This window comes from Hermetia illucens, chromosome 1, assembly GCF_905115235.1.
Source record: "Hermetia illucens chromosome 1, iHerIll2.2.curated.20191125, whole genome shotgun sequence".
Taxonomy (NCBI): domain Eukaryota; kingdom Metazoa; phylum Arthropoda; class Insecta; order Diptera; family Stratiomyidae; genus Hermetia; species Hermetia illucens.
In genome coordinates, this window is record NC_051849.1 from 169,608,716 (window position 1) to 170,172,927 (window position 564,212).

Here is a 564,212-nt window from a genome sequence, read left to right on the forward strand (position 1 = left end):
ACACGTCGATCCCTCACGTGTTATTTTACTAAAATTATGTGTCCTTTGCAGAGCCAGAAAAAATTAACAAACAAGGGGATTCACTCAAGCTAAGCTGGAGTGAAGATAAAAATCTCCGGACCCGAGTGCCGTGGTCGAAAAGGAGGATCCACAACGGATTGCATCCTCGATCATTGTTTGCCCTGCCTCTGATATGTTGTGAGCCGTGGCCTTCGAGGTTCTTTCCTTGCCTTGACATCCTCAGGCCATTATATTGGAGGATTCCCTTTCGTCTACAAGAGTTTTGCGGAACTAGAGAAGAGTAGGGGAAAAGAAGGTTCTCACATTAAAAAGAAATTAGCTAGAATTCATTTCCATATACAGGATGTCCCGTTTATGATGGTACAAATTTTAATGGTGGTTAGTACCATCTTTTTCAGGGAAATTGGTCCATGGAATGTGTACTCTATCTCTTACCGTTATAGAGTTCTAGCGTTTTTCGTAAATAGTGTCAAAAAGTGTGACCTTTCCCAAAGATCACACTTTCCTACTCCCTCAATCATTTATTCCACGATTTAATACCATTTTCGGGAACAGCATAAAATGTCTTATAAATGGATATTTTTTCAATTGTAAAGATCATCATTACTTCGAAGATCGATCGATTTTGAAACGAACTTGTGATTACCAACCCGCTTTTGACAGTGTTGTTTTTCTTTCTGCGATTGATTGTAAGGACCACCTTCGTCTTATCTTCAGCCAGGTGCAGTTTTCATCATTTAAAGCCATGCTTTTATGGCATGCATAGTTTCACTTGCACATTTTGTCTGGGTCCTGATGGTGTCTCGGAATTACTACCACTGCCAGGTCGTCTGAAAAACCAATCAATATTGCGTCCTTTGCCACACGAAGGCCGAGCCCGTAATCGGTCTCGTACCAAAAGAGTCTCCCCGAAAGGTAACTCTCGATAATCCGAGCTAAGTAACCAGGGATACCCAGTTTAGCCAGGTGCCTTTAATCCAACCCCAGATGGCCGAGTTTAAGGCATTCTCGACATCCAGCGTCATCACCACGCAACACTTATCGGCGACCAATGCCTCCCGGATCCAGTCTACGCAATGCAATGGCATCGACCGTGGACTGCGCTCTGCGAAACCCATACTGCCGCTCCGATAGGCCACCCGCTAGCTCGGCGGCCGGAAGAAGTCTGTTATATCTCTCCAACATCTTCCCATAGTCTAAAAGGCAGATAGAGCGATATGAAGGTGGTTTTTGAAGCTTCGGTAGTAGAACCAGCCTCCCCGCCTTTTCGCCTAGGGCGGGAAACACTCCTTCCTCCATGCACTATTCGAATGTGCTTATGAACCATGCGGGCCCGATTTTAGTTGCCAACTTCTGAGCTTTGTTCGGAATCCCATTCAATGCCGGAACCCACTAGCTCGATGAACGGAAGCAGCGTGTTATATACCGCTCTCTCCAACATCTTCCCCATAATGTCTAAAAGACAGATAGGATGATATGAAGAGGGCGCGCTAAATGGTTTTTGGGGCTTCAGTAGTGGAAACAAGCTCTGCCTTTTCCACTGGGCTGGAAACACTCCTTCCACCATGCACGATTCAAATGTGGCTTTGTTCGGAATCTAATCCAATCCCGCAACCTTATTGTCCCCAATTCGTCCACAGATCTCCCGTACTTCCTCTTCGGTCAGCCCGGGGATTGTGAAAACATCCTGTTATACCGTTGAATTAGGTCCACTTTCTTCCTGTTGTGGAAAAAAAATTGCGATTATTTTGATCAAGAATCGCGAGCGCATCACTTGGGGTTATTTTTGTTCACGAATCTTGTAATCACAGCCTTCTTAATAGCACCCCATGGGTTCGTATTTGCCTTAAGCCACAACTGCTTCTACCAATTCCGCTTACTTTCCAGTATAGCCGTCTTAAGGCTACTTCGAAGGTCACAGTATACCTTCCCCGACTGCCGATATTGCGGCTTCGCTCTGGTCCTTTGATAAACCTCCACGCTCGCAGACATGACCCTCTCAACAGTGAGATTTCTTGGTTCCACCAGTAGTTTGGTTTCCGACTGTGATCCAACTTGCATCGCGGCATTATAGATTCGCATGCCTCAATTACCCGTTGACATAACAGGCTCACTTTTCCCAGCGCCGTTCCCTTCGTAGTCGTAACCTCCTTCTAAAGCCGCCAGCAATGTTTCTTTCTGTAAAGCTCCAGTGGACCATCCAGTTATCCTGGTTTTTCCACTTCTCTTGCACACTCACTGCCAATGCAACAATGCCATTGTTTCTTGAATGCTTTCCGTCCATATGTCCATATCGCCGCGTTTTCCGATGAGTCTAACGTAGCACTAACGTAATTACGGTAAGATTCACAGATTACCACCACGTTCGACTCTCGAATGGTTTGCGAGAGGAAGTCTTGAGTTGCCTTCCAATGGTTGACGTTGATTTGTATCAACCTCATTTAGCCCTGCGATTCAACTCCCTCCTATATGCCGAGCACCTGCCACCACCTGGAACGTGCCAGTCCCCCGCTCTCTTTTTCCCTTTGCATAACATACATTGCGGGTCTGCCGTGCAATCTTTGATAACCTGTCCCTCTTCTCCACACTTCCTGCACCTTCTCGGCCTATCGTGCTCACTAATACATGCTGCAAAGTGACCGAAATCGAGGCATCTGAAGCATCTCTTGAGAGGTACTTGCTCGCTAAGTCGGCACACGACCCAACCTATTCTTACTTTGTCCGCGATAATCAGTTAAATCCCTGATTCTACCGGCAAGCTAATAATATCGGTCTGTTTACTTCCATATGCCTTCTTCATGCTTTTGTTCACACTTTCTTCGATTTCGCTAAGGTTGAATTGTTTCCTTAGCGCAGCACAGATATCCCCTCACCGAATGCCTTCTTTAAAAACTAAAGACCGGCTAGAGCATGCGCCCAACCGCACGATGCTCCTTTCTCTACATTAGATCATTGCGTTGCAAACTTAAGTGCAAGCAAAGACGGTGAACGCACATTTTCATCATCATCATCAACGGTGCAACAACCGGTATCCGGTCTAGGCCTGCCTTAATTAGGAACTTCAGACATCTCGGTTTTGCGCCGAGGAGGATTCTTCTCTAGAACACGGCCAAAAGTTGGTAATTTTTCTTGTTAAGAACCCAAGTTTTCGAGGAATACATGAGGACTGGCAAGATAATTGTCTTGTACAGTAAGAGCTTTGACCCTATGGTGAGACGTTTCGAGCGGAACAGTTTTTGTAAGCTGAAATAGGCTCTGTTAGCTGCCGACAACCGTTCGCGGATTTCATCATCGCAGCTGTTACCGGTTGTGATTTTTGACCCTAGAGAGGAGAAATTATCAACGGTCTCAAAGTTGTATTCTCCTACCTTTATTGTTTGTTGACCGATTCGATGTTGTTCGTTCTTTGGTTTCTGGCGCTGAGGATCTGGATGAAGGTAGACTGTACATCTCGAGCTGTTCCCCCCATAATGTCGATATAGTCAGCGCAGGCAAGTAGTTGGGTGGACTTGAAGAAGATGGTGCCTCTCGCATGGACATCTGTGTCGCGAATCAATTTCTCCAGGACCAGGTTGAAGAGGAGGCCTTAGACCATGGTTGATGTTGAATGGTTTTGGTGGTTTCTGCTGGTTTCATCTGGCCTCACACATTGGGCAGGGTCATCCTAGTCAGTTTTATTAAATTCGTCGGGAATCGAATTTTCTCAAGGCCGTGTATAGTTAGACAGGGAGTTACCCTACTACTACCTATCATAGGCGGCCTGAAAATCGATGAGGAGATGATGCAACTGATGTTCATATTCCAACAGTTTTCCATCGCTTGCCGCACAGAGAAAATCTGATCTGTTGCTGATTTGCCTGGATTAAAGCCTCTTTGGTACGAGCCAATGATGTTCTGGGCGTATGGGGCTATTCGGCCTAGCAAGATAGGTTTGTCAGCCCTATCCAACCCCCAGCCTGGAGGACCAGTTAGTACAATTTGTCAACTTTTGGGCGCGCTTCAGCCTTCTCCGTTTGCAGCTTTTCGTTAAGAAAGAGCTCCCAGCGATCACCACGTGGAGATGGAGATGTTGATGTTGGCTCAACAGGTGCCCCAGGCTTTATGCTCCATCGTGGGTACCAATCCACGTTTCGCACTGGAACGTATACTACCCTTTGACCGCTATGATGAACACCAACTGAGACACGAACCGGTTTTGATACACCCGCTACACTTCGAAATTTTGATTTTCAAATCGTGGTAGAGCAATTGAAACCAGCGCACGAGTTCTTGTGTTTCTGCGTGTAGCAGTATTAATGAAATCTGTGACCAAATTGATTTCTTCGTTGATTTCTTTATTTGATTAGTTACGGATGGTTTCGAGTTTCTGCAGGTTCTCTCTTGGTACTAGGGCTGACTTGAATTTATTTCAGTTCGTCCCCCAAAAGATCTGACAGTTGACCATGGCGGTTAGATATACCTGGCAAGGTTTTACAGGAGATCACCAGAAAGCTGTGTCTCGTTTCTACAGACAGCAGGCAATATTCGAGGGTGAACCGATTTGAAAGTCAAATGGAAGGATTCAGACCATCTTAAGCTTTGTTGGCGTGAAGAGATTTTGAATCTACTTCAGTAGGGTTAACTGTCGTGTTGCTCCAAAAGGTATGACTTTCATGTCTTGGCTCAGTTGCTCAAGGTATGACTAGCATTCGATATAGACTGAGACAATCAGAGCTCACCTTCTACATGCAGTTTTTATTATTGCTGGTAAAGCGGAAATGGTGAGCAAGTTCTCGATGATAAACTTATCAACTTGATAGTCTTACCTGGCTAAAAGGGCAGCGTAGTGTTGTCGTAAGCGCATGTTTGCTTTCGGAGTGTCAATCAACAATTGGGCCGTGATACGGTGGCGCGTTAGATCAGAGAAATAAACCTAAAAGTTGCAATATTTAACTCGATAACGATTATGAAAGTAAGGTTAATAGCAGCGTTTTTCTCTTCCGATTTGAAAGTAAGGGACTTCCGGACTTGTCAGACTTTGTGGCAGTTGTGCTACCGTCTGTTCAACATGATTAATTTTATGTGATTTGGCAGCCTATTTTCTGACCACTATATTTTTATAGACTTACCTGGGTGGCCAATTTGACCACAGTGCTCGTTTTAGGTATTTACTGCATGAATGGGTTCTTGTGCACTTCATATATACCTAAGCACACTCCCTCCGTTTTGAGCGATGTGGCCGAAGTTCTGGCAGCACCTAGCACATCGGTCACTGATTGTCGGCTTGCCAATCAAGCCAGCGATAAGACAATCTAAGGGACGTGCTGGCTCGCTCTGCATTCAATCGTTGCGATTTCGTGAGACAAAAGAGGAAGTGATCTCACTTACCCAATTACCAACCATTACAAAAGTCGAGGAACCGTCGAAGCAAGCTAAAGACACGATCTACAAAACAGGTTATGCCACCCTCAGGGTCACTAATCCGGGCAAGTTCATAAACCGAAATACTTGGCTTTGGAATGACGATATTAAATGAACGCTCGTGAAAAGAAACGCCTCTACTGCCCACCATTGGAGCAATTTCACCTGTCAGCTCGACTGAAATCGGGGAAATAAAACGAATGAATCCGGGGAAAGCAACAGACATCGCAGTTGAGCTCTGGAAGGCGAAGAGCTGTGAATTCTTCAATTGGGCTATTCAGGAAAGTGCAATATCATCTGACGGGCAAGAAAGCACGACGTTGCAATATGGAAAAAAAAGATAATCCAACAAAATGTACAAACTACCGTCCAATCCGGTTGCCATCCCACACCATAAAGATTTTCGAAAGCATTCTTGACTAGCGTTATCAAGACATCGTTCAAATAACCGTGAATCAAGCAGGTTTATCAAGAACTGTGAACTGTAGATACCCCGTGAAAAGCATCACCCGTTTTGCATTGCATTTCTGGATATAAAAAACAATGAGCGACGTCCCGCGGTAATGGATACCAAGCTACACATATCCGCTATCGATGTAGGGTTGTACTGATCATGGAAAAAATGCGAGAGAGTCCTCCTCGAAGGTATGGTTATGTAATTCGTGCTAAGGAGAATTCACTTGCCAAGATTGGCCTGAACATCGAAGTCAATGAGAAATGTCCAAAATTCCGCCCTTAACAGCGATGGGTTGATACGCTGGAGGATAAAAGCCTCGTAACGCATGAGAGGATTATTCCATTTTTGGATTAGTTGCTCGAGATCATTTTTGCTATGTGGTGCTAGGAAACAATGAGGAGGGCGCTGGACGTTGGATCTCCCGTGTGACGGTGTCCATAACAATAACAAAGACGAATGGTGAGAGGGCGCTTCCTTGATGAACACCAACAGAGACACGAAGCGGTTTTGATACGCTCGCCACACTTCAAACTTTACTTTTCGGATCGCGGTAGAGCAACTGAACCCAGCGCACAAATTCTTCTGGCACTAAGTGCTGTCGTAAAGCATACCAGATGAGTTCGTGTGGCACATGGTCAAACGCTTTCTCTAGGTCCAGAAATGCAATGTAAGTAGAGCGGTTGTCAAGAATGCATTCACAAATCTTCACGGTATGGGCAAGTAACCGGATCGAACGGTAATTTGAACATTCTGCTGGACTACCTTTCTTTTCCATATTGGAACAGTGGTACTTTCATGCCAGTCATAAGGCCTTCTTCCTTCCAGAATAACCCGATTAAAGAATTCACTGAGTCACAATGTTAGGTCCCAGCTCCTCGCTTTCCAGGGCTCAAATGCGATGTCGTGAGGTCCTGCGGCTTTCCTCGATTTCATTCGTTTTATTGCCTCCTCGACTTCAGTTGCGCTGACAGTTAAGTCCTTGAGGGTTTTACGTGAGCACCTGTCTGGAAGACTTAATCTCACGGTCTTCTTAGGACACGGATTGATTTTGTGACCACGATCAGAGCCCCGCTGAGACAAGCAACAACGGTACCAGTCAGGCGGCAAACCAAAACCAAGTGGCCAAGGAGAACCTCCATAGTGGTGGCACCGGGAGACGCTGTACAGTAGGCGAATGCTCCAAAGGCCTAATCAGGGCGATCAGACCCGAGCCGGCACGGGGATTTATCTGAAGTGGCAAATTGGTCACGAAACCTTACCAGGGGTATACTGGTACCATGGGAACCGGGATAGCCCCTGGACTCTCATACTTCGGGTGAACTGCCGTTGTATGTGAGTACAGATCGGTTATTTGCAGTAGGCCCCTTAGTGGGAGTTTCATGGGGGTTGTGGTTATGCTGAAGCGAGAAGAGACCTTCGGGCCTCGGCGTGGTGTTGCGTTTCAACACGGTAGGTCTTGCATCCACCAGTGTGAGCTAAGTTGCGCTGACAGGTGGAACTGTTCCAAATGTCGGCAATGATTGTGGAAGTGGAGGATGAGCAAATCCTTTAGTAGAAATCTGTTCGAAGTATTCTCGCCATCTATCTGTTGCGGCTCAACAGTGGTAAGCAAAGTACCGTTCTTGTCATTAACGCAACATAAGTGTTGGATATCCTGTGTACTTTCGTTACGGCATTTAGCAAATCGATACAGATCTCTCTCGCCTCCCGAGAGTCCAGTTTATCGTAAAGATTTTTCGGGTGACAGCGACTGGTTTTTTTGCCTTCCGGTTGGCATTCGTACAAATTTGCCAATTAGCAAGCGTTTTATCGTCGAGAAATTTGTGGTAGAGGCGTTTCTTTTCACGGACCTTCTTTTCATCATCATTCCAAAGCCAAGTATCTCGGTTGATGTATCACTTATCCGGCTGGGTGACCCCGAGGGTTGCAGAGGTCGCTTTGTGAATCGTATCTTTCATTTGGTTCCACGATTCTTCCATACTCGTACTGGTCGGTAATCGTGTGGGTGAGGTTGTTTCTTCGTTCTTCTGAACAAATCGCCACCATTTAATGCACGGTGGGCCAGTGCGTTCCTCACGCTGTTTTATCGGTGGCTTAATTCGCAGGACGGCGACCAATGACCGATGTTGAGCTGCGATGGTCTGGTAGGGAACGGCTTCGCAATCAATGACAATGGTAAAATGTCGGCGTCTTATGAGGGTATAGTTGATTTGCGTTTTACTGTTCCCACTATAAAATGTACGAAGATGAGACAATCGTTTGATGGACCATGTATTCATAAGTACAAGGTCATGGGTGTCTGCGAAATCTTCTCCCTTTTCACCCACATGACCATTAAGGTCGCCGGCAATGATCATATAGTCGTCAACAGGCACGTGACAGGTCTTCTCATCGAGAAGTTACCAAAAGGCATCTTCCTCGGCATCAGGTCAACCTGCCTATGGTGAGTGCGCGGTAAAGAAGTGAATAATGCGTTCAGCTGATATAAGGGTGAGCTTCATCACGGCATCACGGAAGCCAACACCATATTGAGTGTGTGGGTTACCAAAATAGAGAAGTTTATAGTCATTTTTACCGCGTTCGCGTTCAATGTCGCAGCTTTTAGCACCAGACCATCGGGTTTCTTGCAGAGCGCAGATATCAACGCGTCTTTCTGAAGTGCTCTTGCGAGTTCCTCGGTTTTTCCAGTGAGGGTACCAACATTTAGCGTGCAGATACGTATTTGTTTTGTTCGTTTTGTTCGGACTAACTTGCTTACGTCCTGGCGCCATCCATGCCTCAAGATTCCTTGCCCATTTCTCGACAAGACCGGGTCCCGTCCTCCAGTATTTCTTAGAGGCTTGTGACTCAATCCGATCATCATGTTTGTAACGACATTGTATGCATTTTCTTGGTCGGCCTGTCGCGGGACCTGTCACCAAGGGAAATCAGGTAGGATTTAGCATAATGGACTTCAACTTCAACTATATTTCCCTCTTTCCCTGATCTCGGCATTTTATTTTTGTTTTACTGAAGATAGTAAAGAGTACGTTGTCTCAAACCCTCCTTCTTTACCTAGGCTTGGGACCAGCATACTATGTTGATAGCATAGCGCAGTTAACTAACTTTTGGTTAACGAAATATTATATTCTGGGGATTTAATGCGTTTTGGGGAATGGTCTAATGTAAAAGCTATCACGCAATTGTATTTCTAGCTATATTTGACAAAGCTGCATTACTATGATTTCTTATGTATAAAACTGTTTTTTCTTGTTCTGAGTTACGATCTTGCAGTATTATTTTTTTTCCTGTTTTTAAAATAAGTTATGCTATGTATACTGCTTATTTGGATATTTTAGGAAATCCCCGTCTATCTATAATATATGCTAATAATTTCTAACAAACCAGATCAACAAAATTATCCAGAAAATGACACCCGAGAATTATTGGCGGCTGACTAGCATTAACCGACCGGATTCAACAAAATTATTCAAAATTATGTTAATTTAGTCATTAATAAACTTTTACAGCCGGAAGTCTACTAGCAAAATATTTTTCTAATGTTTATATGGCGTCCAATGTGGGCCTGCATTAATACATAGTATTCTTGTTGAATAAGGAAATCTACCTTTCGAGTTGTTTCAATAAGTGACGATTCTGGAGCTAGAAGGCAGTTGCCTAAAAGAAATTAAAACCTTTCTTCTCACTAACTACACGATCCTGCAACGTTGAGGTACCGTCATGAATAACGTTTTCCGAATTCAGAATTCGACCGCGCTGAATACTTCCATCGAAATTTTGGCCGTTGTGTTAGTTTAATTGTTATTTAAGTGGCGTTTCGATTGTATAAACACAATTATATCGCAACTCAATTGTGATTTTACTGGATTTAGATTGAGATTTGCTCTTCAAATTCGGCTGGTTTTAAGCTATCTCCCCAACATGTTTCCCCTTACATGCACCTCATTTAATGAAATGTCCTTCGAAAGGAACGCCCCAACCAAAGGAATGATCACAGAATAATTGAGCCAAATTACTTCAAAACTTGTCTCAAGTTCCTTACAAGTTGAAGGTAAGCAAATATTTAATTTGATAATAAACCCCACGGCCAACATCAATAACGACATTGACAGCTTTATCAACCTTGGTGTCGACCATAATTTATCCTATAAAGATAAGATATCAGATGTTGTAAAAAGTTTGGAAAATTTTTTGAAGAACTCGACAGAATTCACCCTTTGGAAGAAATCAGTAGCCTGTGTGTACTACATTTGAGATATGTGAAGATTTGTTGCATTACAAATTGCCCCTGCTCCACATAAATCTGTAGAATATACAGAAATTCCACCAGAGTTACACAATCATACATAACCTAATTCAAACGAAATTGCAAATAAACGCGACCTCGAAACGAGGATAAACGCTATCTTGAAAAAAATGATACTCTTGGGTACCACTTGACGATATTTCTGCAAGGGGTAAATGCTGGTTCTGAATTCTGCCAGGATATTTTTATTAGTCTATTCCTGAATTTGAGTATCCTTAGCTTAATTGGCTTATTACGCATAACGTTAATAAAACACAATTCTATTTAGATAAAACCTTAAAAATAATAAGTTATGGAGCATGGACTACCAAGCACAGACCACAGTTGGGGCTAATAGATAATATTTCCCGCATCCGCATCTACTAGAGCCTCCTTGAAGGTAAAATTCGTTCACCAGCACCTGTGCCTGCACCATAACTAACAGAACAGAGATAAACGCATCAGTGTCAACACAAGCTGCCAATGATATAATATAACCAAGATAAGTTTTGAGAACGGTTTTTCCATATAGAAGGGAATACTGAATAGACTACCGAATTGGCAGTTCTAATGAGATCAGAGAGAAAAGATCCTGGACGAAACTTGTCATCATCATCAACGGCGCAGCAACCGGTATAGGCCCGCCTTAGTAGGGAATTCCCCGGTTTTGGGCCGAGGTCCACCAATTCGATATCCCTAAAAGCTGTCTGGCGTCCTGACCTACGACATCATTTCATCTCAGGCAAGACCTGCCTCGTCTTCTTTTTCTACCATAGATATTGCCCTTATAGACTTTTCGGGCTAGATCATCCTCATCCATACGGATAAGGTGAGCCGCCCAGCGCAGCCTGTTGAGCCGTATTTTATTCACAACCAGATGGTCGTTGTATCGCTCATAAATTTCGCCGTTATCTAGGCCACGGAATCGTCCATCCTCATGTAGGGATCCAAAAATTCTTCGGAGGATTCTTCTCTCAAACGCGACCAAGAGTTCGCAGTTTTCTTTGCTAAGAACACAAGTCTCCGAGGAATACATGAGGACTGGCAAGATCATAGTCTTGTACAGTAAGAGCTTTAACCCTATAGTGAGACTTTCAAGGGAAACAGTTTTTGTAAGATGAATAGGCTCTGCTGGCAACCAACATCCGTACGCGGATTTCATCATCATAGCTGTTATCGGTTGTGATTTTCGACCCTAGATAGAAGAAGTTTTCAACGGTCCCAAAGTTGAAGTCTCCTACCTACATTGTTTCCGTTTGGCCAGTACGATTCGATGTTGCTCATTCTTTCGTTTTTGGCGCTGACGCTGCCACCATATACTTCGTCTTCCTTCACTAATGTGCAGCCCGAGATCTCGCGCCGCCTGCTCGATATGTAGACTGTACATTTCGGGTCGTTCTTTCCATGATGTCAATATCGTCAACTTAGGCCAGTTGCCGGGTGGACTTGAAGAGGATGGTGCCTCTCGCATTTATATCTGCATCGCGAATCACTTTCTTCAGGTCCAGGTTAAAGATAACACATGATCCTCTTGTCTTAGACCATTGTTGGTATTGAATGGTCACGGGAGTCATCCTGATGCTTTTATTTGACCTAGCACATTGGTCAGGGTCAGTCCAGTCAGTCTTATCAATTTCATCGGAATATCGTTTCACCCTGGCTATGCTGTTGTAGGCGGCTTTAAAGTCGATGAAAAGATGGTGCAACTGATGACCATATTCCAACAGTTTTCCATCGCTTGCAGCAGAGAGTAAATTTGATCTGTTGTTAATTTGGTTGGAGTGAAACCTCTTTGGTATGGGCCAATGATGTTCTGGGCGTATAGGGTTATTCCACCTAACAAGATAGCGGGGAATTTTCTATAGATGGTATTCAGCAATGTGATACCTCTGTAGTTACTGCACTGCGTCATATCTCCGTTTTTATGTATGGCACAGGTAATGTCTCGTTATCAGTCGTCACGTATTGATTAACCCCCCACGACTTCGATGCTATTAAAATCTCAAAATATGATCTTGATATCATACTTGGGATAAACTTCGTGGGTCCTAGATTCCAGATGCGTATCCATGATAGATTTCCCCCATTAAAAAAAACACAGACAGATGGACTGACAGAGAGCCAAACAGACATTGAACCGATTTTAATAAGGTTTTCTTCTACAAACGAAACCTAAAAAAAAGTAATATTATTATTATTCTGTTAAGGGACAGTCGCACCGCTCAGTATAGTTCCCTCAACCGTTCCTCCTTTCCTCTTTTGTTGCACCACACTAGTTTAGAGTTCACCTGGTTGGACCTAAGTGCCTTGATCGCTGCTTGGCTTTCGGTGAGAATAGCAATGTTCTGCCCCCTATAGTTCCTTTGGAGATTAAAGATGAAAGAAGATTTAGGTCTATGGCGCATATTTCCCCCCGGAATACGCTAGTGGACCTGCCCATTGGCTCAAAGTACATTTTCCTTGGACCAATGACACCGGCACCCGCTCCATCTGCTGTGAGGGATCCGTCAGTGTACCAAGTAATCAGTTGCTGGTTTAAGCCGTATGTTGCAGCCACGCTCTTCCAGTTTGGCTTGTTACTCCAACGTACTTCAAACTCCTTATCGAAGTGAAAACTCGTTGTCATGTTATCCCTTGCTATCAGTAACTCGGGATACCGCCTAGAAAGAATATAAATCTTCCTTCTATTTAGGCAACTCCTAGCCTCACTGATATTCCTGGCCATCCTGAATATTACCCTCCTTGCCTACATCGGTATGTGCAGATGGAGAAGGGATGCCGTTGGGCATGTCCTCATTGTCCAGCCTTTGGAGCTTGTGTGCTGAGTTTGGTTCTTTCTGCCCAGATTACCGCTCCATAGGCGTCATTGGCCTTACTATTGCAGTATATATCCAAAGTAGTATCTTCGGGCTGCAACCCAATTTTTTTCCTGCTATGGATCTACAAGTCATCAGAACCCTCGTAGCTTTCCCACAAATGTTTCCGACATGTGTCTTCCAAAGTAATTTTTGGTCTAGCATAATTCCCAAATATTTGACATCTGTTTCTCGTTTCACCTATATATCATGTAATCTTATGGCTCTCAGGCAATCAAGCCAGCCTCCTAGTGAATGGTACTATAGTAGTTTTCGCTGGGTTGATCCACTGTCTCACCTTCCTGCACCAGGCGCTGTAACCATTAGTCCAGTTTGGATTCTATCATATAGGGTATCTTCATATTTGCTCCTACAGATTAAAACAACGTCGTCCGCGTAACCCTGGACTTGTATATCAGAATTTGTTAGCACGTCCAGGAATTCGTCCACTACCATACTTCACATCAGCGGCGATAGTACCTCGCCCTATAATGTTCATGACAATAGAATTTGTATCTGTCGGTACTTCTATTTGCATTTTGCCCATTCAGAATGCCACGGTGTTTCCCACTCCCTTGCGGCTCAGGTCATCTTGTATCTCTGTGTGCGATGTGTTAGCGAATGCTCCTTCGATATTCAACTGGCGCACAGTGCAATTTCTTTTGTTTCTGTCGCATCCCTTAGTACTTCTGTCAGCTGATACAGAGTAGTTTCAGTTGACCGTACTGCCCGGTAAGCGTGTTGACAGTGATGTAGGGGATTACGCTTTAGAACGTTAGTTCTAATATAGTTGTCTATGACCTTCTCCACCGTTTTGAGTACGAACGATGTTAGGCAAATTGGTTTAAAAGATTTAGGGTGAAAAGTATCCTTTTTACCCGCTTTCCGAATAAAGACCACTTTTGCCCGTCTCCATGCCCTTGGTATGTATCCCAGTGCTATGCTTCCCTTTACCACCCTCAAAAGGGATTCTAAAATAATTCCGAGGCCTCTCTCTCAACACGACTGTGTTGAGGTTTTCCACCACTGTTTCTAGTTCCAGTTCGCTCCTGATGTCACCGCCCCCTTGAAGTTGGACAATGTTGTTGCTCAAGTGCGTTGCGTAGGATTCCCAATCCGTTCTCCTGGGATTCCTTATTATTCTTTCTATTTCGGAGTTACGCTCAATGTCGAATCTGATTATCCTGTGATCAGACATTGAGGGTTCATTAGAGTATTTCCTAGAGTTATGTCTAGTACCTCCTGTCTAGTGCTGGTCAAGGTTTCGAGTGTTCCCAAAGTTATATATTATATTTCTGACTTATTGCTAAGAATAAATTCAAGAAGGTACTCACTTCTACAATTGGTGCCGCTGCTTCCCCAGACTTCGTGGTGGGCGTTGGCATCGCAGCCGAGGAGAAGTGGTAACGCCCTTTTCTCACAATACTTCACCAGTTTTGCTACTTGTTCCGGTGGAACCCGAATTTTGTCTCCTGGGAAGTATCCCGATGCCATTGCCTCTTGAGTGCTCCTCCCGGCTTCCAATGAGACTTAGATAGCCACAAGGTAAGGTAGGTTAAGAACTCTGAAAAACATATGTATTTTAAATTACGTTTAAGAATTATGCAAGCTCTTGGTTTTTCACAAGAGGAGTCCCAAATTACCTTCATGCTTCTTCCTTGCGGACCGCGAATCTGCCTCCGGTACACCCAGGGCTCCTGAGCCAGCACTATTCCAATGTTCTCCTTGGAACTAGCCCTTGCAATTACCGCAGCCAGCTTCTGCTCTTCACTGGGCAGCAGGTCTACTTCCCTGGCAGTATGGCCAATCGAATGCCTTTGACCGCACTAACATAGATATGGCGGGCTTCCTGAGTCCTGCCTTCATTCCTGACCTGCCCGGGTTTTCTCCACCCTTAGGTTCATGTTTGGATTTTTTGGGAGCATTCGCTTCATGCGGGCTGGTCTCTGCTGCTCTCCGCTTTCTCGGCTCCGGTAGAAATGACTTTGGTCTGTCCTGAGCCTTCTTAAGGGCCTCTTCTGCTTTTAGACCTTCATTCAGATAGCGCCGGTACCATTTAACACCTGCGCCACTGAGACCTGTCTCCTTCCTGATGTCTGACATATTTTTCTCAGACGTGCTTTCGTGGTCCCTGCTTTTTGAGCAGGAGCGTTCGTTGGTTGTTGTCCACGCAGTATACCAATGTTAACCTTGGATCCACTGCTTGACATCCCAACTTCTCCTTTCTTGGGTGTAATCACCTGGCTTTCAGTATTTCGGAGATGTGCCTCCGTCTAATTAACCAGTTTTGGTGCGGTACGAGGCCCCACTTTATTGGTTTTTGTTTTTTTATTTTTATAGCTGGTACTCATTTGATTCCTACGAATATGGGGGTTAGGAGGTCCGCCGTTTCATTGCCCCCCGTACCACGGTAAGGTCTAACTTACTCACTGAGGCGACCAGGTAGCAGTGAGGCTCCGTTCGAATACAGTCAGTTCCCCCCGACTGCAAACTGTCGAATAGGCACGGTTCGCCTAACACTCTGGATTGGGGAGGTGTTTTTCGACTCCCTAGTCTAGATCCGTGGCGTTTTCTTAATAGTAGGCTTACCTCGTACAGAGTGTGACTATCACCATTCACTAACGGTCTTGGTAGACGAGTGGCTTGGCCCCTGAAAAGCCACGCACCGCCCCAAAAGAGGGACAGCTCATCCTCAGAGAGAGAGATAGGTTGGCCTCAGGGAGCTACTATGTTCCGCGTCAGTCTATCCTGCAGTGCACTGCTTGACCTCAAATAGCAATAACGCAAAGCAAATATTTTATTATTTCTGGGAAAGAAAAATCAACAGATATTTAGAAATTAACTTTGTAACGTCCCCAAATCGAATAGTATTAGAAACAACGAGAATCCGGATTAAACCGAACCATAAAGTTTTTACATATGCTATTGCATGTTGAAAGAGAGTAACGAGATAAGAAAACTAAAATTTGCAATCTACTATCTATCTACTGTAGTTGGCAATGTGCTTTGACTTTAAGGCTTTTCGAAAAGCTTGCACTCTTTCTTCAAATGACATGTTCAGTGTAACTCTTGGGCGATTGATTCGTCGATTTTCTTGGGATAGTCGACTGCACTGCATTGCATAGCCCTTTCTCAATTTGTGATTTATTCAAGGCCGTTTCCGCCTTCCGATCAACACGTGCACGAGTATCTGGCCTCGTGTGCCGAAGAATTTTTTTATCCAACGAGCACTAAAAGGAGTGCAACTAGAAACAAGTCGGGAAACCGGAAGCTTGACGCTTCAGGTATAAAAGGTTTTGTGTTTCCCTATGTGAAGATCATAACGTGGTTCTCCATTGGTTACTGCCATTGCCAGAACTCAGCGATTTAAGAATCTCGAGTCAACGCTATCAGCCAATGGAGAACTGCGTAATGAAATTGTTTCACGCATTAATGCAACCTGGATGAAGTGGGATTCCCCAACTGATGTTCTTTGTGATCGGCGTATCAGCGCACGTCCCAAATCTAAAATTTACTGCAATGTCGTCCGTCTGCCGCTCTCTATAGTTCTGAGTGTTGGCCGACTATAAAGGACAATGAACGGCGTCTTGCGGTAATGGGGACGAAGATGTTACATTACACTGGTGGCATGACACGTTTCGATTACGTCTGAAATGAGAATATCCGCGATCGATATGGGTTTGCATCGATCGTGGAAAAACTGCAAGAGAGGCGTTTTCGATAGTGTGGTCACGTAATTCACGCTAACGAGAATTCAACAACCAGTATTGATCAGAACATCGAAAGCAATGGTAAGCAACCAAAAAGCCGGCCAAAACGATGGTGGCTTGATACGCTGGATGGGGATTTAAAGGTATCGCGATTACATCCTGATCAGGCATTTGATAAAATAAAATGACGAAACCGATCATCACGAGCCGACCCCGCTTGTGAACTGAAGGCTGAAGAAAAAGAAAAAGATGTGAGGAGCGACGAGTGCGCGACAGCTCCGTGTAATATAGCTAAAAATTCCATTGCCCTCTATTTTCTAGAAAGCGATTTAAATAAATCATTTGATGCAAAGCCCTGTGTTGATAATGGTCAACCTCATACGCTTCACGCTCTCAGTTTAATATTATTAGCGAAAGAAAACAATTTAACGAACATCAAATATAAAAAAGGGCTAGGGAGAACTAGATTCTTCTTGAATGGAATTTTAATATTTCACTGGAATTTCAATTATTCTCGTTAATTATGACGTCAGCATCTTATTTGTATGGCTTAGGATGCTGTTAATTAGCACGAAATTGATAAGTTTGAACTGCTATAACTTTCCCACTAATAGTTAGATTTTCATGAAACCTGGCATGTGTATGCACGAGGCTGTCCTCTATGTGGGTGCAATTTAGTACACTAAGGATGAACTTAAGGGGAGTTTTTTAGCCTATTTCTAAAATTTTTTGAGCAGATACCAGAATGGGACATCTCTCAAAGATTAGATTTCATATAAGTGTTTTACACAAAACCTTAAAAAGGGCTGCAGATAAATAGATTCTTCATAAATGTGACTTAAATATTCCACGCGAATGTCAATTATTCCGGGTAATTATGACGTCAGCATCCGATTTGCATGGCTTTGGAAGCAGTAAACTCGCGCGAAATTGCTAAGTTTCAACTGCTATAACTTTGGCGTTAATTGCCTGATTTCTATGAAATTTAGCGCATATACACAAAATATTGTCCTCTATGCTGGTACAGAATCCGGAAGTCCTAGGATGAATTTAAGGGGGGTTTTTCAGTAAATTTCTAAAAAGTAGTAATATACTATTAGTAAGTTTATTTGAGCAGATATCGAAATAGAACATATTTTGAGGCCTAGATTTCATCTAGGCGCACCACCCTGATTTTTTTCGCATTTTTAGGTTGGGTAGTTTCCGAAAATGAGTCCTGTCTCACTTCAAATGCGTACATTTTGACTCCTTACTCACCCAGTTTGCAATTTATGCAAAAACTAATGTCAGTTTCAGAAAGTACAAATCGAGACCTTTCATTTGATACCCTACACAACTATATCCGGTGAAAAAAATTTTTGGATCCCCCCTTTGCATGTATGGGGAGCCCCCCTTTAAACTCCACCTAAATTTATGCCACTCGCTGTATGCGTGGGATTTCATAGTTCCCATCTGTCCACCGAATTTCGTTCGGATCGGTTTAGCCGTTTTGGAGAAAAATGCGTGTGACAGACAGACAGACAGACAGACAGACAGACAGACAGACAGACATTGAATCGATTTTAATAAGGTTTTGTTTTACACAAAACCTTAATAAAAATGGCCTGTTTTTCTATTTTCTTACTTTCAGTCTCTTCTCTCTTCTCTCTCTCTACTCTTCATATTTCTGGAGACTATGAGTATCTTGAACCTCATATCGTAACCTTCATTTTGCTAAGCTTCATTAATTTTTTCTAGTTAAGCTAGGTTCATTAGCCATAACACCGTATATCACAATTGACTTCAAGGACGCAAGCTGTCGTTGTATCTAGGAATTTTCCGTATCTTATCCGTAGATTTATGGTTTTGTTTGCACATCTAGACCATTTAGTGAAAATTCATCTCACCGCCTTTTTACAGATAATTCGAAAGATTTTATTTATTCGGGCTTGTGGAACAGTAAAAATTGCACCCCTTGGACCTTATATACAAGGTGCTTCAATTAAACCTATCTTCGTTAAACTCAGACAAAACACATGAAATTAATCTTTAGAATAAACATTTTATTAAGGTTGAAACGAACAATCTATAGCATAGTTTAAATGTTGCCCGCGACTATACTCTATATGGTTCTGATAGATAATTTTGGACTATGCGAGTATAGCACACGAATAACGCAAGACTTGTCATTGAAGCCCAAAAACGTCCCATAACTCTAAAGAAAATGGTTGCAAGGAGTGCTATCGTACGATCTAGGCGACCAATACACCGAGCCAAAACACGAAACCAGGTGCTCACCAAAATTATTTCCTTATATGATAAGTTCATCTTTTCTTACGCTCTATAGCAAATAGCGTATCTTGTTAACACCAAAACTTATACTGACACGAGCCCCACGTGACCTGTCAAAAGAGCCCCACTCTAAAAAAAAGCCCAAACGGATCGCCTATAAGAAACATTTGAATTTCGTTTTCTGTATGTTATGTGAAAACATTCTGACTATGTTCGCTTGAGAAACATAATAGTGGGTAAAAAGTGAAATCCCTGCGTCGAGAGCAAATGTTTAGACATCACTGAATGATCCGGTTATTTTGGCACTGATGATTAAGTTCTTAACTACGAAAAGGGATGCTATGACCTATATTGTCTTTGAGCTAAAATAATATGTAATATTCATCGTATACGAAACCCTCAAAGCCATCATTTCCACAAAATGGAAGACAGATAGGGATACTTCCTACCGATCGTTATTACTTTACGCTTTTACCACTCCGCTGCAATCAAAACATGAGCAAATTCCAACCCCTAGTCATCAACAAGGATTAACCCAGACACAATCCTCTACAGTAATTCGTTCTGAAAATACTCCATGTTTATGCTGTCAGACGCCGCCACACACATTATTCATTCTTATTCATCGGTTTCTTGGCTTAGGGATCTCCTGCTCATATGAACATGTAGGATCATTGGCCGATTTAGGAATGCATTTTGCAATGCGAGCACGCATCAGAAATAATCAAAACCGACTCATAAACAGAGCCTGTAAGAATGAGTATGCAGTTCTACTTTTTGGCATGCAGCATCTAAAGTACCACACACAACAGTGCGGTTCAGATTAATGATCTTGTTAGCAGATCTGAGGGGAGCGACAGCGATGCCTCATCGTTTTGGGCCCGATCCAAATTCAAACATTATCCCAGCTCGACACCACCAATATTAAATGTATGTAAAAATTTCACAAGTCCACGAGTGATGACAGCTGTCGTTTAGGAAATTTAATTTTCTTCTTTAATATTTCTGGCTTGTTGGTTCAAATCAACTTCATGGTTTGAAAATGTTAAGTCATTTTTTCAGCATTACAACTTGAAAAGAAACTTGTGAACAATATTTGGTTGTTCGTTGATTTGTAATATTTTTAGCGAAGCGAAACTTGCGTGGCTGTTAGCTGCAGGGAGTAGAAAATTAAGAAACAAGTCAGATCGAAATAAATAAACTTCTTGAAATTCAAATTTAAACAAAAAAATCATATGTTGTTGTGTTTATCGTTTTCTATAATTTGAGAAAACTTATGCAATTCAGTCTCCACATTTGCAGAGTCTGGAGCTCCATCACGAACGTGAGAAGAATGCGATGCGTTTGTATACCCCGGAAATGCCCATGCACCTGTGTCACTCCAAATAAATAATAAGAGATGATCAACTAGCAGGAATAATGTTGTACCACAGAGTAGCTTAATTAGATGGGTTTAAACGACGTCAAACTCTTATAACCAGGTTTGACGGATATTTCTTATTTTCCGAAATTTGTGGAAGGAACTGAAAAAAGAAGATCCCACAACTGCATGATTCAATACCACTCAAAGAACCTAATTACCCTTAAAATAAGGAGCAAACTTGGTATCAACTTTAATAGGGGTGAACAAAGCAAATGATTCATTGTTTTCATAGGTGAGCCTACCCGAAGAGCCTAATGTTTGGTAATATTTTTAGACTCCCACTCGCCAATGTTCAACGCCACCACGTTATTTGCATATCATGCTGGTCTTAAGCCTTGGTAAAAGAGGCGGGTTCTGCCTAGTAAAACAAAAATAAAGTGAGAGATCAGGGAAAGAGATAAATAGACTTGGAATTATTCCACTATGCTAAATACCTCCTGATCTTTTATTATCCCGTAACAGGTCGACCAACAAAATGCATTCAATATTATTAAAAACAAACATGTTCGTGTTGCACTCAAAGCCGCGGAGAAACAGGCCCTGGTCCTACCGAGAAATGGGAAAGGGTTCTCCACGCATGGATGGCATCAGAATGTAAGTAAATTAGATCCAACAAAGTAGATATGTGACTGCACTTTAAACATTGGTACCTTCGCTGGAGAGACAAAGGAACTCGGAAGAATCCTTCGAAAGAGGCGCATTGTGCTCCACAAGAAATTCGATAGCATGGTGCCACATTCCTACATATTATAGTGGGAACAGTAAAATGCAAATCGACTATATCCTAATAAAACGCCGGCATTTTATCACTATGACTGACAGTAAATACGTTCGCTCTGAGACCATCGCGCTTCAACTTCGACTGGTAATTACTGCCGTGCGACTCATGCAGCGGTGATTACGGGAGCAGAAAGAAGAGATAATCTCACTTACGCGATTACCAGCCATTGCGAATGTGGAATAATCGTGGAACTAAGTTAAAGACAGAATCCACAAAGCGGAATATGCATATTTCGGGGTCACTAAGTCAGGTAAGCGGTTCATCAACCAAGATACTTAACTTTAGAATGACGGCGTCCAAATAGAGTTCCGTTCGAAAGAACACCCTTATCATAAGTTTCTCGTTCATAAAGCGCTGCCAATTGGCAAATATACAAGAATGTCAACTGGAAAACAATGTAAGCAATCTCTATTACCCGAGCGATCCATTATACGGTAAACTGGACAATTGGGGTAGCGAAACGGATCAGTATCGACTTGTCAAAACGCGACACCAAAGTTCACAAAATATTGAACACCGCTGCGTTAATGACAAGAATGGTACTTCACTGAACCATCGACGAGTTGCGACGGATAGATTACGGGAATATGGTATTTCGAGCAGATTTCAACGGAAGACTTAGAGGTAGAACACCACCTGACTGGCAAGAGATTACCACAGCTTCAATATGGAATAAGAAAGGTACTCCAGCAGAGTGTTCAAATTATCACTCGATCCGGTTGCTATCTCATACCATAAAGATTTTTGAAGGCGTTCTTGACAACCGTATTCACGATGGCGTTCCGTAAATCAAGCAGAGTTCATCAAGAACTGCGGAACTTCTGACGCAATACATGCTGTGCCGTTACTCATAGAGCAACACCATGCGAAGCGTCGCCCTCTTTACATTGGATCGTGTGTCACATGAACTCATCTGGTATGCTCTGCGGTAGTACCTAGTACCAGGGGAAACTGTGCGCTGGGTAAAATTGCTTCACCACGATCTCAAAAAATATAGTTCGAAGTATGACGGGTATATCAAAACCGAATCTCTTTCAGTGTTCATCGAGGAAGCATCCTTTCACTACTCCTCTTTGTTCGGTTATGCACACTGTCACACGCCCTACGCACTATTTTATGCAGATGATGATTTCCTGATGTTTCATAGTAAAGTTGATCCCGAATAACTTGTCCGAAACTGGAATGATCGTCTCATGAATGTGGTCTGAGACTGAGTATAAATGAAACAGATTCGAATGAAACGTGCAACTCCATCCAGAAGAAGCCTTTGATCCAGCAAGACGAGCCCACCCCGCTTCAGCACAGGACAAAAGTTGAAGAAGAACAAGACTACTCGATGTTTAGAGTGTCATATGAGAGTAACATAAATGAAATGATAGAAATTCTTACAATTGCAATTGCATCTTTCAATCTTTGAGGTTGCCACGATCATCTTACAAAGTCAATGGATTGATGGCGGGACTCGGCTAGTTTTTCCTGGTATACTCTATTAGCTTCGAATCCAGGTATAAATAATTTTATGAGTGCTGCCCAAGAAGGAAACTTCGATCAGATGTCTCAGAGGTAAAAAAAGGGGTTCAATTTTGCTACCTACATGTGTTGAAGAGCCAGATCGGCAAAATTGTAATCAATTTCTTGCTACAGAGCCGCACCAGAGAAGTTTTCCTGTGTGAAAATTTGCTGTCTGCGGTAATTGTTCTGCCACTGTATCATAACAACTTGGTTGAGAGATATATGCGCCCGCAGGTACTGCACCCAACTTCTTTTTTAAGGTTTTGTGTGAAACAAAACCTTATTAGAATCGATTCGATGTCTGTCTGTCCGTCTGTCTGTCTGTCTGTCTGTCTGTCGGTCTGTCTGTCTGTCCGTCTGTCTGTCTGTCTGTCTGTCTGTCTGTCTGTCTGTCTGTCACACCCGATTTATTCGGAAACGGCTTGACCAATTGTCACGAAAATTGGTAACAGTATGTGATCTGCCGTTCCCTTTACATGCAGCAACTGGCGCCATTTTGTATTAAGTTTAAGGGGTGCTCCTCATACAGGTGAAAGGAGGCTGCAAAATTTTTTTTCACAGAATGTAGCCATGTGGGATATCAAATGAAAGGTCTCAATTAGTACTTTTCGAAACTGGTCCAATATTTGATATTGGGTGAAACATAGGGGAGTGAGGGCTCAAAATATGAGCATCAAAAAGTGTAACAGGTCTCGTTCTCAGAACCTATCCAACCGAAAAATCCGAAAAAAATCACAGTAGTGCATCTCTATGAAATCTAGCCCTCAAAATATATCCGGTTTCGATATCTGCACAAATAAAGTTAATAATAGTATATTTCCACATTTTAGAAATTTACCCGGCACCCCCCTTATGTTCATCGTACAAGTACAAGTACAAAATTTAGCGTAGGTGTAACGAAGAACATGGTGCATAATTCAGTCAAGTTTGAAGAAAATCTAACTATTATTAACAAAGTTATAGGGGGTGAAACTTTACAATTTTTTGTGAATTTCGTGCACTCTACAACCTGCATGACGTCATCATCACATATTAATTGGTCAATACCACAACGAAGTTAGTTCGTATCAATTGGGTGGAAAAGGATTATTTTGTTTTAGTTTTTTAGTCATTAGTATATGAATATCAATTATTCCAACGAGACATGTGTGTATGTAGGTATATAGTATATGCGTGCTAATGGACTTTGCGGGTAGTGTCTAATTCAGATAGACGAAGTAAATCGGAAATATGGGGACGATCAATTTATATACGTGCCTATATGTGTACAGTATTCGGAAATAGGCAGTTTGTTTGTTTAGGGTGAACGTAATATCTACGGCTGTAATATGTACGTATGTCTCGCAGTTTGGAAAAATATGAAGGAGTATGTTGGATTTGTAGCTATATACGAATAGAAAAATGTGCGTTGAAATTTCTTAGATAAGATGAACACAAAACCTTTATACCCGAAGCGCGAGCTTCCGGTATTCCGACTTGTTTTCAGTTCTAAGAGCCAAGTTCGGATCACAGTTTAGAGATCTTGCGTACAGTTATCTCAATTTGCATTCTCTCCCTTGAAATGGATCCCAAACATCCTCATCCCCACGAGCCAATCTGCGTATGTCGTCGGTTCTTGGTTAACCCTATTCGGGTCCTCGATAGGACATACGTATCGCCACTTTCATCCTTCTGTTGCGAACGTTGCGACTGAGTTTTCCCTAATGAATATTTAAGTTTCGTTTTTATTGAGAGTAGACCAAGTGGTGAAACCCAGCTTCGCCGCTTACATCATTAGGCATCCTTTAGGTTAGCAAGTCATTTAGCTTTAATCTTTTCAGTCGTCTCATTATATTAGAGATATCAGTCAATTTTCTGACTACATTATTTTTGTGTGTCGGTGGCTATGTTTAATTGCTTGGCCTTTGATGACTCCATTAAAAAACTGTACTTTCGGGTCCCAATGCAGATCCTCATTACGAATGAATCAAGGATCACTTTATTTTGAAAGTTTTGCATGACCTTCAGGTTTGATTCCTCGGCACAGCCCCAGAGCTGGATGCTGTTCATCCTTATAGGCCTTAGGATTTGTTTATCAATTAGCAGCTTGTTGTCAATGGTTAGCTGGGAATTCCTCCCCAATATTTTCCATTTCTTGGTCCATTCTACAATGTTATCAATAGCTGTTTCTAACTTTATTATTGCTTCTTCGTAGTTTTACCCGTGGTGAAGACAGCAACAGTTTCTTCACAGCAAGGTATACCATATCATCGGTATACAGGAGAAACAGTGCTGGGTCCACTGCCCTGCGTTACACCAGCTGTAATTTTTTTGAGTTCAGAGTAGGCTTCTTCGTATTTCACGCTGAGTAGGTGCTCTGATTTTAACATATCGAAAAATTCATCTGGTAGGGACCTGCCAAAAGAATTTTTCGATATCTTAAATTCATATGGAATTTTTACAACAGAGCTTATTGCCACACTTTGTCAAACGTCTGGGCGACATCGAGAAAAATTGCTGAGCACACCTGCTTTTTATAAATTGCGTTTTCGATCGGGTTCGTGATCTTTTGCACCTGTTGGATTGTGGGATGTTTTTCGAAGAACCCGAATTGGTCAGGTGATGTTAGGTTTCGATCCACAATGATTTGCTTCAGTCGTTTAAGAGGAAGCCTTTCAAATATCTTGACTGTTGTAAGGAGTAACGATATTGGTCGACACGGTTAGTTGTAACTTTGGCCACTTTCCATTATCGAAGGACGTCTTTTAATCTAAAAGCTGCAATAATTATTTGTAATTATTTGATTAGACCCCTTTCTGGCAATTCTTTCAGTATTTTATCTGCAATAAGTTCATAATCAGGAGTTTTATTAGGAACCAGATTTGTTTTTTTTTTCGGGACTCCTGTGAATTCATAGGAGCTTTTATAAATATGTTTCCATTTTCTTTATAGCATTTATTCCCAGATAGAATACTTTCGTAATTTAATTAGTTTAAATAATTGTTATTATTGTTTTTCTTTTTTTAATATTTTTTTTGTAAAACGAGGAGTACGGTGTTTGCGTAATGCCGCGTGATATTCACTTTTTAAGGTTTTGTGTAAAACGCATTATCAAAATTAGTTAATTGCCTATCAGTCTAATGCTCGCATATAAAGTCAACGTTAATTTTACTTTCAAGCACGTTTTGATAGGGCAGGTTCTTTACTGATGACAATGACTTAAATTAAGCTGTAGGTATAGCATTTATGAAAAAATGAATTTGCCTTCTTGAACGCCAGACATCTGTTACTGCCTGGGATGTGATCGAAGTTATTCTCATGTTTTTTGCACCCATTGCTCTCTTTGAAAATATGCGCTTCTTCTCTGAACCTCGACTTGCTTCCTGGCACCTCTTGACGTGAATTTTACCAACCGCAATAACTTTTTTAACTGCTTCGATTGGCCGCCTGAATAAAACCATCTGCATTACGTAGCCTTAACATACAATATTATACTCAAGAATGGAATTATTTAAAATTCGTTGTTTGAGTCTTGAAATTCAAGGAGATCTCCGCTTTTGTGATGATCTCATCCAAACCCTTGCACTCAATCATCGTTGAACCCTGACACAACTTTACCTTGGCTGCTTTGCTCACTGAGAGAGATCTTGGCTTGCACATCAATGAAGGCAAGACAAAATATATTGTGGCAACGTCAGCACCGAAGACGAATCAACCAACAACATCAAACCGCACTGGTCAAACACGAAGAAGAATAAGGATAGGAGAATACAACTTTGAGACCGTTGACAATTTCTCCTATCTAGGGTCGAAAATCACAACCGATAACAGCTACGATGATCAAATCCGCCCACGGTTGTTGTCAGCCAACAGAGCCTATTTCAGCTTACAAAGACTGTCCCGTTCGAAACGTCTCACCATAGGGTCAAAGCTCGTACTGTACAAGACAATGATCTTGCCAGTCCTCATGTATTCCTCGGAAACTTGGGTTCTTAGCAAGAAAAATTGCGGACTCTTGGCCGCGTTCGAGAGAAGAATCCTCTGCAGAATTTTTGGCCCACCTACATGAGGATGGACGATTCCGTAGCCTACGCAATGACGAAATCTATGAGCGATACCATGACCGTCCGGTTGTGGATAAAATCCGGCTCAATAGGTTACGGTGGGCGGGTCACTTAATCCGTATGGATGAGGATGATCCTACCCGGAAAGTCTATAAAGACAATATCTATGGTAGGAAAAGAAGACGAGGCAGACCCTGCCTAAGATGGAGCGATGGCGTAGGTCAGGACGCCCGACAGCTTTTAGGGATATCGAATTGGTGGACCCCGGCGCAAAACCGGGATGTCTGGAGTTCCTTATTAAGGCAGGCCTGGACCGGATACCGGTTGTTGCGCCGTTGATGATGAGACGCTCACCCACAAGATTTCCTCGAAAGTTTGTTACTGTTATAATCTACTTTCCTTTTCTATCTACCGTAGCCGTCAATCGTTGGTGCGTCCAATTTATCGTAAAGATCGTTGTAATGGTCTCCTCGGGTGACAACGATTGCTTTCTTTGCTTCCTGGTTGGCATTCTTAGAAATTTTCCAATTGGCCGGTGTTTTATCGTCGAGAAATTTGTGGTAGAGGCATTTCTTTTCACGGACCTTCATTTCAATAACATCATTCAGGTATCTCGGTTGATGTACCGCTTACCCGGCAGGTGTTGCAGAGGCCGCTTTGTGGGTCATGTCTTCCACTTGGTTCCACGATTCTTCCACATTCGTAATGGTTGGTGATCGTGTAAGTGAGATCATTTCTTCATTCTTCTCACGAAATCGCCACCACTTAATGCGAGGCGGGCCAGTGCGTTCCTCACACTGTTTATCGGTGGCTTAATTCGCAGTACGGCAATCAATGGCCAATGTCGAGATGCGATGGTCTCATGGAGAACGGCTTCGCAATCAGTAACAGTGGTAAAATGTTGGCGTCTTATGAGAATATAATTAATTTGCGTTTTACGATGAAGGGAGATGAGACAATCGTTTGATGAACTATGTATACATAAATACAAGGTCATGGGTGTCCGCAAAATCAATTATACGCTCCCCACCCTGATTGCGCGCTTCAAACCCCTTTCCCCCATGGCACCTGTTAACATCTGTCTTTTCACCTACATGACCATTAAGCAATGATGATATAGTCGTCAGCAGGCACGTGATAAGTCTTTTCATCCAGAAGTTGCCAGAAGGCATCTTTCTCGGCATCAGGTCGACCTGTCTGTGGTACATACGCGGTGAAGAAGTGAATAGTGCGATCAGCTGATATAATAGTCAGCTTCAGTATCCGATCATCAAGTCTTTCGACTTCTTTAATGGCATCACGGAAACCCTCTGAGATGGCAATGCTAACACCATATTGGGTATGTGGGCTATCAAAATAGAGAAGTTTATAACCGTTTTTACCGGGTTCGCGTTCAATTTCGCAGCTTTTGGCACCAGACCATCGGTTTTCTGGCAGAGCGCAGATATCAATGCGCCTTTCCGAAGGACTCTTGCGAGTTCCTCGGTCTTTCCAGTTAGGGTACCAACATTTAACGTGCAGGCACATATTTGTTTTGTTCGTTTTGTTCGGACTAACTTGATTACGTCCTGACGCCATCCATGTGTCAAGAACCCTTATCCATTTCTCGGCAGGACCAGGGCCCATCCTGCCATGTCGACTGAGGAAGACGCCCTAGCATCTCTACGAGGCTTGTGACTCAATCCGATCATCATGTCTGTAACGAAACTGTATGCGTTTTCTGGTTCGGCCTGCCGCGGGACCTACCACCAAAAGAGATCAGGTAGGATTTAGCATAGTGGAATAACTTCAGCTATACTGTATTTATCTCTTTCCCTGATCTCAGCATTTTATTTTTGTTTTACTGAGGATAGTATAGAGTACGTTGCCTCAAACCCTCCTCCTTTACCTGGGCTTGGGACCAACATATTATGTTAATAGCATGGCGGAGTTGTGTGTGCCCCTTTCTAGTCTTTTTAATAAGAAGGAAAATCGACTAACCGGTCGGAAACGGCGTCTGTTTAGGTGCATTTCTCTGCGCGGTATATATTCTGAGCCAAGCTCAAAGTCCAGTTTCTCAGTTGAGGGTAGTCGGTCCGCCCTTAAAACGTTGGTTACCCAGTCGCTGGCAACGTTCTCTGACTAGAATCTATTCCAACTTCGATGCCGTCTTAAGCAAGTGAGTCAAGAGACTAACTAACTAGGATTATTGTTTAGCTGACTTTATGCTCTTCTTCAAAGCTTTTTGAGCTTTTTTATATCGACTCCACCCCACAGCTCAATCAGAATTGAGAGCTCTGTTGAGGAGTACCCTTGTCGTTCTCTGCTTTACTAAATCGGAGTCCCACCATGGCGTTTACGCTTCTTTGGCATATCTATTGGACAGCTCTTTTCAAAAGCTTCTATTATACTAATTGTGATCATCTGCTTCGTTTTCTCAATTCCAACAAAGGATTTGATGCGTCTCCCAGGGATCGTAACTCCTATGGCACCCAATCTTTCTTGCGCAGATTCCGAAGTGGAGTGATTAGTAGTGAATCAATGCCCATATCGAAATCAATGCATCTATGATATCGTTCAATACCCTCCTGGATTACCGGCTCTGTGGAGGTGTTATTCCAGAGCCCCAGAACCCTTATGCTTTTCATCTGGGAGCCAGAGAAAGCAGTCTTTGAATGATGGCTAATTGAAGACCTGCTTCAGGGTTAGTCGTGCACCCTCTAAAACTTTGTCTCAGCCAATTGTTCATGCTTTCGTCGGAAAAGCTTAGTTGTAGCGTTTTACAGTATACCCCTACTGACTCATAGCAAAGCTTGTTGTCTTGTAAAGATGTAGTCCTTACAACTTGAAGGAGTTTCCTCCTAAGCTGTTGGCACCGCTCACTATCGTAAAAAGAGGGATTGACATTATCATTCAAAACTCTTCTTTCATCGGCTTTGATAGTTTTGGCTGCAAATGAAGACTTAGCCGTAACGATTAACTGTTAACTAAACAACCTAGCAGTAACGGGGCCGAGCCCTCTTTGTTGTTCTTTGGGCCGAGGAGATGGGATCGACAAAGGACCCCTGCGACTTCGGTTAGCCCTTAGTTGCAGAAGTTCCAATCTTGGGGGGTACGACTTCGATCGACTCAGATTTGAAAAAAAGCCTAAATCAACTCAGTGTAGTTAATATTATACTCGTAAAAGTACAAATTTATGTAAATAGATCAGAAGGTGAACTACATATGTACATGCTTGTGCTAGGTAATGACGTGCTTCTGTAACGTATACAAGAAAAGTGTTTCCTGAAAAATTGAAATCATGTTTGGTTGATAAACCCACATCGACATAGATTGCATTTACTACTCTCAAATTATCGTACAATCAACGAACCCTCCACAAACTATTCTCTTCTGACTACAGATCATATAACCATTAAGACTTCGTCTACCATAAATTCCCAATAATTCCCTCATAATTTCTTCTTCACATGGTATTGTCCTGGGAAATTGATTTTACATAGAAAATTCAATTTGATTCCGCTTCCTAGAAGCAAGCAAAGAATGAGAAGTTATTGCGAAATTTCCAATAGCAACAATCATTGAAACGTTCCAAGTAGGCTGTGAATGGGAGCCATAGAAACATTTTTCGGATATGATTCCATGGAATTTCGAAATTTCTCTTTTATTCCACACTAATTTGTAACATTTCATAGGCGAGAATGTCTATTAACGCAATAGCTGCGGAATGAAACAATTCATTTTGCTTGTTGCCAGCGTTCGATGGTAATCATATTCCTAATTGCCTTCCTCAGTGTTTACTATGAGTTTGTGTTGGAGACGAATGTGGAAGTAGAAGCGACCAGGGATGGATTTAGCTCATTTTAATGACCACCAATGGAATTCTTCATTAAACCAAGAATAGCCTGACAAATCGATTGAAATGATTAAATAGATACAAGTTGTGTATGTGAAAAATGTTGTAATAATTAATTATTAACACTGTGATAGCCGGAGTGCTAAGCGTCAAATCTTCACTTTAATATTCCGTGTTGGAACCTATATACTTCCAGTCATGAATTTTAGTGTTTGGCTTGGTGGTCATCTTGCTACAATAGGATTATTGCTTGCACAGCCGTACAACATATATATTTATGCAATATTATTATACATATAATACTAGCTGAACCCCCCAGTCGTTCCGTCTGTATATATTTGCAAAAGCTGCGAATTTTTTTCAGATACTGGGGGAAGTGAACCAATCTGATGATACACTTGTCCTTTCACTTTGAATGTGAGTGTGAAATTACAATATTTTATAATATTCGTCGCTTCAAAGGAAAACATGCATTTTATTTCTTAAGAAGCTGTAAATAGTATTTGGATTCTTGTGTAGCTCCAGCAATAGTTAGAAGTGGCAATGACAGCAGTGGGGGCAAATTGACTTTGGCAGTGGAACAGCACCTGCTTAACGTTTCTTCTTCAAAGCGCGACAACGTAATATAAATTAATAAGGACATTGCGATGCATTGTGTAATCGTAATTGAATACTGCTTTATTGGGATAGATTTTAAATTTTGATCGAGCTTACTGTGAGCGTTTAACTTCAGGTCGTGTGCCTTGCCCTTCAGGAGGGACAGCAGCTCTGAAAGTAGACGTATCTGTCCAAAGATGTGCAATCCGTACCCCATGTTGTTGAAATGTTTCGCCAGCTCTAAAGTGATAGGTCAAACACGCTGATTGTCAAATCGTGCATCTTGCTGTGCTAGTGCAATCCTTTGCCATGTATTCAAACCCCGTTGCCTGCACACCACCTATCCGATGCTAACTTTACCTGCAGACTGTGTTTCAATAGCCGGCGCCACAGACATATGTAGAATCGCTGCCTGCGCTCCGCCTTAAGCTCTTCACATCCGTTTCACGCATGTCTTTTAGTTTCAATTGACATATGAGTGCCCGCTTAGTGGTGATTTATGCCCTCAATCGCAACCAATGGCCTTGACGCTGCGTGGAATGTCAGAATAGGACATACCCTCTTTTGCGGTTGTTACCAGCGCCTTGTTGCAATTTGGTTTTCGAATTATCCCCCCAACCTCGCCTCGCTCCTTTTCGGATTTTGCCATTGTTCAACTTGGGATCGAATCCCTTCGGCTGTTGACTCCTTTCACCCCAAACTGGTCAATACTTTGCTGGGAAATTTTTCTTTTTAAGGTTAAGGTTGTTCAAATCGATTTAATGTCTGTCACACCCAATTTACTCGTAAATGGACCAAACTATTCTCACGAAATACGGTAAGAGCATAGGGCCTGTGAGTCGGTTTACATATAGCAGGTGGCGCCATTCGTGTTAACTTTAAAGGGGATCTCCCCATACATGCGAATATGGGCATGAGTATCAAATGAATTTTGTAATATTGGATGAAACATAGGGGAGTGACGGCTCAAAATGTGTGCCCCACAAAGTAAAACATGTTTCGTTCTCAGAACCTATCCAACCAAAAAATCTAAAAAGAATCCCAGTGGTGCATCTATAAGGAATATATGCCTCAAAATACATGTTCTTCCGATATCTGCTAAAATAAAGTTAATAATGGCATATTACCATATTTTGGAAGTTTATCCCTTTAGTTCATCCTAGAGGTACAAAATTTTGCATTAGAATAGTCAATAACGTAAGACATAATTCTGTTTGAATCTAATCCAACTATTAGTTACAGAAGGTCTTACATGAACAGCAAGGCCCATGGGCATTCTCTAGTTTTCCTTTTTAAGGTGTTGTGTGAAACAACACCTTATTAGAATCGAGTCGATATCTGTCTGTCACACCCGATTTATTTTTAAATGGCTGAACCGACTGTCACGAAAGTTGGTGAGAACGTGAGGTCTGTGGATCTCTTTACTAACAGCAAGTGGAGCCATTTTGTGTTAATTTTAAGGAGGGGGGGGGGGGGGGGCTCCCCATACATGCGAAAGGTGGGTGTAACATTTTTTTTGCAGAATGTGGCCATGTCGGGTATCAAATGGACGGACTCAATTGGTAGTTTCCCATATTTGATCTCGGGTGAAACGTAGGGGCATCAGATCTCGAAAATATGACCCCCAAAAAGTTTAACACGTCTCATTCTCAGACCCTATCCAACCCAAAAATCTGAACAAAATCTAAATGGTATATTCAAACGAAATCTAGGCCTCAAAGTACGTCTCGTTCGATATCTGCAAGAAATAAAGTTAATAATAGCGTATTATAATTAATTTTACCGGAAACCCCTTTTGACTTTATGCTAAATCTACAAACTTTGGACCTTGCATAAGAAATAACATAAGGCATAACTCGGGGTAGTTTGAAGGAAAACTTTTATTAGCAAAGCTGTAGAAGATAAAACTTTTACATTTTATTCGAATATCATGCATTCTAAAACGTGTAATGCAGTCATTATAACATATTAATTTGTCAATACCACAACAAAGTGAGTTCATATGAAGGGATGAAGGGGGGGGTTCTCCCTCAATTGCTTTGAGGGTTGGCAATGCTAACCATATTAAATGAGACAGTATCGGTGCTGATCCCTGACGACATTCTGGCGAAAGAAATGAGGGTGCTGTACTATGCAATACATATGGAGGGGCACACAGAACGAAAAAATGCGGCAAGGTCAGAGCCGCATGATCTCTGGCAACACGAATGGAACGAGTCTACGACGCACAGGCTGATTCCCAACATTAGGGTGTGGCTTGAGCGGAAACATGGGGAGACCACATCACCCAGTTCCTCACGAGACACGGTGGTTGCTACAAGCAGCATCTGCACCACTTTGGATTGGATGATTTTCCGAATTGTTCTAAATGCCGAACATTAACGTTCTTGACTGGACCATCGATAGTTCTTCCGTGGGGTGGTATACACTTCGTTGCATTTCGAGGTTGCAATCTGAGGTATAATATAGAAACTAAACTAACTTATGAATAAAGGTAGATGAGTACTTTTCGTAAATTATAACTGGAATCAATTACCGGTGTGGAAGACCACTAAACCCTGGTGGTTGAAGAGACAGTTTTGGGATTGTCGGGATAAAAGCAGTTGATTGAACAGATGAGTAGGAAGGTAGAAGGTTATCTTCAAGATTCCCAATTAGTGTCTGGCATTTGGTAAGGAAGTTAGCAGCGTGATAGGCAAGGTAAGTGTCCTTGCGAAGAATTTGGCCGGAATCATATAGGATTTGGTTGTAAATGTATTCGGAATGGTGTTCGTTCTTATAGACGTCAGAGCAGCTAGAGGAAGATCGCAAATATGGGATACATGGGAAAGGCGCGAATTCCTTGCCACCACTAGGTAGGCGACTTAATTCACAGTGGAATTGGGCGTATAATGGATCATATTCGGTGTTTCGGGGAATTGTTCTACATTGCTAGTGATAAAGAGGTAACTTCCAAGGGTAAAGCATTGGAAAAGCTCGTCGAAGTAAGAACTCAGGCAAGCTACACGAAAGAAAATGTTTTGGTGGGATTAAGTCGCCTTTGTATTGTATGATTTTTATGGCATGAGGATTAGGACTCGGTTTAGGAGATCTACGGTGGACAGGGACACACTCATGGCAATCAATAGAATCTTGAATCGTATCACTTCCATGTTTTCGAAGTTGTTATGCACATTCAGAGGACTTCTAAGCCTACTATCCGAAATGCGGTTGATCTGATTATGATGCCGGTCATTTGAAACCCAGCTAACTTTGTAAATAGCCATGTGCCCGAACAGTGCTCCACCAAAATAATAGAATCATCAGGAAACTATAAATTTCTTACGGTTAGGTTTTCCTCCTTTATGTCCGAGCATGGTGTTCCGAAACCCCGTTTCGGCATACAGTAGACTATTGCCAGAAAAGAGAGGGTGAGCTCTCCGGAATCCCACCATCTAACCTTATTTAACCCCAGAATGTTAATCTTATATTACTAGTCCCGCTAAATCTCGCTTGAGGTATTATAGACAGTTGCGATGGACGTGAAAACCGAGAAAAAAATTTCAATGCATGTTTTTTAACCACAATATCTTAAAAATATTCTCATGGATCGGAGTTATTGCTCCAGCGTAAATGTATATAGACTTTCGAACCTTCATCGCCGTGTATGCTGCTTTTAGTTGTAGTCGCAAGAGAATCTAGAAGGAATATAAGCAGCATCATATCGATGTTTTGGAGTCTGTAGAGAGAATAATATGTGGCCAAGGAATCCCCGTCCCCGTGAAGCTGGTTCGGGCAGAGGTGAGGCAGCGTCTGACGAATTGCTTCTGCCCTGGTAAGAAACCGTAAAGTCGTCTTCGCCTAATATTTTTGAAATTTTGGATTGGAGTCCTATACGAGTGGTCCGTGGAGCAAAAAAGATGGAGTAAATTCCTTCCCATTTGGTCCTGTCTGGTATCAAGTGGATGCGGACTTAATACCCTTCAATTCTTAAACAAAATATGCTCAGTTCCGGTCAAGCTTTGGCCCAAAGTATGGTGAATCTATGCTCAATATAATTCGCAGTCATGTCGTGTTCTGGGAATTATATAAAGGAGCGTTCAACATCTGCGAGCTGCTCCCAGGGCAGAGGTGAGGCAGCGTCGGATGATTTGCCTTAACCCTGGTAAGAAACGGTAAAGCCTAATACGTTTTCAAATGTTCTAACACCCCTTTACTTTCGAAAAGGATAACTTTCTTTTCAATTTCCATTCCGACGTTCATTTACCTAAAACATTTACTATTTATAATTATTAATTTTATTTATTTTGCAAAAAATCTTGACAATTAGTCGCTTTCCCTAATCTTAAGAATCCATTTATATTTGAACAGATTTATTTTTTAACAATTTTCGAATAGGGGGGACGGGGAAAATGTACGTTGAGCTTTTCGTTGCACCTAAGCTTGGGATGTTGTTGTTGTTTTCGCAACGCAATGTTCAAACATAGCAAAATGGCCATCCTGTTATTGATAGCATGCTTTAGCCATCGTTTGCTTGACGAGGCATAGTTAGTGTTTTTGTATAAATTGAATTTTATGTAATTCCGCTTATGGCGGCGCCGACTTGCAATTCGAAGGTAAGGATCGGCAAAAGTGAGAATTAGAGAGATGGGGACCAGTTTATAAGGTTGGCAGCTCGTTTTTGTCTTTAACTTTTTTTTTTGAAATAGACGTGTTTAAAGGAAAACATTTTTTAGTGATTTGAAGGCGAGATAACTTTACCATTTTAGGTCGAAAAGAAATATTACGCTATAACTTTCAGAATATAGGTTGAACCACTTCTTCAGTGCTACCTACTGGTCTGACAGTTTGTGACAAACAATTCATCAAGGTGTTATATAGAAGTGTACTAATACGAGGGTCGTATACTTAATCGGGAAAGGGTTGTATACTTGAGTAGAGTTTTTTTTAAGGAAGTGAAGTATAAGTTATTATTAGTTGTCGTTCGTTCATCAAATATATACTGTTTCTTTGCTTTAACATCTCATATAAAAAAGAAGGAGAAGCATTCCTAACAAGAAAATATCAAAGAATAAAGCAACTTGTTGTGAATATCTGAACGTACTCGTATCTTTTCACTGACTAGAGATTCAACACGTTGTGTTCCAAGCGAGACGACGTTATGAAGAGGGGGGAAGAAGGACCGCATCAAGGGACGGTGTTCGATGAGGGTACAATGATGTACAGAATGTGAACTCCAAGACACTGTTTCGATATTTCCTAATCAAAGAAAAAGCAACTTCGTTTTTGTTTATGATGCGAAGAAACAAATATGAAAAATGACACTATTAAGATATGTGATCAAAGAGCTGAGAGGGCGAGATTTTCAAGTTTAGCTCCCGTGTTGGCCATTCGGTAGGCTCGCGCGAATTTCTCTGTTTGTGGAATTTTTAGGATCTGGTTCGGACCCATGCATCTGTTAAAAGGACACGTACATTTTAGGATAATGACACGCGAGGGATTGAAGTGCTTAAAGGACCCCTCGCCTACATTGCCGAGTCTAAGCATAGAAGCATGCAAGCACGTGCCGATGGAACACTTCGATGGAGCTTCAATATTTGAGGGCGGACCGTCACGGTGAATTTCACCATCTTTTTAGATTTTAGGATAGCTCTTCCCTCTTGGTCGTTCTCCGGCTACTCAGGATGGTCGTCTGGCCATCTCATCACATTTTGGTCATTACACTATACTAATGGACATTTTGTTTAAATTCGGATTCCGAATGAACAGGTACCATGTACACGGCAAGCCGTTGCCAAAAAAGTCCTTCTAGGAAACATATTGTTACCCTGCATCTGCATTAATCGATGCCGAGCAACCGCAAAAAAATCTAAAAAATGTCATCAAATCACCCAATTCAACTTTACGTGACCCTTTAAGTCGGGGAAAACAAGCATTGCGAACGCCCTCGATACCGATGTTGAGGATCGTACTCATACTCAATTCACGACATACGACATACTCAATTCAAGTACGATAAACGAGGTTGTAGCCATATCCGATAGCAAAGAAAAGAATCGAAACTTGCATGCTACTATCCTTTAAATTTCTGTTCCTTTTTGTCATCTCTTCCGACAAGAAAGGAAAATTATACTTTGCGTGAACTCTTAATCCTTGAGGTATTACTCACTTCGCTTTGAGTTGCGGAGGATGCGTCCGGGCATAAGACCATCATGCCCGAAACCGAGAAAGATGTCAGGCTGGTCCGCTAAAGCTCTGGATGAGCAGACCTTCATGGAGGTGTGGTTAGACCAACCTAATAAAGCAGGCGCCTCTAAGGAAAGGGCTGCCCATGTGGCCCAATGCATCGCCAAAGCGTGTGACGCGTCCATGCCCAGGAGGTGCTCATTCCCCAGTAAAAGACCAAACGACTGGTGGAATGCTGAACTGGCCAGCCTTCGATCAGCCTGTCACCGAGCCAAAAGAGCGGCTCAAAGAGCGGTAGGCAGAATCGACCAAGGGCAAAAAGAGCGCGCCTAGAAGGAAGCTCGCAAAACCCTCAAGCTCGCCATCCAACGGAGCAAGGGGGAATGCTTTAAATAGCTCTGTTTAGAAGCGGACGTAAACCCGTGGGGGCGCGTATAGAATCGTGATGGGGCGATTCAGAGGGCGATCATCTCCGCAGATCCCGTGTCCTTCACTGTTGTTAAAAATTATCCAGGGGTTCCAGCGACCTCTGAATGACACGGCAATACCGCCAGTCACCAATGACGAGCTGCTGGACATCTGCGCTAGAATAGGAGAAAATAAAGCTCCGGGTCTGGATGGCGTGCCAAATAAGGCCTTTAAGCTTGCCGTGAAATCCAGACCGGACATGTTCGCTGAGTTGTTCGAAGCGTGCATGTCCGAGGGGATATTACCTGCATCATGGAAACGACAGAAGTTGGTGCTACTGCCTAAGGCTGGCAAACCTCCAGGTGAGCCAACCTCTTACAGACCTATTTGTCTTTTGGACACTGTGGGCAAAATGCTAGAGCGAGTAATCTATAATAGATAACTCCCGGCTGTTGAGAGCCAGGGAAGTCTCTCAGATCGGCAGTATGGGTTCCGTAAAGCCAGATCAACCATTGATGCCATCAAAATGGTTACTAACTTGGCCGAAGATGCAATCCACGGAAAGGGCAGTACTAGCAAATATTGCATAGTAGTGACCCTAGATGTGAGAAATGCATTCAATTCGGCCAGTTGCAACCTAATACGGACATCGCTGGCGAAGATTGGTATTCCCGCTTATCTTGCAGCTATTGTCAACAGCTATTTGCAAGAACGAAGGCTTTGGTATGACACCGATGGCGGACCCCAGGAGTACGTTGTCTCCGCGGGTGTCCCACAAGGCTCCGTACTGGGCCCACTGCTATGGAACATTATGTACAACGATGCCACGGTGGTGGTATAGCGCTGGTTGTTGTCGCAAAGCATCTCGAAGATGCCGAGGTAGTATACCAAGCGAGGCGATCAGTGCTGTTAAGGGTTGGTTAGAGAGTTCTGGTCTGACTCTTCCGGAGGAAAAAACGGAAGCGGTCCTCATCACCAAGCGCCGTAAAAGAAATTTTGCCCGTATTCAAATTGGGAATCATATCATCACTTCTAAGCCTGCCATCAAATACTTGGGAGTGATGTTAGATGGGAAGCTTAGCTATAAGCCACACGTGCAGTATGTCTACGACAAAGCATCCACTGCAAGTGTGGCCCTGGCAACAATGATGCCGAACGTGGAAGGGCCACGGCATGCTTCCAGGTTGCTTATAGCTAGGGTAGTGAATTCGATCTTGCTCTATGCAGCTCCAGTTTGGGGAAAGGCATTGCAGGTTACATCTAACGCTAACAAACTGAGTTCAGTCTACAGAAGAACAGCCCTAAGGGTGTACTCCGCATTCAGGACTGTCTCAGATGATGCAGCATTCGTCGTCTCTGGAATGATGCCCATTGACATCCTGGCAGATGAGATGACGAATATATATAGTGCGAAGTCTATCTCTCCTTTATCGCAGAGGAAGAACGCCGAAAAGGAGAGATCTCTAAACAGATGGCAAGAGCGTTGGGAACGCTCGGGAAAGGGTCGGTGGACACACAGGCTCATCCCTGCCAATCAAGGAGTGGTTGGAGAGACGGCACGGTGAGATTAATTATAATCTCACTCAGTTTCTCACGGGGCATGGAGGATATCGCCAGTACCTGTTCAGGTTTAAACTAGATACCTCACCCGATTGTCCAAACTGCGATGGAGTCCCAGAGGACCCAGAGCATGTATTCTTCCACCGCCCAAGGTTTGTGGAGGAAAGGAAGAACCTAGAGGAGACTCTAGGAGAGATGCTCGTACCAGAGAATCTGGTGCGAAGAATGCTAGCATGTCAGGAAGACTGGGATGCGATCAACTCCATGGTCGTATCTATCCATAGCAAACTGCGAAAGGCAGAAGAGACCAGAAAAGTGCGGTTACGTACGCCGTGCAAAGACGAAAGGGGTCCAAGTTAAAATCAGCCGACTCCGCCCCGTGATGTAATACCGTACGGTGGTTCCACGGGGCTTGGGGGGAGTCGGGGGTGGTTTTAGTGGGTAAGAATCCCACACGCTGGCGTGTCTTTTGAAGATTTCCACCTCCTCAAGAAAAAAAAAAGACAGACAGTAAACCGATTTTAATAAGGTTTTGTGTTTACACAAAACCTTAAAAATGAATGGTGTTCTCTAGGAAAAGTCGAAAAAAACCTCCACTCGTTAATTTTTTTATAAAAACGGGTGGGCGGGGGAAGGAACTAGGATGTGGGTTGGGATGGGAGCCATGCGGGAGGGGTTTGGGAAAGGAAGCTAGGAGTGGCGCTGAGAATGGGTGAGTTTTGAAAACTGGGATGAGGAGTAGATGCCGTTGTAGAAGATTAATCTACCTCCGGGGTCGAAAAGGAGATTACGGGACTGAAGAGATTGTAGGATTTGAGAGAACAGATGAGTTCGTAGAAGATTCTTTTCGACGTTCTCGATCTCCATGGCCTGGAAAATAAGTGAATTTGGATGTCGAGGAATTTGAGGGCATGACGTGCTAGGACGGCGTCGATGCGAGGCGTTTGACAGGAGTCGTAGAGGATCTGGTTGGATATGTATTTGGAGCGGTCTTCGTTCTTGTAGATATTGGAACAGTGAAGTAGGATTCTGCGCTCTTTGAGACGGAGCCGTTCGACTTGGTAAGGGGAAGTGTCGGACCAGAAAATGAAGCCGAAATGAGGGGGGGATGGATAAGCTGTTTGTAGCAAAACAGCTTGACTTTCTGAGGTGTTGGGCTGCTGTATTTTAGGATTGGGTAGAGGGATTTGAAGGCACCAGTTGCAGGGCTTAGTGCCTTCGTGATGCGTGAGAGGTGGGATAGACGGGAATTCATTGTCACCCCAACGTAGGTGACTTCCTTAACTTTTGGGATGGTGTCGTTGTGGATCTTCAAGGATAGAGTTGATATGTCGCTCCTCATTTTCGGGGTCATCTTAGCGGTTTAGGGATAGTTTCCAGCGGGTGAAATACCGGTAGAGCTCATCCAAATAGGAATTCTGGCGGGCTTCACCGGCTGGGATATTTCTGGTGGAGGTGTAGAGGATGAGGTCATCCGGGTATTGGAGAATTTGGATTGGATTTGGGTGTGGAGTGGGTTTGGGTAGGTCTGCGGTAAACAGGGAGAAGAGGGTAGCGGAGAGGACTGATCCCTGAGGGATGCCAGCCGGACTAGAGTATGGGGAAGGGAGGTGTTCACGGAGTTGGACTTGGGAATCTATCAAGGAAGCTAAGAATTAGTTTGCAGAGGTGCGGATGGAACTGGAGGACTTCGGAAAGCTTGTATGCGAGTCGAAAGGTTTCTTTATGTCGAAGAGACAGGCTATGCTCCGATTTGAGCACGAGTAGTGCATGCTCAACCGTGTGTTTGTGCCAGATGGCGAATTGGAATTGTGGGAGTGAATGATTGAAGTGACAGTGTTCGTCATTAATGAGTTTGATGATCCGCTCGAATATCTTGGCGGAAGATGAGAGGATTGAAATAGACCTGTAGCTGTCGGGATTTAGAGGGTTTGGTTTTTTTGGGATAGGAGCAATTCGAGCACTCTTCCAATCTGTTGGAAAGTGGGCGTTGATAAGGCAGTGGTTGATGATGGAGGACATAATGGGGGCAATGCTTGGGGCGCATTTCTTGAGGACAATGAAGGGGATTTTGTCAAGTCCAACTGATTTCTTGTTTTTGGAGGCCGCGATGGCCGCCCTGACGGAGTCTAGACTGACAAAGTGAATAGGGAGGTGCGCTAAGCTAATAGCGGATACTATACTATTAATAAGGTTTGTTATGGGATTTCCCTTGCTACTCTCTGAGATGTCTAGGTGTTATACGCCCATTTAGATAAAAGTGACTTATTCCTCCCCCTTTTACAAATGGGCTTGGTGCCTTTGATGGAGTTTTGTTATTGAATACCTGTCAAGGTATTTGGATGTATTATAGTCTTCCGAAGCCGTATTGTATTTTGAAGCTGGGCTCGTCCTTTTAAAACTTATATTTTCAGAAACTTCCTCAGGTAAAATGTAGGGTTGATGAGTTGAAATTATGCGAACCATAGCTAGTTATAACTATATTTCACAACTTCTCCCGATTACATCCTCAAATAAGTCGAGCTTCATTTTGTTCGTTCATGGTAGTGCAGCTACTAGAGCACTAGTTGTATTATAAATACATTCTTTTCATTCACCAAAATGCGGGCACTGTGGGTTAAATATTTTAGTATGCATAATAATAATACTTACCATCTTGTCTAGATGTTCGTATGCTGTAATATTACTATGTTGATTGGCAAACAATTCCTCCGCTACTCACTAAGAGTGGATTGAACATTTCTGATTGCTTATAGGTATATACAAACATACAATTCTTTCAAGTTTCCAGCACCCCACAAAGGGCCTGCATTCAAGCATAATTACAACATTATAGAGTGTTCAAGAGACCTTACCCTTTACGTGAATAAGTGCACGCATTGAATGAGAAACAAATCGTTCCAAGCGTTCGGGAAATGCCCTAGAACAAAAACATTCATCATGGCTGTGCCTCTTTTAATACTCAAAGACATATCCCACGCCTTCATTAGCATTACAGAGATAGCCGTGTCCTCGGCGAAGAACACAGTGTTTTTGTTTACAACGTACTTCTATCAATCTTCAACATTTCGAAAACAAAGTCATCATAGAAGGCTAGCAGATAGTGCACATGCTCCCTTTGTAGGGCGAGTGTTAAGACAGACATGGTTGTTAATTTTGTCGAGGTCTGCACAAATATCAAAACAATAACAAAGTCCTTCTCGGTAAATGTAAGATGTTTTCTAACGGACCATCGGCATTGCTAACATCGTTGTTCCAGTACAGAATCTACCGTTTGGCAAGATCAAGATGCTGAGTGTTTATCAAAGATCGAATTCCCAGTGTCTAACTCATCATAAGGAAGCAAACGAAATAACACATTAACGCCTCTCACAAGGTGTCTAATTACCGAAAAAGTGCATCTCATCTGGATGCCCTTCTGTGCACTTCGTAATGTAGCGATGAGGCAGCAACAATATGGAGCGGTTCATTCATAACCAGATTGGTTGCAGTGTTACCGAAATCGAAAAATTCACTTGGTCTTAGGACTCCACAGAAGCAGAAATTGGAATCATTAAATGTTTGGTTAGCTATTTGACCTTGGAATCTATTGAAATAAATACATATTTAACAAAAACCAATAGGTTCGATTTGATCTTTGTGAATCGCTGCTCCTTAAATAAGTTTTAGCCTTAGATCAAGGGACGCATTATCTCATTGAAATAAAGTCATCAAGATTGTTAACTGCCAATTAGGATTCAATGACACAACAATTACATAATTCTAAGGATCCAATTGTTGAGGAAGGATAATTGTCGATTTAAAAAAAAATTGAATGATGCGTAACTAATTATCTTCCTTTTAATTCGCTTTGCGCATACAATCGACCATCGTGCACTCAAAGAGACCGGGGAAAAGATCAAATCATTGAGAGTTCAAAATAGAACGATTTCAAAATGAGTCATTTGATTGAAAGTTTATGTTGCTAATATTATAATTCATTGTTCATTTTTCAAATTGTCAACTTTTTTTCAGAAACATGAAGGATACACAAGTATCTAGCATGTTATTATGAAAAAAATCAGCACACATTTCAGGTTTAAAGCCGTAGGAGCGTAAAATATAAATCGATAATCTTTGTTTGCCCAATGTAGCTATATTTGGAAGACATTTGCCTTCGCTGTTTTCCTTATTCTCATCTTGACAGGTTAATATAAACAATTCAGCGTCACTTAGTGCATTGTAGCCACCGATGTCATTGTCAACGCGAACAGAACCCAAAAAGGTTAACTTGCCACGATCATGAAGGAATTCATACTCTGAATGTGGTGGTATGGCACAATCTGTGAATTCTCGCAACTATGATGGCATAAGGTCGGCTGAAAAGTTCGTAGGCTAACACTTTCAGTCACGACTGATAATCAAAAATGTAATACCATCGTAGCCTCAATTGACTCCTCTATTTTGGAACACATTGCGAATATTGTCGAGAACCCACCAGCAACCGGAAAATTTGACGAGTTGAAACGTCAGTTGAATGCACGATTCACGGACACGCTGGCAGGTAATTTAACAGAAGTGCTTACGAAAGTGGAGTTAGATGATAAAAAGCCATCACAGTTATACTGGCAAATGAAAACAATGACTGGTGATCAACTTCCCGCCGATGCAAGCCATTCTTTATGGTTGCGCAGGCTACCACCACGTGTTCGCACTATCCTGACAGTGACCGCCGAGGTCAGGATAAGGACATTGATAGATATGGCTGACAAAATTGCAGAGGAATTTGACGCCCGCCAACTGGCTGCTGTGACAAGACCTTCTGCATATGTATGTCAAACAGATGTCCTCAATCAGATTCTAAGAAGGCTAGAAAAGTTGGAGATACAGCGCAAGGTAATGGCAAATCGTCCTTATTGGTCACGTTCGGGTTCACGTTAACATTTTCAACCTTCTAGTGAAGCTAATGGTGTGTGTTACAATAATAAAGATTTCGGTGACATAGCACGCAATTGTCGCAAACTCTGTGCGTTTAATGTTTCGGAAAACTGACGCCGTCATCGTCAAACTGTGCATTCAGCGATGGCACTATTGTCTCTGGAACTGCCTTACAGTGACTGTCAAGAAAACGGAAATTACTTTTTCAATTGACACGGCTGCCGATGTGTCAACCATTCTATATAACAAATTCAAAAAAAAAACCGCGGGAAAACGCGGTTTAAACTATAACCACTTTTGGTGAAAAATTCCTTGAATTGGACTTGGGACTTCGGCATGTCTCCAAGTGGGAATTCTGCGTAGCAGACGTCGCGCGATCCATAATCGGTATCGATTTTCCTCGATTTTGGTGATTGATGATGGTGATCAGAAGGAAACGACTTGTCGACGGAGAAACACAGCTGTCAACGATTGCTGTCGTCATCAATTCTACCATACCTTTAATTACTTTAAACCGATATCGCAAAGCGTGGCTTGAAGCACCATATCCTTGTGAAAGGATCACCTATCGCTGAACGAGCTCGTAGATTACCGCATGAGAAGCACCAAACTGCTAAAGGGGAGTTAGAGTTCATGATGGAAAAAGGTATATTGGCCCTTGAAAAAGCCCATGGACTAAGCCACTTGATTTAATTCGGAAAACTTCAGGGGAATGAAGACATGGGGCAATTAGAGGCGTTTCAACGCAGCTACAGTTCCTGACTGATATCCGATTCCAAACCTGGAAAACCACATCATTACACTATTTGGACCTTACCCCAGAAAAAATCAACTATTTAGAGTTGGTTTGCTAAGTTTAAACGAGTCGAAATGAGCACCGAAGACGACGCAAGCAGTGAACGCCCCCCCACAAAATAATTTTGAATTACGGCAAAAAGAGGTAGCTGAGGCTCTAAAGGAGAGGAAAGCTCTGTACAAAGTATTTAAGAGAATTTGCTCCGTATCAAGTTCACGTTTTCTTTCACTTAAATTTTCCATAATTAGGTCCATCATTTTTGCATGCCGTTTGAAAGTTAACATAATGAGGCAACTTTTATTAATTTTGCAGGGTTGTAAGTTGCATATATATTGAAATTTAGATAAAAAGCCGATTTTTTATAAAAAATGTTATATAATTTCGGAAAATAGCATCAAATCTGGAATTGAATGTTAGAGGCAGTGGAAAGTTTTGATTATTTTGCGAAGATCATGGTTTTTGACACTATTCACGAAAAATGCTTTAACTCTATAACGGTAAGAGACAGATTGCCCAATCCAAGGACTAACTTTCCTCAAATAAGTGGTACTATTCACCGTTAAAATTTGCACCATCATAAACGGAACGCCCTGTATATAAAGGTAAATTGGTTTAATGTTTCTCTATATTTTTTTTTGTTTCATCGTTAGAAGGTATAAAAGTTCAAAACCTACTGCTAGCTCCTGCTAAGCTGTTATGTAAGGCTTTTACTCACTAGAACCACCTATTTCTCCTTCGACTCTTCCCACGGGACTGTTGTAAAGCATTGCCTCCTCTCCCCTCTCATCTTTTTCGGAATTCTTCCTGATTCAGCTGCTCGTGGAAACTTCCTAACACTTTTTCGACTTGTTTTCAAGCCATCATTGGCTCCAGGCCTTATCTGCGAAAGCGTGCAGTCCAACATGTTCCACATTTTCAGCGGAATTACCGCACCTTGGGCAGCATGATAAACTGTCGCGCCAGATCGATATAAGTATAAACGTTAACCTTCGTGTCCGTTCAGGAATTTTGTCATTTCAGAATTTAATTTCCCACGGCTTCGTCCAATCCATCTTCGAATGTTCGGAATAATGTAGTACACACAACGACCAGTTTGTGACTCGTGTCAGCTCTTTTGCCATTCCGCCGTGCTAGCTGTCCTAGAAAGGGACCAACATGGCTCTCTAGTTGCATCCGCTTTATCATAAAGATGCCGGTCTTCGTTAGCTAGGATGTCTGTGAGGGGCATTACTGCTAATAAGCACGCTGCTTCTCCTTATGTTGACCGGTTAGCATGGTATGTCCGGAGTCGATACGCTATTATTAGCATATTACAGTTCCAACACGGTTGCCCATGCTGGAGTTGCTTAGAGTAACCCTAAGCTGACTGTCCTTGAAAAAAAGAAGACGTCGGCTTTGTGTTGACCCACCATTTTTGGTAGTATTCGCGAAATGGTTACAGCGAAGACGCTTTAGTTGGTGTACATTCAATGTGTTTCTTGAAGCTAAGCGTTTTATCAAATTCGCAAATTTGTAACTTTTCCATTCATTTTGGCAAATGAAAGTATTTTTATGTTTTACAGCAGTTTGAAAAGCCTCAGTACACTAAAATTTATATGATCTGAACTAAAAAATGTAAACTTACAGGCCAGAGTTGATTTTTCGGGTGTGGCAAAAGTTTACGTCCACTTTAAAGAATAGACTTTTTAAAACGAAACAATTTGAATTACATGCTCTCCAATTAATTCAAAAATATCAACTTTCAAGGAACCAAATGAGTTTTACAATAATTTTTCGTAAAAATGTATCCACCTTGTCAATATAGCGTTGTCATGACATTCCGATTGCAGATCGTAACGATATTTTATACAACGTATGAAGCAAAGTGGTCAGCATTACAATCGGCCGTAATTATTACCTTGTTTTGCCTCAGGAATTCATTCGTAGCTTAGTAAACGCTTGCTACCAATGAGATTTGAACTGCAACCTTCCACTACGAGAGCCTAGCGCTCTAACCATTGAGCCATCCTTACACATGCACTTGCATTACTGGAGTTTATTTTGTTAAGAAAAAACGCACCTGCAATGGCTGTTGCAGATCACTGTTTGATGATGGGGCGTGTCTATTTGTTGCTAGAGTTAAGTAGAGGGCACATTACCCCCAACAGGATTCGACTCCAGCAAGGTGGAGCAACTTGACGTATACCTAGAGCAATAATATTTTTTTAAATCACTATTTTTCCAAACGACTGATTTCAGTGCGCGGGGATATCGAATGGCCTTCATTTCACTCGACTTTTCACCTTGTAACTAATTCCTATGGGCCTATTTAAAGCCTTCAATTTACGCTCTCCAACCAAATATTCTTGAAACGCTGTCAGAAATCAAAAAGAGTGAACTTCTACAGGTAGTATCACAAGAGCCTGTGCACTCTCAAATAAAACGGGCTTCTAGGTCCTGCAAAAAATTATGGCATTAAATAATTGCCTATAGTTTGCTTTAATACACGTTGAAAGTAAAATGTTGCCCCTTTATAACATCCTTGAAAATTGGAAATAATTAAAATGAATGACGCATTTGAAATTGTATTCTCTGCTCCTTAGGGCGTAAATGTCGATTTCTGCGCTAGCGCGATATTTAAAAAAGGCAAGTCTTAAGTAGTTTTTACTGACGAATAGTTTTCTTGGCTATGGGATACCCACAAGTCAACGTGATCGATACGCGGAAAAGAATGCATACCGAGTTAAGGTATACTTTCGTTACATTTTTTAGTAAACGGATATGGTATACTTTATTTGTTTATCAGACAGCTAATATATCATCTTCTGTTGGAAAAAGCCTCTCGGCGACATAGGGTGATTTGGGTGGCTGAACTTGCTAATAGTATAACGCCTTACTGTTAGATATGATAATTCCATTTCTAATGGTATCTAGTTTTTCCCCAGCCCCCGATTAAACAGTATGAACCGCGTGAAGAACGCACTGGGCCGGAAAGCATTAAATTGTGACGATTTCTCGCGATTACCAACCATTCCGCATGTGGAAAAATGTTGGAACCAAGTTCAAGACACGATCCACAAAGCGGCCTATGCAATCCTCGGGATCACCAATCCAGGTGACCGGTTCATCAACCGAGATACCTGGCTTTGGAATGATGATACTGAAATGAAGGTCCGTGAAAAGAAACGCCTCTACCACAAATTTCTCAACCACAAAACGTTGGCCAATTGGTAATTTACAAGAATGCCAACCGGGAAGTAAAGAAAGCGATCGCTGTCACCCGAGCGGCCCATTATGATTTATATGCCAAACTGAAAACTTGGGATGGCAAGAGATATCTGTATTAACTTATCAAAGGCCGATACCAACGCGCACAGGATATCGAACACGTCTGCAACGTTAATAACAAGAACAGTACTTTGCCTACCGGCCGATGAGACGCGATGTCAGCGCCACAGAAGTCGAGGAAGTGGCAAAATGAATGGAATCGGAGAAAGGAACACCGCATCTCAGTTCTGGAAAGCAAAAAGCTGAGACTCAACAATCGGGTTATTCAGGAAGATAGAACACTACCTCACTGGCAAGAAACTACCACAGTTCCAATATGGAAAAAGAAAAATAGTCCAGCAGAATATTTAAATTACCATCCGATCCGGTTTCTTTCCCATACCATGAAGATTTTTGAACGCATTCTTGACAACCGTATTCGCGAAATCGTTGAAATAACCGTGAATCATGCAGGATTTGTCCAGAACTGCGAAACTACTGACGCAATACACGATACGCGGTTACTCAAAAACACCGTGAGACACATTGCTCTCTTTATATTGCATTTCTGGATCTAGAGAAGGCGTTTGATCGTGTGCCACATGAACTTATTTGGTATGCTCTACAATAATACTTAGTACCAGAAGAACTTGTGCGCTGGGTCCAACTGCTCTACCATTGAATTTTTGACAACTGATCCCATGAAACAGCCACTACATCACTGACCTGCTCAGAATTGAGCAATTTGAATACCTTGGATCGATGTTGTCAGCCAATGAAGAACTGCGTTATGAAATTGCTTCACGCGCTAGCGCAACCTGGATGAAGTGCGTTCCCACAACTGGCGTTGTTTGTGATCGAGGTATGAACGAACGTTTCAAATCTAAAATTAATCTCGATGTCGTCTGTCTGCCACTGTCTATGGTTCTGAGGATTGGCTGACTATGAAGGAAAATGATCGACGTCTTGCGGTAATGGAGTTCAAGATATTGCGATGGAGTAGTGGGGTGACACGCCTTGATGACATGAGAAATGAGGATATCCGCGATCGAAACGTGGTTGCACAGCTTGTGGAAAAATTGTGAGAGAAACGTCGTCGATGGTGGTCATGTAATTCGCGCTAAAGAGAATTCACTCGCCAATATTGATGTCAACATCGAAGTCAATAGTAAAAGCTAAAAGGCCGGGTGAAACCACGATGGCTTGATACGCAACTACACGACTACATCCAGGTTAAAAGGGCTACTGACACTTTGACCAACTGCCTTTTCAAAGACATCATACTTCCTCGCCGAACACAATAGAATAATATTTGAGATTTTTGATATTTTTTAGGTGGCTCGAGATTTTAAATCCTTTATTTCTAATAATTCCTCTCCCATTTTAAATGCTAACGCCCAAAGTGGAATCCTCACCTTTATTTTGTTGCTCCAAATTTATTACCTACACTACATAGGACATTAGAAACTTTCGAGCTTTCTATTCCACATCACTTCATTTACTATACATAGTATTCAACGCATTCCAAGCACACTCCACTGAATTTTGTAACACCTGAGTCAGTTTTCCACAAAATCCAAAAGTTGTGTTGGCAGCTCCAGTATCCAATTCTTGTTGACCCAACATATAAATAATTCAAGCGTACACACATTATCCGGATTTTATGTTCATAATTTCATGGATGCAATCCGTTTCGGTTTATGTGGATGCATCGGCTGCATCATCAGTTGCATCGGCAGACCTTTCTGAACTTGTTTCGGTGGTGATAGGATCTTACAGAATTCAGCCCCAGCTGCTGCATGCAGATCATTTGTGTATAACATACTAGTGAACGCGAGTATTTACGTATGCATTTTACATCCATTCACATATGCACAGATGCATGGGTGGATTGCAACGTAAGAAAGTGCCGGGACATGTTTTCAGATTCGGACGATGGAATGCAAATTGCCATGCTATTTGTCAATTTATGTACGTAGACTCGCACTTGGTGTTAAATTCGAAGTCACCCATAGGAGCTGTCCCGAAATTTGGTTGGTGTATCTTTTGCTTATGTCGTAGATGCATGATTTCGATGCCAAAAGCAATTTGAAATTGTGTCCCAGAGTTGGCTCAAAAATAAATTATACAATATTGTATTACTGCATCAGTTTAATGAAATCTAGGACACGCACAGACTAATAATCGTCCAATGGGGCAGAGATGATTAAACTATGATTTTGTCTTCTGAGAAATAAAGTCTGCAGTTACTTGATGAATGGTAAATGGATGGATTATTCATTTAGTTAAATTTGAAAAATGCATGGGGATAACAATTAAATTTCAAATAATTATATATATTAATGACTTTTTATTATGAGTTATGTAAAATTTATTAGTTGTTTTTTTTTTACGGGAAAAGATAAATTATTTGTATATATTTATAGAAGATAAAATCGTGAAACCTCGTCCGTTTTTGAAAATGAAAATTCGAATGAACAAGCAAGCCTCCTGAACATATGAATATACACACAATCATTTAAATTTACTTAAGAACATTTTCTTGCCTTTCTCTCTATGCAAACTCTGTTATTTGTGAATGATCAAATAAAGAAATAAATTAATTTAAGCATTTCTACCAGGAAATGCCCTTTAGAACTGAATGATTACTTATGTAGATGTTTATTTAAACATTGCATCATTATTTCCAAATCAGCTTTCCTCCAGAGGAGTACATTTACAAACTTAGTATCTTGTCTTATTTTCAACATCATCCTATGGTTACTTCTCGTATTCTTGACACCAAAAAGGAAGGCTGTAGCTTTAAAGTTGAAAAGAAATGAGTAAATGGTGTTTAGATAGTTTCTTAGTTGATTCTACGTAACATGAAGGCCTATAAACGTGTCTAATTATTTTGACTTTTGACATTGAAATGGGCATTTCGGTTCTGCAGATTTGTTTATGCAGGTGTAATCTAGTAATCAATTGCTGCAAGATTGCCAAGGTTAAGAGCATATTGTGTAAAGTAAATCCATAAATTGTAACTTCTGGTATGCATAGAAGTTTTATGGAATACAAAGGGTTATTTTTATCTGTTTCCATAGAATCTGAGCGAAGGAATTGCGATAAGTTCGAACGGTTTTTAAGGAAGCCGACCTAGAAAAAAATTTCTGTGGTTTATTCTCTTTTTTAATATACTCCCTAATAGCCACAGAACATAAAACTGTCCTATTTTCCAACTTTCATTTATATGTTTATGGCCCACATTTGTATACTCCAAGCTGTGCAAAATGTTGAATTACTGCATTATACGTTGCAGTATTCACTCCAGATGCCTGTTGGGATGGAGCGCACAGACTTTTAAATTGTCGAATCTTGATAGTAAATCAATATAAGCTTGCTAAGTTCGTACAATGCTTCCCCGAAAAATATCCTGCGTGACTACAATAATCATTTTCATGCCAATGCATAATGGAGTTAAAAATTGGGAAACGAAGGAAGCAGTGACGAATCGTCATCCCGTTCGCTTTGGGATGTGGCGTTAGCAACGGGTGAAGGTGAAGCTCAATCTATTCATCTCGTAGGTTGTGAAGCTTCGCTTAGCGTCGCAACGAAAATATATTTTCCTAACGCTTGTTTCTGGCTGGAGCGAATCGTTTTTGTAATGAGACGAATCGAGGTATACGACTTATGAAAACTTTGGGGCAGTTTACAGGGAACAGTTGGACTCAAGGAGTTGTCGAAAAGCTGATAAGTGAGTGTTTCATATTCGGAGTAAGAACTTTGCTGCCACTTGAGTGTCTCTCCTTCAAAATGGAAATTTAGCATTAAAAGTTTCAGTTTTTGTTACGCTTGGATTTCTCGGAATTTGCATCATGTGAGCGGTTTTGTTGCTTGAAATGCAATCAGTAAGGGACTGAAAAATTTCCTCATGTTTACAAAATTTGAAAAATGAGGAAAAGGTAGTGTCAATCCATATAAATTTGATTTTTTTAAAATAAACATAATTATCTGTACGCGCGAACCCGAATTATGCGCTGTGTGAACGGCTGCTTCAATTTATCCCACGAATTTTTTTGAACGGTCATTAGCTTAAAGTGATACATACATTGAACAACATTCAGTTATTTTTGTTTAAATATAATATAATTACGTTATCAATGACTGTAAAAAAAAAACAAAAAATATCAGTGGATTTAGTTAAATAGCAGCTAGTGTTCGCTCCAAGAATTAGTAAGGTGCAATTGTCATTCAAAACTCTCGGGCATTAGGAAAGCAAATAAATTTTTCTCCTAGGTTGGTAGGACTATCTATAGCCTTTGCCACGCGTCTGTTTTTCAAAAGGTTCAATTATCTTCGAGATACACGTATTTTTGTAAACAACTTAAAGTGAATTTTTCCATTTTTATAATGGGTGATTTTGTTGAGCAGTTCTTTGCATCAAATTTTGTTTGTGGGACGAATATTCGTGTGCGGACACGTTGAAAATGTTGCGGAAGGCCTTTGGTGATCAAAATACGGCATAAAACAAAGTTTATAAGTGGTACAACGAGTTCCAAGCGGGCCGAGAGCAAGTTGAAGGCGAATCGCGCTTTGGCCGACCATCACCGTCTGCCGACGAGGGCCACGTCCAAAAAATCGAAAATTTATTGTTTGAAAATCGTCGATTGACAATTAGAGACCTCGTTGATAGTGTTGGAATATCATTTGGCTCAGCCCAAACCATTGTGATAAATGTTTTGTGCCTCAAACGCGTCAATTCTCGATTGGTGCCAAAATTAGTCAATTTTTTGGAAAAAAAAGCGTCACCTTGACGTGTGTGAAATTTTGCTGTCTGACTATCAGGACCACTTGAAAAGCATCATTGCTAGAGATTTGGCTCCGTGTGACTTCTGGCTATTCAGCAAACTCAAAAGGTCAATGCGGGGACGACGTTTTGACACGATTGAGGAGATAAAAACCGAATCGAAAAAGGTCTTGAAGGTTATACTGAAAAAAGACTATTCCCACTGTCTCAAGGACTGAAAAAAGCGTTGAGAAAAGTGCGTTTTATCGGATTGGGATTACTTTGAAGGGGATGAAATTGATTGTTTAGAAAACAAAACCTTATCAAAATTAAAAACATGCGTTTTCCAAAAAATGGCAGACAGTCTAAGTTAATGGTTTGATTTTTCACTGGCGCTTCGAGTATAAAGGTTTTGTGTTCATCTTATGTCAGAAACTTTTTACGTACATTTTTCGATTCGTATATGACTAAAAACCCGAAATTCCTGAATTAGGCACTACCCCAAAACTTAATTTACATATACATATAATTACATACATATGTCTGTCTGGAGTAGTGTGTGATCTATGAAAGATTAAAAACTGAAAGGAAATGTTTCCCTGCGAAATCCCATTCACTTGGGCTCATTTTGTTGTGGTATTGACGAATTGACATGATATAATGACGTCATACACGCTCTAATAGCAGGATTTCGAATGCGATGTATTTTGAGGCCTAGAAAAAATGGAACTATTAAAGTAACCTTATTAAAATCGGTTTATTGTCTGTATGTCACACGCATTTTTCTCAGAAACGACTATATATATTGACATGAAATTTAGTGCGAACGTAGGAACTGTGAACGCCCACGCATACAGTCTCTATACATCTAAACAGAATATAGTCATGTCAATTATCAAATGAAAGGTTTCGATTAGAACTTTCCAAGCCTGATCTCAGGTCTGACATTTAATGCACAAGGGGGAGGACGGGGACTGATAAGCGGTAATTTCTTTCAGGAACTCGAAACCTAATCAACCGAAAAATCTAAAAAAAATATGTTCATCCCTGAATCATGTAATAATATAGGTTATAATATAAACCATGATTCTACCAGGTTTGGTGGAAATCGCATCATTACTAACAAAGTTATAATATACCAAGGCTGTTGGTTCACCGCAAGTCTTTGAATGCCAGTGGCATCCGCAAGTGATAAATATCCACTTAGTTGTTCTTCATGTAAGAAATATACGAAACCTTTCATACTTGAAGTGCCCAACTTCTGGTTTCCCGACTTGTTATACATTTAATAAGGCCACCAAGTTTCAAAAAGATCGGTTTAGTATTTTCCGACAACCGGTTTCAAACATGTCGTTTGTGATTTACTATTTCTGGCACACTATCCCCATTTCCATTGCCTTTGGGTTCTTTTCTGTCTACCTCGGTATCGAAGTTCATTTAGGCTATCTGCTATGATCAGCTCTATTGACTTAATTTATTCTCGATACGCCTTCATCCAAATTACACTGGGAGACGAGATAATTTCTAAACATGAAAATATTCGGAAAAACAGGGCCTGGGGTGGAAATTATACGGGCCCGAGGAAAGTCTGGGCTTCGCCCCTCTCCGTCAGGCATGTGGACTCTTCTTTAAATTCGTTTGATGGGACCCCAGAGATACGAAAACGGCACCCGACACGGTTGGTAGTTGCTCAACAACATAAGAATGGCATTTAGTCCTTGGATATTTTGATGGTTATGCCGTGAACGACTAGAGAAGGAAAACCTAGACTTCTTATGGTGTACACGAATCAACTAAATGAATTTGTCATGTGCACCTATAATCATAGCCCGCTTCTCAATCTCCATCATCTTCCGGAACAGACCATTGTAAACCATTACAGAGTAATAGACAAAAATAATCCAGTGCGCTACCAACTAGACAACAAATTTATCAATATGTTTCAGTTGAGCTTAGTGAGGAGCAGTTCGGGCTGACCAAAGGAACAACTCAAGTAAGTCAGTAGTCAGGAGAAGCTTAGTAGCTGGGGATCCGGATCCAATTCATAATCAGGCTTCGACCAGATTCCAAATCGCATTTACAAAATATGCTGAGATACTCCCAGACGCTAGACCAGAGACCTCTGCATTAAAATTTACTTCGACAATTAACAACATCATTGATGTTGTTTACAGAATTTTAGTTAATCATTTGGCTAGCAATAGAGATTCACTGTTTGTTCTACGTTGCATTTGCCCCGGTTATTCGACTCCATAATTAACTACTTGGAGGGTTTTGATACAACAAAAGAATCGAAAAGTCGAGAAAGGAAATGGGCCATGTCACGCAAAATTAATGCGCAAAGCCTCCAGAGAATGTGAGAAGTATAATAGCTGTGAAGTACGCACTCCTAAACACAGCCTAAATTCACTATAAATTAGCCTTTGACTCCATATCACATTCTTGATTCCTACAAATGTTAATCAACCCAATTGTGGTGTTGTCCTAAGAACAACCGTTGGTATCCTCAAGAACCTTACAAGAGATACCAATCAGGCGTGGAATCTACCAAAGGGACTTACTGAGCTCTCTGGGGTTTTGCTTGGCGTTCCATCATCCCATCTTTTGTATGGAAGGAAAAACGGGTCAAGCATATTGCTAAGATGTACATTGAGCCATTTGAAGTATATTGTCGATATCAAATTGCATGAAAAGGGTGATAGTTCCTTGCTGGACATGACCATCCAATTTAGTGGTGACATCAGCATGCGGTTGAACTAAGAGAAAATTAGCGGGAAAAGAGCAATTATTTAGTAAAAAAACATACCGGCAATGAAGGATATACCCACACTTTATTTTGCACTCCCGATAATCTCGATATTTCACACCAAATCGTCATTCCCTTGGCGATACGAATTATGGGAGTTCTACTGTATAAGTTTCTGGGGAATTTAAGTGATGTCTGGGTGTTGTACTGAAAACAGAGTCGCCCGGGAAAAGTAAATTCATGGTAATCAACATCTTTGACATTTTCATCTACTGTCAAGGGTGGTTCTTTGAAACAAAAAAAAACGTTTCCCCACGTCATAATCGAGGAAAGCGGGTACTTGACTTGAAGATATTGCACTGCAATCATGTGCATTCTGCTCGTGAGTTTTTCTAATAGAAACAATGGTTGTGCCAATTATACACTACGATGCGGACCTTCAGATGTTACCTCCAGCACATCACGAGGTTGGTCACCCCTCGGTCCATTTGACTCCCTCCACTATTTTCCGGGAAGGTCAACTTAATAGTGAACTGGCTAATCTTTAATCTATTCGCTATCGAGCCACAGAATCTGCTCAGAGGGCAGTAGGAAGACGGTTGGCAGCGCTTTCCTCACACAGAACTTCGTTAGTCTAACGACTAATTTCAGTGGGATCCGGGTATTATCTTCTGGGAAGTATCCTGATGCCACGATCGCTTTCGAGTTCTCTTCTGCCGATTTAAGACCTACAAGGCGCAGGCCTTGATTGTCCAGCTTCTCCTCTCCTGGGGGCAGCAAGTCCACTTCCCTGCTCGGTCCTAGACTTTCAGGTAGGATTCCTGATGTGTGCTATGAAGTATTTTTCCTTTGTATCTCCTTGTGTACGTGTACAGGTATGCTACCAAATCTGTAATTGATGAAGCAGCCACGATGCTTAATTGCCTGCTAGGATCCGTGATCGTGAGGAGTTTGTCTTTGCTCTCCTCCTTAACCTCTGCATAACCGTGTGTTGAGATCCAGGATTAGGAAGCGTAGAAGCTTCTCCGTCTCCATCGATGGGACTTTGGGAAGGAAGATCGTAACCATGTTTGCCCCTGGTCTATCATCCCCAGCACATGTTAACGGTTCCGTTCCCTTCCATCCTAGCAGTTCAGGGACTATAGTCCTAAGCCAGTCCGCCGTGCCCTCCATAACTGCAGTCCACCAGTGGATACGAGTTCCTTCTTACATCCCTCACACATCTCCATGATGATGAGGTCCTCAATTGTTTCCTGCTCCTCATGAGTGAGTATTTGCTGTGACAATACGCAATATGGTCTGTCGAATGCTCTTTACCTCATTAGCTTAGTTAATGGCTGGTGTCCTAGATTTGTCCTTTCTTGGGCTTGAGTTTGGGTTTCATAGGAGCATTCCCCTCTTGTGGGCTGATTTCTACTGCCCCTTGCTTTCTTGGCTCTGATGGTGAAGGCTTGAGTCTATCCTAAGCCTTCTTAAGAGCCTCGTCTGGCTCTAGGTCTTTCTTTAAATAGCGCAAATATCATTTAGCATCTCCGCTTTTTGGTCTTCGCAACATGTCAATATTGACCTTGGCTCGTTTGCTTAACTTCCCAATTTCTTCCTTCTCCTTCAGTATTGCTGGGATGTACTTCCGCCTGATAAGCCAGTTTGTGTGCGGTGCGGGCTCCTGCCTATCTGTTGTATGTCTCATTTATGCCTTTATTTTTTATACTCATTTGAATCCACAAGACTGTGCCGTGCCATAGGGCCTCCTAGCACGGTAACATCAAGCTTACTTACTCAGCAGATCAGATATCAGTGATGCTCCATTCGAATACAGTTAGTTACCCCCTGCTGCAAACTCACCAATAAACACGGTTCCCTTAACACCTTGGACTGGGGTAGGTGTTTTTCAATTTCTCACTCTAGATTTGAAGCGTTTTGTTAACAGTAGACTTACCTGGCACAGGGTGTGGATATCACCACACACTAACGGTCTTGATAGATGAGAGGCTTGCCTGCTGGAGAACCATGTATCAACCTCAGAGAGAGACAAGTTTGGTCCCAAAAGGATATATTCCGCATCGTTCTTTCTTGCAGTCCACTGCTAGACCAAAAGAAGAAAGGTAACGCTATTATATAAAGGGTTCAAAGATTACCGAGCCTTGTCAAGGCATACTCTCTACTTCCATTATTAGATAATCGAGCACCTATCCCTATGGTTCATCGGTCAAATGGAGTCTGATATTAAGCTTCCGTAAAAAAGTTAGTAATAGGAAATTCATCCAGTCACTAACTCGCCTTTTAGCTTTCTTCGTACCCATTTTCTTGCATGATTACATAAACCGCATCACAAGCTGTTATGTGGAGCATATAATTCAGGTTCATTGCATAAAATGCATGTCTTTAAAGAATATAATTATTCCGGTTTATCAGTTCATGTAGTTTATTATGCTTTTTAAATTGGACGAATTCGACTATACTGAGTTGCAGCGAAAAGTAGAGCGAAATCAGGGAACGTCGCAATACTAGCGTGAAATATGGTAATGGGGCACTAATAAAAGGTATTGCAACGTAATGAATGTGGCAGAAACAGGTATACTATGGAGCAGAAGGAATTTAAGGCTGGACGTGCACATACTTTTTGGGATATTTCTGATAGAGTTTTTATTTATCATAATATTGCCAAAATTGCAAAGAATAATACAAATACATAGTTTCGCTATCAGATGTGGGCAGTAATCATTATTTTTAACTTAATTTTTGAAAATTTAAGTAAGCTGTAAAAAAAATCGAGCTTTTGTTGCCCCTGTAGCCACACTATTAAAAATGACAATGTCTAGTAGACAAATCTATTCATCTCTAATATAACGTAACGAAACCTCATTCCAGCACGTAAGCTATTCATTATGCAGCATGAGGTGCTCTCTTACAGCAGTGAAATGGAAATTCATTAGCAGTAAGGTACCATTTGTCCATTTTGCTCCTCATCTATCTGCGGCTCATCTCAATCAGAATAAGAAGTCAAACTATCCATCTTACTTGTTAGTACGTTCTGCACGCGTTGATTTTCCAGCTGAGCTCAAATGATTTCTTCCCCGTAAATTTACCAAACCGTGACATTTTCCAATTATCACCTTTGTTGTGATGTGAGAAAAGTGGTCTTCTTAAAGATGCCGCGTTGCTTTAGATGCGGTAGGATGCGACAATGGGGCTACAGTAACAGAGATAACAATTGTCCGGTTGCGTAGGCACATCTTACTCTGTAACATGATTCAAATGATAATTTATTCATCCGAATTTTTCACTACCCCAAAAGCCACAAGCAAGCAGCGTTAAAGTCGTCAAGGGGCCAATGAAAGTTAACAGAATCAGACCAACTGTGGAAAGATAAAGTTTGTGCGAATAATATTTCTTAGAAGTGTAGATTAGATTGCTCCAATTAACAGAGCATTGCTATCATGGCAGCTTACTTTCAATCACGTCGGCATCCCTTGGCAAGTGAAAAGTTCCCGAGGGTGGTGAAAACGATCTGACGAGATTTATGATGGTTGTTGAGTTTCATCAAGCTTAATTTTCTATGTCTGTGGAATTCTAATAATCCAATAATGTGAACAAATTGGAGTCGAATTAACGAGAAGCGAATGCTCTAATCGAAAGACGAAAGCAACGATCAGTGAACCAATTAATTGGCGACTAACGAGCTCGCAGTCTAGCAACATGACTACAGCCTATGCTGTCACTAAATTAGATTTATCCATAAATCCTTATTCAACGGTTGATGAGACACAACGCCGTCATCAAGCGAACGAAACTTGTTGTACCTGCTGAGTCCCCACTGGGCAATTAACGCTCCAAAAAGCGGAAGCATTGGGAGATTATGATGAAATTATTTCCCAGACGTCGTCGATTAAAACGATAATGAGTTTCGGTGTAACTGGAGCGGACTGACTTAAGCACAGTCAGTTAAAGCTGTAATTAAGTATTAAAATTTGCATTGCCTGCGCTTGTGATTTCCTGAAGTTGGGGCAAAATGGGGTGAAGTCTCCAGATGGAGGGAATTATGAATTAGGCCTTCGGGATTGTCATTTGTGGAGAGCCTAGTTAACTAGTTCTATAATTTGCGATCAACTCTTGTATTATACATACTGCCAAGAAAAATAAAAATGTACCAAATGAGGAAATGTTAAATTTTCGCTTACTACACAATATCAGACTAACCTTCCGCTCAAATCGATTACTTTGTATTTCAGTGCTGAAATATCTAGGATAGTGAAGCTTCTTCGTTTTAGTAACAGGCGTCAGTCTGGCCAAATATTACAATATACTGTCTCAATCTGAAACACACCCCATATGTGCATCAAACTTTGAATTTAAGAACACATTAAAAAGACTCTGAGTTTTTGAAAATTTAACAGTATAATTTTCCTTTGCTTGTCTACAGGATCAAATTATTCATTGTAACAAGTGATTTTAAAAACTGATTTCAAATCAAAAGTAATCTTAATTCTTCAAACACTAGAGCTTTGATAGAGCCCGGCTGCTTCCTGAACTGTTTTTCATCTTTTCATCCTTGTTCACTGCAAGCTATTCGCTTGGGTCTACAGGTTTGTATGCGGCCCTCGGTGTCGGTTTTCAAAATTATTTCTTTGATAATACAGTCATATAAAAAGATAGAAAAATTGCAAAAATGGCTTAAAGTTAACAGGAAAAAGTAAGAATTAATTTAATGGCAATTGATGATCATCAAAATTATTTAAAAACAAATGCAAGATTCCCTTAAGACACAATTCTCCCTACAAGAATTGTATTATAACTGTCATATTTATACACATTAACCGGGAAATGGTTAAAGATCCATAATATCAATACCTTTTAAATGGAGCGTAGTGCGTCAACCCCACCTGCGCACTATCATCGTCGGTTTGCCGAAGTGTGCTTCAGTTCTCCCCAAGTCTTCCCGAGCAGCCAACACTCCTTTTCTGTTGTTTAACGCTATGTCCTTATAGTGCTTAACACCCTGAAGAGAAAACCAGAGGCGAGTTAGCGATTTTGGTAAAACCCCAGCTCAAATTCTATCCACTGGAAGTAACCAAAAAGGATTTCGTTCGAGCGACCTCGCTATGCAGTTGTGGTCAGAAGAACTTGTCATATGATCGGTTTATTGCCCGCGCGACAAATCCGAAATCAACAATACTGTCCCGCTCGACGTTCGATTAAGCAGTAAATCTGAAACCGACGAAGTGCTAAATGCTTCAACAAGATTTGACGTTTCAACAAAATTTTAGCGAGACTTCATTATTGATATAGGTGCCGATATCTACGTCGTTTTACGCACGAACATTCGTCAAGCATGTAGAAAGTCCACGTACCAACTGATACCTCGTACTTCGTCGCTACTTTCTTTGGCACTTAGTAGTGGCTGACGTTACAAGGCCAATCATTAGGGCAGATTTCCTCGCACATTATTGCTTATTGGTGGATTTGAAGGACAGCCAGCTAATCGATGGAGAGGAATTGTACATCTTAAGGACGTATCTCAGTTTCCGACGTTTCAAGCGGTGATTATCATTGATGAATCGGCTTACCACCAGCTGTTAACCGAATTCCCTGAAATTACCCGTCCCGACGCCCGTCTTTTAGTGGTCAAACATACAACGAAATATCATATCGAAACGACTCCTAGACCACTCTTTGAAGCAAGCCTCGACGTCTAGCAACCGATCATTTCAATGCAGGCGCAGCTCTTCAGCAGCAAGTTAACGAAGTGTGGAAGCCGCCGGCATCCTTTTCAAAGAAGTTTAGCAATGCACAGACTCGCTACAGCGCCTTCGACCGGGTACTGCTCGCTAGCTACCTGGCTGTAAAATAGTTCAGACACATGCTCGAAGCACGCGAATTCGCGATTTTCGCGGATCAAAGCCACGCCTCCCATCAGAAAGTCGACAAAGCTTCAGTATGCCAAGCTGGTTTACTCTTCTAGAATATTGGAAATATTCATATATTGTATTGTATTATAGAACGCGTCATTTTAATTGAAAATGTGTTGTATTGTGTGGGGAAACAATCTTGATCCCCAAATAACATTTCTAGAATGAATTTAAAGGTGTCCTTTTGATGAATTTCTAAAATATAGAAATATATCATTAATATCTCTATTTGAACAGACAATGGGGTTGCATTGTGAATATTTTCAGATTTTTCAGTTGGGAAAGTTTTAAGAAGGTTTTATAGTACCTACATTTCTCGAGTCCTAGTTCCTTTTTCTTCCAGTTGATATAAAAAGCTAAGCTAGTTTTGAAAAGTACTAATCGAGCCCTTTCATTTAATGCGGCACATGAATATATTCACACGGGATTCACATATCCTCAACAAATTTCGTAACAATAGGTTCAGCCGTTTCCGAGTAAATCGGGTGTGACAAACAGGCAGGCTGGCAGACAGACAAACGTTGTGATCGACTTTAATAACGTTTTGTTTTACATAACACCCTAACATCGAATTTGGAAAATTTTAAATGTATGTATGCCTGTTTGCGTGCCTAAAAACGGGACAAATTGTACCAAATGTCCTCCAGGTTGGGGGTTGGCTAGGGCTGACAACCCTACACGGAAAACTACTTGTTACGAAGCCACAACAGCAACCTTGGACAGGACGGATGATACAACGACGAACCCGGCAACGACAAAGGAATAACGATTTGCGCATTTTCTCATGGAACGTGCGCTCCCTGTACAGAGATGAAGCTGTCAAGCAGCTAGTGTCACACGAAATGGTTATTGGACGTACCTGGAAAGCGATCCACAAACATATGTGGGTCTTTCCAGACGCGACCACTTTCAACCAAATTGACCACGTGTAGATCGAACGCCCCACCTCTCAGCCTTGATAAATGTCAGAACATATAGGGGGGCCAATATAGACTCGGATCCCTATCTCGTTGGCATGGTGCTCCGAGCTCGAATTACGACACCACCCAGAAACCCCTCTGACAATCAGGTGAGATTTAACACTGAAGCCATCCACAACACAGCTCTCCACAATACCTATAAGAGGGAAATGGATGCCGCAATAACCGCAATCAACGGAGATCCCGAAGATGAAGCGTCAACAAATGATCTTCACAATCACCTGAAGAACGTTACCATAAATAAGGCCACAAACATACTTAGCCCCAGCCGCAAAAAGAGTAGGAACGGCTGGTTTGACAATGAATGTAAGCTAGCAACGGAACGGAAGAATGCTGCATACCGATTAATGCTGCATTCTTAAAGGGCGCGGGCACTCGCGGAGACCTATCACGAACTCCGGCGAGCGGAGAAGCGACTTCACAGATGCAAAAAGGAAGCCTGGGAGAACCAACAAGTCTGTGAACTCGAAAAGTACAGGGAGCAACCGCACCAGGCCCGCAAGTTTTACCAACAAGTCAGCAAGATGAAGCCTTACACACCTCGATGTTCATCCTACCGAGACAAAGAGGGAAATCTGATTTCCGACAGAATGGGCATATTGGAGGCGACCAATTGCACCAAGCGGTTCATCAAGGTGTCCAAGGTGTGGGACATCGAATCAATGCCTGACAACTGGCAACGGGGTATTATCTGTCTCATATATAAAAAGGAGATATCACACAGTGCGGTAATTGTAGAGGTATCACGTTGCTGAGTACCATCTATAGGATAGGATAGCCCCATACACACAGAATATCATTGGGCCCATACCAAAATGGCTTCACTCCAGGTAAATCAGCAACAGATCAGATTTTCTCTAAAGCCGCCTATGATAGCATAGCCAGTGTGAAAGTGTACACGGCAATAAGAGAATTCGGTATCCCAACGAAATTGATAAGACTGACTAGGCTGAACCTGACATGCGCGAGGCCAGATAAAAACAACAGGATCACTCTTAAGACCATTCAACATCAACAACGGTCCACGGCAAGGGGATGCCCTATGATGCGTCCTCTTTAACCTGGCCCTTGAGAAAGTGACCCGTGATTCTGAGGTAAATGGAAGAGGTACGATACGATGCAGACGATGTCGACATCATAGGACGAACCACCTGAGATGTACAAACGTCTGATCTTGGTCTGCACATCAATGAAGGCAAGACAAAGTATATAGTCGCAACGTCAGCACCAAAAACCAACCAACAACATCAAACCGCACTGGTCAAACGAGAAGAATAAAGATAGGAGACTACACTTTGAGACCGTTGATAATTTCAGCTATCTAGGGCGGAAAATCACAACCGATAACAGCAACAATGATGAACTCCGCGCACAGTGGTTGGCACCCAACAGAGTCTATTTCACTCACCAGTCTCACCATTTGGTCAGAGCTCTTAATGTACAAGATAATGATCTTGCCAGTCCTCATGTATTCCTCGGAGACTTGGGTTCTTACCAAAACAAAATGCAAATTCTTGGCCGCATTTGAGAGAAGAATCCTCCGAAGAATTTTTGGCCCCCTACTTGAGGATGGACGATTCCGTAGCCTATATAACGGCGAAATCTATGCGCGATACCATGACCGTCAAGTTGTGGATAAAATAGGTTACAGTGGGCGGGTCACTTAATCCGCATGGATGAGGATGATCCAGCCCGGAAAGTGTATAAGGGCAATATCTATGATAGAAAAAGAAGACAAGACAGACCTTGCCTGAGGTGGAGGGACAGCGTAGGTCAGGAAGCCAGACAGCTTTTAGGGATATCGAATTGGTGGACCTCGACGCAAAACCGGGATGTCTGGAGTTCCTTATTAAGGCAGGCCTAGACGGGATACCGATTGTTTCGCCGTTAATGATGATGATGCTTGTCCTATAGGAGAATTTCAACACTTTTGACAGGTTTTAAGTGCCTTTTTTCATAAAATCAAAATTATTTGATACACATATGTTACTTGCTGGTACAACAACAATGGGTGGAATATAGTTTTGAAAACAGACCTTACTAATTATCAGTAACCACTTCCCACTTGTTTGTTCATTGTACTCCATCGGTCCATCGATCGACATCCTTTACTGTAGTAGGATTTACTCGGTCCTGACATATTTTTCTTATCATCCATGTTGAACAGTCTTACACCGTGATAGTATCACGTACAATGTATAAGTATTTGAGTATAGACAGAGAAGAGGCTGAATATACTCCCAAAAGATATGTTGTGACCTTCCACTCCTGAGAGTAGATTAATTATTGATAAAGGTGCGGACAACCTCAGAGTACTTTCTCTAAAGTTTCTCAAGATCGATATTTTATTTTCGGAACATTGGGGAATTTACTGACTTCACCCAGTCATCTAGTATGGCTTTTTAGTGTCTAAAAATAGTAGAATGTCTCATATTATATGCTAACCTATTTCTGGCGAACCTCGAGATAACTTATTTATTTACAGGGAAAAATGTCTCCTATGCTCTGGCGTGTACATTACTCGCATCGCAAAATAGGCGACAGCTTTCTCAAGTGAAAATCAATTGTAAAAGTTTCTCTCGAGGGGTCGTACATCCAAGCGGCTAGATGTCAGGGTGACATAATTTTCGTTTTCACTTGTACTTCTTTGAGACATGAAGTCTACTTGTGAGGAAAACAGCGTGAATAGAATTTTCTGTTTACATACGACAAATAGTGAAGCACGTCAAGTACGAATCTTCTGCATGTAATGCATTGGAAGTAAATCAGTCTCGGGAATGTCTCATTGCGTACGCATGCATATGTAAATATCAGAAATGGGGCAGTTTGTAATCTTATAAGTGGAAATTTTCTATTATTGTAATACTACATGTTTGCGGATTAGGTTATCAATTTGTAATAAGTCTGAATATCAATTTTAACCGTGGGGCGGCAATAAAAACTCAAAACTGCAACTGACCAATAATGCTAATAACACTTTCATATTTTATGCAGCGTTTTAGCTTTTGGGAATAGAAGAAAAATAACCGATTTGCCGATTTTTTGGGAGAAAATTTGACTTCTTAAATAATATCGATCGCCTAATAATACGTTCTTTTATCATTTATGACTGCATTGCCTCTACAATTAAAATGTCGTGCGAAGAAGCGCCGAATCTGGTGAAAAACAATCAAGGACTAACTATCAAAATAATATTCTATGGAATCATGGCCGTGCCTATCCAGAGCGTTCACAGTTGAGTGCTTTCGACACTTTCGTTAAGATTAATAATTAATTCTCTAATTCTCACCCCTGACCAACTTTTCCCTTATGTTAACCTTAATCGGCAACAGCAATTGGTATAAAAAATTGAAGAAGCTAACTTTATTATGTTCCCTTCTTCCAAGTGTTTCACCTTGACATCTGGTATTAAGTATTCTGGACATTGTCCCAAAAAAACAACCTACAGATAATGTCCATAGATATCCCTAGCTCCCTTGGGTGATAGTTTAGCCGGCAGTAACCAGTGAGTATTCCCACTATAAACCAAAGGCTCTTATTGCTGGACTGTTCCATTCCTGCTAATTTCGCCCATTAAAGTTCTCTCAGCCGGGAACCATGAAGCCATTTCCGTCTCTACAGGCATGGCTCTGGCCTATATAGCGACGTCGCTGCTTCTTTCCTGGCCAGCTCGTCCGCTGTCTCATTGCCTTCTAACCCAATGTGGCCTAGAACACAGAGTATCCAGACCTTATTGAAGGAGAGAACGTGTTCAGTCTGTTAAGGCATTTCCATAATATTAGGTTGGGGAAAAAGTAATGTCGTATTTTGTCAATAGATGGCGGCACTTAAACATATCTTGTGTTGTACTTATCGCATCGGGTCATACTATACGGCGATTTGAAGACGACAATCTGGGCTACAGGTGTCTCTTTGACAGTTTTATGGTCGTACGTTTCAGTCTCAAGGTGTAGCGCGTCAAAGATGGCGTCCATCAAGGAGGAAATTCGTCATATTTTACATTTTTACTACCTGAGAGGTAAAAATGCAAAGAAGGCGGCCAAAATAATTTGTGCGGTTTATGGGTCCGATACTGTAACGATTTGCACAGCACAGCGTTGGTTCGATCGATTTCGTTCTGGTGTAGTGGATGTCAAAGATACACTCCGTACTGGTAGGCCAACGTCGTAAAAACCGATAAAATCGTCGAAATCATCCAAGTAGACCGGCATGTGAGCATTCTCTCGATTGGTCAGGAGCTGGGTAAGGACCATAAAACCGTTTGGAACCATTTGCAGAAGATTGGATTCCAAAAAAAGCTAGATGTTTGGGTGCCACATGAGTTGACGGAAAAAAATCTATTGGACCGAATCAACGCCTGCAATGCACTGCTGAAAAAGAACGAATTCGATCCATTTTTGAAACGGATGGTGACTGGTTATGAAAAATGGATCACGTACGATGTGTTTGGTGGAATTGTAAGGGAATCATCCACTATGAGCTGCTCAACTATGGCCAGACCCTCAATTCGGTCTTCTACTATGAGCAACTCGACGGTTTGAAGCAGGCGATTGACCAGAAGCGGCCAGAATTGGTCAATAGAAATGGTGTTGTGTTCGACCAGGACAACGCTCGGTCTCACACTTTTTGATGACCCGCCAGAAACCACGGGAGCTCGGATGGGATGTCCTATCACACCCACCGTATAGTCCGGACCTGGCACCAAGTGATTACCATCTCTTCCGGTCCATGCAAAACGCTCTTGGTGCTACTAAGTTGGCCTCAAAAGAGGCTTGCGAAAACTGGCTGTCCGAGTTTTTTGCAAATAAGGAGGGGGGGTTTTATAAGAGAAGGATAATGGAGTTGCCTTCTAAATAGCAACAAGTTTGCGCACAAAATGGCATATTTGACTTAAATCGGATAATTCTAAGTATGTTAAATAAAGCATTAAAATTCGATCACAAATACGACATTACTTTTCCCCCAACCCAATAGTTTGAAATTTACATGGTAGGGCGTAAGCGCCTTAATAGTCGCTTGGTTGTCGGTTAGAATAGCAATATTCTGCCCCCTATAATTCGTTTCCAGGCTAAAGGAGGCACATCTGTCTACGGCCTATATTTTCGTCTCAAATATACTGGTATGCTTCCCCATTGGTTCAAAGTACGTTTTCCTTGGACCAATAACCCCAGCGCCAGCTCTCTCTACAGTAAGGGATCTGTCAGTGTACCAGGTAATCAGTTGCTGGTTTAAGTTGTATGTCAATGTCACGCTCTCCCAGTTTACCCTGTTACTCCAACGTGTTTCAAACTTCTTATGGCAGTGGAACCTGGTAGTCATGTTCTCCCTTAGAATGAGTAATTCGGGATGCAGCCTAGAAAGAATATCAAGTTTCCTTCGATTTAGGCTGCTCCTCGCCTCACCGGTACTCCCGGATATTTTGGAGATCCCCCTCTCTGCTAGGGTTGCCATTGGGCAGCTTTTCATATCCCACTAATAATCCCTGACTCCCTGGCTGCTTTGCTGTGTTCAGTTACTTTTGCCCAGGTTGCCGCCCCATAGGTAATCACCAGCCTCATTATTTCAGTGTATATTCAGTACAGTATTTCCAAGGTGCATTCCCATCTTTCCCCTGGAAGTCATCGCATCCCTTGTAGCTTTTGGATGTATGTTTTTAATATGTGCTTTCAAGAGTAGTTTCTGGTCTAGCGTGATTCCCAAACATTTAACCTCTGTTACGCGTTTCACCTCCATACTAATAATCTAATGCCTCTCAGGTGATTTCAAGCTTGCACTTCCTAGTGGGCGGTACTATATTGGCTATGGCAGGATTTATGCGCAGCCAAATTACGCACCATTTACTAGTGATTCGCAATCCGATTTGAATCCTGTCATTTAGCGTATCCACACATTTTCCCCTACAGATTAAAACAGCATCATCAGCGTAATCTTGGATTTGTATTCGAATGTTTATTAGCTCCCCTAGCAGTTCATTAACTACCATGGTATACATTAACAGTCATAATACCCCACCTTGTGGACAACGTTTAGTAGCGTTCATGGCAATAGAATCTGTACCTATCGGTATTTTTATTTGCCCACTCTTTAACATCCTACCCATCCAGAAAGCAAGGATGTTTCCCACTTCCTTGCGGATCCAAGCATTCCATATTTATGTATATGTGTGTGATGTCTTATTGAACGTCCTTTCAATTTCCAAAAACCCCGCAGTGGTATTTTCTTCGTTTCTATGGCATCCCGTAAAACATCCGTCAGTTGATACAAAGCAGTTTCGGTTGACCGTCCTGCCCGGTAATCATGCTGACATGGGACTGCGTATTAGAATGTTATTTCTAATATATATAGAACGATGTCATAAAGATTTCGGGAGAAAAGGATCCATGCTTTGGTATATATCCCAAGGCTATACTACCCGTTACCACTCGCAGGAGAAATCCCAAGATGATTTCTAGTTCTCTGTGGAGTAATACTTGGAAAATGCCATCAACTCCGGGTGATTTCAATGTTTCAAGGTTCCCACTGTCCACCTTACTCTAACTTCCGAGTATACCTCTACCTTCCAATTCATCTTCTTCAACTTTCTTTCCGTTATGGGGTGTCAGGAAGAATGCTTTTGTTTTCCACCTTGAAGTAGGAAATGAGTTGTTAGAAGCAGATATATCCTCTCCTTCTCATTCTGGGTAAATTTCCTTGTGCTTATGCTTTGTCTTTGTATAATCTGGATACTTCTACGGTTTGTTCCATACCTTCACAGAATTTCCTGAAGCTGTTTTATTTTGCTTCCCTGATCGCGTTGCTATACGTACTCAGTGCCCTTTTGTTTCTCTATCAGTCCCCGTTTTCGCGCCTCCTCTCTTATACGTCCCTTAATGACTTGACTGTCTTAACCAAACAGCTTATATGTGTCATTGGCGACTCGGTCCTTCCGTCCCTGCTCTCAGCTCTATTACCCTCCTGATGTCACCGCTCACCTGGAAATGAGGGATGTTGTCACTTAAGTGTCTTGTAGAGGAGTCCCAGTCTATCCTCCTGGAATTGTCTATCATTCTATCTTCATCTCATTATTTTGTAATTCGACACAAAAGGCTCATCCGATACCCCGCAATTCTTGGCCCAGCCGCTTATCAGAGTATTTCCTAGAGTTATGTCTAGTACCTGTTGTCTGATGCTTGACAGAATGTTGTGTTTCCCCACATTATGTATTTCTAACTTATTACTGAGAATTCCATAAAGCACTTACCTCTTCAGTTGTTGGCATTGCAGCCGAGAAGAAGTTGTTGCGCTTTCCTCTAGCAGAACTTCCCTAGTCTAACGAGTAATTCCGATGAGACCCAGGTGTCGTTCCCTGGGATGTATCCTGATGCCACGACAGCCTCTCGAGTTCTTCCTCCGACTTCCAGTGAGACTTGGACAACCACGACGCCTCCAGTTAGAAACTCGGAAAGAATATGTATTTTAAGTTTAAGAAATACATATGTATCTCAAGTTTCTTTTGAGAATCCAGAAATACTATTCAGTATGGCCAGTCGAATACTGTTTTCAGCATTAGCAATGGTAAAGGCGGGTTTCCTGGCTCCTGCCTTCACTCCTAGACGCCCTGAATTTTCCCTTCTGTTGGGCTCGAGTTTGGGTTTCCGGGAAGCATTTCCCTTTTGGGGGCTGATTTTCCCTGCTCCTCGCTTTCTTTGCTCCGAATCTCAATCTGATCTTAAGAGCCTCCCGTAGATAGTGCAGATATCATTTAGCACCTGTACCACTGAGACCTCGCTCCTTCCAGGCGTATGGCATGGTGATCGCAGACGTACCTTTGCTCGTCCCTGCTTTTTGAACGGGGACCCTTATTAGTTGTGGTCTTCATAATAAGCCAATGTTGACCATGGCTCCGCTGCTTGGCCTCCCATTTTTTCTTTTCTTGGGTGCGGTCAATAGGCTTTCAGTGTCCTGGAGATGTGCCTCCGCCTGATGGGTCAGTTTGTATGTGTGGTATGGGGTCCCGCTTGTTTGTTTTTAGTTTTTTTTTTATGTTCGGTTATGTACTCATATCATACAACAATACGAGAGTGAAAAACCAGTTGCGTCCCGAAATCAACAGCAGAAAGCACGCTGCTGTCAGGAGCTAACCAGCGACGGTAACGGGGAGCTATGAAGCCTCGGGTATAAGCTAGTTACCAAGCAGTGGAATTGGAAGAAATCTTGCAGGCCTTTTTTGTCTATTCCATGCACACTCATCATTATAAAGGAACTAGAGCAGAATGTCCTTTTAATGAAGCACGAAATAGCACTAGGACCAAATGGTACTCCCAGCGTAGTGATAGCTTCTCAACGTAATCAACGCATGTTTGACAGCGGATGATCTCCCCTCTCGTTGGAAGGTGTTGATAAGCAAGGGCAACGTTTTATATGGGAAGCCAAGACTGACTGACGCAATATGTGATATGGGAGACTACCAGCACAATATGGGTTTAGAGCATGAAGACCCACAATTGATGAGATTGAAGAAATTGTCCGAACAATGAAACTGGCTGCGGCACACAGTCGCCATTGTCGGCGAGTGGTGCTCCTTGTAACGTTAGACGAAAGAAATGCCTTCAATTCTGCGAAATGGTACCACATATTTGAAGCAATGGGAAACCGTTTCCATACAGGCTACCTTTCGGAGATATTGAGGAACCTTTTGACGACCACGTCCTACCCTGCGAGACCTAGGAAGGTCATATCGGAGACGGCTCAAGATTCTTCCCTCGGTCCGGAGAAACGTCATATACAATAATATTTTGCGACTCGAGATGCCTAATGAATCGCATCTGGTCGGACACGTGGATGTTGTTACGGTACTGACTACCACACGTCCGGTTGAGAAGCTCAGTGCACACTGGGAATGGTGATGCGGCGAGTTAGCAGGTGGAGCGCTGAGCATGGCTTCTCCCTAGCTTTGACAAAGGAGACGGTTATCATAATCTTCCCCATTAAGCTTGATGAAGCCATAATCTGGCCGAAGCTGGCGCTAATATACCTTGAGGCCATAGTAGACACGAAGATGAGTTTCTTGAAGTAGAGTCACAACACCGTAGATAACGTTGCGGCTAGAATATTTGCGATTTGCCGACTAATATCCAATGCTGAAGGTACATAGGACGGATGCTAGGACTAAGGCTCTCTGAAATATGAAATTGTGCTTCTACGCTGGATAGCCCTTGTCAGAGGTAGTTTGTCATGCTGTTCCGTGTTATAGTGCTTGACGCTCTAGTCAATCTGGACAGTAGTCTGGCACTTTGTGCGTAAATGCATGCCACCTCCCTACACCAAAAAAATGTCAGGTTTCAAACATATTTATTGTATATCATAAATCTATAAGATCATTTTGGGGAACAGTGCATTCCTCAAGCAGTTTCACCAGTGGCTTGATTCACAAGAGGGTAATTAACGGCCAATGTTGAGGTGCGATAGTCTAATAGGGAACGGCTTTGTAATCAGTGATGGTGGTAAAATATCGGCGTCTTATAAGAATATAGTCGATTTGCGTTTTACTATTCCAACTATAAAATGTTGCAAGATAAGAGAGAGAGTTTGATGAAACATGTATTCATAAATACAAGGTCATGGGTGTCCGCAAAATCGATTATACCCTCGCCGCTCTTATCGCGCGTTCCAATCTCCTTCCTCTCATGGCATCTATTACCGTCTGCCTTCTCACCCTATTCTGAATATTTGTCCAGCTAGTGAATTCTATCCAGTCAGAATGCGGACACCACTACTGTAAGTTTTCCGGCTTTTCGACAGGATTAATTTTGCAGTCAGTTTATTTGATTCTGACAGGAAAATATTGGTGTGTCTAGCAGGGCTAAAACTCTACCATTTGCCATTTATTCCCAGCATTGGTGCCTACTGATACTTTAATTAGTGGTTTTGGTCTGGACATAGAGGAAATTAAACGCTTTTTTTGCCAAGCCATCAAAGATTTCATTTCTCTCTATACCACACCTACCGTATTGAACCCACACACGAAGCTCAATCGATTTCTACATTGCTGAACGATTTTTGATGTGATCAGTGGACTACTCAATGCCCTTAGCGCAGCTTGGCGATCACTGCAGATTGTGATGCCCTGTCTTTGAACTGCTCGTGAATCACCCAGGTTGTTACCTTAGAATCACAGAAAAGACCGCCAGCGATCATAGACCTTACCGAATTCTTGGGTTCTGCATGCCTCCCCATACGTCTTGCATGTTGCAACACACTCATTTCTTTCGTCAGAATGTATTGCTTCCCCAAATGTGATCCTTAAAGCGCGGCAAACCCTCATCAGCCGGTAAACCAAATTCCCTTGCTCCTTCCTCTGAAAGTTTGTAAGGGCTTCCGCATATACAAGTGATTCGAAAAGCAAACTGGATCGTACCACTTCGACTAGAAGCAATCTCCGGTAGCGTTACGGCCCGCCAACATTCGGTTAGATTTTTGCAAGTGTCGGGACGACACTTCCACATCCTTCTCCAGCCCATTTTTCAACTATTCTTTTCGCCTGCTCCACTTTTTTGGTTGTTGAGTCTCTTTTCTTTTGGGGGTTCACTGGCCTGCGGGATGTTGATTCGTTTAACTGTTTGCGCATCCGCTTCCTCCGTTTCTTTACCTTCGTATTTTGGATGATGGCTCATTTGTTCTCCGAGGCCTTCACTCCTCTTTCATCATGGACCTTACCTTACACCAACCGGATACCTCTTATAATGGCCCTTACATTATGATGGAGTGGAGTTTAGGGATATCGAATTGGTGGACCTCGGCGCAAAACCAGGATGCCTGGAGTTCCTTATTAAGGCAGGCCTAGACTGGATACCGGTTGTTGCGCCGTTGATGATGATGATGATGGAGTGTTCCTTGATAAATTCGCAGAGATCTATGATCTTATTACCCAGTGGGATAAAGACCAGTCCTAATTGATCGCTGCGTTTTACCTCGCTCGAGTGGTTTGGTCAAAGGTTCTTGCTTTGCGTGTACTCCGGCTGGGGGAGTAGCGTTTTTAATCGCAGGGGCCGGTGTCCGTATGGGTGGAGATCTGCGAGGATTCGAACTTCTTCTGAATGGGTCCGACGATGTTTCTAATGTCTCGCGTGAGCGTGTAGCATTAGATTCCACAGTACCCAAGATTCTCACTACTGTGGCACTGCGGTGGCTAGATAATGACGGCCGGGCGCCTGTTCGTCCACTCCCAACAACTGCCGGCATGGGGTTTCTTTCTCTTCTGCTCCTCCATGGTTGGTTCTGAGTATCCTTCCCACAGCAAATTTTTCTTCACGGGTGGGTGTTCTGTTCCCATATACCTGGGATGTATATAAGCGTGTCTATACATGCAAATCTCCGGATGGGGTAGGTAAGTATCAGTGGCCGCTCCGAGGAACCCAATTAGCGCTTTGGTGCGCCGTTTTGATGCCACAAATCCCTAAGACCGTGACTGTTGTTATATGAGCAGGGAAGCAGAGTCCAGCCGGCTCGGATCTTCAGACCTAGCCCGTAGCATTCCCGAAGGACAGCAGCTCTCCGACCCTGCAGCTAGAAATCTCTCTGAGGTCCCCAAGAATGGTTTACCCAGTGTCCGCAGTCTGACTCTAGCCAGAGCTGGGCAATTGCAGAGAAAGTGCGCGAGGGTTTCCCTTCCTTCTCCGCAGCTTCGGCAATGCGAATTTCAGGGTATGCCGAGCCTAGCAGCATGGTTCCCTATGGACCAGTGCCCCGTGCAGGTCGCCGTAATCTTGAATGCATTTGCATGCGTCTGGCACAGGAGCTCACGTGATCGGGCTATGTTATAAGCGGGTCAAATTTTCCCTGATTTGGCACAGCTTGTAAGCCCTCGCCATCTCAGGCCCGCGGCTGCTAGGTAGTGCGAGTAGACTCGGTCCCCGACAGTCGCCAGCGGAACACCGACTGTATTCGCCGAGGGACTGCCAAGAGCAGAGCCTTGCCTGGCCAATCCGTCGGCCCGCTCATTCCCCTCTATGTTCCTATGCCCGGGAACACAGAAGAGAATGACCTTGAGCGTGCCGCTCAGATGGTTGAGCGCGTCTCTGCACTGCCCCCCCCCCCAGCCGGGAGATGTCATTGTTGAGTACAACGCCTCGATTGCCGCTTGGCTGTCGGTCAGAATGGCTATGTTACGCTTGGGGCTCGAATCACGCCCCACACATCAGCAGACTTCCAATATCGCCAGTACTTCCACCTGGAATACACTGGCTAAACCTGGCAGACCATACCACTTGGATACACCATGTGTATTCGAGAAAACCCCCGCGCCGACTCCATAGGCCATCTTTGATCCGTCCGTAAAGAATATCGTGTCATAGTCTTGCAACACGCTGCCGGTCTTCCACTTTGCCCTGGTTGCAAGGTCCACAGCAAAGTTTCTCGTGAAGTTCAGATTGCGTGTGACATAGTCCGTGGGGGATGCTCAGATTTCCCGAGGTATTTCATCTAGGATGTTGCTGTGGCCGTAGGACTTCGCTGCCCACCATCCGGACTCACGTAGTCTGACGGCACTGCACGCTGCAACATTTTTGATGTGGAGGTCTAGGGGGAGGAGATGCAGGAGTAGATTGAGAGCATCTGCCGAGCAGGGCTGCAGAGCCGAAGTAACACCTGCACACGCGGTTCTTTGAATCCTATTAAGCTTCGTTCTATTGTATTTCTGCTTCAAAGCCTGCCACCATACAATAGAGCCGTACGTCAGGATTGGACGCACTACAGCGGTGTACATCCAGAGAACCATCCTCGGCCGGAGACCCCATTTCTTTGCAAAGGTTCTCTTACAGGCATAGAAGGCTATACACGATTTCATTTTCTCTAAAGAAGGCATCATAATGGACATCGAAATAGGTATCAATATGTAGCACATCAAGAAAAAGAAAGCATTTCAGCAGAGTTCCGCCGACTACTACATTCCACGAAACGAAGGGCTCTGAAGAAAGAAGAATCGACTAAAAGAGAAACCAGTTCATTATATACTAGCAAACAAGGGAAACGTAGTGCTAACAGGACTTGTTAGCACTGATGAAGGGAACAAGTGGCTCCCGAAAGATCAGTATTTGCAAGAATAAATATCTACACCAGCGAAAAAGAAAAAAAAGTTTTTTATTATTTCAAATAATTAATCGCTGGAAACACCGCATAATTACACTCAGATTATGGTCAATGATGTCGGGGACCATTCCTAAGAAAGGAAAGATATTAGGATGAGGGTTAACAGTAATGTTACTGCTAATAACGAAGTAATCCAGATATGAGTGATAATGGTCTTTATGAAAGATTGGAAGGGTTGAGCTCAGTGGAACAGGTATATGATTGGATGCGCGTTTCCTAGAAAATGGTGAAGTCTTTCCTCATACTAGGCCGACCGTCCATCAAATCGAGACTGGTCCTCGGCGCTGTGGTTTAAGCCTCTTATTAGGTCCCAGGCTTTACTTGTGATCTTGTTTGGGATTCACAGAAGGAGTAAATCCGTTGGAAATTGACAGTATCGAGGGACTGGTCGTTGTTCTTCCAAAAGTATTTTTCCAAAAAAAATATGTAACTATAAGTCGGATATTTCAGCGTTTAGGCTTGGTTGGATCACCAATCTTTAAGACGAGTGTTTGATACGGAAAGTTTTATTTTCGCTGACCTGACTTAAATACTAAATGTCAATATTGACAACGCTGGACAAAATATGTGAACTTTGTGACCTTGCGACCTGTATTTCATAAATGTTTCTGAAATATGCTTGACTATGCAATTCCGCACGCGTTGAAACATAATGTGGTGCTATGTCGCACATAACATAATATGGAATTTCTATTATGAAAGTTATTGATCTTTTGGAAAATTACAGAAAAATGAATTTGGAACTCTAATAGATTGCCCACCAAGAACCACCATTCAGGTTCTTTAGGAGGGAGTCTCTATTGGTCGCTATTGGTCGTGAATATTTGGCAACATTTTTGTGACTTTGTGATGATGATGATGGGTAATAGTCATTTATCCACTTTTCTGACAACTTTCTTGTGTTCTTCTGATCTCTCGGATACTAGGCGAATCTGCTTCCAATAAGCTAATACGCTTAATTGAAACGCTTTTTTACATCAAGCAGTTATCAAAAGCTCCTGTTATTGAGTTTGGTTTTATCACTTCCGATAAACGAGCGAAGCGCACTGCCGCTTTTGTTCCCCTGAAAAGGCAATTCTTTTAGAACCTGCTTTAGTATCGTCCTTATCTCTCGTCGAAATTCTAAAAAGTGAATGAACAAAAATTACCTGAATTAGCATGGCAATCCCTAGTTCGATAAATGAAATACACGTACATACGTAGGTGTCAATCAATCTCCGTTGTGAACGATTAGCTATGGCTTAAACAAACAAATCAACGGTAGCACTTTCTGAATTCGAACCTATGTTGGTATTTTATCCTAGCAAGTGTTAAAAATAGATGCAAATGTAATTCGAGAGCGCATTCAGATACGCGAATAGAAAGATAAGAGGGAACCATTGATTATCATTCATTTACACCACCATTTACCGTACTGTACATCAGAATAATTTAATGCTCCAGTAACGAATTTCCAATTGTCTGCACCTTTCAATCAATCACACTTTTGCTTCCTTTGCGTTTTCCATTGATTAATCAACTTTCCGATGAGATGAGGAGCATTCTCGAGCCTCGTAAATTGAAATGACACGTTTGTAATATGCAACATATTAAGTGACTTGTATCCATGTGAAATACTCACATGTACTGACATACATATACCACGAGTTCTGTCAATCATCAATGATGATGGTATCCTGCAAGCAACTGCTTTTACTTCGTGGGTGAATAATTTAAATGAAAGTACTTTGTATTGATTGAATTAGGTTGTTTACACTTTGCATTCAAGGATATAAATTTTTTTGGAACACAGTATCTACATCTAACTTTGAAATGTGCTATATATTGACATATTCAAAGGGAATATTCAAAGGACAGTAAAATTGGATCTTTTCCAGCCCGATTTTAAAATTTTATCCCTTCCTTTAGTCCCGACTTACTGCAAACCCATACAGTGTAATTCGGATAATCCTATCTATTATAAAATGGACTTAGATGATATGATCCATGATATCGAAAACCTTTGCAGAATCGATCTATAAATACAGATCGATTGGATGAGATTCGGATTTGTGGAGTCAGTGGTTGAATTCCACCTTCTCCATTGATATCTTCTGTCGCTGTTGCTGAGGACGCATAGAGCTCAGGAATAGCGAATCCACTCAGTGGATCTTCATCTAAACCTCGTCAAATAGTTGATGAAATAAGCATAGTAAAATGATTTTTTTTTTATTTTCTATATCAGCATAACTTTACTTAAGAGTTCCCGGATAGGAGGAGCAACTCTGCGTAGGCTGCAACATACAATTCCGAAAGGAAACCGTCAAGCTATTTAAAGAAGCAATATGTAGCCAGACGTTGCACTGACTTGCCATTTGAACAATTATTACACATTCAAATCTAAACACTTCTATATAAATGGCGAACCAAACAACCAATAATTGGAGATCGGCTGCAAGAAAAGGTACAATCACATAAAATCCCTGAACAAAATTGGACAGTCCTCCGCAGAACACATCAGGATGCTACAGATTCTGTAAAGCGGTCAGAACACCAATAAGTCTTGCGATGATTCTCTATTATATTTTCCATACATTACTTTTTTTGGGGTAGCCTGCCTACCTAACACAGCTTCATCGTCAGAGAGCCAGCCTGGAACCATTTGTCACATTACTTCGGGCTAGCCCCCACAGCATGGCTCCACTTGTCAGCGCTCCTCAGCATCTTCTCGACAATGTTGTCTGGAGAGAGAGCCACTGTGTTAAAATAAAGCTGTCGACGACCCCCATTCTAACTTCCGCAAGAAAAAAGGGTTGATGTCCACTACTCTATTGCAAACGCACAATCAGAAGATTGTGATGTTCCAATCTTGTGCAGGTAAGACTGAAAACCTCCATGGCTACTTAAGAACTGAGTAAGGAAATAGTCAGCCTCACCATTCCGATTCAGAAACGCATCTAAGTTGCTAATGAGCCGCGCTGTCCATTTGCTTCTAGTTTCATTTTGCCAAGAGAGTTGTCACTCATCTAGGGTGCGTTATCGTTCTTCATGAGTAACAACCTTTCTTGGCTCTTCTCCCTTGCGCTTATATAACTTTATCCTCCTTATCAACAAGGGCAACGGGGATCACTACCGCGATCACCATCATAGCGGGTTCAGAGACAGTGCGGTACGCAGACGCTACCGGCAAAGCTCCCGCCTCTCTACTTGCGGGAGACGCTTACGATATACCTCCGCGCCGTAGAGTAGAATTTCTTTTACCTTAATATTACGAAATTTTGTTGGAATTGAAGGGAAACCGACAAGAATTCAGGCTACCGACTACAAACGACAACTTGAAGTTGCCACTTCCCCCGAATCGAAGCTAAGCTCACCCAAAGCTGCAGGACATTCAACAATCCGGCGACGTGGCTTCGCCGACTGGAGGCGCAATTTGCGATCGCAGGAATCACAACGGACGCCAAGTGTTGTAACCACGCCCTTATTGATTTCGACGAGGAGACAATTAGGTTAGTCGCGACAGACTAAAGGGGCAGCTCATAATCCGGCTGTCAGTGAGTGAGGAGGCGGGGCTGAATCACTTCGCGCTCCTCCGACAATATTGCAGTTTCTCCGAGCCGGTTAAACACGATGTACAGCACCCACATCAACACTACCGGCTCCACAATCTTCTCAAAAGTGCGTCCCCTATCACCCCAGAAACTAACTGTTACAAAGAAAGAATTCGATGATCTCATGAAACAGGGTATTTGCATAGCTTCCAATAGCGGTTGATCATTTTCATTCCATGTGGTCCATCAGACAAACGGTGAATGGAGGTCTTGCAGGAATTACAGGTGTTCAGACAGTTCCAGACCGAAATCCTATTCCACTTATCCATTACAGACAAACTCCCGTGTTTTCACGACCTAGGATTTAGCTATATTGTATCACGAAATCTCTTTTATTTCCGAAGATATACCGAGAACGGCTTTCAGCACACCTTCCGGACTCTTCGAATTCACAGGATGATATTTGGCTTGTGCAACACTGCGCAGATATTTCAGGGATACATCCACTCTGCCCTAGGAAACTTAAACTTTTGTTTCGTTCACATCGATGATTTTTTTGGTCTCTTTTCCTTCCGAATCTGAGCAGTTGGACCATCTGGAGCTCATTTTTCAACGTATTTTTGAGGCCGGGCTCGTTTTAAACGTTGACAAATGCAAATTCCTTCAGAAGCAGATGAAAGTTCCCGGCCACATGATCAGTCCTGACGGAATCAAAAACTTTCCCCTGCCAACCACGGTGAAGGATCTGCGAAGGTTCTTGGGCATGTTAATCTTCTATCGTCGTTTCCTGTCCAAGGCCGCTCATCACCAAGCGATCCTCAACGCTTACTTCTCTGGGCCCAAGACGAAAGACTCCCGCGAGGTTGCGTGGTCTACTGAGGCCATCCGAGAAACCGTCAAGCAGCAGCTTGTTGATGCTACGCTACTGGAAGTGCCTCGGCCAGATGCAGCCCTAGCCGTGTTCGTCGATCTCTCAGACACAACGGTAGGCACCGCTCTTCACCAACGGGTGAACCAAATCTGTTAGCCGTTGAACTTCTTTTTTAAACAACTCAACCCAACTCAATGTTAACACCGCGCCTAGAATCGTGAACTACTCGCTGCGTACCTCTCCATTAAATACTTTCGCTTCTCCCTTGAGGACAGACGGACCACTCGCCCCTCACTTTCGCGCGTAAAAAATAGCCCGATAAAGCGTCTCCTCGCCAACCTCGACAACTGAACTTCATCGCCCAGTTTACTTCCGACATCCAACACGAGTCTGGAAAAGACAGCGTCGTTGCGGACCCTTTATCTCGAATCTCTCTGTCTGTCTCATCGGCGGGATAACGTCCCGGGTTCCTCCGCTGAACCCGCACGTTTTCAACTGGGGGCGGAATGATCTGGCGGCACATCGGGGACAGGAACCACCGACTGAATTACTGGCGGTGAAATCACCTCCACCAGATGCACTGAACTGCCGCCGACACAGCACGTGACCTGCCACGAGGCTGCACGTTTCTTCCTTCTTCTAGTTCCGACCCCCGACGAGGGCGGACGTATTTTCAATTAAACGCTAAAATACAAAGACAAAATCCATACAAGACGAACTGGAAACAATTCGTTAATTTTCTTACAAGAAATGCCATTTTAATTGTTTTTTCAAAATAAATCGGTTAATATAAATGAATTTTCCTAATTTCTACGCAATATATAAATATGTAAAGATCTATATCTATAAAACGTCCTAACTTTATCTGTAAAATACCATTACAATTATACCTGTAAATGACGTTAAGTTAAAAGGATTTTCCTTGTCTAACTACTTTCTTTGGGGGCTTTGTGGATGTCTGTTATATGTAAAATTGATTGAAGCCACGCAATGTTTCCATACCTTGAGGTATTTAACTTTTCCTGAAAATGGGATCATCCAAAAGGATTCATATAGATGGCTCTCTGCTTAATGAAATATTTCCATATAAATCTTCACAATAAACTTTTCTCCAATTCCCCATCTTCCGTATTAAAGCAAAAAACACTGCGTACCATAAACCCGCTTCTCATAAAATATAATATTTCAATAGGATGCCGACGCACTTTCCAACCGGCAGTCAAAGCATTTCAAATGGAAAATGCCCTAATGAAAACTTAATGTTCAAAAAGAAAATTAGGTCATAGCTTTCTAGACTAAATACACTTGCAAGTTTTCTGCAGAGAAAAGGGTCAATGCAACCAATTTCAATGAAAAGCCGTAAATAAACTCAGTAATTATTCTGCAAGACCGAGCGAATCTAGTTTTCTGCAAATGCGTAAATATCTTCAGAGCTGACAATTTAATTGAATGTTACAATACTTGCTGCCATCAATTATGTAGTAATTCTGAATTGGCAGACACTGAAATTAGTTATTGATATGTATTTCTTCCAATATCTAAATTTAATTATTCTACATCAACTTACTTTGTAAGTATCTTTGCGGCCATGATTCTGCCAGTAATATAAATAAAATTTATTCAAGTAATGAAGCTCATATTCTGCTGAAATGCAATGAAATGGAAAATAAACTTTAGAGCACAGTTGGTATTTGGAATCAAATACTTTGCAGGTTCTTTATTGAAATCAGTTTAATGTCGGTTCGTCTGTCCATCCGACGCAGTCTCACGCAATTTTCACCCATTAAGATTAAATTTAGCGGACATAAACAGCCTATAAAGGCCACGCATACAGCGGAATGCATGGTTTTGAGTGGAGCTTACACGTTTCCCCAGAAGGGTACAAATGGTTTTCTCCAAATAACCATGTGGGGCTTCAATTTAGTGCTTCACGGGGTAGTCTCAGATTTGACATCTGCTGCAAAGTAGGGGAATGAGGAGTGAAAAAGTACACATTTGAAGTGGATAAGCCAGGAACTATTCAGCTAACAAATCTAAAAGAAATCATGAAATTTTCTATATACATTTATTTTCATTTTACCTTTGCTACACGTTTCCGCAACAACCATTATTGGATCAGGGCCTTGAAGTGTATTGGAGCACTTCATACAAAACTGTAACGGTACACTACAGGATTACAGTACCCTGTAGGAGGCAATGTGGTCAGCATTGTTATCGAGCGAGATAATTACCCTGATTTGACTCAATGAGTACATTCACAGCTGAGTCGACTGGCAACCGACATCCAGTCACATAATGTAATGGTCATAAGGGCAATAGGAGGATCAAACGATTATCCTAAGTGGTCGACAACGACCTAGAGGGCAGAGCTATCCCAGAATCCTGAAAAGTTGGCGAAGTTGACCGTGAAGGTCCACCCGCAAAGATTGAAGTTCCATCAAAGTGCTCGATCGACACGTTCTTACGCGCCTCTGTGCTGGCCAGGCTCGAGACTGTGGGGGGGGGGGGGGGGGGGTTCCTTTGAGTTCTTTGATCTCTCACGTGTCATTAATACAAAATCAACTTGTCTATACCGATGCATGGGTCCGCACCGGATTTCAAAATAGATAACACAAGGAATTCGCGACGAATAACAACCAGAAAGCGAGCTAAAATTGAAAAATAAAAATAAAATGGCCCGACCGCGCGCGTGGAGCCGTAAATCTCCAGACCCGAGTGCCGCGATTAAGGAGAGGAATATCCAAGACGGATCGCACTCGCGATTATTGCCTCTTCTGCCTCAGATTGTGATTGGGGCGCCACCCCTGAGGTTCTCACCCTTCCTTGACATCCTCAGGCCATTTTATCATTTAGAGGATGCCCCTTACAGGTTTTTCGGGATCAAGGAGGAAGAGAGAGGGAGGAAGTCCTCAAATCACGGTTTCGTCCAGGGCAGAGGCAACTCATGAGACGCTGCCTCACCTCTGTCCTGGGAGCAGCGTGACCGAAAGTGCCAACAGAAAAACAACAATTTTTCGCAAAACAACAATTTTTATTTACCCTATAAAATTACAATACTAAATTAACCTAACTTATGTACTACCTTAACAGCTACGCTTAATCTAAGGTATAAACTATGGCTTAAACTAACTTATTACTAAAGAATACATTGAAAAATATAACAAGATATTTGGAGGAAAATCGGAAAAAACCTCCACTCGTTGAGCATATGTAAAAACGGGATGGGACTAGGAGGGAGAAGGACTGGGGTAGGATGGGATGCGTGCGGGAGAGGGATGGGAATTAAAAGCTAGGAGGGGCGCTAATGATGGGAAGGTTTAAAAAATTGGGAGTCGGAGAAATTGCCTGTGTAGAAGACTACTCTACCTAGGGAATCGAACAGACGGTTCTGGGACTGGAGGGGTAAAAGGATCTGAGGGAACAGATGAGTCCGGAGAAGGTTATCTTCAACGATCTCGATCTGCATGGCATTGGTAACAAGGGGATTGGGGTGGGCTTGGCACTTGGCCAGGAAGTTGAGGGCAAGACGGGCAAGGAAGGCGTCGATGCGTGGGGTTTGGCAGGATTCATAGAGGATCTGGTTGGAAATGTATTTGGAGCGGTCCTCGTTCTTATAGATGTTGGCGCAGTGGCGAAAGATCCTGCGCTCTCTTAGGCGGAGTCGCTCCATTTGGGATGGGGAGCAATCGGACCAGAAAATGAAGCCGAAGATGAGGAGTGGGCGGATAAGCTGTTTATAGCAAAACAGCTTAACCTTTCTTGGAGTCGGGACGTTGTATTTAAGGATAGGATACAGGGACCGGAGGGCACCAGTTGCACGGCCTAGTGCCTTCGTGATGTGAGGTACGTGGGAGAGGCGGGAGGTCATTGTCACCCCAAGGTAGGTGACTTCTTTAACAGTTGGAATGGGCTGGTCATGGATTGAAAGTGCTAGTGATCCGGCATCACTCCACATCTTCGGAGTCATTTTCATGTCTCCATGGAAGACGATGGTCTCACACTTGTCGGGATTCAGGGAAAGTTTCCAACGGGTGAAATAGTGGTAAAGTTCGTCCAAATAAGCATTCAGACGTGCTTCACCACGGGAGATGTCTTTGGTGGCTGTGTAAATGATGAGGTCATCCGCGTATTGTAGGATTTGGATGGGACACGAGTGTGGAGGTGGTTTGGGGATGTCTGCGGTGAACAGCGAGAAAAGGGTTGCAGACAGGACTGAACCCTGGGGAATGCCGGCTGGGCAGGTATAGGACGCGGAAAGGTGCTGCTGGATGCTCACTAAGGATTTCCGCCCATCTAGAAAGCTAAGTATTAGCTTGCAGAGGTGCGGATGGAAATTGAGGATTTCGGAAAGCTTGTACGTGAGTCCGTATTGCCATACGGAGTCGAAAGCTTTCCTTAGGTCAAGGAGACAGGCTATGGTGGGTGTCCTTCGATTGATACCCAGGAGGATATCAGTCTTGAGGACAAGTAGCGCGTGCTCAACCGAGTGTTTAGTTCGGTTGGCGAATTGGAACTCTGGTAGAGTATTGTTGGAGGTGCAATGCTCGTCTATGAGGGATTTGATAATCCGCTCGAAGATTTTGGTGGTGGAAGAAAGGATAGAGATAGGCCTGTAGGATTGAGTGGATTAAGGTTCTTTTTTGGGACGGGAACTATGCGAGCATTTTTCCATTCTGTAGGGAAGTGAGCGTTGGTTTATGATCGAGGAGAGTGTGGTGGAAATGTTGGGGGCGCACTTTTTTAGAATTATGGACGGGATTTTGTCAAGACCCACTGATTTTTTGTTCTTGGAGGCTGCAATTGCAGCTTCCACTGAACTTGGGCTGACAAAGTGGATGGGAGAAACATTATCATGTTCATCGGGATGGGTAAGGGGTTGGGTGAATAGGTTTAGGTTGGGACTGGGTTGGTAGAAAGTTGGTGTGGATTGTAGTTTGTCTATGTATTCGCTCACAACACTTTCAAAGTGTTGATCGCGAATGTGGGGGGTGCAGTGGTGCGCTTGAAGGAAGTGGTTGGCTAGGATGCTCACCTTTTCGGGAGTTGGGATATTCTGTGGGAGGATGGTGGTTTGCTGGGAGGGCTTGCCCAGACGAGGACAAGTTTTTTTGAGCTCCCTGAAGGTATCAGGGTTCAGCTCGATGTTGGAGAGGCGTTTGTGGAGGTGGTTGGTATATATAGTTAAAATTCTGTCGCGGATTGACCTGTCAAGGGAAAGGATTTCGTCACGGAGAGGAGAGGATTGTGGAGAGTATCTATTTCTAAATAGCCTCCGCCTTAGGGTACGCTTATATTTTATATCCGCGAGGATATCGTCTGGGAGGGAAATGAGGTTACGGTAGTTGAGGGACCGAGAAGGTATCAGTTCGTCACATACTTGCTGAATTGCTTCAGTGTACTGACGAACTGTCCAATCTATGGTGTCGTTGGAAACTGTTGCGTTGGTAGGGAGGAGGAGGGGCTCAAGTCTGGATTTAAGGGTTCGGTTGATGAGTTTCCAGTTCGCCTTCTGGAAGTCAGGGACTAAAGTGGGTGAGGGCCTGGTGGCTCTGTCGGGGAGTGAAACTTCTAAGACGACGGCATCATGGTCACTGATACCGGGGACTGTTTCTAGGAAGGGATAGGTATTGGGATTGGGTTTGATGGTGAGGTTGCTGCTGATTAGGAAGTGGTCAAGGTAGGAATGGTAGTACCCTTTATTAAATGAAGGGAGGGCAGGGCTGAAGTGGGAGAGGTTAATATTGGGATTAGAGGCGGTTAGGAAACGGTGGAGCTTTTCCCCGTTCTGGTTCGACCGTACATCGAACCAAGACGGGTGCCTGGCGTTGAGGTCTCCCCCTATAATTACGTACCAGGATTTGTTTGCTCTCGGTTGAGCGGCACAGTAGGATAGGATCGAACGGATGTCATGGGTATCAAAGGATTGGTCGGGACAGTAGACAGCAGCTACGAAGACCAGGGATGATTGGGTTTCGAAGGAAATAAGGGTGACCTCAATAGATTTGAAGCTATTGGGCGGTGGGAACAGTTGTTTGGAAAGGAATTTATCGGAAATAAGGATGGCCGTTCCACCACAGGTGTCTCGGCCTAGTGGATTGGACTGTGGACGGTCGGTTCTGTACAGGTTGAAATTTGGGAAAATGGGTCTATGTCTATAGTTCAGCCTGGTTTCACACAGGAGAACTATGTTGGGCTTATGCTCGCCAAGAAATAGCTCGAGTTCGTGCCTGCGGGCACGGCCGATGATCGAGTTAATGTTCAACTCGATGATCTTAACATCCATTATTGGACGTTAAAATGCCGACCATCGCGTTGAACATTTGCAGGAATTCCTGCGATTTCCTGGCGAACTCGAGGAAATCGGGGTTGGAAATGTTTGCGGGCTTTGGGTGTTGGGATGCCGGGGCGGACGGATGTCTGCTCCGCACGGTGTCTGCGAAGGACACAGATGGCCGTGTGAAGGCAGGGTTTTCAATCTTTCTGGGAGTAGGAATAGGACGGGTGGGTGGTGCTCGTTTTTGAGCATTCCTCCTCGCCACAACTCGGACGAACATTGGGCAGTTTCGGTAGTTGGCGGGGTGGTCATTGCCCCCGCAATTTACACATTTTGGTGCCTGCTCAGGTGTTTTTGAGCACTCGCCCGGACCATGAACGGCGTCACATTTCACGCAGCGGTACGTGAGGTGGCAGTTTGTTGCTGCGTGACCCACTCGTTGGCAGTTCTTGCATTGCAAGACCTGCTTGTTGTTGATTTGCTCGAAGCGCACCAGGGTATGTTGAATCGCCCTGATGCTGGAGATCTGTTGCTCCGAGAATGAGGAGTCGAATGTGACCAGCCACAGATCTAGCTGCACATTCATGGTCTTCGCCCAAGTTGTGACGAAAGGTTTGACACTCATGGCACTGGAGGCTCCTTGCGCCTTCAGTTCATCCAAAATCTCGGCAGGCGAGAAAGAAGCGTCCAGGCCCCTGAGGATGAGGCTCGTGGTTTTTTCTGAGGGAAGGGTGTAAGTAAAGAACTTGTTCTTGTTCTCTACTAGGATTTTTTTGGCTACCGAGTAGTCTTCAGGCGTTTGAGTGATGATTTGGTGGGAGTTACCTGATTTTTTAATCAGGTAACTGTTAGGTAGGGCACGCGCAATTGAGTCTTTAATGGATTTGAATGTAGATAGCGGCTCAACTACAACTAGTGGAGGAATCTTTCGACTTACCTCCTTTTTGGATGACACTGCAGCAGATGGTCTCGGCTGCTGTTGTCTGGACGTCGGTATTTTAGCTGCACTGGCTGACTGGTGTTTCCTTGCTTCATTCAGGGCAGGGAAGGCTTCGGGTTGCGTTCCGGATGGTAGGGCGAGCGGCGCCGGCGGTATCTGCTCAGTATGGACAGTGGTGTCCATCACCTCAGTTGTTGTTGTTGGTGCCGTTGGCGTGGTTGTTGGCTGCGTAGCGGCTGATGGCCCGAACGTCCGGGTGATGGTGGCTTCCAGCGACTTGATGACGGTCGCCAGATGCCGGTTCTCTGCGCGAGCTTCCTTGAGCTGCTTCAGTAGCAGCTTGTTCTGTTTGCGCAGGGCAACAGACTCCTGGATCTCGCCGACGGATACGGGACTTCGGATCGTCCCGCTTGAGCTCGACTGCGAGTCGGACTCGCAGTCGCTAGAGAGCGTAACTTCCGACGCGGACTCCATTCCGTCGTCGGAGTTTAGTGGCTGGTTGTCACTAGTCGGGCTGTCCGTAGCCTTACGCCTCTTCTTCCGGGTCACCTTGGTGAACCCGTCGGTTTCCGGCGCACTCATTGTTTTTCCACTTTTAATTTCACTTTTGGTTGTTTTTTTTTATTGTTTTTAACTTCAATTGCTTTTTTATTTTTTTCCACTTCAACTGTTTTTAGTTTTTTGACAGTCTTTTGTTTTCACTTAAAATCTGAAATTTAGTCTTGTTGTGGACAGAATGTCACACACTGACGCACACTGGCGCACACTGACGTACCGCGGTAAACACTGATTTTACACTCGACCTTCTCGGTCGATGGTTGGCAGTGAACTGAAAAGTGCCAACAGATGGAAAGACGCTCCCTTTTATCATCGCAAAAACACGACAAGGTTACGAGTTATATTGGACTTAAAACACCAGTCGTTGTAGTCTAAGCTAGACTAAAGCTAGGTTGTTGTTTAGGATGCCTTATGCTTGGGGTGCTACGCTCCAATACTAGGGATCCATGGACTAAAAAACGAGGGAGTAAGTTGCTCCTCATTTAGTCCGGTCCACCATCAAGTGGATGGGGACTTAGGATCCCGTAGATCCTCAAATCAATCAAAAATTATTCAAAATTCATGATATATTACTTACTCAAAAAAAAACAAATATATAAAAATAAAAGAAAAATTGTAAATAATAATATAAAATAATGGAAAGAAAAAAAATTAATTGTAATCAAAGAAAGTAGAAAAATAATAAAAAAAAACTAGAAGAAAAAATGAACTCGAATCAAAAGAAATTTTAAAAACTTACACATGCAAACACCCCGAGCTCGGTGTGGCGTGTAGCTAGTTGATGCTGATTCTGCGCTAAAAAGAAAATATTCAGAACATTGCAAGTTAAATTTACAAAATCAAATTTTACACTTTATTATTTCATTTGTTTTTTTGTTTTTTAAATAAAAAAAAAAGTAAACCTTTTAGAGTACGGTTGCTTCTACATAGTCTGCGCCCGGGAATTTTCAAGATCGGGCTGCGAAAATGACACTTTTGGTTTACATTGTGATATCACCGGAACAATTGTACCTCCAGAATGCCTATCCATCACCGGAATAACAACGGTATTCACATCCACTTTACATGGGTCCGAAGTGAACCTTTGACAAGGACAATATCCAAAATTGAAACACCGGACAGACGACGAGGTTAGCCCTTTCCTATGGATTTTACCACTTCTGCGGAATTTGATACACACGAGTTTATAGGGTTTATAATACACAATTGTCCACAATGCCCGAAGTCAAATCGCGAGCGATACCAGCATTTGTGTTGAACCAATCACTTGAGTCCTTCCTGGTTTACGTGGCACGCCCGCTGGGATAACCCTCCTGTCTCTGCCGATGTCCAAAAAGATCCCTTTCAGAGTCCCCGACATGCGCTGCTCCAGCTCCTCCTCCCTGCATATTATGAAATGCATAACGTCTGTTTCTGGCTAAGGCGAAATGCATGCGAATGACGCAGCTTTTGTTGTTGTCTCAGTTGCCGATTAATTTTGCGTAGAAGGTCTGAACCGGAAAGTTAACCGGATTTTGGGCAGCTGACAAAGGTGACCTATTAGTCAGGTCACTCAAAAGGATGGTTCGGAACCGTTGTTGTGTGTTGGATTACGTTTTGTCAAGAATTTTCTAGAGCAGTTCCTCTGGATTTTGCGGAGATCTAGGAATGTGGACATTCATCCTTTCAATTCCAATATACATTTCATATGAGGGGAGAGATAGTTTGTTAGATTGAATTTAAGTTAGGATAGCAGTTAATACATTATTATCATTTTTTATTACTTTTGTTTTCTTTTATGCACGCCTTGTTCTTTTCAATTTAAATTTCTTATTCTTAATCTACATTATATACATTTGGGTCATTATTATTCGCACCGCAAGTTGTTTTGTTGTTTTAAATTCTTTGGTGATGTAATAGAAGCTGAAAGGTTAAGATGAAAGAAGTTTTTTTATTTAAGGACTCCATTTTTACCTCCTCCTCACTAACCCACGAAATTAACATTATTAACAAAGAATCATCCTTCAATTTTATAGCTCTAAGCAGGGTGAGAATCCCGCCACTATCAATAAAGGAAACTTTTGCTAACTGCAGCGTAGTTTTACCAATTTAACTGAATACTCAGGATCATGGCCGTTAATGAACCCTTACTTTACTGCGATTTCCCCCTCGATATAAAATACCTCATCCGTCCTCAGGGTGTGTAGGTAATCGACAGGATACATTCCTTGTTCCGTCAAGCCGAGAAGATCAACACCAGTAGCTGAAAAACAGCCTCAAATCATGACTCTATGCTTTAAGATATTAATATTGTACTTTCGATCGAACGCGTTACCTCCAGGAAATCGAACATAGTGTTTTCTACCTGATTCAAATAGAATCGTTTTAGTTTCATTGAACCAAAGCGCATTTTTACTCCAATCTGCGGGTAGAATGGGCTTATCGACAAATTCCAAGCTTCGTTTTTTGTTCTTTTTGCTCAAAAAGGGCATCTCCTTTACCACTCTTCCTACCTAATCACATTCTTGTGAGTCAGTACCAAACCGTACGATCTGAAATTGTAGCACGTAGTTCTATTTTTAAAGCGGACCATTTTTAGGGTTACGTATAAATCAAAACCTTCTCAAAATCGATTCACAGTCTGTCTATATGTCTGCATGTCTGTCACACGCATTTTTCTATAAAGTGGCCAAACCGATTCAAACGAAATTTGGTGGACATATGGGAACTATGAAATTACACACATTCAGTGACATAATTTGACGTGCAGTTTAAAGGGAGGCTCCCCATGCATGCAAAGGGGAATGTAACATTTTTTTCACCGAATATAGTCATGTGGTGTTTCAAATGAAAGGTCCCGATGAGTACTGATATTAGTTTTGGCATAAATTGGAAAATGCGCGAGTGAGGAACCAAAATGTCCGCTCTTTAAGTGAGATACACTCATTTTCGGAAACTATCCAAACCAAAAATCTTAAGGATGAAGGATAATGCGCTTGTACGATATTTAGGTCACCAAATATATCCCATTTCGATATCTGCTTAAATACACTTACTAATAGTATTTTACCAAATTTTCGAAGTTGCCTGAAAAACCCCTCTTGATTTCATCCTAGAAGGCAATCCTTAAACAAAATAATTTCAACTCTGGCCAAGCTTTGGCCCAAAGTGTGTCCGGATTTACGTTCAATATAATTCACAATCCTTTCGTGTTCTGCGAATTGTATAAAGGATTGTATAAAGGAGCTTCGGTCACACTGCTCCCAGGACAGACGTGAGGCAGCGTCTTACGAACAAGCCTGGTAAGAAACCGTCTTCGCCTGATATACTTTGTACTATTTTCAGTAAAACAAAAATAAAATGCTGAGATCAGGGAAAGAGGTTTAAGTATATATAAGTATAGTTGGAGTTATTCCACTATGCTAAATCCTACCTTGTCTCTCTTCGTGGTAGGTTCCGCGACAGGCCAACCGACAAAATGTCGTTCAAACAAAACAATCGTGTTGAGTCCGAAGCCTCGGAAAAATGTTAAGGCGTTCATCCCAGTTCCTAGGGTTTGATGACTGCTGATAAAGCTCACTGTAATATCAACTGTCGCATTATTCAGTTTTCCACCGCGTACGCACCACAGACAGATCGACCTGCCTTCTGGCAACTTCTCGACGCAAATAATTGCAACATACCTACCCTATCTATCTTTGCAGACGACCATAGTGGTCACGTGGATGATAAGGGAACTAGCGCCCAATGAGAATGAGGCAATACGCAAATCGATTATATTCTCCTAAAACACTTATATTTTACCACCGTCACTGACAGCCAAACCGTTCCCTATGCGATCATTGCACATCAACATCGGCCGTTGATTGCCATCTTATGAATCAGGCCACTGATAAAACCCCGTGAGGAACGCATAGGCCAGCTGCGCATTTAATAGTGCAGATCTCGTGAGAACAAAAAAAAAATAATCTCACTTATGCGATTACCAACCATTACCAATGTATGAGAATCATGGAACCAAGTTAAAGACACGATTCACAAAACGGCCTATGCAACCCTTGGGGTCATCAAGCCGGGTGAGCGGTTCATAAACCGAAACACTTGTTTCTCAACATAAAACACTGGCTAATTGGCAAATTTATAAGAATGCCAACTGTGCAGCTAAGAAAGTAGCAAGCGGTCCATTACAAAAACCTTTACGATAGACTGGATACTCGAGAGAGGCGTTTAGGATGGTATAATCATGTAATTCGCGCTAAAGAGAATTCACTTACCAAGATTGATCGAAGTCGGTGATAAGGAACCAAAAAGCTGGCTGATACATTGAATGGGGATTAGAAAGCCTCGTGATTGCATCCAGATCAAATCTTTGATAGGAAAAAATGGCGCAAATGACCGGAACGAACCGACTCTGCTTGTGGACAGACAAAGACTAAGGAAAGAGAAGAGAAAAAAGAAGATTTTGTTTGTAAAAAATAACCTGCGAAATGTCCTTCTTCCAATATTTCACTTCTGAAACAAAAAGAGATTTTGTCGCTATTATTGTCCAACTTAAAGTGTTCTGACTGACCATAATATACTTCCGCCGGCAACTAACAGTAATTGCTACTGCAAAACAGAAAAGTAAATAAAATACCATTAATGAAAGTAGACCGGTAACGTAAAATAGTTTTGACAACAGTTTGTTGCCCTTTAAGTTGTTGCTTAAGAATTAAGAAGAGAAGAAGGGATAGCAACCTGCAAATCTCAAAACTTGTGACGAATGATTTGGATGCCAAGGTAGATTCTGACAACACCTTGCTCGGACATGTTGTTTCTGTGTTGCTATATGGGAGTAGTACATGGAAAATGACCCCCATCATTACTCAAAAGCTCCATGACGTCGTGAAAGTACGCTAAAGTGATACTATTCCGTATAAAGAACTTGGGTCGCTGCACAGACCAGTTACTCGGATACCGGAGAACCGTCGACTGAGGAAGGTTAGACATTCAGGGAGTGAGAGAGTGCTTATGCTAATGATTATAACATTCATTGCAAAGTTGCAAGTAGATAATTATATAATTTGCTAAAGGTTGAATTTTCGACCTTATCCATGGGGAGTGAGACGTTTATGTCAGGGTCCCCTTCTTCAACCACGAAGAAAATTCGTTGTACTCGCCTCTCCCCTTAAAATGGATTTCTTTGATAGCAACATGCTTAATTTTAAATTCTCCTACATAAGGGAGAGATGATGGGGACGACATGTAGATTTAAGGACAAGCTACCCTTCTGTAATACAGTTCAAAAATTGCTGAGGTTGTCCGCTTTAAGAAAAATACACTACCTCAAAGTGGATCGACTTTCATGTCAAAACTAGTGTTTAATTTTGAACTCCATCCCGGCAAAGGGAATGGAGGGGTTTTGAGAAGAAGCTTAGTTGCAAAATCGCTGCGTTCAGCTCTATTAAAAGGTCAGATAGGTGTATTTTAATCTCATCATAGCAAAGTTTGATTTGCCAATCCAACCTCTGGGGGAGGGGATGAAGGAGTATGTTACAGGAAGAAAGTCCCGCCTTTCTATCTCAGTTAAAAAACTGCCCCTTTAAAAATTACGACTAGCCGAAAATAGGCTATATTGTATCACTAATAAGAATATTGGTAGCGCAATCTTCGCCGCGGGTGAAGACAGAGTTTACAGAGAAGGACCGCCTCAAACAAACGCAATAAATAGTGTAACACGTAAAGGGAAAAGATTTATTTCATTTGGTTTTTCGTTCACCTCCTTTTCATTAAATATTTCTTCAAACCGTTGCTTGAATTCTTTCATAAATTTTTCCTGCCTTTCGTCTTGTTGTCTCTTTTATAAATTGTTCATTTTGTTGGCTTCTAAATTCTTCTTGTTGCTTTCTAGTCAACTCTTCCACAGCTTGCATTAGAGCTGCTATATTTTTGTTGTTTACTGTGGATGTCCCTGCGTGACCTTCGACAGACTGTGTAGGCTCACGCTAGAATTTACATTCCTCGACTTTAATAGCTCTCGACTCCAAAGCTTCGCGAAGTCTCCTCTGTAATTCTACTTTAGATCCAATCGTAGGAAGCTCTATCGGTGACCGCTCCGTTTTAAGTTGCTCCACTTTCAAGCCTTCGAATTTAACCATTCCGGCTTACGCAACCCTACCGCTGTCACCAATTGTTACGCTCTTGCTTGATGTAGCTAATATCGCTGGATAGCGTAGCACTAGACAAAAGTCCTTCTATAACTTTAATATAAGCGTTTTTTTAAACATTACACAACGTGCATACTATTGTACAATTAATTATAGAACAATTCTAGCAAATGGTACAATTCGAGGCGTATTTATAACCAACGCGACTTATTCTAAATCTAGAACTGGACTGACTCCGAGGGCGGACCTTCGGCCGTTTTATATCCCGAAAAATATTCCAGAAAGCCATGCGAACACTTTGCTAGAAAACTATTTTGTGCCTATTTAACAATTATCCTACCGAAATATTCGCCCGACTGGTATACAATTTGGGTGTTCTGGCTAATTGTCATTACTACGACTAACGATTTTCCCGAAGTGATTTGCATCGCAATACGCAATAGATAATTCAAAATATTGGCCTTCCTAGTGTTAATCCGTTGACAGATTGGTACACCTGAAAATTATAATAAACAACGGATGAATAGAGTTGAATGTTAATAAAAATTGCTATTTTGATAGTAGAAAATGAAAGTTACTACCGTAAGTGAATATTGTAAATTTAGATACCTCAAATAAATTTAGAAAATATTGATGTCAAATGCGCATCACAGCCTTCAATTCCTAATTCCATGTTAATTAATGGTACTGGGATCATGTTGTTGTGGTTCATATTTATATCAAGTGTGAACATATGATTCACAAATATATCTCTGAAAATGATAATATGAACATGTTCCAGAAAATTCAGATCCCTTGTGTCAGATAAAAATTTGTAGCCGAAGCACCATTCAAATCCATACAAGGGAGAACGTCTCTTATACTTTATCGATAAATAATTCATTACGAAGCCACTTTCAATTTATCCCTAAGTGCTCTGACCAAAAACTACACAAATGAATTATTTAATCGAAAAGTGCATTTATCTTCATCTCTTTTCAAATCATCGTCAACGCAAATGGGGGAAATTGTAAACAAAAATCGAAGAAGAAAATCCGAAATTGGGTCTCTCCCAATATAATGCAATGAAGCTGCTCCCAAAAGCTATGGATGATGACGATGGAAATTATTTTCCATCCGGGCCCCATTCAGAGGGATAGTGCAGCTTTACCGAATGTTTGCAACATAAATTTTCACTTTTTCGACGCGATGACGACGATAATGCATAGACAATCCGGAAAACAGCATTCAGTAAGCTGGGGACGCTATAACGTCAGTAACATATCGACGATGTGCTTCAAGTTTGGAAGCAACGACAGGCTGCATCCATTCATATGTATGATTGTAAGCCAACAATTTCCATGTCATAAATCATAAATCATTTCTGGAAAAAAAGTCTTTCAGGATTTTCCACAAACAATTTAGCGTTTCACATGCATGACAGCATTGTTAATGCATTCAAATTTTATAGACCGGCAAAAAATTAAATAACAACAAATCAAATTTTGATATTTGAAGTTTGATTTATTTCGCTTTAAAGCGGTTACCCATGGATTTATTTAAACAATTTGAATTTGAATCCATAGGAATGATAAATGTGTAGAAAACGGAGTCGGAAATGATGAAACGTTCCAGTTATGTAGGGGGCAGTATTTTGAATCAGTTCTTTAAACAAACCAAGCCAGCATGGCTATAATATCTGCGTATGGAATAACAAGTATTACATTTAAATATTTGGATTAACATTGTTTAAGCACACAAAGTTTATTTAGCATACATGTATGTACATGAATACGGTATATCAGTGATATAATTTACTGAAATCAAATAATTCCTATTTTTACATAAAAATTAGTTGAGTGATTTTAGAATTATTTCCTCTTCGTACTTATGGAATATTAAGTGGAATTGCAAAATTAATTGCTTTTTCTAAATTAATGCTTACAATTTTTCTTATTTCACAAATCAAAAACACAAAACCTTATTAAAATCGATTTACTGTCTTTTTTTTTTTTTGTATACGTTGGAAGGTGGAACGGTTCAAAACCTACCGCTGGTTCCTGCCATACGGTTATGTGAGACTTTTACTCACTAAAACCACCTCCTTCTCCTTCGCTTACCCCGCGGGACTGCCATTTCGGTATTATGTCGCAGGGCAGGATCAGTTACGAACTGCGGCTTCTGTCGTTATTCGTAACTTTTCTCCGAAGCTCCTCCCTCCTCAGCAGATTGTGGATCGCCTTCATTAATTTTTCCACCGCTCTCCAAGATGTTCCAGAGGCTAGCATGTGGTCCACGATATTTTCGGGTGTCAACCGTGCCTCGGCGTCAATTTCCGCCTGCGCCCTGTGTGCAGCAAACCGCGGGCAGTTAAAAGCAACATACTCCGCGTCTTCCGGAATCATCACGCATGTCGGGCAATACGGGGAGTCGTCACGCTTAGGAATTGAGTTAAGTGGTAACTAACCTCACCGTGCCTTCGTTTGATCCATTTAGAGACATCTGGAATAATCCTGTGTGTCCAGCGTCCTTTAGGTGAATCATCCCACCTTTTTTGCCATTCCAAAATAGAATCAGTTCGTGCCAATTGCCCATCATTGGTATAGGACTCACCGGTTGCATATGATGGATATTAGAGGCGTCGGCCCTCGTTCGCCAATATGTCGATGCGGATCATGCCGGCTATCACACAAGCTGCTTCATCTGAAGTTGTACGGTAAGCGCATGACGTTCGCAATGCGCTCAATCGGTATAGGGCTGCGATTTTTCTTCTGTTTGCTTCCGCCTTCAAAGACGATGCCCAGACTGGAGATGCATAAAGCAAGATGGAGCTAACAACCCTCGAGATCAGGAGCCGATGGCTTTGCCTGGGACTACCTATATTTGGCAACATTCTTGCCAACAATGTAGCCACTCCGGAAGCCTTGGTTGCTAAATTTTCAAGATGAGACTTGAATTTCAGTCTTTGGTCAACCATTACTCCCAGGAACTTAAGCGATGGCTGCGATTGTATTATGTGTTCTCCAATCCTGATCTTTATCGACGTTTGCTTCCTTCGCTTTGTAATCAAAACTGCCTCGGTTTTATATTCCGCGAGTGTCAGACCAGCTTCCTCTAGCCAAGACCTGATTTCAAAAATTGCCTCGTTTGTGAGTACCTCGGTCTCATCAATGTCTTGTGCGACGATAGTTACTCCGATATCGTCTGCGAAGCCAATGATTGTCGTCACTCCTTTGGGTAGTTGCAACTTTAAAATTCCGTCATACATTATTATCCACAGGAGAGGACCGATGACTGATCCTTGTGGAACCCCGCAGGTTGTTGTATACGTCTTCGGTCCATCGTCCGAATTGTAACACAATATCCTCTCCAGGAGAAACTCCATGACTATGTGCATCAGATATTTAGGAGCGCCCAATTTGGCTAAAGCCGCAATTATTTTGCTCCACTTTGCCGTATTAAAGGCATTCTTCACGTCGAGAGTCACTACCGCGCAAGATTTATTGGCCTCCATTGCTCTTTCCGCAGTTTGCGTCACCGTGCTGATGGCATTGACAGTAGATCTTGCCTTTCGGAATCCGAACTGCTTGTCTGAGAGACCACCCTCCCTTTCTGTGATTGGTACAAGCCTTATGAAGATGACCCGTTCGAAAATTTTTCCGATGCCGTTCAGCAGGCATATAGGTCTATAAGACGAAAGATCACCCAAAGGTTTATTTGGCTTCGGGATTAGCACAAGCTTCTGTTTCCGCCACTCTTCCGGGAAAATCCCATCTATGAGGCACATTGTAAATGTTTCAGAGAGCCACCTTGGAACTGTCTCGACGGCCACTGTCAGTGCTTTATTCGGAATGCCGTCTAAACCTGGGGCTTTATTTTCGGCAATGTTCTTCGCGCCTTCCAGGACTTCTTTCGTGGTTACCTCGGGAATTTCACCGGGATCTACCTGGACAGTGTGTAGGTTCGACTGACTTGAAACGTATGGGAAGAGAGTGCTAATGATTTCCCGCAGCAAATCAGAGTTGGTGATCGGCGGTGAGCGCTTTCCCTTGACTGTTGCCATAACTGCCTTGTATGCACCTCCCCATGGGTCGAAGTCCGCTTCCTTGCATAACCTCTTGAAGGGTTCAGTTTTACTTCTAGAGATGGCTGCTTGCAATTCTTTCCTCGCCTTCTTATATTGGTTGTGCAACTCTTCAGACTCAGACCGGTTTCTTCTGCGTTGGCTGTGTCTTCTGGCTTTAAGGCAAACTTTACGAAGTTCATCGATTTCGGCATTCCACCAGAAGTTGGACATTCGTTTTTTGAGTAACGTGCGGCGAGGCATGGAAGCGTCACAAGCTTTTTGTAACTTTTCAAGGACCTGCGCCACCTTTTCTCGTGCATTTCCCACCGGCATCGCTTCCGGCAGAAGTATTTCCTCGAACATTTCTTCATCAAATTTTTTGGATGTCCAACCCGATACTGCAGTGTTCTTGATTCGCTTTCCTCCTATCGTACGCTCCATCTGGAAGATGATAGCCTGATGGTCACTGTACGTATATTCCTAGTCTGTCTGTCTGTCTGTCTGTCCGCCACACCCATTTTTCTCGGAGACGGTTATAGCGATTGACACCAAATTTGGTAGAAAGGTGGGAACTGTGAACGCTCACGCATACAGTGAATTACATCCTTTTATGTCGAATTTTATGTCGTCCCCAAACATGCAAAAGGGGGGTGTACAATTTTTTTCATCAAATATAGTCATGTGGAATATCAAATTAAAGGTCTTGATTAGTACTTTTACGACACGTTGATTTTATTGCTGTGGTTGCGATTTTTGCTTGATTTCAGCATAGACTGGACAACCTCTGTAGTTTGCCGTATGCGCTGCACGACAATTGGTACAATTTTCAGCATTAGTATCCTCCCTACTTCTCTTACAATTAGTTGTTGCGTGAAAATTTCCACAAATGACACAAACTTTGTTTAGATTCCAGTATATGCACTTTCCGCGCTGTGAGTTTCTGTGCAGCTGGTATTCCTTCGGGTAGTTGCCGAGAAAATAAAGGGAATAACTGTTTATATATTAATTGGCGAGGTCGCTAGCAATTGTGTTTTTTTGTTTCTAGTGAACCGAATTTGATGGAATTCTCACATGCAGATATTTTCAGCTAAAATGGTAACCAATCTTATTATTCCAATAATTCGATAGCTCCGAAAGTCATCAATAGACTAGTTATTACCCGCTTCAGTGCTTTTCCCCATAAGAGATAAATGGGGTGTTACTTACTTTGGGTATCAACACAAGCTTCTCTCATAATTGTGAACCATAATACAGAGAAAATCTGCTCTACAATAATTGCGCCGCAAAACTCAGCAAACGTGTTTTTGTCGTCGGTTTGAAAGGCGTTTTACGTTTGCGTTCTAGGCTTCAAACTATGTTTCCTCATATCCTAAGAGTTCTGTACACGCGATCCATAGTAACAAATGCCTTCTGACTGGTCTCACCATTCTCTAGAAACCCATCACAAATTTATGTTCGTCTCTGAGTAGAGTCTCGTCAACACAAGTCACTTGAATTTTTTCTTTGGGTTTCTCCACCATGCTGTTTCTTCCTTCTTAATTAGTCTTTCCTACTACCCTATGGACAGCCATTTGGCTCAGTGACGGCATTGAAGCGTATTTTGTTCCATAAAGACTCTCCCTTCCCCCGTACCTGATTTAACCACGCCTCTTCAACATTTTTTCTTCCATCGTTTTCGCTAGCCACACTTCCGCTTTCCTTACTATTGGCTCCGCTGGTTTCTTACAGGCTCTTTCCCCAACTTGGTCTAAATTCTCTGGTAGTCACTTTAGAGATGATAACGTTATGAACTTTAGCAACTCCAAAAATCTTACCACTAATCTACATCCTCTTTTCCGGTACGTTTTGATACTACCTTAGCCGGTAAACATCAATACTCCACAACCAATCATTTACTAACCTTTAGGCTTTTACTAACCATTAGCAAGTATTTGGACGTGAGAGCGCAGGCTGACAAAGCGTATTTTTGAATCCTTCAAAATAGGCTTGGCGTCGTAATGTAGTACATTATACACCTTTAGAAGAATCCCAGCGACTCCCAGCAACATTTAAGTTGTTGCTGCAGGACTGATCCAATCGGAAAGTCAAACGCATCGCAGAATATGGTCAAAGAAGCGTCGAATTTCGGATCCGCAAGAATTGTTGCTTGTTCAGTGTCCACTAGATTGGTGACTTCCTCTGATTCCTTTGATTTTTTGGTGAAGAATTTCATGTAGTGGCTGCATTGCTGCTCCGACCTTAACTGGCAAGGGACGTATTCCAGGTGATCAAAGAGTAGTATAGGTCCCAGGGCGAAACGTGGATTTGTACCGACGATGGAACATAAAACCAGGGAAACGCTGAACCAGCATCAACAGCTCTATGTCAAACCGTATCTCCACCTCCATGTGGTGATCGCTAGGAGCTGTTTCCTCACGAAAAACTGCAAACGGAGAAGAATCAAGGCGAGTCTCTCACTCCTAAAAACGGGTCAAATTGTACCAACTGGTCCTCCAGATTGGGGGTTGGATACAGGTTCCCTACACGGAAAATAACTTGTTATGAAGCCAGAAAAGAAGCCTCGGACTGGACTGACAACACAATCGCGAACCTGGCAATGACAATGGAATAATGATTTTCGCATTTTCTCATGGAATGTACCCTCCCTGTATAGATCGAATGCTGCTCAGTAGCTAGCCGATACCCTATCCTAATATAGGTTTAATGTAACAGCGTTACAGGAGATGAGATGATTGAGCAGGGACCCGTCTTCTTGAGAAGAGCTACTACACCATATGTTATAGGGGCCATCCAGTAAATAATATGTCCCGAGCAACTTGTCCAAAAATGGAATGATCTTCTCATGCAATACGGCCTAAGATTGAATTTAAACAAAACTGAATTTTTGACAACCGATCCCCATGAAACAAGCACAATCACTGTCAGCGGCAGTGATCTGCCCAGAACTAAGCAATTTAAATACCTCGGGTCAACGCTATCAGCCAATGGAGAACTGCGTTATGAAATTGCTTCACGCATTAACGCAACCTGGATGAAGTGGCGTTCCACAACTGGTGTTCTTTGTGATCGACGTATCAACGAACGTCTCAAATCTAAAATTAACCGCAATGTCGTCCGTTCTGTCGCTCCTGTTGGCCGAATATAAAGACCGAATATAAGACGAAGATGTTACGTTGGACTAGTGTCGTCACACATTTAGATGACATCTGAAATGAGGATATCCGCAATCGTTATGGGGTTGCACCGATCATGGAAAAGTTGCGAGAGAGGCGTCTTCGATGGTATGGTCACGCATTTCGTACTAAAGAGAATTCACTTGCCAAGTTGGTCTGAAGATCGAAGTCGATGGTAAACGACCAAAAGGCAGGCCGAAACAACGGTGGCTTGATACGCTGGATGGGGATTTAAAAGCCTCAAGATTGCACCCAGATCAGGCATTCGATAGAGCCAAATGGCGAAACCGATCACAACGAGCCGACCCCGTTTGTGAACGGGACAAAGGGTGAAGGAAAAGAAGAAGAACGCCTAGAATCCCCTCTGACAATCAGGTGGGAGTTAACACAGAATTCATCCACAACACAGCCCTCTACAATATCCATAAGGGGAAAATGGATGCCGCAATAACCGCAGCTAACAAATGTCCTTCAGATGAAGCATCAGCAAGTGATCTTCACAATCACCTGAAAAACGTTGTATTTGATCCGGCCTGAAACATACTTGGCCCCAGACGCTAAAAAGTCGAAACGGCTGGGCCGACGATGAAATTAAACTACCAACGGAACAAAAGAATGCCGCATACCGAGTAATGTTGCACTCTCAAAGGACGTGGGCATGCGCGGAGATCACGAAATCCGGCGGGCAGAGAAGCAACTTCACAGACGGAAAAACTTTTACCAACAAGTCAGCAGGATGAGGACGGGAATATTGGAGCGATGGGTTGGGTATTTAGATGAACTGCTCAACAACCAGAACATCGGTGAGTTGGAGATCTGCTAACTGAAGACGACTGACAAATACTGCCACCACCAAATATAGAAGAGATTGTCCATGCAGTTCATTGGCTTAAAAATCATAAGTCGCCAGGAGCCGATGGAATTACAGCCGATTTGGTTAAATATGGTAGCGACTAATGACACCAGGCGGTTCTACAATTGATGCTGAACGTGTGGGATAGCTAATAAATGCCTGACGGCTGACAACGGGGCATCATAAATACATAAAAAGGAGGATATCATTCAGTGCAGTAATTATAGAGGTAAACGTTGCTGAGTACCATCAATAAGATATTCTGTGCTAATTTGGTAGGTCGAGGCTCCGAATATCATTGGCCTCACTAAGGTAAATCCGAGGGGCACGATCATCTTTAAGTTTACCTAAATACTGGTCGACGCTGACGACGTCGGCATCATGAAGGAATTTTTCAAGGTTTTCTTGCAAACAAACAACATACACAATTCCTGAATATGCTTGTAGTCCTCCTTACCATAATTGCAATAAGTAAAAATAATCAAATCAAATCAAATAAATAAACTTTTAGGTCGCCTCGGTAGAAAACAAAAGTAAGAAAACTAATTAAAGCGGTTCCCGACCTTCTTACTCCAGCCAATTTCTGAACGTTACTAGCACCACCACAAAGGTATCATCACCATCATTTACAGCAGAACAACCGGTATCCGGTCTAGGTCCACCTTAATAAGGAACGTGGGATATTCCGATTTTGTTCCGAAGTTCACGAATTCGACATCCCAAAATACCGTTTCGGTCTACGCCATCGGTCCATCTTTTCTCTTTCTACCATAAACATTGCCCCTAACGACTTTCTGGGCTGGATCATCCTCCACCTTAAGTGGTTAAGAGCAGTACCCACCGCAATCTGTTGAGTCAAATTTTGTCTACAGCCGCAAGTCATGGTACCGCTCATAGATTTCGTCGTTATATAGGCTACGGAATATATCCTCGGAGAGTTCTTTTTTGCCAAGAACCCACGTGTCCGAGGAATACATGAGGACTGGCAAAATCAATGTATCGTAGAGTAAGAGGTTTAACCCTATCGTGGGATATTTTGAGCGGAACATTTTTTGTAAACTCAAATAAACTCTGTCGGCAGCGTCGATTTCGTCGTCGTCATGACTGTTATGTGTTGTCATTTTCAACCCTAAATAGGAGAAATCATCAACGCTCTCAAAGTTATAGTCTCCTATTATTATTATTCTGTTAAGGGAAAGTCGCACCGCGTCCTTGAAGAACTTTTGTGCCCCTTTTACTGGTTATAGTGTACCTGTTGATCATAGTATCTCAAGCAGGCCTGTAACCGTCAGGAACTTTAGTATGTTCCCCACTTCCAGAAGTTTCAGCTTTGCATCTGGTATTAAATATTCTCCCAGATGTATCGACCTACTTTGCACAAGTACCGGACACTGTCCCAGGACGTGCATAGAGGTTTCGTCCTCCTCCTCACAGAACCTGCAGGCAGTGTCCGTAGATATCCCTAGCTTTCCTAGGTGATAGTTCAACCGACAATGACCAGTGAGAATTCCCACTATGATTCGGAGGTTCTTTTTGGTGAGGTTTAAGCAATCCTTTGTGCGCATGGGTTCGTATCCCCCAATAAACACCCTGGACTGCTCCATCCCTAGTAGGCCCATCCAGTATAGTTCCCTCAACGGTTTCTCTTCGTTTCTTAGATTCATAGCCATGAAACCGTTTCCGATTCCACGGAAAGGTTCTGCCCCGTGTAAAGGCGTCCCTGCTCCCTTCTTGGCTAGTTCGTCCGCTGTCTCGTTGCCTTCCAACCCAACATGGCCTGGAACCCAAAGTATCCAGACCTTGTTGGACGAGCCGAGTGTATTCAGTCTCTCAAGGCATTCCCATACCAGTTTAGAGTTCTCCTGGTTGGACCTAAGTGCCTTGATCGCTACTTGGCTATCGGTGAGAATAGCTATGTTCTGCCCCCTGTAGTTCCTTTGTATAAATTTCCGCCTGGAATATGCTAGTGTACCTGCCCATTGGCTCAAAGTACATTTTCCTTGGACCAATGATACCGGTAGCCGCTCCCTCTGCTGTGAGGGATCCGTCAGTGTACCAAGTAATCAGTTGCTGGTTTAAGCCGTATGTCGCAGCCATGCTCTCCCAGTTTGTCTTGTTACTCCAACGTGTTTCAAACTTCTTATCGAAGTGAAACCTCGTTGTCAACATGACATGATCCCTCGGTATCAGTAATTCGGGATACCGCCTAGCAAGAATATCAATCTTCCTTCGATTTAGGCAGCTCCCTGCCTCACTCATACTACCGGCCATCCTGAATATTGATCTCCTTGCCTTCATTTGTATGTACAGATGGAGAGGGGTTAATCCCAGAAGGACCTCCAGTGTTTCCGACATGTGTTTTCCAGAGTAATGTGGTCTCCTATATTCCTTGTTCTTATTTTATCAGTGTCATCTGATGCTGTTACTTCTCTTGTTTTCGTTGCTGACGATGCCATCATATATTTCGTCTTGCCTTCATTAATGTGCAGCCTATGATTCCACACCAATCGCCGCGTTTTCGATTTGGATAGCGGCAGGTTTTCCTGGGAAGTGGAGCCTCTCTCGCAAATTTTAGCCAGGTCCGTTCGATGCCGCCTTCAATATAAACCACGCTTTCTACATATACAAATTGATCGACGCCGTCGATGCTCTACCCATTAATGTGAATAGGGAGAGTGCGATAACCCGTCAGACTGAGAAGCTTGGTTTTATCCAAATCTACGTGCCTCTCATTTCAAATCCTGAGCCATTTGGCCAAGGTCCATAAGCCGGTGAAAAGCAAACAGATGCCGTCAACGTACTCGAGGTGTTTGAGGAAAGATGTCAAAGAACGTCACCAATAACAAGAAGAAATAATATCGGTGACAGGATGTCTGGTGGACTCCGCTTTGGACCTTAACATCCTCCGAGATTATATTAGCTTCTTCGGAATGTCCCTCCTATGTAGAGCACACCAGATACACTTCCTGTTTATACTACCGAAAACTTTCTCGAAATCGATGGAGAGCAGGTGAAGATCTAAATTCTGCGCTCTATTCCAAAATAATCCGTTGTGTGTTGATGTAGTCAATTCAGGAGAATTCGGAGCGAAAAAAGCCTTGTTCTCTATCGATCAAGCTTGCGGGATGTTCTTTGATTCGTTCCAGAATTGTTTTAGCTATTATCTTTGCGAATCGTGCCAGATAGCTGAGTGCTTAGAATACAAGACTGTCGTACGGAAGGTCGCGGTTCAAATCTTACTGATGGCAGTGGAATTTGTATCGTGATTTGACGTCGGATACCAGTCGACTCAGCTGTGAATGAGTACTTGAATCAAACCAGGGTAATAACCTCGGGCGAGGGCAATGCTGACCACATTGCCTCCTACAGTGCAATAAAGTGCTGTAGGGTACCGTTACCGTCTTCAATGAAGTGCTCTAACACACTTCAAGGCATTGATGATTGTTGCGCCAACGATGATTATTATCTTTGCGAAGCAAGAAAGCATGCAGATACTCCTCTAATTGTCACACTCAAAACGTGTGTCCTTTTTTGGAATCTCAACGGTCATCCCCTTCTTCCATTCTCTTGGAAAGGTCACGGATTACCAAGATTTCTGTACAAGAGTGAGCAGGACGTCAGTAGAAATTGCAGGTGAAGTGATAAATAACCCTGCTGGGAGACCATAAAGCTCTTCGCTTTACTCCGTTTGAGTGCATTGATGGCCGAAATGATTTTTCTTCTGCTTGGAGGAGCAGTCCGTATCCGCATGTTACGCTGACTAGCCATTTCATCCACAAGAGGGAGAATCTTACCGGATTTAATACGATTAGGAACGGAAGTGTTCTTTACACCTTTTCAGTTATTCCTCATCGTGGATCAGAAGTCGAGGGTTGACGTCCTGCACAGGGCCATCGAAATATTTGCGACCACATGAAAGCTCTTTCGTGATGCAGTATACGGTTCTGAATTCAATGCGATCTGCGGCATCTTCCGCTTCCCAGACCAGCGCCACAGCAAATTCTCCTTTGTCACGGCATGAAATACACTGAATTTCTCGGGATTTCGCTCGGTGTCGGAGTTTGAGTTCGTCACGCCCGCCATCACTCGCAGCAGTCGGTGGAGATTTCAGCCCTTTCGATCATCGATTCGCTTCCACGACCCCGTAGTCAGCCAGATCTTATGACGCCAATGTCCAATGACTTTTATAACACACGAGAAAGGATCATTTTTTATGGTCGCCCAATGATCATCAATATTCCCAGACTCGTTAATAAGTAGATCTGCTGCTTACTCAGCAAGATAGTTCTCCCACTGTCGAGCGACAGCTGTGTCGTACAAGCGGTCTATGTTGAACTTAGAGGGTCGCAGCTCCCCAAGAAGTGACGGACGCAACACGCAAACGAACGTAAGCGACCAACTGATTGTAATCCCTTTCCAGGCCCCGGCACCTCCGTCGTTACGCACATCCGACGACAACTTCTTAATCTACTGCTGATCGCAAAGTGGTCGATCTGATTTCTCGTACGGCATCGGTCAGTTTAAATTCCATGACGAATGATGATTCGGTAGAAGTTGCAGAAATCCACGAACCTCCCACCATTATCGTTACGGTCGCCAAGATCGTGCTTCACCATTACATGCCTGAGCAAGCTGTTGTCAAATCCCACCTTGGGATTGAGATCGCTCATCACAATCACAATGTCACCTTTAGGAAACTTTTCCTGAACCGCATTCAAATGGCCGTAAAAAGCATCCTTCTCCACTATATCTGAGTAGGTTCTTAAGTCCTAACTTACGGGGCGACATGTATGGGACAGATAATCCCGCGTTGTCAGTAATCAGGCATTGATTCGCTAACTCACACTTTCAGAATAAATTGATGAACTTCTTGGGGTAATAAGCCCGCTTCAAATTTAATCAATTCGGTTATAATTCCATTGGCTCCTGGCAACTTATGGTTTTTATAATGATGGATTGCACGGTCGGAAATCAGATTTTCCTTTAACCGCGACTTGAAAATGCCGTCAACCTACACAGAATTTGGTCGAAGTTGAACAAGTTTGATCGTGGTGGCGGCGAATATTTAGAAAATAATTATTTTCAATGGCAAATATTCAATTTTAATTACTTTTTGTAGGTAAATATCATCCTGCATATTTAAGCAGCAACAAGATATAAGGACAAAAATGGAGTCAACATAAAATTCTCATTACAACACCTTTGTGGATCTTAACTTATGCAATACACATGTAAATTAACTTGTAAAAGGAATTCCCATTTCCACTGTCTGCAAACAGCTGAAAACACTGATTAATACGTAATCATGAACCGTAGAAAATAATTCATGTGCTATGACACAAAGAACGGGGTAGTGTAAGCAAATTTGCTTTATTTCCCATAACCACTCTATGATAATCATCACCTTACTAATTTAAAATGCCTTCCATCAACCAACTAAAGGCAACTTCTGAGCAGTGTCTACTAAAAATTCATGGAGGGTATGCTACAACCGTTTCAAACTCGATGTATAATTAAAGCAATGGAGCTCTAAAACCAACTTTAAAATTTATACAATGCCATAAAATCTACCGGGTGTTGGATGTTCCGAGATAAAATGTTGTAAAATTAATGAAAACTGTTTTATTAATAATGAATGATGATGGTATGTACGGTGCAGTTGATTGGATACTATAAGTTGTACGCATCCTTGAACGTGTGTACATGGGGTTAAGAGTAAAATACTCGTGGATACCAGTCGAAAAACATCGATTTCTCAGAAGTTTGATAGAAACAGGTTTATTTGCGGATAATATTTTGGAACGAATTTGAAAACTGGCGAGTTTTGTAAGATATGATCGAAGCTTTGATTTTTTATTCGAAGATTCCAATGAATAGAAGGGTTGACAACGATTGGACATACTAACTAAATATAAGTACGAAAACAGCATTCGATAAGCTGTTCATCACAACCAACCCTCGATTATTTTCCAATTTTTAGTTCAAGGATTTCCTTATGAGTGCCAACATCTTATTTTATAATTTACATTGCAGAGAATAAAACTGCATTTCTTCAGCTTTACAACTTTTCCATCAACTCTCACCTGTGCCATTAATCATTCCCATCAGCGCATTCCTCTATATTTTTCTCCTCTAAAAGTCAAACATCAATTTTTATTGTGTATAATATTTTATTTGTATACTTCTAACATATGAACATTTAATTATTTGTCGTGTAACATGAGCATATTACTATTTTCCAAATGCAGTAGAAATTTCCTCTCCATTCACGCGATAGCAGTAAATAAAGTGAAAATCATGAAAGAAGCGTGTTTTACCTTAGAAATAGTTAAACGGTCAACTAATTATCGTAAATTAACATATTTGGCCATTCATGCTTGTTACAATGTTCTTTTCGAATAATATTAGTTGCGTCTCAATAACTTAAGACCTTCACAAAGCGTATTCTAATTGCGAATATTTTATGATGTTCAGTTTCATATAAATTTTTTACCAAAAGTTATGTGAAATGCGTTGGGTCAGCACCGATTCTATCTAAAGATAAAGAAATGAGCAAAATGGTTTATCACGTCACCTACCTTACCAGCTGATTCTCATTCAACTTGATAAAAAGTTTTTCATACAAAAACTGTTATGCATAGCAAATTAGATTGTATTCCCGATTAGAAAGATATTCAAGTAAAGCAGCAGATATTTCCAGAAAATGACAGGAAACTTGAAATGAATCAAATATAGATTAGGTTTGATAAGATGCTAGTAAAGTTGAACTGGTTAATGCAATTCATTGCATTGGAGTATTCAATTCGCATGATATTCTGTATGTCCATTATGTAACTAATCCAAATGTTTGCATGCAAAGGGTTCTTCAGAATTCGATGAAAGAAGATGTTTTGCTTGTTACATTACTTACCAAATAAGATTGAAAATCATTCACAAGAAAGGATTTCCCAACCTGTATCAATATGAAATCTATCTCTGAGGATAACCCATATTTGCATGTATTCTATATTATTCCGGCTGCTCTGAAAGCTGTTTCTCTTTGGAATTAGGAACATTTTACATGAAATTTGCTTTGATAAAGACTAGCTAACAACTGGTCTGCATCATATAGTTCTGGAAAGATTCAAAGATATAGCTAGCTTTTGAATTCGTTATTCTTTGAAGAAATCATCTCCACGTTATCCATATGATAGGGAGTCATGCATAAGCAAAAGTGTTCTAAATAGTAAATTCTTTCGGTATATTTTCATGGTAGACGTCCAAAAAATCATAAAACTAAAAATGATTAACGGTTTCGTCTAGGGCAGAGGCAACTCTTCAGACACTGCCTCACCTCTGTCCTGGGACTTAGGATCCCGCATATCCTAAACAACTACCCAGCTTTAGTATAGCGTAGACTAAAACAATTGCTGGTTTAGTTCAATATAATTCGCAACCTTGTCGTGCTTTTGCGATGATATAAAGGAGCGATTTTCCACCTGCTGCCACTTTCGGTCACGCTGCTCCCAGGGTGAGGCACGTCTGAAGAGTTGCCTCTGCCCTGGACGAAATCGTTAGTCAGTTTTGGTTTTATGATTTTTGAATACTTAGGTGATATGCCCCAAAGTAGGGATCCGTGGACCAAAAAACGTAGGAGTAAGTTGCTCCCCATTTGGTTGGCCCACCATCATGTGAATGTGGACTTAGAATCCCGCGTATCCTAAACAACACGTCCAGGTCCCAACGAAAATGGCTGCGGGATGAAAACCCGGAGATTAAACCAATCATAAAGTAATGAAGTTTTTTCGCCATATAAGACGAGAAATTGTGCTCGTAGCCGTCAACCTAGTAAGTCATCTCTAAGTAATACCCGCGATCATGGGCAATCAGGTCTCGGCTGAGGCGTGGATTTTGGAGATTTCACCAAATCCATGTCCTCTTACGGAGGAATCTGTATGTCTGACGATATCCGATGTATGTGTCCGACTCAATGGAAAACTTGCATTTAGTGCCTACGGCGAAGGGAAGCGGAAAATGCGGCAACTGTCAACTTGGAAGATATTAGAAATCCGACTACAGCGGTACTACAGTCCAAATCTACCCGTCAAGGGAAGAGGAAGGCCGGGCAGAAGGGAACTTCAGCCCGTCAGAACCTTCTCCTTCATCTTTACCAAGAAGAGTGGAAGAAAGGGAAGCCGGTAGCGTGGACGCTACTGGTTTGACGCCGGTATGTGGAAATGGAGCCAAGCGGCCCGGACACCGTAAATCTGGGAAGGCTCCAAGCCAGCGATAGAAGCCTCGGGGGTCGTCAAGGGTCCTTAACGGTGCGTTTACGATTCGGGGAGTGGCGTCTCCGAGGTTCCCAAGCAAGTAGTTCTGGCTCCCTAGTTGACGTACCTCCGTTCTAGCCTCAAGAAAGTTTCTCTGTGAAGAGCGAACTGCTAATGACCGATGCACCCCGAAACACATTGAGAGTCCCCGAAGCCACCGACAATTCCAACGTCGATGGGGTGATGTCAGCTTAGCTCTGCCAAGGTGGTAGTTGTGGCGTGTGTCAGGGGTCAGCCCCTTCGGGACTTTGTTCGGATAGTATGCCTTGATCCGGTATTAGTAGACCGCGTTGCCCCAAGGGATCCGTCCGTGAGTTCCGGGACATAGGGCAATCATAGGGCAGACCTCAGGGAACTGGGGTAGGGGCTTTGTCCCCGCGGGTATACCCGCCCCTGATTATTGCGACCCGCTCCCTTGCACACGATGGCCTGGTAAAAAACTTAAATGGCGAACACAAACAAAACAAACGAGGAGATAGTGGGAATAGGGAATATGCCCAGCGAAGGGCGCAGAAAGGACTGAAATAACCGACGAGACATCGGGTTGCGCAGATGGAGAGGAGGACTCGCAAAGTGATGCAGCACCTGCAATAGGTACGAGAACTCAGGCAGTAACACGCAGTGCTATAGTTGCGGAAAGAGGCACAGTGGAAACTGCCGAAACTAGCCAAATAGTTTCGATTATAAGTGGGAGCGCGACTACTCAGGCGAAAGCTGGAGAAGAAAAGCTTTTTAAGAAATGCGTCGCAGTTGTGAAGCCCATGCGGTCTGCGACGTCCCTCCAGAAAAACGACATCAAAGAGGTGAATAACGGTGAAAACAAACTGATGGAGCTGGAAGAGCTTCTTGACAGAATTTCATATAATAGGCGGATATGGAGAGTAAGAGAAAATCAACGGGAAGCAGAAGCAACCGCGCCTCCCAATACACACGCCAAACGGATCGCAGATAGCCCATATTTCTTTATTTGCCTCTAGGGGCTAAAGAATTTTGTCGAGCTTTTGACCATTTCCCGACAACTTCTTGTAAAATTAGATTTTTGTTTCTTACGGTTTCTCGTCTCAGTCTGTGTAACGTCATCAAAAAATTTTCAAAGCCCACAGTAGTCATTAGATTTAAGTTATTTTTGTTAGTTTAAAAGATTGTTTTTTTGTTCATTTTTCCAATCTATATATTATTCTTGAAAATAAAATGATTTTAAAACCAAAAATAACCAAACCAGCCCATTGCAGAGCAAACCGGGGAAAAACGAAAAGAGGAAGGGGCTTCTAAAGGAAACTTTACTCAGGTACTCTCCAGGGCTCAAACGAAGAGGGCGAAGAGAGGCAAGAGACAACAACACGCCGCGTCATCAGACAAACCTCTGCTTAAAATTAAAGCAAATACGAAGGATAGAGCACCAAAAGAACAGGTGGGGAAACGAAATAGGACTAGACCGCCAGCTCTGTTTATCAAATCGACGGAAGGTAAAATTTTTGTGGGAGTCCTCAGTAAAATCCGCTACAAAATCAAACCCGTAGATAGCGGAGCAGAAGTGTCTTTCATTCGTAAAACGAAAGGGCGGTGGAGTCCTAGTCGAACTAGGCCCGAGGACAGCAAATAATGTTTCGTTCTGTGAAGCAGTCAAGGGGCTTCTGGAAATCCGAGACCTTAATTGTCGTCGTTCTTTTCACGAGGTGAAAGAAGCCATCAAGCGGAATGTCCGGATTGCAATCACCTCTGCGAACTCCCCAGGCTAAACACTCCCTGTGGTAGAAATTGCCGAACAATACGCAAGGAAGCTTCCAAACAGGGGGAAGGGAGAATTGGTTGGGTACTGTATAGGATACGAATCTGGGCCGCTCCAACCAAATGTTACAGATGTTTGAACCTGACAGAAGGGCAACATGCCGCAAATGCGATCAGTCAGGTCATAAAGCGAACACCTAGAATGAAAAGGAAAGCTGCGTCTTATGCAGTGACCGTGGTGCGCGTGATGAGAACGTTGCGCACACTGCGGGCCCGGGACTCCGGAAGGAGTGTCACCGACTGCGCCGCTTCACACAACGTCTAAACGACCGGGAGAAGGCATGTACCATAACGACAGAGTACAGATCAGTAAAAAGGGGACTCCGCAGTGCAATAAACAGGAGCAAAGCTTGCTGATGGCAGGATCTGGTCGGCGAGGTGAATGGAGACCCGTGAGGACTCAAGTTACAAACAAAGTTACAAACTATTAACTCAAAAAAATCGGGGCTCTGCGGAAATCCTGTTTACTTTACGGCCAACCAGATGGACGGCATTGTAAGGACACTATTCCCTGCGCACTCCGTACGTGATGATGACGTCGGCGCGGAGAGCGCCTAGGGCTATCCAATTTCTCTATAAAAGAGTTGTAATAGGCAGTCCCCTCCATAAAAAGGAAGAAGGCGCCAGGGCCCGATGGTATTCCGGCAGAGGTAAAAACTGGTATTCCAACATCGGTCAAACCTACTGCTGGGCACATTGAACGCTTACCTGAAAGAGAGCATTTTCTATTCTTGTTGCAGGGTGGCGAGGCTTGCGTAATCAGCAAAGCGAAAAGCGACCCTTTATGCTTGACTCGGCTGGAAAAGTGTTAATCGAAAGTAGAAGCGCTGAAGCGATATGCGCACCAAGAGACTTATCTCCACGGCAGTTCAATTTTAGAGCATGGAGTTCACAATTGATGCTGTCGTGGATGCCGTTCGGCGAACGGAGACGCATACCCGCCGAGCTCGACGGGTGGTGCTCCTCTAACGCTTGACGTCAGAAACGCCTTTAATTCCGTAAGATGGAAAGACAGGCTAGGCACACTAGACAATACTTTCCACTTGAGAAACTATCTCATGAACCACTTCCTGCTCTATGAAACGCTAGAGGGTCAGAGGAGGATGAAGGTCACGTCGGGGGTAGCGCAGGGATCCATCTTAGGTTCGAACCCTTGGAACACTTCTTATGATAGTCTACTTAAACTCGACATGCAAGATAAGAGGTGCCTGATCAGTTATGCAGATGATGTCGCGGCGTTTGCCGCTAGATGCACTGTCGAACAGGCGCAAAGCAGACTCGACATATTCATGTGACGGGTAAGCGGATGACTACTCATGGTTTCAATCTTGCACTGGAAAAAATCAAAGTAGTCACCCTGACTAAAAAGAGAATTTCGACCCTGCGTCCTATATCATTCGCAAGTCGATAATCAAGTTAAAACGGACGATAAAGTACCTTGAGCTGACCCTTGATTCAAAGATGAACTTTTTTGAGCAAATCAAAGCAACAGCCAACAAGACTGCAGCTGGAGTTTCGACATTAAGAAGACTAATGCCATATATTGGGGGTCCTACGTCTAGCAGGTGACGTCTCCTGATAAGCTCCACGCAGTCTGTCCTACTCTACGACGCAGAGGTATGGGCTGACGCTCTTGGCGTCTCGTGCAAGTACAGAGGCTGCCGGTGGCGTCTGCCTACCGCACTGTCTCTGAACCGGTTGTCGTGGTGGTCGCAGGAGTGATCCCCGTTGTCCTTCTTGCTAAGAAGCGTCAGGTCATGCACATAGATTCAACCATGCTGAGACAGTTCTGTTCCCAGGATCTAGTGGCGGTTATCGTCCTATACCATATTAATGGCGAGAGGGAAAACAGATGCTAGACGAAATTTCACTGTCAGATCACCGATATATAATTCTAGAATTTAATTCATGCAATACGAAGACGGAATACTAGGCAAACGGATTGGACAAAGTTCAATGAACTTCTTGGCAGGTGACTAAACCCTCCTTTAGCGCTTAAAGATGAATTGGAAATTCTGAACTGCACATACTTAGAGCGAATTGATGAGGCTTGTTCTATTTCCCGATGCCAAAGAGATAAAACGGTTCCTTGATGGAACTGCAAACTGTAAAAATTCAGGAAATTAACCAGGCGACTTCTAAACCGTGTTTGTAAAAGCATAAGAAACGTGAATATCAGAGGTTCTTTCAGTGTTCGAAACGAGACTAGTTGAGAGCTTATTGTGACTACACTAGAAGGCGAAAGAGTGACTTCAAGGCTGTGCAGAGTCGTTAAAAGAAATGAGTCGGCCAAGTTGGATTCTTGCTTTGGGCTACGTGCCTACCTCTCGGCAGAAGGTTAAGGTAGTCTTTATACGGAAGCCACGGAGAGGTGACTATTCTAATTCAAAGTATTTCTGACAGATCAACTTAATATGATTCTTAAAGTTTGGAGAAACTGGTTGAGTAGGACATTCGTGGGGAGGCGCTTAGGTTGCACTCACTAAATTAGATCCAATATGTTTACTAGCCTGGAAAGTCCTGTGGTTTCAAAAATAGAGGATGCAACTCTGATAGGTGATTATACGATGAGGATGTTCATGGACATTCAAGGAGCATTTGACTGTGTTCAATGCAATGTTCCAAAAACTTTGTGATGCCGCCAGAGAGCATGGTGTTGATGATACTTTAATTAAGTGAATGATACGTTAATGTAATGGATGTCTATCGCTCCCTAACAGCAGAAATAACGAAAGGCTGCCCCCAGGGAGCTGTGCTATCGCCACTTCTGTGGAGTATGCTGACCGACTCACTAATATGCGAACTATAAAATTTGCCAGTACACGCTCAAGATTATGCTCATGACGTGACTGTGCTTGCTGTTGATCGGGATCTCGGAACGGTGTGTAGAAATATACAACTTATCGTTGATTTGATTGACTGTTAATGCCTCAGACATCGATTTTTAATAAATCCAAATAAAAACACAATGGTGTTATTTACAAGAAGGAGAAAATTGGAGAGAGATCCGAGAGATGAGGAGTACAACATTCAACTCTACAAAGAAGTGAAATATCTGGGAGTTACTCAAGATAAAAAGCTTTTTTGAAACAAATATGTAGAGGTTAAGTTCAATTGAGCTCTCACAACTTATGGGCTGTGTAAGTGGATCTTTACCTCGACATGGGGACTCAGACCTCACGTGGTAATAAGGATATATGTTGCTATCATTAGGTAGATGATTATGTATGTACCCGTAGTGTGGTGGGTCACTGCAAGCTAGCCTCGGTGCAAAGAACTGTATGTCTGCGTATTACCAGTGCCATGCCCTTGAATTTCTTTATTCAGAACACGCCAATGAGAGGAGACTAAATCAATTAGATCTCCTGGAAAACAATGGACGGAGCAGGCACAAAGCATTGGAAGAGTTATTTGGAGAATTGAATTCAGTTTTCGCAATGCCTTCTAATACTCGGATACCCATACATTTTAAAATAGTTAGTAGCTTAAGTACTGAGGAAGGAGTAAGTAGCTTTCGAAATACGTATTTACTAACTATTAAAATATATTGTAGTAGGAGCAAGCTACCTAGTTTTATTTTTATTTTTTAGCCATACATTTGTTTCGTAGAAGATATGAAGTTATCTTGAAACTTAGAGAAAACTGGTACGAACCAGAATAATGCGTGGCAGGATATACTGGTGCCCACTACACTGATGAACTGAAACTGAAGAGAGCTCTGGAGCAGGAGTCTGCCCTTCGCATCGGGGCTTCGAAAGTGGGCTTTCTTTGGGAAAATATGCACCGGTCTTTAAGTCGTATGTGGTCCTGAATAATTGACAAGTAGTTGAAGGGCAAGCGCATCGCAATCTGTAGCGATAGTGAAACTGCATTAAAGGCGCTGAGCACTTCTTTCATCACTTCAAAAATTGTTCGAATAAACTTTAAATGTAAATTCAATATACTCTCGAATGCATTAGCAAAAGAGGATTCAATTTCACCCTTACCCGGATGGGAACTACTAATTAGAGTGCCAATAGCATTGGCTGATGCTGCTATCAAAAACTGGGAACAAGCTTCCCATTATGGCCGATTTCAGAGCCTTAATGCTACTAAACAAATTAAAACTTTTCCTGTCAGAACACAACAAACATATTGACAAGCCGGGAAACCGGAAGCTCGTCGCTTCAGATATGAAAGGTTTTGTTTGCTTCTTCTGTGCGTATATTTGAGTGCAGAACTATCCCATTATGTATATGCAATTAACATGTCACACTACTCACTTTAGTGTGATATTGATGTTTAGTCGCATTAAATTTACACGGTAAAGTCAACTTTGAGCTACTGTAATTTTGTTAGTAATAGTACGATTTTGAGCAAACTTGGGGCTGCTTCATTTTATATTCTATACTCCTGGAAACTTTTTTAATTCTGGGATGTACCTAAGGGGGGTTTTTACTCAATTTCCCCAAAAAATGGTAATGTATAGTACTATTATTAACTTAATTTGAGGAGACATCGATATGGAGAGTATTTTGAGGTCTGAACACCATATAGAGGTAGCTTCATGATTTTTTCAGATTTTTCGGTTGGTTAGTTTCTGAGAATGGGTCCGTTAAAGAAATCATCACTTTCCACCCCTCCCACTCCCGCTTTTCTAACAAATCTCAAAACTAAGAGCGGCTTCCAAAAGTAATGATCAGGACCTTTCATTTGATACCAAACATGACTATATCCGGTGAAAAAAAATTGTACACCCCATTTTGCATGTATCCCCCCCCCCTCCCTTAACCTCAACGTAGAAAGATATCATCCACTGCATGTCTGGGCGTTCCCACCTTCTCACCAAATTTCGTTTCAATCGGTACAGCCGTTTCTGAGAAAAGTGTGCGTGACAGACAGACAGACAGACAGACATTGAACCGATTTTAATAAGGTTTTGTTTTGCAAACAAAACCTTAAAAATATATGCTGTCGAAAAACAAGAAGAGTAGCAGAAATGTATTCTCACTGAACATAATTCATTAGATGGACATTTGTTCAGAATAAGGATTTTCCTTGTAATGAGAAAACGGAATCCATGGAGCACTTTTTACGTGAATGCCCACTTATGGACGCATCAGACATCACATTTCTGGTGCTGATGTGCTCCAGTTACAACGGATAGCATCAATTCCACTAGCGCAAAACCTGTGATATATGAACCAACCCGGGAGGTTCCGTTGCACAGGGGAATCAAGTAACAAGGGCCAATGGGGTCTGAGTGCTCAAAGTCTTTGCATGTCCCCCACCTCATATACACATGGTGATTCATACTAAAAACTATATCACTACAAAAATTTTCGGATCTAGAATAATAATAATAATCGTTGGCGCAACAATCCATATTGGATCAAGGCCTTGAAGTGTGTTAGAGCACTTCATTCAAGACCGTAACGGTACACCACAGTACACTGTGGGAGGCAATGTGGTCAGCATTGCGCTCGCCCGAGATTATTACCCTGATTTGACTCAGGTACTCATTCACAGCTGAGTCGACTGGTGTCCGACATCCAATCACGATAACAAATTCCTCTGTCCCCAGCGAGATTTGAACCGCGACGTTCCGCTACGATAGCCCAGCGCTCTAACCACTTGAGCCATCCGGACACTATCCGGAATCTAGAATAATATCATAGCTAATTAACCGTAAATTTTCAAAATATAAAAATATATTATTATTAACTTCATTTAAGCAGGCATGGGTGTGTAGACGACCACATTTTTCTTTCAGATTTTTCGTTGTTAATTTCTGAAAATGGGTGTTTGAGATAATTTCCCTTTTTCTAACCCCGCACTCTCTCCCCGTCGCAATCAAAGTCAACACAAAGTTATGATTCAAAAAGTGCGCGAGATCTTTCATTTAATACTCCAAATGGTTATATACGCTGAAAAGAAATTTTACACCTCATTTTGCATTTATCGAGACCCCGCTTTAAGTTCAACGTGGAACAATGTCATTCACCGCATGCGAGGTGGCTCCAAACTTTACACCGAATTGCGTGTCAATGGTGTGACAGATAGATAGATAGACAGTGAACGGGTTTTAATAAGGTTTTATTTTATACAAAATACAAAACCTTGTTTTACACAAAACGTTAAAAACAAACGCCTGTTTGCGAGTCTTAAAACCCGCTTTATTTTTGCTATGCTTCAGTGTAATTAATTGAGAATGATGATCCCTTTGATTAGAATTCATATATGCGACAGATTAGCCAAATGTTGACTGGAACTGGACCCCGTCATCCTATATACTCAGTCATTATGGATAAACGAGAAATTCCTTTTCCCAAATATCAACAAGTCCGCGGTAGATCATCCCATTTTTTTCTCCTGAATACTCGTAGAAAAGCCTTGGGTGCAATCGAGTACCACAGGTTCCACAATTATGTATATCGGCCTGTCACATATATATATAAAGACTTTGAAACAACCTGTTCGAAATAAGTCTGAGTGGGAGCTTTTGGCGTCTTGAACTTTTCACGATTTTAGGTCAATACAAACCAACGCGATCCACAATAATGAATGATTGTAAACAGAAGCGATGGTTCCTAGAATTCAAAACTTCTAGGTTTGTTGATCTTCCAATTTCGATCTCGTTGTTTAATTTTAGAGGATGGTATTTAAATCTATACCGCAAATAAAGGAGTTTTCTGGTGTCTTCTATTCTCCCTCCCCTTTCTCGTTCGGATAGCTGACGTACGAGTATTGCGGTGTTTTGGATTCTCTCCAAAATCTTCACCTAACAAGCACATGCTAGCCAGAGAGTTCGGCACAAAATAGTATTGATCTTGTCGATGTTCTATAGCAAATGTGAATTTTTAAGGTTTCAGTAATCAATCATCTGCTTTAGATCAGGAAAACTAACGGTTCTTATGCAGTATGTCTGTCAGTGTGACACTCTGAGAAGCGTAATTATAATAGAAACAAATCGTTGCTTCCTAAGAGCCATTGTAGTTTCTTGACCGTTTGCGGAAACCAGTTTACAGTACAGTACAAATCTTTTCGTCGCTAATGATGTCCTTCATGTGTTAAACCTCCTTCATGACAAACTTGCCCCCCCGTCCCCGCCTTGATGTCAAATGTTAACGCAGCGCATCGAATACTGAGGACCACTATGCTCGAGAAGTGCAGTCGTCCCGAAACAACTTTAGCCACCGATCGCTGCGTAATCTAAGCTGCAGTTGCAGAGTCTAAACGACATGGTTCAGAATGATGCAGTGATCGCTTTGAACACACTCACTACCTCATCCTTGGATGATCCCTCGAGCGAATCGTTCAGATCTTAAATCGTTGTGAATTTAGTTTATGAGACACTAGGGAAGATACTATTGATGAGCAATAAAGGATAAACATTTCTTCGGTAAAGCTCAAACACGCTTTGCCAGAATTCACCAATAGGAAGACTGACCACACGTTTTGCGACCTTTCAGCGACTTATAGTGAAACTATCCCGTCTATACCAATAATTTTCTTAAAGTAAAATACATTTCCTCTGTCCTTGTATTTGGCACTCTGAATGATTAATCACCATTCAGAGTGGCAACTACGACTTTCATCAAGTCATTAAACATTTTCGCCATGACATGTTATCTGCCAAATCGTCCTTGTGAAGATACTTCAACTCTGATGGCGAGGAGAAAGAAACGGTTCAATGTTTCCTGAAAGACTTAGCCATGAACTGGTATGACCAACAAAGAACAGAAACCACGACACCTCTCAAAAATGTGTCCACAGAAATCGCGGTTATGTGTGACAATGTAGAAATATTCAAGGACCCCCTTTTTTAATTACCCTCGTAAAGCTTTTACGAATACCGTGCTCTCATAATTTCAGTGCCTGAAATACATATTAAAATCACATCTGCATAGTATGGTTTAGCTTTTTTCTCACTAATTTTCTGCAATATCACCTGTTACACCTTTTCAAGTGATTCATTGAAATAATGGAATTTACGGGAACAGTTTTGTTTTCTCATTAACATCAAGGGCTTAATCAGCTTAATCAAGTAGAACAACGTGACACAACAATAATGAAGCGTCTCATCTCATCCATCATTATGCACATGCACTTATAAGAGCCATGGAGATGACTCATTGGTTTCCGCAGGTTCAGGTTTATGCATATCAACCAGACCTTAGTGTCAAGTAATTATTATACGTTATCATATATCAGTAATTTTAATGTAATTAGCGTTGCTACCAGTCAGATTAATTCCAGTCTTTTGGAATTGAGTCATATTCCAGTTGTTTATCGTGCTGCACCAGAAGTGCTAGTACATATGGAATTGTTGACTTGACATCAAAATATGCACACCCACCCAAATACGACGTGATAGGGTAAAGTCTCTGTCGAAGAGTGCCTCACTGAACTTAGAATACAACTGACGAATGCCAGTTAGCCAACATAGATCACCAAATGCGCGATTAGCAGCCAATTTAGAAGGACACGTTTCCCCTCAGAAATAATAAATCAATATATTGATACATGAAGTTACTGCTATACTGAAAATAAGTTCCAGACTCAAAAGCCTTCTTGAACTCAACCCTTGTTGTGTAGTTGAATCACCTTGCCCTTCTTGTGAAATTGCTTACATAAATGAAAATCAGAAAATTTCACGTTATTTTCGCTAATACTCTCGACCAATCGACATTAAGGAAGGCCCTTTTCATGTACTTTTTTGGGGTTTTTTTTACTAGGAAAAAAAAGAATTCAATCAAATTTGAACAATATATCAGTCATATTCTTAGCAACTTTTGAGAATTCTTTTGAAAAAATTGAGCCAAGAATAAAAAAAGTTACGCGACATTATTACAATGAAGGTCATAACTATGGTCCTCCAACTGCGAGACGTGTAGCGACTAAAATTTTTAACCGAAACAAAAAGCTTTTAATTTTACATTATTTACCGATTTTCTAAGAATATGAATCTCAATGAGGATAAAAATAATCAAAACGAAAAATTGTTCTCCTATTGAAATATTGAAATTGAATATTTCTATAAATGACGCTAACAAAGGTACCCTTAAGAAAATTATATCATCCCAAATGTTGGTTCATATTCTTGACAATTTTACAAAGAATCATCGTCTCAAATTTTGTAATGATCGGTTTTTTTGTACTTTTTGAACTAGAATTCCCGCAAATGAGAAGAAAACGGGTTTCAAAAATATGATCGAGATGTCACGCCTACCATAATTATAAATTTCGAAAAATTCGAGTTCTATGACGGTGACTGCGATGATTATTTGGTTTTTTTATCATATATATATGTGCACAAAGGTACATACATTGATATGAAGTACATACTTTTACTACATTAGACTGTGAATTTTAATTGGCGAAACCCTATAATTCGATCAATTTCTCCTGGCAAATGATAATTCCACTTAAAGAGGTTTTATTGCAATGTTTTTATGCTGCAACAGCAATGCAATTTTGGTTTTGTCGATTCCGATCCACTAATTTCATCATACTCCAGAAGGCGAATTGTCGAAAATATGAATAAAATCATAGAAACCCTCGAGGCTGATCCAGATGACGGTAAGTACTACTTTGATTTCCCAGGAACTAAACGTTGGAATCATTTGAATAAGACTGCATTCGAAAAGAAGCTCGATATATGAGTACCACATGAATTAACGCCAAAAAACCTAATGGATCGAATTTCCATTTACGAATCACTGCTAAATCCCAAAGAAATTGACTCATTTCTGAAGCGCAAGAGTGAATCACTAACTACAACGTCAAGCGACAATCGTCATGGTCGCATCGATTGAAGAACAGGAAGATTTCGTTGTGCTCGGTAAAATTGGCTCCCTTGTTTGGATATGAACCACCAACAATTGAACCGTTTCAAGTAAGCAATCACCCAGAATCGATCAGGTTTGGCCAATAGGGGAGCACTCCCTCAAGACACCGCGAGGTCACATACATACTAACTCCTCAGACACTCTGAGAGCCGGAATGTACTTTGTGCGGAATAAAACCTTATTAAAATCGATTCATTATCATTCTGCCTCTCTCTCTGTCCGTTGCACCTTCTTATTTTTCTTCAGCCTTTGTCCTGCTCACAAGCGGGGACGACTCGACTCGATGCGATCATCGTGGATGCATTTTCTTGGCCGCCCTCGCGGGATCTGTCACCAAGAGGGATTAGGTAGGATTTAGCATAGCAGAATAACTCCAACTATACTTTATTTATCTCTTTCCCAGATCTCAGCATTTTATTTTTGTTTTACTGAGGATAGTAAAAAGTACGTTGCCTCAAACTTTCACCTGGACTTGGGACCAGCATACTATGGAAAGGTTGAAACCCCGGGCAAACACTAAATTACATTGTTCCACGTTGAACTAGCAATGTGGGGTATAAAATGAAAGGTCTCAATTAGTACTTTTCAAAGCAGTTGTTAGGGTTGAAAGAGGTCCTTTATGCCCAGGACCCGTTCTCAGATATCCAACGGAAAAGATCTGAAATCCATCAAAACAATATATTAATAAGACGACTAACGACTTCGTTCAGGGCAGGGGCACTCAGCAGACGCTGCCTCACCTCTGTCCTGAGAACAGCGTGACCGAAAGTGGCAACTGGTGGAAAACGCTCCTTTATATAATCGCGAAAATACGAGAAGGGTGCGAATTATATCCAAGTTTAAACGGACAAGAGTTTGAGGCTAAGCTAGGACAATGCTAAGTTTTTGCTTAGGATATGAGAGATCTTAAGTCCACGTCTACTTGATGTTGGACCGGACCAGATCATCCTCGATACGTAAAATTATGCAGTAATATGGCTTTGAATATGGACTATTATATTAAAAAGTTTGGTGGAAATCCTACTGTTATTAACAAAGTTATAGTAGGCCAAATTTGCCCTTTTCGCATCAAATTAATGCTCCCTAAGGGATAAAATGTCAGTATCAGATCAAATTGAATATCGAGCATACTAAACGCATATACGACCTCTGTATAAAGGTAGTCATCATGTACATCATTAGTATTATATAAAAAATCCACAAAACCTTCCACACCTGAAACACCCCACTTCCAGTTTTCTACTTGCTCCTATTTGCTAGTGATTCTATTCTAGTTCTCATACAACGACATTTCGGAAACCAACTTGTATTCTCTCCAGTGCTATATGCCTGCGATATAGCTAGAACACATTGATTAGTTAGACACACAGCAGGTATATTCAGTTGGACCCAAGAGCTTGGTTGGGAGGTTCTTTTGCATCCGTCCTATATGTCGGACCTGGGACCAAGTAATTACCACTTGCTAATGTCCATCGCAAACGATTTAGTTGTTGAAAAACTCACCTGAAGAAGGACATGTGAAAATCAACTGTTCCAGTTTATGCCAATATAGACGAGGGCTTCTATGAAAGAAGCTTAATACAATTACCTTCAAAATTCTTACAAGTTGTGGAACAAGACGGCCTTAAATCAGACCATGCTAAGTGGTAAAAGAAGCCTTTCATTTCATGCAAAAATAAGGATAAAAACATTCATCAAACATGCATCAAAAATTTTTCCCTTGCTATTTAGGTTGAAGGTCCTTTGCATAATACTTTAGTATAATACTATACATCAAAATACTTCCTTCCCTAATTGAGTTTTCTGAGTCCTTATATCTTACGAAAATAATAAATATTTATTGGCTTTTTGAACCGAAACGTCTTGTTTATTATTTAGATTTCTAAAACAATTATTTTGTTGTAGTTTTATTGAGTACGTAGATCCCGCAGAGTTACTGCCAATTTACACAAATTTTGGATAGACATTCAAGGCGGGAATAATACAGGGTGCGGCAGCATAACTTCCTTTTTTGAAATGCACGCCACTCAGTTAGTTGATGTCATAGCGGAGCGCTAGTGGTCTCGTTCAAGAGGGGATACTGTAAAGTTTTGTCCCGATATGGTTCAGTCGCCATCATGCATTGGAATAGTGAGGAGCGTGCCTTTGCCGTTGAGGTTTACTTTTCAAGCGGATGTTCGGTTATTGCAACACAGCGTGCATTTCGGAATCGCTTTAATTTAGCCCCGTTGGCTCCCGTCCCAGACCGCAAATCAATTGTTACATGGGTCACTACATTCAGACAAACTGCAAGTGGGACAAAAGGAAGAACTGGAGTCCCTCAGCCGTTAGATCACCTGAGAAGATTGAACCAGTGACAGCGTCAATGTTGCAATCGCCACGGTGTTCTGCGCGCAAACACGCATCTGCCCTTGGACTATCCGATCGTTCTGTGAGAAGAATTCTTCGTAATGATCTTCATTTTCATCCCTACAAGATGGCGATAGTGCAGGAACTTTCAGAACGTGACTTCAATTCTCGGATGAACGCGTGTGAGCTTCTTCTTGATGTCGTTCCCGAGGGTGCTATTGTTTTTTTAGCGACGAAGCCCATTTTCATTTGTGTGGGTCGGTTAACAAACAAAACATGCGCTACTGGGCTGACACCAACCCTCGAGAATTGCATCAAAAGCCTTTGCATTCACCCAAAGTCACAGTGTGGTGTGCAATTTCCTCAGCTGGAATTATTGGTCCCTGGTTTTTTGAGGAAAATGAGGTTACAGTGACAGTGAATTCGGACCGGTATGTAAACATGCTACAGAATTTTTTTCCCACGGCTAGAAAATTTGGATTTGGGGGACACTTGGTTCCAACAAGACGGTGCAACAGCACATACTTCAAGATGGCTGTTTGAGGGAACACTTTCCAGAGCGCCTTATCTCAATTAGAGGCGATGTGGAATAGCCGGCACGCTCTCCCGATCTGTCCCCGTGTGATTTTTTTCTATGTGGTTTTTTGAAATCCCGTGTTTATGTGAACCGTCCAAGAAGCCTACAAGATTTAAAGACCAACATCCAAGAAGAAATTGCCAACATAACACCTGCTATGCTAACAAGAGTCATGACAAACGCCAGAAATCGGTTTACGCAATGTATGGAGAATGGGAGACGTCACCTAACAGATTTGATCTTCAAAACAATGTAAATATTTAGACATCTACCTACATTATAAAAAATAAATAAATATTTTCCGATGCATACAACAGTTTTTATTGAGTTTTGAAAAAAGGAAGTTATGCTGCCGCACCCTGTATAAACTTTGGTCTGAGTGAAATCAAGCGGTGTTTCCAACGATTAATTATCTGAAATAATAAAAAACTTGTTTCTTTTTCGTTGGTGTGGATATTTGCCACCACTTGGTTCCCGAAATATCGGTATTTGCAAGAAGAAATATCCACAGCAACGAAAAAGAAACAAGGTTTTTATTATTTCAAACTTTGGTCATCTTGTCAAGTTCGCTACTAATGCAGATTGCATGTGTATATTTTTTAAAGAGCTCCGGAGAGTCTACAAGACAACGCCACAATAACCGCTAGGCTTCTTGACCCGCACATAGAGTTGTTTCTATAGAAAAATAAGGAGTAAAAGGTACTCAGGAAAACGCAATGAAATGAAGGAAGTATACACATGTTACCTGGAGTATTTTTTTAATAGAAGTGCTTCAGTGAATGAAATCAAAACGCCAAAACAAAATTGGCATTAAGAGTGTATGAAGGTGTAAAGAGTTAATTGTAAAGATCAATTTTGCTTTATTAGCTTTTAATTGACCCTTTATGCCCCACTATAGCCATATGGCTACAGAGGATAAATCATTCTGTAAATTTCCAACTAACAAAACAATAAACCGGTTTATGATCATTTCTAGACAAGTCATCTTTCATGCGTGAAATGTGAAGGAGAACAAAAGGGTCAGGCACCCATACTTCCTTTTAGGGAGGTAAGAAGAAAACAAAAGTTTTAGTGTCTTGTGACGTAATTGTTCTGGTAGGATTTCAGAAATTACTTTCCGAAAGGATTTCCTGGCGATGATAAGGTAGAGGAAGAGGCTGGACCATCAGGACACGAACTTCATGTTAATCGCAGGGATACAGGCTGGTAACAGCGTTTCCTACAATTTGTCCCATCAGATTTTCAAAGCGATAGATCACCGAGTCGGGTTGCAAAAACACTGCAGTACTTTGAGCAATTTTTCGACGAAGAAATTCTCGCACAGCATTCGGTTAAGAAAGATCTGGAGAAAAATCTGAATACGAACGCAAGTGAAATACGGGCATTTATTGGAATCAACATTTTAACAAGCATTATGAAGATTCATCATCAACGGCACAACAACCGGTATCCGATCTATGCCTGCCTTAGTAAGAAACTCCAGACACCCCGGTTTTGCTCCGAGATCCACCAATTCGATTATGAAAATTCCAGGGATTGGGTTCATTCAACAAGAATTGCATCTATTGCAGATATAATGAGCAGGAATAGGTTCCAATGACAGATCCTCGCCACGACAAGCTGTTTAAAGATCGTACCTTTGTAGAAAAATGCAAAATGCAAATTTTACGAAAATTCCACCGCAAGAGCATAACTCGATCGATGAGGTGCTAATTCCATCGTAAAGCCGCACCTCATAAATGGAGGATTAAAATGTTTACTCGTTGTGGATCAGATGGGACCATGTATGATTTTAATATTTATACAGGGAAAGGAACAATCGAGGAAAAGTCGGATTTGAGAAACAGTGGCGATATTGTTGCCAAACTTTGCAAAGATTTGGCTCCCGGTAAAAATTTCAGAATCTATACGTGGTTTTCTTCGTACAAGCTTGCAGTCGCTTTGAAAGAAAAAGGATTCCTTACCGTTGGTTCAATGCGACCTAATCGATTGCCAGATTGCATCCTAGAAAGTGATGCTGTACAGCAGTAGTGGGATCTATGATTACAGGCTCGAAGCAAAGCAAAATATATTGGCTGTAAAATGATATGACAACAAATCCGTACATTCGACTGCAACATTTGTTGGCATTGAATCTATGGACATCGTTGGAAAATACATTCAGATTCAGTAACCTTGAATGGTAGAGAAATAGAACAAACACGTGGTCTGTGTTGATTTGAAGACGTAACGGCAATCAACGCTTGGCTTATCTATCTGAAGAATTGTCAAGAATTGAATATTGCGAATTTTAAATCTCTTCTTGTATTTAAAGCGGAATTCGGAAATGTTCTTATTTATGCTCGTTCCCTCACAGACCAGAAGAGGGAGAAATGTCCTGTAGTCGTACCTGCTCCAGAAAGAGTCTCAGTTCCTCCAATTGCAGATGTGTTGGTTATGATAACATCGAAAAAAAGTCGTAAAAATTCCAAACATTTAGTAGTGTTTTCGAGAAATAAATGCGTGAAATTTAATGTAGCTCTCTGTGTAACAAACAAACAAGTCGGGAAACCGGAAGCTTGACGCTTCAGGTATAAAAGGTTTTGTGTTTTCCTATGTGAAGAGCGTAACGCAGCTCCCCATTGGTTGATAGCATTGACTGCAAATATTTAAATCGCTCAGTTCTGTCAGCGGCAGTGACCTGCCCAGAACTGAGCGATTTAACTGTCTCGGGTCAATACTATCGGCCAATGGAGAACTGCGTAATGAAAATGCTTCGCGCGTTAACGCAACCTGGATGGAGTCGTTTCGTCTCACGTTGCTGAGCACCATCTATAAGATACTCTCCGCTATCTTGCTAGGCCGGATAGCCCCATACACCCACAACATCATTGGCCCACACCAAAGAGGCTTCACTCCAGGCAAATCAGAAACAGATCAGATTTTCTCTCTGTGGCAAGCGATGGAAAAACTGTTGGAATATGGACAAAGGTTGCACCATCTATTCATTGACTTTAAAGCCGACTATGATAGCATGGCCAGGGTAAAACTGCCATGAGAGAATTCGGTATCCCGACGAAATTAATAAGACTGACTAGGCTGACCCTGCCCAATGTGCAAGGCCAGATAAAAGCAGCAGGATCACTCTCAAGACCATTCGACATCAACAACGGTCTACGACAAGGGGATGCGCTATCATGCGTCCTCTTTAACCTGGCCCTCGAGAAAGTGATCCATGATGCTGAGGTAAATGCAAGAGGTACGATCTTCTTTAAGTCCGCCCAACTACTGGCCTATGCTCACGATATTGACATCATGGGAAGAACCACCAAAGACGTACAAACTGCCTTCATCCAGATCGAGCAGGCGGCAATTGGTGCGAGATCTTGGGCTGCACATCAATGAAAGCAAGACAAAGCATATGGTGGTAACGTCAGCACCGAAAACCAACCAACCAACAACATCAAACCGCACTGGTCAAAATGGAAGAATAAAGATAGGAGACTGCAACTTTGAGACCGTTGATAATTTCTCCCATCTAGGGTCGAAAATCACAACCGATAACAGCTACGATGATGAAATCCGCGCACGGTTGTTGTCAGCCAACAGAGCCTATTTCAGCTTACAAAAACTGTTCCGATCGAAACGTCTCACCATAGGGTCAAAGCTCTTACTGTACAAGACAATGATCTAGCCAGTCCTCATGTATTCCTCGAAGACTTGGGTTCTTAGCAAGAAAAATTGCAAACTCTTGGCCGCGTTCGAGAGAAGATTCCTGTGAAGAATTTTTGGCCCCCTACATGAGGATGGACGATTCCGTAGCCTACATAACGGCGAAATCTATGAGCGATTCCATGACGGTCCGGTTGTGGATAAAACCCGGCTCAATAGGTTACGGTGGGCGGGTCACTTAATCCGTATGGATGAGGATGATCCGCCCGGAAAGTCTATAAGGGCAATATCTATTGTAGAAAAAGAAGACGAGGCAGACACTGCCTAAGAGAACGATGACGTATGCCAGACAGCTTTTAGGGATGTCGAATTGGTGGACCTCGGCGCAAAACTGTGATGTCTGGAGTTTCTTATTAAGGCAGGCCTAGACCGGATACCGGTGGTTGCACCGTTGACGATGATGATGATGATGAATGGAGTGGCATTCCACAACTGGAGTTCTTTGTGATTGACGTATCAGTGAACGTCTCAAATCTAAAATTTACCGCAATGTCGTCCGTCCTGTCGTTCTCTCTAATTCTGAGTGTTGGCGGACTATAAAAGACAATGAACGGCGTCTTGCGATAATGGAGACGCAGATGTTGTGTTGGACTAGTGGCGTGACACATTTTGATCACATCCAAAATGAGCATATCCGCGATCGATATGAGATTGCACCGATCGTGGACAAAACTGCGAGAGAGGCGTCTTCGATGGTGTGGTCACGTCATTCGCGCTAACGGGAATTCGCTTGCCAAAATTGGTCCAACATCGAAGTCGATGGTAAGCGACCAAAAGGTCGGCCGGAACAACGGTGACCTGAAACGCTGGATGGGGATTTGAAAGCCTCGCGATTGCTTCCAGATCAGGCATTTGATAAAATAAAATGGCGAAACCGATCACGACGAGCCGGCTCCGCTTGTGAACGGGATAAGTGCACGACAGCTCCGTGTCATATAGCTAAAAATTCCATTGCCCTCTATTTTTTAGAAAGTGATTTAAAAAAATAATTTGATGGGAAGCCCCATATTGATAATAGTCCACCTCATACACTTCAGGCTCTGAATTTAATATTATTAAACAAATGCCAAGAAATTAACCTACATCAGATATAAAAAGGGCTGGGGAGAATTAGATTTTTCTTGAATGAAATTTTAATGTTTCACTAGAATGTCAATTATTCTCGTTAATTATCACGTCAGCATCTTATTTGTATGGCTTAGGATGCTGTTAATTGGCACGAAATTGATAACTTTGAACTACTATAACTTTGACGTTAATAGTGGGATTCTCATGAAACTTCGCATGTGTATGCACAAGACTGTCCGCTATGTCGCTACACCTAGGACGAACTTAAGGGGAGTTTTTCAGTTAATTTCTTCATAAATGCGACTCTAATATTTCATGCGAAAGTCAATTATTCCCGTTAATTATGACGTCGGAATCTTATTTGCATGGCTTTGGAAGCAGTTAATTCGCGCGAAATTGTTAAGTTTGAACTGCTGAACTTTGGCGTTAATGGCCAGATTTCCATGAAATTTAGTAATGTGCTAATAAGGGGGGTTTTCAGTAAATAATAAGGGGGGTTTTCAGTAAATTTCTAAAAGTTGGTAATTCACTATTAGTAAGTTTATTTGAGCAGATATCGGAATGGGACATATTTTGAGGCCTAGATTTCATCTAAATGCTCCAACCTAATTTTTTCGGATGTTTAGGTTGGATAGTTTCCGAAAATGAGTCCTGTCTCACTTTAAGTGTGTACATTCTAACTCCTCACTCGCACACTTTGCAATTCACGACTAAACTAATATCAGCTGCGGAAAGGACTAATCGAGTCTTTCATTCGATACCCCACATAACTATATTTGATGAAAAAAATTTTACATCCCCTCTTTGCACTTAAATTTATGTTACTCGCTGTACGCATGGAATTTCATAGTTCCCATTTGTCCACCAAATTTCATTCGAATCGGTTTAGCCGCTTTGGAGAAAAGTGCGTGTGGCAGGCAATCAGACCGACAGTGAATCAATTTTAATAAGGTTTTGAAACATCACGTAAAACCGTAATATTTGTGATATTTGTAATATTTCAAAAATGATTCTATAAATATTTTTTTCTCTTGAAATCCCGTTGTATTCATATAGCTACATATCCTTTTCTTTGCAAACAAATAGTTTAATCCGACGTTTTTCCAATACTTGAGACCGAAAGAGCTAAAAGCGGAAACCACATTATGATCTTCAAGAAATCGATTTTTTATTACACAGATGAGTAGCTCAACTATCCCGGAATACGCTGCAAACATTTCAAAGCAAAATTCGCATTCCTTTAGATTTTATGAGCGGGGAGCCGAGAGCTTACCGAGTGGAGGCTCCGACTCGAGCGCACATGAGATCGAGTCGTTTTATGTGCTTACGTAATCTTCTAGCGCCATTTAAACAGCGTAAATAATGTAAATACTTAGCATCATTCTTAACGTAGCCCTCTAGGAACGCGTTTATATTTGCCCTAAATGTATTTTCTCTGTCTTAATATCTGAAAGGCGACTTTTCAAACAATCTTTTTTCTAACGAGTTTTTTTTTCAATATGACAATTTTTACATTTTCGGATATTTGAACTCAAAAAATAATGAACTGATCATTATGAAATTTTGAAGTATGATTCTTTACAAAATTAAGAAAAACATGAACCAGCCTCGGGGTTGATATCATATTTTCAATGGCTTTTTTTTGCATAATTAGTAAAAAAATGGTAAAATTTGAAATATTTCTTCTCCGACAACTGTAATTTTTTTTATTTTTATTATTTTTGCCTGCGTTAAGGTTAATGGACTTACAAAATAAATCAGTAATATAAAATTTAGAAATTTGTGGTTTCAGCTAAAAATTGGAGTCCCTACCCTTGCCACAATTGGAGAACTCCAGTTACAACATTCAGCAAACTAATCTTGAATAACTTTGTTTTCGTTTGAATTTCTCAAAAGAAAAAAAACTCACAAGTTGTTCGAAACATGACTAATATGATATCGAAATTTGAATTTCAGTTATTTCGTCATAAACATCATGAAAAATACATGAAAATAAGCTTTCTAATGTTCTTTCCCCTTTAATGGAATCTACTTATGGATCTAATCAACCGATATTTGTTGTGTAAGATTAATTTCAAAACAAATTTCTTCAAAGTGTTTTGGTTTATTATCTGAAATGTTAAATTTTCATGAAATACTCGCAATTAATCGCTTTGATGGCTTAAAAATAAACCTTAGCCAAATGATTCCAATGGACGACACCATATATCATCACATTTATATGCAATAAAATTTATTTTGGATTTAACATTGGTATAATTGCAACAAATAAATATAAATGCATTCAGTGTTATTTTTAAAATTTTTCGACTTAATCATTAACTAAATTTTACTGCTGGATACTCGATGTATATAATCTTGTAAATATCAATATACATGAAATCTAAACAAAGGGAACTAACTCGTTGAAAAACAGAAGCTGATTATATTAATTCCATGCTTCAGTATCATTTTTCTAGTGATCTATATGAACTATATATGAAATATAACTTTTTACATAAAAATAAGAACAAAAATGTCAAGCGGCAAATTAATTACTCATAGATCCCGATTCAAAATGCCAGATCAAATAACACAAAAATTAAATGCCAGTAAATACGGATATGTGCTTAACAAAATCTTCAACTAACAGATTTAGATATAAAACGCATTCATACTCAATTTAAGTTCAATATTAAATTTTGTTTTCACTTTCTCCAAAAGATTTCTCTTTCCAATGAGCTTCAACTGCAATTTGAAAACCATTAATCCATTTTCAACTCGATATTATTGCTTATCAATTACACTGGTTGATAAAATTTCCATGAAACATTAAAATACTGTTCTTATAGAATATTTATACAAGAAGAAGGTATGTGTATTCTTACATACTCCTAAAGAAATAGGAAAGGGGCAGTGGGGAAAAGATATGATTTGTTCTGACACTTAAGTTTAAAAATCTAAATTTTATTATCATTTTCCTTGTGATATTCATTTTGGAATATTTATTAACTAAACTCGATTTGTGAAATAAAAAATTCTTATCCGATACAGCTTAGAAGTACCTATTAATGTATTGGTTAAAATAAAGGGTAATAATATATTTTGACTAGAAAACTGAGATTCGTCTCCGCTTAGTTTTTACATTACAAAATGAAAAGTCAAATTTACTGATTTGAGTGAATTTAAATTAATTTTATTTGAAAAAGTGAAAAATGATGTACAGTTTTGAATTAAAATTTCTAGAGAGGAGTAAAAATATCTTGATTTTTTCCTTTGGGCATTAAAAAGATTATCATTAAAAGCATAACTGGAATGATGTAGTTCAAAACTTCTCAATGTGCAATTTTCAGAAAGTCAAACTGGCTTGCTTATGACAGTATAAAAATATGGTTTTACTTGTTAAATCAAAAATAGAAATCTGTAAAATAAATGAGAGCATCTGTGGTATAAAGCTTTTGTGCTCAACACTTCAATTATATTCTGGTCGAAAACAAGCAAATACACTTTTCAAAATGATAATTTCCTTAAAACCGAAAATAAAACAGACTTACTCTTCGTACAGCGGAAATCTAAATCTCTGATACGTTATTTGATTCAAAGGACACTTGGCCGTCCTTTTCCAAATTCTATTCAGCCTTATATGAAATTAAAATTTAGCAGTGGAGAGAGAAATCATGTAAAATTTACATTCTTATTGGTACGACCAAATTTAAAATATTTAAATTAGCTAAAATTATCTAATTACAAAGTAGAATTATAGAAAAATATAATTAATAGATAAAGACTCTTTTTCAACTCTCCTTTTCGATAACGTATAGATCAGACTAAAGTAGAGTTCGTTTTATCACTTTTGTTGTTCTTCTCGAAAAGAACAGTTGAAAAAGAAAAGATTTAGAAAAATTGAAACTAATAAAAGTACGTTAGTGATAAGAATATTTATATAAAGTCTTTCAATTTAATATATTAAAATCTATATGGTTTCGAATGGCTTCTAAATCACCAGATTGCTAAATGTATTTTTATTTTGTATCCTTTATCATTTAATATAATTTTATAATTTAATGGAACGATCTACTTTCTTTCCTCGGGCATCGTCCGTGATTTTTGTTGTAGAGTCCATATTCGCATGTGGGATGCTTGCAGCGTCCTTCGAGTATACATCTGAAATGTAAATAAAAGAAAAAAGTTAGTCTGTTGTATACGCCGTTTAGATAAAAAAAAAACATTGAAAAGTCTAAACATTCAAACACCATGCATTTAGTCTCATTCGTCTACGTATCACTACATCATTTAATGATTTACAAATACTTACTTTCGATCTGACATCGAAAAATGTTCCATTCCTCGTTTAAGCCAATCGCATCCTGTGTTGCCTGATGAGCAATCACATCGACATTCTCCATCATCCTGAAGGACTTTTTCGAAGGGTCGTGGACAGTTACAATCCAATATTGTAGCTCTTTTAAGCAAAGCTGGGCTAGATTGCATGTTGGTGACATGCTTCGATTTATTTACACAATGACATTCCGTGTGATTGATGAATGTATGTCTTTCTATCGTTGGACGATTCGAGCCCAAAAGGTGAACCTGAGAATGTAAGGAAAATTCAAATGAAAATCATTCAGGCAAAACGTTAGTATTTAAGTTCATAGGCTTGGTAACTAAGGCTAGATACAGTTGAATGTTGAAGTCAATATTTGACCCAGATAAGCCACATGTTCTTTTCTATGCTAGCATTGAAATATAATTCGACAATGTAAATTAGTCTTCTATCTTAGGATATAGGAAGGTATGTATGTATACATGCGCTCGTCCTATTCACTACTTTGTGTAGGACATCGACATAATCTCGTCGTTTTCATTATTATTTAGTCGCTACCCTCTCATTTTATTTTCAATTAGACTTTGTTCAGCTTCATTATCGAAGTATATAATGCAGTACAAGTGATAAATCTGCAGTAGCGGTCGAACCCCAGGTAACGAGATCGAGAGGCTGACTTTCAACCAACTCAATCACCACGCCGTCAACGTTTATAAACTATAAAATGTTCAGAGTTAATTTATTTAAAAGGGACAATATATGGACACAACATCCACTTAAATCTCGCCCCCAGAATCGGGGAATGGAAATAAAGTTCGAGCTCCAAAAATTTCTGCGCTACACAAAGCGGTAAGGGATGCCACTAGAGTAGGAGCAGCCCATCAGGTCGGTAAAGAGCTTAAAGTCCTCGGCTACCAGTACAGCAGGAGAAGGCGATTAAAAATAATAGTATTTACGGGAGAAGTTTCTCTTAAAGTGAAATCGGATGAAATTGCATTGAACATTTTTAGGGTAAGGCAATCATTGTCGCAGCAAGCCGCAAGTGTAACAAATCACGGAGTAAAACTCAAGGATGCTTCGAACGAGGAAGTTGAAGAGTATTAAGAAGGGTTAGCCAGAGTCAAAGCCAGATACTTTGGAAGCCCGATTGCTGACATCAAGGCACCATATGTTATCATCGAAAGTTATATCCACATTTTAGATGGTTCTGAATTATGACAGTGTTGTAAATCATTTTATTTTTTAAAAATAATAATGAATAAATGACAGCTGTCGATGATTAGGAGGCAGCACCAGAAAACACTGTGAATGGCCTGCCTTCGACGGAATCATCATCATCGGCGACGCAACAACCGGTATCCGATCTAGACCTGCCTTAATAAGAAACTCCAAACATCCCGGTTTTGCGCCGAGGTCCACCAATTCGATATCCATAAAAGCCGTCAGGCATCCTGACCTACTCCATCGTTCCATCTCAGGCAGGGTCTGCCTGGTCTTCTTTTCTACCATAGGTATTGCCCTTATAGACTTTCCGGACTGGATCACCCGAATTTTATCCACAGCCTGACGGTCACGGTATCGCCCATAGATTTCGTCGATATGTAGGCTACGGAATCGTCCACCCTCAAGTAGGGGGCCAAAAATTCTTCGGAGAATTCTTCTTTCGAACGTGGCCAAGAGTCGCAATTTCTCTTGCTAAGAACCCAGGTTTCCGAGGAAACATGAGGACTGGCAAGATCATTGTCTTGCACAGTAAGAGCTTTGATCCTATGGTGAGTCGTTTCGGGCGAAACAGTTTTTGTAAGCTAAAATAGGCTCTGTTGGCTGACGACAACCGTGCGCGGATTTCATCGTCGTAGCAGTTACCGGTTGTGATTTTTGACCCTAGATAGGAGGAACTTTCAACGGTGTCAAAGTTGTAATCTTATATCTTTATTCTTTCCAGTTGACCAGTGCAATTTGATGTTGTTGGTTGGTTGGTTTTTGGTGCTGACATAGCCACCATACATTTTGTCTTGCCTTCATTAATGTCCAGGCCAAGATCTCGTGCCGCCTGCTCGATCTGGATGAACGCAGTTTGTATATCTCGGGTCGTTCTTCCCATGATGGCGATATCGTCAACATAGACCAGTAGTTGGGTGACTTAAAGAGGATCATTCCTCTCGCGTTTACTGCAACATCACGGATCATTTTTTCCAGGGTCAGTTTAAAGAGGATGCATGATAGGGCATTCCCTTTTCTTAGACTCAGGGCGAGGTTAAAGAGGACACATGATAAGGGATCCTCTTATTGTGGATCGTTGTTGATGTTGAATGATTTCGAAAGTGACCCTGCTGCTTCTATCTAGCCTCGTACATTGGTCAGGGTCCGCCTAGCCAGCCTTATTTATTTCGTCGAGATACCGGCCGTGTACAGTTTTGCCGTCACTATGCTATTATAGGCGACCTTAAAGTCGATGAAAAGATAGTACAACTGATGTCCATATTCCAATAGTTTTCCATCGCTTGCCGCAGAGAGAAAATCTGATCTGTTGCTGATTCGCCTGGAGTGAAATCCTGAGCATATGAGGCTATCCGGCCTAGCAAGATAGCGGAGAATATCTTAAAATGGTACTCAGCAACGTGATACCTTCCTTTTTATGTATGGAGCAGATAATGCATCGTTGTCAGTCTTCACGCCTGGTGCGGTTGTTCCCTGTACTTTTCGAGTACAGAAACCTATTGGTTTTCCCAAGCTTCTTTCCTCCGTTTTAGGAAACGGCAAGTTCGAAATCGCTTGCACTTTGGCATGGCCCCGTTGGATGCCTTCAAGCGTGACCAGGTGTCCGAGGAATCTCACCTGCGATTGTAAGAATTTATATTTCTCAACGTTAATTACATTGAAAAATGCACTCCAGCTGCTCTAAACGCCCAAACTAAGAGGAGAACATGACCAGAATATCATACAAATATACGAAACAAAAGTAGAAGTTTCTTTGCGTACAGTGAATGAAGTTTTCCACCACCGCCTTTCCACCACCGCCTTACACCGCCCAAAAGTCATCCTAGTGAACTGAAAAAGTCCTAGAGGTGTGCATATTGCCGTTTTTGGAATATCTTCGGTAGGGCTTTGGTGATATGCCTTGATTAAGTTCAAGCTTAAGAAAATACAGCAGTTTGCGATAGAATGCCCAAAATCGTAGATGAGTGTAATCACCACAAGGTTTCCATTCACCATTGGCCTTAGGGACCGTGTGAAACAGCTGTCTGACGGTTTGCAAATACCATGCTTAAGAAGTTCTTCGCACGCTTTCCACACAACTGCTAGCTTTTACGGTGATAAAGGGTGCACCTTAGAAAGGATAGTGGAACTGGTAGTGCTGATGAAATGAAATATTTAAAAGGACCAATAAACCGTTCGTTGAAATTCTAGACTCATATTTAGTTGCCCACCATAAGTGCGGATCAACAAGGAATTGCTATCTTAACGATTCTGGCGTTAGTCAATTGACTAACGCGGGTAATTACCCCGCGATGCGGAAAGAGCCGAGATTTCAGCGCCCTCATGGTTTTTTTTTCAAAGAGCCCTCGAATCCACACATACCAGGATTGTTGTAAATCACTTTATATTTTTCAAATTAATAATGAAAATTTATTTTTATAAATATCGATAAAACAGTCTGCCGGGTTCGAACGCAATAGGAAAGAGCGAAATAGGACAGGAAGGCAATTCTCCGCAGGGATATGATCACCATTTTTGTGTATAGGAATAATGAAAATGCCTTTCAACAAGCGTGGAAAACGACAACCTTCCAGGATTTTGTTAAGATTTTTGCAAATATTGATTAGATTTTAGCGAGAAGAGTCGGTTAGGAACCAGGTCTAACATTGATATCAAGGTTGTAGAAGCGGTCCGAAGGTCCGAAGCGGGTTGTACCCAATCGGGAGAGAGAAGGAAAGAGTTATAGACGGTGCGAATGGAATTACAGAATTAGTCAGGCCAGAAATGAGGCGTGTCATCGGAGGGAAATGCGAACTTGAATAAAGTGGCGGAAATCTGGATTAGATTGCGAGTATTACGGATGTGAGATCAGGAAGGCGTAAGGGGAGATATAGAATTAGAGATTGCCGGAAATTCACTTTTTTTATTTTTTTAGTCGATAGTATTATATTTAGGAAATGTTTCCAGAAAAATTCAAAGTGAAATTCGAGAAATTGCAGAAGTTACAGCCCTATGAACACTGCACTTGAACCGGATTGGGCGAAGGACCTTTTCGAAACGATCATTAAAGAATGTTTTTCCACAAATCAATTTATTGTTTTCAAATTTCGTTAGTTTCATTTTTTTGATCGAATTGTAGAGCTCCCCTTAAATTCCCGCGTACCAATGCCACCTCGACATTGGTCAGATACTCCTTCCTGGACTTAGTAATCAATGATTCGAAATTCGTAGAGCATTAAAATGAGCAAAATTACTGTGATTTTTAAGCGGCTTATATTTTTTACATTCTGGCAGCTTCAGACGGAGCTCTTTAATGATCTCAATGGTGAACCAGAGTACATAAAGATGCAGAAACATGGCAGAGGAATCCAAACCTTCGAAATTGGCGCTTGGAGAGTTAAACTTAGCAGGATTCTGCAAAACAAGGGATGTGAGACGAGGGACCGCATCGGTTTCCAGACCAGGATGATGAAGCTTTGTGTGAAGTGTTGTGCGATAAAGTAATGCACGCGTAGTTTGCAGAGGGGAACACTAAGAGTGCTTTTTAAATTATTTCTAGTGAGATCTAACTGAAGAGTGACACAAGTGTTCATAGAGGTACATCAGAGAAGAAAAAAGCCGAAGAAGTTATTCGGAAGGGATTTAGAGCTGAGAACGTTGTACTGATGCAGTTGAAGTACAGTTAGGAGTTTCAATAGTCTCTCCAAAAATGCATCGTATGGATGAGGGGGCTAAGACAGCGGAAGTACACAAAGAAAAAAACAAACTAGCTTACGTTGGGTGGATAGTACAGTAATAAAGCGGAGAGGAGGATGAAAATTGCTTTCCACTTTGTGATATACGTATATGGTTGATATGAACCCCTAAGTGAACATAGGGCGCCATTACTGTTGATTCCTAGCATTATGCTTCAGGTCACATCAGGATCTTCCAATAAACTTCATTTGCACAGCGCTCTTTCTCAGTGTTCAGCGGCACATGCGTCTTCTGACCAACTCCCTATCTTGTAAAATATTATCCGTCAGTGTAGTCGTGTTGTTTCAGGAAAATAACGTAGTTTATTGGAGCTCTTTGTAATGACATCATATGTCGCCTGCATAGCAGCTATGAGTTTCTCGGAAAAAAGCTTATACATCCCTTATTGGAGCTGTTGAAAGCCTCTTTAAATTTAACGGTTGAATGGGAATATATTTCTTGGCAACCTGCGGTACCGATATTACAAAATCAGGCAAAACTTAAAACACATGGCTGGAAAAAGAAACTATATACAGCTCTGCTACCAAATGCTGTTCCGATATCCTTATGGTAACCGTTGGACAATGCTTAGTTGCGCCGAGCGAGTGTGCAAATGCATTGAATACAATCACAACCCAGCAGGGGATAAGAGAGCAACCAACATTTTCCATCGAATTTCGTTCCTATCTTAAAACAAATCGGGAAACCGGAAGCTGGGCGCTTCAGGTATGAAAGGTTTTGTTTGCTTCTTCTGTGAGTATATTTAAGTGTAGAACTATCCCATTTGTACGTAGCCCTTTATGTATATGCATTTAGCATGTCTGACTACCTACTTTAGTGTTATATTGATATTCAGTTGCAGTAAATTTACAGGGTAAAGTCAATTTTGAGCTACTGCAACTTTTCTACTAATGGTGTGATTTTGATCAGCTTCATATTATATTTTATACTACTATCAACTTTTATAACTCTAGAATATACCTAAGGGGGGTTTTACTCAATTTCCCCAAAAGTATGGTTATATACTATGTATTATTAACTTAATTTTAACAGATATCGATATGGAGAGTATTTTGAGGCCAGGGACCATATAGAGGCAGCTTCATGAATTTTTCAGATTTTTCGGTTGGGTAGTTTCTGAGAAAGGGTCCGTTAAAGAAACCACCGCTTTCGATTCCTCCCACTCCCCGCCTTTTTAATAAATCTCAAAACTAAGACTGGCTCCGAAAAGTACTAATCGAGACCTTCCATTTGATACCCCACATTACTATATTCCATGAAAAAAAATGTTACACCCTTCTTTTACATGTATGGGGACGCCCTAAATCTCAACGTAGAAGGATATCACTCACTGCATGTCTGGGGGTCCACAGTTCCCACCTTCTCACCAAATTTTCGTACTAATCGATATAGCCGTTTCTGAGAAAAGTGTGTGTGACAGACAGACAGACATGTGAGGAGTGGCCAGATCTCCCATCAGGCGGGGCCCCAGCTGGCGGATTGGGGCATACCTATTGATGTGTAAATACGTGTTCATGTACTTTTCTTTTCTGACTGTGCATCTCTGGTACGCGGACCAAAATGGCTATGGGAAGGATACCCAGAACATAAAACCACCATGGAAGACGAGAGAAGGAGGAAACTTACGGTGCAGGTGCTCGGAACCCCAGTACCGGCAGCTTTTGGGAGTGAGCAAGCGGGCGGAGATAAACTGAAAGCAGCTTTTTGGACAACAAAACCGTGGCAACACCCACCGCACATGTTCAAGATGCTCGACAGCAGGAGGTGCTCCAGGAACAAGGAAGAGATCCATTGAAAAGAAGCTCATCAACTTTGAGATCTCCACCAATTTCAAAGGCGATGAAGGATAAAGTGCAGGCCAAAAGTAAAGTACCATGTAAAAGGAGTAACTCTGCTGGGACTTATAGGGAGCAGAGTCCCGATTCGGAGGATTTACTCTTCACCCAGCTTGGGGCAAAAATAGTTGAGCTGTCCGAGTTTATCAAGGACAAGCACAACGTACACCAAGCCATAAAGAATATGGTGAGGGCTACTAGAGTCCTCTACGCCAAACCCCGCTGTGCCAACGGTATCACAAGCGACCCAAGTGACACTTAACCGTACTACCATCGAATCCCAGCGAAATATGCGAGTACGTGAAAAAGAAGGGGATCCTTTAAATAATCAGCAGGCGCCTAAGAGAAAAAAAGGCGGACAGGACATTCTGAAAACCAACGCTAACAGCTCAGACGGAGGAAAGCATGCAGCGAATCTAGGAAACTCGACCAGCGTTGCGAAGCCCAAGACGAACGAAAACGATGGATGGACTAAAGTTACCAACAAAAAAGCGAAACGAAAAGCAAAAGTCCGAACTCGCCCAGATGCAATTGTTATATCCAGTAAGGGCAATCTGTCCTACGCGGAGATACTCAAAAAGGTCAAAGCAGATCCCGACCTACAAGATCTGAGCGGAAATGTGAACAGAATCCGAAGAACCCAGAAAGAGGATCTTATGTTCGAGCTGAAAAACTGATGACTTTCGCAGTCAAGTGAAAAACACACTTGGGGAGATCTATATACAATGTAAGGACCTCGATGAAGTGACATCGAAAGGAGAAATTTGTACTGCTCTGCAGGAGCAATTCAAGTTGAAAGAACTTACCGAGGAGTCTGTTGTGGGCTTAAGAAAAGCCGATGGTGGTACTCAAACGACCACAATACGAGTACCAGCGGAGGCAGCGCAGATGTTGTTGGCTGCCGGAAGAGTTCGGATTGGATGGGTTTTCTGCCGTTTAAGAGAACAAATTTCACTGAAGAGGTGTTTAAAATGCCTCATGTTTGGACACTTCGCGAAGGCATGCACCAGCAGCATTGATCGATCTGATGTGGAAGGTGTGGGAGACAGGCCATATTTCCAGAGAGTGCAATAGGGGCCCCAAATGCCTACTGTGCGAAGTAAAACAGGGACAGAATCACCGGCATATTGCCGGAAGTGCTAAAAGTCCGGAATTTAGGAAGGTGCTCACTGCAATGAGAAAATGAGGTTTATACAAATTAACCTGAATCATTGCAGGGTCGCTCAGGATTTACTTGAGCAGACCACGTTCGAATCTGAGATGGAAATTGCCATCATATAATAAGTGAACCATATAAAAACCGTCACGGTGGCATATGGGTCACAGATTCGACTGGTGAAGCGGCGATATGGGCTTGTGGCCGACAGGCCATACAATGTATTGCAAGTCGGGCAGCCAGTGGCTCTGTGTGGGCGAAAATAAGTGGTGTATATGTATATAGCTGCTACGCCCCACCAAGTTTGACACTGTCTGAATTCGAGCAAATGCTTGATAATCTTGTTCTCCATGCAATAGGACGAAGTCCAAAGGTGATTACTGGTGATTTCAATGCTTGGGCCCTAGAATGGGGCAGCAGAGAATCAAACGCTAGGGGGCGCAGTTTAATAGAAGCTTTCACGCAGATGGACATAGTTTTGGCTAATGAAGGTGTTGTAAACACCTTCCAGAAAGGGGGGGTCAGGCTCAGTTGTAGACCTGACCTTTGTCAGCCCTTCCCTGGCGCGTGGTATGTCCTGGTGCGTCAGTGAGCGCAACACCCACACCGATCACCAGGCAATCTTCTTTGAGACATGTGTCGAGCTTCAGGCCAAAGAGCTACCATGTTCGAAACCGAAAAAGATTTCAGGCTGGTCTGCAAAATCTTTGGATGAGCAGACCTTCATAGAGGTGTGGTTAGATCAACCTGATAAAGCAGGCGCCTCTACGGAAAAAAACCGTCCATCTGGCTCAATGCATCGCCAAAGCATGTGACGCGTCCATGCCTAGGAGGTGCTCATTCCCCCGTAGAAGACCAAACTACTGGTGGAATGATGAACTGACCGGTCTTCGATCAGCCTGTCACCGAGCCAGAAGAGCGGCTCAGAGGGCGCTACGTAGAGTCGAACAGGGCAGAAAGAGTGCGCCTATAAGGTAGCCCGCAAAATCCTCAAGCTCGCCATCCAGCGTAGCAAGCGGAAATGCTTTAAGGAGCTCTGCTCAGAAGCGGACGTAAACCCGTGAGGGAGAACTTATGGAATCGTGATGGGACGATTCAGAGGCCATTCAGCTCCGCAGATCACGTGCCCCACCCTCTTGCTAAAAATCATCCAGGGGCTATTGCCCCAGCAAGAGGAGAGCACCGACACATTCCAACCACCTCTGAATGTGACGGCAATCCCGCCAGTCACCAGAGACGAGCTGCTAGAGATCTGCAGCAGAATAGGAGACAATAAAGCGCCGGGCCTGGACGGAGTACCGAATAAGGCCCTTAAGCTTGCCGTGAAATCCAGGCCGGACATGTTCGCTGAGTTGTTCGAAGCGTGCATGTCCGAAGGAATATTTCCAGCGGATTGGAAGCGACAGAAGTTGGTACTTCTGCCTAAGCCTGGTAAACCTCCAGGTGAACCATCGTCATACCGACCCATATGTCTTTTGAACACTCTGGGGAAAATGTTAGAGCGGGTAATCTATAATAGATTACTCCCGGTTGTTGAGAGCCAAGGCGGCCTTTCAGATCGACAGTATGGGTTCCGTAAAGCCAGATCAACCGAAGATGCAATCCACGGAAAGGGTAGTACCAGCAAATATTACGTGGTAGTAACCTTGGATGTGAAAAATGCATTCAATTCGGCCATTTGGAATCTAATACGCAAATCCCTAGCGAAGGTTGGTATTCCCGCCTATCTCGCTGCTATCGTCGATAGTTACTTAACTGATGACGGATCCCAGGAGTATGTTGTTTCCGCGGGTGTCCCACAGGGCTCCGTATTGGGCCCACTACTGTGGAACATCATGTACAACGATGTACTCAATCTTCCCCTTCCGGAAAAAGCCACAGTGGTGGGTTACGCTGACGACATAGCACTGGTTGTTGTCGCAAAGCATCTCGAAGATGCTGAGTTATACTCAAGCAAGGCAATCAGTGCTGTCAAATGCTGGTTGGAGAGCTCTGGTCTGACGCTTGCTGAGGAAAAAACAGAAGCGGTCCTCATCACGAAGCGTCGGAAGAGAAATTACGCCTGTATTAGAATCGGGAATAATATCATCACTTCCAAACCGACCATCAAATACTTGGGGGTGGTGATAGACAGGAAGCTCAGCTATAAGCAACACGTACAGTATGTTTGTGATAAATCATCCACTGCCAGTATGGCCCTGGCGAGGATGATACCGAACGTGGGAGGGCCACGGCATACCTCTAGGTTGCTTATAGCCAGGGTGGTGACCTCAATCATGCTCTATGCGACCCCAGTTTGGAGCGAGGCGTTGCGGATGTCAGTTAACAATAGCAAACTGAATGCAGTCTACAGGAGGGCAGCTCTGAGGGTATGCTCTGCCTTCAGGACTGTCTCAGATGATGCAGCATTCGTCATCTCTGGAATGATGCCCATTGACATCTTGGCAGATGAGACGGCGAATATATACCATGCGAAGCCAATCTCTCCCTTATTGCAGACGAAGAAGGCTGAGAGGGAGAGATCCATAAATAGATGGCAAGAGCGTTGGGAACGCTCGGGAAAGGGTCGGTGGACTCACAGGCTCATTCCTGCCATCAAGGAGTGGTTGGAGAGACGACACGGTGAGGTTAATTATAATCTCACCCAGTTTCTCACGGGACATGGAGGATATCTCCAATACCTTCACAGGTTTAAATTGGAGACCTCACCCGACTGTCCAAATTGCAATGGAGTCCCAGAGGACCCAGAGCATGTATTCTTCCACTGTCCGAGATTTGTGGAAGAAAGGAGGAACCTAGAGGAGACTCTAGGAGAGGTGCTGGTACCAGAAAATCTGGTGCCGAAAATGCTAGCACATCAAGAGAATTGGGATGCGGTCAACTCCATGATCGCATCTATTCAAGATAAATTGCGAAAAGCAGAGGAAAGGAGAAAAGCACGGTCACGTGCGCCGCGTATAGAAGAAAGGTGACAAAGCTAGAGTGAGCTGACTCCGCCCCGTGATGTAATACCTTATGGTGGTTCCACGGGGCAGGGAGGGAGTCGAGGGTGGTTTTAGTGGGTAAAAATCCCACACGCTGGTGTGTCCAGACCAGTGTCTTTTGAAGATTTCCACCTCCTCACTTAAAAAAAAAAAAGACAGACAGATAGACAGACGGACAGATAGACAGACATTGAACCGATTTTAATAAGGTTTTGTTTTGCACGCTTTAACATTTCAAAAGCAATAATTTTTATTCCCTTTCAATCGGCTAAGAAGCTGAGAATGAACACTTATGCAAATATTATAATCAGTTGCCATCTTCATGTGTTGACGTTGTCCACAGAATGACAATCTACGGATGAATTGCGCTTCACTGACATAATCTACACTAGCAGGTGGCACTAGAGTCTGAAGAAAATCACCAGACATGCAACTTTTGATTTAAGATTTGATCTTGTCACAAGACTTTGTCAACATTTTCAAAGGTTCTCCTAAACTCAAGTGAAGAACCTATCTTGAACTTCCAGGGCCGACCTTGTAATAAATTTTCAATCTGGAAGGAGAATCAACATTCCAATAGCTCGTATCAAATGCAAGTTCTCTGTTATCCATCTCATTGTTATGAAACCGAACACTATACATTTCTTTCCCCTTCAATAACTTTGCCAAGCATTGAAGCCAACACAAACTCCATATCAAAGAACTATTATGTACTTGAAGCAGGATCAAAGGCATAATTGCAAAATAGCGCAAAAAAGTCGGTAAGCAAATTACAACAAGAAGTTCATCTAAAGCTTTCTCGTTTACGGTCTCATGAATCTTGACAAAACAGTTTCTTAGGTCCCCTTGAATTATGATTGCAAGAAACTTTACATGAATGCACATTAAGGATGCACAGAAGACCGTAGAAGGATAATGACAAGCGTAACTATCACTTTAAAAGCATTTAAGGATGAGAGAAGTGCAGCTTAATGCACTTACGTATGTATGAATGTGTTGCTTGAGGATAAAGAAAAGGAAGTCTTTCATGTCGTTAAAACGTTGCTCGAGAGTATTTGAGAATTGTTATGGAATAAGACAAAGGGAGCACAGAAAAGGGGTTGAGATACTGGGGTTTACTATTTAGCGCAAAATGTTGTCTTGTCACATGAAAGATCAGCAATTTTGAGGAGTTTGCAAATATTTTAAAATATCGAATTCTCGATGGCCTTTAGAAAACCATACATGGCAGGAGGATAATTTTTTTTTGATTTTCCTTAAAGGTGAACAAAAATGGGAAAAATAATCATAAAAGACATATTGTTGGTGAATTTAGCAGTAAAACAGCTTTCTTCTTGATTTCCGAGCTGTCACAATTTCGGCAGATTCCAGATTTTACCTTATACTAGCACTAAGTGCCAAGCATTTTGGCTCGGATGATCCTACCTACTTAAAGGGGTGGTAGGTCAGTGGGAGAATCCGTCGAGAACTCCCCGCAACATCGAACAGAATGGTGTACTTCTGCATGCTTTGAACCAGACTGTGTGAGAGTCTCAGGACAACAAGGGAAGTCGTGAGGGATTTAAGTACAACACCTGTAGCTGAAATATTATGGGAACCACAACCACCCGCTGGACACGCCAAATTTTTTTGATTTCCCGAGCCAGTGGCTCCACCTTCTTCTCCAAGTGTTTCCGTTCATTGTTGCCACTATAGGGAATAACAACATCGATAATATACGCAGAGCGACCCGTCTTGTCAACTAACAGGCTTGTTGTGCGGTATGTGCTGATCAGTTAGAACTTACCGGTCCCAATACATGCTGTAAGCAAAACAATCAAGCACTGCTTGCTGCTTATATCGGTAAACCGGACATGTTCCCGTCATCAGCCCGTGCTTGTATGTTTTGATGAATCCTGCTTGGTAATATATTGTACCGGTGCCATAACAGTGCAACAGCCATCTCTTCAACAAATGCAAATTGACAAATGGCTGCCAAAGACAATTCACGTGTTTATCATGCATTGCCTTTGAATTTCATTCATCGATCCGCTCTCGGTCTCACCCCAGTGAGAGGATTGAAAGATCGGTCTTTCAAGTTAAGTGCAGTCCGCCCACAATCTGCCTTACAGGCAGCCGCATGAAAGGGACTCGCCTGCTCTTTGCTGTAAAAGTAAGCGCTCAGCGAGTTGACTTGACAGTGATGTTGTACCGCCACGTCAACCACGTCTCTACCTCCGATGTCACGAGGCAGGGTCATCCGCGCCACGACAGAGTTTGGATGATGCATTCGGAATTTGGACATAGTAGTCCATATCCGCCGCTGGACGTATATTATTTTTATTATTAAGGGAACTTTTTACCAAGGAATGCAATTAGTTATGATTAGGTCAAAGCGTTCCCGTTGTTTACTGCGAGCAGATTTGTTAAATGTTTAGTAAGTGGTAAATTAGCGAAATGCAATTAACGTAACAGATCGAATAATCAACTACAATAGAGTAGAAGAACAAAAACGCAAGTACAAAGTCTTATATGGGAGAGACGAATGTTACCTTACGAAGTATTGGCGTATTATTTATACAATATTTTGCTTTAAATCTTAATTCATTTTTGGAAAGTTTCAATACATTTTGAAAAATTTGAGCTTATTAAATTAAAATACAAGAAAATCAAAATCAAGTATTGCCGTTTTTAACCTTAATCACAGATTCCAACCGCTTTGGCATCGATTCGCCAAGCAAATTTAGAATATCAGAGGGAAAGCCTTCATACCGCACTATTTCAATTTCATGTTTCAATTCTGCAGGATTAGTTGGCTTTTTCTTGCGTAATTTCGAGGAGATTACTCCGCACACATTCTCGATCTTGTTGAGGTCTGGACTGTTCGCCGGTCAGTATAAAGATCCTACCTCCATCTTTAAAATTCACTGATGTTTGGAAAAAGAAATAGTGGACCACTGTTAATCAATGAAGAGAATATTTGGAATAATAGTTAATTCTTACAGATTGCGTGCGATGTACAGGGGCTGAGTTGCCCTGAAAAATGACATAATTGACCTTTTCACTTAACGCTTCAATGGTGGAAATCAAACCATCTTGCAGAATTTCTTTATATTTGGCATGGCTGTCCGGGATCAAAATTTCCCCACGTCTGGGTCGCTATGTTATGCACCCCTAGACCATGACATACGGAAAATGTTTTGCGACTACCGTATTGATAACATGCATTTATCCCTATACCGCTCTCCTTTTTTCCAGCGAACTAGTGCTGTACCATTTGGTCCAATAAAATTAAATTTGAACTCATCAGAAAAAAATGACTCTTTGCCAGTCGGCCATGTGCAAGTTTCGCCTCTTTTTCGCCCAGTTGAATTGCCGTTTCTTCATGACTTTTGCCAGAAGAAGCTTTTTGACAGGCTTTCGAGAAGGAAGTCCAAGCTCATTCAGGCGACGCTGCATCGTTTGCAGGCGCATCTGACATGAGGTCGATTCCACTAACTCCCTTTTAATTTGTGAAGTCGTTTTAAATCGATTTCGGAGGCTGATCCGACTAATTTCCGCGATCTGTTCCATTTTTTTCCCTGCTGCTTCTCGCATTGTCCACTCATTTCTATACAATAGGCTCCCCGCCTTATTTTCGCGAATGACGCAAACCACTTCTATAGTCCAACCTAATAAAACTCTCAAACACCGTTTTTGAAAAAAATGGGTGTGCATTTCATGCATTGCTGCACAAAACCTTACAGAAAGTTTTTTTGGCTGCTCCCAAAGGAATTTTTCGAAAGAAGTAAACCGCCATCGTCCGATAGAATCCAATTTCTTTTGAGTCAGGTTTAAATTGTGAAGATCATTTCAATATGAGTTAACATTTTGAAAGTTTTGTGTAAAACAATTATTAAAATCGATTCACTATTTGTCTGTCTGTCTGTCTATCTGTCACACGCACTTGTCTCCAAAACGGCTGAATCGATGCGAACGAAATTTGGTGGACAGATGAGAACTATGAAATCCCACGCATACAACGAGTGACACAAATTTAGGTGGAGTTTAAATGGGGGCTCCCCATACAAACAAATATTTTTTCACCGGATAAAGTCATGTGGGGTATCAAATGAAAGGTTTCAGTTAGTACTTTCCGAAACTCATATTAGTTTTGACGTGAAGTGTAAAGTGCGCGGCTAAGAATTCAAAATATGCACACTTAAAGTGAGACAGGACTCATTTTCGAAAGCTACCCAACCCGAAAATCCGAAAAAAAAATCAACTAAACTCACTAATAGTATATTACCAACTTTTAGAAATTGACCGAAGCGCCAAAGTTATAGTAGTTCAAACTTGAAAGCCATGCGAATGAGATGTAGACGTCATAATTAACGAGAATAATTGGCATTCGCGTGAAATGGTGAATTCGCATTTATAGGGAATTTACTTCTCCGAAGCCCTTTTTAAGGTTTTGTGTAAAACATTTATGTGAAGTTTAAGACTCGAAAAATGTCCTATTCCGATATCTGCCCAAATAAACTTACTAATAGTATATTACCAGCTTTTAGAAATTGACTGAAAAACCCCCCTTAAGTTCATCCGAGGAGTACTAAATTATTAGTGTTAAAGTTAAAGTCTTAGGTCATTGAGGATGGTCGTTTGGTCCTCTCATTTCCTTTAAATTCACTACAACTCTCAATAAAATTATTTATTTAAATGGCTTTCTAAAAAATAGAGGGCAATGGAATTTTTAACTATGTGCACACGGAACTGCACTCATCGCTCCTCACATAGGGAAACACCAAACCTCTTATACCTGAAGCGTACAGCTTCCGGTTCCCCGACTTGTTAAAACTTTAACTCCAATCTTAATTGATAATATGCGATTGCGTTAGAATTTTGTGTCACTATTATTCAAATTTAAAACAGGTCACAAAAGAAAAGATATCGCAATCAAATCCACTTTTCTTTGCGGCCTGCGAATCTTTCAGAAACGTGCGTTCTATTGCCATTCAGGTAAAAAAATCAGAATTTGCTATATAGCCTGTTACCATTACTACGGAAACGTAAAGTAAATTGTAGTAGTGTCCATTCACGCATGAATTTCCCACTTTCCTGTGAAAAACTGATTGATTACAAGTAACAAACACTAAACCGGATGCCTTAACGTAGATAAGATTTAAATTTCTCGCTCGATGGCGTCGCCCCGTTTTCTTTTCCGTCTTGTGAGAATTGGATTTTTAAAAGATTATAATTAACAAATGAGTTTTCCGAATTGTTTTTTAACGGATATGGTAGTTTGGTAAGTGAAACTGCTATTTGGGCGTAAAAAACTAACGCGGGGAATCTATTCTCGCCTTTTCTTCTGCATTTAATTTTCCTTTCCTCTGCATTGCATATTTTTATTCTCAAAAAACTCACTCAACACTCACTCGAAAACAACAGACTTACTCGAATTGTCAGCATTTAATATTTCAGTTATTAAATCAAATATCATTGAAACAATAGTTTGGTTGGCTATATTAACCTGTTACCTATTCTGTGGGGAGTGCTACACCTTCTGAGTGGACGGCGGACAACAAAAGAGATACAACAATGAGTTATACTAATTAAATGACGAACCCGAAACTGCTATCAACATTAAAATTCGAAGGGTCCAGCCCATGTAGAACATATGGACGACAGAAAAATTTTCAGAATTTCAAAGGCAAGATGCAAGCTGGAAAACGAAATAGATGAGAAGACTTATTAGACAATTCAAGTTACACGCAGCTCGGTTCCTTAAATAGGCCACGTGGTCAGTTGACCGGGAAAAATGGATATGAAAACTTGAGGACACCAAGGACCGGCATCGGACTGTAACCCCATGGGAGTCCGGAAAAACAAGCTGATTCATGTTTTGATCATGTACAGCACCTAAACATATGTCTTACAATGATGGATGTTCCACCGAAAATCAGGCAGGTATTCTTGAGAAATTGGAATAAGGATTTCCACGAAATTTCCCAAACGTTAAATCTCCCAAATATAGTTTTTTGCCAGCATTTTTCTAAACCCAAGTAAAATATGTTACGACAATTAAAATATGTAAAATTGCAGTCCATTTCAAACCGGCGGAAATAAAGCTGAATAATCGCCTTTTAACAGATGATTTTTACAATAAATCAATTTCGAAACTACTTGAAAGTATCTCAAGTTAAAAACAAATTGCAATACCGGAAGCTGGCGCTTTAGGTATAAAAGTTTTGTGTTCATCTTATGCGAGAAACTTTTTCCTATTCATATGCGACTAAAAATCCAAAATATTTCTTCATATTTTTTTCAAACTATAATACAAGATATACATACATACTATAGACCTAGATATTACACTCACCCTAAACAAATAAGCATTGCCTATTACCGAATACTATACTTATAAAGGTCGTGCATAAAAGTATACATATGTTGTGTTCAATGTTTTGTACATATCTACCTGAATTATTCCAAACCTTAATTAACATATACATATAAATACATACATATGTCTGCTTTGAGTAATTGATATTGACATCTAAATGATGAAAAAACTAAAACGAAATCTTTCCCTGCGGCCCCCCATTCATATGAGCCCACTTTGTAGTAGTATTGACAAACTGATATGTTATGATAACGTTATACACATTTTAAAATAGATGAAATCCACATTAAATTTTAAAACTTCACCTTCTATAACTTTGTTAATAATAGTTACATTTCATTCAAACTTCCCGAAGTTATGCCTTATTATCCACTATACCACCAACTAATTTTGTACTTTTATCATGAACTTAGGGCGGCAAAATTTCTAAAATATGCTAATATACTATTATTAACTTTATTTGTGCATATATCGGAACGGGATGGATTTTGAGCCTTGCGACCACTGCGATTTTTTTCAAACTTTTCGGTTGGATAGGTTCTGAGAATGAGACCTGTTACACTTTTTGAGGATCATATTTTGAGCTTGCCTCCCCAACGTTTCACCCGAAATCAAATGTGAGGCCAGTTTCAAAAAGTACTAATTGAGTCCTTTCATTTGATTCCCCACACGGCCACATTCAGTGGAAAAACATTTTGCACTGCCGTTCGCGCCATCCCCCCTTCCAAAATGGCGCCACTTGCTGTATGTAGAGAAATCCACAGACGACACGTTCTCACTAGCACTTTCGTGACAATGGAATGGAATAAATCGGACAGACGGACAGACATCGACTCAATTCTAATAAGGTTTTATTTCACACAAAACCTTAAAACTACCCATTTTAATGTTTAGGGCTAACTACAGATGTGTTTCATCTGTAATTTCGTAAAAATTTACAGAAATTCAAATTTCTTAAGAAATTACTCCAATTCCAAATTATATATAAGGCCTACAAATAAGTTCTGTCGGTTTTTTTTTAAATTTGAAGCTTTATTGTGAAAAATTGGTTATACATTCATTGTTCAAAGTATTGCTCATCACTAGCCACAACTTTCTTCCATCTTTCAGGCAATTCATAGATACCATCGCGCCAAAAATAGGCCGTTATCCACTCATCGAGCCATTTTTTGAGTTCGTCGTAATAGGAGAAGTGCTGGTCAGCCAGGCCAAGTTGCATCGACCGGAAGAAATAATAATCAGAAGGAGCAATGTCTGGAGAGTACGGCGGGTGGGGTAGGACTTCCCATTTCAACGTTTCTAGATATGTTTTAACGGGCTGTGCAACATGTGGACGAGCATTGTCATGTCGCAAAATAACTTTATCATGTTTTTGCTGGTATTGCGGCCGTTTTTTCTTGAGTTCGCGGCTCAAATGCATCATTTGACGTCGGTAGAGTTTGCGCGTGACCGTTTCGTTCGGTGTTAGCAGCTCATAGTATACCACACCCAGCTGGTCCCACCATATACACAGCATGATCTTCTCACCATGAATATTCGCTTTGGCCGTCGATGATGAGGCATGGCCGGGGTATCTCCACGTTGCCCGACGCTTGGGATTATCGTAATGGATCCACTTTTCATCGCCAGTAACTATTCGATGCAGAAAACCCTTCCTTTCTTGTCGTTGGAGCAGTTGTTCGCACGTGAAAGAACGGCGTTCGACGTCTCTTGGCTTCAGTTCATACGGAATCCAATTTCCGACCTTTCGGATCATTCCCATTGCTTTTAAACGGTGGGAAATGACTTGCTGAGTGATTCCAAGTGTTTTTCCAAGTTCTTCTTGCGTTTGTGATGGATCTTGGTCGAGCAATGCCTCTAATTCTTCATCTTCAAAAACTGTTGGCCGTCCGGCGCGCTCTTCGTCTTCTAAGTTAAAATCACCAGTTTTAAACCGTCCAAACCACCTCTGACACGTTCGCTCAGATAGAGCATGGTCACCATAAACTTCCACCAAAATGCGATGACTTTCGATTGCTCTTTTCTTCATATTGAAATAACGAAGTAGAACTCCCCGCAAAAACACATTATTTGGTACAAAATTGGCTATTTTCGTTGATGAAAAAAGTATTGTTATTTACACTTCAATTAAACAATTTATCCTGACGTTTGTGGCTATTGACAGTAGCTTTCTGATGAATGTTTGGAAATGTGAATCAATGGAATAAAAAACAAGCTACGCCATCTATTGTGAAAACCGACAGAACTTATTTGTAGGCCTTATAATTGACTTATTAGCTCTGATCTAGATCAGTGTGTTCTTCAGTCGCGGTATTGTGGTGGGTAGAACACGAAAAGGAAGCACAACTTTTCAATAAAAGAAGAAGCATTATCAACCAATGGTAAATTGGGCTACAAAATTGCTTCATGCATCAGCGCAACTAGGATGAAGTGACTTCCCACAACTAATGTTCTTTGTCATCAAGACATCAACGGACGTCGCCAATGTAACATTTATCTGAGCGCTGATCGACTATCAAAGGCAACGAACGGTGCCTCTTACTAATCAAGACAGGGATAATGCGTTAGGCTACTGGCGTAACATGCCATGATCACATTTAAAAATGCGACATATGCGATCGATATGGGGTTGCACCGACCTTTTCATTAAATCTCGTGTCGATCGGTAAAACCGTTTCTGAGAAAAGTGCGTATGACAGACAGACAGACATTGAACCGATTTGAATAAGGTATTGTTTTATAAACAAAACCCTAAAAATTTATAGTTAATACGTACTAAAATCAGCATCATCACCAATGGCGCAATACCTGGTATAAGATCTAAGCCTGCTTTGTAAGAGACGGACATCCGGGTTTTGCCCCGATGTTCAACTCTACACTACAGTACAGTGTAGGAGGCAATGTGGTCAGCATTGCGCTCGCCCGAGATTATTACCCTGATTTGACTGAGGTACTCATTCGCAGCTGAGTTAACTGGTATTCGACACCCAGTCACGATAACAAACCACTCTGTCACCAGTGAAATATGAACCGCGGCCTCTACTACAACAGGCTAGCGTTCCCATCACTTGAGCCATCCGGCCACTATCCTCATATAGGAAGACAAAAATTCTTCGGGGGATTCTTCTCTCAAAAAGCAGCCAACAGTGCGCAATTGTTCTTGCTAAGAACCCGACTCGGAGATTGGTAAGAACCCAACCCAATTATCTTGTACACTGCGACGTTTCGAGCGGAACAGTTTTAGTACTATAGGAGGATTCCATCGTCGTAGCTGTGTCGGTTGTGATTTTCCTAGATAGGATAAATTATTAACAGTTTCAAAGTTCTAGTCTCCTATCTTTATTCCTCTCATCTGACCAGTGCCATTTGATGATGAAGCTTCTGTTTTTTGGTGCTGACGTTGTCGCCATATACTCCGTCTTTCCTTGATTAATGCGCAACCCAAGATCTTGCTCCGCCTGCTCAATCTGAATGAAAGTAGATTGCACATCTCGGATAGTTCTTTCCATATTGGCAATATCATCAGTATAAGCCAACAGTTGGGTGGACTTGAGGAGGATTGTGCCTCTCGCATTTACGACAACACGGCAATTCACTTTTTCCAAGGCCAGGTTAAAAAATGTGCATGATAGGACATCCATTGGTTTTAGACCGTTGTTGATTGTGAATCTTATCTTAACTCTTATCAATTTCGGCAATATACCGAATTCTCTCATGGCCGTGTGCAGTTTCACCCCGGCTGTGCTGTAATCGGTAGTCTCGAAGTCGATGAAAAGATGCTGCAACTGATGGCAATATTCAAACAGAAGGGAAAATCTGATCTGTTCCCGATTTACCTGGAGTGAAGCCTCTAGCGTATGGACCAATATTCTGTGCATATAGAACTATCCGACGTAGCAAGACAGGAGAGAATATCTTATAGAGCAGCAAGATCATACCTCGATAATTGCTGCACTGCATGATATCCTCCTTTTTATGTATGGGACAGAAAATACCTCTTTGCCACTCGTAATACATTGATTCGCTGAACACCTTGAACATCAGTGAATGAACCGTACGATGTAGTTTTCCGATTCCATGTTTAAACAATTCGGCTGTAATTCCATCGGCTCCTGGCGACTTATATTTTCAAGCCAATGAATTGCACGGATTGTTTCTTCCATGACTGGTGGTGGCAACATTTGTTCGTCGTCTTAAGTTAGCGGGACCTGCAACTCGCCTATATATACAACTCATTGTTCCAATATGCCCATACGGTCCGAGATTTCCCCACTTTATCTCAGTAGGATGGAAATCGAGGTGCATAAAGTTTCATCCTGCTGACTTGTTGATAAAAATTCCGGCCTTTACGCTTAATGCGGTTGCTCCCGGTACCTTTCAAGTTCACAGACTTATTTGATCTCCTAGGCTTCCCTTTTCTATCTGTGAAATAGCTTTCCAACTCGACGAAGTTCATGATAGGTCCCTGCGCTTGCCCGGATTCTTTGCGAGTGCAGCATTCTGCCATTCCGTTGCTAGCTTACATTCATCGTCGAGCCAGACGTTCCGACTTAATTTGCAAATGGGGACAAGTATATTTGTGGCCGTAAAAATGATATCGGCTCAAAGCGGACAAGGGGAACAACGTCGTTATTATGGAAACAGTATGACCAGGCTGTTTTTGGGAAACTGGAGAATGGAAACTTCTTCGAATTGCGGAACAACCCGCTGCTCGAATCAATCAAAAGGGTCAATCGAACATTGAAGGAAGCTAGTGTGGTATTCCCAAATATTGGGCGACTCCGAATGCCTATTCTTGCGCTTCCAAGAATCAGATGTCAACCGAAAATCCAGAAGGAAGGGGACGAGATGCGAGAAATCAATGCGGAATCGAACTCACCGACGTACAACATCGCCAAGTGGTTGATCAATGAGTTGCTAACTCCTATGAACCAATACAGAAGCTGCAACGCATTGAGAGGATGTGTGAGGACGAGGTGATGATTTCGTTCGACATGAAGGCATTGTTTCCCAACACGCCAGCGAAAGAGTCAATTTTCGAACTCCAGATATGGTTGAGCCATTTTGAATCTAGCCCGGAATGGAGAAGAAAAGTTCGTATCTATGCAAACCTTGCCAGGCTCTGCATGAGCGAAAATTATTTTACATTTCGGGATAGACTCTACAAAACTATTTCGTTAGTAGCGATGGGGAACCCCTTCTCGCCGTTACTCACTGAAAGGTTCATGTCATCAATCGAAGAAGAAATTGAATCGAGGGGAATAATGCCTAAAGTATAGTTTAGGTATGTAGACGACATCTTTGCGATTGTTAGAAGTGACGATATCGACTTGGTCATCTCCTGTATAAACAAGATTCATCATAAAATCGAGTTTATACTAGAGGTAGCAAAGGATGGGGCTCTACTCTTCCTAGATCTAAATATCATCAACTGATCACATACCCTCTTTCGGAATACGGTTTCAATAAGGAATGACAGCATATTATTGACACCGCTGTTGAGAATGGGTATAATCCTCAAACTATTGAGAAATTGATCGGAAGGAAAATCAAGCAACACAATAAACATGCCTATACAGCACTATTTTCGCAGCAGAAGGAGGCAACCACCAGACGGATAAATATCCCGTATTCCTACCTATTTAATAACATCAGGAATTGAATAAAAAGTGTCAACTGGAAGTTATAGATTCGAGTCGATCGTCCACCTTGTGGAATTTACTGGGAAGCGTCAAAGATTCTTTGGCAGCGGAGAAAAAAAGCGGGATCAACCGAATAACGTGCAGCGACTGTAATAAAATATACATTGGAAGACTAAAAGCCTGATAACGACTAGATTTAAAGAACACATCAAGGAAGCAGAAAGTAGTGTTCGGAAACAAAAGTCGTGTATAAAATCATCAGTGGCAGCGCACATAGTCGAAGAAGCCCAAACCACTCAACGGGAAAATCTTCAGCTCTTGCGTCATATAAACCGAACGACAACCTTGGACCCTTGGTTAAGTATAGAGATTTTGAGAGAAAAGGCGACGCGGTTATTAAACGCAGATTCAGGTAACTGCCCCTCAAAATTAATAAGAATCGCCGCGATAATTAACAGGCAATTAGGTTGATATTTAAAATTTTTAAAAGTAATTTAAGTAAAGTATAAAAGAACCGTATAATGGCAACTGTTTTTAGTACCTTTGTACCAATGAAGGGGGTAAGTTGCTCCGGAAATATATATCTACATTGAAAAATAAAAATTGTAGTTTGGAAGAAGCTTAGGCTTGACGGCAAAAAGCAGACAATATCTAATTTCGTCGAGCGTTTGTTCTATTGCCTTGTAGAAGGTGTCCTTCTCTGACTCGGCAGCATGCGTTGCAGGGGGGGGGGGTTAAAAGTTTATGAGGCTTATATTTCTAAATTTGCCTCGCAAGGGCTTATGTTTTCAAAGCCGATAACAACAGGTTTCGTTTCTTGGCTGACTTGAACATGGTTTAGCGGATGCTCACTATAATATATGATGTAGTTAGGACTTCTGTCGCTTTCTGTGTTCGGTCCCTTTGAACGGAAAAGTTAGGAACCTAAACTCGCAAGAGACTGATCTAATCTATTCTAAGCTCCAAATTGGAAAAATCCTTTCTGGGCTAAATTTGTGTAAAACTTCCTCCCCGACGAGCGGAAGTGTATCCCTTGGTCATACTAAATAGGCACCGTAATAAGAGGCACAGGTACTAACTGTAGGCAGAATGATAAATTTACGTTATTCAACATTCGACCTTTGAAATTGTTTCAGTGTTACTTTATCGTTTTCTTCTACAGGAAACATTAGTTTTGTACTTTCATGATATTCAGTTTGTGACAATAGATTTTTCAATAATATTTACTAGATCATCACATCATCGTTATCATAAAAGCAAAGTACTCTTTAATAATCAATTTTAAAAGTAGAAAAAAAAAATTATTTTAAAATGCAGTCTGTGGGTAGTATAAAATGGGACTTGGATGGATGATTGCAAAGTTGCACTTCTACCACAACAGCAATTTATAAAATCAAAAATTCTGGTTCCTAAACGAAAATCATATATTGAATTAAATTGGTTTCAACTTGTTTTGCAATTTTAGGAACCCTATTAACCCTGACCACTTCCATCCAAACGAGCTCGAGAATCGACCGCTGATAACCAAGCAAATGAGTAGAAAAACCCCAAAGCGATCGTATTAATTCCTCGTAAATTAGTAACTGATAAAGTCGGTCCACACCAAAGTGCACAACATTATCAGATTTGTTTTCTCATTGTTTCCCAATGAGTTTTATTATCTGCATCATCTGATAATGCAATTAATAAAATACTCGTGGTGAAATTTTCAAACTCGACAAACTTGTATCGTGTTACCGCCAACCAACTCGCCCAATATTGCAATTCAATAAATTTACGCTTTTATTTATCGAAACGCCCACGCGGTGCAGTAAATGCAATTTTGTGTGATGGTTCAGAGCTTGCATAATTATTCCTTTATTATCTCAATTGTTTAACTGACCCATATGCGTTGTCCGTACACGGGAATAATTCCGTTTCGGTAGTATGGACTCGCATATGGGGTGAATACTGCACGTAAGTACAATGGTGTAATTTCGAACAACGTACAATATAAAATTACGGCCAAAATGTAAATTGATTGAAATGTTGGTAGACCAAAGTAGTCAGCGAGGCTATTTATTAAATTTGTGAATTGTTTGATGGTCAAGTATTGACCAAAGGAAAGCAAGAGAATAAGGGGAACTACCACTTTTTTAAGGTTTTGTGTAAAAACAAAACCTATTTACTGTCTATCTGTCGGTCACATGCATTTTTCTCGGAGACCGTTATAGGGATTGACACCAAATTTGGTACAAAGGTGGGAATTGTGAATACATTCTTTTACGTTGAATTTAAGGGGGGGTCTCCATACATGCAAAAGGGGCGTGTAAAATTTTTGTTCATCAAATATAGTCAGGTGGGGTATCAAATTAAAGGTCTCGGTTAGTACTTTCCAAAGCCGGTCATGGTTTTAACATTTTTTGGAAAGATGGGGAGTGCAGGGGGTTGAAAGTGATCATTTCTTTAAGGAGGCCATTCCCAGAAACTACCCAACGGAAAAATCTGAGAAAAATCAGGAGGCTGCCAGTATATGGTGGGTAGGCTCTGTTCAAATAAAGTTAATAAGAGTATATCAGTATAACTTTTTGTAATTGGCTGGAAACCCCCCTTAAGTCCATTCTAGCACGTCGAAATTTTGCAGTGATGTAGGCTATATTGTGGAGTAAATTTAGTGAAAATTGCACCATTACTAACAAAGCTATAACAGGTCTAACCTGTCGCTTCTGTGCAAATTCAAGACTTTGAATGTCAATATCACTTGAAAGTGGATATTTTCACATAATATCATATATGCATATATTACGTGCTACTTGCTAATGGGACAAATGCACAATCAAATCTCTTTATAAAATAAATACACAAAACCTTTCATACCTGAAGCGTCTAGCTTCCAATTTCCCGACTTGTTAAGGTTTGTTTGCAAAAGAAAACCTTGTTAAAATCGGTTCAAAGTCTGTCTGCTATAAAAGACTAGAGAAGCAGCCCAATTAAATGCCTTACTGATAGAGTTGGCGCAAAATGTGCATGAAGCTAAAAGCTGTGCGAGATGAGGAAACTGAGTAGTAACAAAGTCGGGGCCGAGACTTCTGGGAAACACGAGGACAAGGTTGGTGTATGCTAATACCACCGAAGGTTTGTGAAGACCACTAAATGCACCAGCCCCTGCAGTTTTTCCCCAAAAAACTAGATTTCTCGGAGATTCCGGTGACGGCTGCCCAAAATTTATGACCTACATATACCGATTAGCACGAAATTTGGTGAGAAGGTGGGAACTGTGGCCCCATACATGCAGATTTAGGGGGTCCTCATACATGTAAAAGGGAGGTGTACAAATTTTTTTCACCGAGTATAGTCAGGTGGGGTATCAAATGAAAGGTCTCGATTCGTACTTTTCGAAGCCAGTCTGAGTTTTGAGATTTGTTGGAAACGCGGGGAGTAGGAGGGGTGGAAATTGATGATTTCTTTAACGAACCCATTCTCAGAAATTACCCAACCGAAAAATCTGAAAAAAATAATGAAAGTGCCTCTATATGGCGCTCATGCCTCAAAATACTCTCCATTATGATATCTGTTCAAATTAAGTTAATAATAGTATATTAATATATTTTTGGGGAAATTGAGTAAAACCCCCCTTAAGTGCATCCCAGAGTTATAAAAGTAGTAGTAGTAGTATAAAATATAATATGAAGCATATTATCCCCAAGTTTGATCAAATTCATACTATTGGTAACAAAGTTACAGTAGCTCAAAGTTGACTTTACCGTGTAAATTTACTGCAACTGAATATCAATGTCACACTAAAGTGAGTAGTCAGACATGCTAAATGCATATACATAACGGGCTACATACAAATGGAATAGTTCTACACTTAAATATACTCACAGAAACAAACAAAACCTTTCATACCTGAAGCGCCTAGCTTCCGATTTCCCGACTTGTTATTTTTATCCATTCAAAGTAACCTTAGATTTCTCGTAAAATTTAACGATAGCTGAAGCGAAAGTTAGTGCTTCACACTATTTACGTGTTCAGGATTCTTATAGAATTGGGTATCGGTCTGAAATCGTCTGCAAAGTGCCAAAAACCAACAGCTGTCTGAAAGTCTACAAACGCCCTGCTAAAGGCACTCTTTCCGCGCAACTGCGAGCTTCTGCTGGATGCAATTAGACGCAATTTAGAATAGATAGCAGAGCTAGTAGTGCCAATATGGTGCTGAACAACTCGCGTGTGGCCAGGCTGAGGAAGCAGGTATATGTGAGTCGACAAAATCTTCAAAAACGATGGACAGAGCCTAAGAGAGCTTGTGGGGTTTTGTTGTGTAGATCCGCTAGTAATTCAAGGCGAACAAGAAGCCTGCGCCTAGGATGGGAGTGCTGATATCCACCACAACAAAGCGCCAAGAAAACGCTCCTCGAAGTCCTAGACTCATCACTACTTGCTTGTAATCTGCGAAAACGTAAGGAATTTGATGACGCGAGCTTCAACGATGGTGGCATTAGTCGAATACTCTGAGATGCGGGGAAAACCGCGACTGCAGCGCAAGACAGATACTATGTAGGTCATAAATTTTGGGCAGCCGTCACCGGAATCTCCGAGAAATCTAGTTTTTTGGGGAAAAACTGCAGGGGCTGGTGCATTTAGTGGTCTTCACAAACCTTCGGTGGTATTAGCATACACCAACCTTGTCCTCGTGTTTCCCAGAAGTCTCGGCCCCGACTTTGTTACTACTCAGTTTCCTCATCTCGCACAGCTTTTAGCTTCATGCACATTTTGCGCCAACTCTATCAGTAAGGCATTTAATTGGGCTGCTTCTCTAGTCTTTTATAGGGGCAGGTTTGCAGCATATCGGAGACAAGCCCAATCGGCTCCTTCTTTAACTCGACTAGCTCGTGGTTAAACCGTGTAGCGTCTATCATGACGCCGGCTAAAACAGACTGTGCATCAAGCTGGCAGAATCATGCTGCCGGGTTTCTTAGCCAAATGGCTGCATCGGTTTTGTCCGCGAACATATTATTTTGTGGACGCCAAAGCGACGCAACCTGCAGTGTCAACAACAGCGGAACCAGGACATGCAGGACTTCTATAAGATGGTGCTTAAGAATTCACTGAATATCTTCCCTGTTTCTCGTAAACGGTGAGTAAAAGGAATAGAAATTTGTTGGTTAGCAACTTGCAAATCATGAAACCTCAGTCAATTTCTCGGATTGGGACTGATCTTATGCCGAAGCGCTTCGGTTATCAAAACGAACTATGATTGATTTATATAATGTACACACGCTGCTGGACAGTGGTAGCGAGGATCCTCAGAATGCTCGTTTTCTGGGCCTAAGCGATGAAAATGGTGCGACTATGAAGAGCACACCTCTTCCTCTTACCGCAATAATCACAATATGTTTTTGTACTCTGGAAAACCGAGTGGTAGCGGAAACAAATCCGGGGACAAATTGTTTCTACCGTAAGTCGCATTTTGTAGACCTTTCTGATAGACTTCTGACCAGAAGATTTTGTTCCAGGTTAAGGAGCATCACAATTGTACAGTGCTAATCACCAGCAAAGATTTTCGTTATAGCGAAGAAGGATGATTTCTGCGAACAATTACACACCGTTTATCTGGGGCTCCCTAAAAGTGACATTGTGATCGTGGTGAGTGATCTAATTGTCAAGGTGGGTTCTGACAACACCTTGCTTGGACACGTGATAGGGAAGCATGGTATTGGCGATTGCAACGATAATGGTGAGATAGTTTCGGTTTTTCAACTTCAATCGGCTCGTCATTGATGGCCCATTGTAAGAACACAGAGCTTACCATAAAGTCAGTTAGATTTTAACTGACCGACACCGTACCAGCAAACAGATTGCCCACTTCGCGATCAGCAGTAGATTGAGGAGTTGCTTCCTGGATGGGCGTAAAAAGAGAGGCACGGATATCGGCCTTGAAATCGATCACCCTCTGATCGTCACTTGCGTGTTGCTTCCGCTACTTCTTGCAGGGTTGGGGAGCTACCATCCCCCCGTTCAACATCGACCGGCTGCTCGATCCAACCGTCACTCAACAGTGGGGGAGCTATCCTACTGACAGAACGGCAGATGCACTTAGTAACCTGCCTGTGAATATCGACGAACATTGTGCCGCTATAAAAAATGCTCGGCCACGCCTCGATGGGGTCCGTTGACAAAAAAGTAACAGCAAGTTGTTCTCCATCTGGCCCGGCCCAACAGGATCCCTCATATCTAAAAAAAAAACAAAAATGGCTTTAGCCTGGCTTAGGTTTAAAGTACTGGCGGCTTAAGTTGGATATAATTCACATACTTGTCGTGTTTGCGATTATATAAAAATCTGTTGCCACTTGCGATCACACTGTTCCCATAGCAGAGATGAGAGAGCATCTGATGAATTTACTCTCCCTGAAGGAAACCGTTCATTTTTCTTTCTAATTTTTAAAGATATGACCGTTAAGATTCCAACGAAGGTATCCGTTTTCAATGTGACAATTGCTCCCTACCTTCGCAAAGATAAAAGCTGAAATAATCCTATAACGCATCAAAGGCCATGAATTAATTGACAGAAAGCTGGTTTCCTTCTAGATCCTCCCTGCATTTATCACATCAACACCCTACGGATTATTTTCGAAAGGTGAGCGGAGTTTAAATCTTCAGTTCACTTGCTCTTCATCAATTTCAAGAAAGATTTCGACAACGTGAACAGGGAGTGTATCTGGCATGCTCTACGCAAGAAGAGCATTTCGGAGAAGCTAATACGATGGCGCAAAATGTCACGTGCTGCAGCCTTCAGGAATTCAAAAGTGGAGTTCACCAAGGTTGCATTTTGTGACTGATGTTATTCTCCTTCTTATCCCTGTCTAAAATCTGGAAGTTCAGTTATTTTAAAACCGAGGTCAAAGTGAGGCTACTCCGTACTAGTGTTTTTTCTGTGTTGCTAAATACGAGGAAAACATAGAAATTAACCAACATTCTCACTCGAAACCTCCAAGCCTGCACCAACAAAAGCCTGCGCCGTATCATCGGAGTGCACCGGATTAACACTATTACAAAAGAAGACCTTGTTTGGCGCAGAAGGCTGGTCCCCGTACGCGCTATTATCAGTGGGGGAAATAGCAAAGGATTAGTCACACATTAAGGAGTGGCGACCATTGCACTGCTTGCTACGTTATGCATTCAAATCCACTCCCAAATGATGGCCGACGATTGGGTCACCCCAGGATCATTTGGTGCAGAACAGTAAAGGAGAGCGGTACAACATCTTACCGCTGCTATTTGCACCACAGATTCGTTGAGGGGTTCCCACAATATGCGCACGTGACTAATCAGCGAGGTGTAGACTAGTACCGCTTCATTACTCGCACCGACACAATTCCGGCCATCATCAGGAAGGCTTCCTTCCCTTCCCTCCTTAAGGTCATCGCCAAAACTGGTGACCAAGATTCAATGGGAGCATAGACCGCGACATCAACAACATCACGCCCCACTGCAGACAACAGTTTTAGTATTTGTGGAAGCACTCCCCTTCCTTCGAATTCTCGAAAATTAGAACAAGCATTCCCAGGCTCTATGCATCTCTAGCAACTCCGAGAATTCTTTCTCAAATCGATGATGAGATTGCATGTCGATCACGTGTGGATATGTCGTGCTACAACTACAATCACTTGTGTATTGTGGTGCAGTTGCGGCTGTCACATTACACGGTCAGAAGATTCCCTTTCGCGTTATTTGTTTGAAGGACCGAAGAGATCAACCGTGAAAAATTCGTCTGGAACGTCGGCGTAACTCAACAGACTTTTGAAGAATAAAGTGCCTAGTGTTTACCAGAACTACATATATCACTCCCAATCAGATACCCGTAATTGAAATTCTAGACACACTAAAGCAAAAACTTTCTGTCGTATGCAGCCGGTTATGAAGATGTGATGGAAGTTTCTCCAGATATGTTCAGGATTCAATTTACTCGAGGAATCAGCGGAGTTTTCAGATCTCTCAACGAATTTCAACGGGGCATAAATATTGTGCAGTTTCCGATGAGGGAAGCGAAAGAATATTGAAGTGGACTTTGTGGATTACCCGTCCAGTATGCTGAACATACTGAGTGGATGATCACTGAAGGCACCCGCCATGCCATAACGCGTGGCATGAATTTTGCGGATGTTACCGAAGACCCATAAACAGCTCAAAGAATTGGAGAGACCCAGGTCTGGTTCGGGAGCAGAATTTCTGGTATAAAAATGTTACCAGTTACCTCGAGACCCACAACATTCTGTCCAGGGAGCAGAATGGCAAGCAAGTTGCGTCAAAAGTTTGGAAAGGGCAACTCATTATCGAGTCGGCAGTTGTATTGTGAAAGCGCTGCAATGTACATATGAACCGCTTAGCGGAGATTCACCCGAGCTTCACAAGAAAGTAGCGCAGCACAACTCACCATGACTGGGCAACTCAAAATACACCCGCCGGAGCAGGTGGCCTACTTGTCGGTATCAGGATGGGAGCCGCGTGGCCGGTGTAGCAACCGGGCTCGAGCCAGTCAGTTGCCATTCATCGTCGAGATATCTACATTGTCTCATTCAATTAATTTAACAATATCATTATTAATCAAAAATATGAATTAACTGAATTGATTGTCATTATTATTAATTTATATAATAAAAATAAAAACCCATATAATTACAGTTGAAATAATTTCAAATGATAATAATAGTAGGACAGGCAACTAGAGGTCAGAGAAATGTCTTTAGTTGGCTAATCGATGTCCTAAATCTGTACCGCATTGATCAGAAGCTAATAAAGTTTTGAGCGACAGTTTTGGAAGGATGGCATACCACCTTCTCAGTGCGTTCAGGCCTATCCACGTCAGCAATAAGTCAAGGCCTATCCACATACGCAGGGCATCTTCCAGGAAGATTCGTTGAGTCGCGTTTGGTTTAGCATGGCATTAAATGATGCTAGGGGCATGGTTTTCAAATCAAATATGGCCTAAGTGTTCAGTGCGAGCTGACACATTTGATGACCTAGATGACATCAAGCTCTATGCTAATACTGATGACCAGGTTAGACGCCTGTTGCAAATAGCACACATATTTAGCCATTTGGAATTTGGATGACACAAGTGTCTAATCCATCCGCATGCCAGGCATAGCATTAGTGACCTCCACATCCAAGCATTGATCGAGACAGACTTGTACAAATAGTTATTAATTCTGCAAGGAACCCAGGCTCTAGTTGATGATCTTAAGGATGCTGTCCAAATACCTGCGGCATGTGAAGCTGGTGCTGAGATCGCATCTCTCGGGGAAAAAGAAAATAAGTGCACTGAACACGAACATACCTTCACTTATGCATTCGAAATATTGCCGTGGATGAAGACCAACCTGGGAAAAGTCCAGCGGCAGACACGGACTACTATGTCCAAATTCCGAAAGCATCTTAAAAACTCTACCGTGGAGCCGATGAATCTCCCTCGGACGAGGAACGACGGAAAATTATGATAGTTAATCCGTCCAGATGATTTAATAATTTGTGGTAGTTCCACCACCAAGGGGCATGAGTTAGGATGTATCTTCATTGGATAAAAATAGTTTGACTGGTAACATGAGGGTGTGATAATTGTTATTGGTACTGTATATCTCCTGTTTGCTGAAGTTCGAAATAATATTTTTTTTTATTTATTTAGAAATGATAATGCTTCAATTTCATAATCATCACAATTAATCTTGTGCAAGTGATGAGCGGACAACAACAAATGCAGAAAAAAAGCAAATACGAAGATCCATGCCCTAATTCTAGCTGGACGCTAAAAGATCAAGAGGCTCAATTACCTCGGCTATCGCGCATGGTGTGGAAAATCATACGCTCCAATGCTTTAAACCGTTATTGCTCTAATAAAATGGTAGCTATAAATTTATTCGGAATATCTGCCCAGCGTAACGTAAATCCAGATACACCTTCTGCCAGTAATCGAAAGTCTTTTCAGGGGATCAGAACTTTGTAGAATTTTGAAATATTGGGTTAGGGGAAAGGAAATGTTGTATTTTGTCAATAGATGGCGACGCTTAAACATATCTTGTTTGTAATGCAACGAAGGCGGCCGATAAAATTTGTGAAGTTTATGATATTGTAACGATTCGCAGAGCACAGCGTTGATTTGATCGATTTCGTTCTAGTGTAGTGGATGTCAAAGATACACCTCGCACTGGTAGGCGTATCGTTGTGGAAACCGATAAAATCGTCGAAATCACCCAAGCAGAAAGGCATGTGACCATTCACTCGATTGGCCAGAAACTGGGTATAGCCCACAAATCCATTTGGAACCATTTGCAGAAGATTGGATTCCAAAAAAAGCTGGATGTTTGAGTGCCACACGAGTTGACGTAAAAAAATCTCTTGGACCGAATCAACGCCTGCGATGCATTGCTGAAACGGAACGAATTTGACCCATTTTTGAAGCGGATGGTGACTGGTGCTGAAAAGTGGATCACGTACGACAACCTCAAGCGAAAAAGATAGTGGTCGAAGCGCGGCGAGCCAGCCCAAACCATCGCCAAGCCCGAATTGACGGCCAGGAAGGTTTTGCTGTGTGTTTGGTGGGATTGGAAGGGAATAATCCACTATGAGCTGCTCAACTATGGCCAGACCCTCAATTCGGTCCTCTACTGTGAGCAATTCCTCCGTTTGAAGCAGGCGATTGACCAGGAGCGGCAAGAATTGGTCAATACGAATGGTGTGGTGTTCCACCAGAACAACGCTCGGCCTCACACATCTTTCATGACCCGCCAGAAGCTACGGGAGCTCGAATGGGATGTCCTATCCCACCTCCCGTATAGTGCGGGCCTGGCACCAAGTGATTACCATCTCTTTCGGTCAATGCAAAATACTCTTGGTGCTACTAAGTTGGCCTCAAAAGAGGCTTGCGAAAACTGCCTGTCTGAGTTTTTTTGCAAATAAGAAGGGGGGGGGGGATATTGAAGTTGCCTTCTAAATTCTAAGTATGTTAAATAAAGCGCCAAATTTCGATCATAAATACAACATTTCTTTTTCCCCAACCCAATATTTGAATTTAAATCTTTTATTGATTCTATGAATTTATGAACTGTGTCACGGTTTTAAAGATGCAGTATTTCATGTTTCGCTTCACTTATAGCAGTCTTTTGAATTCTCAGCTTGTTGCATTTATTTGTCTCATATTTGCCTACTCAGCCGGGTACTTTTCATGCCATTTACGGGCCAACAACTTGGTTGGCGGAAAAACTGAAACACTTCTAAAGATGATAAAGCGTGATCCATATGATTTACCCATCGAGTTGTCATTGCGGCATTGAAGACCATACTTGTTCACCAGGTGTGTGAGCAAAGGGTGATGTTAAAATCTGCCTTATTATTTCAAGTACGTATCACAATTCCAAAGTCACGTCTAGTGGGCCTCTAATGAACTGTTATTCCGGTACATCTGCTTAATGTAAAATAGCCAAATAAAATGAAGATGTAGAGTATGTATAATAGAAAGATTAAATTTCAATTACTAAAAGAAAAATATATCGGCATTGCAATGGTAAAAGATGTACGCATATTTTATTTTAAATTTAGATACCATTGTCATGTTTTTAGATGGGTGACAAATTATGCGGGCATCTTTAATCACACCATTGGTTTACAATAACCAAATTTGTATCTACATCAAAGGCGACCCAATTTCCTGCTTCAATTCCATCCATATAAGTTTAACATATAACCTTCGCACTGAAAAGTGAAATGCCTAAGGCCAAAACTAATCTTTTACGTGGGACTTTACAGAAAACCCTAAAACCATTAAATGCTCCTCTTAAATCTATTTTTATTTTCCCACATTAGTTAAGGTACCTTTGCTCTAAAGGTTTAAGTCATCCTCATAAACAAAGCCGAGAAGGTCAACCTGACGTGCGTTTGCGGTTATATCAATCATTTTAAATGCGTGGCCTACACACTTTACATATGCGCGGATAACAAGCTGAAAGTTCAAACTGCAAGCCCATATGAGCGCCCTTCCCAGTGCGTAACGCAGCTAACAAATTGCTTGTTGGAGCAGCAGCGTGGCTTGAATTAATGCCAAATATTTTTGAACTGAGTTTACTGCCAATAAATTTTGGATAATCCGGATACGGAAACTTCATAACAAATTACGACTAGGGAACACATGAAACCGCACGCAACCAGATGAGAGGATTTAGTGCGGTACAACATGTGAAACAATGCACAAAAACTGAAACTGCCAATTCGGGCCATAAATCAACCACCCGCCATCGGACGACCATCCGTTGGGCTATTTGGCAATATAATGTGAATCGGATACTAATTTTGTCTGCGGGTTGTTTGGGAAACCAGACTGGACCACATGCGAATTGCTTAAGTGAAGAAAGGTCTGAGTGGAGAATGTTGAGAAGATATTAGACGAGAAGGAAATGTTCTTAAGCCCCTTCGAACATTAATCCCACATTTATAGATGAACATAAAACGGTTGCTGCCTTAAATTTTAGAAAGAATTAAGATGCCATATCTATCACAATTTTCACATACTAGGCTTTGATAGACACATTTCATACTTTCCTTTCCCAGCAAATATTGACGGAAAAATGTGTTCTTCGTGTAATAAACTTCAATTGAATTGAAGATGAAGTTTCTGATCCTCCAGTTTAAAAAATCGTTATCTTCTTTCTCAAAAAACAATACAGTCGAAAGTAAATTTTATCCTTATCCAGCACTGATCAAATACGATCCGTTTCATACCTATAAAATCCTTTCCAGAATCAAAATGCTAAGGAGTCAGGATTAATTGTCTTGGAACCTCCAGACGTTGCTAGAAAGCAGTTTTCACACTACCGGCATCAAAATAAGTGGAAGATCTATGTTTCTTTTCATCATCATGCAAGCAACACCAGACATCCCGGCTCTGAGCCGAGGTCCACCAATTCGATATCCCTAACAGTTGCCTGGCGTCCTGACCTACGCCATCGCTTCATCTCAGGGAGGGTCTGCCTCGTCTTCTTTTTCTATCATATATATTGCCCTTATAGACCTTCCGGGCTGGATCATCCTCATCCGTACGGATTAAGTGACCCGCCTAACGTAACTTATTAGACCGGATTCAGAAACTGACGGTCATGGTATCGCTCATATATCTCGTCGTTATGTAGACTACGAAATCGTCCATTCTCATGTAGGCGGCCAAAAATTCTTAGGAGGATTCTTCTCTCGAACGCGGCCAAGAGTTCGCAATTCTTCTTGCTAAGAACCCAAGTTTCCGACGAATACATGAGGGCTGGCAAGATTATTGTCTTGTACAGTAAGAGCTTTGACCCTGTGGTGAGAGGTTTCGAACGGAACAGTTTTTGTAAACTGAAATGGGCTCTGTTGGCTGCCAACAACCGTGCGCGGATTTCATCATCGTTGCTGTTATCGGTTGTGATTTTCGACCCTAGATAGGAAAAATTATCAACGGTCTCACAGTTGTATTCTCCTATCCTTATTCTTCCCGCTTGACCAGTGCGGTTTGATGTTGTTGGTTGATTCGTCTTCGGTGCAGACGTTGCCACCATATATTTTGTCTTGCCTTCATTCATGTGCAGCCCAAGATCTTGTGCCAATGCACACCTGCTCGATCTGGATGAAGGCAGTTTGTACGTCTCGGGTCGTCCTTCCCATGATGTCGATATCGTCAGCATAGGCCAGTAGTTGGGTGGACTTAAAGAGAATCGTACCTCTTGCATTTACCTCAGCATCACGGATCACTTTCTCGAGGGCCAGGTTAAAGAGGACGCATGACAGGGCATCCCCGTGTCGTAGACCGTTGTTGATGTCGAATGGTCTTGAGAGTGATCCTGCTTCTTTTATCTGACCTTGCACATTGATCAGGGTCAGTCTAGTCAGTCTTATCAATTTCGTCGGGATACCGAATTCTCTCATGGCTGTGTACAATTTTACCCTGGCTATGCTATCATAGGCGGCTTTACAGCGGACGAATGGATTGTGCAGTTGATGTCCATATTCCAACAGTTTCTCCATCGCTTGTCACACAAAGAAAATCTGATCTGTTGCTAATTTGCCTGGAATGAAGCCTCTTTGGCATGGGCCAATGATGTTCTGGGCGTATAGGGCTATCCGGCCTAGCAAGATTGCGGAGAATATCTTATAGATGGTACTCAGCAACGTGATACCTCTTTAATTGCTGCACTGTGTGATATCTCCCTTTTTATGTATGAGACAGATAATGCCTCGTTGCCAGTCGTCGTCAGGCATTGATTCGCTGTCCCATACCTTGAGCACAAGTTGATGAACCACTTGGTGTAATTGGTCGCCCGCATATTTAACCAATTCGGCTGTAATTCCATCGGCTCCTGGCCACTTATGATTTTTAAGCCGATGAATTGCACGGACTGTTTCTTCTACACTTGGTGGTGGCAGAACTTTCCCGTCGTCTTCAGTTAGCGGAACCTCCAACTCGCCGATGCTCTGGTTGTTCAGTAAATTTTGTGGGATTTTTTACCGCTAATGAACATTTTTAATAAAAGCTCAAATACAAAACTATTTCAAATTCTCGTATCAAGGCCTTCCACGTCCAGAGTTGAACTAATCTTGTCTACATACGTGGATGATGCATTCAATTCAATTAGTGGGCGGTTGCATTACGGGCTCTTCAGGCGTAACCGACAGGCCGAGCTGTACGTGGATGGTGTGCTTCATGTGCAACACAACTCCCCTTGTGAGTGCATAAAGCTGCCGATGAACCCCATCCCACCTCCCACAACAGAAAAAGGTGTGTTAGGCATCCTCAACCGCTCCACTGCAGAACACATAGTCAGGGGATGGCACCTCCCCAACCTAGTGCAGGTAAAACTAAAAACTTCTATGCCCACTTATAAATTGGATAAAGAAATAATCAATTCTACATGCTGTAATGGACTTAGGGGAGTGGGATGATCCAAAAAACATCCTGAGTGGTCAAAGACAACTTAGAGGGAAGAGAAGGAAGCTAAAAAAAAATTGGCGAAGTTCACCGTGCAGGTCCGCTCGCAACGACTGAAGCCCCATCAAAATGATCGGTTGACACGTTTTTGCACGCCTCTGTGCTAGCCCGACTGGTTCAGCCGGTAGAGCATGAGACTCTTAATCTCAGGTTCGTGGGTTCTGGGTTCGGGCCCCACGTTGGGCGCCATTTACAATGGGCCTAAAGGAATGGTATGACCACAAGATGGCCTAGAGGGAAGAGATAGCAAAAAGAAGCAATAAAGTGGCCCAAAATAAAAAAAAAAGCGAAGAACATAATAGAAAAGGTAAAATGATCGAATCAAGGGAAAAGAAAACAGGCAAAAAAAACAAGCAAAGGAAAGAAAATAATGAAAATAACTGCAAAAATCAAATAATATAATAATCCAAAGTAACCAACTCCTCACACCTTCGATAAAAGGAAAAAAAATAATGAATTACGATGACCCCTCCCTCTCTAAATATTCAACTCCCGCAAAACTCTAGGATGGCCAAAATGCCATCCGAACTTCAGCGTTTGTGTTTTATATGTGTGCACATGATGCTTGTTAACGAGGAAACAACAATCGAGTTGCTCCCGTCGCAGAGAATTAATAAAAAAACAAACAAAAAGGGATCGCGAGAATTCAATCTTCCTAGTCTGAAGTCATAGAACAAAGTGAAGATGAATCTTTGAGGACGGAGCGGCACAGCATATAGCCGTTTACCTCCGTATTTCATCAAGGATTCACCTCAAGCGTCACTCCATCGCTACGAAGGAGAAAGAATATTTAGTTTTTCAAATTCTAAAACAAAGAGATAGCCGTTTGACATAAAGGTAGGAAAGGACACTTCTCAGAAGCTCGGACGGAAGATCCAGAGATTTCTAGAAGGCAATCACCTACAAGACAAACACAACAAACGACTAGCTCTTGTGGTATTCTACCAAAGACAGGGCAGGAAACTTTACGTTATAAGGTGGTAAAGGAAATTAAGGCTTAGGAATACTTGCTTCCACGGAACAAGGCGTGAAACCTAAAACTAGAAATGGGAAGGTAAGTGTACATTGAACCTAGCCGGGAACAACGTTGAGAATCTATTGATTCTCTATCCGACACACCAAACGAAGTTGTTAGCCGGAATAGGCTATCTTCCCCAGGTTCGGAAAACCTGTGAATAAGAAATTAGGCCTGAATCCGGAAAATTTTGTGCCCCACGTTGGGCGCCATTTGAGAAGAAATTTTTTAAACTCTCTTCCTCCTTGACTCCGCAAAACATCATTAGGGACATCCTCTAAACAATGGCTTGAGGATGTTAAGGCTGGGAGGGAACCTCAGAGGCCGCGCCTCAATAACTGTCTGAGGCAGAAGACGCAATGATCGAGACTGTGATCCGTCGTGGATCTTGCTTCGTCATCGCGGCACTTGGGTCCGGAGACTTCCGGCTCCACGCGCGCAATCAAGCCGGCTTTAAGGTTTTGGGTAAAACAAAAATTATTAAAATCAACTCACTGTCTGCCTGTTCGCCTGTCTGTTTGTCTGTCTGTCACAAGCATTTTTCTCGGGGACAGCTATAGCGATTACCACCAAATTTGGTGGAAAGATGGGAACTGTGAACGCTGGGATATCAAATGAAAGGTCTCGATTAGTACTTTCCGAAACCGGGCTTAATTTTGACATTTGTTGGAAAAGCGGGGAGTGCGGGGGTCGAAAGTGATCGTTTCTTTAATCGACCCATTCTCAGAAACTACTCAACCGAAAAATCTGAAGAAAATCAAGAGACTGTATGGTTCCAAGGCTCCGAAATACCCTTCTTACCGATGCCTGTTCAAATAGAGGTAATAATAGCATATTGCTATAATTTTTGATAATTGGCTTGACCCCCCTTAAGTTCATCTTAGCACCATGAAATTTTGCAGCAATATAGGCTATGGTATAGAGCATAATTCTACCTTTGATGGAAATCGTACTATTACTAACAAAACTTGACCTACAATAACTTTCCGATTTTGTGCAAATTCAAGACGTCAATATCACCTGAAAGTGGATATTCCCACATAATACATGCATATATTACGTGCTAGGTTCTAATGGGACAAATGCACATTCAAATGGCTTTATAAAAGAAATACACAAAACCTTTCATACCTGAAGTGTCCAGCTTCCGATTTCCTGACTTGTTTTTTTTATTTTCCAGGTTTAGATCGCGTTCTGTTTTTTTCGTTAGGCGATCGCGATTTCCTTTGCTTTTTGTCTATTTTTAGATCCGGTGTGGACCCACGCATCGGTATAGACACGTTAATTCTGCACGTGAGGGATCAAAGCGTTCGAAGGACAAGCACGTGGGCAAGGACGGAATTAACTTCGATAAAGCTATTGCATTGCTACAGCGGAAATCTAAGTACGTACTGATTTCGTTAATATACGCACATATTTTACTGTGTCCATAATTTTAGATAACATAACACACACATTTACAATTCCAACTTTAATTCCCTATCTAAAAATTTGTTCCTGGTTCGAATCCATGCAATAAATCCCAAAGGGACTATAAAAACGTGATCCTCATTCATTCTCAAAAACACTTCCTTTAACATCCAACACATGTGCATATGCATGTATATTTCGCAGAAAATACTAAAAACTTATTCCCAACCACCCATAAAATCATAAGAATCATTTCGTAAGGGTCAGGGATTTCTCAAGAAGTTATTACCATTGCGTTTGTAATGGCTACCATCCGATTCCGTTCAGTATCTTTTTGCACGCATAAATTCTCCTCTTTCACTTTGTAATTTTCCACGACTCCGGGATTCTCAGATTCAGCCAGTGAATTTTCATTTAGATCTTTTGAATTATGGTCATGCAAGGTAGTTTTTCCATGAAAATTATTTCACCCTATCGCCGTAAGGACAAGAAAGTTAAGGAGGCTATGACCTGATTTCCGTTAATTTGCGAAAGAGATAGCGTTTTCGGTATTGACATCGCATGCAGGGTACATAAATAGTTTCTATCAAAAATACTATAGAACCAAGCAAAGAGATAATTTTAGTCCAGATGGTTCTTTCCGCAGAGCGAGAACTAGAAGTAAGTTATATGTGTTTATTAAAACTACAATAGTATATCGTAATTACTACTATGGTAGTCTGACCTATTTATCCAAGGCTAACATAACTAAAGTGAACCGCTACGATTCAAGCTCAACAATGGATAAACCGCTAACGAAGGTACCTATAATTCTGATACAACAAATTATTCTACACGGTTAAGTTTAATCTTTGGAAAATGATTAATGGACCAGTGGAATCCACGCTGTGCCTTCCACAGCGTCACAGTGCCTTCCTACAGAATGGTAGGGTACGCTGTGGCAAGAAGAAGTATTTTTCCTTGGAAGCATTGTGGGTCCCTTCAGAGCATGAAAGGAAGTTTGGTTCAAAATAGATCTCCAACATAAAGAGAAAAATATCTAGATATTCTGAAACTATCTTTCCATTTCTTTTAGGAGCATCATCTGACTACTTCTCTGCCAAACTAAATACGAAACGGAATGATCATGAAATAAGTCCAATAGACTAAACCCTTCGCCACATTGCCTTACATCGTAGCTATCGGAAAAATCGAAATTCACATCAAAATTTACAAATTGATATTTCACGCCTCAGTGATTCTACAAGATTTCTACGAGAGTAGTGGATTTGGTTTCTTTGGAAATATTTGAGAAATGACAGTCAAAGCTAGTGACTTCTAGCTCTGCAGTGAACTAAGGACAAAGAAAATTGAATTTCTCATAGACATCTTTATTTGGCATCGTTTTACTAGTTTTAAAGTTTCGACAGGATCGAACTCATGCCTTTCTTTAGAGAGGAATGAAAAGTATGTATCTTCTTTTTTTGCAATTCCTTTTTTTCCCGAAAATATTCTACTTCCGCCGACCATTTGGTCCTAACATAACAACAGGTCTTCGGTAATGATTCCTTCATCGTTTAAAATCTTATTCTCAGAAAGTGCTTTTAATAGCTGGGTATCCGATTAGATCCCATGAAATGATTAATGAAGGTGGGATGCTGACTTTCGGAAGTGATTTTTAAAAACAATTCAGCCTGAAGGCTATTTCCCAGAAATATCAAAATGATTTTTTTGGTAGAAAGTAAGTTTTTTTTTATGATGTAAACATATCAAAAGATGATAGAACAGAAGCTTATGTAAAATAACACTGCAAGTTAATAACGAATAATTTATATATCAAATCATGACCAAAATATATAAATTAATGTAACAGTGGATAACGTGGACAACTTAGTAACCAGCGAGCAAAGCGGCAGCTACGAAACTAAAAGGGCGTTGTCTAGTAGTAACCCCATTTCTGCACTGCTTCTTGTTATGGAAAATAATCCCAAGCTGAATATGGACATTATTTACAATACTGGGGAGCGGAAAATAATATGTCCCCCTCCATTTTCATTGAAAGAGACTTAAACTCCGCCAAAGATGATGGTGGTCAAAGGGTAGTATAGGTCCCAGGGCGAAACGTAGATTGGTACCCACGATGGAGCATAAAACCTGGAAAACGCCTGCTGAACCAACACCAACAGCTCTACTAACAAACGCTATCTCCACTTCTACGTGGCGGCCGCTGGGAGCTACTTCTTAACGAAAAGCTAAAGACGGAGAAGAAGAAGGCGAGTCTCTCGCGCCTGAAAACAGGAGAAACTGTACCAACTTGTCCTCCAGGTTGGTGGTTGGGTAGGGATGACAACCCTACAGGGAAAACAACTTGTTACGAAGCCACAACAGGAGCCTCGAACTGGTCGGATAACACAAGGACGAATCCGGCAACGACTACGCAATAACGATTTGCGCATTTTCTCATGGAACTGAGCATGAGCAGCTAGCGGATGTTCTATCCCAACATAAGGTCGATGTAACAGCGTTACAGGAGATGCGTTGGACAGGGACCGGTTTCCTGGAGAAGAGTCGCTACACCATATATTATAGTGGTCATTCAGTAAACCATGTGCTCGGAGTAGGTTTCTTAGCCAGCCAAAAAAAAACCTGCTGTTATTGGCTTTGAAAACATAAGATAACGGCTATGCACTCTGCGCTTAAGAAGTAAATTTTGAAATATAAGCCTCTTTAACGTTCACGCCCATACAGGAGAGTGCAGTGTCGGAGAAGGATACCTTCTACGAGACAGTTGAGCGGACCCTCGAAGGCTATCCCAAGTATGATATCAAAATCATACTTGGGGATTTTAACAGCCAAGTAGGGACGGAGCCCATATTCAGGCGATACGTTGGCTCCCATAGCTTACACCAAAATACAAATGATAATGGACTGCGGAATATCTAATTAGCAGTGTCACACGAAATGGTTGTGGGAAGTATCGGAAAGCGGTCCACAAACATACGTGGGCTTCTCCAGACGGGACTACTTTCAACCAAATTGACCACGTGTTGATCGAAAGCCGCCACCTCTCAGCCTTGATGAATGTCAGAACATATAGGGGGTCAATATATCTCGTTGGCATAGTATTCCGAGCTCGAATAATAGCACCACCCAGAATCCCTTCTGACAATCAGGTGAGAGTTAACACTGAATCCGTCCACAACACAGCCCTACGCAACACTTATAAGATTGAAATGGATCCCACAATAACCGCAGTCAACAGAGATCCTGGAGGTGAACCATCAACGAATGATCCTCACAATCACCTGAAGAACGTTATCATAAATACGGCCACAAACATTCTTGGTCCAACCGCAAAAAGATTCGAAACGGCTAGTTTGACGATGAATGTAAGCTAGCAGCAGAACGGAAGGATGCCGCATACCGAGTAATGCTGCATCCTCAAGGAACGCGGGCACGCGCGGAGACTACTAACGAACTCCGGCGAGCGGAGAAAAAACTTCATAGACGGAAAAAGGAAGCCAGGCAGAACCAGCAGGTCTGTGAACTCGAAAAGTACAGGGAGAAACCGCACCAGGCGCGCGAGTTTTACCAACAAGTCAGCAGGATGAATCCTTAGACACCTCGATGTTCATCCTGCCGAGACAAAAACGGAAATCTGATTTCGGACAGAATGGGCATATTGGAGCGATGGGTTGAGTACTTTGACGAACTACTGAACAAGCAGAACATCGACGAGTTGGAGGTCCCATCAACTGAAGACGACGGACAAATGCTGCCACCACCACATATAGAGGAGACAGTCCGTGCAATTGATCGGTTTAAAAATTATAAGTCGCCAGCAGCCGATGGAATTACAGTCGAATTGGGTGAATATGGAGGTGACCAATTACACCAAGTAGTTCATCAACTTGTGCTCAAGGTGTGGGACAGCGAATCAATGCCTGACGACTAGCAAAGAGGCATTACTTGTCTCATACATAAAAAGGGAGATATCACACAGTGAAGCAATTATAGAGGTATCACGTTGTTCAGTACCATCTATAAGATATTCTCCGCCATCTTGCTAGGCCGGATAGCCCCATACGCTCAGAACATCATTGGCCCATACCCAACCACTCCAGGCAAATCAGTAACAGATCAGATTTTCTCTCTGTGACAAGCGATGGGAAAACTGTTGGAATATGGACATCAGTTGCACCATCTCTTCATCGACTTCAAAGCCGCCTATGATATCATAGCCGGGGTAAAACTGTACATAGCCATGAGAGAACTCGATATCCCGGCAAAATTTATAAGACTGACTACGATGACCCTGACCAATGTGCGAGGCCAGATAAAAGCCGCAGGATCACTCTCAAGACCATTCGAAATCAACAACGGTCTACGACAAGGGGATGCCTTATCATCCGTTCTCTTCAACCTGGCCCTCGAGAAAGGGATCCGTAATGCTGAGGTAAATGCGGAAGGTACGATCCTCTTTAAGTCCACCCAACTACTGGCCTATGCTGACGATATCGACATCATGGGAAGAACCACCCAAGACGTACAAATTGCCTTCATCCAGATCGAGCAGGCGGCGATTGGCGTGAGATCTTGGACTGCACATCAATGAAGGCAAGACAAAATATATGGTGGCAACGTCAGCACCGAAGACGAATCAACCAACAACATCAAACTGCACTGGCCAAACAGGAAGAATAAGGATAGGAGAATACAACTTTGAGACCGTTGATAATTTCTCCTATCTAGGGTCGAAAATCACAACCGATAACAGCTACGATGATGAAATCTGTGCACGGTTGTTGTCAGCCAATAGAGCCTGTTTCAGCTCACGAAAACTGTTCCGCTCGAAACGTCTCACCATAGAGTCAAAGCTCTTACTGTACAAGACAATGATCTTGCCAGTCCTCATGTATTCCTCGGAAACTTGGGTTCTTAGCAAAAAAAATTGCGAACTCTTGGGCGTGTTCGAGAGAAGAATCCTCCTAAGAATATTGGCCCCCTACATGAGGATGGATGATTCCGTAGCCTACATAACGACGAAATCTACGAGCGATACCATGACCGTCAAGTTGTGGATAAAATTCGGCTCAACAGGCTGCGGTGGGCGGCTCACTAAATTCGTATGGATGAGGATGATCCAGCCCGGGAAGTCTATAAGAGCAATATCTATGGTAGAAAAAGAAGACGAGGCAGACCCTGCCTGAGATGGAGCGATGGTGAAGGTCAGGATGCCAGGCAGCTTTTAGGGATATCGAATTGGTGGACCTCGGAGCGAAACCGGGATGTCTTCAGTTCCTTAGTAAGGCACGCCTAGACCAGATACGGGTTACTGCGCCGTTGATGACGATGATGATGAAAGATAATACCAAAACTGTTTGAAATAGAAGAAGAAGTAGGAGCCCTACGCGGACGAATCCATTTCAAATCGTTGGCCTATGAAAGATGGTGCTACTGATGTCCATATTCCAACAGTTTTTCCAGCGCTTGCCGCATAGAGAAAATCTGATCTGTTGCTGATTTGCCTGGAATGAAGTCTATTTGGTATAGGCCAATCATGTTCTGGGCGTATAGGGCTATCCGGCCTAGCAAGATAGAGGAGAATATCTTATAGATGGTACTCAGGAACGTGAACTGTGAAGTTGCTTCTCCGCTCGCTGGACTTCGTGGTAAGTCTCCGCGCGAGCCCGGGTCCTTTAAGAATGCAGCATTACTCGGTATCCAGCATTCTTCCGTTCCATTGCTAGCTTACATTCATCGTCAAATCAGCCGTTTCGACTCTTCTTGCGGCTGGGACCAAGTATGTTATGATAACGTTCTTCAGGTGGTTGTAAAGATCATTTGTTGATGGTTCATCTCCAGGTCCTCTGTTGACTGCGGTTATTGCGGCATCCATTTCGCTCTTATAGGTATTGCGGAGGGCTGGGTTCAGTGTTAACTCTCACCTGATTGTCAGAGGGGATTCTGGGTGGTGTTGCCATTCGAGCTCGGAGCACCATACCAACGAAACAGTGATTCGAGCCTATATTGGTCCCCATATATGTTCTGACATTCATCAAGGCTGAGAGATGGCGGTGTTCGATCAACACGTCGTCGATTTGGTTAAAAGTGGTCCCGCCTGGAGAGGCCCACGTATATTTATGGATCGTTTTCCGCGCAAACCAGGTACTTTCAACAACCATTTCATGTGACACTGCTAATTGAATAATCCGTAGCCCGTTATCATTTTTATTTTGATGTAAGCTATGAGAGTCAACGCATCGCCTAAATACGGGCTCCGTCCCTATTTGACAGTTGAAATCTCCAAGTACGATTTTGATATCATACTTGGGACAGGCTTCGAGGGTCGGCTCAACTGCCTCGTAGAAGGTATCCTTCTCCGACTCTGCAGTCTCCTCTGTAGGGACGTGATCGTTAATGAAGCTTATATTTCTAAATTTGCCTCGCAAGCGCAGAGTGCATAGCCGTTGGCTTATGTTTTCAAAACCGATAACAGCAGGTTTCCTTTTTTGTCTGACGCAGCATTATACAATCCGAAAGTTCATGTGAACTAGAAAAGTACAAAAAGTGCTGTTTTTGAAATTTCTTCCACAACTACAAAGTTTTAACAACAATTTGAGGTTGTGAACCAAATCGTGAGTGAGACGTGGTAAATTAAGCCGAACACTGACGAACACTAAGTACAACGACATCTATATCGACATGATCCTCAAAATTAATGAAACAAGTCGGGAAGCAGGAAGCTAGATTCTTCAGATATAAAAGATTTTGTATATTTCTTTTCTAAAAACATTTGGCATTTATCCTGTTAGTACCTAGCACGTAAGGTATATGCATATATTATGTCAAAATATCCACTTCCTCGTGATACTGACATTCAAAATCTTATTATTTGCACAGAAGCGACAATTTTCACCTGTCATGACTATATGAATAATAATGAGATTTGCATCAAACTTGGTAAGATCATATTTTATATTATAGCCTATATTTTTGTATGATTCATGATTTGATGTAAGGGAGGGTTTTGGAGTCAATTACTAAAAAATATAGTAATATACTACTATATATATTAACTTTAGTTGAACAGATATTTTAATGGAGGGTAATTTGGAGCCTAGGTACTGTATAGGGGCAGCTTTTTGATTTTTTTTCATTTTTCGGGTGGCTAGGTTCTGGGAATGGGCTCGTGAGAGAAATCAACCAATTTCCAGCCATCGCTCTCCCCCCTTGAGAATTAAATGTCAAAACTGAGGCCAGTTTTGAAAAGCACTAATCCCGACCTTTCATTTTATACCTGAAACGGGGACCGGGTCTTAAATTCGACGTAGAATGATGTAACTCACTGTATGCGTGCGCGTTCACAGTTCCCACTTTTACACCAAATTTGGTGTCAATCGACATAACTGTTTTTGAGAAAAATGCATGTGACAGATAGATCGTAAACTAATTTTAATAAGGTTTTGTGTAAAACAAAACCTTAAAAAATATCACGTAAATGGGATAAAACTTGCCCCAATGATTTCAATTAAGGGCGCTGTTGTCTTTTAGAAACCTACTATATTCAGCAGATCAATGTATGACTGGGAGGTAGTAAAGTGCCTACAATACACGAGGTTGTGCTGAGTCCATCCAGTTGTGATTTCCTTTTTCCGTGATTGCTGCTGTTATGTCTATGTGAAGTGTCCTTTACTGATACTTTCCCTTTGAGTCCCCTTTTGATGACATTTTTTGGACATGGATATCCAGTTTCCATCTTCGTCGAACATTGTGACGACTTTTGTATAGTTATGGTTCCGTCACAATTATTCGTTGGGAAATAACGAGCTCGAACTCGAAACGGAAGCAACAATAAACAAAAATACTTGCCCGGCTCAGCGGCTGGCAGCTTGTTCACTCCACCTATCAAGGCAACTGAGTTTACTCTCATATACTCAATGAGAACTTTAGTATAGTGTGTAAAAAAAAGCGAACGAATTATTCAACGACTAGCCCTGTCATGACCTGTGGGACTTTCCGCGAAGGATGCGAATAAAGAAAATTGCCTTCCTACCACCCGTTACGAACACGTCGCATACTCGATTTATTCCCATTCTTTTGAATTAATGGTGGTGTTACTATTTCTGGCTACGGTCCCTAGAGCACACTGAGTTGTTAAAAGTAAGAAAATTCTCTCGTGAAAAATGGCATCATTCGCGACAGCGTCAATTTAGGCAGTTTCTGATGGGGAAAGAAATTACATCGAAGTTGGTTACTAACTTCATGTTTTCCTAGTGAAATTGAAAGAAACAACAATATTATGTCTAAACAGACATCTACGATAAAATGCAGAATAATTTTTTCTCACGATTTTGATCGTTTTTCCTCTACTTGAATTAATCTTTATTCCTTGCGGGGGATACCGACGTATACCAGCTATAAAATAGTAATCCCAACTGTACAAATTGACGATCTTATAGTATCTTTAGGAGCCTATCTTCCTTCAATTATTTTTCATTACCTGTTTGAACTGAATGAATTGATATGAGGTGATTAAAATCCTCTTTGTTAATGACCATATCCTGGTTTATTTGGATCCCATTTGCATTCTAACAGCAGATTCTCAAATTTCACACACCATGGGTTGCCGGGGAACATTGAGAACTCCAAAGTAATATCAAACAAGGTTTCAATAACTATTTGGGTTTAGTTTTTTTTCAGAAATTATAACACGAAATTTTCTATTTTTTGAATATCTGATCTTCCTGCCGCTATAACAGTGAGACATATTCCATCCTATTCAGAGTTTAAGTCCATATTTGGTAGACAGAGCTTTAAACAAAACGCCTCTCCAAAACAATCAACATCATTATACCATGGTCTCAACATTATACATTCATCCTAATGGTTATTCAACATTTAATCATAGCTCGTAGGCGAATGGCATTTAGCAGAGCATTTGAAGAGATTTACAATCAAATCAAATGGAAATCTATCAAATTCAAATCGAGAGATGCAATCCCCTGAAAGCCATCGCCGCCGCAAGGTCTACGCAATGACCCATTTACTTAGCAGAAGATTTATGTCCCTGGACGACAGCTGTATCCGGTGGTCAGTAGTACGTAGTAGCACTAAACCATGCTAGATACTTAATCCGAAAACCAAAACGAGGAGATGAAAAAACTCAATAACGTAAAACGGCTACGTCACTATCATCAGATTACGAATGAATGGAACGCGATAATGAATGTTGGGTCTTCACTTCGGATAAATGCAAATGGCTTGTATAGAAAGAACTTAGGCTATACAGTCATAGAATAGATACTTTTGTTGGATATACGAGTACTCACCGTGAAGTACAAGTCGACGGCTTGCGTCCGCATCGCGACGCATGTCTTTAGATCGTCTTCACAGCAACCGGTATCATCTCCGCATCGATGCAAAACTGTGCAATGTGGAAAATACTTTTTCGATGGATCTTTTTGAATTTTCTCAACCTTCGGTTTGGGCCATCGACATGATGCTTCGAAGTGAATTTTGTTGATGTGTGTATTCGCCTGAGCTGCAACGAAAGAAATACAAAAGCAAGAAATAGTGTCAATAAATTCAAGAACATTTCCGACTAGATTTCCATGCATTGATAATATTGTAAAGTACAAGGATGCCAATAGTATGATACAATGTAGAAAGTGCAAACAGAAAGTATTGGAATTGAGCGTATAGATTTTGCTTTCAATGACGAAAGAGGATATGAAGATAATTTACTGATTTCTGAACTTGCCTATCTGGATATCAGCTACCTTCAAGAATATTCTGAAAAGCCACCAACCAGCTGCTAGGGTATTGGGAACTTATGGCACTCATCGTCTGAGCTTCTAGTGATAGTAATCTCTCGAACATATTATTTCGATGAAATATAAGCAACTTCCGTACATACTAAAAGATTCTACAATCATAGAATATTATGCTCAAAGTAAGAACAGAACAAGAACTACTTTTCGAGAAGAACAAGCAAAAACCTCATGTAGATAAAGAAGTTATTTTATATAGAAAGTGGTAGCAGTTACATCAGATGTCGTACAGGAAGATAGTCTCGGAACTGTTAATTTAACTATTCAGAATACGAAACTGCCCATAATGAGGACGAATTTATCAGACAGACGGAAAAGATGACGTGTTTTGGGCGCTCAGGTTCGTCAGCGCCAAAGCGTAGCCTTACTGAAATGCAGGTTGAAACCCATTTTCTCACCTTTCTGATCACTTCAGTATTCCCTTCCCCTTGCCTTGTCCTGGGACAATCTGACGGGAGAATGAATTTAATAATACATAATATATGTTCGTTGTCCCCCTCAGTTTTCCCAATTTATTCCTTTCAATTTCTTCACTCCCATCCCAACATTCATTTATGTATATCCAACATTTAACATTTAAAATGATTAATTTTATTTCATCATCATCAACGGCGCAACAACCGGTATCCAGGATAGGCCTGCCTTAATAAGAAACTCCAGACATCCCAATTTTGCGCCGAGGTCCACCAATTCGATATCCCTAAAAGCGGTCTGGCGTCCTGACCTACGCCATCGCTCCGTCTTAGGCAGGGTCTGAATCGTCTTCTTTTTCTACCATAGATATTGTCCTTATAGACTTTCCGGGTTGGAACATCCTCATCCATACGGATTAAGTGACCCGCCCACCGTAACCTAATGAGCCGGATTTTATCCACAACCAGACGGTCATGGTATCGCTCATAGATTTCGTCGTTATGTAGGCTACGGAATCGTCCCTCCACACGTAGGGGGCCAAAAATTCGTCGGAGGATTCTTCTCTCGAACGCGGCCAAGAGTTCGCAATTTTTCTTGCTAAGAACCCAAGTCTCCGAGGAATGCATGAGGACTGGCAAGACCATTGTTTTGTACAGTAAGAGCTTTGACCCTATGGTGAGACGTTTCGAGCGGAACAGTTTTTGTAAGCAGAAATAGGGTCTGTTGGCTGACAACAACCCTGCGCGGATTTTCCCATCGTAGCTGTTATCGGTTGTGATTTTCGACTCTAGATAGGAGAAATTATCAACGATCTCAAAGTTGTATTCTCTTATCCTTATTCTCCCTGTTTGACCAATGCGGTTTGATGTTGTTGGTTGGTTGGTTTTCGATGCTGACGTTGCCACCATATACTTTGTCTTGCCTTGATTGATATGCAGCCCAAGATCTCGCGCCGCCTGCTCGATTTGGGTGAAGGCAGTTATTTTTTATAATATAATTTTATTTATTCTAAAAAGAACCTAACAATTGGGAGTTTTCATTTTAAAAAATTTCATTTATTCATAATAACAATTTCCTAATAGTGTAGGTGAATATTGCATTGTGCTCTAACACACTTCAAGGTCATGATCCCATTGGATTGTCGCGCCAACGATTATTCTTATTATTATCTCTTTCAGCGATTGTCTGAACACCTGTCTCTGAATCTTTTCGCCCACCAGAAGCTCAGCAGGTTCCAATACATACAAATGAGGGGTAGACATTTTTTTATCACCAAATATAGTCATGTGGGGTATCGAATAAAAGGTCTCCATTAGTACTTTCCAAAGCCGGTCTTAATTTTGACATTTATTGGAAAGGCAGAGAGTGAGCCAGGTTGAAAATAATCATTTCTTTAACAGACCAATTTTCAGAAACTACCCAACCCAAAAATCTGAAAAAAAGCCAAGAGGCTGCCACTATATCGTGGCTAGGCTCCGAAATACCTTTCATACCGATATCCCTCCGAATAAAGTTGATAATAGCATATTACTATTCTTTGCAAATTCAAGGCTGAGTGTCAATATCACTTGAAAATGGATAATCTCACATAATATATGCATACATAATATTGCGTGCTACGTACTAACGGGACAAATGCACAGTCAAATGTCTTTATAAAAAAGACACATCATACCTGAAGCGTCCAGCTTCCAGGTTCCCGACTTGATTTATTTTCGTTTTATTTTCATTTGATTATTTAATTTTCCTTCTTATATCATTTTAATCTACAATGACCGAAAATGACACGTACGTAACGTTAATTACAGTGTGTTTGATACAACGCAAAAAGAATCGGCAAAAAAGGATAAAGTAAAACCCTTGCTGGGGGTGAAAGCAAAAGAGAGTCTATTTTTCGGGCAGTGCCAAAAAATCGTAAAAATGACATTAAAAACCCGAAAAATGACTAACTAATACTCCGTATGGAGACTTTTAGCATCATGTACATCCCTTACTGGCCAGTGGCATGGATGTGACCAAACGTTGGATATATTCGGCTGAAATTTTTCCCTCTTAACGATCTTGTAAAAAAACAAAACGCATACAACTCCTTTTACCCCCTTTCTGAGCACTTATGTAGTTCATACGACGGTGTCTGGATTTCACTTTTGCTCAAGTCTGATTTGTTAGAACTGATGAGAGGAACAAGTGATTCCCCAAATACTAGTATTTGGAAGCTTAATAAATATCACTAGCGAATAGAAAACAAACAATTCTTAATTATTTCAACTAATTTAATCACTACAAATGCTGCCAGATTACACTTACATTGTTTGTTTTATTTTTATCTTCCAGTTTTTGCTGTGCGTGTTGATCTGTCGGTGGATCTAATGCAGACCCACGCATCTGTCAAAAGGACTCAAGAATTTTTGTCTAATCACATGAGAAGGACCAAAGTGGTGAAAAGAAGCCCCTCACATCCCCGAGTTTAGCTAGCATAAAGGCAAGGAACCACGTGTTGATGGAACATTTTAGGTTTTCTTGGTATAGCTTTCCCCTCTTGGTCGTCTCCGGCCACTTAGGATGGTCGTTTGGCCATTGCCCATCCCAAATTGTCATTACAATTGGCTATCAGTAATTACATATCAGAAGAAACTTTCGGCATATTCGACGAAGACAGGGTAAATAAACACACCAATTAGAATATAACAATTGCTATCCACCCTTTCCAAACCGCTCTAGAGAAGAGGAAACCGCGACAATTGGTTGTTATAAGAGCTCCGCATTAAGTATCTAAACTCTAGTTACTGAACACGAACCTTTGTCAATATGGCGTTCCTGGTTAACGTTCTTAACCGATACTATTGAACTCATGTGTTTGTCGGGAATTCACGTAGTACAATGTAAAGTAAGTATGTAGTACTTACTTGAAAACTGTATTCGGGCATTTGAGTTAGCAGACTACATAGATAGAAGTCACGCCTGTAGATAACTTTACGTCGCCCTTGGAAAGCAAATCAGAATACTTGAACGCTTCTGGTATACAGATTTTGTTTATCCTCACATAAGATAATCTTCCATGTAAGTTTTTCTTTTTATACATAGCCCACTTGAAATCAGTAATTGATACTGACATGCAAAAACCTAAAAAAAGCCAAAAAAAGAAAGCTAGATTTTGACCGTGCATAACTTTTTTAATAATAGTGGGCTTTTCCGCAAACTTTCCAAAATTATGCGCTATGTTACCATTTATTCTATTCTTTTACTTCTAGCTTTAACTCTAAGGAGGACTTTGGACGCCATTATAAACTTTATTTGAGCAGATATCGGAATAGAATTTACACATATTGCACAATGATGTATCTAGATTCTTCGGTTGGATAGATTATACTTTTCGCGGTACAAATTTTGAGTCCTCACTCCCTATGTTTTACCTGATATCAGAAATAAGATTGGTTTCGAAAAGTACTAAGGGAGCCCTTCCACTTGATATTCGACATGATTATATTTTGCTAAAAAAATGTACATCCTCTTTTCTCGTGTATATACAGCTCCCCCCTTAAACCTAACGCAAAATAGTGTCACTGGTCGGATGTAAAGGGATTCACAGACAACATGTTCTCACCAAATTTCGTGGCAATAGCTCCAAGCGTTTTCGAGAAAATCGTATATAACAGATAGACAGACAGATAGACATTGAAAAGATTCTAAAAGGGTTTTTAACATAAAACTTCAAAAATGTTTTAAACGACTTTCCGTTCAATACAATCAAAATTCGCCCCTCTCCTTCTCTGAAAATCTTTCTTTTTTCCTAAAGCCATGAAAGGAAAGAATCGGGTAAGTGCTGCTATCATCTGCTACGGCCTTTAAGCTTCTTTTGAGGCCGTAATTGTGGTTTACATCATTGTATTTGTTGACTATCGAAAAAGGGTAACTGGCTACATATTGTCATTCAACATCTAAGTTTTATGTGTTGCATCAAGGTAAAATATCAGAAGAAGTCCCCACTGCGACTACGCTAATGACACCTGTTCGCTCTCTCATCGAGCCAAATGGTTCTGCATTTCGAGAAGGAGGCGAGAAGAGTGGGGCTAAAAGTAAATACCAAGAAAAAAAAGGTTCTCAACCTGACGAGGCATCACAGTCTTCAATTTGTATATAAAGGAAGCGTTGCTTCTATTGATCATAGTAACGAACTTCGCCTTACTGGCGACATTAATAGCGCTAGATTTGCGTTCACTGTGACCAAAATCTGGAAATTTATAATAGATACCTCAACACGAAAGAATCAGCAAATGAGAAGCGACAAAAGCAGTAGTGGATATGTCACATATTGAGAAAGGGCATCAAATCTGTTGCTGGTTATGCCCAGCAATGGAATCCACTACTCCAGGATGTAATGTGCCGCAGTTTAAAAAAAATGCAAGCTTTTCGGGAAATCATAAAAATGGGGGACATCTATTTTACTAAACCGACAGCGATGGCACGTAAATGTGGTTGACGTACTACACCCTATTTAGCAATCAATGACCATGGTGTATAGTATTATGAAGAAAAGAAGAAGAAAAGGAATGATGGAAGATCCTAGCACAAAACATACATTGACCTACCTATCTTTCATGATGGTATCTACATTGTACGGCTAGAGTGCAAGAAGGGAATCACATCAGTGAATGTCTAGTTGACAATACACATTTAATTTTACTTCGTCGCTATACTATACTGTGACCCATTTCTACCATTCTGGGGTGTCAGAAGTAATGTTTCACAGTCTGTGCCAATGAACTATTATTCTTCATCTCGTGTAATTGTTTTATTTCTAATCAGCCCCAAAAATGCACTCGGTAAGAAATTTCAATAATAGTAATAATCGTTAGTGCAGTAATCCACATTGGAACGGTTCATTGAAGTTTGTGACCGCAACCATACATGTACATTACCCTATAAGAGGCGATGTGGACAGCATTGCACTCGCCTGAGATTATTACCCTGATTTGACTGAGGTACTCATTCGCAACTGAGTCGACTGGTATCTGACATCCAGTCACGATAACAAATCATTCTGCTACCAGCGAGTTTTGAACCGCAACGTTCCGCTACGATAGCCCGACAGAAATCTCAATATTCTGAGTATAATAACTAAGTCAGAGAAGGAAAGCAGAATTCTTCGTCGTAGGTCTCCCGACAACCATCGACCGATTAGTTTGCTTTAAACCTCAAGTAAACTTTTCGAAAATATTATTCTCACTAGAATTGCCATTCGTCGGGCTAGATATTTGTAAGATCTTGAATCTGTTTGATATTTAGGATGTATATACAATCTTCTCGGTCTTCTCATTTACCTAATCAAATTGATTTTCTCTTCCTTTTCTCATTTTTAGAATGCTACTGCAAGGAATATTTTCGAAATACAATCCATTCGTCAAAGGGGTGCTTCAAGCCTCACTAAATTCGGTATTATTTAACATATCAGGTATGTCTAGAACGTCACAATTATTGTGGTATTACCAGGTGCCCCTTCTGTGTCACACTGCGTTTTTTATTAAATTTTTCCATTTCTAGGAATTTTAGATTCTGCTGCAATCTCAATGTACCATATAAACTGATGTTTTCAGATTATTAGATTATTGAATTTGGTTAGCACACGACGGGACACCCCAGTAGATTTCCAATTAGATTTTAACTTTCGTTAACTTTCCTCACTTTTCAGGTTTCCGGGATAGTTCTCCCCTCGTGGTTCCGGTCAGTCCGAGTTGTCACTTTCAGATATTCCCATCATCAGCGGTCATTAGACATACTATATTTTAGAATCATCCGGGAAAATTGTACCCCCCCCTTTCATAGATCAATGTCCGTATTCTCCAATTGGTCGCCTATTCAATCTCTTTCTGATACTTGTTATCAACTAAATGAGCAATTGCTACGGTATCCACCCAGATTCAAGTTCGGCTTTATACTTGGTGATTGGAGGAAGGGCATAATTATTGCAGCTTATTATATAAAAGAATCATAATTTTTGAAAATAATACAGAGTGCGGTTGAATTTCGTGCAGGAGTTTGTTTTTACTATAACCTCCCAAGAATATTGTTGGCACTTGATATGGTGTAGCATGATGAATTCTGTTCATCGTTGAACCAGCGGATAGCAAGGCGTTTGGCGCTATATGCGTCGTCTGACAAACCGATCAGAGGATGTTACACCAAATTCTTCAAGACAGAGTTCTGTGAACAGTTGCTCCTTTTAAATGAGACGCACTTTCATACCAACCACCCACGTTACCCGTCGAAAGTTTCATTACTGGATCGATAAAAATTCTGGTAATTATGTAGAAAGGAACTGCTTCATTTTCCCCTTGTAAGCCTGTGCACTACAAATGGACGTCAAGAAGTCATCAGCTCGATTTTCTTCCACAACAACATGGTCGCGGCAACTTATCTGGAACTTCTCCAACTACGACTTTTGCTGAGAAACCATTAATTTTACAAGTAATATTTTTAAAACGATTTGAAATCAATTATTTCGAAAGAAAAAGGGAAATAGCATGATAGCATCTCTGGTACATATGCGTTCAGCTCTAATCCAGTTGAAATACTTGTGGAGCATATAAATGTCTGCAAAATAGCACAAGCACACATCTCACAATGCAATTCCCACTAGACTACTCTCCTCTGGCCACAATAGAATTGCTTCTAAAAGTGTTTGATATTCTTCGCCGAAGCAGGAAAAAGTCGTTGGGAAACACTAAATTGAACTGTCAGCACTTTTTTGACTTTTATTCCATTTTACCCTATTATACAGGATAGCATTTCAGAGTTCCAATGATATTGTATGTAGAAAAGTATGTTTGCACATGCATAGTAGAGTGTTCAAGTGTAATTATATTCAGAACACCTTGTGCAGTGGGAAATATTGCGAAACAAGATGCAGAGAGGATTGCGGGTAGTTCATTTGAATCAAAATCAAGACAAATTCGATAATTTCTCGCAAATACAAGGAAACTTCGCATAGAACTGGACACGTAGTATCGGGGTAGTTTTCGTCCATTACTTTTAACAAGGAAAATAAGAGGCGTATGTCCTGAAACGGACTCCTGAAGTTTTGTCGACCTTTGATATTGAAAAAAAAAACGCACAGCTGACTGACTGGCTTTCTCTGGGTGCTTTTTCCCCCAGTCTTTATTGAAGGATTTTTGATCCACATCAGGAGGATCACTACATTAAGCTATTTAGAGCGTCGAAACGGCCGGACTTTCCGCGGTTTCACGTTCCCAAGTTTGTTAGCTACTTGACGGCTTTGCAATGTATAGATGGAAGTCTATATTTATTTCGTCCTTTGGCCTTTGATCCTAGCGATACATACCTAAGAAGCGCACCACCTGAGTAAAGTGTCAATCTTATATATTTGCAGAGCAATAGTCTGTTTTTGGACGCTCCTTTATTGTTTATCCTACTCTATTCAATATTTCTAGAACGGACTTGACCAGAGGAAACTCTGGCGATTTTATCACGAATATGCAGTGTGTATAATAAACAAAAAGATAGAAAATATGAAGCGATTTTATTCTTTATTGGGACTGAGTGCGATACTGAGCATGCCAGCTTCATTTATTCTTCGTATCTGTCAAATAATGTGGAAATTACGATCTGAACGAAGATAGCCTTCTTTATCTTCAAGTTTTGTCCCGTTCACAAGCGGGGTCGACTCGTCGAGATCGGTTGCGCCACTTTGTTCTATCAAAGGTCTGATCTGTATGCGGTCGCGTGGCTTTCAAATCCTCATCCAGCATACACAGCCACCGTTGTTTCAGCCAATCTTTTCGCCGCTTACCGCTCAGATGAGTTCGTGTGGCACACTGTCAAACGCTTTCTCAAGATCAAGAACTAGAATGGAAAGAGGGCAATGCTCTCACGGTTTTTCTCCATGAGTAACCGCACACCGTGTATTGCGACAGTGGTTCCCCAGATCCTGACAAACCCGGTTTGGATCACAGTTATTTCAACGATTTCGCAAATACGGTTGTCGTCGTGGTCATGGTATGGAACAGTAACTGGATCGGACCGTAATTTCAACATCCTACTGGACTACCTCTCTTTTTCCATATTGGAAATATTGTACTTTCTTACCAGTCAGATGGTGTTCTACCTTCCTCAATAACCCGTTTGAACTATTCACGAAACCGCAATGTTAGGTCCCAGTTCTTCGCTTTCCAAATCTCAGAAGTCGTTAGGTCTTGTTGCTTTCCCCGATTTCATTCGTTGCTTCCTCGCCTTCGGACGCGTTGACAGGTGGAATTGCTTCAAATGTTGAAAATGCTTGTGGAAGTGGACGATGAACAAATTCCTTACCCCGAGGGACAGATATTTTTAAGATTAAGTTCCGTCGTCACTTCTACAGAAGACATACTCAATATGACGTGGCTATAGAAGCGGAATTAGGTCTTCTAACGGCTAAGTAGAATTTCGTTGAAGTACCCGTCGATACGCGCCTGCGTCGCATTTTGCTATTAAGTGCGAGAAACTGAACCAGGTCTTTTAGAACTTGAGATCCTTACACTGTCAAAAACGTAATCTTTACAAATTACTAACACTAACCAGGCTGACCCCGAGCAATGTGCGAGGCCAGATTAAAGAAGCAGGAACACTCTTGAGACCATTCGACATTAATAACGGTCTAAGACAAAGAAATGCTCTATCATGCATCGTCTTTAGCCTGGTCCTGGAGAAAGTGATCAGGGATGCTGATGTTAATGCAAAAAGCGCCATCGTCTTTAAGTCGACCCAACTGACATATGCTGACGATATTCACATTATGGCAAGAACAACGCGATATGTACGAGTATAGTCTGCCTTCATTCACAGCGAGTAAAATCCTGGGCTGCACATCAATGAAGGCTAGGCGAAATATAAGAATCAACAACAACAAATCGCACAGGTCGAACGAGAACAATAAAGATTGGAGACTACAACCTTGAGACTGTTGATAACCTCTCCTATCTAGGGACGCACAACCCATAAGAGCTATGACGATGAAATCGGCGCACGATTGTTGTCAGCCAATAGAGCCTATATGAGCTTACAGAAATTGTTCGGCCCGAAACGTATCGCCATAGTATTGAAAGATGTTGAAAAGTTTGCAGATACAGCCAATTAGAGCACATAGAGCAACTTTTAAAAAATATTTTTTGGAGGATGTCGTGTTCTGGGCTACGTACCAATCTCTTGGAAGAAGGTAAAGGTAGTCTTCATACCTAAACCTCACCTCACTCTTTGATTTCAAAGATAGAGGATGCAACTCTAAAAGGCGAGTACGCGATGTGGGTGACCTCGTTGACATTGAAGGGACGATTTACCGTGCGCCTTTTCAAAAGCTATGTAACATCCCTAGAGAGCATAGTATTGATGAAATTTTGATTTAGTGGATCTATATTATACTAACGCAGAGATTGCTGTGTGCTGAGGTGCTAGCTTATGCAGATGACGTGGCTGTGCTAGTTGTTGGTCGAAATCTCGGACCGGTTTGTAAAAACACACAACGCGCTGTTGATTTGACGGTTGATGCCTCAGGCGTGGACTTTCAATAAATCTAGAACTGTGTGTTTGGGTATTATCGGTGCCATGAGCACAACATCCGGCCCTTTGGACTCAGCAATGCAGTGAGAGCAGCTCATAGACCAATTTCATTAGATTTATGGAACATGGGGGCTACAGAGCATTTTAAGAGTTATTACGAGAACTGAATCCATACATCTGTTTGGTAGAAGATATGAAGTTATCTTAAAACGAAGAGAAAATTGGGACGAACCAAAAAAATGCGTATCAGGATATTCTGATGTTGAAGGGCAGGCGCATCGTAGTCTGTAGCGATAGTTAAGCTAATCGAAGGCGCTGTGTAGTTTTTTATTTCTTCAAAAGTCGTTCAGGAATGTCGAAGTCGATAGAACTCAGTTTCTCGATTAGATACAGAGGGACTACTGGTCATTGTGGTGTTGAGGGAACTAAAATCTCGGATGTTTTAGTAAAAGAGCGTTCGATTTCCCCATGTCCGGACCGGAATCAACAACTGAGGTGTCAGTATCATTGACTAATGATGGTATAAAAAACTGGGAACAAACTTTCTAAAATGGTAAGTAGCAGAGCCTTAACGCTGCTAAACATATCAAGCTTTTCCTGTCAGAAGCAAACAAACATACTGGAAAGTTCATCCAGTTGAAAAACAGGAAGACTTGCAGAAGTATGGTGGGCATTCTGACTCACTAGAAGGGCATATGTTCAGAATAGGGTTACTTCAAAATGATACCATCCTGTTGTTAGGAAATGGGAGCCACGAAACATTTTCCTTGTGAGTGCCCTGCCTATGGACGCATCAGACATCAGATTTTTTATGCTAATGTGGTCCAACTACAGCTGGTAGCATCGCATCCACTAACGGAAATCCTGTGATACATAAACGTATCCGGGATATTTTGTTAGACGGGCGAATTGACTGCAATGGACCACTGGAGTCTGAGTGCTCAGAGGCTTTGACCCTCCCCCACCTCATGCACACATACAAATCATAGAAATACTGTGCTGACGTCATAATTACTTAATTAATAATAATAAAAGTCATAATTAAAAATAATTGACAATACTATAGTCTTATATATGAGGAACCTACTTTTCTCCATTCCTTTCTTGTATCTATTTTAGGTGAACTTCTACACACTTGCTAATCATATTAAACTACATGGCAGACAGACACTCATACTCAAATAAGAAAATACATAAAGGTCTTGGTAGTTTAATGTGAGAACCTGTCGTACAGGTATAATTCTGTGGCGCGGCAGGATTCGCAGCATTCGAAATTTATTTCGAACTCTCCACTCTTTAATGCTCGCCACGGGTCCTTTCCGGACACAGATTGATTCGGTGACCGCAATGAGAGGTCCGCCGTAACTGGCACAGCGGTACTGGCTTATACTGAATGCAGGCTCAGCATTCATTGCAGCGAATGAGGGTGTATCTAACACGTTTGCCGTAATTAAAGGGCATGGCCACAGAACTACACAGCGCAACTTCACGCTTGAGTCCACAAGGAACTCTGCTGTAACTCGTAGCCGTACATAACCGAGCCGGGAGCACATCCTCCAGGAGCATCTGCTCTCGTTGGTTTCCATGATACCAAGTAATCTCCGGTGAAGCTTCGTGAAGGGACCTACTACAGATGAGCCCTTTGCAGACTCGGATTTAGCCAAACTCCTCGAGTACGGAAGAGAGGCATAAGGAAACACAAACCCTTCATACCTGAAGAGTCCCGCTTGCAGTTTCCCAACTTTCTTTTAAAAACATTACAGTTTTAGAGTCATGTCCTGCGTTAGCGGATATGAATATCACAGAGAACTTATAGGGTTGGTTGTCAAAAAAAAATCTATGGAGATGAGACGCAATCTGACAATGAAAATGAAGTTTCCGAATAAATTGAGCACATTTGGTACCAATTCGCCACTAACTTTATCAAAGCATTGTATTTCCCTTTTCCTGGTAGAATTTTTGAGGTTGCAATAAGAAATGGATATCATGCTTATTATTTGTTAATAAATGGCGAAAAAGCGAAAAAGATCGTGGTCGAAGCGCGGCGAGCCGGCCCAAACCATCGTCAAGCCCGGATTGACGGCCAGGAAGGTTTTGCTGTGTGTGGTGGGTTTCGACCGTTTGAAGCTGGCGATTGACCAGAAGCGGCCAGGATTGGTCAATAGGAATGGTGTTCTGTTCCACCAGGACAACGCTCGGCCTCACACATCTTTGATGACCCGCTAGAAACTACGGGAGCTCGGATGGATGTCCTATCGCACCCACCGTATGATCCGGACCTGGTAGTGATTACCATCTCTTCCGGTCCATGCAAAACGCTCTTGGTGCTACTAAGTTCGTCTCAAAAGGGGCTTGTGAAAACTGGCTGTTTAAGTTTTTTCCAGAAAAAGGGGGGGGGGGGGGGGGGGGGTTATAAGAGGGGGATAATGGAGTTGCCTTCTAAATGGCAAAAAGTTTTCGAACAAAACGGCGCATATTTGACTTAAATCGAATAATTCTAAGTATGTTAAATAAAGTGTTAAAATTCGATCACAAATACGACATTACTTTTTCCCCAACCCAATATATTCCCAATATACCCAATATATATTATCACTATACGCTGTTTCTATCCATAGAGAAGGAATTCAGTATACCAGCTAATCATTCTAATCTATCTAATCAATCTATGTTCCCGACTCCTATTCATCCATCCGCTCTTTGTCTAACTTTACCCCACTCAGAGGATTTAAAAATCGATCCTTTGAGCTAAGTCGAGTTAGCCCACAGTCTGCCTTACAAACAGCCACATGCAAAGTACTCGCCTGCTCTTTGCTGTAAAATAAGAGCGCAGTGAGCCGACTTGCCGGTAATTTGGTCCAGCCACATCAACCACGCTTCTGTCTCCGTATCGGTCGCTGGACGTTTTCCTGATCGATTTTCGTCAAGGGCAATATTCCGAATGCATAAGCCAGTGAAGGGAGAGAGAATATGATCAGTACGTTTCTTTCATTCTTCCCCGAGAAATGCGACTTCAGTACCAGCTTTACACATCACAGGAATTCAGACAGCAGAGCATCCTTCAGATCACCCACCCGAGCATGGGTCCCGTGCAGAATTCCGAGGTATTTGGAGAGGAAAATACTGGAATACAAGTCCAGGGTTACGCGGACGACATTGTTTTAATCTGTAGGGGCAAATATGAAGATACCCTATGTGATAGAATCCAAACTGGACTAAGGATTGCTAGTGCCTGGTGCAGGAAGGTGAGACTGCGGATCCACCCAGCCAAAACCACCATAGTACCATTCACTAGGAGGTGTAAGCTTGATTACCTGAGAGCCATAACATTACATGATATGGAGGTGAAACGAGAAACAGAGGTCAAATATTTGGGAATTACGCTAGACCAAAAATTACTCTGGAAGACACATGTCGGAAACACTTGTCAGAAAGCTACGAGGGCTCTGATGACTTGCAGATCCATAGCAGCAGAAAAAAAATGGGGTTGCAGCCGAAGATACTACTTTGGATATATACTGCAATAGTAAGGCCAATGGTTACCTATGGACCAGTAATCTGGGCAGAAAGAACCGAACTCAGCACACAACCCAGGGAATTACATAAGCTCCAAAGGCTGGCTTGCGTGTGTATCAATGCTGCAACACTTGTAAGAAAGCCACGAGGGCTCTGATGACTTGCAGGTCCATAGCAGGAAAAAATAGGGTTGCAGCCCCAAGATACTACTTTGCATATATATGCTGCAATAGTAAGGCCAATGGAGTGGTAATCTGGGCAGAAGGAACCGAACTCAGCACACAAGCCAGGGAATTACATAAGCTCCAAAGGCTGGCTTGCGTGTGTATCAGTGGGGCAATGAGGACATGCCCAACGGCATCCCTGAAGGTCCTTCTGGGATTAACCCTTCTCCATCTGCACATACAGATACAGGCAAGAGGGCAATATTCAGGATGGCCGGTAGTATGAGCGAGGCGGGGAGCTGCCTAAATCGAAGGAAAATTGCTATCCTTTCTAGGCGGTACCCCGAATTACTGATACCAAGGGATAACATGACAACGAGGTTCCACTTCGATAAGAAGTTTGAAATACGTTGGAGTAACAAGGCAAACTGGAAGAGCGTGGCTGCAACATACGACTTAAACCAGCAACTGATTACTTGGTACACTGACGAATCCTTCACAGCAGAGAGAGCAAGTGCCGGTTGACACCGGCAATGACTTGTTCCAAGGAAAATGTACTTTGAGCCAATGGGTAGGTACACTAGTGTATTCCAGGCGGAAATATACGTCATAGACAAATGTGCCTTAAGGAACTATAGGGGACAGAATATAGCTATTCTCACCGATAGCCAAGTAGCGATCAAGGCACTTAGGTCCAACCAGGTGAACTCTAAACTGGTATGGGAATGCTTTGAGAGACTGAATACACTCGGCTCGTCCAACAAGGTCTGGATACTTTGGATTCCAGGCCATGTTGGGTTGGAAGGCAACGAGACAGCGGACGAACTAGCCAAGAAGGGAGCAGGGACGCCTTTACACGGACCAGAACCTTTCTGTAGAATCGGGAACGGTTTCATGGCTATGAATCTAAGAAATGAAGAGGCACGGTTGAGGGCACTATACTGGGTGGGCCTACCAGGGATGGAGCAGTCCAGGGTGCTTTTTGGGGGATACGAACCCATGCGCACAAAGGATTGCTTAAACCTCATCAAAAAGAACCTCCGAATCATAGTGGGAATTCTCACACCTAGAGAAGCTAGGGATATCTACGGACACTGCCTGCAGGTTTTGTGAGGAGGGGGACGAAACCTCTATACACGTCCTGGGGCAGTGTGCGGCACTTCTGCAAAGTAGGTCGAGGCATCTGGGAGAACACTTAATACCAGATGCAAAGCTGAAAGATCTGGAAGTAGGGAACATACTAAAGTTCCTGACGGTTTCAGGCCTGCTAGAGATACTATGATCAATAGGTACACTATAACCAGTAAAAGGGACACAATAGTCCTTCAAGGACGCGGTGCAACTTTCCCTTAACAGTATAATAATAATAATAAGGTTTTTTTGATATTGTTGATGCTCGCTGTCACTATGTAGGTTGTCCAAGGAAATGCTTCCCCTTCCCGAAGTTTAATTGGTTAATTGTGTTGAACGAATCATGCCCTATAAATATGTATAAACTGAGTATTAATCATATGAACCTCTATGATGAAATTTTCTGCGTAGAGACTGTTTTAATTTCCTGAAATCAATGGGAGTTTTTTTACATAACGAATAAAACTTTAGGCTCTGCTAAAACAGAATTTATCTAAGGAAAGGTTTTTAAGTCGTAGGAATATTTCCTATTTATGCCTACAAATTAATGTTCGGTATTTGTCCTAAAACCTATGCAAACATCTCTTGCTTATGATGACCTCCCTGATACTTTTATTTCAATATCCTTCTGCATGTAATATTATTTTCTTGACTAGAGGGGTTTTGCACATATCATTGTTATGCATGAAATGTAAATGAAAGCTCATGTGGAATTTTATCTTCAAGAGCAAATCTCAAAAGTGAATGAGTTACTCATTGTTTGGTAAATATTATATGAAGATAAATGCAAATATGGATAAACGTGCATGTGTACTTATAATTACGTGTAGGTATGTAGGCAGGGACTAACGTAATTAATGATAACCCCAAACGGCACTCCTTAGCGCAGTGTATTGCGGTTATTATCTCTTACAATTCATCACAATATACACAAACAGCGGAATTTAACTATTATTGGGACACCATTTGCTTTTCAATAAAAGGTAGCGTCGGTAGTTCTCTTGTGTAAATCTTCGTCCGTTTATGTAACTGAATGTGTGTTTAATCACCTTTTTTCAAATTTATTATGGCAACTTCCTCGCCGATTTATGGTACTCTGCGTGCCATTTGTAAGGAGCCGGAATCTATTCGCTCCATATTTTTAGACTGCGATGGGTACTGTGGTGCGACCTTTCACGCCAACTGTTTGGATATTCCCTCTGCGTTTATAGATATTCGCGCAAAATTTTCACCGAACATTACCTATCATTGTAACGCCTGCTGCGGTACCACGCTATCTGATGCAATTCAGTTGCTGCATTAACACACGGCGACTTTGTCGTCAATTCAACATGCAATTTCAAAATCGCCGACAATTCTGCCCCCGCAAGCTGCTGCTTCATCAAGCACAAGCATAGCCTCAGCTCCTGAGATGCCGCTGACTGGCTCTGCTTATACCTTGCCGGCGACTGCAGCCAACAAAACTGGCGCCATATCTAAGTCGCCCCGGTCGACTAATTCTCTGCCTCTATCTGCCACGCACTATTCCAGTGCGGCTATAAAAGGTTGTATCAACCCAATGACTTCCGCTAGCCAACTGAAAAATCGTCCTCCATCCGAAGGACAGGTTCCCTACGCATCATCGGATGCGCTACGAACTTCTGGCGTTTATCCTACAGTCGCTGCAATAGCACCACCGCACGCTTCCTCCTGTATATCATTGACGCCCGCCACCGCTGAACCACAGGCCTTTCCGACCTCATGTCGCCCGAGTGGCCCCCAATTGAACGCCTCGCCACCGAAACAGCTGTTCGTGTCAAGGCTAACGTACTCTACCACGCCCGACGAAATTCTGGCCTATATCAGAAGCAAAACCAACTCAACTTTGTCACCTTTTTCGTATGTGAAGCTGACGAAGGGTGGCCCTCCTGAATGAGTGATAGCTTCCTTCAAAGTGACATATCCTCACGACTTTGATGCTATCGTCCAATCTTCCTTTTGGGCACAGGGAGTCTTCGTCAAGCCTTATCAGAGGTCTAAGCTTCGAGAAAATTTCCGGCCCGCCCGCCTGCCTCGCCCAACTTGGATGATTCCAACAACTATACGCTATTTTATCAAAATGTAAGGGGTCTAAGGACCAAGCTGTCGGATTTCAAACTGTCTGCCTTAGCATTTCTCAAACCTGGCTGGATGACAGGATTTTAGATTCTGAGCTCCTCGAAGATTACTCTGTCTTTCGTTGTGATAGAGACTGTGCTGCGCTTGGCAAGACAACTGGCGGATTCTGTTACGATACGTGTCCTTCTGCCAAACGTATGTCCCTTTATCATATCGTGTGTATATTTTCCCTGCCTAAGCCCGCCTTCTCTGTACGAGGATTTCTTCGATAGGTTATCAGAAGCCCTAATCGTTTTGTTTCCCTCAGTTCCGTGCATCCTCTGTGGCGACTTTAATCTTCCTATGCTTTCCTTGCCTTCCCTCCCTGCCTAATAACTCGACTCACTCTTCTCTTCCTGTATCCACTTTCATGTACACCTGTGGCGCCCTCCAGTTTAACCTTTCTAGAAACCGCTTAGATCGCACTCTCAACCTTGTCCTCTCTGACCTTCCTTTCCCAAACCCTTCATGCTCCCTCTTACGTTGCCCCTGACGCTCATCATCCTGCTCTCGAATTCAATGTTCAGCTATCCCGACTCCACTCTCCTGTCGCTCACAGGCCTACCAAGTTCAACTTTCGTAAGGCAAACTTCGAAGGTCTGAACTCAGCCCTGGCGTCAATCTACAGGGTTTCCCTCCTCTCTCCATTTACCTGTGACCAAGCAGTCAACACTTTCTATACCTTTTTATCTGATCTTCTTCCCTGTTAGAGGAGTGAACGCCTCTCCTAAGTGCTTACGCTCTTACCTCGTCTGGTTCACCACTGAAATTCACAAAAAACTACGTCAAAAACAGACTGTGAGAAAGAAGTTCCTGGCTTCTAGAAACGTTGCTGACTTTTTTTCAAATCTCTTCGTTCCTCGGTCAAATCATTAGTACGTAAGTTCAGAAACGAATATTTGTCCAGCGTGGAAGAGATACTATGTTCAATAGGTACGCTATAACCAGTAAAAGGGGCACAATAATTCTTCAAGGATGCGGTGCGCCTTTCCCTTAACAAAATAATAATAGAGGTGTTCCTCGTTCACAGCTTCGATGTGAAGGTCACCAATGCTATGTCCGGCATGCGGATGGCTAGGATTCGACACTTGTCTAATCCAAATTTCATTCTGGATTCGTTATTATATGTATTTATTATTGTTGTAATATAATTAATGCTAATTAGTTCGTAGAATATATCGATTTACGTTGCTTGTGCACATGGTACATAAACCATAAATTCAAATTTTGCTCTGGGGAGGAAATGGATTTCCAAATCCTTTAAAGCGCATTCGTCTCTTTACCTGTTAGAATACTGGGGGATTCAATGTTTCAAAACAATAGTTCTCCTGAGGCAATAAAGTAGCAAATTTCATATCCAGCGTAATTCTACTTCTAGCACTTACTGTACATTTGAGTTTCCCGTCTCTCTTCTAAACTTTAAATTAGAGTACTAGAAGCCATGCCGATATGTGTCCACACTTCCTCCTTCTACCCAGCAATAATACCATTATCGGCATTCAACGAGCTACACCCAGCAATATCGCAAAATAAAATCTTCTATCTTGGTTCCAGCCACATTACAAGTACACCACAGGAAAAAATACCTTACCTAGATGATGCCGGTGATTCGTGATATAGTTCTTTCGTGACTGCTTAACAGCTTCATGTGTTCCCAACGTCTCATGCTTGTGCGATGTCATTGTCCCTGGAATGTATGGTTGTGAGAAAACATTCGATGTTTGATCCTGGAAATAAGAAAAGAAGAAAAGGAATGACGACAAATTCTCCAGAATTTTATTTACGATAAAGTGCTTGTTGCTTTTATGCGACACATAAAATGGGTATTTACTAAGAGAATTCTATTCCGCAAGAAAAAGTTCTCTGGACAAATATCGAGTGGTAGATAAATTGAAAGAATAAGGTCATGGATACACCGAAATTTGTTTACTGTTGAAAATTCATTGCGGTACTAAATGTAAGTGGTTGATATTTTTATAAGATATTCGGAAAGTAAAGAAAGAAAATGGTGTCAAGTGACAAATTTTCAGTTACCCTCGACTTCAATTTAGACAGAAATTTCATTTCATCCGATAAAAGACGCGCTTCGATAACACCAACTTGGTCCAGAAAGCTTCCTTCTTGAGAAAGAATTCAATAATTCAGTTAATCAATCACGTGTAGAGGTAGTGGGGCTGTTACTGATGAAACTCATGATGTGCCAAGTATACTTCAAAGTAGTAAATGTACGGCAAGAAAACTTTTTTTATTTTCAAAAACTCATTGAATTCAATTATTGGAGCACTAAGCGAAATTGCTCAGTGAACCCCACGGAATTATCAACTTTCCGAAAACTTGTGGAGGAGCAAAAAGGCAAACTGTCTATTGAATGGTCAAAACCCTAGGATAATGCCCCCATTTAGTTACTGTGGTAAGACTATGAATCCATTGCTCCATCAACAACAACATGGAAAAGGAATCAATGCAAACCATTCTCCGTCTCTAGACCAGACATCGCTAATAAGTTCAGACGACCCACTTAGCCCTACAATTAAATGGCTAATAATGAAATTCTTGAACCACACAGCGAATGATTATCGATTGCATCCTCGTAGAGAATAGAATGCAATGTGCATGATATCGACTTTCCATCATGATTTGATTTTCAGTTGATAGTCCCATAACCAGCCGTCCCACATAGCGTGAAGCATTCCATCGTTAAAGCCACAGACTCCAGAGTAAAATCACTTAATTAGTGACCATTACACACAAATCAGTTAAATTACCCCAAGAGATAGTAGACAGCTTCCAATTGCAGTTGTCCTTTTAGACCTCCCAGTGAAATGTAACGTGATGTGACTGACAATCAAATTGCAAAATGGATATGGGAATTCAGAATACCATGTGACCGCGAATGATCAATCATTCAATTTTGGCTTTCGAATACCTTTCTTAGGTGATTCGAGAGTGCCGTCGTCCATATGTACAGCACACGTATTGTAGACTTCGTATGTGTCTCTAGGCAAAGGATAAATACAACGCCATTATTTGAAAAGTGAAGAATCAAGAAAATTAATTGGAGTTTAGTATGGAAAATGGACGTCATGAACATGCTAAAACGTAATACTCATTAATTATTCAATATCAACCTAAATTCGCACCATGGAGTACTCTGCAAGGGTTCTTGACGCATGGACGGCGTCAGGACGTAAGCAAGTTAGTCCGAACACAACGAACAAAACAAATACGTGTCTGCAAGCTAAATATTGGAACCCTAACTGAAAAGACCGAGGAACTCGCAAGAACCCTTCAGAAAAGGCGCATTGATATCTGCGCTCTGCAAGAAACCCGATGGTCTGGTGCCAAAAGCTGCGACATTGAACGCGAACGCGGTAAAAATGGCTATAAACTTCTCTATTTTGGTAACCCACACACTCAATATGGCGTTGGCATTGCCATCTCAGAGGGTTTCCGTGATGCCATTAAAGAAGTCGAACGATTTGACGATTGGCTGATGAAGTTCACCATTATATCAGCTGACCGCACTATTCATTTCTTCACCGCCTACGCACCCCAGACAGGTCGAACTGATGGCGAGAAAGATGCCTTCTGGCAACTTCTCGATGAAAAGACTTGTCGCGTGCCTGCTGACGACTATATGGTCATGTGGGTGCAAAGGCAGACGGTAACAGGTGCCTTGGGGGAAAGGGGTTCGGAGCGCGCAATGAGAGTGGCGAGCGTATAATCGATTTTGCGGACATACATGACCTTGTAGTTATGAATACATGATTCATCAAACGATTGTCATATCTTCCTATATTATATAGTGGAAACAGTAAAACGCAAATAGATTAGATTCTCATAAGACGCCGACATTTTACCCCCGTCACTGATTGCAAAGTCGTTCCCTATGAGACCATCGCACCTCAACATCGGCCGTTGATCGCCGTCCTGCGAATCAAGCCACCGATAAAACAGCGTGAGGAACGCACTGACCCGTCTCGCATTAAATGGTGGCGATTTGGTGAGAAGAAAGAAGAAACGATCTCACTCATACGATTGCCGACCATTACGATTGTGGAAGAATCGTGAAACCAAATCAGAGACACGATCCACAAAGCGGCCTCTGCAACCCTCGGGGTCACCAAGTCGGGTAAGCGGTACATCAACCGAGATACTTGGCTTTTGAATGATGACGTTGAAATGAAGGTCCGTGAGAAGAAATGCTTCTATCACAAATTTCTCGACGATAAAACACTGGCCAATTCGCAAATTTATAAGAATGCCAACCGGGAAGCAAACAGGGCGGTCGCTGTCACCCGAGCGAACCATTACAATAATCTTTACGATAAACTGGACACTCGGGATGGCGAGAGAGATCTGTATCGACTTGTTAAAAGCGATATCGAACGTACACCGGATATCGAACACTTCTATTGCGTTAATGACAAAAACGGTACTTTGCTTACCAACCGTCGAGCCGCAACGGATAAGTCGCAAAAATACTTCGATCAGATTTCAACAGAAGAATTTACTCATCCTCCATTTCTACAATCATCGCCGACATTTGGACCAGTTCCACCTGTCAGCGCAACTTTCCGTCCCCACGTACTCGAGGAGGGCGATCAGACCCGAGTCTGCAAGGGACTCATTTGAAGTGGCTCTGCCACGAAGCCTCACCGGAGGTTATCTGTTACCATGGGAACCGGGATGGCCCTCTGAGAGCATATGCTCCAGGAGCATTCCTGGAGGATGTGTTATTTGTGGTTGGCCCCCTAGTGGGAGTTTCATGGTGGTTGTGGTTATGCCTACATCGCGGGCAGAGCTCCTCGGAGCTCGAGCGTGGAGTTGCGCTGTACAACTATTAGACAGGCCTCGCATCCACTGGTATGAATGCTGAGCCTGCACTCAGTATAAACAAGGACCGCTGTGCTTGTATGGCGGAGCTCTGATTGTGGTCCCAAAATTAATCCGTGTCCGAAGAGGATCGTGGGATTATGCCTTCACGGCAGGTACTCACGTTAAACCCCCAGGACATTCATGTCAGCGCAACTGAAGTCTAGGAGGCAATAAAACGAATGAAATCGGGGAAAGCCACAGGACCTAACGACATCGCATCTAAGCTGTGGAAAGCGAAGAGCTGGGACCCAACACTGTGGCTCAGTGAATTCTTTAATCGCGTTATTCAGGAAGGAAGAACACCATCTGACTGGCAAGATAACACCACAGATTACCAGCTATCAGCTAATGGTTCCACAACTGGTATTCTTTGTGATCGACGTATCAACGAACGTCTCAAATCTAAAATTTACCGCAATGTTGTCCGTCCTGTCGCTCTCTATGGTTCTGAGTGTTGGCCAACTATAAGAGACAATGAACGGCGTCTTGCGGTAATGGAGACGAAGATGTTACGTTGGACTAGTGGCGTGGCACGTTTTGATCACATCCGAAATGAGGATATCCGCGATCGTTATGGGGTTGCACCGATCGTGGAAAAATTGCGAGAGAGGTGTCTTCGATGGTATGGTCACGCAATTCGTGCTAACGAGAATTCGCTTGCCAAGATTGGTCTGAACATCGAAGTCGATGGTAAACGACCTAAACAACCGTGGCTTGATACGCTGGATGGGGATTTAAAAGCTTCGAGATTGCACCCAGATCAGGCATTCGATAGACCCAAATAGCGAAACCGATCACGACGAGCCGACTCCGCTTGTGAACGGGACAAAGGCTGAAGAAAAAGAAGATAGAAATAACTAAAAAAATCCAAAAAAAAACGGAAACTATAATATCCCCATGTACCCCGTCCTTCATATGAGTTCACTTGATATGATGATGACCGAATAGATATCAGCGCAATAAATTTAACCTGCAATCCGTAAGTTTGACCTTCTATAACTTCGCTAATGATAGTTGGATTCCGTTCAAACTTTTCAGAATTATGTTTTATACCTTATATTGCCTTTGCTGGGATTTCTGGTAAATTTTTAAAACACGATATTATACTATTATTAACTGTATTTGTGCAGCCATCGAAAAGTAATGTATGTATGTATGTATGCATCATTATATTTTTTTTCAGATTTTTCGGTTGGATAGATTCTAAGAACGAGACCTGCCTTACTTTCTGGAGCACCCATTTTGTGTCCTCACTCCAATATGTATCATCCAATATCAGTTACAAAAAGTACTAATCGAGACCTTTCATTTGATAACCCACATGGCTGCATTCTGTAGAAAAAAAAAATATCCCCTTTCGCATGTATAGGAGCCCCCCTTTAAACTGAACACAAAATGGTGCTGAACAAAAAATGACGTTGCATGTGAAGACCACATATTCTTACCAAATTTCGTAACAATCGGTTCAGACGTTTACGAGTAAATCGTGTGACAGACAGACGGACAGACGAGCAGACGAACAGAGAGACAGACGGATAAGCGACAGACATTGAATCGATTTTAATAGAGTTTAGTTTCACACAAAACCTTAAAAATGCATCAATACGAGTATGTTGAGCCGAGTTTAATTCAGCAAATCTTTTAAACTTCTCAAACATTTTATACCGCCATAATCTTTGCTCCAGGCAATGGTGTCATCTACACTCATGTCTTTAAAATAATTTTAGGTGAATTGCAACTGACTACAATACATTGCCATTAAGATACCAACAAACAATCTTCACAGGATTCAGTGGGTCTGTTATGGCTTTCTATGGCACTGAACCCCGTTTCACAGCAACCGAATGGTGCCAAAGGACATGACTTCGCAATTCAATGTAGCCTAGCTAGCTAAATATTACATCTATTACATACAGTTGTACGCAAGTACTGACAGTAATTTTGGGAAACGGTTGAGCAAATTTGATATGCTCATTCGTGAAATTTGGTTTAAACTAATTTGTAGGCGGTCAAAGGGGATTATAGGTCCCAGGGCGAAACGTGGATTGGTACCCCCGATGAAGGATAAAACCTGGGAAGCGCCACCACCACGTGGTGGTGGTCGCTGCGAGTTCTTTCTTAATGAAAAAGTGCAAGCGGAGAAGGATGAAGGCGAGTCTCCCGAGCCAGAAAACGGGATAAATCATACCAACGGGTACTCCAGTTTGAATAGGGCTGACAACCCTACACGGAAATCAGAATTTCCAAAGCCACGAAAGGAACCTCGTACTGGGCGGATTCTATAACGACGAACCCGGCCGCGAAAACGGAATAACGATTTTCGCATTTTCACATGGAACGTCCGCTCCAAATCCCAATATAAGACTGATGTAACAATGCCGCAATAGATACGCTGGACCGGTTTCCTGGAGAAGAGCCACTACACCATATATTATAGTGGCCAACCAGCAAATTATGTGCTCAGAGTAGCTTTCTTAGTCAGCCAAGAAAAGCAACCGCAGGGGTTATTGGCTTTGAAAACATAATCAAAACGCAATGCACTCTGCGTTTGAGAGGCAAACTTAGAAATATAAGCCTTATTACTATACACTCTCTTACAGAGAAGACGCCAGACTGCAGACCGGCAGTACAGCGGACCCTCGAAGTTGGTTCTAGTTATAATACTTCTAGTTATAAAACAGTCAAGTAGAGGCGGAGCCCGTATTCAGGGTATACATTGACTCCCATACCTTACATAAAAACACAAATGATAACGCACTGCGAGTTATTCAGTGGCTGATGGAAGTACTTGGTTTGCCCGCAAAGCGGTTCACATATATATGTGGGTCTCTCCAGACGGGACCACTTTCAACAAATTGACCACGTGGTGATCGAACGCCGCCACCTCCCAGCCTTGATGAACATATAGGGGGCAATATAGACTCGGATCACCTCGCTGGTATAGTGCTCCGCACTTGAATTACAATACCGTCTACAATCCCCTCTGACAATCAGATGAGAGTAAATACTGAATCCATCCACAACAAAAGCCCTCCGTAAGACCTATAAGGGGGAAATGGATACCGCAATAACCGCAGCTAACAGATGTCCTGGAGATAAAGCATCAAAAAATGATCCTCTGTGTCTGTGAACTCGAAAAGTACAGTAAGTAACCGCACCAGGCGCGGAACCAACAAGTCAGCAGGGTTAAACCTTATACACCTCGATGCTCATCCTGTCGAGACAAAGAGGAATACCTGATTTCCGACCGTATGGGCATTTTGGACTGATAGGTTAAGTACTTTGATGAAGAACTAAATAACCAAAAAATATCGGCGAGTTGGAGGTCTTGGCAACTGAAGAGGACAGGCAAATGCTGTCACCACCAAGCAAGGAAGAAACAGTCCGTGCAATTCATCGGCTTAATACCATCAGTCGGCAGAAGCCGTACAGCCAAATTGATTAAATATGGAGGCGACCAATTACACAAAGCGATTCGGCAATTTATGCTCAAGGTACGAAACGGCAAATCAATGCCTGACGACTTGCAACGAGGATATAAAAAGGGAGATTAGATTTTCATCTGCTACTTGAAGTCCAGCCTAAAATTAATAGGCAACGGTAGCTTCCTCCAAACTACAATTTTTGGTTTTAAACGTAAATATATATTTCGGGAGTAACTTACCCCCTTCATCAATACAAAGCTACCTAGCTAGCTAGTGGCTCCCGAAATATATATTTACCTTTAAAACCAATAATTGTAATTTGGAGGAAGCTACCCCTTGTCTATTAATAAAAAGGGAGATATCACGCAGTACAGTTATGGAGGTATCACGTTGCTGAGTACCATCTATAAGATATTCTCCGCTATTTTGCTAGGTCGGGTAGTCCCTTACACCCAGAACATCAATGGCCAATACCAAAAGAACTTCACTCCAGGCAAATCAGCAATAGACCAAGTTTTCTCTCTACGCCAACCGATGGAAATACTTTTGCAATGTGGATATCACTTCCACCTACTTTTCATCGACTTCACGACTATGATAACATAACAAAGGTAAAACTGTACACGGTCATGAGAGAATTTGGTATGCCGACGAAATTGATAACACTGACTAGGCTGATACTGACTTATGTGCAAGACCAGATAAAAACAGCAGCATTACTCTCGAGACCATTTAATATCAACAACAGTCTAAGACCGGGGAATGCCCTACCATGCGTCCTCTTTAACTTGGCCTTAGAAAAGGTGATCCGCGATGCAGATGTCAATGCATGAGGCACCATCCTCTTCAAGTCTACCCAACTACTGGCCTATGCTGACGACATTCATCCAGATCGAGCATCCGGCGCGAGATCTTGGGCTGCACATTAACGAAGGCAAGACGAAAAGGGGAACAATAGAGATAGGAAATTACAACCTTGAGATCTTTGTTGATTTCTGAGACGATGAAGTCCACACACGTTTGTTGGTTGTCAACAGAGTCTACTTCAACTTACAAAACCTATTCCGCTCGAAACGTCTCACCATAGGGTCAAAGCTCTTACTGTACAAGACTATAATCTTGCGAGTCTTCATGTATTCCTCCTCCTCCAAAGATTTTTTGGTCCCCTACATGAGGATGGACGATTCTATAGCTTCTATAACGATGAAATTCATGAAGGATACCACGATCGCCAGGTTGTGGATAAAATCCGGCTCAAAAGGTTGCGATGGCCGGGTCACTTAATCTGTATGGATGGGAATGATCCATCCCCAGGACAATATCGATGGTAGAAAAAGAAGACGAAGCAGAACCTGCGTCAGATGGAGCGATGGCATAGGCCAGGATGCCAAACAGCTTTTAAGGGATATCGAGTTGGTGGACCTCGGCGCAAAACCGGGGTATCTGGAATTCCCTACCAAGGCAGGCCTAGAGCGGATACCGGTTGTTGCGCCGTTGATGATGGAAAGCAAATAAAACCGCAGTATTGGAACAGATCCAAATGTCGGGGTACAAATCAAAATTCTAATACAATTACGAAGAGTACTCTTTATCGTAAATTTACCGATAGTGTAATTAATTTCTGCTTATCTGCGTTAAAGTGTGTCAAGTCTGCGAAATTTATAGGTTACCAACAAGCAAATTTTGAAACTTTACTGCTAGAGAAACGACAACAGCGCCTCGGATAGGGACTAAGCAGACGATGGCCAAAGGATCCTGCTGTGACCTACCTGGCTATCGAAAATGGACTATCATTGGTTTCTGCCATATGTGCACCTTCCTCGATAATGATAGCAGAGATCCTCAGAATGCTCGTTTTCTGGACATTCTGAGCCTAAACGAAGTCAGATGGTGAGATTCTGGACACTACTCCTTTACCTCTGACGGCAATGTTCTTTTGTACTCTGAAAAGCCAAGTGTCAGGTAGTTTCTGATGGCTATCGCAAAGCGCGCCCTCTTGGCCCGCGAGCTCATTTCTGACAGACTTCTAACTGCAAAATTCAGCTCAACACTATGCACTAACGGAGACTTCCGACATAGTGGAGAGTAATGCTTTCTATGAGCAATTTAACGCAGTTTAAGGGAGGCTTTCAAAAGGTGATATTGTGATCGTGATGTAATGGTAGGAAGTTCGTGGATTTCTGCCACTTCCACCGACTCGTCATTGGTGGCACATTGTTCGAAAACGGAGCCTGCCATAAGGTCAGTTGGGTTCCAATTGACCAGCGTCGTACAATCGAACAGATCGAGCAGTAAAATTAGGAGTTGACAGCTGAATGTGCGCAAAAGAAGAGGCGCTGACATCGGCCCCGAAAGGGATTAGCATCTGATAGTCCCTTACGTTTGCTTGGTTTGGGAGAGCCGGCCACCACCGGAAGGGGCGTCATAAGATCTAGCTTATTGCGCGAAAGCAGATCAATGAATGGAAGGGGTTGAATGCTTTACTGATCGCTGCGAGTGATGGTGGGCATGACGTGCTTGAACTCCGATACCGAGTGAAATCCGGAAAAAATCAGTGTAGTGTACGACGTGACAAGACAAAATTTGTTATTACGCTGGTCAGGGGAGCGAAAATGCCGCAGATCGCAATGATTTGAGGAATTTATACCGCATCACCAAAGAGCTTGCATATGGTTACTAATCTTTCGATGCTCCTATGGAGGACGTCAATGGTCGACTGTTGATCTACGATGCTGAACAACTGAAGAGGTAGAAAGGACATTTTAACACGATTCTTAGCCGTAGTTCCTCCTCTCGTAAATGAAGTGGCTAGTTACCGTGACATGCGGATACGACTGATCCTGCAAACAGAAGAGAAAAAATTTCGACCATAAATGGACTGAAACGGAGTAAAGCCGTCGGACTTGAAGGTCCCCACGGATAGTTATTTATCGCTGCACTTGCAGTTACTGGGAATCTGCTGCTTTCACTCGTACGAAAATCTGGGAACCCGACACCTTTCTCTGAGAGTGGAAGATCGTCAAGATCCCAAAAAGGGGATCCATCGCAAAAATAATATAATAACAATCCTAGAATGCATCAAAGAACATTTCGAAAGCTTGATCGACAGAGAGCAGACTGGTTTCCGCTCCGAATCCTCCTGCATTGACCACATCAACACAATACAGATCATTTTGGAACAGTGCGCGGAGTATAAGTCTTCGCTGTACCTGTTCTTATCGAGTGCTTTCGATAGCGTGAACAGGCAGTGCTCTACGCAGGAGGGGCATTCCGGAGAAACTGATAGCTATTATCAGAACGACATATGATGACCTCAGAGGATTTTGAAGTCCAAAGCGTAGTCCGCCAAGGTTGTATCCTGCCGTGATGACGTAGAGGAAGTCAATAGAAGATGACATCTTTCCTCAAACACATCGACTGCGTTGTTGATATCTGCTCACTCTCTCTCACCAGGTCATGGATCTTGGCCAAATGGCCCTAGTTGGACTGAAGATAAACAATGACAAAACCAAGGGGGCTCATCATCCTCCCCCTATCTGCATAATTGGGCAGAGCATCGAAAGCGTCGATCAATTTGTATATCTTGATAGCGTGGTTTCTACCGACAGTGGTGCCGACATATTAGCAGCACTAGATCCGCTTTCGCTCCCCTGTCTAAAATCTGGAAATGAAACTATCTCAATACCAAAATCAAGTTGAGATTGTTCTAAGGTGGGGCAACAATTGCATGTATATATATACACAATTATTATTTTAGTTTCAAATAAAGTACAAATGAAGTCGATCAGTCCGGCCGATGCAAGCAACTTAATAACCATTCAACTATGTACTATGTCAAAATAGTTGGGAAAGGCCTACTACTCTTTTTAATCGGCCTCTTAGCGAGTTTGAATATGCCACGGAGAACACCGGTGGTGGCATCTGTCAGTCGAATTAGCAACATTCGAAATTTATTTATTTATTTCTTCCCCGCTGCACTACATCACTCCACCCCCAAATAAAACCTAGGGATTTCAGCGACTGGACTCGCAACTGTATTACCCATCATTTGGCGAAGCGCACGCGACGTTGATTTGGGGCGCAAACGGGCTTCAGCCTGGACAAGGAGATAGCCTCCCTATGTCCCCCCATCTCGAGTTGGAAGAAATGTATTCCCCGCTCGAGAACACGGTACGGGCCTTCGTATGAAGACTGCAGCGGCTTCCGGGCGGCATCCGTCCTGACCAGGACGTGTGTGCACGAGTCTAGCTCCCTGGGAGCGCAGGCAGGTACGGATGTGTGTCGGGTGGGAGGTGTGGTTTTAAGGCGGTGGAAGTTGTCTCTCAGCAGACGCAATCCCGAGTCTGTGAGACCCGATCTCTTGTCGAAGACCGGGTCACTTGGGAGCCTTGGGTTCTCCCCGTATACCAGCTCCGCGGGGCTGGCTTCAATTCCTCTCGGCGGTTTGTTCGGAGGCCAAGTGGGACGAGAGGCAAGACTCGAGTCCAGGACGGATCGTCACGGCCATAACGGCGGATTTCAGCCTCCGGTGCCAACGCTCTAGCATCCCATTGGATTGCAGGTGGTATGCAGTAGTCCGCTGGCGTTTGAATCCCAGGAGTTTACCTAACTCCAAAACAAGGGTGGACTCAAATTACATTCCCTAGTCAGTGATAGTCACTGCAGGGACACCAAAGCGAGGGATCCACTCTCGACAAAAGGCTTCGGCACAATATTGCGCCGTAATGTCCTTCAGAAGTATTGCCTCAAGCCACCGCGTAAACCTATCGATGATTGTGAGGCAATACTTGAAACCGTGCAAGTCTCGCAAAGGGCCTACGATGTCGAAGTGTATTGTGTGGAATCGCTTGGTAGTCCGTGGGAATGAGCTCACTTCTTTTTTTACATTCCTGGAGACCTTACACTTCTGGCATGCGATGCACTCTCTGGCCCAGGAGTTGACGTCCTTATTCATGGAGAGCCAAAAGTATTTTTCGGTGACTAGCCGATTTGTCGACCTGATGATTGGATGCGCTAAGTCGTGAAAGGTGGCCGGAATGTATGGCTGGGGTCCCTTTTCCGAGCACTCGCAGCAGAAAGAGAGGTTTGAGGTGAAGATGGGCAACTCCCGAAATTTGTATTTGGGGTTGGATTTGAGGCTCTGAAGCACTGCGTCATCCCTCCGCGCCTTGGCGATAGCCGAGAAGTGGAGTACGGTGGGGATGTTTACCTCGGAGACACGTGACAAAGCGTCAACAACTATGTTGTCCTTGCCGGACGCTTTGCCGGGCTTTTGTTTTAAAGCCACAATGCCATGCAATAGAATCCACTCTCCCAAGATGGCACACGAGTGGATCGCCCCAAGGGCACTTGGCGCAGGACAATAGAGGATAAGTGCGTCGCGGGAAGTCGTGGGGAGTGCGGAAGGGATTTAATTACCTGCGTAATTAATTATTTTTATTTTCTCAATTCTTTGAATAATCGGATATGTAGAAGGAATTTATTAAACTTCCTTTGAATCACGAAATATTATTCTAACCATGACTTGCTACCAGGAAAATTTTATCACCAATTTAACTCCCTCATTCCGCATATATTGTACCATAAAGTTAATTGCCAATTATAATTTTTGATTTGCTATCGGAAAAATTATTCAGGTTGATATCAAAGAAAGACCGCCAAGTGCTTTTACCGTGAAAACGGTAGACTTTGCCGCATTTTGTTTACCCAAGGGAATACCTTGATCCAGAGTCCAGTTATTCCAGTTATAGCATCTTAATGGGTGCAGTGTAGATCAAAACACGCTTATAGGTTACAGGTGAATTTTATATTGATATAAATACACATATGACTTGAGCCTTGGAACTCGTAAAGGAACATGTATGACTACATTATACGATGTGGCACGGCGTGAAAATATTCATACAAAGCGCTCACAATCGAACCCCGGTAAGCTAAAACCCCTTTGTCCCGCACTAACCATCCAACCATCCTTGATAAGTAGATGCTATAATTAATGTACGACACATGATATGAATGATAAACGGTTTTATAAGATATTATTGTGACCATATTGGAAAGCCAGTTCAGAAATTCAAATGCAGACGGCAACTTTCTCGGCTGGCACATTCTCAAGTTGAGTCGAAAAAAGGGGGCTCCTGCAGAATGTAATCTGTCGAAATCACTCGGCGATGATAACCTGTCGCTTCGACCAGACAGGCGAGCTCATTGCTCATTTTGATTCGAATATGGTGAAGACTAAATTGATGCAAGACAGAACAATCGGGCAATTTGTCTTATTCATAGCCTCGAGCCGAGTAAATCAAGATGCATTGAATTCATCGATGGACCGGTTTGCCCATATGACTTCTTGTCGTTCACGCAGGCGTTCTAGATTTTTTCCTCCGTTTGAAAAATGCATTATCGTTCAAATGCTTAAGTGAAAAGATGTAAACTTTCAGAAACATGTACGTGAATGATCCCCGCATGGTCATTAGTACATGTAAAGCTTACAAATATATAAATTCCTGTGGTACGTACACTGGACGTTCGTGTTCGTTAATTAATTAGCGGCGAGCTGTTGGTTTCTTTAATGAATCTTCTCGCTGGCGTTCATCTGTCTTAATAGCACCATTTGTAGGTGCATATTTGCTTAAAACTGCACTGAGACATCTGAGGATTGTTGCCTTGGAATTTACACTGATGTAGTGCCTACAGTTTGTTTATAAAATGGGGAAAGTCAGAGGTGATCACTTGCTTTCGGGTTTATGGTTACGGTTAAGGTGTTTGATTGACTCAATAAGATGAGTAATAAAATGCCAGTAAAACCATGGCTAATCAGTAATGATTGAACAGCACACTTTTAATGAGTCAAACACCGGCAACTCACATTCTAACCCAAGTACCTCTATTTACTTCACAATCATACAACACTATTCCCCATATTTCAGGTAATTCCAAGAGTCTTGTGTGATTCAATGAAGTTATTTGCATTAAATGTTATTCATCTCTGTTTCCAAACCTCCACTCTCTTATCTGTACGTACACTGTAGATACTAACGCCAGAAAAAAGCCTGATAACAGTATGTATCATACTAACGCAGCTGAGTTGGTTAGACGCTAGTGTATAACGATTAGCTAGTTTCATCTACAAGTCAACTGGATAGTGGCCGTCGAGGTAGATGAAGCAACAACCATTTGATCAATTAGCATTTAGTCGTTTAGTAGATAAATATGCCAGCGGCACTCATGCACTTAATAATGCGATCATGTCCCATTGCAATTGAGAGGATCAACGGTGAAATCCTAATTGATAATCAATCAGAAAGTTATGTGAAGGTACCTGGTGTCAGCAATATCCTCATTTTCTTTCCCCGTTTAGCGGATGCTTTCTAAGCCGCCAGTAACTTTTGATCACTTGCTGCTCTTTCTTTGACCATGCGATAGATACACGTGCAGTACTGAATGTAATTTTCCTAATTTTTGCTTATTCGTTCGTATTCCGTTGAGATTCATTTTCGCAGCTTTCTCTATCGGACGGTAAATTATAATAATTAATATTTAATTTTGAAAATAGGATGAATGTAACCGACTAGCGTTTGTCTTGTTAAAGAAGATCTGCGGACTATTTGCAGGCTGCGACAGTAGGTGGAAGAGTTGACAAAGCTTCCAAATTGTGACAGATTTCAGTAATAATAGTGAATCCAGGTGACGGCCTGTAAACTCAAAGTGTAATTCAGAGTGTTGAGAAGGGTACTCTGGTTATGATTTTTTTTGGTACCAATATCACCATACAGAAGTAGGCTCAGTAAAAACGTAGAGTCCCCAACAAAGCCCCCATCCGTACCCTTAGCTTTTCCTCCCGTGATAGAGATTGCACACCCTTATCTCCATGCAGTAGACATACTTTGGACTTTCGATTGTCTATTGACACAATTTGCTCCCAGTGTGGTTGACACAGTGTTTTTTCGATCATTGCAGGACCCCACAAAATCCCATCAGGGGCAGTTTCTTCAGCCAATCGACATCTATATGAAGATATTTAGGACAATAAGTGCAACCTGGGTGATAAGTGATGACCTCACTTTGTTTAAAATTTATGCTCAATTTTAAGTCTAAGTTTCAGTCAGGATCACTAAGTCAGCGCTAGTTCAATGGAACTACGACTTTTCTCTGCGTGGAATCCAAAGCCTAAAGTTATCGTAGATTAGGATTCAGCCCACTTTAAATTGTATAAATGGACCATGATAGCGCTTAAAGTGTAACTGCCTGGCGATTTTAAGTTGGATTTAATCCTCACCGTTGTCGTACTGGCTATAGAGTCAAAACCAGCGGTTCGACTTGAAGATGAGCTTCTTCGACCAAATCAAAGCAGCAGCGGACAGGGCTGCAGCTGAAGTCTCGGCCTTGAGTAGGCTAGTGGCGAATGCTGGGGTCCCCATACCTACCAGCAGACCTCTCCTCATTGGAGCAATGCAATCTGTTCGGCAACCTCCCATACATCGCAGGTGCATCGCGCCTTGTCCAAGTGCAGAGACGGAGAACTTTGCAAATGGCATCCGCTATAACACTGTCTCAGAACCAGCTTTGAAGGTGATCGTGGGAGTGATCAACGTTGCCCTTCTTGCTAAGGAATGTAAAGCTATTTACAGCCAGAACAGTGATGATTTAAGAGTGGTCCATCGGCAATTTAGATCCGTGGTTGAACCGAAAGCAAGGTGAGATTGACTATTTCTTTCCCAACTTCTAAGTGGACGTGCAGGTTTTCAATCTTACCTGCACAAGATTAGGAAGCCACTATTTCTTTAGTATGTGTTCTGCCATGCAGATGGTTAATATAACTTTTTTCTTGTGAAAGGTGAGATAGGTTTCATCAGCAAACACCGGGAAGTTCTCTCCAGACAACGTTGTCATAGGGATGCTGAGAGATATTGCACATTACGTTCGAGTTCTTTTTGTTGCGAAGAAAATTATTTCGACCGATGGAGGAAACGGAATCCATAGAATGTTTCCTAGATTTTGGTGTTGACATATTCAGATGCAAAGGGTAGCATCACATCCACCAACAGATTGTATCTTGCAGTTCGTTATAGATCCCGGATATGCCGTTAGATGTAGGCGCCTACTATAGTGGCCAGGTCAGCGGCTGAGCCTTCACCTCATATTATACACAGGCGCCTTTTAATGCACGATCAGTACTTGATCAGCTCATAAGTATTTACTGAGGCTCTCGAGGTGGAACTTATAAATTTTAATTTATGTATGTATCACCCAAGCTACAGTTTCTTATCTTTCCAGCTAAGACAACTCCTCCCGAATATATTAAAAGGTCGACTAGTGTAGACAATGGTATCGGTATGGACGGGTTTGGATCACCTTCTTCCTGCAAATTCTTCTTAGACCATTAGCAAACTGCGTCAACTCGCATACATCGTGTAATGTCCTGTATAAAACCAGGTTTAACAAATTTATTGATTGGCAGCTAATTTCTTTGAATCTCTGATTTCGAAATGCTCCGTAGATCGTTAAAGGCAGTGAGTCAGAAGCTAACAGAAAGAATGGTCGAGTTCTTGAAAATATTTTGACACAGAATAGGACTATCTTTTCCCACAGAATTTGTCTCTTTTGTCTTTTGACTGAAAAACAGAATCCTGATTATCTCTGATCTCTTTTTTGCACAGCTCGTTGTCCTTGTTTGATCAGATCTCTAGGCAGTCAATTCTAGAAATCAATCAATGATCGCTCAAATGCAAAAAATGAAGGCATATTAGTTCAGAGAAATTGGTGTATCTAGAAATCAAGATAGTGTTGAAATCCCATATATAGGAAACATTACACTTCGTCGGTCTAATTTCCAAAACTGCTAACTCCGTTTCAACAAAATGTACAGGAGCGAAAAAAACATAATTTTTCAAGTTACAGTTATGTCTATAATGAACCATTCTGCTATGTTTTCTAAAGTATACTTTTGGACTTTTTCTAATAAGTTATTTATTTATTTTTTCCTTAATAGACAAATTTGGTAGAAAAAAGGAGCTTCATTTTCATTCTGCTAATATCAGTACGAATATACGGAGTTAGTTTAATTTCTCTACCCATTGAAAAAAAGAACCAAATACAAGTACACACAAATTCAATTGAAAATTAAAGTAAATTAATTCAGGTACTGTGATACATAATATGTACACAGTTAATTATGGGAAAGATTATCATAAAAAGAGTGATAGTCTCGTGGTACAGTTGTCTTCAAGTCTTGCAAATCAGAGAACTCGAAGTGATTGGCAATCTTTTATTGCATTGATGGTGGATTTCCCATGTGGAAAACATTTTTGGAGATAGCGGTGAAAAACATAAAATAAAGGCCGTATCATCTTTACAAATTCTACTTCCTTGCAATTTTTGTAAGTAACAAATATGGTATCTATCGTGCGTATTTACAAATATCATGGAGTCTGCTCCCTTTTCTAAATATTTTGGTTCAATTACAATATAATATGTTGAGTCATGGAAAGATTTAGCAAATAATTCGCCAATGTGACGTTCCTATTTTGAGCTTTACAACCATCACTATAGATAATGGATTTTCGATTCGGTGATAAGCGACCAAAAGCCCGGCCGAAACAACGACGGCTTGATACGCTGGATGGGGATTTGAAAGCCTCGCGATTGAATTCAGATCAGGCATTTGATAGAAGCAAGAGACAAAGGCTACAGAAAAATAAAAAATGTTACCTAAAGTGCTAGCGAAACATTCAATACAGCTTGTCGATCAACGCAGAAAACAATATTGTTCCCTGCCTTGTCTTTGGCTTTTTCTGGACGAGCTTCCTCTTTCCTTTGGATATGAGCTTATAAATTGCCATCTATATATCCAAGCTAATGAGAATGACAAAGATTACATTTACCCTTTTTGATGATGAGCACCAATCAGAAACGTAAAAACTCTATTCTGAAGAGTTTTTACGTTTCTGATTGATTCCCATTCAGATCTTCTAAAAAAGAGAGAGAGTTAGGTATCATTCGAAAGTATTTAGGTAGGAGATCTGTCACACAAGAATTATTCGGAAACGGCTGGACCGATTGCCATGAATGTGTGGTCTGTGGATCCTTTTACATACCCATTTTGTGCCATTTCGTGTTGAATTTAAGGGGGGCTATACATACTTGCGAAAGAGAGGGTATCAAATGAAAAGGCTCAATTAGTGTTTTTCGAAACTGGTACCATGTTTGATAGCGAGTGAAACGTAGGGGAGTGAGGGCTGCAAATATGACCCCCAAAAAATGTAACAGGTCTCGTTCTCAGAACCTATCCAATCGAAAAATCCGAAAAAAATCAAAGTGGCATATCTAAACGAAAACGACCATTTAGTTCATCCTAGAACTAAAGTGGTATAAATGTTATCCCTTATAGAGCGTAACTCGTGTATTCTACAATGTCATCATCACATATCAATAAGTCAATACCACAACAAAGTGAGCTCTTATCAATAGGGGGTCGTGAAGAAATTTTTTGTTTTAGTTTTTTGGTCATTTGTATATTAATATCAATTACTCCCGTCACACATACTATATATGTGTATGTAGGTATATATAGGTGTTAATGAAGTTTGCGGGTAGTAAACCAACAGCATTCAATACACGTACTACGTACTACATAAATAACAAATCAAAATTCATCCGATGCCCAACGTGTAGACCTAGCTTGCTTCTCGCTTTGATTTGTTGGTACGCTAGCTAATCGCTCAAATTCACCAAGGTCCGTTTTCTTTGCTTAACGACCAATTGCTCACTAGTTTTCAACATATTTAGATAGATAATATGAGCATCAATCTAAGCGACGTTGATCAAATAGAACATGGCTTGGACACAGCGATTCGTTCGACGTTGCACGGGGTAGGTCTGGCAAAGTTGATCGAAAGCGGCGATACCTCCTTTCGTTTTGTTGTAAAATATATTTATGATGGATTTACCATTTCTGTCAACTTCATGGCTGAAATGTAAAGTTGACAAAATCTCCACAGCCTTGTTTGTAAGTTGAGATACAAATGTTCCTATCTGCCGAAATCCAAACAAATTGCGTCCTGTATCGCGATGTTGATTTCGAAGAAATCCTTTTGGAATAATTTTTTTTAATTTTTTGCACTGTTTCTGCGCCCGTCAATCCTCTTTTGCCAATTCCAAAGAAAAGGAAAAATGTAACAATGACATTTCTTCCTGTTCTATAATTCGGCAATGACAGTTTGTGCGATGCTGACTTATCTACCCGCCACTTCGCTCTTTTCCCAAATACACTATTGGGAGGATTCGCTGTTTTGGAGTCGCAAACCCAGAAAATTTTCATTCCGTTTTTATCGGGCTTAGCAACATAAGATTGCATAACAACCTTTTTATTCTGTCTCACCCTGAATACCCTGCGCAATATTTCTCATCGAGCACTTGTTATTCGAAAATATACCTGCAATTATTTAGAGAATATATCGATTGACTTCAGCGATTCATGGTGAAATAATGCCTACTGTATTTGTTTTACTAGATTTAAGGCTGTTATACGTGATTCAATATAAAAATCAGTTCATACCTGACATTAAGTCAGAGTTTCAAACAAATTTCTTCCCCAAGACTATTATCTACCCTCCTGCTGTAAAATGAAAAGACCTAACGCAATACCAAAAATTACAACTAACAAAAGTCGAGAGCAGGTTACTGCAGCCTGAATGAAACTTCTAGCGAAGATGAACCGTTATTGAGGAACTAATCCATCTCATAGATGAATAAGCGTATGACGAGTTCTTTTCATCGGTTTTTACTTTTCAAGTCTTCATATTACATAAACCCACCGCAAACAAAATGAGGAGAAAATTTTATCCTCAATCGAATCTTTTATGCAGGAGCAACTCATTGAAATACCTTTCCAAAGAGCTACCACGAGGATACTTTCCAAGAAAAAAACCTTTAGAGCATTCCATCCAGGATGCCGAAAAGTTGCTTTCTGAATCCTTCGCATCTTTGTATCCATAAATTAATTAAAAGTTATCGATGTTCAATGTGCGGTCACATCCCAGGCGTATCGAGTCAACCGTAGCTACATCCAATGCACATATGCCCTTACATAGTTACATTAACATCATCCAAACACTTTTGAAACTCATCAACTTTCCGGTAGATAAATCCGAGGTACAGTCATTCATTAGGCGAAGAATAAAGCTCGGAAGTGTTGAACTTCATTGGCTGCCCCATGAAACCTGATTCGGTTGACTTTTGAAAGACCGCCATGTCTATCTTTCTCTCTAATGGACCGATCAGGGTTAAGTACCGAAAAGAAATTAATAAAGTTAATTGAGGTCGGTGCGATAATCCTAATTTGAGTCATTACTCGCCAGATATCCACATGTGTGTACTCGAGGGAGGTCAGCCTAATTGAGGTGAAGATGTGTGAAGCGTGACGCTCTGAACGTGATCCATTTTTACAAGTTTCGTAACACAATTGCCACCATGGGCAGATTCTCTTGGTCCATTGGTCTTTTGCTTTTCGTCGGCAGAAAATACTTGGGCGAAAAGTCGTTGGGAAACACTTTTTAATATGTTTATCTAGATTCACATAGATATACCTGCAGTAAATGAAACCGCTGAAGACTTTGAAAATCCTAAAACCCCAAAATTAGGAATAACTAGTCTGTAACTCTCTTTCGCTCGGTCTGGGGATGGTATTGTTATCTTAAATTCATCAAATTTTTTTCTGGGATATGATGTAAAAAGCGGCTTACAGTCTTCACGCGTTAGTTCATACCCACCTGATCCTACTTAGGCATACTTCCACGTAACATGACAATGTGGGTAGAAAACCAAATTCTCTGGTTAATTTTCCCATAAACTGAATAAGTAAGAACTCTACCCGAGCTAAGACTATGTTATGTTACCGGTCTCAGCAAAAGACCGGCAACGAGCAACATGAAAGCAGAATCTCAATTTGTCATATTGCGTACCTAATAGGCTAATAGATACATTTGTGTACACGACGACTCTACTCGCCAGCTCACCTGGTGTTGAACGCTTCTGCTTCAGATAGTGATGCTGAAGATACTGTTGTACATCATCATATGCAATTCATCGCAGAATGTGACTTTCGGTTTTCGTGAGGGGGAAAAATAAAAGCGCAAACACCAGAGGTCGGAGCCGAGACATGACTTGTCTATTTACTTAGTAACCAGACCAAGAAGCGTTCGCAAACAGTTTACTGAAGATAGAGTACATCCAACCATTTTAATAGTTAAACAGCGAAATGATAAGGTTGAGCAACTAAATGTGCAGCTACAACAAAGCGACACAGGGGGAATTTTATATTATGGCAGTTGTACAAAATTAACGTCATCATGATTTATTTGTGATGTGTTAATTAAAGCGCCAGCGAAAGTGCATATCTAAATGCCACAAACTAATCTGAAAATGTTGATGCAAGTCAGCCAGATGTTGTAGTTGAGTGCCAATCAGGGAAACTGCTTGAAATAAAGCAAAAAGATAATGGAGATTTTAGAGGAGATTACAAGTCAGTAATTCGGTAGTTAGATGTGGGTGTGTATCTTTCAACGCAGCAAAGCTTAATAGATTCTAATTGGTATCGCGGCCAAGGATGGCCAAAGTGGAATCGGTCCTACAAATAAACGAGATTGAGATATGTAGATTTGTACATATTTACTAATACTAATTAAATCACTTTTCTTGCAAGATATAATAAAAGTTATCCTTTTTGCTTCTTGTCAGTTTTTACTAACGGCAAAGAACCTAGTGACAGCAAATTTGATGCATAGATAGAAAATGTAAAATACCGTAAAGCAATGAATGAATGACCTGAATTTCTTTGGAGTTTAAGGAGGATCCCCACAGGATTAAGTAGTCGGAGGTAGGAAGGTAGACCGATATAATATAGAATAGTAGTAAGTATAGAATAGTAGCCAAACTATCGTTCTCCAGAGGATTGCTATGTAGCTCTCCAAGGCCAAAGGCTCTTGTCTACCAAGAACGTTGGTGTGCGGCGCTAGCCACACCCTATAAAAGGTGGCCGTACTGTACACTACGAATCTACTCTGAGGAGTACACCTCTCGCAATCGAAATCATACGGTCATGCGTCTATCTGGAAATTCCATGACAAACATCCGGTAGCCCTGATGCCATCTTTGAAAAGACATACACTGTCGTAATCACCCAAAGAGAAGAATGGTCGATAAATGGCCATGAGTCTTTTCAGATTACAGAATTAATAATCTTCACCGACGGGTCAGTCATGGAGGGCGGATCAGGTACAGGGATGTTCTCGGGGAATCCGATTATAGAACTGGCCCGACTCCTCGGAAAAATGACGACCATATTCCAGGCGGAAATATATACCATTTCATTGGCAGCAGAAGAATATTTGCGACAAAAATGGAGGTTTCGCATCATTCGAATCTGTTCCGGCAATCAGGCGGCATTATCAGCACTAAATGGCATCGACATATAAAGCCAGTTGATGTAGAGTTGTCATCAGGTGCTCCTGAAACTTGGCCGACTGAACGAAACATTCCTGATGTGAGTGCCGGGGCACTCTAACATCGCTAGTAATGAGGAGGCTGACAAGCTGGCTCGCCGAGAAGCTTTTAGAATCCGGCCATTCACTGTCAAGTCTACTCTGAAGGGAGAAATTGCAAGGATTCACGCAGCCGAGTGCAGAAATTCGAACTCTTTCCGGCGGGCGAAAATCTTTGTAAAAGAGCCTAGGAGCACTAGAGCGGCATTTTTGTTGTCCCTTAAGAAGTGGGACATGAAAACCCTAGTAGGAAAAGATTGGGGTAGTAGTTTCGGCTATGTGCAGCCAATGTGAGGAGGAGGAGACGGCCCTGCAATTTTATGCAACTGCCCGGCGTCCTCAGATCTGAGACGAAGACTCCTTGGCAAGGTTTTCATCAATGAAGAATCTGCACAATATTTGCCTCTGGAGAATATTCTCAGATTTGCTAAAGCCTGCGAACGCCGTAGGCGGGAAATCATTGAAAAGGCGATTTCCGGGGATGGTACAATGGGCCTACCAATGGCCTGAGTGTTCGGAGCAGCGCCCCACCTAGTAAACTAAACTAAAAGGAGAGGTAACAATTACAATACACCACCTCTCCCACAACGGCCGACGAGTGATTCGCTCCATGAGCAGCAGCGTGGAACAGTATAGGAGTGTAGGGTTATCGGGAAGTCCTGGAAAGAGTTAAGGTTAATTTTAGCGGAGCATGTATGATAGCGAGTAGACGCGATTGACGTGCTATGCTCCACTGAAGGGTAAATGGTGACCATGTAGAGGAGAACTAGAGAGAGTGGAAATAATGAAGAGGACCGGTCGGTAGCTAGGGTAAGATGGCCAATGGGAATTACGTTTTTCCGAGTATGGGATGATAATAAACTTTTTCAGTAACGTCGTTACTTTTATCTTATTCATCATCAGAGAAACATCCTATTCCGAATATTTTCAAAAAAAATTACAGTGGCCTACACATTTTATAAAAAACATCATTGATTTGTCGTTGCCTCCTGACCTCTTGATGTTTCCAATATATTTTTTTGATTTATGTCGATTTCAGAGTTTCTATTGTCCTACTGACAGATAAAATCAAATTTGAGAAGAGCCAAGTAACGGTTATGACTGCCAATTGATACGAAAGGGCAATCTACCTGCACAAGAAAACTCTCATTTGCATCATATCATTTTGAATTATTTCAAAAATCCAATTTTGTATTGTACCAGGAAGCAAACCAAACGCTCTAAAGTGTTGTTGACAACCTAATGAAGCAGCGATAATATGGAGTTTAGTAGTTGACTAACTCCTGGGAGACCTAACAAATACTGGAGGAACGATGACGATAATGTATTGATCTGAATGTAGCCCGACTATCAAAGGCAATGAACGGGGCCCCGCAGTAATGAAGACCAGGATGACACATTGGGCCAGGGCCATAGTATGCTATGATCACACGAAATGACAATGTTCGCAACCGATATGGGACTGCCCCGATCATGAAGAAAATTGCGAGAGAGGCATCTTCGATGGTTTAGACATGCAATTAGTGCTGACAAGATTTCATTTGCTAAGATTGATCTGAACATCATAACGACCAGAACGCTAACGGAAACAATGATCACTTGATGCGCTGACTGGTGATTTGGAAGCTTTTCGACAACATCCAGAGCAGGCCTATGAGCAAGCAAAATTAGGCAAGCGATCAAAATTTTCCGACCCCACTTCTGAGTCGAATAAAGGCTGTGTTAATTTGTGAAATGGTATCGAGCTAGTTATAGCACAAATTTTGTCACATCGGTCATCAGACACTCTAAGCCAATAAGCAGCTTAGATGATCGATTGGACAGTTTATTGGAAATGCGCCCAACGTGGGGTTCTGAACCTACAACCCTGTAATAATCTCATAATGTACCGGTAGGACTAGCCAGGCTTGCAAACTGGATTTTTGTACCCTTCGCTTTAATAGTTTACTGTAAAAACCTTTTTAATTTGTGTTTATCTAGAAACATTACATCTGTCAAGTGCTTTTCAGAAGTCTTTCTTGGGAGTAACTTCCCCTGTATTTTTATTGTATAGCAACTTCATTCTTTTCATATTGTTGAATTATTAAACATTTTCTCCGCTCCATCTTCCCTTGTGAGTTTGTTTTATATAAAACTTGCGCTCATCAATAGCCACAACTGGCGAGTGGCTGCCCGATTTGCAGAGCTCCTTGCACTTTCTTCGATCGAAAAAAACAGAAACGAGATGCTGGGGCAAAGGTAAAATCAAAAGATACGCAGAGTCACAACAGTGGATGTCTTTGACATTTCGGCATGTGCAAACATCTCCCCATAAACAACCTGCCAGCAGAGGTCGGAGAATTCGAAAGGGAGGCTGTGCAGACTACTTCAGAGACATTTTCTTTTGAAAAGACTGTTCTTAGCGCGTTAGACTCATGGTTTTAGGAATTTAGAAATTTAGAATTGTCAAAACATTTTTTTTCCTATATTTCTATTCCGATGGCTGAAAAAGGTGGTTCATCATTTTCCGTGTGGCCGTGCAGTCGTCTTCCGTGGCTGAATCACCTACCCTGTAAGCTGTGCACCGTCAATAGTTGAGGTCTGATAAAAACATCGCATAAGAATGCAATGCGTCGGGATTTTCCCGGGTTCGATTGCAATATTAAAGTTATTTGATTTTTTTTTAAACGAGATGCAACGATACACCAATCTTAAAACACGTCAATTTCATTAATACCGGTATGTACCAAGTATCCGATCCACCTTCCCGAACTTCCTACCAGACACAAACAAGCGCATGTCAACAGATACATACTTCGAGAAAGCTACTAGTGAACCTGAAAGGGCAATCTTTCGCGTTTCTCTTTTAGTTGAAAATAGTCAACTTGGATAGTAATTTGATTATTCCCAATTTTGTACTAAAATTCGTTTGGATGAATGCATTGCGATCATAAGAATGTTTTGAAGTGCTCAAATCAAGATGTATGTATTTCCAATGCCACTTGTTGCCTTAGTGGGATCAGCTCTGGACACATCGATTCTCTAAGCATCATTCACTAGGAGGCTAGCATTCCTTTTGTGTAAGGTACTCAAATGCGCAAGAGGCGAGAGTAGATCGTATCTATTTCCTTTTTTAATCGATTAAGTATAGGAGCGTTGAATCACAATCGACTGGAGGCAAAATAATTTATCACCACGGAGAATAAAAAAAATGTGGATCACAAAGAATTGATTGGCGCAAAATGTGGGGATAATTGTTTAAATCAAGCTAATGATATTTCCACCTTCTATAAGAAGTAATGGTTTACTTTTAAAAAAGAGAGAACTTGATCGAAGTGCTGGTCGGCAGAAATGTACAGAAACTACCCGTTGATAAATTTCCCTTCTTAAAATATACAAAACAAAATTACTACAGCAAAGAAATTTCAAAAAAGTGAAGCCCCCATAATCTCCATTCTGCTTCAACGTAGTATTTCCTGGAACATGTCAATCATAAATTTGTATGCACACGCGTGCTTGTATCTTGTTTATTATAATTTAAATTTTCCGATGTAAAACCGTATCAAACTTTATGACAATAAACCACCTATAAATAGTAGACAGCGAATATGAAACATCCACGATTACCCAATAACAATATTGAAAAACTTTTGACATCAAGGTTTTTCCACGAAAATAACGTACATCCCAGTGAAAGTCCACCACCACCTATAATCCTACTTAAGCTGCTTAGTATTCCTCCATATCCTAGGAACTTTACACTCGTCCCTACGTGAAGCGGAGAAAAAAAACTTGTTTCCGCATTCACTGGAAACTTTATCATCACAATGATTTTGCTAAAGTCTGACGACTTTTTTACCACCCTTTCTCCCTGGCGCTGATTTTTACAAGAAATCATAACATCGTAGTTAAGTGTTCTGCAAAACTTTTTACGAACTACAATAGAGCCCCCGGTTTTTGTCGCAATCGTCTCCATCCTTGGAGTCTGTTGAATTTGAAGCTGTTAAGTTGTATATAAACGGAAAATGAAATCCTGCTCCATTCAACTTAGTCAGCCCAATGAAAATACCATGGGCAAAAGAGCGCCCATCGTGGTACTATAACATGGGTGTTTCGGAGCGAAACTCTTTAAAAAATATGTACAGCGGTCTGGAAAGGAATTTATATGGCCAGAAGGGATTAAGTCTATAGGATATGTAGAGAGTCATGAGAGAAGTTGGGATATATTTTATACGTTAAGGAATAAAAATGTCAATATGGAAAGAAATTTACTGGAATATGAATGGATTATTTCATCCTCGTATTGAAGGGACGAAGTTTTATCGCTTAGGTTAAAGGAGACTGTCAGGAATATAGTGCAGCAAGTCGTTGTTTTATATGACAATACTTCAGTCATGGAATAAAGCGTTTCAAAGGGTGTAAAATAAAAACTGAATACAACCAATAAACCCATAGTTCCAGTAGTCAAAATAGAGATAAAGTGGGAAATGTATAACGTGATGCCAAACTAAATTCATGTACCCCAGCATAAGTTACAGCTTCAAATGATCATTCATGAAATACAAAATTTTGATATTTAATAACTTTGTTAATAATATTTGCAGGCTTTTCAAACTTTTCAAAATCGTGTACTACGTTACAGCTTATAATTGCATCAAATTTTGTACTTCTAGGATGATTTCAAGGGGGGCTTTCGGGTAAATTTCTAAAATCTCTATTTTTTAGCAGACCTCGGAATAGAATGCATTTTAAGGCCTAGCTTTTATATAAGTTCTGAGAACGAGCCATGTTACACTTTTTGGGGTATATATTTTTAATCCTGACTCCCCTGTCATCATCATCATCAACGGCACAACAACCGATATCCGGTCTAGGCCTGCCTTAATAAGGAACTGCAGACATCACAATTCGATATTCCTAAAAGCTGTCTGGCGTCCTGACATACGCCATCGCTCCATCTTAGGCAGCGTCTGCCTCGTCTTTTCTTTTACCATAAATATTTCCCTTATAGACTTTCCGGGCTTGATCATCCCCATCCATACGGACTAAGCGACCCGCCCACCGTAACCTATTGAGCCGGATTTTATCGACAACCTGACGGTCATGGTATCGCTCATAGATTTCTCCCCTATGTTTCACCCAACATCAGAAATAAGATCAGCTTCGAAAAGTACTCATCGTACCTTTCATTTGACGCCCCATATGACCATATTCTGTGAAAAAAATACCCCTTCTTTCACATGTATAGGGAGCCCCCCCCCCTAAAGCTGAACCAAAATAGCCCATTTGCTGTATGTAAAGGTATTCATAGCCGTTTTCGACAGATAGACAGCTCCTGTGAGGAGTTTCCAGATCTTCCATCAGGGGCGTCTCTTCGTGCAAATAAGGATTTGCATTCGGAAGTGTTCGTGCTTGTGCATGCTTATGCCCAGTTTGAGTAGGTGATCCGTGAGCAAAAATGGCTATAGGAAGGATTCCCAGAACAGAACACCGAAAGTCGTTGGTGTGTAAAGTGTAGTTGGCAGTAACTGCATCCCAGTCACATACTCACGCTAGCTCTACCGGTATAGTATGCGATTATTACAGGGTTGTAGGTTCAGAACCCCACGTTGGGCGCATTTCCAATAAACTGTCCAATCGATCATCTAAGCTGCTTATTGGCTTAGAGTGTCTGATGACCGATGCGACAAAATTTGTGCTATAACTAGCTCGATACCATTTCACAAATTAACACAGGCTTTATTCGGCTCAGAACTAAACTAGGGTAAACACCTGAGTCAGTCGAGACACCTCAGAAAGCATGCAGGGGGAACTATCATTGAAAGCCCACGGAACTTTCGGCGGCTGTCTTTTGAATGGCAGGCAAACACAAACCTGCATCACTTTAAGCAAAGTGGTGAAATGCTAGGCTCTCCACCGAGGTCCATGAAGGCAGATGGAAGGCCAGGTTTTTATAGTGGCAAAGGTTGTACCGGTCACATCAAGGAAGAAGCGGCGCATGCAAACGACGAGAGAATTGATGCAGTGCTAGCAAAAGCATTCAAGGTGAAAAATTGCCTGAAGGGGATGAATAGTACTGTGAGCACGCTCTACGAAACATAATGTTCGTCGTTGTTGCACCCACTGCATGGTAAATACAGGACAGTTACAAACTCCTAAGGTGACTCCATTGCTATAATGCTACCAAAAGGGTGGAACGAACCGCACAAACAAGTACAAAATGGAAAGTTGTAGAGGGCGTTAAAATGAGCAAAGACGGAATGGAGGATAATGGTGTAAAGCTTCCAATACTAAAGAAAAGCCGAGAGTCCAAAGAACCAGTAACGGAGGCAGTTCAACGTTTGAAGTTCAAATCGAATTCGCAAATGAAATCCAAACAAATGAAATAAAGATGGGAGCAAATGTTTGAACAACTGTAAAGCCAAGGAATGAAGTAGTTGTTATTGAACGCAGAGAGGACCTCTCTTACGCTGAGATTTTGCGGAAGATCAAGGGAAATCCGACGCTAAACGGCCTGAGAGACAATGTCATCCGCAACAGAAGAACGCAGAAGGCAGAACTGCTCCTGGAACATCGATAAACGCAGAACTTGGCTGGTAGATCCTTAGGAGGCAATTGACCCGCGAGATTATTATGGAGTGCACGGACTTTGACGAGATCACGACGGAGAAGGACATATGGAGAGACCTGGAGCGGCAATTTCAAATTCTAGATATTAATGCCAATGTAGCTAAAAACTTACGGAAAGCATACGATGGCACGCAAATGGCCATCAGATCGCCAACTGTTTGGACAAACAAGTTGCTGGAAGCTGGCAAAGTCAAGATGGGGTGGATTGTCTGCAGAATTTGGAGAAAATATCTCCTGCCATTTGTTTAAATGTCCGAAGTATGAACATATAGCCAGATTTTGCTGAAACAAGCACGATCGGTCTGACCAATGCGGTGTGGCAAAAAAGACACCTGGCATGAAATTAAGAGAAAGAGCGTAAATGCGTATTATGTAAAGATGCAGATTTTGATGATAGGAGCCACCCCGCAAGAAGCGGTAGATGAACCAAAAGCAAAGAATAAATAAGGTTTATTCAGGCAAATCAAAACCATTGTGATTGTGTACAACCATCTTTTGAGCCAGTCAGTCCAAGAGCTCGACCTGAACGTGGCCCCCATTAGCAAACTATACAGAGGAAAGAGTAACGCAGTGTGGGGCACCGATAAAAGTGAAAAGTGGTTAACGGTGTTCATGTTCATAGCTGCTACGCTCCGCCAAGCGCAGCAATCTTGGACAGTGGGCTGATATCACTGGCAGCCTTTTCTTCGCTGGACATTGTTCTTGCTCATATCAGAAGTAGTTATACCTTCCGTAAAGGAAGAATAGGTTCAGTGGTAGATATTACCTTCGTAAGCCGTACGTTGATGAGAGACATTACCTGGCAAGTTAGTGAACACTACACGCATACCGGGCATTAAGCAATACTGTTTAGTTTAATGAAGAACAGGAGAACGGAATATCCGGCTTACATAAAGTCATGTCGGACGGCGCAGTGGAGTTCAAAGACCTTTGACGAGGTTCGTTGAGATATTTACGGGTAGTTTCACACCAACAGGTAGAGCGAGAGAAAAATCTGAGCAAATTGTCAGTAACCTGGTCGCAGCCTGTGATGCATCTATGCCAAGGCGCAGAAATGTGATGAAATCAGACGACTGTGTATCTGCAAACAAGAAGAAATTACCAACGCGCGAATAATTAGCAGGAAATTTCACAAAGAAAGGCGAGGTATAAAACTAGTCGAAGAGAGCTGCGGAAGACGATTCGTGAAAGTAAACAGAAAGAGCTTTGCAAAGAGCTTGACATCAACCACCGTAAAGACTAAGATGAAAAGGAACGGGAGGGGTTTTATTGAGGAGAATTTCTCTATTTCCACAGGAAAGCAAATGCACTATTGTGGTCGAAAGAGTGAATCCCCCAAAGGATAACTTAAGTAAAACAAAGGATGGGCTTACCATTGCCTGCGAATAAGTAGGGGCTAAAAAAGCATCCGAGCTGCGCGGAATACCGAATGTGGCTTTGAAGATGGCCATAAAAGCAAAACCAGAGTGGTTCATTTCCACTTTTAATACCTGCTTGAAAGAGGGCATCTCCTCGACTCAATGGCAAAGGCAAATGTCGGTGCTGTTACCAAAGAGTGGTAAACCACCTAGTGAACCATCGTCCTGTTTTCCCATTTGTTTGCTGTACAGTATGGGAAAGCCTCTGGAGAGCATTCTATGCAAAAGGCTGCTCCTAATTTTAGAAGAAGTAGCAGGCATCACCAGACAAAAATACGGTTTTCGCGCCAGCCGATCAACGGTAGGTGCAACTAGCGCAGTGGTCGATTTGGAAGAGGTAGCAATTGTAGGTAAAAGGCGGCAGGGCGGTAACAAAAAATACTGTGTTATCATTACCTTCGATGTGAGGAATGTTTTCAACTCGACGCAATGGCAGTACCGACACCTTTACAAATGGAGACAATCATTCCACAAATTTTCGAATCCTAAAAAGTGTGGAATGCAATAAATGACACCATAATCTGTTTTCGGGAGGAGCTTCGAAGGTTAGAGGACTAACGAAAAAGCGGCAAGGAGGGAAGAATTCTCACCATAGTAGTAAGCCGGTAGGGCTTTAACCGGCCTCACGATGTAATGGGCCGTAGCGAATGAGGGGCGAGAGTTTTTGTTAAAGTCCCACACTGTGGCTTTCTATGATTTCCCCCTCTATAAACAAAAAAACACAAACCGACAGCCGGACAGACAGACATTGAGTCGATTCTTATAAGGCTTTTTTCACACAAAACCTTAAAAAGAAGTAAGAAAGAGCTAGTATTCTCTGAATGATCAAAAAATATATATATTTTTAGGAAATACTATTATAACTTTCATCCTTCCTGTTAACTGGATTCAGTGCGTTTGTTGAAGTTCGGCGCCCCGTGATAGAAATTGGTGGGCTATAGACTTACGAATTTCCAAATATTTCAAGATAAAAATGGCTTATTTGATTCCACCTTGGAGCCCCTCAATATACATTATTATTATAAGCGCCCGTTTTTAGAATGTGCGAATGCTCAACAAGTGCGGTGTCAACTGAATGTACGCTTTTTCCATTTTTGAGCAATTGTAGTCCAAGAGGGCTGAGAGTCATAAAACTATTGTTTGAAAACTTGAAATTTCGAATCTTCTCCTACTAATACGAAGTAAAGTTTTTAGGCACCAGGCATCAGATGAGGATTTGATCCGTCGTTGATTTTCCCCCTGGATTCCAGCACAGGGGTCATGATTTCTAAGACTCCACACCATCCGATCCGCACATAGCTTTGAAAATTTCGGTTGTTATGAAATCCTTATTTGTTTCTGACATTTTGCAGTGGGAACGTAAGGTCTGCAAAATTCTTTATATAGAACGACTGACATGATTTTGATACATATGCAGAACTCAAAATTCATACTCTCATCAAGACCAATATGCTTGCATAACTTCGATTACAATATTTTACTACATTTGACAACTCAGGTTGGTACAAAGATGAATGCATAAGAATCAGCACCCTTTCAATATCCACGAACATCCCCTTCGCGTACTCATTTTTCAGGGTGTCATCCGCTGTCTTCGAAACCCAAGAACGAAGAGAAGACTGATAGGACCTTCCACTTTGATAAGTATGCTGGTTTTCATTTAGTCGGTGCGACTTTAGCGCCTTCCCATGAATGTGACGTTCAACAAGTCTCCCCAAACCTTTCAGCAAGAACGGTGCCAATCTGATCTATTTGAAGCTCTTTGGGTTTAAATAATTAAACTTCTGCCAAAATGTTGACACGTACCCTAAAGCAAGATATGCTGCAAGTGCTTTATACCCCCTTGTAGCACTGCTAGATGGATGCTATCTATGCCCAGGTGCTTTGGAGTATCCAAAGGATAGCATAGTGGTTCTTAATTTTTTATTGGCAACAACCACTCTCGCAGTGATCCAAACAAAATCATAGCTCTCGCGCCAGGAAAAATGTACAGCCAGTTCGGCAGATGTCCCGCACACAGCACCACTAAAGAATCAATCTCCTCATGTTTGATTGCCGTTCTCATGTTCTCATCCATAAAAGGTCTCATCTCATCACGCATGGAATTCTTCTATTTCCTGTTTCGCTGGTTTATGGTGTCCGGCCGGCGTAGATACGATCACACAAACTGACATCAAGCCAGTTCTATTTCCGTAAATAGTATCAGAGATTACCAACAGGTAACATTTACTCTTAGTCTCTTCTCCGGTGCGAGCTTCCATGTGAGGGTTCCCTACTGCTGTATCCATTCCGGGAAAGTGAGTCAAAGACCATCATTGCTCTTCGCTCTCAAAATAAGGCTGATATTCTACAGTTTTCTGATATGATGCAAGTTCAATCTCTCAAGGAAAAAGTGAAGCATCGTATATGACAGTCACTAAACACCCTACTGGTCCAGTTCGAATGCCAAGCTGATAACCTCTGCTTTTGCAGATTGCTCTTTCCTGAACTTCATAAATTTTACCCTCCAATGTCCAAAGTCCATGTCAACATGTTCCCTGCCTTCCTTCGAGGGCCAGGTATCCAACATTCGGCATGTTATGTCTGGCGCTATTCAGTATTCGCAACAGTGAACTTGGGTCGACCGCGAGAGCTCGAAGTTTCCATTACCTGCTTTAACCACTTTACAGCAACCTTATCATCATCATCAACCGCGCAACAAACGGTATCCGGTCTAGATTTGCCTTAGGAACGAACTCCAGACATCCCGGTCCTGCGCTCAGGTCCACCAATTTGCTATGCCTAAAAGCTGTCTGGCGCTCTGTCTTGCACCATCACTCCATCTCTTGCAGGGTCTGCTTCGTATTCTTTTAAGCCATGCCATCAGTCAACAACCGGACTTCATCGTCATAGCTGTGATCGGTTGAGATTTGCGACCCTAGATGGGAGAAATTTTCAAAGGTCTCAAAGTTTCGAGACTATCTCCTATCTTTACTATTCTCCTTTGACCAGTGCAACTTGGTGTTGTTGGTTTTTGGTACTGACGTTGCCACCATGTACTTCGTCTTGCCTTCATTAATGTGCAGCCCGAGATCGCACGCCGCCTGCTTGATCTGGTTGGAGGCAGTTTGTACATCCCGGGTCGTTCTTCCCATAATGTCAATATCGTCAGCGCAGGCCACTAGTTGGGTGGACTTTAAGAAGATGATCCCTCTTGCATTAACATCAGGATCACAGACCGTTACTGTCGGTCACGCTGCCCCCAGGGCAGAGGTGAGGCAGCGTCTGATGAGTTGCCTCTGCTTGGGACGAAACCCTCCGTCAAATTTTTCTTTTTTTATCGCAGACCACTTTTTCAAGGGCCATGTTAAAGAGGATTCATGATAGGGCATCCCCTTGTTTTAGAACGTTGTGATGTTTGTAGTGACCGCGGCTGCGCGACGGGAGCGGAATTTCATTCGGCTCTTTCTTAATCAAACTGCTTAAACAATGCATTTAATAGTGTGCAATTGCCTTAAAGTTCGCCGCAGATTGCACATTATTCAATGTATTGAAGCGAATTGATCTTGACAGGAGGGGAATGATTTGCCGCATCTGCAGGCGCATGCGCATGTTGCCGCAACATTGCCGAGTGAGAAAGGCTATGTAGCGGGAATAGAAGCGGTGCACGAACAAAGGCAGCGAGAATGTTGCTGGGAGAAGGTTTTTGGCGGGAAGAAAAAAAACGTGGAGTTGGATTTGAGATCTAGAGGCGAGCGGTTGAAGGAGATTCGAGATGGGTTTTGGAGTTTTTTGGTTGAGAGATCTAGATCTAGAGGCGAGTGGTTGGATGTGATTCGGGAATTGATTTGGAGTTTTTGTGTGAAATCTAGAGGCGAGTGGTTGGATGAGATTCGGGAATTGGATTTTGAAGATTGGAGTGGAAGAAGGAGAAAAAGGCAGCAGCGAGGTTGTTTTCTTGGGCGAAAGAGTTTAGGAGGTGAAGGAGGAAGTTTTTGGAGCTTGAGAACTTAGCGAAGGAAGGTGATGTAATGACCATAGATTCACCATAAAGAAGCAATAGGCACTGGATAAATTTTCACCCGAAAGCAAAAATTGGAAAGGTAATAACACATAATTGACTTAAGGAAAAGATCAGTGAAGCGATTCGCTAATGATTTGATCAGACGAGCAATATAAGTGCCTCTATTTAAGAAATCAGTGAAGTGTTTCGCTAATGGTGTGATCAGACGAGCAAAATAAATACATTTATTTAAGAAATCTTTGAAAAAGTTGTACCTATAGTCGGAACTAAAAAGAAAAAAAAATAGTGAAACAGAAAAACTGTAATTATCATATTGTCCTTGCATACGTGACATAATTTATTGTTTTTCTTTTAGAACCTGTATACCAGCCGTTAACCGAGCTCGGCGTGACGACTAGAGTACGTAAGTGGTTGGATTTTTTTTTTCTCTTTTATTTTATTTTATTTTCTTTTTTTTTTTATTTATGTTCAATATTTTTCATTTGCCATATTATTTCTTTTTTTTTTTTTGAATTGGTATAATTAGTTATTTTATGGTCACCTTAGTGTTAATAGATAATATTTTAGAATTTTATATTAAATAATGAATTTTTCGTAATCAGAAGTAGTTTGAGGACTCCCTCTCCTTAGTTCCTCCTTTTTTCCCGCGGGATTCTTACAAAAGGGACATCCTCTAAAAGAATAACTGGCCGGAGGATGTCGAGGAAGGGTGGGAACCTCACCGGCCGCGCCTCGTTCAAGATCTGAGGCGGAAGGGACGGCAATCGGGAAGGTGATCCGTCGTAGATTTTCCAATACTTGATCGCGGCACTCGGGTCCGGAGACAAACGGCTCCACGCGCGCGGTCGAGCCGTTTTTTTTTTTATTTTCCAATTTAGCTCGCGTTCTGGTTTTATTCGATAGGCCGTCGCGAATTCTTACGTGAAATTCGATTTTAAAATCCGGTGCGGACCCACGCACCGGTAAAGACACGTTATTTTTAGTAATGAAGCGTGAGGGATCAAAGCGCTCAAAGGACCCCCCCACATTCCCGAGCCTGGCTAGCACAGAGGCGTGCAAGAACGTGTCGACCGAGAGCTTTGATAGAGCTGCAATCTTCGTGGGCGGACCTTCACGGTCAAATTTTGCCAAATTGTTTAGTTTTTTTGGGATAGCTCTGCCCTCTAGGTCGTTATCGGCCACTCAAGGGATCGACTTGATCTCTTATCTCCATACTTATCATTACAAATGGCGCCCAACGTGGGGCCCAACATTTCCTGGATTCAGGCATAATTTATTATTTACAGGTTTCCTGAATCATGTGGAAGATAGCCTATTCCGGCTCACAACTTCGTTTGGTGGTGTCGGATGGAGAATCAATAGATTCTCAATATTGTTCCCGGCTAGGCTCCACGTACACTTGTCTTCAGATTTCTAGTTTAGGTTTCACGCCTTTTTCCCCGGAAGCAAGTGTTCCTAAGCCTCAATTTCCTTTCCCACCTTGTAACGTAGAGTTTCCTGCCCTATCCTTGGTAGAATACCATAAGAGCTAGTCGTTTGTTGTGTTTGTCTTGAGACTTAACGTCTCGTAGGTGATTGCCTCCCAGAAGTCTCTGGATTTACGGGCCTTTGCGGCTATAAGCTGAAAGGTATTGCCGTCCGAGCTTCTGAGGAGTGTCCTTCCCTACCTTTATGTGAAACGACTATCTCTTCGTTTCGGAATTTTGAAGAAAATTAAATATTCTTTCTTCTTCGTAGGGATGAAGTGGCGGGTGAGATGGATCCTTGATGGAATACGGAGGTAGTCGGCTATATGCTGTGCCATTCCGTCCTCAATGATTCATCTTCACTTTGTTCTCTGACTCCAGACGAGGAAGATTGAATTCTCGCGTTCCCTTTTTGCTTGTTCTTTTATTTAATATTCTGCGACGGGGAGCAACTCGATTGTTGTCTCTTCTTGGAAAACACTGTGTGTGGAAGTTCTGCACACAGATGAGAAAATTTATGAGGTTGGGATGGCATTTGAGTCATCCGAGAGTTTTGCGGGAGTTGAATATGGAGTTGACAATTTGGAGAGAGAGGAGTCCTCGTAATTATTATTTTTTTTTCTTTTCTTTTTCTTATCGTTCGGTTTAGATTATTATATAGTTAATTTTTCTTATTTCCTTTAGTTTGCCTTATTTTTTTTTATTTTTTCTTCATTTCTTCTTTTTGCTTGATTTGATCATTTTACTCTTTTTTCTATATATTATACTTTGTTTCTTTTTCCAATTTATTGCTTCTTTTCGCTTTGGAATTTCGTTTCGTCTTTTTCTTGGACTTCCTTTTGGTCGTTTCCAATTTTATTTTCTTTTTTTTTATTTTAATTAACCACATGTCTCATCAACGAGATCACGGTTCTCGCGACCTTTATCGCCTTCCTTCCACGCTACCTCCAGGTCAATGGAGCTCAGCTGAGCTTGACCTGCCAGCACGCCGTGATGACTGACGATGGCATGAGGCGGCGAGGAGAGATCCTGTGGGTTGGGTTGATCCTTCCACGCGGGATGCTAGGGCGACGGACGCTTCACGAGTTGAAGGATTGGTTCGAGAGCAATTTGCTGCGCTTCGAGACTCGAACCCGAACACGCACTCAGTGCATCAGGCAGCTCAACATCAGCCTGCTTCAACTCGTGCAGTGCATTTTGAAGACAGACGTGACTATGGACATAATAAAGACCAATTTTACACACCTGACCATACACGTGACGTTGATTTTTACGGACTTGACGACAGGTCCGGATCCGAGAACTTTCAACGACATGACGACAGATCCGGACTCGACTATATGTACAATTTTACTGACTCTGATGAGGACGATTCGCCGTATGGATGTCAGGCACGACCGCTTAGTATCATGTCAGCAGATCGTGTGTATTCAATTCTGGCATCCTGGGACTTGGTTTTTGATGGCACATCGAAAACTTTGCCCATCAACCAATTCTTGTTCCGCGTGGAGGCTTTGACCAACACAACCTTACAGGGGGATTTTGGCCTGCTGTGTACTTATGTACACACTCTTTTCAGAGACAGAGCAGCAGATTGGTACTGGGACTACCACCAGTCTGTCGGACGAATCGAGTGGACCTCTTTTCGTGAGGCTCTTCGCCATGAGTTTAAGGATTCTCTAGATGACTGGGATATCCTTGAACTGATGCGAGACCGCAAGCAAGGTCCATCCGAAGATTTCGACAGTTACTATAAAGCTGTGCGTTCGCTAGCCAATAGGCTAGAAAATTCCTTGACGGAAGACAAGTTGGTAGAGTTGCTACGTCGTGGCTTGAGACCCGACGTTCAGAGGCAACTTCTCTATTTTCCGGCTAGTACGGTTCGCGAGCTGCGTAAGTTGGTGCAGCAGAGCGAAATTTTAGAGGAGCGTCTCTCAAGCAGGCTCTCTCACCAATTACACAGCTATTCTGCTGAATCTGAAGAGGGTGTTGACATAAAGAACATCTCAGGAAATCCTCAGTCTGAGATTCTTGATCGAGATTTGGACTTGGTCTGCTGGAATTGTCGGCAGATTGGACACTTGTTTGAAGACTGTTGGGAGGATCCCAAAGTCTTTTGTTTCGGTTGCGGGCGCCCGAACACTCGTAAGCCCGTATGTCCGAACTGTCGAGTTCCAGAGCCCAGCCCCAGTCATCAGGGCGCTCCTGCATTGGACGCACGTGACTGCGCAGGCGTTGCGACAACGTCTTCCACAGTAACTCCGAAAGTTACCGTGTTGAAGCGGTCCGACAAAACAGATTTGACCTACCCGGATTTGACCCCACCACCAATTGTTTCAAGGAAACCGATGCTTTCGGTTCTGAGGCCGTTGCACGTAAGACTGCAACAATATCAAGCGGCCAGAGAACGAATTTTCGGAGTAGCAGAGATGGCGACGAAAAAACCGAAGCGTTCAACTCTTCGCTTACGCCACTATTGGATGCGAATAATGCGCAACCGTCGTCTTTACTACTCTGCCATTCTCACGAGTCGGCCCAATAATGATATTCGCCCGTATGCGGATGTCACAGTCTTGGGTGAGCGTGTTTCAGGACTGATTGATACCGGAGCCACTGTAAGTTGCTTAGCTTCGGATTTCGCCCGGAAAATTATTAACGACGGTCGGTACAAGTGGGAGAGATTACGCATCGATCTCAGGACAGCTGATGGGACTAGCCACTCGACAGTAGGCAGAGTGTCAGCTGACATCACGTTTCGTGATCGGACGGAATCGATGTCGTTCCTCCTTATCCCGTCGTTAACGCAAAATCTTTACCTTGGAGCTGATTTTGTGCGCAAGTTCGATCTCGCACCGGACTTATTTGTACCTTCCATTTGTTCCATCGAAAATGTTGAGAACGTCAATCAACACCAGTTGACGACACACCAGCGAGCAAGGCTCGAGGCTGTCATTGGCAGTTTTCCGTCTTTCGAGTCGGAGGGCTTAGGACGTACAAGTCTTACGACACACGTCATCGATGTCGGCGGTAACAAACCGATTAAACAGAGACACTTCTCAGTCTCTCCCGCCATCGAAAAGCTCCTCTACGAAGAGATTGATAGGATGCTGGCTTTGGGAGTCATCGAAGAATCGCAAAGCGCCTGGTCTTCGCCAGTTACCCTTGTGGTGAAACCTGGTAAAGTGCGACTTTGCCTTGATGCACGTAAAGTGAATAGTGTAACAGTGAAGGACGCTTATCCTTTACCTCTCATCGAGGGGATTTTCAGTCGTCTCCCGAAGGCTAGATTCATTACGAGTCTAGATCTGAAGGATGCGTTCTGGCAAATTCCTCTGGATGAGGCGTCCAAGGATAAGACTGCCTTCACCGTCCCAGGTCGGCCACTCTATCAGTTTGTGACCATGCCGTTTGGGCTCTGCAATGCACCTCAAACCATGCAACGACTGATGGATAAGGTCATCCCTGCTCACTTACGTCATCAAGTCTTTGTATATTTAGATGACTTGCTGCTTATTACAGAGACCTTCGACCAGCACCTGCTGCTCTTAAGCGAAGTGGCTCTCTGTATGAGACGCGCTGGCTTGACGTTGAACATCCGGAAGAGCAAGTTTGTCATGAAGGAAGTTCGATACTTGGGGCACATCATCGGTAACGGGACGATTTGTACCGATCCCGACAAGGTACACGCCATCAAAGATTTTCCGCGGCCGAAAACCGTCAGGCAACTGCGGCGGTTTCTTGGGATGTGTGGGTGGTATCAGCGATTTGTGCCAAATTACGCTTCGCTGACTGCACCGTTGACAGACATGCTTCAGAAGAAGCGGCAGTTTTGCTGGTCTGAGGAAGCTATCTCGGCCTTCGACGCTCTGAAAACGAGTCTCTCCTCGGCTCCAGTTCTGCACAGCCCCGACTTCTCCAAGCCTTTCGCCATACATTGTGACGCAAGTCAACATGGCATAGGAGCGGTGCTGATGCAGAAGACAGAGGAGGGACATGAAGTTCCTATAGCGTATATGTCGAAGAAGCTTACACAGCCTCAGCGAAACTACACTGTTACTGAGCAAGAATGTCTGGCAGCGGTGGAGGCAGTGCGCAAATTCCGAGCGTATGTTGAAGGCACAACATTCGAAGTGGTAACTGACCACGCTTCGCTCAAATGGCTGATGAACCAGTCCGACCTTCACGGCAGACTGGCCAGATGGGCACTGAAGCTTCAAGGATTCTCGTTCATCATTAAACACAGAAAGGGATCACAACATCTGGTCCCGGATTCTCTATCTCGCATGTATTCACCAGCGGAGGTGGATGCTTTGGAGAGAAATGGGAACAACGCAGACGTGGATTTTAATTCACCACATTTTCGGTCTGCGAACTATTTGCAGTTAATAGAGCGTATTAGGGAGAATTCCAACAAACTCCCTGATCTGCAGGTATGCGATGGGTTGGTATACAAACGAACCAATCATGCTTCAGGAGATGAGATGCAGGAACAACAGGCTTGGAAGCTTTGGATTCCGGAGGAGCTGACGATGGAGGTGATCACCCGTGCCCATGATCATCCTTTGAGTGCACATGGGGGGGTTGGTAAAACCTTGGGTAGACTGCGGTTGTGGTTTTATTGGCCTAAAATGGTTTCACAGGTCAAGGACTATATCCGTAATTGTGAAACGTGCAAGACGTCAAAAGCTTCCAACCAAACGCTCCAACCTCTAATGGGAAAAGCGCTCATCTCCGATCGGGTATTTCAACGTTTGTATATCGATTTGATCGGCCCATACCCCAGATCTCGCGCCGGAAATATCGGAGCAATAGTCGTTCTCGATTCTCTCTCAAAGTTTTCATTTGTGGAGCCGATTAAACGGTTTACCGCAAACGTGCTGACCGAATACTTGGAGAAGAGAATCTTTCATGTGTTTGGAATCCCTGAGTCGATCACATCTGATAATGGGGTACAGTTCAAATCCGTGGCTTTCAACGATCTTCTGAACCAGTATGGCATTCAACACATTTACACCGCTTTATACTCCCCGCAGGCAAACGCCTCGGAGCGAGTAAATCGCTCACTGTTGGCTGCTATACGCGCTTATATCGGTCCTGATCAAAGAGATTGGGATAACAAGTTGTCATCCATCAACTGTGCCTTGCGTTCAGCGAAACACGTCTCGATAGGGACATCACCCTATCACGTCGTTTTTGGGCAAAGCATGGTCACCCATGGGAGTACCTACGCCCTCTTACGACGCCTGAACGCCTTACCTGATGCGACCTTGGAGATCTGTTCTCAGGATAAACTTGCTATTCTGAGAGCAGAGGTTCAAGGGCGAATCCTTCGGGCAAGAGAGACACAGGAAAGGGGTTACAACTTACGATCCCGAGCTCGTGAATTTCAGGTCGGAGATATCGTGTATAAGCGGCTCTTCAACTTAAGCAGTGCAGCAAAGCGATATAATGCCAAATTGGATCAGAAGTTCATGAAGGCGAAGGTCATCGGTCGAGTCGGAACGGTTCAATACGAGCTGGAGGACGTGGAGGGTCGTAACCTGGGCATCGCTCACGCGAAGGACCTAAAGGCCTAATGTGGGTTTGGATCTCGGTCTACCTTTCCTTATAACCGCCAACACCCAGCTGCTATCAGCAGTGAGGCCCTCACTGGTCTTCAGCTTTCTTTCCTCGACCGGGTCTCGAAAACCCAGCTGCCCTGTAGTGACCGCGGCTGCGCGACGGGAGCGGAATTTCATTCGGCTCTTTCTTAATCAAACTGCTTAAACAATGCATTTAATAGTGTGCAATTGCCTTAAAGTTCGCCGCAGATTGCACATTATTCAATGTATTGAAGCGAATTGATCTTGACAGGAGGGGAATGATTTGCCGCATCTGCAGGCGCATGCGCATGTTGCCGCAACATTGCCGAGTGAGAAAGGCTATGTAGCGGGAATAGAAGCGGTGCACGAACAAAGGCAGCGAGAATGTTGCTGGGAGAAGGTTTTTGGCGGGAAGAAAAAAACGTGGAGTTGGATTTGAGATCTAGAGGCGAGCGGTTGAAGGAGATTCGAGATGGGTTTTGGAGTTTTTTGGTTGAGAGATCTAGATCTAGAGGCGAGTGGTTGGATGTGATTCGGGAATTGATTTGGAGTTTTTGTGTGAAATCTAGAGGCGAGTGGTTGGATGAGATTCGGGAATTGGATTTTGAAGATTGGAGTGGAAGAAGGAGAAAAAGGCAGCAGCGAGGTTGTTTTCTTGGGCGAAAGAGTTTAGGAGGTGAAGGAGGAAGTTTTTGGAGCTTGAGAACTTAGCGAAGGAAGGTGATGTAATGACCATAGATTCACCATAAAGAAGCAATAGGCACTGGATAAATTTTCACCCGAAAGCAAAAATTGGAAAGGTAATAACACATAATTGACTTAAGGAAAAGATCAGTGAAGCGATTCGCTAATGATTTGATCAGACGAGCAATATAAGTGCCTCTATTTAAGAAATCAGTGAAGTGTTTCGCTAATGGTGTGATCAGACGAGCAAAATAAATACATTTATTTAAGAAATCTTTGAAAAAGTTGTACCTATAGTCGGAACTAAAAAGAAAAAAAAATAGTGAAACAGAAAAACTGTAATTATCATATTGTCCTTGCATACGTGACATAATTTATTGTTTTTCTTTTAGAACCTGTATACCAGCCGTTAACCGAGCTCGGCGTGACGACTAGAGTACGTAAGTGGTTGGATTTTTTTTTTTCTCTTTTATTTTATTTTATTTTCTTTTTTTTTTTATTTATGTTCAATATTTTTCATTTGCCATATTATTTCTTTTTTTTTTTTTGAATTGGTATAATTAGTTATTTTATGGTCACCTTAGTGTTAATAGATAATATTTTAGAATTTTATATTAAATAATGAATTTTTCGTAATCAGAAGTAGTTTGAGGACTCCCTCTCCTTAGTTCCTCCTTTTTTCCCGCGGGATTCTTACAAAAGGGACATCCTCTAAAAGAATAACTGGCCGGAGGATGTCGAGGAAGGGTGGGAACCTCACCGGCCGCGCCTCGTTCAAGATCTGAGGCGGAAGGGACGGCAATCGGGAAGGTGATCCGTCGTAGATTTTCCAATACTTGATCGCGGCACTCGGGTCCGGAGACAAACGGCTCCACGCGCGCGGTCGAGCCGTTTTTTTTTTTATTTTCCAATTTAGCTCGCGTTCTGGTTTTATTCGATAGGCCGTCGCGAATTCTTACGTGAAATTCGATTTTAAAATCCGGTGCGGACCCACGCACCGGTAAAGACACGTTATTTTTAGTAATGAAGCGTGAGGGATCAAAGCGCTCAAAGGACCCCCCCACATTCCCGAGCCTGGCTAGCACAGAGGCGTGCAAGAACGTGTCGACCGAGAGCTTTGATAGAGCTGCAATCTTCGTGGGCGGACCTTCACGGTCAAATTTTGCCAAATTGTTTAGTTTTTTTGGGATAGCTCTGCCCTCTAGGTCGTTATCGGCCACTCAAGGGATCGACTTGATCTCTTATCTCCATACTTATCATTACATGTTGATGGTGAATGTTTCGACTGTAATCCTTTTGCGTTTATCTGGCCCCGCGTTTAGGGTCAGCCTAGTCAATCTTATCAATTCCATCGGGATACCGAATTCTCTCAGAGCCCTGTACAGTTTTACCCTGGCATTGCCATCATAGGCGGCCTTAAAGTCAATGAAAAGCTGGTGTAACTGATAGCTATAATATATTGCAAAAGTTTTTCCATCGCTTGCCACATAGGGAAAATTTGATATGTTGCTGATTTGCCTGAAGTGAAGTCTCTGGCCAATGATGCTCTGTACGCATGGGGCTATCCGGCCTAGCCTATTTACGGGACAGATAACTTCTCGTTGCCAGTCGTCAAGCATCATCCTCACCTTGAGTTGATGAGCCGCCTGGTGTTGTTGGTCGCCTCCATATTTAATCAATTCGGCTGTAAATTTATGGTTTTTAAGCTGATGAATTGCGCGGACTGTTTCTTTCATCCTAGGTAACAGCATTTGTCCATCGTCTTCAGTTGGCGGGACTTCCAACTCGCCGATATTTTGTTTGTTCAGCAGTTCAGCAAAGCACTCAATCCGTCATTCCAATATGCCAATTCTGTCGGAAATCATATTTCTCTCTGTCTCGAAGGAAGAGTATCGAAATGTATAAGTAGTAAAACTTTATTAAAACTTGCGCGCCTGGGGCGGTTGCTCTCTCTACTTCTCGAGTTCACAGACATATTGGTTCTCCCAGGCTGCCATTTTCTATCTGTAAAATCGTTTCCACACTGTATGAAGTTTGCCCGGTATTCAGCATTTTTCCGTTCCATTGTTAGTTTGCATTCATTTTCGAACCAGCCATTCCGACTTTTTCGCGACTGGGGCCAAGTACGTTAGTGGCCGTATAAATGATGTTGATGCTTTATATCCAAGACATCTGTTAACTGCGGTTATGGCCGCATCCTTTTCCCTCTTATAGGTGTTACGGAGGGCTTTGTTGAGGATGATTTAAGTATTCACTCTCACCTGATTATCAGAGAGGATTTTACGCGATGTGTGAGCCCGGAACACTGTGACAACAAGATAGTGATCCAAGTCTATATTGCCCCCCCCCCCCCCCTATACATAAGATCTGTAAGTCAAACAAATCTTTTTTTCTCACGTAATATCTCAAATCTCAAGTAATAAAACAAATCAATCGAAATCAATCGAAAATTGAAAAGTACACCGTTATACAGGCCCGAAGTCTGTGAGGCCATGCATCGATCGCTTCAAATGCAGTATGAAGTGGTATTTCTCGAGTTGCACATACGATGCTGGCCTTCAAACTCTCCAAATCGGTGTAAGTTTGATCACTCTAAAGTAGCCCAAAGGCTTTAGTCCAGAGGATTCAAATCTGGGTTGCCTGACGCCCATTCATCCGCGGTTATGAAGTCATGAACATGCGCCGCTAACCACTGCTGAAGTATCTTGGCTTTGTGAGAGGGGGCCGAGTGCTGGTCCAGTGAATAGAAATTCACTCAATGGCTCAACTAAATCCTCTAACATCTTTTCGTACACTCTCGCATTGGTTTTGACGCCGGCCGTGCAGAAATAAATATCAGTTACTCCGTGATATAAGACGCCCCCCATACCATGAGAGAAGTCACATGGTGACGACGTTGGACTTGCGGATCATTTTCTTTGGATTCATAACGATTGTGAGCATATACTCTATCATTATGTCGGTTGAATTGCGATATTTTTTACCGGGAAATCGTTGCAGAAGGGCAGCACACCGAGTTCGCCGCATTTCTTTCAGTTTTGGCGTTAACATATGGCTAACGCACCGTCGGTACGCACCAAGACCGAGATCTTCTCGTAAAATACGATTCATACTTCGAGTTGAAACGCTCATTTCCGCTGAGATTCGCTTCTGCTTGCGAAGTCGATTGGGACGAACATGCTCACGCATAGCATGCACGACATTCGGGTGATGCAGCGAGCGCGGGCGCCCCTCCCGCGGCCTATCAACCACATCAGCTGTTTCGCGGTATCGCTCTAATGTCCTAGAAACGAATCGTTCGTTTACCCGTAGCCTTTTTCACAAACTATGAATCTTTTTCGACGTATTCCCACATTGATGCAACGCAATAATCGCTGTTGTCGTTCAAGCGCTACTGACCTTTGGAATCTGAAAGTCTGACGGAAAAGGGGTATGGTAAGGTACTCTCTGTGCGTAGTGTTACCGCCGGGCTAACATTCCTCGCTGTAGGCATCGACTGACAGAACTTATGGCTATACTATGTGTGTTCAGACATTCATCAAAGCTGAGAGGTAACGGCGTTCAATCAACACGTGGGCAATTTGGTTCAAAGTGGTCCCGTCCCGAGAAGCCAATGTTTGTTTATGGATCACTTTCCGCGCAAACCAGATACCCTTAATACCCGTTTCGTGCGATACAGCTAACTAAATAAGTCGCAATCCGTTATCATTTGTATTTTTATTAGCCTCGTCAGTGCACTCCGAATGGAGGAGCCAATCGGGAAAACCTTGATTGTTAAATCTTGGTTTCGTTCCAGGTTCCAGCATTTTTTTCTCGAGGGGTTAGAGGGGCAATTTACCATCCTCCGGGAGATGGTAAATTGTCCCTCTAACGTTTTCCCATGCTTGGAAGAAACTCCCACGGCAGTGGTTAACAATGAGATTTCAGTTTCCTCATATGTCCTCCTATTTCTCGCCTTCGTGTCCGCATTCTTATGGAGGGATCAGCCTCGTTGAGACTTTCCGCTGAATTGATCACCTCCCGGCACACCGGTCCTAATTCTCGCAGGATGCGCGGATGTGGGTCCTCAATTGTACTGTAATTTTATTTGATTATAATACGACGACATTTTCTTTTTTGAAGGTCCCGCGGCTGAACCAATTTCACCTACAATTGTTTTTCGATTGATATTGGCATACATAGTTAGAGGAATAGATAGGATTTTTCTGACATGTAGATCTTCGCAAAAACGGCGCGTTTTTAAAACAATTCAAAATTTTCGACATAAAACATCCGAAAATTATTTATTATTATGAAAAAATGATATTTCAAAAAAGTATGTGCTTTAATTTAGAATCTACAATTAAAATTTCAAGTCAATCGGTCGAGATTTGTTCGAGTTATGTAGTTTCAAGAAAAACGCGTCTGAAATTTTCGGTATGTTCGCATTGGACGTTGGGTCAAAATTCAAAATAGGAGTGTTTAGATATTTTCCCCAGTCCAATCCTTTGAGTATGTCATGGTATTAGGCCATTCTTTCAGCAAAAAAAGAACAAAACAACCCCAATAACAGTCGATAAACTGCGCTGATGAGGGATTAAGTATAAGTACATTCCATTTCTTACATTTCACTATGTACTATGAATAATGTCCTCACGCTTCCAGAAGTTCTCTTTGTTATATAGCTGAAAATTAAAAATTGAAATAAACAGTGACCATAATATCCAATACTATTTTATCCCCAGAATCCGACATTTTACCCTAACCTCATTTTATCAAACTCCGTAAACCTCCAAGTGCACCGTCTTAAACGTGAAACTTCTACTCAACTTCATTGTATGCAAACTTTTTCTTTATTTTCATATCTAATAAGGAGTTTTTCATGAAAATTGGAGTAAAATCAAAGTCCCAGCTGACATTAACTCTTTCCCAACTTCAACGACTGTCTGCGCTAATCCGATCCAACGTATTGTCGATTCAAGAGAAAGAAGCCCAGAATATTTTCATCCTAAGGAAGACACTCAACCACAGATGGGGGAATATAAAAGATTTTTTTTCATAGATTTAACAATAAAAAAATATAAGGATCCAGACGAGGTGAAGTTGAAATTAACTGAAGGCGGAATGCTACGAGTCGCAAGAAGAGGAATCATTTACTTAGTTATATGTAAGAATTAGGAGAAACTTAGATGGGTAGTGGATGAACCAGAGCACACTTGTGGAAACCCGAAATGTTAAAAAAAGTCATTCAACGTACTTCAAAAGATTAATTTCCTCTCGTCCGTATCACATATTATCTCCTTTCACACTGATTTGAAATATGTTTTTCGCGTGTATCGCCTACCTCTTTGCCTATTTCAAATTTAATCTGACGAAACTAAAAAGCAGAAGGAACCACTTGCCAACCCTGTTTCAGCTGAAAATCGGAAAAGTAGAATTGCAGTAAGTGCTCTCATATTGAAAGCTGCCGCCTTAATTTTCCAGACAGAAGACGTCCTAAAAATGTTCAGCCAATTTGCCGAACGGGCCGACACTGGCTGTACCAGCATCTGGTCGGCTGACTTCTGATTCGTCTCAATTCCTGTATTTACGGTGGAAACTTATCCGGTGAAGCGAAAATTGCTGAGGTAATTGGATTTCAAGAAAGAATTGATTTTTGTCTACCCAAAAATTGTTTGAATTTTCTATTTTCTGTAGCCTACGATGGGGAAAATTCAAACTTTATCAAAACTTGAAGCTGATTTTTCCATTGGCCAACGACTTTTCGACTTGTATTTCCGCATTCATCACAATTTGCCTGGAAAACGAGTTGAATGGAATGACCCAGTTTTTGTCTTGAGTCGGGAAGAAGGAAATTAAATTATGTAGTGCGGGAATAGTTTCTTTCTTTGTCTGCTCGTTTGTCTAAATAGAACAGGCAAAGTTTCTGGTGAAATGAATTATTGAAATTTGCTCAAAGTGTATTTAGCATTTTGCAAATTTTATTCATTGTGCAAAAACTATTTCAATTTCAAAATTGTTTCTATTGGCTCAGTAGAGAGAAACTTTCTTGAAAACTCTTAATTTCCCTTGTGTATTGAAGGAGCATATCACATTATGCATTCCTGCCTAGCATCGCACACTCATCTTATGATAATTTAAAATTAAACGAAGACGTTGAGTCACTGCAGGAGGAGCGGCCTAGGCATAGTAACTTCATAATCAGATAAGCTAATTATGAGAATTCGTGATGAGATTTGCCCCGTGGATCACCTGAAACTTGCCTTGAAATATTACTCGGCGAATTCATCGATATTAATTGCATCTCTGTGCATAAATTGACCCAATATTTCTTGCGTCCAACCTGTTCGCCGCTAAGTACTACGCAACAGTTAAGAGACAAGTGGTAATCTAACGTGCATTTACATCTTCAATTACCGCCAACTGGAGCCTGCAGGTGGAGAGGCTGGATGCATGACGCCTACCCACTGTAATTAGTGGCATTTAAATTTTGTAAAATATCTAGATGCAATGAGTAGTTGCACCTCTTGCTACAAGAACCCATTTGCTAAAGAAGCTCCTCTTGCCTTCTTACGAAATATGACATTAAGTAAAGTCACTTGTGATCAATTATACCAGGTACGTGTACGTTTTCATTAATATTTCAAATGGTTCATTGGGTGTCATGAGATATTAGTCTACGTTTCATATGCATATGTTCATCTATCATGCGGATCTTAAATGCTAGGCAGATGCTTCTTACCTTGAAGTGCATTTAAAGAGAATCGAAAATAAGGTATCATTCAAGAATTCAGGAGGAGCATATTAATTCCGTTTGCTCTTCCGTATGACACTTTTTGAACTACTCCTTTTCGTTTCTGCTTTCTCGTGTTCGTCGTGGCAGGTTGTCCCTGTGAGTTGCTAACAGAGTTGGATGTTTCACTTGTAGATTGGCTCCTGGTGGAAGGTATGACACGTTTACATGATTCATTCTGCAAATTTCGTCGTTCACGTAAATGAACCCTCTCTAAAACATTAGCGATCCATCCCGGTATATCCCTTACTATTTTGAGAGTGGTCAAAGGGTAGTATAGGTCCCAGGGCGAAACGTGGATTGGCACCCACGATGGAGCATAAAACCTGGGAAACGCCTGCTGAACCAACACCAACAGCTCTACTACCAAACCCTATCTCTACCTCCACGTGGTGACCACTGGAAGCTCTTTCTTAACAAAAAGCCGCAGACGAAGAAGGATGAAGGCGAGTCTCCCGCGCCCAAAAACAGGACAAATTGTACCAACTGGTCCTCCAGCTTGGGAGTTGAGTAGGGCTGACAACCCTACACGCAAAACAACATGTTACGAAGACACAACAGGAGCCTCGGACTGGACGGATTACACAACGACGAACCCGGCAACGACAAAGGAATAACGATTTGCGGATTTTCTCATGGAACGTGCGCTCCCTGTACAGAGATGAAGCTGATAAGCAGCTAGCCGATACCCTGTCCCAATATAGGGCTGATGTAACAGCGTTACAGGAGATGCGTTGGACAGGTACCGGTTTCCTGGAGAAGAGCCGCTACACCATATATTATAGTGGCCATCCAGTAAACCATGCGCTTGGAGTAGGTTCCTTAGTAAGCCAAAAAATGAAACCCGGTGTTATCGCCTTTGAAAACATAAGCGAACGGCTATGCACTCTGCGCTTGCGAGGCAAGTTTAGAAGTTCACGCTCCTACAGAGGAGACTGCAGAATCGGAGAAGGATAGATTCTAAGAGACAGTAGATCGAACCCTCGAAGCCTGTCCCAGAGATGATATCAGAATCATACTTGGGGATTTTAACAGCCAAGTAGGGAAAGAGCCCATATTCAGGCGATACGTTGGCTCCCATAGCTTACACCAAAAAACCCAAGTGATAACGGACTGCGGATCATCCAATTTGCAGTGTCACACGAAATGGTTGTTGGAAGGACCTGGTTTGCACAAACATACGTGAGCCTCTCCAGACGGGACCACTTTCAACCAAATTGACCACGTGTTGATCGAACGCCGCCACCTCTCAGCCTTGATGAATGTCAGAACATATAGGAGGGCCAATATAGACTCGGATTCACTATCTCGTTGGCATGGTGCTCCGAGCTCGAATAAGAACACCACCCAGAATTCCCTTTGACAATCAGGTGAGAGTTAACATTGAAGCCATCCACAACACAACCCTCCGCGACACCTATAAGAGGGAAATGGATGCCGCAATAACTGCAGTCAACAGAGGACCTAGAGATGAAGTATCAACAAATGATCTTCACAATCACCTCAAGAACGTTATCATGGATATGGCCACAAACATACTTGGCCCCAGCCGCAAAAGGAGTCGCAACGGCTGATTTGACGATGAATGTGAGCTAGCTACGGAACGAAAGAATGCCGCATACCGAGTAATGCTGCATTCTCAAAGAACGTGGGCACGTGCCGAAACTTATCACGAACTCCGTCGAGCGGAGAAGCGACTTCACAGACGGAAAAAGGAAGCCTGGGAGAACCAACGAGTCTGTGAACTAGAAAAGTGCAGGGAGCAACCGCACCAGACGCGGAAGTTTTATCAACAAGTCAGCAGGATGAAGCCTTATACACCTCGATGCTCATCCTGCCGAGACAAAGAGGGAAATCTGATTTCCGACAGAATGGGCATATTGGAGCGATGGGTTGAGTACTTTGATGAGCTAATGAACAACTAGAACATCGGTGTATTGGAGGTCCCACCAACTGAAGACGACGGAAAAATACTGCCACCACCAAGTTTAGGAGAAACAGTTCATGCAATACATCGGCTAAAAAATGATCAGTCGCCAGGAGCCGATGGAATTACAGCCGAATTGGTTAGATATGCAGCCGACCAATTACACCAAGTGGTTCATCAACTTGTGCTTCAAGTGCTTCAAGTTCAATCAAGGTATGGGACAGCGAATCAATGCCTGACGATTGGCAACGAGGCATTATCTGTCTCATACATAAAAAGGGGATATCACACAGTACAACAATTATAGAGGTATCACGTTACTGGGTACCATCTATAAGATATTTTCCGCTATTTGGCTAGGCCGGATAATCCCATACGCCCAGAACACCATTGGCCCATACCAAAGAGGCTTCACTCCAGGCAAATCAGCAACAGATCAGATTTTGTGTGTGCGGCAAGTGATGGAAAAACTGTTGGAATATCGACAAAAGTTGCACCATTTATTCATCGACTTTAAAGCCGCCTATGATAGCATAGCCAGGGTAAAACTGTACACGGCCATGAGAAAATTCGGTATCCCGACGAAATTAATAAGACTGACTAGGCTGACCCTGACCAATGTGCAAGGTCAGATAAAAACAACAGGATCACCCTCAAGACCATTCGACATCAACAACGGTCTACGACAAGGGGATGCCCTATCATGCGTCCTCTTAACCTGGCCCTCGAGAAAGTGATCCGTGATGCTGAGGTAAATGCAACAAGTACGATCCTCTTTAAGTTCACCCAACTGCTTCTATACCTTGAAGATACGAAGGTAGGGAAAAAACCTGAAAGGCCGTGCTTCATAATCGATTTGAGGCAGGAGAAGCATCGATTGAGGATGCGATCCGTCGTGGCTCTTCCCGCTTTATTGCGACACTCTGGTCCGGTATTTTACGGCTCCACGCATGTGATCGACCGGTAATTTATTTATTTTTCAAAATTTGGTTCGGGCCCATGGTTTCTAGGATACTTCATTAATCTATTTATCAGAATTTAATATGTTAACGGATAGGTTGTTGTATGCTGATATAAGTGGTAGGCGTTACCTGGCAACAGAAATAACGAAAGCGTGCTTCAAGGAGATACGGTATCGAAACTTTTGTGGGGTATGTATTTATCGACTCACTGCTTGGTGAATTACAAGAGCTTCTAATCTACGCGCAAGCGTACATAGTGTACATCTGCAGGGTGTTAGCAGATGACACAAACGCCTTTTCGCTATAAGTTTCACTGCAAAGAACTGGACATCCGTGTATAACCGGCGCCGTGAGTATTTGTTCCTTTCCAGGACCGGAACCAGCAATTAGAGTATCGGTAGCATTGCAACAATAATTACGTCAGGTTGTCTTATCTGACGGTTTCCAGAAATCAACTTTTTCTTTTGTATACTTAGAATACCTTGGGAGTATATTGTAGAAATTTTAGATCAAAATTCGAAAACGAATTACAGGAAATAGAAGAGTACGCGCTGTTGACGTGCTTACAAAACGCAAATTTAAACGCGTTTTTCTCCAAACCACATTATTCCAACTGGCTGGAAGCACAACTAAAATTCCGTTGAACCAATTTGATAGAAATTTTTACCCATTATTTTACATATCAGTAGTTCTAGCTTGATTGTGTATTTTCATCAATAATTTCTTATTTTTATTCTGGATTATCAATAAAAAATATATCCGAATTTGAAGATTTTGTTTCAAAACTCCAAGATTTCAATCCAAAGACCTGCCTTTATAAAGAACTCCAGACATCCCGATTTTGCGTGGAGGTCCACCAATTCGATACCCTTGATGGCCTACGTCATCGTTCCATCTCAGGCAGGGTCTTCCTCGTCTTCTTTTTCGACCATAGATAGACCCTATAGACTTTCTAGGCTGAATCATTTTCATCCATGTGCATTAAGTGACCCACCCACCGCAACATGTTGAGCCGGATTTTACCCACAACCAGGGGGTCATGGTATCGCTCATAGATTCCATCGTTATTTAGGTTACGAAATCGCCCATCCTCATGTAGGGAGCCAAAAATTCTTCGGAGCATTCTTCTCTCGAACGCGGCCAAGAATTCACAATTTCTCTTGCTAAGAACCCAAGTCTCGGAGGAATATATGAGGACTGGCAAGATCATTCTCTTATAAAGAAAGAGCTTTGACCCTATGGTGAGGCGTTCCGAGCGGAACAGTTTTGTCAATGTTAATGTCAATAAATCTCATAAATCCTAGTTCGGGCTATAATGACGAGTATTGCAATAATTTTAATAATAAAACTATTAAAATAAACCCAGTAGCTTTTAAAGAAAATGCGGAGAATCTTTGAAAAACGTGGTTTGAAACTAAAATCGCCCATTTGGAATATAAAATTTGGTTGTTTTTGCATGTGCAGTTTTGTAAAGAAATATTCATAAAAAAAAAACAAAACGAATCAAGCAAATTGGATAGGAAACGACTGAGCAATCTAAAAAGAAGTGCCACAAAAAATTGTTATTTTCGTATGACAAATGTTTTGTTTTCCTTTTAGTTGGTGAATTGTACAAAACACGCGAGTTTCGATTAAGAATTTTGCATGATGATTTTACAGATAGTGTTCTATCAAATTGACTACTTCCATACAAAAAATGCGAGAAAATAAATGCTGGTTGTGAAAAGCCCCTAAATGACGACAATCGACAAATAAAAATGAGGCTTTGTTTTGCACAAAACGTTAAAAACAGTGACGGTTGAATTTTCAACCCATCCCGAAGGGGGCGGGAATTTTATGGTGGGAGGGGAAGTTAGGGAAGTTACCTCCCCTGCAAGCCTGATGAAAACTTGTGGCGGTTGCCCCCTTTAAAAAGTTATGAACCCTCCAATTAGGAATTTTTTTTGAAATCATAATGTTAAAATTTGATTTGCCAGCCCCGCCTCCGGAAGAGGAGTGAGTAGAGAGGACATGTAAGAGGAATGAGAAGCTCACTCACAAGGGTCAATACTTCTTACAAAGCTACGGCAATCCGAAAAGTGGATATTTTCGTATCATTAATAAGCTTATTAGCATGGCAATTAACGTCGCAATATGCAAGGGCGCTATATGGGAGCCCGTCCGCTTGACTTCTCATCCTCTCCCACACTTGCATGCGGCGGGAAGAGATTGAAGACGAAAATGGCCTTTCCGGGACACCATAACCTTTCAACAGTGGATTACCGCCAAAATTCTTCAAATGTGTTAGAAAGCGGATCTTCTTGTGAATTTTGGTGTTTTTTCGAGCCTTCTTAACGAATAAAACAAAAACTACTGAATGAATCACAATTATCCTCGTTTGGGGACCGTAGAAATATGTTCTAAATAATTCGTGAAAATTTCAAAGAATTTCGTTGGATAGATTTTAAGCTATGGTGGCAGATTTTCAGTATCCGTTTTCGAGAAAAACGCATTTAAAAAGTAGGATGTGGTTTTTAGCCATAAAATCTTAACTGACCATTAATCTGCTATACGTAGTCCATAAACCTTAGGTTTTGCCAAGAAACACATGTATAGCCTTGGCTTCAATTCTTGTCCTTTTAGCGAAGTCATTCGAATGTCATTCGGACCGATAAATACGCGCTTTATTACGGCGATCGACATAAATCTGGCATGTGATTTATTGCGTGTTTAACACTATAATTTCCGAACGACTCCGAATATCAAAAAATCACTTTGTCCATATATTCAACACTATATCTAGATACAATTGATGCCAAAAAAAAATTCGATTCCGCGGATTCGACACACGGGATGATCCCCTTAAAGCGCCACGTCTCAAGGACGGTGATGCCGCAATTTTTCTACGCGCTATCACAGCGGATAGCTTCCGCTTTCCCCTACATACTCTTATTTCCGCCTGAGGAGATAGGATTCGGAGATAAACCCTTCCATTTTGACATGAAAATAGCACCATAAGCTTTTAAAGCAATTTTTAATCGGGTTGCAAGGATGACCTCCTTCCTATAACCCTCTCTATCCTCCCTCCTTAACAGCGTAGGGTTGAAAATTCAACCTTTGCCAAAAAAAGATGTAGGTCTAGTCAAAGTTCAAAAATAGCAGTTGTTTTAGTATTATTTATTTATATCTTTATAATTAAATTCATCGGTCATTTCGATATTGTCACTACATACCTTCGACATAACAATCCCTCTTAATTATTAGACAGAGAACTTACTAGGCTGTTGTCAAATTTAATATTTTCAATAAAGGCTAATAGTCGCTGCTAATGAACTACCATTTGTAGATCTCCCTGAGACGCTAATGTCGATATTTTCTTACTATACTCACTTCTAGTCAATTATAATTGCAACATCAGTATCGGATGATAATGATTAAAAAGAGCCATCAATTTGATTCTTCCAAGTTGAAAGAATGATTCATTGCAAAATGAAATTGAAATTGGTTAAAACTGGGCTTTGTTCGTATATTCGAGTGATTCCCATTCCCGTCGTGATCGACGTATTCTTCACTCTATCAACATCTAAACAAATACTATTAAATTCATTCCTATGGTGATGATGGCTTTGCGTGATTAAATCAATGATGAATCATTGCCAAATTAATTTCGTTTGAAGAGAAGAAGAATGTGGACTCAATTGTGGTTTCTACTCGAAAAATGAATGGTTAGGACATAAACCATGCAAAGACTGAGAGAGTTCCATTATTTATGGTGTTTATGTCAGCACCGCCAGCAGCGTATGCTAAACATGAGTAAAAGTACATATTCTGCGGTTTCAACCGCTTGAAGGTACGTTTTGGATGCATGATTCAATGATACAATGCCAGGAATACTAAAGAATTGATGATGCATCAAATGGTCCCAGATATGAAAAAGAAAAATGAATTTATCTTATTTATTCGTTAGAGAAAATCCAGTCAAGTCACCGGAGGCTGTTATTTTTCTTTATCTGCAAAAAGGTAAATATTGATGATTTTATCATGATGCAATCCACTTAAATAGTTGCAAGTAAGCCCCAGTACGGTATTAGTAAAATGCTACCTTTAGCAGATTTATATCTTTAATGAGATAGGATTCCGGTGAATAAGATATTTTTGTAAAGTGGATTTTAAGCCCATCTTCAACACTAATCCTCTTACCTTGCACAATTGCTATGACTCCGAACTATTGCCTCGTAAGTCCTTCCCTCAGACAATATTAGATACATAAACATGCTCAATATCCTCAAATATTGATTTTCCTCCCTTACTACCAAAACAGGATTATTATTATAAATTCAACTCATTACTAGCCCATCTATTCATAACTCGTTACAGTCATATTCTTCCCTGGGTGGACCCTGCCCTTGCCAGGAACCCGCACAAGCAGCATCCAAATGAACCAACATAATTCAAGCATAAACCAAACAGTAGCCGCATTACTAATCGCATTTCGACCATCTAAGCATCTCATAACTTATATTTAACCGCCCTTAAAATTATTTTAATATGATTTAGATCTAACGGACAGAACCCGCCCGCCTCGTAAGTAATCTTGATAAATGTTCGCACAGGGCAGAGTGGTAATAAGCGATGAATTACATACTCTCCGGGAGTTTTTTTCCGTGAGAAGTGCTTGTGAATCCATAAATGAATTCCACAGTCTGTTCTAATTTTGTAAGCATTTTGTGATGACTTGGATATTGGATGGCGACGCCATGGTCGGCAAGTTTTCAAGGAAATTCAGAAAATTGAAAACAAATTATCCGGCGACAAGGCAAGATTGTTTTAATGATTGTTACTAGACATGACGTGATTGAACAACTTATCAAGGGGATATGCACTTGAGGAAGTATGTAAACAAGCAAATTGGTTTTATTCCTTGAAATGCCTTCTTGAGGTTGGCCAGGGCCATAGAGCAGAAGAATGTATCGCTGTTTTGCGTTAATTTGCTGAAAGAATTTCAGATTGAATTCCTAGATATGTACATATCTTTCGTTTCTATCAAAAAGTTGTAGCTTCTATATTATGTAACTTCCTATTATTCAAATCGAGTAACAGTAATAGCCAAAAGAATTTGCACTACGTCTTGATCAACTATTGGGCCCTTGGATGATTATAGTATGTCTATCACAACCAAAGTTAATTAGTTCTATAAACTGCAGAACTCAGCATGTCTCCTACTTCCAGGCTTGCTCGTGTCTTTTCCTATTGTGGACAAAAATTGTAGTTTCACTGCTCTCTTGGCAGAATATAATGTTCTCAGATATCACCAGCTTCCCTAGGCGATAGTTTAACCTGAGATAAGATGTGGGTATAATTAGTGCCTTAAGATCAAACATCTTAAGGTACTCCTTCTATATCCTGTTCTTCCTTATCTTTTCTGAACATGATGACCATCATCATCACCTTTCAATTCCATTATGTCTTGAAACTCAGAGTATAAAGATCTTATTGTCTGAGTCAAATCTATTTATTTTTTTTTTATTTTTTACCTAAACGTCATCGCGATGTTCTGCCTTTTAAGGCCGCCATCCACGTTCATTTCAACCTGTTACGTTACACTTGAACAGTCCGCAGTTCACGAGCGGCCAGAACGTAGATGGGATCCGGCTGGCCTGTCGGTTTGAAGTCTTCAGGCGGCCGATGATCGAATGGAAAATGATTCGGCCAGACATGTTTGTTTAGGCTATGAGCGGGACTTTTATGAGTGCTGACCATCATGTTTTTTTATAAATGGTCACAAATAAAAATAGAGACTTGTTGGCACCGATAAAGGGAACAAGTGTATTTGCAACCACAATAAATACCACTAGCAAATAGAAACAACTCGGGAAACCAGAAGCTTGATGCTTGAGGTATAAAAGGTTTTGTCTTTCCCTATGTGAGGAGCATAACACAGTTCTCCATTGGCTGACAGCATTGACTCGGGATATTTAAATTGCCCAGTACTGTCAGCGGCAGTGATCTGCCCAGAACTGAGCGATTTAAATACCTCGAGTCAACGCTATCAGCCAATGGAGAACTGCGTTATGAAATTGCTTCACGCATTAACGCAACCTGGATGAAGTGGCATTCTACAACTGGTGTTCTTTGTGATCGACATATCAGTGAACGCCTTAAATCTAAAATTTACAGCAATGTCATCCATCCTGTCGCTCTCCATGGTTCTGAGTGTTGACCGACTATAATAGACAATGAACGGCGTCTTGCGGTAATGGAGACGAAAATGTTACGTTGGACTAGTGGCGTGAAGCGTTTTGATCACATCTGAAATGAGGATATCCGCGATCGATATGGGGTTGCACCGATCGTGGGACAATTGCCAGAGAGGCACTTGGATGATATGATCACGTAATTTGCGCTAACGAGAATTTAATTGTGAAGATTGGTCTGAATATCGAAGTCTGTGGTAAATGACCAAAAGGCCGGCAGAAACAACGGCAAATTAATACGCTGAATGCGGATTTAAAAGCCACACAATTAGATTTGATAAAATAAAATGGCAAAACTGATCACGAGGAGCCGACCCCGCCTGTGAACGGGACAAAGACTGAAGAAAAAGAAGAAGATGTGAGGAGCGATGCATGCATGGCAGTTCCGTGTGCACATAGTTAAAAATTCCATTGCCCCCTATATTTTAGAAAGCGATTTGAATAAATCATTTCCTGGAAAGTACTGTAGTGATAATAGTCAACCTCATACGCTTCACACTCGGAGTTTGATATTATTAGCAACTGTGAAGAATTTAACCTACAACAGATACAACAAGTCGGGAAACCGGAAGCTAGACGCTTCAGATATGAAAGGTTTTCTGTATTTCTTTTATAAGGAGATTTGAGTAGCATTTGTCCCATTAGCATGTAGCACGTAAAATATGCATATATTATGTGAAAATATCCACTTTCAAGTGATATTGACATTCATAGTCTTGAATTTGCAGAGAAGCGACAGTTTTGACCTAGTATAACTTTGTTAGGAATAGTGCGATTTTCACCAAATTTGGCAAGATCATGCTCTATGTTGTAGCCTACATTTCTGCGTGATTCTAGGGTGATTTTAAGGAGGCTTTCCTGTCAATTACTAAAAATTAGAGTAATGTACTATTATTAACTTTATTTGAACAGGTATCGGCAGGGTATTTCGGAGCCTAAACACCATATAGTGGTAGTCCCCTGATTTTTTTCAGATTTTTCGGTTGGGTAGTTTCTGAGAATGGGTTCGTTAAAAAAATGACCTCTTTCAACCCCCGCACTCCCCACCTTTTCAACAAAAGTCAAAACTAAAATCGGCTTCGAAAAGTACTAACCGAGACCTTTAATTTGATACCCCACTTGACTATATTTGATAAAAAAAAAATTACACCCCCCTTTTATATGTATGGGGACCCCTCCCCCTTAAATTCGGCGCAAAAGGATGTAACTCACTATATGCGTGAATGTTCACAGCTCCCACTTTTCTACCCAATTTAGTGTCAATCGCTACAACCGTCTCCGCGACAAATGCGTGTGACAGACAGACAGACAGTAAACCGATTTTGATATTTCACCCGAATGTCAATTATTCTCGTTAATTATGACGTCAGCATCTTATTTGCATGGCTTTGGAAGCTGTAAATTTGCGCGAAATTGTTATGTTTGAACTATATGCTATAACTTGGCGTTAATGGCCAGATTTCCATGAAATATTGTCTTCTACGCTGATAAAAAATTTGGTAGTCCTGGGATGAATCTAAGGAGGGTTTTTCAGTCAACATCTAAAAGTTGGTAATGTACTACTATTTGATCAGATATCGAAATGAGACATATTTTGAGCCCTAGATTTTATCTACACGCATCTTCCTGACTTTTTTTCGTATTTTTGGGTTGGGTAGTTTCCGAAAATGAGTCCTATCTCACTTTAAGTGTGTACATTTTGACCCCTTACTCGCGCACTTCGCAATTTACGTCAAAACTAATATCAGATTCGGAAAGAACTAATTAAGGCCTTTCATTTGATAACCCACGGGACTATATTTGATGGAAAACATTTATAAATCCCCCCTTTATATGTGTGGGGAGTCCCCTTTAAACTGCACGTAAATTGATGTCACTCACTGTATGCGTGCGATTTCATAGTTCCCATATGTCCACCAAATTTGGTTCGGACGGTTTAGCCGTTTTGGAGAAAAATGCGTGTGATAGGCAGATAGATAGTGATTCGATTTTAATAAGGGTTTGTTTTACAACCTTAAAAAGCAAATCTTAATTATTTCAAATAATTTAATCGTAAGAAACACCGCGAAATTGCGTTTAGAATAAAATATCTGAAATTTTCATCCCAACGCCTTCCATGTCTCGAGTTGAACTAATGATACCGCTTGGCTTGCCGATACTTGGATGGTACTTTGAGTTCAACTGACGGTGGCGGCTTTTATAGTTCCTTTGTAGGTTAAATTAGGCACACCTGTCTCTACCGTATATTTCCGCCCGAAGTATACTGATACGTTTGCTCGTTGATCCGAAATATTTTTTCTTTGGACCAATAACCGTGTGAGGAATCTATGGGTATAGCATTAATCAACTGCTTCTTCAAGTGGTAGGCTACCGCCACATTCTCTCAGTCAGCCCTGTCATTCATTCGTGTTTTAAATTTCTTATCTAAGCGAAATTTTGTTATCGTGATGTCCTTTGATTTAGTGATTCAAGATAGCGCTCAAAAGAATGTCGATCTTTTGTCAATCTAGGCAGTTCTCCCTCTCGCTAATACACCCAGATACTCGGGTGTATGCAGATGATTTCAGACCTTACAGAATCTGTAAGAATGCTGTGAAGCCTCCTCTCATGACCGATAGTACACACACCGGCGAGTCTTTAGAGGTTCTATAATTCCTTGACTATTGCATTATTAGAGTATATATCTAGTTTGAAGTGGGTGTGTGCGAGAAGCATATTTTCTACGAGGCGCATCCTAGAGCTTGTCCCAAGTATGATATCAAAATCATACTTGGAGATTTTAGTCTAGTAGGGAGGAAGCCCGTATTCGGGCGACACGTCGGTTTCCATAGCTTACATAAGGATACCAATGATAACGAACTGCGGATTACTCAGTAAGCAGTATCGCACTGCCTGGTTTTTGCGGAGACCGACCCACAAACAAACGTGGGCCTTTCCAGACCGGTCCACTTTCAACCAAATTGACCACGTGTTGATCGTACGTTGCCACGTCTCAACATTCAAGAATGTCAGAACATTTAGGGGCCAATATAGACTCGGGTCACTATCTCGTTGACATAGTGCGCCGGGCTCGAATTACAACGCCACCTAGAATCCCGTAACAAATATAAGGAACAATTGGATGCCGCAATAACCGCAGTTAACAGATATTCTGGAGATGAAGCATCAACAAATGATCTTCGCAACCACCTGAAGAGGGTTATGCTGTATTCTCTACAAAATGCGGGCACGCGCGGAAACTTTTCACAAACTCCGTCGAGTGGAAAATTGACTTCACAGCAATAGATCTGAAAACTCGAAAAGTACAGGAAGCGACCGCACCAGGCGCGCAAGTTTCACCAACAAGTCAGCAGGTTGAAGCCTTACACATCTCGATCCACATCCAGCCGAGACAAAGAGGGAAATCTTATTTCCGACAGAATGGGCATATTGGAGCGATGGGTTGAGTACTTTGATGAGCTACTGAACAACCAGAACATCGGCGAGTTGGAGGTCCCGCCAACTGAAGACGACGGAGAAATACTGCCACCACCAAGTATAGAAGAAACAGTTCGTGCAATCCATCGGCTTAAAAAGTATAAGTCGCCAGAGGCTGATGGATTTACAGCCAAAGTGGTTAAATATGGAGGCGACCAAATACACCAAGCGGTTCATCCACTCAAGGTATGGGACAGCAAATCAATGCCTGACAACTGGCAACGAGGCATTATCTGTGCCATACATAAAAAGGGGGATATAGATATAGATATTATAGAGGTATCACGTTGCCGAGTTCCATCTATAAGATATTCCCCGCTATCTTTCTAGGCCAAATAGCCCATACGCCCGGAACATCATTGGTCCATACCAAAGAGGCTTCACTCCAGGCAAATCAGCAACAAATCAGATCTTCTCTCTGCGGCAAACGATGGAAAACTGTGGGAATATAGCCATCAGTTGCACCATGTTTCCATCGACTTTAAAGCCGCCTAGAAACTTTACACGGCCATGAGAGAATTCAGTATCACGACGAAATTGATAAGATCGACTAGGTTGACCCTGATCAATGTGCGAGGTCAGATAAAAGCCTTAGGATCACTCTCGAGACCATTCAACAGCAAAAACGGTCTAAGACAAGGGGACGCCTTATCATCCGTCCTCTTTAACCAGGCCCTAGAGAAAATGGTTCGCAATGCAGATGTCAATGCAAGAGGCACCATCCTCCTCAAGTCCACACAACTACTGGCCTATGCTGACGATATTGACGTACGGTCTACTTTCATCCAGATCGAGCAGGTGGCGCGAGAAATTGGGCTGCACACTAATGAAGGCAGGAGGAAGTACATGGTGGCAATGTCAAGACTATGATTCTGCCAGTCCTTATGTATTCCTCAGAGACCTGCGTTCTGTGCAAGAAAAATTGCGTTCGACAGAAGAATCCTCCGAAGAATTTTTCGCCCCCTACATGAGGATGGACGCTTCCATGGTCTACATAACGACGAAGTCGATGAGAACGTCTCACCATAGGGTCAAAGCTCTTACTGTACAAGACAATAATCTTGTCAGTCCTCATGTATTCCTCGGAAACTTGGGTTCTTAGCAAGAAAAATTGTGAACTCTTGGCCGTGTTCGAGAGAAGAATCCTCCGAAGAATTTTTGGCCCCCTACATGAGGATGGACGATTCTGTAGCCTACATAGCGACGAAATCTATGAGCGATATCATGACCGTCAAGTTGTGGATAAAATCCGGCTCAATAGGTTACGGTGGGCGGGTCACTTAATCCCCATGGATGAGGATGGTCCAGCCCGGAAAGTCTATTAAGACAATATCTATGGTAGAAAAAGAAGGCTAGGAAAACCATGCCTAAGGTGGAGCGATAGCGTAGGTCAGGATACCTTGAGGATTATTGAATTGGTGGATCTTGGCGCAAAACCGGGGTGTTTGGAGTTCCATACTAAGGACTAGACCGCATACCGGTTGTTACGCCGTTGATGATGATGATATCTAGTGTAGTATGTTTGGGGTGCATCTCCATTTCTTTTTCCTATAGATCAACAAATCATAAAAATTCTTGTAGCTTTCTTACTTATAGTACCAACAATCCGTCAGTAACTCTATTCTTGTGTTTAGCTAGGATTGAACCGAGAGGACCCAGCTGCAAACGATTGTAATTGAATTGAACCTCAAAAATAATAAGTTTGCGAATATTATGCGCTGTGTCTGTATTGAATTGTGGAGGCTACAGACCGGTTATATAAAAAGGACACAAATCTCAGTCTTCTACAGATAGTAGAAATGCTATGTTAACGGAAACTGGACGATTACGATATGTTGAGTAGGCAAGGTTCTTTTTCCAATGATTGGAGGAACGAACATCGACATAATGAAAATTAAATCGGGTTTGCTGTTAAAGGCAACGCCGAGAACCTTGTAAGAGGCAATCATCGCTAGATAACAATGGGGGTCGGTGGAAATCCAAGCTGTGAGTTGGGGATTAAGAATACACTAAAAATCTTCCCTGACTATCGTTAGAGGCGACGAAAAGGGAAAAAAATGAGCTAGCAACCTGTAAATTTGACACTTCATTGATACCGAAACGTTAACAATGCCACGGACTGACCTCACGGCAGCAACCTTTGGCTATCGAAAACCGACTATGATTGGTTTCTGAAATGTAAGCACGCTCTTCGACAACGGTAGCGAAGCTGCTCAGGCCGCCCGCTTCCTCCAACTTGAGCGAAATTCCAACGACGTAGGCTGGACATTCTGGGCCTAAGCGAAGTAAGATGGTGGGATTCTGGAGAGTATGCCCCTCCCACTTGCGGCAATGTGCCACCACCAAATGGTAGAAGACGCGTATCTCGTATCGGATTTTTTCCGAAGGCTACCGCAGATTTTTAGCTGGAAGATCCCGGTCCAGGTTAACGAGCATCGCAAGAATACATTGCTCCATACTAACGGAAACTTCCGATGTAGTGGAGAAGTATACACGCGATTCAGGGGAGGCTTCCTAAAGGTGATATTGTGACCATGCTGGGTGATCGAAATGCCAGGGGAGGTCCGGACCGGTGAAGTTAGTGAAGCGGAAGATGCCACAGATTGCAGTGATTTCAGAAGTGTGTACCACATCACGAAGGAAATTGTATATCGTCGCACATTTTTCGAGCGTCCTGTGAAGGACGTTAATGGTCGACTTCTCGTCCACAATTATGAACAACTGAATAGCTGGAAAGAATACCACGGTTCTTAACCGTTTTACATCCGGTGAGGTTCCTTCTCTTGTAGATGAAATGGCCAGTCATCGTAACATGACTGACTGACTCTAAACAGAACACAAATTATTCCGGCCATCAATGCACTCAAACAGAATAAAACCACAGAGGTATTTATCCCTGTACCTGCAGGTCTCCTGCTTCCGTTTGAGACCTTTGCCAGAGAGCGGAAGAAGGGAATGATCGTTAAGATCCCAAAGAAGGTGACCTGCTTTAAGTGTTAAAATTGGAGGGCTATCTGCGTGCTCCCTGCCATCGGATAGGAAATAACTGAAATATTCCCGGCAAAAAGAACAGCTCGAAAATTTGGTCGACAGAGACCAGGCTGGTTTCCGCTTCCTCCGGCATTGACCACATCAACACCCTAAGTACCATTCTGGAACAGTACGCGGTATTTAAATCTTCGCTACACCTGACTTCATCGATTTCGAGAAAGCTTTTGATAGCGTGAACAGGGAATGAAATCTGAAATGTTATACTTTCCCTTAATAGAATAATAATAATAATACTACAAATACAATCCAAAGATATATTTTTGTGTAATTTATTTATCAATTAGCATCAAGATAGTCTGATAAAAAATACTTTTAACTCAACTATCTCGTCTTTATTGGTAGGTTACTAAGTGAAGTTCACACAATTCACCAATGTCCTTGAACACAACAAGACGGCGACATTTATACCCTGACGATGCAGAAGACGAAAACCTTTGTTTGGAAAGGGGGCCTGGAAAGATTTTCAAGAAACCATTTGTGCACTCTGGCGGGTGTTCTCCTCCCTTTTTCTGTATGCCTGTCAAGTTCTGCTGCCCCAGTTCCTGACCCAATGGCTTTGCCTTAGACTCCCGGGGCGAACGGCTGGGTGACCGTAGTCCATTACTGGGAAGGCCACCAGTAGGCCCTAGTTTAGTGGTTACATTCTTGCACTTTTGCAATAAATACTGACACCCATCGCCAGTAGCATTTGTAATCTGTCTAAGCTTCTTGAATGCGTTACGTATCTTTGCACAATTCTTCAAGAAAATTTTATTTCGGACATGCTTCGTGACACCACCAGCAAGAATATCCGTTTTAGTCACAAACATTTTCCTCACTGAAGTACCTCCAATTTTCTTTTTGGATACCTTGCTGAGACTCATATTTACGATAAACGAATGGCAGGTTTTCTAAAATAACAAATTAAAATTTTGAAGAAATAGCAGGATTACCACAATCTTCTCTGATCTACAGAAATTTAAAGATGCAACTACAGCAAAGACTGATTAAAATTGGCTAGTGGTGGCCCACTTTATGGATCTCATTTTAGAAGTTGCCATTAAAAAGTCAATACCTGCATTTCATCATTCAGCTTTTAGTTTTAAAAGTAGATAGCAAGATAATTAAATCACAATTAACACTGACAGCATTAGCTAAAAGTTACATTCTACTAACTTGGTTAAGGTTAGCCTAGGATTAACTGGAGTAGAGGAGGATTTTTGAATGAAAACCATGTCAAATGTCAAAGACAAAAACTTGCAACTCAGTACTTTATAGCCAGGATCGAAATGATAACATTTTCCATTACTGATGGTGGGCCTTTGTAATACCTTGGTTGATCATGTATGTAATTGAAGAACATGACAGTTGATCTCGTGGGAAGTAGACCTTCTATAATTTTGTTGATAATAGTAGGATTTCCACCAAACTTTCCAGTGTGATGCTCCGTACTAAAGTCTATCTCACTGCAACTCAAGGGGGGTTCACAGTAAATTTTCAAAATATAATAATAATATACTATTAACTTTTAACTTTATATGAGCAGATATCGTACCAGGGAGTAATAGGCCCAGATACCAAGTACATAGGCTGATTTTTCGGTTGGGTAGTTTCTGAGAGTGGCTCCTTCAAGCAATCGACCTCTTCGGCCCCGCACTCCCCGCCTTTATAACCAATGTTAGAACTAATATCTGGTTTGAAAAATACTTATCGAGACCTTCGATTTGATGCACCCATCTTTTAGGTAAATGGGGATCCCCTCCCTTAAGTTCAACGTACAACAATGTAATTCACACATGATTGTGGATTCAGTTAATACAGCCTTTTCTGAAAAACTGCGTGTGACACACAGTGAATCGATTTTAATAAGATTTTAATGAAACCTTAAAAAATATACACTGGAGGTGAATCTGCCTAGGCAAGTCTTGAGTTTCTTAAGAAACAATACCAAGGTTGTCCCGTGGGGAAGCGTTTCATTATCCGATCCACTGACAAGACCCTTAGACTCAATCCATCCTTGACAATTTCCTACTATCTGAGAAACCAAACTTTACAGTTCAAATTGTCCTTCTACTCACAACTACAAACATGAGTACTCAAAATAGCGGGATTCTCCGCCCAATCCAAATTGAGGCTAGACAGATTTAGCACCAATGCTGAACCTAAAAAACTCCCAACTACCAACAACCTTATGAACAAAGAAGTCGGCCAAACTACCAGTTTAGCTACTGTTATTACAATCAGGAAAGTCGATGAAATGCTGCACAACAAACTTCCTCAAGAAATCATGATATATCTGAAAGTCAGACAGATTTAGTGTAAAAGTCTGAAGTCAAAATTTTATAAATATGGAAGTGAGGTCAATGTTAAATGCAAGGCATTAATTTCCCGCATAAACTGCCTGACTACTCTTATCCAGGAAATGATTGCAAAATTCCGTAACGGAGAACCTTTCCGTCAGCAGAAGAGGTCAACAAATGTCAAACCGGGACAAATATGTTCCAGCACATAAAGGACAGAAGCAAATCCCGGAAGCTCGTTCCAACGGACAACTTCGAACCTATCTGGTTCCTATTATTTCCATGTCAGCGTGAGAAATGAATACTCCGATCTCCTGTCATTTAATTTATCAGTACCGCAACTTTTACAATGCAAAGAGTAGCACAGATTTAATCCAATTTACTAGTGACACACTTATCTTTTCTTCGAGCCTTGGTCCCAATAAGAGAGCTAAGCAGATCGAAAACTATTACCATATAAGGAGTATAAAAATCAATGAGACGAAAACACAAACCTGTAGTTTTCGGGGACAATTTAAATATAGTGGGTTTAGAACTATCCATAAAAGAGTTAAGCATCTTAACATCGGAGGCAGTTCACGATAAATAATGTTGTTATGATTTACTCCCTGGTAGGGTAGAGTGCACCAACCACACCTACGTACCAATGTTCGCGATTACCTGAAATGAGCTTCAGCTCCCCAACGATTGCCTGAGTTCCCTGTACTCCTTTTCTGCTGCTTTGCGCCAAATGCCTTTGGGGCTTCGGCTAAGGCAAGGGGATGCCCTATCATGTGTCCTCTTTGACTTGGCGGTACGCGGTACGTGATGTTGAGGTAACTGCATCCTTCATCCAGATCGAACAGGCGGCAACTGGCGCGAGATCTTGGGCTGGACATCAATGAAGGCAAGACAAGGTATATGGTGGCAACGTCAGCACCAAAAACCAATCAACCAACAACATCAAGCCCCACTGGTCAAACAGGAAGAATAATGAGAGGAGAATACAACTTTAAAAACGTGGATAATTTTTCCTATCTAGGGTCGAAAATCACAACCGATAACAGCTACAATGATGAAATCCGCGCACGGTTCTTGTCAGCCAACAGAGCCAATTTCAGCTTACAAAAACTGTTCCGCTCGAAACGTCTCACCATAAGGTCAACGCTCTTACTGTACAAGACAATGATCTTGCCAGCCCTCATGTATTCCTTGGAGACTTGGGTTCTTAGCAAGAAGAATTGCGAACTCGTGGCCTCGTTCGAGAGAAGAATCCTCCGAAAAATATTTAGCCCCCTACATGATGATGGACGATTCCGTAGCCTACATAACGACAAAATGTATGAGCGATACCATGACCGTCCGGTTGTGGATAAAATCGGTGGGTGGGTCAGTTAATCTGTATGGATGAGGATGATCCAGCCCGATATCGATATCGAATTGGTGGACCTCGGCGCAAAACCGGGATGTCTGGAGTTCCTTATTAAGGCAGGGCTAGACCGGATACCGATTGTTGCGCCGTTGATGATGATAGTTCCTTACGGGAAAAGGTGGATTCACGAATTACTTGCATCGCTTAGGATTGGATGAGTCCTCAGACTGTCCCGGATGCGCCGCTACACCCGGGGATCCGGAGCGTGTTGTGTCCCACTGTCCGAGATTCGCGATTGGATGACCTTAAACGATGCCCTCAACGCGATTATCGGACCCCACAATTTAGTGGGGAAGAAGCTTAAGTGAGAAGGAAATTTGAGAAAATTGAGTGCGATATACGCAACAGTAACTGCGATACAGGAAAAGCTGTAGGAACTGGATCGAGTCTGGAAAACGCGACTGACGCGTGGCTTAGTTGTATTCGTGTAAACCAGAGAACGTGGCGCGAGTGAGAATCTCACCCATTGTTCCAGCCTGGCGCAACAACATCTTTTTCCACTTCCACCCGTAAAAAACAATGAAAATAGAAGCCGTACACAATTTCAATAGTCCTTCCGTGCAATAAAAATTTAATAGTAGGTAAATCTTAATTATACAGAGGGCATATGATTGTCCTCAGCTATTTGGACTAAATCTACCACAAACTGTACATTTTAAAAAGTAACCAAAAGTCACAGGAGGAAGTTTCAAGAGGTCATTTGAACTGTTTATTTCAAAAGGGCTGGTTTGGATATCAAGAAAGCAACAGAATAAAATTATTTGTCCCTAACGGAAGAAACCTTCGCCTCACATTACATTTTGAAAGAAATGGTGGGAGCAGAACCCTGATCTCGCATTAAATGATTTTAAATATGCATTTTCATCCATAAATGTTCAAGCTAAAAATAAATAATAAATGTACATTTCTCAATAGCAATTAACAATCGATTCTATAAAAGGATTCGATCCAACCGCATCCCTCATTGTCGACGATCAAAACTGTGTGGAAATTAATTTCAATTGAAATCTCAGATCTTTAAACTCGAGCCCTTGATGTTTTGCCGTGAACCCGTTGCATTGCTGCATTCTCAAACTAATCAGCTCGTCTTCAACTTTCAATTGACTCCGATGACGATGCTGATAATAATGGTGCAATGGCTCCTCTCCTGCTCTACTCAGCAGTGTTAAAAGACAATCCCAGAAGGGATACATGATAGCGGCAAGTCGGCAGATTCAAAACCGATTCAAGATTCATAGGGGTAATTGTTGGTAATTCAATAATACCCTTCTGAAAATATGTACGAGAACTGAATGACGCAGCGGCACATCCCACAGTAAAGCCCTTTAAACCAATTTGTTTCGGGTAAACAGAGCATTACTTGGTGTAATACAATACCAGAACTAATTTGAGGGTACTTTTGAGTTTTTCCCTTTTGAAAAGATACCAATCGAAATAAATCAATACCTGCACCGGAAGACAGGACGCTGTGCAAGATCGGTAGTGCCACAAATTCAATTTCAGAATTTGATCTTTTGTGAGTGATTGCGGTTGTCTGGCTCCATTAACTCACAGACAATACATAATCCGGCCTATGGCGTCAGAGAATACTTTTGGAACAACAATGCACTTATAAGCATCTATGCTTTTCTGTCGGGACATTTTTTGCTCCTTTCCTAAATGCAATTTTGATTGAATGAAAGAGTTTACGTCTGCATTTTCGAATGGGTTGACCTGAATTAATTCATTTTTTTTCAACTGTAGTGTTGCACGAAAAACAAAACTCCAGCCCAAGAACCACACCTAGTCTTCTATATTACCTAAGCAGTATTGTTCTCTTCCTTAGGAATTACTAATTGGAGTGTAGTAAGTGGCCTTTATCTTTGTGACTAATGAAATGCTGTCTCTCTAGCTCGAATAAGGACGAATTTGGCAATTATGACCCTCAGTTATCGTAAAAGAACAAGTATTGAGTCTCGGAATGTGAACATGTTTGTCAATAATGTTTTCAAAAACTTGCAAAATGTTCGATTCCAGCAGCCTGAGTGAAAATATCAGTATTACGTCCTAGATCACTCTCAGTCTAAATATGATAATGTGATTGCAGTATAGAGAAAGAGAGTGTCGACCATTTCAGACCACACATTTGTACTTTGCTAAGCCTTTAGAAGTAAGCATGAATGCATTGTTAATTCGATGCTAAACGAGAAGCCAAGAGATTTGATTTAGGTGTGATATTACCCACCAGTTTGAAGCCCTGATTGGCATCGCAATATTAATCACCAACGGAAGTTTTCGATAAAAGGGATTAAAAGGCAATATACCGATTACGCTGGGAAAAGTTGTAGTGGCCGCAGCTTTGCGGCATTTGTTCTTGTCCGCTGGCAAACTTACGAGAGAATGCATTTCCTAATATGCAGCATCTCTTTTTTGTCTTTTAGCACCAATCAGCTTCTGTAATATGCTTCTTCCAATTTCCTAATTTAACTTTTAAAATGATTAATTTTATTTTCCTTATCACACTCTTATTTACAAAACTCTACCACAATTTATGTTACCCCAGAACCTTAAAATCCATTTAGAAACTCCAATATAACAAGTTTTAATATTATTTATTATATATTATTATGCTTTCATATAGTCTTACTCATGTTGCATATTATGGCATGTCACGGATCATCTGCATTGATGGGGATGTGTGTGTGTGTTTGAGGTGGGGGAGAGGTAAAGCCTCTGAGCACTCAGACTTTCGTGGTCCATTGTGCTCGATTCCTCCGTCTAACGGAATATCCCGGATTCATTTATTTATCGCAGGATTTCCGTTAGTGAATGTGATGTTATCCCCTGCAGTTGGAGCACATCAGCACCAAAAATCTGATGTCTGATGCGTCCGTAAGCGGGGCACTCACATAGAAAATGTTCCGTAGATTCCACTCATTACAGATGGACACGTATCATCTTGGATAATTCCTATTCTGAACATAAGCCCAGCTAGAGAATTATGGCCCGTCAGAATGCCCACAATACTTCTGCAAGTCCTCCTGATTTTCGACAGGATAAACTTTGCAGTATGTTTGTTTGGTTTTAACAGGAAGAGTTTGATCTGTCTAGCAGCATTAAGGCTTCGCCACCTGTCATTATGGGAAGCTTCTTCCCAGTTTTTGATAGCAGCATCAGCCAATGCTACCGACACCCCAACTGCTGGTTCCGGTCCGGGCATGGGAAAAGTTGAAGCCTTTTTTGCTGATGCATCCGAGATTTTCGCCCTACTCCACAATGACTAGGTACCCAGAGTAAATCCACCATATTGAATCTGGAAACAGAATTCAACCGGTTTCTACACTCCTGAACGATTTTTGAAGTAATCAAAGTACTACTCAACGCCCTCAATGCAGCTTGACTATCGCTACAGATTGCGATGCGCCTGCCCTTCAAGCACTCGTCAATCATCCAGGTTGCAGCCTTTAGGACTTCAGCCTGAAAGACCGTTGTGTATTGTCCCAAAGGAAAAGCCCCCTTCTCGTTTTTATTCGAGAGATAGACTCCTGCTCCAGAACCACTTTCTGGCTTTGAGCCATCGGAGTAGAAGACGTCAGTATATCCTGACACGCATTCGTCTGGTTCCTCCCAGTTTTTTCTCAAGATAACATCATACCTTCTACCAAACAGATGTATGGGGATTTGAGAATCGGAAGGCATTGCGAAAAATAGATTCAGCTCTCCCAATGACTCTTCCAATGCTTTGTACCCCCAACGTCCATTGTTATCCCATAAATCTAATTGAATTAATCTATGAGCCGATCTCATTGTAGTGCTTTGAATAAACAAATCCAAGAGTTGCAAATTGAGTAATGCATTCAAAACTGCGCCGGATGTGGTGCTCATGGCACCGGTAATACCCTGTTTACAGCGAAAACTCTTCTGTTTCACCTTGACCTGCCACACTACAGATGCATAAGCGAACATTGGCCTAATGATAGCAACCTATATCCACGTTGTACCCTTCATCTCTGGAAAGCAAAGCCCATTCAGTTTCCTCCTTTCTGTAAATAATCCCATTGTGCTTTTATTTGGATTTACTCAAAGTGCATGCCTAAGACATCAACTGTCAATCAAATCAATGGCGCGTTGTGTATTTCTACATACCATTCCGAGGTCTCGACCAATAGCCAGTATAGCCACATCATCCGCATAAGCTTGAAGGTGTATTGGCAGATTTTACAGTTCGCGTAGCAGTGAGTTGATCAGCATACTCCACAGAAGTGGCGAAAGCACACCTCCTTGAGGGCAACCTTTCGTCGCTTCGGTTGTTAGGCAGCGATCAACACCCACTTCAGCACACAGCAATCTCTGCGTTAGCATAGCGTAGATTCACTTTATTAGAGTTTCGTCAACACCATTCTCTCTGGCGGCATCACAGAGCTATTGGAAGGGCGCACAGTCAAAAGCTCCTTCAATGTCCACGAACACACTCATCGCGTACTCGCCCTTCAGAGTTGCATCCTCTATCTTTGAAACCAAAGAATGAAGAGCAGACTCACAGGACTTTCCACGTTGATAATCATGTTGGTTTTCATTTAAGAGGTGCGACTTAAGCGCCTTCTCGCGAATGTGACGCTCTACCAGTCTCTCCGGACATTCCAGCGAAAATGATGTTAGGCTGATTTGTCTGAAGTTCTTTGGATTAGAATAGTCATCTTTCCCAGGCTATGAAAACTACCTTCACCTTCTGCCAGGAGGAAGGCACGCAGCCTAGAGCAAGACATCCTCGAAAAATATTTCTTAGAAGCTTCTCTAAGTGCTCTATACCCTCCTTTAGCATCGCTGGATAGATGCCATCCATAGCAGGTGCTTTGAAGTATTCAAATGATAGTATAGCAACTCTCGCTTTTTCATTGGTAACAACCGCTCTCGCAGTGTCCCAATTCTCCTTGCAATACCTTCGCAGAAACCGCCAAATCTCTTCCTCCCACTTCTAAGACCTGTTCTCCCAGGTGGTATACTTCCAAGAGAGTTTATATAGACTCAATTCTGGAGTTCGTGAAAGTACCATCCGGTTTTCGAAGAGAGTCCAACTTGGCCAACTTATCCTTATTAAGAAGCCTGCACAACCTAGAAGTCTTCCTTTCACCTTCTAGTTCCTCACAGTGTGCTCTAAAAGAGTCTCGTTTCGAACGTTTTACGAGCCTCTTATATTCACGCTGTGAGTTCAGGAAGTTTAGCCAGTCTTTTGTTTTACCACTTTGGCCTCGGGAAATAGGGCAAGCCTCTTCAAAGCACTCTAAGAGTGTGCGATTCACAGGTTTCAATTGATCTTCTATCGCCAAAGGAGTCCTTAGTCGCCCTAGGGAGCTCAACTTTGTCGCCAAGAAGTTCATTGAACTTTGTCCAATCGGATTTCCTTGGATTCCGTCTTTGTATTACAGGCTGTTCGTCAGTAATAGTTAGACTAAATTCTAAGTAACGGTGATCTGAGAGTGAAACTTCATCTAGTACTCGCCAGTAACAACAACTTTGCAGTACAGATTGTTAGGTCAATTACTTTACTTCTTCTTGGCCCCATGAACGTAGGGGCGCACCCTACGTTCGCGGTCATCAGCCCAGCTGAAGTGATAAAATCAAACAGCTTCTCTCTTCTAGGATTGCATTTGCTACTGCCCCAACAAATATGCTGAGCGTTCGCATCACAGCCTATTAAAAGTTCAAGGCCACTTGATTCTGCGTACACTACCAGATCCCTTAGTTCTTGCGCCGGTGGAGGGCAGGGTCATAGGGTAAGTAGACAGAGGCAACTATAACATTTCTCCTCTTACCATAAACGTGGTTTTGTAAGTTGACCGCAACAGGCCCTCGGTCTCGAGGATCTTTCATCGAAGAAGATCCTGGTCCCCTTGACCAATCCAATGCCACAGATTCTGTTAAAACGAACCCATGGCTCTTGAACCAGAAATATATAAGGACAATCTTGCAACTTTGCCGACTTTGCCCCCAGTAGATAGAAAGAAGCATGCTGCAAGTTTATTTTTGTAGCCATAAGTGCAGTCTAATATGAAAACCGCCGCTAACTGAAAAGTCTGCTGCGTTCAGTGTGGATCTCACCGGGGTGTCCTCACCTTCCACTGAAAGTTCCGCTTTCTTGCGTCCGATTTCTCTGGATATCGCCACACTTCGTGGTGTAGCAACGTCCATGTCCGCATTCGCCTTCGCCTTCTTTCTCAGTGACTTCCGTTGTCGTCTGCTAGAAGCCCTCCCAGATTCACGGAGTCCGGGTTGCATGGATTTATTTTCACATACCGGCGTTAGACCAGTTGCGTGTACAATACCAGCTTGTCTTTCTTCTCTTTTTCCCGGTACAGGTGGAGGAGAAGGTTCTGACAAGCAAGCCTGTAGTCCATTCTCCTTTTGTGGCTGAAGTTTGCTTCTGCCGAGCCTTCCTTCCCGGTAGGAGCTGAAGTGCGATTTAGTGAAGCGCAGACGATGGCGCGTAAATATGGTTGACGCACCAACGGGTAGATGGCAACCATATAGACAGCAGAAGAGCTACAGATTAGCAAAGAATGAATTGGCGAGGTTTTAAATGAATAGTTATTCATTAGAAATGTAATGTGCAAAAAGTTCCCTAGCGATTTAAAATGAATAATCGCCTAAAGTAACTACAATGAACGACTAGTACTATGAAGTGAAGTTATCCTCTTATGCTGAAGATTTGACACAGCGAATCAATATCGTGTGATCCTTGCGAGGATGCATGCTATAGATCTTTTCTGAGCAGCAACTCGTGTGTTGTGGAATAAATTATGATATTTGCTTTGGCGCCTTTCGATGGTTCGGTCGCCTCCTATCCAGGGCTCCTGTACTAGTGTCTTCTGCTAGGAGGAAGACAAGCAGATAAGCCGAGTGCTGCAGATTTATCTGCGCTACCTTCAGCACAATCTGGTTACGGTTGGGGGGGGGGGATGGTTCGTCAATCCCCGTCGAACCGTCGATATTCATCTCCTCAAAAGCTCATTGGCTGCGTCGAGTGGATCCAGGTCCTCGTCCGGTTTTGCAAAGCGGAACATTTTCACCTTTGCGTTCCTAACTCCGAACCAAACTTTGTAGTCCACCGTTTACAGTGCCTCCAGGCACTCTCCTTTTATACGAAGCAGGCAAGGTTAGAAGTTCGCCTGGAGTTGCTCCTCATTGATAACTACGCCGAAGACGGTGGGATTGGATGAGCTTGTCCTTATCTATGCGGATGTTCGGGAACCAGATGCGAGCGAGATCAGCAGACATTGTGACATTCCCAAGGTAAATCAAAGATAATTCACAAAGCCAGCTCTCATCACCACTGGCTATTCATCACCGCTATGCCATTTATTCAAATGGCTGGAAATCTTGGATTGAGTCGTATTAGTGTTTGTCTTATTGTATACCTAGCATGCCTTGTTTAGTGTGTTTTCTCATAGAGTCATTATAGCCCACAGTATGAATAAATGTCCCAGAACGTGTTCAAGAGTTTACAACTGTTAATGGAGCTAAATTCAAAATTAATTTCCTTGAAAGTGGGCCAAAGTTATGTTAGTTGGTAACTGCGAGCGCAGAGAAATTAAGTATTTGCTAAACAAAATATGGCTGCTCTATCATGCATCCCTTTTAACCTGGCCATCGAGCAAGTGATCCGTGAAGCTGCGGTAAATTCAAGAGGTACATGAGGATGGACGATTCCGTAGCCTACACAATGACGAAATCTCTGAGCGATACCATGGCCGTCAGGTTGTGAATAAAATCCGGCTCAATACGTTACGGTGGGCGGGTCACTAATCCGTATGGATGAGGATGATCCAGCCCGGAAAGTCTATAAGGGCAATATCTATGGTAGAAAAAGAAGACGAGGCAGACCCTGCCTAAGATGGAGCGATGGCGTAGGTCAGGACGCCAGACAGCTTTTAGAAATATCGAATTGGTGGACCTCGGCGCAAAACCGGGATGTCTGGAGTTACTTATTAATGCAGGCCTAGACCGGATACCGGTTGTTGCGCCGGTAATATACTATTTTTAACTTTCTTTAAGCACATCGCAGCGGGATGTGTTTTGAGGGCTAGATTTCATATGGATTCACCATTGTGATTTTTTAAGATTTTTCAGTTGAATAGGTTGTGAAAATGAGACCTGTTTCACTTTTTGGGGCTGAGATTTTGAGCCATTACTCTCCTGTGTTTCAGCTGATATTAGAAATAAAACCAGTTTGAATACTAATAGAACCATTTCGTTCGACATTCGACAAAGCTATATTCTGTAAAAAAATTTGCAGTTCCTTTCGCATGTATACGGAGCACTCCTTTAAAGTCAACAATCAACAACAACAGCAAGGAAATGAGAAAATCTCTTGGGGCATGACTGCACAGGCACTACTTCCAGCTGCGAAGTTCGCGTGTCTTAAGCGATTCCTGCTTCATTTTTGGTAAAGAAACTTATAACCGATAAAAAAGCATACATTTTCGGGCTCTATTCGAGATAATAATTTAGTCCTGCCTGCAGTTCAAAAGATGATTTTCCACTCGAAACTTCAATGTATCGTTAGAATTTTCAGATGTGTACACCCCAACTAGAGAATGAGTGAAAGTGATATTTGAAATTTTCATATCGTTCCTCTCCATTGAACGAATTCCAACCAGACATATAAATTCACTTACAGCAACTTTTCTTACAACTTGACTTGTGTACCTATCATTGAATTAAAACCCCTTACATGCCAGGAAAGGGGTGCAGAAAAGCACTGAACGGCTGAGCACTTACTAGAGCCATTACACACCATTTAGAAGATTATTGAAAAGAAGAAATTCACTTCCTGGCACACTCACCTTAGACGAAGAGTACGTCATACTCCTGGAAATATTCAATAAGGGTGTACTCACTCGTACACTTGACGTTGAATTTCCGACTAGTCTTACACAAGGACAGGTTTGTGAGGGTTCGTGAAAGAAATTGATATTTCCTCTAGAAAGTTTTCTAGATGTTATCATTGAAAGGGACAGGCAAGAGTATATTCAGAAAAGGGGAGCCAAGAATCTTCAGATCTAGTGCTCACTGCATTCAGGTTACATTAGCTGGAAGCAATTATGGAAATAATTGGAAAAGCATCATTAAAAATTTGTCGCACTTAAATTAATTGTATTGTGGAAATGGAGACGGTGCTAGTCCTTCAGGATGACGAAATTATAATAGTTGACTGTAATCTGTTCATCCACTATTAAATTTCTAACTTTCAAATGAATTACTAAAAATATTAAAGTTAATTGATTAACTCGGAAGGTTTGCAGAATCATATTCCAAAACCAGCTCATATTTTTCTGCTTGTCCTTTATTTACTGAAAATTAAATTAATTTGACCCCGAACTTTCTAACTTTCTCTAAAGTGCACACTGCACCAGTGAACGGTGACTCACTTTCCTTCCGAGTTAATTCATCGACATTACAAAGCGCTTTCACTTGCTCAAAGAATCCTGCATGCCGGTCTGAGGAAAAAATTTGCTAATGAAGTCTTCAAAACATTTAATTATTCCCTTTCCCTACGGTTTACTAAATTCCAACCTATAGCAATTTAATAAATCCACTTTTTGATGTATTTACACAAAGAGAGATGTTGGAGAGCTTTTTTCCTCTACGGTTGCAATGGTAAATGAATTCGGTCTGGAATTAATCACTTCAAAGAGGAAAGCATTCAGGGAAGCAATAAACGCCTGCTTGTTTGCACAGGCTCTCTGGCTACATCCACTCAAAACAGTTCATATATTACAGTCCTGTCCTACCAACCATCATGGGTACCTATAGCATATACGTACATATATCGCACAATAAACCTACACACATAGACTTTTATCCATAAATTAATTACGATTTCGGCAGAAAAACTGTACGGGAAAGCACTTTCCGAATTCAAAGCAAAACGATTGTTGGGAATTTATTTGCGTCAAATGGAAAGAAATAGTTTAAAAGCTGAATTTTTTCCTGGTTGTACTACAAACGTGTACATATATATGTGCATATGAGGTTTCCGTACACGAAATTTTTAATGGAGTTCAAGCGGAATGTGATAGGAAATATTGCAAAGGTTTTCCTTGATCCTTAGGAAGTCTAGAGTGCATGAATATTTTTGCTGGCTCTGGATAAAACCATTCAGGCGAAAATTTGGACAGACTGTAAAAGGACTGAAACTGAAATCTATTTGGAGTGCAGTAGTTTCAATATTTGATTCTCTCAACAAGGATTTACAAAGGAAAGACGCCATTACTCTCGTAGCTTTTTCTGCATCGGATCACTAGCTAATTCTGATGTAGCCAAAGCCTTATGGTTGAGCCGCGATGCTTCAACATATTTCTGAAAACTCTTTAGATAAATGAAACCTGCTATACTTTAGATGTACAATAGATACACTGGTCGGTTATGGCTTTTAGTGGACGCGTTAATCGAAATCAATATCAAAAATTCTCAGATTGTTTACATTCATTCACCTATGTCAGTGGTAGTTATAGCAAAAGCTTATGTTCAGTGACGTATGTTTTCGACCAGGCCTGATACTGGTAATGCGACGAAGGATGCGATGGGATGGCTCAGGACCATAGTCCCTAAAATGCCAAGGCGGAAGGGAGCAGAACTGTCGATCTGCACCGCTAATCGGTAATACCCAGGTGCACGTGCAGAAGTAGAAACGGAAGGAGCATACTTCGAAAGACACATCCGGTGAAAAATCTACCGAGAGGGAATCGTAGACTTTATGCAGACCAAAAGGTCAAAAGCAAGCCTGCTGTCTATGGAGGAGGAGAGGTTGAACGATCTAGACCTGCACCACCTAAGGCTCAAAGCAGACAGTGAGTCACAGGCAAATTTTATGTCGGATGAGGGTAATACTTCGACATTCTAGAAGAACTCTAAGCATTTATGGAGCCAATTGCCAGAACTAAGATTGTCCAGGAAACCATGCAATGTCCGCATTTGCGGTAATTGTAAGGGCGATTTCCAAAGATGGCATTGGAATATTGCAGGTTCAAGGATTGATTGTAGCCAAGGACAGAGCAAGAGGAAAGTTGCGACATTATGGAGAATGAAGAAGGCAGGATACACTTACTTCTCAGAAGGCGTTTCCCCAGGTCCTATCCCATGATAAGAAAGAAGAAAAAAAGAAAAATTGGAAAATAACAAAAATAGTAAACTCCGAAGACAGTAAGTGGAAACCACTTGAATCATCTTAATTGGATATTATATTCCCAGCATTACTCCACAGAAGAAATTATTTGAGGCTCTCTCTTCAGGTTAAACAAGTTAGGAAACTGGAAGCTGGACGATTCAGGTAATAAAGGTTTTGTGCATTTTTTTTATAAAAACATATGAGGGGACATTTCTTCCATTAATACCTAGCACGTAATATATGCTTATATTACCTTTTTTTTCTTCAGCCTTTGCCCCGTTCACAAGTGGGGTCGGCTCGTCGTGATCAGCTTCGCCATTTGGCTCTATCGAATGCCTGATCTGGGTGCAATCTCGAGGCTTTTAAATCCCCATCTAGCGTATCAAGCCACCGTTGTTTAGGTCTGCCTTTTGGTCGTTTACCATCGACTCCGACGTTCAGACCAATCTTGGCAAGTGAATTCTCGTTGGCACGAATTGCGTGACCATACCATCGAAGACGCCTCTCTCGCAACTTTTCCACGATCGGTGCAACCCCATAACGATCGTGGATATCCTCATTCCGGATGTGATCTAAACGTGTGACGCCATTAGTCCAACGAAGCATATTTGTCTCCATTACCCCAAGACGCCGTTCATTGTCTTCTATGGTTGGCCAACACTCAGAACCATAGAGAGCGACTGGACGGACGACATTGCGGTAAATTTTAGATCTGAGATGGTCGTTGATAAGTCGATCACAAAGAACACCAGTTGTGGAACGCCACTTCATCCAGGTTGCGTTAATGCGTGAAGCAATTTCATAATGCAGTTGACCCGAGGTATTTAAATCGCTCAGTTCTCGGCAGTTCACTGCCGCTGACAGTGATTGTGAGTGTTTCATGGGGATCGGTCGTCAAAAATTCAGTTTTGTTTAAATTCAATCTGAGACCGTATTGCATGAGGCGATCATTCCATTTTTGGACAAGTTGCTCGAGATCATTTTTGCTATCAGATGCTAGGAAAACATCATCTGCATAAAGCAGTGTGTAGGGCGCTGGACGTTGGATATCCCGTGTGACGGTGTCCATAACAAGAACAAAGAGGAGTGGTGAGAGGGCGCTTCCTTGATGAACACCAACAGAGACACGAAGCGGTTTTGATATACCCGCCATACTTCAAATTTTACTTTTCGGATCGTGGTAGAGCCAATTGCAAACCTAGCGCACGAGTTCTTCTGGCACGAAGTTTTGTCGTAAAGCATACCAGATGAGTTCGTGTGGTACACGGTCAAATGCTTTCTCTAGATCCAGAAAGGCAATGTAAAGAGGGCGATGCTTCTCACGGTGTTTCTCCATGAGTAACCACGCAGCGTGTATTGCGTCAGTAGTTCCGCAGTTCTTGACAAATCCTTGAATTTGTACAGACGCGACAATTTTGACCTATTATTGCTTTTTTGATAATAGTGCGACTTGCACCAAACTTGGTAGGATGATGCTCTATATTATAGCCCATAGGTAGGTATTTCGAAGCCTAGGCACCATATAGTGGTATCATCATCATCAACGGCGCAACAACCGGTATCCGGTCTAGGCCTGCCTTAATAAGGAACTCCAGACATCCCGGTTTTGCGCCGAGGTGCACCAATTCGATATCTCTAAAAGCTGTCTGGCGTCCTCACCTACGCCATCGCTCCATCTTAGGCAGGGTCCGCCTCTTCTCCTTTTTCTACCATAGATATTGCCCTTATAGACTTTCCGGGTGGGATCATCCTCATCCATACGGATTAAGTGACCCGCCCACCGTAACCTATTGAGCCGGATTTTATCCACAACCGGATGATCGTGGTATCGCCATTTTGTAGGCTACGGAATCGTCCATCCTCATGTAGGGGGCCAAAAATTCTTCAGAGGATTCTCCTCTCGAACGCGGCCAAGAGTTCACAATTTTTCTTGCTAAGAACCCAAGTTTCCGAGGAATACATGAGGACTGGCAAGATCATAGTCTTGTACAGTAAGAGCTTTGACCCTATGGTGAGACGTTTCGAGCGGAACAGTCTTTGTAAGCTGAACAGACTCTGTTGGCTGACAACAACCGTGCGCGGATTTCATCATTGTAGCTGTTACCGGTTGTGATTTTCGACCCTAGATAGGAGAAATTGTCAACGGTCTTAAAGTTATATTCTCCTATCCTTATTCTTCTTCGTATTTGACCAGTGCGGTTTGATGTTGTTGGTTGATTCGTCTTCGGTGATGACGTTGCCACCATATATTTTGTCTTGCCTTCATTGATGTGCAGCCCAAGATCTCGCGCCAGTTGCCGCCTGCTCGATCTAGATGAAGGCAGTTTGTACGTCTCGGATGGTTCTTCCCATGATGTCCATATCGTCAGCATAGGCCAGTAGTTGGGTGGACTTGAAGAGGATCGTACCTCTTGCATTTACCTCAGCATCACGGATCACTTTCTCGAGGGCCAGGTTAAAGAGGACGCGTGATAGGGCATCCCCGTGTCGTAAACCGTTGTTGATGTCGAATGGTCTTGAGAGTGATCCTGCTGCTTTTATCTGGCCTCGCACATTGGTCAGGGTCAGCCTAGTCAGTTTTATTATAATAATTTCGTCGGGATACCGAATTCTCTCATGGCCGTGTACGGTTTTACCCTGGTTAGGCGGCTTTAAAGTCGATGAAAGGATGGTGCAACTGTTGCCCATATTTCAACAGTTTTTCCATCGCTTGCCGCAGAGAGAAAATCTGATCTGCCTGATTTGCCTGGAGTGAAGCCTCTTTGGTATGGGCCAATGATGTTCTGGGCGTATGGGGCTATCCCTAGCCTAGCAAGATAGCGGAGAATATCATATATATAGTGGCAGCCTCTTAATTTATTTCAAGGTAGTTTCTAAGAATGGGTTCGTTAAAGAAATGATCAATTTCAACCGCTCGCTCTCCCCACCTTTCTAACAAATGTGCTTAGCAAAGCTCAGCACTTCAAGAGGTTATGCAAGGAGACGGATTCCGACCCATGGGAGGGTGCATACAAGGCAGTTATGGCATCAATCAAGGGTGAAAGCCAGCCACCGATCACCAACCCTGATTTGCTGTGACAGATCATTAGTATCCTGTTTCCAACAGTTTCAAATGAATCGAACCTGCCCACTGCCCAAATAGATCCCAATGAATTTCCCGAGGTAACCACTAAAAAAGCCCTGGAAGTCGTAAAGAAAATTGTCGAAAATAAAGCCTCGAGGTTAGATGGCATTCCGAATGAAGCTCTGGTAATGGCCGGTAAAACAATTCCAAGATGATTTGCTGAAACATTTACGACGTGCCTCAAAGAAGGATTTTTTCCCGGAAAAGTGGAGGAAACAGGAGCTTGACCTAATCCCGAAGCCAAAAAACCCTTTGGGTGACCCTTCGTCTTATAGACCTATATGCCTATTAAACGGCGTTGGTAAACTTTTCGAACGGGTCATCTACAATATGCTTGTACCGATCACAGAAACGGAGGATGGTCTCTCAGATAATCAGTTCGAATTCCGAAAGAAAAGATCAACTGTCAATAGGATCGATTCGGCGACAAAAATTGCTGAGATAGCAGTAGAGGCCAATAAATCTTGCGTGATAATCTCGGCGTGAGGAATGCCTTCAATATTGCAAAATGGATCAAAATGGAGCAAAATGCGGATTTAGTCAAATTTGGCGGTCCGAAATACCTGGTGCACATAGTCATAGAATTCCTTCGGGAGAGGCAATTATATTACGATTCGGATGATGGACCTAAGACAAGGATCGATCCTCGGTCCCCTCTTGTGAATAATAATATATAATGGAATTTTAAAGCTGCAATTGCCCAAAGGAGTGGGCATTGGCTTCGCAGACGACATCCGAGTGACTATCGTGGCACAAGGTATTGAGGAGATAGACGCACACATGAGACAATTTCTTAAATAAAGCCTTGGCTAGAAAACGCTAGTCTGACATTCGCAACCTAGAAATCATGGTTGACCAAAGACTAAAATTCAAGCCTCGTCTTCAGAATTCAACAACGAAGGCTTTCGAAGTTCCTATATTGTTGTTATGTTATGTTACTGAATGTAAGTGCACCTAGGCAAAGGCGTCGAGTCCTTATCTCAAGAGCTGTCAGCTCCATCTTGCTTTATACAGCTCCAGTCTGGACATCGGCATTAAAGTTAGAAGCAAATAGAAGGCAAATCGCAGCCTCATATCGATGCAGTGCATTGCGAACATCATGCGCTTACCGTAGAACATCAGACGAAGCAGCCTGTGTGAGGGCAACCATGGTCCCCCATCGACATCTTGGCGAACGTGGGTCTACGCTACTATGACCTATCATATGCAATCGGCAAGTCTTGTAACTATCGTCGGCAATTGGACGAAGTAAAGCAATTTTGAAGTGGCAAGAAAGATGGGATGATTCAAATAAAGGATGCCGAACTCATAGGATTATTCTAGATGTCTCAAAATGGATTAAACGAAGGCACGGTGAAGTTAGCTTTGACTGGCTCAATTCCTTAACGGGCACAGTGCATATTTTTATCGTTTCGGGCGTGACGACTCCCCAAATTGCTTATCATGCGAGGGGATTTTGGAGTATGCGGAGTATGTTGTTTTTAACTGCCTGAGGTTTGCCGCATACAGAGTGGAGACAGAAATTGACCCCAGGGCGCGGTTGTCACCCAAGAGTATCTTGGATGAAATGTTAGCCTCTGAGAAAACTTGGAGGGTGGTGGAAAAATTCGTGAAGGCGATCTACAATCTGCTGAGGAAGGGGGCGGCTCGGAGGAAAGTAGTAAATAACAATATAAACCACAGTTCATAATTGATCCTGCTCTGCAACGGTATACCGAAATGACGGTCCCACGGGGTAAGCGAAGGAGCAGGAGATGGTTTCAGTAAAAGTCTGTAAAGTTTGAGCAAAATTCCGACAAAACTGAATGGCAAGATCCATCGGTAGATTTTGAACCTTCCCATCTTCCCACGCCGAAAAAAGACAGACAGACAGTATAATAATAATAATAATCGTTGGCGCAACAATCCATATTGGATCAGTGCCTTGAAGTGTGTTAGAGCACTTCATTCAAGACGGTAACGATACACTACAGTACACTGTAGGAGGCAATGTAGTCAGCACTGTTCTCGCCCGAGAGAATTACTCTGATTTGACTCAGGTACTCATTCATTCACAGCTGAGTCGACTGGTACAAATCCCACTGCCACCAGTGAGATTTGAACCGTGACCTTCCGTACGACAGCCTTGTGGTCTAACCACTCAGCTATCCGGACGCAGCCGGACAGTAAACCTATTTTAATTTGGTTTTGTTCCACACAAAATCTTCAAAATAGGCAGTAGGGACACATGCCAAAGTCATGGTGGTCGGTAAAAGTGGTCTTCATTCCAAAAGCGGGTAGGGAGAATCATTTTAACTCTAAATTTTTCATAAAAATTCGCCTATCCTATTGAAAACAGTGGAGAAAGTCGTAGTCAACTACATTCCTTTACATCCACGCCAATATATTTACCGGACAGGACAATCAACCGCGCGATACAAAGGATAACAAAGAAAACGCTCTGTATGCGTATTTTTGTATAAAGTACGAGATGAACTCTAGGAAGAGTTATCAAATACAGAAATAACGGTTTAGGGGTAGGTGTAAATATGATGGAATTGTGTGTGGCAGAATTCAACTAGATTCGATACGTCGCCCTTTTACAATATTAAGACGGCAGTTTGCACGTGTAGTTGACACCAGTTTGCATGCTCTTATGTCAGCCAGTTTAGAAAAAGAATAGTATTCCTGACACATCTGTGCCTTTTAGGCGTGTCGTATATACAGGCAACTCACTGATTTGGAACTAAAGTAGTCCAGAGAAAGTGAATATGAGATCTTCATCCCGTGCATTGGATCCAAAAGACGTCATAACGAAGGCAAAAATATATACTGTTGCAATGAAGCAGTCAATTTGCATGTTCTACGAGAGGTGTCTACCGTCAGTTTCAGGAAGGCGTATGGTGTTACAACGACGCGGCAATGCAACTACAACCAAAAATAACCTACAACGTCGTGGATGTCCGAAAAATTCATATTGGATGGTATCAGACTTCTTTAAAGAGAGATCCAAGTGTCTAACATACGGGAATATAGTGCGGACATATGTAGTCCCAATCGAATAATCTGACAGGTGTAAAAATGCAAGAAAAAATTCCATTGACAGGGAGTATGACAGAGATCTCAGGTGCATACTCTGCGATGGAAAGCGAAGCAGGGATAGCAAGCCGAATGCCAGAAGCAGTAAGGGTTCAGAATATAGAAAGCAGTTAGCAGCCGTGAGAAAATGAGGTTGCTACAAATCAACCTGAATAACTGTAGCGGCGCCCAGAATTTCCTTCCGCAAACCACCTAACTAGAAAGAAGGCGTAAGTAGATATAATAAAGGAACCCCTAAGTAATACCGCATGGATGACTGATTCGACTGGTGAAGAACGAACGTCCGAAAACCGGACCATTCAGGAAGGCAGTAGACAACCAACTTAGCTGTTTTTGGATGCGAAAGGACAAAGACCAAAAGTCAATGCTGATAGCTTTAATGCGTAGGCCATTGAATAAAGATCACTAAAGTAAAACAAGGAATCATCGCCCTCTGGAAGCCTTGCGCAGCTAGACAAAATATTGATCGAGTCTGAAGTTCATAGCCGCCGGAAATGGTGCCCCAGTTCGGTTATAAAACTAACTATCTTTCGTCCTCTGGTAGCTCACAACCTGTGTTAGAGTACAAGCGACACTACACCGACAGCGACTAATATCCTGCCATTTGGAAACAAACATATTGCGGGGCCTGCTTGACCAAAACCATAGGCCGGCCTACGAAAGCAATAAAAGTGCGAAAATTAACGGCAATTTGTGTGGAAAAGACAATTGAGAAAAGCTATGTGACTCTTCAATGCGGAAACGATCCCCAGTAGGAGGTATTCCACCTCGTCCTGTGAATTATCTGATCGTTAATCATAGAACATGAACGGTCCAGGAAGCAGTCAATATTACACCTACAAAGAAGCTCGCAGAAACATCGGGCTAGCTAAACTTTAGAAAACTCTGAGCCGAGCCGGATATAAGCCCGTGGAGGAGAGCCTACAGAGTTGCAATAATGAAATTAGAATACTACGCGTCTCCGCAAATCACCCCCCCAGCCCAATTCCCTCCTGAAGACTGTTCCGGGGTTATTTCCTTAGGAAACCAGAAACGAGAAAGATCATTGGATATGTTGCAGCGTTATTCAAGATATTTTTAGTGTGGACACTACTTGAAGCTAGCAAACCTCCCGGTAAACCAGCATCGTATAGATCGATATGACTTTGGACACCATGGGGAAAATGATTAATGTAGATTGATACTCGTTGTGAAGAGAGAGGCTTATCAGGCACTTCAGTTCCCGCACAGTCAGTTCAAGCATTGATCCCATCAAATTACAATAATTACTGGCTCGTACGGTAGCGCCAGCAACTATTGACCAGAATTTACTCTGAATATGCGAAATGCATTCGATTCAACTAATTGGAACTTAATATAAAGGTGCCAGGCAACGATGGATTTACCCTAGCTACCTGCCTGCACTTATCGACAACTATCTAGAAAACAAAGGATTTCGGTGTGGCACATATGGGCAAGTGTGGAATCTACTATAGTATTAGTAGTTATGTAGGAAGCCACATCGTTGCAAGCTATTTATCTATCTATCTATCGCTGGGCTAAGCCTCAAACAGTATCTGCAATATACTTGACCTAAAGTATACAATAAACAAGCCGGGAGACCGGAAGCTTGATGCTTGAGGTATAAAAGGTTTTGTGTTTCCCTATGTGAGGAGCATAACGCCGTTCTCCATTGGCTGATAGCATTGACTCGAGATATTAAAATTGGTCAGTTCTGTCAATGGCAGTAACCTGCCCAGAACTGAGCGATTTAAATATCTCAGCTCAATGTTATCAGCCAATAGAGAACTGCGTAATGAAATTGCTTCACGCATTACACAAAACTATTAAAAAATGGTATTGTCAAGGATAATACCATCGTGCCGCAAAAATTGTGATTCTGAGGAGGATCGAATTTTTTTTTTTGACAACTTTCTTATTTCGCCCCTGCAAATTAGCGGGCAAGAAAAAACATTTATTGTGCAAAATACAATAATAAACCCATGAAAACGAGGTAAACTGGGCATTATTAAATTACAATCCACCGACACAAGTCAAAATAAGGTAAGCCCAACGATCTTGTCCGGATTTTGAAATGCCTAGAGACTGTGGAAAACTTAAAAAAAAAAACAGAAAGTTATATGAGGAAATAATCATGAAAAGCAGAGTTATGTTCTTCGATCAATGTCAAGCACTTACTGAAAGTCTTCTTATACTATTTATCGTTGTAACTGTTTGGGTACAAGAGAATACCACAAAGTTTCTCAAAGGCACAAATTAACGAAAATGCAAATAACAGCTTATTTCAGATATTCCAGCGACCTGCTAGACTCTAACAAAATAATTGAGGTTTTCGTCCAAACGAAAGAGCAAACAATTTAATTAATTAATGATACTATCTAGTCCTCCTAGTCTAGTCCTATAATATAAAAAGATTGTTGAAGCTTCAGTTTCGATAGTGCAAAATCTGAAACATTGAAAACCTCAAGCTCATATTTACTTACATAGTTTAATCTTACTCTACTTCAAACTCATCCAATTTGTTGAAGTACGTTTACTTTCAGTAAATAGGATATGGTAGGTCGATTTTGTTACTAAACAAATTGTATTGCTTGTTGTAACCAGAGAAGATCAAAATGATTTTGTTGTGCTTTTAATCTTTTCCCAGTTACTCAACCTTAAACTTCCATGATGTACCGAGAAATTTTGCACTATTTACTCTAAATGTTTGGGGAATTCATCCATGCTTTATGAAAGTGTTGAGCTAAGTGTAGCATTCATCTCCTTTGGATTTCATTTTCATCTCATACATCATTGCACTCTACTATCTGCATCCACACTTTGTCGGGAAAATATATAGGATGTGAATTTTAATCCTAATTTTGAGAAAAGCGTTCTAAGATCGGGTAAATAAATGTTTGCCAACTTATATTTAAAGCCTTCAAGGAGCCTAGAAAATACTATTTGCTCTAGGCATAGCAACAAGAGGAAAGTGTGGTATCACCATGAGTTAACTCCCTCGAAAGGCTCAACGGCAGGTCTAATTGCATCCTGGCCAAAACGTGCACAATTGATGCGAAAAACTGTCGAGCCTGAAAGCAACCGAATTTCCAAAAATCGAAAACGGTGGTAGACCATTCAAAGAACGGAGATTGAAAGCTGGATAAGAAATCCGCGGCTAAGCAATCTGAAATCACAGCAGAGGATAGGTTCAGATTGAGTCAAAAAAGGACCAAGCAGAAGAACGCCAGACCGAGAATTCGCTCCAATTAGTGGAAATGTGCCAAGATTATCCATTTTGCATGTCTTCAGAATGGGAAAAGCTTGATAAATGTTCAAAACTATGCAAGCAGCACTTTTTGACTTTAGAAAAATGAAATTTTCAAATCCTATTTCTCATGGAATGGTTGGCCACTGAGTGGAATAGCCAGTAACTTAATTGTCGCTCCTCCTCAAGGTGTAACCGAGGTTTAGTATTTTTTGAGGTCAGATGAGCCCTTCAACCTGGTCTCAGGGGAATACTTGAGATGCCGCAGGAGGGTTAGCTTGACAGATTTACTTTTTTCACCATTTTCTATTTCATTCGCTTCATCACTCATATAATGAAGGGAATGGGGAAATACTAATTTCTCTCAAGTGCGGCCTGTGAATAAATGGAGCAACGTGCCGTTGCGTAGAAAAGAGCTGCAAGTTTTTGCTTTTGGTGCGAGGCGGGAGCGATTGCATATCAAATAAGATGACAAGTCACTGGGAATTGGCTTTTGAAAATGCAATTCCTTCAGAAGGATTTTTCTTATTCATCTCCGAGTAAGTGTTCTTTCAGACCGAAACAAAAGTGGAAATTAAAGAGCGAGAGAGAGAGAAGTGGATTTGTCTTGGATATAATCGGTCGTCATTTTAATTTTCGCAGTTATCGTTGAAGAGAGAAATTTTAGCAGTTTTAACAGCTCACCCTTTACCTCGTTTTGACGCGGATTTCTCGTAGATCATTCATATTAATTCTAGCTTTGTTATTCTTGCGCTGACAATGAATTTGGAGTCATGCTCGAAATAGGGCAATATTCCTACCTAATTGTTAGAATCCTTCCCAAACGGCACAGAATTTTAGAATGACTCACAAGCACTTGAGAAGTTACAATGCCGCGTTATTGTCCAGATTTCTGCATCGAAATGCTTTGAGCGCAAAAAACTCGTTCAATATTCTGTCTCGAATACAAGATACACGGCAATTTCTCGAAAGACTAACAACCGACCTGAGGGTCCCTAAATCGACAGATGCCGAAATGCCACGGGAAATTTTGATGCAACGCGATAATAAGGGCATTATCTATGTTAAATCTATATTATCTATGTTAAATCTCCCCCTCGGACACCACCTTGTCGTGGTGGGGGAGCCTGTAGTAGTTTACTACTACACTAAGGGTGTCCAAAAATATAAATATGGAAACGATGGATTTAAACTCTCCAAGTGGTAAGAAGTCACAGACTTCGAATCCACCCGCGACCATGAGCAATCATGTCGCGACCGAGGCGCGGATTTTGGAGGCCTCACCACATTCATACTCGCTTACAGATCAATCTGTAGAAGGCATGCTTTCCGACTCAGTGGAAAGTTTGCACTTGGTGCCTACGGCGAAGTTAGCCAGAAAGGAAAGTACGGAAACTTTCAAATTGGGAGAAACTGGAAATCCGACTACGGCTGAATTCTACCTGTCAGAACCTCCTCCTTCATCCTTACCAGGAAGAGCGGAAAAACGGAAAGCTGGTGACGTGGACGCTACTGGTTTAACGCCGGTGTGTGGAAATGGATCCAAGCGGTCCGGACACCGTGAACCTGGAAAGGCCCGAAGCCGACGGCAGAAGAGAGCCCTGCGAAGGAAGATGAAGCACCTTGGGAATGAGGACATGGACGTGGCTGTACCACTAGGCGCGGTAACGCCCAGAGAAATCGGACACAAGGAAGCGGAATCTCTGGCGGAAGGTGAGGATAAACTGGAAACCCCGGTAAGATCCACACTGGACGCACCAGACTCTTCTGTCAGCGACAATAGACTAAGTTTATGTCGAAAAACATAAATATTGGTCAAATAAACCTGCAGTATGCCAAAGCTCCCTCCTACCTGTTGGCAGCGAGAATGACAAAGCTGCAGGATTTCCCCTATATCTTTGTGATGCCAGAACCGTGGGTTCGATTTAACAGAATCTGTGGCTTTGGATCAGTAAAGGGGTTAGGATCTTCTACGACGAAAGATCCATAAGACCGAGAGCTTGCGTCCTGATGTCAAGACGGTTAGAGGCAACTATGCTGAGACAATATTGTTCCCAGGACTTAGCTACGGTCATCATACAATACCAAATAAATGGCGAGAGGGAAAACATCATAGTTGCCTCCGCTTACTTACCCTATGATTCTTTGTATCCTCCACCGACGCAAGAACTTAGGGATCTGGTGGCGTATGCAGAATCAAGTGGTCTCGAACTCTTAATAGGTTGCGATGCGAATGCTCAACATATTTGTTGGGGCAGTAGCAAATGCAATCCAAGAGGAGGGAAGCTATTTCATTTCATCACTTCAGCTGGTCTTATGACTGCAAACGTAGGGTGCGCCCCTACGTTCGTGGGACCGAGAAGAAGCGAAGTAATTGACCTAACAATCTGTACCCCAAAATTGTTAGAGTTGATTACACACTGGCGAGTGCTAGACGAGGTCTCACTGTCAGATCACCGATATCTAGAATTCAATCTGACTATTGCGGGCGAACAGTCTGCAGTACAAAGACAGAACCCTAGGAAAACGGATTGGGCAAAGTTCAATGAACTTCCTGGCAATAAAGTACAGTTCTCTAGGCGACTAAGGACTCCTTTGGTGCTGGAAGATGAATTGAAAACTCTGAACGGCACACTTTTAGAGTGCTATGAAGAGGCTTGTCCTATTTCCTGAGGTCAAAGCGGTTCCTTGGTGGAACCGAGAACTGCAAAAACTCAGGAAATCAACCAGGCGACTTCTAAATCGTGCTTGCAAAAGTAACAAGGACAAAGACTGGTTAAATTTCAGGAACTCACAACGTGAATATAAGAGGCTGGTGAGGTGCTCGAAACGAGACTCCTTTAGAGCGTACTGTGAGGAACTGGAAGGCGAAAAGGAGACTTCAAGGCTGTGCAGAGTCCTCAAAAGAGATGAGTCGGCCAAGTTGGATTCTCTTAGAAAACCCGCCAGTACTTTCACGAGCTCTAGACTGGACTCAGTACAGACCCTCCTGGAAGTACACCACCCGGGAGAACGGGTGAGAGAAGTGGTAGGGGGAGAGTTGACGGTTCTTGCGACCCCTTCAACACGCAAGCGTTGCAAGGTGAAAGCTGCCATACTGTCCTTTGAACATTTCAAAGCACCTGGCATGGATGGCATCTATCCGGCAATGCTAAAGGAGGGTAGGAAGCATTTAGAGCGACCTCTAAGAAATATTTTTCGAGGATGTCTTGCTCTGGGCTACGTGCCTTCTTCTTGGCAACAGGTTAAGGTAGTTTTCATAGCGAAACCGGGGAAAGATGACTATTCTAATCCAAAGAACTTCAGACAGATCAGCTCGACTTCATTCTTGCTGAAAGGTTTGGAGAGACTGGTGGAGCGTCACATTCGTGGAAACGCCCTTAGGTCACACCCACTTAGTGAAAACCAACATGCTTACCAACGTGGAAAGTCCTGTGAGTCTGCTCTTCATTCTTTGGTCATAAAGGTAGAGGATGCAACTTTAAATGGTGAGTACGCGAAGGGGCTTTTGACTGTGCGCTTTTTCAAAAACTTTGTGATGCCGCCAGAGCGCATGGTGTTGATGATGCTTTAATTAAGTGGATCCATGCTATGCTAACGCAAAGATTGTTGTGCGCTGAGGTAGGGGTCGATCGCTACCTGACTACGGAAGCGACGAAGGGCTGCCCCCAAGGAGGTGTGCTTTCGCCACTTCTGTGGAGTATGCTGATCGACTCACTGCTATGCGAACTGCAAAATTTGCCAATACACGCTCAAGCTTATGCTGATGGCGTGGCTGTACTTACTGTTGATCGGGATCTTGGAACGGTGTGCAGGAATATACAACGTGCCGTTGATTTGATAGACAGTTGGTGCCTTAGACATGGTTTGTCAGTTAATCCAAATAAAACCACAATGGTTTTATTCACAAAAAGGAGAAAACTGGATGGACTTTGTCTCCCTGAGATGAGGGGTACTACCCTACAACTCGCCGAAGAAGTGAAATATCTGGGGGTTACTCTAGATAAAAAACTTCTTTGGAACAAACATGTAGAGGTAAAGATGAAACGAGGTCTCACAGCTGTGCAGACGGACCTTTGCCTCGACATGGGGACTCAGGCTTCATGTGGTAATGTGGATATACGTTGCCATCATTGGACCGATGTTCGTATATGCATCCGTAGTGTGGTGGGTTAAGATGAGACAAAAAGGTTTTCACCGTAAACTAGACGCACTGCAAAGAACTGTTTGTCTGGGTATCACTGATGCCATGAGCACGAAATCCGGCGCATCTCTGAATGCACTACTCAATTTGCAACCCCTGGGTATATTTATTCAAAGCACTGCAATGAGAGCAGCTCATAGGCTAATTCGATTAGATCTATGGGAAAACAACGGATGTGGGGGCACAGAGCGTTGGAAGAGTTACTGGGAGGACTAAATCCAGTTCTTACAATGCCTTCCGATTCTCGTGTCCCCATACATCTGTTTGGTAGAAGATATGTAGTTACCCTGAAGCGTAGAGAGGACTGGGAAGACCCAGACGAATGCGTGGCGGGATATACGGAAGTCTTCTACACCGATGGCTCAAAAACAGAAAAGGGTTCTGGAGCCGGAGTCTACCTCTCGTATAAAAACAAGAAGTGAGTTTTTCCTTTGGGACAATATGCAACGGTTTTTCAAGCCGAAGTTTATGCGATCCTAAGGGTGGCAAACTGGGTGATTGACGAGCGGTTGAAGGGCAGGCGCATCGCAATCTGCAGTGACAGTCAAGCTGCACTGAGGGCATTGAGCAGTCCTTTGATCACCTCGAAAATCGTTCAGGAATGCAGAAACCGTTTGGACTCTATGTCTAGATTCAATACGGTGGAACTGCTCTGGGTACCTGGTCACTGTGGTAGAGGGAAATGAAATCTGGACGCTTTAGCGAAAGAGGGGTCAATCTCCCCTATGCCGGGACCGGAGCCAGCAATTGGGGTATCAGTAGCATTGGCTTAATCTGTTTTCAAAAACTGGGAAGAAGTTTCCCATAACGACTGGTGGCAGAGCTTAAATGCTGCTCGACACACCAAACTTTTCCTGCCAGAACCCAACATACGTACCGCAAAGTTTATCCTGTCGAAAAGCAGGAGGACTTGCAGGTGTATTGTGGGCATTCTGACAGGCCATAATTCACTAGCTGGGCATATGTTCAGAATAGGAATTACCGAAGATGATAAGTGTCCCTCCTGTAATGAGTAAGCGGAATCCACGGAGCATTTCCTATGTGAATGCCCCGCCTATGGACGCGTCAGGCATCAGATCTTTGGTGCCGATGTCCTCCAATTGCGACGGGTAGCATCACATCCACTAACGGAAATCCTGCGATACGTTATCGAATCCGGAATATTCCGTTAGACGGGGGAGGCGAGTACAATGGGCCAACACGGCCTGAGTGCTCAGAAGCTGTAGCTTCTCCCCCACCATACACACACACACACATCTATGTTAAATATCAATTAGCGTAGTTACTGGATACATTTACTGTACAATAATATACCTACAGCAGCATGACACATAAACACGACGAGAATTGAATGACCAAGCGAGATTCAAACCCGAGGCAACGAGATCAAGAGGCTGACGCTTAGCAAACTCGTTTATTGTATTATCAGAACTAATTTGCGTGTTGAATTCCTTTAATATAACGCTATAAGGACATGACAAAATCCGAAAGGATCGAAGCATCGAGGGCGGCCAATTGATGAACGCTCGTCGCGAAACTACCCAGTTGCTAAATTTTTCATTCACAAATGTGGCATGTAGCTCTCTCCGGTTGTAACCAAAACTCGGACATATCAATGTTGTCGAGCTCTGGTTACAGAACGAGTTGGTCAACATAATTCTATATCGAGAATTGTTAACGATAACGGTGCCTCCTTTTTACTTCAAAAGAAATAAGGTCCGATAATGCCGTACACTTCACGAAGCTGTCAATCTTTGCGTGCGTCGAAACCTGATGAAGTACTTGTGGATGTGATCACTCCAATAATGACAGCGTTGCTTAACTTCGCGCCTACACACTCCAAAATAATAGGAGTTAGCTTTTAACCCCATTCCCGTAGAGGAAAATTACGACATAAAGGGATTAGCAGGAGGTCGTTTTCCTCAAACCCCGTTGAAACATTGGACCAGTCACTCTCCCTTAAAAAGTGAATGCGCTTCAAATAGTAGGTGTTTTGACATTATCACGGTAAAGTTTGCCAGCCCCGAACTTTACCTCAAACTTTTTCACGGTACAGAGAATTGCCTGCGCTAGACTAACCCTTGCGAAGAGAATATGAACTGCCATGGTCCAAGCCTTCCTGTCCTATTTCAAACTTAAAATCACGCCATGCCGATAAAGTTTCGCCATTTCCCTCGTAAATGGACGAAATTTGACTTTCGGTACAAATCTCTTTTCTGCCTGTGATTCAGACTGGCATTTTTTTATGTAGATGTAGGCAAGATGGCCAAAATGTTCAAGGACCGTCCCGTGGCATATAAGGGTATGTCGCTGGACATCTCAGTTGAGCTGCACATGCGTGGGTGCTGGCGAACCCATGCAATCAATATCCGCTGATTTCTGAGTTTTATATAGATCCGGCTTTGCGGCGTTTTCTGTCAGCCCAAATAGACTTAGATCTACGTTTTGAAGTACCCCATTTCATTACAATTTTCCATGCTCTGTTTCCATGTAGCAGTACAGGGGAAACGCTGGTTCGAGATTTTGGATAAAACAACAAAACCAGAGCTGCCGCTGTTAACACGTTCAGTAGCATCGACTACGATACCACCCTCGGCGTTGACAATGACAAATTATTCTCGATAGGAAGAGTGCGATGACCAGTCAGAGTGGTAACTTTGATTTTTTTGGAATTTATCTCAAATTTGGTTCTGCTTGTCTCCTTCTCTAAAACCAGGAGAAAGCAAGAAAGCACATGTCATCAGTGTGGTGGAAGTTTTTGAGTAAATGATCCATTGAACATTTTTAAGGCTTTCACCACAAGCAGCATATAGGACGTCATCGATAACGAGAAGAAATATGATCGGTAATAGGATGCAACCTTGCAGGACTCCGCCTTAGAGCGGCGCAGAACTCAGTCTCTGCCGATCAGCATCTTCAAGACTTCCGCGAATGTGAAATTGTTTACTTGCTTAAGGGGTGTTCCTATGTGACGCTCGATGTTTCAATTTTTTTCAGAATCTTTCTTTTTGGCAATAATGTATATGTTTGTAACTTAATATGCACATGTTTATGACTTCTCCTAACTAGGGTCGAAAATCAACAGCTACGATAATCAAATCCGCGCACAGCCCTTGACAGCTAACAGAACCTATTTTCGGTTACAAAAACTGTTTCGCTCGAAACGTCACAACATAAACTCAAAGCTGTTACTGTACAAGATAATGATTTTGCCAATCATCATTAATAGTATTCATCGGAGACTTGGCTTCTTAGCAAGAAAAATTCCGAATTCTTAGTCGCGTTCGAGAGAAGAATCCTCTGTTTTGGCACCTACATAAGGATGGACGATTCCGTAGCCTACATAACGACGAAATCTATGAGCGATACCATGACCGCCAAGTTGTGGATAAAATCTGGCTCAATAGGTTGCGGTGGGCGGGTCACTTAACCCCGGCAAGCCTAAAAGGGCAATATCGATGGTAGAAAAAGAACACGAGGCAGACCCTGCCTGAGATGGTGCGATAGCGTAGGTCAGAACGCCAGACAGCTGTTAGAGATATCGAATTGGTGGACCTCGGCGTAAAACGGATATGTCTGGAGTTTATGGAATTCCCCGCAGATTACGCACACACTAGAAAATGTACAGCATGAACTGATGTGGCCAAATTCCTGGCAGTTCATGCCCTGGCTAGGGCCATTGCGTTTATGTGGTTCTTCCAACGTAATTCTCCTGTGCAACAGATAACCAAGATTATATTGGATGAGCTTCTCCTGATTTGCGAGCCTCTGGAGTCAACTCAACTTTGAATAAGGGTTGCTCTACTCTGTTTCGATTCATTAAAACACTGACTGATTTCACTGTATATGATCAACTTCCGGTTCAATGCCCTTGATCACAATGCTTACTGCTCTTAACCTGGAATGTGTAGCATTGCCGATTTTCCGTTGCGAAACCCTTACTTATCCTTCTAAATCCATCCTCAGATTAAATGTGTATTTTCGTTTTATTTATCTCTCCCTTTTTAATAGGAACAATGTGGAAACTGTTTTTGCCAAGGGTTGCTTATCATTTGTCCACCAAACCTTTGCTCTTCTCACGAAGGTAAATCGGAAGTCAATGATCGTTTAACTTCTTTATCAGCTTTTCACTTATCCCCCGTGAGTTTCGAAACTTTCTTAGCGTTGCTGATTATTTTCGACGATTGTGAACGCCGACGCCTTTTAATAATAGTGACATAGCGAACGATCCCAGTTTGTTTCGCAGCAAACTGACGAAGAAGTAGACGCTATATTATTGCCATTAAATTCATTCAGTTTATTTCTTGTTTGCCTTGGTGTTAACCTCTTTCGAGAAATTCATCCTGGACTGAATGTTCAATTGCTATAGCATACGCTGTGGATCGAACTCAGAACTACCTACCTGCTAGATGGCAACGCTTTTAAGAAGCTAGGGAGAACTCTTGTGGACCGGCTCCAAGTGGTGTATATCACTCACCTGTCTAGTTCCAAAGAGGAACAGTTTTAAGAAAAGATGGCACTACTTACCGAATCCCAATGCGATGAACAATAGGGCGCTGTCGATCATGGAAGTGGGGCCTGCACTAAACGTCGAAATAGTTGGAAGGTGCCAAAGAAGTAGCTGTATCCGAAGTGGGACTCATCGCCGAACATTTCGGGTCAAGTTTGTGCTTATGCCACGCCTCCAAAGCAGGGTCTTTTCAAACCGGCAGAGTACGTTATTTGAGGCCTACATTATTGTTAGTATTTTTTGTTTTATAAATTTCTATTGATTAAGGAGGGAATTTTTGGAATTTTGCTTTAAAAATTCATTTACAACTTAACAAATATATTTTTCAATGTTTTAAGCTCAATAGAAAGTCTAAGGTAATAAAGTGGCGAGTATTGAAAGTACCAAAAGCGGTTAAGTAAGAATTCTCTGATTTAGATCGAAATTCTAGATTTTCAACCAGTTATAGCACGATCTCCGGATAGCTGCGTGGTTAGAGCATAAGGATGTCGCACGGAAGGACGCGGTTCAAATTTCACTGGTGGTAGCGGAATTTGTATCGTGGTCGGCTCAGCTTTGAATGAATGCCTGAGTCAAATCAGGGTAATAATCTCGGGCGAGCGCAATGCCTCCTACAGTGTACTGTGGTGTGCCGTTACGGTCTTGAATGACGTGCTCTAACACACTTCAAGGTCCAATATGGATTGTTGCGCCAAGGATTATTAGTATTATCACAGCACGAAAAGAAGAGCTCGAGCCATGTTGACGAGTCTACAAAACGAAAACTTTACAAGTTTTTCTAAAAACTACATTTTTTGAATTGGTGGAAGCACAACTAAAATTCTGTTTATCTAATCGGGTTGAAATTTGTATAAATTGTTCTACACCTCAGTAGTTCTGTTTTCAACCACGAGTATCTTTTTTCATTAATAATTTCTTATTTTTATTCTGAATTTTCAATGAAAATTGCACCCGGTTCTTGAAGGTTTTGCGATACAATCGTTCAATCGTTTTAATGTTGAGTAAGGTTAGGCCACTTAGTGTTTGGTAATCGTGGTTCAAGTGATAGAGGCAATTATACAGAATAAGCAAATTTTGTAATTTTGATTACTACAAACAAAAATGTGCTTCCCACCAATTACCCTACTTTTCGAGGAGCCCACTTTCACCAGAAAAACAAATACAACCGATTATCAAATTCGTTAGCTAAAAATATTGTATCATAGCTCAAGATCCCAATAATAATATATAAAGAAATTGAAAAGATTTGAATTTGCTATTGCCAAAAAAATCTAAATAAAGGTTAAAATAACGAGCACCACATGCGAAAACCCCCAAGGTGATCTATAACATACATGACATCTACACTACATGACGTTTTGAAATGACAACGATTTGTGCAAACCTTTTTGATTAACACAAATGGACTCAATTACAAAATAATTTATAGCGATTAGATAAGTAAAAGAAACCAAAGGCATCATTCTGTTTCACTAATTTATTTATTATCATATATTAATTTGCAAATACCGATATTTTAGAAACCTGGTTTTCTCATCAGCGCTGGACGTCTACCTCTAGCTTTAGAAATAGTATTTCTAATGGACTTATCTGCGAGAAGCAATAATTCTAACTTAAGGAAAATGAAATTGGACCTTGCCATCTTTAAACTTTAAACAGATTGCTTTGATTCTCAATTTTGATGCAATGCCAGCTGCATGTACATATATAGCCGACTATAATCATAATTAAGTATCGGTGCTTAGAATGTAAAAGATGAACCAATTACAATTCCTTTAATCCTCAAGGCAAAATACACTTTCTGCCACTCAAAGCACACATAGTTAACCGCAACATCAACTCAGATAGAAAACAAATTAATCAACCTTGTCAATGTTCCATTTGACCTTCTGAGATAATGTATCATAACTGAATTGAAAACATTTCCAGCCTACAGCCGTTTTGTAAGGAAATACGAAATAATTACATATGTACGAGTATGTGCCTATTTCGCCAGAAGCCTCAACTCACTGACCCATAGTTAGTTTTAAAGCTGCTCCTTAGATAATCTGAACTATCTTTCAAATGACCTTTAAACAGGAAATTTGACTCAACATAAATTCACTTCCAATGTCGCTCCATCTTTCACTTCCCCGTGATTTCATAACCTTTTTCGTAAAAGTCTCACATATTAAATGATATCTCCGAGACCAGGATTTATCCAAGATAAAAGAGCATTCTCCTTCTCTCAAGGATCTTATCTAGTGCCCTAGTTGTCTAGTGCACAGTTTGCCTAGGTACACTCGCGCTCAGTGTATATCTGATTCGTGCCGTACTGAATCTTTGCTTAACTCATTTCCTTGTTTAGATAACGTGACACAGTGTACTCGTACAGGTACTAAGGTACCGCATTTGTTTGCAGTTGTCAGTACACCAATTTGCTGAGTACTCCACATACTACATACCATCGCCATTCTGCTGCCCCACGTTGAGTAAATCACGTATTTAGTTTGTGTCTGAGTTTAAGAGTTTTGTTTGGATTTATGGAAAAAAACGTACATAGTTACAACAACCAGAACAACGGATGAATTCCAAGAAGCTGATGCTGCAGATACGGATCTCCTCGGGTACATTCAGAAAGGAAATTGTATGCAGGTTAGGATGAAAATGCCTGAGCACTTTGCTTTAAGGATAAATCAAACAGCAAGAATGGTTACCCCATCGTGTGTTGCATATTTCAGAGAAGTAGTTGGTAAATATTTTCCTATTTTGTTCGTACTGAAGGCAATTTATCATGCGATAAATGCAATTGAAGATGCCGTAATGCAATTTGTATAAATGTACAGATTAACTTCGAATACGTATTAGATTTATTCATATTAAAGTATTTCTTTCAACATGGCAAATCCATACGAGACTAAAGTTCAATAGATTGAAGATAATGCATTCGAAAACACTTACGTTCGTAGGAAAAGTATTATCCTTGTTTACGGCAAATGCCAAGATTACGAGATGATATAGATAGTGTGACTATTATTACCTATTTTATGACGTCTTCTTTCTAATTCACAACAGGCAGTAAGGGTCCTGAAACTTGCCATATTTAAATGGCTCTAACAATGGACCTCTTCCTAATAATGCATTTTGTGATTTTGCGACTTTTTTATGTAAGAATATTTGGGTATACGATGGTTCCATTTATACATAGCTCGTAATGCATATACGTTGAATATACTCGATATTCAATTGGATGTGGTACTGACATTTCAACCAATAGCGAGTAGTAATTTGACGCGAAAAAACGCAACTTTAGCGTACTATAATAATAGAGAATAATGAATATCTCGTTAGTCCATTCCAGTAATCTATAGAGGACCCTTCTAAACGAATAAATAAGGCTCAAAGGGGATCTGACAAGTACTCCAGTATTTCAGTGAACCGTCCTTTTCAAATGTTAAGCGCCATCCATTGATATATTTTGAGTTGTTCATTTCCGGCCGACAAGAGCTTGTAAAATGTGGCTAGTACCTTCTTTTCCCATCAGGTTTTGTATAGATACCACACACGCCGGGACACACTAGGAGTCCCCGGAGCCGTCGACAATTCCTTGTCGACGTCGATGGGATGATGTGAGCCTAGCTCTGCCAAGGTGGTAGTTGTGACGTGTATCAGGAGCCAGCCCCTTTGGGACCCTGGTCGGGTAGTATGCATTGAACCGATATTAGTAGACCGCGTTTCCCCGAGCGAGCGCTGATCCGTCCGTGAATTCCGCGATCAGCTAAACGTAGGTCAGGCCTCAGGGAACTGGGGTAGGGGCTGTGTCCCCGAGGGTATACTCGTTCCTGACTATTGCGGCCCGCTCCCTTGCACACGATGCGCTGGTAAACAACTCAAATGGAGAATAAAAACAAGCGAAACGAGGAGATAGTGGAAATGGAGAGTGAGCTGGCTGCGTTTATTCGCAGCACGAAAATGCGCCGTTCGCCCCAGCGCCCAGCGAAGGACGCAACAAGGGCTGAAATACCCGACGAGACATCAGGACGCGCAGACGGAGAGAAAAACTCGCAAAGTGATGCGGCACCTGCAACGCCGATAGGAACCCAGACCATACCACACAGTGCCATAGTTACGGAAAGACGCACAGTGGAAACTGCCGAATGCCCATGCCTCTAGTCTTGGCATATTGGATAGCTCTGATGAATGTTCCACTGGAAACGTCTTCTGCTTCGTAGGGGAAATATGCAGACCATCATAGTATCTCTTTATCTCCCTGTTGACTATTTATGGTTAGCTTAGCCGATGTGGTGTCGCCATCACATAGGTCGTTAACCAGGTTAGCCTAGAAGTCTTTGGAGACTACCATGCAGGTGCGGAGTCTGTCGCTTCCATTGGCATACAGTAGGTCAGCATGTTGGAAGTTTGTGCCCCTGACTGCCCCACCAACAACCCACGGTTCTTGTATGAGGTATAGCTTTCGAAGAAAGCTGTCCACTCAAGATGCCAAAGAAAGGTAAAACACCATGGTGGAACTCGGATTTGGCAAAACACAGGAGAACAACAAGGATGCTCCTTAATCGTGCTCTGAAGGGTGAATCAACCACTATCTGGAACCGCTATAAAGAGGCACAGAAGGCTTTAAAGAAGATCATAAGATCGGCTAAACGATCATCTTGGGGACGCTTTTGCGAAGAGACTAACTCTCTTGAGGCAACCTCAAAGCTGAAGCGGATTCTGGTCAAAGAACGTAGCCAGAAACTGGCTTATTTACGTTTACAGAATGGGAAGTACACAGAAAGCGATGAAGAAACGGCAAATCATTTGCTTGAAGTACACTTCCCAGGCAGCATCCAAAATCTAATCTCGGGGGCAACAGGTGCATACAGCCCTCAACCGAGAGACTGGAGTCTGGCATGCAAAGTAGTATCACTGGAGCGAGTGAAATTAAATGCCCATTTCTCGTTCCATAGATACAAGTCTGCAGGTCCGAATGACATCATCTCTGCGCTAGTGATAGAAGGAATGGATGCCCTGGGACTACACATTCGGAATATATATCGTGTATGCCTAGCACACGCTTATATTCCAATTAAATGGCGGGATGTGAAGGTGTTGTTCATTCCGAAACCAGGAAAACCCACCAACACAGACGCAACGTCCTTTCTGCTAAAAGGACTAGCAAGATTAGTAGATCGGTTCATAAGGGATACACACATTCCTCAGTGTCCACTTCGCCATTGGCAACACGCCTACCAGAAAGGCAAATCGACGGAGACAGCACTCCATGAACTTACGGCAAAAATTGAAAAGGCGATGTCCGCAAAAGAATACGCCTTAGGTGCATTCATGGACATCGAAGGTGCCTTCAATTATGTCTCTTATGGCAATTCGTGATGCGGCAAGACAGCATGGAATCGAAACACTGCTAATCAGTTGGATCCTTAACATGCTAGAGGGGAGAAAAAACCACATATCGGTCGGCCAGAACTCTGTTGAAGCAAGATGTCTGAAGGGCTGCCCACAGGAAGGGGTTCTCTCTCCACTGTTATGGCTCTAGGTAATGGACACCCTGCCGTGGCTCCTGGAGGACAAAAAAGTCTTCGCGCAAGCATTTGCGGACGACCTAGCCATAATAATTACCGGCAAGTTTGCGAACACAGTATGTGACTGCTTGAATGCAACTCTGCATGTAATCCACAGCTGGTGCCTCCGTAATGGACTCATGGTGAACGCTAGGAAGACTGGACTAGTTATGTTCACTAGAAACGTCAGATGGGGCAGCTATACGCTACCCACCTTAGCAGGGGCAGAATAGCTGGCACAAACAGTCAAGTACTTAGGAGTACATTTCGACTCCAAGTTAACGTGGAAGCATCATATCCAGGAACAATATCAGAAATCCTGCCGATTGCTCTGGTGCTGTAGGAATGCGATAGGTAAGACCTGGGAACTTTCACCCAAATGGATATACTGGATGTATACATCCATAATAAAACCCGTTTTGATGTATGCATGCATCGTCTGGTGGCCAAGACTGAACTTTGAACAGCAGGAAGCTGCTAACACAGATTCAGAGACTTGGTTGCCTAAGTATTACTGGAGCAATGAGCACTACGCCGACTTGAAGCTATCCTAAATTTATCCCCTATTCACTTGGAGGTGAAACGGAAAGCGGCCAACGAAACATATAGGCTCGATACCATTGGGGCGTGGAAAGGCGGCCAATCAAACAGCCATGCGTCTATCTGCAAATTCCTTGAAAAACATCCGGTAGCCCTTATGCCGACCGATCATATGGCTTCCAGATTCGTCTTTGAAAAGTCATACACTGTCGTAATCACCGAAAGAGAAGAATGGTCGACAAGTGGCCATGAGTCTTTTCACATTACAGACCTAATAATCTTCACCGACGGGACAGTCATGGAGGGTGGATCGGGCGCAGGGGTGTACTCGGAGAATCCGATTATAAAAGCGGCCTAACCCCTCGCAAAAATGATGACCATATTCTAGGCGGTGATATATGCCATTTCATTGACAGCAGAAGAATGTCTACGACAAAAATGGAGGAGTCGCACAATTCGAATCTGTTCCGACAGTCGGGCGGCTTTATCAGTACTACATGGCAACAACATATCAAGCCAGTTGGTGTGGAGTTGTCATCAGGTGCTGCTGAAACTTGGCCAACTGAGCGAAACATTCCAGATGTGGGTGCCGGGACACTCTAACATCGCCGGTAATGGGGAGGCTGACAGACTGGCTCGCCGAGGGTCTGGATCCACAATGGTGGGGCCAGAACCAGCTCTTCGAATCCGACCATCTACTGTCAAGTCTACTCTGAAGGGTAAAATTGCAAGGATTCGCGCAACCGAATGGAAAAATTTGGACTCCTGCCAGCAAGCGAAAATCCTTGTAGGGCTTTTAACGGGACACTGCCCCTTAAACTACTATATGGAAATGATTGGGGTAGTGGTTTCGGCTATGTGCAGCCCATGTGAGGACGAGACGGCCCTGCACTTTTTATGCAGCTGCCCGGCATCCTCAGATCTCAGACGAAGACACCTTGGCAAGGTTTTCTTCAATGCAGATTGCATGCACACTCTCTGCCTGTGGAGAATTTTTTCAGACTCGCTAAAGCCTGCGAACACCGTAGGCGGGAAGCCATTGAATAGGCAACTTACGGGTACAATGGGCCTAACAATGGCCTGAGTGCTCAGAGCTGCGGCTCCCCCCAGTTAACTAAAATAACTATATTCGCTTTGCTTGAAGTTTAACATTTTCAACCGTCGGTCTGTTGGGTGCGATTTTTGCTTAATTCTACCATGCACAGAGGAACCTTTGCAATTAGCCATGTACGTCCCACCAGAGTTGCTACAGGTTTCATGTGGCTCTTGCTAAACAGCTTTCCGGCGGAGTAGATAACATAGATTGTAGTTTGGATGAAACAAAGCCATCCTTTAAAACTGTGCAATGCTAACCTTAGGTACGCGTTTTGGGCACTTCGGAAATCAGAGGAAGAAGTAAGTCTCTCTTTGACTTTATTATTAGCACAAACCTATAGTATAAAACAGGGGCAATACACCAACATTATACATCCCCAATTCGGGAAATCATGACGGTGGTAAGGTTCTTGATATAAGGGTGGAGAAATTGAAAGTCTTTGATTTGAGATGCTTCTCAGATCGGATCGGATTTCAGCCCGGATCTCACTGTAGAGGTTTCCTACCCTTTCAGAAACCCCAAAAAGATAGAACGGAAGAACTTTGGGCAAATTATCAAGACCAAACTCTCCAGTGCTCCCGAGGTTACTATTGGGCAATGGAAAAAGCATGCGAAATCGCTTGTAGAATTTCGTGCCTAGCAATATACAACAGAAACCGCTATCATCACTTCGGAACGAAGATTCTCCTAATCTGGGACAGCCAAATCGGGTGGGCCAGAAGAACGAGCAGGCCGACAGACTGGCCGGGCGAGGATCCGCTCTTGATTCTCTCTCACTCGGTGGGTGAAGTTTGCGTTTTGCTGGCGACTATAAAAGACGCTACTCGCACTACTTACCAGGAACTGGCTTGCAGATGGCCAAGACTCAATACCTACGCCAAGTCGACAAGGATTTGATCCTCCTACAAGAAAACTCGATCAGGAGAGCTTTAGGGCCAGACACGAGCAATTGGATTCAGGATTACGGCAGCTTCTACGGCGTCCTGGCCTACAAACTCGGAATACCCTGCATTATCAAAGATGCAGAGAGGAAAAGAAGGGCAGAAGGCACTACATTTGCGATTGTCCAGCTCTAAATAGAGCCAGGTTATGCGCACTAAATAAACAATTCTAAGGGAACCTCAAAGAGATCTCTGGTTCTAGGATGAGGGGATAATATCCTTCGGAAATAATACGAGCTGGTTCTAATGATCTGGGACAGATTCAGCTCCTTTGTTCTTCCCTTAGCACCAATATATTTCACACGGCTGTTACCAAATATTTCATTCCCATGCAAGCACCACAGTAGTCAAAGAAGGTCAAGGAAAATTTTCCGCAACACATAATGGAAAACCAACCAGACCGCCCCACCAGATTAGGATATTGGGTAAGAAGGAAAATCAGAAAGTCAAGGAACCCAAGATCATGAGTCGAATTCAACGGAGGCAATGGAAATTAGATTTTAATATTTTGGGTCTTTTAATGTGCGATCCATTGAAGGCCGATTACACTACTAGAAATCTTCAACGCGATTTTTCAACAACTTCATCATCTCTCTGCTTCAAGCTTGAAACTGAAGTTAACGACTATAGATCCTATCCGATTATTACCAGCTCATTAAACTTTAGTAAATATTCCCTGCTTATTGTAAAAGGTGACTAAAGGATCCAGAAATTTGTGGGTTTACAACTTGTAAACTTCTCTTATTACCAAAACGGTAACAACATCACGGAAAGATAATAATCCAATGGCTACAGACTTGGATTATGGAAGATAATTTTCGAAATAGTACGGAGGGCCTCTAAATGCTCGCTTTCATCAATCTTCCTCAAGCGAAGTGAGATTATGAAATCCTGCAGAGTATTTCTACCCCTTTGGCGGCACTATGCTTTGGGCAGGCGTAAATCCAGTGTCAAGCTATCACTGATGGCTATTAAAAGATACAAGCGTTTAATATGGAGGATCCTAATTGTAAGATTTCGGTCCAGGATAAAGAATATCAAAACTGTGCAATAATACGCACAAAAATATCGGATGTGGAGGTAGTAAGAGGATAGTAGCAACAAGTGTAAAATATTCGTAGATTCCTGCACACTTACTTCACAGGGCCTAGCATAAATTCACAATAGAAACGCCTAATCGAATATTGAATATCTATTCAGAACAACCATATTACGATCAGCAGTAGATTTAGGAACAGCTTTTTGAAGGTGCATACTAAAAGAGATTGCAATATGATAGTAGCTTAACTCGTTTGTGTGTCGCTACTGCACCTGATTACAGAGGAACAAAGCGCTGGCTCCCAAATTCAATGTGCGCTATTTCGGGAATCCATCTGTTGTACAGCGGTGAAAAGACTTTCCGGATGGGTAGCCAGCACAAACCCTGAATAACACGATTAAAAGTCACTGGATCGTCATCAAATTGTTTTTGCTTCTGATGCGAATGAAGTTGTCGCCCATCTCAAGAAAGGATGTTACAAAATCTGGCTGACTACCCAAAGGCGTAAACGAGTCGACGAAGGCAAGGAGTCGTATCAAATGAAAGGTCTCGATTTGCACTTTCCGAAACTGACATTAGTTTTGGCATGAATTGCAAAGTGCGTGAGTAAGGAGTTAAAATGTACGCATTTAAAGTGAGACAGGACTCATTTTCGGAAACTACCAAACCTAAAAATCCGAAAAAAATCAGGGTGGTGCGCTTAGATGAAATCTAGGCCTCAAAATATGTCCCATTCTGATATCTGCTCAAATACCCTTACTAATAGTATATTATTAACTTTTAGAAATTTACTGAAAAACCCCCCTTAAATTCATCCAAATATTGTGCCAGCATTGAGGACAATATTTTGTATACGCGTGCTAAATTTCATGAAAAGCTGCAAATTAACGCCAAAGTTATAGCAGTTCAAACTTAGCAATTTCGCGCAAATTAACTGCTTCCAAAGCCATGCAAATAAGATGCTGACGTCATAATTAACGAGAATAATTGACCTTCGAGTGAAATATTCAAATTCCATTCAATCTAATTCTCCCCAGCCTTTTTTATATTTGATGTAGGTTACATCCTTGGCAATTGCTAATAACATTAAACTCAGAGTGTGAAGCGTATGAGGTTGACTATTATCAATGCAGGGGTTTCCACCAAATGATTTATTTAAATCGCTTTCTAAAAAATAGAGGGCAATGGAATTTTCAGCTATATGACACGGATCTGCCGTGCGCTCGTCGCATCTCAAATCTTTTTCTTTTTCTTCAGCCTTTGTCCCGTTCACAAGCGGGGTCGTCTCGTCGTAATCGGTTTCGTTTATTTTATCAAATGCCTAATCAGGATGTAATTGCGAGGGCTTTAAGTCAATATTGGTAAGTGAATTCTCGTTAGCGTGAATTTCGTGACCACACCATCGAAAACGCCTCTCTCACATTTTTTTCACAATCGGTGCAAACCCATATCGATGGCGGATATTTTCATTTCAGACGTGATCAAAACGTGTCACCCCACCAGTAAATTGCAGTAAATTTTAGATACGTCGATCACAAAGAACATCAGTTGCGGAATGCCACCTCGTCCAGGTTGCGTTAACGCGTGGAGCAATTTCATTACGCAGTTCTCCATTGGCAGATAGCATTGACTCGACATATTTATATCGCTGAGTTCTGGCAATGGCAGTAACCTGCCTTTCCAGATATTCAAATCGCTCAGTTCTGGCAATGGCAGTAACCTGCCCAGAACTGAGCGGTTTAAATATCTCGGGTTAATGCTATCAGCCAATGGAGAACTACGTTATGCTCCTCACATAGGGAAACACAAAACCTTTTATACCTGAAGCGTCAAGCTTGCGGTTCCCCAACTTGTTTTAGAGTTGTTGTGTTTTTTTAGATTCCCACATTGTAGAAAGAATTTATTTTGGACAGCCATTATTTGATGCTTACCTGTATGACCCTTAGCTTCATTTCTAACTTAATGCTGACATTTTATGCTCTCCTTTTGATACTGTGGACTTCACCAATGAGCCAAAATTGCTCGTCGTGATCAGTTACGTCGTGTTGTTCTATCAAAGGTCTGATCTGGATGCAATGGCGAGGCTTTCAAATCTCCTTCCAGCGTAACAAGCTACCGTTGTTCGTCCGACCTTTTGTTCACTTACCATCACCTCCAATGTTCATGATCAAAGCGTTTCATGTCACTAATCTAATGCAACATCTTCATCTCCATTACCGCCAGACGCCGTTCAATGTATTTTATAGTCGGCCAACAGCCTGAGCCATAGAGGGCGGTAGGACGGACGACATTGCGGTAAATTTTAGATTTGAGACTTTCATTTTTGGGCAAGTTGTTCGCGACCACTTTCGCTCTGAGACGCTAGGAAAACATAATCTGCATAAATCAGTGTATAGGGTGCTGGACGTTGGATGTCCTTTGTGACAGTATGCATAATAAGAGCAAAAAAATGTTTTCTTGATGAACTCCGATAAAGACACGAAGTGGTTTTTATATGCTTCGCAGACTTCGAATTTCACTTTTCGGGTCGTGGTAGAGGAATTGAACCCATCGTATGAGTTCTTCTGGTACTAGGTTCCACAGAGCATACCAGAGGGGTCCGTGTAGAACATGGTCAAACGTTTTCTTCAGATACAGAAACCCAATGTAAAGAGCGCAATGCTTCTCACGGTACTCATCCATGAGTGACCGCGCAACGAGTATTGCGTTACTAGTTCTGCAGTTCCTGGGAAGCCCGACTTGATTCAGAGCTATCTGAACGATTTCGCGAATACTGTTGTCAACAATGATTTAAAAAATCTTCATGATATGGGCCAGCAACTAGATGTGTTGGACTGCCTTTTTGCCTTGTGGAAATTGTGGAGCTTTCTTGCCAATCAGATGTTGTTTTACCCGCCTCAACAACCCGATTGAAAAACTCACTGAGCCACCGTGTTTCACTTTCGAGACCTCGGTTGTGATACCATCGGGTCCTGGTGCCTTCCCCAATTTTATTCGTGCTATTGCTTCCTCGACTTCAGTGCCACTGGCAGGTGGAATTGCTATAAATACCGGCAATGCTTGTACAAGTACAAGATGATCAAATTCTTCACTTGAAATTGGGTTGAAATAATCTCGTCGTCTATTGGCGGCGGCTCGTCGATCAGTAAGCAAAGTACCGTTCTTGGCTTTAACGAAAGTATTCGATATCCTGTGTGCCTTGCTGTCGGCTTCTAACAAGTGGATACAGATCTTTCTCGCCATACCGAGTGTCCAGTTTATCGTAAAGATCTTTTTATTGGACCGCTCGGGTGACAGTGATCGCTTTCTTTACTTCCCGGTTGGCATTCTTGTAAATTTGTCAATGGGCCAGCGTTTTATCGCTGAGAAACTTGTGTTAGAGGCGTCTTTTTCACGAACCTTCTATTCAACATCGTCATTCCAAAGCCAAGTATCTTGGTTGATGAACCGCTTGCCTGGCTTGGTGACCGCGGGGGTTGCATAGGCCGCTTTGTGGATCGTGTCCTTAACTTGGTTGCACGATTTTTCCACATTCGAAATGGTTGGTAATCATATAAGCGAGATAATTTCTTCTTCCTTCGCACGAAATCGCCACCGTTCAATGAACGGTGGATGTTGAGATGCGGTGGTCTGATAGGGAACGCCTTTGCAGTCAGTGACAGTGATAAAATGTCGACGTCTGATGAGAATATAATCGGCTTGCATTTTACGGTTCCTTAGTTGGAAGGTAGAAAGATGAAACAATCCTTTGATGAACTATGTATTTACAAGTAAAAAGTCATGGAAGTCCGCAAAATCGACTATGCGGAGATGATTTTCACAAATTCTTCCAGATTCAAAGAAATTACTGATTATGACTAGCGGAAAAAATATAAAAAGAGAACTTTGCATAAATAAAGAAATACAAAAGAGAAGCCAGAAAATGTGTAAAGGTAAGAAAAGAAAAGTAAGACATTTTGACGATTTCGAATAAGCTGCAGCAACACATTAAGGATCGTTATAGTGGTATATATCACCTCGCTTTAATTATAAACCCATTGTAATTTTAATTACCGGTGTTCAGAGATTTAATGAGGAAGTTATAGCAATGATTTGCCTTTATTTGGGTACAACTTTCTCTTCTAGACAAATACTTGTGAATTTAGAACTCGAGCAACTTTGTGAGTTACGGAGGATAAAGCCGAACCAGCTTCCCATTGAAGCCATAGTGAATTCATTTCAAATGGCAAATTGAACTACCACATCCAAATTTTAGTGGAACGATTTCATGCTAGTACGAATCAGCTATTCCCACTCTTGAAATTAGAACCAGGCACTACAAAGGAGTGATGAATAAGAACTCAATTAAAATTCTGTCTTCTGCACTGCCATCCTGTGGCTTCAACTCCCTCCACACATCGCCAATAATAGACTCAGAGGTATTCCTGAGCCACGGTTCATTCATATGGAGTATGTTCCTTTGCCGCACTAGCGGAGTCAGCTAAGTTGATTTCGCTGAAATTCAACCCTCCTGCTGACGTTCTACCATATTAAGGCATCTACATTACCTTTTGTGAGTGAAGCAGTTTACAAGCAAAAATTTCGTCTTCGTTTGAAATGAGGTTCCTGCAAGCAGTTTAGATGAGCTATGGATTCTAAAATTCATATGACGTCTAAATTTTCGTTCCAAACGGCAGGGAAATTAATTTCACTCGAAGATTATTAAAATTAAGGATGCACATTGCGTTTCTCACAAATAAAACCAGACACAAGGCGTATTTGCTTAGAAAATTAAATGATGCATGCTGGGGTACATACCAACATTATCTCATTGATTCGAATGTTATGCTTCAGGTAATATTATTGTGCATCGTTCTATTCATTAGGATCCTCCACCGGAGCAACCCTTTATTGCATATTTCTCGCGCAATGTACACCCATACATCATATCAGCATACTGTGAATTTCCAATGTATTTTGCAGAGGAAAAGTTGGCTCCTGCCTTCACCTGCTTTGTGTTCAATGAGATAGGGAAAGTTATGCTGGAAATTGGAAAATACCAAGTTGGAAAAGTGCATTCAAATGTAGCACTGAGAATACATTGTATTGTACTTCCCGAGCTTTTGACTTTCTTTTAATGAGCTTGCATCCAGGATACCAAGGGAGTTCCTTTGCTCATTCAAATTCAGAATTGAATAGATGTTGCTTTCAACAATGAGTCTGTAAAAGAATTAAAATGAAAGATCAATTCAATAGCAGATACCTGAGTTTGTGCTCTGGCATGTGCTAATTAACGAAAGGCTAATGCTTTTCCGGAACTGTTGGTGGAATAATTAGAAATGCATACATGCGACTCAGGTGTGCATCACGGAATGCACAGAGACACTGCAGAGCAGTTTAGGAATTGAGTTATAGCAAATCAGCGGGGTGGCTGTATCGATTAACACAGCATGTGTCTTTTCACTTTCTGCTCATTGTAATTGTTAATTTCATGTTCGCTTCAATTGGCTGAAACTTTAGATAGAAGCGAATAGCTGGTTTTTCGTTTGTTTCTCTTAGTTTACATCTTCAGGAGCATGATTATGTTTAAATATTCAAACGCCTCACTCAATTATAATGTACCTCATCAAATCACCCACACATAACTATCAACCTTGCAACAAAAGAAAAGTTTACTATGCAAATGCAAATCCTCCATTTCAAAACCCAGTTTTAATCCAAAATCCAATTACACCTGACTCTGGAAAGGAAATATCTCATAATCGGAAAAGTTGGACGAATACATACCGAAAATTAATGTATGCGAACGCAGAGCAAGATAGTCACAATCTCTTCTGGGTTTGTCGCCAGTGGCCATCCATCATCATTGTCCCTGTAGCAACCTCACCTGAGCCGGTCCCAAGTCCCGTCAGGTTGGAACCTGACTGCAATAATTTTCACGGGTTTGTTTTTAATACATATCATGCAATTATGTGACGGCTGTTTGGATAATACCCGTGTACCCGAACGTGGCGAACCTGCATGGATTGTGATAAGAAAATGATTTATGCATGAATGGATGCCTGAATTAATAATACTGGAACATTCTGTCACTTTTTTGTAAGTGCCAGTATTAAATTTTCTCAACGTTGCTACTGAGTTTAGTTCACTGAATATTTTTACTCCGTTTTAGCCAGATCGCATGCATGACTATAAGTTTTTAAAATGACAGCCATTCAGCGCTTTGAGGTAATGAGTAAATTAGGCCCAGTACTACATGTAAGTTGGAAATTCAGTATGGACCTGATAATGACTTAATTGCCGGTTTTTTATCTCTTAATTGTTCCACATTAGTTTTCCCCAGAATACTGCATTCCTAAGTAATTCCGGATTCAATTTTCTAGCAAATAACCCTTCTTCATGATATCTATTCTTAGTCAGCAGTTCCATTAAGCCAGAGAATCATATAGCGCGTTAGATTGGTGTTTCCTGTTCACTCCTTGGTGGAACATAGGGCATCCGCACAATCAGAGTGTTTCACTACTTCTTAGGTGTTTAAGTACATTAACTTACACAAGTGCCGGATATTGTCCCAGAAAATGTACGGAGGTTTCATCTAATCGCAGAATCGGCAGATAGTATCCGAAGGTATTCCAAACCTCTTCAGGTGCTAGCTGCAGCTACAGTGATCCACGAATATTACCTCTTTCGAAATAGAGTTCATCTTACTGGGGTTTAAACCGCTTTAGTTCGTATCTCCCCATGAGCGTCCTGAACTGTTTCATTCCCGGTAAGTTCGTCCAGTATTGCTACCTCAACCATTTCTTTTCCTTCCTTAGTGTCATGGCCATTAACCCCTTCCTCATTCTGTTGCGTACAGCGGCGTTTCCGCTACTTTTCTGATCAACTCAACCACTATCCCATTGATTTCTAACCCAATATGGCATGGAAGGGTTTCGGTGTCAAGAATATTTTTGCACACTTTGGATCCTTTAAGGTCAAAGTGAAATTGCAGTCAAATGGTAGTATAGGTCCCAGGGCGAAACGTCGATTGGTACCCACCATGGAGCAGTATAAAACCCGGGAAATATCTACTAAACCAACACCAACAACACTACTATCAAGCCCAATCTCCCACACCCACGTATTGGTCGCTGGAAGTTCTTTCTTAATGAAACACTGCACTCGAAGAAAGATGAAGGCGAGTCTCCAGGATCTGAAAACGGGACAACTGGACACAGAAGTTAGGGATTGAGTAGGGCTAGCAACCCAACACAGAAAATAACTTGTTACGAAGCCACAAAAGGAGCGTCGGACTGGATGGATATTAAAAAGACGAACCTGGTCACGAAAAAGGAACAACGACTTGCATATTTTCTCATGCGATTCGCTCGGTCCAGATCGAATGCTGCCCAGCAGCTAGCCGAACCCACGTCCCAATATAAGACTGATGTAAAAGCGCAGCAAAAGATGCGCTAGATAGGGACTGGTTTCTTAGGAAAAAACCACTATACCATTTATTATAGTGCCCAACTAGTAAGCCATGTATTTGGAGTACGTTTCCTAGTCAGTCAAAAAATGAAACACGAAAGACTATGCACTCTGCGTTTGCAAGACAAATTTCGAAAAATAAGCCTCGTTAGCATTCACTTGCCTATAGAGGAGACTACAGAGTCAGAGATGAATACCTTCTACCAAGCAGTAGGGCGGACCCTCGGAATCGATCCCAATTATAATATCAAAATGATACTTGAGCTCAATTCGCAAAGAAACAGTCAATACGACGACGAATTACACCCGAATTGGTTTAATATGAAGACGACCCGCTACACAAAATGGTTCATCAACTGATGCACAAGGTGTAAAACAGTAAATCAATGCCTGATCACTGGCAGCGCTTATGACAGCCAGGGTAAAACTGTACATGGCCTTGTGAGAATTCGGTATCCCGACCAAATTGTCCTCTTTAACCTGGCCCTGAAAATAGTGATCCGCGATGCTGATGTTAATGTGAGAAGCAAGTCCGCCAACTACTGGCCTATGCTAATGATATCGACATTATTGAAAGGATAACCCGAGATGTACAATCTATAGTTTCATCCAGATCGAACAGGCACTCGATTGACGCGAAATCGTGGGCTGTACATTAGTAAAGTACATGGTGACAACGTCAGCGCAAAAAAACGAAAGAACCAGCAGCATCAAATGGCTTCTGTCAAACGGAAATAATAAAGATGGGAGACTACAACTTTGAAACCATTGATAATTTCTCTTATCTAGGGTCGAAAATCACAACTGATAACAGCTGTGACGATGGACAGTTGTTGGCTGCCAAATGAGCCAATTTCAGCTTGCAAAACCTGTTTTGCTATAAACGTAACACCATAGTAACAACGATTTTTCTATAGAAGACAATGATATTACCAGTCCTCATTTATAGCTCGGAAACTTGAATTATTAGCAACAACAATTGTAAACTGCTGGCCGCGTTCGAGAGAAGATTCGTCCGGCTCCCTGCAAAGGGATGACCGTTTTCGTAGCCTATAGCACGATGAAATCTTCAAGGAGTACTATAAAATCCGGTTCAATAAGTTGAGGTGGACGGGTCGCTTAATCCATGTGAATGAAGATGATTCAGCCTGGAAAGGCCGTAAGCACAATATCTTTAGTTGATATGTAGTAGTTGATGATGATGATGAAATTGCAGAGTTCGTTAGTGTCCATAAATTGGAGTGATTTAGTCATCGTTAATTTCTAATTGGACCTATCTCCCAACGGCAGGATGGAAGAAACGGCAAGCGACGACTTAAGGAAACGATCGCAGGGGATCCCAATTTAGTGAGATTACATTTCCTTTGTTGTCGTGAATAAGTTTGATGATGTTGAAGTTGTAGGTAAATATCATACATAAAACACCTCTAAAGATCATTCAACGTAGCAAATTTTGGCAACAATATAGCACCACCATTACGATTGGTCCAAAAGGAGGTTGAGGACGAAGGTCTCCAGTTAGCCAAGTGGCAAAACGAGTCTAAGCTGCAAGGGTTCTGCGCAGAATATTGACAACATAGGGGCTTTGTGTGCTATTCATGGACGGCACGTTTGCGTTGCCATCAACAACCTGTGATTCTCAGATAACTTCACTACGAAGGAGTAGCTTTGTACTGATGAGGGGAGTAAGTTGTTCCCGAAATATAATATACATAATAAAAATATATATATATATATACATAATAAAATAAAATTGTAGTTTGGAGAAAGCTACTGGTCTATCAATTTTAGACTTAACTGCAAATAGAAGATAATATCTAACCTGTTTGACCGGTAACGTTACTCCCTCTCAACGCAAAACCCAAGCAGCGATTAGGGTGAATGTGGTGCACAACGTCGTGGAACGAGCCTCTGCGAAAACTGGCAGTTCGAAAACAACGCGACGACAATACTTTTGTTGAATTTAGTTATGTTTATTGTCTTTGCCTTCCTTATGTGATCTATATTACGTGAGAATAAATGCTTTGGTATTTTCAATTGTATCGTCTGATACGCGCTCGACTCCCTACCATTTAGTACCTTATATATGATAATATAACATAATTTTTCCACTTCCGGCAGCACTGGTAAGAATCTTAGGAAATAAGTTTTTATTAATAGGTGGACCTTGTCCTTCTTATTCTCGGCAAATGTCCTATATTCCTTTTTCAGACAAACAGAGGATATTGCCCTATTCTTGCTAGGACCTTCTATAGCCTGGATGCTTCTAAGGCTTATTCTTTACCTGGAGTACAGGGCTGTCGAAACGAGAGGCTAGAAAACGGACTTCAATCAAATCAAGATAATAGCCTTGAGAGAGTGCAATGCTGACCAATACTCCCTTATACCCTTAACAGTCTTCTCGTAGAAATGAAGTGTTCTACTCCAAGACCTAAGTCTAACTTAATTTTTGTGCCACCGATTATTACTATTATTTGTAGGTTTCTTCTCCTCGGGATTTATGGAGAAAGCAGCACTGGCATTTTCGGGAGTGAGCAAGAAGATTATCATTATCCCTTGAAGTCGACTCGTCCTCCGATAGTGGATCATTTGACAGGGTCCATGTCGTTTTGACGCATACTTTTGACGTGCACACGTCGGACACCGCATAGGATTTTTCTATTAATTACTTCTTTCAATTATGAAATTTCATTTATTTATCCAGATGTATATCGTAATCCAACTCGGAAAGTCTATAAGGGCAATATCTATGACAGAAAAAGACGTGACCAACTCTGTCCCATATGGGGCAACGGCTTAGGATAGCGAATCGCTAGACCTCGCCGCAAACGCAGATGTCTGGAGTTCCTTACTGAGGAGATAATGATGATAATGATAATTTTACTATAGGTATCATTTCAAATAAATGTGAATACCAAATGCTGCGAGAGGTTTTGAGTATGTAATGGAAAAATGATCTAAAGACCACCCTCAGTGGCCGGAGACGACCAAGAAGAAAGAATTATCCCAAGAACCTGCAAATATTGAAGCTCCATCGAAGTGCTCTGTTGAATTTCTTGGGGTAGCTCTTTCGGGATGGTCTTTTAGACCATGAGTATTGACAACAGTTTCCTTTGAATCCCCCTTTGAATGTAAGATTTCATTAAACTTTCTGAAATGTTTTCGGTACATAGTGGCTTCTCTATCTCTTATGACTTTTCATTCCATAAATCATGTTCTGGTTTTCCTTTTCTAGATACACGTAAATTACATACTTACCAACTTATTTATTTTCACGTAATTGGATTGAATTTCCAGAATCACTTACCTGAAAAAAGAAAAAGAAACAATTCAATGATTTTTCCGGGCATTTTGCAATTTGAAATCAAAACCAATTGGAGATTGTATTTCTACGCTACTCCCAAAAGAATTATGGAGCAATATCTTCCGTAAAAAGTAGACAAAAATCAGGAAGAAATGTAGATAGAATCAACAAATGATAGAGAATGATTCTTGTAATGAAAGACTCCAAAAAATTCCTTGTAAAGAGAGTTCTGAAATTGAGGCACAGAATACCGTCGAACTTTTTACTAAAGTAAACGAGTTCAGATGATATTCTGAAATTGAGAACCAAATATTATTATTTCAGAATTATGATAACAACCTTAAAGTAATATTCAGGAATTTATATAACGAAAATAGATATATTGAGTTGAAACTAAAATTTGCGTTTTGTGTGTGATTGAGTTTAAATTTATTTACTTCTTTTACTTATTTGTTTCATGTTGTTTCAGGTTCATGATAATACAATAAAACGTAAGGTTCTTCAATAACAGATATACTTACATGAAAGTCCTGGGGGTTTAACGTGAGTACCTGCCGTGAAGGCATAATCCCGCGGTCCTCTTCGGACACGGATTGATTTTGGGACTACAATCAGAGCCCCGCCATGCAAGCACAGCGGTCCTGGTTTGTACTGAGTGTAGGCTCAGCATTCATACCAGTGGATGCGAGGCTTATCTAACACCTCTGCAGCAACTAAGGAGTACGGCACCCGAGCTGTACAGCGCAACTCCCCGCTCGAGCTCCGAGGAGCTCTGCGCGCGATGTAGTCATAACCACAACCACCATGAAACCCCCACTAGGGGGCCAATCGCAAATAACCGGGCCGGGAGCACATCCTCCAGGAATTCTCCTGGAGCATATGCTCTCAGAGGACCATCCTGGTTCCCATGGAACCAGATAACCTCCGGTGAGGCTTCGTGGCTGAGCCACTTCAGATGAGTCCCTTGCAGACTCGGGTCTGATCGCCCTCCTCGAGTACGTGGGGAAGATATACTTACACAAATATCATTGAATTGCATTAACTTTCCTTTTGAAAGTGACAAAGGACGGAAGTTAGAAGAGCAAAATACAATCAAATATTCTTGCCATTCTAGTGGAGTTAAAGTAGCACAAGAATTCCGTGAATGGCATTTTAAAAACACTAAAAATGTGAACATTGTAAGTATTACATTTCGAAAAACACAGGTCTGTCCATTACACTCTTATGAATTCTGAAGAAGCTAAGACGCTCATAATTATGATATGTGCGTAAATAACATAATGAATAAGATTTCCTTACACTAAATGCCAACTTGTTTGGAACGCAATGTGTCAAGTGTGTCGAAGTTTAATAGTAGGCTGCTTTGTACATAGGGTGAATCAACAACAGAAAATAGACCGCCTGTAGATAAGCAAGAAAGGAAAATTTCGGCTAGTGTAAGCCCACCTGTTCAACGTATTATTGAAAACGACACGTTATTAGAATTGATTCACTGTTTGTCCGTCAATCCGTTTGTTACTGGCAAAAAAGACACAAAATTAAACTACAGCTAAATAACATCATTCTGCTTTGAGGTTCAGGGGTCCCTATTGAAAGGAGATACAAAAAAATGTCAACCAGTATTCGGTGGTCCTACTTCTGGCATGAGTTTAGGTTGGGAGGAGTGCGAGGGTTGGAAATTAATCACTTACTTCTCTTCAAGGTTTTTTAAAAACTACCTAAACCTAAAAATCTGGACAAATTCATGGTGGCGCGTCAAAATGGTAACCAAGTCTCAAAATACCCTCATCTAGATAAAGCCGAGAGGCTCTCACATTCGTTCGTTTGCCATTGACTTCGAGGTTCATACAAACGAAAATAACTCTCCCACATTTTTTCCGCGATCGATGCAACCTCATATCGATCGCGGATGCCGCCTTGGTAATGGAACGAGGAAAGTATCAAATGAGATCACCTATCCTGGACTGTTATCCCTTGTTAGTTTAGTATAATGCACGCGGACAAAGTCGGTAAATACCCCAGCCTCATTTACATCTCAAATCGTAAGCGCACCTCAAGGCAAACAATGGCATGGAGGCAAAACGATAGCTAGATGTGGATAAGATATAGACGTGAGGAAAGAATAATTCGTCAATAAAATTTCAAACCTATTGGTTCACAAGCCTTGAGTAACATCAATATGTAACACCCTTATAGAAATTTGGGAGACCACTCCTTTGAAAGTCAACAGAATAACTAAGTCATGAAAAATGAACAGAACTCAAACTCAAGACAACAAAAGTTGAGTGCTCGACCTATATACGATACGCCCAAAGGTGTTCAATCTTCAATGATCCCGGCCTCATTTTCACCTGCATCAACAATATTCTAATAATGTTCGGAAACCACGTAAGGCCCTGGGAATACTATCGCGTAATACTATATTGAACCCAGAAACATGATCTCCCGCATTAACTTCTACAACTACAAATTCAACTATGAAGGAATCACATTTTTAGGGCAATTAAATTCCAAAGCATGCAAGCCACTTCAAGAAAGGAAACATATGGGCCGAATGAAAACCCAGTTACCAAGAAAACTATAGCTTTTAAAAGATGTAAGCACCTCAAGCGCAACAGAACACAACTCCGACGCTACTGATTCAACCACTTCCCCTTGGATATACGGGCAATCAGCCTATTTCACGTCTACGGTCCCCGGCCGGTTTACAGACTGACTGGAGACGGAACAGTTAAAAAATCTAACAACAGAAATAACAATAATAACGCTATTTGATAATTGAATTACACTCCTTGACACTTCTGCATAGAAATCAAAGTGGCCCCATTTAAGACCTTATCGAACTTTATTGGGGTCAGCAAAACCCATAGCTCACTTTATCATTCCACTTCAAACGGCATAATGCAACGACAACGTAACGTCAGGAAAAGGCACTGATACCCCTCAAAAGAACTTTCTTCATTTAGTGCGCTTAGGATGCTTCAAAGGAGATCTCGGATTCAACGCCGAAACAATGAAATATGAGGATGTTGAGCATTTTGATTAACTGCTCAACAATCAGAATATCGGTGGCTTAGAGATCCCGCCAACTGAAGACGACGGACAAATGCAACCACCCGCTAGGGGACCAATACACCAAACGGTTCATCAACTTGGGCTCAAGACGAACAAAGAGAGCTCGAATTACGACACCACCTAGAATCCCCTCTGACAATCAGGTGAGAGTGAATACTGAAAACATCCACAACACAGCCCTCCGCGACACCTATAAGAGGGAAATGGATGTCGCAATAGCTGCAGTCAACAGAGGTCCTGGAGATGAAGCATCAACAAATGATCTTCACCATCACCTGAAGAAAGTTATCAGTGATACGGCTACAAACATACTTAGCCCCAGTCGCAAAAAAGTCGGAACGGCTGGTTTGACGATGAATGTAAGCTAGTAACGGAACGGAAGAATGCCGCATACCGAGTAACGTTCCATTCTCCAAAAACGCGGGCACCCGCAGAGACTTATCACGAACTCCGGTGAGCGAGGAAGCGACTTCACAGACGGAAAAGGAAGCCTGGGAGAACCAACAAGTCTGTGAACTCGAAAAGTACGGGGAGCAACCGCACCAGGCGCGCAAGTTTTACCAACAAGTCAGCAGGATGAAGCCTTATACACCTCGATGCTCATCCTGCCGAGACAAAGAGGGAAATCTGATTTCCGACAGAATGGGCATATTGGAGCGATGGGTTGAGTACTTTGATGAGCTACCCAACAACCAGAACATCGGTGAGTTGGAAGTCTCGCCAACTGAAGACGACGGACCAAGTATATAAGAAACAATCCGTGCAATTCATCGGCTTACAAATCATAAGTCGCCAGGAGCCGATGGAATTACAGCCGATTTAGTTAAATATGGAGGCGACCAGTTACACCAAGTGCTTCATCAACTTTTACTCAAGGCATGGGACAGGGAATCAATGCCTGACGATTGGCAACGGGGCATTATCTGTCTCATACATAAAAAGGGAGATATCACACAGTGCAGCAATTATAGAGGTATCGCATTGCTGAGTACTATCTATAAGATATTCCCCTCTACCTTCCTAGGCCGGATAGCCCCATACGCCCACAAGATCATTGGCCCATACCACAGAGGCTTCACTCCAGGTAAATCAGGAACAGATCAGATTTTTTCTCTGCCGCAAGCGATGGAGAAACTGTTGGAATATGGACAACAGTTACATCATCTATTCATCGACTTTAAAGCCGCCTATGATAGCATAGCCAGGGTAAAACTCTACATGGCCATGAGAGAATTCGGTATTCCGACGAAATTAATAAGACTGACTAGGCTGACTCTGGCCAATGTGCGAGGCCAGGTAAAAGCAGCAGGATCACTCTCAAGACCATTCGACGTCAACAACGGTCTACGACAAGGGGGTACCCTATCATGCGTCCTCTTTAACCTGGCCCTTGAGAAAGTGATCCGTGATGCTGAGGTAAATGCAAGAGGTATGATCCTCTTCAAGTCCACCCAACTACTGGCCTATGCTGACGATATCGACATCATGGGAAGAACCACCCGAGACGTACAAACTACCTTCATCCAGATCGAACAGGCGGCGGGAGATCTTGGGCTGCACATCAATGAAGGCAAGATAAAGTATATGGTGGCAACGTCAACATCGAAAACCAACCAACCAACAATATCAAACAGCACTGGTCAAATCAGAAGAATAAGGATAGGAGAATACAGCTTTGAGACGGTTGATAATTTCTCCTATCTAGGGTCGAAAATCAGAACCGATAACAGTTACGGTTGTTGTCAGCCAACAGAGCCTATTTCGGCTTACAAAAACTGTTCCGCTTGAAACGTCTCACCATAGGGTCAAAGCTCTTACTGTACAAGACTGTGATCTTGCCAGTGCTCATGTATTCCTCGGAAACACGGTTCTTAACAAGAAGAATTGCGAGCTCTTGGCCACGTTCGAGAGAAGAATCCTCTGAAGAATTTTTGGCCCCCTACATGAGGATGGACGATTCCTTAGCCTACAAAACGACGAAAGCTATGAGCGATACAATGACCGTCTGGTTGTGGATAAAATCTGACTCAATAGGTTGTGATCCGTGGGTCATTTAACCCGTATGGATGAGGATGATCCAGCCCGAAAAGTATATACTTAGGGCAATATCTATGGTAGAAAAAGAATACGAGGCAGACCTTGCCTGAGATGGAACAATGGCGTAGGTCAGGATGCCAGACACTTTTAGGAATATCGAATTGGTGGACCTCGGCAACCTGAAGTTCCTTCTTAAGGTAACCCTAGAGCGGATACCAGTTGTTCCACCGTTGATGATGATGACCAAATATCTTAACTTCCGTTTCGGTCGAATTCAAATTGTCCAGACCTAGTATGTGCTGTTAACTATCTTAACCTTAAACAAGTGGAACATAGCTAAATGATCGTATCGACTCTTTGAAGGATGAGAGACAGCTACGGATATCATTATGGTGTCTGGAGTACACTTGCTAGCCAAACTTTTTCAATAGGGAAGATTTCTTTGGATTTCTGAAACCATTTGTTCAAAGTAGGGGATTCGTTCAGTGACATAGGTACAATGAATGTGAATGGTTTTAGTATTAGTTTTAAATCGAACCCCCATACCTTCGATAGTTCTCTCTCGGGTAAGAATACATAAAATACTGTCAAACGATTTACATAGTAATAAACCAGACATACAGTCACCATACAAACGATTAATAAAACAAAGTGTGCATTTGTATTTCTGGTCACTTCCATGAGGAAAACTGAACGTTGCAATTTCATGTTTTTGAAGTATGTAAGTCCTAATTCTGGAGTTAGTTCACTAATTTTTCAATTTTTTCATTTTAATATTTGAATTTATCTATATTTGATAGACCAATCCAATTGAAGCATAAATTATCATAGGAAAAATTCGACTTAGCTTGAAACAACAAAACAGCGAGATTTTTTTTGAGTATATTGTCATTCAGTTCTTTGAGGTACTATTGATGACTACCAGTAAATTGGATCAATTCAACCACTTCACCTGCGATTACGAAGAATAGACAACTTTGTAACTTGAACGATACCACAGGAAATCAAAAGCTACAAGAACAACCTTCATTCGAATGCCAATACTTTCAATGGTCATGGAAATAGAAGCATATTTCAACAAACCAATCCCATCCAATTACACGCAACAATTGGACATCAATTTTCTCAATTTTCCTTTCATTATGTTCCAAGTACGTTGCAATAGCTCTTCTTGACGTCGACATTCTTACAACTGAAGAATTTATTCTCCTGATGGCCGCAGGTAAGTAGCGGGACCAATTACCGTGGGCAAGAAGTAAACAAATCTTTTAAGATGCAATTTGTGATGCAGCTATCTTTCCGCTGCAGAAGCAATATCACATCTCGATGCTTATTTAGAAGATAAACGCAAATAAAACGAAACTCGAGATAGTATCGAAAACGGGATGGAGAACTAAAAGTGAAATTATAGAAAGAATCAAACAAGAATTTCCGGTCAGTTGAGAATTTATAGCTGGTATTCATGGTGGAGTGCGTTTATTTCTTTTTAGTTGATCCAACGGCTTTATGTTTGCTGCCAGCTGAGTTTATTTATTTGTTCATGGAATTTCAACAACATTGCAAATATCTAAAAGGTGTCTTTAATAAAGTTAATGAGGACAATTTTCCTTTAGTTGTAATTAAAGTCGAAAGGGTCAAAAAAATAGCAACACTTAATAAATTTGGATTTATTTTAAAATAAAAGTCCATATTTCCGGTACGGTTCATTGCGTATAACGACAAAGGATAAGAAGCAAAATGGTGCCATAGCATATAATTAAAATGAAACTAAACTTTAATGAATAAGTTACACATGAGTAACACAGCATGAAAAAATGCGTAACAATTTCTATACTAACTCTCAGGCCGATTGAGATGGTCAGTTAAATTTCGCAACAGAATAGTGGGCAATATATAGTACATGTTTATGGTTTCCAATTATCCCTTGGTGCGGACCAGAGCATCAACTAAATTTACGCGCCATCGTTCGCGGTTTGCTGAAATGCGCCTCAACACGTCGGGAACCCTGGGACGTGTCCACATTTCTCTACTGTTCGGCGCCTAGTGCTCTTTAAGCGACCCACTCCTCAGCCATCTTCAGCGAGTGAGTTTCCTGCATGGCGTAGCCAGCAATGCAATTGTCGCCATTCTTTAACATGTGACCAATCCACTGCCACTTCTGCCTTCCGATCGCACCGCGTACGGGAGACAGGCCTCTGTGGCGAACAAGTGCTTCGTTTGTAATAGTATCAAGCCAGCTTTCTCCGATCATACGTCGTCGCCAGGTATTTACGAGAGCTTGCTGCTTTCGAGTGACATTGGTGTTTAATTTCCATGTGCTACTCTCATACAACAGCTCACAAAGAACATTAGCAGAAAACAATATCAACTTGATCTTGGTTATTTCTGTTCGAGGATTAAGGCAACCTTAAGTACTCGTGCAGTTGACATCGGACCAGACCAACTAGGTTGCTAAGAATTAAAAGAATTCAAAAAAGTGTTCCCTCTCATTGTCATCGTCTGATGATTTGCCTTTGCCTTGGACCAAACCGTTAGTCAATTCTTCGAATTTTTTTTACCTTGGTATTGAGATAATTGCATTTCCAGATTTTAGACAAAGTAGCGAAAGCAAATCTGGCGCTGTTAATACGTTGACAACATCCAGTTCCGTGCCACCGTTGGCACAAACTACGCTTCCCAGAGATACTAATTGATCGACGCCTTCTACGCGGTGACCATTAATGAAGATAAGAAGTGTGCAATGACTCACCAGAATGAGAAGCTTGTCTTTGTTGATGTTTATCTTTAGTCAAACTCAGCCTCTCTTTCCAAATCCAGAGCCATTTTACCAAGGTCCACGCCCAGTGGGAAAACAAGCAGATATCACCAGCGTAGTCGAGGTGTTTGAGAAAAAATATCATAATGCATTGAACTCGTCCACGTTTTCTGGATAAGGCAGCCTGAAGACCGTCATCGATAACAAGAAGAAATAATATCAGTGACAAGATGCAACCCTGACAGGCTCCAGTGTGGACCTCAAATCCCTCAGAGATTTTACCTCGGTGTAGCATCTGACATTTTCCGCTATCATATGTCGCTCTGATAATAACTATTTGTTTCTCCGGAATGCCCCTCTTGTGTACAGCACGCCAGATACACTTCTTCCTCACGCTGTCGAAAGCTTTCTCGAAATCGATGAAGAGCAGGTGAAGCGAAGATCTTTCCAGATAATTCGTAGAATGTTAATGTGGTCAATTCAAGGAGACCTTGAGCGAAAACCAGCCTATTCTGCCAATCAAGCTTCAGAGATGATCGTTGATGCCTTCAAGGATTACTATAGCTATTATCTTTGTGACGGCAGGAAGCTTGCAGATACCCCTACAATTGTCATACTCAAAACGAGTTCCCTTCTTGGCAATCTTAACGATCGCTCTGTTTTTTCCACACTCAGGGAAAAGTCTCTGATTGCCAGGATTTACTTACCAGTGAAAGTAACTGATTTGCACAAATTGCAGGTGCAGCGATAAACAACTCTGGGGGGAGCACCAAGCCCAGCGGCTCTACTCCATTTCAGTGCATTGATGGCCGAGATGATTTCCTTTTTGTTTGGAAAAAAAAGTCCGTACTCACAAATTGGTGGCGAGATTCAATCCACAAGAGAAAAAACCCAACGAAGGCGATACGGTTAAAAACCGTGATAAAGTGATCTTTCCAACTTTTCAGCTACTCGTCATCGTAGCACAGCGTTGTCACAGGACAACCGAAAGCTTTTCGACTACAGGCAAGTTCGTTGGTGATGCGGTATACACTTCTGAAATCATTGCCTTCTGCGGCATCTTCCGCTTTACCGACCAGCGAAGTAGCAAATTCCCTTTTATCAAGGCGTACACTACATTCAACAGGACATCGGTCAGTATCATAGTTCGAACGTGCTATGACCGCGATCACCCACAGTGACCTTCATCCCCTTCCGTCTATCGGCCCGCTAACACGAGTATGGTGATCACTTTCGAGGTCGCTGACAGAGCCTTTCTGCTGATCGCAAAATGATCAATCTAATTGTTCGTACGATATCAGTCAACTGAGCTTCTCACAGCCAGGTCAAGGGTACACGCCTTGGGGCAGCCGTTAGAAACAATTCAACACCGGATTCGAATCAGCTACCACTTGTTTTCCAAAATACAAAAGCAATTGTCGCAAGAAGGAGAGGAATGCTGTCCCGGGTCCTACCAACCTACTTCGCTTGGGCCCAAAATGTCCAACTTATATCGTTGGAATTTTCGCTTGAGGTGGAAAGTGAGGATGATCAGTCAGTTGCTATCCGAAGTGTTGTTGACATTTCAGTGGCAGAAAAGTTTCGAAATTTGCAACTTGTTAGACCACAAATCGCTATCAATCGTTTTTTACGAAAAACAAGAAAGACTCATTTAGCTACTCAAATTATTATCTTCCAAGGGAGTAAGCGAAAAGAATTCAGTAGCTGCCACTTAAGCATTGAGGGACATTTGGCATCGTTAGTGCCCATTTGTTTACGAAATATCAGTCCAACAGTGCTTGAATGGAAGAAAGTTCTTACGGAATGAAATAAACAGACCACAGAGGAGAGAGGAGTTCACTGATCAAAATGCTCTGTGTAGGGCCCTTAACTACTCCAGAGCATCAGAGAAATGTGCGCGATACTTCGCAGAAGCGATTATAAAAGTCGATGCCAATCAGAGGAATGGTTGAAGAACATTAAGGGTGTCATTCCGTGTGAAGGCTGTTTTTTGGTTTTTTTAAAAAAATTTTGTGAAGAACTAGATAACGATACAAATACGAATTTAGTAGTATTTTTTCCAGCACGATCGCATGGTTCATTATTGAAATACAGAGCAATTTATACAGCCATCTCCAAAAAAAGGTGTTTTTGTCTGCTGCCACGCTAGAGAGAGATCATCTTAAAGACCAAAAAGTAAACGGTGTTTTAACGTACAGACTTAGCTACAGTCCGCAAACTAGGATTATTAAAAAATATTAAAAGATAAATTTTTGGTGCCGTGTTAAACTTTTTTTATGAATTTTGGTGTTTTTTCACGGCTTTCTCAATCAATAAAAAAAAACTACTGAATGAATCGCATTTATCCTAGTTTGCGGACCGTAGAAATAAGTTCTGAATAAGTCCTGAAAACTTCAAAGAATTTCGGTGGATAGATTTTGGGCTATGATGACAGCCGATTTTCAACATGCGGTTTCGGGAAAGACCGATCATTATTTGAACATTTTGAAATTTTATTCGGAGTGATTCCGTCTATTTTATTTATTTGTCGTTTCTTTCCTTTAAACCATGATTTAATTTTTTTGTATTTACAATTTTTATTTACCTTGGAATTTAATTATACAGGAATCGCTGGCCTATAACAAGTAATATGGATAAAAATAAAACTAGGTAGCTTGCTCCTACTACAATATATTTTAATAGTTAGTAAATACGTATTTCGAAAGCTACTTACTTTCTTCTTCAGTACTTAAGCTACCTAGCTACCTTAAGCTACCTAGCTTAAGTACTGAAGAAGAAAGTAAGTAGCTTTCGAAATACGTATTTACTACCTTATTTACTACCTTAAGCTACCTAGCTTAAGTACTGAAGAAGAAAGTAAGTAGCTTTCGAAATACGTATTTACTAACTATTAAAATATATTGTAGTAGGAGCAAGCTACCTAGTTTTATTTTTATTTAGAAGAACTGCAAGCATCGGAACGATAACTAAAGTAATATGGATTTTAGGTAAATTTCTTTAATTTGAGGACTCCCTTCTTCTTTCCTCCTCCTTGGTCCCGCAAAACGCTGACGAAAATGGGAACATCCTCCAAAATCATGGCCCGAGGATCTGAAGGAAGGGCGGAAATCGCAGAAGCCGCGCCTCAAAAAACATCTGAAGCAGGGGAAACATGGATCGAGGATGTGATCCGCCGTGGATCTATCTTTTCGATAGCGGCACGGTCGGGTTTAAGGCTCCACACGCGCGGCCGAGCAGTCTCTTTAAGGTTTTGTGTAAACACAAAACCTTATTAAAATCGGTTTACTGTCTGTCTGTCCGTCTGGCTGTCTGTCTGTATGTCCGTCACACGCATTTTTCTCGGAGACGGTTATAGCGATTGACACCAAATTTGGTAAAAGGGTGTGAACTGTGAACGCTCACGCATATAGTGAGTTACATCCTTTTACGACGAATTTAAGGGGAGTCCCCATACATGCAAAAGTATAGTCAAGTGGGATATCAAATTAAAGGTCTCGGTTAGTACTTTTTGAAGCCGATCTTACTTTTGACTTTTGTTGAAAAGGTGGGGAGTGCGGGGGGTTGAAAGAGGTTATTTTTTTAACGAACCCATTCTCAGAAACTACACAACCCTAGGCTCCGAAATACCCTCCATGCCGATATCTGTTCAAATAAAATTAATAATAGTACATTACTATAATTGACAGGAAAACCCCCCTTAAGTTCACCCTAGAATCACAGTATAGAGCATGTTCCTGCCAAATTTGGTGAAAATTGCGCTATTACTAACAAAGTTATACTAGGTCAAAACTGCCGCTCCTCTGCAAATTCAAGACTATGAATGTCAATATCACTTGAAAGTGGCTATTTTCACATAATATATGCTACATGCTAATGGGCAAATGCACCCTCAAACCTCTTTATAAAAGAAATACACAAAACATACCTGAAGCGTCTAGCTTCCGGTTTCCCGACTTGTTTTATTTTATTTCTTATTTGGTGGAAATTGGTAATAGACAAAGACATGTCTGCATCCGTTTTAGACATCAACTGGACAAAATACCAGTGCCTATGTTAGACAAATCTCTGTATCACACAAAAACCTGCGCTTGTGTCAGACAAATGACACATTGATCCGAAAATAAAGTTTCTCTGAATTTTTCTGTTTATTTTCTTAGGCAGACATTTCCCTAAATCAACGATTTACAAAACGAGGCTCAAAATCAACCGCAAAAGTGCAAATTTTGGTTGTTGTAATTAACTTCTAAAAACAAGTTACAGTTGCAGATAATGAAGTAGTCATTATAATTGTAAATCGCAATAACATTTTGCACAACACTTCCCCTCCGCCCTATAAAAAGTTCAAAATGTGAACAGCACTTTTCCAGGAACTTAACGGCTCCTGGTTCTGCTAACGATTCATGATAACTGGTGAGAAATATCGTTTGCTTCTGAAAGAAGCCCACCATCATCAAGCGTCGAAAACCATTCCCTTAATATCAGTTATTCAAACGGATCTAAATCGAAATCATACAAATATGTATACATGATTACAATCACGCAATCATGAAATTCGTCTGAATTGGGACTCCTAAGCGAAATTCATGATCACTGATTTTGTGCCAAAAAACTTTACTAAGGACACTAACAGCTTTAGATAGATCTTCGACCTCTTTACAATTTCAGCGTCACATATTGATGAAATGTTCTGATTATAACTTTCTCCAATTTCTAAAGACTTATGGCCTTCTATTCAAATGCAGCTTCACTTCCAGCTTTGTTCCTTGAACATATTCTGCTTACGTTGACGGTTTTCTGTCTGACCATTAGACTTTACCACCTAACAACAAAATATCTACATGTATGATTCCAGACATGTGATGACCGTCGAACATAGCCCGGCAGGAAATTCTTGACATAATACATGTAGCTCGCTGTACCCTGTTTTTCATTACTCTTACAGCTTCACACGAATCAAGTATTGATGTGAAAAAAAAACTCAAAGATGCCATCAAAAATATGGGCTGGCAAGCATTTATCTCGCTATCATTACACTGAAAACGATGTCACAACTGACCTAACTATTAAAAGTAAAGTATGTATTAACATATCTCCCCAAAAATCTTATCTTTATCTGCTCAAATTTCAAAATGCAACGATAGCTGCCGCTCCAAAAGATGTTAGACTGTCAAGATACCACCACAAAGTAGCAAATATGAATATGTAAATATTGAATAGTCATGCGTTCATCTAAAATATTTCTGTTTTCAGTTGTTTGATCAAATTTTTCAATTGATATTTCCCTTCGATTGCCTCTCAGAATTCGAGGTCAAGTGAAAGCCCTAATTAGTATTTGATGGATTATTGTGACCACACATGATTTTCATTTTCTCACATCATCGAAGAATGTATGTATGTGAGTTAAGCACACATCTAGCAACCACCAGAAACCAGGAGTTATTTCCAACAAACTCTACATTTTGATTTGAAGCAATTAAGCAATTCGGTAGCAATATGTTGGCCTAAATTGATATTACATCATTGTCCGCAGTACACTTTGTTGCGCTCGAATGTGCTTCTGACAACAATTGCTCTATTCCCCAGCCACAGAAGTGCCTATATATAGACTGTGAACACTAAAGCTTTATTCAGTACTTAAATCTATTCTTTTCCATGTTTAACAAGAAGTAGGTGTCTGTACAAAAGATGAATGGCTAATGACCTTTCGTTGCTTTACATCTTGAGGTCAGAAAAGTGCTGGTATCTTATCTATGTGCATTGAAAGGAATCTGCATACAAAGTTCTACTGTAACAATTTAGGCGACGCGTAAAGAAGTCATAAAATAGATGACAAGATATTAGCTTCAATTTGAATTAGATGAAGTCCAATTTAAGATCTAAGAAAGTTGTGATAGCAGAATGCATACTACTGGTAATTGAGAAAGATGAGCCTGAGAAAGCGTCGATGCGCAAGAGCAATTCTATAACTTAGAAAGTTTACGATTCACCTTAATTAACTGATGGCTAGTATTTCGGAGGATATGCGCCAAATCAACTTTGTAAACTTATTATAAAGAAACCCTTTTGTCATTCGCCCTCATAATATCAGCTTTTAATCTTCATGATGCAAATTTTCAATCGCTCCTTAAGTTTTAATTATAGCTTCGTCAGAAATCTCAACGAAATTTTGGATTGAAGGGAAAATTGGATTATAGCTTGTCAATCGGAATATCACAAACCGGCCAGAAAACATGGCAGGAACATTTGCATGATGCATTCCACTGACATTTTATCAGTGAGTAGAATGTTAAAGGATGCAACACGAAAGGATAGTCGGCTGTTGAAGAAAATTGTTTTCCAGCCGGTAGACAATTTACAATGAGAGGCTAGGGATAAAACCAGCAGACCAAGCTACTACAATAGCTCCGCTAGCGGTACATTCATCATCATCATCAACGGCGCAACAATCGGTATCCGGTCTAGGCCTGCCTTAATAAGGAACTCCAGACATCCCGGTTTCGCACCGAGGTTCACCAATTCGATATCCCTAAAAGCTGTCTGGCGTCCTGGCCTACGCCATCGCTCCATCTTAGGCAGGGGCTGCCTCGTCTTCTTTTTCTACCCTATTGCCCTTGTAGACTTTCCGGGTGGGATCATCCTCATCCATACGGATTAAGTGACCCGCGCACCTAACCTATTGAGCTGTATTTTATCCACAACCGGACGGTCATGATATCGCTCATAGATTTCGTCATTGTGTAGGCTACGGAATCGTTCATCCTCATGTAGGGGTGCACACTTTGTCTTGCCTTCATTGATGTGCAGCCCAAGATCTCGCGCCGCCTGCTTGATCTGGATGAAGGCAGTTTGTAAGTCTCGGGTGGTTCTTCCCATGATGCCAATATCGTCAGCATAGGCCTGTAGTTGGATGGACTTAAAGACGATCGTAGCTGCTGCTTTTACATCAGCATTACGAATCACTTCCTCGAGGGCCAGTTTAAAGAGGACGCATGATAGGGCATCCCCTTGTCGTAGACCATTGTTGATGTTGAATGGTCTTGAGAGTGATCCTGTTGCTTTTATCTGGCCTCGCACATTGGTCAGGGTCAGCCTAGTCAGTCTTATTAATTTCGTCGGGATACCGAATTCTCTCATGGCCGTGCACAGTTTTACCCTGGCTATGCTATCATAGGCGGCTTTCAAGTCGATGAATAGATGGTGCAACTGATGTCCATATTCCAACAGTTTTTCCATCGCTTCCCACACAAAGAAAATCTGATCTGTTGCTGATTTGCCTGGAGTGAAGCCCCTTTGGTATGGGCCAATGATGTTCTGGGCGTATGGGGCTATCCGGCCTAGCAAGATAGTGGAGAATATCTTATAGATGATACTCAGCAACGTGATACCTCTATAATTGCTGCACTGTGTGATATCTCCCTTTTTATGTATGAGACAGATAATGCCTCGTTGCCAATCGTCAGGCATTGATTGGCTGTCCCATACCTTGAGCACAAATTGATGAACCACTTAGTGTAACTGGTCGCCTCCATATTTAACCAATTCAGCTGCACGGACTGTTTCTCCTAAACTTGGCGGTGGCAGTATTTGTCCGTCGTCTTCAATTTGCGCGACCTCCAACTCGCCGATGTTCTGGTTGTTCAGTAGCTCATCAAAGTACTCAACCCATTGCTCCAATATGCCCACTCTGTCGGAAATCAGATGTCCGTTCTCTTTTCTCGGCAGGATGATCATCGAGGTGAATAAGGCTGCATCCTGCTGACTTGTTGGTAAAACTTCCGCGCCTGGTGCGGTTGCTCCCTGTACTTTTCGAGTTCACAAACTTGTTGGTTCTCCCAGGCTTCTTTTTTCCGTCTGTGAACTCGCTTCTCCGCTCGACGGAGTTCATGATAAGTCTCTGCCCGTACCCGCGTTCTTTGAGAATGCAACATTACTCGGTATGCGGCATTCTTCCGTTCCGTTGCTAGCTTACATTCGTTGTCAAACCAGCCGTTCCGACTCCTTTTGCGGCTGGGGCCAAGTATGTTTCTGGCCGTATCCATAATAACGTTTTTCAGGTGATTGTGAAAATCATTTGTTTATGCTTCATCTCCAGGTCCCCTGTTAACTGCGGTTATTGCGGCATCCATTTCCCTCTTCTAGGTGTCGCGGAGGGCTATGTTGTGGATGGCTTCAGTGTTAACTTTCACCTGATTGTCAGAGGGGATTCTAGGTGGTGTTGTTATTCGAGCTCGGAGCACCATGCCAGCGAGATAGTGATCCGAGTCTATATTGGCCCCCCTACATGTTCTGACATTCATCAAGGCTGAGAGGTGGCGGCGTTCTATCAACACGTGGTCAATTTGGTTGAAAGTGGTCCCGTCTGGAGAGGCTCACGTATGTTTGTGGACCGCTTTCCGCACAAACCAGGTACTTCCAACAAACATTTCGTGTGACCCTGCTAATTGAAAAATCCGCAGTCCGTTATCATTTGTATTTTGTTGTAAACTATGGGAGCCGACGTATCGCCTGAATACGAGTATGATTTTAATATCATATCTGGGACAGGCTTCGAGGGTTCGTTCTACTGCCTCGTAGAAGGTATCCTTCTCCGACTCTGCAGTCTCCTCTGTAGGGGCGTGAACGTTAATGAGGCTTACATTTCTAAACTTGCCTCGCAAGCGCAGAGTGCATAGCCGTTCGCTTATGTTTTCAAAGCCGATAACAGCAGGTTTCAAGTAAGTCGGGAAACCGGATGCGCGGCGCTTCAAGTATGAAAGGTTTTGTTTGTTTGTTATCTAAGCATATTTGAATACAGAACCATCCCATTTATACATAGCCCGCAATGTATATGCATTTGATATGTCAGACTACTCACTTTAGCGTGATATTGAAACTTAGTCCTTTGGATTGCGGTAAATTTACACGATAAAAACAATTTTGAGCTACAATAACTTTGTAAGTCATAGTACGACTCTGATTAAACTTAGGGGTAACATCCTTCATACTATAATCTATGTTGTAGCATTTTTATAACTCTAGGATAAAATTAAGGGGATTTCTAGTCGATTTTCCCCCCAAAAAATAGTAATATACAGTGTGTTCAATAGCATGGTGTGCACCATAATTTCATTATTTTATAAAGATAGATAGGAGCTAATCAGAATTTATATCCTCTAGTATAAAAGCAAGATCACAACTGCATTTTTATCTCAATTCGTATTAAATTCGGAAGAAGCTAGCTATTTAAAGAGAATGAGCGCCAAGTACAAAACCGCTTCGAAACGGTATTTTTCATCAGTCATAAATAGGGCTTAAAAATGAACCTAGTGCAGGTAGCTAGACACCTGAAAGTTTCGAGGACATTCGTAGCGAAATGGGTCAGAAGGTTTGAAACTGATGGCAATGTCGATGATCTACTTAGAAAGGGGCCAAGTGGAGGTATTACTAAAGCCCAGAGCAAGGCCATCATCGCTTTGTACATAAAGTTTCCAATATTGTCTTTGCGTTCTGGAAAGGAAAAATATGGAAAAAGAAGATTAAGGTGTCCTTTTCCGAGATTCCGAGATAAGACTTCGAGCATCCGATGTTTCTCACAAGAGTACGATGAGAAAAGCTGCACTGTTAAGGGAGCACATCGAAAAACGCCTAAGCTGGCGCAAGGAAAATATCGACCGTGATTGAAGCAATGTAATATTTACAGACGAGGCGACTTGTACAATTTGTAATTGCTGGAAACCAGCTTAGTCAGAAAAGGAGCAACGATTCTGCAACGGATTTTTAAACATCTAGCAAAAGTCCATGTTTATGGATGCTTCTATTAGCAAGGAGTCGATCTACTTCATACTTTCACCCGAAATCCATTTATAGTGAAATTATACCGGAAAGTATCGTTAAAGTCTGCCGGATCGTTGTATCGAACGGATTCAAGCTAATGGATGCTTGATGCTTGATAACGATCAGTTGTGTACCCACTCGAAAGTGGAAAATGGCATCACATTTGATTGGCCTACTCAAAGCCCAGACGCCATCCGATTGAAAATTTTTGGTCATTGATGAAGCTTAAGCTAAGAAGGATGAAGATAAGAAGTAATCGACATCTGGAAGTATCGTTAAAACGAATATAGAAAATTAGAAAATTAAGTGCAAAGTGTGGATAAAAGGTGTGAAGCCATTATTCGTAGCTAGGGAGATTGGGCACCATATTGATGTAATGGCGAAAAAGTTTTGTATAGTACTTCAATAACATGTAAAATTTAATTTTTCTGTACACTTCCTCATCGAACCCACTGTACTATTATTAACTTAATTTCAGCAGATATCGATATGGAGAGTATTTCGAGGCTTGGATACCATGTAGGGGCAGCTTTAGGATTTTTTTTCAGATTTTCCGGTTGAATAGTTTCGGAGAATGAGTCCGTTAAAGAAGTCATCACCTTCCACACCTCGAACTCGCCGCCTTTCCAAGAAATGTCAAAACTAAGCCTGGTGTCAAAAAGTACTAATCGAGACCTTTCATCTAATACCCAACAGGACTATATTCGGTTAAAAAAAATTTCACCTCTTCTGAGTGATATGACAAGTTACCGTAACATATAGATACAGGCTATTCCTCCAAACAATAGCAAAATTATCTCTGTCACTAACGTACTCAAACGAAGTACAACTGCAAGCCTTGACATTCTACACATAGAACTCACGGTAAACGCTGGCAAGACTAGACTAGTTATGTTCACTAGGAACGTCATGTGGGACAGCAACATGCTACCCAGCTGGTACAAACAGTCAAGTATTTTGGAGTACATCTTGACTCCAAGCTTACGTGAAGGCACCATATCCAGAAAAAAATATCAGAAATCTGCAGATGACTCTGGTGCTGTAGGATATCGATAGGTAAAATCTGGGGACATACACCGCAACGGATTCGTTGGATGTATAGATCCATAATAAAAGCATGGAAAGGCAGGCAATCATACAATCATGTGGCCATCTAGAAATTTTTTAACAAAAATCCAGTAGCTCTGATGCCGGCCGATCATATGGTTTCTAGATTCGTCTTTGAAAAGACATACTCTGACGTAATCACCAAAAGATAACAATGGTCGATTAATAGCTACAAACCTTTCGGGATTACAAACCTAACCATTTTCACCGACCGCTCAGTCATGGAAGTCGAATCGGGCGCAGGGATATTCTCGGGTAATTCAATTATGAAATTTGGCCTGTCCTCTTGGAAAAATTACGACCATATTTTAGGCGGAGATATATGCCATTTTAATGAAAAGGTCGCACCATTCGAATCTGTTCCAACAGTCGAGCAGCATTATCAGCACTAAACAGCAACAACATATCAAGACAGTTTGCGCGGGGTTGCCACCAGTTACTGCTGAGATTTGCCCGACTAAATGAAACATTTCTGATGTGGGTGGCAGAGCCCTCAAATATCGCTAGTAATGAGGAAGGTGAGAGACTGGCTCTACAAGGGTTTGGATCCACAATGGTGAGGCCACACTGGAAAGTCTACTCTTAAGGGGGTCATCCCGTGTGTCGGATCCGTGGAATTATTTTTTTTTTTGGCATCAATTGTATCTACATATAGTGTAAAATATATGGGCAAAGTGATTTTTTGATATTCGGAGTCGTTCGGAAATTATAGTGTTAAACACATGATAAGTCACATTCTAGATTTATGTCGATCGCCGTAATAAAGCCCGTATTGATCGGTCCGAATGACGTTCGAATGACTTCGCTAAACGGACAAGAATTGAAGCCAAGGCCGTACATGTGTTTTTTCAAGACACCTAAGGTTATGGACTAGGTATAGCAGATTAATGGTCAGTTAAGTTTTTATGGTTAAAAATCACATTCTACTTTTTAAATGCGTTTTTCTCGAAACCGCGTGTTGAAAATCGGCTGCCACCATAGCCCATAATCTATCTATCCAACCAAATTCTTTGAAATTTTCACGACCTATTCCGAATATATTTCTACGATCCGCAAGCTAGGATAATTGCGATTCATTAAGTAGTTTTTTTTTATTCATTGAAGAAGCTGTAAAAAAACACCAAAATTCAAAAAAAAAGGTTAACACGGCGCCAAAAATTTTTAATATTTTTTAATAATTCTAGTTTGCGGACTGTAGTTAAGTCTGTACGTTAAAATGCCGTTCACTTTTTTCTCTAAGACGATTACAGCGCCCTCTAGCGTGGCAGCAGGAAAACACCTTTTTCTGGAGATGGGTGTATAAATTGCTCTGTATTTCAGCAACGAACTATGCGATCGGGCTGAAAAAAATTACTATGCACGCTCAAGATATTAATAAATCTATGGTGGAAAATTCGTATTTGCATCTTTCTCCAGTTCTTCACAAAAAATTTCTAAAAAAACACACACGGGATGACCCTCTTAAGGGTGAAATCGCAAAGATTCACGCACGAGATTCACGAGTGGAGAAAATTGGACTCTTGCAAGCAGGCAAAAATCCTTGTGAAACTTAAGGTGGACATGAAAACCCAATCAGTGCTTTTGACGCTCCTCAAACTACCATATGGAAAAAAATAGACTGTCGGTTTCGCCTATATGCAGCTAATGTGATGAAGAGGAAGAGACGACCCTGCACTTGATATGCAGTTGCACGGCCTCCTCAGATATCAGATGAAGACACCTCGATAAAGTTTTCTTCAATGAAGAATTTGCACACTCTATGCCTCTGGAAAATGTTCTCAGATTCGTAAAAGCCTGCGAAAGCCGTAGACGGGAAGCCATTGAATAGATGATCTCCGGGGACAGTACAATGGGCCTAACAAAGGCGTGAGTGCTCGAAATTACAGCTCTCCCCATTAAACTAAACTAAAAACTAAGACATAAATTAAACCCAAGATACCCCTCCATTTTAAAGTTGTTATTGAAAAAATTGGGCAAATTAAAATATCTACCCTGTTTCGATGGCAAAAATTGTAGCAATTACTACCGCCTATTCTCAAAAACACTTCCACCACGAAAGTTTATAGCTCGCCCCATTAGCCATGCAGATTGACCAATTTTCAAGCAATTCAGGTAAATACGGTCATTTCCCACCCAATTGTATGGAGGAGTCTAGCAATTAACTGGAATAATATGCAGACATGTATTATATAGAACAAAAATTTATGAAATTATGCCTAGTCTGATTACATAATGAACGCTCTTAGCTTCAATTACCCGCGTAAGTCCACAACTAGTTGGAATTCATGTGAAATGCCCTAAATTCTCTTCCATGCTTCGCTCTCGAAAACCGCCAAATCTAAACAAAAGCTTAAAAACGCATGAAATGTAAATAGCACATAATAAAAATAACTTTGTTTAAAAATAGCCACTTGCTCGGCTACCAGGCTTCATCCGCATCATTACCCTCCTTCAAATGTTCCCAACATTGCACTGGTTTGCATCAAAATCTATGTAACTCCAAGCACAGAATATTCGATACACAAACTTGTATCAGACAAAAATCTCTGATTAATTTCACTTCACAGCAAGTGCATGCAGCCTGTGCACACGTAAATTCAAGGCATCCATGCATTCGTGGATGCACTTCTACTTCACTCCAAAATCTGATAGGCCTGAAAAAGTACACATACAAAGTTTGTTAGGAATCTGTGAACGAGGATACGTAATATCGCATTCACTACGCTTTATTTTTAATATGAAGAGAAAGTACGAAGCAGAACGAATCGATGTTGGTTCTATCCAAAACTAGCTTGGCTTGATATGTTGCAGTTTGCAATTGAGTTTCCCATTTTGGAGTCCGAAGTTCTCAGGCAAATACTGAACGCTTGATTATTTATTAGTAAATATCATGTATCAAAAGTTGTATGTAGTGTTCCTGCTGCAGTGATTGGTCCAATGGTAAAAGGATACCAAAGTTTGCTCATGCGGCTCCATAGATTCGAGTGCTGCACTTCAATGAAACCAATGGCAATGGGGGCTCTTAGTTCTCTAGGCATAACAGCCATTCAAGGATGCATTCATATGAATATGCATAGAAATCTGTAGTTAACATTGTGTTTAATTTTGACTCCATCCTAATAGCAAACAATTATTTTCCATCATTGCCAATAAAAGGGCTAACTAACCTACTTCAAAACATTATCCTCGTAAATGCCTATGTGGATCCATGTACGTTGATCCTTATGCATTTATTTATTAGGTAATAACGTTCCAAAGGAAATTCTCGGTTTTAAGGACTACCCATGGTTCTGATATGATTTTAATTAATAGTAGTAGATTCAGGTTTTATTATCATACTATAGACGTATTGTAGCAAATGTGTAAATCATTCAGTTACATAAACGGACGAAGATTTACACAAGAGAACTACCGACGCTACCTTTTATTGAAAAGCAAATGGTGTCCCAATAAGAGTTAAATTCCGCTGTTTGTGTACATTGTGATGGATTGTAAGAGATAATAACCAAAATACACTGCGCTAAGGAGTGCCGTTTGGGGTTATCATTAATTACGTTAGTCCCTGCCTACAAACCTACAGGTAATTATAAGTACACATGCACGTTTATCCATGTTTGCATTTATCTTCATATAATATTTACCAAACAATGAGTAACTCATTCACTTTTCAGATTTGCTCTTGAAGATAAAATTCCACATGGGTTTTCATTTACATTTCATGCATAACAATGATATGTGCAAAAGCCTTCCAGCCAAGAAAATAAAGCATTACTTGCAGAAGGATATTGAAACAAAGGAACAGGAAGGTTACCACAAGCAAGAGATGTTTGCATAGGTTTTAGGCAAAATACCAAACATCAATTTGTGGACATAAATAGGAAATATTCCTACGACTTAAAAACCTTTTCTTAGATAAATTCTGTTTTAACAGAGCCTAAAGCTTTATTCGTTATGCAAAAAAAACTCTCATTGATGTCAGGAAATTAAAACAGTCTCTACGCAGAAAATTTCATCAGAGAGATTCATACGATTAAGACTCAGTTTATACATATTTATAGGGCATGATTCGTTCAACACAATCAACCAATTAAACTTCGGGAAGGGAAGCATTTCCTTGGACAATCTACATAGTGGTAGCGAGCATCAATAATATTAAACAAGTCGGGAAACCGGAAACTGGGCGCCTCAGGTATGAAAGGTTTTGTTTGTTTCTTGTATGAGTATATTTGAGTGTAGAACTATCCCATTTGTACGTAGCCCGTTAAGGATATGCATTTAGCATATCAGATTTAGTACTTCGGGTTGTAAATCTACACGGTAAAGACAACTTTGAGCTACTGTAACTTAGTTACTAATAGTATGATTTTGACCAAACTTGGAAATAATATGCTTCATATTATATTTTATACTACTACCAACTTTTATAACTCTGAGATAAACTTAAGGGGGGTTTTACTCAATTTTCCCAAAAATATGGTAATATACTATTATATTATTAACTTAATTTGAACAGATATCGATATGGAGAGTATTTTGAGGCCTGGGCACCGTATAGAGGAAGCTTCATGATTTTTTTCAGATTTTTCGGTTGGGTAGTTTCTGAGAATGGCTTAAAGAAATCATCAATTTGCAATCCTCCCACTCCCCCCCTTTTTAACAAATCTCAAAACTAAGACCGGCTTAGAAAAGTACTAATCGAGACCTTTCATTTGATAGCCCACATGACTATATTTAGTGAAAAAATTTTACACCCCCCCCCACTAAATCTCAAGGTAGCAGGATATAACTCACTGCATGTCTGGGGGTCCACAGTTCCCACCTTCTCACCAAATTTCGTGTCAATCGGTATAGCCGTTTCTGAGAAAAGTGCCTATAACAGACAGACAGACAGACAGAAGAACGCTGAGAGGGAGAGATCCATAAATAGATGCCAAGAACGGTGGGAACGCTCGGGAAAAGGTCTGTGGACTCACAGGCTCATTCCTGCCATCAAGGAGTGGTTGGAGGGACGACACGGTGAGATTAATTATAATCTCACCCAGTTTCTCACGGGACATGGAGGATATCTCCAATACCTTCACAGGTTTAAATTGGAGACCTCACCCGACTGTCCAAATTGTGAGGGAGTCCCAGAGCATGTATTCTTCCACTGCCCGAGATTTGTGGAAGAAAGGAGGAATCTAGAGGAGACTCTAGGAGAGGTGCTGGTACCAGAAATTCTGGTGCCGAAAATGAAAAACAAGAACAAGGCAACATATTACTAAGTTCTTCATTATAAACTCCAAATACAAAATACACAAAATACGAAGTTGTGAATTTAAACAATATACACTAGACCTTCCACTGGAAGAGAGGTCCTCAAGGTCAACACTTTAGCAGTGTACGAGGATAATAATAATGTTGTTTTCTTTCTGATAGGTCCACTCAGTGATACACCGAGTGAGTCTTTCTCCCTGATCAGGTGAAACACCTGCTCACGTTAAAACCAAGTAAAGTCCGCTTGTCAACGCGGTTAGTATGTTCATTGGGTGAAACACCGAATGAGTCTGTCTTCCTTAATTGGGTGGAACAGCGAATCAAGTTTGGTCCAGTCGAGTATATTTTCAAATCTTCGAAGTCTTAGTTCTTCGGGTCTTGAAAACACACTGAATTCTTTGTTGATTGATCTCGCTTAAATAGTAACAAAAGTGCATACAAGCATATAAACAAATATACAAAATGCTTACTTGCTATGTAGAAAAATTACAAATTGCTTACATGCTAAATATACGTGCATGCGGAGAATATTCACCTTTGATATGCAAATATTCTTTGCATGCACCGGATGCGCGTGCAGATGGGTTTTTGACTGCTGCCTGAACAATTGTGGTGGAACATCGGAAGGGCGAACCTAGGCGCCAACTTGAATTCGTCTCCACCGCTGCATTCAATGGCCGCAGAAATAGCTGACGGTCTGACATGAAAACTGGGGCGAATAAAATGTCAACGCTGACAGTTGTGTGTCAATGTCGAATTGGAGTCACGTCCGCCGACCCGAGTGACCGTAAAAAATTGTAACGCTAACATATCTGAACTTTAGTAACATAGGAATGTAGTACATATGGTTGAGAATTGATAGGATATATTATGATGACAGTTTTGTAACAAAAAAAGCAGTGTTTAAATTTCGTGCTGCTAAAGTGGTGACCCCATTTTGTTGAAGTTGCCTGGTCAAAACAAATATTTCGTGTTAAGAACGGCATCGATAACTGTTCCAGCGGACAAAGGACATAGTTGACGGAACGTTTTGCGTAAGAGGAGCGTAGCAGCCAAAGTGAACTTTTCTGCTTTTCTGGACTTCAAATTTTTACGTGCCATGGTTCGTCGAAAATCAAAGTGAGAGTGCAGATACAACGAGCTATCATCAACAAACCAAAAACCCAGCAATATCCTATCACAGTGCTACGAATATCTGTGTTACGAGCCGAAAAGCCGTCAAGATAAACAACGCCGCATCGACAACACAAGACACGGATGAACTAACTTCAATCTTTCTTTTATTTTGCATTCATTTTTATTTTATTGTATATTATTTTCTTTTATACATATAGAATATTTTTTCTTTTATATTTTTATTTTTTCTTTCCTACAAGGAATTCCACTACGGGAGTTTTTGTTTTTCATTTCTTTTTTCTGGTTATTTGCTCCCTCCGGTCTCTGCCAGACCGTTTTCGGCGTGGCCGCGGAAATTGTTGTGTCGGCGGACGCAATTTAATTTGAGCCACAGCCGTTTCCATCTCCGGTCAGTCGTCCCTTTTCCCCGCTCTCCCGGAATCACGGAGGAAAATGTCACGCGAAGAGCAATCCGGGGAAGGCGCGATAAAGCCGCTGGCGGCAGTCGCGGTTAGGGTGCTTCCCTTTTGACGACGCAATCCTGCTGCGTGGTTTCGTCAGTTGGAGGAGCAATTTCCGCACCCCCAGTCAGTTGCTACGAGAAATTAAGCAGCTGGGTGGGGATAAGGTCGGCTCGGAGCTGCTAAATTTTCTTTGGCTGCAGCGACTCCCGGAGAGGACCCGCGCCATCTTCGCCTGCGCGGACTCGGGATCGCTGGAGGTGTTGTCCGCCACGGCCGACAAAGTGCACGAGATGTATACGCGCCCCGTGGTCGCGGAGGTCTCCCGAAACACAATTCGGGAAATCGACGAGCTGAAGTCGATGATGAGATGATGTGAACCTACATAGTTCTGGCAAGGTGCTGGTTGTAGGGTGTATCAGGAGCCAGTTCGTTCAAGACCTTGGTCGGGTGGTTTACATTGAACCAGTATTAATGGACAGCATCGCTCCGAACAAGCGCTGGTTCGTCCATGAGTCAGCTAAGTGTAGGTCAGTTCCCAGAGAACTGCAATAGGAGCTTTATCCTGGCTACTAAGGCCCGCTCCTTTACACATGATGCGCTGGTTAGATTTCCATTGTGAACAAATATAATAAAATTGACAAAATTGATGATGGTGCAGTACAAAAATGCATATTGTTCAACGAAAGAGACAGCATGGGCTGAAACACCCTACCCAGACGCTAGGTTGCGCACGCCCAAACAAAGAGGGAAATCTCGAAAAGTACTTCACTTGCCGATTCGGAGAAGATAACTCCAGAAAACTGTAGTGTTCCTGCTCCGAGAAATCCGAGAGAAAATCGCTAGAACATATGATTTTGGATATAGCCGATTTATATCCGAATGTGCAATCGACTATCCTTGCTAGAGCCGAAGAGGAAAAGCTTATCAGGAAATGCGCGGTAGTGGTGAAGTGTGTGCCGTTTGCAAGATTTCTCCAGAAAAACGTCAGCGAAGGCTTAACACCTCGGAAATCGGAAGCTCCCCACTCCAGGCAAAAAAGGTTTTGTTGATTTTTTGGGTAAGAATATGGGTACGCGGTGGTTCCATTTATACATAGCTCGTAGTGTATATATCTTGAATATACCTGATTTTGAATTCGACGTGGTACTTTTTCCAGCATGCTGCTTCATAAAGCTTATTTTACTGGATAATTTTACGAATCTATGATGAACTTAAGAGGGGTTTGCAGTAAATGTTCAAAACATACTATTATTAACTTTATTTAAGCAGATATTGTACCGGGGACTATTTCAGCACATAATAACAAAAGAGATCAACAAGCCACGCCCTTAGAAAATCGTCCCCCTGAAGAGAATGGAGCAGGAGAGTCTTCCATACGGAAAACAAATGGAATACTCGTTGAATTAGGTTCACAAAAGTAGATTCTACGAGGTGGCCAAGGGGTCATTAGGAGAGAAGACTCTGGTTTCGAGTCCAGAGGTCTGAGGTCTTGACTGTCTCACAGAAAAGGGCGAACTGTAGGACGATATCAAAAGGGCGAAGTGTAGGACGATATCAAGCGTAAGTGTCCGCCGATAGGCATCACTATCAATGAATACTTTGGCGGAGTTGCAGGTTGGCAGGTCCGAATAATCAGATTTTATTACTTGCCTTGTTGGTCCGATGTTTCCCTTCTATGTTGGTAATAGTAATCTCAAGTGATAATCCATTTATCCAACTTCTTGACCAGTACATGAGGGACTTCAAATCTATCCAAGGGAGTTCACTTTTAGACAAATTTGCAAACTTACCCTACCAAGTGGTTCCCTATTCACTTTCATTCCACTTAGCCCTTTCCTTTAAATAAAAACTGTTTAACCAACGGAACTGTTCAAGCTTAGATTCCGAAAGCTTGCCTCACTAAATTTGCACTGAAAAATAACAACAAAGGACAAATAAACAAATTCGCACATTTTTACTGATTCTACTTTTTGACTGAACTCCCAATATGCTCCTTTTTTTGTCTCGATCTGGCTAGATTCACCTTCAATATATAATAAAAACTCTTTTTAAGGTTTTGTGTAAACCGAAACCTTATTAAAATCGGTTTACTGTCTGTTCGCCTGTCCATCACACGCATTTTTCTCGGAGAAGGGCCTAGTGATTGACACCAAATTTGGTGGAAAGGTGGAAAATGTAAACAAGCACGCATACAATGACTTACATTCTTCTAGTTCGAATTTAAGGGAGGTCCCCATTCATACGAAAGCAGGGTGTAAAATGTTTTTTCACCAAATATAGTCAAGTGGGGTAGCAAATGAAAGGTATCGACTAGTACTTTCCGAAGCCGGTCTCAGTTTTGACATTTATTGGAATGATGGGGAGTCGAAAGTGATCATCTCTTTAACGGACCCATTCTCAGAAACTGAACTGAAAAATCAGAAAAAAATCAGGAGTCTGCCAGTATATAGTGTCTAGGCTCCGAAATACCCCCATAACGATATCCTTTCGAATAAAGTTTATAATAGTATATTACTATAATTTTTGAGTAATTGGATGCAAAACCCCCCTTAAGTTCACCCTAGCACAATGTGGGTTATATATGAAGCATGACCCTAATATGTTTGGTGGAAATCGCAATGTTACTAACAAAGTTATAATAGGTCAAATTTGTCGCTTCTTTGCAAATTTAAGACTGTGAATGTCAATATCACCTTAAAGTGGATACTCCCACATAATGTACGCATATATTACATGCTATGTACTAATGGGGCAAATACACACTCAAATGACTTTATATAAGAAATACACAACACCGTTGATACCTGATGCGTCCAGCTTCCAGTTTCCCGACTTGTTTGTATGCCCTCTCTACTTCGCTATATAGTTAGGCACCCGCAAAGTCTCAGAGAGCATTTGGATATTGGATATTTGCCTGATGCGGACGTAATCGTGCATTGATCAATCCATATATAGCGATATCAAGGCGGCCAAGCTTGTGAAAACATTCTACCGAGCAAACAAGTCGTCGCGGCAGATATTTCAACTTAGGGGCCAACATGACGGATAAGAGCGCCCACAATGCATTTCTCTCATTCATTACATCTAACTTTATCACTGAAAAGATGATATCATTGTAAACTATGATACTTTTAAGGTCTTGTGTAAAACAAACCTTTTCAAAATCGCGTTTATTGCCAGTATGTCTGTCCGTCCGTTCATCTACCTGTCTGTTCTCGCTTTTGTGAAAATTTACTATTAGTTCGTTGCAAATGAAATGTCGGATTTCACAATGATGAATAATATGTCAAACTGGTAGTGGTGGTGGTACTGAATAGTAGAGTATAGATAGTAGATCAAGGTATAATTTCTATTTTAAAAGTCATTGTGCTTGTAGAGAAATAAAAAAGAAAAAAAACTGAAAGCGAGTGAAAAGCACCTACTTTTCCTTTATGAGTTTAAACTTGGAAATATTTGCAGGACATCTGGAGCTGATACGGTAAACGAACGAACCATACTGTGGTACCTCGAAAGTCAAAGTGAGCCACGAGGACATTCAGGACCATCGATCGACAACGATGAGCTGCGCTTGATGGCGGAATCTGACAACCATGTTCTGTAAAAGACATTGCAGAGAAATCGAGCGTATACTATTCGACAGTTTCCCAGCACTTGCAACAGCTTGGAAAGGTGAAGAAGCTTGAACTTACAGAGCAAGACATGGCGGTTCGAATGGAAATTTTCAGTTCCCTCTCTCCCGTAACAGGAAGGATTCCGTTCTGCACAAAACAGTGACATATGATGAAAAGTGGATATTGATCGACAATCGTCGTAGATCAGCACAATGGCTAGATATCGGTGAGTCTCCAAAATACATGCCGAAACTGAGCCTTCATCCGAAGAAGGTAATGGTGACTGCTTGGTGGTCATCAGCCGGACTTATCCACTATTCTTTCTTGCAACGAGAGAAGTACTGCACCCTATTCGAAGAAATGCATCGGAAATTACGTATTCAACGACCTAGATTGCTCAATGGAGATGGAGTCAGGTATTCAGAATAATAGTCCAAAAATTAAACGAATTGCAGTATTAGACCCTTCCTCATCCACCATAATCACTCGACCTCTCGCCAACCAACTACCACCTTTTTAAGCATTTAGATCACTTTTTGGCGGAAAGACAATTTAGCAATGAAGAAGTTATCAAAATTTCTTCACACTGGAAAGTCGGACTTCTACGAAACTGACATAAATGCTCTTTTATTTTTATTTATTTTCATAAGAGTTACAGTTGTTTGAAATTTTACTACCAAATCCGATATTTGAACTGCTACAACCTAATACAATCTACAACTTCGATTGTCAATATCACACTAAGGTGAATAGTCTGCGAATCAAGCCACAGATAAAACGCGCGTCAGGAACGCACCTGGTCCCCCCCGCATTAAATGGTGGCAATTTTGTGAGGAGAAAGAAGGAATGATCTCACTTACGCGATTACCAACCATTATAAATGTGGAAGAATCGTGGAACCAAGTTAAAGTCACTGTCCACAAAGCGACATCTGCAATCCTCAGGGTCAGGAAAGTTTGGAATGACAAAGTCCAAATGAAGGTCCGTGACAAAACCCCTCTACTATAAGAATGCCAATGGAGAAGCAAAGAAAGTGATTGTTATCACCTAAGCGGTCCATTACAAACATCTTCGCGGTAAACTGGACACTTGCGATAGCCAGAGAGATCTGTATCCACTCGTTAAAAGTCAACACTGACGCACATAGGATATCAAACATTTCTATTGCGTTAATGACAGGAACAGTATTTTGCTTACCGGTCAACGAGCCGCGGCGGATAGCTGCCAGAATATTTCGAAAGTACAGAATAAACGAAAGTATTTGTTCGGCCTCCATTTCCACAGGCATTGCCGACATTTGGAGCAATTACACTTGTCATGGTGACTGAAGTTGAGCAAGCAATAAAATGAATGAAATTGGGCAAAGCAACAGGACCTGTTGACATCAAGTTTGAGCTCTAGTAAGGGAAGCGTTGGGCCCGAAAACTATGGATTTTTCTTCAATCAGGAACTGACTGACAAGATAGAACCACAATCCAAATATCGAAAAACAAAGGTAGTCCAGCAACGTGATAAAATTATCGTCCAATCCACTTCATGTGTCATACCTTAAAGATTTTTGAATGCATTCTTGAAAACCATATTCGCAAACTCGTTCAAATAACCGCGTTTGTCAAGAACTGCGGTACTACTGACGCAATACACGGTACGCGGTTACTCATGGAAAAATACCGTCAGAAGCACCGCCCCCTCTGCATTGTATTTCTGGATCTGGAGAAAGCATTTGATCGTCTGCCACACGAACTCATCTGGCATGCTCCATCACAATCTGAAAAGTAAAGTTTGAATTGTGACGGGTGTATCAAAACCGCTTCGTGTTTCCATCGGTATTCATCAAAGAAGCGCCCTCTCAACACTTCTCCTTGTTTGTTCTTGTTATGGACACTTTCACACGTTATATCTAACGTTCAGCGCCCTATACACTGCAGCAAAAATAATCCCAAGCAACTTGCCCAAAAATGATATAATCACCTCATGCAACTTGGTTTCAGATTAAATCTGAATAAAACATAATTGTTATCCATCGATCACCATGAAACAAGTACTATCACTGTCAGTGATCTACACAAAACTGAGCGATTTAAATATCCCGGGTCAATGCTATCAGCCAATGGAGAACTGCGTTATGAAATTGTTTCACGCATTAACGCAACCTAGATGAGGTGACGTTCCACAACTGACGTTCTTTGTGATCGACGTATCAACGAAGGTTTCAAACCTAAAATTTACCGTATTGTCGTCCATACAGTCGCTCTATATATAGTTCTGAGAGCTGGCCGACTATAAAAGACAATGAACGGTGAAGATGTTGCATTGGACTAGTGGCGTAATACGCTTCAATCACATCCGAAACGAGGATGTCCGCGATCGAAGTGAGGTTGCATCAATTATGAAAAAATTGCGAGAGAGGTCTCCGATGATATAGTCACGTAATTCGTGTTATCGAGAATTCACTTATCAATATTGGTCTGAACATCGAAGTCGATAGTAAACGACCAAAAGGCCAGTCGAAACAACAGTGCCTTGACAAGCTGAATGGAGAAAGCCTTGCCAATTCTTATATAAGAAGAACCTTTCATACCTGAAATGTCTAGCTTTGGGTTTCTCGACTTGTTTCTCTCAATTTTTGTCCCAGCTTTTTTAGGCACTATAGATGCATGGCTACGGTTTTTGTCAAGATTAAATGAAAATCATAGCCGTGTCATCACTTGTTGCAATGGCCTAGTCGGATTAAATACAATTTGATCCACAGAAGGTCGAGGCTAAGATCCTAAGCTCATAGCGAAGCGATTCTTAGATCCTTTTATTTCAAAGGTTATTCTGAAGTGGCCAAATTCCTACCATTATTCTACTGCAGTGTAGAATAAACTTAGGTACCTATCTAAATTCTTCCTCCTTTCATTCCATTAACTCACCTTAAAGTTTAATTTTCCATGAAACTTTCTTATCCTTAAACAAAAAGCCACTTTCACGAAGTAATTTAGGAACAAAGCATTTACCGTTGTCCTAAAGAATTCAAACTTTAACGTCCAAATATTTCAAGACATTAAAGATAATCCCGAGAAAACTCCTTTAGCCACAAAATCCTTCTTGTATGGAATTCATATCGTTGGTCTTCAATCGACTTCTCATTCTTCTTCACCTTCCGCTTTTCATTCATAAATTGCATATAAACTTTCTTGGGAATTAAAGTTGAGAGAAATTTGTTTATATTCTGGCAGCTACACACCTAAGTAGCTGGAGGCGAAACGTTAAAGATATAACACGGATTAACAGATAAACGAATGATTTAAAACGAATATCCTTGAAGGTATACTTAGCTATGGCGGGAACCTCAAAAGGAGCTAGCAACACGGAGTAGGTTACATACGTACAATATGTTCGCGTGAAGCAAGGTTCCCAGCTGAATTACAATGAGGTGCTAACGAACATTGTCTGGGCTTCCCGTTGCCAGAAGTACGATTGCAGAGAGTAGATTACGCCACAGAATCTGCTCCTTTGGTTACCATAAAACAGGGTAATGTACTGGGTTTGCGCTCCTTTAAAAACTTCCGACAAGGAGAATGTTTGGATGATTTGAATGATTTATAAATAATTATATACAAGCAGTTATGTACTAAGCGTAAACTTGTTGATAAGATATTAGTTTGCTGTTTATTCGCAAGTTAATATATTTGGCGTGCATTTATATATATAAGTATCCATGTGATTGTGATATATAGTATATGAGAACAGCATGTTCAAAATCGTCCTTACAATTATTCCTTTGCTGGGTGTTACGTCATAAAATTATTATCACGCTCCCAGGAGCAAAAGAATATATAAAAGGACCATTCTGCATATAACGACCAATTAATACTTTATCTTCTCTCTTAATTATTATTGCTTTTCACGAAATTTCTCATGCATGAATTTTTCATGCCAGCCTCCCACTGGATGATAAGCCAGACGAAGCCTACACATTGTCCAAACAACTTGTGCATTGTAGTCCAGATGTAATAGGAATACGCAGCCATTCCAGGCTTTCTCCATCCCTTTTGTTTTTTCCTGGATTCGGTCTATCTGTAGCTTAGCCAACACGACTCACTTATGCCCATATTTACTAACCGCTCGACACATGTTTTTTCAGCTTATGCCAAACATTTTACACAATTAATTATAAATGGCAAGGACATGGCAGGATTAAAGCTTATTGTGAAAGCAGATGTAGGGAGACTAGTCTTGGAACAATGTGGCTTTTTCATCACGTAGGCGACACAAAAAAATGCCTGGCAAGGGAATTCATGTAATATCATAAATAATTTCCCCGTGGAGGTTCGAACAGAAGGGATGCGTATAAATAAGAAAAACGAGGTAATTGGGAGGTAAGGTCCGTTGTCGTGTTTTTCAGCTTGATGCATCGAGTGGTAAGAAACGTGCCATTAATATGCACACAAAAACACATAAAATATTCACACACAGCATCAAATATTCATTATATGAATGAAACTGGCCCCGCTGATCTGATTTTGATATGGGAATTGTTGCAAAGGAAGTGTGCCACATTTGAACAGTTGTTCTTATCTCTTTAAATTTCCGCTGTTCCATATCCTCTAAGCGCACTCTAGGAACCACTTCCTAAAGGGCAAGCTTCCACCCTCCATCTGAGGAATCTTTTAATAATTCAGACGGTATTCATCTACAGAATTGGGGATGATTAATATGAGGAAAATAATAATATTCGTTGGGGCGACAATTCAATTGGATCAGGGCCTTGAAGTATGTTAGAGCAAGGTATATTACAATACGCTGTAGGAAGCAATGTGGTCAGCATTGCCCTCGCCCGAGATTATTACCCTGATAAGACCCAGGTACTCATTCACAACTGAGTCGACTGGTATCCAACATCCAGTCACTATAACCAATTCCTCTGCCACCAGTGAGATTTCAGGATCCAAGTCGAATATGATCAACCACAAAAGCAAAGTGCAATTTAATAAACCAAACAAATTTTGGCCGTAGTTATCCGATAGTACCTAAGTGCAGCTCTAAGAAAGCGTCCGTCGACACGTGGCTGCTTCCCTCTGTGATAGCCAGTTGGAGAAGGTAGAAAGGACTTCTCCCACATCGTTGCCAAAATACACGTGTCTTGAACTTAACGCATCTGAACCTGAATGAATCCTAAAATCCAAATTTTTCTGAAGATCTCGAAACACCATCGTGTCAGTCGATGGAAGTAAAAGGATGAAGGCATAAATGTGGCCGAGCCACATATGAGGCTGAAGAACACAATGGAAGGAGGGGAAAATCTACAATTCATTGACTCCTTATCTAATATCTTGTGTTTCATCTTTTTTTCAAATGAACCCTGACTTCCTTGACATTTCATGCACACCTGAAGCGTCATGATCGTTGCATAAAACTGGAGTGTAACTGGAAGTTACCAGGATGAGGAAGATGGACTAGAAATGGTTGGTTGATATCATACATTATGGGTGGGAATAACGGTTATTGTAGCATTGGACTTGGGGTTTCGTCCAGGGCAGAAGCAACTCATCAGACGCTGCTTCACTTCTGTCCCAGGAGCAGCGTGACCGAAGTTGCTACAAAATGGTATTTGCTCCCTTATATAAATTCAAAAACACGACCAGTGTATGAATTGTATTGATGACAAAAACGAAGAGAAAAAAAAATCAGGCCAAAAGCGAACCGAAGCTAGACTTTCGTCTAGGAGTCGGGAGAGTCCTAAGTACGGACTGGACTGGATTAATTTTTAAGCAACTTACTTCCACGGTTGTGGTCCACGGACCACTCATTCTTGGCAAGGCCCAAGTTGCAAAATTAAATATGCGATTTGGTCCAGGGCAAAGACAACTCATCCGACGCTGCCTCAACTCCCAATTAGGACTCACTCAAATTCGCCATCAAGTGGATGGCGGACTTTGAGACCCATTGAGTTCGAATCTACCGGCCCGGATTTTGGAGGCCTCACAAAATCCATGTTCCCCCACGGAAAAATCTGTGGAACACATGCTCTCCACATCAGCGGAAAGCCTGCACTCGGTGTCTAAGGCGCGATTATCCAGAAAGGAAAACACAGCAGCTTCCACAGTAAAAGGAACTAAAATCCTGACTACCGTCGACCTCTCGATGACACTGTTGCCTAATCCTTTCAGAAAACGGAGGAGGAAGGAAACTTCAGCCGTAAAGGAGAGGGAACTATAGGTTGAAAGTCAGAAACTTATTTTTCGCCTCTACTAGACAAAGCGAAAGAAAGGCCACCTGGTAATTTGATCGAAACTGGTTCGATACTGGTATACGGAAACCGATCCATACAACCATGCACCGTGAACAGGGGAACGCTTCCAGGCGACACAGCAGAAACAACTGCGAAAGAACGGAAACCTTCTCAAAATGAGGACATGAGCGTTACTGCACCACCAGGTGTGGCAATATCCAGAAAAATCAAACACAAAGAAGCGGAACTTTCGACGGAAAGTTGGAGGCAAGCTTGTAACTCCGGTGAGACCCACACTGGATGTAGCTGGGAGTAAGAAATGCAATCATAGAAGCGAGAAGCTATTTGATTTTGTCATTCCTGCGGGAGCTTCTAAGTTCGTTGGGTCAAGAGGAAATGAGATAATTCACCTAACAAACTGGGCTTCTAAGTTGTTAAAATTGATTGAAGACTTGCGAGTGTAAGACGAAATCTGGCTAACAGATCCTAATTACTTAGAATTTAATGTGACTATTGCAGACTGGAATACAAAGACTGAATCCTATGAAAACAGATTGGACAAAGTTCAATAAATTTCTTAATTACAAAGTGCAGCTCCTTAGGCAACGCTTCAAAGCACCGGGCATGAATGGCGTCCAGTAATGTTAAAGAGAGTATATAGCACTTAGAGTTATTTCTAAGAAATTTATTTTTAGGGTGTCTCATTCCGGGCTACATGCCTGTCTCTTGTTGGACAGTTAAGATATTCTTCTACAGAAGCCTGGGAAACATCATTTTTGCTGAAATGTTTGGAGAAACTAAGTGTTACATTTGCGAGAGGACGCTAAGGTCGCACCTACTTAATGAAAACCAGCATGATTACCACCATGTAAAGACCTCTCCGTCTTTTGGTTTCAAGGATAGAGAACGCAACTCTGAAAAACAGATACGCGACGGAGGTGTTTTTGGACATTGGAGGGACTTTTGGCTATGCGTGTTTTTAAACACTTTGTAACGCCATACTAACATGAAAATTTTTGTGTGTTAAGGTGGATGTTGTTCGCGACTTGGCAACAGAAACAACGAAAGACTCTTCCAAGGAGGTGTGCTATCGCCATTTTTGCCGAAATATGTTGACTGACTTTCTATTATGCACACTGCAAAATCTGCCAATACACGCGCAAACTATGCGGATGACGTGGGTGTACTAGCTAGTGGTCGAATTTTCGGAACGGTGTATAAAAATATACAACACGCCATTGACTTGATTGGCAGCTGGTGCCTCGAATATCAGTAAATCAGTAAATCTAAATAAACCCAAATTACTTATAGAAAGCAGGAAACTTCCAGGGATGAGAACTACAACCCTTCAACTCACCACAGAAATAAAATATCTGGTAGTCATTCTCACTAAAAAGCTGCTTTGGAACAAACAAGTAGAGGTAAATATGAGACGAGCTCTTATAGCTTATGGGCTCTGCAGACGGCCCTTTGCCTCAACATGAGGATGTAGGTCTCATATAGTAATGTAAATATTTGTTGCTATCATTAGACTGCTGTTCGCTTATGGATCCATAGTATGGTGGACTAAGGTGAAGCAAAACTGACGTACGCCAGCTGCAACGGATAGCATCACATCCACTAGCGGGGGATATTCCATTAGACGGAGGAATCGAGTAAAATAGGAGTCTACGGTGTGAGTGCTCAAAAGCTTCGCCTCACCCCCACCACTCACACATCTTATTAATGGGAAAAATACAGAAAAGCTAAAGTAAACACTTATGTCAGGATATGGATTTTCAGTGGCAGGCTTTTAAGGTTTGATAAAATATTCGATCTCATCTTCATATCATTAAGCCTTATGTTTAAAACTAACGAAATGGAAAGTTCTAAATTGTAGGGCATTGTAAGACCGGCATAAGCTCGAGACCGGAGAGTGAAAGTACTAGTCGAGCTCTGCGGAGGGGACTTCAAAAATGTGTGTACAACGTACACTACCCAAGGTAAGGCAGAATATAATTTTCGCTGTTATAGAGAATAGTCCACATGAGGAAAGTTCTTTTTTAAAAAAAAGGACCGGGGTTAGTTCTCGTTGTACAGCTTCAAAAACGCGAGAGTCATGGTTGCAAAAGAGGGATCAAATTACATAGCAATATTCAACAATGTTTCCAGCAAGGGAGTTGAAAAGTATTGGGAAGGGCAGGATTGAGTTAAAGTCGCAGGAGGAAAGTAGCATAAAAAGAGAGCGGGAATTGAAAAGAAGTTCATCATTGAAGATTACATTTAGGGGCAACTTGTTTACTGAGGAAACTATCATATAATATTCATTATAATATTCAACAACTTAAAATGCTTTAAAAATAAGCATAAATAGCGTGTAACCAATTTCTAAAGTCCACTAGGTTTGAAGTATTAGAACGTCGTCTCACAAAACCATGCTGCTCTTTCGCTACGAGATGACCGAAGTAGGCGTCAACCAGTCGTTGATAAGAGGAAAGAAACGAGGTAGGATAGTAGTTCACAATTGGAGTAGGGTATTGAGGTTAACGATAATCAGAGATCATGGATGAACAAAACAACATTTTTTGAAACTTTTGTTGAAGGTTATACACAAGCACGAGGTTGTCGAGTCCATCGGGATGAGATCCGATATTAGTGTCAAATTTACTAATGAGGAACCCATCTAAGAAAAGGTAAGGAAAGGAACGGAACATTTTCTAGGTAAGTATATAGGACGCAGTGGTCGAAGACGTAAACATGAAAGAGAAAGGAAAAGCAGAATAGATCTCAAGATTGTTGTGGAAATTTGGCAGGGAAGTCAGCAAAATTAATGAGAATGAAGAAAGAATGAGTGAAGTTTCAGGGACAGCGAGTGTGAGACCAAAACCGTTTTGATTATGCGCTTTTATAATCGGTGACTTCACAGTAGCATTTTTGAAACCAGAAGCTTTTTCCGCGGTGCAACAAATAAGAAAGTGGTTGAAAAGAGATATTAGCTGCAGTAGCATAGGTAATTAAATCTGGAAGTTTCAAGCAAAAATCTACACAAGTATGGGATACCATACTAAATTTAGGCCCTTTTCAAATAGTGTAGTATTTTGTTCCAATGGAGATCGGCTCTGTTATTCTCTGTTAGTAGTAGTTGGATGAGTATATAAGTTTAACGCTTCAATACTTTTGAGGTATAGAGCATCCACAGGTACTATTGCTTTTTTTTCTTATTTTGGTTTCCAATGAGGCTATACTTCAATCTGATTAATGTCGCAGTTAATACTGTGCATGTAATAAACCTACAACCGCGGAACACTACTACGATGAACGCAAACATCCATGACGAGCTTAGATCCGAGAGAGAGCAAGAGAGAGTTAAGCAATCGAAGATCGACGCACAGCCAATTCGACCGATGCGCCGTCAAGTACAAAGTCCGTGACTAACAATACTACCTTTTCCGTGGAAGTGCTAGCATAAACAGACGGAGATCTAGATAATATCTAGTAAAAATAAAAAATGAACTCGCTTTTGCCAATATGGTCAGACGAGAATTCATCGACATCACGATGAAATTCGTTGTTATGGTAGCTCTCTATTAAACCAACTCTCGCCCCTCTATGTCAAGCTGTAGGAAAGATCAATCGACGGATGAACGAATTAAGGTCAACAGCGCTTCTGAACCGGACCTTCAACCTCCAGCTAACTGAATCTACAATCGAAACGCCGTGTTGAAAATACGGTTAGCCGAACATCATAGAGTGGTTAACATAATCAGGAAGCGTAGTCAAAGGCAGGACAACCTTGGCTAGTAGCCCGAGAGGATACGAGAGGATACACTGAAAGAATATTGCACTGATGAAGTTTTGATACTTTAAAATACGCAGACATGGTCTAGTAATAGAACCTGATCGCGGCACTCAAAACTGCTCTATATTTGTCCGCTTTCTCTTGGAAGGAAAGGAAAGGACGCACACAAACTCTGACGGAACATGGAGGGACATAAAACCCTGGCGGAGCATCTAATGCAGCACTGCTCTTGGAACTACTCTCTGGAGATGATTCAGGTCGTGTGCGTAGCTAACATGAGAAAGAAGAGGAGATAACCCTTTATTCTATAAGCAGTTGTCCGACTTCCTCAAACTTGAGACGACAGCATCTCGGTTCTCAATCAGCACGCTATAAGTTGCTTGATTCGCAAAGGACTGTAAATAGCACAGGTAAAAAACTAGATGACCCAGGGATGATAGGAGCTTATATATGTATATTTGTTGGAACCACTCAGTGAATTTTACAGGACCGGGTTGTAGAGATGGAAAAAAGGAACAACAATCTTGTTTCGGTTTTGGCTACAGGATCTAAGTAGGCACCACTCGTGTTTTATAATGAGGCGATTCACGCTTGAGAATCCGACGATTTTTTCGCGCTTTAGCAATTGCTCCAGTTTCGTTCATTCTTTTGATAAGTGGATCCAACAAACTCACTGTTGGAATAAAACGTAACTTTACACTAACTGGAAAAATACTTTATTTATTCGACGCGTGCTAATATGAGGAATTTTTCCTGCGATAAGTTCACGGAAGGGAAACAAATCGCCCGGTCCTGCTGCATAACTGGTAACAAATGATGAAATCCAGAACCACCTTTTACGAAACCATTAACAATAAACCCCGATTTACCATAACGATTCCAAAATCAATTATCCATCAAAACTTTATGTTGATCATCAAACCAGTTTATACGTAAACGAGAAAGCCTGGAAGGTTAAAACTCTTGCGAGGCTTCATATTCGAAAGTTGTCAACAATGTTAAAATACAACTTCCATTCCAATTTCGACATGAATTTACTCTACCTGTATGGACTCCCGACAAGGATAAATCTTTCAACCGAATTTCCATAGCTCAACTACACAAACATGGCTCCCTGCAAAAACAATTGCCAAATGACACAGTGTGTCTTAATATCATTAGTCCCAACGTTTTACACGAGACCATAACGACAACCATGTTCTCAACCGCCTGCCAGAATAGTGGCCAACATGGCCAGGAACTCACCCCCTTCCTCATTCCACAACATCATCATCGTCAGAAGGTAGGCTTCAGGTGATGAACTACCACTCTAAGAACTTGTACAAATATAAACGTTTACGTAATGAAATTAGAAGGATACGAATACGTACCGAAAATAATAACGACAGGGTAAGAGAAATGTTCTGGAAACTCTTCCTTCTCATCTATGGCGAAATACAATTTCATTCCGGAATTGGACGAGCTTATTCAAATCTCGAAAACTTCATGAATATTGAAGTGATGCCAAGCATGGACAAATGAATGAACGGCCAAGGAATAAGGAATGGGAATCGGTAACAATTTTGTGGGTTTTCGGCAAAGCACTTTAAGACCAAAACCTGGAACCTGTATGAAACTGGTACCTTTCGTTCCTTGCAAATTGCAAATCTTATTAGATGTTTATGGCGAGAAGTTATATAATCGCATTTCGTGGTCGTATGAGAAAATGGGGTGTCAATCCCACTCTAGAACTATAACGACAGGAATAAATTAAGACGCCACTAAGCTGAAGTGATAACAAAATCGATTTTAAGGAGAATTTAATTCATCAGTATTAGAGAGAAATCCTATGATAATTAAGAAATTGCAAATGGCAGAAATTGGGTGGAAGCGGCGTATTAGCAGTCTTTGTCTAGCAATTTCCATATTCATGATTTGATACCGTCGAATAGGTTTTATGTGAAAAAAATTAAAAAGACCTGAACAATTATACGTCCAAAGCTGTGGTAGTGTTCATCAGCACCTCTTAACACACAGATGACTCTTAATTTTCTAGATATCTCCTACGCCTATGAAGATACTGTTCTTTCAAGATCCACAGTGACAGGATTCAAAGACATTCTAGACAATTAACCAAAACGCAATAGAAAGGTATACTATCACGCATCAGTACGAATCGAATATTCGAGAGAAAGGACTCCGGGGAAGGAGTTGTAGGTCTAATATTTGTTTGAACACTCTATCTAACCATCCATTAGACAATTGAAAAGCCAAACAAGGAGCAAAACCAAAGGAACCAACACAACCGAACAGATGAGCGAATTTTTGACGGAGATTGGCTAGATGAGGACAGTAAAACGTTGATAAATAGCCTGGCAATGTAGGCGGGCTTCCTGATATTTTTGATCCTCTTCGCTATTCTGTTAAAAATTTGAATGTCTATTCTGAGTCCTCCATAACAATGTCATCGATGGAATAAGATCTAGCAGGCTGCATTGAGTGGGCGATCACTTTATTTAAATGGATGAAAAAGACTCTGTACAGTAAAATATGGGGAGATAACAGGCCAAGGGCGAATACCAGACCATTGATGATTTTGATTCACTGTCTCTGTAATTTGTAACTAGATTAAACGGACGGAGAAAGAAAGAAATTACGGAAAACCCATGGTCAGAAAGCTTTCGAGAAATCCAAGAAAATCGAAAGTTTTCAGACTCATGGGTCGTAAGAAATACCAAAAATCCAAAATCATCAGACTTTGGGAGCGGTACTCTCGATTAAAGCAGGAAACGGCCCAGACTCGTTAAATAAATGTTTTTGAATGTGGAATTCTGAAACTCGTCTCTGTAGATGGCCCTTACAACATATTTCGTTTTTCGTTATAAAATAATATAAAGTTTCTTATTCTTTCCTTGCAGAATATCAAAAAACTTTCTTATTATGTGCTGCTCACTCCTTAGTGGAGTATATCAGTTCACACTTACCGCTAAGCGAGTGATAAGGTCATAATAGCCACACAAACACACCACGAACACAGACGATGAATGAGGTTCGAGAAAGAAACCAGCGAGTTTGAGAAGCTGACTCTACATCGTCGACCATCGCGCTAACGGGTGTTTCCGCTGGACCTTCTGTGATCGTCTTTTTTGTATAATATATATGTATAGATAATCATAAGGACCCTGCTCAATTTTTGAAATAATATGGCCAAGGGTACTTCTCATCTACCAGCATGCACTCCACAACACATGTGTACCTATACTTGAAAACCAACGCTACGTAAAATCTGCTCAAAAATATTTTTTATTGACTAACCTTTGAAAGGCAAGGTTCAGTGACACAATTTTCTCCATGGTCACCACAACACCATTCAATCGCTAACACCACATTCCATATATATGCGCTCCAGCTCCTCTTGGGCGTAGCAGGCTATACAATTGTCGTTCCTCTTTAATGTGTTACCAATCGACTACCACTCCCGCCTTCCGATCACAGGGAGTACGACTACCAAGCCTGTGCACCGACCAGGTTCTTCGTCTGTAATGGTGTCAGAGGCCCGCGTACTCCGATCATATATAGTAGACAGGTGTTTTCGAACGCTTGGAACCTTTGAGCAACGGAGTCTCACTTTCTATGTGTTACTCCCATATAGCAGCACAGAAAGGACATTAGCATAGGAACAGTCTCAATTTGAAGATTTTAGACAAGGCAAAGAAAACGGATCTAGCGCTGTTAATGCTACAGAAACCACACTTCCTAGAAATACAAATTAATATACGTTTTCGATGCTGTGGCTCTAATAATAACTAATAGTTTGTCTGCAATCTATTCCCCCTCCCTGCATGGAACACGCCAGATATACTAACTGTTCTCGCTGTCGAAAGTTTAATGAAATCGATGAAGAAGAGATGAAACGAAGATTCCGCCCATTGTTTCAAAATAATCCGTAGGGTGTTAATATGGTAATGCAGGAGAATCCGGGGCGGAAACCAGCCAGCCCTGTCGATTAAACTTTCGAAATGTTCTTTGATATGTTTCAGGATTATTTTAGCTATTATCTTTGCGACCGCGGAGAGTACCCAGATACGCCTCCAATTGTCACACTCAAAACGATTGCCCTCATTTGGGATCTTAATAGTCATCCCTTTCTTTAACTCTCTCGGAAAAGCATCGAATTTCCATACGAATAACAAAACTGCAGATGCAGTGATAAATAAATCCGCGGCGTGACTGTCTAACCGGCGGATTTAGGCCTTTTGTGTGCACTGATGGCCGAAATGGTTTCTCTTTTGCTTGGAGAAACACTCCCTATCCACATGTTACGGTGACTAGCCATTTTATCCCCAAAAGAAGGGCACGCTCTTTCGTGATGCGGTATACGCTTTTGAAATCATTACGTTCATTCAATGCTAACTAAAAATATGTGTCCATAGGATGATCTCGGAAAAGTTTGAGCTAAAGTCGTTGGCAAGCTGAGCTAATTTGTATCGATTGATTCCAACTTTATCAACATAGTCGTTGAACATCCCTAATCTCCTGATTTTAGCTCTTGTAACTTTTGTCTTCATCCCAAGCCAGAAATGTTTATGAAAGGAAGCAGATTGCTGACCATGGGAGAACCCGTGCCGATTGCATCGAAGGACCTGTACGCTATGAAAAAAAGAATTTCTAGTATTGCTTTCACGAATCCCATGTGTGTGTAGTACCTCAAGCAGGATGTAATATTAAAAAACTGTTTCCTAATAAATTTCTTATGAATAAAAGCTACATACTTTTCAAATAGACTCTTTACATCCGAATCGTATCGGATGACTTCCCCGTCCTAGCGGAAGATGTAGAATCCAATTTAAGTTCAAGAAATCTGGAAGATCGCTATTCGCCGTTTTTGAATAGGATATATATATTTGCTGTCGTAGTTGGCAAAGCTATCCTCCTGAGAAATCTTTTGAACAACCCAAAAGCATTCAAAGTCATAATAAATCATCAAAATCGTCAAAGTTTGGAAATAATGTAGTTGATCTTCAAATTTGGAGTAACCAAACTAGCAGATAATTTTTTTATTATTTTTTATAATAGTAAAAATTAAAATTCAAGTAACTGGGCGGACCTAGTAAATCTTTTCCTTTCAAAAAATTTTGACAGAATTTTCTCCTCAGAAAACGGAAATCATGACCAATCACAGCAGGACCATAAAGAGAACATTCCGGTCTGGGTTGAAAATTAGTTGGAAAATCCGGGATTTAAATTTATTTCTATTACGAGCCCCCCGGGGAGATTCGAAGCCCGGGGGGATCCTCCCTTTTACCCCTCTTTCGTCAAGTGCCAGTATTTTTTGACGTATGAGTTATTATGCCAGGAATGGTAGAGTTTGCAATTCACAGCCAACAACAAAACGAAGGACCTGTCGGCATACCAAGCAAAGTGGCTTTTATAGCTCAACTAAAACCAGCATTGTACTCATAAAGAACCATATCGATAATGGAAGGACGCTACTAATGTCCAATTTTTTCTCAGGACAATAGAGACACTGGTATGTTTTGATATGGTAGTGAAGTTGAAAGTAAGGTAAAGTAAAACGAAACGAAATTTTTGGTGCAAACAACAAAAAAGGGGTGTCACCTAGATGTTACAATTCGACAATACAATTTGGAAAATTTTGAGAATGAATGGATACAGCTGGTGAATAAAACTTATTGTTCGGCTCTCCCTCAGGCAGCAAATACTCCTACACAAAATACTAAGATTTGGTACAACAATGATTTCTATAATGAACCGATAGGTGCTACAATGGCATCACTACAAAGACTCCACTGCGCTCATTATCTATAACATATCGATGACGCAAGGGTACCCAGAAGAGTGTGCGTAGACGACAACGGTATCGATGCTTCTAGAATGTTCGGGATCTCCGACTAAAGTCGAAATTTGACCGGTAGTAACACTTTGAGGTGAAACGAAGTACGACGATGGAATTGTGGGGAGCACCCTCCTCCTTTTGCAGCACCGTATTATTGCAATCTGAAAATCATGAATCTGATACTACCACATAATTATTTCCCCAAGCCACTCCGTCATATCCTGGGAACCAATACGAAGCGGAAAACTGAGCGTGAAACTCTGTTCCATACCAAGTGAAGCAGGAACTTTTCTATGAGTAAATAGGAGAGCCGTCTTCAAGATGAGATAATGATCGTGAAAAATGATGTGAATGCCAAAGTGGGTTCAAATAATATCTTACTTAGTCATGTTATGGAGAAATACGATATTGGTTTATTGGTTTTTGTAGCTCCTGCCGCCTTATCATTATTATGTTCGAACACACGCGAGTCAATAGTCCCATTGGTTTTCAACTCCCTAGTAAGGAACATTTAATCAAATCAACCACTTCGCGGTGAGCAATAAGCTCAAGAGTTGCCTTCTTGATGTGTCCAGTAAGAGATGTGCTGATATTGGCCTGGAAAGGGATCATCATTTGATGATTTTTTGCCTCTGCTTACATTTTGTTCCAGACCTCCCTGCAAAACCGAGAAAAGTAACCCTCCAATCTTACTTTAGTTTTATCTTCGGAGAAGAACATTTTCCATCCAAAATTTTGTACGGTGCTTTTCGCCTTTACCTTAGTTTTTGTTTAAAAAAAAAGAAATATCGATGCTTGATTTTCTTTCCCTACCTTGAAATATCTTTGATGGTGTCTTAGTAATAACTTTGATCACAATGACTGTAGACTAAAGGTCGTATAGCGAATGGCCCTAACCAAGAAGCGTCAGGGGATGTTGAGACGAAAACCCCTGGATAACCCCCATGATTCAATATCTGAAGAATACAGGAACCCATTCTATATATGGATTGCCAGTACGCTAGCCAAGTTAGGTTAGGTAAATTAAACCGGAGATGCTGTCAATTGTACATGTGCATTTCTAAAAATTTCTGTGGAGGAAGTCTTCTTCTTCTTTAGCTTTCCAATAAACTGACACCACTGAACCAACGCAATATCTTCATTTCCATTATCGCGAGACACTATTAATTGTCCTTGATAGTTCCAGATTAGAACGATCTTGCTTTCTTACTAATCAGATAGATAGTAGTTACAGAACTCACTGAAAACGGGCATTAGATCCAGCCCTTCGTTCTCCAGAGCTCAGTTGCGATGTCGTCTTCATCTACGCATTTCCATTCGTTTGATTTCCTCTTCAACTTGGCATTGTAGCGCTAGCAGGTCTACCTGCTGCAATTATCAGCAGTATTTGTGAAAGTGGTGGATGAACAAACTCTTCCGATCATCTTGGTAAACAAACTATCGTTTTTATCATGTTCGGAGATTTTGACAAACTGATACAGATCTCTCTCGCCGTTCAGAATGTGTAGTTTTGTTTAAGGATCTTTGTAGTGGCTCGGTGGTTAGAGCACTAAGATCAAGTAAGATTTAGCATAGTGGAGTAACTCAAACTAAATGTTCCCGATTTTATCATTTGATTTTTATTTTCCTGAGAATGGCACCAGGCATATTTCTTCGAACCCTCCTCTGTTTTTGGGCTTAGTACCGGCATTTTCGAGCTTTCATTGTACAAACCATGGGGTGACACCTCTGCCGTGTCGGCTTTCGCGTTCAGTTCTGCCAAGGAATTACCATTGTATGATAAAAAGACGCTAACATCTATTATTCTACCTAACATTGGCTCGGTTTCGATTTTTGCTTGCTGCAGGAATGTTTATACTGCCTTTGTACTATTCTCGGCTTATCATTTAGCAAGGGTTAAGTGCATTCACAATGAAGCTAAAGCACAATTTCGTTGAACCTTAAATAGAAAAAATAATAATGAAGAAGTTAAGATCTTATACTCTACTAAGGAGTGAACAGGGACAGGGCTCTAAAGAGAAACCCGGTCCCGGGGTAAAAATTATAAGGTTCCACCTATGGTCCCATTAACTTTAACTATTTAATTATGTATCTACACTCCAAGTCCCACTCCAAAAAGCTTCACGCCCGAAGAGAATATCAGCTCCTCCCCTTCTCTCCTTGGGTCGCGGGAAGCTTACGATTGCAAATGTATAGGATAATAAGAAGATGACTCAACCTGAAGTTTAGTTGCCTTGAGAATCAACATAGTTTTTGCCATAACTGCATACCATAGCACGCTACCATACATGCAGCAAGTCTCCAGAACTTCCTCTCTGACTATCTTCCTTTCGATCGCCAGTTGTTTGGGTTTCTGCTGGGGACAGTACCCTCATAGCATCTCCATTAGCGTGCAACGTCTACTATCGCGTTAATAATTTGCGCTTCATTGGACTTTTGCATTTGGATGAAGGAAAACAAAGCAACCAAAGGGTGTTCTCAAACTTATCAAAGTAGAACTTGAAAGACACATAGCTCTCACTCGCATTGGTTTTGCCATCAGACGCTCATGTGCTAATTCATCAATCTAATCTGCAATGAATGCAAAGCAATGCAAATTCTGAGAGACTCTCCGAAAGTTGGGGACGAATTATAATTAATAACTTTATTTTTCTATTCCAATTAATACATATCTGAGTGCCGAGATTTGCCCTTCTCTTCACACTACCTTGATCTAAGATCTTGACGTATTTCTTAACAATATGCCCTTTATCTCTACAATTTCTACCACGAATGGAATAGTTAGCGCACTTTTGGATGTTTTTGCGAAGTATTCACATGAGAGCAATATCCCTGAGAGAAAATCCTAGCCCGGAGTGATTAAGGGCCCCTCTGAACTATCGGCAACAATCTAATTTTATTAAAGTTTCTATTCGGGATCACCTTCTTCCCCTATTATCAAAGGTGAACAGGAAACATTTTGCTCGTCTTCTTCTTTTTCTTCAGCCTTTGTCCCGTACACAAGCGCGGTCGGCTCGTCGCGATCGGTTTCGTCATTTGGCTCTATCGAATGCCTGATCTGGGTGCAATCTCGAGGCTTTCAAATCCCCATTTAGCGTATCAAGCCACTGTTGTTTAGGTCTGCCTTTTGGTCGTTTACCATCGACTTCGATGTTCACACCGATCTTGGCAAGTGAATTCTCGTTGGCACGAATTGCCTCACCATACCATCGAAGACGCCTCTCTCGCAACTTTTCCACGATCGATGCAACCCCATAACGATCGCAGATATCCTCATTTCGGATGTGATCTAAACGTGTGACGCCACTAGTCCAACGTAGCATCTTCGTCTCCATTACCGCAAGACGCCGTTCATTGTCTTTTATAGTCGCCAATACTCAGAACCATAGAGAGCGACTGGACGGACGACATTCCGGTAAATTTTAGATTTGAGACGTTCGTTGATACGTCGATCACAAAGAACACCAGTTATGGAACGCCACTTCATCCAGGTTGCGTTAATGCATGAAGCAATTTCATAATGCAGTTCTCCATTGGCTGATAGCGTTGACCCGAGATATTTAAATCGTTCAGTTCTGGGCAGATCACTGCGGCTGACAGTGATTGTACCTGTTTCATAGGGATCGATTGTCAACAATTCAGTTTTGTTTAAATTCAATCTGAGACCATGTTGCATGAGGCGATCGTTCCATTTTTGAACAAGTTGCTCGAGATCATTTTTGCTATTAGATGCTAGGAAGACATCATCTGCATAAAGCAGTGTGTAGGGCGCTGGACGTGGATATCCCGTGTGACGGTGTCCATAACAAGAACAAAGAGGAGTGGTGAGAGGGCGCTTCCTTGATGAACACCAACAGAGACACCAAGCGGTTTTGATACACCCGCCATACTTCGAACTTTACTTTTCGGATCGTGGTAGAGCAATTGAACCCAGCGCACGAGTTCTTCTGGCAGGAAGTGTTGTCGTAAAGCATACCAGATGAGTTCGTGTGGTACACGGTCAAATGCTTTCTCTAGATCCAGAAAGGCAATGTAAAGATGGCGATGCTTCTCACGGTGTTTCTCCATGAGTAACCGCGCAGCGTGCATTTCTTCAGTAGTTCCGCAGTTTTTGACAAATCCGGCTTGATTCACGGTTATTTCAACGATTTCGCGAATACGGTTGTCAAGAATGCATTCAAAAATCTTCATGGTATGAGAAAGTAACCGGATCAGACGGTAATTTGAACATTCTGCTGGACTACCTTTCTTTTTCTATATAGGAACAGTGGTACTTTTTCACCAGTCAGATGGTGTTCTTCCTTCATGAATAAACCGGTTAAAGAATTCACTGAGCCACAGTGTTGGGTCCCAGCTCTTCGCTTTCCACAGCTCAGATGCGATGTCATCAGGTCCTGTTGCTTTCCCCGATTTCATTTGTTTTATTACCTTCTCGACTTCAGTTGCGTTGACTGGTGAAACTGCTCCAAATGTCGGCAATGATTGTGGAAGTGGAGGATGAACAAATTCTTCAGTTGAAATCTGCTCGAAGTATTCTCGCCGTCTATCCGTTGCGGCTCGATGGCTGGTAAACAAAGTACCGTTCTTGTCATTAACGCATTAGAAGTGTTTGATATCCTGTGTGCGTTCGTTACGGCTTTTAGCAAGTCGATACAGATCTCTCTTGCCATCCCGAGTGTCCAGTTTATCGTAAAGATTTTTGAAATGTTTCGCTCGGATGACAGCGATCGCTTTCTTTGCTTCCCAGTTGGCATTCTTATGAATTTGCCAATTAGCAGGCGTTTTATCGTCGAGAAATGACCCCGAGGGTTGCAGAGGCCGCTTTGTGGATCGTGTCTTTCATTTGGTTTCATGATTCTTCCACATTCGTAATGGTCGGCAATCGTATGAGTGAGATCGTTTCTTCTTTCGTCTCACCAAATCGCCACCATTTAATGCGTCGCGGACCAGTGCGTTCCGCAATCCTTCTCCTCCTACGCTCGCCACCCTCATTACGCGCTCCTAACCCCTTTCCTCCATGGCACCTGTTACCGTCTGCCTTTTCAACCACATGACCATTAAGGTCGCCGACAATGATAATATAATCGTGACAAGTCTTTTCATAGAGAAGTTGCCAGAAGGCATCTTCCTCGGCATCAGGTCGACCTGTCTGTGGTGCTTACGCGGTGAAGAAGTGAATAGTGCGATCAGCTGATATAATGGTGAGCTTCATCAGCCGATCATCAAATCGTTCCACTTCTTTAATGGCATCACGGAAACCCTCTGAGATGGCAATGCCAATACCATACTGAGTGTGTGGGTTACCAAAATAGAGAAGTTTGTAGCCATTTTTACCGCGTTCGCGTTCTATGTCGCAGCTTTTGGCACCAGACCATCGGGTTTCTTGCAAAGCGCAAATATCAATGCGCCTTTTCCGAAAGGCTCTTGCGAGTTCCTCGGTATTTCCAGTTAGGGTACCAACATTTAGCGTGCAGACACGTATTTGTTTTGTTCGTTATGTTCGGACTAACTTGCTTACGTCCTGACGCCGTCCATGCGTCAAGAACCCTTGCCCATTTCTCGACAGGGGCCCGTCCTGCCGCGTCGACCGAGGTGGACGCCCTAGCATTTCTCCGAGGCTTGTGACTCAATCCGATCATCATGTTTGTAACGACATTGTATGCATTTTCTTGGTCGACCTGTCGCGGGGCCTGTCACCAAGAGAGATCAGGTAGGATTTAGCATAGTAGAATAACTCCAACTATACTCTATTTATCGCTTTCCCTGATCTCAGCATTTTATTTTTGTTTTACTGAGGATAGTACAGAGTACGGTGCCTGAAACCCTCCTCCTTTACTGGTCATGCGAATATAATTCACGAAAGGTTTACACACAGGTTTACTATCTTGGGTACTAAGAAACCTTCTAAAAGCTATCCGTTGATGATTAAGTAGCACACCAATAGTATGAGTTATGCCTTCACGTGACATCACATACAACAACAACAACAACGAACGAAACTCCTGCATATCAAACGAACTATAAAAAAATTATTTTATAATAGCATGCATCCAGCGTAAGCCGGGATGCAGTTAAAAGAAGACGGAAAATAGCAAAAGCTGGGTCCGTCAATGCATCTAATACTTTCTATTAGTTCTGCGAAAGAAAGTGAGAAAAGTTTATTGATTTTGGTCACGTCCACAGGTCACATACCAATCAAGGCCTGTTCTTTCCATGGTTCCCATCGTCGATAGATAAGAAGACAATGGATCGATAGATTTTAATGGGGTGTTCGAAGAAACATTTCAAATAAATGAAATGGTTTAATGCATTAAATTTTCATTCTTGCTGAATGTATAATATGCAAGTATTTGCATTCAGACACCAATTGTTCTGAATCGACAAAAGTGTTGGGGTCTAAACCAAGCTTGCATTCTCGCACCGAACAAAGGAGACTAACTATCCAAAAATTCTTCAATGTAGGTTCCACTTGATTGACTTCATTGTTGCCCTTTACGTGACGCCATTAAGCCTTCCGGTTTAACAGCGCTTTAAAATTTGTTGGATCTTCTCGGAATTGGAATGTTCCAAAAATTTTGACGCGCCATTGTCACCAAGTTATAATTATAAATAATTTCAAGCCCTCAAAGTGTTGTTCATATTGGTTCAATAAATTTTATTAAAATGAGCAATTATTCTGAATACGTGCAGTTCCTACTAATGGAATTCATATTCGTATAATGAAGAGTAACAACGAATTGTCCGACGCATAAAAGATCGCATCACCTACGGATAAGTAGGTACTATATGTTATGTCCCATCACGAAACTCTGTATGTACATGATTTGCATATTCGGAATGATAACTCCCTAGAGAGGTACATGCATGTTATCTTTTGGAATTAAACCCTTAAAACGCGTAAATAGCTAACAGCAAGCATTTAAAATTCTCCTTCCTCGATGCCGTCGTACCAAGTTAGTTAACTTGAGTTTGCTTTTCCTAATGAATTTTATTGAAGTTTAAACTCATATCACATTCACGGAATGCAAGAGTTCCTCCAGTTGCACCATCATCACTATGGAAATGGCTCACTAACAAGTTGTTGTGGTTTTGTTATGAAGCGGCAGAAGGGGTTGAAGCTCACTGCAGCAAATAATAATTTAAATTGTACTGGAAGCAAAACTTTAATCAACTGGGCAATTTCTAGATAAGATACCCTTGCGCAAGGGGGTAAATTTTATGGCGAAACTTTGCTTATCTGTTTTCGAGATAGATTTAAAATTCATACCGAACCGAGGACATTTTTTTGAAAACACACTTTCAGATAAATTCCATTGAAAAGCATTTTCCGAAATAATCCAGTGCCTCCCAGTAATACAAGCCCTCCCACTTTTCAGCCTAACTATCCCTCGGCAAAATAAATCCCAGCAACATTTGCCTGCATAAAATACCAGCTCTGATGGAACGACAACTATGATAAGCTGACTGAGTTCTTAGCTTATAAATGAGACAATTTGCTGGAATAAATTTTGCAGAGGTTATTCTATATTCCAAGACTCAATTAATTCCTAAAACATTCTTTAATTGGCTTTGGGAATTTAAACGACCAGAGTGCCGTTGTAGAGTTGACGAAGTGTAAAGCAGGAGATTCACCGGATGAATGAACAATAACCGGAGTTTCTTCATTATCGCCTCACCAACTTTTTTGTTAACTTGTTAAAATGCAGCAGTTGGTGTATAGTTAGTGGATGTTGTTGTCAACACTTGGCAAGTTTGAGATCATAAAAGTTATCCCAGTTGTGTCATAGTAATAATTATGAAGGAAAATTCAATTTAGCTGAGAATAGTCGATGAATGGAATCTATTATTCTGGGAGCTCGTAAAGCATACGGGTTAAGCGAACTTGACGTTTTTATTTATTACATTGTAATTTATCTGGACATTCAGGTTACATACTTTGATTTTCAGAGTAAAGTGTTAGTCAAACAATGAACTACAGAGTAGACCCAAGCCCCTAGTCTACCAAAATGGTGCCCCTAGTTGCGGCGACCCCACGGCTATCTTGGGAGAGTTTATACCAATGCATGGCGTTGCCCGCAATGCAATTGCCTCCGCTCCTTAATATGTGAGCTATACACTGTCACTCCCGTCTTCCGAAAACATCGCGTACGAGTGCCAGGTCTGTGCCCCATTTGAGATAATGTCAGGCCAGCGTACTCCGATGATACGACGCAGGCACGTATTTATGAAAGTTTGGAGCTTTTGAGTAACAGTGGAATTCACTTTGAATGTGCTACTTCCATATAGTAACACAGAAAGAACACTAGCAGTACCAGTGGAAGCAGCAGATTTGCAGTAACTGTCGGGGGGCAACATCAAGCCCAGCGGCTTTACTCCGTTCGAGTGCATTTATTGCCTAAATAATTTCTCTTCTGCTTGGAAGAACAGTCCGTATCCGCATATTACGGTGACTAGTCATTTCATCCACAATAGAAGGAACCTCACGAATGCGATACGGTTAAGACCCATGGGGAAATGATCTCTCCACCTCTTCAGTTGATTTGCGGCAACATGCTGGTTGCTAGCGTCACGACCACCATCACTCGTAACGGTCAGTTTCTAAGATTCTGCAATTAACCAGATCTTAGGACGCCCCTTCAGGACGTGGCCGACGCGCTGTGTAGCACCCTAGAAAAGAGGACATGTGATGGCGAATCAATGCTCATCAATATTCTTTCACGGGTTACTCAGTATATCTAACATCCGGTCAGCAAGATAGTTCTCCTTCTATCGAGCGACAGCTGAGTCATACAAGCAATCGATGTTGAACTTGGGGGGTCACAACTCCCCAGCCTTGTGAGAAGTGATGAATCCCTTCGAGGTCGATATCAGCGCCTTTCTTGTTACGAAGATCCAACCGACAATTCCTGAATCTACTGTTGATCGCGAAGTGGCCGATCTGATTGCTCTTATGGCATCGGTCAGTTGAAACCGCTCGAAAAATGCGTCACCAATTGTAAGGCGGTGAAAGTTGCAGAAATCCACGAACCAACCACCATTACCATTACAGTCGCAAAGACCATGTTTCGCCATCACTTGTCCGAGTAAGGTGTTGCCAGAGCCCGCCTTGACATTCGGATCATCTAACACGATCTCAATGTGACCTTTAGGAAACCTCTCCTGAACTGCGTTTAATTGCTGGAAGAAAGTATCCTTCTCCACTATATCGGAAGTTTCTGCTGATGCGTAGCATTATACAATTGTGATGCTCCTTCACCTGGGAAGTGTGAAACTGGCTCCCAGGTAGTTAGCGCGCCTTGTGGTAGCCGTTAGAAGCAATCCAATACCGGATTCGGCTCTGCTGCCACTTGGCTTTCCAGAGTACAGCTTATATCGTTGGAATCCCCGCTCAAGTTGGACCCTCAATACCGTTGTCGAGGATAGTGCGCACATTCCAAAAACCAATGATAGTCCGTTTTCGATAACCAAAGATCTCCGGTATAAGGTCTGCCTCCATCCGAAGCGTTGTTGACATTTCGGTTGCGTTAAAGTTTCAAAACTAGAAGGTTGCTGGCCCACAAATTTGTATCCCCTTTAGTCGCCTCTTACGACAAGCAAGGGTGACTCTCACAGGTCTCACCCTTCAGGACCCAAATGTTATTTGCGCTATCTGAAAGAAGGCCTAGAACCAAAAACAAGGAGGATAGCAGCGAATATCAGCCTACAAGAAGAAAATGATCGCAAGAAATCGAATCACAAACCCAAGAGAGGAAGCCTCAGGCTGATTAGGAATAAAGACCAGAAGACTCAGCGTCAGTTTTCGAGCGTGACTAAGAATATTTGGCCTGCTATTCCACCCAAGTCATATCCGCAGTTGATACTCATTCAAGCTGAGCGATGGAAAATTGAGAATCTTATAATGAAGTAGATATATAAGGATTGTGCCTGCGTTCGAGATAATACATTTACGACCAGGTGAGATCATATCCCTAAGTCCCAACAGAAGAGGCAGAAGAGCTTTTAAATCTTACAATTTCCCTCACATGCAGCAGGGAAGAGTGTTCAAAAGTAAAGTATGAAGCAACGGAAATCGATGGGTATGGAGGGTGGGCCATCTGAATCAATTAAGAATAGTAATTACCTCATGAGTGTAGATTCAGTAATATCACAGTAGAAGCGCATGAAAATAAAGTAATCATCATCATCAACGACGCAACAACTGGTATGCAGTCTACGTGATCTTTAGTAAGGAACTCCAAACTATCTGATTTTGCACCAAAGTCCATTATTTATCCCACCTAGAAACAAACGCCACCTTAACACAGAGGTAGGTTTGTCCATCCGTCAAAACCGATTGCGGGAATTGGATGCGTGGTTTTGTTAGCGATCAAAAGTGTCCCGTCATGTGACTGCACCAGTCGGTTGTTTCAAGAACTCAGCAATCTGACGAACGCGACCCACATCAGAACTACAGCATACCATCCGGCGACTAATGGCATGGTTGATCACTGTTACCTCAAAGCAGTAATAAAACGTCACAATAACCGCTGGACAGAAGCATCGCCTGTAGTGCTACTAGGCATTCACACAGCTTAGAAAGAAGACCTCGGTGCAAGTGCAAAAGAAATGGTGTATAGTCAGCTATTACGCCTCGACGTCTAATTCTGCTTATGAGTTGAGGCACTTTTCCAAATATTACGTCCAAGCAATGGGAGCCAACGTGGCAGCAAAAAATCTTCATATTCAAACACCTGGCGACAAGAAGTCATGTCTTTATCTGTAACAATGGTGCAAAGAAAATATACCAACATCCATGCTAGGGCCCATATTGGGTGATCATTAGAACGGATAAGTACTTTAAAGTTGAAATTGCCGGACGTGTCATTACAATATCCATCGATCGGCACAAACCTGTTTACGCGATGGCCGACGTAATCGAATAGAACCCAATTTCGGACCAACAACAGGAAACCTTCGTGGCAATGTCCACTCCCGAAATAGACATCCGAAAAATCGTTCAAGGTCCCGTTCAACAACCAGAACGACTCAACGAAATCTGGCAGACGACTTATATTTCCTGATCGTTATCAATAATTTAAGAACAAACCACAGATTCACAGCTCGCATAACGGCAGAGCCGTAGTTTCCTTGTATTGAATCACTGACAGGGGAGTGCCGTGCTAACCACCTCCGGACATTTACCTAGGGTAAAAAACTCGGGAACTCCCTGAATTAATTTAATTACCTTTCTTTTCTACCAAGAGGGGTTAAGTAGAGCAGTAACTCGGTAGAAAGTACTCAGAGCTCTCATTTCGTAAACACCACAATGAGAGGGAGGATCGATATTGGATTTAAATAAACAATTCAAATATGTAATCACCACTTTCATTCAACTTCTGTCATCAACCTGGTAATCAAAATCAGGAGGCTGCCACTATATGGTCCCAAGGCCAAGTTGGACTTTCTTAGAAAACCGGATGGTACTTTCACGAACTCCAGAGTTGAGTCTATACAGACTCTCTTGAAGTGCACCACCCGGGAGAACAGGTCTCAGAAATGGGAAGAAGAGAATTGGCGGTTTCTGCAAACCCTTCAGCACGAAGGTGTTGCAAGGGGAATTGGGAAACTGTGAGACCGATTATTACCAATGAAAAGGCACGATCTGCTATACCATCATTTGAACACTTCAAAGCACCTGGCATGGATGGAATCTACCAAGTGATGCTAAATGTAGGCAACTTTTAAGAAATATTTTTCGAGCATGTCTTGCTCTGGGCCACGTGTCTCCTTCTTAGCAGAAGGTGACGACAGTCTTCATACCATAGCCTGGGAGTGTTGACTATTCAAATCCAAAGAACTTCAGGCAAATCAGTTTAACACCGTTTTCGCTGAACTGTCTGGGGAGACTGGTTGGGCGTCACGATGAAGGTGTTCATGGACATTGAAGGGGCTTTTGACTGTGCGCCTTTCCAAAAGCTCTGTGATGCCGCTAGAGAGAATAGTGTTGACGAAACTCTAACATAATACGCTATGCTAACGCAGAGATTGCTATGTGCCGAAGTGGGTGTTGATCGTTACCTAACAACAAAAGCGACGAAGAAGTGAAATATCTGGGAGTTATTCTAGACAAGAAGCTTCTTTGGAACAAACATCTGGAGATAAAGGTGAAACGAGCTCTCACAGCTTACAGGCTGTGTAGGCGGACCTTTACCTCGACAAGGGGACTTAGGCCTCAGGTAATATGGATATATGCTGCTATCATTAGACCAATCTTCGCTTATGCATCCGTAGTGTGGTGGGTTAAGGTAAAAAAAAGTCTCTGCTGTAAACTGTAACCGGTGCCATGAGCGCCACATCCGGAGCAGCTATGAGTGGATTACTCAATTTGCAGCCCTTAGATTTGTTTATTCAGATCACTGCAATGAGAGCAGTTCATAGACTAATTCGGTTAAATCGTTGGGAAAAAAAGGACGTGGGGGCACAGAGCATTGGAAGGGTCATTGGGAGAACGGAATTTAGTTTTCGCAATGTCTTCCGATTCTCATATATGTTTAATGGGACAAATGTCTACTCAAATGTTTTTATACAAGCAAAACACAAAGCCTTTCATACCTGAAGCGTCCAGCTTCCGACTTCTTTCTTTGGCTTTTGCCTAAATACGTATCCCAAATTACCATCCCCGTTTGCCACAGTCACCAATCCGCACAGCCTCCAAGAAAAAGAGCTGTTTACTTTCCCGATCAGTCAGTCCCCAGCCTCAAAACCCAAGACAGCCAGCAGTTCGCTTAGATACCATGTGCAATACACACCATATCAAGCGCACTAGATCCAAAGTAATGAGTACATACATACTTGTACATTGGCTTGAGCTGCTTTGGGTTAGGTAAAATTCAAATGATTGTTCCAAGGCCGAAAATTACCCACAACTCTCTATATACAACCAACTGTTTTTCTGTTTTTGATTGTGTCAATTTACTAATTCTTATATGTACAAGATTATAAGATTCATCATCATCAAAGACAAAGCAACCGGTATCCGATCTAGCCCTGAGTTGATAAGGAACTCCAGACACCTTGGTTTTGCGGCGAGGTTCACCAATTCGAAATCCCTATCTAGTGTCCTAACCTACGCCATCGCTCCATCTCAGGCAGAGTCTGCCTCATCTTCTTTTTCTACCATAGATCCTGCCTTATAGACTTTCCCAGCTGGATCATCCTCATCCATACGGATATTATCCACAACCTGACGGTCGCGATATCGCGTCGTTATGTAGGTTACGGATTCGTCCATCCTCATGTAGAGGGCCAAAAATTTTGGGCAGGATTCTTCTCTCGAACGCAGCCAAGAGTTTGCAGTTTTATTTTTGCTAAGAACCCAAGTTTCCGAGGAATACATAAAGACTGGCAAAATCATAGTCTTGTACAGTAACAGCTTTGACCCTATGGTGAGACGTTGTAAGCTGAAATAGGCTTTATTGGCAGCCAACAACCGTGCCCAGATTTCATCGTCATAGCTGTTATCGGTTTTGATTTTCGACCCTAGAAAGGAGAAACTTTCAAGGGTCTGAAAGTTGTAGTCTCCTATCTTTATTCTTCTCGTTTGACCAGTGGCTTTCATGAATGTGCTGCCCAAGATCTCGCGCCGCCTGCTCGATCTGAATGAAGAAAGACTGTACATCTCGGGTTGTTCTTCCCGTGATGTCAATATCGTCAACGTAGACCACTAGTTGGGTGGACTTATCCTCTTCAAGTGCCTCCCTCATTTACATCTGCACTGCGAATCACTTTCTCCAGGACCAGGTTAAAAAGGACGCATGATAGGGCGTCCCCTTGTCTTAGACCGTTGTTTATGTTGAATGGTCTCGAGAGTGATCCTGCTGCTTTTATCTGGCCTCGCACATTGATCAGGGTCAGCCTAGTCAGTCTTATAAATTTCGTCGGGATACCAAATTCTCTTATGGCCGTCTGCAGTTTTACCCTGGCTATGCTATCACAGGCGGCTTTAAAGTCAATGAAAAGATGGTGCGACTTATAGCCATATTCCAACAGTTTTTCCATCGCTTGCCGCAAAGAAAAATCTGATCTGCTGCTGATTTGCCTAGAGTGAAGCCTCTGATATGGGCCAATGATGTTCTGGGCGTATGGGGGTATCCGGACTAGAAAGATAGTGAAGAATATCTTATAGATGGTACTCAGCAACGTGATACCTCCTTTTTTATGTATGCGTTAGATAATGCCTCGTTGCCAATCGTCAAGCAATGATTCGCTTTCCCATACTTTGAGCACAAGTTGATGAACCACTTAGTGTAACTGGTCGCCACTATATTTAATTAATTCGGCTGTAATTCCATCGGCTCCCGGCGACTTATGATTTTTAAACCGATGAATTGCACGGACTGTTTCTTCTATACTTGGTGGTGGCAGTGTTTGTCCGTTGTGTTCAGCTTGCGGGACCTCAAACTCACCAATATTTTGGTTGTTGAGCAGTTCATCAAAACATTCAATCCATCGCCCCTATATGCCCATTCTGTCGGAAATCAAATTTCCTCGTGGCAGGCTGTCTTTGCAGGATGAGCATCGAGATGAATAAGGCTTCATCCTGCTGGCTTGTTAGTAAAGCTTCTGCGGCTGGTGCGGTTGCTCCCTGTATTTTCGAGTTCACAGACCTTTTGGTTCTTTCAGGCTTCCTTTTTCCGTCTGTGAAGTCGCTTGTTTGTGATAAATCTCTTCGCGTGCCTGTGTTTTGTAATTCAAGCTCAAATTACTATGCCAAGGAAATAGTAATCCGAGCCTGACATTCTTCAAGGCACGTGATGGTCAATTTGGTTGAAAGTGGTCCCGTCTGGAGAGGGCCACGTATGTTTTTGTGGATCGCTTCCCGCCGAAACCAGGTACTTTCAACAACCATTTCGTGCGATACTGCTAACTGGATAATCCGTTATCGTTGATATTCCTATGTAAACTATGGAAGCCAACGTATCGCCTGAATATAGGCTCCCTACTTGACTATTGAAATCTCCAAGTTTGGTTTGGATATCATACTTGGGACAGGCTTCGAGGGTCCGCTCAACTTCCTCGAAGAAGGTATCCTTCTCCGGCTCTGCAGTCTCCTCTGAACGTTTATGAGGCTTATATATCTAAATTTGCCCACAAACGCAGAGTGCATAGCCTTTTGCTTATATTATATTTTGAATGTCGATAACAGCTCGTTTCAGTTTTTGGTTGAGAAAGAAATCAACTCCGAGCACTTGCTTTACTGGATGGCCGCTATAATATGAATATGGGGTAGTGGCTCTTCTCCAGGAAACCGGTCCCTGTTCAGCGCATCTCTGACAACGCTTTAATATCACCCTTATAGATGCTAAGCAGCACTCGGTCTGTATAGGGAGCGCACGTTTCATGAGAAAATGTATAAATCGTTACTCCGTTGTCGTTGCCGAATTCGTCGTTTTAAATTCCATCCTGTCCGAGGCTCCTTCTGTGGTTTCCTAACTTGGGTTTTCCGTGTAGGATTTTCAGCCCCAAACTGGAGAACCAATTGGTACAATTTAGTCCACTTTTAGACGCGGGAGACTTACCTTCATCCATCTCCGTCCGCAATTTTTCACTAAGAAAGAACTCCCAGCGATCACCACGTGGTGATGTATATAGGGTTTGGTAATAGAGCTGATAAGTTTGAATCTATTAAAAACATCCATGCACTTGTTAATTCTTATTATGTTATATTTATTTTGCATATAGGAGCATATACATCATTTATATATAATATTATATATATATTTATTTCAAATGCAATGCAATCATTTGTCTTTGAAGAACCTGTGAGGAGACGTTTCTAGGATCACTATTTGCCTTCCCCAATGAACTTGAAACGGAATATTATAAACGTACACAATGGTAGATAATATAATGTTCCGGCCATTATAAGGCAATATAGGGCAACCTTCAAAAGTATCATCTCTTCAGAACTCTCGAGGTTAACTAACCTTCCGGAAAAGATATTCCCTCCATTAATGAAGTGGCAATAATATATGTGGCAGGAAGCACATCATGTCAGACCGACATAAATGAATCACAAAATGATTTATAGTGAAATAATTACTAATCTGTCACTCTGAATTTTCAGATTGGCTGCTTCCCCTTAAACCTCTCTAGTATCTTCAATGGAACTCCTGGCCTGTAAACTAATTACATATCTTTGAAAAGTTCCTGTGTATGACATATGAAGGTGCGAAAGCGACATGATGCCAGATTTTCTCAAGGATTGCATTTCCTTAAAGACACTCCTTCCACTTATCACTATGTTCCCATCAACGACAAGAAAAGGTCAAAGATTTTATAATGTTCTGAGCAGACAATATTATTCGTTGACGCCGTACCTCATCACATAAATACTCATCCATATGTTGCCTGCATCCAGTTCCATCTCGTAGCCTAGTTACTATCATCATCCAATCTCTCAGAGGTTCTGTGTGATGCATTATTCTCCCTTTCGCATGATTGAACATTTTCCTAGCACAACCAGACGGAAGGCATTCTACTTGAAATATTATGAAGGATCCAATTAAGTGTATTGCCGATATGGATGCATGTGGAGCGTACTGACAATAAGCAACCAAGGAGACAATGACTTCAGTTTTAGCTCGATCCTCACAGCTGCATTCGGATCAAATATACTATAAGGGAAATATTGAAAATTTATTGCAGTGCAATGACGCTCAAAGTGGGAGCATTCCTTGTTAAATAAGTAGGAAGAACTAATAATAACAGTGAACAAGCGCTAATAGTGGATCCGAAGGCACACGAAATTATTGAAATTTCCCTTTCTGAAAATAGAGCGGTAAATCGCATATAAATTGCGTCGTTCAAAGGAATTTCGTTTCATTTTGTCCCTAATCAAATGTGACTAGTGAAGTGATCCATTCAAATCTCATAGGAAACAGATTTTTCTATGGAAAATCTATGGAAACGCACAAACCTCTCGCACTGTACGTTAATATTTCCACCACAAGTCCGTAGCTATTCATTCTGTATACCATTTTACCATTTCTATAAATCCCAATGCTATTCTCTAGTATCATTGCGTAGGAGCGGTTCTAATAGCGCAATGAAAGCATCCAAATGTATCTAAATAGCCGCGCTTGGGACTGCAATCAGTTTGATGAGATGGAAAATTTAACTGGTTGACCCAACCGCTTGAAATCTCATCCATCATCGGTATCAATTGAAAGGTTGACATTTTTTGATGATGACGGGGATATGAGGAGGATAGAGCTTGCAAATGGAACGTACAAGAGCGCTTCATATGGGAAGACATCTCAATTAACCCAGCGCACAGAGTTAGCTTTTATCCTTATTCCATGACATGAAAACGAAAACCGATTCATCGTACGTTCGGATCGCGCTCCTGACAGATAATGTTCAGTTGGGTTTTTGAGGATCATTAATAAAATGCCGATGCTCATGAATCCTAATTGATGTTGGAACGTCACCAAAGTGGATTTTAAGTTGTTTCAAAGTGGATTGGATTAGGCTACAAATTTTCAGTTACGAGGATTTCTGATCTAATTAATATTAACGTCACAAAAAAGCAAGTGCCACTTCTAATAATCCAAATGAAGCCTTTCAGATTAATCTCTAAGTGTAATTTTCCCTAAGTGTCTTTCCATAACGCATTACTAAGGGAAGTTTCTCTTAATTCCGCGCTATCAGAGTCGTCCTTGACATGCATTCCCTAATATAATCACAGCAAAGTGGAAATATGACGAAGCACTTTGAAGTGAGCTGCTCTACTACATTTGCATTTTTAAAAAGAAAATATTTTCAAGTCCCTCAATCCGAGTTACATCTTACCCAGAGGAATTAATTCATTGCATCCTATTTACGAGGAAGGAAAAAGCAAAGTAATGAATATCCGAATTTCCGCTATTCGACGATAGCGTAGAATGAAATTTACATGAAGCGAGAAGCAGTCTGCAGAACGGTCTCTGGCAGATGAACATTTCATCCTTTCTTCGTCTGTTTTGCATTTTAAAAATAAAACTAAATTTTGCTTTGCTTTTCTTTTTGTGTTTTTCGCAGATGCAATGTTTTTTCATGGAATAAATACGTGAAAAACTTAGAGATAGCCGTATACGTACTTACATAGCACACCTTTCATATGGAAATCTGTACCTACTATTTTTATACGTATGTAAAGTTCCAGAATGTCCGTAAGCTACGCCACCAATACAGCTTACTGTTAAGACATATATTTTTTCAAGTAAGGTTGGCAAGTAACTACGTATTTGAAAATTCGCGACCTTAGCCTAGCCTTAAACATTTGACCTAAATTACCTTCGAGAAAAGATGCCGCGGATGCAATCCCTTCCCAGAGGATTTCCCTATGGAGAGAAACATTTCGAATTCTTCTACTAAGTATACACTTAGCACAAATATTCCCATAATATATGTATGCATACATGGACCTTCATTACTCAGATGATTCACTTTAATGTGATATTGGCATTCTATTCGGCTTTAAGATGCAATAAATTAACAAAAGGAAATTTTAGCCTAGTATGGCTAGAAGCAAGAGCCCGGCGATCGTCCTCTCTGCACCGGAGAAGGTGCTAATAGGATCTCAAGCCAAGGTGGAACAGCATACGCCGAGGGCTGCGTGGCCAATGAGGAGCTTGGTCTTCAGTACGCGAACTCTGAATACCTTGGGCACCTTCAGTTTCAAATAAGACCCTTACGCTGGTGGCCGGGCCAGCCAGGGTGGACGTTCTTCCCGGATTACTCGTGGGACCAAGACATGGACTCAATTCTCAAAAAACAAAATTACAAAACGACGATAGAAGAAGAGGAGGTGATGCCAGGCGCATCATCGGAGGACGAGCTTCTGGCCTCCAGCCAGGAGACAGCAGCCATCGAGAGCAGTACACTCGGTGCCAGCCGTAGCACCGCTGTGCTGAAACCAACCGCAGGGACCTCCCGGAGCGGGCCGGCAGACGGACTAGTGGCTTCCAACCTGGAATCCACTGCCGTCAAACTGAGTGCAGCGCAAAGTATTTCTAACCCGAAACCCTCAGTGTCGGGGGAACCCTCAAAAGCAAAAACCGACAAGAATGTCGGTCGCCGGAAACCGGCGAGTGTCTTGCTCAAGAGCCAGTACCAGAAGGCCATGCATATCATCAGCAACATTGCTAAGAATAAGGAGGCCGGTACTTTCGACAAGCGGGATAAAAAAGACCTCGCTAAATACCAGGCGATTGTTGATGAATACAACAGCAAACGCCTGGCTGACGAGCAGAAGGCGAAGCCCATCGCTCTAAAACGCAATCGATCTCATGATTAGGTCGAGCAAGATAAGAAACGGAGCAGAGTGGCCAAGAGCGCAGGTGCTAGGCAACTTTCGAAGTAAATGGCGCTGCAACCGTCAGCCGACGGGCCGCGAACTGCGAAACCCTTCAGCGACGTGGCCAGGAGCCACTTACGTGTGGCGCTGGCGGATGGCAATTCTGCTAGCGCCAAACTAGCGGTGGAGGTGTGGACCAGTGTTGAGGGCAGGCTGTCGGGCATGGTCTATGAGCATTTCCTGGACATCGGAGGCAAACACCCGGGACTCATCCCCCACCTTGATTTATCTCAGGTGGTCCGTGGATTCCACGTAATAGATTCCATGCAAAAGTTCTCTAAGGACTTTCCCGGTTCGTGTGTCGCTAAGATCAGCGACGCCTGGGAGGGCGTTAACCTCAAGATCATCCCTTACAACGAGATTTCCAGGAGACCGGTTGCTCGCATCTGGTTGCCGAAGATCCGCATGGATAAGGACAAGCTCGTCCAATTCCTGCGCCTTCACAACCCCGGGATTCCCATGGACGACTAGGTTGTTATCAAGAAGGAGAAACCTCAGACAAACAGCCAGCCTGCACTACTCCGTATAAACGAGGAGTGCCTGGAGGCACTGAAAAAGGCCGATTATAAAGTGTGGTTCGGAGTCAGGAATGCCAGGGTAAAAGTGTTCCGCTCTGCAAAACCGGACGACGACCTAGATCCAATCGACGCCGCCAACGAACTATTGGAGGAGATGACGATCGACCGTCTGACTGGCCGAACAGCAGAGGAGACACTGATCAGGATAGACCTAGAGCATGTATTCTTGCGAGGAAGAGTCTGCACGTTTTCCTGTGTCTGGACCTGAGTTCCAGCGACCTAGTCGTGGTCAAGCAGAGGAGCAGGCAGAAGAAATGTGGTCTCCGGCCGAGGATTCTCTGGATGTACACCGCTGTAGTGTGTCCGATCCTAACGTACGGCTCTATTGTATGGTGGCAGGCTTTGAATAAAGAATACAATAAAATGAAGCATAATAGGATTCAAAGAACCACGTGTGCAGGTGCTACTGGGGCTCTGCAGTCCTACCCGGCAGATGCTCTCAATGTACTCCTGCATCTCCTCCCCCTAGACCTCAACATTAAATATGTTACAGCGTGCAGTACCGTCACACAGTCCGGATGCTGGGCAGCGAAGTGATAACAAAGTTGCAATAGGTTAAAGTGGTCACTTCAGTGCAAATTCAAGACTTTGAATTTCAGTATCACATACTAGATCCCAGCAACATCCTAGATGAAATACCTCGGGAAATCTGGGTAAATCTGGGCATCTCCCACGGACTATGCCACACACAAGCTGAACTTCATGAGAAACTTTGCTGTGGACCTTCCAACCAGGGCAAAGTGGCAAGTGTTGGCGTGTTGCCAGACTATGATACAGTACTCTTTACGGGCAGATCAAAGATGGCCTATGGAGTCGACGCGGGGGTTTTCTCGAATACACACGGTGTATTCAAGTCGTATGGTCTCCCAGGTTTCGCGCTGTATTCCCGGCGGAAGTACTGGCGACATTGGAAGTCTGTCGCTAGCTGGAGCGTGATTCGGGCCCCAAACGTAACATAGGCATTCTGACCGACAGCCAAGCGGCCATCAAGGCCTTGCACTCAGCGACGAACATAGAGGGGAATGAGCGGGCTGACGGATTGGCCAAGCAAGGCTCTGCTCTTGGCAGTCCTTCGGCGAATACAGTCGATATTCCACTGGCGGTTGTCGGGGGCCGAGTCTACTCGCACTACCTAGCAGCCGCGGGCCTGAGATGGCGAAGGCTTACCAACTGTGCCAAGTCAAGGGGAATTTGGCCCGCTTATAACATAGCCCGATCACGAGAGCTTCTGTGCCAGACGCGTGCAAATGCATTCAAGATTACGGCGGCCTGCACGGGGCACTGGTCCATAGGGAACCATGCCGCTAGGCTCGGCATACCCTAAAATTCGCATTGCCGAAGCTGCGGAGAAGGAAAGGAAACCCTCATGCACTTTCTCTGCGACTGCCCAACTCTGGCTAGAGTCAGGCTGCGGACACTGGGTGAACCATTCTTTTGGGGACCTCAGAGAGATTTCTAACTGCAGGGTGGGAGACCTGCTTTCCTTCGTGAATGCTACGGGCTGGCTCTTAACATCCGAACCGGCTGGACTATGCCTCCCTGCTCCCATAACAACAGTCACGGTCTTAGGAGTTTGTGGCATCAAAACGGCGCAACAAAGCGCTAATTGGGATCCTCGAAGCGGCCACTGATACCTACCTACCTACCCTATGGCTAGATTATCAGCAGAAGTGAATCCAGATTTCGCAATACCTTCTGATTCTCGAATGTATAAAAAAAGATAATGTATGGAAAAAGAAGAATGCGTGTCAGGATATACAGACGTCTTCTGCACCGATGGATCAAAAACAGAACAGGGTTCTAGAGCAAGAGTCTAACTCTCGACTCAAAATGAGAAATGGGGTTTTCCCTTTGGACAATATACAACGGTCTTTCAGGCGTCTATGTATGCGATCCTAACGGCGGCAACCTGGATGATTGACGAGTGGTCGAAGGGCCGGCGCATCGCAATCTATAGCGATAGTTAGTTGAGTTGAGGGCGTTGTGGAGTTCTATGATTACTTCAAAAATCGTCCAGGAAGGTAGAAACCAGTTAAACTCTGTTTGTACATTGTAGTGTAAAGGGAATTTCCCACATGCCTGGACCGGAACCAGCAATAAAGGTGTCAGTATCGATCAAAAACTGGGGACAAACTTCCCGTAATGGCAGGTGGCAGAACCTTAATGCCGCTGAACACACCAAACTTTTCCCGTCAGAGCCAAAAAAACATATTGCAAAGTTTATGCTGGAATGAAGGAGAACCTGCAGGTGTATTGTGAGCATTCTGAGAGGCCTTGCTGAAGCAATCATCGATAGGTTCACGCGGTAGCCTTAGGCAATACCTCTGAAAGACATTACTGTACAATCTTGAACTGCGGCCCTGTGTCGAGAAAGGATCCCACCCTTTGGGGTGGAGCCAATTATGATATAATCACCGACCAGCTTCAAACGCCACCGGACAACCACATACCACCCGCATTCCAATGGGTTACTTAAAAGCTGGAACAGGACGCTGAAAGCGGTGAAGGTGGGAAAACAGTGAAACCCTCCTCTATTTTCAGCTGGGGAGGAGGTGTTGAGGCGGAGCGAGCAACTTGCGTGTCAATTTTTAACAGCGGAAATTGCTGTTCAGTGTCAGTGTAGAAATGGAGTTTAGTGGACTACCTCACTCCTGTTATCGTTAATAATCGTTAATAAAAAGTTTTTTATAAAATGTAACATCTGCCTTTTGGTTCAATATATTGTTCTCATTGTCTTTTCTGCAACTTTTATCGTTTTGATTAGCATTTTTATAATAATATACTTTGGTCGAATGATCAATTATTTATTTGAAGCAAGAAACAAGTTACCGAGTTGCCCTATGAGATCTGACTTAAGAATACACTCAAAGTCTTCCCTGCGTGTCTTAAGATGCGACTAAAAGGGATAGAAATTTGTGGGCTAGCAACCTGCAAATTTTGAAACTCTTTTGAGACTCTGAAAAGTACTCTTCTCCCTCTTGCCTCTTGTACTCTTACCGCAAGTCTTTCGATGGTCTTGTGAAGAAGGTTAACGGACGACTTCTCTTCCACGATGATGAAAAGCCGAAGAGGTGGAAAGAACACTTCATCAGAGTCGTTAACCGTATTACATCCAGTGAGGTTCCTCTTCTTGTGGATGAAATGGCTAGTCACCGGAACATGTTGATACAAACTGTTCCTCCAAGCAGAAGAGAAATAATTTCGGCCATCAATGTACTCAAACGGAATAAAGCCGCTGGGCTTGACGATCTTCCCGCAGAGTTATTTATCGCTGCACCTGCAGTTACTGCAAATCTGCTCCTAACACTCGAGTGAGTTGTCCCAAAGGCACGTGGCGGAGAACAGTAGAGGAGGGTGTATGAGCGTCTCCGGACGTCGTGGGAGGAGCTGAAGCGCATATCAGGTAACCGCGAGCAATGGCGCGTAGATGTGGTTAACGCGTTATAACCTACCAAGGGGTAAAAGACAACCATACAGGGTGCATTATGAAAGTAATGCACATTGTTTTGTTTTGACGCAACTATAATTCGCAGCGCCATCAGGCGGATCGGAGATTGTGGAGGGAGTTCTGCCCTTTCAAGTGCGCTTCAGTTATAAAAGGTTTTCTGTTTCCCTCTGTGAGTGTGTGTGCATAATGCAGTTCTCCTAATAGCTAATAGCATCGATTCGAGATATTTAAATCGCTCATTTCTCTCAGCGGCAGTAACCTGCCCAGAACTAAACGATTTAAATGTCTCGGGTCAATGCGATCAGCCAATGGAGAACTGCGCAATGAAATTGCTTTAAGCATCAGCGCAACCTGGATGAAGTGGCGTTCCACAACTCAAATCTTAACTTTACCGCAATGACGTCCGTCCTGTCGTGCCGACCCCGCTTGTGAACGGGAAAACGGCTGAAAAAAAGAAGAAAATGTGAGGAGCGATGAGTGCATAACAGTTCCGTTTGCACATAGTTAAAAATTACATTCCGTTCTGTTTTTTAGAAAGCGATGAATAATTTGATGGGAAGCATTGTATTGTTGAGTGAGTGCGTTTAATATTATTAGCAAATGTGAAGAACTTAACCTACAACAGATACAAACAAGTCGCGAAACAGGGAGCTCCATGCTTCAGGTATGTTTTGTGTATTTCCTTTATAATGATATTTGAGTATGAATTTGTTCCATTAGTACGTAACACGTAATATACGCATATATTATATGAGAATATCCAGTTCGAGCGATATTGACATTCAAAATAGTAAATTTCCAAAGAAGCGACAACTTTTACCTATTATAATTTTGTTAGTGATAGTGCGATTTCCACCAAACTTGGTAGGATCAAGCTCTCTATTATAGCCTACATTGCTGCAGACTCCTGTCGAGACAAAGAGGGAAATCTGATTTCCGACAGAATGAGCATATTAGAGCGATGGGTTGAGTACTACTGAACAACCAGAACATCGGCGAGTTGGAGATCCCGCCAACTGAAGACGACGGACAAATATTGTCACCACCAAGTTTAGGAGAAACAGTCCGTGCAATTCATCGGCTAAAAAATCATAAGACGCCAGGAGCCGATGGAATTACAGCCGAATTGGTTAAATATGGAGGCGAAAAGTTACACCAAGTGGTTCATCAATTTGTGCTCAAGGTATGGGACAAGGAATCAATGCCTGACGATTGGCAAACAGACATTATCTGTCGAATACAGCAATCCGGCCTGGCAAGATAGTGGAGAATATCTTATAGCAACGTGATACCTCTATAATTGCTGCACTATATGATATCTCCCTTTTTATGTATGAGACAGATTATGCCTCGCTGCCAATCGTCAGGCATTGATTCGCTGTCCCATACCTTGAGCACAAGTTGATGAACCACTTGGTGTAACTGGTCGCTTCCATATTTAACCAATTCGGCTGTAATTCCATCGGCTCCTGGCGACTTATGATTTTTCAGCCGATGAATTGCACGGACTGTTTCTCCTAAACTTGGTGGTGGCAGTATTTGTCCGTCGTCTTCTGTTGGCGGGACCTCCAACTCACTGAGGTCCTGGTTGTTCAGTAGCTCATCAAAGTACTCAACCCATCGCTCTAATATGCCCATTCTGTCGGAAATCAGATTTCCCACTTTGTCGCGGCAGGATGAGCATCGAGGTGTATAAGGCTTCATCCTGCTGACTTGTTGGTAAAACTTCCGCGCCTGGTGCGGTTGCTCCCTGCACTTTTCTAGTTCACAGACTTGTTGGTTCTCCCAGGCTTCCTTTTTCCGTCTGTGAAGTCGCTTCTCCGCTCGACGGAGTTCGTGATAAGTCTCTGCGCGTGCCCGCGTTCTTTGAGAATGCAACATTACTCGGTATGCGGCATTCTTCCGTTCCGTTGCTAGCTTACATTCATCGTCAAACCAGCCATTCCGACTCCTTTTGCTGCTGGGGCCAAGTATATTTGTGGCCGTATCCATGATAACGTTCCTCAGGTGATTGTGAAGATCATTAGTTGATGCTTCATCTCCAGGTCCCCATCGTGGGTACCAATCCACGTTTCGCCCCACCATCTATTCACCGACTTTAAAGCCGCCTATGATAGCATGGCCACGGTAAAACTGTACACGGCCATGAGAGAATTCGGTATCCCAACGAAATTGATAATACTGACTAGGTTGACCCTGACCAATGGGCGAGGCCAGATAAAAGCAGGATCACTCTCAAGACCATTCGACATCAACAACGGTCTACGACAAGGGAATGCCCTATTATGCGTCCTCTTCAACCTGGCCCTCGAGAAAGTGATCCGTGATGCTGATAAATACAAGAGGTACGATCCTCGTTAAGTCCACCCAACTACTGGCCTATGCTGACGATATCGACTTCATGGGAGGAACGGCCCGAGACGTGCAAACGGCGTTCATCCAGATCGAGCAAGCGGCATGAGATCTTGAGCTGCCCATCACTGAAGGCAAGTCAAAGTATATGGTGGCAACGTCGGCGCCGATAAACAACCAACCAACAACATCAAACCGCACTGGTCATACGGGAAGAATAAAGATAAGAGAATACAACTTTGAGACCGTTGATAATTTCTCCTATCTAGAGTCGAAAATCACAGCTATGATGATGAAATCCGCGCACGGTTGTTGGCAGCCAACAGAGCCCATTTCAGTTTACACAAACTGTTCCACTCACCATATGGTCCAAGCTCTTACTGTACAAGACTATGATCTTGCCAGTCCTTCTGTATTGTATTTGACTTGGGTTCTTAACAAGAAGAATTGCTTGGCCGCCGTCGAGAGAAGAATCCTTCGAAGAATTTTTGGCCCCTACATGAGAATGGAAGATTCCGTAGCCTACATAACAACGAAATCTAAGAACGATACCATAACCGTCAGGTTGTGGATAAAATCCGGCTCAATAGGTTACGGTGGGCGGGTCACTTAATCCGTATGGATGAGGATGATCCAGCCGGGAAAGTCTATAAAGGCAATATCTATGGTAGAAAAAGAAGACGAGGCAGGCCCTACGTGAGATGGAACGATGACGTAGGTCAGGACGCCAGACAGCTTTTAGGGATATCGAATTGGTGGACCTCGGCGCAAAACCGGGATGTCTGCAGTTCCTTATTAAGGCAGGTCGAGACCGGATACCGGCTGTTGCGCCGTTGATGATGATGATAATACCAATATAACCTCAAAGTGAAAATGTTTAAAAGCTAGAAAATTTAGTCTCTCGAAAATTCAGTATAAAACCTTCCTTCCTTAGAACGCCAGGTGGTTGGCTATTTATTCAATTTTCACCACTTTTATTCTCATTATAGCTGTCACTTTTACTATCACCGCGAACTGATTCAAGTCTGCATCTTATTTTATTTTTTCAACTGTTTGTCATCGATATTTCTTTTACTTGTTTATATTTGCAGAACTGATTTGCACATTGCTTCAATGGCCGTGAACTATTTGTTGACACGATCACAATGCATAGTGAGATATCTAATAAGCAAATTATTGGGTTGGGGAAAAAGAAATGTCGTATTTTGTCAATAGATGACGACACTTAAACATATCTTGTGTTGTACTTATAGCATCGGGTCATCGGCGATTTGAAGACGACAATCTGTGCTACAAGTGTCTCTTTGACAGTGTTGTGATCGTACGTCTCAAGTTATAGCGCGTCAAAAATGGAGTCCACCAAGCAAGAAATTCGTCATGTTATACATTTTTACTACCTGAGAGGTAAAAATGCAACGAAGGCGGCTGAAAAAAATTGTAAAGTTTATGGGCCCAATACTGTAACGATTCGCACAGCAGAGCGTTGATGCGATCGATTTCGTTCTGGTGTAGTGGATGTTGAAGATACACCCCGGACTGGTAGGCAATCGTCGTAGAAAACGATAAAATCGTCGAAATCATCCAAGTAGACCGGCATGTGAGCATTCGCTCGATTGGCCAGGAACTGGGAAAGGACCACAAAACCGTTTGAAACCATTTGCAGAAGATTGGATTCCAAAAAAAGCTGGATGTTTAGGTGCCACACGAGTTGACGGAAAAAAATCTCTTGGACCGAATCAACGCCTGCGATGCACTGCTGAAACGGAACGAATTCGATCCATTTTTGGAGCGGATGGTGACTGGTGATGAAAAGTGGATCACGTACGAACATCTCAAGCGAAAAAGATCGTGGTCGAGGCGCGACGAGTCGGCCCAAACTATCGCCAAGCCCGGATTGACGGCCAGGAAGGTTTTGCTGTGTGTTTGGTGGGATTGGAAGGGAGTCATCCACTATGAGCTGCTCAACTATGACCACACCCTCAACTCGGCCCTCTATTGTGAGCAACTCGACGGTTTGAAGCAGGCGATTGATTGGTCAATAGGAATGGTGTTGTGTTCCGCCAGGACAACGCTCGGCTTCACACATCTTTGATGACCCGCTAGAAACTACGGGAGCTCGGATGGGATGTCTTATCGCACCCACCGTATAGTTTGGACCTGGCACCAAGTGAATACCATCCCTTCCGGTCCTTGCAAAACGCTTGTGGTGCTACTAAGTTGGCCTCAAAAGAGGCCTGCGAAAACTGGCTGTCTGATTTTTTTGCAAATAAGAAGGGGGGTTTTATAACGGGGGGGGGGGGGGGGTAATGAAGTTGCCTTCTAAATGGCAACACGTTTGCGACGAAAACGGCGCATATTTGACTTAAATCGGATAATTCTAAGTTTGTTAAATAAAGCGTCAAATTTCGATCACAAATACGACATTTCTTTTTCCCCAACCAAATATTTTCAACTTACTCTTTCATATTTAGCAAGTTTCACTTGCAGTGGTACAGCTTTGAGAAGCTCCTCGAATTTAAAAATCGAAAGAAATAATAGTAATTGTAACAAGTCGGGAAACCGGAAGCTAGACGCTTCAGGTATGAAAGGTTTTGTGTATTTCTTTTATATAGAGATTTGAGTGTGCATTTGTCCCATTAGTATGTAGCACGTAATATATGCAGATACCCACTGTCAAGTGATATTGACATTCAAAGTATTGAATTTGCACTGAAGCGACAGCTTTGACCTTTTATAATTTTGTTAGTAATAGTTAGATTTTCACAAAATTTGGTAGGATCATGCTCTATGATGTAACCTACATTATTGCAAATTTGGTGATTCTAGGGTGAACTGAAGGGGGGTCTTCCTGCCAATTACTAAAAATTATAGTAATGTACTATTTTTAACTTTATTTTAACACGTATCGGTAAGGAGGGTATTTCGAAGCCTAGGCACCATATAGCGGCAACCCCCTGATTTTTTTCAGATTTTTCGGTTGGGTAGTTTCTAAGAATGGGTTCGTTAAAAAAATGACCACTTTCAACCCCCCGCACTCCCCACCTTTTCAACAAATGTCAAAACTAAGCCTGGCTTCGAAGAGTACTAACCGAGACCTTTAATTTGATACCCCACCTGACTATATTTGATGAAAAAAAAATGTACACCCCCCTTTTGCATGCATGGGGACCTCCCGCCTTAAATTCAACGTAAAAGGATGTAACTCACTATATGCATGAGCGTTCACAGTTCCCATCTTTCTACGAAATTTGGTGTCAATCACTATAGCCGTCTCCAAGAAAAATGCGTGTGACGGACAAACAGTCAGACAGACAGACGGACCGGCAGACAGACAGCAAACCGATTTTAATAAGGTTTTGTGTTTACACAAAACCTTAAAAAGCAAGTATTGGCTTGTTCTATACTTCAGTTGTCAACCCGCTCCATGATACAAACACAGGACACAGTGGCTAAATTGCTGGCACCATACAACCTTGAAGTTTTCACGAAACTGCTTGTTATTCATCACTCAATATTCGAAATAGTTTTAAAATACACGAACCAGCTGTATTCCGTGTGACAAAGTCAGCTATTCAAGCTAGACAAAAAATAACGATGCCCCGGGTGAGGATCGAACTCACGACCTTAAGATTATGAGACTTACGCGCTACCTACTGCGCTACCGAGGCATATATCTTAATTCCTAGCACTATAAGAAGATTACAAAATAGGTAGATAGATTGCATTGATAATTTAAGAATTTACTGAACGCATGAGCTGATAAGATCTCACATGAGTTAATAATACTCTTAGCACCCACAACGAAGCATCCAACATCAGAAGCGTTCAATTTTGAGATAGTGAAGTTGCAGTACAAGCGTCGTATTGTACACCACCGCGCTCACAGAAACCGAATTGTATTCTCTTTCTCTTTATTCAAATATCGCATAAATGAAATTATGAGTTACAATTACGCTAACGTTGCGGACTTAAATTCCAGGAGCAAATTTCAAGTCTGCTAGAAGTCACTCGATACAGACACCCAAGAAACTTTGAACTTGGGAGTCCTATTTTCATCCTAAATACAAATATCTTATAGGAGAAAAGTATATATATATATGTTATGCTGCTGATTCTATATTCTTTCATTTGTTGGTTTAATTATGTAAATTTTGCTTTGGGGAAAACCCGAATGAAGAATGCGGCACGCATGTTACCTACCGTGCTAGGAAATGTCACCGGAAACATGCAACCAAACTACACTTTTTGTAATTTTTTTACATATGTAGGTGAACAACAACACAAACTACACTCTTGCTTACAAACATGAATTTAGTGGTGAGTATGGAAGGAGTAATCAGATTATATTTGAAACACTCGTTTTGATATCATGAGAACTTAGGAATAGTCTCTTCTTGATTATGTTTACGCAAGCATTGCACTCAGATTTACTCAATGTTGTTCGCCGGAACATGCTTCCACGAATCTTGAAACAGAAAGTATAGCACAGAATCTGAACGGCAGGGGTTAAATTTGATTCGAACCTTTCTTGGAATAAAGTCGGACAAATCAAGTTCAGACAACGCTTTCGCATGAAGTACACTCAAAACCAACTCCAGAAATAGAAAGGGCCGAAGTAGACTGTCTCGGAATAATGAAGAAAATATCAATCTTGAGAAACCATTCTTTAACTTTTCCATTATTTTCCATATTTATGTGATGTAGATAGCATTCGAGACATAAATATTTATCAAACAGTTCACTGGAAACTGGGCTAGATACTCCATCTACTTTGGGGTACCCATGACAAATCGATTCATACCGTAATAGTTTGCAGTCGTATGTGATGTTAATATACCAACTAAATCTCTGGAATCGGAAACCTCACATATATTTGTTGGAGTAGGCAGACAAGGTGCAGTATGCAGTAGTGCGACAATAATACATCAGAAAGTCGCACCTCATTTGCACGACAATTTACATTCACTTCATACACAAATTAGATATAGGTTGTAATAAGCATCGAGTGCTAAGTCCTGGTACGTCATTCTTGCAGCTAGTTTTCCATAACGCATGGATATGTCTTTCACTTGGTTGACTATTTTAAGAGGCTCTAATTTAATGTTGGATAGAATCGGTTGGGCTTGCCAGTCAAATTCAGTCCAGTGGCGTAGAACTATCACAACTCCATGTACCAATAGAAATAAACAAGTTTACGCTTTGACAAATAATCCACGCATCTCAAATTCTAAAGCAAAGAGGGACCGGAGAGTTGCTTGGCGTAATCTTAAACTAACTTTTAGTTATCAAAACCCATATGACATGTTAAATCTAATCATTTCTGTCGTAGTTATGTTGTTAATTAACTAATTCAATTTTAGTTATTCAATGCAATTCTTCAACTAATTAACTATTTTTATTTTACATTCCTTTGTAATTAACACGCACTTATAGAAATTATATATTTAGAATATTTAAACAAATGATCGACGAGGTCAAGAATGGCTGCAGACTAACTATGACTATTCAATTATTATTTTTTTACAATACCAATCAGTTGGCAAGGCCTACTACGCCACAGAGAGCACCGCACCCCGCGCGCCACACTACCCCGCCCCAGATGAAACCTAGGGGTTTCTGCGACCGAACCCGGAAGTGCGTTCCCATCATTCGGCGAAGCGAACACGACGTCGCTTTGGGGCGCAAACGGGATTCAGCCTGGACAAAGAGACAGCCTTCCTGTGTCCCCCGATATCGAGCTGGAAAAAATGTTCTCCCCGCTCGAGAACACGGTACGGACCTTCGTATGGAGGCTGCAGCGCCTTCCGGACAGCATCCGACCTGACCAAGACGTACGTGCACGTGTCCAGCTCCTTGGGAGCGCAGGCAGGTGTGGATGTGTGTTGGGTGGGAAGTATGGGTTTAAGGCGGTGGAGGTTGTCCCTCAGCAGACGCAGCAATCCAGAGTCTGTGAGACTCGATCTCTTGTCGAAAACCGAGTCACTTGGGAGCCTTGGGTTCACCTCGTATACCAGTTCCGCGGAGCTGGTAGCAAATTCCTCTACGCGGGTTGTTCGGAAGCCAAGTAGGACGAGTCCAGGACGGATCGTCGCGGGCCATAATAGTAGATTTCAGCGCCCGGTACCGACGCTCTAGCATCCCATTGGATTACGGGTGGTATGCAGTAGTCCGCAGTAGTCGGAACGGCTGGTTTGACGATGAATGTAAGCTAGCAACGGGACGGAAGAATGCCGCATACCGAGTAATGTTGCATTCTCAAAGAACGCGGGCACGCGCAGAGACTTATCACGAACTCCGTCGAGCAGAGAAGCGATTTCACAGACGAAAAAAGGAAGCCTGGCAGAACCAACAAGTCTGTGAACTAGAAAAGTACAGGGAGCAACCGCACCAGACACGCAAGTTTTACCAACAAGTCAGCAGGATGAAGCCTTATACACCTCGCGATGCTCATCCTGCCGAGGCAAAGAGGGAAATCTGATTTCCGACAGAATGGGCATATTAGAGCGATGGGTTGAGTACTTTGATGAGCTACTGAACAACCAGAACATCGGCGAGTTGGAGGTCCCGCCAACTGAAGACGACGGACAAATACTGCCACCACCATGTTTAGGAGAAACAGTCCGTGCAATTCATCGGCTAAAAAATCATAAGTCGCCGGGAGCCGATGGAATTATAGCCGAATTGGTTAAATATGGAGGCGACCAGTTACACCAAGTGGTTCATCAATTTGTGCTCAAGGTATGGGACAGCGAATCAATGCCTGACGATTGGCAACGTGGCATTATCTGTCTCATACATAAAAAGGGAGATATCACACAGTGCAGCAATTATAGAGGTATCACGTTGCTGAGTACCATCTATAAGATATTCTCCGCTATCTTGCTAGGCCGGATAGCCCCATACGCCCAGAACATCATTCGCCCATACCGAAGAGGTCTCACTCCAGGCAAATCAGCAACAGATCAGATTTTCTCTCTGCGGCAAGCGATGGAAAAACTGTTGGAATATGGACAACAGTTGCACCATCTGTTCATCGACTTTAAAGCCGCCTATGATAGTATAGCCACGGTAAAACTGTACACGGCCATGAGAGAATTCGGTATCCCGACGAAATTGACAAGACTGACTAGGCTGACCCTGACCAATGAGCGAGGCCAGATAAAAGCAAGGTCTCAAGACCATTCGACATCAACAACGGTCTACGATAAGGGGATGCGCTATCATGCGTCCTCTTTAACCTGGCCCTCGAGAAAGTGATCCGTGATGCTGAGGTAAATGCAAGAGGTACGATCCTCTTCAAGTCCACCCAACTACTGGCCTATGCTGACGATATCGACATCATGGGAAGAACCACCCGAGACGTACAAACGGCCTTCATCTAGATCGAGCAGGCGACGATTAATGCGAGATCTTGGGCTGCACATCAATGAAGGCAAGACAAAATATATGGTGGTAACGTCAGCACCGAAGACGAATCAACTAACAACATCAAACCGCACTGGTCAAACACAAACATGAAGAAGAATAAGGATAGGAGAATACAACTTTGAGACCGTTGACAATTTCTCCTATCTAGGGTCCAAAATCACAACCGATAACAACTACGATGATGAAATCCGCGCACGGTTGTTGTCAGCCAACAGAGCCTATTTCAGCTTACAAAGACTGTTCCGCACGAAATGTCTCACCATAGGGTCAAAGCTCTTACTGTACAAGACTATGATCTTGCCAGTCCTCATGTATTCCTCGGAAACTTGGGTTCTTAGCAAGAAAAATTGCGAACTATTGGCCGCGTTCGAGAGAAGAATCCTCCGAAGAATTTTTGGCCCCCTACATGAGGATGACGATTCCGTAGCCTACACAATGACGAAATCTATAAGCGATACCATGACCTTCCGGTTGTGGATAAAATCCGGCTAAACAGGTTGCGGTGGGCGGGTCACTTAATCCGTATGGATGAGGATGATTCCACCCGGAAAGTCTATAAGGGCAATATCTATGGTAGAAAAAGAAGACGAGGCAGACCCTGCCTAAGATGGAGCGATGGTGTAGGTCAGGACGCCAGACAGCTTTTAGGGATATCGAATTGGTGGACCTCGACGCAAAACCGGGATGTTTGGAGTTCCTTATTAAGGCAGGCCTAGACCGGATACCGGTTGTTGCGCCGTTGATGATGATGCAGTAGTCCGCTGGCGTTTGAATCCCAGGAGTTTGCCTAACTCCGAAAAAGAGATGGTCTCAAATTGCATTCCCTGGTCAGTGATAATCACTGCAGGAGACCAAAGCGAGGGATCCACTCTCGACAGAGTGCTTGGACACAAGACTGCGCCGAATGTCCTTCAGAGGTATTGCTTCAGGCCACCGCGTAAACCTATCAATGATTGTGAGTGGGAATGAGCCCACTTCTTTTCTTACATGCCTGGTGGAGTTGACGTTCTTATTCATGGAGGGCCAGAAGAATTTTTCGGTGACTAGCCAATTTGTCCTCCTGATCCCTGGATGCGCTACGTCATGAACCGCGTGGAACACTTCCTTGCGAAAGGTGGCCGGAATGTATGGCCGGGGTCCCTTTTCCGAGTCTTCGCAGCAGAGAGAGAGGTTCGAGGTGAAGATGGGCAACTCCCGAAATTTACATTGGGGGTTGGATTTGAGACTCTGAAGCACTGCGTCATCCTCCTGTGCCTTGGCGATAGCCGAGAAGTCGAGTGAGGCGGGGATGTTTACCTCGGAGACAAATGACAAAGCGTCAGCAACTATGTTGTCGTAGCCGGATACGTGTGTATGCCGGACGTGAACTGGTTTATAAAGTTCAGGTATCGAAGCTGACGAGGGGACGCGTTGTCGGACTATTGTTTTAAAGCGTAGGTGAGGGACTTATGGTCCGTGAACTCTGTGAATTGCCTGCCTTCTAGGGAGAAACAGAAGTATTTAATGCTTAAGTACGCGCCGAGCAGTTCTCGATCGTAGGCGCTGCAGTTCCGTTCAGCGGGGTTCAACTGTTTAGAGAAGAAACTCATCGGCTGCCAGACTTGATTCACCCTTTGATGAAGAGCAGCACCTACTGTGATGTCAGAGGCATCAACAAAAACGACTAGGGGTGCATCTTATCGAGGAAATGACAAGAGTGTAGCATCAGCCGCGTTCAAAGCGGGCTGGTGTTGGGAGGCCTTGGGCAGGAAACGACGATAGAAGTTTAGCATGCTCAAGAACCTCCACAACTCCTTCACAGTTTCTGGACGCGAGAACCTTGTGATCGCTTGCACCTTGTCTGGATCGGGCTGTATTCCGTCAAGGGAAATGAAATGGCCGAGGAGTCTCACCTGTGTCTAGAGGAACTTGCATTTCTCAACATTTAGGACTAACCCAGCCTCAAGGACACGATGATGGGCTAAATGCTCAGACTCTGAGGAAGAAAACATCATCCAGATACACGAAACAGAAGTCGAGGTTTCGCAGGGCCGAGTGGATGAATCGTTGAAAGGTTTGCACCGCATTGCACAACCCGAAAGTCATCCGCATAAACTCGAAGAGTCCAAAGGGTGTTACAGGGAAATTAGTTCCCCTAAAATTATTCGACTATTTCACCAAATAACACTGAATGATTTGACGAGAAGTCGTCTTTTCCCAGTTTCTGAATTTAAACGCTCTATTAATTTTAGCTAGAGAATTCTCATCTCATCTGTGAAAGTTCGCTAAAATGAATAGATCCTTCGAATACAAAAAAGCTAAAGAAATATCCACCCTAACTAAAAATTTAAAGAGTTTAAGCTCATACTCCCATTCATCCGAGGATGACAGGGTTGAATATCTAGAAAACTTCGTAGTCTGCAAATTTCAACAAACTTTCATAGAGAATCAAGTACGACTTCTAAATAAAACATGCGGTAAAATACGTATAGCTACCAACTGAGAGCATCATAGTCGATGTGGAAACTGAACGCAGGGTAAAAGAGAAAATATTTCAGTGATTGATTAGCAATTTTATACATTTTCTGTGAACACGGAGCAAATGCTCAAGAAGAAATTGTGAAGAAGCGAAAGATACATTAATAAACTGGAGGCTATCTAGAAAGATGAGATCGTGATCTTCTTCAATGCAAAGACTTCTTCCCCCAATATACCAATAAACGACGGTTCATCCAAAATAAAGGATGAGGTTTCGGATATCAACGGAACCGAAACTGAAAGAAGAAACGGAAGGAAAACGCCTAAACACACTGTACCGCCAAAACGAAATACTAGAACGTAGAATGAAAATGGAGTTTTAGTAATCACATCCTAGCAGCGCCAACTAAATGACAGTTTAGCCTCAATCAAGGACAAGGAAGATTGTTTAGAGGACCAGGGGATTTGCCACATTTGTTGCTCTGTTTGTGATATGTCCTACGTAGTGTAAACAAAGGGAACCGAGGTAGCCGTCAAGAGAGGGAATGGCGGGAATTTGATAAAACCGGCAGTGACAAAACACATCGTGGAAAAACTCACCATTTCTCGAGAAACGACTTAATTTTGCTGAAGGAAGGCGGAGTTACCAGAAAGCTAGACACTTATGAAATTTTGAAGATTTTAAAATTAGTCGAGGATAAAAGGCTGAACAACGACCTTGGCAACGGAGTGTTTGAAATAATTAAGACTTGCTTTGTTCTATTCGATAGTGATATTTATTAGTCTTGCAAATACCGATATTTCGAGAACCACTTGTTCCCTCCATCAGCGCTAACAGGACTTGTTATGATGCTTCACAAAAAATGTCCACTTTCTCTGAACTGTAAATTGTTGATCTACTTAAGCCTGTATGGAGTGAAACTATCTAACATTAAAGAACAATAAAGAATTAGAGACCAAGACAATAATGGAAGAAATTGAGTGTACCGTTGCTAAACGCTTAGCTAGCCTGAAGAGTCAGCCCAACACATAACTAAGAGATTTTTGCCTCATCGGAAATCGAATCCCTGGACCTCGGAAAGGCTTCAACACTAGCATCATATTTTGCTGCCGTCAGCCAGTGTTTGAAATAATAAATAACATGATCATTATTCCTGAGAAACGGAGGATCTTCTTTTAAAAGCACAAAGAAAGGGCTCTCCTGACTATGAAGTACTGGAACCCAAAATGCAGTAAGTAAATTAGACACGGAAATGTTATAGATGGCCTCTAAGCAACTGAAGTGCCCAAAGGATTCGACCACTCCCAGAGCCTAATAAAAAGTGACATGAAAACTCATGTCATCGGAATATGTTACTTTAATTAAGCAGCAATTATATAAGTTCTGCGGGACTTGCCAATCAAGTTTAGCTACTTTAAGGATTTATTCGTCCTCATGACAGACCATGGTCAATCCAGATGTAGATTCTCGCCATCTCCGACGGATTGAGGAAAGCGAAGTCCACCATTGAGACAATCTGTATGGTGACAAAAATTGCGGATGCTGTAATTAAAGCAGATGCATACTGTGCCCTTATTTTTGATGGAGGAAGACAGTCCACGGCTTATTTAAATCAAATCCTTCTAGATACTCAGTCATGCAATTCCTCCTGAAACAGTGAAAACCCAGCGCACAACTTATGGTATTTGGCAGGATCTGCTTTTGGTCCTGTTTGAAGAATAATAATTTATAAGGAGAAACTGAGGCTACAATTATCGTAGTAGGTATTATAGAAAAGCACGTTGAGGATATGGAGATCGTTACAAACGAATCAGTATAGGAAATTACAGTAAACTGGTAAACTTTATCTACAAACGAAGAACGGAAACCTTCGCTAACATCAAGATTGATCGAATCGACTAAAGACTCAAATTCAAATAACATTTAGACATTTAGAGAGTAAAAGAGAGTGCGAGAATGTTGCCAAAACCACAAAATCTGCTTCCTTACACGAAAGGGTTTTCTGACTGTACGCAGCCGTAGCTGTTTTCGTGACGCATATAATGTTTTCGTCAATAGTATGAAAAGCGGTGGAAAAGTCGGGAAAACAAATTGTTATGAAGAAAATAGGGTGCGAAAGGAAACGCATAGTGAGGTTGAACATAAACAAGTCGGGATACCGGAAGCCGGGCGCCTCGGCTATAAAGGTTTTGTATTTATCTTATGTGAGAAACTGGCTATCCACAATTTTTCATTCGTACATAGGTAAGAATACAAAAAAAAGGCGTTACATTTTGCCAAATCTTAAGATTCACATTTGTACATACAAATCAACGACATAAATACTGTGTTCACCCTAAATAAACAAACATTGTCTATTACCGTATAACGATGCGCGCATAAACATATATGTGCGCATCTAAATTGATGTAACGCATCTTCACACATTCTGTGCATAAATGCATACATATACATATATAAATAAATGTTTATTATATTGGTTACTACCGGCAAGCTTTATTAGCATATATTTATACATACACATGTTTACCTGGAGTAATTGACACTGAAATGCAAATAATTAAAAAAAACCAAAAAAGGAAAACTAAAACGTTCCCACGACCCCGCCGTTCATATAAGTTCACTTTATATGATGACGTCATTCATGGCTTATTTGCCATAAATTTACCTGAAATGTGAAATTTTGATCTACTATAACTTTGTTAATAATTGGTGGATTGCCTTCGAACTACACAAACAGGATCATGTCCTATATGATCGTCTATGCTAATTTTGTACTCCTGAGATGAATTTAAGAGGAGCTATCCGGTAAATTTCCAAAACAAGGTAATATACTATTATTAACTTTATTTGTGCAGAGATCGGAATGGGATATATTTTGAGGCCTAGTTTTCATATCGTTGCATAACTGTGATTTTTTTTCAGATTTTTCGGTTGAGTAGGTTCCAGGAACGACAACAGTTTCACTTTTCGTAGATCACATTTTGTGCCCTACTTCCCCTAGGTTTCATCCAATATCAGAAAGAACATCAGTATCGAAAAGTACTAATTGAACCTTTTCATTCGATACCTCACATGACCATGGTCTTTGAGAAAAATTTACACCCTCCTTTCGCATGTATGGAGAGGCCCCTTAAAATTCAACACAAAATAGCGCCACTCGCTGCATGTAAAGGGACACACAGACCACATTCTCTCAGCCGTTTCTGAGTAAAACCGATGTGACAGACAGACAGACGGACAGATAGACATTGAATCGATTTTAATAAAAAACGCATTCAACTAACTAGCAATGGAATAAGGGCTCATTGGTTGAAATTAATAATTACTTAACTAAGCTGATCAAGGATGCCGAAATTACATTTCTATGCACTACAAAGTAAACCCGCATGGCAGGAGCTATAGAAGCCTCAGCGCTTCTCCTGTGGAAGTGGAAGTACAATGGAGATTTCATCCTTTTAAAGCTTTATGCGAAACAAAACATTATTCACACCGATTCAATGTCCATCTGTCTACTTGTATATCTATAATATAACACGAGATTTACTCCGGAATAATTGGAGCCATCGTAACGGAATTTGACGAGAATATATAGTCGGTGAACCGCTACATGTAAAACGAGTTGCATCATTTTGTATTGGATTTAAAGGGAGGCTCCTCGTATATGTGAAAAAGGAGAGGAATATCTTTTTCCCAAAATATCATGTGGGGTATCAAATGAAAGACCTTAATTAGTACTTTTCGAAAATGATCTTTTTTCTGACAGTGAATGAGACACAGGGAGTGAAGACTCAAAATGTGTGCCCCAAAAAGCAAAACAAGTTATGAGAACTTATCCAACCGAAAAATAACGATGATTTATGTATATAAAATCTAGACCTGAAAATACATCCCATTACGATATCTGCTCAAATAAAGTTAATAATTGCATATTACTACAATATATTTTGCAAATTCACCCAAAAACCCACCTTAAGTTCAGCCCAGAAGAAAAAATTTGGCATGAGTATAAAGGACAATATAAGGCATATTTCTGAAAGTTTGAAGGCAGTTCAACATTATTAAGTTATATAAGGTTAGCGTTTTGTAATTCACGTGAATTTATTGCACTCGGAGTTGGAGTTTGGAGGCATATCAAGGTATATTTTGAATTTTTAGCTGTGTACGAATGGGAAAACGTATAGAACGTTTTTCCTACAAAATGACCACAAAGCCTTTATATCCGAAGCGTCCAGATTCTGGTATTCCGACTTGTTTATATTGGGCTTTTGCCCTTAATTGTCGACGTGAATCAACCTAAAGAGGTCAAAATGTACGCTAATGAGGCGGGACATGATCGAACAGAACAAAAAATCGAGGTGATCTTAATCACTAACCACAGTAGAATAAATATCGCTAGCATTCGAGTTGGGGCCACCACCATCTTTTCAAAGTTGATTATCGAGTATCTAGGGACGCGAAGTTCAATTTCGAAGAACATCTGGGTTACCCGGACGGCAAGACCTAAGATACAGCCGAAGATTGCTCATGACTGCATGACATGCACTCCACCACTTTATTCACGATACCGACCTCAGGGAAAGCATTGGCAAGTGTGAGCAACAGAAGGAAGGTTAACATATACCACCGCTCAGTAGTGCTAGGTATTGTTGCGGCAGCAGTCCAAAAGGATCTCTAAGGTCAACGCGCACAGTTGAGATGCGGCATCTCTAAGAAAAAAGGAAAATTGATACACTTGCACAGAATACCAAAAAGTAACAAAAGATGAGTTATTGGAAAAGGGGCAAAAGCAGAGGGGCTTTACTCAAAAAGGTCGCTGAGACCACACACTGATTACACACATTGCAGAGAAACTGGGCGTACAATATTCGACAGTTTCCCGGCACTTGCAACAACCTGGAAAGGTGAGAAAACTCGACAAATGGGTTCCGCATGCCCTTACGAAGCAAAACATGGCGCTTCGAATAGAAATTTGCAGTTCTCTACTCATCCGCAACAGAACCGATCCCTTTTTGCACAGAATAGAATGATATGTGATAAAAGGTGGATATTATACGACAATCGTCGCCAATCAGTACAATGACTAGATGCTGATGAGCCACCGAAGCGGTGACTGTTTGGTGGTCTACAGCTGGAGTTATCCACTATTCTTTTTTGGCACCTGGAGAAACGATAAATGCACAGAAATACTGTGCCCAACTAGAGGAAATACACCAAGAATTGAGTATTCAACGGCCGAGATTGGTCAACACGGATGGTGTGATACTCCTTCACGACAATGCACGACCTCATGTTTCCAGAACAACGGTTCAAAAGTTGAACGAATTGCAGTATGAGACTCTGCCTCATCCACCATATTCACCGGACCTTTCGCCAACCGACTACCACTTTTTTAAGCATTTGGATAATTTTTTGGAGGAAAAACAATTTAGGAACCAAGAGGCTGTCAAAATTGCCTTCGACGAATTTATCAACACCCGACAGTTGGACTTCTACCAAACTGGCATAAATTGTCTTGAATCTCGCTGGGAGAAGTGTTTTGAATCGACTGGCACCTATTTTGATTAAAGAAATAAATTTTTGTAAGCTTTACAGTCGTTTCAAATTTTAGTACAAAAACGGCCATTTCATTTGCAACAACCTAATAATTCCTGGTGGGAGTTGGTAGTTTCAGGAAATCACGATACCCATTCAGATTCGATGACTCTTCTATTTGCTCGGAATAAAGTACGACACCTGGAAATCAGAGGACGACATGTTTTACTGTTTGTAATTTTACTCAAGTAGGAATGTGGAAGAAGCTGTAAATGCTAGTAAAATTCTCTAAAATATTTTCGGGGAGTGGTTAAACTCTATGAATAGCTAGTACGCAATTAATCCTATAATAGCTGAGATTTCCTCGCCAAATAAAGTATCATCGTAATTGCACGGGAAACAAGGAAGAAAAGTGTGGAAGTAATTTTATTTAGTACGAATCTTGCGCCCTGCAGCACCTTTTTACGCCACATATTTTTAGGTTTTCCAATCAGCTACAAAGGAAACGAGAGGGAAACCTCAGTAAAAATTAAGCAGCAAAAATGTCAATATGATGCAAGAAGTTTTGCACTATATACGAATTTGTCATACTCCACAAATGAATGAACACTAGGCATCTATATATGCATACGAAAATTCATAAATAAAATAAATACTAAATCTCCTTTAGAATTCTAACCAACCAATTTAGAAGAAATCACCTCAAATTCAAAGCCAATAAATCAAATCAATAACAAATAAAAACAGTTTATATGAATCAGAAATGCATATTAATTTTCCATCAATCAGCTCAAATAGCACATCGTAAATTTCGCACATTAGCTCCTGACATCTTATTGCTTAAATAAAACCAGTTCACAGTATATTAACATTATTATCAGCTGTGTCTATATAAAATAAGATGTGTATTGGCATAATCTTGGTATTAACAATGTAGTCTGACGCTATTGTCACCAAACAACCAATAATAATATGCTGATTGCTTCTGTGCTGATTTCCTCCTGATAGCTGATATCTTGTACTATATAAATATGGATGTGTGTATGCCTAGAAATAAATTTAATTTCACTTTCAGTGGTTTGTTAAGAGCCCTCTAAAATTCAACGAAATGCATGTATTACGGACATCCAATTCCTTTCATTACTTCACCAATATTTATAGAATATGGTGTAGTCTAGAAGTGTCTGACGTGGGATCCAAATCTTACTCGCTGCAGATTTTAAGGTAATATGATTTGGTCAGGAATACGATTTTACCTAGTACAACACAGGCAAACAACGAAACCTACGTGTTAATTTGAAAATGAATTTAAGTTACAAAGGCGAAACTTCACAAAACATGGCAGGAATGAAAGGCTGGTTATCACTTGTAAATTACAATGTAACCTCTGCTACTCGCTCTGGTTCTGATTTCAAATCTCTAGGTTCTATATCAAAAATACTTTGATTCCCTATTTGAAATCTACGGAGTTATATTCATTTTGTTTACTGATTACAATCTTCCCATGATGAACTGTTTTATCACATCTGATGAGATAATGTAAGGAAGTAGGTATCAGTGGCCGCTCGGATCTTCAGAGCCAGCCCGTTGCATTCACCAAGGAAAGCAGCTCTCCCACCCTTCAGCTAGAAATCTCTCTGAGGTCCCCAAAGAATGGTTTACCCAGTGTCCGTAGTCTGGCTCTAGCTAGAACTGGGCAATCGTAGAAACGGTGTATGATAGTTTCCCTTCCTTCTCCGCAGCTTCGGCAATGAGAACTGTAAAATATGCCGAGCCTGACGGCATGGTCCCCTATGGGTCAGTGCCCCGTGAAGACCGCCGTAATTTTGAATGCATTTGCACGCGTCTGGCACAGGAACTCTTTTTATCGGGCTATAATAGAAGCGGGCCAAATCCTGGTTGATTTGGTACAGCTGATAAGCCTTCGCCATCCAAGGCCGGCGGCTGCCAAGTAGTGCGAACTGACAGCCCCCAGCGAAAAACCGACTGCATTCACCGAAGGGCTGCCAAGAGCAGAACCCTGCCTGGCCAATCCGTCAGTCCGCTTATTCCCCTCTATTTTCCTATGCCCGGGAACCCAGAGGAGGCTGATCTCGAGCGTGCCGCCCAGACGGTTCAACGCATCTCTGCACTGCCCCACCGGCCTGGAGGATGTCGTCGCTGAGTTCAAGGCATTGATGGCCACTTGGCTGTCGGTCAGAATGCTATGATACGCTTGGGGCTCGGATCACGCTCCAATCAACGACAGACTTCCAAATATCGCCAGTACTTCCGCTTGGAACACACTGGTAAAACCTGGGAGACCATACGATTCGGATAGACTGTGTGTGTTCGGAAAAACCCCGCGCCAGCTCAACAGACCAACTTTGATCCATCGGTAAAGAAGACTGAGTTGTAACCTTACAACACGCCGCCGGTCTTCCACCTTACCCTGGTTGGAAAGTTCAAGGCAAAGTTTCTCGTAAAGTTCAGCTTGCGTGTAGCATAGTCCGCGAGGAATGCTCAGATTTCCCGAGGTACTCTAGAATGTTACAGTGGCCGTAGGAACTCGTTGCCCAACATTCGGACTCACGCAGTCTGACCGCACTACACGCTTAAACGTATTTAATATGGAGGGCTAGGTGAGGAGATGCAGGAGGACATTATGAGCATCTGCCGGGCAGGACTACAAAGCCCCAGTAGCACCTGCACACGCGGTTCTTTGAATCCTATTAAGCTTCATCCTATTGTATTTCTTGCTCAAAGCCTGCCATTATACAATAGAGCCGCACGTTAGGATTGAACGCACGGCAGCGATGTACATCCAGACAACCATCTTCGGCCGGAAACCCCATTTCTCTGCAAAGGTTCTCTCGCAGGCATAGAAAGCTATGCAGGTCTTCTTAACCCTCAGTTCTATGTTGAATCTCTAATTTACATTTGGATCCAGGAGAAAGAACCAATCTTTGCTTATTCGGCCGTGTTCGGTGGAATTCAGGTATCCTTGGCTTGGAGGTGAATAGCATCAGTTCCGTTTTTATCATCATCATCCCTTAATAAGGAACTCCAGACACCCCGCTTTTACGCCGAGGTCCACTAATTCGTTATCCCTAAAAGCTGTCGCGTCCTGACCTACGCCATCGCTCCATCTCAGGCAGGGTCTGCCTCGTCTTCTTTTTCTACCATAGATATTGCCCTTATAGGTTTTTCAGGCTGGATCATTCTCATCCATAAGTGACCCGCCCACTGCAACCTAGATGATAGAGGAGAATATCTTATAGATGGTACTCAGCAACGTGTTACACGTAATTTTTGCACTGCATATCATGCATGTGTGGGACAAATAATGCCCCGTTGCCAGTCTCATGGCAACTTATAATTTTTTAGCCGATGAATTACACGGACTGTTTCTCCTATACTTGGTGGTAGCAGTATTTGTTCATCGTCTTCAGTTGGCGGGACCTCCAACTCGCCGATGTTCTCGTTGTTCAGTAGCTCATCAAAGTACTCAACCCATCGCTCTAATATGCCCATTCTGTCGGAAATCAGATTTCCCTCTTTGTCTCGGCACAATGAGCATCGAGGTGTATAAGGCTTCATCCTGCTGACTTGTTGGTAAAACTTGCGCGCCTGGTGCGGTTGCTCCCTGCACTGTTCGAGTTCACAGAACTGTTGATTCACCCAGGCTTCCTTTTCCGTCTGTGAAGTCGCTTCCCCGCTCGACGGAGTTCGTGATAAATCTCTGCACGTGCCCGCGTTCTTTGAGAATGCAACATTACTCGATATGCGGCATTCTTGCGTTCCGTAGCTAACTTACATTCATCGTCAAACCAACCCGTCCCTACTTTTCTTGCGGCTGGGGCCAAGTATCTTTGTGGCCGTATCAATGATGACGTTCTTCAGGTGGTTGCGAAGATCATTTTTTAATGCTTCATCTCCAGGATCTCTGTTAACTGCTATTATTGCGGCATCCATTTCCTTCTTATAGGCGTTGCGGAAGGCTGTGTTGTGGATGGCTTCGGTATTTACTCTCACTTGATTATCAGAGGGGATTTTAGGTGGTGTCGTAATTCGAGCTGGGACCACTATGCCGACAAAATAGTGGTCGGAGTCTATAGGCTGACAGGTGACGGCGTTCGATCAACACGTGGTCAATTTGGTTGAAAGTGGTCCCGTCTGGAGACGTCCACGTATGTTTGTCGACCGCTTTCCGCGCAAACCAGGTACTTCCAACAACAATTTCGTACGATACTGCTAACTGCTACTACTTGATCGTTGAAATTTCCAAGTATGATTTAGATATCATACTTGGGATAGGCTTCGAGGGTCCGCTCAATTGCCTCGTGGCAAATATCCTTTTCCGACTCTGCATTTTTCTCTGTAGGGGCATGAACGTTTATGAGGCTTATATTGTATTGGGACAGGGTATCGGCTAGCTGCTCAGCAGCATTCAGTCTGTTCAGGGAGCGCACGTTCCATGAGAAAATGCGAAAGTCATTAACCCGTTGTCGTTGCCGGGTTCGTCATTGTAAAATCCATCCTGTCCGAGGCTTCTTCCGTGGCTTCGTAACATCGGTTTTCCGTGTAGGGTTGTCAGCCCTACCCAACCCCCAACCTGTAGGACCAGTTGGTACAACACTCCAATACCATGGAAAAGTACGAAAAGCGCAGGGCGACAAAAGGAGTTCCACCATTACAATTAATAATGATTGCACCATCGTATACTATATTAAGAAACAACTTGTAGATGGCCATAAGCCAGGGACGTCAACTGTAGGCCTCTCTTCCGGAATAATACACAGCTGAAGAGGTGCAAGAAGCACTTTACCAAGAATTTGAATAGAACAACATCCGATGAAGTCCCACCTCTTGCTGATAACATAGCAAGCCACCGTGAAATTATTTCCGCTAGCAATGCGCTCAAGCGTAGTAAAGCCGCCAGTCTGAAGGTCTCCCACCGACAATTTTCATTGAGTGGGAGAAAGAGGCTATCCTTAAGATTTGAAGAAAGTCACCCGCCTTGAGTACGAGAATTGGAGGGATATTTGCATCTTCCTTCTGTTGTGAAGATAAAATCATCCTGAAACGCATTAAAGAACACCTCAAAAGCTTGTTCGAGAAAGAGCAAACTGATTTGCACTCTATACGATGCACGCTCATCCAATATATGATGCAGCAGCACCAAGTGTCAAAAGAACTCGCGCGCTGAATAAATTGATCTACCACAGTCCGAAAAGTAAAGCTCGAAGTCTGGTAGCTACATAAAAACCACTTCATATATCTGTTGGTACTCATCAGGGACTTTCACCTCTCGCCAATCCTCTTTCTTCTTGTTATGGACATAGTTACACGCATTCCACGCTGCTCTATACAAATGAACTTTTCCTAGCGTCTCACAACAAAGTCAATCTGGAGCAACCTGTCGAAAATTGGAATGATCGCTTCATGCAACATGGTCTAATATTGAATTTAAACAAAACAGAAATTCTGGCCACCGACTCAGATCAACGTTATCAGCCAATCGTGAATGTTGTGGCGCTCCGCAACTGGCATTCTTTGTGATCGACGCATCAACAAATTTTTCAAATCCAAAATTTATCGCAATGTGATCCGCCCTGAGTATTGGTCGACTATCGATGAAGACAAAGATCGGCCATCGGTATGGAATTGCACCGTTCGTGGAAAAATTGCGAGAGGCGTCTTCGATGGCATGGACATGCAATTCCGGCTAACGATCAAGATTGGTCTGCATATTGAAGTCGATAGGTAATGACTAAAATGCTGGCCGAAACAACGATGGTTTCACAATAACATGAGAACCTCTCGACTGCATTTATCATACATAAGGCGTCTGATCGAGCAAAATAGCACAATAGATCAAGACGAGCCGACCTCGCTTCTGAACGTGACAAAGGGTGAGGAGAAGAAGAATACAACTTTGAGACCGCTGACAATTTCTCCTATCTACGGTCGAAAATCACAACCGATAACAGCTACGATGATGAAATCCGCGCACGATTGTTGTCAGCCAACAGAGCCTATTTCAGCTTACAAAACTATTCCGCTCGAAACGTCTCACCATAGGGTCAAAGCTCTTACTGTACAAGACTATGATCTTGCCAGTCCTCAGGTATTCCTCGGAAACTTGGGTTCTTAGCAAGAAAAATTGCGAACTCTTGGCCGCGTTCGAGAGAAGAATCCTCCGAAGAATTTTTGGCCCCACCATGAGGATGGACGATTCCGTAGCCTACACAATGACGAAATCTATGAGCGATACCATGACCGTCCGGTTGTGGATAAAATCCGGCTCAATAGGTTACGGTGGGCGGGTCACTTAATCCGTATGGATGAGGATGATCCCACCCGGAAAGTCTATAAGGGCAATATCTATGGTAGAAAAAGAAGACGAGGCAGACCCTGCCTAAGATGGAGCGATGGCGTAGGTCAGGACGCCAGACAGCGCAAAACCGGGATGTCTGAAGTTCCTTATTAAAGCAGGCCTAGACTGGATACCGGTTGTTGCGCCGTTGATGATGATGAGAAGAAGAAGATTACTGAATGAAGTTAGACCTTTCAGAAAAATTTGGTGAAAATCCTGCTAGTATTAACAAGCAAATAAGTAGAACCTTTGTATCACATTAGACTGAATGGTCTGATATATTTAATATATATATTATACATGACGAGCTAGGAACTGCATAGAAATGGTTTGTCGTGCTACGCTTTGTTTTGCAGTCTGGTCCACCAGCGATTTGTCTCCTTGCTAATAGAAAAGCCATTGCACCTCTGTTCGCTTCTTTCATTGCATCCTCTTGGATGTAGGGGTTCCATAGTTGCTTACACCCACCATCCAAGAGGACCATCCGCTTCCGAGTAAAGTACGTGGACGTTTTCCAAATCGATGCAAACGGCCTTGCTGGATGCTTGGAATTTCGGAACATACATATCTACACAACCTTCAAATGTTTCAAGTATATATATATTTTTAGCATTTTAGCATGTTCTTTGTACCGAAAATGAACGGCATGCATCTAAAAAGTCATAGTCACCAATTTATATATTTCCATGAAAATGTTTATCTATACACCGTTCATACGCCCGCAATTCAACCGTTTTCAGCCTCACAACCATACATATATATATAGCAGTACCTAAGACCTATACCAACCTAATAAAATCACTACTTAATGCAAATCCATTTCAACTGAAGCGTACGCTTTTTATCATGGGGTGTTGAACGTCGTCTTATTCGAAAAGTACTCGCTAACTGCATTCATTTACATACCTGGGATTTTAACGTCAAGGTGAGATCAGGTTCGTTACCCAACGAACTTCTGTTGTAAATGTTACAGAGGCATTCGTCAATTTATCTTCCACAATATTCTAATGCCCAGACCCAAAGTATCTTGACTTTAGGGGTGGTCCACTATCGAAGTCAATCCATCAAATAGTGGAAAATGTACAAATGAGTACGAGAACTTATTACTTAAATAAAAATAATAGATTCTGATTGCTGATTGCACAGCGACAGCGAAAATGAACCTTCAAACCAGAGATAAAAACTTCATTACGAAAATTAACGTCTCTATCTTTGCTACTCGATCAGACCTTTCCGGACGGAGGGTTCACGGCAAAAGATACAAATAAAAAGCATTATGACGATTGAACTTGAGGGTATTTGGGTGAGAAAAGAAGTAAATGAAGCCAGAACAATGGCGGGTGGAGTATTGTTTTTTGAAATCTCGAAATCCAATGAAAAATGCTTGAACAATGGAATTCATTTTGGGGGTTGACTTACTCGTAAATTCATCATTAAGAGTCTGCTGAATTTGACCCGAAATTCTCTGAAACAAGGGATCAAGAATTTGAAAAGGTCCGCACGAAAGAAAAATTCCAATGGTGAAAAATGGTTGCTGAAAATTTCCACCTATGAGCATATTTATGATAGTATCTTGAATTATTGGAATTGAAATGTTTCGTGATATTCCTAAACTGTAGCTTCTTCGTCGAAGCGATGAATAAGTAAGAAGTTAGCGCCATAAATTCAAACCAACTAATAGGCGCCTGATTAAATTAATCGTACAGAATTCATGCAGAAAACAGCCTGCAATAATTATCTTGCCTCTCACTATTGTGCAGCAGATAATGAAGATTGAAATTACATTCCGGGCTATCTCAGAATTAATTCTAAACGCAGAATAGTGGGCTGTGGCGGGGACAGAGCACAAAATCACCAACAGCTGTTGAAGAACCTATTATTTTCAAATTTAATTCGATTATTCTCTCTTTGGTACTTGAATGGCAGAAGTGTCCGTGAGAATGATGTATTTCGAAGAGAATTTGCAATTAAAATAGGGTATTTCCTAGATTTCACACCACAGCGCTCTGTACAATCCAACCAGGTAATGGTTTTCAATCTGCTTTACCCTCTATCGATGGCCTCAACTGAGTCTTCTTTCTTCATGCCGTACTCGTTATTTACTTGCGTACTTCACAGGAATGATGGATTGCATTGTAAACACCGCTGGTGTAGTAACTTCTTTTAAAGCTTGAACTAAATGCAACCACCAAACCATGTCCGCCCAGAGCACACACATATATGGTAGTTCCGAATTAGCTGGAACTACATACCAACCAGGACTTGAAGTTCCATAATATCCAGGCTCTTGATATTGAAATAGTCAATTTAGGAGAAATTGAAATAGAAGATGATTCAAGTACACTTGCTGCTGTCGAGTTCAAATGAATTCCCTTCCGGTTGTACTTAAAACGATTCGTCTATCAGTTTATCGGTTGCCCTTTTTCCATTATCATCCATTTACTTCAGTCCCCCATCGTTGACCTATGACTGAGTGACAGCTGTTTAGATTTCTTGGAAGTTTGAAAATAATCTAGAAAACTCCTTTGAAAAGTCGGTAGCAGAACACAAAATGAATCTTGTTTTAGCGAATATTATGATAGAACTGCTAAATCACGGTGTCCACAAGCATTCCTTTTAGTATATTTCGTCAGTATCACCAATATTCTTGCCTAGTAATTTTGATTAGCAGTCAGTTGCGGATTAAACGACCGCATTGTAATGAAATATATCCTGGAGGCCCTGGAGATGAAGCATTAACAAATGATCTTCACAACCATCTGAAGAACGTTATCATTGATACGGCCACAAAGATACTTGGCCCCAGCCGCAAAAAAATCGGAACGGCTGGTTCGACGATGAATATAAGCTAGCTACGGAACGGAAGAATGCTGCACACCGAGTAATGTTGCATTCTCAAAGAACGCGGGCACGCGCAGAGACTTATTACGAACTCCGTCGAGCGAAGAAGCGACTTCACAGACGGAAAAAGGAAGCCTGGGAAAACCAACAGGTCTGTGAACTAGAAAAGTACAGGGAGCAACCGCACCAGGCGCGCAAGTTTTACCAACAAGTCAGCAGGATGAAGCCTTATACACCTCGATGCTCATCCTGCCGAGACAAAGAGGGAAATCTGATTTCCGACAGAATGGGCATAATAGAGCGATGGGTTGAGTACTTTGATGAGCTACTGAACAACCAGAACATCGGCGAGTTGGAGGTCCCGCCAACTGAAGACGACGGAGAAATACTGCCACCGCCAAGTATAGGAGAAACAGTCCGTGCACTAGGAGAAGATGGAATTACAGGAATTGGTTAAATATGGAGGCGATCAGTTACACCAAATGGTTCGTCAACTTGTGCTCAAGGTATGAGACCGCGAATCAATGCCTGATGATTGGCAACGAGGCATTATCTGTCTCATACATAAAAAGGGAGATATCAGACAGTGCAGCAATTACAGAGGTAACACGTTGCTGAGTACCATCTATAACAGATTCTCCACTATCTTGCTAGGCCGGATAGCCCCATACGCCCAGAACATCATTGGCCCATACCAAAGAGGCTTCCCTCCAGGCAAATCAGCAACAGATCAGATTTTCTCTGTGCGGCGGGTGATGGAAAAACTGTTGGAATATGGACAGCAGTTGCATCACCTATTCATCGACTTTAAAGCCACCTATGATAGCATACCCAGGGTAAAACTGTACACGGCCATGAGGGAATTCGGTATCCCGACGAAATTAATAAGACTGACTAGGCTGACCCTGACCAATGTGCGAGGCCAGATAAAAGCAGCAGGATCACTCTCAAGACCATTCGACATCAACAACGGTCTACGACAAGGGGATGCGCTATCATGCGTCCTCTTTAACCTGGCCCTCGAGAAGGTGATCCGTGATGCTGAGGTAAATGCAAGAGGTACGATCCTCTTCAAGTCCACCCAACTACTGGCCTATGCTGACGATATCGACATCATGGGAAGAACCGACATCATGGGACGTTCAAACTGCCTTCATCCAGATCGAGCAGGCGGCGCGAGATCTTGGGCTGCACATCAATGAAGGCAAGACAAAATATATGGTGGCAACGTCAGCGCCAAAAACCAACCAACCAACAACATCAAACCGCACTGGTCAAACAGGAAGAATAAGGATAGGAGAATACAACGTTGAGACCGTTGACAATTTCTCCTATCTAGGGTCGAAAATCACAACCGATAAAAGTTACGGTGATGAAATCCGCGCACAGTTGTTGTCAGCCAACAGAGCCCATTTCAGGGTACAAAAACTGTTTCGTTCGAAACGTCTCACCACAGGGTCAAGTCTGTTACTGTACAAGACACTGATGTGGCCAGTCCCCATGTATTCCTCGGAGACTTGAGTTCTTAGCAGAAAAACTGCGAACTGCGTTCGAGAGAAGAATCCTTCGAAGAATTTTTGCCCCCCTACATGAGGGGGGACCATTTCATAGCCTGCATAACGACGAAATCTATGAGCAATACTACGACCGTCTGGTTGTGGATAAAATCCGGCTCAACAGGCTGGATAGAGTTTCTCAGCTCCACGTGCCGGGTCCGGGCGGTATTTATTTTCTTTTCAACTTGGATTCGCATACTTCTTAGATAAATTCACCAATTAATGTTTCCGATTCTGTTTTAGAAGCTGAAGTACTAAAAAGATCAATTTTGTGTAAGTTGGAGAACAAGAATGTGGCCTTCATAACTCGCGCTAATCACCGAGAACCATAAAGATTTTTGATTAATTTGATCGATTCACCAGTCACTTGTTTTCTTCTCGGAAACATATTTGGATGTAACTACTGGAGATCTTGTTGTTATCAAATGTATGTCAGAACTAGGCGTCCAAGCTGAAGCTTGCCTAGCGTATTCATGAACAGTATAGATCGTACTTTGGAGAAATTGCAATTGGACGTTGAAAACGTCAACGTACATTCACAACCCCACCTACAAGATGTTCGACTGCAAAACGGAAGCAATCCCAGCCACTCTAGAGAATTGGGGTTAAAATCAAGCACAAAGAAAAGGACAAGGAGCAGCAATATTGAAACGTTTTAGGTATACTTAGTAACCAGCTCATGACACTCTGCTTAAAATGATTACCATTCATTCGTCATCACTTGCAGTTCCGTGGAAATAACGTATGGAAATGTTGTATGAAAGTCCGCTCGAAGACGAGCCGCCAGGACGAGATGGTCCATTGATAATGTACGAATAACAGATGGTTCTGGCCCACAACAAAGAAATTTCTTCGACTACAGAAAAGAGACTATAAATTAAAGCACAACAGAAAAGGGACTAGGGTCAACGGCTTAAATTTTGCTTGTTAGAATGTCTCCTCTCACCTGGAAGAAAGAGGAGCCCAAATGATCTAGTAGCGGCACGTGGAAACGGACATGGTGATCCTAGACCATTCCCAGCTGGAAGGCACTGCGAAAAAAGGCAAAATCCAATAAGTGCAAGGGAATTGCTTGACAACCAGAAGTAAAGGAATGGAACTCTCGGCGAAAGATGCGAATAAACTTGCAACTACGTGACAACGTGGCATACTCTTTCGCTAGCAGTGGTTTTTCATCACATCACATCAATTTAACTTGTGATATGTCCAAGACAAATTACAAAATTGCAGGACTGCACTTATATTTTTCAGGTACAAGAGTCGTGAATTCAATTTATTGGATATGTGAATTAATTCTACCCGTTTTCCAATAGATATCATAACTGGCTTCATTAAAAAATACTTTCACAGCACTTGTCTACGAAGTGCAATATTGGTCTGATGTAGACAAAAGTATTTTGTTTATCCCATTGAAAATGGAAAATGCATGTTTATTTTATTGAAGATGCAAAACGTCCAGTAGAACCAAATTTCTAAATATTAAGAATTTGAATCGTTACTTGATGAAGATCCATGCCGAACATAGCCTTCTGTATTAAATGTTGATCGATCAACTGTTGCCAATGTTCAGAAGCAATGGAAATGATTCAAACGACTAATTCCCAATGTCCCACGTGAATTGAAAGACAGAGACATCGAACGTCAAAAAACCATTTGTGAAATGCTTCTTCAACGATAGCAAAGGAAGGGTTTTCTGCATCTAATTTTTGCTGGAGATGAAAATGGGTTTAATACGAGAATCCTATATGCAAAAAAGCATGAGTGATGCCGGAGGAACCAGGACCATTGCAGCCAAATTGAGATATTCATTCTGGTACTCGTAAGGTTGTTTTGTGTATCTGGTGGAATCATAAGGATATAGCGATTTTAAGCGGGTGGATACAGGTGAACGTACTACTGGCGATGTAGCTTTCCAAAAAAAACCGTCCAGAATAAATAAGCAGACACAACAAATAAAATTGTCAACATGACAGCGCCAGACCTCATGTTTCTTCAGTTGTTAAAATCTACTAGGAAAGGCAAGACTGGGAAGTCCTCCCCCACCCGCCGTATCCAACAGATATAGCTCCTTCAGATTAACACTTATTTTGATCGACGCAGTTAGCCCTTGTAGACCTGCGGTCCAGCTCTCGTGAAAATATCGAAAATTGGTTGATCTCGAAAGAAGTGGACTTCTTCAGACAGGGAATCCGAAAATTGCTTGAAGGATGGACGGACGTTGTAGCTGCCGATGGAGCATATTTTGCATATCATTCGTATGTAACATGTATTTTAAATAAACATTTAATTTTAGCAAAAAACGCGTAGAATTATTTCACACGCCCAATAAGAAACAAACAAAAGCTGTGTTATTGGATAAGTAAAGGAGGCTAGAATACCCTGCGATGATAGATCTACAAGACCAAAAGAATGTCACCTAATGTCAAATTTTTACAAGCAACTATGCTGAGATAGTTCTTTACCCAGGACCTAGTTGCGGTCGTCTTACAATCGATACCAGGTTAATGGTAAAAGGAAAAGCGTCATAGTTGCCTCAGTGTAGTTATCCTATGATTCTCGTGTCCACTGTCGCCGCAATAACTAAAGGATCTAGTAGTGTATGTGGAGTCAAGTGAGCTTGAACCCTTAATAGTTTGTTACGCGAACTCACGACATGTTTGTTGAAGAATCTTAGAAAGGAGTAAATATCTCATTTCTATTACTTCAGCTCGTCTAATTACTGCGAAAGTAGGATGTGCTCCAGCGTGTTCCGGCCCGAGCGAAGTGATCGACCTAGCAATGTGGACTGCACAAACGTTAGAATTTGTTAGAAACTGTTGGATATTAATCAAAGTCCACCTTTACTTAGAATTCAGCTTGAATGTAAGGGGTAAATAGAGTGTACTGCAAAGACGGAATTTTAGAAGAACGAATTGGACAAAGTTCAGCAAAATTCTTGACCAATAAAGTGAAGGTGCGTAGGCAACTAAAAACCTCATTGTTGCTACAATCTCAATTGTAGACTCTAAATCACACACTTTTACAGTACTTTGAAGAGTCTTGCTTTAATACCCGAGGTAAATGCGATAAAACGTGCTCTGGTGGGATCGCGAGCTGCAAAAACAAAGACTTCTGTGAAGAATTGTAAGGCAAAAGAAAGACCTCAGAGCTGTGTAGAGTCATTAAGCGGGATGATACGGAGAAGCTGGATTCTCTTTGAAAACCGGGTGGTATTTCCAAGAACTTAAGAGCTGAATCAGCACAAACTCCCTTGGAAGTACTTCCTCCGGAAAAACAGCTGAATAAATTATGCAGGACAGAAATAACGGTTTATGAAAACTCTTCAAGGCAAAAGTGTCATAAAGGAGAAACATTGTGAAATCGACGGCTACCAGCTAAAACGCAAGAACTGCTATACTATCCTTTAACCATTGTAAAATACCTAATATAGAGGGCATTTATCAGGCAATACTAAAGGAGGGGAGAACATCTATAAGAAACAGATCTCTAGGAAATATCATTCTGGCGAGTTTCACTCTGGGGTGCATGCCTACCGCCACTTGGCAGAAAAACAGCCTTGTCTTCATATTGAAGTCTGGGAAGGACAACAGTTTAAATTCAAAGGGCTTTACACGAATTATCATCATTTTCGCTAATATATGTCTGGGGAGACGGGTTAAGCATCACATTTGTAGGAAAACGCCAGCTCTAAAAAATTTGTGATAATACCAGAGAGAACGGTGCTTAAATAGGTCTACGCTGTGCTAATGCTGAGATTGCTGTGCACTAAAGCAGGTGTAGAGCACTATCTTATATCAGAATCCACACCGCTTATGGGCGAATAAGAGGTAAAATTTTCGATGTTGATGCACTCCGGTTGCGGAGTAGATTTACTTCATGAAAAATATCAAGTGAGGATGATCCTGGACTTGATCTCCCGCTTTTAATTTCCGCTAAAATATCACCTGAAAGTTAACTGTTGCCAACTATTACACCAAAAGCACATCTCGCAAAGAAAAAGAGGCCATTTTGCCTATCTGCAGCTTGAGACAAACCAGCGACGGCGCGGACTTGCATGTGGTTACCTTAATCAATTCCCCAAAGTGAGAGGAATATTTAGCATTTTGAAAAATGGATTGCAAATTACACTAAGATTCACACTTAATACTGATGATAATCAAACGTCTTAATTCAAGTGGATAATTTACTAATATATCACATTCAGCAGCAACAGAAGGATCTTTTTTTCAGAATTATATTTTACTACCAGTTAGTTATGCCAACCTCGTTCATCAAGAATTCTTTAGGCGGGAAAGTATATCAATTAACACAAAAAGTATATTAACAATAAATTATAATAAAATTAAAACAGACACAAATTTTATCTTAGATTGCAGAAATTATACCATTCAAGTTAGAATCTATCATTCTAGTTGTAATGAAAAAACAATTAATATCAGCCAATCATTGCTAATATTATTAATATCTGAGGCAATTAGTATCACTTTGTTTTCCACTTGTTCACCTTTCAACAGGAATGAGCACGAACAACTTGAAATACAGCTTTACTACTTTGCACAATTGTATTCGATTCGTTGAAGCAATCCATTAAATGGTGATAAAAGTTGGAAAATCTCTCCATACCGTTGGAAATACTCTCCATACCGATATCTCTTCAAATAGAATTAATAATAAGTTCCAATATTTTGACCAATAATACGGGCCATAGTATGGAGCATCAAGCTGGAAAGTTTGGTGGAATTCTCGCTATTATTAACGAAGTTGTAAAATGTCAAAGTTGTCTCTTTTTGGTGAAATTGCTGCATCCAGACTCTGTAGAACGTTTTATGCCCGAAGTGCTGCATTTTTTGTTTCATATTACAAGGGCATCAGAATTCTAGCATATTACGATCGTACCTACTTGCAGGCATTAGTCATACCTTTAACTCCTAACAGAGGACTAAATAAAAGATAAATTAGTGGCTAACCAAAGAAGACAGTATCAAAATAAAAGTTAAAAGTCTATAAATATTCTAGAACGTTGCTGGATAAACTCCGTCATGTTATTCACCAATGATGCTGATGCCAAGCCCAGGTAAAGGAGGAGGATTTGAGGCAACGTACTTTGTACTTTCTTCAGTAAAACGGAAATTAAATACTGAGATCAGGAAAAGGGATAAAGTATAGTTGGAATTATTCCAATTATTCCAAGTAAGTCCCGCAACAGGCAGTGCAGGAAAATGCATAAAATATCGTTAAAAATAAAATGATCGCGTTGGGAGATCCTAAGCCTGTTAGGGAGTTCACTTCAGTGGATGCGGCCAGACAGGCCCCGGTGCTGTCGAGAAATCGGGAAGAGTTCTTGACGCATGGAAGGTGTCAGGGCGTAAGTAGATTAGTCCGAGCAAAACAAATACGTATTTGCACGCTAAATATTGACACCCTCGCCGGAAAAACCCTTCGGAAAAGACGCATTAATATCTACGCACTATAAAAAAACCTACGGTGTGGTGCCAAAAGCTCCGACGTTGAACGGGAATGCAGTAAACTTCCCCATTTTGGTAGCACACACACCCAATACAGTGTCAGCATTGCCTTTCCAGAGGGTTTTCGTGAAGCCATTAAAGAAGTCGAGCGAGTTATCGACTTTCACTATTATATCAGCTGATCACGCTATCCACTTTTCCACCGCATATGCACTATAGACAGGTTGACCACAGACTTCTCGATACAAACACCTGTAATGTGTCTACTGACGACTATATCCTCATTGCAGGTGACCTTAATGGTATAATGCCCACGGAGCACAAAACGAGGGTGACGAGGGTATAGTCGATTCTGCGGACACCCATAACCTTGTACTTGTCAATACCTGATTCATCAAATGATTGTCTGATCTTCCTACGTTTTATAGTGGGAACAGTAAAATGCAAATCGACTGTATATTTTCGTACAGGGACTATCACTGACTCCATTTTCTAAGAGATGCACGTTAATACCGGCTGCAGCGTGAGAAACACACTGCCCCGCCGTGCATTAAATGGTGTCAATTTAGTGAAAAGAAGGAAGAAATACCCTAACGAGATTGTCAATATTACGAATGTCGAAGAATCGTGGAACCAAATTAAAGGCATAATCCCCCTCATAGTCATAACGCCATGTAGGCTTTTCATCAACTGATATACTTGGCGTTGGAATGACGATGTTCAAATGAGAGTCCATGAAAAGAAATGCCTCCACCACAAGTTTCTTGACAATAAAACGTTGGCAAATTTACAAGAATGCCAACCGGGAAGCAAGGAAAGCGATCGCTGTCACCCGAGCGGCCCATTACAGAGATCTTTACGACACTCGGGAGAGCGAGATCTGTATCGATTAGTCAAAAGCCGCAACATAGGATATCGAAGACTTCTATTGCATTAATGGCAAGGACGGTACTTTGCTTGCCGACTAACGAGCAGCGACAGATAGATAGCAAGAATATTCCGACCAAATTTCAACGGAAGAATCTTTTCATCCCCCATTTCCACAAGCACTGCCAACATTTGGAGCAATTTCACTTGTCAGGGCCACTCGTGCTCAGAGGTGGCAGTGAGGACGGGGCGGCAACTCTGTCGGCCAAACCAAAACCAAGTAGCTCAGGAGAACCTCCATAGTGGTGGCACCGGGAGACGCTGTACTTACTTTGGCTTGCCGGCCGTGATGCAGTAGGCGAATGCTCCAAAGGCCTGATCAGGGCGATCAGACCCGAGTCTGCACGGGGACTCATCTGAAGTGGCAAATTGGTCACGAAACCTTACCTTGGGTATACTGGTACCATGGGAACCGGGATAGCTCCTGGACTCTCATACTTCAGGTGAACTGCCGTTGTATGTGAATGAAGTGGGAGTTTCATGGGGGTTGTGGTTATGCTCAAGCGAGAAGAGACCTTCGGGCCTCGGCGTGGTGTTGCGTTTCAACATGGGTGCCGACTCCTTAGTTCAGTAGAGATTTAGGTAGGTCTTGCATCCACCAGTATGAATGCTAAGCCATGCACTTGGTATAGGCTGGTACCGTTGTTGTTTGCATCAGCGGGGCTTTGATTGTGGTCACCAAATCAATCCGTGTCCTAAGAAGACCGTGGGATTAAGTCTTCCAGACAGGTGCTCACGTAAAACCCTCAAGGACTTAACTGTCAGCACCACTGGTACTCTGAGGTGTCGGTAAGGACGACGAACCAGCAATCTTGGCAGCCAAACCAACACCAAATGACCGAAGAGAACCTGCATGGTGGTGGCCCCGAGAAACGCTATATTCACTTTGGTTTGCTGACCGTGAGGCAGTAGGCGAATGCTTCACGGTTTTTGTGGTTGGCACCCTAGTGGGAGCTACATGGGGGTTGCGGTTATGTTGAAGCGAAAATAGACCTTCGGGCCTATGCGTGGTGTTACGTTTCGACACGGGTGACATACTGCTTAGTTGGGTAGAGATTTAGGTAGGTCTTGCATCCACTAGTTTGAATAAACTGAGACATACATCAGTATAAACTGATATCGTTGTGTTTATCTCAGTGGGGCTATGATTGTGGTCGCAAAATCCAGGTATTCACGTAAAATCATAGAGACGTAACTGTCAGCGCCACTGAAATTGAGGAAGCAATGAAACGAATGAAATTGGGGAAAGGAACAGAACCTGATGACATCGCATCTGAGCTCTGGAAAGTGAAGATATGAGTTCTTCAATCGAATTATTGAGGATAGTAGAACATCATCTGACTGGTAAGAAAACACCACAGTTCTAAAATGGGAAAGATAGGTAGTCCAGCAGAATGTTCAAATTAGCGTCCAATACATTTACTATTCTATGCCATGAAGATTTTTGAACTCATTGTTCACAACCGTATTCGCGACATCGTTCAAATAACCGTGAATCAAGCGGGGTTTGTCAAGAACTACGAAATTTCTGACGCAATACACGGTGCGCGGATATTCATGGAGAAACACCGTGAGAAGCATAAGCCTCCTTACAGCATTTTACAACAAAAGCACTTTTTCGCTGGGTTGAATTGTTCTACCACGATCCGAAAAGTAAAGTGTGGAAGGTTTATCAAAACCGCTCATAGAGATAATGTCTTGTCCAAATGGAATGATCGCCTCTTACAACACAGTCTCAGATTGAATCCGAATAAAACTGCATTTTTTCGACTAATCCCCATGAATCAGGCACTATCACCACCAGTGACAGTGACCTGTTCAGAACTGAGAGATTTGTAAATATTTTGGGTCAATGCTATCAACCAATCGAGAACAGCGCTTTGAAATTGCTTCAGGCGTTAACCCAAGTGGATGACGGGGCGTTACACAACTGGTGTTCTTTTTTGATCGACGACCTCTATGGTTTTGAGTGTTAGCCGACTATAAAAGACAATGAACCGTGTCTCACGGAATTGTAGATGAAGATGCTGCGTTAGACTACTACGCTTTCATCACATCCGAATTGAGGATATCCGCGATCGATATGGGGTGCACTCGTCCTGGAACAATTGGGAGAGAGGCGTTTACAATGGTATGGTCACGTAATACGCGCTAACGAGAATTCACTCGCCAAGATTGCTGTGAACAAGTCGATGATAAGCAACCAAAAGGCCAGCCAAAATAACGATAGCTTGATACACTGGATGGTGATTTTAAATCGTGGCGATTGCATCCAGATCAGGCTTTTGATGGAACCAAATGGCGCAACCGTTCACGACTAGCCGACCTCGCCTTGCAAAAAAAAAGATGTTCACATTTTCTTTTGTCTTTTCGAGTTTACTTTGATAGCACGTAAGCAAAATTGCACAAGTGGCATTTAAGTATATTAAACTAATGATTAAGTTCAATATATTTTTGAAAATAAGAAACGATAATTAATTGGTAACAAGTACGGATACAATCAATGAGCAATTATCCCATAGTATAACACCAAGGACGGATTTAAGGATCTGCACTCTTAGCACAGATTACTTATCGTAATAGCTTCTTTGATACTTTTCCTCTACCGATCCATGACGGCTATTTTAGACAAGAAACGTTAATCTACTTTCTTCAATGCTCTACCTGTACATTCGAATACACTTCTGAAAATCTATCAATGTCTTACCTCTCGAATGAAAAATTCCTCTTTCACTCCAAACAGAAGTGCACTTCCAACTCGTGTGCTAATCTTATTGATTACACGATTTTGATAAATGGAGTAGTTGCTACCGTATCGATAAGTGGACATGTCTCCTCGGAAAGCTACTACTAAGAAAGTGTCACTTCGTTTTACTTTCTTTTGGAGAATTCTCCTTCTTATCAGTCGTTACTCTACTTCAAAGATCACGTTAAACGAAAAACCTATGCAAGTGTATCAGTGCACAAGAAAGCAAGCAAGGAAGGCGAAGTGCTGCATCAATAGGGAGCCAAATAAACAACAATGCTCTGCAGCGAAATGATTAATGAAGTGTTATAGGTTGCCATGAATTTCATAATATATCAACGTTTTTGGAATGCATTGTTATGACATTGAGTTATCATCACGAATTCTTAAGAAAAACATATTATGTATATTTGTATCTCTATCCACAAATATTGAAAGGGAAACGTGTCTATAAATGGATAGTGCAGATTAAAAGCAACAAGCGCTCGTGCTCACTGATTTGTGGTGGAAATATTTTCAGTTTTCATCTCCTTACTATCAGATTGCAATTAAATGCAGCAAGTAACACATATTAAATATCTAGAAAAGTTGTGACAACTAGATTTCCTTTTGTCGCTGAGAAGTTGCTTGACACAGACTTCATTTGCTAAGGAAGGATAGAGAGTTAATTAAAATATTATAATCTGAAATCAGCCAGTGAACATAGGCAAAGTGAAAGGAGTTACAAAAGTCGTATATTAGCGCACATAGCAAGCGATTAAAGCGGCTGCGAATGGTTCGTTCTTCTTGTGGAAAGCTTACGCACATTTCTTAATTGGAAAACAGTCGTGTATCAGCCCCAAAATTCTCATTAATTGGAGTTGTACTCCACTACATAGAAGTGTATGGACATGCAAACAACCATTTAGCATTAGTCTTAACTTTATCCTAATATGTGCGACTTATCTACTTCTTATATGCGTAAGTACTGCTATTTTATACTTTATCACCAACGAAACCAACGAAATTGCCGCGGAGTATACCATCGGCTGTTCTTCCTCCAATTTCGTCTCTTCGAGGTAGTAACCGCGGAGGACACTTTGATGCAGATCAAACCTGAAAAAAATATTTGTTGCTATTTTGGGCTCGAGTTCAGAACCCTTTAAATGAACACTCCAAGATGGTAGTACGCCAAACAAAACATGCAAAAATTCAATGGCAATGACTCCATTAGCGGAGTTTTGTATTTGCTCTTAAATTCATAGTAGACAGAGGCCAACTATGCAGAAGGGGAGAACTGACCCGTAATCCGTGGAAACAGGCCACTGAATTCATCTTTACTGAAGTAATGAGATCGCATTGAATGGGGTCATCTCACCCAGTGAATCATGATGGGGTTACGAAACAACTGAAACAAATTACAACGACTATTAATGAGTAAGATGAAGCAAATGTGGTTACAGGTAAATATTGTACTATCATTAGATAGAATGATTAGAAATCACTAAGTGGGGTCTGTTTAGTGATTCACCCGACTTCATTTCATAGATTCAATGGATAGCTATGTCGTGGAGAGTACACAGTTTGAGAAAGAAGAAGGGATGAGTCACTATAGTCTGAATGGTCGCGCTAGTTTTCAACCGACCGACAATCAGATTGACGACAATGTGATCAGCAGTACATTTAAGATTAGTCTTCTTGATGTACGTAGCAAGAAAGATGCTCATATCCGCCTGCAAAGGAACCATCATATGATCGACGCTCATGCGGCATTGAAGAACTACGAGTCCCCAAGTTGAATATTGGCCGCTTATATATTCCAGCTGTTATTCGACGCTCGAAAAACCGTCTGACTGGTCGGACAGCAGATGTTTTGAATAAAGCTCCTGCAAGTATCGGCCCATAAATGTCCCAATGAGTGTCACCAGATCCGACTGACTACGAAACCATGAAAGCGATGAATGAAAGGCTTCATTAATCGCTGCGAATAGAGGCGAGCTCTGATACCGTACGAAGTTCCGTGAAGTTCAGCGTAGGGTGCTCCGTGACAAAAGAAAATTTATTATTGCGCTAGCGCATAAAGCAGAAGCTGCCGTAGATAGCAATGATTTTAGAAACGTATAGCGCATCAGGCATGAATTTGCAGGTGGTCACATATTTTCCATTGGTCTTATAATGATGGTGAACAGTGATGGACGGAGCACTTCACCATAGTTCTTAACCATATTACATCCGGTAAAGTTCCGCCTCTTGTAAATGAAATCTTTAGTGAAGGTAACATCCGAATACGGACTGCTCCTCTAAATGAAAGTGAAATCATCTAGGCCATCAATACACTTAAACGGGTTGAGAGACTCCCCACAGAGCTCCAATTTCTGCAGAACTTCCACTTACACGGAAATTTTGGTAATCCCATTACAGGCATACCTCGACTTATCACTCGACTTATGTTTCCATAAAATTGTGTAATAAGTTGAAAATGTGATAAGTCTCTCTCTTTCCAAGAAGCTTCGATATTTTCAACAGCCATGAGAATATCAACATTTTTCCAGATTTCTTTAATTGATAATTGGCTACCTTTATCCAATGCTATTATATCGTCTAAAGGTTCCACTAACTGCCTGAAAGTTCGATGCAGATAGTATGCTTTAAAGGTAGCAATTGCACCTTGTTCCATGGGTTGCAGCAGGGAAGTAGTATTTGGCACATTTTCATCGCTTTGGTTGAGAGTTGCAGGATGTCCAGGAGCATTATCAACTAATAGCAAAACCTTGTGCGATAAGTTGTTCTTCCTGCAATATTCTTTGTCTCCTGGAGAAAATTCATTTCTAAACCAATAATAACGCCGAATTTACCCAAGCCTTTTTATTATGTTTCCAAATAACTGGCAACGTGGTTTTCGAAATATTTTTTAAGGCCCTTGCATTTTCCGAATGGTACACCAGTAGAGGCTTCAGTTTGAAATCGCCAGCGACATTTCCGCCCAAAACAAGTGTACGAATGTCTTTGAAAACTTTGAAGCCTGGTGTTGTAGCTTCTTCCTTGGAAATAAATGTACGTGATGGTAAACGCTTCCAGTAAAGTCCTGTCGCATCGGCATTAAAAAGTTGTCTCGCGGTGTAACCGCCTTCACCAATAATACTTTTGAGCATCCTCGACTTGCATTAAATTGGAAGGTCTCGTTTGCACTTCTGATGGTATTGAACAAACTCTTCGCCTTTTTATGGATGACTGCAGTTAAAATTGGTATGTTCCTCTGGTTCATGTGGAGAATCCAGGCATACAACACTTTTTCCGTCTTCTCTAATACAAATGGTCGGTGTTTTGTTATTAAGGTACTTCCTGGTGAAGAAGTGCCCGCCTTAATAGGCTCGCGAATTTTTTCCGCATTCCCTTTTATCTGTCTGATAGCATGCCTTCAATCCTAAGGAAACAGCAATTTACGCGGCTCTCTCTTTCCATTTTTGTTTTTAAATTAATAACTTGCCTCTGCCTCTTCTATTTATAGAAGATGTATCCTTTATCCATACTGCTATGCGGGTTTTTGAACCTTTCTCTGGTGCTTAGAATGTGAAGGTCCGTTTAAAAAGAAGGTTTCTTACCAAGTTATAGTCGTTGATTTCTTACTCGAAATCAAACCAATATCGTATTAGGTGTCCTTTAGTTTTGAGTTCTATAATACTACCAAGATTAAATTAAAACTAACGAGGCTTCTTTTATTTATGTGTCAGGTAATTATGTACATAGTTGGATGGATTTCAATATTTGCAACGTCCGATCCTTTCAGGCTTTATTTGAACAGATTGCTTACTTGCAACGTATCCTTATCCAACGTTACATGAAAGTGTAATCACCTAACTCCCTCTCACTGTTTATCTAAGAATAATCTTCTAATGCTCTTCCGTTTTCATGTAAACTTGCAAACGAACCATAATAAACCAAAATAATTTGTTCAGATGGTTCCTTTTGTTCACAACCATCAAAGTTTGTTCACGTGAACCAAGTTCTCCCCTTTCAACAAATATTTTAATACGTAACTAAGGATCCACAAAAAAAGGGTCAATAAAACACATTCACAGCTCTAATAATCGAAAACACCGACATTCAAGGCTATATTCAAAACATATGCCCAAACGGCACCCGTAATTAGAAGAAATATTTTAACTTGAACGCATTAGGCACATTGCCTCCAAACCACTTTTATCTAAGCGGACGAACTCCGACAATGAGTGATAAGTCGAAGCAAAAACATGTTAACTCGAAGCAGGCTCCTTAATTTTTGGAGTGTTATAAGTCGAAGTGTGACAAGTCGAGGTATACCTGTACTACCACAGAGAAGAAGAAGGTAATCATTAAGATTCTGAAAACGGGCACCCGTCTTAAGTGCGACAATTGGAATTCTCTACCGTCGCAAAGATAGTAGCTAAACTAATCCCAGAACGCATCAAGGAACATCTCGAACGCTCTATCGACAGAGAGCAGGCTTTTGCTATGGATCCTCCTGTACTGACTCCATCAACACCCTGAAAATTGTGTAATAGTACGCGGAGCTCAAATCTCCACTTGACCAGTTATTTGCCAATTTCGAAAAAGCTTTTTGAGAGTGTCAATAGCCACTGTATTTGAGGTACTTTACATACGATAGGCATTCAAAAGAAACTAATAGTTATTACCAGAGCACGTGTTGCATTGAGGCAAAATCTTAGACCAATTTAAAGTTCAAAACGGAAACCTTGCCGGATGTATCCTGTCATCTATATTATTTCTTCTTGTTATGTTATCGATGACGTCCCTCAGGCTCCCTTGTTCGGAGGACTTGAGGGATTTCAATGGACGTTGGATGTTCGCTCAAACATCTCGACTCCGCTCATGACATCTGGCTGTTCTTTTTGAACCTTGGCCATGGCCCTAGATTTGGTAAAGCCTAAAAGCTGAGTCAGACTGAGGATGAGTACCAACAAAGCCAAGGTGGCAGATTGTCGAAGAAATTGATCAATAAGTATATATTGCAAGCTTGGTTTTTGCTGACGGCGGCACCGAAGTGTCATTTGATGCATTTAAATGCCGCAGCCACCTTTGCTACTATGTCCAAAATCTCCAAATGCAGTTATTTTAACAGTTGTGAACGTACTATGCGAGTATTCTTTCTGTTGCTACATGCAGGTAGCATATGGAAAGTGGCATCCATTGCTCGTCAAAATCTCCAAGCCGTTTTCAACTCTCACGTCGTATCATTGGGTGTACGCTGACCTGACACAATTTCGAATGAAGAACTTCGTTGGTGCATAGACCAATTACCCACGGACATCTTATTCAGGGAGACGAGAGCGGCAGTGGATAGGACATATATTAACGTTTGAGGAAGGGTAAAAACACAATTGCTAGCTGCACCATGCAATTCACTATCCCAAGGTGACCAACGAGTGAGTTACTCCACGACTACATGGCGCTATATCCCAATAAAGGTAAGTGGTAACCAAATTAAGTGAAGCATACTCAGTTAGAACTCGCGTACAAATATGGATAGATATAGATAATATAGAATTCAGTGGCATCATTCTGTTCTTATCGAAAAAGCCGACAAAAAGTGGATTATATTCGCTTAACAGTAACCATTGGATCTATGTGGTAATGTGGATATACGTTGCCATCATTAGGCCGATGTTCGTATATGCATCCGTAGTGTGGTGGGTTAAAGTGAGACAAAAAGGTTTTCACCGTAAACTAGCTGCACTGCAAAGAACTGTTTGTCTGGGTATCACTGGTGCCATGAGCACGACATCCGGCGCAGCTCTGAATGCACTACTCAATTTGCAACCCCTGGATATATTTATTCAAAGCACTGCAATGAGAGCAGCTCATAGGCTAATTCGATTAGATCTATGGGAAAACAACGGATGTGGGGGGCACAGAGCATTGGAAGAGTTACTGGGAGGACTGAATCCAGTTCTTACAATGCCTTCCGATTCTCGTGTCCCCATACATCTGTTTGGTAGAAGATATGTAGTTACCCTGAAGCGTAGAGAGGACTGGGAAGACCCAGAGGAATGCGTGGAGGGATATACGGAAGTCTTCTACACGGATGACTCAAAAACAGAAGAGGGGTCTGGAGCCGGAGTCTACCTCTCGAATAAAAACGAGAAGTGGGCTTTTCCTTTGGGACAATATGCAACGGTTTTTCAAGCCGAAGTTTATGCGATCCTAAGGGTGGCAAACTGGGTGATTGACGAGCGGTTGAAGGGCAGGCGCATCGCAATCTGCAGTGACAGTCAAGCTGCACTGAGGGCATTGAGCAGTCCTTTGATCACCTCGAAAATCGTTCAGGAATGCAGAAACCGTTTGAATTCTATGTCTAGATTCAATACGGTGGAACTACTCTGGGTACCTGGTCACTGTGGCATAGAAGGAAATGAAATCTCGGACGCTTTAGCGAAAGAGGGGTCAATCTCCCCTATGCCGGGACCGGAGCCAGCAATTGGGGTATCAGTAGCATTGGCTAAATCTGTTTTCAAAAACTGGGAGCAAGTTTCCCATAATGACAGGTGGCAGAGCCTAAATGCTGCTCGACACACCAAACTTTTCCTGCCAGAACCCAACATACGTACCGCAAAGTTTATCCTGTCGAAAAGCAGGAGGACTTGCAGGTGTATTGTGGGCATTCTGGCAGGCCATAATTCACTAGCTGGGCATATGTTCAGAATAGGAATTACCGAAGATGATACGTGTCCCTCCTGTAATGAGGAAGCGGAATCCACGGAGCATTTCCTATGTGAATGCCCCGCCTATGGACGCATCAGGCATCAAATCTTTGGTGCCGATGTTCTCCAATTACGACGAGTAGCATCACATCCACTAACGGAAACCCTACGATACGTTAACGAATCCGGAATATTCCGTTAGACGGGGGACGCGAGTACAATGGGCCAACACGGCCTGAGTGCTCGGAAGCTGTAGCTTCTCCCCACCACACACACACACACACACAACCATTGGATGTCAGAGTTTTCTAGCTTAGGTATTATCCACCCGAGTCTGTATCTGAAGTGGTTCATGCAACGTAGCCTCACCAGAGTTTATCCTATATCACGGGAATCGGGATGGCTCGCTGAGAGCATGTCTCAGGAGAATTTCTTGGGATGTTCTTAGCCCGGTTATTCGCATTGGTCCCCTTATAAGAGTTTCGTGGCGGTTGTACGCCAATCACGGGCAGAGTTCCTTGAGGGATCAAGCGTTTAGTTGCGCTGTACAGCTCAGACGCCGTACCTCTTAGTTGCGGCAGACGTGTTAAATAGGCTTCGCATCCACTGGTATAAATTCTGAGCCTGCACTTAGTATAAGCCAATACCACAGTCACAGCAGTGCTATGATTGTGATCTCTAAATCAATCCGTGTCCGAAGGGGACCGTGGGGTTATGCCTACATAGCAGCTACTCACATCTTGCTGAGTACCATCTATTAGATATTCTGCGCCATCTTGCCAGGGTGGATAGCCCCATACGCCCACAACCCATCAGCCTCGGTGGTAGAAAAAGGAGACGTGGAAGACCCTATCTCAGATGAAGCGATTGCGTAAGCCAAAACGTCAGACGGCTTTCAGGGATATTGAATTGGTGGACCTCGGCAGAAAACGGGGATATCTAAAGTTCCTTACTAAGGCATGTTTAGACCGTATACCAATTGTTGCGCCGTTAATGGTGATGATCATGATAATGATGATATAATATAATATTGAATGAATAGTTATTTATGACAAGTCATCACAAAGTCATGCAAACCATTAGAAAACCAAGTATTCTGCTCTCCTCTCTTCTTGGCTGCAAAACCGCTTGGACGGTCTTTAAAAAGGGAACACAGCAACGCATCCAATTTAATTTACGGTGGGGAATCGCCAGAGGCAAACGCAACTTAGGGCAAGTCTAGCGTTTATACAGTGTACCGCCAATGATGACTAGAATGAAAATCCTGTGTGGATTGACCACGTGTTGATGGAACGCCACCACCTCTCACCTTCGATGAATGTCAGAACATATAGGGGGGCCAATGTAGATTCAGATCACTATCTCGTTGGCAGGGTGCTCGAATAACAATACCACCTAGAATCTTCTATGACAACGGCGGAAACCTGGGAGAACCAACAAGTCTATGAACTAGAAAAGTACAGGGAGCAACCGCACCAGGCGCGCAAGTCTTACCAACAAGTCCGCAGGATGAAGCCTCATAGACCTCGAAGTTCATCCTGCCGAGACAAAGAGGGAAATCTTATTTCCGACAGAATGGGCATATTGGAGTAATGCGTTAAGTACTTTCATGCACTACTAAACAACCAGAACATCGGCGAGTTCGAGGTCCCGCCAACTGAAGACAACGGACAAATACTGCCACCACCAAGTATAGAAGAAACAGTCCGTGCAATTCATCGGCTAAAAAATCATAAGTCGCCAGGAACCGATGGCATTACAGCCGAATTAGTTAAATATGGAGGCGACCAGTTACACCAAGTGGTTCAAGCTTGACGATTGGCAACGAGGCATAATCTGTCTCATACATAACAAGGAAGACATCACACAGTGCAGCAATTATAGAAGTATCATCTTGCTGAGTACCATCTATAAGATATTCTCCACTATCTTGCTAGGCCGGATAGCCCCATACGCCCAGAACATCATTGGCCTATACCAAAGAGGCTTGACTCCAGGCAAATCAGAAACAGATCAGATTGTCTGTGTGCGGCAAGCGATGGAAAAACTGTTGGAATATGGACACCAATTGCATCAACTTTAAAGCCGCCTATGATAGTATAGCCAGGGTAAAACTGTACACGGCCATGAAAGAATTCAATATCCCAACGAACTTGATAAGACTGACTAAGCTGACCTTGACCAATGTGCGAGCCCAGATAAAAGCAGCAGGATCACTCTCAAAACCATTCGACATCAACAACGGTCTACAACAAGGGGATGTCCTATCATGCGTCCTCTTTAACCTGGCCCTGGAAAAAGTGATCCGTGATGCTGAGGTAAATGCAAAAGGTACATCCTCTTTAAGTCCACCCAGCTAGTGGCCTATGCTGACGACATCGACATCATGGGAAGAACCACCCGAGACGTACAAACTGCCTTCATCCAGATCGAGCAGGCGGCAACTGGCGCGAGATCTTGGGCTGCACATCAATGAAGGCAAGACAAAGTACATGGTGGCAACGTAAACACCAAAAACCAACCAACCAACAACATCAAACCGCAATAGTCAAACGGGAAGAATAAAAATAGGAGAATACAACTTTGAGACCGTTGATAATTTCTCCTATCTAGGGTCGAAAATCACAAATGATAACAGCTACGATGATGAAATCCGCGCACGGTTGTTGTCAGCCAACAGAGCTTATTTCTGCTTACAAAAACTGTTCCGCTCGAAACGTCTCACCATAGGGTCAGAGCTCTTACTGTACAAGACAGTGATCTTGCCAGTCCTCATGTATTCCTCGGAGACTTGGGTTCTTAGCAAGAAAAATTGCGAACTCTTGGCGTTCAAGAGAAGAATCCTCCGAAGAATGTTTGGCCCCCTACATGAGGATGGACGATTCCGTAGTCTACATAGCGACGAAATCTATGAGCGATACCATGATCGTCAGGTCGTGGATAAAATCCGGCTCAACAGGTTACGGTGGGCGGGTCACTTAATCCGTATGGATGAGGATGATCTAGCCCGGCAAGTCTATAAGGGCAATATCCATGGTAGAAAAAGAAGACGAGGCAGACCCTGCCTGAGATAGCGGTTGCTGCGCCGTTGATGATGATGAAAGATATATATTTTCATTTCGCAGAATAAATTGCTGGTATATTTTCTAAAAGAAAATATGATCTTCATGAAAGACATTTTTTCAATTTTTCACATTTACCGGTATAGTTGAGTAACGGTTAATTCAACATCCTTAAGATATGGGCAATAGCTAGTAGCTTTGGGATCCTAAATTTTTCTCTTGGCATGTCCTTGTTTAAAAATTTGAGGTAAGTGAAAAGTTGATAACATGTGGAATTTATTTAAATTAAGTGAAATTGATCAAATGACGATATTTTTGTGTCCTGGTTGGAAGAATAAAGGTTAATTCCACGGACAAGATACTGCAAAAAACATAAGAAACAAATGATTCTCGATGAGAAAGGTTTGTTTGCCTTATTTGTATGTAAAGGTTCATCCGGTAAGAATTACCAGCGCCATAAAATTTCTCGGGCTAAGGGCACGTGGTCCCAAGATTCCTCCAAATTTGAGCAATTTTCCTTGGCCCCGCAACCTATATACTATTTTGAAGCTCGAAGCTCTCGAAATTCTCAATATTAACGGAGAAATAAACTTTTAAAGTTTGTTCCAAGATTCCTCCTAATTTCAGCAATTATCCTGGCACCCAGACCATCCAACCTATATACCATTTGGAGGTTAGACCCTCCCCCGATAGTAGTGACCACGAATTGAACTCCTTTTCTCGAAAGTCTCAATATTAACGGAGATATAAGCGTTTAAAGTTTGTCCCAGGATTCCTCCAAATTTCAGCAGTTTTCCTGGCACCCGGACCTCCAACCTATATACCATTTTTTTACCTCAGAACCCCTCCACCCCAGGATTGTCAGTATGATTGAAAGGAATTCAGATAATGATCGTATTGAAATATGCCCCAGATGGATTTCGTGATTCCGAAACTCTCCTAAATCTTCTTTTTCTTCAACCTTTGTCCCGTTCACAAACGGAGTCGGCTCGTCGTGATCGGTTTTCGCCATTTTATTTTATCAAACGCTTGATCTGGATGCAATTTCGAGGCTTTTAAATCCCACGAAACTCTCCTCAATATAATATATAATTTTTACCCGATTACTACAAAGGATATTTGAAACGAAATCATGGATATACTCACAAAATAGTGAATCATCAATCGTTGATCCTGTCACTGGATGCCATACACAAAATATTGAAAGTAGCTTGCGAGTCCTCAAATTGAATTTTTTCAAAGGTGGATTCAAAATTGAAAACTTCAACTTACATTTATGTGAGTTTCTATGGGAGAGATGTTATAAAAAAGGGAAACCCTTCCATTTGAATTCTTTTTTGTAAAATATAAAAACAATTTATCCTGGGGAATAAAGACATCTTCAAATCATAATGGAGTGAGTTTTATTATTGCATCACAAAATTCCGCACAAACTCTGCTGATTTCTCTTCTACAAAATTCCTGTAAATCTCTGGTAATTTGCCTTCCAGTTAGTGAATTTTAAAAATAAAATAATAATAAAAATATTCTAAACTGGTGGTTCCGTCTAGCACCACGGACAACACCTCCTCCTGCTTTTATTGAAAATTTATGAAAATTTGTGATTTTCCTTTTAAGGGGTGTAGAAAAAAATGTTTTTCTTTGAGTAACTTTTCACGGCACCAAATCCTTAAAGAAGGACATACCACGAACAAGTTTTAGGAGCCTATAGGAGTACTTTAGTGCAATGAACTGATAAACTTTTAAGGATGTGGTATTAACCATTAACTAACTCTAATGGTAAATGTAAAAAATCGGAAAAATGTCCCTTATGTCCTCATGAAATAGGTATTTTTAAGGTGCATATACATGCTGAATTTGAACTCACAGGATTTTAAAATTACATGCAAAAAACGCGATTTTTTCCAAAACTTTGTAACGTAATTTCGCCCCCTAGTCGTCACAAGCCGCGTACATTTTCGCAATTAGCATGCTACACTTAATATTTGTGGAACTCGTCTATTAAGGAGGCTCAAACCCTGCCTAAGATGGAGCGATCGTGGACCTCGGCGCAAAACCGGGATGTCTGGAGTTCGTTATTAAAGCAGATTTAGACCGGATACCGGTTGTTGCGCCGTTGATGATGATGACGAAACCCCCTAACCAGAAGAACACCCAACGATACACATACTGTACCAAGACGAACATCAAAAGATTAAAATTATAATATTTTGAGGACCATCTCATAAATCCAAAAGCCTCTCATTTGAAATTCTGTAAACTTCCCGCTGAAGTAAAAATTGTCAAATTATGAGCCTAATGAAAGTAAATTAAAACAAGACACGCTTTCACGCTTCTGGAACCATTCATTACGCCCTACACTGCACATGCCTCCAAACAGCATAAACAGCGTTGAACGCTCATCACAATAATCACGAATATTCAAGTCCCTCAATTTTCCCCCACGCTCCAGAAAATTCAACCTAAATCAACAAAGTGACACATCTAATGACAAAATCTCTTGGAATAAATCATAAATAAATAGTATTCTGGCGCTGCTCCAGCCGCCAGATAATAGCAGGCGATCGATTACAACAAGAACAGTAACAAAAAGAGCAATAAAGTCCACGATGCGTTAATGATTTGTTAACTCAGCTGCTGTGACCGCACTTGTTGTACCAGAAACAGCAGCGAACTATGTTCGTTACGGGTACTTGCCAGACTACAACGGGCTGCCCCACTTGGAGGTTATCAGGTTTTCAAGCCCCACGATTACTAAAAACAATGAGAAAATAGTGTCGGAATCTTACAACACTTAGGTACTTACCACGATGTTGTTGGTGCGCAGCTTCGCCGGTAGTATCTTTAGATTATCAATGCGATTCTCATTTTCATCGATGTTCTCTTCCACCTCACTGTTATATGAGGAACCAAACTGGCTACGCTCACTATCAAGCTCCTCGTCATCATCTTCATCCTCTTCCTCGGCATCGCGATCATCCTCGTCTTCACCATCCCCGAGGTTACCATCATCATCCTCGTCGTCATCGTAATAGTCATCATCGTTATCGTTGCTGTCGTCGCGATCTTCATAGTTCTCCTCACTGATTTTCCGTGACCTCAAGAGCCTCTCAGTGAGGTGATTCCTCCTGGCGTCGTGTTCTTTCAAGGAGTGTATCGGCTGAGGCTCCCTTGAGAAAATGAAGCCATGCCTTGTTCTGAGTCCGCTGCTGTACAGACCGTCCCGATCAAACAGGCGACTCTGCATCGCCGCCGACAAGTTGAAGTGCTCGCGACGAGAATGCAAATTTCGCGACTTCAGGGAGCCCTTAGACTGCCCAGGTGGAGGAGATGTTGGTGGACTCGAGGTCGTTGTCGTGGTGGCTTGATGACGAAGGGCCGGGAAAACCCGTTGCTCCCACGACTGATGATGGCGATTGTAGTGGCGGAGATGGTGCCTCCGCATAGTCGTTGGCGGTGCACTGGTACTCCTAGTAGGTTCCTCATCTTCCTCTAACGATGGCGGATGCTCATAATGACGATGTCGTAAAACAACCAGGTGTGAAGCGTTAATGGCATGGTGCTTTTGGGATGCCCTTAAATCATCGGCGGCATGCTCGGCTCGTTGATTATAATGCTGCTGGTGGCGGAAGTAGTGTTCCGCACTATTCCCAGCAGCACGGCGATCATGGTCAGTGAGGAATCCAAGAGCAACGCTGCATAGCAGGGCAAACACCATTAAATAGCGTAGAACGCACATTTCCACTTTGCAACGATCACTAAATTTCGACACGATCATTTCAATTTTTTTGGAACGCAACGCGCAGTCTGGCCGTAATTCACCTTGAGGCACGTGTACTTTTTCAAAAATATCTCAGATGATTTCACAAACTCTACGGAGTGGACCAAGTTTCCACTTTGATTTCAACAGAACAAGAACTTCACTCGGCAATTTTTAGAACATTCGCGTTCTGCCAAAAGCGGATACACGTCATGAAAACACACGAAAAGGTTTCGATTTGCTATTTTCCAGCACAAATGGCACACACTAGTCGACGCAAGCGAATCATGAAGACCTAAATAATTTAGGGGCTGTAAACTGCAGAGCACACTTCACTTACAAACAACCGTTGCAAGAGGAAGTTCCCACCAGGAGGGTGTAACGTTATTCCCTACTCCATTTAAGTTTTATATCGAAATATATTCGGGAACGTTTAGTACCGGAAAATTTATCTCTACTTCACAAAATCATGGGAAGCTAAATATCCGCTTTTCGAAAAGGACTTCCGGCCCTCACCAAGCCGGGGCATACAAAAGCGCCACCAGGAAGTAACCTGCTTCTGGCCCCTTCAATACAAATATTCTCTCCCTTGGAATCTCATTGTTTCATAGGCTCCATCCGCAAAATAATGAGGACGAACCAATTAAGTCAACCGCGCCAAAAGTTTCTGCCAAATTCTTATGGAAGTTCCGCTGCCGAAACGCCCTCCCAACTTCCGTTTCGCGCTCGATTTCAAGTTGCATGCGAGAAGTGAGTCACGACACGCCGCCTAGCTCTTTCGCATGTGATTGTCATGGAAATGTGCCGCCACCGCTTTAGGAAAATCTCGCGAAAAGCCGCCGCTCAACACGCCGTTGCAACGCCGAGATAACAACTGAAAACAAATGAAGAACGAATCTGAAGTGAACACCACGCACCGCTCTGGCAACGGAAACAGATGAGAAGCTCCCTTGCCGCCTAGCTGCAACAGCGTCGAGGCAACATGATGCAGAGCCCTAATGCGCTTGTCTCGCATGGAGTCGGTTTGAGTTGGGCACATGTTTCGGAGGTGCTGCTAACAGTCGCGGACGCTTAGGAGTGACACCGTGAATCACAGAGGTGTTTCGAGTCAGTTAGTTTAGCTGCTGCAGAGGCGATTGACTGAAGTTTGCGTTAGATATTCACGTCAGCATCAGTTCAAGTGCGAGGATTAATATAATTTGTTGGCAGCTCTTGCTGTGTTCATGCTCCGTTGGAAAAAATTCGAGATTCTCTAGTGCCTAAATGATCAAGAAACACTTCAGGATTCAAGGGAGATTTGTGAAGATGGACATCATCCCTAAGGTGATTTTATTTGATATAATAAAATAGATTTTTTTTGAAACAATGGCCAATGGCCAAAATTCTGTCAAAGCTAAATTAGGCAAGAAATCCTCTGATACTTCATTCTCTATGTTCCTTTTCACTTCATTGACAGTGAAGGCGCATTGGTGTGGTTGACGCGCTATACTTCACATCGAGGTTTATGGCAACCATTTTCCTTGTGAAATCCGTAGTCTTCATTTCTTTTTTTTTCATAATAATACTAATAAAGCTAAATGTAGTACAAATGATAAGCCTACAGCAGCAGGGCAAGCACAAAGTTAAATACAAAGCCCCATAACCAAAAGCAGGGTGCAAAATTGGAGGATACTGATACCTCGGTCATCGCCAATAAACTAGTATGGAAAGGAAACAACTAATTTGTAGGTAAACAATGCGAATAGACTGACAACAGCCATACCTTATTTGCTTAAAAGCGGTTAGGGCGTTGAACATTGAAAAGGTTTCAGTTGTATCCTCCCGGCAAAGCACTAAATTCTTAATCTTGTTGTCTAAATATTTTTTAAAACCACAAGTTACGTGAACCCACGTTGGGCGCCATCAGGAAAAACTCAAGCAACATTGAGTTGATTATTTACGTACAGTGCGCGAAATTTGCTTATCCGCACACCGTATAAGGTAAAACAGAAATGCAGTGATAAAGTAACTATACAAGTTTCTGCTTTAATAAAAAAATATACTAATACCTACAAAATGCATGCTCTAATTTGAAGCAGAACAAAAATAATAACAATTTCGAAAATATGAACCCAAATTCAATGGTCAAAGGCTAGTATAGGTCCCAGGACGAAACGTGAATTGGTACCCACGATGGAGCATAAAATCTGGGAACCAACACCAACAGCTCTACTACCAAACCCTATCTCCACCTTCACATGGTGACCGCTGGGAGTCTCCCGCGCCTAAAAAAGGGACAAATTGTACCAACTGGTCCTCCAGGCTGAGGGTTGAGTAGGGCTGACAACCCTACACAGAAAACAACTTGTTACGAAGCCACAACGGGAGCCTCCGACTGGACGGATTACACAACGACGAACCCTGCAACGACAAAGGAATAATGATTTGCGCATTTTCTCATGGAACGTGCGCTCCCTACAGAGATGAAGCTGCTGTGCAGCTAGCCGATACCCTGTCCCAATATTGGGCTGATATAACAGCGTTACAGGAGATGCGTTGGAGAGGGACCGGTTTCCTGGAGAAGAACCACTACACCATATATTACAGTGGCCATCCAGTAAACCATGTCCTCGGAGTAGGTTTCTTAGTCAGGGAAAAAATGAAACCTGCTGTTATCGGCTTTGAAAACATAAGCAAACGGCAATGCACCCTGCGCTTGCGAGGCGAGTTTAGGAATATAAGCCTCATTAACGTTCACGTCCCTACAGAGGAGACTGCAGAGTCGGAGAAGGATACCTTCTACGAGGCAGTAGATCCAACCCTCGAATCCTGTCCCAGATATGATATCAAAATCATACTTGAGGATTTTAACAGCCAAGTAGGGAAGGAGCCCTTATTCAGGCGATACTCTCGCTTACACTAAAATACAAATAATAACGGACTGCGGATTATTCGATTAGCAGTGCCACACGAAATGGTTGTTGGAAGTACCTGGTTTGCGCGGAAAACGGTCCACAAATATACATGGGCCTCTCCAGACGGGATCACTTCCAACCAAATTGACCACGTGATCGAACGCCATCACCTCTCAGGGTCGGCGAATGTCAGAACATATAGGGGGGTCAATATAGACTCGGATCACTATCTCGTAGGCATGGTGCTCCGAGCTCGAATAAGAATACCACCTAGAATCCCCTCTGACAACCAGGTGAGAGTTAACACTGAAGCCATCCACAACACAGCCCCCCGCGACACCTATAAGAGGGAAATGGATGCCGCAATAACCGCAGTCAACAGAGGACCTGGAGATGAAGCATCAACAAATGATCTTCACAACCATCTAAAGAACGTTATCGTTGATACGGCCACAAACATACTTGACCCTAGCCGGAAAAGGAGTCGGAACGGCTGGTTTGACAACGAATGTAAGCTAGCAACGGAACGGAAGAATGCCGCATACCGCATACAGTCCGTGCAATTCATCGGCTAAAAAATCATAAGTCGCCAAGAACCGATGGCATTACAGCCGAATTAGTTAAATATGGAGGCGACCAGTTACACCAACTGGTTCAAGCTTGACGATTGGCAACGAGGCATTATCTGTCTTATACATAAAAAGGGTGATATCACACAGTGCAGCAATTATAGAGGTATCACGTTGCTGAGTACCCTCTATAAGATATTCTCCTCTATCTTGCTAGGCCGAATAGTCCCATACGCCCATAACATCATTGGTCCATACCAAAGAGGCTTCACTCCAGGCAAATCAGTAACAGATCAGATTTTCTTTGTGCGGCAAGCGATGGAAAATCTGTTCGAATATGGGCAACAGTTGCAGCATCTATTCATCGACTTTAAAGCCACCTATGATAGCATAGTCAGGGTAAAACTATAAACGGCCATGAGGTAATTCGGTATCCCGACGAAATTGATACGACTTACTAGGCTGACCCTGACCACCGTGCGAGGCCAAATAAAAGCAGCTGGATTACTCTCAACACCATTCAACATCAACAACGGTCTAATACTAGGGGATGCCCTATGATACGTCCTCTTTAACCTGGCCCTCGAGAAAGTGGTTCGCGATGCCGACGTAAATGCAACAGGCACCATCCTCTTCAAGTCCAACCAACTACTGGCCTACGCTGACAATATTGACATCATGGGAAGAACAACTCGAGGTGTACGAAACGAAAACAATGAAGATAGGAGACTACAACTTTGAGGCCGTTGAAAATTTCTCCTATCTAAGGTCGAAAATCACAACCAATAACAGCTATGACGATGTAATCCATGCACGGTTGTAGGCTGCCGACAGCCTATTTCAGCTTACAAAAATTGTTTCGCTTGAAGCGTCTCACTATAGGGTCAAAGCTCTTACTGTACAAGACAATGATCTTGCCAGTCCTTATGTATTCCTTGGAAACTTGGGTTTTTAGCAAAAAAACTGCGAACTTTTGGACGGAATCCTCCAAAGAATTTTTGGCCCCCTACATGAGGATGGACGATTCCGTAGCCTACATAACGACTATGAGCGATACCACGACCATCTGGTTGTGAATAAAATCCAGCTCAACAGGTTGCGGTAGGCGGGTCATTTAACCCGGATGAGGATGATCCAGCCCAGGAAGAGTGTAAGGGCAATATCTTCTGGTAGAAAAAAAAGACGAGACAGACCCTACCTAAGATGGAGCGATGTCGTAGATCAAGGCGCTAGACAACTTTTAGGGATATCGAACTGGACCTCGGGCAAAACCGGGATGTCTGGAGTTCTTTATTGAGGCAGACCTAGACCGGATACCGGTTGTTGCGCCGTTAATGATGATGATGATGATTTCCCATGTGGAATTCGTACAGTCTCTTAAATTTTTTCATTTAGTATTTTTACACTAAATATAATGCAAATGATAAGCCTGCAGCAGGTGTGCAAGCACAAAACTAAATACACAGGCCCATAACGAAAAATAAGGTGCAAAATTAGAAAATGAAAACAAAGATACTGACGCCTAACCACTGCGGGTATCGCCGATAAATTACTAATTTGCAGGAAAACCGAAAAATAGTCATACCACATTCGCCTAAAAGTAATCAGGGTGTTGGGCATTGAAAAGGTTGCAGTCCTGACCGCGAGGTATCCTCTGGGCAAAGCACTGAATTCTTTATCTTGTGGTCCAAATGGTGTTTGAAATCAAAATTTATGTAAGGCTGTGAAAACTCATGGGAAGTTGAGATTAAAACTCGTTTGGCTATGTATTTTACCACGTCTATTTTAAGAAATGAAAAGTATCCCCATAACTGTAATTTACAAGAGTAAATTCAATACGTGGGTGAAAAATTACTTACAGCCAGTCTTCTTGGGTCGGTCCCAATTTCGCTATAGGTCGCTTGTACGCCTTTACTCGCTGATGGTTGGATGACGACTCTTCGAATAACATTTTGTCAATGGATTCGTGAAACTCTACTGCTCGGTACTCCGCAAGCCTCATGTGCGGCGCCATCTGGAAAAACCCAAGGAATCATTGAATTGACTATGGGGTAGTGTAAACAGTCAGATTTATTTACATAAACCCACATTGGGCGCCATTTGAAAATATTTACTAATTATTCATTATATTCTATTTTAAGAGCAGTCTTGGCAATTACTTAACCATACCATCGATCACTCCTCTCTCTTGCAGTATTTCCACGATCGGTGCAACCATATCCAACAATATCGATCACGGACATCTCCATTTATAGTCAGCCAACACTAAAAACCATAGAGCGACAGGACGGACGGCAGTGCGGTAAATTTTAGATTTGAGACGTTCGTTGATACGTCGATCACAAAAAACACCAGTTGTGGAAAGCCGCTTCATCCAGGTTGTGTTAATGCGTGAAACAATTTCATAACGCGCATTGGCTGACAGCATTGACCCGAGTTATTTGAATCGCTCAGTTCTGGGCAATTCACTGCCTGTTTCATGGGGATCGGTTGTCAAAAATTCAGTTTTATTTAGATTCAATCTGAGACCGTGTTACGTGAGGCGATTATTCCATTTGTGACAAGTTGCCCAAGATCATTTTTGCTATGAGACGCCAGGAAAATATCATTTGCATAAAGTAGTGTATAGGGCGCTGGACGTTGGATGTCCAGTTTGACAGTGTCCATTATAAGAACAAAGAGGAGTGGTGAGAGGACGCTTTGTTGAAGAATATTAACAGAGACGCGGAATGGTTTTGATAGACCCGCCACACTTCGAACTTTACTTTTCGGGTCGTGGAAGTGCAATTGAACCCAGTGCACGAGTTCTCCTGGCACTAAGTGTTGCCGTAGAGCATACCAGATGAGTTCGTGTGGTACAGGGTCAAACGCTTTCTCTAGATGCAGTAATGCGCAGGGTGTATTGTGTCAGTAGTTCCACAGTTCTTGACAAATCCGGCTTGATTCACGGTTATTTCAACAATTTCGCTAATACGGTTGTCAAGAATACGTTCAAAATTCTTCATGGTATGGGAAAATAACCAGTTCAGACTGTAGTTTGAACCTTCTGACCTAATTTCTTTTCCCATATTGGAACTCTGGTACTTTCTTGCCAGTCTGATGGGGTTCTACCTTCCTGAATAACCCAATTAAAGAATTCTCTGGGCCCTCGGGTTGGGTCCCAGCTCTTCACTTCCCAGAGCTCAGATGCGATGTCGTCAGGTTCTGTTGCTTTCCCCGATTTCATTCCTTTTATTGCTTCCTCGACTTCAGTTGCGCTGACAGTGAGTCCTTGGGTGTGTTAGTTGGGTACCTGTCTTGGAGACTTAATCCCACGGTCTTCTTGAGACCCGGATTGATTTTGTGACCACAATCAGAGCCACGCTGTGACAAGCAAAAACAGTACTAGTCTATACCAAGTGCATAGCATACTGGTGGATGCAAGACCTACCTAAATCGCTACCGGACTAAGGAGTACGGCACCCGTGTTGAAACGCAACACCACGTCGATGCCCGAAGGTCTCATCTCGCTTGAGCATAACCAACAACCCCCATGAAGCTCCCGCTAGGGGGCCAACCGCAAAAAAAACGGAGCTGTACTCACATGCAACGGGAGTTCACCCGCAGTATGAGAGTCCCGGTTCCCATGGTACCAGTATACCCCTGGTAAGGTTTCGTGACCAATTTGCCACTTCAGATGAGTTCCCGACTCGGATCTGAGCGCCCTGATTAGGCCTTTGGCGCATTCACCTACTGCATCACGGCCGGCAAGCCAAAGTAAGTACAGCGTCTCCCGGTGCCACCACTATGGAGGTTCTCCTCAGCCACTTGGTTTTGGTTTGGCCGACAGGGTTGCCGCCCCGTCTGCCTCACCGCCACCTCTGAGCACCAGTTGCGCTGACATGAAAGTCCCGGGGGGTTTACCGTGAGTACCTGCCGTGAAGGCATAATCCCACGGTCCTCTTCGGGCACGGATTGATTTTGGAGCCACAATCAGAGCCCCACCATGCAACCACAGCGGTCCTGGTTTATACTGAGTGCAGGCTCAGCATTCATACCAGCGGATGCGAGGCCTATCTAACACCTCTGCCGCAACTAAGGAGTACGGCACCCGAGTTGTACAGCGCAACTCCACGCTCGAGCTCCGATAGGCATAACCACAACCACCATGAAAATCCCGTTAGGAGGCCAACCGCAAATAACCGGGCCGAGAACACATCCTCCAGGAATTCTCCTGGAGCATATGCTCTCAGAGGGCCATTCTGGTTCCCGTGGTACCAGATAACCTCCGGTGAAGCTTTGTGGCAGATGAGTCCCTTCCAGACTCGGGTCTCATCGCCCTCCTCGAGTACTTGGGGACGTAACTCCCCAACGGGAGTTGCGCTGACAGCTGGAACTGCTCCTAACGTCGGCAATGATTGAGGAAGTGGAGGATGAGCAAATTTTTCAGTAGAAATTGATTCGAAATATTCTCGCCATCTATCCGTCGCGGCTCGACGGTTGGTAAGCGAAGTACCGTTCTTGTCATTAACGCAACAGAAGTGTTCAATATCCTGTGTGCGTTCGTTTCGACTTGTGGCAAGTCTATCTCTCTCGCAATCCCGAGTGTCCAGTTTATCGTAATGTTTCTGTAATGGACCACTCGGGGGACAGCGATTGCTTTCTTTGCTTCCCGGCTGGCATTCCTGTAAATTTGCCAATTGGCAAGTGTTTTATCGGTGAGAAACTTGTTCCTTTTCATGGACCTTAATTTCAACATCGTCATTCTAAAGCCAAGCATCTCGGCTGATGTACCGCCTACCTGGTTTGGCGACTCCGAGGGTTGCAGAGGCCGCTTTGTGGATCGTGTCTTTGATTTGGTTCCACAATTCTTCCACGTTCGTAATGATTTGTAATCGCATAAGTAGGATAATTGCTTCTTTCTTCTCACCAAATCGCCACCATTTAATGCGCGGCGGGCAAGTGCGTTCTTCATGCTGTTTTATCGGTGGCTTGATTCCCATGACGGCAATCAACTGCCGATGTTGAAGTGCGATGGTTTCATAGGGAACCCTTTTGCAATCAGTAAAGTGTCGGCGTCTTATGAGAATATAGCCGATTTACGTTTTACTATTCCCACTATAAAATGTAGGAAGATGAACCATTTATTCATAAGTACAAGGTCATGGGTGTCCGCAAAATCGATTATATGCTCGCTACTCACTTTGCACGCTCCAAACTCCTTTCCCCCTTGGAATCTGCTGCCGTCTGCCTTTTCGCCCATTAAGGTTATCGGCAGTGATGATACAGCCCTCAGCGGGCACGTTGCAGGTCTTTGCATCGAGAAGTTCCCAGAAGGCATCTTTCTCAGGTCGACCTGTCTGTGGCTTGTACGCGGTGAAGCAGTAAATAGTGGGATCAGCTGATTTAATGGTGAGCTTCATCAGGCGGTCATCAAATCGTTAGACTTCTTTAATGGTATCCCGAAAACCCTCTGAGATGGCAATGTCAACACCGTATTGAGTGTGTGTGCTACCAAAATTGAGAAATTTATAGCCATTTTTATCGCGTTCGCGTTCTAGGTCGCAGCTTTTGGCACTAGACCTTTTCCGAAGCGCTCTTGCGAGTTCCTCGGTCTTTCCAGTTAAGGTGCCAACATTTAGCATGCAAACACATATTTGTTTTGTTTGTTTTGTTCGGACTAACTTACTTACGTCCAAACGCCGTCCATGCGCCCATTTCTCGACAGGAGCGGGGCCCGTCCTGCCGCGTCGACTGAAGTGGATGCCCTAGCATTTTTCCGATCATCTTGTTTCTAATGACATTGGATGCCTTTTTTGGTCGGCCTGTCACGGGACCTGTCACCAAGACAAACCAGGATTTAGCATAGTGGAATAACTCCCACTATACTTTATTTATCTGTTTCCTTGATCACAGCATTTTGTTTTACTGGGGATAGTTCAAAGTACGTTGCTTCAAACCCTCCTCGTTCAACTCGGCTTGGGACTAGCATGCTATGCTAATAGTTATGTTAATAGCTTGACGGAGTTCTTAGCTAATGCTACTGATACTCACATCCGAGATTTCATTACCCTCCACGCAACAGTGACCTGGTACCCAGAGTAGTTCCGTCGCATTCAATTTAAAGATAGAGTTCAAAAGGTATCTGCACTTCTGAACGATTTTCGAGGTGATCAAAGGAATACACTTCGCCTTAAGCCATAAACAGCTGTGCAATGTATATTGTCGCACAACACGCATCGCGGTTGAAGATATGCAATGATTTTTCGACACCATAAAATTTCAAAGATGGACTGGGAGTTGAATCTACTCTAGAAATAAGAAGACGTTATTTTTGTCTTGGTCCATCAATGTTGAGTAATATTCTCGAAATCGTTACAGCGATAAAAGACGCTTTAGTCACTGTACACCGATTTGGTTTTTGAAGGTCACCTTTCTTCAGTAATTAGTTCCAAGTGGTTGCGAGTAACTTATTTGTTCGCCAAATTTAATTTTCACTGTTGTCTACTTTGTTCTATTGCTCATTCGAGCTTCTACTCTTTTATGTTCAGTAAGTGATATGCCGGAATTTTTCAACCAGAAATTGATCTCCCATATTTCATCATGATTGAAAATCTCACTCTCATCTAGGCGTTTTGCTACTATTGTTATCCAGATATCATCTATGAAGCCAATGTGTATTTCGCTGTTAGGAAGGCGACAATAATGCATGTATTTTCTGGCCTGTAGTTTTACTAGAACCTTGGTGATTTTCCATTTTGTAGAGTTGAAATTATTTTTCACCCCTAGGATTACCATTGCACGGCATTTACCTTCTTGTATTGTAGGCTGAGCCTGGCCGGTCACTACTGATTGTGTAGGCAGTTGATCTCGCCTGACGAAATCCGAATTGCTTGTCAGAAAGACCTACCTTTTCGGCGATAGGGGGCAGTCTATTGTATTATACTTGGTCAAATACTTTACCAATAGTATTGGCCAGACATACAGACATATTGACCACCCATTGTTTTAACTGACTTAAGAATGAGTACCGGCTTTTAGCATCTATTTCTGTGCGAATCCTGCTTTACCTCGCGCTGCCCTGACTGTCATTTTCAAGGCGATATGCGAGGTTCCATCCGCCCCTGGGATCTTGTTTACATGTAGCGCAGGAAATTTCGTATAGTTCGTATAGTTCATATCTGCTGCGAAAGAGTGTTCACTCTGGCATCTTTAGACTGCACGTATAATTCCTTAAATTGAGGTCGGGTTCGCGCCTTCCAGTAATTCATTCGAGATAACGAGGCATCACACGCCCACTGAAATTTTTCAACTACCTGTGAAACAATGTGTCTTCCAGGGATAAATCTTTAAACATTTCAGAGTCAAATTTGCTTGTTGCCCAGCTCATTTCTATTCTCTTTGTTGGCTTCATACTATTCCTATGTGATGTTTAGAAAATAATAGCCAGATGATGGTAATGTGAATACTCCTCCCTAACATGCCTCTGCAGGTTCTTGATCTGTCGAAAGTGAGGTTCACTATCGATTGTACCGATTAAAAGTGCTGACTTTTTCTGAGTTCCAAAAAACTAATCTTCAGCAATACCCATCTTCTTGCACTGGTTCATCTGCTATGAGCCTGCCATGCATTAAAGTCACCGTCTGTTATCTATTTTGCATTGAAAGAACGTTTCTCCAGCAATGACGTGAATTTTTTCGTGAAGCTCGATGCTGCCTAACAGCTATATCACGTGTGAATCCGTCCTGGGAGTATCTTCTATAGCTCCACTTATGGGGCACCATATCACTGCCTTGCTGTCTTTATCTGCTATCGATGCTCCGCTGTGCATATATTTTCGTATTGTTTGGACAAGAGCGCCACATGTAATGCTCTGGGAGGACAGGTCTTTAGCCGCTCGACAGTGATTCAGATTTAGTTGTATAAACTTGATTTGAACTTGGTTAAGAACGCCTTTCTGAGCACCGGACATTATTACTTTCTGCAATGTACGCGCTGTCGTTACTTTTCGTATCCCTACACGCGTTTGGGCTTCCAGTTGCAATCACTGGCAAACTGACCTTATTTTCCACACTTGTCGCACAGATTGGATCTGTTCTGTAAACTACTTCAAGCCTTCGCTATGAGGCGATATTGCCAGGACTTAATCCACTTATGCACTAGACCCTATGGAACTGTGAACCCCCTACCCCCATACGATGACCAGCATCTTTCCACGTCGAGTGCAGAAAGGAAATCTAAGTTTTAGTTGCAATAAATATAAATGGGTATTAAATGAAAGGTTATAGTTAGTACTTTCCAGCTAGCATTTGCTGTAAAAGAGGGGAGTACGATGCTTGGAAAGCGATCACTCTAAGGAACTATACAACAGAAAAATTTGATCTGAAAATATTACCAGGTTGCAGCTATGTGATATCTAGGCTTCAAAATTCCTCTATACTGATATCCAAGTAAAGTTAATAATAACATTAGCGCCGACCTTTCCGTTACCAACTTATGTATATTAACATTAAAATATAATAATAGTAATCGTTTGCGCAACAATCCATATTAGATCAGGGCCTTGGAGGGCATCAAAGCACTTCATTCAAGACCGTAACGGTACACTACAGTATACTGTAGAGATTACTATACCTTTGCCACTGCTAAGATTTGAGCCGCGACCTTCCCCTACGAGAACCCAGCGCTCTAACCACTTGAGCCACCCGGACGCTTATATTTACGTTACTGTCCATAATTTGAATTTCTCCATCTGGAATCCACGAACATATACCGCAAGAGTAGTCAAAAAGTGTGATATGCTCTATCCACAAAAAGGTGGCAAGTTGACATGGAGGTCCAGGGAGTTTAACTTGGGTCCCTATCGTATAAGCAGAATTCCACGGTCCACTTCGGACACGGATTTTCTTGAGGACCACAATCAAAGTCCTTGAGGATCACAATCAAAGTCCTGAATTACAATGACTGCAGGTTCAGTATTTACACCAGTGAGTGCAAGGCCTGTCTAACACCTTTGTGGCAGCTTACCGCGCCCGAATCGCAGCGAAACACCCACTACAAAACTCCTACAAGAGGGCCAACCGCAAATAATCGGACCAAGAGCACATACCCCTCGAGCATATGCCCTTAGAAGGCCATCCTGGTTAACATGGTACCAGATAACCACCGGTGAGGCCTCGTGACAAGAGCACCTTCAGATGAGCCTTTGCAGACTCGGGTCGGATTGCCCTCCCTGAGTACGTGGCGACGGTACAGTGACAAATTGACATATTAGAATTACAAAGGCATCTCACTGCTTTATACGTCCTTTAAAATCTTCTTCAAAATACTAGAGAAAAGAATTAGGCTGTATGTCGTTAAAGCAATTGGAAGATCGGCAAATGACTAGCTATCTACAAACAAACAGGTGCCATCAAAGCTTTGTTGACTTCAGACAGGCATATGACAGTATTGATCAAAATGAATTGTACAAAGTAATGCTTATTTTTTTGAATTCTAGTAAAACTGATAAGCCTTACCAGAATGACAATATCTTACACAACAGCGCAGGTTAGAGTCGATAATAACCTGACAGATTCGTTGAGACAAACGGCGGATTAGAGCAAGGAGGTGAGCTGGCACCTCCAGAGTTCAATCTGGTACTGTGGAGCAGGTTATACGAAAGTTGCATATGGACTATGCTCTATAAGTCCTGCTAAGTCGTCACATATGTGGACGTCATCAACATCATGGCGCGATCTTTCGCATTATTAAAGGAGACTTTTATAAACCCCGACGAAACAGCAAATAAAGTTGGGGTACGAGTTAATGAAAACAAGAAAAAAACATGGACCCTGATACAAATTTCCGAAAAATTGGTCAATACCTTCGGGAAGAAGGTTCTTAGGAGAACAATAATGGCTAAACAAGAGAAAGACCAATGGCGAATCAGTTACAACCATCAGCTTTATCAAATATTTGACAGCCCTGAAGTATCCAAAATAATTAAACTTCATGATTTGCAATGGGCTGGCAATGTTCAACGTAAGGACAATACTCGGGTGCCTAGAAGGGTATTCGAATCGAAAACCGAAACCCAAAGACCGGTGAGAAAAGCGAAAACGCTGGGCGAATTCTGTTGACGAAGACAAATCATCTCTCCGCCGATTTCGAAATTGCAGTACGCGTTTAATGAATCGAGATGGCTGAAGGAAGGATATTCTGAAGGTCAAGGTCCAAATGGCCTCGAGAATGACATTACAGGATCATTACAGGAGGATCGACACGTATCATCTTGGATAATTCCTATTCCGAACATATGCTCAGCTAGTGAATTATGGCCAGTCAGAATGCCCACAACACTTTTGCAAGTCCTCCTGCTTTTCGACAGGATAAACTTTGCAGTATGTTTGTTTAGTTCTGACAGGAATAGTTTGGTCTGTCTAGCAGCATTAATGCTTAGCCACCTGTCATTACGGGAAGCTTCTTCCCAGTTTTTGATAACACCATTAACCAACGCTACCGACACCCCAATTGCTGGTTCAGGTCCGGGCAGAGGGAACGTTCAAGCCTCTTTTGCTAACGCATCCGAAATTTCATTTCCCTCTACTCCACAGTGATAAGCATTCTTCTGGTTCGTCCCAGTTTTCTCTCCGTTCCAAGATAACATCATATCTTCTACCAAACATATGTACGGGGATCCGAGAATCGGAAGGCACTGCGAAAACTAGATTCAGTTCTCCCAATGACTCTTCCAATACTTTGTGTTCCCCACATCCATTGTTTTCCCATAGATCTAGTCGAATTAGTCTATGAGACGCTCTCATTGCAGAGCTCTGAATAAACAAATCCAAGGGCTGCATATTGAGTAATGCATTCAGAGCAGCGCCGGATGTCGTGCTCATGGCACAGGTAATACCAGACACACAGTTCTCCGAAGTGTGACTAGTTTACAGCGTTTCACCTTAACCCACCACACTACGCATGCAGAAGTAAACATCGGCCTAATGATAGCAACATATATCCACATTACTACCTAAGGCCTAAGTCCCCATGTCGAGGCAAAGGTCCGCCTACACACCCCATAAGCTGTGAGAGCTCGTTTCATCTTTACCTCTACATGTTTGTTCCAAAGAAGCTTCTTGTCTAGAATAACTCCCAGATATTTCACTTCTTCGGAGAGTTAAAGGATTGTACATTTCATTTCTAGAAGGCAAAGCCCATTCAGTTTCCTCCTTTTTGTAAATAATATCATTGTGGTTTTATTTAGATTTACTGAGAGTCTATGCCTGAAACACCAACTGTCAATCAAATCGACGGCGCGTTGTGTATTTCTATACACCATTCCGAGATCTCGACCAACAACCAGTATAGTCACGTCATCCTCATAAGCTTGAACGCGTATTGGCAGATTTTGCAGTTCGCATATTAGTGAGTTGAACAGCATACTCCACAGAAGTGGCGATAGCACACCTCCTTGAGGGCAACCTTTCGTCGCTTCGGTTGTTGGGTAGCGATAAGCACCCACTTCAGCACACAACAATCTCTGTGTTAGCATAGCGTAGATCTACTTTATTAGAGTTTCGTCAACACAGAGCTTCTGAAAGAGCCAACAGTCAAAAGCCCCTTCAATGTCCACGAACACCCCATCGCGTACTCACCCTTCAGAGTTGCATCCACTATTTTTGAAACCAAAGAATGAAGAGCAGACTCACAGGACTTTCCACGTTGATAAGCATGTTGGTTTTCATTTAGGGGATGCGACTTTAGCGCCTTCTCGCGAATGTGATGCTCAACCAGTCTCTCCAGACATTTCAGTGAAAATGATTTTAGGCTGCTTTGCCTGAAGTTCTTTGGATTCGAATAGTCATCTTTCCCAGGCTTTGGTATGAAGACTACCTTGACCTTCTGCCAAGAGCAAGAAATCCTCGAAAAATATTTCTTAGAAGTTTCTCTAAGTGCTCTCTGCCCTCCTTTAGCATCGCTGGGTAGATGCCATCCATACCATGCGCTTTGAAGTGTTCAAATGATAGTATAGCAGCTCTCGCCTTTTCATTGGTAACAACCGCTTTCGCAGTGTCCCAAATTCCCATTGCAACACCTTCGTGTTGAAGGGTTTGCAGAAACCGCCAATTCCTTTCTTCCCACTTCTGAGACCTGTTCTCCCGGGTGGTGTACTTCCAAGAGAGTCTGTATAGACTCAACCCTGGAGTTCGTGAAATAACCATCCGGTTTTCTAAGAGAGTCCAACTTGGTCGACTCATCCTTATTAAGGACTCTGTACAACGTAGAAGTATCCCTTTCACCTTCCAGTTCCTCGCAGTTCGCTCTAAAAATGTCTCGTTTCGAACGTTTTACGGGCCTCTTATATTTACGCCGTGAGTTCCGGAAGTTTAGCCAGTCGAACGTAGGGGCGCACCCTACGTTCGCGATCATCAGACCGGCTGAAGTGATAAAATCAAACAGCTTCTCTCCTCTAGGATTTCATTTGCTACTGTCCCAACAAATATGCAGAGCGTTCGCATCACAACCTATTAAAAGTTCAAGGCCACTTGATTCTGCATACACTACCAGATCCCTTAGTTCTTGCGTCGGCGGAGAGCACAAAGAATCATAGGGTAAGTAGGCAGAGGCAACAACATTTCTACTCTTACCATTAACCTGGTATTGTAAGTTGACCGCAACAAGGTCCTGTGAACACAATTTCTCAGCATGGTCGCCTCTAACAATTCTGACATCAGAACGCAGGCCCTCGGCCTCGAGGATCTTTCATCGAAGAAGATCCTGATCCCCTTGACTGATCTAATGGTACAGATTCTGTTAAAATGAATCCATGGCTCTTGAATCAGAAATATATAAGGACAGTCCTGCAACTTTGCCAGCTTTGCCGCACTTATGTTTGTAGCCAAAAGTGCAGTCTAATATGAAAACGATCGCTAACTGAAAAGTCTGCTGCGTTCATTGTGGATCTCACCATTGTTACCAGCTTGTCCTCACCTTCCACCGAAAGTTCCGCTTTCTTGTGTCCGATTTCTCTAGATATCGCCACACTTCGTAGTGTAGCAACATCCATGTCCTCATTCGCAAGAAACTTCGCCTTCTTTCGCAGTGCCTTCCGTTGTCCCAGATTCACGGAGTCCGGTCTGCATGGGTCTATTTTCACATACCGGCGTTAGACCAGTTGCGTCCACATTACCAGCTTTCCTTTCTTCTGTTTTTGCGGGTACAGGCGAAGGAGAAGTTTCTGACAAGCAAACCTGTAGTCCCTTCTCCATTGCGGCTGAAGTTTCCTTCTGCCTTACTCTGATTAAGGAAGATGCTGTACTATCCTTTTTGGCTGACCGCGTCGTAGACACCAGATGTAGGTTTTGCACTGAAGTGGAGAACCTCATTCCACAAATTTCTCAGTGGGGGAACATGAATTGGTTGAGGCCTCCAAAATCCGTGCCTCGGCCACGACCTGATTTCTCAGAGTCGCGGGTGGATTCAAAGTCTGTGACTTGTTACCACTTGGAGAGTTACAATCCTTTGTTTCCATCTTCATGTATTTTTGGACACTCTTAGTGTAATAGTGAACTACCACAAGCTCCCCCACCACAACAAGGTGGTGTCCGAGGAGGAGAAAAATGGAATGGTACTTAGATACCTAGAAAGGTTCAGAATGGAATATTTTGCCTAATATTCTATTTAAAGCAAATGCTATTAAGCACATAGTAATTGGAGCCCCTTTAGTGACATATTTGCACGAATTTCGGAAATGCATCGAATTACCCATGAGGATCGCTTGCACAGTGAATAAATTTATCAAAAACTAAAGATAGGTAACAATTTTTGCTCTGATTTTTCTAATTATTTCGGCAGAAGTCTACAAATATTATAATAATTCCTAAATAGAATAGTCATCTCCACAATTTTAGTGTTCAGATGAGGACATGATGTTCAAGAAGTTATCTATGACTATTAATTTGGCATGAAAATGTTCGGTTCTTCTTTCACAATGTCGGCTTTCAAACCAAATGTTCTAAATAATTTGTCAACCGTATCGAAATCGCTATCTGAATCAAACGCATAAAATGTAATAACTTCAGAGAGCAAAAAGACAACATCAATATCTTTGATAGGTCAGTTTGCATTTGAAACTACTAAAGATTTCCTAATTTCCCACTTGTATTTCATCCTCCTACATTATTCTAGTTCCTATGACCTTGTCACGTGTATTTCAAAACAAAAGTGAAACCCCTACACAACACATCGCACTAGAATGTCACAATATTCCATAAATCAGTAGAAGAGCCACTTTTCCCAAGTGAATTGAATAGATACGACTCTGATGACCAGGCCCAGGCCCACCAGACCATCTGACTCGAATTGCATGGCTCGCTAAATGCCACATTGGCCATTAGCCAAATCCCTACGCGTAAATACTGGAATGATTTACTCAATCTTCTCAAAATTCAGATGTATCTGGGTTAGAAACGTATCGCAGCGGAATGGCGAATTTTCGAATTTATATCCGGCACTTATTTGAACCTACCATTCACAGAAGCGTCCCAAAAAGTTGAGGAAGAGCAGATTTGTGATGTGGTGGATGATGCTGAAGATGATACTTATTGAAGATTACTCTGGCTGCAATGATTTCTTCGGCATCCATCCCAGGCAATTTTCTTGGCATACTTGAGTGTGCTAGAAGTTCAGTAGGACAACAGCCTGCAGTCGTGGGATTCTATTAAGTAGCGAGTGATGATTGTATCAACGCAGCAGCCAATTGGGAATTTCAAAAGATGACTAAAGAGATCATTAGCCGAAGAATACCCATTCATTTTGAATGTTTATATTCTGATCATTCTATAAAATTGATGACATCAACAAAAATAGATATAGAGAGTGAACAAAGTTGAAGCAGGGAGGTACAATCATTATTGTGGCAGGTCCCTTGTGCGTGGAGTTTAAAACAATTTCTGGCGAAAGCGATGATTAGCTGTGTGAAACATCTAAGACTTCCCCGGAATGTTATGAATTAATCTAAAATACCAGAATATACATTTTTCTAACGTTTTTCCTCACTTTGTAAATTCCATACGCATTCCTCGATGCTGGAAAATTGAGTTTTCTCTCGAAGTCAAGCTTGAAATATTGAAATTTTCCTATCAGAATTCCTACGTCAAGTAACTACATGGAAACCCTCTCTCGAAATTCCGGCACTAAGCTAACTTCAATCATATCCGCTAAAAGGTTGCATACTTTATTCCTTAATCCACTTTAATCCAGGCCATCTTGAAAGCATGCCAGCAGCAATAACAATTTTCATAAATTCCATTCTTTAAGCGAGAAAAAAGGTAGAATTTATTTTATTGCTATTATACTACTACGGCCAGATGCATTTCCAAACTTTCTTCCTCCCACTTTCACCCGGAACAGACAGCACTTCTTGGGAATCCTTCTGCCGTGCTCCTGCTCACCCCCTGAAATATTCTCTAGTTAATTATCAAATTCTTGAGGCTCCATAAGAATGCATTTTATATAAGTCGTTCATGGGAAGAACCCGGAACTACGTAGATACTCCAGCTCGATTTTAGCTGCAAGCCAGCGAGAATGTTGCAATTGCTTTTGCAATGAGATATTCGTGTGCAACGAAACTCTTCTCAACTGGATGCTGGATGCCATCGGGTTCGTTCTTAGACGATTTATGGCAACAAAGAAAAGCATTGTAGCCCGACGTTTAATGCACTATATGTAAGCGCATTTATCTTGCTTTCACTCCAAAAATAAAACCGGAAAGGTTGAAATGGCTACGGAATATTATTGTAAAGGGCACTTTCACAAAGCAGGGGGAAAAACCCTTCAAGAAAACCATTGAGACCATAAGGCAATTCAAGGAAACATTGGAAACGCGTGCAATATGTTTAGGGCAAGGCAATTTTCTAAGGCAGAGTTTATCTTGAAGGAAAGTTGACCCACTTTCATAATTGTGAGCCCTTAAGAGAAGTTTGAGTGGTAAGTGGCTGGGTTAGTTAAATAAAATCTGACTGAGCTATGTGCAAATCGCTTTGCTCTGTAAATCTGTGATTACAAACTTACTCCCAACATATCCTTGTTGCTACTAAAAAAGGCAAACTTTTGGGGTATAGAGAAGGGTAGGTGATATATGTTTTATCACTGGAGCGATGTTACCCTTAAACGGGATCATAACACTGTCATCACCGAACAGGATCCAAACATCGTAACATTACTTAACATTATAACATGACAATATCACCGCATGTAGAGAAGCGATGATGATATTATTCTTGTGATAAGTGATGTTCGTGCCAACATGATATCTCATTAAAAATATTACCAAGCATCACCGTCTTTCCAAGGGGTGGTTTTAGATGTCGAGTGCCGAGCCAACGCCCGCATGTTAGGGTAACAAAAGATGATGTTTGTAATGTCACTTTTCTCAAAAAGTAATTAGTATTGCTTTACCTAAAAAAATAATATTACACACATCTCTAATGGAAAACTGCCTAATTTTGAACAACCATGATTGGATTCCTGGCAGTGCCTCTCGTTCTCAGGCGATCGAGCGTCCTTTTGTGATCTTAGAAACTGTCGAGAAACATGTGCTAGCGCAGCGATGGATTGAGAATACCCAGTGAGCCTACATGAGAGAATGGTTATAGGAAGGACATCCGATTGAAAAAGAAAACATTGAATAAGAAGACAGTTGTCATTTGGAGGGATGAATGTACTATGTTTAAACAATAGCATTGGCCATGACAACAAAAAAAGGGGGGTAGGACAGGTGAATGCATTTACGATCACAGTGTTGGACTCCCGGTTCGGTACGTCGTCAGACTACCAACTAAACGCCTCCCCATCGTCAAAGAGCTAGCCTGGAACCGTTTGTCATATTACTTCATTCTAGTCCCCGAACTCTCCCGCTTTGCGAGGCCTTCAAATCAGGGAATTCCTTTCACTAGCGGAGAAAGGGAGCTGTCAATTCGAAAAACCCACTTCCATCGGGCTCCTCCACCGGTTGAGCTTTATCTTCTTAGCAACGAACGTAATAGACAACACGGCTCCATCTGTCAGCACTCCTCAGCATCTCTTCGACAATGTTGCCTGGAGAGAGATCCCCTGTGCAGGTAAGACTGAAAGCCTCCAAGTCCACTTAAAAATTAGGTAAGGAAATAGTCAGTCTCACCCTGCTTCCGATTCAGCCACGCACCTAAGTTGCCGGTGAGCCGCGCATTTTGCCAAGAGAGCTGCCACTCGTCTAGAGTACGTTGCCGTTCTTCACGAGCAACCACCTCCCTTGGCTCATCTCCGTTGCGCTTGTATATAGCTTGACGCTGCTTAGCAGGAAGGACAACGGGGGTCACTCCCGGGAGACAATGCCGTAGGCAGACCCCACCCGCAAAGCTCCCTGTCTCTGTACTTGCGCGAGACGTTTACGATCTACTTTCTTGCTAAGAGCATCAGCCCACATCTTTGCGCCGTAGAGCAGGACATACTGCGTTGAATTCATCGGGAGACATTACCTGCTAGACGTAGCACCCCCCCCTTTTTGCCATTAGCCTACTTAACGCCGAAACTCCAGCTGCAGCCTTGTTCTCTGTTGCTTTGATTTGCTCAAAAAAGCTCATCTTTGAGTCAAGAGTCAACCCGAGGTACTTTACTGCTGGTTTTGACTCGATTATCGACTCACCAAACGATATGGGATGCAGGGTTGGAATTTTCTTTTTAGTCAGGATGACTACTTCGGGTGTTTCCAGTGCAAAGGTGAAACCGTGAGTAGTCATCTATCCGCTTACCCGTCGCATCAATATGCCGAGTCTGCTTTGCGCCTGTTCGGCAATGCGCCCAGCAACAAGTGCCGCGACATCATCTGCATGGCCGACCGGGCGCGACTCTTTTGGCATGTTGAGTTTAAGTAGGCTATCATAGGTAGTGTTCCAGAGGTCCGGCCCTAGGATGATGTCCCCTACCCTCCTCTGACCCTCCAGTGTTCCGTAGAGGAGGCAGTGGTTCCTCAGATACTCCCTCAATATGCGTAAGAAATAGTTCGGCACGTGGAAAGTATTGTCTAGTGTGCCTAGAATGTCTTTCCATCTTACGGAATTAAAGGCGTTTCTGACGTCAAGCATTACGAGGAGCACCGTCTGTCGAGTTCGGCGGCTATGTGCCTCCGCTCGTCGAACGGCTATGAATCTCCCTGCTCTAAAACCAAACTGCCGTGGAAATAAGTCTCCGGCAACGCGGCTGATTTGTATTCCGTCACTATGGTACATGCCTCCTCCCAATGGCTTAGACGTTGTGTTAAGCGGCGGAGCCTGTGACACTCCTTCCGGAGCTCTGCGATTTCCACTGTCCACCAATACTTAGGAATCCATGTCTCGATGCCTTCCTGGACATGGAGGCTCCGAAAGCCATCGTTATCAGGTTCATAACTGAATTTGCAACAATGTCGGCTGCAACGCCACCGCCCCCAGGAGTACCCTCCAGCGCGACCCCACCTGTTCCAAGAATTTCGACAAACCTCCCGGTGTTCAAAAAGCGTCGGAGTGTCGCGAGAGTTTGTGTCCACCACTTCGAGGGCAATGTATTGAGAGTCCCTTGTTGAAAAGTGTTCCAGAACTCGCTACCCGTCCACCAACGATACCAGTGATTCCATCGCGAAAGTTATGTCTGGAATGCTTCCCTCGCAGCCCGGGTGCCGGGACGTTGGGGTGGATCCGGTCCTACTCTCGCCGCCATTTCCAGAATTCGTTTCCCTCTGGAGTCTGTGTGTGTGTGTGTGCCCGATTCAAGTGCCCTAGCATTGAAGTCACCCCCGACCAGGATCCGCCCATCTGTGCCTAAGAGAGCGTCCTCCAAAGCATCAAACCTACGTGGAAAGTCCGGCATCGTCTCATTCGTCGTAAGATAGACACTAAAAAACGTTATCCCTGAACACCGAATCCAGACAATCCCCTCCCTCGGCCTTGGGTAAGAACTCTAAGGAGGCTGCCGTCCCGAACCCAGATGGGAGCGGTACCTGATATGTCAGTGTTCGCTTTATGGTCTGCCTGACCGCATTTAAGGCATGTTGCCCTTCTGTCAGATCCCCAATAGGTTGCAGATGTGTGCCCATAATCCAAACATCTGTAACATTTGGTTGGGGCAGACCGGATTCGTATCCTACACACTATCCAACCAATTCTTATTTTCACGTTGTTTAGAAGCTTCTTCGCGTATTGCTCGGCAACTTCCACACAGCGAGTTTTTGGCCTTGGGAGTTCACAGGGGTGATACCAATCTGGGCATTGGTTACCTCCGGACATTCGCGTTTGATGGCCTCTTCTACCTCGTTCTTTTCTGTGAGGCAGTCAAGGTCCAGAGAACACGTGGGTTCCAGGCTGGAAACCAAAGCTTTTTCTCCCAGAAGCCCCTTGATTGCTTCACAGAATGTAATTTTATTTATTGTCTTCGGGCCTAGTTCGACTAGGACTCCACCACCCTTCGTTTCACGAATGGAAGACACTTCTGCTCCGTTATCTTCAGGTTTAATATTGTAACGGATTTCACTAAAGACTTCCGCAAAAGTCTTGCCTTCCGTCGGCTTAATAAGAGGAGCTAGCTGTCGAGTCCTCCTTCGTCTCCTCACCTTTTCTTTTGGTGCTCCGTCCTTCATGTCTGCCTTAATTTTAGGCAGAGATTTTTCTGATGGCGCAACGTCTTGTTGTCTCTTGTTCGTCTTCGCAGTGTTTTCGCCGAGGGACGCAGTTATTTCTGCTTCCTGCCGATTTTCTCTTACTCTCCATGTCCGCCTATAATATGAAATCCTGCCTAGGAGCTATTCCAGTTCCATTAGCCCGTTTTTCGCCTCTTTGCTGACGTTTTTCTGGAGGAACGTCGCAAATCGCATGCGTTTTACAACTGCCGCACATTTTTTAATAAGCCCTTCCTCTTCAACTTGCGGCTTATATTCGAAACCATTTGGTTAGTTTCGGCAGTTTCCACTGTGCCTCTTTCCGCAATTATAGCATTGCGCAGTATGGTCTGGGTTCCTATCTCCGTTGCTCGTCCCGATATCTTGGTATTTCAGCCCTTATTGGGTTCTTCGCTGGGCGTTGGGGCGAGCAGCGCAATTTCGTGCTGCGAATAAACGCATCCAGCTCACTCTCCACTTCCACTATCGCCTCATTTGGTTTGTTTTTGTTCGACATTTAAGTTGTTTATACCCTCGGTATACCCTCGGGGACAAAGCCGCTACCCCAGTTCCGTAAGGTCTAACCTAAAATTAGCTGATCCCGGAACTCATGGATGGATCAACGCTCGCTCGGGGCAACGCGATAAACTAATACTGGTTCAATGCACACTACCAGATCAGGCTCCCGAAGGGGCTGGCTCCTGATACACACAACTACCACCTTGGCAGAGATAGGCTCACATCACCCCATCGATGCCACCTCGCCTGTCGTGAAAAAGGGAAGGTCACGGAATCTTTTGTCCTCTTAACCGCCGATTCGGTTAAGGCACCACCGTTTTGGTGACGGAACCTACAGACGCGGGTCCCCTAGTTGGAGGCGCAATTCTTGCTTTCCGGTGCCACGACGGACGCTACTAAATTTAATCATGTGTTGGTCGCCCTGAGCGACGTGCCGACGTGCTGAGCGAGTGCTCCTATGCCCAGCTGAAGGACCAGCTCATCCAACTTACGGCTATAGGCAAGTAGACGTGAGCTTTTGTGTTCCTTTTGAATTCGTTTGCTCCTTGCAAATTGTTGGTTTTGTTCCGTTCCGGCGATCCAGTGAAGTCTATTCGTATAAAGTATGTCCCGTGAAAATAAGGAGGTCGCGAGATCGCGCCTATCTCTTGGCTTACGTAGGACTTTCTTGTGGTGTTTCATTTTGGCTGACGTCAGTGTCCCCATATTGGGCGCGGACTTCCTGTGTCATTATGGGCTGCTGATAGATATGCAGCATAGGTCACTGCTAGACACCACAACCTCAGTTAGATCGTCAGGGAAAATTTCAATCTGGTCACCAAACAATTTTTCTATCGTTTTTGAAGACATTTTCGATCGACATATTCGTGCACTTCATCAAAAATACCGCAACATCACTATCGAGCGAACTCTCTGTACCAGGTGAGCATGATGTTCAGCACCACATCAACACTACTGGCTCTCTAATCTTCTCGTCATTTACCACCCTAGAAGCTCGCCATTGCGCGGAAAGAGTTTGAACACCTACTTAAGCGAGCTATATGCAGACCTTCCAACATCAGTTCATGACCTCCACTCCATTTAGTCCCACAGCCCAACAGCGAATGCATCCTTGTGGGGATTATAGATTATATCTGGACCAGCATCCCGTTTCACTCATACAAGACTTTCCGCATTATTTAGCAAACTGTCATATCTAAAGTAGAGAGGATCTGGCCAAGGCCTACCATTAAATCCCTGTGGCTCCCGAAGATATTTCAAAGACAGAAATTTCCACCCCTTTCGGACGAGTTAACACGAATGACTTTTGTCTTGTGCAATGCGGCGTAAACCTTCTAGAAATTCATCCAATCTATACCACGGAATAAGGATAGAGCATATTCAAGGAGCTTATCATCTAAATTGCGTCCTTTATTCCTACTGCTAAATGAAATTAGAGGCTTTCTGAGTGCATTAAGGAAAGGAACATTCATCATTTCTACACTTGGTTGTTAATGCATTGTAATGACTCATTTGAATTGGGTGATGGTCAAAAGACCATCCTAGTTGGCCGCGTCGACCGAGGGGAGACCTATCCCAAAAACCTAAAAAGTTGGTAAAATAGACCAACAAGCTTCCCCAGCTAACTGAGATGTTCCATGGAAATGCACTTGCACCCCATCGTGCTACCCAGGCTTGGGAATAAGGGGCGGGGAGGGAACGCGCAAGAAACGACGCGTATGCAAGCGTAAAACTCCAAATCCGAGCGGAGCCATCAAGAGAGAAGATCGACGATGGATCGCATCGTCAATCGATGCTTCTCCTGCCTCGGATATTCAGAACGCACAGCCTTTGGGGTTCCCAGCCTGCCTTGGATTGACATGAATTTTCTCAGGTTAGAGTTCAACTCATGAGACGCTTCCTGCCCCACGTTGCGCGCCATTGGTAATGAGGAAAAGAGGTTGGCGTTGGTCAAAAGACCATCAACATTAGAAGACATAAATTCATGCAAGTAGTTGCCTCTAAGATTACAATTGGAACTTGTCTCAACAACAGTTTTATATGGTCAGAAATCAGGAATTTAGGTTAGGTTACCATTTACCTCTTGGTGGGGTATAGCGTGATATTTTGCGCCATCATATGTCGCATGTGATATTTTGCGGCATTATATGTCCGTCTCCCCTCTGCGTCGACCACTTCAGATACACTCCCTATTCACGCTATCGAAAGCTTAAACTCAGTGCACTGTTCCAGAATGGTCCGTAGGGTGTGGTCAATGTCGATCAAGCTTTCGAAATATTCTATAATGCGTTCTAGGATTGCTTTAGCTATTATCTTTGCCACGCCTCCCTTTGTTCCACTCAAAACGAGTCCCTTTATTTGGAGTCTTAGTGATCATCCCCTTCTTCCACTCTCTGGGAGACATATAGGATTCCCAAGATTCCCGTACGAGTGGAAGCAGCAAATATGAAGTAACTGCAGGTGCCGCGATAAATAGCTCTGCGGGGGGACCGGCAGCGAATTTAATACGTTTGAGTGCGTTGATAGCCGAAATTATTTCTTTCCTGCTAGGGGGAATAGTCCGTACCCCCTTCTTACGCTGACTAGTCATTTAATCTACAAGAGGAGGAACCTCACCAGATGTGAAACGGTTAAGAACCATGTTGAAGTGTTCTTTCCGTCTCTTCACTTGTTCATCATCCTGGATGAGAAGTCGACCGTTGACGTCCTTCATAGGACTATTGAAAGATTTGCGACCACATGTGAGCTGTTTAGTCATGCGGTATACACTTCTGAAATCATTGCGATCTGCGGAATCGTCCGCTTGCCTGACCAATACAATAGCAAATTCTCCCTTGTCACGGAGTACACCACGCTGAACTTCTTGGGATTTTGCCGGGTATCGGAGTTCTAGAGCGGCACGTCCGCCATCGCTCGCAACGGTCAATAGACCCCTCAATCCCTTCTGTACATCGATCCGCTTCATCGATTCGAGAGTCAGTCAGATCTTATCTTATCCTCTTCCGGAAGTGAGCGACGAGCTGTGTATCACCCGAGAACAGAGCATTTTTGATGGCAGTGCAATGTTCATTAATATTCTCTGACGGGTTGCTAAGTATATCCGCCGATCGACCAACTAGATATCTCTCCGACTGTGGGGCGTTGAACGGGGAAGTTGTGGACGCATCACGCATGCGAACGTAAGCGACCATCAGATGGTGATCTCTTTCGAAGTCAATGAGAGCGCCACTCTGGTTACGCACATCCATAAGACAACTACTAAATCTAATGCTGATCGCAAAGTGGTCGATCTGGTTGATCATACGACATCGGTGAGTTGAAACCCAACTTCTACCAACCTTATAGCAGGCTCTGTGCTCGAACAATGTAATGACAATGCGGCGGAAGTTGTATTTCTCGTTTCTCAATCACATGTCCGTGCACCTCCCATCACGATCAGAATGTAACTTTTAGGAAGCGCCCCCTAACCACGTTTAATTTCCTATAGAAAGCACAGTTCTCCACTCTCTCGTTCTCGTTGGTGCATAGCACCGTAAAATTGTGATGCTCCTTAACCTGGACCGAAATCTTGCGCGCCGTCAGAAGTGGCCCGACACCAGATTCGCGTCTGCTATCAGTTGGTTTTACAGAATTCAAAAATACATTACGACAAGGGGGCGAGGAAAACTCTCCAGAATCCCATCATCATACTTCGAATGTTTAACTTATATTCTTGGAGAAAGCGAGCATTCTGAGGACCTTTGCTGCTTGGGCACACTCCAAAATCCTCCGTCGTGAAATCAGTTCTATCCGAGGTTTCGGTGGCAATAAAGTTTCAAAATTTGCAAGTTGCTTACCCACAAATTTCTATCCCTTTTAGTCGCCTCTTACGACAAAGGACAAGGAAAACTTTGAGTGTATTCTTAAGTCCCAACTCACAGGGCACAAAAGGACAGCCCCAGAGTTTTTTAGTGGGATAACTCTTGTTTGGAATTGAGAGGGCCCTGAGTCCGCCATCCACTTGACTCATTTGATGGTCGCTTGCCTTTGCTTGTATGTTGTTATTACGTCTGTTTGCTTGTTAGAAATGCGTACCCATCCCAGATTAAATCTGCACATTTCCGAGTATGTATATCCTTGCACCAAGGGAACCTACATATTCCACTGTCACTTCATCTTTTCCACCCAAAAGTTCAATGTTCACTAAAAAATCCGTAATCCCTATTATTACATTCTTATCTAATTAACGTATAATATTATATGCAGGACATGTACTCCAACCGGACATGATTATAAATTCATGGTTGAAAAATTCCTCTTCCTGTAACCAGATGAAAACCAACATCCGCTCAACAATAATAATTAATACCATAAATCCAAAGGAAATTACATTGGATAAAAACTATCACCCTTGCTAACGATGCTCTGAAACTAACAGACCCCACCGACGCTCACAACTTTTCCCTGACATTTTTCCTTCCGATGCTTCTAGACAGGAAAAAATGGCAAGCTATCGGCAATCGAACTGAAACATGCTTGGGTAATATCCTGCGATCAGCTTTATTTGATTTATGCCGATTAAATTAGCACGAAGCCCGAAGCCATGCAAGTCATGGACGTGTCCATGATTTATGACAAGTGATTTGTTGAAACTAGTACGAGTGGAGCTCTAAGTTGAACGTTGAGTCCTTGGTCAATTGCCGCGAGGGCTTTCACAACTGTCCACGATGTTCGTGCTCAACACAGAAATTTTCCAAGAGCACTGAGTGTCGGATGTATCCGATATATATCGTGTCCTGTGTAGAAGTGGTTATTGAAAATTTAATCAAAAGGACCAGGCTTGCTAATCAGATTTAAGCTGGATGAAATATACCCCAGTGCTATAGATACGACTCGTCCTTTTACATCGGCGATGTTGTAATTTCGTGTCGGTTAACTTAATGGCCTCTGAATTAGTTTACGAATTTTTCGGCCCAGATTTCGGGAATTTACTTCAACATTTTTCATACCATTGAATTCCACAAATGGTTCCTTAAAGTTTGTAACCAGCCTGGGGTTGTTATCTGATATGCATGCTATTACGCCTTACTTGAACTAAGCCTTAGTGTATGTTTGCAAGTACAAATATCATTTTCGTTTATGACAACTACGGAGCGATAATGATGATGATTCCTTCCATTTATCCGATATTCTGCTCTTATCACTCGCGTCAAGTTTCGAATTCATGGAAGCGCTCCATCAATGAAATATGTTGTGGTCGTTCGGAAGACTACACCATATTTAAGGAAGCCCCCAAAGGCATCGATTGCAATGAAGCAGGAGACCAAAGCATGTACGTGCTCCATAGAACTATTCAGGCTTTTTGTGTTCTGTCGTCGTATTTTTGTACAGATCCCAGGATAGAAGCTAAAGAAGGGCTTAAGAAAAAGGATACATCCTTAAAATGTTGCTATCGTATTTCTCCGTCTTCCGTTTCTATATTCTATTATTTAGAAATAGCATCTTCGTTCTCTGAGACACAAAGTGCTAAACAGTATAGCATTATAAAAGAATGAGCCTTGAACTCCCAACCCAGCATGGTAACCTCATGCGGTTAAGGACACGAACAGGGACTATAAGTTTTCGTGTAAGTTTACTACACCGCTACAGGTTTTATTATTCAATATGCGACCGAGTCAAATATTTCGTATAGCTTTTAAGCTACGTCATGACCTAGCGTGGGTAAAAAAGGACATAATACCCGGACAGTTTAGAAGTTTGGTACAAAGACTAAACATTTTTATTGGTAACAAAAAGATAAAAGAAAGTTGATAGTGTTGACCTATCCGGGTTTATTTGGTTTTATACCATAAAAAAATGGAAAGGAATTGTTACAAGGAGCGTTTATAATTTTCGTCCAAAGTAACTTCGAAAGGTGTAATTTGATCAAATTAACATAACTTGTTAATAAATATTTTCGGATAGAGGCTTTAATTAGGAGTAGGGTCAAATATAGAGAAGAATCGTTAAATAGGAAAGTAGACATTCCATACGAGAGATTTCCTTGCATACCTTTGATGATACCTTACCAAAAATTCATATAGTTTTTTGAGAAATATATGTTTTTGATCATTGAAAAGTAGATAAATTCTGTCAAGTTCAGTCATAAGATAATAGTAAATCGATAGCTTGGTAGTCCAATTCGAACTTTGCAATTGATGGGGAGGACTTCATTTCTACACCGTAATGAAACACTAGAAGGCAATGTGACCAACATTGCCCTCAACTAGGATTATAACTCTAATTCTTCTTTTTCTTCAGCCTTTGTCCCGTTCACAAGCGGGGTCGGCTCGTCGTGATCGGTTGCGCCTTGCGAAACTCTTGTATTTATAACCAACATAACTCTTATGTTTGTAATCATAAATGTAGTCTAATATGAAAACCGGCGAAAAGTCTGCTGTGTTCAGTGTGGATTTCACTGGGGTTACCAGCTTGTCCTCACCTTCGGTCGGAAGTTCCGCTTTCTTGCGTGCGATTTGGTTAGGCCTCCAAAATCCGTGCCTCGGCCACGACCTGATTTCTAAAAGTCATGGGTGGATTCACGTGGAGAGTTACAATCCTTTGTTTCCGTTTTCATGTGTTTTTGGACACCCTTAGTGTAGTGTCCGGATAGTTGAGTGGTTAGATCACAAGACTGTCGTACGGAAGATCACGGTTCAAATCTCACTGGTGACAGTGGGATTTGTATCGTTTAACGTCGGATACCACTCAACTCAGCTATTAATGAGTACCTGAGTCAAATCAGGGTAATAATCTCGGGCGAACACAATGCTGACCACATTGCCTCCTACAGGATACTGTAATCCTGTATTGTACCATTATGGTCTTGAATGAAGTGCTCTAACACTTCAAGGCCCTGATCCAATATGGATTGTTGCACCAACGATTATTATAGGCCTAGACCGGATACCGGTTTTTGCGCCGTTGATGATGATAGTGTAGTAATAAACTATCACAGGCTCCCCCACCACGAAAAGGTGGTGTGCGAGTGGGATTACCAGCAAATGTTGCGTGGTAATAACCTTTCAGGCCCTAGCGATGTGTCACCGCCTTTGTGGACAGAACGGTGCAAGAACGGACGCTCTGGTATAACACCGATAATGGACCTCAGAAGTATGTTATCCCGTGGATGTTCCGTAGGGTTCCTTACTGGGTCCACTACTCTGGAACATCATATACAACGATGTTCCGGTTCCGAAGGAGACTACACCGATGATCTTTCACTGATCTGGTCTGGTCAAAAACACCTCGAAGATGCTGAGTTGTACTCATGCGGAGCAATCAGTCCTGATAAGGCTTGGTTGGCTGCCGCTGGCCCGACACAGGAGAGGGAAAACACGGAAGCGGTCTTCATCACCAAGCGCCGGAAGAAAAATTTCGCTCCCATTAGAATTGGAAATCATACCAACATTTCCAAACCGGCCATCAAATACTTGGGAATAATGGTAGATGCAGAGCACAGTTTTAAGCAGCACATGGAATATACTTGCGAAAAGGCATCCAAGTACCTGTAGCCAGTTTAAGGATCAGCACTGCATTTCTTATCTAACGCGCAAAAAACAAAGTGCAATCAATCGAAGAACTATCGGACCGTCACAGATTATGCAGCGATCTTCATCTCAGGAATGGTTCCGAAGATGGTTGGCAGATGAGATGACGAACACATATAACATCAATTCCATCCGCTTCCGGAAAAGGAAAAATTTAAATTTAGATGATTTTCTAAGCTAAGTGTTTTACAAAAAACCTCAAAAAAAGGCTGAGGAAAAGTAGATTCCGGAGTTGGAGTTAACAGCCAGATTTCCATGAAATTTGGCGCGTGTATGCAAGGTATTGTCCTCTATGCTGATGCAATTTTGTATTCCTAGGATAATTATGCGGGGTAACGGGGTAGTCCGGGGTAGTTCTATTGAGTAAAAATCCCCCAGAAGATATTCACCTCCTCAAAAATAAAAAAAGGCAAACAAACAGATGTTGAGTCGATTCTAATAAGATTTTGTTTTACACAGAACCTTAAAAAACATCCTGATTCTCGTCCAATATCTATATATAGTAACTTTTGAATCATCATCATCATCATCAATGGCGCAACACACAGTATCCGGTCTAGGCCTGCCTTAATAAGGAACTCCAGACATCCCGCTTTTGCGCCTAAAAGCTGTTTGACCTACGCCATCGTTCCAGCTCATGCAGGGTCTGCCCTTATAGACTTTCAGGGTTGGATCTTCCTCATCCATACGGATTAAGGGACCCACCCACCGTAACATATTGAGCCAGATTTTATCCACAACCTGACGATCATGGTATCGCTCATAGATTTCGTCGTTATGTAGGCTACGAAATCGTCCATCCTCATGCAGGGGGCCAAAAATTCTTCGAAGGATTCTTCTCTCGAACGCGGCCAAGAGTTCGCAATTCTTCTTGAGTACATGAGTACTGGCAAGATCATTATCTTGTACAGTAAGAGCTTTGATCCTATGGTGAGACGTTTCGAGGGAAACAGTTTTTGTAAGCTGAAATAGGCTCTATTGGCAGACAACAATTGTGCGCGGAGTTCATCGTCATAGCTGATATCAGTTGTAATTTTCGACTCTAGATAAGAGAACTCTTCAACGGTCTCAAAGTTGTAGTCTCCTATCTTTATTCTTCCGGTTTGACCAGTGCGATTCGATGTTTTTTGTTATGCGGTTCTGGCACTGAGGTTGCCACCATGTACTTCATCTTGCCCTCATTAATGTGCAGCCCAAGACCCCGCCTCAATCGCCGCCTGCTCGATCTGGACGAAGGCAGTTTGAACGTCTCGGGTCGCCGATATCGTCAGCATAGGCCAGTAATTTGGTGGACTTGAAGAGGATCGCACCTTTTGCATTTACCTCGCATCGCGGATCACTTTCTCCCGGGTCAGGTTAAATAAAACGCAAATGTCGTAGACCGTTGTTGATGTCGAATGGTCTTGAGAGTGATCCTGCTGCTTTTATCTGGCCTCGCACATTGGTCAGAGTCAACCTAGTCAGTCTTATCAATTTCGTCGGGATACCGAATTCTCCCATGGCCGTGTACGGTTTTACCCTGGCTATTCTATCATAGGCGGGTTTAAAGTCGATGAAAGGATGGTGCAACTGTTGCCCGTATTCCAACAGTTTTTCCATCGCTTGCTCCACAGAGAAAATCTGATCCGTTACTGATTTGCCTGGAGTCAAGCCTCTTTGGTACAGGCCAATGATGTTCTGGGCGTATGAGGGTATCCAGTCTAGCAAGATAGGGGAGAATATCTTATAAATGGTACTCAGGAACGTGATACCTCTATAATTGCTGCACTGTGTGATATATCCCTTTTTATGTATGGGACAGATAATGCCTCTTTTCCAGTCGTCAGGCAATGGTTCGCTGTTCCACACCTTGAGCACAACTTGGTGAACCACTATAATTGGTCGCCTCCATATTTAACCAATTCGGCTGTAATTGCATCGGCTCCTGGCGACTTATGATTTTTAAGCCGATGAATTGCACGCATTTTTTTTCTATACTTGGTAGTTGCAGCATTTGTCTGTCGTGTTCAGTTGGAGGGACCTCCAACTCACCAATGTTCTGATTGTTCAGTAGTTCATCAAAATACTCAACCCATCGCTCCAATATGCCCATTCTGTCGGAAATCAGATTTCCCTCTTTGTCTCGGCAGATTGAGCATCGAAGTGTATTAGGCCTCATCCTGCAGATTTGTTAGTAAAACTTCCACGCCTGGTTTGGTTGCCCCCTGTACGAGTTTACAGACTTGTTGGTTTTCCCAGGCTTCCTTTTCCCGTCAATGAAATCGCTTCTCCGCTCGACGGAGTTCTTTGGTATTGCTATGTATCGCCTAAATACGAGCTCCGTCCCAACTTGACTGTTGAAATTTCCAAGTATGATTTTGATATCATACTTGGGACAGGCTTCGAGGGTCCGCGCAACCGCCTCAAAGAATGTATCCTTCTCCGACTCTGCAGTCTCCTCTGTAGGGGCGTGAACGTTGAAGGAGGTTGTATTTCTAAATTTACCTCGCAGGCACAGGGAGCATAGCCTTTCGGTCTGTACAGGGAGCGCACGTTCCATGAGAAAATGCGCAAATTGTTTATCCGTTGCCGTTGGCGGGTTCGTCGTTTTGAAATCCATCCTGTGCGAGGCTCCTTCCGTGGCTTTGTAGGTTTTCCATGTAGGACTGTCAGCCCTATTCAACCCCCAACCTGGAGGACCAGTTGGTACATTTTGTTCCGTTTTTAGGCGCGGGGGACTCGCCTTCATCCTTCTCCGTCTACAGTTTTTCATAAAGAAATAACTCCCAGCGATCACCACGTGGAGGTGGAGATACGGTACCAACCCACGTTTCGCTCTGGGACCTATACTACCCTTTGACCGCCAGTTTTGAATTCCTGTGTCAAATGTTGGTGTTCCCATTCAAAGAGTCTTCACCATTGTACAAAACCAACCAGCATAAGTAAACTTATTATTCCTTGCCTGTCTGCACTTAAAGACTGAAAATTAAGGTTAATAAATATGTACTTTGATTAACTTAATTTATCTAACGAGGGGGATGAAAACGAAGTAATTTAATAGGAAAATCGCTCTAGGTTCAGCTTTATTATAATCCCTGATGTTTGAAGGCGTAGCAACCTCAACAACGACATGTTAAACCGCTTTTGTAGCAACGTTGCCATTATAGTATTTTACGAGAAAATCACATGCCAAGTGGCCACCACTGTTGCTTAAAAGATTTGTCCTTTTGCCATCTGTGACCTACGGGCGCCATCAGTGTGCAGGGGCTATCTGCATTAAAAAACTGAGTCAATCTTATAGGTGGGTATGGGTATGTGTAATTTTTGTAGAAATTGTAAAGAAAGTTAACCTCCTAAGTCAAAAACCAATTGCTAGGCACCAAAAGGTTTGGCCTCCAGCTAGGTGAGAGACCATACATATGCATTGTCAATGAAACCTTTTAAAATGCATACTAAGGATTTCGGAAAAATGCGTATTTCCTTTTCCTATAATTTACTATAACTGAACATGCGATATTATGTAAAACGTTTTGTTTCGCTCATTATCATAAACGTGGAGTAGTTTCATGCAAAGCTTCTTTTTTCGCGACACACTTTGAACTATTGTATGCAGCTATGCAATGTTGTATGTGCATTTGAACGAAAATTAGCTCGACTCCAACGAACAACTTCCAACATACATAGTTTGAAGATACAAACTTAACAAAAAGATCGGTTATTAAGATAAAGTTGCTGGTTGTACTGCAGTTGTCGCACATCCCTCATTTTGTGGCCAATTGAATACTATGACTACCATTTACAACTCTTGAATTCGCAACGTTACATCTAGTATTTCTGTGGAGTGACGTTGAACTCGGGTTCAGCGAACGTTTTCGTGAATAATAAGAACAATTTAACGATTCCCATTTCTGCGCAATCCACTCCCTTTTTCCCTCAGAAGGAGGTTCCGACCTTCTTAAATTGGAAAGTCATAACTGATCCTTTGGAAATGTTTTAGGAAGAACCTACACTAAACAAACAACGTTGAGAACTGTTGAACGCACATACCATTACGTGCGGGTGTTTCCACGGTCGCTTACAATTCTCAATTATCAAAATCATGATGATTCTTCTCATTAAATTTCGGTTATTATTTCTTCCTCCTTGCCATGTGCATACTCCTCCTCTACATGAAATAGCAAGCCTAATTCCACAACTTCCATCATCCCTTAACCAATTCTCCACCCAATAAAGTTCGCAAACCCCTGCCTCTACGCCTCCAACAAAATTGAGATGTGAGCTCCAATTGCAAATGCTAATAGTGACACATTCTGTGAGTATCGAGTCGTGATCAGCACTTTATTGTTGTTTCCCTTATTAAGTGTTGGAGGTTTGAAGGCTGAAAAGATTTCATGATGCCATAAAGTCTTTTGAAAGTTCCTTACAGTGACATGAAAAGGCCAGGAGGAGAGGAGCCAATTACTTTGGTACGGCATCTGACGTGCAAGAAACCTTGACAACTATTCACCAACAATACAAATTCATTTGAATGATTCATAAAAAGAAATTTATGGGTGCGAGGAATTTGAATTTAAGAACACTATCAAATAGTCCTTGGTGAATCGTGAATTCTGAACTTGTTGGATATGCAAATAGAGTGTTACATGCCATGTACGATTCCATAATTTTCATAGGAACTCTTTTGTTGTCTGGAGCTGGAGGCTTTCAATAGAACGTAAACTTGAATGTACGCAAGACTCAACCATATGTAAATGGTATCAAGGTCCTTGAAATTTACATAGAAGTTAAGATACTAACAGAACTGTCAGTTATTGTTAGTTTCGTTATAAATTTATTCTCACATTTTAACTAAAATTACTTAAAGAAATCACAACTTTTGGAATTTAATTTGACTGCTGGCTTGCTACACTTATTTATATTCAATTTCGCAAATATTTAGGGATGTTACGTGATTAGATCTTAAGAGGAGACATCCAGATCCCCAAGCCGTAGGAAATCAACAACTTAGTCTACGAAAAGATAGAAGAAGTTAGGCTTTTATTAATTAGGTATAATAATTGAAAATGCCACCAGTAGCCAGCGAAAAGAGGACTGGATGCAAAATCCCATTTAGTCTGCGAAATTTTTCAATGCTTTGATTTACTGGCTGGTATCAACGATCCCAGCAGTAATGAGCACAGATCCATTCGCCATTCGCCTCTTAGTGAGATATAGCGGCCAACCATCCCTACGCGTCATCATTCGCGGTTACCTGAAATGCGCATCAGCTCCCCCCATGACTTCCCGAGACGCTCGAACTCCTCCCCTACTGTTCTAAAACAAACGTCATTGGGGTGACCCACTTCTTGGCCATCTTGGAAGATGACATTCCACTGCATGGCGTAGCCCGCAATGCAATTGGTAAACTTCTTAATCCACATCCACTTAAGTGTTCCGATCATAGTGCATACGAGTGGCTGTTCCCATAGCAACACAGAAACAACACTAGCACAGAATAACTTGATCATGGTGTTGAGACAACTGCGTTTCCAAATTTTAGATAAGGCAAAGAAAACGCGCCGTTGGTGCGTCAGACAACATCCCATTCAGTGCCACCTTCAGCAGAATCCACGCTTCGTGGATATAATATGCTCTGCCAATTAATGCAAATAGGAAGAGTGCGATGACCCGTCAGACTGAAAATATCCGAGTGGAAACAACAGATCCGCAGTAACCGCAGGTGCCGTGATAAATAACTCTGCGGGGAGACCGTCAGCGGTTTTACTCCGTTTGAGTACATTGGTCGCCGAAATGATTTCTCTTCTGCTTGGAGGAACAGTCTGTATCGGCATTTTATAGTGGCTATATCATCCACAAGAAGATAAACTTCATCGGATGTGATACCGTTTAGAACCGTGGTGAAGTATTATTTCCACCTTTCGTAATGCGGTATACATTTCTGAAATCACTGGGCCCTGCGGTATCTTCCGCTTTCCTCACCAGCGCTATAGCAAAATTTCTTTTTTGACGGCGTACACTACGCTGAACTCACGTCACGCCCGCCATCGCTCGCAGCAGTCAGTACAGCCTTCAACACCTTTCGTTCATCGATCCGCTTCCACGATTCCACAGCCAGCCAGATCTTATGATACTCCTTCCCCTTTTGAACTTAGCCGACGACTTGTGTAGCACACGAGAAAATAGGATTTTTTATGGCGGCCCAATGCTCATCGATATTCTCAGATTACTCAGTATATGTGCCGTCCTATCAGCAAGATATATCTTCCAATGTCGAGCGACATGAAAGTCCTGGGGGGTTTAACGTGAGTACCTGCCGTGAAGGCATAATCCCACTCTCCTCTTCGTACACGGATTGATTTTGGGACCAGAATCAGAGCCCCGCCATGCAACCACAGCGGTCCTGGTTTATACTGAGTGCTGGTTCAGCATTCATACCAGTGGATGCGAGGCCTATCTAACACCTCTGCCGCAACTAAGGAGTACGGCACCCGAGTTGTACAGCGCAACTTCACGCTCGAGCTCCGAGGAGCTCTGCCCGCGATGTAGGCATAACCACAACCACCATGAAACTCCCACTAGGGGCCAACCGCAAATAACCGGGCCGAGAACACATCCTCCAGGAATTCTCCTGGAGCATATGCTCTCAGAGGGCCATCCCGGTTTCCATGGTACCAGATAACCTCCGGTGAGGCTTCGTGGCAGAGCCACTTCAGATGAGTCCCTTGCAGACTCGGGTCTGATCGCCCTCCTCGAGTACATGGGAGCGGAACAATGTCGAGCGACATTACCGTTATGGTCGCCAAGACTGTGTTTCCCCATCATGTGTCCGAGTAAGGTTTTGGCCTACCTTGGCATTCAAATCACTCATCACGATCAGTATTTCACCTGGATCGCAATCTTACAGTTAGAAGACTATGAGATGCCGGTTCCTAGGCCTAGAAAGCGCGCCTTGCGGTAGCCATCGGCATCGGACCTCCAAAGTGCCGCCATCTTACTTCGCATACGCCGAGAATGTACAGCTTATATCGCGTGGATTTCGGCTCAAGTTGGAGCGAGCATTCTAAGGACCCTCGCTATCGTTGCCGAAGAACATGCGCACATTCCAGAAACCAATCACAGTCCGTTTTCGATAGCCGAAGGTTGTTGCCGTGAGGTCAGTCCCTATCCGAAGCTTTGCAGACGTTTCGATAGCAATAAAGTTTCAAAATTTGCAGGTCGCTGGCCACCCCCCCCCCCCCGCCCTGTCCTCCAAATTTCTATCCCTTTTAGTAACCTCTTACGACAAGCAGGGAAGACTTTGAGTCAGGGTCACCGACGAAATCCTTCCATATTTTGACTTGCTGATCAACGCATCCTACGCGGTTTAAGCACCGACCCAGCGTCTTAACGGTCTCATCAAGGTCAATTTAAATATTATCCGATAACGCGCGATACTCTGCAGGTATTGTTTTTAGCACCACTGGGTCGTCTGAGGCCTACTTTCTGATTCGAAAACCACCACCAGCAATTATGTAGAGAAAGATGGCTTCCTTCCTGACATTTGCTCCTGTAAGCAGATGTAGAAATCTTTGAATACTTCTCCTAAGGCAACCGCCATTTTCCGTTAATTGCTAATTGTTGTAATGTTTTGGGTGCCTAATAGGATCCCATACGTTGCGGTAGCTTCATATTCTCTGGAGTAATTTGTCTCCAGATGATTCGAGGAGAATCCTGAGCCTTAGCAACTACTTTAATTTGCCAGTACATTTTTTAAGGTTTTGCGTAAACAAAAAACCTTATTAAAATCGGTTTACTGTCTAATCGGAAGGTTGTAGTGCGAATTATGTATCTTATATGTTGTCTACCGGAATTTTGTCCGAATGTCCTTGTAGGAAGGCATTATAGTGAATCTTCAATGTGCGGTTTAGCTCAAGCTTCCTTTCCACTTGCCACCACCTGATGATAACGAACTGAGCAGATAATGCTAGCTAGAAATGAAATCAACTTTGAAAGGAAGGCGAATTTTGTACCTATCCTTTGATGAGATCCGTCGTGTAGTTTGAGCTTAATGTCTTGCGTATACTTCCCGTTCAGGTTTGAAACGAGGTCTGAGTCCACTTCTTCCATCTCCCAAAGTCGTTTCAGACATTCATTCAAATCTCTGGTGGTAATCATAATAATGCTACTATTATCGTCGGGTCGGACTCACATAAGTGACCAGTGCATTTTTCACGCTGGTTTTTCGTGGTGTTCTTTGATGCGTCCCAGGACTATTTTAGCTATTTTCTGTGTGCGTTCAGATAGCTGAACAAGGTTGTCATACAGAAGGTCGCGGTTCAAACCTCACTGGTGGCAGTGGGGTTTGTATTGTGATTTGACGTCGGATACTAGTCGATCAGCTGTGAATGAGTACCTGAGTCAAATCAGAGTAATAATCTCGGGTGAGAGCAGTGCTGACCACATTGCCTCCTACAGGCTATCTTGTGGTGTACCGTTACGGTCTTGAATGAAGTTCTCTAACGCACTTCAAGGCCCTGATCTAGTTAGATTGTTCCACCACCGATCATTATTATTATCTGTACAATGGAATGAAGAGGGCAGATATCCCTCCAATTATCCCACTGAGAACGGTTCCTCTTCTTAATGATCTTAATCTTAATCTTAATGATCACCTTCTTCGAATTTCTTTCGCAAAGGTCTCGAATTCCAAGGAATTCCGTACGAATGGAAGTAAGCGATATACAGAAGCTGTAGGTGAAACGGTAAATAACTCTGCGGGGAGACCGTAAAGCCCAGGGGCTTTCTTTCTTTTGAGTGCATTGATGGTCGAAATGATTACTCTTCAAATTGGAGGAACAGTCCGTAATAGCACGTTAGCTTGTCTAGCCATTTTATCCACAAGAGCCCGAATCTCATTGGATGTGATACGGTTAAGAACGGTGTTGAAGTGTTCTTTCCACCTCTTTAGTTGCTCATCATCCAGGATGAAAAGTTGACTGCCGACTTTTTTCAGATGACCATCGAAAGATTTGCGACTACATACAAGTTCTTCCATGATGTGGTATAAACTTCTGACATAATTTCATTCTGTGGCATATTCCGCTTTGTCACGGCACATAGTAAGCTGAGCTTCTCGGCATTTCGATTGGTATCGGAGTTCGACCACGTCATTCCCGCCACCACTCGCAGTGGTCAATAGAGCCTTCAACTCCTTCGGTTCATCAACCAGCTTCTACGATTTCGCCCCTTCGAGACGTGACCAACAACCTGTTTAGCACTTTTAATGACGGTCCATTGCTCATCGATATTCTCAGGCGGGTTACTCAATATATCTGCTGTCCGAGCAAGATAACTCTCCCACTAGCGAGCGATAGTGGGATCATACAATGGTCCATGTTGAGGGAGGGGAGGAGTCGAAGTTCCCCCACCCCGGGAGAAATGGCGGATGGAACACCTAAGCGAACGTACGCATCCATCAGATGATGATCCCTTTCCGCACGGACTCTCTTATAACGCCATACGGTGTTGCTCAGTTTAAATCCCACTGATCTTATGGCTCTGTGTTCGAACAATGCGCCACAAATGACGAGGCGGTGGAATATGCGGAAATCCACAAACGTGCATTATCGTCACGGTCGCCAAGACCGGGTCTCCCCTACTACTATACTTAGCCCAAAATGTCCAGTCTATATAGTTATTGTTTCCGCTCGAGTTGAAGAAAGCGAGCATTCTGAGGACCCTCGATACCATTGTTGTTCCAGAAGCCAATCAAAGTCCATTTTCGATAGGCAAAGGTCCTCGGTGTGAAGTCAGCCCCTAAGCAAAGCGTTGTTGATGCTTCTGTAGCAGTAAAGTTTGGAAATTTGCAGGTTCCTAGCCCAAAAATGACTATCCCTTTTACTCGGCTTTTACGGCAAACAAGGAAACCTTAAACACCATCGCCCATTGTGTTGCTAGCCTATCGTTCCTCCGTGGTGACTATCGTTCGTATGATTGGAAGTTCAAATGATAATATGAATTACCTACTATCTTGTTTTTAAAACACTTAGCTTTGAGTTGTCCTCATGAAACATTAATCGAAGTTTCACTTCAGGCAAATGTACATATAAAAGAAGCCCAAACATTTTGAAAAGGTGATATTATAAAGTAATATGACAACATCACCTTTCTTTGCCTTAACCGTACATATGAGATATGGTGTACATATGATACATTACTTATTACCAGAATAATTTGGCTTGCGTTTGTTACATTCAAAACGTAAAGTATACGGCAGCGCCAAATAAAAATAATTGAAGAAGGAATGAACCTTTCAATCAAGAGGAGATGAAAACAAAAGCCCATAAGGAATCGTAATTTTTGAGATTCTCATTACTTTACTTAGATATTATCTTTGCTTGGCATAATTGAAGTTTGCCTATCTCACATTAAATCAAAATCATCTTTTTACATCAAAGCTGGCCGATGATAGTCGATATCCACATTCGATAGTCACCTCGGCCGCTTCTGCTAGGAAATATTACATATGCCCTATACAGCAGCCGACATTTATTCTAATCCGTAACATTATAATGTATAACTTAAAGCCAAGAATCTGCATCCCCATATTCACATGCACCCGAATTACTTTCTAATGTAAAGTTAGCCCGAAAGTCGTCCAAAAGCCAGCCCGAAGCAAATTTAAAGCAAACTCAGAGCCAGTCTAAAACCAGTTCGAAAGGCAGCCCGAAGCGAGCCCAAGTGTATGTATATTACAACATCACTTTTACAATGATAATGTTAGATGATGTTGTAGCATTTGGATCGCGCTCGGTAATGATAATGTAATATCATACTTTAAGAATGATATAATTTTTGTAATATTACATACATCAACATACATATATCCCTAATACATACTGTTACGTTCTTGCTTTACGTAGACTCGTCACTAGTTACGTTACTTGCTTTACGTAGACTCGTATCACTGGATTGTGTAGCACTAACCAAAAACCCGTTCTATAACTTTAACGGCTACGGGTAATTATAGAACAACTCCTTCAACTGGTAGAATTCCAGGCGTATTCATAACCTCTTCTCACTCGAGAATTAGTCCTTAGGTGGACTTCCGGCCCTTTTCTACCCCGCAGAACATTCCAGAAAAGCATGTAAACACTTTGCCAGAAAATTGCTCTGACAAGATCTCCGTATTGATATTAGAGTTATCTGTTAATAATTATCCCAACTAAATATTCGCCCTACTGTTGCACAATTTGGGTGTCCGGGCTAATTGTCATTACTACGATTTGCATTGATATCACACATAATTTTCCAAAGTCATTTTCGTCATACTGCCCACCGCCTAAACTTGTTCGTCCCGAACAAGAATCATCGCTATCTGCCTGGTGTTCCGAATAGTGCCCATTTCTCCAGGTACTCCAATTCCATCTTCGTCAGGCATTTATCTACTTCGTCCAGTTTAGTTAACAGCATCATTAAATTCATTAATTTCCCAACGAAGTCCTTCCAATTCCGATTGTGACTTTCTTCCCTTCTTGGGCTGTAAACTCTGAAAATATACTGGTTGTTCCCTGAAGGAGCTGCGCCGTATCAGCATCTCCCTTCGTCTTCGTATCTTCGACCTTTTTCAAACTCATGTTGATCACATAATCTTACACAATTTGATCCTAAACATATAGCCCAACAGAACGGCCACTGGTTCTTCGTTATAGGTTCGGTGACATCCAAATGTTCACTGGTTACTACTTCATGATGTCCCCAGATTGATAAAATGAAGCCTCGTGTCGTTACTTGTAAGACAACCATCAACATTTCTACGACTCTACGACGTTCGTTTTCCGAAACGTTGAACACATATCTGCCCTCTTGCAGAGGATGCTGCCATCGTGTCGTATAAATCTTAACTATGCAACTTTTGACCGTTAAATCATCACAGCTTCCTCTTTGGTTCTGCTCCTCCAGATAAATTGTTTCCTTCACTTTTATCACTTTTCCAAAGCGTTGCCATACTTGCTCGAAAGTCAGCTCTTTCTCTGCCGTAGTGCTCAAATGATAAACACTACTGGATCGCTCAACGATACTCACCCGTGTATCCTCCTTACTTCTCAGTTTTCTTCTATCAATCATTTCGCTTTCTCCACAGTAATTATCCCAAAACTCTTGCTTTTTCCATGTCCATTTATCCATCTCTTCTGATTCCTTTCACTTCCTGCGACGCCTCTTATAATTCCGTGTTACGTACCTTCCTCCATTCCAATCGTTGGCACTCGCTTCTAAAAATGCGCATAAATATTACACTCATCAATTTTACGACACGGCGAACCATTCTCTTTAAATGACTAAACGAGTTGTAAATTGTTGCTAGATTCTTTGCCGTCCAGCATGTGCCTGTTGCTACCTCTGTCCTGAACGAGCTCAAGTTCTTCTTGTCAATCACTTCTCGCCACTTCACACTTTACGTCTGCCGACTTATTACTTCCTGAATAATCATATCCTCCGGCTCTGCAGTGTTCTGCCAGGTATGCTCACCCTGTTTCGCTTATGACCTCCCTTTCATGGTCTACTGCTTCTTGGTAGTTTCGCTCCTGCTCTTTAGTTACCTCCTGACTGATCACTTCTTGTGATTTTTGAATATCCTTACTGGTACTCTCCTGCAAATTAGCAGCCTCCTCCTGCAATTTTTCAACCTCTTGAACCATCTCTTCCATCGGCTTTGGAATCTCATTGGCTTTCTCACGCTGTTTCATTTCCTTCTGTATACTCACTTCTCATCCTGCCGCTCTACAGTTACCTCTTGTCTTTCCATACCTTTCCTGAGTCCAACCTTTCTTTATACCTTCGGTCTGTTCTTTTATTGCTTCCGCAGTTTTTGCTAGCCTTCTTGTTGCTTTCCAGATTCTTCTTCCTTTTTCTATATAGCTTGCATTAGAGCTGTTATGTTGTCTGTAATCCTGCTTTAGTTCCCATCATAGAGAGTTGTAACGCCAACACCTCCTTTTTTAACTGCTCTCTTTAACCATCTACTCTACTATGTATATGATTATAGATATACATCAATCTTGACAATTCTGATAATATATTTTCATTAGCAAAAAACTGCGCCGGCACCAAAAACGCGAGAAAGTTGAAAATGTACTACTTAACCTAGGTAAATATAACTTAACCTAGCTCAACCTAACATACAATAAATGCTTAATATATACAATAAGCACATTACAATCACCTGTGCTTATGCTCTATCTACCCCTCCCAGGCCAGGAGTGTCAAAGATTGTGTGCCTTAGTATGCGGCCAAGGGGGTGGTTTTACCCTGTTGATAGAGATGACGAATTAGTTGGTTAAGGTGGTCCTCCGTTCTTTCGAAGAAGTGGTTTTACTTTGACTCGCTTATACCCTTCGGCGTTTTTACCAACCTTTTTTGTCTTCCAGTTGTAAGACAAGCCGGTGCAGCGTTTAACAATTCTGCATTCGAATGCCTCATATTTTGCGATGGTATTGGAGCATGGATGAGTGGTGCTCCGCAGCAGATAATGGGTCTTATTAGAGCCTAATACATAGTCAGTTTGGTTTTGGTGCTGAGACCTATTCCCTTGCGAAGAAGATAGTAGATGGTAGATAGTAGATAGAATTACATTAGATAGATAGTAGTTATAGTATAGTAGATAGTAGATAGGAGAATTACAATTGGTAGTAGACCTCACTTTCGTCAGTGATACCCTTATCAAAGACTTGCAGTGACATGTCAGCGAAGAGTACACACACAGCGATCATCAGGCTATTGTCTTCCAAACCTCGGGTAGGAATTATATGAAGCCACCAAAAAGAATAACGATGAGCTGGTTAACTAACAAATTCGATGACGAAATGTTCAAGGAGGTACTTCTAGATGACACATTATTATCGGGAAGCGCACAAGAAAAAGCTTTACAGGTCGCGGCCACGGCGTAGCGCTTTCCGAAGACGAAATCCCAATTTCTGGTAGAATTCAGAAATTGAAGAATGTCGGAAAAACTGTCTCAGAACTAGGAGATGCTCCCAGCGCAGAAGAAATCAACCTGAATTCGTTGAGCTACACATGCAATACAAGAATGCGAGGAAAAAATTGCAAGTAGCTATCACGAAGAGCAAATCCGAACATTTCAAGCGGATGTGTAGCGAAGCTGATTCTGATCCATAGGGTGGCGCCTACAGGTCTGTAATGTCATCACTGACAGGCAAGCGCTCCCCACCGATTACCTGTCCAAAATTACTACAAAACATAGTGGACACTCTCTTCCCAGAAAATGTGAACTACACAAATCTGCCTAGAGTCCATGTAAACCGCGACGAAATTCCTGTAGTGGTAGCAGAGGAAATTTTTGCTGCAGTCATTGGGAGACCCCTCCTCATATCGACCGATATGTTTGGTCAATACCATTGGTAAACTATTTCAACGAGTATTATACAACAGGCTGCTCGCTGCTGCGGAAAAGGAAGGTGGCCTATCCGACAAGCAATTCGAGTTTCGTAAAGGGAGATCAACCGTCGATGCAGTAGTGACACTCGATGTAAAAAATGCATTCAACCCTGCAAAGTGGACGAAAATCGTAGAGGCTCTAACCAAACTACAGGCTCCGAAGTACATTGTACGCAACGCTGTTGTATTTTTTCCTGGAAGAAGATTATATTGCGACTCGGACGATGAACAGAAATTATTCCCAATGACGTGCGGCGTACCACAGGGGTCTGTCTTAGGCCCCTTACTGTGGTTAATTATGTACAATGGAGTGCTGACGCTACGTCTTCCTAACGGCGTGACAACTATTGGCTTTGCGGACAATATCGGGATAACAATAGTGGCAAAACGCTTAGACGAGATCGAAATCTATGCAAATGAAGCGATGTGGGACATCAATTCCTGGTTGAAAAAGTCCGGTCTATCACTTATTGAACATAAAACGGAACTAGTGCTAATCAGCAAATGAAGGAAAGACCCGACCGTGAAAATTAAAATTGGTGAAAAAACAATTGACTCCCAAGAGTCGCTTAAATATTTGGGAGGAATGATTGACAAAAGACTCAACTTTAAAAAACACATTGATTGCGCTGCAACTTAAGCATCTTCCATCGCTGTAACCATCTCGAGGATACTGCCAAACATTGGTGGACCAAGACAAAGTCGACGTCGTCTTATTTCAAGGGTAGTTAGTTCCGTGCTACTCTACGCAGCTCCAGTTTGAGCAACCATTCTGGAAAACAAATCAAACTGCGGAAAACTAGGAATGGCGTATCGACAAAGTGCACTCCGGGTATGCAGTGTTTGTCGAACGACATCAGGAGAAGCTGCATATGTACTGGCAGGGACAATCCCCATAGACATCTTGGCGGATGAAGGTCGGCGTCTCTACGACAAAATGTATGCAATCGAGGAGTCTATTATACTTCGACGGCAGCTAGCACGGCGGGAATCCATCGCAAAATGGCAAAAGAGATGGAGCGAGGCACAAACTGGCCGTTGGACCTACCGTATCATTCCACACATTCGAAGATGGATCGAAAGGAGCCACGGGGAACTAAGCTACGAACTAACACAGTTTTTAAGTGGACATGGGGGTTATCGGGCTTATCTATATCGATTTGGACACGACGAGTCACCATGGTGCCCAAGATGTGGTAACGTGGCTGAGAATGCGGACCATGTTGTGTTTGAATGCCCAAGGTTTACAGCACACCGAACTAGGCTGGAGGTGATCGCAGACAGGCGCTTAACACCTGAAAATATAGCGGAGTTTATGTTGGAATCAACAGAAGCTTGGAATCAAGTGGTAATTGAGCTGAAAATGATTCATCAACAGCTAAGGCATGAAGAACTGCGAAGAATGCGCCGCAGTTAAGGCGGTCATCCCGTGTGTCGGGTTGGAGAAATCGATTTTTTTTTATTCCGAGTCGTTCAGAAATTACAGGGTTAAACAGGTAACGAGTTTACAGCCGCGGCTGGAATACTCGATGATAAAGAACATGAATGATGATTGTTTGAACTTCTTCAGTCAAAGGTGCCTTCTCGTGGTGGAAACTATCCAGTTCTCCTTTAGCTTCCGCTTTACGCCATTTGCGCCAACTGTCTTCGCCTGCTGGACAATTTTGATGCTAAGGATTTTCATCTGTAGAACATTTATGGAAGAAAGTTGCCCAAATTTCTTGCTTTATTCCTTCTATCGAATTTGCGCGTCAACGAATAGCTAGCCCAAAAAATGTAGTGAGGTTGTTAATAACCTTGTCAGTAAGTTTTCCAGCCCTTTTTCCACTAATGCCTTTGTGATTCCTCTTTGCATTTCCAAGCCGCGTTCCCATTCTTTTCTCGACATGTCCTACGCATTCATTTTTTACTACCACATATATTTTATTATTTGCAGAAATTCGCAGAAATACCGAAGAAAACTCCAGCAAAATCCAATATACAATATACAAAACTTGTCGCAATTGGAACATCCATGTTCATGCTTGCTAGAAGTTTCTTTGCTGACGTTGATGCGTAGTCCTTTTTCTGTTTTGATAACTATCGATTCCCATGAAATACTTGTTGTTTAGTGCGAGCATGACGTTGACCGTTAAAGCGATCTCCTTTCATACGATCCATTTAAAAAAATCACTGAACACACAAACAGCACAATACTTAAAACAAAATATAACTGATTATAACTTGAACGTCTTTCAGTGCTCACTCTAGACTGGATTATCCTTTTTATTCTAAACAGCAAATAAGTTTAGACAATTGATTGGTTTCCCATCTTTTTATATTTATACCTGTGTTCGAATTTATAAGGCTCAGGTAAAAAACTAACCTGTAAAAAAAGCTTCGATGCTCTTTCTCATCGAGTACTCTAGCCGCGGCTGCAAACTCCTTACCTGTTTAACCCTGTAATTTCTGAAGGACTCGGAATATCGGAAAATCCCTTTGCCCACATATTCTCCACTATATATAGATACAATTCATGCAAAAAAAAAATCGATTTCTCCAACCCGACACACGGGATGACCCCCTTAAGAAATGATCCAGCCCCGCGATGCAATGCTTATAGCAGTCCCGTGGGGGAGATTGGAAGAAGAAGGAGGAGGTTTTAGTGAGCAGGAGTCTCACATAACTGCATGGCAGGAGCCAGCAGTAGATTTTGAACCTTTCCACCTTCCAACGATGAAAAAAATAGTAGATGCCATTAACTGCACCGCGTGCCTTGCTTACAGTGAGCTGAAGGTGTAGACTGAATTTAAGGAGTTCATGCAATTTACTCCCAAGTATTTGATCGAGCTAAATCTGCTCACTGTAGTGTTTTCGATTCTAATTTTTACGCGCTTAGCTTTTTTGTTGATACCTCTAAAACCTAAACATCTAGATTTTCTCCTAAAGGTGCAGATTTGCGTTTTTGTTACATTTATCTTAATTACCCAACTACGATAGTACCTGCAGAGATCTATAATCTGGTTCTCAACCGCTTTGGCTGCCCAGTTGGGGTACTCCTTGGGCCGAATTCCGGCCCTTTTATACAACGCGGAACATTCCAGAAAGGGATATGAACACTTTGCTAGAAAACTACTTTGCGCCTATGACAAAATCTTCTTAGTGGCATTAAAGTATCTGTTAACAATTATCCTAACTAATTATTCGCCCCTACTATTATACAATTTGGGTGCCCTGGCTAATTGTCATTACTACGATTTACATTGGCGTCACACATTTTTCAATGTGATTTTCGTCACAATGCAAACAAATTTCATCAGATTAATTATTAATCGCTGAACTGAATGCATTCTGGGATTGGATTCTCTCCGTCAAAATCTCTGCATCATTATATACATAAATAGAGTCTTATCGAATTCGAACCTACTACAAATTAAAAGGTGCAATAGTGGCCCGATCACTGGCCACTATTTTAGGTTGAGTGATTTTTATAACTCCTCTTAAGTTTTATTAACGCGATAAGTTGCCCTTCAATTCTTCATCGAGTAAACGCCCAATGTTGACCTTGCCCGTAAAATGTTTCCATTAACAAGTACATAAAATATTTGAATCATCAACAATTTCTTGAATTCCTCCCGGTTTCCTTTATTCCCCTCATGAAAGGAATGCTCCGCTTTCATTTACAGGATCAATTCTGGTCAATAAATTTCCGACTAGACAGAAAATGCTGACTATAAATTTTGTACTTTTCGAAATTCCTCCTTGGCTCGGATGAAGATAGAGATTGCATTTTAATTGTTTTCTTTCTAGATCTCTTGAACGGAGCAACGGGTGAACGATTATGGCACCTTCAGGTGCACTTATAGTTGCATTATATTTGTTTACCTTGCGATCATCTTCGTTTCAGTTCAGAGATAAAGACCGTATACTCGTATACGACGCCGTGTAGGTGTTCTGTTTCTATAGTTTTCATTATGTCGGAGTCATCTTAAGCATCTTACGAGCATTGAAGTACTATTGAGATAGGTAGGAAACAGAACGTGCATTAAAGATCAATGACACAACATCTGAAATGTAGCGGAGATTGTTGCATTTCTACAAGGGGAAGTGCTTGAAGTTAATTCGTTTTATGAGAGTAGGGTGAATACTATTGCATCAAAAGTGCTTCCAATGATACCGCGTAAACTTCCTCTCTGTTGTAAAATAAACAAGCAGACCCGCATTGTATTCCTGCTCTGGGGCATTCACGATTTCAATGTTCTTTCTTATCTTCACCCAAATATACACGTCTTTGCCACTATGCATACCATATTTATCAGTCTATATAAATAAATACCAAATTTAACCAGAATGAAAATCAATTAATTTCCAGGCTCGAAATAAAGGTACTTCTACCGCACAGCTTTCCTATAAAGGGCTGACTACCACACCTGTGCGTCCTACTTTTGCACACTCCACGATATCTTATCAGAAATTAACATATTCCGTGAAGCAGCATCTTCCTCTACAGGTAATGCAATCATTTGCGCAGAGCCAACTACACGATTCAAAAAAAGTTCTTTGGGATTAAGTGCGCATCATATGATCATAAAAGCGGTCATGAAAAGGTTTCAAGGTGCGATATCGTACCTTCGTGAACACAAAGAAAATATTGTATTTTTTCTTATCTGAGGGGTTTTTTGTACTTACATGATTTCCTAAAATGTTAAATGATGGTAAAATGTAATTTTGATAGTTCATGCCACCAGTTTTGCGAAAACTGAATAAGGAGCGATAGTGAATGTACCGCCAGAGTTACAACAATAGCATGTCTGTCGGAGTCACTAGGCACATAACTCGACAATGTTCACATATACCCACCTCAGGATGAGACAAAATTCTAATTGTGCCAACTGGTCAAAGCAGTGAAAACATGAACCCTGAAAAAGGGGGGAGGGAGGGAGAAAAAAGCTATCTGGGAACCAGAGGGGAAAGAGGGCTTTAACTATGAGGCTTGATGGACTATCAACTACGGAGAAAACTTATCAGGACACGCTAGGCCTTCTGAAGATGGCAGCATTTTCAGCGTAATTAGTCTGACGAATTAGGATATAACTTTTGACTAAGCTTACCTTCACAGCATAAGCAAGCCATGGACAAATGTTGAAGATATTCCTGATAAACATTCAGCATAGTAAAACCACAAATGGAACATTCAGCTGGTTAATCAAAGCTGAGAGTGTCGACGTTATGCTGACTCAGAAAACTTAGCAATTGTATATGAGGATAGCCGAACTGGGGAACGTAGAAGGTAAGTTAATATGTGGCATACAGGACATTTTATGATAATAACATATTGGTCCCAAACTCAGATAATAGAGAAGGATTTAAGGGCGTGTGAAGACCGTTTTTTGCCTTTTTTCGAAAAATTATTTTGGAGGACTGGATAAAGATAGAAACGTGATGTTTACTGATATCTCTAGTATATGTGATAAATTTTTCAGCTTGATAGGATAGCTAGTTTTCGGAATACGTGTCAATTTATGCACCCATCTCCAAAAAAAGGTGTTTTTCTGCTGCCACGCTGGAGGGCGCTGTGTTCATCTGAGGAAAAAAAACTAAACGGCATTTTAATATGGACAATATTCCAATTAAAATATTAAAGGGTAAATTTTTGGTGGGCTTTTAAACTTAATTTTTTGGATTTTGGTGTTTTTTACGGCTTTTTTTATGAATAAAAAAAAAGACCTGTCCGATTGCAATTATCCTAGTTTGCGGATCGTAGAAATATGTATTAAAGAAGTCGTGAAAATTTCAAAGAATTTAGTTGGATAGATTTTGAACTATGGTGGCAGCCGATTTTCAAGATGCAGTTTCGAGAAAAACGCATTTGTAAATTTAAATGTGATTATCAACAGTAAAATTTTAACTCACCATTAGTCTGCTGTACCTGGTCCATAGAAAGCACCCTTCGTTGCTTCAAAAGGTCTTGTAAGGCCGCTTGTTGCTATCTGGTTTCAATTCTGGCTCTTTTAGCGAGGTCAGTCGATCGTCGTTCGGACCGCCAAATTCGCGCTTCATTACGGCGGTCGACATAAACCTCACATATGTGACCAACTTGACATCCCATTGTCACTAGGATTTTGAGAATGCCATTGAATCCTTCATTGAAAATAATTATAGCCAGAAAAGTGGCTATTTCTAATACCTTGGCCCGAGACTGAAGGTGTTTAGGAGCGAAAATCCAGATCAATGCATTTAACGACTCATTGTTATTCTGGGTCGCTCTTCCTAAACATCTGTTCAAGAGATCATCTCGTGACAAATCTTCGTAGATTGGTTTGATGACTGTTTGAACTTCTTCAATCAAAGGTGCCTTCTCGTGGTGGAAACTATCCAGTTCTCCTTTACGCTCCGCTTTGCGTCATTTGCACCAACTGTCCTCGTCTGCTGGACAATTTTGATGCTGAGGATTTTCATCTGTAGAACATTTATGGGAGAAAGTTGACCAAATTTTTTGCTTCATTCCTTCTAACGCCCAAAAAATGTAGTGAGGTCGTTAATAACCTTATCAGTAAGTTTTCCAGCCCCTTTTCTACCAATGCCTTTGTGATTCTTCTTTGCATTTCTACGCAGTCCTTTTTTACTACTACGTCAATTTTATTATTTGCAGAAATTTGCAGGAATACCGGAGAAAACTCCAGCAAAATCCAATATACAATTTACAAAACTTATCGCAATTGGAACATCCATGTTCATGCTTGCTAAAAGTTTCTTTGCTGATGTTGATGCGAAGTCCCTTTTTTTGTCTGATAAGTATCGATTCCCATGAAATACTCGTTTTTTAGTGCGAGCATGACGTTGAACGTTAAAGCCATCTCCCTTCGTACGATCCATTTAAAAAAATCACTGAACACATAAACAGCACAATACTTACAACAAAATATAACTGAGTATAGCTTGAAAGCCTTTCAGTGCTCATTCTAGAATATATTCCTCCTTTCTATTCCAAACAGCAAATAAGTTTAGACAATTGATTGGTTTTCCATCTTTTTATATTTATACCTGTGTTCGAATTTATAAGGCTCAGGTAAAAAAAGATTCGATGCTCTTTCTCATCGAGTACTCTAGCCGCGGCTGCAAACTCCTTACCTGTTTAACACTGTAATTTCTGAACGACTCGGAAAATCGGAAAATCCCTTTGCCCACATATTCTCCACTATATATAGATACAATTCGCCAACCTGACACACGGGATGACCCCCTTAAAGCAATTATTTTACAGAGAAAAGTGCACTACTAAATACTACTAAAATAAAATGCTTAGATTAAGGGAAAAGTGGACTACTAAATCTTACCTAGTCTCTCCTGGCGGCAAGTCTTGTGATATAAGAACCAAGCCAACAAAATGGTAATGCCATTCATCAAACCTTGGAAAATAATAAGTTGGCAACTTAAGCATCCTGGCAGGGTCCCGTCGAGGAACCAGCAAGAGTTCTTGACGCATAGACGACGTCAGGACATAAGCAAATTAATTGGAAGCACAGAATCGTATCTGCACCTTAAATATTGTTACACTCACTAATAAGATAGGGAAAGAGGTACAACCGACATACATATGACTCAAAATGACATCATTGCATTTCTGAGAGTTTTCGTAACGCAATCAGAGAATTGGAGGCATTTGATTGACAGTTGATCAACCTGGCTATTGTCCCAACAGACCATAGCATCCATTACTTCACAGGGTGGAGCGATTTTAAAATTTTTTTATAATTTTTTCGGAATATCTGTAAAAAGCTGCAATTGGCTCGTGCTATGTTTAGAGGTGCCCCCAACATTATAAAGTTTTGAAAAAATCACGAATTTTCTCATAGAACCACAAATATTTTATGAACGCTGAATTATATCCTGAGCGATGCCGTGTTAGTGTAAGATAGATAAGAATAGCTATAAATCGTGCTTTTTGAGACCCACGTCTGGCAAGGTGAAGGGGAGGTGATTTCACATTTATTTATTTATTTAATGAAGACAATACACAGAAAACAAATTCTTTATTACATATTGTACTCAGAGGGAGGAGTAAATAAATGGCTTACTAGGGTAGTTCAATAAGTCCTTAGAATGACCAACGGATGGCGCGCGAATCGTCCTAAATCATCTGTTTTTAGTCAGCGCTACTCCCGACTGCAGTCACAGTCCACATCTTCTGAGTTTACGTGTTTTTATAATCAATTGAAAAAAAAACTGCTTGTTAAAAAAATTGAAAAAAACGAGTTCAGAGCGGTAATAAAAAATTTTCATTTAAATGGCTTAACTCCATATGAGATAAAAAATGAATTAGACTCGGTTCATGGCAATTTAAGCGTGGTCGTAAATCAACCAGTGACGAACCACGTTCCGGAAGACCCGTAGAAGTGACTACTCCCGAAATCATCAATAAAATCCACGATATGGTGTTGAAGGATAGAAGATTAAAAGTGCGCGAGTTAGCTTTGGCCACAGGGATATCAATAGGTACAGTTTTTTCAATTATACATGAAAAACTAGGCATGAGAAAGCTATCAGCAAGATGGGTGCCGCGTTTGCTCTCAGCTGAGAATAAACGAAATGGAGCGGTCACCTCTGAGGCGCTTTTGGCGCGCATAAGTCAGAATCCTGAGGAATTTTTTCGTAGGTTTGTGACTGTGGATACACCACTACACTCCTGAGATGAAGGAACAGTCAAAAAAGTGGATCGGCACGGGTGAACCAGCTCCAAAGAAGGCGAAGACCGTAAAGTCAGCTGGTAAGGTTATGGCTACAGTTTTTTGGGATGCCCGTGGAATTATCTTTATTGACTATTTAGAAAAGGGTAAAAAATTACTGGTGACTATTATCTATCATTATTAGGGCAGCTGAAAGAAGAAATTAAAAAAAAAACCACCACATTTGGCGAAAAAAAATTCCTTTTCATCACGACAACGCCCCAGTTTACACGTGCTTCGTTTCAATGGCTAAAATTGAAGAATTTAACTTTGAATTGGTCGAACACCCACCGTATTCACCAGATTTAGCCCCCAGTGACTTTTTCTTATTTCCAAACTTGAAAAAGTGGCTCGGTGGATAGAGATTTACGGACAACGAAGACGTCATTGCCTCTGTGAGTGCTTATTTTGAGGAACTTCCGAAAACACACTTTTCTGAAGGATTAAAAAAACTAGAAAAACGATTGACCAAGTGAATAGAGCTCCAAGGAGATTATGTTGAAAAATAAAAAAAAAATTTACTCAAAAAAATTGTTTTTACACTTTATTCTAAAGACTTATTGAACTACCCTCATACGCTTAAAACTAGAAAAGGGGTCAGAGTCAAAGGACCCAAGCTTAAGGGCTTTGTAGGACCGGCATAGCCTCGGGATCGGGAAGCGGAAGTAAACCTCGAGCTACGCGAAAGATACTTCAAAAATGTCGTGGTGCGGAAAGTAATATTCGAGTTGGCAGAGCTGTCCATCAAGCATTTGCAGAGTTTGAAAAGAGTACACATATCAAGGAAGATACGGCGTTGATGGAGGGAGGAAGAGAGAGCGGAATCGTGACGGATAGTCAACCCATGAAAAGTTCTTTTTGTAAAAGAGGGTCCGGGTGAATTTGCGTTGTACAACTTCAAGAGCGCGACAGTCACGGATGCGGTAGGGAGGCCAAACTACACAGCAATATTCAAGGATGTTTCTGACAAAGGAATCGAAGAGCAGGGCTGAATTCAGGTAAAGTCGGAGGAGGAACGTAGGGTAAAACCAGACATTTTGGAAGCTCTATTGATGATGTTAACAAAGTGGGAATTTCAACAAAGTTTGTCGCCGAATATGACCCCCAGGTCTTGGAAGCAGGTCAATAGTCAAAGGAGTTATCCACTAAGAGAATAGGAAAAGGATGTTGGAAAGCGTTTAAGCGAATAACACATGCCACACAGTGGCATTTGTTGACATTCAGTGTTAGCTTATTGACCGAATACCAACGAACCAAATTATCAAGGTTGGACTGCAAGAGAGCAGTGTCCAGCAGAGACGAAACAGAGGTAAATAATAAACTAAAAGGTTAGTTTAAATTAGTCAACAGCAGTTTACTTGTTTTACGCTTTGAATTTTACGGCTAAGAACGAGATATATGATGGTAATCTTATTTTTTATTTTCTGAATTCGTAATTAAAGAATTATTGTTATGTTTACAATAAAATGTCTCAAGTCAAAACACGACAAATAACTGTCCTGTGTTTGGTTCGCCGGAAAAGCTACCAGCAGCTCAGTTACTAACTTATAATGACATTACGAGAAATTATCTATTCATCAAACATGAATTAAAGCCTGGCAAAACAACAAAAGAAACGACAGTTCATGACATATCTGAAAGGCTAGCTCGGGAAGTTTTAGAAATATGGCAAAAAGCGTCGCTGCCAACTGTGAATATAAAAAGAATTCTCAAATATAGAGACTTAATGAAGCCATGTCAAGGCTTTCAAACTAACAAAAAGTACCAAGGAAAGATGAATACATTCATAGCAGAGTCGCACAGACTGGTGGATATTTGCAGCTGTAAATGCAAACTTATCTCCAGTGGCACTTACAGAAGGAAGTAGTGTCGTCCTCAACGAAGACTTCCACGATCAATGTGGTGTTTCTACCCATGGCGAAAAAATTACATTATTACATTGCATTCTTGATAGAATGGCGTAGAATTCACTAGCTAAGACTGACCTAAAGATCGAAGTCGATGAGAAAAGACCCAAAGGCCGACCGAAACAGCTAAGATTCGATACACTAGATGATAATATAGAGACCTCTTGACTCCACCTGAACCAAACTTATGATGAAGCAAAGTGACTTATCCCATCTAGACACGCCGACCCCGCTACCGAACGATACAAAGGCAAGAGAGGAAGAAGAACTGTTTGGCCTTCCTTGCAAAACCAATCCTTGGATCCATAAGAGCTGTATGTAGTGCCTTTTTTTCCTCGAGATTGAAATGTGAGATACGCAAATTTTGAAAACCCAATAAATCATCAACAAGGCCATAGAATCCGAACGTCAAGAACATAAGTTGGCCAAATTTTGTTAAATTTTTGCAAGATTCACAAATGATCTTCTTTATGTAACCTGCAACAAGGGAATTGCCGCTCGATTGGTGATTCGATGCGAGAAGCGGACCTTATTGTCGAAAGTGGCTCTGAGGTATCGAGGTAAAGAGCAAGTGAAGGAATCAAGTGGCCTTGAACTTTTAATAGGTTGTGATGCGAACGCTCAGCATATTTGTTGGGACAGTGGCAAATGTAATCCTAGAGGAGAGAAGCTGTTTGGTTTTATCACTTCAGCTGCTCTGATGACCGCGAACGTCGGGTGGGCCCCTACGTTCATGAGGCCAAGAAGAAGGGAAGTAATTGACCTAACAATCTGCACTTCCAAGTTGTTAGAGTTGATTAGAAACTGGCGAGTACTAGATGAAGTGTCACTCTCAGATCACTGTTAGAATTTAGTATAACTATTACTGACGAAGAGCCTGTAACACATAGACGGAATCCTAGGAAAACGGATTGGACAAAGTTCAATGAACTTCTTGCCGACAAAGTTGAGCTCCCTAGGCGGCTAAGGACTCCTTTGGCGATAGAAGATCAATTGAAAACTCTGAATCGCACACTTTTAGAGTGCCTTGAAGAGGCCTGTCGTATTTCCCGAGGTCAAAGTGGTAAAACGGTTCCATGGTGGAACCGAGAACTGCAGGCGACTTCTAAATCGTGCTTGCAAAAGCAACAAACATGAAGACTTCCGGAACTCACAGCGTGAATATAAGAGGCTCCTTCGAGACAAGACTCTTTTAGAGCATACTGTGAGAAACTGGAAGGTGAAGGGGACACTTCTAAGTTATTCAGAGTTCTTAAAAAGGATGAGTCGGCCAAGTTGGACTCTCTTAGAAAACCGGACGGTAGTTTTACAAACTCCAGAGGTGAGTCTATACAGAATCCCTTGGAAGTACGCCACCCGGGAGAACAGGTCTCAGAAGTGGGAAGAAGAGGATTGGCGGTTTCTGCAAACCCTTCAACACGAAGGTGTTGCAAGGGGAATTGGGACACTGCGAGAGCAGTTGTTACCAATGAAAAAGCGAGAGCTGCTATACTATCATTTGAACACTTCAAAGCACCTGGTATAGATGGCATCTGCCCAACGATGCTAAAGGAGGGTATCGAGCACTTAGAGAAACTTCTAAGAAATATTTTTCGAGGATGTCTTGCGCTGGGCTACGTGCCTTCCTCTTGGCTGAAGGTGAAGGTAGTCTTCATACCAAAGCCTGGGAAAGATGACTGTTCTAATCCAAAGAAGTAACTAATAAGACAAATCAGCCTAACATCATTTTCGCTTAAAAGTCTGGAGAGACTGGTTCAGCGTCACATTCTCAAGAAGACGCTAAAGTCGCACCCCCTAAATGGAAACAAACGTGCTTACCAACGTGGAAAGCCCTATGAGTCTGCTCTTCATTCTGTGGTTTCAAAGATAGAGGATGCAACTCTAAAGGGTGAGTACGCGATGGGGGTGTTGGTGGACATTAAAGGGGCTTTTGACTGTGCGCCCTTCGAAAAGCTCTGTGATGCCGCCAGAGAGCATGGTGTTGACGAAACTCTAATAAAGTGAATCTACACTATGCTAACGCAGAGATTGCTGTGTGCTGAAGTGGGTGTTGATCGCTACTTAACAATGGAAGCGACGAAAGGCTGCCCTCAAGGAGGTGTGATATAGCACTTCTGTGGATTATGTTGATCAACTCACTACTATGCGAACTACAAAATCTACCAATATACGTTCAAGCTTATTCAAATTATGTGGCTGTACTGGCTGTTGATCGAGATCTCGGAATGGTATGTAGAAATACACAAAGGAGGAAATTGAATGTCTGGTTATCACTGGTGCCATGATCACCACATCTGGCGCAGCTCTGGAAGCATTACTCAATTTGCAGCTTTTGCATTTGTTTATTCAGAGCACTGCAATGAGAGCGGCTCATAGACTAATTCGATTAGATCTATGGGAAAACAATGGACGTGGGGGGCACAAAGCATTGGAAGAGTCATTGGGAGAACTGAATCTAGTTTTCGCGATGCCTTCCGATTCTCAGATCACCATACATCTGTTTGCGAGAAGATACGATGTTATCTTGAAACGGAGAGAAAACAGGGACCAACCAGAAGAATACGTGTCAAGACATACTGACGTCTTCTACACTGATGGCTCAAAGACAGAAAATGGTTCTGGAGCAGGAGTCTACCTCTCGAATAAAACGAGAAGTGGGCTTTTTCTTTGGGACAATACACAACGATCTTCCAGCCTGAAGTGTATGCGATCCTAAAGGCTGCAACCTGGATGATTGACGAGCGGTTGAAGGGCAGGCGCATCGCAATCTGTAGCGATAGTCAAGCTCCATTGAGGGCGATGAGTAGTACTTTGATCACTTCAAAAATCGTTCAGGAATGTAGAAACCGATTGAATTCTATTTCCAGATTCAATACGGTGGATTTACTCCGGGTACTTGGCCATTGTGGTGTAGAGGGAAATGAAATCTCGGATGCCTTAGCAAAAGAGGCTTTAACCTTCCCCATGCCCGAACCGAAACCAACAATTAGGGTATCGGTAGCATTGGCTGATGCGGCTGTCAAAAACTGAGAATAAGCTTCCCATAATGACAGGTGGCGAAGCCTTAATGCTGCTAGACAGACCAAACTCTTCCTACCAGAACCAACCAAACATACTGCAAAGTTTATCCTGTCGAAAAGCAGGAAGAATTGCAGTATTGTGGGCATTCTGACTGGCCATAATTCACTAGCTGGGCATATGTTCAGAATAGGAATTATCCAAGATGATACGTATCCATCCTGTAATGAGGAAGCGGAATCCACAGAACATTTTCTATGTGAGTGCCCCGCTTACGGACGCATCAGACATCAGATTTTTGGTGCTGATGTGCTCCAACTGCAGCGGATAGCATCACATCCACTAACGGAAATCCTGCGATTCATAAACGAATCCGGGATATTCTGGTAGACGGGGGAATCGAGTACAATGGACCACTAAGGTCTGAGTGCTCTGAGCCTCTCCCCACCTCAAACATACACATGCACACACACACAAGTGAAGGAAGTGGGTGAAAATTTAAGCGAGTAGCCCATAGAGTGACACTTTCTGACGTTTAGCGATAAACCATTAGTCGAGTACCAACAAGAGTATCTATGTTAAATTGAAGGGAAACACAGTTCCTCCGCGACGATATAGCGGAAAAAAACTTAGGGACGTCGGCATATAATAAACAGAAAGAAGTAAGGCACGGAAGGTTGTTGATAAGAAATGAAGATAATAAAGAACCCAGAATAGATCCCTGCGAGACCCCAGGGCAGGAGAAGAAGAAGCCGGATGCGCAGCCATCAAAAGAGAAGCGGCAGAATCGGTAGCAAAGGTAAGACGCAAGCCAAAAGAACGCTTAAAGATAAGAGTTTGTGATTTACAATGTCGAAGGCTTTAGCAAAGTCAGTGTAAGTGGTATGCACTTCTTGCCGTGAATCTAGACATTTTGCGACAAAGTTGGTAAAGTCCAGCAAGTTGAAGGCCGCGAACCTACGCTGCTGCTCTTTCACTATATGGTGGCCAAACAGGGCGGACAACCAGTTACTGACATGGTTTCCAAGATTTTGGAACAGGAGTAGTGGAGGGAAATAGGTCGGTAATGCTCGGCAAGCGTACGATCGCCACTTTTGTGAATAGGGATAATGAGACCCTCTTTCTAGAAGCCAGGAAAATAATTCTTTTCAAGGCTTTGTAGAAAATTAGGGACAGGGGAAATGAAATGGACTGACCAGTTTTAATCAAAAAGAAGTTTGGAAGATCATCGTAACCAGAGCCGACATTGGCGTCAAGTTTGCCAATGAGGTACTCGACAAGGCGAGGGGTAAGAAGGGGAATGGTAGATGATACGGGGCAGGTTACATCCTCTAGCGTGAGGGAAGAAGAGGAAACATAGACTGAGGGGGAAGTAGCGTCAGAGTAAATCACAAGATAGTTGGGGAGGAGTTAAGGAGCCATAGAATTTAAAGGACGGAGGGGTTAGGTGGACAGGACAGCGGGATAAGAGTATATTACTATAAGCCTTCGTAATTGGCTGTATGAAACCCCTTAAGTTCATCCTTGAATCATGAACTTTTGCAAAAGTATAGGCTCTGATATAGAGCATATTCTTACCAATTTTGGTGGAATTTATAGTGTTGTCGCTTCAATGTAAACTCTAACACTTTGAATGTCAGTATCACATTAAAGTGAGTATTCTGATATAATATATGCATATACATTACGTACCACGTACAAATGGAACAAATGTACACTGATATATTTTTATTTATTATAAGATATACACAAAATCATTCATACCTGAAGCGTCCAGCTTACGGTTTCCCGACTTGTTTATGTTTCAATTGAAGACCTGCTGCTGTCAAGTTGAAACGGAAGCGTATCTTAACGAGCATTTTGCAAAAGATAACTGAGCCTAATACAAATGATATCACAAAAAAGAAAAAGATCCCGCAGAATATTCAACCCGCCCAGCAATTTGCATTAATTTAACTTCACACGTTTGTTAAACTGGAAATATCTTTGAATTCATCAATGGAGACAGATATACGCGTCAACATTACGGCACAATTATTCTAATTAGTACAATTAATGCGCATTAAACAACATACCGATCTTTCCGTTTTTACACCTTTTGTTTCGGGGGCGTTGTACTTGCCGGAAATTTCTATATAGCTCGTTAAATTGTCGGTTTGACCTTTCACGTAACCAAATAATATTTTCACTCCTTTCCGTTGAAAAGTCAAAAGCAACAAATGCTAAATAAGCATGTTTCACGTAGCTAAGATTCAAACTACTCACCCAGTGACACCAGTTGAAGTTTCAGCCAATCACCAAATTTTTTTCCCGCCCTGTGAGAATTCGATTTTTGAACGGTCTTTTTAACTGATATGTTAATAGGTCATGTCTCAGCATCATTCGATTTCGTGAGAAGAAAGAAGAAATGATCTCACTTACGCGATTACCAACTATTAGGAATGTGAAAGAATCGTGAAATTAAAGACGCGATTCACAAAACGGCCTATGCAACTCTCAGAGTGACCGAGCAAGGTAAGCGGTACATCAACCGAGCTACTTGGCTTTTAAATGACGATGTTGAATTGAAGGTTTGTAAAAAGAAACGCCTCTAGCACAAGTTTTTCGCCGATGAAATGCTCGCCAATTGACAAATTTATAAAAACGCCAACTGGGAAGCAAAGAAAGCAACTGGACACTCGGGACGGCGAGAGGGATTTGTATCGAGTTGCCAAAAACCGACGCGAACGCACGCGGGATGTCAAATACTTCTGTTACGTTAATGACGGTACTTTGCGTACCGAGTGTCGAGCCGCGACGGATAGATGGCGAGAATATTTCGAGCGGATTTCAACGGAAGAATTTATTCATCCTCCACTTCCACAATCATTGCCGACATTTGGAGCAATTCTACCTGCCAGCATGACTTGGTGCTCTGAGGCGGCGTGGAGGAAGACGGGGCGGCAACCCTGTCGGCTGAACCAAAACCAAGTGGCCGAGGAGAACCTCCACGTGGTGGCACCGGAAACCGCTGTATCGCATTGGCTTGCCGGCCGTGATGCAGTAGGCGAATGCTCCAAGGCCTAATTAGGGCGATCAGACCCGAGTCTGCACGGGGACTCATCTGAAGTGGCTTCGGTCACGAAACCTTACCAGGGGTATACTGGTACCATGGGAGCCGGGGTAGCCCCTGGACTCATATACTTCGGGAGAATTCCTGTCGTATGTGAGTACAGCTCGGTTGTTTGCGGTTGGCCCCCTATTGGGAGCTTCATGGGGGCTGTTGGTGATGCTCCAGCGAGAAGAGACCTTCGGGTCTCGGCGTGGTGTTGCGTTGCAACACAGGCGCCGTACTCCTTGGTTCGGTAGAGATTTAGGTAGGTCTTGCATCCACTAGTATGAATGCTAAGCCAACAACGGTACCAGTCTATGCAAGTACTAGTACCGTTGTTGCTTGTCACAGCGGGGCTCTGATTGTGGTCCCAAAATCAATCCGTGTCTTAAGAAGACCGTAAGATTAAGTCTCCACGACAGGTACCTACGTTAAACCCCCAAGGACTTAACTGTCAGCGTGACTTATGCAGAGCTCTTTAGAACTCAAGCGTGAATTTGCACAACTCGGGTACCGTACCCCTTAATTGTGGCAGAGGTGTTAGATAGGTCTTGTATCCACTGGCATGAATGCTAAGCCTGCACTCAGTAGAAACCAGTACTGCTGTGTCAGTCATGGCCGGGCTCTGAGTCTGGTCTCAAAATCAATTCGTGTCCGAAGAGGACCGTGGATTTATGCCTACACGGCGGGGTCTCACGTTAAAAACCCAGGACTTTTAGGAAAGGAGGTGGGACCCACCACAGCAGCTCAGTGAATTCTTTAGTCGGATAGATCATCATCTGACTTGGGTTGTTAAAAAAAAAACTAAATAATTTAAGTGTTAAAATAACCGGCTTATGAAAATCTATTTGGTTTAAACATAAATTTTGTTTATTTGTTGTAACAGGACCGGATGCAAGTTTTACGCTGATTGGACTAGGACCACCACATATCTAATAGGCAGTACTCACATTCAATGGTCCAGGACTTGCGAATCTACAATATTAGGGGAACTTATCAATACAGATCATAGATCCTAGCATCTAACAGTATCTACATGTGGTTTAGTGATTATGATTTGTACGGATAAGTTTCCCCAATGCATTCGCAAATCCGGTCCATTGAATATGGGTATTACATATTAGGTGTATTGTGCTAGGGCAACATCAGATTCTAGGAATGGAAACAAATTTGACATGCCGAAAAAAATGATAAAGATTGAGGATTATTCACGTTCACGTTCATTTATTTGCCTCGAGGTTTTGTGCCCGTCGGGACGTGGTCAATTGGTTTACGCCGGAAGTTATTTCGATTTTGCGGTTGACCTAAAGATATTGATATTGTCCGCTAATCATCCAAAATCTTGGCCGTTCGTGTTTTAAGATGATTTACCTAGAAAAATTAAACAGTGTCGGAGAAAGAACATTTTGGAGACCCACAGCGCATGACGTTGCCTAGAAGCTTCACGGTTTAAAATCTAGGCTTTCCATAAATCCAACGCTATACTTCATTGTTGAATATTATTAATTGAAATTAATAATAAAAATAAATTAATTGTGTTCCATGGATGGTTACGTAAATGACCTAATACTTCCAAAGTTCCTTCTCTGCGAAGCCTCAATATTTACATATAATTATCAGGATTCGTCCGGTTCACATAGAATCCGTTGAATCCTTAATCACATCAAAGGGCTAATCGTTTTGTGCAAACACAAAACCTTATTCATCCGATTGCCACGGCTGAACCGATTGTCACGAAATTTGGTAAGAACTTATGGTCTGTGATTCACACATACATAGGGCGCGGCTCCTCATACACAAGAAAGGGGGATGAACATTTTTTTTCATGGAATGTAGGTATCAAATTAAAGGGCTCGATTGATATACATAGTAAAATAAATTTACACAGAAGGCCAGATAAGCCAAACAATTGAAATAAGTTCACATTGAAATCGAATTAAGATTGCTGAGTTCAACTTAACCTAGAAATCAAACACGAAAACCCGAAAACGTTTCGTTGAACCTCAAGCTCTTTTCTACCTTCCTGAGTACTCCAAAAAGGTACACGAATACCTTGTTAGGAAATTATTTTGGGACGGTAACTTCTTGCCGTCAACCGTTTACTGCAAATTTGAATTGACGTTACGTATATTTTTCGAAAGTGATTTTCATGTTAATAGTCTTCTTTTTCTTCAGCCTTTGTCCCGTTCACAAGCGGGGTCGGCTCGTCGTGATCGGTTTTGCCATTTGGAAGCACCTTAATTTTGAAATTCTACCCTTATGTTTAGTAGAACTGAACTCAGGGTGGACTTCATTGGCCAGCCTAAAATATCAAAAACAAAATTGATGTTAAAATGTGCTAAACAGGATCTTTATTTTAGTGATAACATCGCTGTACCACCTGTACCTAGACACCTTCCCACCCCTTGAAACTTAATATAAAATTACATCACTGGTTGTGTAAGATTCCATTTCCTCACGTTTAATGAATTTCACACCATTATTTCCATCCGTTCCCGAAAAAATAAGAAAACTGAATAGATTTAGATGGGGTTTTGTCGCCACGATTGTTTCTATCCGGATGATGTTTTTTAAAAACACTTCTGTCCCCTCTTCGGTTCCCATGCCACCTATTTCGCCGGGGATGTTGAGGGCGCAGTGGTCTATCAGAACTAGAATCGTTGACGCTAGCACTACCAGATTCGTCAAAGCTAGCGGATCCGGTATAATTTCCGCTATCATCTCTGCTATCGTCTCTGCTATCGTCCCAACTATCATCTCCGCTATCGGCTGAACTTTCCCAATTCCAATTATCTATGCCATATCCACTATCGGTACTGCTATACACGCTTGAACTTTCATCGTGTCCACTATCGTAATTCGAACCACCGGTGTTTCCACTTGTCACATCTGAGTCCGCCTATTATCGAAATTTATATCAAACTTTTGATTTCTAACTTACTCATCGGAATTACCACTTCAGCTGACAAACTGGCCGTGCAAAGAACAGCGAGAACCAAAAGATGGATTTTCATTTTTCTAAATTGCATAAATGAAAGTAAATTTAATTGTAAAAGTGCTAATCACGTTAACCTTTCCAAGGACAAAATTTGCTTTGAGATGTAATAAATGAAGAAACTTCTTCGAAAACTTAATCACTCGCTTAAACGAAGATATCGGGAAGGGGATATTTTCTATATGACAAACAGAAGTGTCGCCATAGTTTTTCGGATAGTGTTCAAAATGGATCCTTAACTTACGGAGAGATGGTATTGAAGGAAGAACAATGATATGAGACCGTGGTGACCAAATTATTTGAAGAAACAATCTTACCTTATTTCAGAAGTCTTTCTTTGAAAACTGACTTTCTTTGGCAGCTGCTGGTCCTTTTATACGTGCATCGAGAGCTTATACAATTATTTAAATATTTGCGCATATGGCCGGAATCATGAAATGGGCAAAATGCTTGTGCTCCAGCGCCAGCAAAATAAAAATGTGGACAATACTTCGCTTTATTATAATTACAAAATAATAGAATTTATTAGGCAGTTTAAAATGGAACAACCTTTTGCAATATTTTAACGGGAGGATAACTATTCAATTATGTTGTTGCTCATTGTTCATAATAAACAAAAATATCACCTTGAGACGCGCAGCATAATTGTCGCAAATATGGTAGAGAAACACAAAAAAAAATAAAATATCAATTTTTGTGTTGCTGACAGATATTTCAGTGATTTTAGAAAAAGACCAGAAATTCCGTTTTCTTTTTTGGAATGTCGTCACATCTTTAAATGTGGTCAAAATTTAAAGCAAATATGCCGTTTTAAAATACCACATTTCAAGAAAAACTGGCTCAAAGTCCCACAGGCATAATAAAACAAGTCGGGAAACCGGAAGCTTGACGCTTCAGGTATAAAAGGTTTTGTGTTTCCCTATGTGAGGAGCATAACGTAGTTCTCCATTGGCTTATAGTATTGACCCGAGATATTTAAATCGCTCAGTTCTGGGCAGGTTACCACCATTGCCAGAACTCAGCGATTTAAATACCTGGAGGGGCAGATTACTGCCATTGAAAGAACTGAACGATTTAAACATCTCGAGTCAATGCTACCAGCCAATGGAGAACTGCGTAATGAAATGTTTCAAGCATTAACGCCACCTGGATGAAGTGACATTCCGCAACTGGTGTTCTTTGTGATCGACGTATCAGCGCACGTCCCAAATCTAAAATTTATTGCAATGTCGTCCGTCTGCCGCTCTCTATAGTTTGAGTGTTGACTATAAAGGACAATGAACGGCATCTTGCGGTAATGGGGACGAAGATGTTGCATTGCGTCTGAAATGAGAATATCCGCGGTCGATATGGGTTTGCAACGATCGTGAAAAAACTGCAAGAGAGGCGTTTTCGATGGTGTGGTCACGTAATTCACGCTAACGAGAATTCAACAACCAGTATTGGTCAGAACATCGAAGTCAATGGTAAGCAACCAAAAGGCTGGCTAAAACAATGGTCGCATGATACACTGAATGGGGATTTGAAGGTATCGCGATTACATCCTGATCAGGCATTTGATAAAATAAAATGACGAAACTGATCACGACGAGCCGACCCCGCTTGTGAACTGAAGGCTGAAGAAAAAGAAGAAGATGTGAGGAGCGGTGAGCCTGACAGGTCCGTGTCACATAGTTAAAAATTCTATTGGCATCTATTTTTTAGATTTTTTAGATAGATAAATAAATCATTTGATGGAAGTTATAGCCTACATTACTGCAAAATTTCGTGATGCTAGGATGAATTTAAGGGGGGTTTCCAGCCAATTACAAAAAATTATAGTATGATAATATACTATTATTAACTTTATTTGAACAGATATCGGTATGAAAGGTATTTCGGAGCCAAGGCACCATATAGTGGCAGTCTCTTGATTTTTTTCAGACTTTTCGGTTTGGTAGTTTCTGAGAATGGCCCCCTTAAAGAAATGATCACTTTCAACCCCCCGCACTCTCCACGTTTCCAAGAAATGTCAAAACTAAGACCGGCTTCGAAAAGTACTAATCGAGACCTTTAATTTGATACCCCACATGACTATATTTGATGAAAAAAAAATTTACACCCCCTTTTGCATGTATGGGGACCCCCCCTTAAATTCAACGTAAAAGGATGTAACTCACTGTATGTGTGAGCGTTCACAGTTCCCACCTTTCTAGCAAATTTGGTGTCAATCGCTATAACCGTCTCCGAGAAAAATGCGTGTGACGGACAGACAGACAGACAGACAGACAGACGGACAGACAGACAGACAGACAGACAGACACACTGAACACTTTTCGTAAGAGAGAAATGGGGTCCGTGATAGATGTCACTTTTGTTAGCGATGTTTTAGCTAAGGATCTGCAGTGGTATGTCAGTGACGAATATACACATAGCGACCACCAGGCCATCATTTTTGAAATCAGACATGGAAAACGATTGAAACGGTCTCGGACGAGAGCTGAAAGGTGGGCAGCTAATAGGTTTGACGAGGAGATTTTCGTAGAGGTTCTGCAGCAAAATACAGCGCTTGAAGGAAGCGCAGAAAATAAAGCTCTGCAGATTGGCGAGAAGTTGCGACGAGCATGTGACGCATCCATGCCAAGGTATGTTGTATCACAGAAGCGAGCTCCGAACTTTTGGTGGAATTCTGAAATCGGAGAATGCCGCAAGGCCTGCCTCAAGGCCAGAAGGCGCAGTCAGCGAAATAGAAACCGATCTGGATACGAGCAATTACATGAAGAATATAAAAACGCTCGGAAGAAACTACATGTGGCCATCATGAAAAGTAAAAGCGAACACTTTAAGCGACTGTGTAATGAAGCTGATACGAACCCCTGGGGTGGCGCTTATAAAACCGTAATATCGAAAGTTAAAGGCAAACGCTCCCCACCGATCTCTTCCCCTACTCTGCTTGATGAGATAGTAACGGATCTTTTCCCGCAGAATGTGAGTACCGCTGACCTTCCCACTGTCGAGATAGACACCGCCGAAGTTCCAATGGTAAGCGAAAAGGAGGTCCTCGAAGCTGCGGATAAAATTGTTGGAAACAAAGCACCTGGCTTGGATAGCGTCCCCAATAAAGCTCTGAAGGCAGCAGTAAAAATAGCTCCAAATATGTTTGCCGAGGCGTTCACCACATGCCTTAAAGAAGGAGTGTTTCCGACACAATGGAAGAAGCAGAAATTAATTCTAGTCCCCAAGCCAAACAAACCTTTGGGTGAAGCTTCGTCCTACAGGCCGATATGCCTTCTTAATAATACTGGTAAACTATTCGAACGAGTAATCTATAACAGATTAATTCGAATTGCCGAAAAGGATGGCGGTCTCTCCGAAAATCAGTTCGGTTTTCGAAAGGGGAGGTCTACAACCGATGCACTTGTCCTAGTAGCTAACACAGCTAAGACCGCACTTGACGAGGGCAAATGTTGTGCAGTGATTACACTTGATGTGAAGAATGCCTTCAATTCCGCTAGATGGAGCAAGATACTTGAGTCCCTAATGAACTTAGGCGTGGCGAAGTACCTGGTGCGTATTGTTGCCGACTTCCTAATCGATAGGACTCTGTGCTGCGAGTCAGATGAAGGAATGAAATCCTACCAAACGACATGCGGAGTTCCACAAGGGTCTGTCCTAGGGCCACTCTTGTGGATTATTATGTATAACGGGGTACTGACCCTAGACCTTCCTACTGGTGTGGCTTCCATTGGTTTCGCGGACGATATTGGTGTGACGGTTGTTGCACGCCTTCTCGAGGAAGCCGAGCTCTATGCAAATGAAGCAGTCTATGAGATTAAATCCTGGTTAAAGAATGCTGGTCTACAGCTCGCAGAGCATAAGACGGAAGTAGTACTTATTACCAAGCGGAGAAAGTGCACTTCCATGAAGATCAAAGTTGGAACGCAAACAATTTATTCCAAGCCTGCACTTAAGTACTTAGGTGTAATGATTGACCAGAGGTTGAATTTCAGATTGCATGTGGAGGGTGCAGCAACCAAGGCATATAACATCGGAGCGCTGGTTGCGAGAATGCTACCAAATATAGGTGGCCCAAGGCCGAGCCGTCGACTCCTTATTTCAAGGGTGGTCAGTTCGATCCTACTGTATGCAGCCCCAGTATGGGCAGATGCACTGGAAAATATAATAAATAAAAAAAAGATTGGAGCTGCGTATCGCATAAGTGTACTCCGAACATGTTGCGCTTACAGAACAATTTCTAATGAAGCAGCTTGCGTGATAGCAGGAATGATCCCGATTGAGATTCTGGCGAAAGAAACACAACGACTTTACGATCGAACGTACCTCAACGGAGAATCTCCTGCTCGTCGGCGACAGTTCGCACGAGGTGAAACTGTCGCGGAATGGCAAGAGAAGTGGGACGAGTCAGAAAAAGGCCGTTGGACTCACAAAATCATATGGGATATCCGGAAATGGATCGAACGACCTCACGGCGAAGTAGGTTTCGACCTAACTCAATTCTTGAGCGGACACGGAGGCTATCGAGCATATCTGTATCGATTTGGGCGTGATGATTCGCCATATTGCCCACAGTGTGCAAACATTCCAGAGGACGCAGAACACGTCTTTTTTCACTGCCCCAGATTCGAAACCCAAAGGGCTACATTAGAAGCTACAACCGGGGAGCACTTTACACCCGAAAATATCATGGAGCTTATGGTGAAAGCCAAGGGGATATGGACCGAAGTTGAAAAAGTTACTACAGCCATCGGAAAGAAGCTTAGGCAGGAGGAAGTCATCCGAAAGAATGAACGCGAGAGGAACACGAATGTTGACATGAGCGCAGAATAAATTCTGATCCAGCCCCGCGACCTAATACCAAATGGGAGTCCCGCGGGGAGAGTGGAAGGAGAAGGAGGTGGTTTTAGTGGGTAAGAGTCCCACATAACCGTGTGGCAGGAGCCTGCGGTAGCTTTTGAAGCTTTCTACCTTCCATCGAGGGAAAAAAAAAAAAAAAAAAAAAAGACAGACGGACAGACAGACAGACAGACGGTAAACCGATTTTAATAAGGTTTTGTGTTTACACAAAACCTTAATACTAAGGTTTTGTGTTTACACAAAACCGTAAAAAACAAGTCCGGAACCGGAAAGCTGGACGTTTGAGGTATAAAAGGTCCTTATATAAAAACATTTGAGTGGACATTTCTCCATTTAGTCCCCAGCACGTCATGCATATGCATATATTATGTGGGAATATTCACTTTCGCGTGATACTGATATTCAAAGTTTTGAAATTTGCACTGAAGCGGCAGCTTTGTTAGTAATGGCGCGATTTCCACCAAACGGAGGAGGGAGGGGAGTTTACAGCCAACTACTGAAAATTATACTAATACATTATTCCTAACTTTATTTGAACAGATATTGGAAAAAGGGGGTAGGGGGAGCCTTGGCACCTTATAGTGGCAGCATCGATTTTTCGGATGAGTACGTTCTGAGAATGGGTCCCTGAAAGAAATGATCAATTTTCAGCCCCCACCCTACCCCCTTGTGCATTAAATGTCACAAATGAGACCAATTTTTAAAAGCACGAATCGAGACCTTTCATTTGATACTCCCCCCTTTAGCATCTATGGACACTTCTTGTCCTTCCAGTGTCAAAGGAGGCCACGACAATTGGTTTCGCAGATGATCTAGCCGTGGCTGTCGTCGCAAAACAACCTGAAGACATTGAAGTGTACGCTAATGAAACCTGTAGTGTCATAAAAGCGTGGCTAGAGATTGTTCAGCATGACAAACGGGACAAATGGTACCAACTGGTCCTCCAGGTTAGGGGTTGGGTAGGGCTGACAACCCTACACGCAAAACACAAGTTACGAAGCCGAAACAGGAGCCTCGGACTGGACTGATAACACAACGACGAACCCGGCAACGACAACGGAATAATGATTTACGCATTTTCTCATGGATCGTGCGCTCCCTGAACAGAGATGAAGCTGCCAAGCAGCAAGCCGATACCCTGCCTCAATATAGGAATGATGTAACAACGTTGCAGGAGATGCGCTGGACGGGATCCGGTTTCCTGCAGAAGAGTCACTACACCATATATTATATCCAGTAATCCATGTGCTCGGAGTAGGGCTCTTAGTCAGCCAAAAAATGAAACCGGCTGTTATCGGCTTTGAAAACAGAAGCGAGCGGTTATGCACTCTGCGCTTGGGAGGCATCAACATTCATGCCCCTACAGAGGACACTGCAGAGTCGGGGAAGGATACTTTCTACGAAGCAGTAGAACGAACCCTTGAATCCTTCCCCAGATATGATATCAAAATCATACCTGGGGAGTTTAACAGTCAAATAGGGAAGGAGCCCATATTCAGATGATACGTTGACTCCCATAGTTTACATCAAAATACAAATGATAACGGACTGCGGATTATTCAATTAACAGTGTCACACGAAATGGTTGTTGGATGTACCTTTTTTGCACGGAAAGCGGTCAATAAACATACGTGGGCCTCTCCAAACGGGACCCCTTTCAACCAAACTGACCACGTGCTCATTGAACGCCGCCACCTCTCCTCCTTGATGAATGTCAGAAAATATAGGAGGCCAATATACACTCGGATCACTATCTCGTTGGCATGATGCTCCGAATTCGAATAACAACATCACCCAGAATCCCCTCGGACAATCAGACGAAAGTTAACACTGAAACCATCCACAACACAGCCCTCCGCAACACCTATAAGAGGGAAATCGATCCCGCAATAACCGCAGTTAACAGAGATCCTGGAGATGAAGCACCAACAAATGATCTTCACAATCACCTGAAGAAATTTATCATAAATACGGCCACAAACATACTTGGCTCCAGCCGCAAAAGCAGTCGGAACGGATGGTTTGACGACTAATGTAAGCTAGCAACAGAACGGAAGAATGCTGCATACCAAGTAATGCTGTATTTTCAAAGGACGCGGGCACACCCGGAGACTTATCACGAACTCCGTGCAGTGGAGAACGGCGAACGAAAACACTAGGCACGCAAGTTTTACCAACAAGTCAGTAAAATGAAGCCTTATACACTTCGATTTTCCTCTTGCCGAGACAAAGAGGGGAATCTGATTTCCGACAGAATGGGCATATTGGAGCGACGGGTTGAATATTTTGATGAACGCCAACTGAAGACGACGGACAAGTGCTGCCACCACCAAACATTGAAGAAACAGTTCGTGCAAAAAAATTATAAGTCGTCAGGAGCCGATGGAATTACAACCGAATTGGTTAAATATGGTGGCGACCAGTTACATCGAGTGGTTCATCAACTTGTGCTTAAGGTCTGGGCCAGCGAATCAATGCCTGACGATTGGCAACGAGGCATTATTTGTCTCATACATAAAAAGGGAGATATCACACAGTGCAGCAATTATAGAGGTGTTTCATTGCTGAGTACCATTTATAAGATATTCTCCGCTATCTTGCTTGGTCGGACAGGCCCATACGACTAGGACACCATTGGCCCATACCAAAGAGACTCCACTGCAGGCAAATCAGCAACAAAACTGAAGAAATATTGACATCAATTGTACCATCTTTTTATCGACTTTAAAGTCGCCTATGATAGCATAGCCAGGATGAAACTGTACACGACAGTGGGAGAATTCGGTATCCCGACGAAATTGATAAGACTAACTATGCCGACCCTGATCAATTTGCGAGTCCAGATAGAAGTAATACGATCACTCTCAAGACCGTTCGACATCAACAACTGTCTAAGACAAGAGGTTGCCCTATTATGCGTCCTCTTTAACATGGCCTTGCAGAAAGTTATCCATGACACTGAGGGAAATGCGAGGGCTACCATCATCTTTAAGTCCACCCAACTACTGTCCTATGCTGACGTTGATATCATGGGAAGAACGGCCCGAGCCGCACAAACTGCCATCATTCAGATCGAGCAGGCGCCGCGAGATCTCGAGCTGCAAATCAATGAAAGCAGGACAGAATATATGGTGGCAGCGTCAGCGCCAAAAACCACCCGACCAACAACATCAAACCGCACTGATCAAACGGGAAGAATAAAGATAGGAAACTACAACTTTAAGACCATTAATAATTTCTCCTATCTAAGTTCGAAAATCACAACGGATAACAGCTACGATGGTGAAATTCGCGCACGATTGTGGTCAGCCAACAGAGCCTATTATTTTGTTTCGCTTGAAACGTCTCACCATAGGGTCAAAGCTCTTACTGTACAAGCAAGACATTGCTAGCTCTTATCAATTTCCCGGAAACTCTCAGAAAAAAAAATTAAGAACTTTTGGCCGCGTTACCATAACCGTCAGATTGTGGATAAAATCCGGCTCAATAGGTTACGGTGGGCGGGTCACTTAATCCGTGTGGGTGAGGCTGACCCCACCCGAAAAGTCTATAAGGGCAATATTTATGGTAGAAAATGAAAGACGGGACAGACCCTACCTAAGATGGAGCGATGGCGTAGGCCAGGATGTCTGCAGTTCCTTATTAAGACAGACCTAGACCGGATACCGGTTGTTGCGCCGTTCATGATGATGTCTCATTCACAGCTGAGTTGAATGGTAACCGACGTCAAATCGCAATACAAATACCCCCAGTGAGATTTGAACCGCGACCTTCCGCAGGACAGCCTTGCGCTCTGACCACTCAGCTATCTAGACACTATAAAGTATAGTGGGGGTTATTCCACTATGCTAAATCCTACCTGATCTCTCTTGGTGGCAGGTCCCGCGACAGCCCGACCAAGAAAATGCATCCAATGTCGTTGGAAGCAACATGATCGGACCCATGGCCGACCCCGCTTGCGAACGGGACAAAGGCAGAAGAAAAAGAAGAAGAAGATGACGCTAAAATCAATTTGAAGGACACCTGGATTATGCCAGTGGAAAAGCGGCAAATACCAGCGTACCGTTAACGCGGATGATGCCTAACATACTAGCGTGTGCTGGTAATGGGAGGAAAGTAAGCATGACTTACCGCTTAGTGGCGCTAAGGATGTGCAGCGCCTTCAGAACAATATCAGGCAGCGTATGTTATTGCGGGAATGATGCCGATGGAAATTCTGGCAAGTGAGGCACACTGTCTGTACGACACACGTAAGGAGGCCACGAAGAGCAGAGGGTTTGGTCACTTAAAGCGTAGTTCTTCCCGTGAAGTAACGCTTTCTGCCCGTTTTGTGGGGAAGGAAAAATAAGAAAGTCGAGATGGTTTTAGCGGGTGAGAATCCCACACTGCAACCTAGCGCGGCACTATCTTCCTAAGATTACCACCTCCATCCATAAAAAACAAAAAAGGCAGCTAGACAAACAGTCAGACAGTAAACCAATTTTACTGAGGTTTTGTTTTGCACAAACCCTTAAACAAGTCGGGAAACCGAAAGCTAGACGCTTCAGGTATGAAAAGTTTTGTGTATTTCTTATATTTGGGTGGACATTTGCCCCATTGGAACCTAGCACGTGATATATTGTATGAACATATTATGTGAGAATACCCACTTTCCCATGATACTGACATTGAAAGTCTTGAATTTGCACAGAAGCGACCACTTTTAAGTATTATAACTTTGTTAGTGATAGTGCTCTATCTTATAGCATATATTGTTGCAAAATTTGGAGATTCTAGGATGAACTTCAGGGGGATTTTGCAGCCGATTACAGAAGATTATAGAAATATACTATTATTAACTTTATTTGAACAAATATCTGTATGGAGGGTATTTGGGAGCCTAGGCACCTCATAGTGGTAGCCTCCTGATTTTCAGATTTTTCGGTTTGGTAGTTTCTGAGAATGGGTCCGTGAAAGAAACGATCAATCAGCCAAGTCAAAAATTTACTTGACAGTTGGTAGCGAGGTGATTGTTTTTGCAAAAGATTTGGCGGATGTGGGACTATATTCATATGAAGCAATCACTGCTATTAAGAAGTAGCTGAAAGATGCAGGCCTTGTACTCACAGAGGATAAAACAGAGGTGGTGCCACTGCGCGTATCAGAATGGGGAAGCATATCATCACTTCAAAGCCAGCAATTAACTACCTTGGAGCGATGATAGTTGCGAGGCTGAATTTCAAGCAGCACTTACAAAATGTTTGCACAAAAGTGTCCAATGTTAGCATGGCCCTGGTAATAATGATGCCAAATGTTGGGAGCCTAGGGTGCACTCCTAGACTGCTTATAGTTAGAGTGGTGAGCTCTATACTGCTTTACAATTTGGTAAACTGCATTGCATACCTCATGCAATGCTCAAAAGATGAGCGCGGTGTATAGAAAGACCGTGTGCTGCGGTTGTAGAATAATCTCGGACGAAGAGGCCTATGCAGTAGCCGGAATGATGGCGATTGACGTTTTGGTCGATGAGAAAGCACGTATCTATGATGAGCCCGATTCTTCCTCTGATCGGCTAGTGAAAAACGCCAGAAGGAAGGAATCGTTAAGCAGGTGGCAGCAACGGTAGGAACAGGCGAAAAAGGGTCGATGGACCCACAGATTGATTCCCAGCATTGAGGTATGGACACAGAGAACGCATGGTGAGATAAACTATGATCTCATGCAGTTTTTCACGGGACATGGTGCTTACCGTATATACCTCTATAGATTTAAACTGGACTGTTCACCCAACTGTACCAGCTGCGACGATATTCCGCAAGACCCGGAGCATGTTTTCTTCCATTGTCCTAGATTCGCTGAGGAGACGAAGAGTCTAGAAGAGACATTGAAAGGAACACTAGCACCGGAAGATATAATTGGAAAAATGCTTGTATGCCAGGAGAGCTGGAATTCAGTGAACGACATGGCGGGGTGGATTCTGTGCGAGTTGAGAAAGGCAGAGGAGGCGAGAAAGGCGCGGTTGCGAATGCAATCGATGGGCAAAGGAAGAGGCTAGAGCCATCTCCGCCCCGCAACGAAATACTTTGCGGTGGTTCTTAAGGGGGGAGTTAAGGGGGGAACAAGTGTACCAGTGTCTTTGTCAATTTTTCTTGCTAACAACCAAGGTCTCCAAGAAATACATGAAGACTGGCAAGATCGGTTGTGATTTTCGAGCCTAGATAGGAGAAATTATCAACTGTCTTAAAGTTGTAATCTTCTATCTTGTTGTTCTCGTTGATGATAATGCATCCCCTGGTCTTATACCGTTGTTGACGTTGAATCGTCTCGAGAATGACCCTACTGCTTTTATGTGGCCTCGCACATAGGTCATTATCAATTTCGTTGGGATATCGAATTCTCTCATGCTGTGTACAGTTTTATCCTGGCTATGCTATTATAGGCAGCCTTAAAGTTGATGAAAAAATGGTACAACTGATGGGCGTATTCCATCACTTGATGCACAGTGAAAATCTGATCTTTTGCAGATTTGCCTGGAATGGAGCCCCTTTGTTATGCGCCCATGATGTTCTGGGCATATGGGGCTATCTGGCCTAGCAAGATGGAGGAGAATATCTTATAGATATACTCAGCAACGTTATACCACGATAATTACTGTACTGTGTTATGTCTCCTTTTTATGGTTTTGTGTAAACACAAAGCTTTATTAAAATCGGTTTACTGTCTGTCTGTCTGTCCGTCTGTCTGTCTGTCTGTCCGTCACACACATTTTCCTCGGAGACGGTTATAGCGATTGACACCAAATCTGGTACAAAGGTGGAAACTGTGAACGCTCACGCATACAGTGAGTTACATCCTGCTACGTTGAATTTAACAGGGGGTCCCCATACATGCAAAAGGGGGTGTACAATTTTTTTTCATCAAATATAGTCATGTGGGATATCAAATTAAAGGTCTCGGTTAGTACTTTTCAAAGCCAGTCTTAGTTTCGACATTTGTTGTAAAGGTGGGGAGTGCGGGGGGTTGAAAGTGATCATTTATTTAAGGGGGCCATTCTCAGAAACTACCAAACCGTAAAATCTGAAAAAAATCAAGAGGCTGCCACTATATGGTGCTTGGGCTCCGAAATACCTTCCATGCCGATATCTGTTAAAAAAAAGTTAATAATAGTATATTGTTATGATTTTTAGCAATTCGCTGCAAAAGCCCTCTTAAGTTCATCCTAGCACCACGATTTTGCAGTGATCTAGGCTATAATTTATTTATTTATTTATTTAATGAGGACAATACACAGAAAGCAAATTTCTTATTACATATTGTCCTCAGAGGGAGGAGCAAGTAAATGACATATTTTGCGCTTAAAGCTAGAGAGGGACATAGAGTCAAATGAACCAAGCTGTAGGGCATTGTACGACCGGCAAAACCTCGGGATCGGAGAGTGAAAGTAAATCTCGAGCTCGGCGAAGGGCACATCAAAAATGTCCGCATTACGTGTGTCATGAGACGAGGCGATACGGAGAGTAATATCCGAGTTGGCGGAGCAGTCCATCAGGCCATTGCAGAGTTTGAAAAGAGTACACATATCAAGGAAAATACGGCGTTGCTGTCGGGAGGGGAGATTGAGGGTGCGGAGTCGTGACGGATAATCAACCCGTGGAAGGTTCTTCTTGTAAAAGAGGGTCCGGGTGAATTTGCGTTGTACAGCTTCAAGAGCGCGGCCGTCACGGATGCGGTAGGGGGACCAGACAACAGAGCAGTATTCAAGGATGTTTTTGACAAGGGAATCGAAGAATGTTAAGGAGGGCTGGATTGAGGTAAAGTCGGACGAGGAACGTAGGATAAAACCAGACATTTTGGAAGCTCTATTGATGATGTCAACGAAGTGGGAATTGAAACGAAGTTTATCGTCGAATACTACACCCAGGTCTTTGAAGGAGGTCAGTAGTGAAAGGGGTTGACCACTGAGAGAATAGGAAAGGGATGATGGGGAAGGTTTCAGGGAATAGCGCATCCAGTGGCATTTGTTGACATTCAGTGTTAGCTTGTTGACCGAACACCAACGGGCTAAATTATCAAGGTTGGATTGTAAGAGAGCACAGTCCAATGGAGACGAAACAGAGGCAAACAATTTAAGGTCGTCTGCGTAAAGCAAATACGGACAGGTGAGGATGGAGGCGAGGTCATTGATAAAAAACAGGAAGAGTAGCGGGCCAAGTATAGAGCCTTGGGGAACACCAGAGGAAGGAGAGAAGGAACGAGATGAGTGACCATGAAAAGAAACTTTGCATGAGCGGTATGAGAGATAGGAGGAAAGCCAGGAGATGACTGAGGGAGGGAACTCTAGCGAAGAAAGTTTAGAGAGGAGAATGTTATGGTCAACGGTGTCAAAGGCTTTGGAGAAATCAGTATAAACAGCATGTACCTCCTGTCGTGAATTCAAGCGTTTAGCAACAAAGTTGGTAAAGACCAGAAGATTTGAAGCCGTTGATCTATGTTTCACGAAACCATGCTGCTCTTTGACAATGAGGTGACCGAAGTGCGCGGTCAACCAGTCGTTGACATATCTTTCTAGGATTTTGGAGCAAGAGGAGAGAAGGGAAATGGGGCGGTAGTTCACAGCAAGGGAAGGGTCTCCGCTCTTGAGGATAGGAATGATAAGGGCCCCTTTCCAGAGACGGGGAAAGTAGCATTCGTCTAGACTTTTGTTGTAGATTATACACAGGGGGAGGGAAATGTGTTTTCTACAGTTAAGGAGGAAGAGATTAGGAAGCCCATCGGGGCCAGGTCCGACATTGGGGTCAAGGTTACCAATGAGGAACTCAACCAAGGAAGGCGTAAGGAGAGGAATGGCTAGTGATTCGGAGGAGTCTGTGGTTATGAAAGGTGTAGAGGGTGAAGGGCTCGAGGGAGAAAACACTGAAGAGAAGTAGGTGCAGAGAAGGTCGCAGGATTGTTGTGGGGAGTTGGCAGTGGAGTCAGCGAAGCTGATAGAAGAAGGGACAGAATGAGTTGGATTACGAGAGTTGCGAGCGTGAGACCAAAAGAGTTTTAAGTTACCGCGGGCAAGGGCGGCTTCGACGCTCAATAGGTACCTTTTAATGTAGAGCATGATCTTACCAAGTTTGGTGGCAATCGAACTATTACTAACAAAGTTATAATACATCAAGGCTTCTTCGAAAATTGAAGACTATGAATGTCAATATCACCCGAAAGTGGATACTCTCACATGATATTTGGATATATTACGTGCTACGTACTAAGAAATACACAAAACCTTTCGTACCTGAAGCGTCCAGCTTCCGGTTTCCCGACTTTTTTTATACATATATGGGACAGCTAATGTCTCATTGCCAGTCGTCACGGATTGATTCGCTGTCCCACGCCTTGAGCATTAGTTGATGACCTGCTTCTCCATATTTAACCAATTCGGCTGTAATTTCATCGGCTCCTGGCGACTTATGGTTTTTAAACCAATGGATTGCACGGACTGTTTCTTCATCAAAAGACTCAACCCATTGCTCCAATATACCTGTTGGAAATAAGATTTCCCGCTTTGTCTCGGGAGGATGAACATCGAAGTGTATAAAGCTTCATCTTACTGATTTGTTGGTAAAATTTCGAGTTCATAGATATGTTGGTACTCCCAGGCTTCCTTTTCCTGTCTGTGAAGTCGCTTCTCCACTCGACGGAGTCCATGGTAACCCCCTGCGCGTGCATGCGTTCTTTGAAAGTGCTTGAACTACATGCTAATTTTCCAAAGAATAATAAATTCCTCATAAATATATGATTTAAAGTAAAAATACACTCTAAAATAATTATGACTGCCTAAAGCTGGCAAATCAACATGTGTGCGCTGTTTTTATGCTGCAAACTCCTAAGACCATAACTGCTTCAGTAAGAGCAAAAGCAACAGAATCCAGCTCAGATATTCGGAACCACCCGGTAGTATTCACGGCGGATAGATACTCTCCGCCACTAGAGATCTCTTCAAGCTCTTCGAAGAATTGTTTACTTAGTATTCGCCTGGCTAAAGTTAGAGTTAGGCAGTCGCTAAGGAACAGCCTTTGGATTTCTCCCTCTTCTCCGCAGTAATCAGAACTGAATGTACAATATTTTGGAGACTAGCTTTTATATAAAGGCACCATCATATTTTTTCAGATGTTTGGGATGGACAATTTTTAAAAATGAGCCGTGTTTCACTTAAAAGATGCACTTCTAGCCCCTTCTCCCCCTATTGCGCAACCGATTTCAAATCTCTGCCAAATAGAGTACTTTATGTTCAAAAGCTTTTCAAATTGTGAACATTAAAAATTTAGATGCGTACAGTAAATTTCTATCAAAACCAAAGAAATATTTTTATTGAATTGGTTTCAGGTCATTCGGACAGCCTGAGTGCTACGCTGCACGTTTCGCTCTCTTTGCATTCTCACACTGCAATATCTGGATACTGGGCCCCCAATTTATTTTTTAATTTTTTACAACTAATAATATATAAAATTTTAATTTCAAGAACTGAGTAAAGAAGCATGCAAATTTTCAAGTTTTAAAATTATACTTTTTTTAAGATTTTTTCTGTCAGTCACACCCAATTTATTCGGAAACGGCTAATTCTATTGACACGAAAAAGGGGTGTAATTTTTTCGCAGAATATGGCAATGTGGGATATTAGTACTTTTCGAAACTAGTCCCATAGACGTCGGGAAGTGAGGGCTCAAAATATGACCCCCAATAAGTATAAGAGATCTGGTTCTCAGAGCCTATCCAACCGAAAAATCTGAAAAAAAAACCCAGTGTATCTGAACGAAATTTTGGCTTCAAAATTCATCCCGTTCCGATATCTGCATAAAGAAAGTTAATAATAGTATATTACCGTATTTTGGAACTTTATCCGGGGACTCATGCTAGAAGTACAAGTGGCAGTTTGAAGGAAACCTAATTATTATTAACAAAGTTATCTAAGGTGAAACTTTTCCATTTTATATGAATTTGGTGTATTCTAAAACGAGTACGACGTCACCATCTGCTAGCAATTCGTCAATACTTCAACAAAGTGAGCTCATATGAATGGGGGGTCGCAAGCAAACATTTCGTTTCAGTTTTTTAACCATTTGCATGTCACTATCAGTTATTTAAAACGGATTTATTTATATATTTACGAGTACTAGCTGACCCGACAGACTTCGTACTGCCTCAATCGATAAATAAAAGACCTAAACTTTTGTATAAAATAATTTTAAAACAAACAAAATGAATCCGTATTTAATAAAAAAGCATATTGTGAAGCATTCCGTCTGCGGATTCGATCAATTTCATTATGTCGTGATTGCTGTTGTTGTGTTTGATGTGCACGAACTCGTTGCATTCTAAGCCTAACTACTTCATTCTCACTCACTAAATAACGCAATTCTGACATAGCAATACGACTATTTTCTTGATCTGTCTTTCTCTGGTCATCAGTGCGGTTAGCACGTGAGGTAGCTCTTCGCACATTTGATTGACTGCGACGACCTAAGTCAGGTCGTCTTCCAATATAATAAATTGTAAATAATCAAAGTGAGAAAATGTTTCGCTCGCTTAGCAGTAAAGTGTCACAATCACAAAATATCAAAAAAATAAGTCGGGAAACCGGAAGCTACACGCTTCAGGTATGAAAGGTTTTTTGTATTTCTTTTATAAAGGAATTTGGGTGTGCATTTGTCCCATTAGCATGTAGCACGTTCACATATTATGTGAAAATATCGGATATTGGCATTCATAGCCTTAAATTTGCAGAGAAGCGACAGTTTTAACCTAGTATAACTTTGTTGGTAATAGTGCAATTTTGGCAGGATTATGCTCTATGCTGTAGTCTATATTGCTGCATACGTGATTATAGGATGAACTTAAGGGGGGTTTTCCTGCCAATTACTAAAAATTATAGTAATGTACTATTATTACTTTATTTGAACAGGTATTGGTATGGAGGGTATTTCGGAGCCTGGGCACTATATAGTGGCAGCCCCCTGATTTTTTCCAGATTTTTCGGTTGGGTAGTTTCTGAGAATGGGCTCGTTAAAAAAATGGTCACTTTCAACCCTCCGCACTCCCCACCTTTTCAAGAAATGTCAAAACTAAAAACGGCTTCGAAAAGTACTAACCGAGACCTTTAATTTGATACCCCACATGACTATATTTGATGAAAAAAAAATTTACACCCCCCTTTTGCATGTATGTATGCCCTTCAATTCGACGTAAAAGGATGTAACTCACTATATGCGTGAGCGTTCATAGTTCCCACCTTTCTACCAAATTTGATGCCAATCGCTACAACCATCTCCGAGAAAAATGCGTGTGACGGACAGACAGACAGACAGTAAACCGATTTTAATAAGGTTTTGTGTTTACACAAAAACTTAAAAAGAGCACATTACCTGGAATGTCACTATCACAAAAGATCGTCAAAGTAAAAAAGTTCTCACGCACTTATAGATATCGTAACGCAATATCGTAATACTTCTTTCCGTGTTCTAAAGTGCAACAGGATGGATTGACATATTAATTGGTTGTCAAATCTAATGTCAAATATTATCGTTGCGTTCAGAAATTTAATTTGTAACAAAACTTAATATCTAGTCTAGGTCTAGGTAGTCTAGTTTGGTCTTGAAATATTTATGGAAATTCAGAGAAGGTTTAAACGGTGAGAAACAAAAATACTAAAAACAGAAATTCTATTTTCCAATACAACATGTTCTGAGCTGTGAAACATTTGATGTCTTTTGTCTTTTTAGAAATAAAAGATTGTCACTTGGTTGTCAAATATTTCTAGTTGCATTCAAAAATTGCGGTTTTTAGGGTTTTGCCGGCAATTATTCGAATTTTTCGCACCTTTTAAACCTTCCCTAGATCTCCACGGACATTTCAAAACCAAGATAAGGTAAATCCGTTCAGCCGTTCTCGAGTTTTAGCGAGACTAACGAACAGCAATTGATTTTTATATATAAGATGTGTATATGCTAGTGCAGCTTCGAGGTAGTGTCTTTGAGATATATTTGTACCCCAAACTAGCGTATATATGCTTGTGCACTAATTAAATTGGAAATACACGTTCGATCAATTTATATACCTGCATGTATATGTACAGTATTCGGTAGTATGCAATGTTTGTTTGTTTAGATTGATTTACGAATGGAAAAATATGCGTAGAAAGTTTTTCAGATAAGATGAACAGAAAACCTTTATATCCAAAGTACCAGCTTCCGGTATTCCGACTTGTTTAACGTTTTGCCCACCAGCTCGCCTCCGACTTCGGCATTTCCCAACGATGTTCTGAGAGCTTGTAGATGCCTGCTATGTTTGCCCTGACGAATCCAACATCTGAAAACTCAATCACTTCTTAGATAGCATGATTTCTACACGCCCATATTGCCACCTTGACAGTTATATCTGTAGCAGCTGCCTTGCAGTACCTGGGCTGGTTTTTATCAACTTCATTCCTTTACTCCATCCGAGGCTCTCCTAAACAGTGGGCATCTGCGGCTGCCTGCAACGTGCCAACAGTCGACGCCCTTTTTCCCTTTTGCAAACCATGCATTGAGGGTCAGCTTTGCACTCCTGGAATATATGACCTCCTCTTTCACATTTTTTATACCTTTCTGAAGATTATAGTTGCCGCTACCTGCTTAAACATGCCTTCCTGAATGCTCTCATTGCGTGCAAACCGAGTGGTCCAAACTGTCCTTCTAGCATGTTGCATTAAAATCTCTTGCTTTTTATCGCGTAATTGTGCCTCTTCGCCCAAAGGCTTCTTCACCTTTGCCGAGGAAATTTTCGGCCGTCTTACTCGGATACTTTTTCAGCTCCACCATCAAATCTCCTTTTTGGGAACGACTAATCCGGCTGACGCTTTCTCAAAGGTCCATAAATTCCAGATCGGATTTGATCTTCCAGAGAATATCAGCGTTTATCATAGCTCCTTTTTAAAGATGATGATCAATTCGGGCCGTATTTTGCTTTCGTATGTCTTTCTGCCACCCTTGGTCCATGCTGATTTCTCCCATTTAATACGTAATATTCCTAAATTTTCCATTATCAAGGGAACATCCCGTGTGTCGGATCCGACCAATCGATTTTTTTTTGGCATCAATTGTATCTAGATATAGTGTAGAATATATGGGCAAAGTGATTTTTTGATATTCGGAGTGTCACATGCCAGGTTTATGTCGATCGCGGTAATAAAGCGCGTATTTATCGGTCCAAATGACGTTCCAATGACTTCGCTAAAATCATATGAATTGAAGTTAAGGGTATACATGTGTTTCTTCAAGAAACCTAAGGTTTATGGAATAGCTGTAGCAGACGGTCACTTAAGATTTTTCTCGAAACTGCATGTTTGAAAATCGGCTGCCACCATTGCCCAAAATCTAATCTAGTTTTTTAAAATTTTCAGGACTTATTCAGAACATATTTCTATGGTCCGCAAACTAGCATAATTGCGGTTGATTAGGTAGTTTTTAGACATCGAATCGATTCTAATAAGGTTTTGTTTCACAAAAAACCTTAAAAAAAGATACTTCAATTTTGTAAAGGCAGGAAAAAACTCCCGTCGGTAGCGGTATTTGTAATTTGACGAATATTTCCAATATATGTATTTCACTTATGAATGTGGTATGTAACAAACTATGTAAATCATTTTAAATTTCTAAATTAAATCATTTCAAAATTCTAAATTTCTTATTCAGATGTTTGTCACTTTTGCAAGTGTTACGACGCTCTTCCATTAATTTTACAGCCCGTTCAGCCACCATATTTGAATGAGGCACATCAAACACAGAACATTCTTTTACCTAATGACTTGTAAAAGACTCGAAGCCTTTGCACAATTTAATTTGCAAATAGAAGTATGTAATTTATCGTATATGTCCTCTGAATAATGCTAATTTGAAAATCCTGCCTTTGCCCAAGCGGTTGCTATAAAGTCACAAGAAAGTTTGGGGGGATATCTCCATTTTGGAAAGAACAAATAATCAATCATCCCAAATATAGCTCGTGAATTCCACCTGGAACTATAGAGAGAGGACAGCCTTTTCCACTTGATTAAAGCCCATCATTTTTGCTTCTTGTAGTAATTATATAGTATCCTTCATTGAATTCAAAAAGAAACTGCAAGTCATCTCTCCATCGTGGGTATCTTGATGATGGTACATTTTCAATGTAACAATAGTTTCTTTGCATATTCTCATATTCTACCAAAACATCTTCAATAAATTGATTGTTGATAATGGGTGACCGCGATTTGGAGCACGGAGTCCATCAAATGGCGAAGAACAAGATAAAGAATATTATGTTGACAGCTATAAACTGAGACGCTTCCAGATTGTTTCGTCTGAATTGTGTTTGAAGTTTCGCAACAAGTTCGTTCTTCCTCCTTATCTGGCCTCGCACATTGGTCAGGGTCAGCCTAGTTAGTCCTATTAGTTTCGTCATTATACCGAATTCTCTCATGCCGTGTACAGTTTTACCCTGGTTATGCTATCATAGGCAGCTTTAAAGTCGATGCATAGATGGTGCAGCAGTTGTCCATATTCCAACAGTTTTTCCATCGCTTGGCGCAGAGAGAGATTCTTTTTGGTGAGGTTTAAGCAATCCTTTGTGGGCATGGGTTCGTATCCCCCAATAAGAATTCTGGACTTCTCCATTCCTGGTAGGCCCGCCCAGTATAGTTCCCTCAACCGTTCCTCTTCATTTTTTTAATGTCGTAGCCATGAAACCGTTTCCAATTCTACTAAACGGTACTGGTCCGTATAAAGGCGTCCTTGCTCCCTTTTTGGCTAGTTCATCCGCTGCCTCATTGCCTTCCAACCCAACATGATCTGGAACCCAAAGTATCCAGACCTTGTTAGACGAACCGAGTGTATTCAGTCTCTCAAGACATTCCCATACCAGTTTAGAGTTCACCTGGTTGGACCTAACTGCCTTGATCGCTGCTTGGCTGTCAGTGAGAATAGCAATGTTATGCCCCCTGTAGTTCCTTTGGGGATTAAAGGAGGACCATCTGTCTATGGCGTATATTTCCACCTAGTGCACCTACCCATTGGCTCCGAGTACATTTGCCTGCGTCAGTGTACCAAGTAATCAGTTGCTGGTTTAAGCCGTATGACGCAAGCACGCTCTCCCAGTTTGCCTTGTTACTCCAACGTATTTCAAACTTCTTAACAAAGTGAAACCTCGTTGTGATATTATCCCTTGGTATCAGTAATTCGGGATACCGCCTAGAAAGAATATCAATCTTCCTTCCTGGCCATCCTGAATATTGCCTTCCTTTCCTCCATCTGTATGTTCAGATGAAGAGAGATCAATTCCAGAAGGACCTCCAGCGTATCGTTGGGCATGTTCTCATTGCCCCAGTGACACACACACAAGCCAGTCTTTGAAGTTTGTGTAACTCCCTGGCTTGTGTGCTAAGTTCAGTTCTTTCTATCCAGATTACCACCCCATAGGTAATCATTGGCCTTACTATTGCAGTGTATATCCAAAATAGTATCTTCGGGCTGCAATCCCATTCTTTCCTGCTTTGCACCTACAAGTTATCAGAGCCCTCGTGGCTTTCCGACAAGTTGTTCCGACATGTGTCTTCCAGAGTAAGTTTTGGTCTAGCCTAATTCCGAAATATCTGACCTCTGTTTCTCGTTTCACCTCCATGTCATGTAGCCTTATGACTCTTAGGCGTTCAAGCTTACGTGTCCTAGTGATTGGTACTATGGTGGATTTTGCTGGATTGATCCGCACTCCCACTTTCCTCTACCAGGCACTAGATACCCTTAGTCCAATTTGGGTTCTATCACATAGGGTATTATCATATTTGCCCCTACAGATTAAAACAATGTCGTCCGCGTAACCCTGGACCTGTATTCAAGTTTGTGTTAGTAAGTTCAAAAGCTCGTCCACGACTATACTCCTCATAAGCGGTGATAGTACCCCGCCCTGTGGACAGCCTTGAGTAGTATTTATGACAATAGAATTTGTGCCTGTCCGTACTTGTATTTGCCTACTCTCTAGCATTTCGCCCATCCAGAAAGCCAGGGTGTTTCCCACTCCCTTGCGGCTCAGAGGATTTTTATCTCTGTATGTGATATATTGTCGAATGCTTTTTCAATATCCAAAAACGCACACATTTCTTTTGTTTCTATGGCATCCCGTGGTACATTCGTCAGCTGATACTGAACAGTTTCAGTTTACGGTCCTGCCCGGTAAGCGTGTTGACAGTGATTTAGGGGTAACACTTTAGAAAATTTCCACCGTTTTGAGTACAATGATGTTAAGCAAATTGGTCGGAAAGATTTAGGGTGAAAAGAATCCTTTTTTTGTCCCAAGCCACTCTGCAGTATCTTCCGTCACGCAGTCCACCAGTATACTACCTAGTCGAAAGCGTATCCCGGTGAACACAAGTTTCGCAGTCCATCCCTTCCACATCTACCTGACGACAAGGTCTTCGATGGTTTTCTGCTCCTCATGAGTGGGTATTTACTCTGGAAATATTTTTGGCAGTATGGCCAGTCAAATGCCCTTGACCGCACTAGCATACCTAATGGCGGGCTTCCTAATTCCTGCCTTGACCCTTGACTTGCCCGGGTTTTCTCCCCGCTCAGCGGAATTAATTTGAGATACTTTAATGAAGAAGGACTAGGAGAATCATATAACTCTTCTCGAAACCCTCAACAGGTTTACAATGAAATCTAATCTAACGATAGTCATAATGCTAATTATTAAACTAGTCTTTGAGCAATCCTATCGAATATGTTCCTATATATTTTCCTATATCTTAAATAATGCAAACTCCATAATATTAGGTATTCAACAAGCAATTTCTGAAGCATCCACCGGCATACGGACAGTCCCTATCCATAAATCTTATTCTTTCATTGATGTCATCAAATCAATTGGAAATTTCTCTAGATTTTTGCACCAATGCGAAATTCTGAGTGCGTCAAACTTATTTAAAACCCATAGCGCATATTGGGCGCATGCATGCATCTACCATTGCACACGTTAGGCGCATCCATTACTCTCATTCATGCGCATCGACTTGTTTTCATACGATATGGGGGATATGGGACCCTGCAGTTTTTTCCAATGAAAATTTTCATTCCATACGCATACTCGTGTAAATGTTTTATGGGCCTGTTACTCAGTGGCTATTTGGAATCATTAAAATAGTTGCAACAGAAAATAGCAAGCGCAATCTAGACAAACTGGCAGTTGGGATTACGCATTCGTGACTGTTAATTCTAGACCTTTGGGGTTCAAGTGAAGAATGCTCAATAATAATTTATTGCAATAAAATTTCCCAGCTCAATGGATTAGAATGCAAGAAGCAAAAATGATTTTCTTTATTTGTGTCATTGGACATTTACAAATGTTTGAAAAAGTAACGGATTGGAAGTCACTCAGTGTAAGCATTTTGCAGAAAGGAAACTATATACAAAGACCTTTGTGCAAAATTCCTACCTGCATAATTGAAAATGCGAAGAAAAATGCTATTGTCATTTTCCTCACCTTCCAATAAATGACGATCTTTTTCAAGTCTTTTCTTCTAGATTTACTCATATAATAGTAAAATTTTATATTCATGATTCTATCCAGACGGCTAAAACTCAACTGACACTGGAATACGCTTATTTCACCGAAAAAAGTAAAATTCGGAGTTCCCTCATGTCTGCGGAAAAATATGCTTAATAATAGTATTTTTCTATATTTGTTTGCGAAAGGTTTCCTGCCCCTTCGTTTTCTCATAGAAGAGCAGAACGCATGATAGCGCAAAAGTTTGGTAGAAATCCTGCCGTTATTAACAAAGTTATAAGATACAGTATCTTACAAATTATCCGTCCAACGAAAGATTAGGTAATAATAACTTCAAAACAAGGAGAAATATTAACAGAATTTAAACGCAGACTCATTAATTAAAGTGAAAATGTAAAAAAATAATTTATTTATTTTCAAGAAAAGCTCAAACGCAAACTAAACAAGTTGACATCCAGAAACTCGAGGCATCAGGTATGATATGTTTTGTTTATCTGTTATGTAAGAATATTTTGGTACATGATGCTCAATATATTCGATATTTAATTGGAAATGGTACTGACATTTTATCTCTTAGGAAGTAGACAGTTGACAGGAAAGAGGAAATTTAGCCTACTATAATAATAATAATCGTTGGCGCAACAATCCATGTTGGATCAGGGCCTTGAAGTGTGTTAGAACACTTCATTCAAGACCGTAACCGTACACTAGGAGGCAATGTGGTCAGCATTGCGCTCGCCCGAGATTATTACCCTGATTTGACTCAGGTACTCATTCACAGCTGAGTCGACTGGTATCCACCAGTGAGATTTGAACCGCGACCGTCCGTACGACAGCCTTGCGCTCTAACCACTCAGCTATCCGGACACTATCCATAAATCTTAGAGCCTACTATAACTTTGTTATTAATAGCAGGATTTCCACTAAACTTTCCAAAATGATGCCTTATTTTAAAATCTATACTGCTGCAACATTTTATCGATCTAGGATGGGCTTAAAGGGGGGAGGGCAAGAGTTGCAGTAAATTTTTAAAATATGATATACTATTATTAATTTAATTTGAGAAAAAAAGTGTGCGCAGTTCTTTCACATGCATGAGGACCCGCCCCCCCCCCCCCCAAAACTTGAACTTGACGTTAATAATTCCCGCATGTGTGCTAAACAGTTCCAACCTTTCTACCAAATTTCGTGAGAATAAGTGTAGTAATCGTTTCTGAGGAAAGTGCGTGTGATTGACAGACAGAGAAAGAAATAGGGAGCGTAGGGAGCCACAGCTAATATCAACATCAACATAGTTTTAAACAAAACTTCAAATTAAATCAATTTCCATGTAATTTGGGGAACTCGTCATTTAAACTAAAATTTATTTGAATGTAATTACTAAACAAAATTATTAGTTTAATTAAAGCTTTTTCAAGATTGTCTCTGTCCTCTGTGTAATTTCGAATTACTTTAAGATCAGTTGATTTGCTGGTGACATCATTAAGTGAGGTCTATTGCAAATACGTCAATATTGAAAAAGTTCAACTTATGTTTCGGGTCATGAGGCTTAACTGCATTGGACTTACATCAGCTTAAAGTGTTCACTACTGTATGAGAATATACCAAGTGAACCATATTGGACTTAATGTGACTTCACTCAATCTTGAGCTCCCGGGTCCGGATGGTATAAACTTATAGAAATTAAGGTTACGTTGTTTTTAAGTTTTTAATTTTGTAATCATCTTGTGATATTCAATTGTAAAATTTAAGCATTTGGATTCACTAAGCACTTTAGCGATTTTGCCAAGCTTGTTTTAGCAACTCATGGCAAATATCACAAAACAAATAGCTATGTTTTAACACAAAACCTTATTAAACTCGGTTTACTGTCTGCACACCTGTCTGCCTATCGGGTTCTCCTATTGATAGAAAATTTGGTTCTATGTTGAGTTGTAGGGTGAGGGCGCCCTCTCACCACTCCTCTTTCTTCTTGTCCGTAATATTATCACACGAGACATCTAACATCCAGCGCCCTATAAGCTGCTTTATGCAGATGCGTCTCATAGCAAGGAGACCAAGAGCAATTTGTCAAAAATGGAATGATCGTCTCATGCAATACGATCCCAGACTGAATCTGAATAAAACAGAATTCCCATCGACTGATTCCCATTAAACAGGTATTATCACTCCGAGTGGTAGTGATCTGCCAAGAACTAAGCAATTTAAAAACCTCGGATCAATGCTATCAGCCAATAGAGAATCGTATTATGAAATTGCTTCACACATTAGCGCAATCTGGATGAAGTGGCGTTCTACAATTGGTATTCTTTGTGATCGGCTTATTAACGAACAACGTCTGAAATCTAAAACCGACAGCAGTGTCGTCCGCCCTATCACCCTCTATGGTTCCGATTGTTGGCCGACTATAAAAGACAAGGAACGGCGTCTCGCGGTAATAGAGACGAAGATTTTATATTGGGCCGGTCTGTAGTGTAATGATCATATTCGAAATGATTCGCGATATATGAGGTTGTACTAATCGTGGAAAAATTGCGAGAAAGGCAAAGGTAATTACCGCTAACGGAAATTCACTTGCCATGATTGGTCTGAACATCTAAGTCGATGGTAAGTGACCATAAGGCCGGCCGAAACTATAGTGGTTTGATACGTTGAATGGCAGAGCAAAATGGCCGAACCGATTAGGATAAGCCGACTCCACTTGTAAATGTGACAAAGACTAAAAAAAAACTCCCAGGATGGATAACTAAAGCTAAGGTGTAAAAAGTTCAATTTTCAACAATATGTTTTCGAGAGCTTAACGCTCAAATGCAAAGTAAAAACATTGGAACATGACGAGCCCAAGTTAATTTCAATCAGTTGACAATACAAAATTTCTTTTTAATCAAAACTTAGTCTAATTCTCTTTTTGGTTTTTGTGGTAGAAATTCAACCAACTTCGTGTAGTTATTCAGTTTAATTAAAGCGTTATCATGATCGTCTTTGTGCGACTGATATTTTGATCTAAAGTAGGCCAAAAATTTTCAATTATATTGACTGCACTGGTGATATGATTAAGTGAGGTCTATTTTGAACGAGCCAAGCTTTAAAAAATCCAACTTATACTTCGGGTCATAAGCCATATTTATAGCAGGCTTAAGATACCTTGCAAGAATCCGCTCATTTGCCTTAAAGAAGTTCAATTAGTTGTCAAAACTTACCAGCCAATAATTTCAACTATGTAGAACTTAAGGGAGTCATCCCGTGTGTCGGGTTGGAGAAATCGATTTTTTTTTCTGCATGAATTGTATCTATATATAGTGGAGAATATGTGGGCAAAGGGATTTTCCGATATTCCGAGTCCTTCAGAAATTACAGGGTTAAACAGGTAAGGAGTTTGCAGCTGCAGCTAGAGTACTCGATGAGAAAGAGCATCGAATCTTTTTTTACCCTGTTAGTTTTTTACCTGAGCCTTATAAATTTGAACACAGGTTTAAATATAAAAAGATGAAAAACCAATCAATTGTCTAAACTTATTTGTTGCTTGGAATAAAAAGGATAATCCAGTCTAGAGTGAGCACTGAAAGGCGTTCAAGTTATACTCAGTTATATTTTGTTGTAAGTATTGTGCTGTTTTTGTGTTCAGTGATTTTTTTAAATGGATCGTACGAAGGGAGATCCCTTTAACGTTCAACGTCATGCTTGCACTAAAAAACGAGTATTTCATGGGAATCGATAGTTATCAGAGAAGAAAAAGGACTTCGCATCAACATCAGCAAAGAAACTTTTAGCAAGCATGAACATGGATGTTCCAATTGCGACAAATTTTGTATATTGTATATTGGATTTTACTGCAGTTGTCTCCGGTATTTCTGCAAATAATTAAATGTACGTAGTAGTAAAAAAGGAATACGTAAGACATGTCGAGAAAAGAATGGGAACGCGGCTTAGAAATGCAAAGAAGAATCACAAAGGCATTAGTGGAAAAGGGGCTGGAAAACTTACTGATAAGGACCTCACTACATTTTCTGGGCTAGCTATTCGTCGACACGCAAATTCGATAGAAGGAATGAAGCAAGAAATTTGGGAAACTTTCTTCCATAATTGTTCAACAGACGAAAATCCTCAGCATCAAAATTATCCAGCAGGCGAGGACAGTTGATGCAAACGGCGCAAAGCGGATGCTAAAGGAGAACTGGATAGTTTTCACCACAAGAAGGCACCTTTGACTGAAGGAGTTCAAACAGTCATCAAACCAATCTATGAAGATTTGTCACGAGATGATCTCTTGAACAGATGTTTAGGAGCAGAGACCCAGAATAACAATGAGCCGTTAAATGCATTGAACTGAACTTTCGCTCCTAAACACCCTCATTCTGGGGCCAAGGTCGTAGAAATAGCCACTTTTCTGGCTGTAATTATTTTCAGTGAAGGATTAAATGGCATTCTCAAAATCCTAGTGACAATGGGATGTCAAGTTGGTCATATATGTCAGGTTTATGCCGACCGCCGTAATGAAGTGCGAATTTGGCGGTCCGAACGACCATTGACTGACCTTGCTAAAAGAGCCACAATTGACACCAGAGAGCAACAATCGGCCTTACAAGACTTTTTTGAAGAAACGAAGGGTGCTCTCTATGGACTAGGTATAGCAGATTAATGGTGAGTTAAAATTTTACTGTTGATAATCACATTTAAATTTTCAAATGCGTTTTTCTCGAAACTGCATCTTGAAAATCGGCTGCCACCATAGCTCAAAATCTATCCAACCAAATTCTTTGAAATTTTCACGGCTTCTTTAGTACATATTTCTACGGTCCGCAAACTAGGATAATTGCAATCGGAGGGGTAGTTTTTTTTTTATTCATAAAAAAAGCCGTAAAAAAACACCAAAATCCAAAAAATTAAGTTTAAAAGCCCACCAAAAATTTACCTTTTAATATTTTCCAATTATCCTAATTTGCGGACCGTAGAATATTGTCCACATTAAAATGCCGTTTAGCTTTTTTTCCTCAGATGAACACAGCGCCCTCCAGCGTGGCAGCAGAAAAACACCTTTTTTGGAGATGGGTGCATAAGTTGAAAAATTTATCACATATACTAGAGATATCAATAAACATATGGTGAAAAAATCACGTTTCTATCTTTATCCAGTCCTTCAAAATAATTTTTCAAAGAAAGGCAAAAAAAACGGCCTTCACACGGGATGACCCCCTTAAGACACCGCTGAAATTTTCACGAATATCCAAAGATGGCGCGTTTTGTTTTCAAATAAGTTTTGTGATATTTGCCTTGGCTTCTTAAATAAGCGTGTCAAAATCTCTAGATTGCTTAACGACTCAAAATGCTTAAAATTTACAATCGAACAGCATGATTCAAAATTTCTAAACGATATAACCAGAATTTCCATAAGTTTTTACCACCCAGACCCGAGAGGTCAAGACTGAGTGAAAGTCAGAACCCTAAGCGAATGTCAAATTAAATTCATCCGCTGTGGAGAATTAATATCGTTGAACATTTTCTGAAGTTCATGTGCATGTTCATGTGCCATGTGCGGAGAATCCGAATTGCGCATTCGAGAATAATTCCCTCCTCCTGATATGCCCTCTCAATACTCAAAATCTCACACACTTTTCTGATGTTAGACAGAAAATTAAGAGGACAGTAACTGTTAGAATCCTCACTGTTTTAAGGCTTTGTGTAAAACAAAACCTAATCAAACCGGTTTACTGCCTGTCTGTCTGCTGTCTATCTACATATCATACGCATTTTTCTCGGGAGCGGTTGTAGCGATTGGCACTAAATTTGGTGGAAAGGTGTTGTGAACGCTCACGTATACAGTCAATTACATCATTCTTAATCGATTTTAAGAGGATCTCCATATGTGCAAAAGCAAGGTGCAAATTTCTTTCTACCAAATATAGTCAAGTGGGGTATCAATTGAAAGGTCTCGATACTACGGTAGTACTTTCCAATGCAGGCCTTACTTTTGATATCTGTTTGGAAGATGGGGAGTACGGGGCCTAGGGGCATACCCTCCATACCAATACCTGTTCAAATAAAGTTAATAATAGTATATTACTATAGTTTTTAGTAATTGACTGCAAAACCCCCTAAGTTCATCCTAGAATCACCGCCACCAGCAATGTACGCTATATGATAGAGCACAGTCCTACCAAGTTTCGTGGAAATCGCACTATTACTAGTAAAGTTGTAGTAGGTCAAAGTTGTCGCTTCTGTGCAAATCCAAGAATTTGAATGTCAGTATCACACGAAAGCACACGAAGAAATATCAGTATCACACAAAAGCGTGTATTCTCACATAATGTATACATATATATATATATATATATTGCGACTTGTTAAGATTAGAAACCCCTTCACTGCTCTGAAAAGCACGAGTTGTTCAATAGGTTTATAAACAGAATGCAATAATGACGAATGACGATTTCATACGATCATATACCTTAATCATTGAGGTGTCGTGCTTTGCTACTGCTAAAGTTGATAACTTTGATTCTTGGCATAGTTATTCGCGATTTCTCCCGAAATAGCATGTTATTTGTGTAGACTTCAGAAGATAGTGAAGCATTTCTTCGTTACTTGAGCTCCTGTCACCGGCTACAATTATACCACCGTTTTCTCCATCAGGAGGTGGGCATTTTCCCAACATCTAGGAACACACGTTTGGAATTCCTTCCTCCTTCCTGACAGTGAAATCGTCTGTGTTCAGTGTAGGTGTTTTGTAAATTCATTTTCTGCTAGTTACACATAATTTCGTTTTCATGCTTTCACACATGCCATGCTGGACTACTTGCGCAAAGGGTACTCCCGCGACAATTGCCGCTTGAGCAATGGTGGCTCTCAGCGCTGTCAATGTATTCGGCTTTTGGACCAACCTCGGAACCGTATACTTTCGCATACGATACCGAAAGTCTCCTCTTTGCCGTCCGTTTCAATCAGCTATGGCTATTCCTGCACTTCACGCAGCGTAAAGTCATTTGGCAGTTCACTGCCAGCGCAAACTTCCTAATACTGAATCTTAATGCAGATAGAAACTGAGTTTCCGAAGATTTCACCCGCAACAAGTAGAACATCACAATAGACTGCTTTCGGCGTCTAAATCCTTAGAAAGAAGTTTTGATCCCTCCCACCTTTGGGTGTAAACGTGAATTACTGATCCCCTGCTCTCTACAGCATCTCATTCACTTTGCGATGGTCCGCCACCTTGCCACATTTTATACGGGTTCCTTCAGCGCCAATTCTTAACACTGCCAATACAGAAAGCTAGTCTTTCTGATTCAAAAATGTTGGCTAAACTGCGACCACCTTCTCCAAAAATAGTTATGGGATGCACCTTGCACTGCGATTCGCTGCTCTGTTTCAATAGCTATTCGAACCATCCGCGTTATGGGTGCATGGTTCACAGTGCGTTTGGGTGATACAGTAAGTTCAGTCCAGATTTGGTGCAAAATTTGCCTCACTCTGGGTGGCCATCAATATATTCAACTAAAGTTGAAGTTTGGGCATGAAAGGCGATGCCACCGATAATTTAGAAACTCAAAACTCAATCGCATAAAGATCGCCGCCGTCGTCAATTCCTGGCACATCCATTAAACGTATTATAACTAGACAGAAGATATTCCTATATCTTTTCAAATAAAATTAAAAACGGTATATAACTCTACCTTGCAAATTTACAACATATCACTTTCAACAAAAATTGTGCAGTAATGTAGATTTTTATAGAAAACACGACATTGGAAATCTTAGTCGAAATCCTACTATAATTAACAAAATTATGATTGGTCGAAAAAATAATAATCGCATATATTCAATGCATTTACACCAAAGGAATTGCATTTAAATAGTCTAACATAAAGAATCAGCAGCCTAAAACACTGTACTTGCGGTTTCCAACTTGCTTTTTTTCAGTTAAAGGTTTCTGGGAAACTGTACTGAGGATCAGGATTTCTAATCGAAGAACAACATCACCGACGTGCAAATTTTCCCGGCCCAACTACAGCAGTTGTCCTTAATTAATGCCAAATAGATATTCGCAATGCCCTTAAAAATATTATATAAAAATACCTTTAATATCATATCATTTAATTAGCTGGTTATTTCTTTGAGCTACTATATTATTAACTATCGGAAAGACAACACAAAAGTGAAGAAAAATATGGGGAATTATGTTGTCGAGTAACTTTATCCCCCTTCGAAGCCATGGACGGTACTTGGATCCATCCCTTAGAGCCGAAGGTCAACAATACTCGATGGTTTAGAAGCAGCTATCATCAGCTACAACCAAATCAAATCAATCAGCACCCGCGATTCTGAAAGCTTCGACGACAGGGTTTATTCTCCAGGTCTGAGTCTCAAAAAACAACCTCGACAACAAGATAGTTTTCTCTCTGTTTAACAGTCCGGTCACGTAAGCGAACCTTGTTAGGATTCGGGAGTCGAAACTTCCCGAAACTTGCAAGAACATAACTGACACCCCTGACTTCATAGCAAGCTCTGTGCCAATGTGCCACCAAACTTCACACCATTACCGTTACAGTCCCCGCAGTCGTATGTTTTCCTCACATTTTCTAACAAGATACTATCAGAGCCCACCTTGGCATTTAGTTCCCTCGTTACGATCGCCATGTCCTCTTTAGGAAGCATCTCCTTGCCAGCATTGAGCTGCTCAGTGAAAGCTTCAGTTTCCTTAATACTTAGTCTGAAATCAATACCAGAACAAAAAGACACGTCTAGCGGATGCAAGAAGCATTAATCCGAGACCAGATTGACAGTTACTTCCAGCATCATTACCATTATCAACGGCACAACAACTGGAATTCGATCTAGGCCTGCCTTAATAAGGAACTCCAGACAACCCGGTTTTGCGACGAGGTCTACCAATTCGATATCCCTAATAGCTGTCCGGAATCCTGACCTACACCATCGCCCCATCTCAGGCAGAGTCTGCCTCGTCTTCTTTTTCTACCATAGATATTGGCCTTATAGACTTTCCGGGCTGGATCATCATCATCCGTACGAATTAAGTAACCCACCCACCGTAACATATTGAGCTGGATTTTATCCACAAACTGACGGTCATGGTCTTGCTCATAGATTTCGTTGTTATGTAGGCTACAGAATAGCCCATCCTCATGTAAGGGGCCAAAAATTCTTCGGAGGATTGTTCTCTCGAACGCGGCCAAGAGTTCGTAATTGTTCTTGCTAAGAACCCAAGTCTCCGAAGAACCTATGGTGAGATGTTTGGAGCCGAACAGTTTTTGTAAGCTGAAATAGGCTCTATTGGAAGCCAACAACCGTCGGCAGATTTCATCGTCGTAGCTGGTATCTGTTGTGATTTTCGACCCTAGATAGGAGAAATTATCAATGGTCTCAAAGTTGTATTCTCCTGTCTTTATTCTTCCCGTTTGACTAGTGTGATTTGAAGTTGTTGGTGTGTTTTCGGTGCTGACGTTGCCACCATATACTTTGTCTTGCTTTCATTGATGTGCAGCCCAAGATCTCGCGCCGCCTGCTCGATCTGAATAAAGGCAGTTTGTACATCTCGGGTGGTTCTTCTGTATGATGTCGATATCGTCAGCATAGGCCAGTAGTTGGGTGGACTTAAAGAGGATCGTACCTCTTGCATTTACCTCAGCATCACGGATCACTTTTTCGAGGGCCTGGTTAAAAGGGACACATGATAGGGCATCCTCTTGTCGTAGACCGTTGTTGATGTCGAATGATCTTGAGAGTAATCCTACTGCTTTTATCTGACATTGCACATTGGTCAGGGTCAACCTAGTCAGTCTTATTAATTTCGTCGGGATACCGAATTCTCTCATGACCGTGTACAGTTTTACACTGGCTATGCTATCATAGGCGGCTTTAAAGTCGATGAATAAATGGTGCAACTTTTGTCGATATTCCAACAGTTTTTCCATCACTTGCCGCACAGACAAAATCAGATCTGTTGCTGATTTGCCTGGAGTGAAGCCTCTTTGGTATGGGCCAATGATGTTCTGGGCGTATGGGATTATCCGGCCTAGCCAAATAGCGGAGAATATCTTATAGATGGTACTCAGCAACGTGTATCACTCTATAATTGAAGAGAAGAGAGAGAGAGAGAAACCTACTCCGAGCACATGGTTTACGGGATGGCCACTATAATATATGGTATAGTGACTCTTCTCCAGGAAACCGGTCCCTGCCCAACGCACCTTTTGCATTTGGTAGTAGAGCTGTTGGTGTTGTTTCAACAGACGTTTCCTAGGTCTTATTCTCAATCCCGGGTACCAATCCACGTTTCGCCTTGGGACTTATACTACCCTTTGACCACCGGTTACTTCCGGCAGGCTTGCCAAAATACACCAGAACAGTGCCGCATAAGAGAAAGCAGTGCTCCTCAAAGTCGCTTAATCCCAGGATACTCCTTCTATAGGTCAAAGTGGGGCTGCTCCGACCCCCTCCCCAAAGTCGCTTAATCCCAGGATACTCCGTCTATAGGTCAAAGTGGGGCTGCTCCGACCCCCTGAGACACCAAGGTTTTTTACGACCATGTTAGCGACTCGTCCCTCCTTCATTTTTAAACGGGCTTTGGACCGGCTGTGGCGGAGCTATGAATTATATTGACCGAATCCCTCGATTTCATTGCTTGAGTTCGCTTTTACGCTGGCAAACCAAATCGTCAGAAACAAATTTTTTGAAAAGTTTGGGCAGGGGTGTATAAGTAAACTGTAGGGAGCAATTCAAATGCCGCCAACTTTAGTCTCAAGAGAGAGTTCAAGCTAAAACTCTACCTAGCATGTAATATCTGCATGTACTTACGAAGTCAAATTTCGATTTTGAATTTACCATATGGGACGATTCGATTAATAGTAGGCGTATTATCTGAAGCCCACAACAGAATCTATTTGCCAAGGAATACTATATTTATAGTCCTAGGTCGTCCTTTAGATTGCGCATATCTCCACTCTTGAATCAAAAAATCTCATTAGTTATACTTCTTCCAGTGTAGGATAGTGATTGTTCTTTAGCGCTTATGAAGCATGCAGTTCATTGTAAGCACAATAAAGTTTCAGATAATTTGTGCTATGTCAAATACCTTAGTCGCCGTTTTGACAGTAGTAAGTGGTCAATCTCTCTCCATTGTATTATCTTGAACATCTATAAACCGCACAAACTTAAGGAGCTAACAGCATTTAGACCCATCTTTGTAGTACAAATTATAAAGATGTTCTTAACTTCGGTTCCCGACTGAATTTTAAAAAATCTTTAGTGGAAACGGTTTGAAGAAAGTCACACTGTTATAAAAAATTTTTATATTTTGGCAATTAAAAGGTTCAGCTAACAATAGTATTTTTCCCGGACTGTGAACCTCGCTTTTTAAAATTTTATAGGAAATAAAACCAGATTAAAAACGGTTCACTATCTATCTGTCTGTCTATCTATTACACGCACTTTTCTCAGAAGGAAGGATTTCAAGGATCCAATCCCAGAATCTACCGTAACGACAAATCTGAAAATCATGGTGGTCTGCACATGGCATCTAGACCGCAAAATACTTTCCGTTGTGATGTTTGCTCAAATAGCATCCGTATAAAGATCCGTAAATGCAGTAAGGTAGATTTTAATAAGAAGCCTCATTCTGGAAGGTTTTTTTGAAATCTTACTATTATTAACAAAGTTACAGTAGGTCAAAACTGCCCCTTTTGCGTCAAATTACTACTCTTCGTGAGATAAAATGTCAGTGGCACACTGAATTAAATATCGAGTATACTCAAATATATACACTACAGGTTATAATCGCCAAACATTCTTATATAAAAAATCAACAAAAGCTCCAAGTCGGCTTGGACAAACCAAATAATATCTTTAAAAACCAAATGGAATCGTTGCTCAAAACATATCACGCTCTGGGGAACCTTTAATCCTTTTTTTCAATCAGAGTGAATCTGTAGTTAATTTAATCGTCCGAATATGGGGTCGCTTGAGGCTATAGTAGATTCAGCTAGGACAAATGTACGATTTTACACCCCTTCATTATATGAGCAAACTTTCCTAATTTTTAAAAGGTAACGCCGAAATTGCTCTTCTCTGAAGCCGAGTTTTACCACTACCTTCTATATGGTCTGCTTCGTATTCAACCATTTTCAGTACAATATCTATATATATATATATTTTATATATTTTACTTCCACTCTACCTCTCTTTCAAAATATGAAGTAATTCGTGCATTCCTAATCATTATTCTAGCGCTTCTGGATTCACCAGGCTTTTTTCAAAAATCAGCAAATATTATATTTTTAATTTATCTTTAATGAGCCTATAAAGCGCAAATATACTATTTATACTTTTTGCGCAGCTGGTTTGGTATAATCATACGTTGTATTTGAAGGTTATTGAAAATTTCATTTTTGATATTATATATTGAAAGCACTTGAGAACTATTAAAAAAATATATTAGGGTATTTGATCAATTGGTATTTTTGTAGGAGTTTTTGTTTATTCAAAATTAACTCAGTTTTCTGTTTACCGAAAATTATTGAGAAATACAGTGACACATGTGCAATGTTTGCAATTTTTTCCGAAAATTCAAATATTTGAAACGCCTAAAAAATAAAAGCTCATGCTATTATAGCCTGTCACCGAGTACAGTATTTTAATTCCGGGTGAGGTGTACTTTAGAGATAGTATCTGCCGTAACAAGAAATTCTATCCGAAAAACAGATACTTATCGCGATTGAGAGGAAATAAAGAGTCCTTTCAAACGAAATCGTCAAAATGGACGAACCAGCGATTTGATTCTCTAGAAGATTTAAGCCTCTTAACAAAATAAAAATATTATGATTTGCAAATACCAGGACCAAGGCCGCTGTTAGTTAGTTGTCAATCGCTATATATTCAACAAAGTATTTGATGTGATTGGGTGATTATTCAAAAGTACAATGAAAGAGAACTGTTATTTGTAAGAAATCAACCCTAACTTTGTCTTAGCAGATGTGATGAACAAGGATATTGACCAATCAGCATGATCATCCGGATTGACAATGATCAACCCCGAGCGAACAGGTCCGGCAGCCTTAAGTGCAACTATACTCAAGTGTCCCGTCGACAGACGTTTGCACATCTCTATCCTAGCCAGGATTGAAAATATTGGCCCATTCAGTTCCTCACAAATCATCTACTAAAACTTCACGTGTCCTTAATGGCATGCGTTAGACCGCACCTGAATCTTGAAATATGGAAAAAATCGCAACGTTTTTCGAAGCAATATAAAGTAGAAAGTAAAACTTGGGGAGTCAGAGCCACGATCAAGGGAAAGAAAACTATAATGGATTGCATATGTAATGACCTATTTGATAAGTTACGAGTTCGAATTATCCCAACAACCTAAAAAGTTGGTAGAATTAATCTTAAAGGTCCACCTGCAAATCTTGAAGCTCCACTGAAGTGTCCTGTCGACACGTGCTTCCACGCTTCTGTACTAGCCAGCTTAGAAATGGCAAGGGAATCCTTTTGGACACTTCAATCACGTGTTCTTAAACCGGTGAATAACAAACATGAAGGATGCCCCGCGAATAAGCTAATTTGTTCAATTCATCCTTGCAGTGAGCCACTGATATTAATGTGAAGTACTCCTAGAAAACACATTTTCTTTAGCGTTTGTGCCGCCGTAAACCCTAGGATGAAAAGCACTAATCATCAAACGGAAACTTTGAAGAATAAAAGTTAATTAACCCGGATTCCCAGGGTAATTGAATTTCATCATCATCAACGGCGCAACAACCGGTATACGGTCTAGGCCTGCCTTAATAAGGAACTCCAGACATCCCGGTTTTGCGCCGAGGTCCACCAATTCGACATCCCCAAAAGCTGTCTGGCGTCCTGACCTACGCCATCGCTCCACCTCAGACAGGTCTGCCTCGCCTTCCTTTTCTACCATAGATATTGCCCTTATAGACTTTCCAGGCTGGATTATCCTCATCCATACGGATTAAGTGACCCGCCCACCGCAACCTGTTGAGTCGGATTTTATCCACAACCAGATGGTCGTGGTATCACTTATAGATTTTGTCGTTATGTAGGCTATGGAATCGTCCAGCCTCATGTAGGTGGCTAAGAATTCTTCGGAGGATTCTTCTCTCGAGCACGGCTAAGAGTCCGCAGTTTTTTGCTAAGAAACCAGGTTTCCGAGGAACACATAGGGACTGGCAAGGTCAACAGTTTTTGTAAGCTGAAATAAGCTCTGTTGGCAGCCAACAACCGTGCGCAGATTTCATCGTCATAGCTGTTATTGGTTGTGATTTTCGACCCTAGATAGGAGAAATTTTCAACGGTCTTAACATTGTAGTCTTCTATCTTCATTGATTTCGTTTTACCAGTGCGATTTGATGTTGTCCGTTCTTTTGGTTTTTGCGCTGACGCTGGCAACGTACTTCGTCTTTCCTTCATTAATGTGCAGCCAAAAATCTCGCGGCGATCGCCGCCTGCTCGATCTGGATGAAGGCAATTTGTACGTCTCGGATGGATCTTCCCATGATGTCGATATCGTCAGCAAAGGCCAGCAGTTGGATGGACTTGAAGAGGATGGTGCCTCTCGCTTTTACGTCGGCATCGCCAATCACTTTCTCGAAGGCCAGGTTGAAGAGGACGCATGATAGGGCATCCCCTTGTCTTAGACCGTTGTTGATGTGGAATGGTCTCGAGAGTGATCCTGCTGCTTTTATTTGGCCTTGCACATTGGTCAGGGTCAGCCTAGTCAATTCAATTTACCTGAATATTAATACACCATTAATACATAATAATACCTAGGAAAGCTGGTTTTTGAAAATAATGCAGAATTGGCACTGACATTTACAAGTAGGCAGAGGCAAGGAAAAGGTGTAAGCAATAAATATTTTGGATGGAAACTACATTTGTTTTTCAGCATGAATTGGGATGCGGATTTATTCTGAGATAAAGAAGTGGGTTTGAGCAGCCAGGCTATCGTAGGCCCATTATTGTATCTCTAAAAGTGGCTATCCAAACCATTTTCTTCTTGTGAGTGACGCTGTAATCTCAGAGCATCTCTTAAATTCAAATAGCGTACAAATGACAATACTAAGCTACTTTCGTCTTAAGTTTCCGAAAGGCGACGAAGTGTTGCATATAAGAAGCTCTTCCTCAGATTGGCTGCAAGTGGTCGAATCCACCACCTAAATTCAAGATGTTAGTTTAAATAGCAATACTTCGTTGGAAGCTCTACAAGCATCATCATATCCCCATTCCTGACGGACAGTAAAATCTCGCTTTAAGCTTCTATATTAAGAGTCAGAGTTAGTTGCTCTGTAAAATGATTACCGAAAAACGAAGCAGATCGTCCCAAAGATATGTCACACATTACTGCCATAAAATCCTCTGTGGAATCTCGTTCTGGACGGGAATCCTGATACCTTTCTTTTCGTTAAGCTGCAAGCGAATTTAAAAAAATACCATATCACCCACGGCAGCAATTATAAAGGTATCATATTGTGCAGTCCCATGCGAATGGGAGGTTCCGCCAAAAGAAAATGACGGACAAATGCTGCTAAATGTGAAGGAAACAGTCCGTGCAAAAATTATAAGTCGTTTGAAGCCGATGAAATTACAACTGAAGTGGTTAAATATGGAGGCTACCAACTAAACCACGCGGTTCATCAATTAGTACTCAAAGTCTAGGGCAGTGGATTAATGTCCGATAACTGGCAACGAGGCATTATCTGTCCCATAAAAGTGAAGGGGGATATCACGCAGTGCAGCGATTATATATGTATGTATATAAGCTACGACAATGATATTCCAGAACGGTTGTTGGCAGCAAACGGAGCCTATTTCAGCTTACAACTGTTACGCTCGAAACGTCTCACATAGGGTCAAAGCTCTTACTGTATAAGACAATGATCTTGCCAGTCCTTATGTATTCCTTGGAAATTTTGAGTTCTTTGCAAGAAAAATGTGCAACCTTTACCCGCGTTCGGGAGCAGAATTTTTTAAGAATTTTTGGTCCCCTATATAGGGATGGCCGATGTCGTAACCTATGTAACGATGAAATTAATGAGCAATACCACGACCGTCTGATGTTAGATAAAATCCGGCTCAATAAATTGCGATAGGTAGGTCCCTTAATCCACATGGGTGAGGATGTTCCAGCCTGAAAAGTCTGGAAGAGTAATATCTGGTAGAAAAACAAGACGTGGCAGCCCTTCCTAAGATGGAGTACCACAGATTCGTCTAGCGCCGCACTTACCCTTCGCTGGTTCACTGTGTTATCCATTCCACACACCCAGACAGGAACCGCGTATAGCAGGATAAATTTCACCACCCCTGCGATAAGCAGCGACCAGATTTTAGCCCTCCAATATTAGGCATCATCTTTGCTAGAGATGAGCTAGAGTTTGCTGCCTTTTCGCGCATAGTCCAGGTGCCCTTTAAAGATCAACTTGGCATCGACCATTACCCCCAGGTATCTAATGATGTCTTGTTTTTCCTGCGATTGGTAATAAGAACCACCTCCCTCTTATCATCCACCAGGTCCAGTTTCTCTATTTGGAGCCATGCTTTGATGGCGTGAATGACTTTATTTACATACAGTTCTACATCCGGGGCTGTTTCCCAACTACTACCACTACAAGGTCGTCTGCAAAACCAATCTATGTTGCCTCTTTTGTCACGCGAAGGTCGAGCACTCCGTCATACATTATGTTCCACAGGAAGGGCCCCAATACGAAGCCTGCTGTCACAAAATACTCCTTCGGTCCGTCGTCCGTCTCGTACCAAAGAAGTCTCCCCGATAGGTAACTCTCGATTATCCGAGCTAAATACCAAGGACACCCAGTTTAGCCAGGGTGCCCTTAATCCAACCCCAGTTGGCTGAATTAAAGGCATTCCTGACATCCAGCGTCACCACGGCGCAGTACTTACCAGCGGCCGATGCCTCTCGGGCCAGGTCTACGAATGTTGCAATGGGATCGACCGTGGACCGCGCTCTGCGAAACTCATACTACCGCTCCGATAGACCACCTGCCAACTCGACGAACGGAAGCAGCCTGTCATATATCACCCTCTCCAACATATTCCCCATAGTGTCTAAAAGACAGATAGGGTGATATGAAGAGGGTGTGGCAGGTGGGTTTTGGGGGTTTCGGTAGCAGAACCAAGCTTTTCCTCTGGGCGAGAAACACTCCTCCGACCATGTATGTACTTATGAACCATGCTAGCCTGATTTTAGCGGCCAACTTCAGAGCTTCGTTCGGAATCCCGTCAAATCCCGGAGCCTTACTGTCCCCAATTCGTCCATAGTTCTCCCGAAGATCCTTCTCGGTCACCCCGGGGATTGAGAAGATATCCAGCTAAAACATTGCATTAAGTCCACTTTTTTCCTGTTGTGAGAAAAGGATTGCGATTATTTTGAACAAGAGTCGCGGGCACATCACTTGAGGTGATTTTTGTCCACGAATCCTGTTCATTACAACCTTGTAAGCAGCGCCCCACGGGTTCGATTTGCCTCAAGGCACAAGTGCTTGTAGCAATTCCGCTTACTTTCCCGTATAGCCTTCTTAAGGCTAGGTCGAAGATCGCGGAATTCCTTCTCCGACTGCCGATGTTCTGGCTTCCCTCTAGTTCTTTGGTAAAGCCTCCTCACTCGGAGGCACAATGCTCTCAACCGTTAGATTTCTTGGTTCCACCAGTAGTCTGATTTCCTACTGTGATAGAACTTGCGTCGCGGCATTGTAAAGGCGCATGCCTCACTTATCCATTGGCATAACTGGCTCACTTTTTCAGCACCTTTTCCTTTGAGTCGTGACCTCCTCCTAAATCTGCAGGAATGTCTCTTCCTCGAAAGCTCCAATGGATTACACAGCTATCCAGGTTTTTCCACTTCTGTTGCTCACTCAACCGTCGCCTCCCCCGTTGCTGATGTCGAGAAAGATAGCCTGATGGTCACTGTGGATGCAGTATTCATCACCCGCCAGACCATCTCTTTCGTCAGCGAGGTACTGAGGGAAGTCGGATCGACGATTGAGCGTAGCCCACTGCCTCGGAAGATGGGCACGCATCCAACGTTGGCTAGTACAATGTCCAACTCCACGAAGGTTTCAAGATGGGTTTGGCTCCTGTTTTCCGTCGCTCGATTTCCCCAGTTAAAGGGCCACCGGTTGAAATCGCCGGCAATGATTTTGAGGCTGTGGTTCCACTTTTCCTGCACTTTCTCGATCCATCGTGCTCACTAGTACATGCTGCTGCAAAGTGACCGAAATCAAGGCATCTTAAGAGATACTTGCACCCCAAGTAGACACACGACCCAACGTATTTTGACCTTGCCCGCGGTAATCAGTTTAATCCTTGATTCAACCGGCAAGTTAAAAGTAGTCATATAATCAATGTGTGATTCCGTCGCTAGTAGTTATTGTGTGTATACACGCGTGCACTGAAGAGGAAACCAGTTGTTCCCGAAATATCGATATTTGCTTAATAAAATAATAACTACCAGCGACGGAGATGGTATTACATCTTAATTTCCTTAAAAGTAGCCATCTGTGTACCCCGTGCGCCTTCTTCATTCTCTTTATCGCGCTCTCTTCTATTCCACTAAGGTTAAATTGTTCCCTTGGCGCAGCATTGATATCCTCTCGTGATGTGAATTCGTCTAGGTTTTTCCACTAGATTACTATCTGTTGCTTTCAAGCTTTCACTTCTGCTTGCTCACCTAGCACCACCTCCACCTATCTGCTCTCTTCTCACTGGATTTGCTTAGCTCCAAATTCAGATCCCCCTTCTGCGTACGCCTCATATGACTGACACTGCCCCCCAGGTTTGTCAATTCTGACTTTCCGAAGTATATCAGCGTAAGACTCCTTTCTTGGAAATAATGTTTATTTCCTGATGAATTTTCTTTTTTTTTTTTTTTTGAGGTTGTTCAAACTTGAGGCCGTAGTCGAAAAACTACCCGGAACTTTCACCAATGCAGCTTTCTTCGGTGGAAAGGCTATTTTCTCCTTGGCCGCTTGCTGGGGAGCAACGGGTTCACTTATTCCATCCCTACTGCGTTTGCCCGCGTTCTCACCTACCTTTTGTTGAGGAAGCGTCACTTGCGTCCCCGCATGACTTCGCCACATGACGCTTCGGCTTTTTTCTCCTCTACCGCCCTAATATAGGACAGCTTAATGCCACGTATCAGATCTCTAATATTTTGGTAGATATTCCGCCTGTCTTCGATGAACTCACAAAGTTCATTTATGCATTCCCCCAGTGAAACAACGCTGTTGTAGTTTGCTGACTTCCACACTCGTCTTTTACAGCATCGGTAATTATGTCAATCCGCTGACTATCCACGTTGCTTTCCGGTCCCGCAACGAATCTCGACTCTAGGGACAATATTGCCCTCAGTGGTGACCTCTCAAATTTTGAACTTTTGCTATAAGGATCCGGTGTAGATCTCATTTCCACTCCACTAAGATCTCCTGTAGGATTAGATGCCAAAGTAGCCTAGCTCCCCACTACTGAAGTATTGCGGTCGCTAGATATCGACGGCCGGGGTTTCCGAAGCCCTGTACTACAAAAACCCTTCCCACCCTCCATATTTGGTTTGATTTCAGGGTATCCTTCCCATAACGGGCGTTTGCTTCCTACCAACCCAGGCCTGCGCATTAGCATGCCCATGCACTCACATCTCCTGATGCGTGCATATAGACGCCCATAACGCGTCCACCAAGCATTCTTTTATCCGCACGAAGGGTCGCACCTAATGGGAGATTTGGCAACGTGTAAAGTTGGTAATGAAATCTCTTCTCTCGAGGAAGAATGGAATAAGCGCCCTGAACATAGTCGCTCTCCCTTCAGTGGCTTATGCATTCGGTATGTTGGCATGGACCAAGAGGTCGGGGTTAGGGACGTTGGACGATCTCATTTCTGGCTTAATGACACCGATGCAATACACGGACAGACATAATGCTATATGTAAGGTGATTCACCAAAACCTTGCATACATGGAAATACTTGAAAAGAACGTGAAATATGAGCCACTGTCTCGGGAAATCAAGGGAATTTGGCGCCTCGAGAATGTGGTTATAATTCCCTAAATACTGTCAGCTATTGTCACACAGTCTGGTTCAAACCATGCAGAAGTAAACCATTCTGCATACATGCTCGATGTTGCGGGGAGTTCTCGACGGATTCTCCCCTTGACCTGCTACCGGCCGTCACCACAGAAGTCCCTTTATTTTTAAGTAGGTAGGATCGTCCGAGCCTAAATGCTTGACACTTAGTGCTAGTATTTGGTAAAATCCTGCATCTGCCGAGATTGTGACACCTCGGCAAATAATAATTGGCGCAAAAATCCATATTGGATCAAAGCCATGAAGTGTGTTAGAGCAGTTCATTCAAGACCATAATGGTACACGACAGTACACTATAGGAGGCAGGGTGGTCAACATTGCGCTCGCCCGAGATTATTATTTCACTCTACTCAAATCATCAGGTAGTCATTCACAGCTGAGTCGACATATTACATATTACATATTACTTCTAGGTATTTATTTCCTTTGACTTCTGTTGGTCGCTACTGATCTGTCTTTTTGCGGTCAAGGTCAAATGGTTCCCTACAGCCGTTTTGATCCCGTCTTTTAGCCATCAGTCGGAACGGTTCAGGGTATGCATGATTTGCTCTTCTAACGCTCCCATTTCGTTTTTTTTCATTCTGGAGCTTTTCAAAATCGAACTTGGTAGAGGGAGTGAGCCTACTACTCTTATTATTTGCTATCCGACATGCTCAGATACAAAAAGTAGTCCCTGATGCAATTCGTTTCTCAATAGGGACGCCATCAATCTATAAATATGTCATCCAATCTGGTGAGGCCCATGTTTTCTTGTAGATCTATGTAGCGGTAAGGGAAACATGCCGATGAAAATGTCATGTCTCACGGTGAACTAACTCAGGGCGTCTATACAATTCGTCTTTTACTGAAACGCCCTCGTCTTCCATTGGAGCATATACGTTAATTAGTCAAACGTTGAAAAATTTAGTCTTCTGCCGAAGTGCCCCAATTCTTTCGTTGATTAATCTGAAGTCTATGATATTGCAGGCTTAATTCTTGTAGAACGAAAGCGGTGGCGCATTCTCGTATTCCAGACTTCCAGACTTTCCTCTTTTGAAAATAGTATGTGGTCGAAAGTCAAATACCTGCCTAATAATTTCGTTTTCTGGACCGCTAAGTGATTTCTCTTGTATGTACTTTTCGACCTATTCAGTGAGTACTCTAGGAGCGCCAGTTCTAAACAAGGGCGCCTGTTCTGGACTGACGGTTTCGGAGCTTAATAAAATAAATTACACATACGAGATGTCATAGAAATACACAAATACAAGTGATGCCATCCTCTAGAAAGGCCTTTCCGACACATTGTATATCTCTTGGTTATCAATTCCATCGGGAACAAGTCGGGAAACCGGAAGCTGGGCGCTTCAGATATGAAAGGTTTTGTTTGCTTCTTGCGTGAGTATATTTGGATGTAGAACTATCCCATTGGTACGTAGCCCGTTAAGAATATGCATTTAACATGTCAGATTTAGTACTTCGGATTGTAAATTTACACGGTAAAGACAACTTTGAGCTACTATAACTTTGTTACTAACAGTATGATCATGATCAGTATGATCAAACTTGCAGATAATATGCTTCATATTATATTTTATACTACTACCAACTTTTATAACTCTGAGGTAAACTTAAGGGGGTTTTACACAATTTTCCCAAAAATATGGTAATATACTATTATTAACTAATTTGAACAGATATCGATATGGAGAATATTTTGAGGCCTGGGCACCATATAGAGGCAGCTTCATGATTTTTTTCAGACTGTTGGTTGGGTAATTTGTGAGAATTGGTCCGTTTTAGAAGTCATCACTTTCCACCCCTCCCACTCCCCGCCTTTTTAACAGATCTCAAAACTAAGACCGGCTTCGAAAAGTACTAGTTAAGACATTTGATTTGATACCCCACATGACAATATTTGGTGAAAAAAAATTGTACATCCCCTTTTACATGAATGGGGATCAATCTCAACGTAGAAGGATATCACTCACTGCATATCTGGGGGTTCACAGGTCCCACCTTCTCAAGAAATTTCATTTCAATCGGTATAGCCGTTTCTGAGAAAAGTGCCTGTGACAAACAGACAGACCTGTGGGAAGTGGCTAGATCTCCCATCAGGCGCGACCCCAGCTGGCGGATTGGGGCATACCTATTGATGTGTAAATATGTGTTCATGCACTTTTCTTTTCTGACTGTGCATGGGGTAGTGTTTGCTCATTTCTGGTGCTTAGACCAAAATGGCTACGGGAAGGATACCCAGAACATAAAACCACCATGAAAGACGAGAAAAGGAGTAAACTTACGGTGCAGGGGCTCGGAACCCCAGTACCGGCGGCTTTTGGGAGTGAGGAAGCGGCTCCCGGTCGTCGATATCCCTCGACTCCAGTGCCTCGGTGGTGGACAACTTGGTCACCTTGGCATATAATTTTACAAGTGATTTAGATCTGGAGAAGGAAGGGTTCAAGCGAAGTACGACCTTACCGAGAACACCAGTAGCAATACCAAACAAGGATGAATTGAAGATGGATCGTTGGACGACAAAAACCATGACAACCACCTCATATGTTCAAGAAGGACGACAGCAGGGGGTACTCCAGGAACAAGAAAGAGATCCATTCAAAAGAAGCTCATTAATTTTGAGATCTCGACCAATGCTAAAGACGGTACAGGCAAGATCAACAACCGCCAAAAGTGAAGCATCTTATAGGGAGTGGAGTCCCGATCCGGAGGAATTACCCTTTTTACAGCTTAAGGCAAAAATAGTTGAGCTGTCCGAGTTTATCAAGGAAAAACACAACGTGCACCAAGCCATTAAGAATATGGTGACGGCTATTAGAGCCCTAGATCGTAGATGGAGGAAAAGAAGACTAAGGATACGCCGAACGCTGCTGCACCAACAGTGTCACAAGCGACCCAAGTAACACCTAACCGTACTATCATCGAATCACGGCGAAATAAACGAGTACAGGAAAAAGAGGGGGATCCTTTAAATAATCAGCAGGCGCCTAAAAGAAGAAAAGGCGGACAGGAAACCAGCACTAATAGCTCTGAAGGAGGAAAGCGTACAGCGAATGTAGGAAAGTCGACCAGCGTTACGAAGTCCAAGAGGAATGGAAACGGTGGATGGACTAAGGTTACCAGCAAAAAAGCGGAAGGAAAAGCAAAAGTAAGAACCCGTCCAGATGCGATTGTTATCTCCAGTAAGGACAATCTGTCCTACGCGGAGATACTCAGAAAGGTCAAAGCTGATCCCGACCTAAAAGATCTGAGCGGAAATGTGAACCGAATCCGAAGAACCCAGAAAGCGGATCTCATGTTTGAGCTGAAAAGATGCAGCGTGGGTAAGACTGATGACTTTCGCACTCGACATAAGATCTACATACAATGTAAGGATCTCGATGAAGTAATATCGAAAGCAGAAATTTGTACTGCTCTGAAGGAGCAATTCAAGTTGGGAAAACTTGCCAAGGAGTCTGTTGTGAGTTTATGGGTCACAGATTCGACTGGTGGAGCGGCGATATGGGCTTGTGGTCGACAAGCCGTACAATGTACTGCAAGTCAGGCAGCCAGTGGCTTTGTGTGGGCGAAAATAAGTGGTGTATATGTATACAGCTGCTACGCCCCACCAAGTTTGACACTGCCTGAATTCGAGCAAATGCTTGATAATCTTGTTCTCGACGCAAGAGGACGAAGTCCAAAAGTGATTGCTGGTGATTTCAACGCTTGGGCCCATGAGTGGGGTAGCAGAGAATCAAATGCTAGGGGGCGCAGTTTATTAGAAGCTTTTGCGCAGATGGACATAATTTTGGCTAACGAAGATGCTGTAAACACCTTTCAGAAAAGTGGGTCAGGTTCGGTTGTAGACCTGACCTTGTTATCCCTGCGCCCTGCGCTGGCGCGTTGTATGTCCTGGTGCATCAGCGAACGCTATACCCACAGCGATCACCAGGCGATCTTCTTTGAGACATGTATCCAGCCACAGGGCGAAGACCCATCATGCCCGAAACCGAGAAGGATTTCTGGGTGGTCTGCAAAAACTTTGGATGAACAAGCCTTCATAGAGGTGTGGTTAGATCAACCTTCTAAAGAAGGCGCCTCTATCAAAAGCGCCGTCCATGTGGCCCAATGCATCGCCTAGGAGGTGCTCATTCCCCAGTAAGAGACCAAACTACTGGTAGAATGATGAACTGGCTGGTCTTCGATCAGCCTGCCACCGAGCCAGAAGAGCGGCTCAGACAGCGGTAGGTAGAGTCGATCAGGTGCAAAAAGAGCACGCTTATAAGGCAGCCCGCAAAATCCTCAAGCTCGCCATCCAGCGAAGCAAGACGAAATGCTTTAAGGAGGTCTGCTCAGAAGCGGACGTAAATCCGTGGAGGGTGCCTATAGAATCATGATGGGACGATTCAGAGGCCGTTCATCTCCACAGATGACATGTCCTACCCTCTTGCCGAGATCCCCCAGCAAGAGGAGAGCACCGACACATTCCAGCCGCCTCTGAATGTGACGGCAATTCCTCCAGTCACCAGAGACGATCTGCTGGATATCTGCGGAAGAATAGGAGACAATAAAGCGCCGGGACTGGACGGAGTACCGAATAAGGTCCTTAAGCTTGCCGTGAAATCCAGATCGGACATGTTCGCTGAGTTGTTCGAAGCGTGCATCTCCGAGAGGATATTTCCAGTGGCATGGAAGCGGCAGATGTTGGTGCTTCTGCCTAACTCTGGTAAACCTCCAGGTGAACCATCCTCATGCCGACCCATATGTCTTTTAGGCATTGTGGGGAAAATGTTAGAGCGGGTAATCTATAATAGATTACTACCGGTTGTTGAGAGCCAAGGCCGCCTTTCAGATTGGCAGTATGGGTTCCGTAAAGCCAGATCAACCAATGATGCCATCAAATTGGTTACTGGCTAAGCTGAAAATGCAATTCACGGAAAGGGTAGTACCAGCAAATATTGCGTAGTAGTAACCCTGGATGTAAAAAATGCATTCAATTCTGCCAATTGGAATCTAATACGGAAATCTCTAGCGAAGGTTGGTATTCCCACCTATCTCACTGCTATCGTCGACAGTTATTTAACTGAAAGGAGGCTCTGGTATGACACCGATGACGGACCCCAGGAGTACGTTGTTTCCGCGGGTGTCCCGCAGGGCTCCGTATTAGGCCCACTACTGTGGAACATCATGTACAACGATGTACTTAATCTTCTAGTCCCGAGGAAAGCCACAGTGGTGGGTTACGCTGACGACATAGCGTTGGTTGTTGTCGCAAAGCATCTAGAAGATGCTGAGTTATACTCAAGCGAGGCAATCGGTGCTGTTAAAAGTTGGCTAAAGAGCTCTGGTTTGACACTTGCGGAGGAAAAAACAGAAGCGGTCCTCATCACTAAGCGCCGGAAGAGAAATTACGCCTGTATTAGGATGGGGAATCATATCATCACTTCCAAGCCGACCATCAAATACTTCGGGGTGGTGATAGGAAGCTCAATTATAAGCAACACGTGCAATATATTTGCGATAAATCATGTACTGTTAGTATGGCCCTGGCGAGGATGACGCCGAACATGGGAGGGCCACGGCATACCTCTAGGTTGTTTATAGCCAGGGTGGTGACCTCGATCATGCCCTATGCAACCCCAGTTTGGAGGGAGGCGTTGCGGAAATCAGGGAACGCTACCAAACTGAGTTCAGTCTACAGAAGGACAGCCCTGAGGGTATCCTCTGCCTTCAGGAGTGTCTCAGATGATGCAGCATTCGTCATCTCTGGAATGATGCCGATTGACATCTTGGCAGCTGAGATGGCGAATATATACAATGCGAAGCCAACCTCTTCCTCATCTCAGACGAAGAAGACTGAGAGGAGGAGATCCATAAATAGATGGCAAGAGCGTTGGGAATGCTCGGGAAAGAGTCGGTGAACTCAAAGGCTCATTTCTGCCATCAAGGAGTGGTTGGAGAGACGACATAGTGAGATTAATTATAATCTGAGTGAGATTAATTATAATCTCACCCAGTTTCTCACATGACATGGAGGATATCTCCAATACCTTCATAGGTTTAAATTGGAGACCTCACCCGACTGTCCAAATTGTGTTGGAGTCCCAGAGGACCCAGAGCATGTATTCTTCCACTGTCCGAGATTTGTGGAAGAAAGGAGGAATCTAGAGGAGACTCTAGGAGAGGTGCTGATACCAGAAAATGTGGTGCCGAAAATGCTAGCACATCAAGACAATTGGGATGCAGTCAAGTCCATGATCGCATCTATCCAAAATAAACTGCGAAAGGCAGAGGAGAGGAGAAAACCGCGGTCACGTGCGCCACGTTCAGAAGAAATGGGATTAAGCTAGAGTGAGCTGACTCCGCCCCGTGATGTAATACCTTCTGGTGGTTCCGCGAGGCAGGGAGGAAGTCGGGAGTGGTTTTAGTGGGTAAAAATCCCACACGCTAGTGTGACCAGACCAGTGTCTTTTGAAGATTTCCACCTCCACAAAAAAAGACAGACGAACAGACAGACAGACATTGAACCGATTTTAATAAGGTTTTGTTTTGCAAACAAAACCTTCAAAATAAAGCACAGAGCACAAGCAAAACTAGATGTAATATTTATAAAACTCACATACATACAATGGAAAGGAAATTAGATGATATAACGTCGAAGTATGTTAATAGCAGTTTCAAAAATATTGATGTTACCAAAGAATGTCATAGTAATATTGTACTTACTATTATATTATATTACTATTAATCTACTACTAACTACTATTCAATTTAAGAAGTTTGGCCTGCAAGCATACAAAGCCTATTGTCATAAATTCATTCTCTATTCTGTGCGTACCAAAATTCGAATATTTATTATCTTCTCCTCATTACAACTTGGAGCGTATCAATAAGTGTAACTATTTGCTATTCTCTGCAACTATTAAGCAGTTTTCTTAATGAATCATTCATTGGCGATGAAAGTTGTCTTGAACAATTTAAACGATCTTTTCGCCACTAAGCTTTAGTCTGAACTTATAATGGAATTTTTATGGGGTTTTAGCCCAGTGGAACAGCATTCTATAAATTGAATCGATTCATCAAAACGAAGCTGGCGACAGTGCACCAGCCCAAGATGTACTTATCCGTATAGAATGTAGTAAAGATATTTGAATCTAAGATGCAACATGCCGAATATTCTAATGAAAGAATAACATGCCGCAAATGTTGTAATCAGTTGAATGTTCGTTGAAAGGTTCTGGGAAGTGATTAGAGTTTAAGACCTCTGTCAATTGACTTATCTATTCATTACTCCCGATTAGCACTTAATAAGTTTCTATTTTGTTATTGATGAGATCAATGTCTGTTTAAGCCGTGGGCAGAATAATTCAACTACTTGAAATTAGATTGCCGACCCACTTGGCCGAATCTTTCAACCAAGGAAAGACGTGTTTCTCTTATCACTTTAAAGATGAGGTATGGAAAGATTGTTCGGCAATGACAGTTTTACTTTACATTTGGCGTAAATATTGGTTTTGGTTTTTTAAAATCATTTTATTTCCGACCAATAACTGACCATCGACCAACCACATCGATTGGAAAATGAACAAAAAGGGTTAGATTGGTATGCACAGTTAATGATAGCTATGTGATCGGTATCCAAATGGAGTTTATCGCATAAGCTGCCAAAGTTTTGAACAGACTTCAGATAAGAGCATTTCCACCAACACTGTGAGTAAAATTTTTGTGGACTTTTTATTTACTTACTTACCAAATGAATAAAAAGACTACGAAATTTTATGTCTTTGGTATATGGTGAACATAAAATGAAGTGAAAGGATATCAGACTATTCACTACATTGTGATACTGACATTCTATGATGCCTTAGGAGCTATTATACTATGACTTTGTCTATGACAGTAGGATTTCCACCGGGCTTTCCTGTATCATGAAGTAGTTATATATCGATGCAAAGTTCCTCTTCTTCTTTAGCTTTACCCCTGTTCACAAGCGGGGTCGGCTCGTCGTGATCGGTTGCGCCACTTTCATCATCATCAACGGCGGAACAACCAGTATCCGGTCTAGGTCTGCCTTAGTAAAAAACATCCCGGTTTTGCGCCGAGGTCCACCAATTCTATATCCCTAAAAGCGGTCTGGTGTCCTCACCTACGCTTCGCTCCATCTTAAGCAGTGTCTGCTCCATCCTCTTTTTCTACAATAGATATAACCCATACGGATAAGGTGACCCGCCCACGCAACCTGTCGAGCCGGATTTTATCCACAACCACAAGGTCGCACGGAATCGTTCACCCTCATTTTGGGGGACCAAACCTTCTTCCAAGGATTCTTCTCTCGAACGCTATTAAGAGTTCGCAATTTTTCTCGCTAAGAAGGTCGCCGAGGAATGCATACGGTCTGGCAAGATCATTGCCTTGCACAATAAGAGCTTCACTTCTAAATCAAAAGTCGTGAAGACATGCTTTGGTCCTGTTATTTTTCAACCAAGTGCTCCCAGTGCAATCTTTTTCTTCCCGCTGTAGATTGATAGGTGCCCAAAGTTTCCTTTGTGTTCCTATTTTCTTGCACATATTGTTTGATTCTCACTACGCATCATTGGTTAGTTTTCCTGAGCCCGTTCGTACCCTGGTGCGAAATCGGAATCGAAAGTGCTATTAGCATGGAGGGTGAAGAAAGAGAGCCCCCGGAGAGGGGTCCGATATTAATTATTGAAATTGTAGACAACAGTTTAAAAAAACAGGCGTGGAAGTGGGTTCGGCTTCCCCTTCCGACAATGACAATTATAACGCTGCGCTGGAAAACAAGTCATTATAAAAGAACAAGTCGGGAAACGGGAGGCTAGACGCTTCAGGTATGAAAGGTTTTGTGTATTTCTTTTATAAAGAGATTTGAGTGTGTATTTGTCCCATTAGTATGTAGCACGTAATATATGCATATATTATGTGAGAATATCCACTTTCAAGTGATATTGACATTGAAAGTCTTGAATTTGCACAGAAGCGACAAATTTGACCTATTATAACTTTGTTAGTAATAGTGCGATTTTCACCAAATTTGGTAGAATGCTCTATGCTGTAATCTACATTGCTGCAAAATTTCGTGATTCTAGGAGGAACTTAAAGGGGTTTTCCTGCCAATTACTAAAAATTATAATAATGTGCTATTAATAGCTTTATTTGAACAGGTATCGGTATGGAGGGTATTTCAGAGCCCAGGCACCATACAGTGGCAGCCTCTTGACTTTTTTCAGATTTTTCAGTTGATTAGTTTCTGAGAATGGGTCCGTTAAAGAAATGACCACTTTCAACCCCCCGCATTCCTCACCTTCCAAACAAATAGCAAAACTAACTTCGAAAAGTACTAACCGAGACTTTTAATTTGATACCCCACATGACTATATTTGTTGAAAAAAAATGTACACCCCCTTTTGAATGTATGGGGACTCCCCTTAAATTGGATATAAAAGGATGTAACTCACAGTTCCTACCAAATTTGATGTTAATCGCTGCAACCGTCTCCGAGAAAAATGCGTGTGACGGACGGATAGACAGTAAACCGATTTTAATAAAATCGCTACGCAGTGCACAAGTCCACCCTCCACCCAAAACAAATATGTGGCCCCCGTGGCATAAAGGAAAGAATACCCTACCATCCCCTCTCTTCGAACCAGCAACTATTAGTACAATACTACTAATATTTCCCCAAAATCCCTGATGCTAGTGGAAAGGTATCAGCCCCCGAAATAAACTTATACGACACCAATGCAAAATATATGAATTATTCGGTCCTAATTGACAGTTTTCAAGCAAACCCAGAAAACAGAGTTTGACTGGACCCATTAGATCCCTAAAGTGCGACAAGGATATCATTAATATCAAGCGTGAAGGCCATACGAGGGCGAGGGCCATCTTCAAAATTGCAAAAGCTGCGCTTCGGTAACATGTTTCCATAAAATGGGGTACGGAAAAGATAGGGTCATTTTGAACAGGGAGAGCGACAGTGCAACAACTGGGGGTATCTCGGGCACATTGTCAAACTATGCAAAACCACAAAATCGAAATGCCTGAACTGTGGAAGCAATGAAAGCTGCGATGGCAAATCATGGCACAACGCATTATGCTCGAAATAAAGAATGTCCTAGATGGGATGAATATAACAAAAGGGATTAAAATTGCTGCAGACAACATAACAATTAAGGAAGCCACAAGGAAAGTTGCGAATTATCACCGTGCAATGCATGATATCCTGAGGGGGCCAGGCAGATACAATACAATATTGAAAAAAAAAAACCCAAACCAAAATAACTCCCAAATTTTTTCCGCAGGCTGGACAATATAATGATACAGTCAGGAATGGTCCGGTGTCCAATAGCCCTGCATACCACATTGTCTTCGACTACCAGAGATTTCTCCACAAGATGATGCTAATATTCAACAAAATATATGGAAGTCAAAAGGACTTGGGAATACAAGGAGAAGTTCTTCAAGCCAGAAAATTAACGAAGAAACTGAATAATACCAGTGATGTCCTCTTCACGAGTACACCAAATGGTACGAGTGTTACAGCGTAATATTCAAAGTGTCTCTAACTGCAAAGATGATGTTATTCACTTTTATAATACAAGGGAAATAGACATTATAGCATTCTAAGAAAAATTTTCCGTTCATTTCAACTCGATGTCCAAATTATTAACTGACCATTGCCTAATACACAAAATGCAGGTGCATGATTTTGGGGGGGTGATAATTGCCTTCAAAAATCATATCACATTTAAAGAAGTTAAATACGATACTGACCAAGATGTCATCATCGTGAAAACGTGTAGCCTTCAACCCAACTTCAGTGTGTCATCGGTCTGTTTTCCCCTTCATCCTTTAAAAAAGAAATTAAGAAACTGATTGCATTTCTATCTAACCATCCAATACGATGATCCTTGTTGGCCTTAATGCCAGGTCCACAGCCTTTAGGGATACTATTAACCAAGCAGAAGGTAACATACTACTAAGTGAGACTTGTAATTGTGACTTTCGAGTGCTAGATAACAGAGAAAAAATCTTTGCAGTAACAACTCTAACTGGGAGTTTAAGGTCGTCAGTCCCGGATATCTCCCATACCAATTCTCAGGTGCTCTCCTGGCACTGGAAGACCTTAGACGACTCGTACTCAAACAGCCATCACAAGCCAATTCTCTTACAAAGCAAATCATTTACAGTCCAACCAATAGTTTCAAAGTTGCCAGAAAGAAACTAAATAATCTAATTGGAAATATGCAACCACAGGACATCATTGAAGGCTTCACCCATAATATTCAAGAGAGAATCAAACTTGGTGGGATGCGGATCTAAAACCATACCTCTTAGAAAAAATGAGTGCCCTAAGAGGTTTTAGGCGCGTGCCTAACTCTAGAAACTTCCTCAGAACAAGAAATGCCTTAGAAAACTGAAGGAAAGAAATTAAGAAAGGCAAAAATGAAACATTGGGATGAGTTATGGGAAGAAATGCCTAACAAAGCAGACATTAAAGCCTTTTGGAATAACATAAATCATTTCAAAAATGTTCAGAAATATCAAACAGCTAACAACATGGGATAGGCAAATGAAACCTTATCGAAAATCACAGCACAATACAAGGAATGTCCCACATTGCTATTATAAATACCGAACCCTACGTCTCTTACCAACAGGATTTCACAATGCACAACCTTAGTGATATTCTGAACAAACACAAATCACCAACAGCTCCTGGGACCGAAAGAATCCTGCAAGAGACTTAACCTAATCAACTCATTTAATTAAATTTGGAAAAAACTCTAACCACCTTTGGAATAGAAGAACATAAAAATTGTACCGGTTTCCAGGAAGCACAAAGATCCTTCGCACTTAGTAAACTACAGACCTATTTCTCTAATTAACGTGTTTGCAAAAATTTTACATGTCATGGTGAAAGCAAAACTCACATTGTTTATGGAAACTAAGGGTACTCTCTTGGAACACTGTTATGCCTACAGAAAAGGTAGATCGACCACATCGTGCATGAATCAGTTTCTGCTTCAAGTGTCCATCGCTAAAACTGAAAGGAAAATAGTGAAGACTGTTACATTCGACATCAGCAAGGCCTATGAGAGAGTTGACCTGAGAGTCTTGACCAATATTATGAGAGCAAATAAAATCCCAGCTGACCTCTACACGTGGATGTTGAAGTTTCTTGAAACCTGATGATGGACGAATGGTCTGAAACTGTTAGAAATGACTTACCCTAGGGAAGCATTCTGAGCTCAACACTCTTCAACTTATACACAACCACTCTCCATAACAAAATACATGAATCAGTGCAGATCTACCAATATGCTGATGACTTTCTGTTACTAGCAGCACATAAAGATAATCAGCGTGCAGACTTCTACAGGACCAGGTCAATATTTTCCTTTACCAATGGAGTGCGCGTAACTTACCGGTTAATCTGGACAAGTCCAGCGTAATCACGTTGAAAAAAGCGGAATCGCACTACGTCTCATTCTGGTCAATCGAACCCAGCTTAGGTCACATAAGGAAATCACTTTTCAGGGTAGGACAATAACTGCTTCCCTGTCAATTAAAAAGAGCGCCACCAATATGATTGGAAAAGCGATGAGACCGGCAAGAATTGTCAACTTCTCTACGGTCTTCTCCTGGGGCCTCAAACCCAAAAAAGCAGTTAAACTGTTTCAAGCAGTAGTTAGACCGGTTTTCGATTACGCTGCCACTACTGTTGGATCACCTAAATATCTAGGCAATAAAGTAGATTCTGTAGTTGCCACCCAACTCAAAAGGTACCTGGGTCTAACCAAATTAACACCTTTCCACGTTGCCTATTCCCCCTCCTAGCATCAAAACAGTTGATTAGGCTTAAAAGAACTTCACCACCCTATTATAAACTAGTGACAGAAAACCCGTCTGCCAACAATAGTCTCTCGAAAGTATATAAATGTTTCAGGAAAGTTTTCGACCTCATGGTGTCTCACGAGGGTCATTGCTCAACTAGAAGGCTAGAAGTCTGGAATGGACCGAATAGGACAGCTGAAGAAACCAAACAAGAATGGATGGAAAAAATCCAAAACAAACTAAACTGGTCCGGAAGAAATGGGTTCGCGGTTTATGCCACCGAACAGCAACAACAAAAGAAGCCACGAGTTGTACTGTGGTTTCAGCTTCTCCCCGTATAAAGGTAGGCTATAGAATGAAAGCGATGACGGTCCACTCTGCGGAACTCATGGGTATCAAGCAGGCTACTCTGAGAAAAAGAGCTCAGGAGAAAGTAGTCATTATAACGGACTCTCAAAAAGCCGGAACACTGCTCAAAAACCAAAAAACCAACCATCCAATAAAATGGGAGATCATCAGCGAAGCGAGGTTTCGATCCAAAAAATAAATGTCATATGAGTTCAGGCAAAAAGTGGAATCCACTTAAATAGAATGGCGCACTATGCAGCTAAAGGGACCATCTATAGTGGGTACCAACTAACAACCACACTTCCTGAGAATGATATAACATGGCACGTTCAAAACAGGACCAACGAGGACTGGCAGTTATAGTAACAAGAAATCTCTAGACGAAAAGGCAGGATTTTTGCAAGCTTCTTCCTCAAACTGAATATCGTCAGCATTTATATATATACCTTGCTAAATATTAAGAATCGCCGAGTTTTAAAAAAAAATCTTCAAAAACCGTGTTCATAGTCGATCAGTTGAACCCCAACTAACTTTGTGCGCTGTCGCGAACACTGTACCGCGGACGACGCCGATGGCAAAGTAGTGAAAGTCACAAAAGTTTACAAACCTTCCGCCGTTATTGTTACTGTCACTGAGACCATGCCTCCGCATCACATGCTTGCATAGCCAAGCAAGGAATTGTCAGAGCCAACCTTGCCATTCAGATCACCGATCACGGTCACCTTTAGGACCGAATCGCATGGAATTGTTCACTGAAATTTCAGTTAGCGTGTAGCACTTCAGAATGCGATGCTTCTTAATCTGGATTGGAATCTTGCAGTCCTGTCAGAAACTGCCTCCTACGTACGGATAGCATGGTCGTCAGCGACAAACCGACAACGCATTATACTACCAGGTAAAATAGCACAATCCTGCAAGGGGGAGAAGAGTATTCTGCAAAATCCCACCAGTCCACTTCGCTCAGTCAAAGGTCGTAGCCGCGAGGCCACCCCCATTCCAAGGTGTTATTGACATTTCGGTAGCAACGTTTCTTCACAACTTACAGGCTGTTTCGCGGGGTGCATCATCTCTAAAGGAGCTATTAAATAACTGAAGTGGTGACCAAAGCCTAGTTAAGTTTCGAGTAACACCTGAAATATGCTGGCGAAAAGACAGCTAATTCGACCGCGGTCCATAAAAAAAATGCTAGGTTTCAGCCGAATCCCCATCACCACTCAGCCGAAACGCTGACAAACTAGATTTATTTAAGAACTTCACATTTTACAAGATGGTTTTCTATGGTAGCCGGTATTTTATCGAATAAAGTGACTGCCCGATGTCAGAATGGTTAGAAATGCCAAATCAGTACAATTTTTACCATGGATCACACCACAAGAAAGAGCTGAAATTGTGAAATTTTATTTTTAAAATTAACCCTCGGTTAAAAAAAGGCAGTGTGGGTACAGAAATAAATAACGTGGTCGAAAAGTGTCAATACCGAAGACAATTCGACGTTCAGTGAGCGAATTTAATGAGAATGGTTTTGTGCCGAGACAAAGGGGGAACTCTGATTTCCGACAGACTGTGCATATCGGAGCCATGGGTTGAGTATTTTGATGAACTACTGAACAACCAGAACATCGGCGAGTTGGAGGCCCTACCATCTGAATACGACGGACAAATACTACCTCAACAAGCATAGAAGAAACAGTCCGTGCAATCCACCGGCTTAAAAACCATAAGTCGCACCGGCTTAAAAACCATAAGTCACCAGGAGCCAATGGAATTACAGCCGAACTGGTTAAATATGGAGGCGATCAGCTACACCAAGCTGTTCATCAGCTGATGCTCAAAGTGTGGGGCAGCGAATTAATGCCTGACAAAGAGACATTATCTGTCCCATACATAAAAACTGGGATTTCATGCAGTGCAGCAACTACAGAGGTATCACGTTGCTGAGTACCATCTATCAGATATTCTCCGCTATCTTACTAGGTCAGATAGCCCCATACGCCCAGAATATCATTGGCCATACCAAAGACGACTGCAGAGTCGGTGAAGGATACCTTCTACGAGGCAGTAGAACGAATCCTCGAAGCCTCTCCCAGATATGATATCAAAATCACACTTGGGAATTTTAACATACAAGCGGGACGGAGCCCTTATTCAAGCGATACGTTGGCTCCGATAGCATCAAAATACAAATGATAACGGACTGCGGATTATTCAATTAGCAGTGTCACATGAAATGCTTATTGCATACCTGGTCTGCGCGGAAAGTGGTCCGCTCCAGACTGGCCCACTTTCAACCAAATTGACCAAGTGCTGATCGAACGCCGCCACCTCTCAGCCTTGATAAATGGCAGAACAAATAGGGGGGCCAATATAGACTCAGATCAGTATCCCGATAGCATGGTGCTCCGAACTCGAATAACAGCACCACCCAAAATCTCTTCTGACAATCAGGTGAGAGTTAACACTGA

The 564,212-nt window shown here is 42.1% G+C and overlaps 2 protein-coding genes and 1 non-coding gene across 3 annotated transcripts; all 3 read right to left on the bottom strand.

The window, feature by feature from the left end:
* Window positions 1-130,434: 130,434 nt before the first annotated feature.
* LOC119661786 (sarcoplasmic reticulum histidine-rich calcium-binding protein-like) lies at window positions 130,435-440,660 on the bottom strand. The gene is made up of 5 exons (XM_038071269.1): window positions 438,808-440,660; window positions 202,767-202,902; window positions 183,765-183,976; window positions 134,103-134,377; window positions 130,435-133,951 (listed from the first exon to the last, which is right to left on the bottom strand). Exons 1-5 carry the CDS (start codon window positions 439,777-439,779, stop codon window positions 133,849-133,851), a joined length of 1,698 nt encoding a protein of 565 aa, XP_037927197.1. The 5' UTR covers window positions 439,780-440,660; the 3' UTR covers window positions 130,435-133,848.
* Window positions 394,544-394,616, bottom strand: Trnam-cau. Its single transcript has one exon. It is a non-coding gene; the product is annotated as a tRNA-Met (tRNA).
* A 63,748-nt stretch (window positions 440,661-504,408) lies between the features above and the next one.
* Window positions 504,409-505,409, bottom strand: LOC119646204. The gene is made up of 3 exons (XM_038046586.1): window positions 505,387-505,409; window positions 505,029-505,092; window positions 504,409-504,973 (listed from the first exon to the last, which is right to left on the bottom strand). Exons 2-3 carry the CDS (start codon window positions 505,086-505,088, stop codon window positions 504,554-504,556), a joined length of 480 nt encoding a protein of 159 aa, XP_037902514.1. The 5' UTR covers window positions 505,089-505,092; window positions 505,387-505,409; the 3' UTR covers window positions 504,409-504,553.
* Between the last annotated feature and the right edge of the window lie 58,803 nt (window positions 505,410-564,212).

Excerpts from the sequence above, each read along its gene's own strand:
- LOC119661786 (XM_038071269.1), bottom strand. The coding sequence starts at position 439,779 with ATGATCGTGTCGAAATTTAGTGATCGTTGCAAAGTGGAAATGTGCGTT. Across the intron at positions 202,903-438,807 it reads TGCGCACCAACAACATCGTG|GATCAAACATCGAATGTTTT; the intron begins GTAAGTACCTAA and ends TCTTATTTCCAG. Across the intron at positions 134,378-183,764 it reads CCGTCGACTTGTACTTCACG|GTTCACCTTTTGGGCTCGAA; the intron begins GTGAGTACTCGT and ends TTACATTCTCAG.
- LOC119646204 (XM_038046586.1), bottom strand. The coding sequence starts at position 505,088 with ATGAAAATCCATCTTTTGGTTCTCGCTGTTCTTTGCACGGCCAGTTTG. Across the intron at positions 504,974-505,028 it reads CCAGTTTGTCAGCTGAAGTG|GCGGACTCAGATGTGACAAG; the intron begins GTAATTCCGATG and ends TTTCGATAATAG.